The sequence below is a fragment of the Ranitomeya imitator genome, chromosome 1, assembly GCF_032444005.1.
Source record: "Ranitomeya imitator isolate aRanImi1 chromosome 1, aRanImi1.pri, whole genome shotgun sequence".
Lineage (NCBI taxonomy): Eukaryota > Metazoa > Chordata > Amphibia > Anura > Dendrobatidae > Ranitomeya > Ranitomeya imitator.
The window spans coordinates 851,116,935-851,549,434 of NC_091282.1; the positions used below are offsets into that span (position 1 = coordinate 851,116,935).

General features: G+C 44.6%; 3 protein-coding genes across 8 annotated transcripts in view; 1 reads left to right on the forward strand and 2 right to left on the reverse strand.

Annotated features, from left to right (window-relative positions):
- Window positions 1-23,238, reverse strand: part of RANBP3 (RAN binding protein 3) — a 115,623-nt gene extending 92,385 nt beyond the window's left edge. Inside the window, exons 1-2 of one of the 2 annotated variants that reach the window (XM_069741477.1) lie at window positions 23,111-23,238; window positions 2,141-2,196 (exon numbers count right to left, since the gene is read on the reverse strand). In XM_069741477.1, coding sequence (XP_069597578.1) covers window positions 2,141-2,196; window positions 23,111-23,132 — 78 coding nt within the window. In that variant the 5' untranslated portion in view covers window positions 23,133-23,238. The remainder of the gene's footprint in view (window positions 1-2,140; window positions 2,197-23,110) is intronic. The other variant, XM_069741485.1, reaches the window with a different exon arrangement.
- An 81,142-nt stretch (window positions 23,239-104,380) lies between these two features.
- LOC138651364 (excitatory amino acid transporter 1-like) lies at window positions 104,381-377,671 on the forward strand. 3 transcript variants are annotated; one of them, XM_069741505.1, is made up of 10 exons: window positions 104,381-104,492; window positions 222,709-222,959; window positions 223,116-223,253; window positions 224,367-224,571; window positions 293,846-293,888; window positions 325,201-325,535; window positions 334,090-334,323; window positions 359,333-359,527; window positions 371,575-371,709; window positions 375,234-377,671. In XM_069741505.1, exons 2-10 carry the CDS (start codon window positions 222,743-222,745, stop codon window positions 375,424-375,426), a joined length of 1,695 nt encoding a protein of 564 aa, XP_069597606.1. In that variant the 5' UTR covers window positions 104,381-104,492; window positions 222,709-222,742; the 3' UTR covers window positions 375,427-377,671. The 3 variants fall into 3 exon arrangements, with proteins under 3 accessions (XP_069597606.1, XP_069597596.1, XP_069597615.1); XM_069741495.1 differs by lacking the exon at window positions 104,381-104,492 and adding an exon at window positions 162,135-162,212; XM_069741514.1 differs by lacking the exons at window positions 104,381-104,492; window positions 334,090-334,323; window positions 359,333-359,527; window positions 371,575-371,709; window positions 375,234-377,671 and adding an exon at window positions 162,140-162,212 and having other exon boundaries at window positions 325,201-325,539.
- Window positions 377,672-426,287: 48,616 nt separating this feature from the next.
- Window positions 426,288-432,500, reverse strand: part of RFX2 (regulatory factor X2) — a 51,267-nt gene continuing 45,054 nt past the window's right edge. For all 3 annotated transcript variants that reach the window (XM_069741548.1, XM_069741527.1, XM_069741537.1), the window contains 6 exons: window positions 431,311-431,408; window positions 428,811-428,960; window positions 428,523-428,731; window positions 428,267-428,420; window positions 427,913-427,955; window positions 426,288-426,519 (listed from right to left, as the gene is read on the reverse strand). In XM_069741548.1, coding sequence (XP_069597649.1) covers window positions 426,410-426,519; window positions 427,913-427,955; window positions 428,267-428,420; window positions 428,523-428,731; window positions 428,811-428,960; window positions 431,311-431,408 — 764 coding nt within the window. In that variant the 3' untranslated portion in view covers window positions 426,288-426,409. The remainder of the gene's footprint in view (window positions 426,520-427,912; window positions 427,956-428,266; window positions 428,421-428,522; window positions 428,732-428,810; window positions 428,961-431,310; window positions 431,409-432,500) is intronic.

The window sequence follows — 432,500 nt, forward strand, 5'->3', positions numbered from 1 at the left end:
GTAAGAATATCGCTCCAGCGTCGTAGACTGCTGTCACACTTTGCAATGTACGACGCTGGAGCGATAATTTCATGACGTATGTGCGATGTAGAAGCCGTTGGTTACTATGCGCACATCGTATACAATATCGTGCACACCTTTGTTACACCATGCGATCATGCCACCACAGCAGGACACTAGACGACGAAAGAAAGTTTCAAACGATCTGCTACGACGTACGATTCTCAGCGAGGTCCCTGATCGCAGGAGCGCGTCAGACACTGCGAGATCGTAACTATATCGCTGGAACGTCACGAATCGTGCCGTCGTAGCGATCAAAATGCCACTGTGTGACGGTACCCTTAAGGTACCGTCACACTTAACGATATTGTTAACGATATCGTTGCTTTTTGTGACGTAGCAACGATATCGTTAAGGAAATCGTTATGTGTAACAGCGACCAAAGATCAGGCCCCTGCTGGGAGATCGTTGGTCGCTGAAGAAAGTCCAGAACTTTATTTCGTAGCTGGATCTCCCGCTGACATCGCTGGATCGGCGTGTGTGACACCGATCCAGCGATGTCTTCACTGGTAACCAGGGTAAACATCGGGTAACTAAGCGCAGGGCCGCGCTTAGTAACCCGATGTTTACCCTGGTTACCAGCGTAAAAGTAAAAAAAAAAAAAAAACACTTCATACTTACCTACCGCTGTCTGTCCCCGACGCTCTGCTTCTCTGCACTCCTCCTGCACTGGCTGTGAGCACAGCGGCCGGAAAGCAGAGCGGTGACGTCACCGCTGTGCTTTCCGGCTGACCGACGCTCACAGCCAGTGCAGGAGGAGTGCAGAGAAGCAGAGCGTCGGGGACAGACAGCGGTAGGTAAGTATGAAGTGTTTGTTTTTTTTTACTTTTACGCTGGTAACCAGGGTAAACATCAGGTTACTAAGCGCGGCCCTGCGCTTAGTTACCCAATGTTTACCCTGGTTACCGGGGACCTCGGGATCGTTGGTCGCTGGAGAGCTGTCTGTGTGACAGCTCTCCAGCGACCAAACAGCGACGCTGCAGCGATCGACATCGTTGTCGGTATCGCTGCAGCGTCGCTTAGTGTGACGGTACCTTTAGTGTGAAGGTACCTTAACAAGAACAGCAAAAACAATGAACACAAGTGAGAACCTAGCCTTACAAGATATACTTATTTGAGGGAGATAATGTTGACCACAACAGTAAAAGATAAAGTGTCCAAATAGTCTTATGTAACCAAGCTGGAAAAAAAAAGCTAAAGCTTGCCACACAGTCACTGGAGCCAAGCTCTGAAAATGTTTTTTGTTTTATTTTTTCTAATAACTTTTTAATACATCTTTAATTTTGTAAACAGTTTAAAACATAAGAAAAATTACATGTACTTTTTAGTACATAAAATGATGCCTTATTAACAGTTAAAGCCTGGTCTCCAGGTCTTCCTCTAAGCAACTGCCACTGCTTAAATGGGGAACATGGTACCCCCATACTCATTGTGTGCGATATGCCTCTATAAATTTCAGAACATCTATAAGAGGTAGTTTTTTTCCTAGCTTGCAATCTTGTTTTTCCTTAACAGTTTACTAGCAGTGCCAAGAGTACAAGATGTAAAGGCAGGTTCACAGATTAAATATTCAGTATAATCTTCTCATGAAGATGTCAACTTAAAAGAGTTAGGCTGTGTGCACACGATGCAGATTTGGTGCAGAAAAATCTGCTGCAGTTCTGCACTAAATCTGCATCTCCTGGCAGAATCTGCAGGTGCGTTTTTTATGCGTTTTTGATGCGTTTATTGAGCACAAATCTGCACAAAAAACGCATCAAAAACGCACCTGCAGATTTCTATTATGGAGGGGTGCAGAAACGCTGCAGAACTGCACAAAAGAAGTGACAGGCACTTCTTTGAAATCTGCAGCGTTTCTGCGCAGATTTTTCTGCACCATGTGCACAGCTTTTTTTTTTTTCACATTGATTTACATTGTACTGTGATCACAGTGCAGTTCTGCAGCGTTTCTGCTGCAGAAAAATCTGCTGCAGTTCTGCACTAAATCTGCATCGTGTGCACATACCCTTACAGCCAAGTCAAGCCAATTAAAGAGAATATCTATGACAACAGATATGTGGCAAACTTATATTTTACTTACCTTCTGGCCTTTGTCCTTCTGAAACACGAACACAGGAGGTGCTATAGCTGGTTTTTCTGTAAGTGGGAAAGAATAAAAAAAACAAGTAAATAAAAAGACTTTGCTGGAAAAGCTAAGACACAAACCCTCAAACGACAAAAAAAAAAAAAAAAAAAAAAGTAACATCTGGATAAAGAAAAACCTATATACTGAAATTCAATAAGTCAGGGGTCAAAAACAATCAGGCAAATGCTGTTAGGCGAGAGTCATCAAACCTGTACACAAGATATTCGTTGCCTGCAGTCCCATGTAATTGAGGGGGGTTGGATTTCACACTACAGCTACTAACATTGAAGCCATTGAAGACTGGAAAAATCCTCATTATAGCCCTGGATGAAATCCTTGAGGGGTGTAGTTTCCACAATGGGGTCCCTTGTGGTGGGTTTCCACTCATTAGGCACATCACAAGCGCGATATGGTATCCACTCTCGATTCCAGACATTTTTGCGTTCAAAAAGTCAAAATTGTGCCGCTTCCCTTCCGTGCGCCCAAATAGTATTAGTTTTCCCACACACACACATATGGGATATCGGCGTAATCAGGAGAAAGCACACAACTAAATTTGGGGTCCATTTTCTCCTGTTACCCTTGTGAAAGTAAATGATTTGGGGCTAAAGCAAAATTTGGGTAGAAAAAAAAAAAAAAAAAAAATTATATATATATATATATATATATATATATATATATATATATATATATATATATATATATATATACACATACATATATATATATATATATACATACATATATATACACATACATATATATATATATACATATATTCATTTTTTCCTTCCACAATCCATTAATTCCTGTGAAGAACCTAAAGGATTAATAAAAATCTTGAATGTGATTTTGAACACTGTAAGGGTATGTTCACACGTTCCTGATTTCCATCCTTTTTTTTTTTCAGGACTGTTTTTTAAAAAACTGCAGCTCTTGGCAGAAAACGCAGGTCCTTTTTTTGGTCCTTTTTTGATCCTTTTTTTTTTATGCAGTTTTCTATGCAGTTAAAATGGCTGAAAATACCCTAACCCTACCCCTAACCGTACCCCTAACCCTAACCCTATTCTAACCTTAGTGGGGGAAAAAAAAAAAAATTCTTAATTTTTTTTTATTGTCCCTACCTATGGGGGTGACATTTACTATTTTTTTTTATTTTGATCACTGAGATATAACCTATCTCAGTGATCAAAATGCACTTTGGAACGAATCTGCCGGCCGGCAGATTCGGCGGGCGCACTGCGCATGCGCCCGCCATTTTGCAAGATGGCGGCGCCCAGGGAGAAGACGGCCGGACGGACACCGGGACGCCGGGTAAGTATAAGGGGGGGGAGATTAGGGCACGGGGGGGGGGGGGCATCGGAGCACTGAGGGGGGGCATCGGAGCACGGGGCGGTGGGATTGGAGCACGGGGGGCGGGATCGGAGCACGGGGGGGCAGCCACACTCCGCCCACGCACTTCCGCCCGCTTTCCCGCACTTCCTGCTGCAGCGGTTCGGCACCACAAACCGCAGTAAAACCCGCAGATATTTTTTTCATCTGCGGGTTTTACTGCGGGTTTGACCTCACAATGGAGGTCAATGGGTGCAGAACCGCTGCGGCTCCGAAAAAAGAAGTGACATGGTACTTTTTTCCCGCAGCTATTCAGCGCGGTTTTTTTTTTTTATTTTCCGCATTGTGGGCACAGCAGTTCCTGTTTTCCATAGGGTACAATGTAATGTACCCTGCATGGAAAACAGCTGCGGACCCGCAGCGGGAAAATCGCGGCAATTCCGCATGAAAAAAAAGGATCGTGTGAACATGGCCTAAGGCTGCCGTCACACTAGCAGTGTTTGGTCAGTATTTTACATCAGTATTTGTAAGCCAAAACCAGGAGTGGAACAATTAGAGGAAAAGTTTAATAGAAACATATGCACCACTTCTGCATTTATCACCCACTCCTGGTTTTGGCTTACAAATACTGATGTAAAATACTGATAGTGATTCCAGAACACTGCCCCCATTCCTTATGGGAAATATGCAGATGCATGTAAAGAAGCTGCGGAGACACCATCACGTGTTTCTCGACGCAAGCAGTGAATAGCCAGGCCTTTCCCCGGGAAGGAACAACCACGGGAAGGGCAGCATCCTATGAAGGAAAGCCACCTAATCCAAGCATGGTATCCATCCACAGACAGCTGTTTCGGGGTTTTTGCCCCTCATCAGTGTGGAGTAGGAATCTGGCTATTAGGAGCAGTGCCTAGTAAAAGGGCTATAAAGGCACAGATGATTGGCCTCGGGAAATCACTGCGTTGAGAAACACGTGATGGTGTCTCCGCGGTGTTGGATGTTTTGGTCTCCCCGAGGCCAATCATCTGTGCCTTTATAGCCTTTTTACTAGGCACTGCTCCTAATAGCCAGATTCCTACTCCACACTGATGAGGGGCAAAAACCCTGAAACAGCTGTCTGTGGATGGATACCATGCTTGGCATAGGTGGCTTTCCTTCATAGGATGCTGCCCTTCCCGTGGTTGTTCCTTTCCGGGGAAAGGCCTGGCTATTCACTGCTTGCGCCGAGAAACACGTGATGGTGTCTCCGCAGCTTCTTTACATGCAAATACCGATAGTGGACAGCAGCCTCAGGGGTGTAGTTTTTAGAATGGTGTGACTTTTGGCTATTTTCTGTCATAGACCTTCAAAGTCACTTCAAATGTGATGAGGTCCCTAAAAAAAAAAAAAAAATGGTTTCGTAAATTTTGTTGGAAAATTGAGAAATTGCTGATCAACTTTTTACCCTTCTTACTTTTTAAGAAAAAAATGTTTGTAAAATTGTGATCTACAGTAAACATATTTGGGAAATGTTATGCAATAAATAGTGTGGCACAACTCTCTGGTTTAAGGGCATAACATTTTTTAAAAGTTTTAAAAATTGCAAAATCACATTTGTCAAATTCTCTATATCTTCATAAATATATGCAAATCATATTGACCAAAATTAACCATTAACATGAAGAACAATATGTCACATTAATACCAGTCTCAGAATCAGTGGGATCCCCGTTGAAGTGCTCCAGAGTTATTGCCACATAAAGTTGAAGATTTAAAAATTGGGCCTGGTCATTAAGATCTACATTAGTTGTCACTATGGGGTTAAAAAAAGAAAGACAACTTAAAGGGAACCTGTCACCACTCCCCAGGCGTTAGTAACTAAAAGCCATCTTGTGCAGCACTAATGCTGCCTTCTGACAAGGTGGCTCTTTTAGTTATTGTTCCTTGCACTGCAGACATAATCGCTTTTTAAATTTGTCCCTCATACCTTCAAACGGGGGCAGGTCTTTCCCCCCTAATCCAGATGCACCACAGCTGTCAATCTGCGAGCTGGGCGACGCCTCCTCGGCGTTATTCAATTCTCCAGGCGCGTGCGCTGTCATATTCTGCCTTAGGCATGCGCAGTTCACGCTGCCGACCACTGACATCACTTGATGTCTTGTTTACTGCGTGCACACGCGGCCCTAGATCCCGCCCCGCAGTGTGAATAAATCATAAGAGACTGCGGGGCAGGATCTAGGGCCGCAGGTGCGCACAGACGCAGTAAGCAAGACATCAAGTGATGTCAGTGGTCGGCAGCGTGAACTGTGCATACCCAAGGCAGAATATGACAGCGCAGGCCCCTGGAGAATTGAATAATGCCGAGGAGGCTGCGCCCGGCTCGCAGAGTGATGGCTGTGGTGCGTCTGGATTAGGGGGGGAATAGACCTGCTCCCGTGGTGATTTGAAGGTATGAGGGACAAATTTAAAAAGCGATTTTTTCTGCAGTGCAACGAACAATAACTAAAAGAGCCACCTTGTCAGAAGGCAGCATTAATAACTAAAAGCCATTTAAAAGTGGTGCAAAATGTTTAGAGAATAAGGCGCAAATACTAAAGCCACTAAAAAGGAGCAGATTAATCCTTGTTTCTCTGCTTTTTTGTAGTAATCGGGCTGTGCCTTAGGCTCTTGTTCATATGGTAGTTTTTGATTTATGGTTAGTTTAGAACAGAAACAAACAGCATCATGTGCTTTTCAAAACAGAAGCAGAGAGGTCCACTGATCTATAACAGGCCATTTGTTTATTGTTAAAAACAGAAGTATCGCCTCTGTCTACAAGACTTTTTTTCATTCCAAAAAAAAAAACAACAAGCAGATGAGAGCCATATAAACCAATGGGGACTCTCTGCTTCCGTTTGAAATGGGACTGCACAGGATACTACTTCCAAAAGGAACAGAAACTGTAGAGCAAATGGACACGTGAACAGTCTTATGATGCATGCCAACTGTACAGGACAAGCAGATTCAATGATTTTCAGCTGCAAATGAGCATACTTAACCAGCAAACCACAGGAATAACACTAAATATTGCAGATTTGTACAATGTCCAGGTCACTTTAAAGGGGGAATCGAGTTTTTTGTTCTTTTTTTAATAGAGCACTTGTAAAAGCGACCCTACCACATTATTCACACTACCCAAGTCACAGGAATAATGAATCAGAGCCTGGCTGTGCTATTGCAACCAGGTATATTATTCTCTGAAATATTTCTTATTTTGTTTACATTATGTTCTAAAGCCAAAACTTAATTTTATCATTTACAGAGCTGTACGAGGGCTTTTTTTAATATATAACAAGCAGTAATTTTATTGGTAGTGTTTTTGAATACATTAAACTTTTATGATCACTTTTTATTTAGTTATTGTGAGGCATGAGGAACAAAAATGGTAATTTTTGCATTGTTTTTCGATTGTTTACTCAAGCTCACAGTGCGGAATAATGATTGTGGTGCAGTACATGTCATTCAGCAATACTGTGCATTACACTACATCTTTCAGTACCTGACAGTTAGCACCTCAGGCCCCGCACTGGTGCGACATGGCAGGCCGGAAGGCCTTTGACGGTAACAACCCATCAGCACCCAGACTGCAGTGCAAGAGTGCCGATGGGCTGACAGAGGGACCGCTTTCCCTTTAACTCATATGCCGCTGTAACACTTGATAGCAGCACGAGGAGTTACGACTGCTAGGATCTACGAAAATGCCGGTCTTAGCAGCAAGTCTGGCTCCTGCAGCTGATTGCATCAGCACAGCCATCATTTAGCACTAAGTCACCTGTGCTCAAGCTGGATAAATACATCACATAGCATTAAGCGATTCAAGGGGTTGTCCAGTCTAAAACGACAATTCTGCAGTTACTTTGTGACTACGTAATTTGGAATCTTTATCGCCCATGTACTGAGCACTGTGAAGATTCTCCAGCGTCAGCGCAGAGAATGGCGGGCACGTGACCAAAAGATGCATCTTAGTTCTAACTTTTGGGGCTCCTCCAACATACTAGTAATCTAGCACACTGATGAAGGTCCAGTTACGACCGAAACGTTTGTGTTTACTGTATGTATAATAAACCCCCATTTTTGCATCACAACACGTCCGGAGTGTGCCAATCACTTGTTGTTTTCACCTTCATGACCAGACCAAATTTTACAATTCTGACCACTGTCCCTTTATGGGGTAATAGCTGTGGAATGCTTCAACCAATCCCACGGATTCTTAGATTTTTTTTCTCGTGACATTGTACTACATTATAGTGGGAAAATTTCTTCGATATGACTTGCATTTATGGAAAGAAAAAAGAAATCTGGAAAAAAAAAGTTGAAATTTTGCAATTTTCAAACTTTAGAATTTTATGCCCTTGTCACACAAAATAGTTATAAATAACATTTCCCACATGTCTATTTTACATCAGCACAAATTTTGAAACAATTTTTTAGCAATGCGGAAGGAAAAATGAAAATGCAACCGTCACGAAAATTTTACTTTAGACCCAAAATTGTCACAGGAAAAAAATGGATCCCAAAATTTGTTGTGCAATTTCTCCTGAGTACGCCGATACCCCATATGCTGGGTAAAACCACTGTTTGGGCACACGTCATGGCTCGGAAGGGAAGGAGCACCATTTGACTTTTTGAATGTAAAATTTGCTGGATTAATTAGCGGACACCATGTTGTGTTTGGAGAGCACCTGATGTGCCAAAAAAGTGGAAACCGCCCATAAGTGACACCATTTTGGAAACTAGACCCCTCAAGGAACTTCTCTAGATGTGTGGTAACCACCTTGAATCCCCAAGTTATTCATAGAAGTTCATAACGTAGAGCCCTGAAAATAAAAAGTCATTTTTTTCCCACAAAAATCACCTTTTAGCCCCAAATGTTTATTTTAACAAGGATAGCAGGAGACAATGGACCCCAAAATTTGTCGCGCAATTTCTCCTCAGTACACCAACACCACATATGTGGGGGAAAACTACTTTTGAAGCACAGTGCAAAGCTCAGAAGTGAAGAAGCATCATACAGTGCCTTGTGAAAGTATTCGGCTTCCTGGAACTTTTCAACCTTTTCCCACATATTATGCTTAAAATATAAAGATACCAAATGTAAATTTTTGGTGGAGAAATCAACAACAAGTGTAAGAATTGTGAAGCTGAACGAAATTTATTGGTTATTTTAAATTTTTGTGGAAATTCAAAAAATGAGAAGTGGAGCGTGCAATATTATTCGGCCCCTTTTCTTTCAGTGCAGCAAACTCACTCCAGAAGTTCATTGTGGATCTCTGAATGATCCAATGTTGTCCCAAATGCCTAATGATGATAAATATAATCCACCTGTGTGTAATCAAGTCTCCGTATAAATGCACCTGCTCTGTGATAGTCTCAGGGTTCTGTTTGAAGCAGAGGCGTAGCTAGGGTTTCAACTTGGGGGGGGGGGGGGCGAAACATCTGAGTGGGCCCCTAACCAGCTAACCCCGATTACAGTTAAGCTTGCGCACTCTAATTGTGAATATAGGGGAACCTCAGAATATGACAGCACTGTTATTGAAAATAAATCTATATACAAAAACGAACATTGACTTTACCGCCATATTGTGACCATATGCAACTTTGATGGTCACATTACTCTGAGTGCCCCTATAACAATGATGCTTAAGTGCCCACTTAAAATTTAATAATGTCCCCCAAGTTCCCCCATGTACTGCTCCACTATACACAGTATGGTGAGCTTAAAGCTTCCCTATACACAGTCTAAGGCCCCCACTGCTCCCCTCTACACAGTATGATCCCACTGCTCCCCTATACACAGTATAATGCGGACAGAACTCCACTATAGAAAGTATAATGCCCCCCAGAGCTTTCCTATATACAGTGTAATGGGCCAACAGCTCCCAAATGCACACTATGCCTTCACAGTTCCCTATACACAGTATGATGGGCCCGCAGCTCCCTTATACACAGTATGATGGGCTTGCAGCTCCCTTATACACAGTATGATGCGCACCACAGCTCCCTTATACACAGTATGATGGGCCCACAGGTCCCTTATACACAGTGTGATGGACCCGCAGCTCCCGTATACACAGTGTGATGGACCCACAGCTCCCATATACACAGTGTGATAGACTCACAGCTCCCTGTCATGATTTGGATGTGCCGGTCATTTACTCATCATCCGGCGTATTCACTATTTTGTGGCACTGCTGCAGTGCCGCTGCTCAAACTTATGAGCGCAGCTTCTGACAGGCCAGAAGTTAGAAGCTATGTCACAAGCGCTCAATGTAAGACTATGAGGCTATGTGCACTTGTTGCGGATTCGTGTGCGGGATTACCGCAGATTTCCTGTGTTATTTGTGCAGATTTCACCTGCGGATTCCTATACAGGAGCAGGTGTAAAACGCTGCGGAATCCACACAAAGAATTGACATGCTACGGAAAATACAATGCAGCGTTTCCGTGCGGTATTTTCCGCACCATGGGCACTGCGGATTTGGTTTTCCATAGGTTTACATGGCACTGTAAACCAGATGGAAAACAGCTGCGAATCCGCAGCGGCTAATCCGCAACGTGTGCACATAGCCTGAGAGTGAGAAAGAGGCCAGAACGAGGCTCCCACAGACTTACATTGATTAGTGACCTCTGCGCTGCTCCATGAAACACTGGAGCAGCGGACAGGTCACAAACTGCAGGAGACAGAGCCGAGCGGAGACAAAAACAGATGAAAACGCCAGAAGGTGAGTATCAGACAGGAGGCAGGGGATGTGGATTTTCAGCACAGCTCCAGCAATGAAATAAGAACTAATGCTGGAGTGGTGCTGTAAATGTGATGCAGCTCTTGGTTACTGTATGCGGGCTCCTTATACTAATACTCATAAAAGACCCAGGGGGTATGTTTCAATAGCTCCCTAACCCTCCCCCCCCCCCCCTCAAATCTCCAGCCTCCCCAGACAGCAAATATTACAAGTGATGGAGTACATATATCCACCCCTCAGTGCCCTGTCCCACCTCACCCACTTTCTGCCCTCACAACACCCAAATGGTCTCACATTCACCCCCCAAGTACCCTGTACCCCCTCACTCACTTTCAGCCCCCATAATACCCCAATGGTCTCACAGTGACATACCTGAATTTAATAAACCTAATAAGTTCCATCCCCACTTACTGATAAAGTTTGAACTGCAGGCAGGACCAGGAAGTGAAATGCAAGGTGGGCACTAGGACCCAGCGTGCCTGAGTCAATCCCAGCATGCACAGAGTGAAGAAAAACTGCAGCCAGGGCAGGAAAAGCTTCATGATCAGGTAAGGCTACTTTCACACTAGTGTCGGAATCTCCCCGTCGCAATGCGTCGGGCAGAGATTCCGACGCTAGCGTTTGATGCACTGCACAACAGGTGCAGTGGATGCATTTCTCCGGCGCATCCGCTGCCCCATTGTGAGGTGCGGGGAGGTGGGGGTGGAGTTCCGGCCGCGCATGCGCGGTCGGAAAAAGCGGTCCGTCAGGAGCAAAAAACGTTACATTTCACGTTTTTTGCTCCCGGCGGTCCGCCACAACACGGCGCAACCGTCGCACGACGGTTGCAACGTGTCGCAATGCGTCGCTAATGTTAATCTATGGGGCAAAAACGCATCCTGCAAACAACTTTGCAGGATGCGTTTTTTGCCATAAACGACGCATTGCGACGTCTGGCAAAAGACGCCAATGTGAAAGTAGCCTAAGACGGGCAGCACCATTCACTGCAGGAGGGAGACTCTGCAGCCGGCCACTGTGCTAGCAGCGTGCAGAGTCTTCGTCAGACGGAAGCAGACATTATACTGCTCTGCTCCCCTATGCGGTGTTCTGCCTCGTCACAAAAGTGGCCCTGCCCTGGCTCCCAGTGGCCCCCTTCATGTGACAGGGCCCGGGGCGATGGCCCCCTCTGCCCCCCCCAGTAGCTACGCTACTGGTTTGAAGCACAGAAAGCATCACGAAGACCAAGGAACACAAGAGGCAGGTCCGTGATACTGTTGTGAAGAAGTTTAAAGCTGGATTTGGATACAAAATGATTTCCGAAACTTTAAACATCCCCAAGGAGCACTGTGCAAGCGATCATATTGAAATGGAAAGAGTATCATACCACTGCAAATCTACCAAGACCCGGCCGTCCCTCTAAACTTTCTTCTTAATCAAGGAGAAGACTGATCAGAGATGCAGCCAAGAGGCCCATGATCACTCTGGATGAACTGCAGAGATCTACAGCTGAGGTGGGACAGTCTGTCCATAGGACAACAATCAGTTGTACACTGCACAAATCTGGCCTTTATGGAAGAGTGGCAAGAAGAAAGCTATTTCTCTAAGATATCCATAAAACGTGTCGTCTAAAGTTTACAACAAGCCACCTGGGAGACACACCAAACATGTGGAAGAAGGTGCTCTGGTCAGATGAAACGAAAAGCGAACTTTTTGGCAACAATGCCAAATGATATGCTTGGCGTAAAGGCAACACAGCTCATCACACTGAACACACCATGCCCACTGTCAAACATGGTGGTGGCAGCATCATGGTTTGGGCCTGGTTTTCTTCTGCAGGAACAAGGAAGATGGTTAAAATTGATGGGAAGATGGATGGAGCCAAATACAGGACCATTCTTGAAGAAACCTGCACGAGTCTGCAAAAAACCTGGGACGGAGATTTGTCTTTCAACAAGACAATGATCCCAAACAAAGCAAAATCTACAATGGAATGGTTCACAAATAAACGTATCCAGGTGTTATAATGGCCAAGTCAAAGTCCAGACCTCAATCCAATCGAGACTCTGTGGAAAGAGCTGAAACTGCTGTTCACAAACGATCTCCATCAAACCTCACTGAGCTCGAGCTGTTTGCCAAGGAAGAATGGGCAAGAATTTCAGTCTCTCGTTGTAGAAAACTGAGACACATACCCCAAGCAACTTGCAGCTGTAATCGCAGCAAAAAGGTGGCGCAACAAAGTATTAAGTTAAAGGGGCCGAATAATATTGCACGCCCCACTTTTCAGTTTTTGAATTTCCACAAACATTTAAAATAACCAACACATTTCATTTAACTTGACAATTGTGTTCCACTTGTTATTGATTCTTCACCAAAAATTTACATTTGGTATCTTTATGTTTGAAGCATGATATGTGGGAAAAGTTTGAAAAGTTCCAGGGAGCTGAATACTTTCGCAAATATAGGAAAAAAAGACCGGTCTCAGGAGCACAGGATGAAGGAAACAGAAACCAGTTTAGGTAGAACCACAACGCGTTTTAACGGCATACGCCATCTTCTTCAGGTGGATATTTATTAGTCATAACAGGGAAGCAGTACTTAAACCAGAAACAACGAATCACAGAACAGTTGTAATTACATATGCAAATATATGATTACAATGAATAAAAAAAGGGGGAAGGGAAAGCGCCAGTTATTAGAACATTTTAAAACCCAAGACCTCCCAGAAAGGGAACATAATAAAAACATGATAAAAGACAACCAAAGATAAAAAATAAAAAAAAAATAGTGAAAGTAATCATAAAAAATATAAGAAAAGAGAAAATAAAAAAATAAAAATATTGTCGACTTCTAACTAGTCACTTTCTCAATCACAAGGTTCAATCCTTCAGGGGCCAATGTGCCCAACTTAAATATCCAAAAGCTTTCTTTTTTTATTAAAGTGCTTAGGCGGTCTGTCACATTATCAGGTATGTGATCGATAATGATCAGTTTCATTGATTTCCAATTTTTTGGTGCCCAAATAAAAAGTGTTTGGACAGGTTATGTAGCAGGAAGCCATTTTTTATATTCTGTCGATGTTTATTTAATCTAGCGTGCATCGTTTTTATTGTGCGGCCCACATTGTAAACCGCAGCCGCATTCGATCAAGTATACTACGTACGTAGATTGGCAATTAAGGCTAAGTTCACATTTGCGGCTTTGGACGCAGCGTCGTGGACGCAACGCACGACGCATGAAAGACGCAAGTAGAACGCATGCATTTTTGACGCATGCGTTCAACCCTTTTTTAATATATAGGGTCTTTTCAGTGTCTCTATTTTTAAAGTAAAGAACGCATGCGTCCTACAACGCACAACAACGCAAGTACTTGCGTCTTCTGCGTTGCCAATACACTTCAATGGAGGTTTTGAAGCTTCGACAACGCAAATAAAATGCAAGTGCGACGAAAGCGTTTTTTAAAAATTTTGGACGCAGAAAAAATGCAACATGTTGCGTTTGCAACGCACTGCCAGGTGCGTCGAAAGGACGCATGCGTCGCAAAACGCACCGAAACGCATGACAACGAACGCACATGCGTCCCCAATGTTAAAGATAGGGAAGCATGACGCGTGCGTTGTTTTGCGGCGACGCCGCTGCGTCCAAAGCCGCAAATGTGAACGTAGCCTAACAGAAGAATTGATTTTAAAAATAGTACCTGTCGTATTCGATTTGAAATTACGTGCACCCTTCCCAATGGAGGTTATGTGACCCCAGCGTTACTCGGGTTTCCCCAAGCATGCTCAGGTGTTCTCCGAGTATTATGGCGTGCTCGGAGATTTAGTTTTAGTCACCACTAGTCACCACAGCTGCATGATTTGCGACTAATAGACAGCCTGAATACAGGGGTTGCCTGTTTGTTAGGGAATTCCCATATGTATTTGGCCTGTCTAGCAGCTGCAAATTATGCAGTTGCGGTGACGAAAACAATCTCCGAGCACGCCGAAATACTCGGAGATCACTAGAAGCAACACAGTTACTCTGGACTCTGTTCTTTTCAAAAGGGCACAAAAGGGCACAAAACTGTGGCGGAATGTGCTTTAATGTATGCCTAAAAATATCGACATCGCCGCATCATAGGCAGCCAGATGACGTCCTCAATGCCTCTGCCTCATTATATGTAATCTTCCATCGGGGAGAGGGGGGGTTCCGCCAGAATCATATTTCAGAGAAACCTTGGTGGAAGCGCTCAGCATATAGAATAGGATAAATGTGAACCGAGCATTACTGTGATCTTTGGGAGGCAGAATGAACAAATCAACAGCAGATGAATAATTGGTTTTATTAATTTTTAACGCTGTTCTTCGTGCGGTATAAGTGATTAGACAAGTTTATTTTTCAGGTCGGTGCGATTAACGTGATATAGTTATATCGGGTTTTTAAGTTTGGCTGCTGTCACACTAAGGGTATGTGCACACGTTGCGGATTTTGCTGCGGATCCGCAGCTGTTTTCAATGAGTTTACAGTACCATGTAAACCTATGGAAAACAAAATCCGCAGTGCACAGGCTGCGGAAAAAAACACGCGGAAATGCTGCGGTTTATTCTGCAGCATGTTCATTCTTTGTGGGAATTCCGCAGCGGTTTACACCTGCTCCATAATAGGAATCCGCAGGTGTAAAACCGCAGGTGGAATCAGCATAAAATCTCTCAAAACAGGTGCGGAAAAATCTGCAGAGGTTACTTCTACCTGTGCACATACCCTTAAAGACGCATTTTATTGCAAAAACTAGTTTTTGGATCGGCATATTTTGAGAGCTATAAAATTTGCATATTTTGAGAGCTATAAAATTTCCAGATTTCGACCAACAAAGTCATGTCAGGGCTTGTTTTTTTGGGGGGGATGGGTTGACGTTCTCTTGACCACTTTCTATTCCAATTTTTGTGGAGGCAGAATTAAAATACAGCAATTCAGGATTTATTTTTATGCCATTCACTGTGTGGTAAAATTGATAAGGCAGCTTTATTCATTGGGTCAGGGTCATTCCATATCAAGTGATCCAAATATGAATATATTTTTTTTACCTGACGTCTTTAGATTTTTTGTCTTTTGAAGTACAACTTTAGTTAATTACAAACTAACATTTTTGAATTTATTTTTTTTTTCATCAGTTAATTTTTTTTACAGACTTCTAAAGTTTTTTATCATATCTCGGGCTAGAATTAAGATGAAGAGGTGGGAAGTGCTCGATCCCATCTCCTCCCCAACCTCACCGCCACTCTTATCCAATCCCTACCCACCTCTTCAACCCATCACTAACTTCTGGCACCTTCCCTTCTGCTTTCAAACATGCCACAATCAAGCCTATCCTTAAAAAGCCAACCCTTGATCCAACTGCTATGTCCAGCTATCGCCCAATATCGCTGCTGCCATTCGCTTCCAAACTCCTGGAGCAGCACGTCCACACTGAACTTTCCTCTCACCTCTCATCTAACTTGCTCTTTGACAATCTACAATCTGGTTTCTGCCCCATCACTCAATTGAGACAGCCCTGACCAAAATCACTAACGACCTACAGCCAAAGCTAACGGACAATACTCTGTACTCCTCCTTCTAGACCTGTCCTCTGCCTTCGACACAGTTTACCACTGCCTCTTAGGCCAGTCTCACACGTCCAGATAATCCAGGTACCGGAAAAAAAAAAAAAAAAAAAAAAAAAAAAAAATCGGTACCGGAATGATCCGTGTCCTGCCGTGGTACATCAGTGTGGCACACGTGTGCCGCCCGTGTGCCGACTGGGTACCACACGGAGCGTGCTGGAGACAGCACTAGAGATAAGCGCTGTCCCCTGCATCTGGTGCTGAAGCGGCCATTCATATCTTCTCTCCAGCAGCGCTCGCTGGAAAGAAGATATGAAAAATTCTTTTTTATTTTTTTTTTGTCCTCGTGTTTAAAATAAGGATCCCTGTCGCCACCGCCTGTGCAACCCCCCCCCCCCCGCTGTTAATAAAATACTCACCCGACTCCCTCGCAGCGCCCTGTCCTCGCCGCACCTTCTCCTGTATGAGCGGTCACGTGGTGCCGCTTATTACAGTAATGAATATGCGGCTCCACCCCTATGGGAGCTGGAGCCGCATATTCATGACTGTAATCGGCGGCACCACGTGACCGCTCATACAGGAGAAGGTGCGGCGAGGACAGGACGCTGCGAGGGAGCCGGGTGAGTATTTTATTAACAGTGGGGGGGGGGGGCGCACAGGGGGTGGCGACAGGGATCTTTATTTTAAACACGAGGACAAAAAAAAAAAAAAAGGATTTTTCATATCTTCTTTCCAGCAAACGCTGCTGGAGAGAAGATATGAATGGCCGCTTCAGCACCACGTGGGGGGGACAGCGCTTACAGTAGCGCTGTCTTCTGCACGGCACACGGACTGCAAACGGACAGCGTCCGTGTGCGGTACGTGTTTTACATGGACCCATTGACTTTAATGGGTCCGTGTAACCCGTGCGCTCCCACGAACACTGATATGGCTCCGTGTTTTGCACACGGACACACGGTCCGTGAAAACACACTAACATGTGCAGTGACACATTGCTTTCAATGTGTCTATGTGAGTCAGTGTCTCCGGTACGTGAGGAAACTCACCTCACGTACCGGAGCCACTGACATGTGAGACCGGCCTTACTACAGCTCCTCTCCTCCTTTGGCATCAAAGACCTCGCCCTATCCTGGATCTCCTCATACCTTTCCAACCGCACATTCAGCGTCTCCCACTCCCACACTACCTCCTCATCCCACCCTAGGGATGAGGGGGGCCACGCATGCCAGGATGGGGATGAGGGGGGCCACGCATGCCAGGATGGGGATGAGGGGGGCCACGCATGCCAGGATAGGTGTGTTTTTCTTTTGCAAAAAAATAAATAAATAAATAAATAATAATAATAAGCTATCTCCTTGCCTATGAAGCTACTCGGTACTAACTTTTTTTCTAAAACAAAATTTGGACCTCACTAAAGGTACCGTCACACTAAGCGACGCTGCAGCGATACCGACAACGATGTCGATCGCTGCAGCGTTGCTGGAGAGCTGTCACACAGACAGCTCTCCAGCGACCAACGATCCCGAAGTCCCCGGGTAACCAGGGTAAACATCGGGTTACTAAGCGCAGGGCCGCCCTTAGTAACCCGATGTTTACCCTGGTTACCGTTGTAAATGTAAAAAAACAAACACTACATACTTACCTTCCGGTGTAGTACAGAGGTGACGTCACCGCTGTGCTGTGCTTTACGGCTGGCCGGCGCTCACCAGTCAGTGCGGGAAGCTGACGGCGAGAGACCTGACCAGACACCGGAATGTAAGTATGTAGTTTTTGTTTTTTTACATTTACAACGGTAACTAGGGTAAACATCGGGTTACTAAGCGCGGCCCTGCGCTTAGTAACCCGATATTTACCCTGATTACCAGTGAAGACATCGCTGGATCGGCGTCACACACCGATTCAGCGATGTCAGCGGGAGATCCAGCGACAAAATAAAGTGCTGGACTTTCCCCAGCGACCAACGATCTGCCAGCAGGGGCCTGATCGTTGGTCGCTGTCACACAACGATTTTGTTAACGATATCGTTGCTACGTCACAAAAAGCAACGATATCGTTATGTGTGATGGTACCTTAAGGCTGGGTTCACATTTGCAGTCGGGAGGGCTGCGGATGGCAGCGTACTTCCTTCTTTCTTCCTTGAAGCCCCGCCTACTTCTGCATGGGTCCTGCATATCTTTAACATTGGGCACGTAGGGACATGCATCGTATGCGGATGCATCCACATGTGGCGAACGCACGGAAGCGCAGAAAATGTGTTTCCGTGCAGTTGCCGCATACGTCAAATTGCCACATACGGACGCATCTGCATACAACGCACGTTCCTGCGTACCCAATGTTAAAGATAGGTACGCAGGACACATACAGAAGTAGGCGAGGCTTCAAGGAGGAATAAGGGAGGAAGTACGCTGCTATCCGCAGCCCTCCCAATCGCAAATGTGAAACATCTAGCCTAACACTGTGACGTCCCCTACTCTAATACGCTACCTCCTAACCTATAATATTACTTTGTACTTTTTTTTTTTTTTTCAAAAAAAAAAAAAAAAAATCGTACATCACTTATACTGCAACTAGCTAAAAAAAATAAAAAGTCCCTTGGCGCAGTCTCTGATCAGCAGCGATAGTGATCAGAGCACTGCAGCCACAGAAGTGGCACAAATGCCGCGCATAAGAGAAAAAAAAAAGAAAAAAAAAAGAAAAAAATAGGGGTGGGGGTTGGGGGAGGGACTAGAACAGAATTTGGGGAACTGCTGCTGCTATGATCACAGAAAAGTAACATAGCAGCAAGGAGATAGATTGCAGGACGATTGCACTGGTTCAAAATGATATTTTCTCTCGCTCAGGGCAACACAGACTGTCTAGAAACACTCTGGTAAAGGAGAGCTGGGTGGCAGTGCCCTCAGTACAGGAGACGGTACAGGAGAGCTGGGTGGCAGTGCCCTCAGTACAGGAGACGGTACAGGAGAGCTGGGTGGCAGCGCCCTCGGCACAGGAGACGGTACAGGAGAGCTGGGTGGCAGTGCCCTCAGCACAGGAGACGGTACAGGAGAGCTGGGTGGCAGCGCCCTCGGCACAGGAGAGCTGGGTGGCAGTGCCCTCAGCACAGGAGAGCTGGGTGGCAGTGCGCTCAGCACAGAAGACGGTACAGGAGAGCTGGGTGGCAGTGCCCTCGGCACAGGAGAGCTAGGTGGCAGTGCCCTCAGCACAGGAGAGCTGGGTGGCAGTGCCCTCAGTACAGGAGACGATACAGGAGAGCTGGGTGGCAGTACCCTCAGCACAGGAGACAGTACAGGAGAGCTGGGTGGCAGTGCCCTCAGCACAGGAGAGCTGGGTGGCAGTGCCCTCAGCACAGGAGACGGTACAGGAGAGCTGGGTGGCAGTGCCCTCAGCACAGGAGAGCTGGGTGGCAGTACCCTCAGCACAGGAGACGGTACAGGAGAGCTGGGTGGCAGTGCCCTCAGCACAGGAGAGCTGGGTGGCAGTGTCCTCAGCACAGGAGACGGTACAGGAGAGCTGGGTGGCAGTGCCCTCAGCACAGGAGAGCTGGGTGGCAGTGCCCTCAGTACAGGAGACGGTACAGGAGAGCTGGGTGGCAGTGCCCTCAGCACAGGAGACGGTACAGGAGAGCTGGGTGGCAGCGCCCTCGGCACAGGAGACGGTACAGGAGAGCTGGGTGGCAGTGCCCTCAGCACAGGAGACGGTACAGGAGAGCTGGGTGGCAGCGCCCTCGGCACAGGAGAGCTGGGTGGCAGTGCCCTCAGCACAGGAGAGCTGGGTGGCAGTGCGCTCAGCACAGAAGACGGTACAGGAGAGCTGGGTAGCAGTGCCCTCGGCACAGGAGAGCTAGGTGGCAGTGCCCTCAGCACAGGAGAGCTAGGTGGCAGTGCCCTCAGTACAGGAGACGATACAGGAGAGCTGGGTGGCAGTACCCTCAGCACAGGAGACAGTACAGGAGAGCTGGGTGGCAGTGCCCTCAGCACAGGAGAGCTGGGTGGCAGTGCCCTCAGCACAGGAGACGGTACAGGAGAGCTGGGTGGCAGTGCCCTCAGCACAGGAGAGCTGGGTGGCAGTACCCTCAGCACAGGAGACGGTACAGGAGAGCTGGGTGGCAGTGCCCTCAGCACAGGAGAGCTGGGTGGCAGTGTCCTCAGCACAGGAGACGGTACAGGAGAGCTGGGTGGCAGTGCCCTCAGCACAGGAGAGCTGGGTGGCAGTGCCCTCAGTACAGGAGACGGTACAGGAGAGCTGGGTGGCAGTGCCCTCAGCACAGGAGACGGTACAGGAGAGCTGGGTGGCAGTGCCCTCAGCACAGGAGACGGTACAGGAGAGCTGGGTGGCAGTGCCCTCAGCACAGGAGAGCTGGGTGACAGTGCCCTCAGCACAGGAGAGCTGGGTGACAGTGCCCTCAGCACAGGAGACGGTACAGGAGAGCTGGGTGGCAGTGCCCTCAGCACAGGAGACGGTACAGGAGAGCTGGGTGGCAGTGCCCTCAGCACAGGAGACGGTACAGGAGAGCTGGGTGGCAGTGCCCTCAGCACAGGAGACGGTACAGGAGAGCTGGGTGGCAGTGCCCTCAGCACAGGAGACGGTAAAGGAGAGCTGGGTGGCAGTGCCCTCAGCACAGGAGACGGTACAGGAGAGCTGGGTGGCAGTGCCCTCAGCACAGGAGACGGTACAGGAGAGCTGGGTGGCAGCGCCCTCGGCACAGGAGAGCTGGGTGGCAGTGCCCTCAGCACAGGAGAGCTGGGTGGCAGTGCCCTCAGCACAGGAGACGGTACAGGAGAGCTGGGTGGCAGTGCCCTCAGCACAGGAGAGCTGGGTGGCAGTACCCTCAGCACAGGAGACGGTACAGGAGAGCTGGGTGGCAGTGCCCTCAGCACAGGAGAGCTGGGTGGCAGTGTCCTCAGTACAGGAGACGGTACAGGAGAGCTGGGTGGCAGTGCCCTCAGCACAGGAGACGGTACAGGAGAGCTGGGTGGCAGTGCCCTCAGCACAGGAGAGCTGGGTGACAGTGCCCTCAGCACAGGAGAGCTGGGTGACAGTGCCCTCAGCACAGGAGAGCTGGGTGACAGTGCCCTCAGCACAGGAGAGCTGGGTGACAGTGCCCTCAGCACAGGAGACGGTACAGGAGAGCTGGGTGGCAGTGCCCTCAGCACAGGAGAGCTGGGTGGCAGTGCCCTCAGCACAGGAGACGGTACAGGAGAGCTGGGTGGCAGTGCCCTCAGCACAGGAGAGCTGGGTGGCAGTGCCCTCAGCACAGGAGAGCTGGGTGGCAGTGCCCTCAGCACAGGAGAGCTGGGTGGCAGTGCCCTCAGCACAGGAGAGCTGGGTGGCAGTGCCCTCAGCACAGGAGAGCTGGGTGGCAGTGCCCTCAGCACAGGAGAGCTGGGTGGCAGTGCCCTCAGCACAGGAGAGCTGGGTGGCAGTGCCCTCAGCACAGGAGAGCTGGGTGGCAGTGCCCTCAGCACAGGAGACGGTACAGGAGAGCTGGGTGGCAGTGCCCTCAGTACAGGAGACGATACAGGAGAGCTGGGTGGCAGTACCCTCAGCACAGGAGACAGTACAGGAGAGCTGGGTGGCAGTGCCCTCAGCACAGGAGAGCTGGGTGGCAGTACCCTCAGCACAGGAGACGGTACAGGAGAGCTGGGTGGCAGTGCCCTCAGCACAGGAGAGCTGGGTGGCAGTGTCCTCAGTACAGGAGACGGTACAGGAGAGCTGGGTGGCAGTGCCCTCAGCACAGGAGACGGTACAGGAGAGCTGGGTGGCAGTGCCCTCAGCACAGGAGACGGTACAGGAGAGCTGGGTGGCAGTGCCCTCAGCACAGGAGAGCTGGGTGGCAGTACCCTCAGCACAGGAGACGGTACAGGAGAGCTGGGTGGCAGTGCCCTCAGCACAGGAGAGCTGGGTGGCAGTGTCCTCAGTACAGGAGACGGTACAGGAGAGCTGGGTGGCAGTGCCCTCAGCACAGGAGACGGTACAGGAGAGCTGGGTGGCAGTGCCCTCAGCACAGGAGAGCTGGGTGACAGTGCCCTCAGCACAGGAGAGCTGGGTGACAGTGCCCTCAGCACAGGAGAGCTGGGTGACAGTGCCCTCAGCACAGGAGAGCTGGGTGACAGTGCCCTCAGCACAGGAGAGCTGGGTGACAGTGCCCTCAGCACAGGAGACGGTACAGGAGAGCTGGGTGGCAGTGCCCTCAGCACAGGAGAGCTGGGTGGCAGTGCCCTCAGCACAGGAGACGGTACAGGAGAGCTGGGTGGCAGTGCCCTCAGCACAGGAGAGCTGGGTGGCAGTGCCCTCAGCACAGGAGAGCTGGGTGGCAGTGCCCTCAGCACAGGAGAGCTGGGTGGCAGTGCCCTCAGCACAGGAGAGCTGGGTGGCAGTGCCCTCAGCACAGGAGAGCTGGGTGGCAGTGCCCTCAGCACAGGAGAGCTGGGTGGCAGTGCCCTCAGCACAGGAGAGCTGGGTGGCAGTGCCCTCAGCACAGGAGAGCTGGGTGGCAGTGCCCTCAGCACAGGAGAGCTGGGTGGCAGTGCCCTCAGCACAGGAGACGGTACAGGAGAGCTGGGTGGCAGTGCCCTCAGCACAGGAGACGGTACAGGAGAGCTGGGTGGCAGTGCCCTCAGCACAGGAGACGGTAAAGGAGAGCTGGGTGGCAGTGCCCTCAGCACAGGAGACGGTAAAGGAGAGCTGGGTGGCAGTGCCCTCAGCACAGGAGACGGTAAAGGAGAGCTGGGTGGCAGTGCCCTCAGCACAGGAGACGGTACAGGAGAGCTGGGTGGCAGTGCCCTCAGCACAGGAGACGGTACAGGAGAGCTGGGTGGCAGTGCCCTCAGCACAGGAGACGGTACAGGAGAGCTGGGTGGCAGTGCCCTCAGGACATAGTGGCCAGACACGTTCACGTTCCCCCGGAGATGGGGGCGGTACAATGAATGGCGGGCCTGGGATAGAGGCAGGTGGACTATTGCACACTCCTCGCTCTATAATCCCCTCAGTCTGGCTCCATCTTAACATTATCCTCCACGAAGACATTCCATGGCCGGGTCTCAGTACAGAGCTGCCCGGACACCAGCCGTACAGGCAGGGCAGGGACTGCCAGGGCACGGCGCAGCCTCCAGGACAGGCTCGGGGTAATGTAGGCCTTACACAGCCCTGGGACTCCCCTGAGCCGCGCCCCAGCACACGACCAGCAGCACGACCCAGTGTCGCACCCACCTGTGAGCCGGCGAGCAGCCGCTCAGCACTGCCCGCTCCCCCAATAGCCCAACCCCGGGTTCATCACCACTTACCTTCGTTCGCCAAATCCTCCATTTTACCGCCTGAGCCGCTCCCACAATGCCCAGCGGCCGCTTTCACAGTCAGGGGGCGGACAGTGATGGGCGGGAGCTTGAAGCAGGCAGAGAACCCGCCCCGCTCGAAGCGCAACACCCAGCGTCATTTACGGCGCATGCCCTAGTAAACGCAGGGTGGTGCAATAGTGCGCATGTGCGGAGCGTGTCACGTGGTGTAGAAGTGCCGTTATTACTGATACATACATGCTAGCCACCTTGCAGTTATTACTGATAAAAACTCGGAAATTACCTGTCATCTGACTGGCACTGTTCCCTTGTGCTCGGAGCGGGCCGGTAGTGTCACATAGCCGGCAATGAAAGGGTGGCAGCCACCGTCCCTAACCAGTAATAACTGCAAAGATCAGTGATGAATTCTGAGCCTCGTGTATTGCTGCTCTTGGTTTAGCCCCTTAACCCCTTCATGACCCAGCCTATTTTGACCTTAAAGACCTGGCCGTTTTTTGCAATTCTGACCAGTGTCCCTTTATGAGGTAATAACTCAGGAACGCTTCAACGGATCCTAGCGGTTCTGAGATTGTTTTTTCGTGACATATTGGGCTTCATGTTAGTGGTAAATTTAGGTCAATAAATTCTGCGTTTATTTGTGATAAAAACGGAAATTTGGCGAAAATTTTGAAAATTTCGCAATTTTCACATTTTGAATTTTTATTCTGTTAAACCAGAGAGTTATGTGACACAAAATAGTTAATAAATAACATTTCCCACATGTTTACTTTACATCAGCACAATTTTGGAAACAAAATTTTTTTTTGTTAGGAAGTTATAAGGGTTAAAATTTGACCAGCGATTTGTCATTTTTACAACGAAATTTACAAAACCATTTTTTTTTGGGACCACCTCACATTTGAAGTCAGTTTGAGGGGTCTATATGGCTGAAAATACCCAAAAGTGACACCATTCTAAAAACTGCACCCCTCAAGGTACTCAAAACCACATTCAAGAAGTTTATTAACCCTTCAGGTGCTTCACAGCAGCAGAAGCAACATGGAAGGAAAAAATGAACATTTAACTTTTTAGTCACAAAAACTATCTTTTAGCAACAATTTTTTTATTTTCCCAATGGTAAAAGGAGAAACTGAACCACGAAAGTTTTTGTCCAATTTGTCCTGAGTACGATGATACCTCATATGTGGGGGTAAACCACTGTTTGGGCGCACGGCAGGGCTTGGAAGGGAAGGAGCGCCATTTGACTTTTTGAATCAAAAATTGGCTCCACTCTTTAGCGGACACCATGTCACGTTTGGAGAGCCCCCGTGTGCCTAAAAATTGGAGCTCCCCCACAAGTGACCCCATTTTGGAAACTAGACATCCCAAGGAACTTATCTAGATGCATAGTGAGCACTTTGAACCCCCAGGTGCTTCACAAATTGATCCGTAAAAATGAAAAAGTACTTTTTTTTCACAAAAAAATTCTTTTCGCCTCAATTTTTTCATTTTCACATGGGCAGTAGGATAAAATGGATCATAAAATTTGTTGGGCAATTTCTCCCGAGTACGTCGATACCTCATATGTGGGGGTAAACCACTGTTTGGGCACTCGGCAGGGCTCGGAAGGGAAGGTGCGCCATTTGACTTTTTGAATGGAAAATTAGCTCCAATTGTTAGCGGACACCATGTCGCGTTTGGAGAGCCCCTGTGTGCCTAAACATTGGAGCTCCCCCACAAGTGACCCCATTTTGGAAACTAGACCCCCCCAAGGAACTTATCTAGATGCATATTAAGCACTTTAAACCCCCAGGTGCTTCACAGAAGTTTATAACGCAGAGCCATGAAAATAAAAAATAATTTTTCTTTCCTCAAAAATGATTTTTTAGCCTGGAATTTCCTATTTTGCCAAGGATAATAGGAGAAATTGGACCTCAAATATTGTTGTCCAGTTTGTCCTGAGTATGCTGATACCCCATATGTGGGGGTAAACCACTGTTTGGGCGCACGGCAGGGCTCGGAAGGGATGGCACGCCATTTGGCTTTTTAAATGGAAAATTAGCTCCAATCATTAGCGGACACCATGTCACGTTTGGAGAGCCCCTGTGTGCCTAAACATTGGAGATCCCCCAGAAATGACACCATTTTGGAAACTAGACCCCCAAAGGAACTAATCTAGATGTGTGGTGAGGACTTTGAACCCCCAAGTGCTTCACAGAAGTTTATAACGCAGAGCCATGAAAATAAAAAAAAAAAATGATCTTTTAGCCTGCAATTTTTTAGTTTCCCAAGGGTAACAGGAGAAATTTGACCCCAAAAGTTGTTGTCCAGTTTCTCCTGAGTACGCTGATACCCCATATGTGGGGGTAAATCACTGTTTGGGCACATGCCGGGGCTCGGAAGTGAAGTAGTGACGTTTTGAAATGCAGACTTTGATGGAATGCTCTGTGGGCGTCACGTTGCGTTTGCAGAGCCCCTGATGTGGCTTAACAGTAGAAACCCCCCACAAGTGACCCCATTTTGGAAACTAGACCCCCAAAGGAACTTATCTAGATGTGTGGTGAGCACTTTGAACCCCCAAGTGCTTCATAGAAGTTTATAATGCAGAGCCGTGAAAATAATAAATACGTTTTCTTTCCTCAAAAATAATTATTTAGCCCAGAATTTTTTAATTTTCCCAAGGGTAACAGGAGAAATTTGACCCCAATATTTGTTGTCCAGTTTCTCCTGAGTACGTTGATACCCCATGAGTGGGGGTAAACCACTGTTTGGGCACACGTCGGGGCTCAGAAGGGAAGTAGTGACTTTTGAAATGCAGACTTTGATGGAATGGTCTACGGGTGTCACGTTGCGTTTGCAGAGCCCCTGGTGTGCCTAAACAGTAGAAACCCCCAGAAATGACACCATTTTAGAAACTAGACCCCCCCAAGGAACTTATCTAGATATGTGTTGAGCACTTTGAACCCCCAAGTGCTTCACAGACGTTTACAACGCAGAGCCGTGAAAATAAAAAATCATTTTTCTTTCCTCAAAAATTATGTTTTAGCAAGCATTTTTTTAGATTCACAAGGGTAACAGGAGAAATTGGACCCCAGTAATTGTTGCGCAGTTTGTCTTGAGTATGCTGGTACCCCATATGTGGGGGTAAACCACTGTTTGGGCACACTTCAGGGCTCGGAAGTGAGGGAGCACCATTTGACTTTTTGAATACGAGATTGGCTGGAATCAATGGTGGCGCCATGTTGCGTTTGGAGACCCCTGATGTGCCTAAACAGTGGTAACCCCTCAATTCTACCTCCAACACTAACCCCCCCACACCCCTAACCCTAATCCCAACTGTAGCCATAACCCTAATCACAACCCTAACCACAACCCTAATTCCAACCATAACCCTAAGGCTATGTGCCCACGTTGCGGATTCGTGTGAGATATTTCCGCACCATTTTTGAAAAATCCGCGGGTAAAAGGCACTGCGTTTTACCTGCGGATTTTCAGCGGATTTCCAGTGTTTTTTGTGCGGATTTCACCTGCGGATTCCTATTGAGGAACAGGTGTAAAACGCTGCGGAATCCGCACAAAGAATTGACATGCTGCGGAAAATACAACGCAGCGTTCCCGCGCGGTATTTTCCGCACCATGGGCACAGCGGATTTGGTTTTTCATATGTTTACATGGTACTGTAAACCTGATGGAACACTGCTGCGAATCCGCAGCCAAATCTGCACCGTGTGCACATAGCCTAATTCTAAAGGTACAGTGGGGCAAAAAAGTATTTAGTCAGTCAGCAGTAGTGCAAGTTCCACCACTTAAAAAGATGAGAGGCGTCTGTAATTTACATCATAGGTAGACCTCAACTATGGGAGACAAACTGAGAAAAAAAAATCCAGAAAATCACATTGTCTGTTTTTTTTACATTTTATTTGCATATTATGGTGGAAAATAAGTATTTGGTCAGAAACAAAATTTCATCTCAATACTTTGTAATATATCCTTTGTTGGCAATGACAGAGGTCAAACGTTTTCTGTAAGTCTTCACAAGGTTGCCACACACTGTTGTTGGTATGTTGGCCCATTCCTCCATGCAGATCTCCTCTAGAGCAGTGATGTTTTTGGCTTTTCGCTTGGCAACACGGACTTTCAACTCCCTCCAAAGGTTTTCTATAGGGTTGAGATCTGGAGACTGGCTAGGCCACTCCAGGACCTTGAAATGCTTCTTACAGAGCCACTCCTTCGTTGCCCTGGCGGTGTGCTTTGGATCATTGTCATGTTGAAAGACCCAGCCACGTTTCATCTTCAATGCCCTTGCTGATGGAAGGAAGTTTGCACTCAAAATCTCACGATACATGGCCCCATTCATTCTTTCATGTACCCGGATCAGTCGTCCTGGCCCCTTTGCAGAGAAACAGCCCCAAAGCATGATGTTTCCACCACCATGCTTTACAGTAGGTATGGTGTTTGATGGATGCAACTCAGTATTCTTTTTCCTCTAAACACGACAAGTTGTGTTTCTACCAAACAGTTCCAGTTTGGTTTCATCAGACCATAGGACATTCTCCCAAAACTCCTCTGGATCATCCAAATGCTCTCTAGCAAACTTCAGACGGGCCCGGACATGTACTGGCTTAAGCAGTGGGACACGTCTGGCACTGCAGGATCTGAGTCCATGGTGGCGTAGTGTGTTACTTATGGTAGGCCTTGTTACATTGGTCCCAGCTCTCTGCAGTTCATTCACTAGGTCCCCCCGCGTGGTTCTGGGATTTTTGCTCACCGTTCTTGTGATCATTCTGACCCCACGGGGTGGGATTTTGCGTGGAGCCCCAGATCGAGGGAGATTATCAGTGGTCTTGTATGTCTTCCATTTTCTAATTATTGCTCCCACTGTTGATTTCTTCACTCCAAGCTGGTTGGCTATTGCAGATTCAGTCTTCCCAGCCTGGTGCAGGGCTACGATTTTGTTTCTGGTGTCCTTTGACAGCTCTTTGGTCTTCACCATAGTGGAGTTTGGAGTCAGACTGTTTGAGGGTGTGCACAGGTGTCTTTTTATACTGATAACAAGTTTAAACAGGTGCCATTACTATAGGTAATGAGTGGAGGAAAGAGGAGACTCTTAAAGAAGAAGTTACAGGTCTGTGAGAGCCAGAAATCTTGATTGTTTGTTTCTGACCAAATACTTATTTTCCACCAGAATATGCAAAAAAAAGGATAAAAAAACAGACAATGTGATTTTCTGGATTTTTTTTTCTCAGTTTGTCTCCCATAGTTGAGGTCTACCTATGATGTAAATTACAGACGCCTCTCATCTTTTTAAGTGGTGGAACTTGCACTATTGCTGACTGACTAAATACTTTTTTGCCCCACTGTATGTGCACACGCTGCGGAAAACGCTGCGGATCCGCAGCAGTTTCCCATGAGTTTACAGTTCAATGTAAACCTATGGGAAACAAAAATCGCTGTACACATGCTGCAGAAAAACTGCACGGAAACGCAGCGGTTTACATTCCGCAGCATGTCACTTCTTTGTGCGGATTCCGCAGCGGTTTTACAACTGCTCCAATATAAAATCGCAGTTGTAAAACCGCAGTGAAATGCGCAGAAAAAAACGCGGTAAATCCGCCATAAATCCGCAGCGGTTTAGCACTGCGGATTTATCAAATCCGCAGCAGAAAAATCCGCAGAGGACCAGAATACGTGTGCACATACCGAAACCCTAACCCTAGCCCTAACCCTACCCCTAACCCTAGCCCTAACCCTAGCCCTAACCCTAGCCCTAACCCTAACCCTACCCCTAACCCTATTCTAACAGTGGAAAAAAAAAATGTCTTTATTTTTTTATTGTCCCTACCTATGGGGGTGACAAAGGGGGGGGGTCATTTATTATTTTTTTTATTTTGATCACTGAGATAGATTATATCTCAGTGATCAAAATGCACTTTGGAACGAATCTGCCGGCCGGCAGATTCGGCGGGCGCACTGCGCATGCGCCCGCCATTTTGGAAGATGGCGGCGCCCAGGGAGAAGACGGACGGGACCCCGGCTGGATCGGTAAGTATGATGGGGTGGAGGGGGACCACAGGGGGGGGGATCGGAGCACGGGGGGGGAATCGGAGCGCGGGAGGGGTGGAACGGAGCACGGGGGCGTGGAACGGAGCACGGGGGGGCTGGAATGGAGCACGGGGGGGTGGAACGGAGCACCGGGGGAGTGGATCGGAGTGCAGGGGGGGTGATTGGAGCACGGGGGGTGATTGGAGCACGGGGGGAGCGGACAAGAGCACGGGGGGGAGCGGAGCACAGGACGGAGGGGAGCCGGAGCAGTGTACCGGCCAGATCGGGGGCCTGGGGGGGCGATCGGTGGGGTGGGGTGGGGGCACATTAGTATTTCCAGCCATGGCCGATGATATTTCAGCATCGGCCATGGCTGGATTGTAATATTTCACCCGTTATAATAGGTGAAATATTACAAATCGCTCTGATTGGCAGTTTCACTTTCAACAGCCAATCAGAGCGATCGTAGCCACGAGGGGGTGAAGCCACCCCCCCTGGGCTAAACTACCACTCCCCCTGTCCCTGCAGATCGGGTGAAATGGGAGTTAACCCTTTCACCCGGCCTGCAGGGACGCGATCTTTCCATGACGCCGCATAGGCGTCATGGGTCGGATTGGCACCGACTTTCATGACGCCTACGTGGCGTCATGGGTCGGGAAGGGGTTAAGGTACCGTCACACGTAACGATTTCATTAACGATATCGTTGCTTTTTGTGACGTAGCAACGATATCGTTAACGAAATCGTTAAGGTACCTTCACACTGAACGATATCGCTAGCGATCCGTGACGTTGCAGCGTCCTGGATAGCAATATTGTTGAGTGTGACACGCAGCAGCGATCAGGATCCTGCTTTGATATCGTTGGTCGGCGCAGAAAGTCCAGAACTTTATTTGGTCGCTGGCTCTCCCGCTGACATCGCTGAATCGGCGTGTGTGACGCCGATTCAGTGATGTCTTCACTGGTAACCAGGGTAAACATCGGGTTACTAAGCGCAGGGCCGCGCTTAGTAACCCGATGTTTACCCTGGTTACCAGTGTAAATGTAAAAAAAAAAACACTACATACTTACATTCCAGTGTCTGTCCCCCGGCGCTCTGCTTCTCTGCACTGTGTAAGCGCCGGCCAGAAAGCAGAGCACAGTGGTGACGTCACCGCTGTGCTTTCCGGCTGGCGCTCACAGTCAGTGCAGAGAAGCACAGCGCCGGGGGACAGACACCGGAATGTAAGTATGTAGTGTTTTTTTTTTACATTTACCCTGGTAACCAGGGTAAACATCGGGTTACTAAGCGTGGCCCTGCACTTAGTAACCCGATGTTTACCCTGGTTACCAGGGGACTTCGGCATCGTTGAAGACAGTTTCAACGAAGCCGAAGTCTTTCCCCTGATCGTTGGTCGCTGGAGAGAGCTGTCTGTGTGATAGCTCCCCAGCGACCACACAACGACTTACCAACGATCACGGCCAGGTCGTATCGCTGATCGTGATCATTGGTAAGTCGTTTAGTGTAACGGTACCTTTAGTGATGGGGACGATTTGATGACAGTCCCATTATCAGAGCAGACCAGAGTCACCTTATGTGGTAATAGGTCTGGAACGCTTCGCTGGAACCCACTGATTCTGAGACTGTTTTCTTGTGACATAGTGTACTTCATAATAAACAATGTAATTTACACTTCTTAATGAATATATCATTTTATTAAAACATTTGCTAATTTATATCTTTTAATGTTTACAGCCTTAAACCAGATAGTTATACCACTCAAACACGTTAATAAACATTTCCCATATGTCTAATAATTATAATAATTTTTGTTTATATGGCGCCAATATATTCCGCAGCACTTTTCATCTAAACGGGGACATGTACAATGAAGACAATGCATAGTAACAGTGGCGCAACTAGAACCTGATGGGTCTCGGTGCAAGATTTGGACCGGGCCACCCAATCCTGATTTTGCTATATATATATACTAGCTGAAGAGCCCGGCATTGCCTGGGCATAGTAAATAACTGTGGTTAGTTATAGCACCTCACTTGTCTTATTTTCCCATCACGCCTCTCATTTTCCCAATCACATCTTTAATTTTCCCCCTCACATCTCTCATTTTCTCCCTCACACCTCTCATTTTCTCCCTCACTCCTCTCATTCCCGCCTAACACTTGTCATTTCGACCTCACATCTGTCATTTTCCGATCACTACACTATTTTCCCTCACTCCTCTCATTTTGCACTCACACCTTTTCATTTTCACCTCACACCTCTCATTTTCACCTCAGTATATACCTGTTTGTCATCTCCCTTATATATAGTATACACCTGTATGTCATCTCCTGTATATAGTATATACCTGTATGTCATCTCCCCTGTATATAGTATATACCTGCTGTGTGTCATCTCCCCTGTATATAGTATATACCTGTATGTCATCTCCTCCTATATATAGTATATACCTGTATGTCATCTCCTCCTATATATAGTATATACCTGTATGTCATCTCCTCCTATATATAGTATATACCTGTATGTCATCTCCTATATATAGTATATACCTGTATGTCATCTCCTCCTGTATATAGTATATACCTGTGTGTCATCTCCCCTGTATATAGTATATATCTGTGTGTCATCTCCTCCTGTATATAGTATATACCTGTATGTCATCTTCTATATATAGCATATACCTGTATGTCATCTCCTCCTGTATATAGTATATACCTGTAGGTAATCTGCTCCTGTATATAGTATATACCTGTGTGTCATCTCCTCCTGTATATAGTATATACCTGTATGTCATCTCCTCCTGTATATAGGATGTACCTGTATGTCATCTCCTCCTCTATATAGTATATACCTGTGTGTCATCTCTCCTGTATATAGTATATATCTGTGTGTCATCTCCCCTGTATATAGTATATACCTGTGTGATCTCCTGTATTAGACCTCGTTAACACGTTATTTGCTCAGTATTTTTACCTCAGTATTTGTAAGATAAATTGGCAGCCTGATAAATCCCCAGCCAACAGGAAGCCCTCCCCCTGGCAGTATATATTAGCTCACACATACACATAATAGACAGGTCATGTGACTGACAGCTGCTGTATTTCCTATATGGTACATTTGTTGCTCTTGTAGTTTGTCTGCTTATTAATCAGATTTTTATTTTTGAAGGCTAATACCAGACTTGTGTGTGTTTTAGGGCGAGTTTCGTCTGTCAAGTTGTGCGTGTTGAGTTGTGTGTGGCGACATGCATGTAGCGACTTTTGTGAGATGAGTTTTGTGTGGCAACATGCGTGTAGCAACTTTTTGTGTGTCGAGTTGCATGTAACAGGTTAGTGTAGCAAGTTGTGTGCAGCAAATTTTGCGCATGGCGAGTTTTGCGCGTGGTGAGTTTTATGTCTGGTGCCTTTTGAGTATGTGCAAGTTTTGTGTGAGGCAACTTTTGCATGTGTTGCAACTTTTGTGCATGTGGCAATTTTTCCGCGTGTGCAAGTTTTGCGTGTGGCGAGTTTTCCATGAGGTGAGTTTTGCACTTGTGGCGAGTTTTGTGTGAGCCTAGTTTTTGCATGTGGCGAGTTCTGCGCGTTGCGAGTTTTGAGTGGCGACTTTTGTGTTTCGACTTTTATGTGGCGAGGTTGGTGTATTTGTGGTGAAATGTGTGCTGAGGGTAATATGTGTTCAAGCACGTGGTAGTGTGTGGCGCATTTTGTGTGTGTGTTTATATCCCCGTGTGTGGTGAGTATCCCATGTCGGAGCCCCACCTTAGCAACTGTACGGTGTATACTCTTTGGCGCCATCGCTCTAACTCTTTAAGTCCCCCTTGTTCACATCTGGCAGCTGTCAATTTGCCTCCAACACTTTTCCTTTCACTTTTCCCCATTATGTAGATAGGGGAAAAATAGTTTGGTGAATTGGAAAGCGCGGGGTTAAAATTTCACCTCACAACATAGCCTATGACGCTCTCAGGGTCCAGACGTGTGACTGTGCAAAATTTTGTGGCTGTAGCTGCGACGCCTCCAACACTTTTCCTTTCACTTTTTCCCCATTATGTAGATAGGGGCAAAATTGTTTGGTGAATTGGAAAGCGCGGGGTTAAAATTTCACCTCACAACGTAGCCTATGACGCTCTCAGGGTCCAGACGTGTGACTGTGCAAAATTTTGTTGCTGTAGCTGCGACGCTTCCAACACTTTTCCTTTCACTTTTTTCCCCATTATGTAGATAGGGGCAAAATTGTTTGGTGAATTGGAACGCGCGGGGTTAAAATTTCGCCTCACAATATAGCCTATGACGCTCTCGGGTCCAGACGTGTGACTGTGCAAAATTTTGTGGCTGTAGCTGCGACGGTGCAGATGCCAATCCCGGACATACACACACACACACATACACACATTCAGCTTTATATAGTAGATACATATATATATATATCTACTCTATAATTGTCTAAAGGTCACTTCCGTCTTTCTGTCCTTCTGTTTGTCTGTCTTTCTGTTACGGATATTCATTGGTCGCGGCCTCTGTCTGTCATAGAAATCCAAGTTGCTGATTGGTCGCGGCAAAACAGTCACGACCAATCAGCGACGGGCACAAGCCGGAAGAAAATGGCCGCTCCATACTCCCCGCAGTCAGTGCCCGGCGCCCGCATACTCCCCTCCAGTCACCGCTCACACAGGGTTAATGCCGGCTGTAACGGACCGTGTTATGCTGTGGGTAATACACTCCGTTACCGCCGCTATTAGCCCTGTGTGTCCCCAACTTTTTACTATTGATGCTGCCTATGCGGCATCAATAGTAAAAAAATGTAATGTTAAATATACGGTAATAAAAAAAACTGCTATACTCACCCTCCGTAGTCCGCCGAGCCGCTCGCGCCTGCCGCCATCTTCCGTTCCCAGCGATGCATTGCGAAATTACCCAGAAGACTTAGCGGTCTCGCGAGACCGCTAAGTCATCTGGGTAATTTTCCTAAGCGTCCTGGGAACGGAAGATGGCGGCAGGCGCGCGACTATAGGGGTGGAGCCGCATATTCATTACTGTAATCGGCGGCCCCACGTGACCGCTTACAGGAGTAGATGCGGCCAGAACAGGAAGCAGCGACAGCCAACGAGGGAGCCGGGTGAGTATTTTCAGAACAGCGGGGGGGGCAATATACTACGTGGCTGGGCAATATAAGTGGAACACAATTGTGAAGGTGAACGAAATTTATTGGTTATTTTAAATTTTTGTGGAAATTCCAAAACTGAAAAGTGGGGCGTGCAATATTATTTGGCCCCTTTAACTTAATACTTTGTTGCGCCCCCTTTTTGCTGCATCGAGAGACTGAAATTCTTGCCCATTCTTCCTTGGCAAAAAGCTCGAGCTCAGTGAGGTTTGATGGAGATTGTTTGTGAACAGCAGTTTTCAGCTCTTTCCACAGATTCTCGATTGTATTGAGGTCTGGACTTTGACTTGGCCATTCTAACACCTGGATACGTTTATTTGTGAACCATTCCATTGTAGATTTTGCTTTATATTTGGGATCATTGTCTTGTTGGAAGACAAATCTCAGTCCCAGTCTCAGGTCTTTTGCAGACTCCAACAGGTTTTCTTCAAGAATTGACCTGTATTTGACTCCATTCATCTTCCCATCAATTTTAACCATCTTCCTTTTCCCTGCTGAAGAAAAGCAGGCCCAAATCATGATGCTGCCACCACCATGTCTGACAGTGGGAACGGTGTGTTCAGGGTGATGAGCTATGTTGCCTTTACGCCAAGCATATTGTTTGGCATTGTTGCCAAAAAGTTCGATTTTGGTTTCATCTGACGAGAGCACCTTTTCCACACGTTTGGTGTGTCTCCCCAGGGGGCTTGTTGCAAACATTAAACAACACTTTTTATGGATATCTTTGAGAAATGGCTTTCTTCTTGCCACTCTTCCATAAAGGCCAGATTTGTGCAGTGTACAACTGATTGTTGTCCTATGAACAGACTGTCCCACCTCAGCTGTAGATCTCTGCAGTTCATCCAGAGTGATCAGGGGCCTCTTGGCTGCATCTCTGATCAGTCTTCTCCTTGATTAAGAAGAAAGTTTAGAGGGACAGCCGGGTTTTGGTAGATTTGCAGTGGTATGATACTCCTTCCATTTCAATATGATCGCTTGCACAGTGCTCCTTGGGATGTTTAAAGTTTTGGAAATCATTTTGTATCCAAATCCAGCTTTAAACTTCTCCACAACAGTATCACGGACCTGCCTGTTGTGTCCCTTGGTCTTCATGATGCTCTCTGTGCTTCAAACAGAACCCTGAGACTATCACAGAGCAGGTGCATTTATACGGAGACTTAATTACACACAAGTGGATTATATTTATCATCATTAGGCATTTGGGACAACATTGGATCATTCAGAGATCCACAATGAACATCTGGAGTGAGTTTGCTGCACTGAAAGAAAAGGGGCCGAATAATATTGCAAGCCCCACTTTTCAGATTGTGAATTTCCACAAAAATGTAAAATAACCAATAAATGTCATTCAACTTCACAATTGTGTTCCACTTGTTGTTTATTCTTCATCAAAAATTTACATTTGGTATCTTTATGTTTGAAGCATGATGTGTGGGAAAAGGTTGAAAAGTTCCAGGGGGGCGAATACTTTTGCAAGGCACTGTATATACTGCTCAAAAAAATAAAGGGAACACTTAAACAACAGAATATACCGTAACTCCAAATAAATCAAACTTCTGTGAAAACAAACTGTCCACTTAGGAATCCACACTGTTTGACAATCAATTTCACATGCTGTTGTGCAAATGGAATAGACAACGGATGGAAATTTTTGGCAATTATCAAGACACCCTCAATAAAGGAACTCCCCCTGAGGAAGCGGTAACATTTGCATGCGAAACGTGCGTTGGGGTACGTGACCAGGATCCGGACGGGACCTTTGCACACATGGGTAATTAATTCCTTTATTAAATCTTTATATGTTGTATCTTTTGCACCGAGACACAAGGCGACCTGACTAACATCATTAATTTGATCGTATTATTTGACTGGATATCTATATATCTGAGACACTAGCATTCAGCACATTTGCTGCCTATTTGTAAATATTTCTAGTTTCTGCTGTACTCATAATTGTCCCGTTCTGTGAACTTGGATCATTGTTTGTATCCATGGATGTAGTCACAATATTATTTTAGACTATATACTGAATACTACATGATAATATTATGTGTATTCTATGTGAAAATTAGTGACAGAATTTTCAATAAATAATGTGAGTTTGTAACCTTTTGGCTATTTTTGACTCTTGGTTCTCCTGATTATTAGTATTGCAAGTTGAGTTGCCATCTATATGCATATGGTATAATTAATAACTGATGTTCATTTATGTATACACTCAATAAAGGAGTTGTTCTGCAGGTGGGGACCACAGACCACACCTCAGTACCAATGCTTTCTGGCTGATGTTTTGGTAACTTTTGAATGTTGGTTGTGCTTTCACACTCGTGGTAGCATGAGACCGACTCTACAACCCACTCCAGTTGCTCAGATAGTGCAGCTCATCCAGGAGGGCACATCAATGCGAGCTGTGGCAAGAAGGTTTGCTGTGTCTGTCAGCGTAGTGTCCAGAGGCTGGAGGCGCTACCAGAGACAGGCCAGTACACCAGGAGATGTGGAGGGGGCCGTAGGAGGGCAACAACCCGCCATCCACAAATGGGGGTTGTGCTCACAGCACAACACCATGCAGGATGCTTGGCATTTGCCAAAGAATACCAGGATTGGCAAATTCGCCACTGGTGCCCTGTGCTCTTCACAGATAAAAGCAGGTTCATACTGAGCATGTGACAGAGTCTGGAGACACCATGGAGAGCGATCTGCCTGCAACATCCTTCAGCATGACCGGTTTGGCAGTGACGAAACCCCCTGACGAAGGCAGACGCCGAAACGCGCGTCGGGGCTCGGCACATCCCAGGGACCTTTACTACAGCAAGCAGGTAATACCAGGTGGCTCTCTTTCTCTTTTTTACAAATAGTTTTGGCATATTTATCAAGTATCTGGCTCACATATTGCCTATTATCATAGGGGCCTCACACTCTGTGTCGTAGCACATACTAATTAGTTTCATTTATATATATTCTCCCCCTTTTTTTCGCCCCTTCCATTTGGCCTACTACGCTTCAGCCACTTTTGCCCAAGCACTTTATGCTTCAGCCACTTTTGCACAAGCACTTTATTTGCATGTTCCTGGTATCCTGCCATTTATGATTGTATGGCGTATATATATGCTAGCATGTACGTATATCAAAAAATTCCCATTGTGGTTTTATTGTAATTGTCTTTTCGCCATATTTATGTCCCTGGTGTGCCGTTTAATGGTATCTTCTCACCGCACCACCATTTTTTAATTAATAAATATTGTTATAATATACCCTAATTTTGGACTTTGTGTCGGTCTTTCTTCGTTCTTATTTCTTGTTTTCCGATTGTCCAGCACAATCCCTATTGGTGCACACTGGGGGTGATGGTTTCCTCCCCTATAGAAGTATCAGTGTGCACTGTGCCTTGAGTTTTCTATAGTGGGTCAGTAATGGTATGGGGTGGCATTTGTTTGGAGGACCGCATAGCCCTCCATGTGCTCGCCAGAGGTAGCCTGACTACTATTAGGTACCGAGATGAGATGCTCAGACCCCTTGTGAGACCATATGCTGGTGCGGTTGGCCCTGGGTTCCTCCTAATGCAGGACAATCCAGACCTCATGTGGCTGGAGTGTGTCAGCAGTTCCTGCAAGATGAAGGCTTTGAAGCTATGTACTGGCCCACCCGTTCCCCAGATCTGAATCCGATTGAACACATCTGGGACATCATGTCTCGCACCATCCACCAACGTCACGTTGCACCACAGACTGTCCAGGAGTTGGCGGATGCTTTAGTCAAGGTCTGGGAGGATATCCCTCAAGAGACCATCCGCCGCCTCATCAGGAGCATGCCCAGGCATAGGGAGGTCATACAGGCACGTGGAGGCCACACACACTACTGAGCATCATTTCCTTGTCTTGAGGCATCATTTCCTTGTCTTGACAGCACCAAATATAACTCAGTTCTACACCCTGGACCACCCTCGGATACTTTGCCCCAAGAGCATAGTGGGGAGCTGAAGGACTCAAATAAAGACACTACAGCAATTACTTCTAAGTGTACAGAAGTTTGTGGAAATCTCATAGGAGGCAAGTTCTGCTCTAAAATTTCCCTAGTGAGAGTCTACCCAGCAGACAAAAAGGACAAAGCCATCAAAGTATACGCGATTTTAGATGATCAGAGTAACAGGTCAATAGCCAAGTCTGCCTTCTTTGATAGCTTTAACATCAGAGGACCCAGTGCCCCCTAATCTTTGAAAACTTGTGCCGGTATAGTAGAGACAGCTGGTCAAAGAGCAACAGGCTGCGTAGTCAAGTCTATGGATGGCCAAATTCCTGACAACAGGTCAGAGATACCAACGCCTGAAGTGGCATCGTATCATCCTCATCTGAAGCGTATAAAATGCCTGATTCCCAGCCTTGACCCAGAGGCTCAAATAATTTTGCTCCTAGGGGGAGATATTCTACAAGTTCACAAGGTTAGACAACAGATCAATGGCTCACACAATGCTCCATATGCTCAGAGACTCGACCTTGGGTCGGTCATTGTAGGAGAGGTCTGTTTAGGAGGTGCACACAAACCGACAGTGGTTAACAACATGTTTACCAGTACGCTCGAGAATGGACGTCCATCTCTCCTTCAACCATGTGAAAATCACTTCTTCATAAAGGAGTTGCTACACAGCACTTCAGCACCAAATATCTTAGTGAGTCGTGCCTATGATGATTGCATTCAGAATTGCGACCAAGATCACCTTGGGTGTACGGTCTTCCGCAAGACCACAGAAGATAATCGTACAGCAATGTAATTTAAAGATAGACTGTTCCTAGAGATGATGGAGCAAGAAATGGTGCAGGACAAAACAAAGAGCTGGATTGCACCTCTACCCTTCAAGCCTCAAAGATAACGCTTGCCTAACAACAGAGAACAATTTTACAAACGATTTGTCTCCCTCAGGTACAGCTTCCATAATAAACCAGAGATAAAAGACCATTTCTTAACCTTCATGGAGAAGATATGTAAGAATGGTCATGCAGAGTTAGCACATACACTTCAAGACTTTGAGGACCACTGGCACCATGGTAAACACGTCCACACAGCTCTACATATAGAGCAGTCGAAGAATATAATTATCCGAGCTGTACAATGGGAAAACCAAGCCAAAGAAATCGACTGTGTAACCAACCAAAGACCAATACCAAAAGATAGTGTTCTGAGGAAACTCGACCCAGTCATGGATGGAGATGGCCTCTTAAGAATAAGAGGACGCCTTAAAGAGGCAAAACTAAATTCTGTAGAGAAACAATCTGTGATAGTTCCTGGACAGCATCACATAGCTACTCTGCTTGTTCAACATTATCACGAGCGGACACAATTCCTGGACAGCATCACATAGCTACTCTGCTTGTTCAACATTATCACGAGCGGACAAATCACCAAGGTAGTATGTTCACAGAGGGAGCCTTAAGAACATCTAGTCTGTCGATAGTTGGAGCTAAGAGATGTGTGTGCAGATTCATCTTTAACTGTGTTACTTGCAAGAAACTTCGTGGTATGTCACAGATTCCAAAGATGGCGGATCTTCCATATGACCGATTTAGCACAGGTCCACCTTTCACCAACATTGGTCTAGATGTGTTAGGTCCTTGATCTGTGGTTGTCCGACAAACCAGAGGAGGCTACGCAAATGGGAAATGATGGGCGATTATGTTCACTTGTCTATCCATTAGAGCGGTCCACATACAGATAACCAAATCTATGGACACTTCATGCCTCATAAATGTTCTCCGGTGTTTCATTGCCATCAGAGGACCCGTCAAACATATTCGTTCAGACCGAGGCACAAACTTTGTCGGAGCAGCAAGAGAACTGCAACTCTCTTCCAACTTGGATATGAAGGACGTAGAAAAATACCTAAGTGTGCATGGGTGTTCTTGGACTTTTAACCCACCACATTCTTCACACATGGGAGGTGTATGGGAGAGAATGATAGGTGTCGCAAGGAGAATTCTCGATTCAATCTTGTTACAGGAAGGATCTGCAAGACCGACACACGAAAGCTTGACAACATTCATGGCCGAAGTGTCAGCCATCATAAACGACAGACCGTTGACTCCAATTTCCAGTGATCCTGATAACCCAACTGTTCTCACCCCTGCCCTGCTGCTTACGCAGAATACCGACCCTAATTGCTCTCCAGCTGGAGAATTTGATGTTAAAGACCATTACAGAAGTCGATGGAGACAAGTGCAGAGTCTCGCCAATGCCTTTTGGGACAAGTGGAAAAAACAGTATCTGCCTACTCTGCAACAGAGGAGAAAGTGGCAAACCAGCAAGCCTAACCTCCAGCCTGGCGATATAGTACTAATGAAAGACTGTCAGTCTCGGAGAAATGAATGGCCATTAGGTCTCATTACCCAGACATTCCCAAGTAAGGATGGAATCATACGTAAGGTGGAAGTAAAAATAGGAAAACAAGGCGAGACCAAATTGTTCCGCAGGCCAGTAGGGGAACTCATTCTGCTGGTCCAATAAACACAATAGTGACGTCAGCTGACATCAAGCAGGGAGTGTTCTGTCCAGCCATATAATTGCTGTCTAGAAAGTTTAGTCTTTTTCTTGTCTCCGTTGTTACAGACATTGTATTTTTGTGTGTATTAATCCTTCCTATATTTCATATTGTAAGGTAACAGCATCACCTGCTGGCCGTTTAATGCATAGATTCTAGTTTAATTTGCAATGTGTTATGGGAAGTTCCTAGGGCATTGTGGGATTGTTCCTGTTGCATTGTGGTCTTATTATGACACTGTGAAGGGAACAGCAGCCATTGTTCCTCCATGCGTCTTAAGGTACCTTCACACTGAACAACTTAACAACGATATCGCTAGCGATCCGTGACGTTGCAGCGTCCTGGATAGCGATATCGTTGTGTTTGACACGCAGCAGCGATCTGGATCCTGCTGTGACATCGTTGGTCGGCGCAGAAAGGCCAGAACTTTATTTCGTCGCTGGATAGTAGTGTAGCATCGGGTGGTTTCGTCAAACTCAATCTGACAGGTGCCCCGCCCCTATCAAAGTGTATCAAAGTGTGTAACCCCTCCCCTCCTCCTGTCAGCCAGCTGTCCCTGAGGCTGGCTGATTTCCCCTTTTGATATCGTTTATATAACACATGTTTATAATTATAGCCTAGTCGTGTATTTATTTTACACGTGGTTTATAACACCTTTCTCATTTGTTTTATATTAGATTTTATACGTAGCCCGAGTTTGATTCTGCAAGCTGTGTTTTATTCAGTGTATTCATATAGTGCAGAACTTAAAGCTGTTTATTTGTGGTCCTACAGAACATTAACTAAATGGTAGGGTTATTTGCGGGTCAGAGGTTTATAAAGCCTAGGTCAATTGCTGTTGTAATCGCTTTACCAATAAATGTTTATTTACACAAACAGAAAAGTTATTGTGGCCTGTAGCTGTCATCTGAGAAGTTATTTGTGTTTCAGCTGTGTTATCTGAGGGTCATATTTTTGTACAAATTCATGCTGTTTGGTGATCTTTGTGAAGCAGAACTTTGTTTTATAACACATTTGTACCTGTATTGTACCTGAAGGTTATGTAGGGTTATCTGCGGGTCAGAGGCTTAAAGAAAAGTTATTGTGTCCTGTAGATGTTATCTGAGGTTATTTGTTTTTTTTTGTTTTTTTGTATTAGCTTTCTCAGGGCAGCTGCCTGGAGGTGTTATGGTATATAATTATATCCTAGGATCTGTACGACTACATACAGCGTGTTATGTTCATTAAAATGTTTTATTGTCGTTTGTGCCTATATATATATATATATATATATATATATAATATGCCCCAATGTTACAACACAAGCAAGTAAGAAGCGGCGTGTTTTATACGAATATAAACCAAAGACACGATATTGTAAAAATTAAAAAAGATTTATTTCTCACAATAAAACAACAGCTCAAATTTTAAGTTAGCTAACAGCATGATGCTGGCAAATGCATCTTTGCGGTATCTGATAACGACACGATGAACAAAGGACTGCGCCTGAAAATCTTGATGTCACAAAATCTGATACGGCTCGATCATTATTCTGCATGTCAGACGTGAAATTTTGTAAAATCTTCTTAAATGGAAAGCCTCGCGCTAAATGGTATAATACATATATGCAATAATGACCGCATACACGGCTATACAAATCTTGAATTTGTGCGCTCTGATAACAATAAGAATAACAATTCTTGTTCAGGAATGTCACAAAAGCGCGTGGAAAGATAATATTATCCGCACGGAAGCCGTAACTGTCAAAAAATATGCCCGTCTTATCGTCGCAGAGTACGATTAATATCCAGTGGCGACCAGCTTGATTCGCCGGGTCTGTATTCACAATATATGCCGCGGGTCTCTGAGTCACTCTTTCTTCCGGAAGCAAATCACACGGAAACACACCGGCGAATATGCGGTCTGTATAATTATCGGACCGCGCTACAACTGTAAGCTGCAGACTGTCCATCGTTGCTTAATTAAAATCGTACAAGATCTCTCGCCTGTTATTAATTTCCAGAATGGTGTGGTTGACTGCAAAGACAATCATATTTATCGTGTGGGGTGTCGCTATCGCAAAGCGGACTTCAGCACGCAGATTACCTGTTTTAATGAGCGAGAAATGGCCTCCAGGCTCTTGATCAGGCGATAAATCAAAAGCAAATAGCGTGAAGCCAGCCATAAATTCTTCACGATCTATCGCCATGGCACAATCAGCCTTTTGCTTGCCCGATATATGGGCAAGCGCCATATATTTTCTGATGGCTAAATCAGCATTAAAATTAGGATTATAAGGCCTCGCGGGTATCTGCTGACCATCCAGATATAATGCCGCGTGGTTGACGTGGTAGTGGTGAAAGTCCAGTGGGTTTTTTGTATAAGAACCGCTGAAGCCCTCATTATCTACAAACCCCAATATAACAGTTTTTGGTATCTGTCCTAGGAAGAGGTTCTCGTGGTTCGTGATCCGTGTCCCTGCGGCGATGCTGTACACTTTCAGGCATGTTCGGTCAACAGCGTACTTGGCTGTTGCGGCTAGGAGGGCCTGGCTGTGGCCGATTCGGACAGCCGGTGATACCTGCACTCTTTTCACATAGAGAGCCGCCTGCGAGATTTGTACCTTCAGCGGCTCGGCTTCTGCGGACATGAGGCAGAAAGTATCCTTATTTCTTGACAGCTTAACCTTAAGGTCAAGACCGTTCAATATTAACTTTGGCTGGTTAAATATATCCCCAAAAATGGGCCCCAAAAGATCGATGGGTTTTGAGCGAGAAGCAGCACTGGCTCTTTTGATAAATCCCGCATTTGCGCCATCCAGGCGCCTGTCATTATGATGCCCCGCAGTGTCTTTATAGAACAAACCGGCTGTAAATTGTGATGCCAGCGTCTGTGAACTGTAATTTAAAAGGGTCTCTATGTACGCTCTATAGCTGTAGAGATTGTCCGATTGTGAGATAAGTCGGTCTCCCAGAGTAATATCGACCTGGTTAAAAAGAGTGGCTAGAGGGTAGTTTATGAGCGCAACACGCGCACCATCGGCGATGGCCGTATTATCCTGCTTCACGATGCGACAGCTTATGTACAGAAGCGTGTTGTTCAGATCATAATAATAATCGCCGCTACCAGATATGTAAAACTCCAACGGTCCATTGTCTGACAGAGCAGCAACCGGCTGTACTTCTACAAATAGAGATTTCTCGATACTTGTTTGAGTCGGTGGTACGGCAAAAATATCCAGCTCAGATTTTGCGCACTCTACAGAAGTGTCATGCAGGAAAGCCATGGTAACTGATTAGAAGATGTCGTCCGCAGAGCGTCTTACTCGTTTCTGACGGGGACGTCTCTTGGATGTAGTTTTATTCATGAGCATCGGCGGTAAAGGAGGGCAAACGCGCCGCTTTCTTTTTTGGGCTTTTTCAGCGACATAGATTATCCCAGAGCCGTCTTGCTGGGTTGGTGTATTTATCCTTTTCATAAGGGCCGTCGATGCTGATGTCACGGCATCTGCAGCGATGTTCCGGGCAGCCGTCCGAACGTGTGGTTTTACTAATTCTAAGCCTTTTCTGAAAAGCGGAACGGCGTGACGAAATAAGCCTTTAAATAGCCCTGCCAGGCCAGAGCCATACATGTACTCGCTCCCGCGGAATCCCTCTAGCCCGTGCCCCGACTTGGCAGTATAGTAGCGGGCATAAACAGCTGGATCTCCATACACCCTTTGAGACAGCATTTTATCGTGTCAATGCTGACGAGGTCTAAAATGTAATCGCACTATACACTTTCCGTATCTGAATTTAACCGCTGTGCCCTGGTCCGACATGACTGTAATGTTTATGGAGTCAAAGTGTTGCTTGCACAGCGGTATGTAATCGGGCCGTGAGTAGCGCACCGTGACAATATCATTATCATCGCCGCTAACTTCTACGGTTCGTAGCAGTTGAACGTAACTGTCACCTACAAGTTGATGTTGAATTATATCAGTGTATACAAAAAGCGAATAAAAACCAGCCGTTGAATCGGGGTAAAAGCGGCGATTCCACGGCATTAAAGCAACGGGGGAGTCATCGACGGTCTGCAGTCCGAAAATAAATTTTAGCTTAGTACCCAGAGCAAATTGTATAGGGGATGGGTCGGGCAGGATCACCTCGCGGCGTAGCTCATCATACCGTATTCTGTAGGCAGGCGTAGCTAAATACAGCGCTTCTATTCGGGCATTGACTGCGCCAACTAGCTTAGGAATGGACGAGTAAAATCCTGATTTTATGTGATACTGTACTAACGGTTCGCCGTGTTTAGCCGCGTAGAAGCTCCCTTCAAAAGCATCAAACGTGTTCCACGTATGGGGGTACTGTATTTCCGTTAACGCCACCTCATAATCTGCCGAAAGATGAACGGCCCGCGCTAACTTGGTATTGTACTCAGATATTGTGTTTTCAGGGTAGATTTTAATTGACGAATTACTGGGTAATGTCACGAAAAATGAGCCCGCTTCCATGGTTATATATCTGTCAACTCCGAGGCCGGGATCCAACTATTGAATTTTTCGGGATAGCCCAGCCATTTGACAAAGCAGTGACTCACACCCCTGACACGTTTTTTTCTCAAAATTTTTTCTACTCTGTAGACACGATCCTCATCCATAGGTATTTTTTGCAGCTCTTCCTTATAAAATGACCCCTCCACAGCCTCCCCGGCTAAATCACTGATTTTATAAAGGTGTTTATGAAATTTATTGGAGACGGCGGTAATTAAAAAAATCTCTTCGCTGTATGTCTTCTCATAGCCCTTACAGAAGGGCGACTTATAGCGCGATATTCTCACATGAGAGCCAACCGTTAAAGACGGTTTAATCGGTTTATTAGTAATAGTAGAACTGTAAATATTGCGCCAGATTTGCATCACGTTTCTCTCTGACACAGACGCGAGACTACAGCGGATCGTTGAGTGGTACGTATTGTTGTAGCTATACAGCAAATCCGGTAAAATATCAATATATCTAAAGGTATTATGATGCGTAAGATAGCGCCACATACGGGTTTTTAATGTGCGATTAAAACGCTCGACCATAGCGGCTTTTACATCATTGCTTGTAAAAAAGTGATGAATATTGTGCGTATTACATAGTTGCTTGAGTGATGAATTTATAAATTCTTTGCCGCGATCCGTCTGCAGTTTCTTCGGTATGCGCTTATCATTTTGAAATATTAATTCGAACGATCTGGCGACACTAGCGCCTGTCTTGTTTGTCAAGGCCACGCACCATGCGTATCTCGATAGAACATCAATCACCGTCAGGATGTATTTGACATTATCATTTTCCCTTGAATAGTCAATTAAACTTACGAGATCCGCCTGCCACTGCGCATCAATGGCCGAGACGTAAATTTTATTTGTCAAAAAGCGTTTTCTAGCAGGCTTGTGTAGCGTGTAGGTGTCTTGCTTATTTAACCAAACAATAACATCAGATTTCTTTATTCCGCGCGCTCTTGCAGATCTAAATAATTTGTCAATACCCGAGAATGATCCGGGTGCCTGGCTTGTAAAATATTGTTTTTCTAATATGGCATCATACGATTTAGACGTCATGATTGATTAAAATGATTGTGGCTCGTTAATCAACATCCTGCTTCTTTCAGAAATTCAGCTGTATAAAAATTCCTGTTTTAATCCGGCTATATCATGCGTGAGTTAATGCATGCATTAATTGCATGTATGGTTGTGTTCTGGGTGTTAACAGAAGGCGTGTGGTGGGGGCGTAACTGGGTGTGTTTCTGGGTGTTAACAGGTGAGCTGATTTCTGACACTCAGGATAAATACAGCTGGCTGGACCACTAAGTACATCAGACATTCACCAGAAGTCCGACTAGACTAAAAAGCAGAGCTATTCTAAATGTAAGTATATAAGACAGTTGTCTTATTATTCGCAAATGCTTAATTATATTTAACTATGCATCTCTAAAACCATAATTAAGGGTGTTATTTGTTTAATAAGTTAGTGTTATACTGGAGGCTAGCTGCATATTTAGTATCGTTGTATAATATAGTTTTACTGCATAAAACCATATTCTGTGGTCCATAATTAATATAGAAAGGCTTAGACGCGGACAGCTATTATAACATAATTTATGTAATACAGTAGTTAATAACTGTTAATGCGCCCTAACTAGCGTATGCAGCGCTTACTTACTACCTGTGTTTTGTTTAACATAGACATATTTATAGTCATATTTATACAGTAGCGGTATATTTAGTGGGGCTGTGTAATATAGTTTTACCGCATAAACCATATTTAGTGGCGCATAATTAATATAGAAAGACTTAGCCGTATTACCCATGATTTGCTTAGTATAAGAATATTTATACACGGGCCGCAGTTTTATTTGTTGGGGTATATAAATGAGTTTGACGAGTGGTGGTGTGTGGTTAATATAGATTGCACAAAAAATTTACACAGATAATTTATTTTAGATGGAATCCCAAAATTTTTCGGCTTTTTCCAGTCAAGTTGCGGATTCGGTACTCGGTATGTTTCAAGATTTATATACATGTATCTGTTAGCGGCCCATTCTAAGTAAGGATTGTTTTATTTATTATCTTTATATTGTTTATTCTTTCTTGTTTAAGATGAATTAATCAGGGTCCTCCCCGATAATCTAGATGAATTTACCAGGAACACCCCCGATGCTGTAGATGAATTTATCAGCAACTTCAGCGATGATTTTTTAAACGGCTTCAGCGTGCCTACTCTGGAGTGTGATACACCTGGAGCTGAGTATAGTAACACTAATGCAGGTGCCGCTGCTGTGTGGGATTTGACTCAGGACATCATAGGTGCGTTGTGTGTCTGCGTGTATGTATGTGTGTGTGTGTATATAGCTTTTAAGTATTTAGACGTGTAAATATATATATATTAATTCTTTACAGATGTCGACATGTTTCCAGAACCAACAACCACGGAACACAATCAGCTGCCTGTTGAGGAACTGATGTACCAGAACCCCACGCCGAGAAACAGCCCTGTTTCTAGAGCCCCTAAAAAACAGCTCGGACCGGGGTGCCGGAAAGGGAAAGGTAAGAATCGTATGAAAAGTTTTTGCACAACCGCTCTGAGAAAATCCACCACGCCTCTACTAAGGCCTATATCTTTATTTATAGCTTGTAAACTGAGGCCTAGAAGAATTTTCACAAAAGAGAATATACCGGAGCTAATGGAGAGCCTCGCAGAAGCTACAGAAGACGCCACGGCAATCATTCACCACACATCGCTATCCCATAAGTGTATATTTTGGTATACATGCACAGTCTCTGTACAATCAATGATACACGTGCTTCACCATTGAGATCCAGGGCACACACATATCTGACACATGTATAATCTTTCCTGCAGCTAAGCGCAGCGGCCTGCGACGGTCTCGCACATATCTGACACATGTATAATCTTTCCTACAGCTAAGCGCAGCGGCCTGCGACGGTCTCGCACATATCTGACACATGTATAATCTTTCCTGCAGCTAAGCGCAGCGGTCTGCGACGGTCTCGCACATATCTGACACATGTATAATCTTTCCTACAGCTAAGCGCAAAGTCATGAGAAAAACACCTCCAGCACCTCTACAGCCGCTACAGATCACCGAGAATGGCGCAGCACCAGTGTGGCCGGCGATACAGACGGCTAATGGAGCTGTTAGAGCATATCCGCTATCACCGATCTGCGTGGTGCAGCACGCAGGAAACCCTGTACCGTCGGACCATCGTGAAATACCCCATTCAAGCACCGGACAGCCATCGACAATCCGTGTGAATGACCCCGCGCTACTATATCCAGAAGTGGTCGAGGCACCCCGAAAACATAAGCGAAAAACAAAACATGTTACAGAGCCACCAACCGCATCCTGTGCCGTGGGTGCAACAGCCACGATGACTCGTGAAGAGTATGATCGCGAGATTGATCAGCTCGCTGATGGTAAGCAACCATCCGTAGAACCGTTCATTATACGTATGTCCCACACTATGCAACCGTCAGCGCCATGTGTAACAGGGCCTGCTAATGCCTCTGGGGACGGACCCTCAGGAACCTCTAATTTGGGTGACATATCTCATGTCTGTGTATCTAACTCTGTTAATGTTAAGAAACGGACAAAGAGGTCGCGGCCAGCGGATGTTAAGGTGTGTAAAGAGCTTAAGGTGTGTAAAAAGCCACGGATTCATGCGCCAGCTACAGATCTGCAGCATGAATCCCGCAGCTGGGGCCCCGTTGAAATGCTTGTGTTTCAGGAACACTTCGTCCGCTACTTACGCTACAAACGCTGGGTCCCCAAAATAATGTTTTTTTGCGATACTTTTGAAAAATTATTATCAACACAAAGACCAACACAGGCTAATAAGTCCGAACTATACGCACTTCGGAGCCTGCTGCTGGATGGCGAGATAACAACTACAGCGACCCCATTATGACTAGATATGGTCGGCTACGGCATGCATAAATCACCTAAACTAACACTACCCAGGTATAATAGGGCTAGAGTTATAAAGAGGGCTCTAAAATTGTTGGTCAGCGCTAGACGGGCGCTATGCTCTAGGAGGCGTCGTGGTGACATGTGTCCTGCACTGCCACTACAGCCACCACAGACGTCGTCACAAGAGTCAGAACAGCACTCACAGAGCCAAGGCAGCTCTGCAGATGCCGCACATGCATCTACACAAAATTCACAAGCCGCAGACGCTGACGCTGCTGGTAATGTGCAGCGCCCCGATCATACAGTATTTTTGCAACACATCCATCATCATGAAAGAGCCCTCCGCAATTTCAATGGCCATATACATACAGATCATTTTAGATTTGTAAATTTGGAGAGTGTACGATCATTTGAAGAGGGCTTGAATATTGTTCATGAAGGTATTCAGGCATTACTGGATAGAATCATCAGGGACATTGAACCTGGCGACTTTGTACAGTTAAGGTTTGATGCCGGCGATACTTTAGACCCTATTTTCACTACAAAACAAACCCGTGAAGATTTTAATTCAGAATCTTTTTTAAATGCTGTTGCCAGCGCACTTCAAAGTAACAATGAATGCATATCATCCAATTCGCTAAAGCTAGTCGTCACCATCATTAAAAACCGACGCGGTGGTGTAAAACAAAAAAGGCGCTTGAAATCTATAGCGAGCAGTCAGATCATTAAACAAAAGAGACAATGGCTGTATGATTTTAACAATTACACGACAAATCTGTGTTTGGCTGCTAGTGTGTGCGCCCTGATGGACGACATGGATGTCACTGATGGTGTTTTACTGAGCCGCTCTAAAAACATACACGCAGCACTGGGCATCCCTGATGATCAATTAGTGAGTTTTAGCGACATCTCTGCATTTGAAAAATATTTGAGGGTCACCATTAAAGTACTGTACTATAGTCAGGGCGATTGGCGTTACTTTGAGAGCGGTAATACAGCTAATGGCAAAACCGTATTCATATTGTTCCATGATAATCACTACTACGGGATCAAAAATATGAAGGGTTTTATCGGTGCTGATTACTTTTGTGAGCTCTGCAATTCAGTGTTTCACCACAAAAACAAACACTCCTGCCAGTATTTTTGTAAAACCTGTCAGAGAGAGAATTGTGAAGAAAGCAGTCCCGATCAGCAACCCAGATGTCCTGTTTGCAGAGTTTATTGCCGCTCGAGCGTGTGCCTAGATTATCACAAACAATTGGGATTAGGCGACCCGGCATTCTGCAGACTTAAAACATTTTGTGATAAATGCAACCGTTTTGTCCCCAGAAATAGCGAAACAGAGCATAAATGTAATGGTTTGCGCTGTCCTGTATGTCGCAGACATATAAATAAATTCGATGCCCATCTTTGTTACATGCGGAAGTATGTAGCACAGGATGAGTCAGATTGTTATATCTTTTATGATTTTGAATGTATGCAGGAGACAGGCACACACGTCCCGAATTACATTTATGCTACAACGCTGTATGGCCACCCCTCCTGGGAGTTTGAGGGTGATACCTGTACACATGACTTTGTACAGTTCTTTACAAGCGGTAAATTTTCAGATCATACATTTATTGCCCACAATGGTGGAAGATACGACGCATACTTTATTGTTAAGGAACTGATTTCTGAAAAACTACAAGTACAGTTGATAACCCAAGGTGGCCGTCTCTTGTGTGTGTCGCTACCCGATTTGTCTATAAGGTTCATAGACTCTCTAAATTTTATCCCATGAAGCTCAGTAAATTACCACAGGCCATGGGCTTTTCAGGCGGTAAAGGACATTTTCCACACTTTTTCAATACCCGAGAAAACCAAAATTATGTAGGTCCCATACCGGATGTAAAATATTATGGGGTAGAGTACATGTCACCTGGTGAGAAGGTAGAGTTCCTGGAGTGGTATGAGACACAGGTAAATACAACTTTTGACTTCAAGGCCGAGCTAAAATCTTATTGCAAACAAGATGTTGAAATTTTGAGACACGCCTGCGAGATCTATAGAGAGCGTATTATGCAGATGACGCAGAAAAATGTGAAAAAATACTGTAAGCGTCAAAAGCAAAGGATTGTAGTGAGCAGATGTGTTGATCCTTTTCAGCTCATCACCCTGGCCTCGGTGTGTATGACAATGTACCGGTTTAAATTTCTTCCAAAAAAGACAATCGCCATTTTACCTGGTGATAATTATCACAAGGCATAAAAGCGCTACTCGACACCCGCTATACAGTGGCTCATGTATGTAGCCCACTCTGAGAACATCGACATACAGCACGCTTTGAGAGGCGGTGAAAAACAGGTCGGAAAGTATTTTCTAGATGGTTATGCCTATGTTAGCGGACAGCACATAGCCTTTGAATTTCAGGGGTGTTTTTACCACGGATGTCCCGTGTGCTATAATGAAAATGACACGAATAAGGTCACGAGTACGTCCTACGGCCAGTTATATTACACCTTTTTAGCTAAAAAGCGTTACTTACAGTGTTGCGGGTACACAGTAAGACTGATGTGGGAACATGAGTGAAATAAAATGGTTGAAAATGATTCTAACCTTCAAACATTTCTTCGCCAGATGGAATTCCCCGTTCCTTTAGACCCCCGTGATGCGCTTTATGGCGGGCGAACTAACGCCATTAAGCTCTATCACCATCTGGAAGAAGGGGAGACTTTACACTACTACGATTTCACCAGTCTGTACCCCTTTGTAAACAAAACTAAAACATACCCTGTAGGCCATCCAGACATCATCTACGACAATTTTGGATTTATTAAAAAATACTTTGGCATTGCTAGAGTCAAGGTCTACCCGCCGAGAGATTTATTTTTTCCAGTTCTACCGGTAAAACTCAACAAAAAATTAATGTTTCCCCTTTGCTACACATGCGCTGCAAATTCCCAGGCAGATATTTGTGCCCACAGTGATGAAGAACGGGCGCTGACAGGCACCTGGTGCACTATAGAGCTCGAGATGGCGATAGAAAAAGGGTATCGGATCGCTCACATCTATGAAATATGGCATTTTCCTAAAACCACTGATGATCTGTTTGCGCCTTACATTAAATTACATCTTAGGGATAAGCAGGAAGCCTCTGGTTATCCTAGCTGGTGCACTGATGACGCCAAGAAACGGCAGTACATTGACTCTTTTCTTGAAAAAGTAGGTGTCCAATTACGGCCTGAAAATATAGCTGTCAATCCTGCTAAGCGACAGATCTCCAAGCTTTTCTTAAATTCTTTATGGGGAAAGTTTGCTCAGAGATCTAATCTATCATGTACCAGCATTGTTAGGGATCCAGATGAGCTTTTTAAGTATTTGTTCCTGCCTTACTATGACATTTCGATGTTACATTTCCTTGATGATAACACCGCAACCATTAACTGGAAATATGCAAAAGGCCACCACACACTCAACAAAAACACAAACATTTTTATAGCGTGTTTTACAACAGCGTATGCTCGGTTAGAGCTCTATTCGCTGCTGGACCGGCTGCAGGAGAGGTGCCTTTATCACGACACAGACTCAGTTATTTTTGTACAGAGAGATGGTGAGTGGCAACCACCTTTAGGCGATTACCTGGGGGAGCTGACCAGTGAAATACCCGATGGTACACACATCACAGAATTTGTATCCGCGGGCCCCAAAACTTACGGCTACAAACTCAACACCGGTAAAACTGTCTTAAAAGTTAAGGGGATAACACTAAATGTTGGTAACTCTCAATCTATTAATTTCAATAGTCTGAAAGATCTAGTTCTGGACTACCCGCGCAATTCTGCCGCAGAAACTCAGAAACGTATTGTCGTACAGCAGGCGTCCATTGTGAGAAATAAAAAGTACTGGGATATTGAAACAAGGCCATTACGCAAAACACAAAAGTGCGTTTATACAAAGCGGCGACTATTAGACGATTTCACAACATTACCTTTTGGGTATTAGTCGAGTATTGTGATGGATACGCATCTGCAACACCCGTTCTCGTGCATTCTAGCAGGCCCGTCTAATTCTGGAAAGAGCTATTTTGTAAAACAGCTGCTATATAATATTGAAGCTAATTTTTCTCAGAAACCTGATAATATTGTATGGTTTTATTCGTGTTGGCAAAAACTATATGATGAAATCTCTCTCTCTTTTCCCCACGCCAGATTTGTGGAGGGTCTGCCGAATACATTCGTAGATGACGAATTATTCCCACCGGAGAAGGTGAATTTGGCGATTGTTGATGATCTCATGGAGAGTGCTAGTGAGAATTGTGAGATAGAAAAAGCCTTTACCAAGTATGTGCACCACAGAAATCTCAGCATTTTCTACCTGGTGCAAAACATATTTTGTCAGGGTAAGAAAAGCCGTACGATAAATTTAAACACAAAGTACATGGTGCTTTTTAATAACCCCCGAGATAAATTACAAATTTTAACTCTAGCTCGTCAGATGTATCCCGGAAAAACACGTTTTTTCCTAGAAGCTTTTGAGGATGCCACGCGGGAGCCTTACGGGTATTTGCTTGTAGATTTGAGAGCTAATACTCCTGAGGATCTGCGTTTAAGGACTGGGTTGTTTCCACCCGCGTTGCCCGCTGTCTATGTTCAGAAGAAAAACACTTCTAAAAAGTGAATTTTACCCGGTATCAGACATTCTACGCTGTGGGCGTTGTGATGTAAAGATGTCTGAGAGGCTCCGGCGTAACTGGGCTCTCTTAAAAACCCTAGTGAAAGCAACCCCCGCTGTCAGAAAGTCTATTTTGCGCGATGCAAGCAATGATTTAATTACAGCCATAGGCGAGATTGCTTTAAATATCTTAAAAGGCAGGATTCCGCTGAAAGAGCGCCAAAAAGGTATATTAAAGAAGTGGCGTAAAGCTATAAGAACACTGAGCGACAGATCTCAGCCCATAAAGAAAAAGAAGCGACTACTAAAACAGGCCGGTGGGTTTATCGGACCTCTTTTAGCTTTTGCAATTCCAATAATAACAAGCCTGATCGCCGGAAGATAATGGAGCATGCAGCGAAAATGTATCTAATCCCCAAACAGGAGCTAGACAAACTAAGACCCGGTACTACAGATAACATACGCGACAGTGTTATTCGTCGCCTTGATGGTGAAATTAGCGACATTTTACAGCGTCGTGACATTCCCGATGATGTGAAAATTAAAATGTATAGCTCTGTGCTGCAACGCTACTTGGTACATACGCGACACAGCTCAAAAGAAGTAACGGCTTTAAATCTCGTTAGCCCTCTTGATCCTGGTCAGCAGCAATTGCCAAATACCGACTCTGATAAAAATCATGAGATCGCTGAAATTGTCAGCCATATAAACCAAAGATATAAAAAGAATGCTGAATTTTTACTAAACAGGCTGCTGCAGAATAAAAATGTCACAGCATGGAATAATAAAACTGAATTTATTTTCAAAGGATCCGTAATACCAGGGTCTAACTTACTGGATTTGGTACGTAGTACAACGCAGAGCCATGCTCTGAACAGTAGAAATTTACCGCCGGGTTGGGATTCATTTATGCAGGCTATGGCCGAGCTAAATATGCCGTCTACAGTTGTGGGTAACACCGCTACTAGGAAGCTTTTAGATGAATTAAAAATTACCAACAGTGAGACACGCTCTGTATCTACACCGCTGAAGTTAGCGGCGGCTCCCCGTACAATTCAATCTTTACATTCCCCGTCATTAGGTACCACACGTGGAACTTTGCTACCTAAAAAAAGGTCTCTACCGAAGCTACAAACCATGTGGCTCACGATGTAAAGAATGTACTGGCTAAAATGCTGTACTCGCCTTGTAACGCTATATTAATTATTTTGTAAGAAGTGTAATGATGTATGTTCATTGTACTATTTAATGTTTTTACTTTTTATATTCTGTAAGAATTTTATAGTATTGAAATGTCTTTGAGATGCTGTTTTATTGTGAGAAATAAAATTTTATTTTTTACATTTTTACAATATCGTGTCTTTGGTTTTTTATTCGTATAAAACACACCGCTTCTTACTTGCGTGTGTTGTAACATTGGTGCATATTATATATATATATATATATGTAAAATAAGTTGTCCAGTAACTTTTCTGTTTGTGTATATAAGGCAGCCACAAGGAGAAAATCTGCTACACTGTGAATAAACACAGCTTACAATTTACTGTTAATGATCCGTCGAAACACAAATAAGTTTTCTAAGGAAGCGAATACAAAAACAAATAGACAGCTACAGGACACAATAACTTTTCTGTAGGAGAAAATCTGCTACACTGTGAATAAACACAGCTTACAATTTACTGTTAATGTTCAGTAGAATTACAAATAAGTTTTCTAAGGAAGCGAATACAAAAAACAAATAGACAGCTACAGGCCACAATAACTTTTCTGTTTGTGTAAATAAACATTTATTGGTAAAGCGATTACAACAGCAATTGACCTAGGCTTTATAAACCTCTGACCCGCAAATAACCCTACCATTTAGTTAATGTTCTGTAGGACCACAAATAAACAGCTTTAAGTTCTGCACTATATGAATACACTGAATAAAACACAGCTTGCAGAATCAAACTCGGGCTACGTATAAAATCTAATATAAAACAAATGAGAAAGGTGTTATAAACCACGTGTAAAATAAATACACGACTAGGCTATAATTATAAACATGTGTTATATAAACGATATCAAAAGGGAAAATCAGCCAGCCTCAGGGACAGCTGGCTGACAGGAGGAGGGGAGGGGTTACACACTTTGATACACTTTGATAGGGGCGGGGCACCTGTCAGATTGAGTTTGACGAAACCACCCGATGCTACACTACTCTGGATCTCCCGCAGACATCGCTGAATCAGCGTGTGTGATGCCGATTCAGCGATGTCTTCACTGGTAACCAGGGTAAACATCGGGTTACTAAGCGCAGGGCCGCGCTTAGTAACCCGATGTTTACCCTGGTTACCAGTGTAAATGTAAAAAAAACAAACACTACATACTTACATTCCGGTGTCTGTCGCTTCCTCCGGCGTTCTGCTTCCCTGCACTGTGTCAGCGCCGGTTGGCCGTAAAGCAGAGCACAGCGGTGACGTCACCGCTCTGCTTTACGGCTGGCGCTTACACAGTGCAGGGAAGCAGAACGCCGGGGGACAGACACCGGAATGTAAGTATGTAGTGTTTGTTTGTTTTTTTCATTTACACTGGTAACCAGGGTAAACATCGGGTTACTAAGCGCGGCCCTGCGCTTAGTAACCCAATGTTTACCCTGGTTACCCGGGGACTTCGGCATCGTTGGTCGCTGGAGAGCTGTCTGTGTGACAGCTCTCCAGCGACAAAACAGCGACGCTGCAGCGATCGGCATCGTTGTCTAGATTGCTGCAGCGTCGCTAAATGTTACGGTACCTTTAGGAGAAACCACATCATTCGCTTTCTTCATGCTCCTTAAACAGCCTGCTCTAAGCATAGTTGTTTCACCCTTTCCTGTCACATCTGCAATCAATAAAAGAAGGTTACAATTTTACAGCCTCTCTTCTTAAAGAAGACAGAGGGTTTAGCTACATGTCTCATTGCACACCCTGCTAACGTGTATGAGGACAGTATACAGATAGTTACCCAGATGTAAAAGGGTGAATTTAGGTAACTGTCTGGGCCACGTACCTTGCCTTAGCTCCGGAATCCGCCCTCAGTCTGTACTCTTCCCATTCCCATTCAGGGAAGAGGGCATTAGTAGTGTACCGTAATACACCAACCAGACTAACAAGGTAATACGAACAAGGGTATCAAAAAATACCAAACATACGAATATACACACACAAATTAGTGAGGGATGCACCAGGGAGTGGAAGCTTAGGGTTAAAGCAAAGTAGGAGAAGAGAGAGAATTATCACAAACTCAAAAACCTAGCAACAGTCACTGATAAATACACCAAGCACCTACTTTAACCCCTTAGCAACCGCCGAAACACCTTTTAACGGCGGCCGCTAAGGGTACTTAAACCACAGCGCCGTTAATTAACGGCGCTGTGGAAAAAGTAAATTGCGTCCCCCAGAGTCGGATTTTCTCCGGGGTCTCGGCTGCCGGGGGTAGCCGAGATCCCAGAGAACATGATTCGGGGAGTTTTGTACCGACCCCGCATTTGCGATCGCCGGTAATTAACCATTTACCGGCGATCGCAAAAAAAAAAAAAACACCGCGATTTCTTTTTAATTTCTCTGTCCTCCGATGTGATCGCACATCAGAGAACAGAGAAAAGGGGTCCGCGATCGCCCCCCGATACTCACCTGTCTCCCCCGGTGCTCCTCGTGGCTCCCGATGGGCGCCGCCATCTTCAAAATGGCGGGCGCATGCGCAGTGCGCCCGCCGGCCGGCCCCGGGAGAATCTTTGGGGTCTTGGCTACCGGGGGTAGCCGAGACCCCAAAGAGCATGATCAGGGTCGGTTTTACCGACCCCTGTTTTGCGATCGCCGGTAATTAACTGTTTACCGGCGACCGCAAAAAAAAAAAAGCAAAGTGTAATTCTCTGTCCTCTGATGTGATCGCACATCAGAGGACAGAGAAATAGGGGGATTCGGGGACCCTATCATACTCACCGGTATCCCTGGGTCCTCCTGCTGCTCCTCCTGGCTGCCGGGGAAAAGAAAATGGCGGGCGCATGCGCAGTGCGCCCGCCATCTGTCTCCATCTGCCGGCCGGCAGGAGAAGAGCAGTTGGGGCTAAAATTAGGGTTAGGGTTAGGGCTAGGGTTAGGGCTAGGTTTAGGGCTAGGGTTAGGGCTAGGGTTAGGGCTAGGGTTAGGGTTAGGGTTAGGGCTAGGATTAGGGTTAGGGCTAGGGTTAGGGCTAAATTTAGGGTTAGGGTTGGGGCTAAATTTAGGGTTAGGGTTGGGGCTAAATTTAGGGTTAGGGTTGGCGCTAAATTTAGGGTTAGGCTTCTTTCACACTTACGTCGGTACGGGGCCGTCGCAATGCATCGGCCCAACATACCGACGCACGTTGTGAAAATTGTGCACAACGTGGGCAGCGGATGTAGTTTTTCAACGCATCCGCTGCCCAATCTATGTCCTGGGGAGGAGGGGGCAGAGTTACGGCCACGCATGCGCGGTCAGAAATGGCAGATGCGACGTACAAAAAAATGTTTCATTGAACTTTTTTTGTGCTGACGGTCCGCCAAAACACTGATCCAGTGCACGACAGACGCGACGTGTGGCCATCCGTCACGATCCGTCGGCAATACAAGTCTATGGGCAAAAAACGCATCCTGCAGGTACATTTGCAGGATCCGTTTCTTGTCCAAAACGACGGATGCCAAACGACGCAAGTGTGAAAGTAGCCTTAGGGTTAGGGTTGGGGCTAAAGTTAGGGCTAGGGTTGGGGCTAAAGTTAGGGCTAGGGTTGGGGCTAAAGTTAGGGTTAGAGTTGGGATTAGGGTTAGGGTTTGGATTAGGGTTAGGGTTGGCATTAGGGTTAGGTTTGGGATTAGGGTTAAGGTGAGGGTTGTGATTAGGGGTGTATTGGGATTAGGGTTAGGTTTGAGGTTAGGGTTGAGATTAGGATTAGGGGTGTGTTGGATTTAGGGTTTTGATTAGGGTTATGGTTAGGGTTGACATTAGGGTTGTTTTGGGGTAAGGGTTGTGATTATGGTTAGGGTTAGTGATTAGGATTATGGATCAGGTTGGGATTAGGGTTAGGGGTGTGTTGGGGTTAGGGTTGGAGCTAGAATTGGGGGGTTTCCACTGTTTAGGTACATCAGGGGGTCTCCAAACACGACAGCCAATTTTGCGCTCAAAAACTCAAATGGTGATCCCTCCCTTCTGAGCCCTGCCGTGCGCCCAAACAGTGGGTTACCCTCAAATATGGGGCATCAGCGTACTCGGGATAAATTGGACAACAACTTCTGGGGTCCAATTTCTCCTGTTACCCTTGTGAAAATAAAAACTTGGGGGCTACAAAATCTTTTTTGTGGAAAAAAAAAGATATATTTTTTATTTTTATGACTCTGCATTATAAACTTCTGTGAAGCACTTGGGCATTCAAAGTTCTCACCACACATCTAGATAAGTTCCTTGGGGGGTCTAGTTTCCAAAATGGGGTAACTTGTGGGGGGTTACTACTGTTTAGGTACATCAGGGGCTCTGCAATCGCAACATAATGCCCACAGACCATTCTTTTAAAGTCTGCATTCCAAAACGGCGCTCCTTCCCTTCCGAGCTCTGCCGTGCACCCAAACAGTGGTTTACCCCCACATATGGGGCATCAGCGTACTCAGGATAAATTGAACAACAACTTTAGTGATCCAATTTCTCCTGTTACCCTTGTGAAAATAAAAACTTGGGGGCTACAATATATTTTTTGTGGAAAAAAAAATATTTTTTATTTTCACGACTCTGCATTCTAAACTTCTGTGAAGCACTTGGGCATTCAAAGTTCTCACCACACATCTAGATAAGTTCCTTGGGGGGTCTAGTTTCCAAAATGGGGTCACTTGTGGAGGGTTTCTACTGGTTAGGTACATCAGGGGCTCTGCAAACGCAACATAACGCCCGCAGACCATTCTATCAAAGTCTGCATTCCAAAACGGCGCTTCTTCCTTCCGAGCTCTGCCGTGCGCCCAAACAGTGGTTTACCCCCACATATGGGGTACCAGCATACTCGGGACAAATTGGTTAACAACTTTTGGGGTCCAATTTCTCTTGTTACCCTTGTGAAAATAAAAACTTGGGGGCTAAAAAATCTTTTTTGTGGAAAAAAAAAATATTTTTTATTTTCACGACTCTGCATTCTAAACTTCTGTGAAGCACTTGGGCATTCAAAGTTATCACCACACATCTAGATAAGTTCCATGGGGGGTCTAGTTTCCAAAATGGGGTCACTTGTGGGGGATTTCTACTGTTTAGGCACATCAGGAGCTCTCCAAACGCAACATGGCGTCCAATCTCAATTCCAGACAATTCTACATTGAAAAAGTAAAACGGCACTCCTTCTCTTCCAAGCTCTGCGGTGCGCCCAAACAGTGGTTTACCTCCACATATTGGGTATCAACGTACTCAGGAGAAATTGCACAACAACTTTTGTGGTCTAATTTCTCCTGTTACCCTTGTGAAAATAAAAATTTGGGGGCAAAAAGATCATTTTTGTAGAAAAAATGCGATTTTTTTTTCACGGCTCTACGTTATAAACGTCTGTGAAGCACATGGGGGTTCAAAGTGCTCACCACACATCTAGATAAGTTCCTTAAGGGGTCTAGTTTCCAAAATGGTGTCACTTGTGGGGAGTTTCCACTGTTTAGGCACATCAGGGGCTCTCTAAACGTGACATGGCGTCCGATCTCAATTCCAGCCAATTCTGCATTGAAAAAGTCAAAGGGCGCTCCTTCACTTCCAAGCTCTGCGGTGCGCCCAAACAGTGGTTTACCCCCACAAATGGGGTATTGGCGTATTCAGGAGAAATTGCATAACAAAATTTATGGTTACATTTCTGTTTTTACACATGTGAAAATAATAAAAATGGTTCTGAATTAAGATGTTTGCAAAAAAAAGTTAAATGTTCATTTTTTCCTTCCACATTGTTTCAGTTCCTGTGAAGCACGTAATGGGTTAATAAACTTCTTGAATGTGGTTTTGAGAACCTTCAGGGGTGTAGTTTTTAGAATGATGTCACACTTGGTTATTTTCTATCACGTAGACCCCTCAAAATGACTTCAAATGTGATGTGGTCTCTAAAAAAAATGTTGTTGTAAAAATGAGAAATTGCTGGTCAACTTTTAACCCTTATAACTCCCTAACAAAAAAAAATGTTGTTTCCAAAATTGTGCTGATGTAAAGTAAACATGTGGGAAATGTTATTTATTAACTATTTTTCGTGACATATCTCTCTGATTTAAGGGCATAAAAATACAAAGTTTGAAAATTGCAAAATTTTAAATTTTTTTGCCATATTTCCGTTTTTTTTTCATAAATAATCGCAAGTAATATCGAAGAAATGTTACCACTAACATGAAGTACAATATGTCACAAAAAAACAAACTCAGAATCAGCGGGATCCGTTAAAGCGTTCCAGAGTTATAACCTCATAAAGTGACAGTGGTCAGAATTGTAAAAATTGGCTCTGTCATTAAGTACCAAATTGGCTCTGTCACTAAGGGGTTAATAACCACCAACAACAACCTCCTGCCATGCAGAAAAAGCTACAGCGAGTGAAATAAGTATTTGATCCCTTGCATATTTTTTAAGTTTGCTCACTGACAAAGACATGAACAGTCTATAATTGTAAGGTTAGATTAATTTTAACATTAAGAGATATTATATAAAAATAAATCCAGAAAATTACATTGTATAAATTATATAAATTTATTAGCATTTTTCAGTGTGAAATAAGTATTTGATCTCTTATGAACCATTAGTTCTGGCTCCTACAGACCAGTTAGATGGTCCTAATCAACTCATTACCTGCATTAAAGACAGCTGTCTTACATAGTCAGCTTTATAAAAGACTCCTGTCAACAGAGTCAATTAATCAGTCAGACTCTAACCTCTACAACATGGGCAAGACCAAAGAGCTTTATAAGGATGTCAGGGACAAGATCATAGACCTGCACAAAGCTGGAATGGGCTACACAACCATAAGTAAGATGCTGGGTGAGAAGGAGACAACTGTTGGTGCAACAGTAAGAAAATAGAAGAAATACAAAATGTTTGTCAGTCGACTTTGATCTGGGGTACCATGCAAAATCTCACCTCGTGGGGTATCCTTGATCATGAGGAAGGTGAGAGATCAGCCTAAAACTACACGGGGGAAACTTGTTAATGATCTCAAACCAGTTGGGACCACAGTCACCAAGAAGACCATTGCTAACACATTACGCCGTAAAGGTTTAAAATCCTGCTGTTCCCACAAGGTCCCACTGCAACAATCGGCGAATGGATGGAGCCATGTACCATAAAATCCTGAGTGATAACCTCCTTCCCTCTGCCAGGACATTAAAAATGGGTCATGGCTGAGTCTTCCAGGAAGACAATGACCAAAAGCATACAGCCAAGGCAATAAAGGAGTGGCTCAAAAAGAAGCACATAAAGGTCATGAAGTGGCCTAGCCAGTCTCCAAACCTTAATCCCATAGAAAACTTATGGAGGGAGATGAAGCTCCGAGTTGTCAAGCGACAGCCTCAAAATCTTAATGATTTTAGATGATCTGCAAAGAGGAGTGAACCAAAATTCCTGACATATGCGCAAACCTCATCATCAACTACAAAAAACATCTGACTGCTGTGCTTGCCAACAAGGGTTTTGTTACCAAGTATTAAGTCTTGTTTGCCAGAAGGATCAAATACTTATTTCTCACTGCAACTTGGAAATAAATTTATGTAATTTATACAATGTGAGTTTCTGGATTTTATTTTTGATATTCTATCTCTCAATGTTAAAATTAACCTACCCTTAAAATTATAGAGTGTTCATGTCTTTGTCAGTGGGCACACTTACAAAATCAGCAAGGGATCAAATACTTATTTCCCCCACTGTATGATGACCTTCTCAAAAGGGCAGGATGATAGCATTATTGCAGAATGGAGCCTTGTACTGTGTGCCTTAGGGTGCCGTCTCACAGTGGCACTTTGGTCGCTACGACGGCACGATCCGTGACGCTCCAGCATCGCACCATTATCGCTCCAGCGTCGTAGACTGCGGTCACACTTCGCAATGCACGACGCTGGAGCGATAATTTCATGACGTGTTTGCGATGTAGAAGCTGTTGGTTGCTATGCGCACATCGTATACAATATCGTGCACACCTTTGTTACACGATCATGCCGCCACAGCGGGACACTTGACGACGAAAGAAAGTTTCAAACGATCTGCTACGACGTACGATTCTCAGCGGGGTCCCTGATCGCAGGAGCGTGTCAGACACAGCGAGATCGTAAGTGTATCGCTGGAACGTCACGAATCGTGCCGTTGTAGCGATCAAAATGCCACTGTGTGACGGTACTCTTAGTGTGAAGTTACATTCATGTCAATTACTATGTGCCTGGCACTTTAGAAACTTTTATAAGTACTGACTTGAAAATTTGACCAGAAGTGAATTCAGTTACACTCCAGGCAAAGCTGTTTCATGACCAGAGTAGGGGCTGAGTATGTAATACAGGTATTCAGAAGTAGTGAGGCAGAAGCACAGAGAAGGGGTTAACAATTACTTATTTTATCAATACAGGGGTAACCTCCTCGCAGGGAGCAACAGGAAATAAACAGATAAAGGATAAGGGGTAAACAAGGGAACGAGTAATTCAGAATGGCAGTCTTCGGCACTAAGTGGACTCGCTCCCTGAAGAGGTCCGAAGGAAGGGCGCGAGCCTACATCACCTATCTCGTGGCGAGGGGGCTGCTCTCGACGGTTCTTAAGCCAGAGAGGGGGGCCTTCTGAAGCTGGATCATTCACTCCGCATTTCTCGGATTTCCCTCCGGATCTCTCGGGCCCACTCAGGCTCACCTGCGAGTGTGGCACGTACTTCATTGCTCTGGACCATCCCTGCTAGGGCTGCCACCCCCTGTTCCTGCTCTCTCACGCACGCCTCCACCCCTACTTCTAGGAAGGTCATTCATGGGCTAGTGCGCAGGTATTCTCGCAAAGCCTGCTTAAGCGGCGCATCCCTGAGACCTGACACAAACTTATCTCTCAGTATACTATCAAGGGGCGCCACTCCCATGGTCCCCAAATCATCCCTTTTAGTGATGTGCCCATGCACCTCCTGCAACGCATTGATATACTGCTTCACCATCTCTCCCTCCCACTGAACGCAGTGAAACAATTGCATCCGCAACTCTCCCACATCAGTGGGATCGCCATGCATTTATTCTAGGATTTGCAACACCTTATCCAACGTATCCCGCTCGTGGGGGGCAGAACATAACAGAATACCTCACCATCCAAGATCATTAAAGCTATTTCAGCCTGCAAACAAGGGTCATGGGGTGCATCCGCAACATGCTCTTAACCCTCTCAGTCCAGTCCCAAAACATCATATTACTCTTCGTAAACTTTAGGAGATTGCTAAACATGGCACCCAACGGCAAGCTCATAGTGGACAGGTCTGCAGCGTCTGTGTCCAAAACCTGCCGACTACACCAAATGTAACACAGGAATTTGGATGCAGTGACGCAGAAGCACAGAGCAAGGGTTAACAATTACATATTTTATTAATACAAGGATAACCTCCTTGCAGGGAGCAACAGGAAATAAACAGATAAAGGATAAGGGGTAAACAAGGGAAAGAGTAAATCAGAATGGCAGTCTACACTGTGTTCCAAATTATTATGCAAATTGGATTTAAGTGTCATAAAGATTTAATTGTTTTGTTTTTCAAATAAACTCGTGGATGGTATTGTGTGTCAGGGCTCAATGGATCACTGAAATCAATGTTAAACACATGTGATAATTAAAGGAAAACTACTTAAAAATGATGATCCACATTATTAAGCAGGCCACAGGTTTCAAGCAATATGGGAAATAAAAAGGATCTCTCTGCTGCTGAAAAGCGTTTAATAGTGCAATGCCTTGGACAAGGTATGAAAGCTTTATATATTTCACGAAAATTTAAGAGTGATCATCATACTGTGAAGAGATTTGTGACTGAAACAATGCACATACAGAGTTCATGCTGATAAAGGCATAATGAGGAAGGTTTCTGCCAGACAAATTCTTTTGATTAAGAGAGCAGCTGCCAAAATACCTTTACAAAGCAGCAAACAGTTATTTGAAGCTGCTGGTGCCTCTGGAGTCCCTCAAACCTCAAGGTGTAGGATCCTTCAAAGGCTTGCTGTGGTGCATAAACTACTATTCGGCCACCACTAAACAGTGTTCACAAGCAGAAACGGTTGCAGTGGACCCAGACATACATGAAGACTAATTTTCAAACAGTTTTGTTTACTGATGAGTGTCGAGCAACCCTGGATGGTCCAGATGGATGGAGTAGTGGATGGTTGATGGATGGCCATCATGTCCTAACAAGGCTGCGACGTCAGCAAGGAGGTGGAGGAGTCATGTTTTGGGCCGGAATCATGGGGAAACAGCTGGCAGGGCCCATTAAGTTTCCTGAAGGTGTGAAAATTACCTGTAAAGTAAATAGATTTTCTGACTGACAACTTTCTTCCATGGTCTGAAAAGCAGAAACGTGCCTTCAGGAGCAAAATCATCTTCATGCTGACAATGCACCATCTCATGCTGCAAAGAATACCTCTGAGTCAATGGCTGCTATGGGCATAAAAGGAGATAAACTCATGGTGTGGCCACCATCTTCCTCTGACTTCAACCTTATAGAGAACCTTTGGAGTATCATCAAGCAAAAGATCTATGAGGGTGGGAGGCAGTTCACATCAAAACAGCAGCTCTGGAATGCTATTCTGACTTCATGCAAAGAAATACAAGCAGAAACTCTCCAAAAACTCACAAGTTCAATGGATGCAAGAATTGTGAAAGTGATATCAAAGAAGGGGCCCTATGTTAACATGTAACTTCGCCTGTTAGGATGTTTTGAGGTTAAATAGCTTTTTTGTTCAGTGAATGTGACCTCCTAATGCTGCAAATTCCACAAATGAGCATTTTCAATTCTTTAAAACATATCAAATGTTTAGAAATTCTACTGTGACTAATAATTTGGAACAGTGCATTATGAGTTTTTATTTATTTTGGAGATTATACTGTTATCATTGGGAGGTTTCTTCAATAAAATGTGATGTATACTCTAATGGGTGATGACTTTCATTAGACTGACTGTCATTCGCACCGACCATTTAGGAAAATCAGAGAAAAATATCATTCACATAATAATTTGGAACATGGTGTATATATTAATTCCACTTAGTGTGACTCAGGTTGTCCGTTTCTTCTCCTGAGTCAGATAGTTGGTCGGCTGCAGGCTGAGGGCAGTGCTGAGTTCTTCTCACTTCCCCACCTAACAAGTTGGCCTCACTTGTGGCAGCAGCCAGGGCCGCCATCAGGGCATTACAGCCGTGACTGGCGTATGGGGCCCGGTGAGCAGAGGGGGCCCGCATCGGGCCCCGTCTTATCTGCTCACCGGGCCCCTACCGGCAGCCGCAGGCTTAACCGGGCCCTTAGCGGCGGCCGGAGCTGCAGCTGTTTAACGCACGTCAATAGTTAACAGCCGCCAGCCAATTTGAGGCTGACAGCTGACGTCAGCCGCAGCGTGCAGGTCGCCGGTGTCTGACGTCATTGTCAGTCGCTGGCGAGTGCACGCTGCAGCTACGTGGAGAGAGTAGGAGCGCGGCAGGTAAGCAGATCTTGTTTTTTTTTTGTTTTTTTTTATTGAGAGCAGTAATCCGGGGGGGCCCAGGGCAGTAAAGCTGGACACAGCGAGGACAGAAAGCTGGACACAGGGAGGGCAGAAAGCTGGACACAGGGAGGGCAGAAAGCTGGACACAGGGGGGGGGGGCAGAAAGCTGGACACAGAGGGGGCAGAAAGCTGGACACAGGGGGGGCAGAAAGCTGGACACAGGGGGGGGCAGAAAGCTGGACACAGGGGGAGGGGCAGAAAGCTGGACACAGGGGGGCAGAAAGCTGGACACAGGGGGGCAGAAAGCTGGACACAGGGGGGGCAGAAAGCTGGACACAGGGGTGGCAGAAAGCTGGACACAGGGGGGGCAGAAAGCTGGACACAGGGGGGGCAGAAAGCTGGACACGGGGGGGCAGAAAGCTGGACACGGGGGGCAGAAAGCTGAACACAGGGGGGGCAGAAAGCTGGACACAGGGGGGGCAGAAAGCTGGACACAGGGAGGGCAGAAGGCTGGATACAGGGGGGGCAGAAAGCTGGATACAGGGGGGGCAGAAAGCTGGACACAGGGGGGGCAGAAAGCTGGACACGGGGGGGCGGAAAGCTGGACACGGGGGGTAGAAAGTTAGACACGGGGGGCAGAAAGCTGGACACGGGGGGGCAGAAAGCTGGACACAGGGGGGGCAGAAAGCTGGACACAGGGGGGCAGAAAGCTGGACACAGGGGGGGGCAGAAAGCTGGACACAGGGGGGCAGAAAGCTGGACACAGGGGGGGCAGAAAGCTGGACACAGGGGGGGCAGAAAGCTGGACACAGGGGGGGCAGAAAGCTGGACACGGGGGGGCAGAAAGCTGGACACGGGGGGCAGAAAGCTGGACACAGGGGAAGATTGCTGGACACAGGGGCAGAAAGCTGGACACAGGGGGGGGCAGAAATCTGGACACGGGGGGGCAGAAATCTGGACACAGGGGAAGCAGAAAGCCTGACACGGGGGGGGCAGAAAGCTGGACACAGGGGGGGCAGAAAGCTGGACACAGGGGCAGAAAGCTGGAGACGGGCAGAAAGCTGGAGACACATCGGGCCCCGTCTTATCTGCTCACCGGGCCCCTACCAGCAGCCGCAGGCTGAACGGGGCCCTTAGCGGCGGCCGGCGCTGCAGCTGTTTAACGCATGTCAATAGTTAACAGCCGCAAGCCAATTTGAGGCTGACAGCTGACGTCAGCCGCAGCGTGCAGGTCGCCGGTGTCTGACGTCATTGTCAGTCGCTGGCGAGTGCACGCTGCAGCTACGTGGAGAGAGCAGGAGCGCGGCAGGTAAGCAGATCTTGTTTTTTTTTTTTTTATTGAGAGCAGTAATCCGGGGGGGGGGGGGGGGGGGGGGGCCCAGGGCAGTAAAGCTGGACACAGGGAGGACAGAAAGCTGGACACAGGGAGGGCAGAAAGCTGGACACAGGGGGGGGGCAGAAAGCTGGACACAGGGGGGGCAGAAAGCTGGACACAGGGGGGGCAGAAAGCTGGACACAGGGGGGGCAGAAAGCTGGACACAGGGAGGGCAGAAAGCTGGACACAGGGGGGGGGCAGAAAGCTGGACACAGGGGGGGGCAGAAAGCTGGACACAGGGGGGGGCAGAAAGCTGGACACAGGGGGGGCAGAAAGCTGGACACAGGGAGGGCAGAAGGCTGGATACAGGGGGGGCAGAAAGCTGGACACAGGGGGGGCAGAAAGCTGGACACGGGGGGCGGAAAGCTGGACACGGGGGGCAGAAAGCTGGACACGGGGGGGCAGAAAGCTGGACACAGGGGGGGCAGAAAGCTGGACACAGGGGGGGCAGAAAGCTGGACACGGGGGGCAGAAAGCTGGACACGGGGGGGCAGAAAGCTGGACACAGGGGGGGCAGAAAGCTGGACACAGGGGGGCAGAAAGCTGGACACAGGGGGGGGCAGAAAGCTGGACACAGGGGGGGCAGAAAGCTGGACACGGGGGGGCAGAAAGCTGGACACGGGGGGCAGAAAGCTGGACACAGGGGAAGATTGCTGGACACAGGGGCAGAAAGCTGGACACAGGGGGGGGCAGAAATCTGGACACGGGGGGCAGAAATCTGGACACAGGGGAAGCAGAAAGCCTGACACAGGGGGGGCAGAAAGCTGGACACAGGGGGGGCAGAAAGCTGGACACAGGGGCAGAAAGCTGGAGACGGGCAGAAAGCTGGAGACGCATCGGGCCCTGTCTTATCTGCTCACCGGGCCCCTTCCAGCAGCCGCAGGCTGAACCGGGCCCTTAGCGGCGGCCGGCGCTGCAGCTGTTTAACGCATGTCAATAGTTAACAGCCGCCAGCCAATTTGAGGCTGACAGCTGACGTCAGCCGCAGCGTGCAGGTCGCCGGTGTCTGACGTCATTGTCAGTCGCTGGCGAGTGCACGCTGCAGCTACGTGGAGAGAGCAGGAGCGCGGCAGGTAAGCAGATCTTGTTTTTTTTTTTTTTTTTTATTGAGAGCAGTAATCCGGGGGGGCCCAGGGCAGTAAAGCTGGACACAGGGAGGGCAGAAAGCTGGACACAGGGAGGGCAGAAAGCTGGATACAGGGAGGGCAGAAAGCTGGACACGGGGGGGCAGAAAGCTGGACACAGGGGGGGCAGAAAGCTGGACACAGGGGGGGCAGAAAGCTGGACACGGGGGGCAGAAAGCTGGACACGGGGGGCAGAAAGCTGGACACAGGGGGGGCAGAAAGCTGGACACAGGGGGGCAGAAAGCTGGACACAGGGGGGGGCAGAAAGCTGGACACAGGGGGGGGCAGAAAGCTGGACACGGGGGGGCAGAAAGCTGGACACGGGGGGCAGAAAGCTGGACACAGGGGAAGATTGCTGGACACAGGGGCAGAAAGCTGGACACAGGGGGGGGCAGAAATCTGGACACGGGGGGCAGAAATCTGGACACAGGGGAAGCAGAAAGCCTGACACAGGGGGGGCAGAAAGCTGGACACAGGGGGGGCAGAAAGCTGGACACAGGGGCAGAAAGCTGGAGACGGGCAGAAAGCTGGAGACGCATCGGGCCCTGTCTTATCTGCTCACCGGGCCCCTTCCAGCAGCCGCAGGCTGAACCGGGCCCTTAGCGGCGGCCGGCGCTGCAGCTGTTTAACGCATGTCAATAGTTAACAGCCGCCAGCCAATTTGAGGCTGACAGCTGACGTCAGCCGCAGCGTGCAGGTCGCCGGTGTCTGACGTCATTGTCAGTCGCTGGCGAGTGCACGCTGCAGCTACGTGGAGAGAGCAGGAGCGCGGCAGGTAAGCAGATCTTGTTTTTTTTTTTTTTTTTTATTGAGAGCAGTAATCCGTGGGGGCCCAGGGCAGTAAAGCTGGACACAGGGAGGGCAGAAAGCTGGACACAGGGAGGGCAGAAAGCTGGATACAGGGAGGGCAGAAAGCTGGACACAGGGGGGGGCAGAAAGCTGGACACAGAGGGGGCAGAAAGCTGGACACAGGGGGGGCAGAAAGCTGGACACAGGGGGGGGCAGAAAGCTGGACACATTGGGTGGCAGAAAGCTGGACACAGGGGGGGCAGAAAGCTGGACACAGTGGGGGGCAGAAAGCTGGACACAGGGGGGCAGAAAGCTGGACACAGGGGGGGCAGAAAGCTGGACACAGGGGCGGCAGAAAGCTGGACACATGGGGTGGCAGAAAGCTGGACACAGGGGGGGCAGAAAGCTGGACACAGGGGGGGCAGAAAGCTGGACACGGGGAGGGCAGAAGGCTGGATACAGGGGTGGGGGGGCAGAAAGCTGGATACAGGGGGGGCAGAAAGCTGGACACAGGGGGGCAGAAAGCTGGACACGGGGGGGCGGAAAGCTGGACACGGGGGGCAGAAAGTTAGACACGGGGGGCAGAAAGCTGGACACGGGGGGGCAGAAAGCTGGACACAGGGGGGCAGAAAGCTGGACACAGGGGGGGCAGAAAGCTGGACACAGGGGGGGCAGAAAGCTGGACACAGGGGGGCAGAAAGCTGGACACAGGGGGGCAGAAAGCTGGACACAGGGGGGGCAGAAAGCTGGACACAGGGGGGGCAGAAAGCTGGACACAGGGAGGGCAGAAGGCTGGATACAGGGGGGGCAGAAAGCTGGATACGGGGGGGGCAGAAAGCTGGACACAGGGGGAGCAGAAAGCTGGACACGGGGGGGCGGAAAGCTGGACACGGGGGGTAGAAAGTTAGACACGGGGGGCAGAAAGCTGGACACAGGGGGGCAGAAAGCTGGACACAGGGGGGGCAGAAAGCTGGACACAGGGGGGCAGAAAGCTGGACACGGGGGGGCAGAAAGCTGGACACGGGGGGGCAGAAAGCTGGACACGGGGGGGGGCAGAAAGCTGGACACGGGGGGGGGCAGAAAGCTGGACACGGGGGGGCAGAAAGCTGGACACGGGGGGGCAGAAAGCTGGACACGGGGGGGGGGCAGAAATCTGGACACGGGGGGGGCAGAAAGCTGGACACTGGGGGGGCAGAAAGCTGGACACAGGGGGGCAGAAAGCGGGACACGGGGGGGCAGAAAGCTGGACACAGGGGGGCAGAAAGCTGGACACGGGGGGGCAGAAAGCTGGACACAGGGGGGGCAGAAAGCTGGACACAGGGGGGGGGGCAGAAAGCTGGACACGGGGGGCAGAAAGCTGGACACAGGGGAAGATTGCTGGACACAGGGGCAGAAAGCTGGACACAGGGGGGGGCAGAAATCTGGACACGGGGGGGCAGAAATCTGGACACAGGGGAAGCAGAAAGCCTGACACAGGGGGGCCAGAAAGCTGGACACAGGGGGGGCAGAAAGCTGGACACAGGGGCAGAAAGCTGGAGACGGGCAGAAAGCTGGAGACGCATCGGGCCCCGTCTTATCTGCTCACCGGGCCCCTTCCAGCAGCCGCAGGCTGAACCGGGCCCTTAGCGGCGGCCGGCGCTGCAGCTGTTTAACGCATGTCAATAGTTAACAGCCGCCAGCCAATTTGAGGCTGACAGCTGACGTCAGCCGCAGCGTGCAGGTCGCCGGTGTCTGACGTCATTGTCAGTCGCTGGCGAGTGCACGCTGCAGCTACGTGGAGAGAGCAGGAGCGCGGCAGGTAAGCAGATCTTGTTTTTTTTTTTTTTTTATTGAGAGCAGTAATCCGGGGGGGCCCAGGGCAGTAAAGCTGGACACAGGGAGGGCAGAAAGCTGGACACAGGGAGGGCAGAAAGCTGGATACAGGGAGGGCAGAAAGCTGGACACAGGGGGGGGGGCAGAAAGCTGGACACAGAGGGGGCAGAAAGCTGGACACAGGGGGGGCAGAAAGCTGGACACAGGGGGGGGCAGAAAGCTGGACACATTGGGTGGCAGAAAGCTGGACACAGGGGGGGCAGAAAGCTGGACACAGGGGGGGCAGAAAGCTGGACACAGGGGGGGCAGAAAGCTGGACACAGGGGGGGCAGAAAGCTGGACACAGGGGGGGCAGAAAGCTGGACACAGGGGCGGCAGAAAGCTGGACACAGGGGGTGGCAGAAAGCTGGACACAGGGGGGGCAGAAAGCTGGACACGGGGAGGGCAGAAGGCTGGATACAGGGGTGGGGGGGCAGAAAGCTGGATACAGGGGGGGCAGAAAGCTGGACACAGGGGGGCAGAAAGCTGGACACGGGGGGGCGGAAAGCTGGACACGGGGGGGCAGAAAGTTAGACACGGGGGGCAGAAAGCTGGACACGGGGGGGCAGAAAGCTGGACACAGGGGGGGCAGAAAGCTGGACACAGGGGGGGCAGAAAGCTGGACACGGGGGGGCAGAAAGCTGGACACAGGGGGGCAGAAAGCTGGACACAGGGGGGCAGAAAGCTGGACACAGGGGGGGCAGAAAGCTGGACACAGGGGGGGCAGAAAGCTGGACACAGGGGGGGCAGAAAGCTGGACACGGGGGGCAGAAAGCTGGACACAGGGGAAGATTGCTGGACACAGGGGCAGAAAGCTGGACACAGGGGGGGCAGAAATCTGGACACGGGGGGCAGAAATCTGGACACAGGGGAAGCAGAAAGCTGGACACGGGGGGGCAGAAAGCTGGACACAGGGGGGGCAGAAAGCTGGGCACGGGGGCAGAAAGCTGGACACAGGGGGGGCAGAAAGCTGGACACAGGAGGGGGGCAGAAAGCTGGGCACAGGGGCAGAAAGCTGGGCACAGAAGCAGAAAGCTGGACACAGGGGCAGAAAGCTGTGCACAGGGGCAGAACGCTGGACACGGGCAGAACGCTGGACACGGACAGAAAGCTGCACACAGGGTCAGAAAGCTGGACACGGGCAGAAAGCTGGACATGGGCAGAAAGCTGGGCACAGGGGCAGAAAGCTGGGCACAGGGTCAGAAAGCTGGGCACAGGGTCAGAAAGCTGCGCACAGGGGCAGAAAGCTGGACACGGGCAGAAAGCTGCACACAGGGGCAGAAAGCTGGACACAGGGGCAGAAAGCTGGGCACAGGGGCAGAAAGCTGGACACAGGGGGGCAGAAAGCTGGACACGGGGGGGCAGAAAGCTGGACACGGGGGGGCAGAAAGCTGGACACGGGGGGGCAGAAAGCTGGACACAGGGGGGGCAGAAAGCTGGACACGGGGGGGCAGAAAGCTGGACACGGGGGGCAGAAAGCTGGGCACAGGGGGCAGAAAGCTGGGCATAGGGGCAGAAAGCTGGGCACAGGGGCAGAAAGCTTGGCACAGGGGCAGAATGCTGTGCACGGGCAGAAAGCTGCCCACAGGGGCAGAAAGCTGCACACAGGGGCAGAATGCTGTGCACGGGCAGAAAGCTGCACACAGGGGCAGATTGCTGGACACAGCGGCAGATTGCTGGACACAGCGGCAGATTGCTGGACACGGGCAGATTGCTGGACACGGGCAGATTGCTGGACACGGGCAGATTGCTGGACACAGGGGCAGATTGCTGGACACAGGGGCAGAATGGAGAAACGGGGCATGATTGGAGACACAGGGGGCAGGATGACAGACATGGCGGCATGACTGGAGACACTGGGGCATGACTGGAGACAGATGGGGCAGAATTGAGACACAGGGGGCATGATTGGAGACGGGGCAGAATGGTGATACGGGCATGATTGGAGACACTGGAGGCAGGACTGGAGACAGATGGGACAGGATCATGGGGCAGGATGGATACGATGGAGACAGATGGGTCAGGATGGGGAGATCATATGGGGCAGGATGGATACTCATTAGGGCAGGATGGGAGAACATATGGCTGATGCCAGGAATGAGACACACGGGGGCTAGGATGGCGAATATTATTACCATAGGGGCTAATTAAGGGATATTATTATTGCAGTGATGTATTTATTTTATTTTTTGAGTATACTGTTCTAAATGGGGGGGGGCGGTCCTATTACTGTGTAGAGTGATACTATGTCGCCTTCTTCATGTGGTGTAATGTAGAAGTTGGGAAAATTAAGTAATGTGTTCTGCAAGTGGAACTCGAGATAACGGTGTTATTTCCTGCAGAGACGAGTCGTGGCTGGATGAAGTGATGGCGGTCTGTGCTGGATGAAAGATGAAGGACTTCACCTAGAGACGTCACTGGTGAGTCAGTGTGTTACCTATACACTGACACTATACACTGTATACTATATACAGAGGTCCTGTGTATAATGTCACCAGTGATCACTGGATTACCTATACACTATATACAGAGCTCCTGTGTATAATGTCACTGGTAATCACTGTATTACCTGTACACAGACACTGCATACTAAGTACAGATCTCCTGTGTATAATGGCACTGATGGTGATAGTATTGTGTTTTTTTTTATTATTGATCAGTATTGTAGTATTCAGTCACTATGTGGTGGTAATATGTGGTCTGGTCATGATGTTGTGGTATTTGTTCCTTGTATTTGATATTATTCGATCACTGTGGTGGTAATATGTCATCTGGTCATGGTGTGGCGGTATTTGTGCCTTGTAGATAGTATTATAGGTCACTGTGGTGATATGGTGTCTGGTCATGGTGCTGTGGTATTTGTTCCTTGTATGTGGTATTATAGGTCATTTTAAAAATTGAAAAATAAATAAAAATATACCTAAATTGTATTGCATATTTTAACAAATATTTAATAGGTTACAGTAGAGTAGGGCCTGGCCAAAAGTGTCTACCTTGTCATTTTGGTGGCTTAAAAAATCTTTTGGCCAAAACAAAAGCTGCCGGCTATGTGTGTGATCTGGTGATGGGAACTGTTAATGTGTGATAGGTGAGAAGTGGAGTTTTTCCAAGAAAGAGTGGTGGGACTGTGGACCGTTTGAGGGGTGGAGCGTGGAGGCGGGGCTGGGGTGGAGCCTGGGAGGAGTCTCAAGGGGGCCCCGGAAATTTTGCCAGTATGGGGCCCTGAAATTTCTAGTGGCAGCCCTGGCGGCAGCAGTCGGTCACCGGTCTTATCTGCTGAGCCCCTAGTCTGTTATGCTGCAGCTCAGCAAAGTGATGTTCACCACAATCCTCCACTTGGCATGCGTTCCTCCGCACGCCCACCGGAACCTGGGAACCTTCGCTGTACCCGGCCATGATCGCTACTATGCAGCCTATCTTTCCCTGCAGCCCGGCGCCTGTCCTCTCTGACTCTCGTCTCTGGCGGGAAGCCCCCTTCTTTTCCTGCGCAAACCTTTTATACCTCTCTGGCTCGCCACGTCCCTTCTACACAGGTTAAGGGTTTGCTCCGTCTCCAATTTCCTTCCTCCCTGCAACAGTAGGTTCGGCCCCAGCAGTTCTGGACCCAGTGTGTGGCACCCCAGGGTCCTGGTCGTCACACTAGCATTGCTTCGCTCACGGGGGAGAGTGATGTTACGTTTGGAAGCGATGAAGGAGATCTTTTATCAGGTAACCACAATGCATACAACATGTTCACACCCCAGGCCAGAAGGGGGAGCTCTAAACCTGTTTAAGGTGAACTCCCCTATAACTACATTATGATCTGCAGGGAAAAAGTTCAGTTTCAGTTCAGAAAGAGAGAGACACAGAAGAGAGCAGACCGACATAGAGTGTCAGAAGGTCTGAACGGGCCGTGTAGTCTGAAGCACTACAGCTCCTGGAAAGAGACATACAAAAAGCTGAACATTCATTGAGTGTGCAGGAGAGTGAAGCACAGGAGAGTGACATCAGGGGAGAACAGCTGCAAATGAACTATCTCCCTCTGAAGCGCAGATAACCGGTAGCCGGAACACCGAGGACTGTAAGGGACTCCACGACTTACATCAGAGACCGGCAAGTCCAAGTTACCTGTCCTCCTTACCACCCAGGAGGCACGGTGACACCCTTAGAGCCTGGGGCATGCTACAGTCCCTATAAACAGGCTCAAGTCACCAGTCATACGGGTCGTGTCCTATCCTATACGGGGGACAGAGAGAGAACATCTGTGAGGACCTTATCTGAAGCCATAGGCAGTAAGGGACTACAACACCACCGCACTGGAGGAAGGCTTTTAACACCTCCTGGTAAAGGGGACTCTGGATTTGCTTCCAAGCTGACCGGAACCTGCCTGCCCAGTGATCTGGTGCTCTGGACTGTGGCTGCTGAAGTCTTCAGTAAATAAGGTAAAGAGACTGCAAACCTGTGTCCTGCACTCCTCACCATCTTCCATCTACACACCGGGAGCCCTGGGGATATACTTTACCTGTGGGAAGGTATACCATCTAGCTGCCATAACATCACCCCAGAGGACCCCTTAAAGCAGCGTCGGTCCCCTCTGACCGAATACCACAGGTGGTGTCATGAACATAAAATTTATTCCCTTTAAAGACCTTCCCCTTTTACATTGTCGCCCAGGGCCACGGACCGGGTCCCCCTGTGAATGCACGAATCGGTACCGAGTACCGAGTACCCCATGGCCCTGGTGGGATACTCAAGTGCCTTATCAGCACCCACAGCCTGGTCTTTTCCTCTACAAGTACATGAGTCAGAGATCTGAAGACCACTAAAGATAAATGTCAGTGGTGTAACGCAGGATTTCAGTGGGGCTCTAAGTATCTGTGAGCTATGAGCAGCATAATTAAAGGTCTATATAATCCACAAACAGAAAAAGGGGGATATCAGTTAAGACTTTAATGCAAGAAAACCTTCTAATCTAAGAGTTGCTGGCTCTTGAGACCTCCTGATAGTAGCTGATTTTGCCATGGGAATATTCAGCCAGCTACAGAGGAGTTGTAGTATTACATGGACTGCTGTTTTTTCACTTTCCGTCCATGTTTTGTTCAAGGGAAGTGTTAACGAAGGAGTCCATTAGTAGCCTCTGATTGGCTGCAGTGCTCACGTGGCGCAGCAATGTCATGCAAGCTCAGGGAGACCCAGAGCCAGTATCGCTGGCACAGCACTGGTGCTGGAAGTATCTGTTTCTTTTATTTTACAGTACAGTATTTAAGAAGAGTATTTAATCCTTTCACTACGTGCTCCATACTGTACATATATATATATTGTAAGGATTTCACTCACTCAGCTGCGACGGCTGACACTCAGGAGACGTGTTCCTTTAAAGTTCACTGGGTTTATTGCTTCATAAACCATGTTGCAAACAACAGAAAACAAATAGCCTTTGGTTCAGGTAAAGAAAAACAAGTGTCCAGTTCATCCGGCTCAGTCCTGAAGCCGTAACACACTCAGGAGGGTTTCACCTCCACACATCTCTGCTGTGTAAAGGATTAGCCAGTCTTATAAAGAGCTAACCCCACCCAGTAACCCATCACATGATTAGCCATGTGGTCTGACATTACCACAGGTCCTGAAACACATATACAAGATTATGTGCAAGAAAGGAATACTCCGGGCTACATTACAGCAACCAGGCACTTATGTGGCACATACCTCCCATCGACTACAAACCCTTTAGCCATGCTACAATATATATATATATATATATATATATATATATATATAATGTAACGCTGGGAACATCACTCTGTCCGAAGCCTTTATAGACTGCGCAAGCGCCGGCGCAGTCTGGCCCCCTCAGAGTGACGCTCCCAGGAGATCGCGGTATGCGTAAACACTGAATGCACACCGTGATCTCCACCAGAGAGGCAGGGACCGCCAGGAGGGTAAGTATATTCACCTGTCCCCCGTTCCAGCGCTGCGTGCGGCTCCGCCTCCGTGTTCCGGTCCTCGGCCTGTGACGTTCAGTTCAGAGGGCGCGATGACGCACCTAATGTGCGCCGCCCTCTGACTGAACAGTCACAGCCAGAGGACCCGGAAGATGGCGGCGCGCAGCGGTGGAACAGGGGACAGGTGAATATAGCAAGTGCTGGGGGGTCTGAGCTGGCGGTGACTCCGGCACCTGACCCCCACAGCGCGCCGGTGTCCCCGCCTGCTCAGGCCCCCCAGCACTCGGCGCCCAGCGACGATAGGTGAGTATGGTATTTTTTTTTTTTATATATTGCAGCAGCATACGGGGCATACACTATAGAGCATGTTATGGGGGCCAAAAACCATAATGGAGCAGTGTACGGGGCATACACTATAGAGCATGTTATGGGGGCCATAAACCATAATGGAGCAGTGTACGGGGGCATATACAATGGAGCATCTTATGGGGGCCATCAACCATAATGGAGCAGTGTACGGGGCATACACTATAGAGCATGTTATGGGGGCCATAAACCATAATGGAGCAGTGTATGGGGCATACACTATAGAGCATCTTATGGGGGCCATAAACCATAATGGAGCAGTGTACGGGGGCATATACAATGGAGCATCTTATGGGGGCCATCAACCATAATGGAGCAGCGTACGGGGGCATATACCATGGAGCATCTTATGGGGGCCAAAAACCTTTATGGAGCAGTGTACGGGGGCATATACCATGGAGCATCTTATGGGGGCCAAAAACCTTTATGGAGCAGTGTACGGGGGCATATACCATGGAGCATCTTATGGGGGCCATAAACCATAATGGAGCAGTGTACGGGGGCATATACCATGGAGCATCTTATGGGGCCATAAACCTTTATGGAACAGCGTATGGGGCATACACTATGGAGCATCTTATGGGGGCCATAAACCTTTATGGAGCAGTGTACGGGGGCATATACTATGGAGCATGGGAGCAGCAAATTAAAGAACGGTGGCGCAGGATGGGAGCAGCACATGACAGAACGGGGGTGCAGGATGGCAGCAGCACATGACAGAACGGGGGTGCAGGATGGAAGCAGCACATGACAGAACGGGGGTGCAGGATGGAAGCAGCACATGACAGGATGGGGGCGCAGGATGGGAGCAGCACATGACAGAACGGGGGTGCAGGATGGAAGCAGCACATGATAGAATGGGGGCGCAGGATGGGAGCAGCAAATGACAGAATGGAGGCGCAGGATGGGTGCAGCACATGACAGGATGGAGGCGCAGGATGGGTGCAGCACATGTCAGAATGGAGGCGCAGGATGGAGCAGCACATACCAGGATGGGGACGCAGGATGGGTGCAGCACATAACAGGATGGGGACCATATACCAATATAAATGCTCGCCACCCGGGCGTAGAATGGGTTCAATAGCTAGTATATATATATGGGGCGGAAGTCGCAGCAAGCCCTCTCCATACCTTGGAGGCAATGGCTTTGTATTACAGCCACGACATGCTGTCATTTAACTCACGCCGAAGAAGTGTCCTTACTTCCGCCCATCGGCACACCTGTGACGTCATCTCGATTCACCGATGGGTTTTCATGACAGCCGGGGGTCAGCTAATAATCCCCCGTGCTTGTCATTACAGAACTCATTTAAAATCCTGCCTGTGGCAGAGCTTCAAAAGAGACTGTGATTTCTGCTATATCGAAGCATACACACCAAGCTAATACCCACAAATAGTACCACTAATCACATGGCCAGTATATATAAGGGTGCAAGGATGTGTGCAGCAAAGGTTCAGTGCATAAGCAGGAGAATCAAACAGAGAAGAAGCACCAAAAGAACCAAAATACTAAAAGTACAAAACTTTATTGATGTAGCAATAAATACAAAATATAAAATCACAGAAAATAACAGGGGGATGACAATGACATACCAGAACAGGAGTGGAGCCACGATAAATGAACAGGCAAAACGAACCACAGGCAAAATGAATAGATGAAAGCATATTGGTCAGCTCAAAAGTGCAAGTGCATAGTGCAATGGAGGGTACCCACAAGAGTAAATGTAGATAGGACGTGTAGCCAAACTAAGAGTACACCTTAATTACAAACCGAATGCGTGGAGGCAAAGCAGCCATAATGAAGGATCATGTAGAGCAAAGACCGTAAGACAAAAGTGTATCAAAGCCTGGGAGTTTTATCTGAGGAGACCGTGGCGCCACCCACCCCAACACGCGTTTTGGCAGCAGTGCCTTCTTCTGGGGGTCTTTGCTCTATATGATGGTGTATATTTTCTAAAGTATTTTTTGAGAATTTATATTGATGTTTTCAGACAGTGTTTAATGGCAGTTCCTTTCTAACCTTTTCCTGGTGGATGAACTGCAAAACAGATTGCCCTTCACCTCGCCAAACAGACCCACTTCACCACCCTAACCTCCTCACTATCCAACAACCCCAAGAAACTTTTTGACACCTTTCACTCCCTCCTCAGGCCAAAAGTACAAGCCCCTATCACAGACATTTGTGCTGATGACCTGGCTTCCCACTTTATGGAGAAAATAGATAATATCCGTCAGGAAATCCACTCCCAGCCACCAAGTACAGTGACTCCCATCCCTCCCTGCGTTTTCCCTGGTTCACTGTCCAAATTCGATCCCATCACAGAAGAAGTCTCCATTCCCTCTCATCTCCTTCAGTCGCTCTCTCCATTCGTCACAACTCACCTAACTACAATCTTTAATCTCTCCCTCTCCTCTGGCATTTTCCCGTCCTCCTTCAAACACTCTATCATTACTCCATTATTAAAGAAACCCACCCTCGACCCATCCTACACAAACAACTACAGACCGGTCTCCAACCTCCCCTTCATCTCTAAACTCTTGGAGCACCTGATCTACTCCCGCCTTACCCGTTACCTCTCCATTCACTCCCTCCTAGACCCTTCACAGTCCGGCTTCCGCCCCCTACACTCGACAGAGACTGCACTCATCAAAGTGACCAATGACCTTCTGACAGCAAAACGTAACCGTGACCACTCTCTGCTCATTCTTCTCGACCTTTCTGCAGCTTTTGACCACCGTCTCCTACTCTCTAGGCTCCAGTCACTAGGCATTAAGGACACTGCTCTCTCCTGGTTCTCCTCCTACCTTTCTGACCGCTCCTTCAGTGTTCTGTTCTCTGGCTCCACTTCATCTCCTCTTCCTCTCGCTGTCGAGGTACCTCAGTGCTCAGTCCTTGGCCCCCTTCTCTTCTCCCATTACACGGCCCCAATTGGACAGACCATCAGCAGATTTGGCTTTCAGTACCATCTTTATGCTGATGACACACAACTATACACATCATCCCCTGACCTTACCCCCGCTGTACTACAGAACGCCACTGACTGTCTGTTCGCAGTCTCCGACATCATGTCCACTCTCTATCTGAAACTCAACATTTCCAAAAATGAACTTCTTCTACTTCTGCCGTCTACTAAGATCCCTAAATCTGACATTTCCCTCTCCGTGGGTGGCACAATAGTAACACCCCGGCAGCAGGCGCGCTGTATGGGTGTTGTTTGACTCCGATCTCTCCTTCACCTCCCATATACAATCTCTTGCCTGCTCGTGCCGCTTACACCTAAAGAACATCTCTAGAATCTGCCCTTTTCTCACCATGGAAACAACAAAAACTCTGTCGCCCTAATCCACTCCCGCCTGGACTACTGTATCGCTCTATTAATTGGCCTCCCCCTCACTCGACTTTCCCCTCTCCAGTCCATCCTTAATGCAGCGGCCAGGGTCATCTACCTGGCTAATCAGTATTCAGACATGTCCGCTCTTCGCCAGTCGTTACACTGGCTGCCCATTCATTACAGGATACAATTCAAAGTACTTGTTCTCAGCCACAAAGCTCTCCACAGTGCGGAACCCCCTTACATCTCCTCCCTTATTTCTGTTTAACCGACCTCTGCGCTCTGCAAATGACTTTCGACACCTCTGCACTAATCCACACCTCCCACCCCCATCTTCAAGACTTCTCCCGCGTTGTGCCAATGCTCTGGAATGCTCTACCCCAAGATATTAGGACCATCCACAACTTGCATAGTTTTAGGCGCTCCCTCAAAACACATTTGTTCAGAGCGGCCTATCATGTTCCCTAATCAAAGTAATTATATGGATAAGTGTTTGTAGCCCATTCACTATCTCCACCTATTCCCCATCCCTGAGGCTATGCGCACACGTTCAGGATTTCTCGCAGAAAATTCCTGAGAAAAACCGGACATTTTCTGCAAGAAATCCGCAAGAAAACCTCATGTGTTTTTGCCGCGATTTTGCCGTGTTTTTGCCGCAGTTTTGACGCGTTTTTGCCGCGTTTTTTTACGGACACTTCCCAATGCATTTTGTAGTGGGAAATCCGCAAAAAAACCCGCAAAATTAATGAACATGCTGCGGTTTTTACCGCGATGCGTTTTTTCACAGAAAAAAACGCATCATGTGCAGAAAACATGCGGAATTCATTCTAAACGATGGGATGCTTATTGTATGCGTTTTTTTTGCGGTTTTATAGCGTTTTTATCGGGAAAAAACGCGAAAAAACCGCAACGTGTGCACACAGCCTGAAGATGGCTGGACCATCATTGTAAATACATCATTGTAAATACACACCTGTACCTTGTATCTCCCCCACCTCATTATAGATTGTAAGCTCTCACAAGCAGGGTTGTGTTATTTTGCTTTAATCATTAGATTATTGTTAACGCTGTTACTTATGACTGTTGTGTTTGAAACTGTATAACTGTAAAATGCTGCGGAATATGTTGCCGCTATATAAATACGCATGATTATTATTATTATTATTACTCTGTGAGCCTTGTTTCAACTTACCACACATGTTATTCCAGTTCTCAATATGAATCACTAGATGGCGCCAGAGATTAGTGATAGTTCAAGGCCATTATTCTCTATGCATTGACTATAAAAAAATTATTAAAAAACATTTTGAGATATTATTACAATCTTATAACCAGCTAAACAAAACTATAACTGTGTGACATTTTCTTATTTAATTAAATAGAAGAAAAAATTAAAGAGAAGAGTTTGTATGTTCTCTTGTTATTTGCGTGATTTTACTCCTGATTCTCTGGTTTCCTCCTCCTATGGGGACAGTGATGATGATGATGTCTGTCAAGCGCTGTGGAAATTATGGTGCTATATAAATGAGTAAAATAAGTAAATAAAAATACATCTCATGCATGATGCACTTATAAACTCATTATTGTACTGTAAAATCTGTTTTTGTATTTATTGTACTGACAAAGACACTCTAGACTTATTTGTCATCATGTGTATAGCGCCTTATTTATTATTGCATTTGCTCCCATTTTCTGTCTAGTTTTTGGTGCTTTTCACCTGTTTTTCATTTGCACCTAATTCTTCTTTTTAAACCCTTCATGACCCAGCCTATTTTGACCTCTTATGACCTGGCCGTTTTTTGCAATTCTGACCAGTGTCCCTTTATAAGGTAATAACTCAAGAACGTTTCAACGGATCCTAGCGGTTCTGAGACCGTTTTTTCGTGACATATTGAGCTCCATGTTAGTGGTAAATTTAGGTCGATAATTTTTGCGTTTATTTGTGAAAAAAAACGGAAATTTAGCAAAAATTTTGAAAATTTAGCAATTTTCAAATTTTTAATTTTCATTCTGTTAAACCAGAGAGTTATGTGACACAAAATAGTGAATAAATAACATTTCCCACATGTATCCTTTACATCAGCATAATTGTGGAAGCAAAATTTTTTTTACTAGGAAGTTATAAGGGTTAAAATTTGACCTGCAATTTCTCATTTTTACAACAAAATTTACAAAACCATTTTTTTTAGGCACCACCTCACATTTGAAGTCACTTTGAGGGGTCTATATGGCTGAAAATACCCAAAAGTGACACCATTACACCATTCTAAAAACTGCACCCCTCAAGGTACTCAAAACCACATTCAAGAAGCTCAATGGGGAGGGTGCAGCTGTGCTGGGGGAGAGAATGGCTAGAAGGTTGGAGGAGTGTTTAAACTAGGAATTGGGGGGGAGGGTATTCATTTTATAGGAGGGGAAGATAGTGCAGACAGAGACATGGGCACAAATAAGGAAGATGGGGGTGGCAGTGGCATGGGGGGTGGGGTCAGAACAGTTAATAATTTAAGAAATAAAAGTACAGAGAGGAACATAAAGTGCATGTATACTAATGCCAGAAGCCTCGCCAACAAAATGGACGAATTAGAACTAATGTTGTTGGAGCATAATTATGACATGGTGGGGATATCTGAGACATGACTGGATGAGAGCCATGACTGGGCTGTTAACTTGCAGGGCTATAGCCTGTTCAGAAATGACCGTACAGATAAGCGAGGGGGAGGGGTGTATCTGTATGTAAAATCGTCCTTAAAACCCATCCTGCGCGATAATATAGGTGAATTTAATGAAAATGTAGAATCCCTGTGGGTGGAGATAAGGGGAGGGGGAAAAAATAATAAATTACTGATAGGGGTTTGTTATAAATCTCCAAAAATAATGGAAGCAATGGAGAATATCCTCGTAAAGCAAATAGATGAAGCTGCGACTCAAGGAGAAGTCATTATTATGGGGGACTTCAACTACCCTGAAATAGATTGGGGAACAGAAACCTGCAGTTCCAGCAAAGGTAATCGTTTTTTGACAACTATGAGAGACAATTACCTTTCACAACTGGTTCAGGACTAAACAAGAAAGGGGGCACTGCTAGACCTAATATTAACCAACAGGCCAGACCGCATATCGAATATAAGGGTTGGGGGTCACTTGGGAAATAGCGATCACAAAATAATAAGTTTTCATGTATCCTTTAAAAAGATGTGTAGTAGAGGGGGGTTACAAGGACACTAAACTTCAGGAGGGCAAATTTCCAACGGATGAGAGAGGATCTTGGTACAATTAACTGGGACGATATCCTGAGACACAAAAATACACAAAGAAAATGGGAGACGTTCATTAGCATCCTGGATAGGACCTGTGCACAGTATATACCGTATGGGAATGAACATACTAGAAATAGGAGGAAACCAATATGGCTAAATAGAGCTGTAAGGGGCGCAATAAGTGACAAAAAGAAAGCATTTAGAGAATTAAAGGAAGTAGGTAGTGAGGAGGCATTAAATAAATACACAAAATTAAATAAATTCTGTAAAAAGCAAATCAAGGCAGCAAAGATTGAGACAGAGAGACTCATTGCCAGAGAGAGTAAAAATAATCCTCAAATATTCTTTAACTACATAAATAGTAAGAAACTAAAAAATGATAGTGTTGGCCCCCTTAAAAATAGTCTGGGTGAGATGGTGGATGAGGATGAGGAAAAAGCCAATATGCTAAATGACTTTTTTTCATCAGTATTTACACAAGAAAATCCCATGGCAGACAAAATGTCTAGTGATAGAAATTCCCAATTAAATGTCACCTGCTTAACCCAGCAGGAAGTGCGGCGGCGTCTAAAAATCACTAAAATTGACAAATCTCCGGGCCCGGATGGGATACACCCTTGAGTACTGCAGGAATTAAGTACAGTCATTGATAGACCATTCTTTTTAATCTTTAAAGACTCCATAATAACAGGGTCTGTGCCACAGGACTGGCGTATAGCAAATGTGGTGCCAATATTCAAAAAGGGAACAAAAACTGAACTCGGAAATTATAGGCCAGTAAGCTTAACCTCTACTGTGGGTAAAATCCTGGAGGGCATTCTAAGGGATGCTATACTGGAGTATCTGAAGAGGAATAACCTCATGACCCAGTATCAGCACGGGTTTGCTAGGGACTGTTCATGTCAGACTAATTTGATCAGTTTCTATGAAGAGGTAAGTTCCGGACTGGACCAATGGAACCCAGTGGATGTAGTGTATATGGACTTTTCAAAAGCTTTTGATACAGTGCCACACAAAAGGTTGATACATAAAATGAGAATAATGGGGATAGGGGAAAATATGTGCAAGTGGGTTGAGAGCTGGCTCAGGGATAGGAAACAAAGGGTGGTTATTAATGGAGCACACTCGGACTGGGTAGCGGTTAGCAGTGGGGTACCACAGGGGTCAGTATTGGGCCCTCTTCTTTTTAACATATTTATTAATGACCTTGTAGGGGGCATTCAGAGTAGAATTTCAATATTTGCAGATGACACTAAACTCTGCAGGGTAATCAATACAGAGGAGGACAATTTTATATTACAGGATGATTTATGTAAACTAGAAGCTTGGGCTGATAAATGGCAAATGAGCTTTAATGGGGATAAATGTAAGGTCATGCACTTGGGTAGAAGTAATAAGATGTATAATTATGTGCTTAATTCTAAAACTCTGGGCAAAACCGTCAATGAAAAAGACCTGGGTGTATGGGTGGATGACAAACTCATATTCAGGGGCCAGTGTCAGGCAGCTGCTACAAAGGCAAATAAAATAATGGGATGCATTAAAAGAGGCACAGATGCTCATAAGGAGAACATAATTTTACCTCTATACAAGTCACTAGTTCGACCACACTTAGAATACTGTGCACAGTTCTGGTCTCCGGTGTTTAATAAAGACATAGCTGAACTGGAGCGGGTGCAGTAAAGAGCGACCAAGGTTATTAGAGGACTGGGGGGTCTGCAATACCAAGATAGGTTATTACACTTGGGGCTATTTAGTTTGGAAAAATGAAGACTAAGGGGTGATCTTATTTTAATGTATAAATATATGAGGGGACAGTACAAAGACCTTTCTGATGATCTTTTTAATCATAGACCTGAAACAGGGACAAGGGTGCATCCTCTGCGTTTGGAGGAAAAAAGGTTTAAGCATAATAACAGACGCGGATTCTTTACTGTAAGAGCAGTGAGACTATGGAACTCTCTGCCGTATGATGTTGTAATGAGTGATTCATTACTTAAATTTAAGAGGGGACTGGATACCTTTCTGGAAAAGTATAATGTTACAGGGTATATACACTAGATTCCTTGATAGGGCATTGATCCAGGGAACTAGTCTGATTGCCGTATGTGGAGTCGGGAAGGAATTTTTTTCCCCAATGTGGAGCTTACTCTTTGCCACATGGGTTTTTTTTGCCTTCCTCTGGATCAACATGTTAGGGCATGTTAGGTTAGGCTATGGGTTGAACTAGATGGACATATAGTCTTCCTTCAACCTTAATAACTATGTAACTATGTAACTTATTAACCTTTCAGGTGCTTCACAGCAGCAGAAGCAACATGGAAGGAAAAAAATGAACATTTAACTTTTTAGTCACAAAAATGAACAATTTTTTTATTTTCCCAAGGGTAAAAGGATAAACTGGACCCCGAAAGTTGTTGTACAATTTGTCCTGCGTACGCCGATAACACATATGTGGGGGGGGGGATCACTGTTTGGGTGCACGGCAAGGCTCGGAAGGGAAGGAGCGCCATTTGACATTTTGAATGAAAAATTAGCTCCAATCTTTAGTGGACACCATGTCGCGTTTGGAGAGGCCCTGTGTACCTAAAGATTGGAGCTCCCCAACAAGTGACCCCATTTTGGAAACTAGACCCCCCCCCAAGGAACTTATCTAGAGGCATAGTGAGCACTTTCAACCCCAGGTGCTTCACAAATTGATCCGTAAAAATAAAAAAGTTCTTTTTTTCACAAAAAAATTCTTTTAGCCTCAATTTTTTCATTTTCTCATGGGCTACAGGATAAAATGGATCTTAAAATGTGTTTGGCAATATCTCCTAAGTACACCGATACTTCACATGTGGGAGTAAACCACTGTTTGGGCACAAGGCAAGGCTCGGAAGGGAAGGAGCGCCATTTGACTTTTGAATGAAAAATTAGCTCCAATTGTTAGCGGACACCATGTCGCATTTGGAGAGCCCCTGTGTGCCTAAACATTTGAACTCCCCCACAAGTGACACCATTTTGGAAACTAAACCCCCCCAAGGAACTCATCTAGATGTGTTATGAGCACTTTGAACCCCCAAGTGCATCACAGAAGTTTATAACTCAGAGATATGAAAATAAAAAATCATTTTACTTTCCTCAAAAATTATATTTTAGCCCACAAATTTTTATTTTCACAAGGGTAACAGGAGAAATTGGACTCCAAAAGTTGTTGTCCAATTTGTCCTGAGTACACTGATACCCCATATGTGGGGGTAAACCACTATTTGGGTGCATGGCAGAGGTCGGAAGGGAAGTAGTGACTTTTTGAAATGCAGACCTTGATGGAATGGTCTGCGGGTGTCATGTTACGTTTGCAGAGCCCCTGATGTGCCTAAACAGTAGAACCCCCCCACAATTGACACCAGTTTGGAAACTAGAGCCCCAAGGAACTTATCTAGATGTGTGGTGAGCACTTTGAACCCCCAAGTGCTTCACAGAAGTTTATAACGCAGGGCCGTGAAAATAAAAAATCATTTTTCTTTCCTCAAAATTATTTTTTAGCCCGCAATTTTTTTATTTTTACAAGGGTAACAGGAGAAATTGGACCCCAAAAGTTGTTGTCCAGTTTGTCCTGAGTACACTGATACCCCATATGTGGGGGTAAACCACTGTTTGGGTGCATGGTAGAGCTCGGAAGAGAAGTAGTGACTTTGTGAAATGCAGACTTTGATGGAATGGTCTGCGGGTGTCATGTTACGTTTGCAGAGCCCCTGATGTACCTAAACAGTAGAAACCCCCCAAAAGTGACCCCATTTTGGAAACTAGACCCACCAAGGAACTTATCTAGATGTGTGGTGAGCACTTTAAACCCCCAAGTGCTTCACAAAAGTCTATAACGCAGAGCCGTGAAAATAAAAAATCTTTTTTTCCCTCAAATATGATTTTTTAGCCCGCGATTTTTTATTTTCACAAGGGTAACACGAGAAACTGAACCCCAATAGTTGTTGTCCAGTTTGTCCCGAGTAAGCTGATGCCCAAAATGTGGGGGTAAACCACTGTTTTGGCACACGTCGGGGCTCGGAAAGGAAGTAGTGACGTTTTGAAATGCAGACTTTGATGGAATGGTCTCCGGGCGTCACGTTGCGTTTGCAGATCCCCTGATGTGTCTAAACAGTAGAAACCCCCCACAAGTGACCCCATTTTGGAAACTAGACCCCCCCCAAGGAACTTATCTAGATTTGTGGTGAGCACTTTGAACCCCCAAGTGCTTCACAGAATTTTATAACGCAGAGCCGTGAAAATAAAAAATCATTTTTTTCCACACAAAAATAATTTTTTAGCCCCCATTTTTTAATTTTTCCAAGGGTAACAGGAGAAATTAGACCCACAAAATTGTTGTACAATTTTTCCTGAGTACGCTTATGCCCCATATGTTTGGGTAAACCACTGTTTGGGCGCATGTCGGGGCTCGGAAGGGAGGGAGCACCATTTGACTTTTTTGAATGCAAGATTGGCTGGAATCAATGGTGGCGCCATGTCATGTTTGGAAACCCCCTAATGTGCCCAAACATTGGAAACCCCTCAAGTCTAACTCCAACACTAACCCCAACACACCCCTAACCCTAATCCCAACTCTAACCATAACCGTAATCACAACCCTAACCCCAACACACCCCTAACCACAACCCTTATCCCAACACACAACCTAACCCTAATCCCAACCCTAACCCTAATCCCAACCATAACCCCAACACACAACCAACCCTAGTCCCAACCCTAACTATAACCCTAACCACAAGCCTAACCCTAACCTCAACACACGCCTAACCCTAATCTTAACCCTAATTCCAACCCTATCTCTAGTTCCAGCCCTAACCCTAAGGCTATGTGCCCACGTTGCGGATTCGTGTGCGGATTTTTCCGCACCGTTTTTGAAAAATCCACAGGTAAAACGCACTTCGTTTTACTTGCAGATTTACCATGGATTTCCAGTATTTCTTGTGCGGATTTCACCTGCGGATTCCTATTGAGGAACAACAGGTGTAAAACACTTCGGAAACCGCAAAAAGAATTGACTTGCTGCGGAAAATACAATGCAGCGTTTCCGCACGGTATTTTCCGCACCGTGGGCACAGCGGATTTGGTTTTCCATAGGTTTACATGATACTGTAAGCGTGAAGGAAAACTGACACGAATCTGCAGCGGCCAATCCGCTGCGGATCCACAGCCAAATCCGCACCGTGTGCATATAACCCAATTCTAACCCTAATTGCAACCCTAACCATAATTCTAATCCTAACTGCAACCCTACCCCTAACCCTAGCCCTAACCCTAGTTCTAACCCTAGTTCTAACCCTAACCCTAGTGGAAAAATAAAAATAAATATATTTTATTTATTTTATTATTTTTCCTATCTATGGGGGTGATTTACTATTTTTTTTTATTTTGATCACTGTGATATAACCTATCACAGTGATCAAAATGCAGGGCCGGTTTTAGGCAAAGTGGGGTCCTAGGCAAAGTTTAAAATGGGACCCCAAATGCTAACATATTGCACATCACACAGAAGCATTTCGGTTGTACTTACATGCACTGATCTCAGGCCGCTAAACGAGTGTGATCGACAATACTGAAGTCGTTGGACGCTTGTTTCCCAGCCTCTTTCCACCGTCTGAGAAAGAATGATTGGGACAGAACCATCACTAATAGATCACTAACAGATCACCATACAGTATCATGTTATCAGCAGTACATCTGCTGTTTACACCGGCGATGTGCTGCTGAGAACAAGGATTTTTATTCCGGCATAAACAATCCAATCACCCAATGAATATGCTGCATTTTGCTTGTTTGGTAAAATACACCCCATACTCCTCCATATATTATAATGTGCACCACAGTCCTCCATATTGTAAAATGTATAATACACTCCTCATAATCCTCCATATAGTATTATACACTTCCCATAGTCCTCCATATAGTATAATACACTCCTCATAGTCCTCCATATATTAAAATATACTCCTCAGTCCTCCATATGGCATAATACACTCCTCACAGTGCTGCATAAAGTATAATGCACCGCCATAGTCATCCATGTAGTACAATTCACTTCCCATAGTATAATGCACCGCATAGTTCTTCATATAGTACAATGTATTCCGCATAGTCCTTGATACAGTATAATGCAGCCCACATATAGTATAATGCAGCCACCACCCCACAGAGTATAATGCAGCCACCCCACAGAGTATAATGTAACCTCCCTATAGAATATAATGCAGCCCCCCACAGTAGTATACAGCAGAGCGAGCCCACAGTAGTATACAGCACTGCCCACAGTAGTATATAACACAGCCCACAGTAGTATACAGCAGAGCCCACAGTAGTATACAGCACTGCCCACAGTAGTATACAGCAGAGCCCACAGTAGTATACAGTATAGCCCATAGTAGTATACAGCAGAGCCCACAGTAGTATACAGCACTGCCCACAGCAGTATACAGCAGAGCCCACAGTAGTATACAGCAGAGCCCACAGTAGTATACAGCAGAGCACACAGGAGTATACAGCACACAGCTCACATCCCCCCTTCCCTCCCCGCCTCTCTCCTCCTGAGAAAGGCCGCACAGTCCAGTAAAAAAAAAACAAAAAAAACACAAGCTCCTTACCTCTCCCGCCGCACTGCCTGGGTCACAGTGAGTGCGCGCGCACCCGCGGTGTCAGAGGCAGAGCGGGTAATGATGGGAGAGGGAGTGTCAGGTGCCGCTCTCTCCTCCATCATTGCTTTGAACTGTACCGGCAGACGCCGGTATAGTTCAATGCGGCGGGGGAGTCGGCACTGCCTCACAGGGGCCCCATAGCCGCTGCGTGACTTGCCGCTAGCTGGGGGCCACTGGGGGAGTGGGGGCCCCCAGGCAGCTGCCTGGTCTGCCTGCCCCTAACGCCGGCCCTGTCAAAATGTACCTGTAATTAATCGGGCGGCAGATTCGGCAGGCGCACTGTGCATGCGCCCGCCTTTTTGGAAGATGGTGGCACCCATCCTAGCTGCCGGACGGACACCAGGAGAGAGCCCGGGACTCCAGAGGTACGGGGGGTCGGATCGGACAGCGAGGGGGGCGCTGGACAGGATGGAGGGGAGAGGAAGGCAGCGGAGCACAGAACGGAGGGGAGGAAAGACTTACAGCGGTGGCAGATCGCCGCTGTCAGTCGGTGCAGGGGGCAGATCCAGCCATGGCCGATGATATTGCAGCACCGGCCATGGCTGGATTGTAATATTTCACCAAGTGAAATATTATAAATTGCTCTGATTGGCTGTTTCAGTTTCAACAGCCAATCAGAGCGATCACAGCCACGTGGGGCAAAGCCACCCACCCTGGGCTGAAGTACCACTCCCCCTGTCCCTGCAGATCGGGTGAAATTGGAGATAACCCTTTCACCCGATCTGCAGGGACGCGATCCCTCAATGACGCCACATAGGCGTCACAGGTCAGATTGGCACCGACTTTCATGACGCTTACGTGGCGTCACAGGTCGGGAAGGGGTTAAAGTCAATTGCATATGTGTTCACCATGCTGGGGGCAGAGTATGGAATTTCCAGGTGTTTACGGCTGAAACTGGCATAAATGTACTTCAGTCCTCCCCCTGGAGTGATTTCATGTACGCCAGATATTTTGACACAATTTTTGCGAAATGTGTGACTTTTTGCACTGAACAGTCACAAAACAGGTAAAAAATTCAAAATGCACAAAATTCATGAACCATGACTGAAAAGATGGCAACAAATACCACAAGAGGCCATAGACCTTAATAGGCAAACATCAGCCTAAAGGACATTTTTTTGGCACACATTGGTCCTGATTAGTGTTGAGCATTCCGATACTGCAAATATCGGGTATCGGCCGATATTCGCAGTATCGGAATTCCGATACTGACCTCCGATACTTTTGCAATTATCGGATACCGGAATCGGAAGTTCCCATAATGCAATGAGCCAGTTTGATTTAATTCAGCCAATGAGGAATCATTAGAAATGTGGGCACATCCTTTTCTGCATGTTAGGCATGTAACTACTGGCATGGCTGTGATTGGCTCCAGAAATGATGTCATGATGCACTATAAAAGCCGCCGCCGCCATTTCGGGGTTCACTCTGCTGTGAATTCAGTTAGAGACAGGACGCTGCTGTTCTGACTGAGGGATAGTTTGAGATAGCGATTTGCTTCATTGTGCTTTACCCAGGCTAATTTAGCAACCGCTGTGTGAGAACCTTGTTTTTGCCTTGCAGCGCTGTTCATGGCTGTCTACAAGGTCTCTGTGTGAGTGCAGCTCACGCTGTAGTCTATTCTGCAGCCACAGCTGGTGGTAGTCAGCTCAGTGTGCGTCACTGCCTCATACTGTTCCATTGTCCTTTTTTCAATTAGTGCTGCCTGCTGCACATTTTTCCACATTTAACCTATTAGAGGGTTTCCATCCGTATCCTGCTAGATTGCAGAAAAACACTATATAGGAGTACATAGAGAAGCTTTCTTTGGCCTTGCAGCGCTGTTCACGGCTGTCTGCAAGGTCTCAGTGTGAGTCCAACTCACGCTGTAGTCTGTTCTGCAGCCACAGCTAGTTGTAGTCAGCTCAGCATACGTCACTGCCTCATACTGTTCCATTGTCCTTTTTTCAATTAGTGCTGCCTCCTGCACATTTGTCCACATTTATCCTATTAGTGGGTTTCCATCCGTATCCTGCTAAATTGCGGAAAAACACTACATAGGAGTACATAGAGAAGCTTTTTTTGGCCTTGCAGCACTGTTCACAATTGTCTGCAAGATCTGTCAGGCTGCTGCAGTGCAGTACAGCGCAACCTCCACCAGGGGGAGCTTGAGAGGAAAGTGAGACTGCACACACAGGACAGCAGAACAGATGCCACAAAGTTGCGAGAGAGTGGTCAAACAAGCCAAGTCAAAAGCACGAGATAGCACGACAGCATAATAGGATTAGACAGATGGATAGTCAGAACGTAGCCAGAGATCAGTAAACCAGAACGGGCAATATGCGGTACAATAGGGACAAACAGCAACAAAGTAAATAAGCAAGCCAGGAGCTAAATAGCAAACCTGAACCCAGAATGAGGCAGAGCAAAGTTAACCCTTGACATGATCCGTCCAGAAAAAAGGGCAGACACTAATAAACCCTGGAACAGATCATGACAGGTCTCTGAGTGAGTACAGCACACGCTGTAGTCTGTTCTGCAGTCACAGCTGGTTGTAGTCAGCTCAGCGTGCGTCACTGCCTCATACTGTTCCATTGTCCTTTTTTCAATTAGTGCTGCCTGCTGCACATTTTTCCATATTTATCCTATTAGTGGGTTTCCATCCGTATCCTGCTAGATTGCAGAAAAACACTATATAGGAGTACATAAAGGAGCTTTTTTTGGCCTTGCAGCGCTGTTCACGGCTGTCTGCAAGGTCTCTATGTGATACCACAAAGAAAATGGTGTACCAGTCCAAAAGTAATGCAAATACAAACTTTTATTAGGATTCAAATACAAAAGGCCAAAAGTGACAGTAAGAGGCTAAAATCGGCAACACAGCCATAATTGCACGGTAGGGGAACAGAGCGGCACCCATAGTCCAGCAGTCAGCTCAGCGTGCGTCACTGCCTCATACTGTTCCATTGTCCTTTTTTCAATTAGTGCTGCCTGCTGCACATTTTTCCACATTTATCCTATTAGTGGGTTTCTATCTGTATCCTGCACAAGGTGGCTCTTTTAGTTACAAATGCCTGGGGGGGTTACAGGTTCCCTTTCAACTTGCTCCAATTAGGCCTCAGCCTACACTCTGTTTCTCCTGTAATCAATAGGCTCCAACACCGCCAGTTGCTGTTCAGAAGTGTCTTTGGCACGGGTACTCCCTCCTGCCCTGCCTGTATCCAGCACGCCAGCTGTTTCCGCGTAGTGTCTTGGTCACTTTGCCTCCAATACATTGTCCTGTCGGGTTGTGGTCGGGTTAGCCAACTCTATGGTGCCTGCAGTTTAGGTCCTTCCAATGTGGGCTGCGGGATCTGGCAATCAAGGCTGGTTCCGTAGTGCCAATAGGACAAGCTCCCCCTGTAGGACTGTGGGTTTTTGGTAACTACAGCCGGCTCACCGCCTAGCAATTTTTTTTTCATGTGGACCTTCTGCTGCCTATCTGAGTTCAAGCACCTTTAGCTGGTTCTTTGGAAGACAATCTAGAATAGGTCCCCCTGGTTCCAGTACCGTCAGCTGGTTCCAGGCAGAGCCTTTGGCTTAGGTGCCTCCTTCTCAGTATCCGAGTTCCACCAACGTCTGGTGGTCCTTGGTAGTGCTTTCTGGCACAGGTACCTCCTGCTTAGCAACTGGGTTCCAGTACCACCAGCTGGCCCTCGGTAGTTCCATTGGCTCTTGTACCTTCTGCTACCCATCCGGGTTCCAGTACCGTCATCTGGTTCTCGGCAGTGTCTTTTGCTCTTATACCTTCTGCTACCCATCCTGGATCCAGTACCGTCAGCTGGTTCCAGGCAGAGCCTTTGGCTTAGGTGCCTTCTTCTCAGTATCCGAGTTCCACCAACGTCTGGTGGTCATTGGTAGTGCTTTCTGGTAGGGTACCCAGGGCTGCCACTAGAAATTTCGGGGCCCCATACTGGCAAAATTTTCGGGGCCCCCTTGAAACTCCGCCCAGGCTCCACCCCAGCCCCGCCTCCAGGCTCCACCCCTCGAACTGTCCACAGTCCCACCGCTCTCTCTTGGAAAATCTCCACTTCTCACCTATCACACATTGACAGTTCCCATCACCAGATCACACATATAGCCAGCAGCTTTTGTTTTGGCCAAAAGATTTTTTAAGCCGCCACCATAACACGGTAGACACTTTTGGCCGGGCCCTACTCTACTGTAACCTACTAAATATTTGTTAAAATATGCAATACAATTTAGGTATATTTTTATTTATTTTTCAATTTTTAAAATGACCTATAATACTACATACAAGGAACAAATACCACCGCACTATGACCAGATGACATATTACCACCACAGTGATCGAATAATATAAAATACAAGGAGCAAATACCGCTACACCATGACCAGACCGCATATAACCACAAATGACTGAATACTACAATACTGATCAGTAATTAAAAAAAACCCACAATACTATCACCAGCAGTGCCATTATACACAGGAGATCTGTAATTAGTATGCAGTGTCTGTGTACAGGTAATACAGTGATCACCGGTGACATTATACACAGGAGCTCTGTATATAATGTATAGGTAATACAGTGATCACTGGTGACATTGTACACAGGACCTCTGTATATAGTATACAGTGTATAGTGTCAGTGTATAGGTAACACTGACTCACCAGTGACGTCTCTAGGTGAAGTCCTTCATCTTTCATCCAGCACAGACCTCCATCACTTCATCCAGCCAGGACTCGTCTCTGCAGGAAATAAAACAGTTATCTCGAGTTCCGCTTGTAGAACACATTACTTAATTTTCCCAACTTCTACATTACACCACATGAAGAAGGCAACATAGTATCACTCTACACAGTAACAGGACCTCCCCCCCATTTAAAACAGTATACTCAAAAAATAAAATAAATACATCACTGCAATAATAATATCCCTTAATTAGCCCCTATGGTAATATTCGCCATCCTAGCCCCCGTGTGTCTCATTCCATGCTCCAGCCATATGTTCTCCCATCCTGCCCTCATGGGTATCCATTCTGCCCCATATGATCTCCCCATCCTGCCCCATCTGTCTCCATCGTATCCATCCTGCCCCATCTGTCTCCATTCTGCCCCATCTGTTTCCAATCCTGCCCCATCTGTTTCCAATCCTGCCCCATCTGTGTCCAATCCTGCCCCATCTGTGTCCAGCACTCTGCCCTATCTGTTTCCAATCCTGCCTCATCTCTGTCCAGCACTCTGCCCCATCTCTGTCCAGCACTCTGCCCCATCTCTGTCCAGCACTCTGCCCCATCTCTGTCCAGCACTCTGCCCCATCTCTGTCCAGCACTCTGCCCCATCTCTGCCCAGCACTCTGCCCCATCTCTGTCCAGCACTCTGCCCCATCTCTGTCCAGCACTCTGCCCAGCACTCTGCCCCATCTCTGCCCAGCACTCTGCCCCATCTCTGCCCAGCACTCTGCCCCATCTCTGCCCAGCACTCTGCCTCATCTCTGCCCAGCACTCTGCCCCATCTCTGTCCAGCACTCTGCCCCATCTCTGTCCAGCACTCTGCCCCATCTCTGTCCAGCACTCTGCCCCATCTCTGTCCAGCACTCTGCCCCATCTCTGTCCAGCACTCTGCCCCATCTCTGTCCAGCACTCTGCCCCATCTCTGTCCAGCACTCTGCCCCATCTCTGTCCAGCACTCTGCCCCGTATCTGTCCAGCACTCTGCCCCTTCTCTGTCCAGCACTCTGCCCCATCTCTGTCCAGCACTCTGCCCCATCTCTGTCCAGCACTCTGCCCCATCTCTGTCCAGCACTCTGCCCCATCTCTGTCCAGCACTCTGCCCCATCTCTGTCCAGCACTCTGCCCCATCTCTGTTCAGCACTCTGCCCCATCTCTGTCCAGCACTCTGCCCCATCTCTGTCCAGCACTCTGCCCCATCTCTGTCCAGCACTCTGCCCCATCTCTGTCCAGCACTCTGCCCCATCTCTGTCCAGCACTCTGCCCAGCACTCTGCCTCCCCGTGTCTAGCTTTACTGCCCCCCGGCCCCCACCCTGTGTCCAGCTTTACTGCCCCCCGGCCCCCACCCTGTGTCCAGCTTTACTGCCCCCCGGCCCCCACCCTGTGTCCAGCTTTACTGCCCTGGGCCCCCACCCTGTGTCCAGCTTTACTGCCCCCCGGCCCCCACCCTGTGTCCAGCTTTACTGCCCTGGTGGGCCCCCACCCTGTGTCCAGCTTTACTGCCCCCCGGCCCCCACCCTGTGTCCAGCTTTACTGCCCCCCGGCCCCCACCCTTTGTCCAGCTTTACTGCCCCCCGGCCCCCACCCTGTGTCCAGCTTTACTGCCCCCGGGCCCCCACCCTGTGTCCAGCTTTACTGCCCCCCGGCCCCCACCCTGTGTCCAGCTTTACTGCCCCCCGGCCCCCACCCTGTATCCAGCTTTACTGCCCTGGGCCCCCACCCTGTGTCCAGCTTTACTGACCCCCGGCCCCCACCCTGTGTCCAGCTTTACTGCCCTGGTGGGCCCCCACCCTGTGTCCAGCTTTACTGCCCCCCGGCCCCCACCCTGTGTCCAGCTTTACTGCCCCCCGGCCCCCACCCTTTGTCCAGCTTTACTGCCCCCCGGCCCCCACCCTGTGTCCAGCTTTACTGCCCCCGGGCCCCCACCCTTTGTCCAGCTTTACTGCCCCCCGGCCCCCACCCTGTGTCCAGCTTTACTGCCCCCCGGCCCCCACCCTGTGTCCAGCTTTACTGCCCCCCGGCCCCCACCCTTTGTCCAGCTTTACTGCCCCCCGGCCCCCACCCTGTGTCCAGCTTTACTGCCCCCCGGCCCCCACCCTGTATCCAGCTTTACTGCCCCGGGCCCCCACCCTGTGTCCAGCTTTACTGCCCCCCGGCCCCCACCCTGTGTCCAGCTTTACTGCCCTGGTGGGCCCCCACCCTGTGTCCAGCTTTACTGCCCCCCGGCCCCCACCCTGTGTCCAGCTTTACTGCCCCCCGGCCCCCACCCTTTGTCCAGCTTTACTGCCCCCCGGCCCCCACCCTGTGTCCAGCTTTACTGCCCCCGGGCCCCCACCCTGTGTCCAGCTATACTGCCCCCCGGCCCCCACCCTGTGTCCAGCTTTACTGCCCCCCGGCCCCCACCCTGTATCCAGCTTTACTGCCCTGGGCCCCCACCCTGTGTCCAGCTTTACTGACCCCCGGCCCCCACCCTGTGTCCAGCTTTACTGCCCCCCGGCCCCCACCCTGTGTCCAGCTTTACTGCCCCCCGGCCCCCACCTTGTGTCCAGCTTTACTGCCCCCGGGCCCCCATCCTGTGTCCAGCTTTACTGCCCCCGGGCCCCCACCCTGTGTCCAGCTTTACTGCCCCCCGGCCCCCACCCTGTGTCCAGCTTTACTGCCCCCCGGTCCCCACCCTGTGTCCAGCTTTACTGCCCCCCGGCCCCCACCCTGTGTCCAGCTTTACTGCCCCCGGGCCCCCACCCTGTGTCCAGCTTTACTGCCCCCGGGCCCCCACCCTGTGTCCAGCTTTACTGCCCTGGGCCCCCACCCTGTGTCCAGCTTTACTGCCCTGGGCCCCCACCCTGTGTCCAGCTTTACTGCCCCCCCCCCCCCCGTGTCCAGCTTTACTGCCCCCCCCCCCCGCATCGCCGCTCTCAAAAAAACAAAAAAGTTCTACTTACCTGCCGCGCTCCTCGCTCCACGCAGCTGCACCGTGCACTCGCCGGCGACTGACGTCAGACGCCGGCGACCTGCACGCTGCGGCTGGCGGCTGTTAACTATTGACGTGCGGGTGCGGGCCCGCACGTCAATAGCGATGGTACAGCTTTAGCGCCGGCCGCCGCTAAGGGCCCAGTTCAGCCTGCGGCTGCCGGTAGGGGCCCGGTGAGCAGGTAAGAGGGGGCCCGATGCGGGCCCCCTCTGCTCACCGGGCCCCATACGCCAGTCATGGCTGTAGTGCCCTGATGGCGGCCCTGAGGGTACCTCCTGCTTAGTAACTGGGTTCCAGTACCGTCAGCTGGTCCTCGGTAGTTCCATTGGCTCTTGTACCTTCGGGTAGCCATCAGGGTTCCAGTACCGTCAGCTGGTTCTCGGCAGTTCCTCAGCCTTCTTGTACCTTCTGCTACATTTCCAGATTTAAGCTTTTGGAAATGGTTTTTGCTAATCACTCTGGATCTCCCTGACAGCGACCCTATAGACGACAATCTTAAAGACACCCCGAAGAAGACGACGACCACGGAGACAACGACCCTGGAGGCGACGACCCTGGAGACGACGGCCCTGAAGACCACCCCGAAGAAGACGACGACCCCAGAGATGATGACCCTGGAGACGACGACCCTGGAGGCGATGACCCTGAAGACCACTCCGAAGAAGACCAAAAAGCAGAAGAACAAGAAGCTGCAGAACAAAAAGCTGAAGAACATTAAGCATAAGACTAAAAATCAGAGCAAAAGATATTATCTAAATTTTAAGCAGAAGAAAACTAAGCAGTGATTGTTTGTTACCGTTCCTAATGTTCTCCATTCGAGAAGCCCCACAGGCCTCTGACCTTTGACAGTCTTACTGCAGGAATGAATGTGTCGCACGGATTTATGTCTTTTTACATCAACTAAGGAACTTGCCCCTCAGACTATGAGGAGTCATCACAACAGAGACCCTAATCAGAGGACAATAAAACAATCCTTATCTAAGAACTGGCCCAATATTTATGGACATAACTGTTTATCACTCATGGTAATTCTGCTTCATGTCACCTGTCTTATCCATGGTTTTTCCCTTTTTTTTGTTTTTCTGTGCTATATTGTGCATAAATATGTGATTCTTCAGAATTTCTTTTAGTCTTTGCCTGATGAAGAGACCTGTGTAGTCTCGAAAGCTTGCAATTTGTTACCATCTTTTCAGTTAGCCATTAAAAGGTATCAACCACTGAGGACTCTCAATTCTAAATATTTCTCTATACACATAGTATAGGCATATATATATATATGTCAGTGATATATATATATATACAGTGGGACAAAAAAGTATTTAGTCAGTCAGCAATAGTGCAAGTTCCACCACTTAAAAAGATGAGAGGCGTCTGTAATTTACATCATAGGTAGACCTCAACTATGGGAGACAAACTGAGAAAAAAAAATCCAGAAAATCACATTGTCTGTTTTTTTAACAATTTATTTGCATATTATGGTGGAAAATAAGTATTTGGTCAGAAACAAACAATCAAGATTTCTGGCTCTCACAGACCTGTAACTTCTTCTTTAAGAGTCTCCTCTTTCCTCCACTCGTTACCTGTAGTAATGGCACCTGTTTAAACTTGTTATCAGTATAAAAAGACACCTGTGCACACCCTCAAACAGTCTGACTCCAAACGCCACTATGGTGAAGACCAAAGAGCTGTGAAAGGACACCAGAAACAAAATTGTAGCCCTGCACCAGGCTGGGAAGACTGAATCTGCAATAGCCAACCAGCTTGGAGTGAAGAAATCAACAGTGGGATCAATAATTAGAAAATGGAAGACATACAAGACCACTGATAATCTCCCTCGATCTGGGGCTCCACGCAAAATCCCACCCCGTGGGGTCAGAATGATCACAAGAACGGTGAGCAAAAATCCCAGAACCACGCTGGGGGACCTAGTGAATGAACTGCAGAGAGCTGGGACCAATGTAACAAGGCCTACCATAAGTAACACACTACGCCACCATGGACTCAGATCCTGCAGTGCCAGACGTGTCCCACTGCTTAAGCCAGTACATGTCCGGGCCCGTCTGAAGTTTGCTAGAGAGCATTTGGATGATCCAGAGGAGTTTTGGGAGAATGTCCTATGGTCTGATGAAACCAAACTGGAACTGTTTGGTAGAAACACAACTTGTCGTGTTTGGAGGAAAAAGAATACTGAGTTGCATCCATCAAACACCATACCTACTGTAAAGCATGGTGGTGGAAACATCATGCTTTGGGGCTGTTTCTCTGCAAAGGGGCCAGGACGACTGATCCGGGTACATGAAAGAATGAATGGGGCCATGTATCGTGAGATTTTGAGTGCAAACCTCCTTCCATCAGCAAGGGCATTGAAGATGAAACGTGGCTGGGTCTTTCAACATGACAATGATCCAAAGCACACCGCCAGGGCAACGAAGGAGTGGCTTCATAAGAAGCATTTCAAGGTCCTGGAGTGGCCTAGCCAGTCTCCAGATCTCAACCCTATAGAAAACCTTTGGAGGGAGTTGAAAGTCTGTGTTGCCAAGCGAAAAGCCAAACACATCACTGCTCTAGAGGAGATCTGCATGGAGGAATGGGCCAACATACCAACAACAGTGTGTGGCAACCTTGTGAAGACTTACAGAAAACGTTTGACCTCTGTCATTGCCAACAAAGGATATATTACAAAGTATTGAGATGAAATTTTGTTTCTGACCAAATACTTATTTTCCACCATAATATGCAAATAAATTGTTAAAAAAACAGACAATGTGATTTTCTGGATTTTTTTTTTCTCAGTTTGTCTCCCATAGTTGAGGTCTACCTATGATGTAAATTACAGACGCCTCTCATCTTTTTAAGTGGTGGAACTTGCACTATTGCTGACTGACTAAATACCTTTTTGCCCCACTGTATATATATATATATATATATATATATATATATATTTCATACAGCGCTAGATAGCAGAAAATCTGGTAATTCAATTGCCGGCTTTTGCTATCCCCTTATCAAACCCGACATGATAGGAGACATGGTTACATTCAGTAAACCATTTCATATCCCTTTTTTGTGCATATTCCTCACTACCAATGTTAGTAGAGTGTGTGTGCAAAATTTGGGGGCTCTAGCTGTTAAAATAAAGGGTTAAATCGTGGAAAAAACTGGTGTGGGCTCTCGCGCAATTTTCTCCGCCAGAGTGGGAAAGCCAGTGACTGAGGGCAGATATTAATAGCCTAGAGAGGGACCATGGTTATTGGCCCCCCTGGCTAAAAACATCTGCCCCCAGCCACCCCAGAAAAGGCGCATCTGTAAGATGCACCTATTCTGGCACTTACGGTAGCCTCTCTCTTCCTACTCCCCTGTAGCGGTGGGATATGGGGTAATAAAGGGTTAATGCCAAATTGCTATTGTAAGGTGACATTAAGCCTGGTTAATAATGGAGAGATGTCAATAAGACGCCTATCTATTATTAATCCAATAGTAGGAAATGGTTACTAAAACAGACACACATTAGGAAAAAAGTATTTTATTGAAATAAATACACAGGGTGTTGTAATAGTTTATTATACTTTCAATCCAAACGACGACCCTCGTTCTGTAAAAAAAGGAAAAATAAAAAACAACAATACCCCATACCTTTTCGCTGTTACAGTCATGTCCCACGCTGTAAATCCTTCTGAAGGGGTTAAATAATTTTACAAGCAGGAGCCTGTAAAAAAAATGTTTAAAAAAATATGAAAAAAATAAAATAAATATAAAAGTTTAAATCACCCCCCCTTTTCGCCCCATTCAAAATAAAGCAATAAAAAAATCAAACATACACATATTTGGTATCGCCGCGTTCAGAATCGCCGAATCTATCAATAAAAAAAGCATTAACCTGATCGCTAAACGACGTAGTGAGAAAAAAATTTAAAACGCCAGAATTACATTTTTTTGGTCGCTACGACATTGCATTAAAAGGCAATGTGAGCGATCAAAAGAACGTATCTGCACCAAAATGATATCACTAGAAACGTCAGCTCGACACTCAAAACATAATCTTTCAACCGACCCCAGATCACGAAAAATGGAGATGCTACGGGTATCGGAAAATGGTGTAATTTTTTTTTTAGTTTGGAATTTTTTTCACCACTTAGATAAAAAAGAACCTAGACATGTTTGGTGTCCATGAACACGTAATGACCTGGAGAATCATAATGGCAGGTCAGTTTTACCACTTAGTGAACCTAGCAAAAAAGCCAAGCAAAAGACAAGTGTGGGATTGCACTTTTTTTGCAATTTCACTGCACTTAGAATTTTTTCCCCATTTTCTAGTACATGACATGCTAAAACCAATGATGTGGTTCAAATTACAGCTCGCCCTGCAAAAAATAAGCCCTCACATGACCATATTGACAGAAAAATAAAAAAAATTATGGCTCTGGGAAGGAGGGGAGTGAAAAACGAAAACATGAAAATACCCCAGGTCATGAGGGGGTTAAGAGGAGGTACTCAAGCTGGGGCCACCCTCTATGATATTCATATGACCCCAATAGGGCGTATGCCATCTTATGACAACTCCTTTAACTAGAGTAATAAATGGAGTTGTACAAGAATAAAAAAAAAAATTCCTGAGCAAAAAAGTAATGTAAATCTGGTCAGGAATGATCAGTGCGTGTAAACCTGTCTGTTTAACGGCAAATTGGGATAGTTTATTTATGTGATTTTTAATCAAGTGAAACTTTAAAAAATGCAGTAATATGAAACAACAAAAACGGCATGATTTTCTCTAGTTTTTTGTCTGTAGTGCATACTTCAGCTTTGACACTGGTGGCCACAGACTGAGGAGGGACCCTCTGCAAGAACACTATATTGGCTGTAAAATAACTAATCATATGCACAACTAAGCCTGCTGTAGAGATGGAAGTGGGGCCCTTACCTCTTGGGCCCCTGTGCGGCTGCACAGGTTGCACCAATGAAATGTCCACCAGCGCAGTGACCATACACAAGTCCTCGCACACCTCAGGACACTGGAATATTAGCTGCACGGTCATTTATGAATCAACCACGTGTTCCCATGCGGAAAGCCCTTCAGATTGATGAACTTTGCCTGGTTTTAGATTAGGAATGTCATGTAGTTTGTACAACTATACATATAAAACACATATATAATATACACAGTCTAAAATGAGAGCGGATATAATATTTTGTACAGAGGACTCACCATACCAGCACAACCTGTTCGGTATATTTGTTTTATGGGAAATACTAGAGTAAGCCATTCATAGAGATGGAATATAAATGTCCAGAAGGTGACGTCTGAGCCCCTACATTGTCAGCGCAAGGCAAGAGCACAGTGACCTGATAATTGTATTACAGACAAATGACTGGAAGCAAAAATGAAAAAGCAAATCTCTTGAGATAACACACTAATATGCAAAGTAGTAAGACTCATTTGGCGGTAAAAGGGTTACTTCCCACCCACAGTCACACTCCTCCACCCTTTTGCTTCCAGCTATGCAAGGTCTCTTTCTACCTCTCAATCCATATGGTGTGTGCTCAGTTTCCAATGTAAGTATACAGCTGTGTTTATCTGCGCAATGACATTTTAGGTAGGAATGTATTTACTCTGTGCTTTATGCCTTAAAGGATGTGGATTTCCTGTATTTTTTCCTAAAGATTATACATTTAATTTTTGGAATAATAGCCATGTGCTCAGGACTTACAGCAGTCTGCCTCACTGACTTAGGTGCAAGCAGCACCAGCAAATTTATGGTGGGTTTCCTACATTTACATAAAAAAAAACCACTATGGATAGGTCTCCTGAACTGAGCGTGAAGTGGCTCCAATTTTAATATAGTAGTCTAGTACAAGGGAAAACCACATGATCCTGTCTTTATAGTACATGTATAGTGATAAGCCCTCTATGGAGGACAGCTTGGCACTAAAGTACAGCTAGAAGACCTTTTGACATACAAGCCAGCACTCAGAGGACAAACATGGCTTGGTTTTGGTTGATTTTCAAAGATAGGAAATAATAGCCAGAAATGTAGAATATCATAGAGTCTCATATGTTCAGGAATAAGTATTTTCCAGTATTTTTAGCTCTAAGAAGAAAAAAAAAATCAAGGATAGCAAATCCTAGTTTTCTCATTTGACCATTCTGGGTTTGCAGATGTTAATTAGTGAGACCGAGTGAATATGAGATTATATATTTACTTTATTTGCTGTATTATTTCTCTTTAAATGCTATATCCATAAAAAAAACAATGACAACAATGTAAATTCTAACTCTCAATCATCAATTATTATTATTTCTTAGGAATGTACTTTAGGGAAAATAGGTGTGAATGGTTTACACAAGGACAGGGTTGGTCACATCTGTTAGTTTTATTTTAAGTCTAACGTGAACTTGTGCACTTCTGTCTGACTTATAGACTCTTTGAACAATATGTATCAAGCATGGCGGGGATTATAAGTGTGCACACTGTGTATGTGTATATATACCAGAGAAGATTATGGCGCATCTACCAAACATATCCATAGGGCTCAAGTCACACAGCAGATGCCAAAAATGTGTCCTTTTGACATACGCCAGGATTGTATACGTTTATTGAAACGCAAAATCCAGCTTTCTATATAATGACAGCCTGCAAAACCATTTTGACTACATTGTGTAGAATTTTTGTTACATGAAATTGTGGTGCCCCAGGGTCCTGGTCGTCACAGTAGCATTGCTTTCCTCACGGGGAGAGTGATGTTATGTTTGGAAGCGATGAAGGATATCTTTTATCAGGTAATCACCATACACACAACATGTTCACACTCCAGGCCACAAAGGGGAGCTTTTGATCCTATTTCTAGGTGACTCCCCTATATATATTGTGGTTTGGAGGGAATGTGAGATTCAGACTGTTAGAGACAGAGAAGAGAACAGACCGACACTGAGTGTCAGAAGGGGCCGTGTAGTCTGAAGTATTACAGCTCCTGGAAAGAGACATACAGAAAGCCAAACATTGTTCAGTGAGCGTGAAGGAAAGCGAAGCACAGGAGAGTAACATCAGGGGAGACCAGTTACGAGCAGGCTGCCTCCTTCTGAAGCGCAGATAACTGGTAGCCGGACCACCGAGATTGTAAGAGACTCTACGACTTACAGCAGAGACCCACAGGACAGCTGAACTGCAAGTTACCTGTCCATCACACACACCTGAGACACAGTAACACATAGAGCTCGGGGCATGCTAGAGTTCCTGTAAAAAGGCTCGAGTCACCAGTCATACAGGTATTGTCCTATCCTATATGGAGTACAGAGAGAAGAACTGTGGTGACCTTATCTGAAGCCATAGGCAGTAAGGGACTACAACACCACCGCGCTAGAGGAAGGCTTTCATCTCCACCTGGTAAAGGGGACTCTGGATTCGCTTCCAAGCTGGCCGGACCCTGCCTGCCCTGTGATCTGGTACCCTGGACTGTGGCTGCCTGAAGTCTTCAGTAAACTAGGTAAAAAGACTGCAAACCTGTGTCCTCTTTCTTTACTGCGCCATTCACCATCTTCCATTTACACACCGGGAGCACTGGGGTTACACATCACCTGTGGGAAGTTGTACCATCTAGCTGCCATTACATCACCCCAGCGGACCCCTTAAAGCAGTGTCAGTCCCAACTGACCGAATACCACAGGTGGCGTCACGAAAACAAACTTTATTCAATTTCCTCTTTTACATGGGCGCCCATGGCCACTGACCGGGTCGCCACTGTGACATCCCCCTGTGAACACCGGACCTGGTACAGGGTACCCCACGGCCCTGGCTGGCGACTCAAAATCTTCTAGAAGTATGCCAGTATTTGTCTTTACATCATAATAACCCTTCCATTAGAGCAAGTGGTCTTAATGTCAGTTCTAACCCACCACTACAAAAGTTTCTGGCATAGAAAGCACATGCTAGGTTCATTATTAATGGCGGATTCAGATAACTAATCATTTTAAACCTACAAATTCAAGAGCGCATATTGCCCCATAGCAAATAAATATAATACACTAAACAATGAAATAAAAAATCAATAAACTTTATTATGCAAAAAAATTATTCAGAAAAATACATATATGAGGATAAGGTGTATGAGAAAAACAGAACATACACACTGAAATATGCACATACAAAAATACAGGCGCGACAGTAGCACCGTATAGAGTAACTGATGCAAAGTGCAAATCTAGGGCTGAGTATACACACACGTGTGTGCACATACACTAGACGGTATTATCAGGCAGCAGGGAAACTGCGGACTAGTAGCCCTATAATAGGGAGAAGCCCTGCCAGTACATATATACATATATATATATATATATATATATATATATACATACATACATACATACATACATACATACATACATACATACATACATACATACATACATACATACATACACTGGATGGAGGTGCCAGACAGCAGGGTTAATACAACATAAATCCCTATAGTGGGAATGAAAACCCTAACCATAACGGCACCCGTCCATATTGCAACCTGCCCAGATAAAAGTACCACAGTAGGGATAAACCCCTACACCGTATCTAGTGCTTACCCATATGTGCAGACTCCCAGTGTGAGATGTCCTACCGATAGCCCCGACGCGCGTTTCGCGTATTTGATGCTTCCTCGGGGGGCTGTGTGGTCACTATAGAATGCCCGGTTTTTATATTGTTCATGCAGCTGAAGCCGATAAGCCGCAGCGATGTGCGGCGCATGTGGGCGGATGTGACAGCAAGCGCTACGTAGCTTCCGGCCTTCCCAGCGGTGCCCAGAGAGGAGAGAAATCCCTCGTGACGTCAGTGTGTCTGGGCGTCGCTGTACGGAAGCCTTCAGAGGTGCGGCGCTGCTGGGAATCCACAGCGCATGCGCACCACTGTGGTGGCCATTTTAGAAATGGGCAAAACTTGCTGGCACCACGATATTACAGGTAACGGACAGAAATTCAATGATAGCAGATAACATCCGACATAACACTACGCCCAAACTGGGTGTGGACACCACTGGCACCAATGGCCGATCAGTCAGGGCTTGATGAAGTGTTCCAAATTCTGTATTTTCAGCGTCCACATCTCATCATGTAGGGAAATGTTATATTAGTGCAGTACACTCCATATCTTCCAGATGTTGCATTCCGCAGACGAATAAGTCGGACAGCAGCCATTTGTTCCAGACTCGCATGAATGTAAGTGACAGCACTATGGACTAAATATAATAAAAAATAACAAACTGAAAAAAACAAGAAGAGAACAAAACAATTAAAAACACTATCACAATAAAATGAAATATGAGAACAGAGGAAATAGCCCCTACGCCTATAAAAAGGGAACAAAGGACAATTGCTCATTCAGACCATATGGGACCATAGTGCCCAATGAAACAATCCAATGGCACTCCATTTGTGCCAGGACACGTTTAAGGTCCCCTCCTCTACTACCAGCGTGTACCCTATCAATCCCGCGCACCTTAAAAGATGCCGGATTACAAGCATGGTGAAGCCTGAAATGTCTCGGAATGGTGTTAAGTCCCGAGACATCAGGCACATTTTTTTGCCGCTATAATACCCAATGTGGCAGCGATTGTTTCTGTATGTAACCACTAAAATGGTAAAAAGGAATACAAAAAGTGTGACTATACGGCTATGTGCACACGTTCAGAATTTCTCGCTGAGAATTCCGGACATTTTCTGCAAGAAATCCGCAAGAAAACCGCATGCGTTTTTGCCGCGGTTTTGATGCGTTTTTGCCACGGTTTTGACGCGGTTTTGCAGCATTTTTTTCCGGACACTTCCCAATGCATTTTGGAGTGGGAAATCCGCAAAAAAAGGAAAATTAATGAACATGCTGCGGTTTTTACCGCGATGCGTTTTTTTCGCAGAAAAAAATGCATCATGTGCACAAAACATGCAGAATTCATTCTAAATGATGGGATGCTTATTGTATGCTGGTTTTTTTTGCGGTTTTATAGCGTTTTTATCGGAAAAAAACGCAACGTGTGCACACAGCCTAAAATGTATTCGTTACTAAATCATGTAAAAGAGCAAACTGGTCAATAAAATTGACACCAACAGATCACCTTAAGTGAACACCAACGCCAAAAAAAGTCCTAAAAGAGGTACAATATAGTAGAGATGAGCGAGCACTTGCATGCTCGTTACTTGAAACGAGCAGTTCCTAATGCTTGAATGCTCATTTCAAGTAACGAGTATTATAAGAAGAAATATATATTCAATAAGGGAAATCATAACAGCAGTAGAGTCACATTTAGTTGGCAAAAGGGTGAAACTGGATATATCAGTATTGTAAGCATAAGGGCATTTTGCTGGAGGTAGATGTCAATCCTGGCACCTGGTCCGAACTAGAAGTAATATTTCCTGTTGTCTGTATAGGAAGATACAGGTATTTCAAAGGACACTACGTGGCTCATCGTCCATTCACAGACAGCATCGTTTAAATAGACCAATCCAGGTCACCCTGGAAGTATCAACCTATGGTCCGGACTATAAAAAGCTGGGTTATACAAAGAGATGTGTTCACATGTGAGGGCATGATTTACTCTCCTCCCCTCAGGAAAACAATATTTCATCGTTTTTATATTATAACTGTTTTGCATATTTGTCATTGTATTTTTACCTTTTTCTATATTTATTGTAAGCACTGTATATTTTTTTTATATTAAAACCTAAAATCTTTAACCCATTTCTGCCATCAGACGTCCTATTCCGTCCATGTGCTTTATTTCCCATGGACGGAATAGTACGTTATTGGCGATCGGCCACGCACACGGGTGGTGAGTGGCCGGGTGTCAGCTGATTCTCACAGCTGACACCCGGCACTAAGTGCTTTCGGGACTTTAACCCTGGAGTACTGCGATCGAACACAATCGCCGTATTCCGGGAGCAGGCAGAGACCCCGTGGTGTGACGTGGGGTCCCGATCGCTACTATGCTAACCCGATGTCGTCATGAAGACATCCGGGTTACCAGAGCTGAGAAACTTCCTGTCATGCGCAGTGCATGTCAGGAAGTCTCTCTCAGGTCAGTGTGCAGGGATTGCTGCGCTGACAGCTTCTGTAGCATGCAGATACTGCTTCATCTGCATGCTATAGAAGCGATCAGCCTGCACAAAATGAGTGTCCCATAGTGGGACACAGTGTAAAAGTAAGAATGAAATAAAAAATGTTTTTTTTAATAATTGTAAAAATATTTTTTTTAAAAATCAATATTCTATCATTAAATAAATATTTGAAAAAAAATCTTAACAATAAGGCCGGCGTCCCACTAGGCGTATGAAAATACGGTACGTTTTTTTACGGCCGTAATACGCAGAAATGTTCCCAAAATAGTGATCCGTATGTCATCCGTAGGCAGGGAGTGGCAGCGTATTTTGCGTATGTCATCCTCCGTATGTAATCCGTACAGCGAGATCTTCTCGCCGGCTTGCAAAACAGACATACAATGGATCCATGGGCTCAAATATTTGTTAAAACATATATACAGTCTATATATATATAATATATATATATATATATATATATATATATATATATATATATATTTATTTAATTGCCGGCTTCTGCTATCTCCTTCCCAAACCCGACAGGATATGAGACATGGTTTACATACAGTGAACCATTTCATATCCCTTTTTTTTTGCATATTCCTCACTACTAATGTTAGTAGTGAGTATGTGCAAATTTTGTGGACTCTAGCTGTTAAAATAAAGGGTTAAATCATGGAAAAATCTGGCGTGGGCTCCCGCTCAATTTTCTCCTCCAGAGTGGTAAAGCCAGTGACTGAGGGCAGATATTAATAGCCTAGAGAGGGTCCATGGTTATTGCCCCCCCTGGCTAAAAACATCTGCCCCCAGCCACCCCAGAAAAGGCACATCTTTAAGATGCGCCTATTCTGGCACTTGGCCACTCTGTTCCCACTCCTATGTAGTGGTGGGATATGGGGTAATAAAGGGTTAATGTCACTTTGCTATTGTAAGGTGACATTAAGCCAGATTATTAATGGAGAGGTGTCAATAAGACACCTATCCATTATTAATCCAATAGTAGTAAATGGTTAATAAAACACACACACACTAGGAAAAAAGTATTTTATTGAAATAAAGACACAGTGTTGTAATAGTTTATTATACTCTCAATCCAATTGAAGACCCTTGTCACCTGAATTACACCCAGTATACAGGACAGAAGTGGTACTGTGCAGAGTGTGTGGGTATGTGTGGTTGTGAAGTGGCTCCACATAATTTACTATGCGTGTACTGTACCAATATGTGGGCTATATTGTAGTATGTCCTGTGGAGCTGTGATATAGTTATTTATTGGGCGCTGCGCCTGTGTATATAACTTGTAGTGAGGAGTCCACAACATACACAGAGCTCCACACTATATACTGTTATAAAGCCTGGTATGGAGTGGTGTGCATATTTTTCAGTGTAGCGATGTGCCTGTGTATATAGTATAGAGTCCACACCATCTAATATACACACAACACCATATTATATACACCTTTCTACACTATAAATATACACAGCATCTTACTATATGCTATTTACACAAGTGCTTGCCATATACTTAAGGGAACCTGTCAGCAGGATTGTTCACAGTAACCTACACACAGTGTCAGGTCGGCGTCATTATACTGATTACACTGATATCTGGTGATGAAATCCCTCTTGTGGTGGTTGTTTAATCGTTACTTTCAGTTTTGTGTTAATGATATGCCCGTGCTTCGGGGCGGGGCTGTGGGGCGAGGTCTTCATGTGGAACTCCTATTAGGTATTCATAATGCAGACTGCTGACAGGTCACTGATCTGCCCCCTATTTTACATAATGAAAAATGCGCTGCATGCGTGATTGCATATGTACTGAATATATATAATTCATTTGTTTAAGGTTATGCTGAAATTCCTAAAAAAAAAATATATGTATATATGTTTGAAAATGGCACCGGCTGTGCTTGAGCAGTAGCTGCTATCAGTGATCCGGCAGCTGCTACTGCGCAGACGGCGTCATCTTTGTAGAGACAAAAAAATTCTCCAAGATGGCACCGACGGTGCTTACGCAGCAGTAGCTGTTGGATCACCTCTATATACATCGATAGCTGCTACTGCGCAGGCGCCATTTTAAACAGGGTTTTTCTTTTTTATGAATTTCAGGATAACCTTAAACAAATGAATTATAAAAACATTACATATGCAATCATGCTGCAGCGCAGGCACTACCGCAGGCATCTGCCTGTAGAAGGGGATTTTTTTCCCCCCAGATAGTATATATACAGCTCTGGAAAAAATTAAGAGACCACCATATCAAAACCCTGTCATGGGCAGCCCAATCTATTGTGTAAATAGCATATAGTAAGGTGCTGTGTTTAATTATAGTGTAGAAAGGTGGTCTCTTTGACCATTAATTCCACAGTTTGTTCAGTGGTAAAAATCCCTTTAGTTGGAATAAAATGGGGCATCTTTGTGAGTCAACCTACCACAACAAGGATTACAGTCATTTTCTTTGAGGGAGGTAGGTCCACACCCCCTGAAGAAGTGACATCAATGCTCGCGAAACGCACGTCGGGGTACGTAGCCACAGTCTGGCCAGGATTCACCTTCACATTGGTTACTAACCCTTTGACTTGATTATTTTATTTGTATGATATAACCAATGCTGGTATTATTTTGTGCCATCTGGGCTATTTATAAGCATGGTGTTAACTGGATAAATAAATAAATCTTTATTTTTATATAGCGCTAACATATTCCGCAGCGCTTTACAGTTTGCACACATTATCATCGCTGTCCCCAATGGGGCTCACAATCTAAATTCCCTATCACTATGTCTTCGGAATGTGGGAGGAAACCTGAGTACCCGGAGGAAACCCACGCAAACACGGAGAGAACATACAAACTCTTTGCAGATGTTGTCCTGGGTGGGATTAGAACCTATGACTCCTGCGCTGCAAGACTGCTGTGCTAACCACTGCGCCACCGTACTGCCCCAACTGGATCGATTCATCCGGTCTTTCCTGGTGGGGAGCTGGCTGAATTGATCCATTTTTTTTCTACCATGTGGATATTTACTAATTGGGTCAGTACTAATTAAATGCGGTATTTCGTTTTTTAAAACCTGTTTCTAGTCTTCGGCCACATTGTCACCTATGTGGATCACCATTCTTTTGTACATCCATATACAGGTTCGTAAAAACCTTTTATAATTATTATATGTATTTATAGATTTAATTTTGTACAAATAAAATTGTATCTTGTGTGATGCAGCGCTCACTAATGGGTTGGGGAATACTCACTTGGCAACGGGATAAATGCAAACAGGACTGTATTTTCTTAAAAAGTTCAACTGGGTTTATTGCTCCATAAACCCCAGTGGCACAAAACACAAAGTAACAGCCTTCATAGCATGGCAAAACAAAGTGAGTGTTCATAGCATGGCTCTGCTCCATCAGGACTGTGACCATTTGGTAGAGTCCAATATTTAGGCTCGCTCTGGAGCCAAACACGCACAGACTGGGTTACCTGCTTGACAGCGTTGCAGGTTTTCACCACTTGGCATCACATGGGTCCTGTCCTCCTCTGGAGAAGCTGCCATACGGGGATCATCAACTTGCCTGGCAAGCACACATTAGTCAGTTCCAGACCCACCGAAGGACGGTAGCTTCCCCAACACAGTAGCCATCACCGGCTCTGCAGATCCATGGCCTCACCTCGTGCTCTTCATGGATCCGGTCCACACACAGGACCTCCCAACACAGAGGCCACTCAGGATCACGGCCTCACCAGGTGCTCTACAGGGATCCGGTCCCCACTCTGGACCTCACAACACCCAGCCCTTTCCTCACACAGGACCTTCCAGCCCAGAACCATTCAGGTCCATACTCAGAACCATGTGACCCACACCCTGGTCACATTACATAGTTGTAACCACTCCCATAGGTGGGAGGTGTGTGTGGCTAGTTCAACCCGCCCAGCTCTCAAACTAGCCCTGCAAGCCTCCCTTAAAGCAAATACTTGTGGGACTACAGGTCCCAGAACAATATTACTGGCTTACAGCACAGACTTCCTCCGCAACACATACCGGCCATTCACAATAATGCCGGACTTTGTCTCATCACCACAGTTATACCTGCGACTGCCATGCATTCCTATGGCCTCAATATGCCTCCATGCATATTCTGGGGAGACCATGCACCGCCCCCTACCTGTAACAGGGTCACTGCATCACACTTGTAATATATAATGACTCAGGTTCTCCTTTTTCATTGAATTTTGCAATAGAGTCAGTATATTGGTGGGCACTGTTATAATTTGGGACTGGTATTTTCTATTCCATGGTAAAAGAAAAGAAAAAAGTCAGCTTGATGTCCATCTTAAATCTTTGCTAAAAATTCTTCGGTGTTCAGTATTCCCAAAAAACTTTTTGGGAGTAGAATGGTACAGTCAGTGTTTGACCTCTTCTGAGGTCCAGGTTCGGTAAATATCATGGACAGAACATCAACCTTGACATTTCTTGAATCAGGCCAATAAGAAATTATAAAATTAAACCTGAAGAAAAATGAGGCCCAACGTGCTTGTCTTGCAGACAATCTATTAGCTACGAATACATTTTGAAATTTTTGTGGTCAGTAAGGACAGTCACAAGATGATTGGCCCCTTTCAAAAGATGTCTCCATTTGGTGAAGGCAACTTTAATAGCTGAAAGTTTTTTTTATTTGCAATGTCATTATTTTTTTCTGCAAATGACCTGGTATGAAAAAAGGAATGCACATGGATAGAGCTGCATCTGGTCTCCAACTCACTGTGACAAAACAGCTCACACCACAGAGTTCGGCATCAAACGGCAGTTCAGGATTTGGATAGACTAGTAATGGTGCCAAATTGAAAAGAGTCTTTAGTTTGTCAAAAGCCACTTGTGCCTCTGGAGACGAAGAAAACACTTTGGTTTTCTTTGTGAGTGAAGTAATTGGTAAAATGATTTTTGAAATGTTTTTAATGCATATTCTGTAGAAATTTGCAAATCCTATAAAGCACTAGACGTCTTTTAGATTTATTGTGGTAGGCCACTACCGTTCTGACTTTACTGGGATCCATGGTCAGACCTTCTGGGGAGATGACATCCCAGAAATTGAGTTCTGGTTTGTTCAAATTCACTTTTTTTTTTTTTAAATCGATATAGAGCTGATTCTCCTGTAGACCTTTCAAGACTAACTGGACATGCCTGCGATGCTACTCCAAGGTATCTGAAAATATAAGAATGTCATTGAGATAAGCAACAACAAATCGATCCAAGAAATCTCAAAAAAGTCATTAATGAAGTGTTGCAAGGTGTCAGTGGCATTGCTAAGGCCGAAAGGCATAGCCGGGTATTCAAAATGTCCATATCTAGTTCTAAAGATGGCTTTCCATTCATCTCGCGGGCGAATTTGTATGAGATTATAAGCCTCTCTTAGAGCAAGTTTGGTAAAAATCTTGGCAGAGCACAGCCTCTCCAGCAACTCCAGAATTAAGGGGCGTGGTTAGTGATTTTTAATGCTAATCTTATTTATTTCTCTGTAATCAATACAAAGTCCTTCTTTTTTACAAAAAACAAGGGTAGAAGGTTGAATTAAGCCTTTCTCTAAATTTTCACCTAGGTATTCCTTTAGTTCTTTCAATTTTGGTTCATAAAGATTGTAAATTCACCCAAACGGAATGGATGCTCCAGGATGCAATTCGATCTGACAGTCATAAGAACAATGAGAAGACAGTTGATCGGCTTTCTTCCTGTTACAGTCCTCACTGAACTGCTGGTTTTGAGGTGGTTGTTTATCATAATTCTGAAGATAATTCTTGGATACTTGAATTTGTTTGAGAACAGATAAATTAGTATGGCAATTGTTGTTATAGTTCTCAGATGGAAAAGTAATGGTCCTCTATGCCCAGTTGACAGACTTGCCATGGATTAAAAACCAGGGAATTCCTAGAATAACTAGGAATTTTAAAGAGTAATATGAAAACTAACCGCTTCATGATGATTTGGTTCAATTGTCTCGTGAGTTAACAAGTCCAGAATATAAAGATGATCCATCCACAGTTTCAATATCGATTGGCATGGACTTAGTCCTACTTGCAATGTTGTTATCAAGTGTGAATTGTAAGTCCATGAAATTTCCTCCTGCTCCAGAATCTAACATGGCAGAGCATTATATTTTGTGGCTTCCAATTATGATCTGTGTGGGAACCACAAAATGAGACGATGGTGATTGCTCTTTGTCATTATCTTGCATTACAGATGAGATGGTTTGCATAACCAGATTTTGGTATTCAAAAAGGTCTATATCAGTTGCAGTGTTGGCATTTGTGAAGGCTATAGTCCTTTTATTAGGACAGTTAATGGCAAAATGTCCAGAGCCCCACAATAGAGGCATACATTTTCTGTATGTTACCTCTCCTTCTCTATTGCAGAGAGGTTTTCGAATTACATCAATTTGCATAGGGTCAGGCACACTTTCCATTTCCTGTTGGTGTTTTAATGCTGATTGAGTAAAGGAGTAGTTAGGGTAGTTTACAAATACTCAGTCTTTCCTTGTTCGGTGAGTCTGTAAGCAATTTGGATGCACAATTGAATAAAGTCCTCTAACTTATCTGGGGTCTCAATTTCATCCAAAAAACTGATGTGGCGTTCCCCTAATTTTAATAACCAGCAAAGGCAAAGCAGACTGATGTGGGCTGATATTAATAGTCTAGTAAGGGGCAATGGATATTGCACTGTGTCTCTTTAATACTACAATACTAAAGGCTTCCATGGTGACAGACATAGTTCTGTCTTAACTATCTTATTTTAGTACTCTATGTTCCTTCACTCTCACCTGCTAGTATGCAGAATATAGCTATATTAACTTATTAATAAAATAATATATTGTATATTTCACTTAAGTTGTAGTGTTAAATGCGCTTTATTTAGTTTTTTGCATCACTTTGGGTATATAAACATTATGGTCTTTTCCTGCGGTAACTGTCCATTGGTGGTTCCTCTGTATTCTACTTGGATCTGGACTTTCATACATAATTGCTTGTTACCTTTCTTCTTTTTAAATACCTCTCCATCTCCAGCCGGTCAGGCTTGGTTCCTGGATGGTGCGCATGCGCTCAACCCCTCCCCCTACACACTTCCGGATGCGCTCCACCACCAGACCGCTTACGGTCCAGTGTGCATTCCGGGGAGCGCATTTCCGAAAGTGACGTTATTCTAGGGGAATGAGGCATTTTCATGCGCCGATAGTATCCGGCGATCCAATCATATGCATACATGTGGTCACACCTCTCTCTCACTTTTCTATTGGTGCCAGCTCACTTAAAACTCTCGTATCCATCCATCCATCCATCCACCCTAAACATGCCTCTGGAAGACGCTGGATGTGAAATGTGCGTTGGGGTGAGGAGGGATGCTGTGGTCTCCCTGCGGCTGTGCTCTACACAACTACACTGCTACTCTGGTAATATGTATTGTTTATATTATCTTTGTTTACGTACTGTTATAGCCTTCACTTAGTCAGGCAGCGTACGCAGTTTGTATACTTAAAAATTCTCTTAGGATCTTACTTGATTTGATTTATAGCTATTGAGCTATTTGAATATCTATATGTAATTGATAATAAATATGTTGGATTTTGTAACACAGCCCAGTGCCCCACCTAGTTAAGCCGTTCTTGTTTTTCTATCAAATTTTTTTAAATGTGTATTCTGATTTTTTTTAACAATTATTAATAAAGTATTGATATTTTATTCATTTTCCTGACCTCTTTGCTTGGCAATCTTGTATGTTACTGAAAACTGTGATTATCTGATGTTAAGTGCCAGTCACTGTTTCAATAATTGGAAACCCTTTAGACTTAAGGTACCTTCACACATAACGATATTGTTAACGATATCGTTGCTTTTTGTGACGTAGCAACGATATCGTTAAGGAAATCGTTCTGTGTGACAGCGACCAACGATCAGGCCCCTGCTGGGAGATCGTTGGTCGCTGAGGAAAGTCCAGAACTTTATTTCGTCGCTGGACTCCCTGCAGACATCGCTGGATCGGCGTGTGTGACACCGATCCAGCGATGTCTTCACTGGTAACCAGGGTAAACATCGGGTTACTAAGTGCAGGGCCGCGCTTAGTAACCCGATGTTTACCCTGGTTACCAGCGTAAAAGTAAAAAAAACTAACACTACATACTTACCTACCGCTGTCTGTCCCCGGCGCTCTGCTTCTCTGCACTCCTCCTGCACTGGCTGTGAGCGTCGGTCAGCCGGAAAACAGAGCGGTGACGTCACCGCTCTGCTTTCCGGCCGCTGTGCTCACAGTCAGTGCAGGAGGAGTGCAGAGAAGCAGAGCGCCGGGGACAGACAGCGGTAGGTAAGTATGTAGTGTTTGTTTTTTTTTTACTTTTACGCTGGTAACCAGGGTAAACATCGGGTTACTAAGCGCGGCCCTGCGCTTAGTAACCCGATGTTTACCCTGGTTACCCGGGGACCTCGGGATCGTTGGTCGCTGGAGAGCTGTCTGTGTGACAGCTCTCCAGCGACAAAACAGCGACGCTGCAGCGATCGACATCGTTGTCGGTATCGCTGCAGCGTCGCTGAGTGTGAAGGTACCTTTACCTTAGTCTGGGACTAGACCTCCCAGACTAAGAATATCAGCTCTCAGCCACCCCAGAAATTGTGCATCCATTAGATGTGCAAATTCTGGTGCTTAGCCTCCGCTCTTCCCACTTGACCTGGTGCAGTGACAAATGGGGTAATAGTATTGGGGCTGATGTCAGCTTTGTATTGTCAGCTGACATCGAGTCCAGGGGTTAGTAATGGAGATGCATCTATAATACACCCTTATTACTAACCCAATAGTCAAATGTAATAAAGATTAAATTGTATTTTGTACTGCTTTTCAGTACAAATGGGGCTGCCAGATACTGATGGCATATGTTTACTCTTTATAGTCTGTGGACGTGCCAATGTAAATGCGAGGAGATTTTCCCAGAATAAATCTGCTGATTATGCATGACAGATCTAATGTATACTTGGCTTCCGGCTGACCAAACAAACTATAGTAGATTCATATTGACCAAAAAGTTGTGATTTCAAAAATACTGGCCAGCTATCTAAAGGTTATGAGGTCCTCCTTCTGCTCCAATGGAAAATATTAAGAGGTTGGGGGTGTGGATCTTGCAGGGGGATTTAACCCCTTTCTGACCTTGGACGGGATAGTACGTCCAAGGTCAGATCCCCTGCTTTGATAAAGGGCTCCGCGGTGAGCCCGCATCAAAGCCGGGACATGTCAGCTGTTTTGAACAGCTGACATGTGCCCGTAATAGGCGCGGGCAGAATCGCGATCTGCCCGCACCTATTAACTAGTTAAATGCCGCTGTCAATCGCAGACAGTGGCGTTTAACTACCATTTCCGGCCGGGCGGCCGGAAATGACGTCATCGCCGACCCCCGTCACATGATCGTGGGTCGGCGATGCTTCAGAATAGTAACCATAGTGGTCCTTGAGACCTCTATGGTTACTGATCCTCGGCAGCTGTGAGCGCCACCTTGTGGTTGGCACTCAGCACACCTGCAATTCTGCTACATAGCAGCGATCTGATGATCGCTGCTATGTAGCAGAGCCGATCGTGCTATGCCTGCATGGCAAAAGTAAAAAAAAAAAAAAGTAAAAAAAAAATGTGAAAAAATAAAAAAAAATAAAAGTTTAAATCACCCCCCTTTCGCCCCAATCAAAATAAATGAATAAAAACAAAAATCAAATCTACACATATTTGGTATCGCCGCGCTCAGAATCGCCCGATCTATCAATTAAAAAAAGCATTAACCTGATCACTAAACGGCGTAGCGAGAAAAAAAGCGAAACGCCAGAATTACGTTTTTTTGGTCGCCGCGACATTGAATTAAAATGCAATAACGGGCGATCAAAAGAACGTATCAGCACCAAAATGCTATAATTAAAAACGTCATCTCGGCACGCAAAAAATAAGCCCTCAACCGATCCCAGATCATGAAAAATGGAGACGCTACGGGTATCGGAAAATGGCACAATTTATTTATTTTTTTAGCAAAGTTTGGAATTTTTTTTCACCACTTAGGTAAAAAATAACCTAGTCATGTTAGGTGTCCATGAACTCGTACTGACCTGGAGAATCATAATGGCAGGTCAGTTTTAGCATTTAGTGAACCTAGCAAAAAAGCCAAACAAAAAACAAGTGTGGGATTGCACTTTTTTTGCAATTTCACCGCACTTGGAATTTTTTTCCTGTTTTCTAGTACACGACATGCTAAAATGATGTCGTTCAAAAGTACAACTTGTCCCGCAAAAAATAAGCCCTCACATGGCCAAATTGACGGAAAAATAAAAAAGTTATGACTCTGGGAAGGAGAGGAGTGAAAAACGAACACGGAAAAACGAAAAATCCCAAGGTCATGAAGGGGTTAAACATGTCCCCTCCTTTTTGAAAGAAAGTGTCTGCTGCTTGCTCCTCTCTAACTATACAGAACACATGCACACTAAGCCAAGCGTGCAATTGTATGAAGGAGTCGGAAGAAATTTTTGGTATCTGCAAAATTGTAATAACAGGCAATCAAAACATCATATCTACCCAAAAATAGTATCCATAAAAATGTCAGCTCGGGGCACAAATAAGCCCTCAAATGGCTATATTGACAGAAATATTAAAAAGTTATGGCTCTTGGAAAAAGTGGAAACAAATGTTGGAAACTTGGGCTGAAAGGTGGCAGATGAGGTTTAACAATGATAAATGTAAGGTTATACACATGGGAAGAAGGAATCAATATCACCATTACACACTGAACGGGAAACCATTGGGTAAATCTGACAGGGAGAAGGACTTGGGGATCCTAGTTAATGATAAACTTACCTGGAGCAGCCAGTGCCAGGCAACAGCTGCCAAGGCAAACCGGATCATGGGGTGCATTAAAAAAGGTCTGGATACACATGATGAGAGCATTATACTGCCTCTGTACAAATCCCTAGTTGGACCGCACATGGAGTACTGTGTCCAGTTTTGGGCACCGGTGCTCAGGAAGGATATAATGGAACTAGAGAGAGTACAAAGGAGGGCAACAAAATTAATAAAGGGGATGGGAGATCTACAATGCCCAGATAGATTAGCGAAATTAGGATTATTTAGTCTAGAAAAAAGACGACTGAGGGGCGATCTAATAACCATGTATACGTATATAAGGGGACAATAGAAATATCTCGCTGAGGATCTGTTTATACCAAGGAAGGTGACGGGCACAAGAGGGCATTTTTTGCGTCTGGAGGAGAGAAGGTTTTTCCACCAACATAGAAGAGGATTCTTTACTATTAGGGCAGTGAGAATCTGGAATTGCTTGCCTGAGGAGGTGGTGATGGCGAACTCAGTCGAGGGGTTCAAGAGAGGCCTGGATGTCTTCCTGGAGCAGAACAATATTGTATCATACAATTATTAGGTTCTGTAGAAGGACGTAGATCTGGGGATTTATTATGATGGAATATAGGCTGAACTGGATGGACAAATGTCTTTTTTCGGCCTTACTAACTATGTTACTATGTTACTATGTAAAATGCCCAGGGTGTGATTGGTTCAATTGTTTGCTATATTTTAGCTTAAAAAGTTGCAAATTCCCTTGGAATGTAAAAAAAAAAAAAAAAAAAATCAATCGTACATAAAACCACTTCAGGGCTACGTTCCTACACTGAACTTTTGGTGAGTTTTTGATGTTGCTGATTTTCAAAAAAATGCAAGTAACCTGTCATACCTAAAGGGTGCAGAAAATCTGCAACATCAAAAGCTCATCAAGAAGCTCATCGTGGGAGCTTAACCTAAGTGGAAGTAGTATACATTTGCTCAAAATTTTGTGACTTTTTAAAAAGTTGCACTTCATGAATCAACCACAAACCTCTAAAGCAACAAAAAAACACCCCCACAACAGCAAAACTAAAAAACTCACAAATGTACTGTATAAAATAGATTTTAAAAAGGCACAAATAAAAAAACAGGCAAAAAGGCACAAATATAGAGACCTACAGTGTGATCAATAAATCCATACTGATTACTCGCAAAACAGAATAGGATTTTTGTCTAGAAATTTACTTTGGTTAAACAGCAAGTCTATTCAGAGGAAGAGAACTTGAACTCTAGTGCCATCTATTGGATGTAGTAATCTTAAAAGCCAATATTGACTCTGTAAAGAGCCTTGCCACATCCGCTGACAAAGCTGCATGATGACTGTTTTTTTGCAGGACAATATGTTTTCAGCTATACGATTTTTATTTACATTCGAATGTTTGATCGTGTTTTATTCCACTTTTTGTTTGGCGGTATGAAGAAAAAGTATAATTTTTTTTATACTTTTACAGTGTTCACTGAAGGGGTTAACCGGTGAGACAGTTTTATAGATCGGGTCTTTCTGGATGCAGTGATACCAAATATGTGTACTTTTGTTTTTACATGTATTTATTGGTAAACTATTTTTCTCATCGTTTGGTTTTTTATTTTGTGATTTAAAAAAAACAAAAAAAACCACATTTTTACCATTTTTTAAAACTATATTTTTAATTTTTTACCTTGTTCCAGGATGGGACATCAACTTTCCCTGTCCTGATTGCTGATGTAATGCTCTACAGCCCCAGCATGCAGCACTACATGAGTAACATCACCCACTTTCTCACATAGCGCTATAGGCAAATCACCCCCTTCCCCATGAAGCCCCTCAGCACACATCCCCATGAGTGTAACATCACCCCTTTCCCCATGCAAGCAGCCCCACGCAAGGATCACCCCTTTCCCCATGAAGCCCCCAGCCTGCATCCCCATGAGTGTAAAATAACCCTCTTCCCGATGCAAGCAGCCCCCATGCACCTATCACCCCCTTGCCCACTCGCATAACCTTACCCATTTCACCATGCAGCCCCCAAGCACATAGTCCCATGTGAGTAACATCACCTCCTTTCCCGCGCAGCCCAATATGCATATTACCACCCTCTTCACCACACGTGGAACATCACCCCCTTACCCACGCAGCCTGCCTATCACGCCCTTTTCCACACGTAACAGAAGCCCCCCAGCACACAGCCCCAAACACACAAAATCGCCCCTTTCCCATGCATCCCCATGTACATATAATTACCCCCTTCCCTGTTCAGCCCCCCCAATAAGCAGTCCTATAAAAGTAGCAGCGGTCCCTTCCCTGTGCAACCCTTCAACATATAGCCCTATGTAGAGACATCAACTTATCTGTGCTCCCAAAACACCACCTCAGATCACTCACACTTAGTCCTATGTATAAAAGAGCATTGCTTTATTATGTAGCACCTCAGTCTCCGAATTTGTCCACGAGCCCCATTTCATCACCAGCAGCTACAGAACTACGTTGCTTCCTGGTATCAGGTCTGGGTTCTACTGGAGAAGGCTTCACCCCTTCCTGTGGCTTAATTTTCCTCACAGGAGCAACTTTAGTAATGAACACATGCACAAGAGGGTAGATGCATGAGTTCGGGGGAGTAACTAGAACCCGATGAGCAAACTTTGGACCTGCCCCCATCATGCTGGTCAGATGTATGTGCCCTTGTAGCATTATAAATCCTTTTAAGGACATGCATCTTGCAATCTCCCCATAATTCAGTTATGTCCCGCATCCTGATCTCCTTCCAGAAGTATATATGTACGTCATGCTGGTATACATGTCAGCCAGTCTGGGCCCCTTCCTGGTATACATTTCCTGCATCCTGTGTTACTTCCTGGTACATATGAACCCCAAACTTGGCTTCTACTTGGTAAATATGTCAACCATTCTGGATTCCTTCCTGGTTAATATGTTTCCCATCCTGGGCCCCTTTCTGGTATTTATGCCCCCATCCTGGGTTCCTTTCTTGTATACCTATCCTCCATCCTGGTATATATATCCCTCATCCAGGAATTTATATGCCTCTTTCTAGTGTGTATATATATATATATATATATATATATATATATATATCCCCTATAATGGGTTACTTCATAGTATACAGCTCTGGTAAAAACTAAGAGACCACCACATCAAAACCCTGTCATGGGCAGCCCAATCTCCAGACCTGAACCTCATTGAAAACCTCTGGAATGTAATCAAGAGGATGATGGATAGTCACAAGCCATCAAAGAAGAACTGCTTACATTTTTGCCCCAAGAGCATTGTGAAAGACTGGTGGAAAGCGTGCCAAGACGCATGAAAGCTGTGATTAAAAATCATGGTTATTCCACAAAATATTGATTTCTGAACTCTTCCTGAGTTAAAACTTAAGTATTGTTGTTTCTTAATGATTATGAACTTGTTTTCTTTGCATTATTTGAGGTCTAAAAGCACTGTTTTTTTTTTTTGTTTTTTTTTAAATTTTGACCATTTCTCCTTTTCACAAAAAAAAATACAAAATTTATTACTTGGAAATTCGGAGACATCTTGTCAGAAGTTTATAGAATAAATGATCAGTCTTTCCTGATGAAGGGACCTGCGTAGTCTTGCAATTTACCATCTTTTTAGTTAGCCATTAAAAGGTATCAACCACTGAGGACTCTCACATCTGAATAATTTTAGAATAAATTAACAATTTACATTTTACTCAAAAATGTAAGAGATATATCTACCCCCCCCCCCCCCCCCCCAGTCTGGGCTCCATCCTGGTATATACCCAGGATCCAGGGCTCCTTCCTAGTATATACTGTATGCCACCCAACCTAATATGTACAGTTAGGTCCATATATATTTGGACAGAGACAACATTTTTCTAATTTTGGTTATAGACATTACCACAATGAATTTTAAACAAGACAACTCAGATGCAGTTGAAGTTCAGACTTTCAGCTTTCATTTGAGGGTATCCACATTAAAATTGGATGAAGGGTTTAGGAGTTTCAGCTCCTTAACATGTGCCACCCTGTTTTTAAAAGGACCAAAAGTAATTGGACAATTGACTCCAATGCTATTTCATGGGCAGGTGTGGGCAATCCCTTCGTTCTGTCATTCTCAATTAAGCAGATAAAAGGCCTGGAGTTGATTTGAGGTGTGGTGCTTGCATTTGGAAGGTTTTGCTGTGAAGTAAACATGCGGTCAAAGGAGCTCTCTATGCGGGTAGAAACAAGCCATCCCTAAGCTGAGAAAACAGAAAAAACCCATCCAAGAAATTGCTATAATATTAGGAGTGGCAAAATCTACAGTTTGGTACATCCTGAGAAAGAAAGAAAGCACTGGTGAACTCATCAATGCAAAAAGACCTGGGCGCCCACGGAAGATAACAGTGGTGGATGATCGCAGAATAATCTCCATGGTGAAGAGAAACCCCTTCACAACAGCCAACCAAGTGAACAACACTCTCCAGGAGGTAGGTGTATCAATATCCAAATCTACCATAAAAAGAAGACTGCATGAAAATAAATACAGAGGGTTCACTGCACGGTGCAAGCCACTCATAAGAATCAAGAATAAAAAGGCTAGACTGGACTTTGATAAAAGACATCTAAAAAAGCCAGCACAGTTCTGGAAGAACATTCTTTGGACAGATGAAACAAAGCTCAACCTCTACCAGAATGATGGAAAGAGAAAAGTATGGCGAAGTCGTGGTACAGCTCATGATCCAAAGCATACCACATCATCTGTAAAACACGGTGGAGGCAGTGTGATGGCTTGGGCATGCATGGCTGCCAGTGGCACTGGGTCACTAGTATTTATGGATGATGTGACACAGGACAGAAGCAGCCGAATGAATTCTGAGGTATTCAGAGCCATACTGAGTGCTCAGATCCAGCCAAATGCAGCCAAACTGATTGTCCATCTGTAGTATGAAACGACGACCAATGACCCAAAACATAATGCCAAAGCAACCCAGGAGTTTATTAAAGCAAAGAAGTGGAATATTCTTGAATGGCCAAGTCAGTCACCTGATCTCAACCCAATTGAGCATGCATTTCACTTGTTAAAGTCTAAACTTCAGACAGAGATGCCCACAAACAAACAGCAACTGGAAACCACCACAGTGAAGGCCTGGCAGAGCATCAAAAAGGAGGAAACACAGCGTCTGGTGATGTCCATGAGTTCAAGACTTCAGGCAGTCATTGCCAAAAAAGGGTTTTCAATCAAGTACTAAAAATGAACATTTTATTTAAAATTATTGAATCTGTCCAATTACTTTTGGTCCATTTAAAAACAGGGTGGTACATGTTAAAGAGCTGAAATTCCTAAACCCTTCATCCAATTTTAATGTGGATGCCCTCAAATGAAAGCTGAAAGTCTGAACTTCAACTGCATCTGAATTGTTTTGTTTAAAATTCATTGTGGCAATGTCTAGAACCAAAATTAGAAAAATGTTGTCTCTGTCCAAAAATATATGGACCTAACTGTATGCACCCCATCCTATGTTCCTTCCCGGATATATACCGTATGTCCCCTATCCTGGTATACATGCTCCCATCCTTGTATATATGTCCTCATCCTGTCCTGAGTTCCTTCCTTGTATACTGTATAATGTCCCCCATTCTGGGCCCCTTCCTGGTATATATGCTCCAGTTCTCTAACACATAAAAAGGCTCACAATCTAAATTCCTTATCAGTATATCTTTAGAGTGTGGATGGAAACCGGAGAACCCGGAGGAAGACCACATAAACATGTTAATTTCTGTGAAGCAACAGAAGGGTTAAGAAACTTCCTACATGCAGTTTTTAATACTTTGAGGGGTACAGTTTTTAAAATCGTATTCCTTTTAGGGGTTTTCTGACATATAGGTCCATAAAGTAAATTCAAAGTTTTATAGGTCGGCAATAAAATGGATTTTTTTACATCTTGTTAAAAAAGGAAAATGTTCTTTTTAACCCATCTAACATCCTCAAAAAATAAAATGACATTTGAGAAACATTCCCAGCATAACACAGATATATGGGAAATCCTATTTATTAACTATTTTGTGCGGTAAGACTTTGTTTTATAAGGACCTAAAAATTGCAATTTTAAAAATTATGCATTTTTCGACATTTTCACCAAATTTTCAATATATTCGCAAATAAACTCAAGACTTATTGATGAAGATTCACCATTATTGTGAAGTAAAAATTTTAATGAAAAAATAGTCTCAAAATCACTGATATGTGTGGAAACATTCCGCGGTTATTATCACATAAAGTGATAATCAGTCAGATTTGAAAAATGGGGCTTGGTCAGGTAGGTGAAAACAGGCTTTGGTGGTAAGGGGTTAAAGAACTTCAGTCTTGGACTAACATAATGAAATGTTATTACAGCATTGCTCCTCATAGAAAAATATTAATTCTATAATGCATTATGAAACGGTTTGTTTCTGTCCAATAAAGGAAATATTTTCTCGTTGTTTTATGGAAGGTCAAACTAGTATCGGCCATTCCTACAATAGCCATTTTCTCTGACTTCTGCTGAATGTACAGTGCGTGTCTATTGCAATCGAGAGCGGGGAGGACACATCTGGCAGCAGCTTATTTCCTGAGAAAATAAAAGATTGGGCATGATGGAATCCAACATTCTTGATTATTCTTTCTGCCAGGTTGCACCCATACAAATATAATTATTGGCTGATCCCATTAAAAGTTAATGTACGAAGCTGCATGAATACAGTTCCCGCATGTGGTTTGCACATGCACATTTCCCTGCCGTGGTTTTTTATTTGCTCTAAATGAGCGCAAACTATTGATGAACGAACGTGCTCGGATAAGGTGTTATCCAAGCACACTTGTGTACTAATACAGTATCTTCGGCGTGCTCGAACACTATATTCGAATCGCCATTGCTGTTCGACAGCCGCAACACAAGCAGGGATTGCCTGTTTGTTGGGCAATCTATGAGACATGCGGCCGCGGCGACTCAAGCATTGTATTTGAGCATGCCGAAGATACTCTATCAGCATACGAGCATGCTCAGATATCACTTTAAACGAACACATTCGCTCATCACTAGCGCAAACCTAACACAAGATTATTTTCACAATTCTGTGAAAGTGAGTCAGGAAAAATAGCTGTTAGGTCGGTTGCTATCTAATGTGTATGACCAGCAGGCACTGTGTCTGACTTTTGAAAGTACTGTTATATTGTTCATGGCACTGGTCAGGGAACCATGGATTGGTCGGATTTATATGTAAAATATATTCTGATTCTTACTGATCAAAGCTCAATAGTGCAAAATCTGGAAACCTTTTTTGTTTCAAAAACCAGTAGACAGGTTCTTTTTACTGGTAAAATAAAAAATGTTAGTGCCTCTTGCCTTTTTTTTTGATTTGTAAAACGTGTTACAAAGCAACAAAAGCAAAAAGTGATCACAATAGATAGATGGATCACAAGATAATTTTTTCTCCTTTTTTTCTCTATGGTAACTGCTAGTGGACCCCTCATGAAAAAAAATTATACTTTTCTTCCAGGACAGGCTCTGGGCTATTGCCTAACATTGTTATATATAACCAATGGAATAACTAGAGTCTGATGGACCTCTAGGAAAATTTTGACCTGGAACCCCCCACATGTTGGTTCGATGTATTTGTCCTTGTAGCGTTCCAAATCCAAAGGACAAAAATGTTGTTCCCCTCCTCCATTATGTAGTAATGTCCCCCATCCTGTACCCCTTCTAGTTATATTTGTCTCCCATCCTGGAATATATGTCCCCCTTGCTGCTAAATATGTCTGTGTGCCACACTAAGCACAGAGAACAGAAAGAGGAGAAGAGAACTGTTTGATGACTTGAGAACTAAAATTGTTGAAACATATCAACAATCTGAAGGTTACAAATCCATCCCCAGAGATCTTGATGTTCCTTTGTCCACGGTGTGCAACATAATCAAGAAGTTTAGAGCCCATGGCACTGTAGCTAATCTCCCTGTACATGGACAACAGAGGAAAAATCAATGAAAGGTTTAACACAGGATTTTTGGGATGGTGGATAAGCAGCCTCCATCAAGTTCCATAGAAATTCAAGCAGTCCTACAGGCTCAGGGTGCATCAGTTTCAGCGTGAACTATTCATTGACATTTGAATGAAATGAAACGCTGTGGCAGGACACCCAGGGGGACCGCACTGCTGACACAGAGACATTAAAAAAGAGCTAGGCTAAAGTTTGCCAAAATGTATGTGAGTAACCAAAATCCTTCTGGGAAACTGTCTTGTGGAAAGATGAGACCAAAATAAAGTTTTTGGTAAAGCACATCATTCTATGGTTTACTGAAAACTGAATGAGTCCTAGAAATAAAAGAATACAGTACCTACAGTAGTCAAATATGGTGGAGGATCAAATGTTTTGGGGTTGTTTTGCTTCCTCTGGGTCCCTTGACTAAGTGCAAGGCATCATGAAATCTGAAGATTACTAAAGTATTTTGGGTAGCAATGTAGTGCCCAGTGTCAGAAAGCTGGGTTTGTGTCCTAGCTCATGAGCGTTCCAGCAGATCAATTACCCCAAACATACTTCGAGAAGCACTGGGTTGAAACAAAGCGCTGGAGAGTTCTGAAGTGGCCATTAATGAGTCTGGATCTAAGTCCCATCGAACACCTGTGGAAAAATCTTAAAATTGCAATTAGGAGAAAGCACCCACAAATTAGAGAAAAAGAAGAGTGGTCCAAAATTCCAGTTGAGAGGTGTAAGAAGCTGGTTGATACTTATAGGAAGCGATTGATTGCAGTTATATATTCCAAAGGGTATGCAACCAAATATTAAGCTGAGGGTGCCAACAATTTTTTCCGACCCATTTTGAGAGTTTTGTGTGAAATTATGTCCAAATTACCTCTTTTTTTTCCTCAGTTTTTTTGTGTTGTTCCTATACACAGAAAGGAAATAAACGTGTGTAACAAAACATTTCAGCCATGACTTTATATGTCCTCTGTTCTGCTACTGTTCTTTAAAACATGAAAAGATATGCAATTATCTTTCACAGTCCCTGGGAGGCAAAAACAAATGCATGTACAACACCTTCAAGCGGACCCAAAAGATGTCAAAACACATGAAATTAGGTGGAGACACCAGAAAAGCGGCCTAAATTCACTTCACCGTACAAATTGTAGCATGGCACGGCAGCAATCAGCCACTTGAGGTATGGGCCAGCATTTACAGCTTTCAGTTGAACGTCAAAGTAAGACGAGGTGGGTGACGGATTGGTGTAGGCCTGATGTGCTGGAAGCATTGATACCACAGCTCAACTGTTTTCAACTGCTTTCATGCTCAGCCACACTCCGGTGGCACAAATATCTGTTTCACAGACTAGTATTGTCAGAAAAATCTAAGGATATTAGTAATATGGGTAGTTGACTCAAAGGAAGTGGAGGTCTTAGGCTAGGTTCCCATTGCGTTAATGGGACCGTGCTAACGGACAGCGTTGCATGGCGAAATTAATGCCGTGCAACGCATCCATTAGCGCGCCCATTAACAGCAATGGGGACGCGCATCACTAGCACGTGCCATTTTCGGCACGCGCTAGCGATGTGCCGGTGTTTTGTGGCGCGCCACGGACGCTGCTTGCAGCGTCCGAGACGCGCCCGCGGTCCGTTCCCCGCTCTCGCAGATCGCGACCCCTTTATATCACATTGCGGTAGCGCAATCTGCTAGCGCTAGGCGCTAAACGGATTGCACTAACGCAATCTGAACCTAGCCTTACGGTCTCGGAGGCCTACTGCTACAGGCAACACACAAGATGGAGACCCAACCAGGAGTCTACACAGTTACCAAAATTATTGGTAGACACCACTGAAATGGCATCAATTTTACCACAGAGCAAACAGTGTAATAGAGAACAATATCTCTTTCGCTACAGCCAGCTCAGCAGATGGGGAGACACAATCAGGACTCTTCGCATTTCCAAAAATTATTGGCAGACACCACCAAAGTGGCATAAATTTCACTATATTAGAAATAGCATAATAGGGACCGACAGATCTTCCACTACACTCAACCCAGCAAATGGACACCCAACCAGGAGTGTTCATATTTACAGAAATTAGTTTGCAGACATCTCCAAAATGGCATCAATTTCATCACAGTAGAAATAGTATCATAGGGACTGACATCTCTTCCACTACAGCCAACCCATCACATGGACACCCAACCAGGAGTCTTCACATTTCCAAATATTAGGGCCTGACTCCACTGAAGTAGCATCAATTTCACAAGAGTAGAAATAGTATCATAGGGACCAACACATCTTCTCTACAGCCAACCCAGCAGATGTAAACCAACTGTGACTGGTAGATGTTAACATAAATTTGTGTTAACATCTGCAACAGCTGCAGCAACATCAGGCACAGAAGTGTTGTGAATTTGCTTTTTGGCTCCCTCTAGTGGTTACTAGTTTTTTGACTCTGGTTTTTCTGTCTTTCCTTTTATCCGCACCTGGGTCGTTGGTTAGGGGCGTTGCTTTATAAGCTCCCTGGACACTCAGTTCTATGCCTGGCAACGTAGTTATCAGAGCTAATCTGCTGTGCTCTTGTCTACTGATCCTGGTCCGGTTATTCAGCTAAGTCATTTACTTTGCTTTTTGCTATTTGTTTTTGGTTTTGTATTTTTGTCCAGCTTGTTCCTAATCTGTATCCTGACTTTTGCTGGAAGCTCTAGGGCGCTGGTGTTCTCCCCCCGGACCGTTAGACGGTTCGGGGGTTCTTGAATTTCCAGTGTGGATTTTTGATAGGGTTTTTTGTTGACCATATAAGTTACCTTTCTATATTCTGCTATTAGTTAGCGGGCCTCTCTGTGCTAAACCTGGTTCATTTCTGTGTTTGTCATTTCCTCTTACCTCACCGTTATTATTTGTGGGGGGCTTCTATCCTGCTTTGGGGTCCCTTTCTCTGGAGGCAAGAGAGGTCTTTGTTTTCCTCTACTAGGGGTATTTAGATTCTCCGGCTGGCGCGAGTCATCTAGGATCAACGTAGGTATGACCCCCGGCTACTTCTAGTGTTGGCGTTAGGAGTAGATATATGGTCAACCCAGTTACCACTGCCCTATGAGCTGGATTTTTGTATCTTGCAGACTTCCACGTTCCTCTGAGACCCTCGCCATTGGGGTCATAACAGTTTGCCAGGCCTATATTAAATGTTTAATGCATTGCAAAAGAGGGATTATAAGAAAGAAGATTCTGAGTTTTTTTTTTCTCCTCTCTCATTTTTTTTTTTTTTTTCTTCATCCCCTTTACCTCAGAGTGGCTTATGCTTGCTGCAGACATGAATGTCCAGACCTTGATTACAAGTGTGGACCAGCTGGCTACTCGTGTGCAGGGCATACAAGATTATGTTATCAGAAGTCCTGGGTCAGAACCTAAGATACCGATTCCTGAACTGTTTTCCGGAGACAGGTTTAAGTTTAGGAATTTCAAGAATAATTGTAAATTGTTTTTGTCCCTGAGACCCTGTTCATCTGGAGACTCCGCTCAGCAAGTAAAAATTGTTATTTCGTTCTTACGGGGTGACCCTCAAGATTGGGCTTTTTCGCTGGCGCCAGGAGATCCGGCATTGGCTGATATTGATGCGTTTTTTCTGGCGCTCGGTTTACTTTATGAGGAACCCAATCTTGAGATTCAGGCAGAAAAGGCCCTGCTGGCTATGTCTCAGGGGCAGGACGAGGCTGAAGTGTATTGCCAAAAATTTCGGAAATGGTCCGTGCTGACACATTGGAACGACTGTGCACTGGCCGCTAATTTTAGAAATGGTCTTTCTGATGCCATTAAAGATGTTATGGTGGGTTTTCCCATTCCCACAGGTCTGAATGATGCTATGGCACTGGCTATTCAAATTGACCGGCGATTGCGGGAGCGCAAGACCGCAAATTCCCTCATGGTGTTGTCTGAACAGACACCTAATTCGGTGCAATGTGATAGAAAAACCGCAAATTCCCTCATGGTGTTGTCTGAACAGACACCTGATTTAATGCAATGTGATAGAATCCTGACCAGAAATGAGCGGAAAATTCATAGACGCCGGAATGGCTTGTGCTACTACTGTGGTGATTCTACACATGTTATCTCAGCATGCTCTAAACGTATAGCTAAGGTTGTTGGTCCGGTCACCGCTGGAAATTTGCAACCTAAATTTATTCTGTCTGTAACTTTGATTTGCTCACTGTCGTCTTATCCTGTCATGGCGTTTGTAGATTCAGGTGCTGCCCTGAGTCTTATGGATCTGTCATTTGCTAAGCGCTGTGGTTTTACTCTTGAACCATTAGAAAATCCTATTCCTCTTAGGGGTATTGATGCTACGCCATTGGCAGCAAATAAACCGCAGTATTGGACACAGGTTACCATGTGCATGACTCCTGAACACCGCGAGGTGATACGTTTTCTTGTTTTACATAAAATGCATGATTTGGTTGTTTTAGGGCTGCCATGGTTACAGACCCATAATCCCGTCCTGGACTGGAAGGCTATGTCAGTTTCTAGTTGGGGCTGTCGTGGTATTCATGGGGATATCCTGCCTGTGTCTATTGCTTCTTCTACGCCTTCGGAAGTTCCGGAGTATTTGTCTGATTATCAGGATGTCTTTAGCGAGTCCAGGTCCAGTGCATTGCCTCCTCATAGGGACTGTGACTGTGCTATAGATTTGATTCCAGGCAGTAAATTTCCTAAGGGAAGACTCTTTAATCTGTCGGTACCTGAACATACCGCTATGCGTTCGTATATCAAGGAGTCTTTGGAGAAAGGACATATTCGTCCGTCTTCTTCCCCTCTTGGTGCAGGATTCTTTTTTGTGGCTAAAAAGGACGGATCTTTGAGGCCTTGTATTGATTATCGGCTTTTAAATAAGATCACTGTCAAATTTCAGTATCCTCTGCCGCTGTTGTCTGACTTGTTTGCCCGAATTAAAGGTGCCAAGTGGTTCACCAAGATAGACCTTCGTGGTGCGTACAACCTTGTGCGCATTAAGCAAGGTGATGAATGGAAAACCGCATTCAATACGCCCGAAGGTCATTTTGAGTACTTGGTGATGCCTTTTGGGCTCTCCAATGCGCCTTCAGTTTTTCAGTCCTTTATGCATGACATTTTCCGGAAGTATCTGGATAAATTTTTGATCGTTTATCTGGATGATATTTTGGTTTTTTCTGATGATTGGGACTCGCATGTGGAGCAGGTCAGGTTGGTCTTTAAAATTTTGCGTGAAAATTCTTTGTTTGTCAAAGGCTCAAAGTGTCTCTTTGGTGTACAGAAGGTTCCCTTTTTGGGGTTTATTTTTTCCCCTTCTGCTGTGGAGATGGACCCGGTCAAGGTCCGAGCTATTCTTGATTGGACTCAGCCCTCGTCAGTTAAGAGTCTTCAGAAGTTCTTGGGTTTCGCTAACTTCTACCGTCGTTTTATCGCTAATTTTTCTAGCGTTGTGAAACCTTTGACGGATATGACCAAGAAGGGCTCCGATGTAGCTAACTGGGCTCCTGCTGCCGTGGAGGCTTTCCAGGAGTTGAAACGCCGGTTTACTTCGGCGCCTGTTTTGTGCCAGCCCGATGTCTCACTTCCCTTTCAGGTTGAGGTGGATGCTTCGGAGATTGGAGCAGGGGCCGTTTTGTCGCAGAGAGGCCCTGGTTGCTCTGTTATGAAACCTTGTGCCTTTTTCTCTAGGAAGTTTTCGCCTGCCGAGCGAAATTATGATGTGGGCAATCGGGAGTTGTTGGCCATGAAGTGGGCATTTGAGGAGTGGCGTCATTGGCTCGAGGGTGCTAAGCATCGTGTGGTGGTCTTGACTGATCACAAAAATCTGATGTATCTCGAGTCTGCTAAACGCCTTAATCCGAGACAGGCCCGCTGGTCATTGTTTTTCTCCCGCTTTGATTTTGTTGTCTCGTATTTACCAGGTTCAAAGAATGTGAAGGCCGATGCTCTTTCTAGGAGCTTTGTGCCTGATGCTCCTGGAGTCGCTGATCCTGTTGGTATTCTTAAGGATGGAGTTATCTTATCAGCTATTTCTCCGGATCTGCGACGTGTGTTGCAGAGATTTCAAGCTGATAGGCCTGAGTCTTGTCCACCTGACAGACTGTTTGTTCCGGATAAGTGGACCAGCAGAGTCATTTCCGAGGTTCATTCCTCGGTGTTGGCAGGTCACCCGGGAATTTTTGGCACCAGAGATCTGGTGGCCAGGTCCTTTTGGTGGCCTTCTTTGTCAAGGGATGTGCGGTCATTTGTGCAGTCCTGTGGGACTTGTGCTAGAGCTAAGCCTTGCTGTTCTCGTGCCAGCGGGTTGCTCTTGCCCTTGCCTGTCCCGAAGAGACCTTGGACACATATCTCCATGGATTTCATTTCTGATCTTCCGCTATCTCAGGGCATGTCTGTTATCTGGGTGATATGTGATCGCTTCTCCAAGATGGTCCATTTGGTTCCTTTGCCTAAGCTGCCTTCCTCTTCCGATCTGGTTCCTGTGTTTTTCCAGAACGTGGTTCGTTTGCACGGCATCCCTGAGAATATTGTGTCAGATAGAGGATCCCAGTTCGTTTCCAGGTTCTGGCGATCCTTTTGTAGTAGGATGGGCATTGATTTGTCGTTTTCCTCTGCTTTCCATCCTCAGACTAATGGACAGACGGAGCGAACCAATCAGACTTTGGAGGCTTATTTGAGGTGTTTTGTCTCTGCTGATCAGGACGATTGGGTGACATTCTTGCCGTTGGCTGAGTTTGCCCTTAATAATCGGGCTAGTTCCGCCACCTTGGTTTCGCCTTTTTTCTGCAACACTGGTTTCCATCCTCGCTTTTCTTCAGGTCATGTGGAGTCTTCTGACTGTCCTGGGGTGGATTCTGTGGTGGATAGGTTGCAGCGGATCTGGAATCATGTGGTGGACAACTTGAAGTTGTCACAGGAGAGGGCTCAGCGCTTTGCCAACCGCCGCCGCGGTGTGGGTCCCCGACTACGCGTTGGGGATTTGGTATGGCTTTCTTCCCGCTTTGTTCCTATGAAGGTCTCCTCTCCCAAATTTAAACCTCGTTTTATTGGTCCTTACAAGATATTGGAAATCCTTAATCCTGTATCTTTTCGTCTGGATCTTCCTGTGTCGTTTGCTATTCACAATGTATTTCATAGGTCCTTGTTGCGGCGGTACGTTGTGCCTGTAGTTCCTTCTGCTGAGCCTCCTGCTCCGGTGTTGGTTGAGGGCGAGTTGGAGTACGTGGTGGAGAAGATCTTGGATTCTCGCCTCTCCAGGCGAAGACTTCAGTACCTGGTCAAGTGGAAGGGCTATGGTCAGGAGGATAATTCCTGGGTGGTCGCCTCTGATGTTCATGCGGCCGATTTAGTTCGTGCCTTTCATGCCGCTCATCCTGATCGCCCTGGTGGTCGTGGTGAGGGTTCGGTGACCCCTCACTAAGGGGGGGGTACTGTTGTGAATTTGCTTTTTGGCTCCCTCTAGTGGTTACTAGTTTTTTGACTCTGGTTTTTCTGTCTTTCCTTTTATCCGCACCTGGGTCGTTGGTTAGGGGCGTTGCTTTATAAGCTCCCTGGACACTCAGTTCTATGCCTGGCAACGTAGTTATCAGAGCTAATCTGCTGTGCTCTTGTCTACTGATCCTGGTCCGGTTATTCAGCTAAGTCATTTACTTTGCTTTTTGCTATTTGTTTTTGGTTTTGTATTTTTGTCCAGCTTGTTCCTAATCTGTATCCTGACTTTTGCTGGAAGCTCTAGGGCGCTGGTGTTCTCCCCCCGGACCGTTAGACGGTTCGGGGGTTCTTGAATTTCCAGTGTGGATTTTTGATAGGGTTTTTTGTTGACCATATAAGTTACCTTTCTATATTCTGCTATTAGTTAGCGGGCCTCTCTGTGCTAAACCTGGTTCATTTCTGTGTTTGTCATTTCCTCTTACCTCACCGTTATTATTTGTGGGGGGCTTCTATCCTGCTTTGGGGTCCCTTTCTCTGGAGGCAAGAGAGGTCTTTGTTTTCCTCTACTAGGGGTATTTAGATTCTCCGGCTGGCGCGAGTCATCTAGGATCAACGTAGGTATGACCCCCGGCTACTTCTAGTGTTGGCGTTAGGAGTAGATATATGGTCAACCCAGTTACCACTGCCCTATGAGCTGGATTTTTGTATCTTGCAGACTTCCACGTTCCTCTGAGACCCTCGCCATTGGGGTCATAACACAGAAGCCACCCAAAGATATCACAGAGTGCAGTTATGTGAGATTAATGCAGCACACTTGAGAATGCAACATCGCCTAGTCTGTACAGTCTGCAAAAGTCCTTTGAGAACCATGACTTGTTCATCTTGATGAAAGTTAGGTGGTCAGCGCTGGCTGCCGGACTTGATAAAACCTCCAAGGCGTGTAAGGCGAGCTCAGGTCACTCATCCACTTTGGAAGACCAAAATGTGAAAGGGTCTAAACCCTCCCTGATGGTATTGATATTCAGTTCTAGATACTCCTACACCATCCTCTCCATTTGTTCACCATGTTGAAGGCTATGTGCACACGTCCGTAATTGCCGCGGAAATTTCCGCGGCAATTCTGGAACTCCTTACCGCGGGAAAAATGCATGCAGAATTGGCATGCGTTTTCCCGCTAAAGACTAGCGTTTTACAAGCTTAATTAGCAGAATGTTAGCGTTTTTCAAGTGATCTGTAGCATCGCTTGGAAAACTGATTGACAGATTGGTCACACTTGTCAAACATAGTGTTTGACAAGTGTGACCAACTTTTTTCTATTGATGCTGCCTATGCAACACCAATAGTAAAAAGATATAATATTAAAAATAATAATAATTTAAAAAAAAATTGTGACATTCTCACCTTCCGGGGTCCCCCGCAGCATTCCCGATGCTCGCAATGCTCCCGTTCCCAGTAATGCATTGCGAGAATGACCTGTGATAACGTAGCAGTCTCGCAGGTCATTGCCGCAAGGCATTATTGGGAACGGGAGCATCGCGAGGAACGGGAAGACTGCTGGCGAAGCCGGAAGGTGAGAATATCACGATTTTTTATTTTAATTCTTTTTTTTTTTTTATCAATTATATGGTACCCAGGGCCTGGAGGAGAGTCTCCTCTCCTCCACCCTGGGTACCAACCGCACTTGATCAGCTTACTTCCTGCATGGTGGGCATAGCCCCATGTGGGAATTAAGTGGACCAATGCATTCCTATGTGTGTGGAACCCCCGCGACAAAAAATGAATATGCTGCGTTTTTTTTCCGGAATGCGATTCCACCACGGAAAAAAACGCAGCATATAAACAAAAATTGCGGATTGCATTCTAAATAGGATGCTTAATGTATGCATTTTTTTTCACGGTTTTATTGCGTTTTTATAGCGAAAAACTGCAAAAAAAACCTCAAAATTATGAGCGTATGCACACAGCTTAAGACCTGGACTCTGTTGTACTGGTGCACGAGCTGGTCTAAAAAAAAAAAAAAAAAAGTGTCACACGACTCACAGAAATTGCTTCTACTACTTACAATACTGCAGCTGCTGCTAATGTTTGTGTTGACGAATTGACAAGCCGGAGGTTGGAAGTTGACTCTAGAGCTGCGATGCACACTGTGCCTCACTGCTGTCTTGGGGAAAATCTCTCTTAAGGTTGTGTAAAAGTGTGTTTCGATACTCCAGCATTCGTGGGTCCCTTTCCAGGGCGGGAAGCTTCTGACAAAATTCAGATCTAACAGAGTGGCAACCCAGTAGTCGGCACTATTTCTAATCCTAAGTATACTGAGTTCATAGTGCAGCAAGAAGGCACTCATATGTCAGGCTCTTCCATGAGGTCCAAGCACATGCTGTGTTGGTGGTATGATAACACTGCTGCCTGTTTCCTCCGTTCCCTCCTGCCAACCACGAACAACAGAGAGAGGATGAATATTCAGTTCATCTCCTGACACTTGCTTGCCCATCACCTCTTCCTCCTACATTAGTTCCTCGGCTCTTGCACCTTCACTAAAGGTACCGTCACATTAAGCAACGGTGCAGCGATATAGACAATGAGCCGATCGCTGCAGCGTCGCTGTTTAGGTCGCTAGGAGACGTCAAACACCAGCAACAGCAGAACGATGCAGGAGCGATCCAGTGACGTACTTATCGTTCTCGCTGGTTGTTGCTCCATGAAAAAACATTGCAGGCATCGTTGCTTTTGCTGTCAAACATGACGAATCACGCCGACCTGACGACCAAATAAAGTTCAGGACTTTCAGCAACGACCAGCGATGTCACAGCAGGATCCTGATCGCTGCTGTGTGTCAAACACAACGAGATCGCTATCCAGGACGCTGCAATGTTACGGATCGTTGTCGTTTTCATTGGAAAGTTGTTCAGTGTGAAGGTACCTTAACAGTTTGTCTGTTATCACCAGCCCCTCTCGATTGCAGTAATCCACCCTCTCTTGGCACCCGCCTGTGCAAAGACAGTCTTGAACTGGGAGACAATGTTATCCCTTCCGCATCTTCTAAGACTACATCTCCTCTTGCAGGCTATTCAAAGTCTGCTCCAGCATATAGATGACTGGAATAGTAATGCTGATGACAGTGTTGTCAGCGCTAACCATCTTAGTAGCCATTTCGAAACTGTGAAGAAGGGTGCACAGGTCCTTAATCTGTGCCCACTCCGTAAACGTGATATGAACCACGTCCATACTGCGTTGGACCAGGCTATAAGACATGACATACTGCGTGAGGGCTGGTTGCTGCTGCAACATGTGCAGAGTGGAATTCCACCTTGTCACATCGAATATCTTCCTGTTAACTGGCATGGACAAACACCTCAGTATCAATGCAAGTCAATGACCTGAGGGGTGCGAATGGCAGAAGTGAGCACACAGCTTTTTTTTTTCTGCAGCAGCTCACCTAGGCCAGGATAGTGGCAGAGAAAACGCTGTACTACCAGGTTGTGAACGTGAGCCATGCAAGACACGTGTGAGCTTGCTTCACTGTAGGGCCGCAACCAGGTTCGCTATCGGACATGGTATTCCCTTGATGCAGGTTCAGCTGAGACAGCCATTGCTTAAACTCGGCCTGGAGAGCTGTCCATAACCCTTCAGCTGCATGACTGCGATCTCCAAGGCATATAAATTTTAACACTGCCTGATTGTGGAGAGCCCTGGCTGCACAGTATGGAGGTGGTGGGGATTCACTCTGCACTGTTGGAACGTTTGTCTCATTAAGGCAGAGGTGGAGGAGGCAGAAACAGTGAAGCAAGTGTGAAAAATAGTTTTATCCTGCAAGCCTTGGGAATTCCAAGACTTGTGAACCAGCGCCTGCCCCCACATTCACTAGAGTCACACAGTGCCCAGTCGGCGACTTATTCGTCCAAGTGTCTCTGGTGAAATGCACCCTGGCAGACATAGATTTAGTCAAGGAATGGGTGATGTTGTCTGTGACATGCTGGTGTAGTGCATGCACAGCTTTCTTAGAAAAGCTATGTCGACTGGGGGACTGCGACTACAATCGTCTTTCGGAAACTATCTGTATCAACCAGGCGGAAAGGCAGTTTTTTCGTGGCCAACAGATTGGAGATAGTGGAGTTCAACCTTTTAGCTTTGTCATGCATTGGAGGAAACAATCTTTTACGTGACCACAACTGCGGGACCATGGGCTGGCTGCAGTGCTGAGAGAGGGCAGAGTACTGTGAGCCGGACAAACTGATGGACCGTGAGGGAGGTACAGGCGGAGATTTTATGGTGGATTTTTAAGGCTGTGGTGTGCTCATTCTCTGATATCGGTCAAAAACAGCAGGTACGTTTGCTTCCATTACAGCTGATGGTGGGCTCTTTGTGAGCATGACTGAAGCGGGTAAAGAACCCGAGGTTCTGCGGTCCGAGACCTGTGTCACAATATTTGACACGGTAACAGAGGAGGAGGAAGTAGTGGCAGATGCAATTGCTGGGGCGGCTGATGGTGGTTGAGGTCTGCTGGTCTGCATTTTTGCGCAGTGGGATTCCCAGAGTAATGCATGTTGATTGCACATGTGAAGGTTCATACATGTAGTAGTCAAATTATTGCACTTTTTACATTGACTCCGTTTTTGTTGCAAAGTTGGCAGATTTTGTGAGTTGGTACTTGCTTTGCAATGTCAAAAAAGGCCCTGTTTAGGCAAACCTTGCCACCCATGTGAGCTGCTGACCCGCGAACCCTGTTGGTCACAGCCACAATTGTGGCTGAAGATGCATTGCTCGTCGTGGCTACATCACTAGGTGTCTGCGACATATGGTGCAACGTAACCTCCCTCCTCAGATTACCTACTCAGCTGTGTGCCTCTGTATTCACGTCAACTGGGATTTATCACCTCATCATCATCCTCTGTGTTATCGCATTCCTCGCCCTTACATTCGCCCTCCTCCTCTTCCTGGCCTGACAGCACAGTATAGTCCGCGTGAGCCTCAGATATGAGTCTCAACAAGATCACCTCCTCCCAACAGCAGTTAATGTCTGGTCACAAGGGTAAGGATGCTGTTCAGACTTGACTTCATCCTGCCCCAGATCCAAGCTAAGAAAAATTTGGGCATCAGTGCAGATTTCCTCCTCTTGAATCTGTGAAGCTTTTGAGTGCACTTCTGATGCCCATGGCACAGAATGTGTGAACAGCACTTCAGCCTCACTCATCTGTGGTTCCCTCAGTCAGTTGTACGGTTGGAGATTTGTGACACAGGGGAAGTAAGTGTAATTTGGGTGCAACCTCTGTGGACTGTACTGTTTGTGATGTTGAGGTGGAGGAAGAGGAGGAGAGGCCACTTGAAGCTACGCTTGCCATCCACTTGAGCAGATGCTCTTTCTGTACCTCATCAACAAGATGTACTGCTGTGCGTCTGCCAAAGAAATATAGTAGAGTAGCCCATTCAGTAACAGAAGTTGTCTTTGCATAGGACGTGACATTGGTTCACTAGTGCTTTTATAAACATTACTACCTACACCACATACACCTTGAACACCAAGCCTAATTCCCCTTCCCCCACAACCTCCCTTTTTCCCCAGTCATGTTGCTCAGAAAGTGTGGTAGGAGCACAGTATTGGCAACAAAAAATTGGATTTTAAACTCTGCACCAGTTCTCCAAACAGCTGAATTTCAGCGTCAGTAAATGACAAGTTGAAGAAAGTGATCTCAAAGCAATTTTTAAATTAGATATCCCCTACTGTATGACGTTAGTAACAATAATTATTGGGGGGCCTGTGGATGATGCCTCTATAACATAGAATAGATGCTACAAACAATTTCAAAGTGAGATGTCCCCTACTGTACAACGTTAGTAACTGAACAATTTTTTTTGTTACTGTGGGTGACCCCTGTATAACCTAGAAGATATGCTCCAAACAATTTCAAAATCTTAACCTGTTTCACGTTTGTTATGTGCAACAGCTCTGCACACACAACAATTTCACTGGCACAAAAATACAATGTGGGATAAGGCTGGCTGTATGATGTTTAGCAACAGAAAAAACTATATATTTAATGTGCATGAGCTATGCACACTGGAATTTCACCGCCACTAAATAACAAGATAAGTTATGGCATGGTGAATCGGTATAGCAACTGCCCCCAAAAATATTTCTTCATGCACAGAAGCACAAATCCCAGAACAATGTTACCACAGCACTAAATGACAAGGTGGGATATGGCATGCTGTTTCACATTTAGCTAGTGAAAAAATAAGATTTAGAATGGTATACTGGTGCGTGGAGCACAATAGAAGCAGTGAACAACACACTTGTATGACATGTGCCCTGCATATTTATTTATTTTGCTGCAAGGTCCATTTCATCCACACAAGACACTACCTAGCTAAACTATCTGAGTAATAATCAACCGCCTAGCTAACTACCTAAAATCTAGCTGCCAACAGTGCCAGCATCAAGAGCAGCCTCTCTGCACTTTTAGTCTGAAAATAGCGCTAAAACATATGAAGATTTCAGCAGCCATTGACACAAGCCATTGTGTTAGAACATTGTGGATATTTCCTGCACCCTGATTGGCTAGCAGCAGTGTGCACACATAAAGTTAGAAAAAAAATTAAATTACTGTATACAAGCACGCCACTTCTCTGAGCTCTGCAAACTCCCAACCCTCATAAAACACGTGCCCCACACACGATACACCACCATTATTGTAGCCAAAGAGCTGAAAATACTTTAGTGGCAACACAAATATTATCACACACTTTTTACCGAATGTTAGTTTTTTTTTTTTTTTCTGATTTTATAGAATTTTGCTTGTGTTTCCAAACACGAATCACAATGTGCCATATTCATGCCGAATTTATGTTCATGCCAAATTTGCGATTGCTTTTCAAATAAATTCATTCATTACTATTCTTGATGGCCAAACGTACACATGATTCCTCCACTCGGTGTGGTGAGTGGCAGCTCAGCCATCCTATCTGGAGCAGGGACATGTTGAGCTGTCATTATATTGTGATGAACAGCTCAGCGGTCCAATCTGAGGCTTAGGCATGCTGAACTCAGTGTGATGAGTGGCAGTCCAGTCACCCAATCAGGGCTGGGGCATGCTGGGTTTCCTATAGGTTCTGGGAAACTTGCGGGTCCGTGGGAGGAGGAAACCAGAGAATCAGGAGTAAAATCACGCAAATAACAAGAGCTTGTACTGTCACGATTCCTCCACACAGTGTGGTGAGTGGTAGCTCCTATCTGGGGTAAGGCATGCTAAGCTGCTGAATGGCAGTCCAGGCACCCAATGAGTGCTAACTCATTATGCTAACATTATGCTATAGTGCTAACTAACTATGTTACTATATCATACAATTATTAGGTTCTGTAGAAGGACGTAGATCTGGGTATTTATTATGATGGAATATAGGCTGAACTGGATGGACAAATGTCTTTTTTCGGCCTTACTAACTATGTTACTATGTTACTATGAGTCTGGGGCATTGTGGGTTTCCTACAGGAGTTTCCTGTTCTGAGTGACTCTCAAGCAATTTCGCTGGTTGATTGCCTCTAATTTCTGCCAGTTGTAGGTCTCTGCTCAAGTGGTGTGTGTATCTATGTGCTTTAAGTTCTAGTATTCTGATCTTTGCTGCCCGACCTTAGATTTGCCTTTGACTATCCGGTTGCCTGGCCCATTTTATCTTCATTCGCTACCTTTTTGAATTTCTGACCCCATACTGTGACCAGACTACACCTTTGCCTCACCCCTCTGTTTATGACATACCCTTCTGGCTCTCGTCCTCTGACTCCTTAACTTCCCCCAACTCAAGGCTTGTCCGTGAGTAATGTCACATTACTACCTGGCCTGTACATCTGACTTTTTCACCAGCATGGATCTTGTTCATAGGCTGTGTCACCAGGTGGCAAATCTGAAACAGATTCTGTTTCTGGCTAAAGAATACCAGAGACTTGAATCGTCGCAAAATCAGTAGCAGAGTCGATAACTACGGTAATTTGAAAACTTGCTATAGCTCTCCACTGACAACTGTGGCTGTGAAGATACCTTCTGACGTACAGTTGGTCTCTCCTGAACCTGTGATGGGCCTTCGTGATAAATGTTCCCAAGAGGAAAAAAAGTTTAGGGTGTTCAGGGAGAGCTGTAGACTATTTTATACCCTGCGACCTCTGTCTTCAGGGGATAAGTTTGAGTGGGTGGTGATACTCATGTTCCTATTGAAAAGGGCTCTATGACCTGGATATTTTCTTTATACCCACATGCCCCAGAATGGTCTTTTGTTAACATCTTTTTTGATGCCTTAGGTTTGATCTTTGATAAAGCCGACAGGATCCAGGTCGCTGAGGCAAAGATCATGAACCTGGTACAGGACGACTGCACTACTGAGGACTACGGCACCGATTTCTGGCAATGATCCACTACTGATCTATGCATGATGAATGATGCAGCTCTCATTTGCAACTTCCTGTTAAAGATGCTCTGGTTCTTCACCATTCCCCTAGTTCTCTGATGGATGCGTTCACCTAGGCCGTACGGATGTACTGCAGAATCCATGAAAGATATGGTGAGCAGCAGGGTGCCAGTTATATTCCTCCATAGCAGGTCCATTTACCAGTGGTGGAGCCATTGGAGGCGGGAGTTGCCAGTTTTTGTGCTGTGGAGAAAGATGGAGACATGATCTTGGACTCTACTATATTGTCATGTTGCAGGACATTTTTTTTAAATGACTGTCCAACTCTCCCTCCCAAGCAGACAAGCCATCAGGAAAATGCCTAACTGTGGGTGATTGTCATTTGGGTCACCCAGACATTCAGGTAACTTTTTTTCCTCAGATATAGCACTGCTTAACCTTCGTCTGGCTGAGTAGGTACAATTGTAACTATTCCATTTTAAAATTGCAATAATTTTTTTTTTTTTTTCGAAAAGCCGTAGAGGGCTGAAATTTCGTGACATCTCTGCAGTTTTGATCCAGAATATATTGGCCAAATTTCAATAAAATATATATGAAGGTACAATTGTACCTCTGCAGCCTGTTAACGTTGTAAAATTATGCAGCCTGACGAAGGTTAATACGTTTTGCATTTCAAGAACCAGGTATTGTCAGCATTGGCTTTCATTGAATGAAGGTCTGCAGCCAACTTTGATTGGAGATTGGTTCTGAAATTAGGATTAGGGATAGACTGGAAAAATCCATTAAAATTTTTGACATTGACAAAATACTGCTACTTCCAAACTTTATTAAGTGACGGTGGTGTTCATGCTTCAAATGGGAACGCTTCACTCTGAATCTATTTCCTGTTTTATCGTGGAGAATCGGGGCAGCAACTAACAGAATTGTTTTTAACAGGAGAGAAATGCAAATTCCTACATCTAGGCAAGACAAATGAAAAAAGCATATACAAAATGGGAGGAATAGGCCTAAGCAACAGCACATGTGAAAAAGACTTGGGTATACTAATAGATCACAGACTGCACATGAGTCAACAGTGTAATGCAGCAGCAAAAAAAGGAAAACACAATTGTGGGTTGCATTAACAGAAACATACAGTCTGGATCACTTGAAGTAATTATTCCCCTCTACTCCTCTTTAGTCTGACCTAATCTGGAAGGCTGTTCTAGGCACCATATTTTAAAAAAGACATGAACAAACTGTAGAAAGTTCAGAGAAGAGCGACCAGAATGGTGACCGGTCTGCAAACAATGTCCTATGAAGAACGGTTAGGGGCTTTGGGAATGTTTAACTTGCAAAAGAGAAGGCTGAGAGGAAACTTAACTTTCTACAGATTCAATCTTAAAGGCATGTCCTACTGTAAAGGGATCGGCTTTATTTTCATTTGCACAAGGAAAGACTGGAAGCAATGGGATGAAACTGAATGGGAGTAGTCACAGATTAGATATTAGAAAAAAAATCTTTTTGACAGTGAGAGTGATCAACAAGTGGGAAAAACTGCCACGAGAGGTAATTTTACCCTTCGCCACGACAGCACCCACTGGAGAGAGAGGGATCCGCCCCAAGGAATAGGAAACCTACTGAAGAGAATAAAAGGGGCGGTCTGCCTCTCCTCTTCAGTTTAGGTTTCCTGTTCCTAAGGGAACCTCAGGATAATTCCACAGAAGAACATACCTGGGCCGGGGAATCCGCCTGTGCAGTCTCTGCAGGAACGGCAGGTGATGCGGTCCAGATGCAGCGTCGGGGGAGTTTCCGTTAGATGGCTTCCCCCTTGTCTGATGAATACAGTGAGGACCGGGTCCGGGGGAGGCCGCCCGGTCTCACTGAGAAGCTCTGAGGGAAAAGTGCAGGCTGAAAAATGGCTCCGGGATGCTGTCCGGGATATGGGAGGTCCGGGTGTCCGCCGCACAGGCTCCAGCAGCCGAGACACCGGATAAAGCGGCGTTCCATTATGCTGGCCGAGGTAGGAAGCGCGGCCGCGCATGCACAGAACAGCGCAAGGTTCTTTCCTGCCCCGGAAGAGATCATAGAACTTCCGGGGCATACAAATCAGCGGTGGGGAAAGCGCGGTATGCGCATGTGCAGTATACCGCGATTAAAAAAAAACGGATCTTAAGGAAGTGGCTTTTAAAGGGGGATTGTTGCAGGCAGACGGCGATGCAACATGTCATCCCCAGGCAAGATGGTGGACCCAGCAGGGGATTCAGCCAGCAGGAGGTCCTCAGACGTAAGCCGTAAAGGTGATACTGCGGATTCTAGATCCAGGACGGCGCTTCGGCCACCTGATCCGGTACCAAAGAGCTTCACTGGGTGAGTATTAACTCTCTATCTATTAAGCTGACACTAATTTCTCCCATATTCTCCCAGATTCCTACCCCAAAAAGCTCTGCAAGCAATGTATTAGTGAAACCATGCAAAGTCCATCTATGTCAGTTACGGATATACGGGCTATAACTAGGGAAGAATTACAAGCCATCACCCAAGCCAGCGCACCCATTAAAAAAACTAGCAAAGGAAAAGTAGCAACCAGCTCCGATTCTGATAATGATCAAATAGTCGACTCAGACTCCTCACACGCATCATTTTCATCTTCATCACCATCAGATATTAAAGGTCGGTCATGTTTTCCTCTTGAAGGGGTAGACAATTTAGTAAAATCAATCAGAAACACAATAGGTTGTTAAGAAACAAAAGATGACCAGACCACAAAAGATATAATGTTTGCAGGGTTAGCGGAGAGGAAAAGGAGAGCTTTTCTCTTCGCCACGACAGCACCCACTTGAGAGAGGGGATCCGCCCCTAGGAACAGGAAACCCTATGGAGAGAATAAAAGGGGCGGTCCCCCTCGCTCCCACAGTTGGTTTCCTGTTCCTACGGGAGACTTGGAGAGAAGAGGATTCCCAGCCTGGACGCCGCTTGCGCGGTTTACCTGAATAGAGACGGCAAGGGCTCCAGAGCTGGAAGCAGCGTCGGGGGTCCTGTCTCAGCTTCCCCCCTCTGCTGGCAGGTACCGTGAGGCCAGGATCGGGGAGTCGCCTGGCTCACGGAGAGGCATCCAGCAGACCTGCGGGCCGGACCGCTGGGGTAAGATCCTGTGACGCCAGCCTCGGGTGGCGCACAGGCAGCATGGGGCCCAGTAATTCTCCCCCGGAAGTATTACTACAACTTCCGGGGTGATAGAGGAGGAGGACGGCGCCTGCGCGTTCGCTGGGTGGGAGCGCAGGCGCGCACAGCAGAGCCGCAACCCGGATGGTAGTGGTCACTTCTGGGTGCGGCAGGAAGAAGATGGCGGCCCCCATAACAAAAGGACGCCGGCGCTGATTCCCGGCGTCCATCATGGCATCTCCTCAAGAGACAACGTTGCCTTCTTCTGAGGTTAACGCTGTCACACCAGGAAGCCGGACTAGCAGCCGCAGATCATCCTCCAAGAGCGCCAGGGAAAAGAGATCGGACCGGTCGGTTCCTCCATCTGTGCCTCCGTCTCCTCCTCTCCAGCCAGTATTATGACAGCTTCAGGGGTGAGTGTATGTCTACCCTATTCTAAGCTGATTATACTCCCTCTTTCGTCTAATTCCCTAGGTTAAAAGAACAGGGAAATCAAAACATAAGCAATGTGCCTTATGCTCTCAGGCGCTCCCGGATACCTACTTCAAAAAGTTATGCCAGTCTTGCATCAAATCCACCTTACGAGAGGAGTCTTCAGTAAGGTCGGATGATATACGTAGTATGATAAGAGAGGAGTTGCGAGCCTTTCGAAACTCGGATAAAATTCCTGGAAGTAGGAAGAAATACAGCTCTCCTATATCTGAACAGTCATCTGAGGTTGAGGATAAGGAGTTGGACAGTTCCCAAGAGGTTATATCCTCGGAGGGTGAACAGGATACATGTTTCCCTACAGAAAGCATTGACAATTTAGTCAGATCAGTACGTAACACCATGGGTATAGAAGATACTAAGACCCTTAAAACACCACAGGACGTGATGTTTGCTGGCCTGTCCGAGAAAAAGAGACCTTCCTTTCCTATTATTCCAGCAATAAAGGAGTTAGTTAAAAAAGAGTGGGAAAGCCAGGGGCAAAGAGGGTTGCCGTCTTCCTCAAAACGTCGCTATCCCTTTAATGACGAGGATTTCTCCAAATGGGTAAAAGCCCCAAAAGTAGATGCGGCAGTGGCATCCACTTCTAAGAAATCTTTATTGCCTGTTGAAGATTCAGGATCCCTGCAAGACCCGCTCGATCGGAAAGCAGATTCCCTTTTAAAAAGAGCCTGGGAATCCTGTACAGGAGCCTTTAGACCAGCTATCTCGGCCACATGTACTGCTAGGTCCCTGATGGTTTGGTTGAATGATCTGGAAGAAGGCTTAAAAGGTGGCCTTTCCCGCAATAAACTCGTGTCATCCATTCCGTTAATTAGAGGAGCTACTGCCTTTTTGGCAGATTCTTCGGCTGATTCCATCCGACTAGCAGCCAAATCAGCAGGCCTAACCAACGCGGCTCGCCGCGCCTTGTGGCTAAAGGGGTGGAAAGGCGATCCACAAACAAAATCCAAGTTATGTGGTCTGCCCTGCCAAGGTGAGTACCTATTTGGTGCTCAGTTGGATGACATTCTTACCAAAGCGGGTGAGAGGAAGAAAGGGTTCCCCAATAACTCTTATCTTCCATCTTATAGGAGAGCATTCCGAAAGCCCATGTTCAACAGAAGACGGGACTATAAAAACCAGGACCGTTGGGCTAATAAGGACTTTAAGCAGAAGGGAGCCTTCTTCGGAAAACGCCCCTTCAAACCTGAGGATAAACCCCGCTAGGACAGATCTACCTGTTGGTGGTAGGTTGTCCTTCTTCTCCACACAATGGCTGGCAATAACCTCTAATTCATGGGCAACTAGCCTTATAACTACAGGCCTAAAACTAAGATTTTCTCAAGTTCCGCCGGACTCGTTTTGTTTGACTTCCTTAGGTTCACCTTCACAACAAGAGGCCTTGGAACTGGAAATAATAACTCTCCTGTCCAAAGGAGTATTAGTGGAAGTCCCTTTACATCAAAAAGGAAGGGGATTTTATTCCCCTTTATTTTTGATTTCAAAACCTGACGGATCATATAGAACAATAATTAACCTCAAAAGACTAAACGTCTTCTTAGAGAACCAAACGTTTAAAATGGAATCCATTCGGTCAGCTGTCAAGCTTCTGTTTCCCCATTGCTTCATGGCAGTTCTTGACCTTAAAGATGCATACTATCATCTGCCAATCTTCAGAGAGCATCAACAATATCTATGGGTGGCAGTTATGGTCAAAAGTCAGATACGGCATTATCAATACACATCAATGCCCTTTGGACTATCAATAGCCCCTAGAGTTTTCACAAAACTGATGTCAGAGGTAATGTCATATTTGAGGTTAAAAGATACACTCATAATACCTTATTTGGATGACCTATTGATAGTTGGGAACTCTCTTTCTCAATGTCATCAACGCGTGTCTGATTCAATTTCATCCTTACAGGGGTTAGGGTGGTTAGTGAATTGGGAAAAATCTAGATTATCCCCCACAACTGAGCAAATATTTTTAGGAATTATTCTAGTCTCTACAAATCAAATGTGCTTTCTTCCCGAGTCAAAACAAATAGCAATCATAAACAAAGTACAATCAGTGATTAACCACCCTCTAATTTCCCTAAGAGAAGGTATGTCCCTTCTTGATTCCTTCACTTCCTGTATTCCAGCTGTTCCGTGGGCCCAATTCCATAGTAGGAAATTGCAGTATACAATACTTCGTGAGGAAGAAAGGTTACTTGGCCGATTAGATTCTCGTATTTCCTTAACGACAGACGTGATACAATCTCTCACTTAGTGGTTAAATCCGAACCATCTTTCCAGTGGGGTCCCCTGGGTGGTAAAACCATCGAAAACTGTTTTCACTGATGCCAGTCCTAGTGGGTGGGGAGCATATTTAGAAGATCAAATAGTGCAAGGTCTGTGGTCTCCTACAGAATCAGATGATTCTTCTAATAAAAAAGAGCTGAAGGCTGTTTATCATGCCTTATCTGAATTTCTTCCGCAGCTACACGGAACACATACAAGAGTCTTCTCAGACAACATGACAGCAGTAGCCTATATAAACCACCAAGGAGGAACAAGATCGGAAGGACTCATGTCTATAGCCAACGATATTCTAGCCATGGCTGAGGAACACCTCCTGTCCATATCAGCGCTACATGTAAGAGGAATCGACAATTCGAGAGCAGATTTCCTCAGTCGCCACACTCTCCATCAAGGAGAGTGGGTTCTAAATCGTCGTATCTTTTGTATGATAATAAAAAAGTGGGGCACTCCCGAAATAGATCTCTTTGCGACAAGACAAAACAGGCAAGTCAAAAAATTCGCATCATTGTTCCGATCTGACAATCCAGATATCTTCGACGCCCTACAGGTGCCATGGGTATTCAAGAAGGCATATGCCTTTCCCCCGCTGATACTACTTCCGACAGTGATCAGGAAGATAAGGGAGGACAGAGCAAACGTGATCCTAATTGCTCCATTCTGGCCCAAGAGGCCATGGTTTTCCTGGCTGAGAGCCATGTCAATCTCAGTCCCTTGGATCCTCCCGGAGGATCGGGATCTTCTCTTCCAGGGCCCCTTCAACCACCCTCAGGTGAAGGGTCTACGGTTAACAGCCTGGAACTTGATAGGCAGCTGCTAAAGATGAGGGGGTTCTCAAACAAAGTGATTGACACTCTACTACTAAGTAGGAAAAAGTCCACTACCTCCATCTATGCAAGAGTGTGGAAAAAATTTCTAAACCTCTACCCAACGGCCCTGTCAAACGAAATTCACATTCCCATGATTCTAGAATTTCTTCAAAAAGGGCGCGATCTAGGTCTGGCAGTCAGTACCTTAAAAGTACACATCTCTGCGCTGGGGGCTTTATATGGTCTTGATATCGCAGGTAATAAGTCGGTAGCCAGATTTGTTGCAGCATGCCAGAGGTCAGAAACAGTTCGAACTCCCCATGTACCACCTTGGGATGTTAATTTAGTTCTCGAAGCTCTTACAGATCACCCTTTTGAGCCTCTACATTCAGCTCACATAAAACATGTCTCCCTCAAGACAGCTCTTCTCGTCGCCTTAGTGTCAGCAAGAAGAGTAAGTGACATACAGGCACTATCGATAGATCCTCCCTTTATGTCAGTCTTCCCAGACAGAGTTGTCCTTAAAACAGACCCTTCATACTTACCCAAAGTATGCACTAAATTTCATAGAACACAAGAAATTTACCTTCCCTCCTTCTATGATAACCCTACAAGTCAGGAAGAACAAAGATACCACACATTAGATGTGAGGAGAGCCATATTAGCCTATTTGGATAGGACTAGCGCCTGGAGGAAGAGCAGGGCTCTCTTTGTTTCGTTCCAGGGTCATAGAAAAGGAGCTGGAATTACGAAGGGTACTTTATCTCGGTGGATTCGAGATGCAATATGTCTGGCCTATTCATCCAAAGGGGAGAATCCGCCTGAGACCGTAAGAGCACATTCCACCCGGGCGATTGCATCATCCTGGGCTGAACGAGCGGAGGTTCCGTTAGAACAGATATGTAAGGCCGCAACCTGGTCTTCACCTACTACCTTCTATAATCACTATAGATTAGATCTATCTGCCTCATCTGACTTGTCCTTCGGTAGATCAGTCCTTAACACGGTGATCCCTCACAAATGACTATCTCTGAAAGTCTCTCAAGTGGGTGCTGTCGTGGCGAAGAGAAAACACCGGATTACGTACTGGTAATGCTCTTTTATAGAGCCACGACAGCACCCCTTCACTTCCCACCCTTATAGGTTTTTATTTATAAGCACGGTTAAGGGTGTTTGGTTCTTATAGTTAGCCATGCTTAAGTCAACTAATTATAAATGATGATATTGAATGACCTACTAAAGTCTGGTGGGCGGTTCCTCGCAATCTCTGTATACCCAACTGTGGGAGCGAGGGGGAACGCCCCTTTTATTCTCTCCATAGGGTTTCCTGTTCCTAGGGGCGGATCCCCTCTCTCAAGTGGGTGCTGTCGTGGCTCTATAAAAGAGCATTACCGGTACGTAATCCGGTGTTTCCCAGTAATCCCAGCAGTTAAGGCATTGATAAAGAGAGAATGGGAAAAACACGATCAAAGAAGTTTTCTCCCATCAGCCTCCAAGACAAAATACCCCTTTAGTGATGATGAACTAATATCATGGACTAAGATCCCTAAAGTGGACGCAGTGATCACCTCTACTTCAAAACAATCCACCTTACCAGTTGAGGATGCAGGCCTACTTTCTGATCCTCTTGACTGGAAAGCAGAGTCATCATTAAAGAGATCATGGAAAGCTTCCACAGGTACAGTATATTCAAGCCGGCAATTGCCAGTACATGCACTGCTACATCCATGCTTGTCTGGATTGATCAAATAGACCAACAAATTGAACAAAGAATCTCTAGACAAAAATTGTGGGATGCTAAACCATTGATTAGAGGGGCAGCAGCCTTCATGGCTGAAGCATCAGCTGATTCACTACGTCTTGCAGCAAGATCAGCGGGTCTAGTGAATAATGCCAGACGAGCCTTATGGATAAGAGTTGGAAAGGGGACACACAGTCGAAAACCAAGATCTGTGCTATCCCATGTGAGGGTGAGTTTTTTTGGAAAAGCTCTGGATGATATCCTCAAAAGGGCAAAAGAAAGGAAGAAAGCTTTCCCTGACCCCTCAATTCCTTTCTATAGGAAGACTTTCAGAAGGAGACCATTCGGGAAAAGGAGACAGAGTGAAAGGTAAACACGGTGGGCCACAAAAGAAGAAAAGCAGAGGGGTACTATATTTAAGGGACCCACCTTCTGCAGAGATAATAAATATTAAAACACCGGTCACCTCAGTAGGCGGTAGACTAAAATTATTCTTCCCACAATGGGAAAAAATAACATCTAGTTTGTGGATTCTGAATATCATCAAAGAAGGAATTAAGATAGAATTCCTCCAAATTCCCCATGATTCATTCATTATAACAACCTTCAGATCACCGATACAACAAAGGGCCCCTGAAATTGAGATTCAAAGCCTGAGAGATAAAAATGTCTTAGTGAGAGTTCCAAAGGGACAAGAAGGTAGTAGTTTTTACTCTCCATTATTTCTAATCCCTAAGCCTGATGGTTCATTCAGAACAATTATAAATCTGAAAAAGCTCAACACATTTATTCAAAATCATAAATTTAAAATGGAATCCATTAGATCTACGATTAAGCTCCTTTTTCCAAACTGTAAGATGGGGGGGTATTGATTTAAAAGATGCATATTACCATCTCCCTATCCATAACAGATACCAAAGATACTTCAGGGTCGCAGTAACACTTGAAGGGCAAATCCATCATTTCCAGTACACGGCTATGCCCTTTGGCCTCTCCACGGCACCAAGGATCTTCACCAAAGTGATGTTAGAGGTGATGGCCTACCTTTGTCAAAAGGACACTTTAATCATCCCCTACTTAGATGACTATTTAGTTGTCGGAAATTTGACCCTTCAGTGTGCTAAATGCTTAGCTTACACTGTATGCAAATTGCCTCTTCTGAGAAAAAGAGGACTTAAACTCTCAAGCGCCACCTGTTGGAAGTAGCGATCCTACAAGTCACAATCAACCCTTTAACGAGTTGTGCAATATGACTTAGGATAAAAGCCAAATCAGTATCTCAATTCGCAGACACGGTGTTTCGGGCTGTTGGCCCTCGTCAGTGCGAAGCATGAGAACTGATTTGGCTAGGTGAGAGGCTCTGGACTCATCTTTACAGGACCTGGGCTGGATCATCAACTTCGAAAAATCCAGACTTATCCCACTTTTCCTCCAGACATTTTTAGGGTTTCATCTAGATTCTACAAAACAAAGATGTCTACTCCCTCAGGTAAAAATATTACTAATAAGAAAAAAAGTAACTGCTGCGATTGATGAACCTTGAATAACCCTGAGGGAAGGAATGTCCTTGTTAGGATCCATTTCTTCCTGTACTCCAGCTGTCCAGTGGGCACAATACCATACCCGGACACTGCAACATCAAATTCTTAGGGAAGAGAAAAAACTTCTTGGCCACCTCGAATCAAAGATAACCTTGTCGCAGGAAGTTCTAGCTTCCTTTAATATGGTGGTTAGATAGTAAACATTTAGCGGGGGGTGTTCCTTGGGTAATAACACCATCTCATACTTTAACTACTGATGCTAGTCCCCACGGGTGGGGCGCACATATGGGAGATAGTTTCTGCCAGGGAATATGGAATAAAGAGGAAATACGATATTCATCTAATCTAAAAGAACTAAATGCAGTAAACTATGCATTACGTCAATTTCTTCCACAGCTTCGAGGAAAACATGTCAGAATCTTTTCAGACAACACTACTACAGTGGCATACCTAAACAAACAAGGGGGTACTCGATCAGACGCTCTGTCTTCCGCAGAAAAGATCTTGAACCTGGCCAAAAAACATCTGCTGTCTCTCTCTGCCCTTCACATCAAGGGAGAGAACAATCAACAAGCGGACTTCCTAAGTCGATACACTCTTCAACAGGGAGAATGGTCCCTAAATCCTTGCATTTTCCACAAGATAGCGTTACTATGGAGCCATCCTCAGATAGACCTGTTCACTACGAGACAAAACAGACAAGTGCAGAAGTTTGCATCTTGGACCACCCGGACATTCTAGACGCTCTTCAAATACCTTGGCAATTCAATCTAGCATATGCCTTCCCTCTGATAATTCTACTTCCTCAAGTCATACGGAAAATCAGAGAATAGCAGGCCAGGATAATATGAACAGCACCATTTTGGCCCAAGAGACCGTGGTTCTCGTGCCTACGAACAATGTCAGTGACAGACCCATGGGTCCTTCCCTCAATCCCAGACCTACTCTCTGGGACTTTTCTTCCACCCCCAAGTGGACAACCTCCACCTGACAGCCTGGAATTTGAAAGGCAGATACTAAGTTCTAGGGTTTTTTCAAAGGGGCTAATCGATACACTCCTGCATAGCAGAAAACTACTACAAAGATCTATGCCAAAATATGGAAACAATTTCTTCAGTTTCATACAAATTCCGACCCCTCAGAAATCCCGATAAGACCTATCTTAGAATTCCTACAAAAAGGGAAAGAGTTAGGTTTTTCTGTAAATACACTAAAGGTGCATGTACAGTTAGGGCCAGAAATATTTGGACAGTGACACAAGTTTTGTTATTTTAGCTGTTTACAAAAACATGTTCAGAAATAAAATTATATATGTAATATGGGCTGAAAGTGCACACTCCCAGCTGCAATATGATAGTTTCCACATCCAAATCGGAGAAAGGGTTTAGGAATCATAGCTCTGTAATGCATAGCGTCCTCTTTTTCAAGGGACCAAAAGTAATTGGACAATGGACTCTAATGGCTGCAATTAACTCTGAAGGCGTCTCCCTCGTTAACCTGTAATCAATGAAGTAGTTAAAAGGTCAGGGGTGGATTCCAGGTGTGTGGTTTTGCATTTGGAAGCTGTTGCTGTGAGCAGACGACATGCGGTCAAAGGAACTCTCAATTGAGGTGAAGCAGAACATCCTGAGGCTGAAAAAAAAGAAAAAATCCATCAGAGAGATAGCAGACATGCTTGGAGTAGCAAAATCAACAGTTGGGTACATTCTGAGAAAAAAGGAATTGACTGGTGAGCTTGGGAACTCAAAAAGGCCTGGGCGTCCACGGATGACAAGAGTGGTGGATGATCGCCGCATACTTAATTTGGTGAAGAAGAACCCGTTCACAACATCAACTGAAGTCCAGAACACTCTCAGTGAAGTAGGTGTATTTGTCTCTAAGTCAACAGTAAAGAGAAGACTCCATGACAGTAAATACAAAGGGTTCACATCTAGATGCAAACCATTCATCAATACCAAAAATAGACAGGCCAGAGTTAAATTTGCAGAAAAACACCTCAAGAAGCCAGCTCAGTTCTGGAAAAGTATTCTATGGACAGATGAGACAAAGATCAACCTGTACCAGAATGATGGGAAGAAAAAAAGTTTGGAGAAGAAAGGGAACGGCACATGATCCAAGGCACACCACATCCTCTGTAAAACATGGTGGAGGCAACGTGATGGCATGGGCATGCATGGCTTTCAATGGCACTGGGTCACTTGTGTTTATTGATGACATAAGAGCAGACAAGAGTAGCCGGATGAATTCTGAAGTGTACCGGGATATACTTTCAGCCCAGATTCAGCCAAATGCTGCAAAGTTGATTGGACGGCGCTTCATAGTACAGATGGACAATGACCCCAAGCATACAGCCAAAGCTACCCAGGAGTTCATGAGTGCCAAAAAGTGGAACATTCTGCAATGGCCAAGTCAATCTCCAGATCTAAACCCAATTGAGCATGCATTTCACTTGCTCAAAGCCAGACTTAAGACGGAAAGACCCACAAACAAGCAAGACCTGAAGGCTGCGGCTGTAAAGGCCTGGCAAAGCATTAAGAAGGAGGAAACCCAGCGTTTGGTGATGTCCATGGGTTCCAGACTTAAGGCAGTGATTGCCTCCAAAGGATTTGCAACAAAATATTGAAAATAAAAATATTTTGTTTGGGTTATGTTTATTTGTCCAATTACTTTTGACCTCCTAAAATGTGGAGTGTTTGTTAAGAAATGTGTACAATTCCTACATTTTCTATCAGATATTTTTGTTCAACCCTTCAAATTAAACATTACAATCTGCACTTGAATTCTGTTGTAGAGGTTTCATTTCAAATCCAATGTGGTGGCATGCAGAGCCCAACTCGCGAAAATTGTGTCACTGTCCAAATATTTCTGGCCGTAACTGCATCTGCTCTAAGTGCCGTCTATGGCCATAATGTTGCAGGGAATAAATGGGTGTCCTGTTTTATCATGGCCTGTGAACGAGTTACTAATGTCCACATACCTACAGTATCTCCCTGCGATCTAAACCTAGTCCTAGACTCTCTAACAGAACCTCCATTTGAGCCTATAGATACAGCATCTCTAAAACACCTCTATCACTAAAAACGGCCTTCTTACTTGCACTAACATCGGCAAGGAGAGTCAGCGACATTCAGGCCCTTTCAATGGATCCACTCTTTCTTCTAACATTTCAGGGTAGGTTAATTCTAAACCCAGACCCCTTATACCTCCCTAAGGTAGCAGGTAAATTCCATAGATCACAAGAAATACATCTCCCCACTTTCTTTAAAGACCCCTCCACTCCTCAGGAACAAACGCTTCACACTCTAGACATCCAGAGAGTAGTTTTACAGTAAATTGAAAAGACTAGAAGTTGGAGGCAGTGTAGGGCTCTGTTCATATTCTTCCAGGGTAAAAAGAAGGGGTATGGAGTCATGAGGGACACCTTATCCCGGTGGATTAGAGACATTATCCGGCTGGCCTACTCCATGAAAAATAAGGAACCTCTGGAAGGCATTAAAGCATATTCTACCAGAGCTATGGCATCTCCTGGGCTGAAAGGGGAAATGTTCTAATTGAGGACATATGTAAGGCGGCAATGTGGTTGGCTCCTTCTACCTTCTATATCCACTATAGGCTTGATCTTTCATCAACTTCTGACCTAAACTTTGGCAGGACTGTCCTCTGCACGATGGCTCCCCCCCAGGTGATGGTCTCTGAAAATCTCCAATGGGTGCTGTCATGGCGAAGGGTAAAAAGCCAGATTACTTACCGGTAATGCTCTTTTAATGAGTCCACGATAGCACCCAGTCACATCCCTCCCTAATGATTAATATGGTATATACCAATTGAATTACTTCCTTTGTAAAGTAAATAAGTTTAAACATAAATACTTTGCCTAATACTGGCGGTCCTCCGGGAACTCTGAAATCTAAACTGAGGAGGAGAGGCGGACCTCCCCTTTTATTCTCTTTTGTAAGTTTCCTGTTCCTTGGGGTGGATCCCTCTCTCTCCAGTGGGTGCTGTCGTGGACTCATTAAAAGAGCATTACCGGTAAGTAATCCGGCTTTTCTCCTTAAATGGAAGTCTTCAAACAGAGGCTGGACAGACATCTGTCTGGGATGATTTAGTGAATCCTGCACTGAGCAGGGCGTTGAATAAGATGACCCAGGAGGTCTCTTCCAACTTTACCATTCTGTGACTTTTTTTTTTGCCTGCTGGGGCGGTTCTAGGGCTTCCATGGCTGCTTATTCACAATCCTGTTATTGATTAGTGTCAGAAGGTGATTGTGGAGAAACGGCATTGTATCTTAATTAACCAGACGTAAATTGTGTATGACCAGAATCAGATACTGCTGAAGTATTGACTCCTCTTGTAGGACGAATATTACCTCTAATATTATCTCCTAGACTCCTACAGTTTATTTTCTGTCATCTTTGTACAACAGGAATGCATGGCCACTGAACAATGATGTTTGCCGATATATTGATTACATGCATTGTCCATGTTAGAGAGTTTATTCACATTCCCAAACAGAGGAAGTAAATCTATACAAATAGATTACATAATCAAACAATGTGACTTGGTAATCACCATTCTTCCCCTTATCTGTGATGCTGGACTGAAGGACACTTGTTATACATAAAAAAGGTGATATGCCCCTATGAGAGGGACAGAGAGAGGGAGAGACAGCCAGAGATTCTGCCAAGATATCAAAACATCTAGGGACTCTACAGGACTGCAGCCAATACATCATGACTCCATCACGAGAGAATACAGATCTGGTCCATTGACCATCTCTGAACCATGGATACATTTGGAGGAAGTCAGGATTGGGACTTGCCGGTCGCCTAGCTCCATGGAGATGTTCAGAGAAGCCAGGCTATGACCCTCAGGTCAACTGGCTTTGTACCTCAATGGACGATCTGCTCCTCCACTCCCCCGTGCCGTGAAGATGGTTCTACATGCTTTCTAATAAAGACAAGACTTGATCACAGGTCCGGTGAGTGTTGCCGCGTTCTTTCTACTAGTGTTATATGGTATGTTCCTGTTTTTCTACGCGAGCACCTCCCGAGACTGTCAGTGTTCCATTATTAAGAACTGAGTGTGTACCGAACCTCGCTTCAGGCTGTGCTGCTGCGTTTTTCTTTTTTCTTTTTTGGTAGACTAAGTAGCATTATGCCCACATTAAAAGGAGAGCTGGCGTTTGGCAGGACTATTCCTGGTCCATGCGGTTCCGGCTAGCGGACCGGGGCGCCTGCTGACCCCCCCGTGTCTCCACAGTGATTAAGTGGAGTCTTAAATGTCCTAAGAAATGTCTCAGTTCTGTACAAATATGCTCTTCTTGTCTGGAGGGTCTGAAGGGGTACCTTTTTAAAAAATAAAATAAAATAAATAAATAAAAATAAAATAAAAAAATCGTAGATGTGTTTGTAGAGAAAGAGGCGGAAACTTTGCCTCCCCATCATCTTTATGATTGTGCTGTAGATCTTATCCCTAATGCCAAATTACCTAAAGCTATCTTTTACAATTTGTCTGGAACTGAATGTACAGCCATGAAAAATTACAAAAGTTTACGGAAAGGTCATATCCGTCCTTCTTCCTCCCTGTAGCTGCTGGATTTTTCTGTGTAAAAAAGAAAGATGGTGGCCTCTGTCCTTGCCTCGATTTCTGAGACCTGAACTCTTACCCACATTTACTTATCCCCGACCTATATGATCAGCTGATTTTCTAAACTTGACCATAGAGGGACTTACAATTTGATCCGCATCAAGATGGGAGATGAGTGGAAAACTGTGTTTTTAACATTTGAGGGTTTATTTGAAAACCCTGTCATGCCATTTGGGTTAACTAATGCATCAGGAGTACTTCAAAACTTTTTTTAATTATATATTTTTTTTTATTGCATTGGGAGATATGTTGTGATTTACCTTGAGGATATTTGATTTTTTTTTTCCTGATCTGGATTCTCACCAAATGTTTTATGTCTGCTTCATTTCTAATCCAACTAGATCTCCAAGAACCATATATTGAATTAGATAAATGGCTAACTCCTAGGCAGGTCAGATGGTCCTTGTTTTTTTCTAGATATAATTTCTCGATCACATTCTGACTGGGGTCCAAAAATGTAAAGGTTGAAGCACTATTACACCGTCTTGGTTCAGGTTCTTCTTCAGAATCTCCCATCCTTCCTTCTCCCTAGGGGCATTATGATTTCTATAGAAATCGATCGTTTGTTGGGTCCTGTCTTTAAAGTAGGTGATAAGGTTTGGTTGCCATCCATACATATTAAAGTACCATTGTCACAGTTGGGTTCGAAGTTAATTCGTTCCTATGAGATTCTGGATGTGGTCAATCTGGTGGATTTTAGGTTGAAGCTTCCTCCTCCCTTCGCATTGCTAACATTTTACACAAGTAGGAATTTGTCCCTTCAATTTTGTCTCCTTCATTACTGCCTCCTCTGGTTTCAATGAAATTTTAGAGTGCTGGGTAGAAAAAATTGTGGATTCTTAGTAAGTCTGTAATCAAGTCAAGCATCTCATCCACTGGAAGGGATACTGACCAGAGGAGAGATCCTGGGTCCTGTAGGTCTCTGCTCAAGTGGCGTGTGTGTCTGCTTTGAGCTTTGTGCTAACATTCTGATATTTGTTGCTCAACCTTAGATTTGCCTTTGACCATCCGTTTGCCTGGCCCCTTTCTCTTGATCCGCTACATTTTTGGAATTCTGACGCCGAACTGTGACCTGACTTTGCTTTTGTCTCACCTCTCTGTTTAAGACATGAGTAGTGACTAGGGTCACACTAGTCAGTCAAAAACGTGATCTGTCAGGTTAAAATGTTTTGGACTTGGACAGCCAAATTCAGACAATCTTTTGCCACTGTTCTCAAGCCTACAGTGTTACCTCATCAAACAGTTTAGTCTCTTATGTTGCTTGTGAATCCGTACTTATGCATAATTGCAAAGATTCCAGACATTCAAAATCTTATGTGAATGAACAGCCTTAGTCATTCATTCATTCATTCATTCATTCATTCATTCATTCATCAATCACAATGTGAGACTGCAATAAAAATGAGTCTTCATCTTTCCTATCTGCTTTCATTTAGTATTTGTTTAATCATTTCTAATCATCATATAAATATATGATCACAAATCATTGCATGTAAACCTAGGCTGAGAATAAGATGCTTGAGGAGCAGTGGAAATATAACAATAAGTCTACTTTGCAACCATTTTGGAAGACTGTCACAAATGGAAGCATTAATGATAAATTTACAGATTTGTCAACCTCAAGCTATAGGTAAGTATAAGCATTTCTGTAACATTCGCATAACTTTACTCCAATGCTTTCCTTTTTTTTTTTCTTCTTTCACCCACACACTTTCTTTCTCCCCTCCTCTCTGGTTCTCGCTCTGTAACACCCCCTCCCACGTAGGCAGCCCCTGCTCTGCCTCCTTTTACACATTTCTGTATTTCTTCTATCTTGAGATACTCCGTCTGATCAGTAACACGAGGGGAAATCTGTGGAAACGAGATCTTTGGAACAGGTAATTACATCCACTGAAATCTAATACTTACCTTGTTTACATATGAGAACAAAAATCTTAATCACAGGTCACGTCACATCATCATGTCACATACCTACAAACTTTTAATTATTGGGCTTTAAGGGACACATTTGTATCTTGCTTCCTCCAAATCAAAATAAATCAGAATGTCCATCCAATTAATTATGAAAATAATTAATATAAATACAAGCCAACTCCACTGAATACATATATTCTCCATTCTGAACATCTGGCATGTAACTGTCCAAATATGTTCCATTCCTATTCTAATATTCCCTAATTCTACTTTTTGTTAGATATAGGGTTCTTCTACCTTCCAATACACATACAATATGCCTTCCACTTTCCTCACATGCTTCGCATTTTAGATGGAAAAGCTTTGTAGATGGAGTTGTCAACTACACTACTTATACTAATGAAGGGATAACATGTGGTCTTAGTACGAAACCTATTTATGGAAACGTTCTTTCTCTATATTATTTCTTATTTTTTGTTAAGCCTTGATCATGACTTGAAGATGTATCTTCCAATCTAGGTTTTCTATGCTGTATTCTTTTTGCTCTTCTGCTTATGTGTTTGCTTATATCGGTCTTTAGTAGAATGAAGAATAAACACCAGCAATATAAAATATTTGTCCTAGTTTTAATTTTGATTACTGTCATCCACAAATACTTAGCATAACAATTTAATGTAATAACGTTTTAGTACAATTTTAGCAAAGACACAATCATGTTCTGAATGGGTAATAAAAGAAAAGGGCAAATGAATTTCCCCCATTTTATGCGTCTCCATTTTCTATATTCATATCTCACACCTGGCAAATCAATGCAACATTTTTATCAGATGAACCAATATATCTAATAGGAAGCTATTTGTATAGATTTCTTATTTTTATGTTTAGAAAGGGTCTGGCCTTTTGGGGTAAAACCGTGAAGTATTTGTATTGGTATCACCTCCCAGCACCAAAGAAGTTCAGTAGAGGTCTTGGGTAAATAAGTAAGTTAGCTTGGACCCTGCCGAAATATGGGAATGCTAATACTAGAAAGGCAAGAAGGGTAGTAGATACTTTGTGGTAAGAGTACACGCTTTGTAAGCACTATATGGGGTTGATTGATCAATGCTTTTACGCCAGAAAACTAGCATAATTTAAAAAAAAAAAAGCCTCAAAATGTTTCTACAATGTGGAGTTGTGAAAAAATGGTGTGGCATTTGGCTGCCAATTTAATGCAGCTTTGCCAAAATGGGCAGAGCTGAGGAGGAGCCAGATCATGCCTACGCCCTCCCGTGAAATTCAGCAAAGTGGCAGCGTTTCTTCCACCAGAAATGTTACTACAGTTGCCGACTGGCAATTTCTGCATTTCTGGCAGGCGCTCACAAGTTGCTGATTAATTCAAAGTACTGAATTCATAAGTGGCATGCGTCTCTTAATTCATTTCTGAACATCGTACTTTAGCAAGCCCTTTTTGAGACTGGCGGTGCAGCGCCATACTTAATGATTCTGCCCCTATCTCTGATTCAGAAGACAACATCAAACACTTGAAATAATCCCATAATTAACAACTGGCAACACCTAGAAAATGGCTATTAAACATGCCTCTAAGTCCAATACCTTTCAGTGCTCATTTTCTTTTCCATTTTAGTAAATACTTCATTAGTAAATTCCATCTCAAATAAGATGCTAATGCAGCTTATTGGGCTTGTGACCCATGCCTAACACTGGTGAGAGAACAACATGCTATTATATCAGTAAGAACAAACAAGGACAGATACAGTCACTGAATCCACTAAAAAGATACTTTATTACAAAATAATTATAAAATTACATACAACATCAATATCAGGTACTAGGGGGAGGGGCTTTGGGTATATAGAGAGGCTTCACAGAGGTGGGTTGTACTCTACCAGAGACTGTGGACACAGACGGTCATCTCCAGCGTGGGTTACCTAGCCACTGCAGGCCCCACAATTTAGACGGACTTACATCTCTGTGCCCGTTGGCACTTTTTTCCATATGACTCCCCTGATGATTCTCCATGACCGGAGTTGAAACGCGTAGGGAGGAAGATTCTACGTTTCAAGAGGTTTTGGGACTCTGCCTTTACACATATTGGGTGGGCTGGTCCCTTAGAGCAAGGTCCATTTGGGGCCTGTCCTTGTCAGGACAGGAGTTACAGAGGGGTTACAGGGTAGACATACTACTTCAGCCCTGCCCCTCCTCATCTAATTGGATCTCTACTGTGTCGTACGGAAGTATACAGTGTCCGGCAGCTTGGGTGAGATCCAACCATTCTTTTTTATTGAGCACTGGTTCACCTGAGCACTTTGTATGTTTTTTTCGTTTGTGTCCTGTTGGATGTGCAGTTTTTAGCATTTAATATTAAAAGTTATGTTTTATTAGTGGATATCCTCCACAGCTGATTCTGTCTTGAGCCAGGGGGTATATATATGGTGTGTTTTTTGCACACTATTGCTTTTTCTGCTATTGATTGTGCTTGCTATGGCTGGGTTTCTGGCAGCAGGCCCTGACACAGACCTATGGCTGACTGAGGCCAAAGACATTTTTTCAGAGAAAGCTTTTTCTCAAAAGAAATATACACCTACTTATGCTTCTGTCTTTAAGGACCTGAACAGAGTATATAGGGAACAAATAGTTTCTTGGTGGGAACTACAAAGCCTTGAGAACTATATAAAAAATGGTATAGTCCCAAGAGGACTACGTATTTCCCTTACCCCAGCAGCACGGTGCAGAAACCCCCAGTTGATGAGTCTTTGGGAGAAAGAAGCTACCTGCAGTTCCCTGAGATTTATGCAGATTTTAGTCAATGAAGAAAAAATCAATTTGGAGAGACTGAATATTAAACTTAAAGAACAGATAGAGATTACCAAAAAATTTGAGTCTGAGAAAGACTTCATTGTGAAGGAGACTGAGTTACAAAACTCCATTGAGAAATTTCAATATAATCTCAAAGAAAGAAAGCATAAACAATATCTCAGGGACCTGCAGGACTTCAAAGACAACAAAATATATCAAGTTGTGGTGGATAGATCTGAAAGAGGAGATAGAGAGACAGATCTGTCTTCTACTGAGACAGACCTGTCAGATACAGAGAGTAGAAGGCCCACTCCTAAAAACCGACAGAGGGGGAGGGGTAGCAACTACCGTAGAGGAGATAGATTTCAGACCAATATACCTAGGACTGTTTTTTTAGATCGACCATACCAGCTCCGCAGTCACAGGTTTTGAATCTATCAGACAGACAGCTTACGGAGGTTGAAATGTCGGTCCTTTCAAAAGGATTATCGTTTATACCCAGTTCTGATTTTGTTCCGTTTGATATGATTAAGGATTTGAATCTGTTCATAAGGAAACTCAAGTGGCATAAATTTTTTAAACAAAAGGACAAAAAAACCTGTCATGAACTGGGCATCTCTCTTGATATGCTACCTGATATACAACTTCTGGCAGGTCTGGATACCACACCAGCCACAATTGGAGGAACTGGTCCCTTCACCCAACTCAAAAATCCTAGTAAAAAGTTGGCCCCAGTAGGTGGAGATCTCTCCGCAATTGATGTCTTCTTGAATTTGAGTACCCAAGACATCAAGAATTTAGCGCACTGCCAGTCTCGTCACAATCTCAGTAGAGTACAGATGGAGGCTCTCCGGGGTTTAGAAAATGACAAATCCCTTATTTTCAAGCCATCTGACAAAGGTGGCAATATTGTGGTTATGGGGATCGACGGGTATAGGAATATGTGTTTGTCGTTACTTAATGACCGGTCCACTTATGCCCATGTAACAACGAATCCAACTACTAAATGTGTGTCAGAACTTAGGGCCATTTTACTTAAAGCCAAGGCTGAGAAACTGATTGATGAGGATGAGTTCTCCTTCCTGTTGCCCCTCCACCCGGTTATGCCCACATTCTATGCCCTCCCAAAGGTCCACAAGGGCCTGGATCCGCTAAAGGGTAGACCCATTGTCTCTGGGATAGGAGGTGTTGGACAAAATGTGGGTATTTACATCGATAATGTCCTAAGACCATTTGTTACCGCACTTCCATCCTATGTTAGGGACACCATGGATCTGCTTCGCAGACTAGAGGGTATTTCCCTAGAACCTGGCACCCTCCTGGCCAGCATTGACGTTGAGTCTCTGTACTCCTCAATCCCACATCAGTGTGGAGTTCAGGGGGTGCAATACTTTTTGAACACAAGGGGGTGTCAGTTCAGGGCCCACAATGAACTTATCATATCTCTTCTTGAATTTGTACTGCATAACAATTTTTTTTGCTTTGATGGCAGGATCCTCCACCAGCTCAGGGGCACTGCCATGGGCAGCCCATGTGCGCCCACTTACGCAAACTTGTTCCTGGGCTGGTGGGAGGACAGTATTGCCTTCTCAGAGACTTATGAGAATTATCTGGCCCTTGTGGACCTTTGGGTCAGATATATAGATGATATTTTCATATTGTGGAGGGGCACCAGGGAGTGTTTTGCTGAGTTTGTGGCATCCCTTAACGATAATGAGATTGGCCTCAGCTTTACTTTTGAAATACAGGAAGAGAGACTACCATTTCTGGATGTCCTCATCTCTAAATCTAGGGATGGGGAGTGTCTTGAAACTACTGTGTACAGGAAGCCGACCGCAACCAATTCCCTTTTAAGGTGGGACAGCCATCATCCCTTCTCTCTAAAAAAGGGTATCCCTAAAGGCCAATACCTTAGGTTGCGTCGCAACTGTTCCAATCAAAGGGATTTTAAAATAAAGGCGGATGATCTTCGGCAGAGGTTCCGGACCAGGGGCTACCCGGATTGGATTCTTAGGGAAGCATTTCGCCATGCGAATGCATGTGAGAGGGGGACCTTGCTTATACCCCGAAATAGAGAAGAAGAGACCCCTAAGGAGACTAGGGTGATTTGCACCTTTGACAATGGGGCAGGACCCGTGAGGGACATCTTGAAAAAACATTGGGGAATTTTAGGGATGGACGAGGACGTGAAAGATATCATTGGCAAGGAACCAAGGATCACCTATCGGAGAGGTAGGAGTTTAGGTGATAGACTCATGCATAGCCATTTCACTACGCCTAGAAAGGAGACATGGCTTCCTCAAAGACCAGCAGGATGTTTTAAATGTGGAGCCTGTGGAGCCTGTGTGGCGTGTGATTTTGTCCTTACTGGGAAGGTATTCCATAATGAGCATACACAGCAGTCCTATACCATCAGGGACTTTATCAATTGTAGAACAACAGGGATTGTATACAGGGTGAGTTGTATCTGTGGAATCACCTACATTGGAAAAACGATCAGAGAATTCAGACGACGAGTGGGGGAACACTTGGGGGATATACGAAACAGAAGGGATACCCCGATAGCAAAACATGTGCATGATATACATGGGGGTGACCCCAAGGTCTTGCGTTTTATGGGGATTGATAAGGTGCATCCTCCGTCCAGGGGGGGTGACCTGGATAAAATGCTTCTTCAGAGAGAAGCGAGATGGATCTTTCTTCTGGATACATGCCAACCCCATGGTTTGAACGAACAACTTAATTATAGCTGTTTCCTTTAGGCTTTATTTACCTTATTAGTGGTGTTCTCCTTGCCTAGTCTTTCTCTCCATTACTCTCTGTCCGTTCCCTCCCTCTCTCCCCTTCCCCTTTCCCATCTTATTATTTTATGTAATTTGTTATTTGTCTGTTTGACGGGTCCTCTCCAGTTACCATGCCAAAGAAAGCAAGATATATTATGATCCATCGGGATCTGTTTGGAAACTAGCCACTGCTACTTTCTATATAGCCATCTAGGTTATAATGGGTGTCACTATGACTTCAATTACTGACACCTCTATGTCTAGTATGAGCTTCTGTTTTTTGCTTCTGTGCATCCATTTTTATCCACGTTTCACGCTAATTGTTTTATGGAATTTTGTTTAATTGATCTTCGCCCATTTATGTTAGCCTCTAACCCCCTCCCCCTTGTTTGGGTTTATAATCCATTTCTGCCAGTTTGCTTGTGATTATGCATGGATGTGGGTACCGCATAGAATCTTATTTGTTGATATCATGAGTTGATTCGGTTATTGTGACGCTTCCCCCCCTCCCTTCTGTGCAACTTACAAGGGCCGGTGCTTCACTGTGGTCGTGGACGGAGACGGCTTGCGTTTCACCCTTGAAACGCATTCACCATGGCAACATGTGGGCGCCGTACAGGATGTGACGCGTACAAGATGGCGCCGCAACTTCTGGTACCTGCACTTACCACGCGGAGTGAGTCGGCTTGCGTTCCACTGCTGGAGCGCACCCAGCGTTACATGTTGTGGGCGCCGTACAGGATGTGACGCGTACAAGATGGCGCCGCAACTTCCGGTTCCTGCACTTACCACGCCGAGTGAGTCGGCTTGCGTTCCACTGTTGGAGCGCACCCAGCGTTACATGCTGTTGGGCGCTTCATAGGATGTGATGCGCACAGGATGGCGCCACAACTTCCGGTGCATGCGCTCACTATGTGATATTATGTATAATCCAGTAACCATGTGGACATGGTGAGTGCTTGTGCCATATGGCCGCTTATGATAGTGGAGGTTTACTGACATCAATTATGCCCCCGACTATGTACGCCTGGCTAAACACATCAGCGCACATGAGATGGCGCCGTAACTCCGGTGCCCCCTTTTTTTTTTTTTTTTTCGTATATCATTATTTATAAACTGGTAACCATGCAGCCGCATATGGCTTTTTTTTTTTTTTTTTTTTTTTTTTTTTCCGTATATCATTATTTATAAACTGGTAACCATGCAGCCGCATATGGCTTTTTTTTTTTTTTTTTTTTCGTATATCATTATTTATAAACTGGTAACCATGCAGCCGCATATGGCTTTTTTTTTTTTTTTTTTTTTTTCGTATATCATTATTTATAAACTGGTAACCATGCAGCCGCATATGGCTTTTTTTTTTTTTTTTTTCCGTATATCATTATTTATAAACTGGTAACCATGCAGCCGCATATGACTAGTGCTGGTTTTGTGCGGCTATGATAATTTCTCATTCATGAGTATGGGGGCTCACGGGCATTATTTATGCCCCCTTGGAATGCCCCAACTGGATCTATAGCTTTTTGGGGCATACAGTGCACATGGTTTATTAGGCAGTTTGATCCGTTCCGGGTTTTCCCATATCCCAGTATATCAGGTACTAGGGGGAGGGGCTTTGGGTATATAGAGAGGCTTCACAGAGGTGGGTTGTACTCTACCAGAGACTGTGGACACAGACGGTCATCTCCAGCGTGGGTTACCTAGCCACTGCAGGCCCCACAATTTAGACGGACTTACATCTCTGTGCCCGTTGGCACTTTTTTCCATATGACTCCCCTGATGATTCTCCATGACCGGAGTTGAAACGCGTAGGGAGGAAGATTCTACGTTTCAAGAGGTTTTGGGACTCTGCCTTTACACATATTGGGTGGGCTGGTCCCTTAGAGCAAGGTCCATTTGGGGCCTGTCCTTGTCAGGACAGGAGTTACAGAGGGGTTACAGGGTAGACATACTACTTCAGCCCTGCCCCTCCTCATCTAATTGGATCTCTACTGTGTCGTACGGAAGTATACAGTGTCCGGCAGCTTGGGTGAGATCCAACCATTCTTTTTTATTGAGCACTGGTTCACCTGAGCACTTTGTATGTTTTTTTCGTTTGTGTCCTGTTGGATGTGCAGTTTTTAGCATTTAATATTAAAAGTTATGTTTTATTAGTGGATATCCTCCACAGCTGATTCTGTCTTGAGCCAGGGGGTATATATATGGTGTGTTTTTTGCACACTATTGCTTTTTCTACATACAACAAACCAAGAACAACGGTGCAGAAGGGACCAGCAGATGACAAAATACATGCCACAAGCAACATAAAAACACAGTCACCCAAGGTACGCCCCCTGAGGAAGGTACATTCACCGAAACGCGCGTCGGGGTGTCTCGGTGTCCCCCACGCTGGTCCGGATCCGCCACAGCAGGTAATATGTACAGCGGACCACTGTGTCCACATGCCTCTTACTATACTCCTGTGTACTACTTATGCTGATATTCAGCCCTCTCTAGGCAGCATTGTTGTTAATCTTATGCTTAGGAGGTGGTCAGCATGAGGCTGTGTGCTCTGTTGCATTGGCTGGGTGGTTCTGGACCTTTGTTGGGGTCACCGTACCTTGGGTGACTGTGTTTTTATGTTGCTTGTGGCATGTATTTTGTCATCTGCTGGTCCCTTCTGCACCGTTGTTCTTGGTTTGTTGTATGTAATTTTATAATTATTTTGTAATAAAGTATCTTTTTAGTGGATTCAGTGACTGTATCTGTCCTTGTTTGTTCTTATGCAATTCTGGCAGTTATCCATATTGTCCATGGATGGTGGGTGTATGTTTAGTTATATATACCATCATATATATATGTAGGATTCTTTTACACCACCAACAATGCTTATTAGAATATTTCTATGCTATTATATCAGTGTGGATCAAGAATTTTTTTACTTTTTAAATGCATTTCACCATTCCATATTCTGGGTAATTGTGATGAATCCATCTTCCTCACTTCAATTAGTCATACAGCAGACCTATGACATGGGCAGATTAAGTAACAATGCAAAGTCCGTGCAGACGAAAACCTAAACTTATGTATTTTTCATATTGTTTATCAATGCACTGTACATTATTGAGGTGCATAATGTGTTACACCACATAGGGTCAGATATATACAAAATGTTCAGAGAATGCAAAAAAGAATTTTTGCTCAATATACGAATGTATGAATCACGAATGTATGAGTGGCGCTTGGAAGAAAAAAAACCTCCATATTGGGTGGAAGTTAATCAGCTTCTGTAGTAAAATATTAATCTAGTTCTCCTTCAGCAAACATGTTTCATAATAAACTTTAGAATTAAATCTTGTGATTGCCCCTGTCTTTTCATACAACTAAAGCAAGCCAAAATCCTGCCTGGAAGAGAGTCTAATGCGATGCAGAAATTCCAATAATGTTGTATTAGGTCATTGCTATTTAATAAATTGCCTAAAGAGTCTTACGGTAAAAGTGACAGGACCGCCCTACCATCTTTTCTTTCTGAAATTGGAACGGTGATAACTGGGTCTTCTAATATTTTTAAAACGTCTGTTCATCTCATTACTGATAAACTAACAGCGAAGAACATTGATATAAAATCATGCAGTACAAAGTTAGAGAAACCTAGAAACTTTTCTTTCCTTCTACGACTAAAATTAGAATTCGCCTACTTATCATGAACTTGAGGTATGATAGTTTATAGCTGTTGCTACACTGCCAGTCTCTATTTGTCCTCTGATATCCATGTGAATTTTAAAGGGGTTGCATTGAGTGAAGTGCGCAGTACACGCTGTCACATCAGTGGCACACCATTTGCCGCGTGGCATCAGGTCTGTTCACTGAGATTTGTTTCCTGCTGCACTCCTTTGCACTGATACTAAAACATGGTGGTTCCATCTGACCTTAGGAGGCGTGGGCAGTCTCGGCAGGAATTTAACCCTGCTCTTTTCTGCAGAGATCTGGCTCCACAGCCTATCCCATGTGAGCAAGCTCTATATAGGGCAGCTCCTCCCACTCGTCGTTGCCTGACCTTATGGTTTCAACCGTGTTTGTTCATGTGTATGCTTTCTTTTGTATTTTGCTTCCCGTTGCCAACCCAGACAGTTCTCTCATCCTGCCTGATCTCTCCAATCCTGACCTCTGCTACTCCTACTGATCCTGTGCTGCCTGCCCTGACCTTGAACTGTCTAACCATGTTTAGTCTTTGCCCTTATGTACCACGAACCCGTACCCCAGACCTGGGGAATGTCCTGGAGTGGTACCTGGTGACTACCTGCAGCCAAGCCTAACCTCTCCACCAGAGGCTAAAGCAAAAACCAGGTAGTCGCTTAGTCACACCCCTCCAGGCTAAGCCCGGCCCATGGCACAGTGGGTCCACACCCATCAACGTTACACTTGCGATGTGAGGATTCACAAGTTTGGAGTCACCCTGAGTGCCTAAGGCCAGACAAGCCCTTTAATAACTATTTCTGTAATAATTTTTCAGGGATCCAATTGCTGATAGCAAATTCCTGCTGACAAATCACCAGGAAGTAGGGGAGTGATCACTAACTGGTTACATGGTTACATTCCTAAATTGGTCATGCCAGGACACATTGGTTGTAATATATTGCACTTGGCAGAATAACTGTTCTAAGGTGTTGTATTATTACATTAAATGGAAGCTGAAGATGCCAGCTGTTTCCTAAGAATTTCACAGATGTTACATATAGATCGTAGCAATGACTTAGTGCCAAATTTTAGCAACCCTCCAGCCGATACCTAAAACTTCACTATACATGGTATGTATAGTGAATATACTTGGTGCCCTTCTTCTAAATCATCATGCTACCTTTTGTGTTTGTGCTCTTTATCGCACAGTAACCTCAGTTACCTCGAACAACTCTATGGACAATGCTATAGAGAAGTCCTGAAACACTTCCCCACTCCTTCTGTGAAGATCTGAGGTTGTAATAATCACTTAGGCAGATTAACGATGCAACTATTTTTTTCCTTACGTCCATATATTTACAACAACTCTAAGTAGATGTCAAAAATACATTTCACCCAGTCCACAAGATCCCCTCCCCAGGGACGGTAGTTCCACTGCTCCTGTGCCAGGCAAGACTCGCTGTCTCCCAACTTTTGGTTGGCCCACAGGTTTTGTATCTCCTGCCAATATAGTCTGTAGTCACAGTTCACTCTCCTCCAGACGACAGATAACACGATCGTAGCACATGTATCCAGCAGCAACAGTCCTTGAGAGAGTTCCTCAAATCCAGATGACAGATTCCATGACCATAGCACATGTATCCAGCCAAGCTGGCAACTGATTTCCAAACTCCATAGGCCATTCATACATGGGCACCAGGACCTCAGCAATACATCCTCACCCCTTGAGATCACTGCACCAACTCCCTCACTAAACATGTGGCTTACTGTTCTCCCTCCCTGGGATCAGCCCCCTGAATGGGCAGAAGTGTTCACACCCTCCTCCACAAAATTAACTATGCATTGGTGGAGGTATTTTTCTCAGGCCGAACCTAGCACCTGGCACTGCATGTAAGACTCCCTGTGGTGACGGTTCCACTGGGTCTAATATCCCCATCCACATAAAGGGATTATTGACTGGGCAAACCATGGCTCGGGGCCCCTGGGACACTTATGAGAGTAATGTCTTGGGTCTGTCTTTGTGTATGCATAACATCTAGCCTGCATGTCTTCCTCTGCTTACTCTCACTGAATGGAAACATTGATTCCTGAGGCTGATCTGAGGAGCAAGTAAATCTCTAATAAAACACAACAATAAGAGTGACGTAACCAATGCTCCTTGCTGTAAAAAGTCTGAATCCCTTAGAGCGGAATCCGCAGCTCTATCTTCATTAGTCAGATAGTATTTAGAACAAGGCCAGCTTCTCACACCTTTTATGATTATTATTATTTATTATTGCGCCATTTATTCCATGGCACTTTTTAGGTGAAAAGGGGTATACATAAAAAAAGTACAATAATATTTAAACAATACACATTACTGACTGGTACAGAAGGAGAGAGGACCCTGCCCATGAGGGCTCACAGTCTACAAGGGATGGGTGTGAATACAGAAGGGGAGAGCTGGTCATGCAGTGGTATGGTGGAATGAAAGTGACTGTAGGTTGTACACTTGTCGGAAGAGGCGGGTCTTCAGGGTCCTTTTGACGGTTTTCATGGTAGGCCTGAGTCTGATGTGTTGGTGTAGAGAGTTCCAGAGTAGGGGGGATACATGGGAGAAATCTTGTATATGATTGCGGGAAGAGGAGATAAGAGGGGAGAAGAGAAGGAGTTTTTTTGGACCTTTTGGACAGGAAAGCAAAAAAAAAGAAAAGCACCATGAGACAAAATGCAGAAATGGCATTAGGATTAGTTATGAGCGAAGGTGCTCGGATATAGTGTTATCCATGCATGCTATTGTGCTAACCGAGTGTCTTTGGCGTGCTCAAAAAATATGTTCAAATCTTAGCAGCTACAGGTCTAGCGGCTGTTAGGTAGCCGCAACACATGCAGGGATTGCCTAACAAACAGGCATGTGGTTAGCACAATAGCATGCTCGGATAACACCTTATCCAAGCACGTTCGCGCATCACTAATCAAGATGCTTCATAAGGAGGGTACAAGGTGTTTTCATGATAAATGTGCCATATATACTGATATTTGAGGTGTCAACTGGAGGGTCAAATGCCTAAACTGTGTTTAGGTATGGGAAAGATGTATATCTTGGTACCGTGTTAGCCAGTAGATAGAAAATATTTAGAATTGAGTGTCCTCAGTGGTTGATACCTTTTTAATGGCTAACTGAAAAGATGGTAACAAATTGCAAGCTTTCGAGACTACTCAGGTGCCTTCATCAGGCATAGACTAATACAAATTCTGAAGAATCACATTTTTATGCACAATACAGCCCAGAAATAATGCCATAGATAAGACAGGTGATGTGAAGCAGAACTACAATTATGTGAGAGTTATAAACAGTTGTGTCCATAAATATTGGGACAGTTTATAGATAAGGAGCTTGGATGTTTTATTGTCCTCTGATTGGGGTCTGGTTCTTTGTTATAATGCCCCCACACGGCCTGAGGAGCAAATTCCTTAATTGATGTAAAAAGACATAAATCCATGCTATACATTCATTCCTGCACTGAGTGTGTCAAAGGTCGTCATCAGCTTATATTCCCAAACTCTTCTCTTTCTCTGAGATTTGAAATTGACCTTTAATATAAGTAATCTCATATCCATGGTGCACACAGAGTTTTTGAAGCTGTCAAAAACAATGTTTTCTAGTGGAAACCTCTTTGGCAAATGCTCTTTTTTTTTGGTGACGCAATTTATTTCCTGAAGTGGTATTAAACACTTTTGTTTTTTTTTTTTTTAAAGCATTTTTTCCTGAAGCCTTTTTTGCAGCATTTTGAGTTTTGATTTCACTCTGCCTAGTTTTGGAGAATTTTCCACCAAGATGCACTTCACTTGACATGCTCTTTCTATTATCACCCAGCATTTTTCAAAATCTGAAGAGTAAAGAAAACCCTCTGGGAGATCAGTGTCCGGCCCATAGATCTTAACAGTGCATTTCCAAATAAGAAAAACGTGGATTTTTAGGGATTAAGACATCGGATCACAGACGTCAATGTATCAACCTTCTATGACCTACATGTCCATATAGACGGCTTAGGAGGGTTGATCCTCTTGACAGATTCCCTTTAAAGACTCTTCAAAAAACTCCATGTTCACATAGCCTTAAGGCCCCTTCACATTAAGCGACGCTGCAGCGATACCGACAACGATCCGGATCGCTGCAGCGTCGCTGTTTGGTCGCTGGAGAGCTGTCACACAGACAGCTCTCCAGCGACCAACGATCCCGAGGTCCCCGGTAACCAGGGTAAACATCGGGTTACTAAGCGCAGAGCCGCGCTTAGTAACCCGATGTTTACCCTGGTTACCAGCGTAAAAGTAAAAAAAACCAAACACTACATACTTACCTACCGCTGTCTGTCCCCGGCGCTGTGCTTCTCTGTACTCCTCCTGCACTGACTGAGCACAGCGGTCGGAAAGCAGAGCGGTGACGTCACCGCTCTGCTTTCCGGCTGACCGACGCTCACAGCCAGTGCAGGAGGAGTGCAGAGAAGGAGAGCGCCGGGGACAGACAGCGGTAGGTAAGTATGTAGTGTTTGTTTTTTTTTTTACTTTTACGCTGGTAACCAGGGTAAACATCGGGTTACTAAGCGCGGCCCTGCGCTTAGTAACCCGATGTTTACCCTGGTTACCAGTGAAGACATCGCTGGATCGGTGTCACACACGCCGATCCAGCGATGTCTGCAGGGAGTCCAGCGACGAAATAAAGTTCTGGACTTTCCTCAGCGACCAACGATCTCCCAGCAGGGGCCTGATCGTTGGTCGCTGTCACACAGAACGATTTCATTAACGATATCGTTGCTACTTCACAAAAAGCAACGATATCGTTATGTGTGAAGGTACCTTAAGAGATGACAAGTTGATTGACTGTTTCCAATGCTGAATTGCAAAATTGTTTGTCTCTTTTGACTTATAATTTAGCGTAACTCAGAATATATCAGAGGTATTCAGATTTAGGCATGTATGGGACATGCTTTAAATCATCGGGGTTTGGCAGAGCACACCTTGCCATACGTCTTGTTATATGAATTATTTCCTTGTCATTTGCTATCCTGGAGCATGAAACATCTTTACGTTTTTTTGTTTTTATTTTTTGAGCAATAAAATCCATGCAAATACAAAATATTTTTTTTGCGTGGGTGACTTGAAATTTCATTTGGTACCATTTTAAGGCATGCGCACACAGAACTTATCTGAAAAAGCGTTAAAAAAATACATAAAATGAACAAATGCACAGCAGTGTAAAAATAACTTGGTGTGCATACGTTTTTGTCTTTTTAAGAAATTAACCACTTCAAAGATTTTCAAAAACCAGAAGGGGTTCAAATAAGTCAGTGGTCCATTCTTGTGGAGTCTTCCACTTGGAAAACATTTCACTATTAACACAGAATATTAAAAAAGGAAAGAAAAAAAAAAAAGACTGAAAAGACGTAAAAAAAAAGGGACTTCGGGAAAAACAGCGTTGCTGTTTTCCTAAAGCGTCTTCCTATAGCAAAAATAATCCGGACATGCCAGGGTCTATAAGATGCCGTGTGTATATACCCTTAAGGTACATGTAATTTTATTTGCTTTTTTTTCCATTTTCTAGGAGAAAGTTGAATGAAAAAGACGGTAATTTTAGCATTGGGGAAATGGCCGACTGAATAGACTTGCATACCGCTCCCTAAATGCCGCAGTCAGAGATTGACAGTGACATATAAAGGGTTAAACAGCTGTTAGAGACTAGAGTTGAGCGAATTTGCTCTGGTTCCCTCTTATTCGGCAAGCGCTAGAGCTTGCCGAATAAGAGGGAACTCGAGTAAATTCGCTCATCTCTATTAGAGACTTATTGATGTTACAAACCCTGCTGTATAAAGTTGTGTTCCCATGCAGTGGTCTTGTTGTGACTTTTACCCACAGAAAGACTGTGCCACCTTTTGCTGTTACCCTGCACAATCCCTCAGGGAAACGGCTGCAAGACTGCGCAGCTATAATGATCGGCAGCACGGTGTTACTGTTCCAAGCAGCTGTTTCCATGTAAGATTAAGCGATTGTGCAGGGAAACCGTAAACAGACGGCAGTGACACAGAGGTGCTGTGGTTTAAAACCGCGTGACTATTGCATGTGACCACAGCCTTAGGCTATTTTCACATTTGCGGTTGTGCGCAGCGTATCGTCCGCAACCACAAACGCATTCAAACGCATGATAACGCAGCGTTTTTTATCCGCATAAGCTTACGCATGACAGCAAAAAAAAAAAGCAACATTTGTATGCGTTTTTACATGCATTTGCGCTTTTTATGCTCATGCGTTTGATATTTCCAGGAGAGCGTATCTGAATGGACATGTCTAAATCAGTTCCTGGACATGCACAGTCCAAAGTACGCAAGCGAATCAAATGCATGTGTACGCAAAGACATGCATATGCATGTGTTCCCATAGACAGTAATCCGTTTTTTTTAATGCACTCATCTGCATGCACATGCCTGTGCATATTTGACAGAAATTTGCCACCTCAAAAATTCCAACATGGTGCGTTAGCTGCCCCCCACCACACACCGCGAAAAAATGCATGAGTAGGCAAACACCGGCGAACGCATGCAAACGCATGCACCTGCGTCTACAATGTTAAAGATAGGAAATCAAGATGCATGCGGATGTATGCGTCAGAAACGCTGTGGACACAACCGCAAATGTGAAACCAGCCTTAGACAAACGGCACTAGTTGTGTGGGGAGCGTGCGGAAACCAACCGTATTCAGTCTCCGCCACCTGACCTGAATGACAGCTACAACTTGTATGGAAAAGTTGTGAGCTCTCAGCAGCAGAAATGAAGGTCCGTGAAGAGCTGTCAATCAGGCTAAGGCCGGCTTTCCTGGAAAGCTCCCAGGCTCGAGTTCATATGAGGACACCCAGCAGAGGGCGCATCACCGCGAATGAAGGTAACTACAGGTCATTGACCTACATTACCTTCATTCCCTGGGGTTTTACAGGCACGAGCACAGCTGCATTATAGCAGAGCTCATGCCTGTAAAATATTTTAACCCCTTCAGATGGATTTACATCGTGGGACGTTACAGATCATCGGAAGGTATGTATATTGTTGGTTTATTATTTTTCCTTTGCTACAGAGTGAGGGTCTTCAGGTGGATTGAGAGAACAATAAAATATTCAAACAAACTGTGTGTTCATTTCATTAAAATAAATTTTAATAATGTGTGTGTTTTTTTAACCATTTCATGCTATTGGATTAATAATGGATAGGTGTCAGAATTGACGCTTCTCCATTATTAATCTGGCTTAATGTCACCTTACAATAGCAAGGTGACATTAACCCTTCATTACCCCATATCCCACCGCTACACGGGAATGGGAAGAGAGTGGCCAAGTGCCAGAATAGGCGCATCTTCCAGATGTGCCTTTTCTGGGGTGGCTGGGGGCAGATGTTTTTAGCCAGTGGGGGGCCCAAAAACCGTGGACCCTCTCCAGGCTATTAATATCTGCCCTCAGTCACTGGCTTTACTACTCTGGCGGAGAAAATTGCGCGGGAGCCCACACCAATTTTTTCCACCATTTAACCCTTAAATTTAATAGCTAGAGTGCCCAAATTTTGCACATACACACTACTGACATTAGTAGTGTGGAATATGCAAAAAAAATGGGGATATGAGATGATTTAGTGTATGTAAACCATGTCTCATATCATGTCGGGATTAGGAAGGAGATAGCAAAAGCCGGTAATTGAATTACCGGCTTTAAAGCTATCTAGCGCTGTATGAAATATTAATACGTATGTGTCTCAATGATATATAGATATATATATATATATATATATATATATATATATATATATATATATATATATATATATATATATATATATATATACCTATTCTATGTGTACACATTTATTCTACCTATTCTATTGTAAGCTGTCAGTGTGATTTTACTGTACACCGCGCTGAATTGCCGGCTTTTCTCTCTAACACCGCTGCGTATTTCTCGCAAGTCACACTGCTGGTCCGTGTGTAATCCGTATTTTTCTGGCCCCCATAGACTTTCATTGGCGGATTTTTTGCGCAATACGGTGACAAACGCAGCATGCTGCGATTTTCTACGGCCGTAGAAGACCGTATAATACGGATCAGTAAAATACGGCTGATAGGAGCAGGGGCATAGAGAAGCATTGTACCGTATGCAATCCGTATTTTCAGCTCCCCTCTTGCGTCCGTAAAACACGGTAGTGTGACGCCGGCCTAAGTGGGCAGAGATTGATATTTTCAAATGGCTTTTCAATGTAGGCACGCCAGCCTCAGTATGGGCGACTAACTTGATGTATGCCATTTCAATATTTAAATTTTGTGACCGATTTGTTTTGAAAGGCAAAAAGGGTAAGGACAGTCATGATCATAGCTCCCAATTGTTCCGGATTCAGCCGTACAGTCAATTCAGGGCTTTTGTCCCAGCTTCTGATACTCACCTCTTCATCGTTCTGCATGAATTAAATTGTATTTTTACTGCTTCTTTCTCTGTGATCATGACAAAGGGTATCCGTGACTCATGCGAGACCCGATTTCCCAACCTTGTACTATCTCAGAATTACAACCCCCTCCCCCTTTCTAAACCAAAGAAATCCAACCTTAATAAACACACGACAGTCATGAATTAGATTAATTGGCCACAGCAGCCATTTATTAACATTTAAATATACAACATATTAAAACCATAAACTTCCAAAAGTGAATAGTCCTCGAAGCCCAAACCATATAACCGAAAAATATCCAAAAAAGTCCCACTTTTTTGGCCCTAGGTTAGTTTTACCCCCAGCCGCTACGCACCAGCTCGGAGGCAGATAACAAGCAACATGGCCAAACCACAAGCCTGTTAATGGGTCCCTTAATAATCCCTCCCACGGGATTATATATATATACCTCAACCATTTGAATTCACCCAGTGGAGTCCAGGACCTGTTGATTTCCCCCCCCCTCCCCCCCCATCAATCCGCCATTTTCTAATTCCACCAACTTTGAGGACCTCCCTCCCATGCCAAACTGCCATGACAAATGTTCTTCCATAATTAAATAAAAACACAATTAAAATAACAAACATTCCCAAACCCGAAACCATTGACATAATCGAGTCCATAAACCTTAAACCTCAATAAAGGGTAGGGTGGGTGGGATGGTCCCCTTAACCCCACCTCTGACCCCACCAACTCCCCAGATTCAAACTCCACTCTTCCTATAACCATAGCATTAACCCCATAGCCCACTCCAGACCTGTCAGGTCCCTATATTTCCACGTCACCTCGTCATGTCGGCCTCCCCTGATGGCCAGGGGCCCAGTACGGCCTCTCTTAAAAAGGGTATCCGTGACTCATGCGAGCTCTTAATGAGACCCCATTTCCCAACCCCGTACTATCTCATATTAAAACGATAAACTCCTGGAAGTGGAGGTTCCTCAAAGCCTAAACCATATAACCGAAAAATATTCAAAAAAACTTCCCACTTTTTTGGCCCTGGGATAGTCTTACCCCCAGCCGCTCCGCACCAGCTCAGAGGCAGATAACAACCAATCTGGTCAAACCACAAGCCTGTTAATGGGTCCCTTAATAATCCCTCCCACAGGATTATATATCTATACCTCGACCATTTGAATTCACCCAGGGGAGTCCAGGACCTGTTGAGATCCCCCCCATCAATCCACCATTTTCCAATTCCACAGACTTCGAGGACCTCCCTCCCATGCCATGAACATAAATGTTCTGACCCCTCAAACATTTATGTCCCCCCACGCTTTCAAAGCTGTTTCGATGCCTTCCTGTATAGCCAAGCACCATATATCCGTGCCGACCGCATTCAAATGCACGCCATCCAACCTCCAGTGCCGGACTCCAAATCTATGTGCCACTCTACTACTGCCCCATTCCTTGCCATAAATTGAATAACAGCTTTGTTCACCTTGATCCTTGCTTTATTCACCCCTTCAACCGACCTAGCGCCCCACCAAACCTTCTGCAGAACAATGTGGGACCAAATCACCAAAACCCTTGGAAACATCGCCCAAAGCCTTAACATTTCAAATTTGATGTCTTTTATCAGCTCTCTACAAGGCCTCTTCCCTAAATCATTTCCCCCTAAATGTATAATCACAATGTCTGGGACCTGATCCAAGCGCACAAAGCGATGAAACTCAGGCAAAAACTGACTCCATACCATCCCCCTTTTTCCAATCCACCGCAGGGTTACCAATTCCCACAGGAAACCCAACTGACGTCCATCCGGACGAACTGCTGCCCTCAGTGCGGCCAAGAAAACGAAAGTGTCCTATTATCCACACCAGTCGCTGTCCATGCTCTGCAAGAAGAAAAAAACAATAACACTGATTACATTCAATAACCAAATACTGAAGCCGTGAATCTCAGACCAATTCCGGGTGAACATATGACTGGAATCTCTCCGATTCCCACCGCCCGATCCTCTTCACCACATCATCACCCAAAACCCTCTTGGCCGCTTCCGTTGCTGCCCCTATCTGAAATCAATGTCCACAGAATAAATCCACCTCCCATTCTGAAAAACATACTCCCAATAATTGCCTTCCAGTAACTAATAACACTTCAAAAGAGACCCGTCGCCTACCGTCCATCGACTTCTGCCCTTTTTTCCAGCCCCTTACCACTTGGGTCACTAAGAATGATTTTGTCTCGTCCCTGATACCTCTAACTTTAAAACTGAACGATAATCCGGCCAAAAACGTACTCACTTTGGATAAGGACCAGCCAACCTCACAACAATGACCCACAAGCAACAATAGCCTACTCTCCTCGTCATTCCAGCCCCCTCGGATGTCTTCCAAGCCTGCCAAGTATTCCAAGCCTGATAACATTGTCTCCAAGACCTATCCGACAATGATTTTGAAAACAACTCCCTAACGGCCAGAAGGCCAGGTTCCACAGTTCCGCTGGACATTATAGGCCCGCTGAATCCGTATAATGTCTTGGCTCTTGAGACTGATGCCACTGTAAATGGGGAAAAAAACATCATCATCATTAGTAATAATACTGGCCTTAAACTCTGCCACAATCCATAAATTAAGCTTCAAGCCAAGAAAAACCATATGCTGCAGTGTCTTGACGACCGCCGGAGTTGCGGCGGATAAAGTGTTGATAACCTCCACCACCACCGCGTGTTCGCAAGGAAAACAATTTTTTTTTATTCTTTATCATCTCACCCCAGACCGATAATGCCACAACCCTTGGGAATAAATGAAGCAGAATCCGATTTTTTGACAAACCTTGTTCGCACCATGTGAATGGCCACTTCGCCAATAACCGGTTACCTTGAAAATGCAAAGCAAAACAGCGTTTGCCATCCACTTTGACAAAGAGACCTAAAACGTCCACACTTTCAACTGGCTGAATCCAAATGGATCTGCCGTTATACTCCTCCAGAAAAAGTGCCCACACCTTCAAATCCTCCCTCAATTCCTTTTCTAATCTGATAAAATGTAAGGGAGATTTCACCCCCGCTGTCATCAAGGACAAACGCCGACAAAAAGCGCGACCCATCTGCATAATCCTGCAAGCAAAATTCAGCTTGACCAACAATGATTGTAAATCGTGCAGCGTTATCTCCGCAGAGAGCCTGCTTTTGTAACCTCGTCTCGAAAAGCAATCACTTTGTCATCAGGCAATCTACATTCCATCGCCACGGTGTCGATCTCTATACCCAAAAAACTCAGCGAGGTTACAGGCCCGACGGTCTTCTCAGCCGCTAACAGAACCCCAAATCTTTTTGCCACTTTCTCCATTGTATGCAGTAAAATTGAACAATCCGAAGCCCGGGCTGGACCTATAAACAAGAAAACGAGATAATGTATGCAAGAATTCAAGCCTGACACGTCCTTAACGACCCATTCCAAGAATGTACTAAACGTCTCGAAGTAAGCACACGAAAGTGAACAGTCCATGGGAAGGCAACGATCAACGAAAAAACCCCCATCCCAAAAACAGCCTAACAAGTGCATACTATCGGGGTGCACAGGTAACAAGGGAAATGCAGCTTCGATATCTGTCTTTGCAAGCAAAGCCCCTTTTCCGCACAACCGAACCAAATCCATCGCTACATCAAATGATGTGTATGAAACTGAGCACAATTGAGGGTCATTCACCGACGACCCTTTTGGAAAAGACAAGTGATGAATAAGCCTAAATTTGTTAGGTTCTTTTTCGGAACCACCCCAAGCGGTGACACCCTCAAGTTGCTGAGGGGACCTGACACGAAAGGTCCAGCCATCCTTCCCAACGCAACCTCTTATTTTAATTTCTCAGAAACTACAACTGGAAACTGCATTGCCGACATTAAATTCTTTTATTGACAAACGAACATCTTGTTCAACAAATGGAATCTTAAATCCTTCCCCAAAACCCTCCTTCAACAATGATGCCGCTGCTATGTCAGGGTATCTATTTAGATAAGCTACCATCACGCCCAGCGCCCAGATGCACTGGCGTCTCCATTTTCTCAACAATGTCTCCCCCTCTTGCTTTGCCCCCTCTAAGACATCTAGCCGCACCATGTGTGCCCCCACACCCTGAATATTCATGTTCGAATTTACATTTGCCTCCAAATCTACAGGTCCCCTCGTTGAACGAAAAACAGTTCCTTCTGCATTGCGACCGAGTGTTCTGACTGTCCCAAACTCCCGGCGCCCCCTTGAAAGGCTGACCCCCTTGACTCACCCTCGATGGAACCATCACCCTCATCCATAAGGATATATCCTTGTGGTCCCACCCATACTAGGTCAGACCGCCTTCCGCTTAAGGCACTGCTCATCATATCTCAGCCAAACCTGACCAGCATAAACCTGATAAGCTTCCCCTATCGCATCCATATAGCAAAAAAGACCCAAACAATTTTCTTGCGCCTTCTTGCCTATCACACTTGCTAAAATAGCAAACGCCTGTAACCAGTTAGAGAAGGTGCGAGAAATGAGTCGGTACCTATTCTTCTCCTCGTCTTCCTTCTTGGAATCCTCTCTCCTTAGCCTATCAAGATTGAATCGTTCCAACGGCAATAATGAAAATATATCAACGTAATCCCCCTTTCATATTTTTTCCCTAACCTCTTCCTTCAAATGGGACCCCAGCGGTCCCTCAAAACATACATAAACCTCCGCCCTAGCCTTATCGTCCAAGCGTACCGCATCATCCTTCTCTTTTTCCCTGCCAGCCCCCATATTTTGGCTCGTGCCCCCCGAGTCGCCTGATCCTGCACCCCCTGTGGTACTGTGCAGTGCATATATACAGGACAGGAAAAGTGTTACTGTGCAGTGTATATATACAGGAGGAGTGGTACTGTGCAGTGTATATATACAGGGGGAGTGGTACTGTGCAGTGTGTATATATACGGGGGAGTGGTACTGTGCAGTGTATATATACGGGGGAGTGGTACTTTGCAGTGTATATATACAGGGGGAGTGGTACTTTGCAGTGTATATACAGGGGGAGTGGTACTGTGCAGTGTATTTATACAGGGGGAAGTGGTACTGTGCAGTGAATATATACAGTGGTAGTGGTACTGTGCAGTGTATATACAGAGGGAGTGGTACTGTGCAGTGTATATATACAGGGGGAGTGGTACTGTGCAGTGTATATATACAGGGGGAGTGGTACTGTGCAGTGTATATATACAGTGGGAGTGGTACTGTGCAGTGTATATATACAGTGGGAGTGGTACTGTGCAGTGTATATATAAAGGGGGAGTGGTACTGTGCAGTGTATATATACAGGAGGAGTGGTACAGTGCAGTGTATATATACAGGACAGGAGACGTGTTACTGTTCAGTGTGTATATATACAGGGGGAGTGGTACTGTGCAGTGTATATATATATAAAGGGGGAGTGGTACTGTGCAGTGTGTATTTACAGGACAGGAGGAGTGGTACTGTGCAGTGTAAATACAGGAGGAGTGGTACTGTGCAGTGTATATATACAGGACAGGAGACGTGTTACTGTGCAGCATGTATGCATACAGGAGGAGTGGTACTGTGCAGTGTATATATACAGGGGGAGTGGTACTGTGCAGTGTATATATACAGGACAGAAGGAGTGGTACTGTGCAGTGTATATATACAGGGGGAGTGGTACTGTGCAGTGTATATATACAGGACAGGAGGAGTGGTACTGTGCAGTGTAAATACAGGAGGAGTGGTACTGTGCAGTGTATATATATATAGGACAAGAGGAGTGGTACTGTGCAGTGTATATATACAGGGGGAGTGGTATTGTGCAGTGTATATACAGGGGGAGCGGTACTGTGCAGTGTGTGTATATATACGGGGAAGTGGTACTTTGCAGTGTATATATACAGGGGGAGTGGTACTGTGCAGTGTATATACAGGGGGAGTGGTACTGTGCAGTGTATATACAGGGGGAGTGGTAGTGTGCAGTGTATATATACAGGGGGAGTGGTAGTGTGCAGTGTATATATACAGGGGGAGTGGTACTGTGCAGTGTATATATACAGGGGGAGTGGTACTGTGCAGTGCATATATACAGGGGGAGTGGTACTGTGCAGTGTATATATACAGGGGGAGTGGTACTGTGCAGTGTATATATACAGGGGGAGTGGTACTGTGCGGTGTATATATACAGGGGGAGTGGTACTGTGCAGTGTGTGTATATATACGGGGAAGTGGTACTTTGCAGTGTATATATACAGGGGGAGTGGTATTGTGCAGTGTATATACAGGGGGAGTGGTACTGTGCAGTGTATATATACAGGGGGAGTGGTACTGTGCAGTGTATATATACGGGGGAGTGGTACTTTGCAGTGTATATATACAGGGGGAGTGGTACTGTGCAGTGTATATACAGGGGGAGTGGTACTGTGCAGTGTATATATACAGGGGGAGTGGTATTGTGCAGTGTATATATACAGGGGGAGTGGTATTGTGCAGTGTATATATACGGGGGGAGTGGTACTGTGCAGTGTATATATACGGGGGGAGTGGTACTGTGCAGTGTATATATACGGGGGGAGTGGTACTGTGCAGTGTATATATACGGGGGGAGTGGTATTGTGCAGTGTATATATACGGGGGAGTGGTACTTTGCAGTGTATATATACAGGGGGAGTGGTACTGTACAGTGTATATATACAGGGGGAGTGGTACTGTGCAGTGTATATATACGGGGGGAGTGGTATTGTGCAGTGTATATATACGGGGGGAGTGGTAGTGTGCAGTGTATATATACGGGGGGAGTGGTAGTGTGCAGTGTATATATACAGGGGGAGTGGTATTGTGCAGTGTATATACAGGGGGAGTGGTACTGTGCAGTGTATATATACGGGGAGTGGTACTTTGCAGTGTATATATACAGGGGGAGTGGTACTGTGCAGTGTATATATACAGGGGGAGTGGTACTGTGCAGTGTATATATACAGGGGGAGTGGTGCTGTACAGTGTATATATAAAGGGGGAGTGGTACTGTGCAGTGTGTATATATACATGGGGAGTGGTACTGTGCAGTGTATATATACAGGGGGAGTGGTACTGTGCAGTGTATATACAGAGGGAGTGGTACTGTACAGTGTATATATACAGGGGGAGTGGTACTGTGCAGTGTGTATATATACAGGAGGAGTGGTACTGTGCAGTGTATATACAGGGGGAGTGGTACTGTGCAGTGTATATATACAGGACAGGAGACATGTTACTGTGCAGTGTGTATATATACAGGAGGAGTGGTACTGTGCAGTGTATACATACAGGGGGAGTGGTACTGTGCAGTGTATATATACAGGGGGAGTGGTATTGTGCAGTGTATATACAGGGGGAGTGGTACTGTGCAGTGTATATACAGGGGGAGTGGTATTGTGCAGTGTATATACAGGGGGAGTGGTACTGTGCAGTGTATATACAGGGGGAGTGGTACTGTGCAGTGTATATATACAGGGAGTGGTACTTTGCAGTGTATATATACAGGGGGAGTGGTACTGTACAGTGTATATATACAGGGGGAGTGGTACTGTGCAGTGTATATATACGGGGGGAGTGGTATTGTGCAGTGTATATATACGGGGGGAGTGGTAGTGTGCAGTGTATATATACGGGGGGAGTGGTATTGTGCAGTGTATATACAGGGGGAGTGGTACTGTGCAGTGTATATATACGGGGAGTGGTACTTTGCAGTGTATATATACAGGGGGAGTGGTACTGTGCAGTGTATATATACAGGGGGAGTGGTACTGTGCAGTGTATATATACAGGGGGAGTGGTAGTGTGCAGTGTATATATACAGGGGGAGTGGTATTGTGCAGTGTATATACAGGGGGAGTGGTACTGTGCAGTGTATATATACGGGGAGTGGTACTTTGCAGTGTATATACTGTATACAGGGGGAGTGGTACTGTACAGTGTATATATACAGGGGGAGTGGTACTGTGCAGTGTATATATACAGGGGGAGTGGTACTGTGCAGTGTATATATACAGGGGGAGTGGTACTGTGCAGTGTATATATACGGGGAGTGGTACTTTGCAGTGTATATTGTGACAAAACACTCTGGGGTCGCCTTTGCTGGGGTCAAAGGACACGTAGTTTGTGCATTGAATCTGAGGCGTACAGCAGGTTTCTGAGCAGGCTGACCTCAGGTCAGATTTATTAACGTGAAAGCAACACAAAAAACAAAACATAAAAATAAACTCTAGCCTGTCCGGCACTAACTAAACAAATACGTTGCTATCTCAACAACTGGGGGGGCTTCTCCCACCCAGCTAACATCATACAGATCTTGAGCAGAGCTCTTCACTCACGTTTGTCTCCCACAGGCAGGCAATATGTGTGCCCCAGGCAGACACTGGAAACACCCAGCTGGTCATCTTTTATTCCTGCAATCATTAACCCATTAGCACCCTGAAGATACTGAGTGGCCTAATTCACATAGGACAAACACCTGGGCGAGATATACCTGCCTCCATCTACCACACCAGCATGAGTCTAAGGGTACCGTCACACAGTGAAATTTTGATCGCTACAACGGTACGATCCGTGACGCTCCAGCGTCGTAACAATATCGCTCCAGCGTCGTAGACTGCTGTCACACTTTGCAATGTACAACGCTGGAGCGATAATTTCATGACGTATGTGCGATGTAGAAGCCGTTGGTTACTATGCACACATCGTATACGATATATGTTATACCATGCGATCATGCCGCCACAGCGGGACACTAGACGACGACAGAAAGTTTCAAACGATCTGCTATGACGTACGATTCTCAGCGGGGTTCCTGATCGCAGGAGCGTGTCAGACATTGCGATATCGCTCGAACGTCACGGATATATCGCTCGAATGTCACGAATCGTGCCGTCGTAGCGATCAAAATTTCACTGTGTGACGGTACCCTTACATATCCCCCCCCCTTGCTCAGACCACTCCGGTCGAGCAAGAACACTTTTGAAACAGTGCACTCGGGATAGGGCATCGGCGTTCCCCATCTGCACCCCAGGTCGGTGCTCCACCGTAAAAGAGTAAGCCTGCAGGGCAAGGAACCACCGGGTTACCCGACTATTACGGTCTTTGTGGAGGTGCATCCACTTGAGAGGGGCATGGTCTGTGACCAGCCTAAACTTCCTACCAGCCAGGTAATACTTGAGGGAGTCGAGAGCCCATTTAATGGCTAGGCACTCTTTTTCAACCACCGCATACCTCTGCTCATGTACATTCAGTTTCCGACTGAGATAGAGGACCGGGTGTTCGACTCCGTCCCTCACCTGGGAAAGTACAGCTCCGACACCAGTATCAGAGGCATCAGTTTGTACCACAAACTCGCTGCTGAAATCAGGAGTCACTAGTACGGGCTGAGAGCACAAAGCCCGTTTCAGGCTGTGGAAGGCCTCTTCAGCAGCTGAGGTCCATTTTACCATGACGGAACCCTTCCCCTTGGTAAGATCCGTCAAGGGAGTAGCCATGGCTGCAAAATTGGGTATGAACCGGCGATAATAGCCGGCAATCCCCAGGAAAGCCTGCACTTGTTTCTTGTTCACTGGTTGTGGCCAGCCCTGAATTGCCTGTATTTTGTCGATCTGGGGTTTAACCACTCCTCGGCCAATCACGTAGCCCAAGTATCGGGCTTCTTCAAGCCCGATGTGGCATTTCTTGGGGTTTGCCGTTAAACCTGCATCTCGCAGGTCATCAATCACGGCTTGTACCTTCTGTAGATGAGTTTCCCAGTCCATGCTGTAAATTACGATGTCATCCAGGTAGGCAGAAGCGTACTGTCTGTGAGGCCTCAAGACTCGATCCATCAATCTCTGGAACGTTGCGGGAGCTCCGTGAAGTCCAAACGGCATATAGACATACTGGAACAGACCTTCCGGTGTAGCAAATGCCGTCTTCTCTCTGGCCGCCTCGGCCAGAGGAATCTGCCAGTACCCCTTTGTTAAATCCAGGGTCGTAATGTATCGGGCTTTACCAAGCCGGTCGATCAACTCATCGACCCGGGGCATAGGGTACGCATCAAATTTAGAAACTGCATTCAGTTTCCTAAAGTCATTACAAAACCGGATGGAGCCATCCGGTTTAGGTATCAACACAATTGGACTGGACCAGGCGCTGTGTGACTCTTCAATGACTCCTAAGTCCAACATTGCCATCACTTCCCGGGAGACGGCTTCACGGCGGGCTTCCGGAATCCGGTAGGGCTTCACATGAACAGTGACGCCAGGCTCTGTGACAATCTCATGTTTCACCAACTTCGTCCGGCCAGGTTTTTCGGAGAAAAACTGTCGGTTCTGTAACAAAAATTGCTTAACCTCAGATTTTTGTCATTCTGAGAGAGTCTCAGCAACCTGCACCTCTGGTACAGTAGGTGAACAAACCGGACGGGGCAGATCCGCCGTTAGGGCAGAGCGGTCTTTCCAGGATTTTATCAGATTCACATGATAAATCTGTTCCGGTTTTCTCTTACCCGGCTGGTACACTTTATAGTTCACTTCACCAACTCTTTCTCGGACCTCAAATGGGCCCTGCCATTTCGCCAGGAATTTACTATCCACCGTAGGGATTAGGACCAACACCCTATCGCCGGGTGCAAATGTACGGACCTTAGCGCCTCTATCATAACTTTGCCTCTGGGCTCCCTGGGCCTGTAACATATGGTCCCTAACAATGGGCATGACAGCGGCAATACGATCCTGCATTTGTGTTACATGGTCGATCACCGTTTTAAAGGGAGTGACTTGACCTTCCCAGGTTTCTTTTGCGACGTCCAGCAGTCCTCGGGGACGACGGGCGTACAACCGTTCGAAAGGCGAAAATCCTGTGGAAGACTGGGGAACTTCCCTAATGGCAAACAGCAAATAGGGTAACAAGTAATCCCAGTTCTTCCCATCTTTGTCTATCGCCTTCCGGAGCATCTGTTTTAAGGTTTTGTTGAAGCGCTCAACCAGGCCATCTGTTTGAGGGTGATAGACAGACGTACGCAACGGGTCTATTTGTAAGAGCCTGCAGAGCTCCTTCATTACCCTCGACATAAAGGGAGTCCCCTGGTCGGTGAGTATCTGTTTTGGAATTCCCACCCGACTAAACACTTGTACCAATTCCTTGGCGATCGTCTTGGTAGCTGTGTTACGCAAAGGGACGGCTTCCGGGTAACGAGTGGCATAGTCCACGATGACGAGGATATGTTGGTGCCCACGTGCGGATCGGGGAAGGGGCCCAACCAAATCCATCCCAATTCTCTCAAAAGGGACACCGATGATAGGAAGGGGTACCAAAGGGCTACGGAACTGAGATTTAGGGGCCGCGATTTGGCACTCTGGACAGGACTCACAATAGTTACGCACATCACAATGTATTCCAGGCCACACAAAACAATGCAATATCCTTTCTGTGGTTTTCTGTACCCCCAGATGTCCCCCCATTATATGTCCGTGGGCCAAATCCAGTACCTTCCGCCGATAAGGTTTGGGTACCACTAAGGCTACGTTCACATTAGCGTCGCGTCGCTGTTGCGTCGTTTTTTGACAAAATCGGACGCAAGAAAAATGCAACTTGTAGCGTTTTCTTGCGTCCGACGCTAGCGTCTAAAACGACGCACGTGTCGGAAAACGCGTGCAAAAAGACGCACGCGTCCCCTATGTTAAACATAGGGGCGCGTCGCCGCTGCGTCGCCGACGCAACAGCGACGCGACGCTAATGTGAACGTAGCCTAACCGTTGCACTGTGTCTTCCCCTTTTTTTTCTACCTGGTAGAGCAAATCATTTTCAAGAACCATATACGGGTACGCTAGCCTAGTGTCAGGTTCTACGGGTACCCCATCTATCATTTTTACATTTTTCCTAGCCGGAGTCAGGGTAGGATCTTTCATTTGCTCGCTGTGGAAGTCATCCACCTGGACTCCCAAATCTGGCAGGCAGGGTGCCGGATGGCTGTCTGCCTCCGCCTCTCGCTGAGGTTCCTCAGTTTCCTCTGTTTCCCCCGCCATGACGGAGAAGGGGTACTGAAGGTTAGATTCACTAACCTCCCCAGCAACATCTTCCTGTGGGGTCTCCTCTAGGGACTCGGGACCTCCAGATGGCATGGGAGAAGATTCACGGGTACAGCTACCGTGAAGGAGCAACTGATTCTCCCACAACTGCCAGAAATAGGGAAAATCCCTGCCCAGGATTACATCATGTAACAATGCGGGAACGAGTCCCACTTTGTGCTGCACTGACCCATAGGGAGTAGAAATCCATATGACCGCTGTTAAGTACGAGCGGGTGTCACCATGCACACACGTCACAGAAAACTTGTCAGACGGACCAGACGGAAGTGCCACCAGACTAGCTTTCACCAGAGTCACCACACTTCCAGAGTCTAGTAATGCCACAACATTTTTCCCATCAACAGATAATTCACACAGGTGTTTCACTGTATCATTTTGACCCGCATTCACACTCACTAGCTGTGTAACCAAAGACATGCGTTTTCTAGAGTCTATAACGTCGCACTGCATGGGTTCAGCGGTAACAGGACAGTTCGCAGAAACATGACCCTTCTCATGGCAGCGGAAACACCTAACAGGTCCCCTACTGAGACCACCGTCCAATACTCTTGGTCTCGGAGTGCGAGCAGTCCCGGACTCCTCCCCCACAGTTTTAAGCGATTTTCCTTCACCCGTGGACCCTGGAACAGTCTTACCGGTTCCACGAGGAGGAGGCACAGACCGGGGGTTGGCGGTGTCGTCGGGAAGTCCTTCTGCCATGGAATAACGCTCGACCAACTCCACAAGTTGATCCGCTGTCGTGGGATTTCCTTGGCTTACCCACCTTTTCAGCGCTGGGGGTAGTACTCTCAGGTACTTGTCCAGGACAACCCGCTGGATTATTTCGGGTATTGTCAGTACCTCAGGTTGCAGCCATTTCTTTGTCAAGTAGATCAGGTCGAACATCTGAGACCGCGCTGGTTTATCTTGCTGGTATGTCCACTGATGTACCCTCTGTGCACGGACAGCCGTCGTCACACCCAGCCGGGCCAGGATCTCAGCTTTCAGCTTCTCAAAGTCCTGAGCGACCTCCGGGTCCAAATCATGGTAAGCTTTTTGGGCCTCACCGGAGAGAAACGGGGCAATCAAATCGGCCCATCGTGCCTTCGGCCACTTCTCTCTCAATGCCGTCCGCTCAAACGTTGTCAGGTATGCCTCGACGTCATCTTCTGCAGTCAGCTTTTGCCAGTATCGACTCACATGGATCCTTCTGGACTCTGCTTCTGGGTCAGCGTCTGGCATGCTCACCAGGCGCTGCGCCACCTGTTGGAGAAGTTGGCGGTCTGCAACCGTCATGTCCAGTAACTCCTTCAGCTGTGCGGCCATCAAGCGATTAGCTTCGTGCTGTGCGGCAGTGGCCTGCTGCTGTACGGCAGTGGACTGTACTAAGGCTTTCACCACGTCTTCCATGCTGTCGCCTGTGCCACGGTATGCCCGCGTTCTCCACCACAATGTGACAAAACACTCTGGGGTCGCCTTTGCTGGGGTCAAAGGACACGTGGTTTGTGCATTGAATCTGAGGCGTACAGCAGGTTTCTGAGCAGGCTGACCTCAGGTCAGATTTATTAACGTGAAAGCAACACAAAAAACAAAACATAAAAATAAACCCTAGCCTGTCCGGCACTAACTAAACAAATACGTTGCTATCTCAACAACTGGGGGGGCTTCTCCCACCCAGCTAACATCATACAGATCTTGAGCAGAGCTCTTCACTCACGTTTGTCTCCCACAGGCAGGCAATCTGTGTGCCCCAGGCAGACACTGGAAACACCCAGCTGGTCATCTTTTATTCCTGCAATCATTAACCCATTAGCACCCTGAAGATACTGAGTGGCCTAATTCACATAGGACAAACACCTGGGCGAGATATACCTGCCTCCATCTACCACACCAGCATGAGTCTTACAATATATACAGGGAGAGTGGTACTGTACAGTGTATATATACAGGGGGAGTGGTACTGTACAGTGTATATATACAGGGGGAGTGGTACTGTACAGTGTATATATACAGGGGGAGTGGTACTGTGCAGTGTATATATACAGGGGGAGCGGTACTGTGCAGTGTATATATACAGGACAGGAGAAGTGGTACTGTGCAGTGTAAATACAGGAGGAGTGGTACTGTGCAGTGTATATATACAGGGGGAGTGGTATTGTGCAGTGTATATACAGGGGGAGTGGTAGTGTGCAGTGTATATATACAGGGGGAGTGGTACTGTGCAGTGTATATATACAGGGGGAGTGGTACTGTGCAGTGTATATATACAGGGGGAGTGGTACTGTGCAGTGTATATATACAGGACAGGAGGAGTGGTACTGTGCAGTGTAAATACAGGAGGAGTGGTACTGTGCAGTGTAAATACAGGAGGAGTGGTACTGTGCAGTGTATATATACAGGGGGAGTAGTACTGTGCAGTGTATATATACAGGGGGAGTGGTACTGTGCAGTGTATATATACAGGGGGAGGGGTACTGTGCAGTGTATATATACAGGGGGAGTGGTACTGTGCAGTGTATATATACAGGGGGAGTGGTACTGTGCAGTGTGTATACAGAGGGAGTGGTACTGTACAGTGTGTAAGAGGGTGAACTGTAGTCCCACTGAGAGGGCACTAGGACCCTGTGGTTTTTGCCTATTGCAGAAGAGAACAGACCGTGCAAAACTCCCAGAGACAATGTGTGCTGCTGGGTGGGGTCTAGTGTCTCGGGTGTAAAGTGAAACTTGGAAGTGAGAGCTGAGAGAGAAAAAGGCGGGAAGCAAAGGCAGAAGCTGCTGTGATATCTTAAAGAGAGACTGTGTGTGGATTTACTGCAAGTGTTTTTGGAGGAAAAGAAGCTTTTGAGAGACTTTTTGTTGCTAACGTTCCTCTGGAGAAGAATTAACCTTTTGTTTAACTCTGTGAGAGACTTGTGTGGCTAACGTTTCCTGGAGAGGAGTTAACCCTTTATTTAACAAAAGACGGAGACTTTGCTAAGAACTCAGTACGTATTTGGAAGTCTGTGGATTCCCTGTGCATTGAGTGGAGAAACAAGTCTGGACAGACTGCTGATACAGAGACGGACGGATTGTCGTGGAAGCATTCCTAGGAGCTACAGAAGCAGAGACAACATCGTGAGACCACTAACTAAGTCCCCGGCGTTTGGGCTCGGCATCGGCCGACAAGACAAGAGGAGTTTGCTGTAACTTATTGGCGCTGAAAATATGAACTGGCTGCAGCCTGTGCGGATTCCTGCCTGAGAGGAAATCCATCTCAGGATACGGTACCATAGTTATAGATACCCGGGTATCTCTGCTCAGAGTGTTAAATTGTTACTTTAGAGGTGTATCTTATATTAGAGTTGTGTAAGTTATACTCAATGTGCCATTCCAGGGGCTCCCTTCATAACACTACATTCAATTTACACTTGTTCCTGTTTTTAGTTGCCTGTAAGGTAAATTTCTTACTAGTCTGTTGTAGTACACAGTTCTCAGGAGACCTTGGAGTGGCACAGTGATTTCAGCTGCTGCTGAGCTAGTGTATCTTTGGGGTGCATCTGCCTTAATATTCTCCATATTACCTTGATTATTTTGCCTTTGAGTAAATACCGTTGGAGATTTCTGCCTTGGTCTTGGTTTGTGACTCACTGGATCTTATTCGGACCTCTGGTCATTACAAGTGTATATATACAGGGGGCGTGGTACTGTGCAGGGTATATACAGAGGGAGTGGTACTGTACAGTGTATATATACAGAGGGAGTGGTGCTGTGCAGTGTATATACAGAGGGAGTGGTACTGTGCAGTGTGTATATACAGGGGGAGTGGTACTGTGCAGTGTATATATACAGAGGGAGTGGTGCTGTGCAGTGTATATACAGAGGGAGTGGTACTGTGCAGTGTATATATACAGGGGGAGTGGTACTGTGCAGTGCACCCTAAGGGTATGTGTCCACGTTCAGGATTGCATCAGGATTTGGTCAGGATTTTTCATTAATATTTGTAAGCCAAAACCAGGAGTGGAACAATTAGAGGAAAAGTATAATAGAAACATATGCTCCACTTTTGCATTTATCACCCACTCCTGGTTTTGGCTTACAAATACTGATGAAAAATCATGACCACATCCTGATGCAATCCTGAACGTGGACACATACCCTAAGGCTACTTTCACTCTTCCGTCTTCTGTGGTCCGTCGTGGTACAGCAAAATGACATATAGACGGACGTCATGAAAATAGGGGAAAACGTGTGCGACGGATCCGTCGTAAAGATATTCCGAGAATTAAATGTCCGGGGATGAGAGAGTGAGAGAGACTGACTTCTTCCCAGAGTTTAAAATCCTTACGGGCATGCTCAGAAGGGAAAAACTGGATCCGTCGCTGGATTCCTGCATGTGACGGTCAACGACGGATCCTGCGCCCATAGACATACATTGGTGCCGACGACGGCCAGCGCAGGATGCGTCGCTGACCGATTTTCCGACATGCACATAAAACGTTACAATGAACGTTTTCTCTGCACGACGGATGAAACGGATGGCCATCCGTCACAATCTGTCGCTAATACAAGTCTATGGGAAAATGCAGGATCCTGCAAATTTTTTTGCAGGATCCTGCATTCTCAAAAAAGAACGGATTGTGACAGATCTGAAAAGACGGAAGTGTGAAAGTAGCCTAAGACCGCCGTGCACGCAAATTGAAAGGGTAAGCGGCAGGAAAAACAGCGGGCAAGCGGCCAGATGGATCTATGACATCGTGAGTGGGCCACCCGTCTATACAGGGCCCCGGCACTTGCCTGGGTGCGCCGGGTGCTAATGCCAGCCCTGCCTGTAATCATAACGACCCGCACAACACCGCAATCAGATTATTTATGGGAATCTGTAAATGACGTAAAATAAATGGTGTGATTGATATTTCTCTGTTAAACCCATGAAAAATGTATTAAAACTGTAATGCTGAGGCCATGTTCACACGTAGCGCAGATGGTGCATTCTTTCTGTTGCCTTTTTCTACAGGTGTACTCGACACACAACGCAATAACAATCTTCTCTGATTATTGCATGTTTGCTGTGTTTCTTTCATGTTTTTTCCTGTTTATTTGATGCAATTTTGGTGCAGATATGAAGCAGAATTTTTAACACTTTTTTTAATAGTACAGAAAAGCTATGATTCTGCGCTTCAAAATGCAACAGCGCTTTTGTTTTTTCATGCATTTTGTTTCAGAAGATGTCTCTAAAGAAAAAAAGAAACAGTTCAGCAGCGTCTTTAGATGCACCTAGGGCGCCGATGTCATGGAATCACATTTTCTTAACAATTTAGGCCTTGTAGTGTAAATGTTGTGTATTTTCTGCTGCTTTTATTGCACATAAATTCTGCAGTTTAACTTGTCCAAGCAAAGTGGATGTTATTTTCATGAGAACTGCGCCCACTGTGAGTAAAAAGATTCTATTGAACTGTGCAGGTTTTAGTGCTTTTTCCTCTCGTGTGCTGTTTTTTAGGCTCCACATAGAAGACATGTATAAAAAAAAAACGTAGAATCAAAACTTTTCTGTACTATTTAAACACATTAAAAATGCTGCTTCACATCTGCATCAAATAATGAGAAGATTTTCTGAGTAGTTTGGTGCGGATCCTGCAGAAAACAATAAAACACAGTAGTTATGCAATGTGTGTACAGATCCAAAAAAGTCAAATGTAGTATAGTGATGATACATAAAGATGAGAAAATTCTGGCGGCTCAGACTGTGAAGGAAGGAACAGAAAACTAAATCCACAGGTCCCAACTAGAAATGAGCAGGACACAGATATTACTTTGCACCAGCCATGGCTAATCAAAAGCCGCGCCACGGACGCCGGAAGGGAAGAGATCCACAGTCTCCTGTTAAGCTGTCAGGTAGCACTGACCTGACGTTGGACCAGAGTCCCTTGGATACAGCAGACAGTCCCAGATTTGGGTCTTCTCCCTGCAGTCTTGGGCGTCTGCGGAGTGTCCCTCGCTGCCACCACTCCTGCCAGGGGAAAAAGAAATGGTAAATGGGCGTGGATTAGGGCTGTGGCCAGGGGCATGACCAAAATTTGATGCACTGTGTGATTTCTCCCTCTTTGTGTTCTTTAGTTAGGAGGTCTGGTCATGACTCCATTGCTACAGATTCAGTGCTGAAGATTCACCAGACATTTTACCCATCACATTGTAGCGCCACTGTGAAATCCATGGCATAAACTGACATGCCACAGATTTCAAAGGTGCACCGCTGCTTAATTTACTCTGTGGTGCATGGATGAGATAATACCCATTTGGCTTTTGGTCAAGAAAATTTGGTGGGTAATTTGTGTGCTGAAATTGTGGTTAATTATGATTTAACAATATTCTCCAAAACATGGAAACCAAAATATGGTATGTCTTTTTTAGAAGTTCTGTAAGAATTTCCTTGTAACATTTGTGACCCAAATAAACTATCATATTAGAGCAGTCCATTGCTGGATATCCTATAAATATCTCTTAAATACAGACGGGAAATTGGGTGCGTAGTACAGAATAAGAATCAACATTGGAAGCTCAGTGACAGATTAGACAAGGATTAGTGAGCAGGATGGAGAACTAGAAACAAAATACAGAGAATAAGGACCGGATCATTCTTGGATTGGTGATTGGTAATAACAGAATGTGTGCCATCTGTATTAATGTCAGAGAGGTCATGACCCCAACGAGGATATATCGGAGACCATGCTAAAGATTACATGAGATTAGAGGTAGGTGCTCAACATGAAATTTACATTATAGAAACATATATAATGTAAAGAGATATTAGCTGTCAGTGGGTTTTTTGCATACATTTAAAGGGATTGTCTTAAGTTTGGAAGTCATCCCCCTATCCATGGGAGAAGGGATAACTTCCTGACCACTTGGAGGGTTAAGACCACTGGGTAATTGCTGTGCAACCTCCAGCATATGTTTGCCGGACTCACAGGAGAAAGTGGACTGTGTCAGTGGGTCAAGAGCTGTGGTGAGAGGGGCTATTATATTGAAGGAGCAAAATTTATTTTTCTGAGAGGGCAATAATATCATTATACTTGTGGGGGCTATTATAACAATGGGTAATAGATGATATTACATTGGGGACCCTGTTAAATTGGGGGGTTATTTTAATGACTGGGTCATGGATGTCATAATACTGGTGGAAAGGGGAGCATAGACGTCACTACTGCGGGGGGGGGGGGGAAGCTAACGGATGTGCCTTCCCTTCTACAGGATGCAATCATATAAAGGAGTTTGTATGTCTGACAGAGTTATGGGGGTCTACGGTTAGTGATAGGTGATCTTTGTTTGGTGGAGAAAAGGAGAAGTCTTGTCCACTCTAAAATTCCAGGATGGTCTGTTTACAGGGACGTTCTGGCCAGGAGTCTGTATATAGTGTTGGGATCCCTATTAAGAGGGTCTGGTGTTTGATATCCGGAATGGTTTCTGTATTCAGTTTGTGGTGTTATGTACTGGGAATGTTCTAAATAGGTAGGGGAGTAGGCCAAAATGTTGCCCTTTTTGTAGGTAGAACACTGGGCAAAAACTTTGGAAAAGATATTTGCCTCCAATTACCCCTGTCACAGTACTGGATCTAGCAATTGGGTATACTGTTGGAACTTTTTATCGCCATAGGGTCCATGCTTTATGGAGATTGCTAAACACTGGTTTTTAAGAACAAACAACGGGAAAAAGCATCAAAACTGTTTTGGGAGGCATGCACTTATAAGCCAGTGAAAATGGTGAAAATTTTGCCAAATATATGAATTAAAAATGACAAATTTGGTACTGCTTTTACCATTTTTGCTGACTTATAAACATATGTTCCTGCCAAAGTTTTGGTCTACGCTGCTAACTGTTTTACCAACATCACAAATTCATTTGTACCAATATGTGCTTATATGTAGCAGAAAAAAAGAGCTCATCATTGATACATTGGCACTTTTTACAATTACTCTAAATCTGATCAGTTGGTGTAAAAAGCATCTTCAACACATAGTAAATTTGGTACTTGTTATATACGTTATTTACCTTTGAAAGCAAATGACTTTTAAACTTGATTTATATTTTTCCTTATGGGCCTAAAAACTTACAGGTACGTAGTTGCTAACTACCGCCTGTTGTGAGGAAGAAGAGTTCCAGCTTCATAAAAATTGCAAAATTTTATTGAAAAAGCATTTTAAAAGATTCCAAGGACAAGGAACACATTTTGAATGCAAACTGCGTTCTTTGTCAATGCTCACCTGCCTGTTGTGCCTGGCGCAGATTGGTCACAGACGGCTCCTGCTGGTGGTTCTCCAGCTTCTGCTGATTTCACGTCGACAGAGCAGCAGCTTCTTCCACTCTGCTCTGTTGATGGGACATGACTGGCAATGTCATGATTGCCTAACAGCGGGGAGCTGTCTGTCAATCAGCATGACATCAGCAGTCATGCCCTGTGGACAGAGCAGCCTGAAAGGAGAGGAGCTGCTCTGTTGACGTTAGGTCAAATGAAGCCGCAGAATTGTCTGTAGAAGCAGTCCATGACAATTCCGAGCTAGTATAGGCAGAACAGATAATTAGTTAGAAACTACCTGGCTGGCAGGTCTTAGCCGCGTGAGAAAAAAAATAGTTCCAGACAATCCCTTGAAGTACTAACCTAATATTACTGATGTCACAGTATTCTATTGTATCTGAAAAATATTTAGATTTGAGAGTCCTCAGTGGTTGATACCTTTTAATGGCTATCTGAAGAAAATACCTTTTATTGGCCTGATGAAGAGACCTGAGTAGTAATGAAAGCTTGCAATTTGTTACCATATTTTCAGTTAACCATTAAAAGGTATCAACCATTGAGGACTCTCAAATCTAAATATTTTTCTCTCGACTGGCTAGCACGGTACAAAGATATAGATCTTCCTTTTTTTCTGTGAAATGCCACATGCCAGAGCAGATACTGAAAACTAAGTTCACTTTATCCAATTAGCATGCATTAATACAATCTGTTTAGTTGGAACATGTAGACTGATATAAAGGTGATGAATGAAAAGTTATTTTATAGGTATAATTTATACTTCAAACTGTAGTTATCATCTTTTAGAAAAATTAAACTGCATTAATTGCCTGTGTGTGTTAATAGGCATTGTTTTATATTTTGTTCTCAGTCCGTCATGCTGTGAATAAACAGAGTTCTGCCAATACGGATTTAGAGCAGGTCTATCGTAGAAAGGGGCATAAGCGACATCACTCCTTCATGTTGTGATTAAGATTTTGTTCTGTTGTTGGACTCATCGCTTGAGGGGTGGAACACTGTGTTTTATAGTTCTATACAAATCCACAACCTTCTACATTTTTGCATGTTTGGGAAAGTTTAATGATATAACTGTTTCTAGAAATAGAATATATGAGGCAGTAAGAGGCCAGGGCTACATGGCGTCATGTGTCACGCAACACTGAAATTGTAGCGACACATTGCAATATTGGATCTAATGGTTTCCTATGGTGTTACGTTGCGACATGCGACAGTTGCAATTGTTTCCAAATGTGTCAGATATTCAGCAACTGGTCGCTCAAAACAGACTTCCATGCAACTGTCATGCGACATGCGACTTGTGAACAGCTGACTGTTAAGAGCAAAATCAGGGCTCTAAAATAGTCGTGCCATAGCAAGTCACGCACAAGTTCCACAAGTGTTTTTGGTGATTTGACTTGTCAGACAACTGCTGTTGTGCAACACAACATCGCCGTGGAGCTCCAGCCTTAACCCTTAACAATCTGGGGTATTTTTGTTTTTGCATTTTCATTTTTTGCTCCCCTTCTTCCCAGAGCCATAACTTTTTATTTTTTGGTCAAAATGGCCATATGATAGCTTGTGTTTGATGGGACGAGTGTTAATTTTGAATGACCGCATTGGTTTTAACATATCGTGTACTGGAAAATGGGGAAAAATTCAAAGTGCGGTAGAATTGCAAAAAAAAAAGTGCAATCCCACAGTTGTTTTTTTTTTTTTTTGTTTTTTTTTACCATGTTCTCTCAATGCTAAACTGACCTGTCATTACGATTCTCCAGGTCATTGTGAGTTCATAGACACCAAACATGTCTAGGCTGCCTTTTATTTAAGTGGTTAAAAAAAACTCCAAAGTTTGTTAAAAAGATTCGAAAAAATTGTGCCATTTTCCGATACCGTAGCGTCTCTATTTTTCATGATAAGGGGTTGGGTAAGGGCTTATTTTTTGCACGTCGAGTCGACATTTTTAATTATACCATTTTGGTGCAGATACGATCTTTTGATCACCAGTTATTGCATTTTAATGCAATGTTGCAGCAACCGAAAAAACGTAATTCTGGCATTTTAACGTCTTTTTCTCATTACGATGTTTAGCAATCAGGTTAATACTTTTTTATATTGATCGGGCAATTCTGAATGCGGCGATACCATATATGTGAATGTTTGAATTTCTTTTATTATTTTATTTTGAATGGGGTGAAGGGGGGTGATTTGAACTTTGATATATTTTTTATTTTTTTATAATTTTAAAAACTTATTTTTAACTTTTGGCATGCTTCAATAGTCTTCATGGAAGATTAGCCGCTGCTATAACCCGATCGGCTCTGCTACATACAGGTGATGATCAGATCGCCTGTATGTAGCAGAATTGCTCACTTGCTATGAGCACCGACCATCGGGTGGGGCTCACAGCAATCCGGCTGTGACAACCATAGAGGTCTGCTGTAGACCTCTGGATTGTCATGCCAACCCATCGGTGACCTGCGGTCATGTGACACGGGCGCCAATGGGCGGGATTTCCGGCGCACTTGCTGGAAGCATGAGTTAAATGCCTCTGTCAGTTTGACAGCTGCATTTAATGGGTTAACAGCTGCGGGTGGATCGCGATTCCACCAGGGGCTGTTAGAGGCACATGTCAGCTGTTCAAAACAGCTGTCATGTGGCAGGAACGATGTGAGCTCAGCGCCGGAGCCCACATCAAAGGGAGGGAGTCCGAAATCGGAATACGTTTACACCCGATGTTGAAAAGGGGTTAATGGGGTTGTCCGGCATTGGATACAAGTCTATAGCCACTTTATGTGACTGCAGACTTGTGAATCTTCACAGTGTATGGTGGAAAGGGGAGCATAGATGTCACTAATGCGGGGGGGGGGGGGGAAGCTAACGGATGTCTTCCCTTCTACAGGATGCAATCATATAAAGGAGTTTGTTTGTCTGACAGAGTTATGGGGGTTAACGGCTGTATTTAATGGGTTAACAGCTGCGGGTGGATTGCGATTCCACCAGGGGCTGTTAGAGGCACATGTCAGCTGTTCAAAACAGCTGTCATGTGGCAGGAACGATGTGAGCTCAGCACCGGAGCCCACATCAAAGGGAGGGAGTCCGACATCGGCATACATTTACACCCGATGTCAAAAAGGGGTTAATGGGGTTGTCCGGCATTGGATACAAGTCTATAGCCACTTTATGTGACTGCAGACTTATGAATCCTCACAGTGCATGCTGTGATGATTCCCCAGTGGTGGGAGCAGAGGCAGCGTAACCACAAGTATGTGATTTGAATATATGCAGTCATATGCTGACAAGACTGCGTGGTCTCACTCTGTAGGTACACAGGGGATAATACGCTGCAATGCCATGTGGCTTTCAAGCCTGAACAAAACCGTGCAAAACTGATTAGAAGGAGAGAAGTTGCAGGAGGGACGGAATTAGCCAGTGCTCCGGGTCAGAGGACTGTGATGAAGCCAGCCTTGGATACAAAAGGCCAGCGTGCCAAAAGGAAAGATTTAAGATGAATTTCTCTCTCCTTTGATATGATCTAGCGCATCAGAAAAGAGAGAAATGGGGTCCCCCTTGATACCTCCACCATCGCCAATCCCTCCTCCATCCCCCGACCCACTGTGTCATCTTCCTGGAAAAAATGGTGGGGGCATGCGCAGTGAGCCCGCTGAAATCTGCCGGCCGGTACTCGGCAACAATAAGGAGTTTTTTCCTATTGGTTCATTTGATCACTGTGATAGGGTCTCTCACAATGATCAAAATAAAAAAAATAGTAAATAAAATCCCCCTTTGTCACGCTCTTAGTTTGAAAAACAAATGATAAAATAAAAATGTTTTAATCTTTTCTATTCTTTGCAGTTAGGTTAAGGATTAGGGTTGGGGGTTAGGGTTCTGTTAGGGCTAGGGATGGGGTTAGGGTTGTATTAGGGTTGGATTTTTTTCAAAAGTAAAAAATAAAAAATGATGACGATGTGACAGCTAGTGTTCTGCGCAAGTGCTCATTACTTGAGTTTGCTTTGGGTGCTCAGGTATGCACGGAGTATCACGGATCCCTGCATGTTTTTTGTTGTGTTAAACTGCTACAAAGCATGTGGGGCAGGGACTTGAGCATGTCACTCAAGCACCTGCGATATTTGGTGCATACTTGAGCAGTGAGCACCCTATGCAAACTGGAGGAGCGAGAACTTGCACTCAACACTAATGACAACATATTCAATATGACAACCTAATGTTATCAAATTCTGTTTCGTACCTGTGGGTTTAAAATGCTCACTATACCCCTGGATAAAATCATTGAAGGGTGTGGTTTCCAAAATGCGGTCACTTGTGGGGGGGTTCCAATGTTTAGGTATATCAGGGGCTCTCCAAATGTGACATGGCGCCTGCTCTCGATTCCAACTAATTTTGCGTTCAAAAGGTCAAAAGGAGCTGCCTTCCGAGCCCTACCGTGCACCCAAATAGTGATTTTTCCCCCACTTAATGAGTATCGGCTTACTCAGGAGGAATACTCAACAAGTTTTGTGGTCCATTTTCTCTTTTACCCTTGTGAAAATAAAAAAGTTTGGGTCTAAAGTACATTTTTGGTGGAAAAAAGTAAAATGTTCATTTTTTTTTAAATCCACATTGCTTCAGTTCTCGTGAAGCAACTGAAGGGTTAATAAACTTCTTGAATGTGGTTTTAAACACCTTGAGGGGTGCAGATTTTAGAATGGTGTCACTGTTGGATATTTTCTGTCATTTAGACCCCTCAAAGTCAATTCAAATGTAATGTGGAAAAATGAGAAATCGCTGATCAACTTTTAAGGCTTCTAACTTCCTAACAAAAAAAAAGTGTTTCCAAAATTGTGGTGATGTAAAGTTGACAAGTGGTAAATGTTATTAATGTACTATTTTGTTTGACACAACTCTCTTATTTAACCGCTTTCTGCCATCGGACGGAATAGTACGTCCGATGGCAGAACCCCCACTTTGATGCAGGCTTCGGCGGTGAGCCCACGTCAGAGCTGAGACATGTCAGAGGTTTTGAACAGCTGACATGTGCCTGCAATAGGCGCGGGCCGAATCTATTAACTAGTTAAATGTCGCTGTCAAACTCTGACAGCGGCATTTAACAAGCGCTTCTGGCCATCCAGCCGGAAATGCGCGCATTGGTGACCCCGGCACATGATCGGGGGTCATCGGTGCGTCGGCATAACAACCAGAGGTCTCAAGCAGACCTCTATGGTTGTTGATGCCAGATTGCTTTGAGTGCCACCCTGTGGTTGGCGCTCATAGCAATGCTGTAATTCTGTTACATAGAGGTGATCTGACTATCGCCTCTATGTAGCAGAGGCGATCGAGTTATGGCAGCTTCTAGTCTCCCATGGAGGCTATTGAAGCATGCCAAAATGTAAAAAAAAAGTTTTTAAAAATATGAAAAAAATTAAATATAAAAATTTTAATCACCCCCCTTTTGCCCCATTCAAAATAAAAACAATAAAAAAAATCAAACCTACACATATTTGGTATCACCGCGTTCAGAATTGCTAGATCAATCAATAAAAAGGATTAACCTGATTGCTAAACGACGTAGCGAGAAGAAGTCAAAATGCCAGAATTACGTTTTATTGGTCGCCGCATTAAAATGCAACAAAGGGCGATCAAAAGAACGTATCTGCACCAAAATGGTATCATTGTCAAAATGTCAGCTCGGCACACAAAAATAAGCCCTCACCCGACCCCAGATCAGGAAAAATGGAGACGCTATGGGTAACGGAAAATTGCGTTTTTTTTTTGTTTTTTTTTAACAAAGTTTGGAGTTTTTTTGTCACCACTTAGATAAAAAAGAACCTAGGCATGTTTGGTGTCTATGAACTCGTAATGACCTGGAGAATCATAATGGCAGGTCAGCTTTTAATATTTAGCGAACCTAGCCAAAAAGCTAAACAAAAAAATAAGTGTGGGATTGTACTTTTTTTGCAATTTCACCGCACTTGGCATTTTTTTCCCGTTTTCAAGTACACGACATGGTAAAACCAATTATGTTGTTCAAATGTACAACTTGTCCCACATAAAATAAGCCCTCACATAGCCATATTGACAGAAAAATAAAAACTTATGGCTCTGGGAAGGGAGTGAAAAACGAGAACGCAAAACCGAAAAAAGCTTTGGGGGTTAAGGACACAAAAATTAAGTTTGAAAATTGCAAAATTTTCAAAATGTTTGCAAATTTCGATTTTTTTTTTTTTTTTTTTTTTTTTTTTTTTTTTTCATAAACGTGTCATATCGAAGAAATTTTACCATTATCATGAAGTACAATATGTCACGAAAAAACGATCTCCGAATCAGTAGGATCTGTTGAAGAGTTTCCAGAGTTACTACCACATAAAGTGATAATGGTCAGAAATGTAATATTTGGCTTGGTCATTATGTCAAAATTGGCTCGGTCACTAAGTGATTAAAGGGGTTGCCCAATGTCAACGCTCTTTTGTTTGTTGTTAAGGTCTCAAATGATAAGCTGATCATAAGGTGTCCCGCCACTGTAAACTTCAATAGTCACCTGCAACCTGCATAGGAACCTTGGTAGCAAATATTCATCACTACCCAAGGAAAATTGAAGGATTACACAGTCCCCATTAAAATCAATAGGTGTGCGTACAACTGTTTTTTCATACCTCCTTATAAAATCACCTCATTTTTCAGGAAATGGCTGTTTCAGCGACAATATGATGCTACTAGTTGTAACGGTCATTAAGTTTTTCAGGTGAAACAAATGTTGTTTTTATTTATTTATATAGCACCATTGATTCCATGGTGCTGTACATAAGGGGTTACATCAAAAATAATATCTTTTACAGTAAACAAACTAACAATGACAGACTGGTACAGAGGGAAGAGGACCCTGCATTGTGGGCTTACATTCTACAGGATTATGGGGAAGGAGACAGTAGGTTGAGGGTTGCAGTAGCTCTGATGGTGTTGAGGTGGCCGTGCGGTCATTGCAGGTTGTAAGCTTTTTTTTGAAGAGATGGGTTTTCAGTTTCTGTCTGAAGGATCCAAATGTGGTGGATAACCGGAAGTGTTGGAGCACAAAATTCCAGATGATGGGGGATATTCAGGAGAAATCTTGGAGGCGATTGGGTGAGGAGCGAATAAGCGTGGAGGAGAGAAGGTATTGGGAGGACCAGAGATTATGTGAGGGAAGATATTGGGAGATTAGTTCAGAAATATACAGAGAAGAAATCTTATGGATGGCTTTGTAGGTCAGTGTTAGTAGTTTAAACTGGATACACTGGGAAATTGGGAGCCAGTGAAGGGATTTGCAAAGAGAAGCAGGAGTGTAGCAAGGAGAGAGAGATTAATTAGACAAGCAGCAGAGTTAAAGACATACTGGAGGGTGCAAGAGTGTTAAGGTACCTTCTCACTAAACAACTTCACAACGATAACGATAGCGATCTGTGACGTTGCAGCGTCCTGGATAGCGATATCGTTGTGTTTGACATGCAGCAGCGATCTGGATCCTGCTGGGAGATCGCTGGTCGGAGCTAGAAGGCCGCGCTTAGTAACCCGATGTTTACCCTGGTTACCAGGGACCTCGGCTTCGTTGGTCGCTGGAGAGCTGTCTGTGTGACAGCTCTCCAGCGACCAAACAGCGACGCTGCAGCGATCGACATCGTTGTTGGTATCGCTGCAGCGTCGCTTAGTGTGAAGGTACCTTTAGGCTATGTGCACACGATGTGGATTTTGCTGGGGATCCGCAGCAGTTTACCATGAGTTTACAGTACAATGTAAACCTATGGGAAACAAAAAAATGCTGTGCCCATGCTGCGGAAAAAAACGTGCAGAAACGCAGCATTTTATTTTCCGTAGCATGTCAATTCTTTGCGTGGAATCCACAGCGTTTTTACATCTGCTCCAATAGAAAACTGCAGATGTAAATCTGCAGCGGAATCCGCACTAGAAAATGCAATAAATCCGCTGTAAAAACCGCAGCGGTTTTTCAATGCAGATTTATCAAATCCACTGCGGAAAAATCCGCAGTGGACCATTTTACGTGTGCACATACCCTTAGAAGGTAGGCCAAATAGGAGGATGTTGGAGTAATCGAGGTAGGAGATGACTAGGGTATGCACAAGCATTTTGGTAGAGTGAGGGTTGAGGAAAGGATGGATCCTGGAAATATTTTTGAGCTGGAGGCGACAGGAGGTGGCGAGAGCTTGGATGTGCAGTTTGAAGGACAGGGCAGAGTCAAGGATTTGGCTGTGTCTAGGCCCTGGATGAGCTGGGATCCCTTACTTGAACATTGCGTGGCACAGCTGCCCTGCCTGGGCTACCAGGCCCCACTGCCTCAATTCAGGAAGCCCTCTCTTGCACAGTTGGCCCCTCCTAACTTAACTAGTTCCTATCTTATTCTTATTACTATCCTACAATGCCTACAATGCCCCCTATAGTGGTCTAGTCCAAATACTACACTTTCCCTATCTATACAACACCGGTCCATATATACAGTATATTATACAGCATATCCGCATTATGATACAAGATATTATACAACATAACAATACATATATATCTATAATATAATGGTGGGAGCGTCACTCTGTCCGAAGCCTTTATAGACTGCACAAGCGCGACGCACCGCGCCTGCGCAGTCTGGACAAGAGTGACGCAGACGAACTTGCTTATCCCCCCCAATATACCGGCCATGGGGGCTCCACACACCTGTGTATCCCCCATAATATAGCGGCCATTGGGACTCCGTGTTCTGCAGCTCCGGTCAGGGTAGATGTAGAGCCCAGCGGAGCTCCAGGACCTTCGATGATGTCACCAGCATGTGACCAGTGACGTGAGTGGGCGGAGTCAGCCCTCGCTGTGCTGGCTGCAGGGGTGCTGTATCCATTATAGCCAGCGCCGCACTCAGGCAGTAAGTACAGCCACACTCACACAGTACAGCCACACTCGCCTGCACTCACACAGTACAGCCGCACTCAGCCACACTCACGCAGTACAGCCACACTCATGCAGTACAGCCACACTCACGCAGTACAGCCACACTCACGCAGTACAGCCACACTCACGCAGTACAGCCGCACTCACGCAGTACAGCCGCGCTCAGACAGTACAGCTGCGCTCAGTATAGCTGTACTCACAGTACAGCTGCGCTCAGTATAGCTGCACTCACAGCACAGCCGCACTTAGGCAGCACAGCCGCACTCAGGCAGCACAGCCGCACTCAGCACAGCCGCACTCGGGCAGCACAGCCAAAGAGAGAAAGATGGGAGCAGCATATGGCACAATGGAAACAGAAACAGGCAAAATGGGTGCAGCACATTACAACAGAATGGGGGCACAGGATGGGAGCAAAACATGACAGAATGGTTGCGCACGATGGGAGCACCACATGAGAGGATGGGGGCAGGATGGGAGCAGCACATGACAAGACAGGGCGCAGGATGGGAGCACATGACAGGATGGGGACGCAGGATGGAGCAGCATATGACAGGATGGGGATGCAGGTTGGAACAGCACATGACAGGATGGGGGCGCAGGATGGAGCAGCACATGACAGGATGGGGACGCAGGATGGAGCAGCACATGACAGGATGGGGGAGCAAGATGGGAGCAGCACATACCAGGATGGAGACCATATACCAATATAAATGCTCGCCACCCGGGCGTAGAACGGGTTCAATAGCTAGTATATATATATTCAAGAACATAGAAGCAGGTGCAGGGTATTAGCTGTCCTTCTTAACACCTTACACACCTCCCTTCTTTAACTCATTTACCCCCAAGGGTGGTTTGCATGTTAATGATCAGGACAATTTTTACAATTCTGACCACTGTCCCTTTATGAGGTTATGACTCTGGAACGCTTCAACAGATCCCGGTGATTCTTTCACTGTTTTCTCGAGACATATTGTACTTTATGATAGTGGTAACATTTCTTTAATATGAATTGTGTTTATTTGTGAAAAAAAGGAAAAAAAACTGGTCTCCCTTACTTACACGTTGACTCAATTCAGGAAGCCCTCTCTATCTTACACAGTTGACCCCGCCTAACTTAACTGCTGCCTATCTTATTATTATTACTATCCTACAATGCCCCCATCTAGAAAAGAAAAAAGCAGCTAAGTAAAGAAAAACGAGTGGCCATCATTACTTTAAGAAATGAAGGTCAGTCAGTCCGAAAAATTGGGAAAACTTTGAAAGTGTCCCCAAGTACAGTGGCAAAAACCATCAAGCACTACAAAGAAACCGGCTCACATGAGGACCGCCCCAGGAAAGGAAGACCAAGAGTCACCTCTGCTTCTGAGGATAAGTTTATCCGAGTCACCAGCCTCAGAAATCGTAGGTTAACAGCAGCTCAGATTAGAGACCAGGTCAGTGCCACACAGAGTTCTAGCAGCACACATCTCTACAACAACTGTTAAGAGGAGACTTTGTGCAGCAGGCCTTCATGGTAAAATAGCTGCTAAGAAACCACTGCTAAGAGACTTGTTTGGGCTAGGGAACACAAGGAATGGACATTAGACCAGTGGAAATCTGTGCTTTGGTCTGATGAGTCCAAATTTGAGATCTGTGGTTGCAACCACCGTGTCTTTGTGCGATGCAGAAAAGGTGAACGGATGGACTCTACATGCTTGGTTCCCACCGTGAAGCATGGAGGAGGAGGTGTGATGGTGTGGGGGTGCTTTGCTGATGACATTGTTGTGGATTTTTTTTAAATTGAAGGCATACCGTACCAGCATGGCTACCACAACATGTTGCAGTGGCATGCTATTCCATCCAATTTGCATTTAGTTGGACCATCATTTATTTTTCAACAGGGCAATGACCTCAAACACGCCTCCAGGCTGTGTAAGGGCTATTTGACCAAGAAGGAGAGTGATGGGGTGCTACGCCAGATGATCTGGCCTCCACAGTCACCAGACCTGAACCCAATCGAGATGGTTTGGGGTGAGCTGGACTGCAGAGTGAAGGCAAAAGGGCCAACAAGTGCTAAGTATCTCTGGGAACTCCTTCAAGATTGTTGGAAGACCATTCCCGGTGACTACCTCTTGAAGCTCATCAAGAGAATGCCAAAAGTGTGCAAAGCAGTCATCAAAGCAAAAGGTGTCTACTTTGAAGAAGCTAGAATATAAGACATAATTTCAGTTGTTTCACACTTTTTTGTTAAGTATATAATTCCACTTGTGTTAATTCATAGTTATGATGCCTTCAGTGTGAATGTACAATTTTCATAGTCATGAAAATACAGAAAAATCTTTAAATGAGAAGGTGTGTCCAAACTTTTGGTCTGTACTGTATATGGCTGTCCTCTGTAAGGCCGGGGTCACACTAGCGAGTTTTACGGACGTGTGAGAGGCGCAGAAAATACGCATTGCACACGGACCAATGATTTTCTATGTGGCAGCTCCTATCTGCCGTATTTTACGCATCCGTATTATACGGTATTGTACGGCCGTAGAAAATCGCAGCATGCTGCGTTTGTCAGCAGATTGCGCAAAAAATCCACCAATGAAAGTCAATGGGGGCGAGAAAAATACGGATTACACACGGACTAACTGTGTGACTTGCGAGAAATACGCAGCCGTGTTCTATAGGAAAGTGATTCAGTGCGGTGTGCAGTAAAATCACACTGACCGGTTAGAATAGAATAGCTATAATGTCTACACATATATACACACCTATACTGTGTGTGTGTGTGTGTGTGTATATATATATATATATATAATGAAAAAAGGAACAGCATCAAAATACTACCTTGAAAAAACGTCCAGAGCTTTCCAAACCACTATTGCGAGTGGTAAACATATAAAAAAGGAAAGCAGCACAACAAAAATGAAAAAAAGGTGGACTTTATTGCCTGAACGGCATACAGCGCTAGATAGCAGAAAAGCTGGTAATTCAATTGCTGGCTTTTGCTGTCTCCTTCCCAAACCCGACATAATATGAGACATGGTTTACCTACAGTAAACCTTTTCATATACCTTTTTTTCTTTTGCATATTCCTCACTACTAATGTTAGTAGTGTGTATGTGCAAAATTTGGGGACTCTAGCTGTTAAAATAAAGGGTTAAATCGCGGAAAAAACTGGCGTGGGCTCCCGCACAATTTTCTCCGCCAGAATGGTAAAGCCAGTGACTGAGGGCAGATATTAATAGCCTAGAGAGGGACCATGGTTATTGGCCCCCTCCTGGCTGAAAACATCTGCCCCCAGCCACTCTCTTCCCACTCCCATGTAGCGGTGGGATATGGGGTAATAAAGGGTTAATGTCACCTTGCTATTGTAAGGTGACATTAAGCCAAGTTAATAATGGAGAGGCATCAATAAGACACCTATCCTTTATTAATCCAATAGTAGTAAATGGTTAATAAAACACACACATTAGGAATAAAGTATTTTATTGAAATACAGACACAGGGTGTTGTAATAGTTTATTATACTCTGAATCCAAATGAAGACCCTTGTCACCTGAAACAAACTTAAAATAAAAAATCAACAATATCCCATACCTTCCGTCGTTCAGTCTTGTCCCACGCTGTAAATCCATCTGAAGGGGTTAAATAACTTTACAAGCAGGAGCCTGCTAATACAGCCGCCCCTGCCTGTAAAAATTGGGGAATTGCGCCCCCTGCTGGCATAACCTCAGATGAACTCGAGCATGAGAAAATATTAAGAAAAATTCCCACGTTCGAGATGACATACAGATATATACTATATACAGGGGAGATGACACACAGGTATATACTATATACAGGGGAGATGACACACAGGTATATTCTATATACAGGAGGAGGTGACACACAGGTATATACTATATACAGGAGGAGATGACACACACATATATACTATATACAGGGGAGATGACACACAGGTATATACTATATACAGGGGAGATGACACACGTATATACTATATACAGGAGGAGATGACACACGTATATACTATATACAAGAGGAGATGACATACAGGTATATACTATATAAAAGAGGAGATGTCACATAGGTATATAGACGAGGCGATGACATACAGCAGGTATATACTATATACAGGGGAGATGACATACAGGTATATACTATGTATAGGAGGAGATGACATACAGGTATATAGTATATACAGAAGAGATGACATACAGGTATATAGTATATACAGAAGAGATGACATACAGGTATATACTATATACAGGAGGAGATGACACATAGGTATATACAATATACAGGAGGAAATTACATACAGCAGGTATATACTATTTACAGGGGAGATGACGTACAGATATATACTATATACAGGAGATGACATACAGGTGTATACTATATATAAGGGAGATGACAAACATGTATATACTGAGGGGAAAATGAGAGGTGTGAGTTGAAAATGAGGGGTGTGAGGTGAAAATGAAAAGGTGTGAGTGCAAAATGAGAGGAGTGAGGGAAAATAGTGGAGTGATTGGAAAATGACAGATGTGAGGTCGAAATGACAAGTGTTAGGGGGGAATGAGAGGAGTGAGGGGGAAAATGAGAGGTGTAAGGGAGAAAATGGGAGATGTGAGGGGGAAAATGAGGTGTGATGGGAAAATAAGAGAAGTGAGGTGCTATAACTAACCACAGATATTTACTATGCCCAGGCACCCTGCCTACGGACGACATACAGATCACTATTTTGGGAACATTTCTGCGTATTACGGCCGTAAAAAAGGGACCGTATTTTCATACGCCTAGTGTGACTCCTGCCCAACTCCTTACACAACTACCATGAAAAGACTGCAGCAGACCAGGGATGCCCTGCCAAAATTTAAAGTCAATAGTTTTGGCAGTCTAATGATTTGGTGCAGCATGTATCTTTAATGAACAGCCTTGTCTCTTTTTTTTCCCATGTCTGTGTATTGTAATATGCATATCAATCACTTATAAAGGACATCACACGTTGGAAATCCAAAAGATTTTTATGTGATTTAATTTCACAAATAAGAGATATCTTTACTTACAATTTAAAAATCACTTATAGCAGCAGAAAGGCACCCACGTAGCAACTGATGGGGTTTCTATAGCAATGTCATAGCAACGATGTGCAATCCTTATAGATTCCCTATAGTGTCTTGGACTCATTTACTAGAAAAACAGTCGGAGACTATATTTTTAGAAAGAATCTTAGTGTAAAAGCAGATCTGTCAGATTGATATGCTACGATAAGTACAGGCCATGTATCACAACGACAGGTTAATAATTCTAAAAGCCAAAACAGTAGCCAAGTAGCATAACATATATTTGCTCTATGAACCTTGTAAGAGTAAACTTGACACATAGACCACCGATTCAGTAAGGTATTTCTGCCTGTTTTCTGGTGTAACACCCTTTTATAAGTTGCTAAATTTTTGAGTACGGTAACTCTGATGTTGCACAAAATCTTTCTAACTTTAGACATTTTAACCTCAGTCCCAGCTAGCTTCGCCAAAATGTACTACACCTCGCCAATCTAATTTATGAAAGTTTTGCCCTATTAGTGGAGTAACATTCAACAAAAATGTACATGTACTTCAGTAAGTGATCTTACTAAATTCGGAAAAATCTTGCTATTGCATGTCCCCTCATTAACACTGCTGGGTACAATGTCAGTGTTAATGAATTAGACTCATATTTTGTCTGGGGATTTCATGAGGACAGTGCTCTCCCCCACCATTATGATTGATAGGTAGAGGTAGCTGTGTATGCACATAGTAACCCTATCTAAGATGCCCAAGTGAAGTAGTTGTGGGTGAACTTCAGTCTCCACTCGCTTTGGCGTTCTACAGACATCTCAAGTCCCAGTCACAGTGTGCTGCTATGTGTGAAGGGCATCACACTTACTTTGGGGCAGCAGGCCTCTTCTACGTCTGAATCCAGGAACCCAGCAGCAAATAATCCATGAGACATGAAGTTTATAAAACCACCCAAATGGTGAATAACAATATTTGCAGTCAGATATAGAGGATTAGACCCAATGGGTTATCATCTTTCCCACAGGTACCGGATACAACTTCGGCCCTGGCTCTCGGTATAGGTGGCATGTCCCTCTCACTGGCTTTGCTAGTCCAAGGGAGTCTTCTTCACCTTTAGCAGTATATCCGGATTGCAATACCTTCTGCCCCATGTAATCTGAGTCCATCTTTCCCTGTAGCTTCACAAGCTGAGTGTGCCCCAGGTCCCCGACGTCCATCTCGGGGTTGCCCCAGGCCTCTTAGATGGAATCACACGGAAGGGTATTTTTGGCAATCCACTGCCCCGAGAATTTGGCCCAAGTTGTCCCTGACAGCCTCTTAACCAAGGCCCAGAACTTTACACACTGCTGTCCACACACTGACTGACTCTATCACTTCCTGAACCAGCTATCAACTTTGTTCCCCCTCCCAAATGGGCCGACCACTGCAATTAAGCCTGCCTCAGATAACTGCACCCAGGGGGTATCATACCTTTATCACATACATGAACATCAAATGCATTTAACCCTTGGCATGTAAGGGAGCAATCCATCGCCCCCACCACTGCTACACCTACGTTTCTGAAATATACTGCCAATGCTGTGTTGGGCCTCATTCAGAAGTCCACGATTTTCACGTATTAAACACATATCGATTATAGTCTATGGTGCTGTCCACACATCTATGTTTTTGTGGCACCCATTGCTGCACAAAAAATCACAGCCACATGTCCATTTTTTATACGAGCCACAGATCAAAATTTCCCATACAGGTCTCTAGGTTTGTGGTCCAATCCATGTGCCATTTCTGATTAACATTGCAATGTATAGCAGAAGCCTTGTAATTTTTTTTTTTTACAAATTCCTGATGAAACTCTGATGGTAAAAATTGACAAAAAGACCAAACACTAAAGTAAATAGGATCCAAAACCTGATTAATAAAGACCCATATTTTTACATGTGAGAAAAATCACAGATGTCTGAGGACTGAATTTAGCTGAGGGTGAAGACAACTACAACACTGGCAGACAGACACTTCTTCTCTACCCCACTGCTCCAGTCAGTTGCTAAGCAATGGTTGACATGTTATCAGGCCCAGAGAATTATTTCAACTACTACAGTATATGCTGCTTGGTTATCAAGGTACATTCTTCTTGGCTCAGTTAAATATTTTTTATTCACTATAGCTATTAAAGGAATTGTCCACTACTGTAATATTGATTAGTATCAGATTGGCAGAAGTGCCATTGTCAGGCCATACCAATCAACTCTAATCACTCCTATATACAGCTCTGGCAAAAATTAAGAGACCACTGCAAAATGTTCAGTTTGTCTGATTTTTCTCTTCATAGGTATATTTTTGAGTAAAATGTAAAATTGTTCTTTTAGTCTATAAACTTCTGTCAACGTGTCTCCGAATTTCCAAGCAATACATTTTGTATTTTTTTCTGAAAAGAAGAAATGATCAAAATAAAAACAACAGTGCTTTCACACCTCAAATAATTCAAAGAAAACAAGTTAATAATCTTTTAGAAACAATACTAAAGTTTTAACTCAGGAAGAGTTCAGAAATCAATATTTTGTGCAATAACCATGATTTTTAATCACAGGTTTCATGCGCCTTGGCATGCTTTCCACCAGTCTTTCACACTGCTTCTTGCTCAAAAATGTAAGCAGTTCTTCTTTGTTTGATGGCTTGTGGCTATCCATCATCCTCCTGATTACATTCCAGAGGTTTTCAGTGGGGTTCAGGTCTGGAGATTGGGCTGCCCATCACAGGGTTTTGATGTGGTGGTCTCTTAAATTTTGTCAATGGAGCGCCTGCCAGGGTCGTGGGGATACTCGGTACCGTGTCGGTTCTTAAAGAGATGTGTTACGGCAGCAGTGACCCAGTCCGTGGCCCTGGGCGTCCAATGAAAATGATGATAAAAGGGAATTGTTTGTGACGCTACCTGTGGTGTTCGGTCAATATATCCGACGCTGCAGTTCAGATCCACTGGGGCAGTTGGTGACGCAGCAAAGATGTTTCAGCTCTCCATGGTGGTTGTGGTAGTTGTAGTGCAGGGCAAATGGTGCAGGAATAATTCAGAGGACACAGCTGAGTGCAGTTTTCAACGCTTTACTCACAGTTCTGCAGATTACTGTCTCCGGTCGTGTGCTGTGTCCTTCGGGTCTGTGGTCCAGCCTATCCCCAGATGATTTGGGGTACACCGTTTCAGGACTCCTCTCTTATGCTCCTTTCCTGGCCACCTCACTGCACTGATTCCCGTCTCTCCTGCCCTGCACCTTCACACAGTGTCCCAAGCCAGCAACACTCTGAGTCCCCTTTGTTCTATGTTGCTGCCTTTTCAGCAAATATGTGTGGATGTGGCTATGGCAGTTACAGATACCACAGCGGCCGGCTTGCTATGTGAGTCTTGTAGGTTCTCCTCTAGTCTTGGGGACCAGTTACCGCACTGCGACCTGGTCCCTCCACCCAACAGTAGTAGGCGTGGATGCGGGACCCATGGGAGGATTCTTCAGTACCCGTGCGCATAGTACTCCTTCTTTCTCACTTTCTGTAGCTTCTCTCTAGCTCCCTCTGACAGGGAGCCTTTCTGCAGTCTTACACCATTCAGCTCCTCTCTCACACTCAGTCTGACTAACTTTCCCTCCTAATTAGCTCCTCCCCTTTTTTCCACGAGAACTCTACTCTCTCCACCCACACCCTCTACCTAGTAACCCTCTCCAGTCTGGGATGAGGCCATCTTCCCAAAGGGTATGACCAGGTGCTCTGACTGGAGTGGTGAGGTGTTGGATACTGGTGTTAGAGTCCTGGGTAGTGCTCCCTCCTTACTGGAGAGTGGGATACCACACCTCTGGATGAGATGCAATACCTCTGTGGCGACAGGACCCTCAGGGGCGCCACATTAGAGCTGTATATAATCCTCAGAGGTGAGCACTTAAGCATCACAGTATAGACTCAATTTCACCTGCTTTTGTGAAAATTAGTCTAACAGGTGACGACTCACAAAAATGTAATAGTTTTTCAGCTGGTGACCATAGATAAATACTGTACTCATCCTTCATGACTGATTCTTGTCTAATTTGGCATTTTTCTATTGTCCTTGTCACTACTTGTATCTCCTCCATGATGGCACATCAATTAGAGCAATGACAAAAAGGCTTGCTACACCTCCCAGCATAGTGTTAGGCCAATTTCATTGTGCGCGTTTCCAGAACACGTGGTATCTGTTTTTTTTCTTGGATGCCACATGTACCTATTATAACCTATGTTGCTGTGCACATTAGTTTTTTTTACATTCACCATGTATCTGTGTAAACCACACTGAGACATGTCTGTTTTTTTACCGGCCTCCGTGTGCTGTATGTGTTTAACATTGAAAAGTTTAGGAGAAGCTTTGTCATTTTCTTTTTCTTTAACCACAGTTGAAAAACACTGTTGGCACACTGATGAGACCAGTAGTGTTTTTTTCCAGTACTGTTTTTTATGGATGTGTGAAGGAGGCCTTAAGAGCATGGCATGGAAATTGGGACACAAGTTGTTACATGAGGAGAGCTGGATAGCATGATAGAAGGTCATAAAAAATGCAGCAGGACCAGTATATGCCCCTTTCTTTGAGGATGGACAGAGAGCGCATTGAAGGACCTCTACATTGTATAGCTAAAGTGCACTACTGGTGTGTATGTTTCTAACAAGACAGACTCCATGATGGTGGCACAAAGGCCTCACTTCCTGTAGTAGGACCTGGACTCAGTCGATGCTCAATTGGCATTCATCAGACAACACAAGCATTAGAAGATCTGCCATTTATATCCCATTCACTTTACAAATGAGAAGAGTATGCTCATACTGAGCTCATGTTAAAGTGTTGGGAGATGCAGTGATGAACACAGTGCTGCATGCAACACCATCCAGCATGGCCAGTTTGGCGGTGGATCAAAAGGCATATTCTTGAAGGGTAACACAAATTATCACATAATAGCTGAAAGTACATTGACTTGTGTTAAACACCAGGATGAGCTCTGAGTTCCTCCTAGTGTGGGACTTTGCCAAGCCTCATGTGGTCAAAATTTGTAGGCAGTTCCTGGATGGCAAAGACAGTGATGCCATTGACTTGTCCTCGCATTCCCTAGTCCTGAATCCAATTAAAAACCGCTGGGACATCAGTGCTTCCAAAGTCATCAAGTAGTTCCACACACTCAAGGAGCTCACTGATGCCTGATCCATATCTGGGAGGAGAATCCTCTAGAACACAATCTGCCATCTAATAATGAACATGCACAAACTACTGAGCCTTAGTGGGTAAGATTTTGGGCCCAGGAAGAACTGTCTCTTCAACAGTGATTTTATTTTAAGATATTTTCCTATCAAAAAGAAAGGACAAGTATAATACTCACATAAAATAAATTGTTGCCCATCTGGGCTGTACCTAAAGACATTAAATCCCCCTTAGGGCTCAATCAGACATTAGTTTTTCATAGATAGTAGTCATACCAACTATAATCTGTGTATACCATTTTTACAGATGAGCAGTCCACACACCAAAACGTGCAGACACATCCGATTTTGATCCAATAAATAAATAATAAATCAAACCCATAGAATGTAAGTCCGCAAGGACAGGGCCCTCTCCCCTCTGTACCAGTCTGTCATTGTAAATTTGTTCACTGTAAACGATATCTATAACTCTGTACGTAACGTAACCCCTTACCCATGTACAGCACCATGGAATTAATGGTGCTATATAAATAAATAATAATAAACTTAGCAATGCAAGTCTACGGGTGTGTGAAAAAGTGGGAAAGCACCCAGATGCTATCCTTGTGATATCTGATTTTTGTATGTTTTTTATATAAGCTTGAAAAAAATTCTCCTATTCAAAAAGAAAAGATGAATCTCTGATGGTAAAAACTGACACATTGATCATATTGTAACCAAAATCTGATTAAAAACACTGATGAAAATGGGTCTGTAAGAAAAATCATAGACAACTGGATGAGCTGTAATTGGCCTATGCACTGAAGTAAAACGCAGCTAACTTTTTCAAAGGCTGTTTAGTTCGTTTTTGCAATCACATGCACCAGCAGAGAAAAAACAAGACCAACTATAGATGTAAATTGTAATCAATTTATTTGGCTTTTTGGTAAGACTCATCTACGTTTGGCGCAAGTGGCATAAAAACTGAGAGAGTCATACGTTTGTCCAAAACAGATGTGCAACGAAAATTCTGAAGCAAGTCACGTAATATATTTCCCCACATCTCACCTTTCAGCAAAGCTCCTTCAGCTGTATTTCACCATATTAGGCATCCTGTTCCTGGACTATATTGTATGAATTGCATTTTTGTAGCTGTTTTGTAACTACCGTATATGTACAGTATATCATGAATGAAACATAAGAGAGAATGGACAATGGTTAAGCAGGTAATGGTATACGATCATTGAATGCTTTTGGTCGGTATATGCTTTCCTTGCAGGGGGATAGAATGAGCAAATATTTTATAAAGTATTGTGGAGCTTGTTTTTCTTTTCGCAACCCCCCTGCAGTTAATGCTACTTAATAATTGAGAGCTCTTCCTACTAACAGTTGATGAAAACAAGCATGTATGTGACCATTGGTTTTATTAAAATAGTCAAAGATTTTTGGCTTTATCATGTGTTGCTATAGATTTTCTTGGGTATCAATTGTGGTAGATTGACTCACTTGGCTGCTGAAAGAGGTAGTCACAGGAACACTTTCCATTTAAGATTTCAGCTGATTTATTACAACCGTGCTGCATAAACTAGTCCAAAGTTAAGTAAACGAACACGGCCCTTCTGGCATATCTGGGAAAACAAAATAGCACACCGTACAGTATGTGTGGCCACAGGGATCCACCTGCTTAGGGGAACAAAAGCAAGGTTCAGTTGTCTTTAACACCAGTTCAGCTCTGGAGGTCTCCTCTCCAGGCACACCACACACTGCATTATGGCAGTCCGTTAGATGGACTGCGTTACACCGCGGCATAACGTGGTGTAACGCAGTCTGTTAACGCTGCCACTAACCCCTATTATTGGGCGCATCGCCAACGCATGCCATAATCGGCATGCACTAGCGATGTGCCGTCATTCAGTGAAGGAGCCTCGGACGCGGGCTGCAGCACAGATGAATCCTCTGCGCTAGCAGTATAGCATAACGCGATGGCGTGTATGCTATAGCGTTAACGCAACCCGTCAACGCTATGCGTTGAATGGGCTGCTTTAACGCAATATGAACCTGGCCTTAATGAGTCCCAAGCCTCCACATTTACCTGATGGACCACACCCTGGGGTGGAGATATGGTGTACACAGCCTCCCACCCACTCTTCAGCTGTTCACAAAAACGTAGCCCTTAATATGGCCTATTAACACTTACTTACTATGCTGGAGTATTTTTCCAGGTTCATATAACTGAGGCTAACATCCTGATACATATCTCCCCACCAGTATTTCACCAGTGACCTTCTCAGTCTATTTTCTAAATGTTTTTTTTAGATATTTGACACCAATCACTGATTACTATCCATGTGCTGTACTGTTTTTTCTAACATATGGTGAGTTTACACAAAATATTCATATATGTTTAGCATTTAAAGGAGTTGTCCCGCAATCACAACTTATCTGCTATCCCTATAATAAGTGATGAGTTGCTGATCACTCTCCACAGATCACGAAAATAAGGGTCCTCATATCCCATTTCGAGTACAGCATTCAAATGGTGATCCATTGAAAGTCTATCAGACCAATCGAGGTAGCTGAGTGTTGTACTCTTCTATCTCGATCAGTCCCATAAAATTTGAATGCAGAAGGCTGTGGCCAGATATCAGGAGAGGATAGCTAATAAATTTAGATACTAGAATCAGAAGACTAGAGCAAGTGAATTACCATCTTTGTACATAGATGAATTTGTTGAGAAAGGAAGATGAGAAGGACCTATGGAAAAGTTGATAGCATCGAGAGGCTGAGGGAGAGATAGAGTTGTTTATCGAGATGCCAAGTCACCAATATTGTGAGCTGGTGTATTAAGAGATCAAAAAGATCCCTCTTTGGCTGTAAAAGAAAATATATGTAAATAGTTTTTTGTCTCACTCAAAAAACAAAGTATTCTAGGAGAGATTTCTTGCTAACGTGAAAAATTATATTTGCTCTCAGAGTAAAGAGGCCCCTTCAAAGAAAGGAAACATGATAAACAAGTAACCTAATTGGATAACTTATTGAAGCTTGACTTTTAGATTAAAACAAATTTTGTATCTGCAACATCAATCTCAGAGAAACGGCAACTCCAAGACTCCTGTTCAATGGTAGTTTCCTGGCATTCTGCTTCTTCTTTGCTTTCCTTTCTGCAGAAAGCTTTTTAAGGTGTCTCCATCACACATTTGGTAGAAATGGAGCGACTGTCGGATGGCTCACTCTTGGGTTCAAGCACATTTTCATCTGTTTACAAAGATGTTTTAAGCAGTAATTTCAAACCTCTCTTTATTTTTTTTATTACAGACTTAATTTTTAATTTAATCTTCATATCTGCAAGATGGGTGAGAAAGATGAAAATTCTGACAACTTGTTCCTAAAAGATGATATAGCAAAGGGTGAAAAAGCTGAAGGTTGCGCGCACAGCTGGCAGCATGCTATGAGAAAGAGAGCATCGCGAGCTGGAAATCAAATGCGCACAATGACGTTTACAAGTGTCCGTGGATTTCTCCATCGAAATGCTTTTGTGATCCTCACAATTGCTGCTGTCGTGCTGGGTATGCTATTTGGAGCTGTTATTGTTGATCTATTGTTCATAGGATTAATAATCTGATTGTCTTAATTTAGACAATATGATAACTAACGATTTCTATTTATGTGTTATGTTAAACATTTTATATATTCTTTTTAATATATTTTTGTAATTTCTTCAGGTATTGTTTTGGCTTTTGCTCTAAGGCCCTACAAAATGTCTTACCGGCAGATCAAGTATTTTTCTTTTCCTGGAGAACTGCTTATGAGGATGCTACAGATGCTAGTGTTACCTCTTATAGTGTCCAGTTTGGTAACAGGTAATCATTGTTTTTATTTTCACTGTTCTATAGTTCACTGTTTTCATGGTTGTTACGGAAAATAGCTGGCAAACTTGTTGACAGAACGTCCTTGAATATGTTTCCTATAATGCCACAGGTCAGTTATAACAGGATGATGAAGACTATGCATCCCAGAATGCAATCGCCAGAGCAGATCTCTAAGATTTCCTCTTTCAAACTTGGACTATTGTACCATTATTGATGCTTTAAATGTAATATGCTATAAATATAATATACATATTGGCGAAATAGGATGGCACCTTAATATATACACAAAAGCCACATGACATGTTTCGCTAACAAGTAGCAACATCAAGTAGTATGGGGCTCTTTTCAGCCCTATAGTAATTTCTAATGAAGTTTACACCAGGGAAACTGATTGCAGCCGTACACCTCTATAACATTTTATCTCTACAAGAAATAGCCATTGCACAGAGCTAAAGGCCATGGCGGAACAGTTGGCGAGTTGATGTGTTGCCATATTTAGTCCAAGATTGCAGAAAAAACGGGTCCACAATTGATTAACAGCAACAAAGTTTATTTAATCGTTTTAAAATTGTGATATAAACAGGACGTCTAAATTACTATTTCATCATCTCCTTAGTCAGGCTTGGACTGGTCCATAGGAGAACAAGGAAATTCCCCGGTGGGCCCCTGTGCAGGAGTGTGCCCTCCATACCTCTTATATAAGCAGTAATTGACGCAATGCACATGATTCACTACATTATGCATTTAACAAACTACCCAGTTCGTAATTATATAGAAGAATAGGTAAATTTGTGAATGAAGCTTTTTGTAATACCTACATGCAGCTGAAAAGTGGGCTCCCAGAGTCCGTGTAATTGCCAGCCCTTAGCACCCAAGTCCAACAATGTCCCCAGTATGGAACCACTTGGAGGACCACATAAATATGTATCATCTCATCTTTAAGAATACATGTCACTTAGCTGGGCCATCAACCCAAAAAGGGAGTTGTCAACTTAGTACAATCCCAGTTAGGACAAGGTTGACTGGGAGATATGATTCAGCTTTAGTTTGTTGGGAAATGTTCAATTCTCCATTTTTGTTAATTTTCCATATTGATTGTTTTAGGCATGGCATCTCTTGACAGCAAAGCCTCAGGTAAAATGGGCTTGCGAGCAGTAGTTTACTACACTGTAACTACCCTAATAGCCGTTTTCATTGGCATTGTTATGGTGATCATCATTCATCCAGGCAAAGGCAGTAAGGAGACTATGACAGCCCAAGGAAAAATTGAGAGAGTACAGGCTGCAGATGCTATGTTGGATTTAATAAGGTAAGAATGACAGTTTTATATTAATGAAACCTTCTAAAAACACCAATCATTCAAATCATACCACTCAAAACACCTACCTAATATTGTGTTGGTTGTCCAAGTTGTGACACCAAAGTAGTGGTGACCTGTCTGAAAGTGTCTTGTGTTATATGGCACCAAGATGTTAGCATGAGATCCTAACAAGTACTTTAATGGGAACCTGTCACTTGATTCATGTCTCCCAAACCAGCTAGTCCAGTGCCGACCCTGGCCAGCTGTTCACAGCGCCACTAGAAATGATTGATAGGTCTCTCACTAAGTACACACATGGGAGAGACTTAGAGTGGTGTGGGGAGAAGCCTCAAACTATATACACTCTATCTGGCGTTAAGAAAAAAATGTACCTGACTGCAATCTTGCAGTCAGATTCTGATTTATGCTGCCTGTGAATCGAGTGACAGGTTCTCTTGAAATTACAGTGTGGGCTCCATGGATTTTATTAGTTGTTCCTGTGCATACACCAAATGCTCTCTTGGTTTGGGATCTGAGGAATTTGGAGGCAAAGTCAATATTGTGAACTCATTATCATGTTCCTGAAACCATTCCTGAAATATTATTGCAGTCTGGAAGTGTTAAAAAAGGCCAATGGATTATGTAATGTAGACCAAGTACACCCTTTTAACCCCTTAACGACCGCCGATACGCCTTTTAACGGCGGCCGCTAAGGGTACTTAAACCACAGCGCCGTTAATTAATGGCGCTGTGGAAAAAAGTGTATAGCTCCCCCCAGAGTCCGATTTTCTCTGGGGTCTCGGCTGCCGGGGGTAGCCGAGACCCCAGAGAACATGATTCGGGTCGGTTTTTACCGACCCCGCTTTTGCGATCGCCGGTAATTAACCGTTTAGGCTACGTTCACATTAGCATTACGCTAATGTGCGTCGCTGTTGCGTCGGCGACGCAGCGGCGACGCAGCGGCGACGCGCCCCTATGTTTAACATAGGGGACGCGTGCGTTTTTTTTGGTCGCGTTTTTCGACACATGCGTCGTTTCCGACGCTAGCGTCGGACGCAAGAAAATGCAACAAGTTGCATTTTTTGTGCGTCCGATTTTCGTCAAAAAACGACGCACGCGTCGCAAAACGCAGCGTTTTTACGCGCGTTTTTTGTGCGTCGTGCGTTGCGTCGCCGACGCACCGGCGCGTAACGCTAATGTGAACGTAGCCTTACCGGCGATCGCAAAAAAAACAAAAAACGCGATTTCTTTTTAATTTCTCTGTCCTCCGATGTGATCGCACATCAGAGGACAGAGAAATGGAGTCCCAGGTAGCCCCCCAATACTCACCTGTCTCCCCCGTTGCTCCTCGTGGCTCCCGATGGGCGCCGCCATCTTTTTCCGGCAAAAAAATGGCGGGCGCATGCGCAGTGCGCCCGCCGGTCGGCAGCGGGAGAATCTTTTGGGGTCTCGGCTGCCGGGAGTAGCCGAGACCCCAAAGAACATGATCGGGGTCGGTTTTACCGACCCCAGTTTTGCGATCGCCGGTAATTAACTGTTTACCGGTGACCGCAAAAAAAAAAAAAAAGTAATGTGTAATTCTCTGTCCTCTGATGTGATCGCACATCAGAGGACAGAGAATTAGGGGGATTCGGGGACCCTGCCATACTTACCGGTGTCCCTGGGTCCTCCTGCTGCTCCTCCTGGCCGCCGGCGTCTTCATGGCAAAAGAAAATGGCGGGCGCATGCGCAGTGCGCCGGCCATCTGTCGCCATCTGCTGGCCGGCAGGAGAAGAGCAGTTGGGGCTAAAATTAGGGTTAGGGCTAGGGTTAGGGTTGGGGCTAAATTTAGGGTTAGTGTTGGGGCTAAATTTAGGGTTAGGGTTGGGGCTAAATTTAGGGTTAGGCTTCTTTCACACTTACGTCGGTATGGGGCCGTCGCAATGCGTCGGCCCGACATACCGACGCACATTGTGAAAATTGTGCACAACGTGGGCAGCGGATGTAGTTTTTCAACGCATCCGCTGCCCAATCTATGTCCTGGGGAGGAGGGGGGCGGAGTTACGGCCACGCATGCGCGGTCAGAAATGGCGGACGCGACGTACAAAAAAATGTTATATTGAACTTTTTTTGTGCCGACGGTCCGCCAAAACACAACTGATCCAGTGTACGATGGACGCGACGTGTGGCCATCCGTCACGATCCGTCGGCAATACAAGTCTAAGGGCAAAAAACGCATCCTGCGGGCACATTTGCAGGATCCGTTTTTTGTCCAAAATGATGGATTGCGACGGATGCCAAACGACGCAAGTGTGAAAGTAGCCTTAGGGTTGGGGCTAAAGTTAGGGTTAGAGTTGGGATTAGGGTTAGGGTTTGGATTAGGGTTAGGGTTGGCATTAAGGTTACGCTTGGGATTAGGGTTAGGTTTGGGATTAGGGTTAAAGTTAGGGTTGTGATTAGGGGTGTATTGGGATTAGGGTTAGGTTTGAGGTTAGGGTTGAGATTAGGATTAGGGGTGTGTTGGATTTAGGGTTTTGATTAGGGTTAGGGTTGACATTTAGGGTTGTTTTGGGGTAAGGGTTGTGATTATCGTTAGGGTTAGTGATTAGGATTATGGATCGGGTTGGGATTAGGGTTAGGGGTGTGTTGGGGTTAGGGTTGGAGCAAGAATTGGGGGGTTTCCACTGTTTAGGTACATCAGGGGGTCTCCAAACACGACAGCCAGTTTTGCGCTCAAAAAGTCAAATGGTGCTCCCTCCCTTCTGAGCTCTGCCGTGCGCCCAAACAGTGGGTTACCCCCACATATGGGGCATCAGTGTACTCGGGATAAATTGGACAACAACTTTTGAGGTCCAATTTCTCCTGTTACCCTTGTGCAAATAAAAACTTGGGGGCTACAAAATCTTTTTTGTGGAAAAAAAATATTTTTTATTTTCATGACTCTGCATTCTAAACTTCTGTGAAGCACTTGGGCATTCAAAGTTCTCACCACACATCTAGATAAGTTCCTTGGGGGGGTCTGGTTTCCAAAACGGGGTCACTTGTGGGGGGTTACTACTGTTTAGGTACATCAGGGGCTCTGCAAACGCAACATAACGCCCACAGACCATTCTATCTAAGTCTGCATTCCAAAACGGCGCTCCTTCCCTTCCGAGCTCTGCCGTGCGCCCAAACAGTGGTTTACCCCCACATATGGGGCATCAGCATACTTGGGATAAATTGGACAACAACTATAGTGGTCAAATTTCTCCTGTTACCCTTGTGAAAATATAAACTTGGGGGCTACAAAATCTTTTTTTTTCACGACTCTGCATTCTAAACTTCTGTGAAGCACTTGGGCATTCAAAGTTCTCACCACACATCTAGATAAGTTCCTTGGGTGGTCTAGTTTCCAAAATGGGGTCACTTGTAGAGGGTTTCTACTGTTTAGGTACATCAGGGGCTCTGCAAACGCAACATAACGCCAGCAGACCATTCTATCAAAGTCTGCATTCCAAAACGGCGCTCCTTCTGAGCTCTGCCGTGCGCCCAAACAGTGGTTTACCCCGATATATGGGGTACCAGCATACTCAGGACAAATTGGACAACAACTTTTGGGGTCCAATTTCTTTTGTTACACTTGTGAAAATAAAAACTTGGGGGTCAAAAAATCTTTTTTGTGGGAAAAAAAATATTTTTTATTTTCACGACTCTGCATTCTAAACTTCTGTGAAGCACTTGGGCATTCAAAGTTCTCACCACTCATCTAGATAAGTTCCATGGGGGGTCTAGTTTCCAAAATGGGGTCACTTGTGGGGGGTTTCCACTGTTTAGGCACATCAGGGGCTCTCCAAACGCGACATGGCGTCCGATCTCAATTCCAGACAATTCTACATTGAAAAAGTAAAACGGCACTCCTTCTCTTCCAAGCTCTGCGGTGCGCCCAAACAATGGTTTACCCCAACATATTGGGTATCGACGTACTCAGGAGAAATTGCACTACAACTTTTGTGGTCTAATTTCTCCTGTTACCCTTGTGAAAATAAAAATTTGGGGGCAAAAATATCATTTTTGTGTAAACAAATGCGATTTTTTATTTTCACGGCTCTACGTTATAAAATTCTGTGAAGCTCTTGGGGGTTCAAAGTGCTCACCACACATCTGGATAAGTTCCTTAAGGGGTCTAGTTTCCAAAATGGTGTCACTTGTGGGTGGTTTCCACTGTTTAGGCACATCAGGGGCTCTCTAAACGTGACATGGCGTTCGATCTCCATTCCAGCCAATTCTGCATTCAAAAAGTCAAACGGCGCTCCTTCACTTCCAAGTTCTGCGGTGCGCCCAAAAAGTAGTTTATCCCCACATATGGGGTATTGGCGTATTCAGGAGAAATTGCATAACAAAATTTATGGTTACATTTCTGTTTTTACACTTGTGAAAATAAAAAAAATGGTTCTGAATTAAAATGTTTGCAAAAAAAAGTTAAATGTTCATTTTTTCCTTCCACATTGTTTCAGTTCCTGTGAAGCACGTAAAGGGTTAATAAACTTCTTGAATGTGGTTTTGAGAACCTTGAGGGGTGTAGTTTTTAGAATGGTGTCACACTTTGTTATTTTCTATCATATAGACCCCTCAAAATGACTTCAAATGTGATGTGGTCCCTAAAAAAAATGGTGTTGTAAAAATGAGAAATTGCTGGTCCACTTTTAACCCTTATAACTCCCTAACAAAAAAAAATGTTGTTTCCAAAATTGTGCTGATGTAAAGTAGACATGTGGGAAATGTTATTTATTAACTATTTTTTGTGACATATCTCTCTGATTTAAGGGCATAAAAATACAAAGTTTGAAAATTGCAAAATTTTAAAAATTTTCGCCATATTTCCGTTTTTTTCATAAATAATCGCAAGTAATATCGAAATGTTACCACTAACATGAAGTACTATATGTCATGAAAAAACAGTCTCAGAATTAGCGGGAGCCGTTGAAGCGTTCCAGAGTTATAACCTCATAAAGTGACAGTGGTCAGAATTGTAAAAATTGGCTCGGTCATTAAGTACCAAATTGGCTCTGTCACTAAGGGGTTAAGGCAGTAACAGTAAACAGTAACATTGTTTAGGAAGGTGGTACATTTCATAGAAACATCCAGGTAAATGTCAGGAACCAATGTTTCCAAGAATGTTTTCACACTTCATCCTTTGGTTAGCCCTCCTTCCACAGTGCATCATCCTGTTACCATCTCTTTCCTAGGTAGGGGATGAACATGCAACGTCTAAAGTGATAAAGCTGAAAATGTGATTTATCAGAACATGCCACCTTGTTCAATTTTTCCATGGTTCAGGTGTGATGCTTACATTGTCATTTTAGGCACTTTCAGTAGTGGTTAGGGCTTACCATGGGAACATACACAGGTCTATGGCTACATAGTCCCATATGCGACAGGCTGGGATGTGCTATGTGGTCAGCGACCTTTCTAAAGTTCCATGAACCTTTTTGTAATTTGTCACTTCAAACTAATAAGACCGCAGAGGACTTGCTGTTCTAGAGATATTCCTACCCAGCTGTTCAATCCTTTCAAACCATGTCATAGTTGATCAGATCCTTATTGTTGCCTACTTTTCAAGCTTCCAACAAAACAATTTCAAGATCTAACTTTTTACTTCAAGGCGATATGCCATATGAGCGCTTGAGTTGTAACTGATAATTTCACTGGCTTGGGTCCAAATATTTTTTTTGGTTTAGCTAAGCTTTCATTTTTTTATTCGGTTGAATGAAAAAAAAAAACACCCAAACAAATAAGTTTACTTTTAATTTAGCAAAATAATTTTTTCTTTCTGCTTTTTATTTAGTATAAATCATTTATAGACCTCATTCAGATGTCGGTGTTTTTTACATGCACAAAAAATGGTAAGAGTGAAATGGACATATCTCCTTGAGTATTTCACCGACAATACAGTCTGTGTAAAAGGCACAAAACAGCCCCAAAGACTACGAATCTCGTATACGTACATGGATACGTATACGAGATTCTGCAGAAACATAGTAACTACAATATCAAACTGGTCCTATGCCATAGTAAAAGACAACCAAACACAACATTCAAGCATAAACTCACAAGATAGTGGAAGTAAAAAATACCTTTTATTTTAACCTTGTAAAAAAATACATAAGAACAGTGCCAGGTTTATATTATGACAATCAAATTACAATTAACACAGCCAGAGCAAATTTGAATCAGGAGCAAAGGTGCACTGTTATGATCTGGTGGCCTAGGAGCAGCATGATACGTACTGGAGAAGGTGGTACCTTTACTGACCGCAAACCCTGAACTAGCAGCGCAACTAGAAGTAGCCGTGGGGGGTACCTAACACTCCCTAGACCCCTCGACACAGCTTAAGAACTAACTACCCCTAAAGACAGAAACGGGAAAACTATCTTGCCTCAGAGAAAATCCCCAAAGGATAGCCAGCCGCCCACAAATATTGTCTGTGAAAGGAGAGGAAAATAAAATAACATACGCAGACATGAAATCAGGATTTAGCATAGGAGGCCATACTAGCTAAAAAGGAAGAATAGGACAGAGTACTATGCGGTCAGTATTAAAACACTAGAAAATATCCACCACAGAAAATACAAAACACCACATCTGACTAAAGACATGGAGGGTATATCTGCATCTCCAGAGACACAGCTAGGCTGCAAAAAATCCTTCACAGACAAAGCTGGACAAAACAAAACAAGAAAATGCACAGACTATAATGTCCACAGCAGGTGGACAGCAAAAACAAGGCCAGAACTTATCTTTGAAGAAATGAACAGCAGACCAGGAGAGACCAAGTGTGGATGTGAATCCTCCAAAAACAATGGACAACTGGCACTGACTAAAGGATAAAGCAGGACTTAAATAGCCCAGCCCAAATTGCAAAAAATGGATACACCTGATAAATGCTGCGATCCAACTACCGCAGCACTACCACTCATAACCACCAGAGGGAGCCCAAGAGCAGAATTCACAACAGTGCACCCACTAAAATGTGTAGCACCACGGAGGCAGCATGGGTATATAGATGGAGGGTACAGGCTCAATAACAACCAATAGATAAAAAACTAAAGTGCTAGTGCATAAAGTGTCATAGTGGTTGTGGACTACTCACTTGTCCAATGCATATAGGTATTTGACAATCACAGTCCATCAGAATCAATCAGCAAAAGAGCCTCTAAATGTCCCACAAAAAAGTGTTCCCATCAAGTTATCTTACCCATGTTCCTGTCCATGTGCAAACACATGCGCCCCAATGCGCGTTTCGCCCTCGGCTTCCTCGGGATGCCGAGGATGCTGCCCCCCGAGGAAGCTGAGGGCGAAACGCGCGTTGGGGCACGTGTGTTAGCACATGGACAGGAACATGGGTAAGATGACTTGATGGGAACACTGTTTTTTGTGGGACATTTAGAGGCTCTTTTGCTGATTGATTCTGATGGACTGTTATTGTCAAATACCTATATGCATTGGACAAGTGAGTAGTCCACAACAAATATGACACTTTATGCACTAGCACTTTAGTTTTTTATCTATTGGTTGTTATTGAGCCTGTACCCTCCATCTATATACCCATGCTGCCTCCGTGGTGCTACACATTTTAGTGGGTGCACCTTTGCTCCTGATTCAAATTTTCTCTGGTTGTGTTAATTGTAATTTGATTGTCATAATATAAACCTGTGGATGGGACTCCGCGGAGGATGGGGGTCGTCTGCCGTTATCTGCTCCATCTGCGCCCAACAGAGAAGACAAACATGTCCGATAACTCTACAGGACCGCGACAGCTGCAGAACATCGCCCCTCCCTGCAGAACATCGCCCCCTCCCTCCTCCTCCCTCCCTGCAGAACATCGCCCCCCCTCCCTCCCTGCAGAACATCATCGCCCCCCCTCCCTCCCTGCAGAACATCATCGCCCCCCCTCCCTCCCTGCAGAACATCATCGCCCCCCTCCCTCCCTGCAGAACATCATCGCCCCCCCTCCCTCCCTGCAGAACATCATCGCCCCCCCTCCCTCCCTGCAGAACATCATCGCCCCCCCTCCCTCCCTGCAGAACATCATCGCCCCCCTCCCTCCCTGCAGAACATCATCGCCCCCCCTCCCTCCCTGCAGAACATCATCGCCCCCCCTTCCTCCCTGCAGAACATCATCGCCGTCCCTCCCTGCAGAACATCATCGCCCCCCTCCCTCCCTGCAGAACATCATCGCCCCCCCTTCCTCCCTGCAGAACATCATCGCCCCCCCTTCCTCCCTGCAGAACATCATCGCCCCCCTCCCTGCAGAACATCATCGCCCCCCTTCCTCCCTGCAGAACATAATCGCCCCCCTTCATCCCTGCAGAACATCATTGCCCCCCCTCCCTGCAGAACATCATCGCCCCCCTTCCTCCCTGCAGAACATCATCGCCCCCCCTCCCTGCAGAACATCATCGCCCCCCTCCCTGCAGAACATCATCGCCCCACCTTCCTCCCTGCAGAACATCATCGCCCCCCCTGCAGAACATCATCGCCCCACTCCCTGCAGAACATCATCGCCCCCTTCCTCCCTGCAGAACATCATCGCCCCCTCCCTGTAGAACATCATTGCCCCCCTCCCTGCAGAACATCATCGCCCCCCCTTCCTCCCTGCAGAACATCATGGCCCCCCCTTCGTCCCTGCAGAACATCACCCCCCCTCCCTGCAGAACATCATCGCCCCCCTTCCTCCCTGCAGAACATCATCGCCCCCCCTTCCTCCCTGCAGAACATCATCGCCCCCCCTTCCTCCCTGCAGAACATCATCGCCCCCCGCTCCCTGCAGAACATCATCGCCCCCCGCTCCCTGCAGAACATCATAGCCCCCCCTTCCTCCCTGCAGAACATCGCCCCCAGTCCTCTGTCCCTCATACTCACCTGTCAGCTGCCTGTCCCAGACACCGCGCGCGCCGCCGCCATCCCTCTGGCTCTGTCCCGCCGCAACGCCTTCTTCCTGAGTGAGCGGTCATGTGATACTGCTCAATAAGGTCATGAATATGCGCATATTCATGACCTTAATGACCGGTACCATGTGACGGCTCACTCAGGACGGGCTACAGACGGTGAGAACAGGCATCGCTGGAGGCTGGAGCAGGTGAGTATCGTCTTCAAGGAGGGTGGGTGGGATGCGGAGGCGGGGGGGTGGGTTGCGGTCAGTCGCATTTGTGACCCGGACTAAAAAAGAAAAAAAAAATCCTTGCTCAGGTACCGCCCCCCGCAATGTCGCCGCCCTAGGCAGTGCCCTCGGGTGCCTAGTGGCAAATACGGCCCTGTCCACTCCCTTTCTTTGGTAGCTGCGCAGTGGTACACCTTATAGGTGAGAGCCAGAAAGAGCATGTGCTCCAGTGGATGGCAAGCACTGCATCAAGTGGCCTCTCCTATTCCTCCACCTTAGCATCACACACAGTACAGTCCTCAGAGGTGGCACCTCAATCACCCTTGTTTACCACTGCATCACGAATTTCCAAATGCCCAACTAACTGTGGTGATCCACAGATGGGCCATTCTGCAGACCTGTTCACACATTCTATTCCATGGGCATCAGAGGTCTGCTCCAAAGATTCCCAGAATCCAGAGGAGGAAAGCATCTGCACTGATGGCCAACGTTTTTCGTGTAGGATCCGGGGCCAGACGAAGTAGGGTCCGAGCAAAATCCAGACCCTCCTCACAGACCTTAACCACTGGGGTCGAGGTGATCCTGATGAGACTCAGATACCAGAGGCGTATTTGGACTGGTACTGTGGTGTCAGGTCAGAAAGACTCTCAGGGGGTGACTCTCAGGATGAGGAGTGTGAGAGCAGAGAGGATGAGGTTGTGAACCCAGAGGTATGCAGCGGAGTAGCTCAGCAAAGGAGGTGGAGGAGGAGGAAGACAACGAGGTTATGTTGCGTTTTCCCACACAGACACGAAGTGATGCAACCATGACAAGCACTGCATCCTCAGCCCCAACTCAGGCTGTGGCAAGCACCGGTTATGTGTGCAGTTCGCAGGGGTTGCAAGGGTTGCCTAGCCTGGGCATTTTTTTTAGACTGTAAAGGATGACCCATATATTAGAAAGTAGCTGACAGCACAACCGGCATGAGAATGCCCATCCTAATTCCACTGGACCCAGGTGGAAGAGTACATACCATAGCAAAGTGAAGGACAGCATCCAATCCAGGTGAAGTAAAAAAATCCTTTATTGTGCCAAATGCAACATTTCAACCATAAAAGGTCTTTTTCAAGCATACAAAACAGTCAAAATGGCGGTCTTAAATAGGAAGTGGATTCACAGCCACCAATCACCATCTAAGAGACCGCTCATGTAATTTACATATCCATAATCAATAGTTTAATAAACAAATATATAAATGAAACATCTTACACAATATCCATGTTTAGTGACGACCTATAACACATTAAATATACCAAAAACCTGAAAATAAAACTAACCAGCCCCCATAGTAACAAATGGCCACCAACCAATTTAAACAGACATCTGTTGTCAAAATATTCATTCGCCAATCAATATGTCTGTCTCATGCGCACATAAATTGACATCCACCATTATGACTGTTTTGTATGCTTGAAAAAGACCTTTTATGGCTGAAACGTTGCATTTGGCACAATAAAGGATTTTTTTTAACTTGACCTGGAATGGATGCTGTCCTTCACTTTGCTATGGTATGTAAAGGATGACCCAACACACGTTATCTGCCAAATTTACAAAAAAAAATCAGTAGAGGCAAAAATATGTAATAATTTGACAACTATAAGTATGAACCTTCACATGTGAGATCAACATGCCTTACTGTGGGAATCTCACTGCACTAAAATGCCAACTGGCAGGCCTCGCCAACCACAGCCCATCCTATCAACCACATCTGCTGCTTCTTCCTCCTTTGTCACCATGCCAAGTCTTCACACACAGGTCTCTGGCCACAGAAAGTCCACTTGTTTACCCCCTACAGTCGGGGTGAGTGAAAGCTTATCAGAAGTGGACATGCCTGCTGTTTTTGTGTCACCTAGCACAACACATCTTTCTCAATCCACCACACCATCTCCACTAGCACCTTAAGGTACCTTCACACTCAGCGACGCTGCAGCGATACCGACAACGATGTCGATCGCTGCAGCGTCGCTGTTTGGTTGCTGGAGAGCTGTCACACAGACAGCTCTCCAGCGACCAACGATCCCGAAGACCCCTGGTAACCAGGGTAAACATCGGGTTACTAAGCGCAGGGCCGTGCTTAGTAACCCGATGTTTACCCTGGTTACCAGCGTAAACGTAAAAAAAACAAACACTACATACTTACCTTCTGCTGTCTGTCCCCGGCGCTGTGCTTTCCTGCACTGACTGTGAGCACAGCGGCCGGAAAGCAGAGCGGTGACGTCACCGCTGTGCTTTCCGGCTGGCCGGCGCTCACAGCCAGAGCAGAGAAGCACAGCGCCGGGGACTGACAGCAGAAGTTAAGTATGTAGTGTTTGGTTTTTTTTACGTTTACCCTGGTAACCAGGGTAAACATTGGGTTACTAAGCGCGGCCCTGCGCTTAGTAACCCGATGTTTACCCTGGTTACCAGTGAAGACATCGCTGAATCGGCGTCACACATGCCGATTCAGCGATGTCTGTAGGGAGTCCAGCGACGAAATAAAGTGCTGGACTTTCTGCAGTGACCAACGACATCACAGCAGGATCCTGATCGCTGCTGCGTGTCAAACTGAACGATATCGCTAGCCAGGACGCTGCAACGTCACGGATCGCTAGCGATATCGTTCAGTGTGAAGGTACCTTTACTTGACAGTCCAGCAGTTTGTCATGTTCTCCGTACTCCACCCTCTCTTAGCACAGCAGCCAGCTTTCGGTCCCGCATTTGTGGTCACTGGTCACGTAAAAGAATGTTTCCTCCTACATTTACCAAAGCCATGGAAATGCTGCCTTTCTGCCTGGTGGATACAGACCGTTTCAGAAAGTTAATGGCCGTCGCAGTCCCCCTGTACCAGTTGCCCAGTCACCATTACTAAGAAAGCTGTGCCTGTGTTACACCAGCATGTCGCAGACAACATCACCCGTTCCCTGAAAAAAATCTATGTCTGTCAGGGTGCATTTCACCACTGACAACTGGGAGAGCAAACATGGGCAGGAGCTTTAACCCCTTAGGCCGGGGACACACACAACGTATAAAAAAACGGTCCGTTTTTGACGGACGAGAATCGCACAAATTTTTACAAAACAGTGATCCGTGTGCAGTGCGAGGATGCGATTTTCTCGCATCAAATGATCCGTTTGACATCCGTATGGCATCCGTATGGCGAGATTTTCTCGCAGGCTTGCAAAATGGACATATAACGGTTTTTCCACCTGAAAAAATTTAAATCATCACCAAGAACATTATTTAATGGCCCTAAACACAAGTGCCACCCACCAATCTATGCAGTAGAGTCCCTGCTTGTGTTGGTGCACTTCGGATTGATGAGCAACATGTCTGATCGACTGACTTTCAACACCACAGAGCGTGTGCTTTTCAACTGGGTACTTTCCCAACGTTTTGGCCAGCCATACCCAGTTATTGTAGATCCGAGGAGGCGGAGACGGATGTGGGTACATCCACTTATCAAGCAACGTATCACTAAAGGCCATTTCAGCCGTCTGTATGCTGCTCTGAGGACTAATCCGGACAAGTTCTTCAACTATTGTCAGATGAGGATTCAAACCTTTGACATTTTGTTGGAGATTTTGCGTCCAGGGATCACGAAGGACACCAGGATGCGCAAATCTATTTCAGCTGAGGAGCGCCTTATCCTTACCTTGCGGTATGCCTTAATACTAATTGACCCAATCTGTTACACATTTTTTGGTCGATCCCCCTTATTCAAATTAGATACTTAAATGGTTAAGTAACTTCAACATCATTTGTCTTCTTTTCTTAACTTAAATTTATGCAAAGATCAAAGCCATAGCATCTCCATTATTTTTTTATTTTTAAAGGGTTTTATTGCCCCATATAACCCTGTATTGTGTTAATTTTATATTTGAAAACAATATTCTTTTGTCTTTTAGCTTCCTTGCCACTGGCCTATCATATGCGGCCCTGCATTTAAAGTTTTTATTGGGAAAATCTACAATTTCTGGGATTGTGCGGGATACATGCACGGAAATCTGGAGAAGACTCCATCAAGAGGTGATGCCTGAACCAAAAATTGCAGACTGGTTACGTATTGCTCAAGGATTTCAGGACACATGCCAGTTTCCACACTGTATTGGGGCTCTTGACGGAAAGCACATCCGTGTGCGTAAGCCGCCAGGTTCAGGGACCCAATTCTATAATTATAAACAGTTTTTCTCTGTAGTGCTGTTGGCCCTAGTCGACAGCAACTACAGGTTTATAATTGTAGATATTGGGGCCTATGGGAGAACTGGAGACTCTACAGGTCCTTCTCAAAAAATTAGCATATAGTGTTAAATTTCATTATTTACCATAATGTAATGATTACAATTAAACTTTCATATATTATAGATTCATTATCCACCAACTGAAATTTGTCAGGTCTTTTATTGTTTTAATACTGATGATTTTGGCATACAACTCCTGATAACCCAAAAAACCTGTCTCAATAAATTAGCATATTTCACCCATCCAATCAAATAAAAGTGTTTTTTAATAACAAACAAAAAAACCAACAAATAATAATGTTCAGTTAGGCACTCAATACTTGGTCGGGAATCCTTTGGCAGAAATGAATGCTTCAATGCGGCGTGGCATGGAGGCAATCAGCCTGTGACACTGCTGAGATGTTATGGAGGCCCAGGATGCTTCAATAGCGGCCTTAAGCTCATCCAGAGTGTTGGGTCTTGCGTCTCTCAACTTTCTCTTCACAATATCCCACAGATTCTCTATGGGGTTCAGGTCAGGAGAGTTGGCAGGCCAATTGAGCACAGTAATACCATGGTCAGTAAACCATTTACCAGTGGTTTTAGCACTGTGAGCAGGTGCCAGGTCGTGCTGAAAAATGAAATCTTCATCTCCATAAAGCATTTCAGCCGATGGAAGCATGAAGTGCTCCAAAATCTCCTGATAGCTAGCTGCATTGACCCTGCCCTTGATGAAACACAGTGGACCAACACCAGCAGCTGACATGGCACCCCACACCATCACTGACTGTGGGTACTTGACACTGGACTTCAGGCATTTTGGCATTTCCTTCTCCCCAGTCTTCCTCCAGACTCTGGCACCTTGATTTCCGAATGACATGCAAAATTTGCTTTCATCAGAAAAAAGTACTTGGGACCACTTAGCAACAGTCCAGTGCTGCTTCTCTGTAGCCCAGGTCAGGCGCCTCTGCCGCTGTTTATGGTTCAAAAGTGGCTTTACCTGGGGAATGCGGCACCTGTAGCCCATTTCCTGCACACGCCTGTGCATGGTGGCTCTGGATGTTTCCACACCAGACTCAGTCCACTGCTTCCTCAGGTTCCCCAAGGTCTGGAATCGGTCCTTCTCCACAATCTTCCTCAGGGTCCGGTCTCCTCTTCTCGTTGTACAGCGTTTTCTGCCACATTGTTTCCTTCCAACAGACTTACCATTGAGGTGCCTTGATACAGCACTCTGGGAACAGCCTATTTGTTGAGAAATTTCTTTCTGGGTCTTACCCTCTTGCTTGAGGGTGTCAATGATGGCCTTCTTGACATCTGTCAGGTCGCTAGTCTTAAGGTACCGTCACACTTGGCGACGCTGCAGCGATACCGACAACGATCCGGATCGCTGCAGCGTCGCTGTTTGGTCGCTGGAGAGCTGTCACACAGACAGCTCTCCAGCGACCAACGGTCCCCGGTAACCAGGGTAAACATCGGGTAACTAAGCGCAGGGCCGCGCTTAGTAACCCGATGTTTACCCTGGTTACCAGCGTAAAAAAACAAACAGTACATACTTACATTCAGCTGTCTGTCCCTTGCCGTCTGGTTCCTGCACTGACTGCTGGCCGTAAAGTGAAAGTGGAAGCACAGCACAGCAGTGAGTCACACAGCGGTGACTCACCGCTGTGGCTGTGCTCTGCTTTCACTTTACGGCCAGCAGTCAGTGCAGGAACCAGACGGCAAGGGACAGACAGCTGAATGTAAGTATGTACTGTTTGTTTTTTTACGCTGGTAACCAGGGTAAACATCGGGTTACTAAGCGCGGCCCTGCGCTTAGTTACCCGATGTTTACCCTGGTTACCAGTGAAGACATCGCTGAATCGGTGTCACACACGCCGATTCAGCGATGTCTGCGGGGAGTCCAGCGACCAAATAAAGTTCTGGACTTTCTTCCCCGACCAGCGACAGCACAGCAGGGGCCTGATCGTTGCTGCCTGTCACACTGGACGATATCGCTAGCGAGGACGCTGCAACGTCACGGATCGCTAGCGATATCGTCTAGTGTGACGGTACCTTTACCCATGATGGGGGTTTTGAGTAATGAACCAGGCAGGGAGTTTATAAAAGCCTCAGGTATCTTTTGCATGTGTTTAGAGTTAATTAGTTGATTCAGAAGATTAGGGTAATAGGTCGTTTAGAGAACCTTTTCTTGATATGCTAATTTATTGAGACAGGTTTTTTGGGTTATCAGGAGTTGTATGCCAAAATCATCAGTATTAAAACAATAAAAGACCTGACAAATTTCAGTTGGTGGATAATGAATCTATAATATATGAAAGTTTAATTGTAATCATTACATTATGGTAAATAATAAAATTTAACACTATATGCTAATTTTTTGAGAAGGACCTGTAGAGTCTTCAGTTCTTCCATTATGGGTCGGCGGCTGCGCAACAATGAATTGGATCTCCCACCCCCAAGTCACATACCAGGGGCTAATTTGGATGCGGTCCCTTACATGATGGTTGCAGATGAGGCCTTTCAATTATCAAGGAACGTCATGAGACCCTATCCATGGAGAGGCCTGGACTGCCGGCGCAGAATCTTTAATTTGCGTCTTTCCCGTGCCCGCCGTCTGGTCGAGTGTTCATTCGGCATTCTCAGTGCAAAATGGCGGGTCCTTCAGTCTGCAATCCAACTGAGTGAAGGCAATGTAAATGTCGTGATTAAAGCATGTGTTGTTCTTCACAACTTTACAAGAGACCATGATTGCCCATCATCTGCTGCAGATGACATTGATTATGCAAATACTGTCTTGTCAACTACACGTGTTCGTCCTTCACGTCGTCAGCCCTCTGGCCTAAAAGTTCGTGATGTTTTAACCAATTTTTTTGTGTCACCAGAGGGATCTACGGTTTGGCAAGACAATGCTGTTTTGCCTTAATTTTAGTTTAGATTCTAAGTTAATAAATCACATAATTTGCTTCAGAAATTGGTGTAATATGTATCTGATGATAAAAAGATGTAAGTGTGTAAAGTTGACAAATCATGTATGTAGCTGGACCAATACATAAGACTCTGTTTTCAGAACAAATTTTTACTGCTCAGCGCATATATATATGTATTCAAAAAACATATTTCCATTCTCATATGTAATTTGAGCAAAATAAACAACACAGCTTTACATGCCATGGTCACAAAAAGCTTAGGCCAACAAAAAGCCAAAATGACAGCCAAAATATAACATCCAAAACATTACAGGTTATGGTAGGTTGGGGGTGGTGATGGTGATGGCGGGTGTCCAGCATGTGCGGCACTTGGCCTGGGTGCTTGACCAACCACTCTGTCTACCTGTGTTAGTGCAGATATAAATTGCGGGTGTTGCTGCAAGTTGCGATCATGTGTATGAGCTAACACTTGATGTGGAGGGTAGAAGGGCATCAAGTCCTGGGTACTGGATTGACCCATTTGGTCCGAACCCCCAATATGGCCATGTCGAGCAGACACATGTTGGGACCAGCCTCCAAACATGTGTCTGTTCAAGTGGTCAGATTGGGGATGTGCTGCAAAATCATAAATACCCCTGTTTTGGGCTTGTTGTGTGGTTTGTGCAGGCTGTTGTTGGGGAGCTATAGGTTGCGGGGGTGGTGCTGACACAGTTTGTGATTGGTCCTGTGGAAGGTCTTGCACCGCCAGAAGGTTTGTAGATGACATTTGCCACCGTTCAAGATAATTAAAGATATTAGTGGGGTTGTTTGGGGGTGTTGCCGCATCTAGCAAAATTTGGATGCAACCTCTGGTCCGCAGCCTGAGCGAGCGGGGAATGGGCCGTAAATAGCGGGCAAGACTGCGGAAGTAAGCTTCCTCCCCATCGTCATTGGCAGCTCGGGACAAATAGTCCAACACCCCGGTATCAACTTGCCTCCTGGTGCCAATGTTCAAAGCCACCCTTCTGCGACGACCACGGTTTGGTCTGGTAGTAGGCTGTGGTGATGTATCCAGAGCCAATGTTGGACTGCTGCTCTGGCCTCCTTCATCAACCTCAGGATTTGCCTCCTGTGGAGCGGAAGACGCTGCTGCTGGTTGTGGTGGTGGTGGTGGGTGGTTGCTGCCTGTTGCTTGCCCAGATGGTTCAGCCATTTCTGCATCTTCAGCAACAGGGTCAATCAGAAACTCTGAGTCAGATCCAGTCTCTCTTTCAGTCAGATTTGACTCTGTTCTGTATTTCACAAAAGATTATTTATATTAAAAAATACCTACATATTCACATCATAAGATGTGTAAAATATTTGTAGACATGCATGCACTTACGGTCGTAGCTCCATCACCGGGGCAAGAAAATTTAGACGGTCATAATAAAGGTATTTCCTTTTTTTGGGGGCTGCATCACCACTCCGACCAGAAAGTTGTCGTTCACGGCGGTATTGGTCCCGGCAACTCCGCCAGCGTCTTGTTTACATCATTGACTGCAAATATGCAAAATATTTGAGATAAATATCACACACAAACAGTTACAGGGTTTGCAATAACACATGGGCCCAGGAGGCTAGGGGGACATAAAATTCCTTTGGCAGTATATTAACGGACTATAGCTAAAATAATTTAAATCCATATTTGTGTCTCTTGGTAATGTTTTTGTATCTTCAACCAAGAGCATGGATGACTTACTCCCATCATAAACAAAACACATATGATGGTTTCATGCTTATTTTTTTATCAGGAAAAATCAAATAATAAACATCATTTTTTGGTGAAGAATGGTACTTACATATTTCTTGCTGAACCTCTTGAGGTCGCTCATCAAAATCGGGGAACATGTGGCGACATATTGCCCTCCATGCTGCGTCTTTACGTGCACGGTCCGCATAATGTGCGTCGCGTTGGTCCCATAATTCGGGCCTATCATGGACCAGAGCAATGAGCATCTCCACATTAATATGCCTGGCCATGCTGCTACACAGTACACTCCGTGGAGGCCTGCTTCCTGGTTTGCAATCCAGCGTGGGCCAGAAATTAGCATGCCAAAGATTCCTGATAATGGATGATTCAATTTCCTGTCACCTGGAGAAGTCTTCCGTATTTCTCGCAATGCACACGCATGGTCCGTATGTAATCCGATTTTTTTCTCGCACCCATAGACTTGCATTGGCGATTCTCGGCCGAGATACGCTGACAATCGCAGCATGCTGCGATTTCACTTGGATCCAGAATACGACCGAGAAAATATCGGATGATGGGAGCTGACCCATAGATTAACATTGGGACGAGTGCTATGGGATTTTTTAGCGCACTGCACTCGTCCGTAATACGGTCTAGTGTGACCCCGGCCTTAGTGACAGAGCCAATTTGGTACTTAATGACCAGGCCAATTTTTACAATTCTGACCACTGTCACTTTATGAGGTTATAACTCTGGAACGCTTCAACGGATCCTAGCGATTCTGAGATTATTTTTTCGTGACATATTGTACTTCATGTTAGTGGTAACATTTATTTGATATTACTTGCTTTTATTTATTAAAAAAACGGAAATATGGCGAAAATTTTGAAAATTTAGCAATTTTCAAAATTTGAATTTTTATTCCCTTACATCAAAGAGATATGTCACACAAAATAGTCAATAAATAACATTTCCCATATGTCTACTTTACATCAGCACAATTTTGGAATTTTTTTTTTTTTATTAGGGAGTTATAAGGGTTAAAATTTGACCAGCAATTTCTTATTTTTACAGCAAAATTTACAAAACCATTTTTTTTAGGGACCACCTCACATTTGAAGTCAGTTTGAGGGGTCTATGTAGCAGAAAATGCCCAAAATTGACACCATTCTAAAAACTGCACCCCTGAAGGTGCGCAAAACCACATTCAAGAAGTTTATTAACCCTTCAGTTGCTGCACAGGAACTGAAGCAATGTGGAAGGAAAAAATGAACATTTTACTTTTTTTCACAAACCTTTTACTTCAGAACCAATTTTTTTTATTTTCACAAGTGTAAAAAAAGAAAATGAACCACATAATTTGTTGTACAATTTGTCCGGAGAATGCCGATACCCCATATGTGGGGAGGGACCACTGTTTGGGTGCACAGTAGAGCTCAGAAGGGAAGGAGCGCCATTTGGCTTTTTCAACATAGAATTCCCTGGAATTGAGATCGGACACCATGTCGCGTTTGGAGAGCCGCTGATGTGCCTAAACAGTGGAATCCCCCCACAAGTGACACCATTTTGGAAACTAGACCCCCTAAGGAACTTATCTAGGTGTCTGGCAACACTTTGAACCCCCAAGTGCTTCACACAAGTTTATAACGTAGAGCCAAAAAAATTAAAAATCATTTTTTTTTCACAAAAATGATCTTTACACCCCCAATTTTTTATTTTCCCAAGGGTAGCAAGACAAAATGGACCCCAAAAGTTGTTGTGCAATTTGTCCTGAGTATGTCGATACCCCGTATGTGGGGGTAAACCTCTGTTTGGGTGCACAGTAGAGCTCAGAAGGGAAGGAGCGCCATTTGACTTTTTCAACATAGAATTCTCTGGAATTGAGATCGGACACCATGTCGCGTTTGGAGAGCCCCTGATGTGCCTAAACAGTGGAATCCCCCCATAAGTGACACCATTTTGGAAACTAGACCCCCTAAGGAACTTATCTAGGTGTGTGGTCAACACTTTGAACCCCCAAGTGCTTCACACAAGTTTATAACGTAGAGCCGAAAAAATTAAAAATCTTTTTTTTTTCACAAAAATTATCTTTTCACCCCCAATTTTTTATTTTCCCAAGGGTAGCAAGACATAATGGACCCCAAAAGTTGTTGTGCAATTTGTCCTGAGTATATCGATACCCTGTATGTGGGGGTAAACCTCTGTTTGGGCGCACTGCGGAGCTTGGAAGGGAAGGCGCGCCGTTTGACTTTTTAATCTCTTAATTAATTGTGAGAGCGGATGCCATTTTGGGTTTGTAGATGTGCCTAACAGCAGAAACCCCCCACAACTGACCCCGTTTTGGAAACTACACCCCTCAAAGATTTTAATCAGGGGTATATTGAGCAATTTGAACCCACATGTATGACACAGAGTTTGAACATTAGGTCGTCATATTGAAAAAATTCATTTTTTTCCACGAGAATCTTGTTTTAGACCTGAATGTCTCACTTTTTCAGAAATAACATCAAAAAGTGGACCCCACAATTCGTTACCCACTTTATTATGAGTGCAGCGATATCCCATATGTAGTCAAAAAGTTCTGTTTGGACAAATGGCAGGGCTTGGACAGAAAGGGGCACAATGTGACAAATTTGGCTTTATTTGAAATTGAAGATCCAGGACCCATTCAAAGCTTCTAGAGACATTGAGCAAAAAAGAAAATCCTTCCAGGAATTATTACTCACAGAGGGAGGCATGCTCCTAAAACACATTGGCTGACTATAAAATTGGTCTTGCTAACAAAACAGTTGTCCCGCATTTGCGTATATTGTAGCAGGAAGAATAAACTGTACTGGAATGAAGGGCAAAATGTGTAGGAAAATGCAGCCAACTATGTGGCAAAGCGGAGTTTGTTCCAAAGATGAAAGAACACCATCAGGGCTAGAATGGCAGACACTTTCAGAGACTGGTCGTACAACGTCCTTTTAGCTCCATCAATCCCTATATGAGAGACGAATGTGCCAATAGACGTGGTACACCATAGCAAGCTCCCACCCGCCAAGGTCAGAACCGCTATATGCACAAAACAACCAGTTCTCTATAGAAAGTATTGTCTGGTACCAGAGGTTCGGCAAGAACCATAAAGTAAAGCCCATAGTGTATAAGTTCGGAACTTCCTAATTTTTTTAGAAATCCTACAATAAAATGATCATGCCCGTATCATCAACATAAATATAAGTAATATAAATGGAAGCCAAAGTTTTGTGTAGCAAGACAGTTATAAAAACAGTCAAAGTTAGATAAATGGTCAAAAATGTTTGTGAGTAATCAAGTCCTAGAATTCATTTTCAGATAATCTCACTTTTCAAGATCATTTCTGGGGTCCACATTCTAACGCATATTGACATAGGTACGTGGACGAGAATTTGTTGGAATAGTAGTTTGGTATGGGATTGATCGAGTCGTAGAATTTTCAGATGACCTGACTTTGCAAGAACATTTGTGAGGTCCATACTCTAGAGCGTACAGACGTGGGTACGTGGATGAGAATTTGTTGGGATAGTAGTTTGGTATGGGATTGATCGAGTCGTAGAATTTTCAGATGACCTGACTTTGCAAGAACATTTGTGGGGTCCACACTCTAGAGCGTACAGACGTGGGTACGTGGATGAGAATTTGTTGGGATAGTAGTTTGGTATGGGATTGATCGAGTCGTAGAATTTTCAGATGACCTGACTTTGCAAGAACATTTGTGGGGTCCACACTCTAGAGCGTACAGACGTGGGTACGTGGATGAGAATTTGTTGGGATAGTAGTTTGGTATGGGATTGATCGAGTTCTGGAATTAATTGTGAAATGGGGTAAAATGGGATCTACTAATTAAAATATTATTTATCAATTGTTCCAAATTGTACTACTGGGGCCACTAAGCAGAAAATAAAAATTATTGAAAAAAAACAAACTAATAATTGTAGGTGGTGTGGTAGGTCTCAAAACAGGGGGAGATACAAAGGCCTGGTTGGGATGGGCATGTGGGGCAATAGAATCGGGAATCACTTCGTCTGCCATGCTTTCTGCAAACTCGGCACCTTTTTTGAGGATACCTTTGGGTGGGAGTGACAGGGACAGGGTGAGGAAAATGGCGTTCTGAAAGTCTCCGGGAATCCTCAGAGTCGAAGGCTTCCCCCGATGCCATGGACTCAAATATGAGGCTCTCTACTACTTTTTCCTGAAAGTGCAGGAACGTAAGTGGTCCTTGAGATTTTTTATATAGGACAAAACTGTTATATGTGGCAGTTTGAATTAGATAGATGGCCACCTTTTTATACCACGCCCTGGTCTTCCTCTTGACCAGGTATGGTTGCAGAACTTGGTCTGACAGGTCTACGCCACCCATATGTCTGTTATAGTCTGTGACGCAGACAGGTTTTTCTTTGTCCCTGGTGGCACCCCTCTCTCTGACCGTCACAGTGGTGTCCGTATGCAGTGTGGAAAGCATATAGACGTCCTTCCTGTCTTTCCACTTCACTGCAAGAAGTTGGTCGCTTGCAAGTGAAAATGACGCCCCCCTCTCCAAACGTCTGGACACCAACTGTGACGGAAACCCCACTCTGTTTTTCCTCACTGTCCCACAGGCCCCTGTATTTGCAGCATGGAGGGATTTGTATAGGGGGATGCTCGTGTAGTAGTTGTCGGTATACACGTGGTACCCTTGATTGAGAAAGGGCGTCATTAGCTCCCAGACAATTTTGCCTGGGATACCAATTGTTTGGGGGGTTTATTTGGCGGTCCCTACCTTCATAAATTAGGAATGTGGACGTGTACCCTGATGAGCTCTCGCAAGTTTTATATAATTTTACGCCGTATTTGGCTCTCTTGGAGGGAATAAATTGGCGGAATAACAGACGGCCCTTGTAGCTCATCAAGGACTCGTCGACTGCCACATTTTGCTCTGGGGTATAGGAATTTAGAAAGGAAGTTTTTAGGAGGGAAATTAGGGGTCTTAATTTATTTAGCCGATCGTAGTTGGGGTCAGTTCTTGGGAGAGCTTGGGAATTGTCACTGAAGTAGAGGAATCTCATCAGGGCTTCGTAACGGGCTCGGGACATGATGGCTGCAAATACAGGGGTGCAGTGGACAGCCTTTGTTGCCCAGTAGGAGCGGAGAGTGGTTTTTTTTACTATACCCATATTCAGGGTGAGGCCTAAGAATTTTTTAATTTCGGGGACATTTGTGGGGATCCAGGAACGGGAATGAAAGGCAGTGGGTTTTTGGGAAATATATTGCCGGGCATATAGGTTTGTTTGGTGGACGATTAATTGCAGGACTTCGGGGCTAATGAAAATTTCAAAAAAATCAATGGGGGTAAAATTGGCGACATCTACTTTTATTCCAGGGACTGCAGAAAAAGGGGGAATTTGAGGGGAAAATGAGGTGTCATTATACCACAGCGGGGGGGGGCTGCGGTACTTGGTCCTGCCTCTGAAGCTTCAGCAGTGACGACCGACTCCGCTACCACCGGGCTGGGGGATCCCGTGGAGGAAGAGTCGTCATCACTGTCTGAAAGCTGCTCAACTTCAGGGGCAGAATCTGTTTCGCTGCTGGAGCAAAGCAGGCTGTAAGCTTGCTCCGCGCTAAAAGTTCTGTGGGCCATTTTATCTAATTCCTACCCTAACCCTAACCCTAAAAAATTTTTTTTTAAAAATTATAATTTTTTTTTTCTTTTTTTTTTATGATCCTCTGCTGATGATGCAGGGATTACGGAGAACGGGGGTGGGTAAATGGGATGCTGGCGGAGGCAGATATTATGTTTTGTGAATAACTGACAGGGCAGCACTTGAACTGTAGTCTCTCTCTCTTCTCTCCTAGAACAACTACAAGGAGAGAAGAGAGAGGTACAGCCCAAGTGCTGCCATATTTATTAAATATTAGGGGTTTTGATCACTGTAATTGGACATATTACAGTAATCAAAACCCAGCAGCCAATGAGAAAATTCTCATAGGTTGCTGGGTCTCTGCTGGCAGATCATGGCAGGCGCACTGCGCATGCGCCCGCCATTTTCTTCCAGCAGAGAAGAAGGGGGGCCAGGAGCCGTGGGCTGGGGACCGGGGGACATCAGCCGGACCACTAGAGGTATGGTGGGGGGCTCGGGGGCTCTATTTCTCTCCCTTCTGATGTGCGATCACATCAGAGGGGAGAGAAATGCAAAGCATTTTTTTTTTTTTTTTACAAACTATTTGCAGCGATCGCAACCCCGGGGGTCTGGAAAGACCCCCGGGATTGCGATCGCTCCAGGGGGTCGGTAAAAACCGACCCCAATACACCGGGGGACGTAAGGTTTTGGCGGGCGCATCTGCACATGCACCCGCCATTTTGGAGCCCGGACAGGAAGGAGGAGGGTCGGGGATCGGGGGGGCACCTTCTCCGGTACATAAGGTACCGTGGGGGGCTCGGGGGACCCTATTTCTCTCCCCTCTAATGTCCGATCACATTAGAGGGGAGAGAAACACAATACTAATGCGGTTTTTTTTTTTTTGCGATCGCCGGTAAACGGTTTATTACCGGCGATCGCAAAAGCGGGGTCGGTGAAAACTGACCCGAATCATGTTCTCTGGGGTCTCGGCTACCCCCGGCAGCCGAGACCCCGGAGAAAATCGGCCTCTGGGGGGCGCTATGTACTTTATCCACAGCGCCGTTAATTAACGGCGCTGTGGCTTAAGTACCCTTAGCGGCCGCCGTTAAAAGGCGTATCAGCGGTCGCTAAGGGGTTAAATCTCTCTCACTGGGTGACTCTGGTGGCTGTGGGGGCAGGCTGTCAAAGGGCTGCTCCACAGTTTTTGAATCCCCAAGGCTTGTGGGACAAACCACTGCATCTAACACTTCCTTCACTGCTTCTGGATCCTCCACCTCGTCTAGGGCCTCAACCTTTACCCTCAACCTCTCCTTCACCAATTCCAACAGTGCAGATAGAATCCCCCCAACTTCCGTACTGCGCAGCCATGGTTCACAGTCACACAGCTCAAAAGTTGTGGACAGCTATCCAGGCAGAGTTAGAGCAATGGCTGTCTCTACTGAACCTGGAGCCAAGAAAGGCCGTGAGCGATAACGGTGCAAACCTGGTGACAGCCCTACGCCGGGGCAACCTAACACACATCCCTTGCATGGCTGACATCCTCAACCTGGTGCTTCAGCAATTTTTCCACCACTGTACCGGCGTGGATGTACCGCTGCAGAAACCATGGTCGCTGTGTGCTCATTTCTAATGATTGCACCCTGCAGGTCATCGACTTGCATTGCTACAGAGGTCTTTCGGCCTTCCGGTTAACAGTTTGATTTGCGATGTTCTGACATGGTGGAATTCCACTTTGTACACATTTCAGCGACTTTGGCAGCAGCGAGGAGCCCTGGTGCAATATGTCCTTTTGCATAGCCAGGGCCAACGCAGTACAGACATGGTGCAAATTATGCTTGCGGAGTGGGCATAGATGAAAGACCTCTGCACCCTTCTGCACAGTTTTGAAATGGCTATTAGGATGGTTAGAGCTGACGATGCCCTCATCAGCATCATTATTCCTGTCATCCACATGCTGGAGCACACTTTGAAAAGTCTGAGTGAGGAATTAGTGGAAGCAGAGAAGGGATAACAATATCTCAAATTTCTGGACTGTCGTCACACAGGCGGGTGCCATTGTATGGTGTCTTACAGCTATTGAGGGGGGTCTCATGGTAAAAGACAAACTGTTAGAGAAGGTGCAGGAGCCAAGCAACAAATGGAGGAGGAAGAGGTGAGGGACGTGCAACAGTCAGGAGATGAAGAGGATAATGATCCCCTCTCTGTTGTCTGTGGTTGGTGGGAGGGGATGGAGGAAGCAGCCTTGAGTGTTAGGCCATCAACACACCATGGACTTGGACCTTATGGAAGCACCCGACACATGAGCGCCTTCATGCTGCACATCTTCAACATGATGCCCCTATTCTTAGATTTAGAAATAGTGCTGACTACTGGGTTACAACTATATTAGATCCATGTTACAAAAGTAAATTTAGCTAGATCCCCCCCTGGAAAGGGACACAGGCTTGCTGTAGCGTCGAAATACGCTTATAGACCATCTTAAGATTAGTTTTCCACAAGACAGCAGTGAGGCACACAGTGTGCATCACAGTTCTAGACATCCAACCCTAGGAACGTCAAGGCGGCATTGCAAAAACATTAGCAGTATAAGTGGCAGAAGCAATTTCTGTGAGTCGTTTCCCACATTTTTTAGATCAGCCCATGCACCAGGAGAACAGAGTACAAGTCTGACACGTTGTGAATGACTGGAGAGGATAGTGCAGGAGTATCTGGAGCTCAAAATGAATGCCATCAGGGGGAATATGGACCTGTTTGCATTTTGGTCTTCAATGGCCTGAGCTCGCCTGTCACGCCTTGGAGGTTTTTAAATTCCCGGCAACCAGCGAGCTCTCAGAAAGTGTCTTCAGCGCTGCTGATGGTGTCCTGTTCCCTCAAAGCGTAGACTGCATAACTTTCATCAAAATTAACAAGTCATGCATCTCCGATGACTTTTGCACCCGAGTCGCAGACTGGGCAGACTAGGCGATGGTGTTGTTTTTATTGTCATGTATTGATTCCGTGTTATTGCAGTCTGTGACGTGGCTTCTGTGCATGCTATGGCTACTGCTTCTGATGTTACAAATAATTTTTTTGAAATGTGGAGACTCCTAGTTGGGTCTTCATCTGGTGGGTTTCCTGTAATGGAAGGTGTGTCTGAGGCCTATTATAATAGTACTCCAAGAAATTGCTGTTTGTGCCATCTGATTATGGCTGAAAATTTTTTTTTGAAGGTGCTGCATGAGGTATCAGGGCTCCCAGATGAGAATGCTCATTGAAACTTCAATTCAAAGCTGTTAATGCTGGCCCAGACTCTGATACCTGATGCATACTGTGGGTCATTGATGACACTTTTCATTGTGTCTACCCCTAATTTTAGCTGTTTGAGAAGCTTTTTATCACCCCTTAAGGTGTTGTATATACGTTTTGTTCAGTCCCATTGAATTTGACGCTGCACAGGATGAGGAAGACTGAGGGAGATGAGGGAGAGCCGAAGATAAATACTGTGCGTGCCCAAGAATCCCAGCCCCTCAGTGTGAATAAATCAGAAGAGACTGCGGGGCGGGATCTCGGGCAGCGCGTCCACACAGGCGCAGTAATCAAGACATCAAGTGATGTCAGTGGACGGGCAGCGCTATCTGCGCATGCCCAAGGCATAAGATGACTGCGCAGGCGTCGGGACAATTGAGCAATAATGAGGAGGCAGCGCCCGGCGCCAAGAGGCCATGAGCGACGTCTGTGGTGAGTCTTGGTTAGGGGGGGAAAGACATAGTAACATAGTAACATAGTTAGTAAGGCCGAAAAAAGACATTTGTCCATTCAGTTCAGCCTATATTCCATCATAATAAATCCCCAGATCTATGTCCTTCTACAGAACCTAATAATTGTATGATACAATATTGTTCTGCTCCAGGAAGACATCCAGGCCTCTCTTGAACCCCTCGACTGAGTTCGCCATCACCACCTCCTCAGGCAAGCAATTCCAGATTCTCACTGCCCTAACAGTAAAGAATCCTCTTCTATGTTGGTGGAAAAACCTTCTCTCCTCCAGACGCAAAGAATGCCCCCTTGTGCCCGTCACCTTCCTTGGTATAAACACATCCTCAGCGAGATATTTGTTTTTTCCCTTTATATACTTATACATGGTTATTAGATCGCCCCTCAGTCGTCTTTTTTCTAGACTAAATAATCCTAATTTCGCTAATCTATCTGGGTATTGTAGTTCTCCCATCCCCTTTATTAATTTTGTTGCCCTCCTTTGTACTCTCTCTAGTTCCATTATATCCTTCCTGAGCACCGGTGCCCAAAACTGGACACAGTACTCCATGTGCGGTCTAACTAGGGATTTGTACAGAGGCAGTATAATGCTCTCATCATGTGTATCCAGACCTCTTTTAATGCACCCCATGATCCTGTTTGCCTTGGCAGCTGCTGCCTGGCACTGGCTGCTCCTGGTAAGTTTATCATTAACTAGGATCCCCAAGTCCTTCTCCCTGTCAGATTTACCCAGTGGTTTCCCGTTCAATGTGTAATGGTGATATTGATTCCTTCTTCCCATGTATATAACCTTACATTTATCATTGTTAAACCTCATCTGCCACCTTTCAGCCCAAGTTTCCAACTTATCCAGATCCATCTGTAGCAGAATACTATCTTCTCTTGTATTAACTGCTTTACATAGTTTTGTATCATCTGCAAATATCGATATTTTACTGTGTAAACCTTTTACCAGATCATTAATGAATATGTTGAAGAGAACAGGTCCCAATACCGACCCCTGCGGTACCCCACTGGTCACAGCGACCCAGTTAGAGACTATACCATTTATAACCACCCTCTGCTTTCTATCACTAAGCCAGTTACTAACCCATTTACACACATTTTCCCCCAGACCAAGCATTCTCATTTTGTGTACCAACCTCTTGTGCGGCACGGTATCAAACGCTTTGGAAAAATCGAGATATACCACGTCCAATGACTCACCGTGGTCCAGCCTATAGCTTACCTCTTCATAAAAACTGATTAGATTGGTTTGACAGGAGCGATTTCTCATAAACCCATGCTGATATGGAGTTAAACAGTTATTCTCATTGAGATAATCCAGAATAACATCCCTCAGAAACCCTTCAAATATTTTACCAACAATAGAGGTTAGACTTACTGGCCTATAATTTCCAGGTTCACTTTTAGGGCCCTTTTTGAATATTGGCACAACATTTGCTATGCGCCAGTCCTGCGGAACAGACCCCGTCGCTATAGAGTCCCTACAAATAAGAAATAATGGTTTATCTATTACATTACTTAGTTCTCTTAGTACTCGTGGGTGTATGCCATCCGGACCCGGAGATTTATCTATTTTAATCTTATTTAGCCGGTTTCGCACCTCTTCTTGGGTTAGATTGGTGACCCTTGATATAGGGTTTTCATTGTTTCTTGGGATTTCACCTAGCATTTCATTTTCCACCGTGAATACCGTGGAGAAGAAGGTGTTTAATATATTAGCTTTTTCCTCGTCATCTACAACCATTCTTTCCTCACTATTTTTTAATGGGCCTACATTTTCAGTTTTTATTCTTTTACTATTGATATAGTTGAAGAACAGTTTGGGATTAGTTTTACTCTCCTTAGCAATGTGCTTCTCTGTTTCCTTTTTGGCAGCTTTAATTAGTTTTTTAGATAAATTATTTTTCTCCCCATAGTTTTTTAGAGCTTCAATGGTGCCATCCTGCTTTAGTAGTGCAAATGCTTTCTTTTTACTGTTAATTGCCTGTCTTACTTCTTTGTTTAGCCACATTGGGTTTTTCCTATTTCTAGTCCTTTTATTCCCACAAGGTATAAACCGCTTACAGTGCCTATTTAGGATGTTCTTAAACATTTTCCATTTATTATCTGTATTCTTATTTCTGAGGATATTGTCCCAGTCTACCAGATTAAGGGCATCTCTAAGCTGGTCAAACTTTGCCTTCCTAAAGTTCAGTGTTTTTGTGACTCCCTGACAAGTCCCCCTAGTGAAAGACAGGTGAAACTGTACAATATTGTGGTCGCTATTTACTAGATGCCCGACCACCTGCAGATTTGTTATTCTGTCAGGTCTATTAGATAGTATTAGGTCTAAAAGTGCTGCTCCTCTGGTTGGATTCTGCACCAATTGTGAAAGATAATTTTTCTTGGTTATTAGCAGAAACCTGTTGCCTTTATGGGTTTCACAGGTTTCGGTTTCCCAGTTAATATCCGGGTAGTTAAAGTACCCCATAACCAGGACCTCATTATGGGTTGCAGCTTCATCTATCTGCTTTAGAAGTAGACTTTCCATGATTTCTGTTATATTTGGGGGTAATATCCTCCCTTAAAGTGGACTTTAGACAAGACTTTACATAGAGACAAACCCCTCCTCCTCTCCGATTTTTACGATCCTTTCTAAACAGACTGTAACCCTGTAAGTTAACTGCCCAGTCATAGCTTTCATCTAACCATGTCTCGGTTATTCCCACTATGTCAAAGTTACCTGTAGATATTTCTGCTTCTAGTTCTTCCATCTTGTTTGTCAGGCTTCTGGCGTTTGCGAGCATGCAGTTTAGAGGATTTTGTTTTGTTCCAATCTCCTCGCTGTGGATTGTTTTAGAAATGTTCTTACCTCGCTTCTGAGTATGTTTTCCTGGGTCTTCTTTGTTCGAGTCTAATGTTTTTCTTCCCGTCCCCTCTTCTTCTAGTTTAACGCCCTCCTGATGAGTGTAGCGAGTCTTCAGGACTATTTCAAGGTATGAGGGACAAATTTTCAAAAAAGATTATTTCTGCGGTTACAGCACCCAGAACTAAAAGAGCCACCTTGTCAGAATGCAGCATTGGTGCTGTACAAGGTGGCTCTTTTAGATACAAACACCTGGAGGGGGGTGACAGGTTCCCTTTAAATATCTAGGTCAGCCCCTCATATATTATTTTGTCTATAATTGCTGATCAATCATAACTAGAGAACCTAGTACCACATCCATATATCACACAGGAATGGTATTTTGTCCCCCTGTCAATTGAGATCTATTTATCACATACAAATGTCTAATTATTATCCTGTTTGTTCAAGAGCATACCTCAATGCACCTGTGACAAAGACATGTAGTTTAACAAGGATCCTGTTTTCTATCCGTCTTTCATTTAGGGCTTCATAGGGAAACCAAGGACAGATCATACACGAGCGGAGTCGCCATCTCTCCATTATAGGGTGCCAACCTCTGCATGTAGGAAGGTGTGTACTAGGTGTAGATATTAAGGAAAGAGCACCTTAGTTTGTAAAGTATCTATGAATACATGTATGTTCAGTACTATATATATAAATACTAGAGGTAGTTCTACTCTCTATTTGGGACTGAATACTGTGATTTTCCATTGGTATATCAACTATTGGGTATTACTATACCTGTGTGAATTCAGGGTACACTGGTTTATTTAATTTTCATACAAACAACTGCTGGTTTTATGTGCTTGATGACTTCTTTTTTTTACACTGGAGCATAATTATTCTGTACAGTAGGATTTGTTGGCTTTGATTTGTCCTTCTTGTTAACTAACTATAATACCGAAGGACAGATGATATAATTGGTGGGGGCGCCATATTTTTATCTCTATTTTTTTTTATAGGTGCCACCTCCTGAGGTTGGTGGGTGCTTATTGAATATAAGGTTATAAGACCTTTGTACCCTTCTAACAGAGTTTTATGTGTCATTTATCTTTTCACCATGTATTCACTGTATCTACACTTTATTATTTTGATTCATATTTTTAGTACATATCTAATAAAGTGTATATTTTACAAAGGGTTTTTTCTGTAAGCTTGCATATATACCAGAGATTCAATTGTCCTATGTAAACCTAGTACCTGTGAATTCAAAATTCTCGCTATACCCCTGGATAAAAATCCTTGAGCGGATTTTTTTCAATGGGGTCACTTGAGGGGGGTTTCTGCTGTTTAGGCACCTTAGGGGCCCTGCAAATGCGACTTTGCAATCTATTTCAGCCAAATTTGTGGTACAAAATTCAAATTATGCTCCTTCCCTTTAAAGCCCTGCTGTTTGTCCAAATAGAGGTTTCTGACTTCATGTGGGGTATCAGTGCGCTCACAGTGCACTCAGATTAAACTGTTTAACAAATTGTGGGCACAATTTCTTGTGCCATCCCTTGTAAAATTGAAAAAGTTGGGGCTAAAGCAAAATTTTAGAGGAAAAATTGCTATTTTTTTTTTTCATTCCACTGTGCATTAATTCCTGTGTAGCACCTGAAGGGGTACAAAAAAATTTCTTGACATCAGTTTTTAAATATTTGAGGTGTGCAGTTTTTGGGGAGCTTCCAATATATAGGCCCCTGAAAGTCAATATAAATCAGAGTAGGTCCCTAAAGAAACAAAATTTGTAAATTTCTTGGAAAAATAAGAAATTTTGCTAAGCCTCTACCTCGTCTAACATCCTAACAAAGTAAAATGACGTTTGAAAAATGATGGAAATGTAAAGTACACATATGGTAAAGTCCATGTCCAATAGAAAATGAAAAAGGTGGCACTCACCGTCCCAATAAAATGTCCTTTATTCGGATTTTCATTAAAAAAAACAGAGGCAGTAGAGTTCTGAATGGAAACTCCTTGGATGACGGCCGTTTCATGCTGGTATGTGGTCCTCGAAGCCGTAGGACCCATAGAAGCGCATACCAATGCAAAAAGGCCGTTGTCCAAGGTGTTTCCACTCAGAACTCTGCTGCCTCTGGTTTTTTAATGTTCGGTAAATCCGAATAAAGGACATTTTATTGGGACGGCGAGTGCCATCTTTTTCTTTTTTTATTGGACGTGGACGTGGACATTGTCTCAATATATTCTTCATGGGTTGGCACCCAAGATCCCCAAGAAGGTACACCACTAAATCCCTGTCAAATTGCAGCTGTTCCGATCACCTGTCTTCACTTCAATCCCATATGGTAAACGTTATTTATTAATTATTTTGTACAGTATGACTGACTGGTTTAATTCCAATATTTTCACAAACGCAAAGCATATCAACTTAAATTTACCATTACCACAATGTACAATTTGTCATTAAAAGACATTCTGAGATGCATAGCGATATGTTGAATCATTAAAAGGTAAGTGCACACGATCAGGAATTGACAGCGCTTTGGAAACAGCGCATGTCCACTGAGTCCAAAGCGCTGCCGGAAAAATTTTACAAAATCGGAAAAAAACGGTAACATTCGGCAAAAAGTGCGGGAAAATATTTGCATGGCCACAAAAGTATTTTCAGCACTTTAGCAACAATAATGGTGGTGTATCATCAGCAATTGGCACGTGTTTGATGAGGGGAGGGGGTTCGCAGGGCTCAGAGGCACGGCGTTCTTGTAAACAGTCATTTTTTCCCCCTTACTTTGTGTTCACATTGCGGCTAGCCAATCAGGGCGCAGGAAATACCCACAATGTCCTGACACAACGGCTGCTGAAATCACATGTCCCACTCCATATAAATAGCAGACATCTTGTTTTAGCGCCATTTTGACACTGCAACAGCGCAGAGAGGCTGCTGCTGATGCTGGCACTGTTAGCAGCAAGATTTAAGCTAGTTGGCTAGGTGGTTGTATATCAGTCGGATAGTGTAGCTAGTTAGTTTCCAGTGTGGCTGTTACATTTACCTTCCAGCACTTTTTTTTTGTGGTCGTTACTGAGGTCCACAGCCAAAGCCCGCAGGGCACATGTCCTACAAGTGTGTTGTGCACTGCTTCTATTGTGCTCCATGCACAAGTATAGCATTCTAAATAATATTTTTTTCACTAGCTAAATGTGAAACAGCCTGCTATATCACACCTTGACATTTTACGCTGTGGTGATATGAAACTGTAGGCAGACCTAAAGCACATTAAAAAAATTATAATTTTTGAGTTGCAAAAAATTATACAACCCACCGTATCATACTTTGTCATTTTGTTGGGTTAAAATTAAGCTGTAGAGGCCTGATCCAGAGGCCACAAAAAGTTATTCTATTCCTAGTGTCATACAGTAGGAGACCTGACTTTCAAATAGTTTGTAGCATCTAGTGTGCTATAGAGGCCTGATCCAGAGGCCACCAAAAAAATCTGGCTTTCAAATTGTTTGTAGCATATCTTCTTTGTCATACAGGTCTCAACCACACTCAAATAATTCTTTTTTCTGTGACTAACACAATAGAGCACACCATATTTCACCTTGGAATTTACTGTGGCTGAAATTGAGCTGTTTGCAGAGGTGGTGCAAAGTTTAAAATCTAATTTTTTGTTGCTAATACTCAGCTCCTAACACACTATCTGAGCACCATGACTGGGGAAAAAGTGATCCTGTGGTGGAAGGGGAATTAGGCATGGTGTTAAAGGTGTATGTGGGGTAGGTGGTAATGTTTGTGAAAGCACTGGTGAACCAGCGTCACATCCTATGCAAATGTAGGGATGTGATAGTTTTGATGCCTTGTTCCCCTCCCCCTTAAACCACTGTCCACTTGTCATGTGATACTGCTACATTATTCAATGTATCATCACTATTAATTTATGTATGGTACTGCTACACACTTAAAGTGTATTACCAAGGTTGCATACAGGTATTGCTACTCCCTAGGTGTATTACCTTTAAGAGTCTAAATGTATAATATGTTATCATGCTGCTGTTCCCTTAATTGCATAATGTTGGTTAGGGAAAGTAAGTGCCCCGGGCCTGTATAGTGTTAGGGGAGTAGTACCCCAAGTTGGCCATTAGATGGGAGCGTCATAGATATTAGGTATAGCATAGGGCAGTGTTCCCCAAGTCCGGTCCTCAAGAGCCACCAACAGGTCATGTTTTCAGGATTTCCTTAGTATTGCACAGGTGATAATTGCATCACCTGGACAGGCAAGCATTCAGTGACCTGTGCAATACTAAGGAAATCCTCAAAACATGACCTGTTGGTGGCTCTTGAGGACCGGAGTTGGGGAACACTGGCATAGGGAATAGCTAGAATAGGAGGGGCACAGTGGGAATAAGTTAGTAAGAGCTTCTTGGTTTAGTTAGTTGGGGCCTGGGTGCCCATTCAGCACACACAGGGCTAGCTAGCCCAGGGCACTTCGTGCCCCGCATTGTTCTTCTAAGAAGAGTGGGCCCAGCAGTAATAGCTAGGGGGCCAGAACAAAGAATACAGGATCAGCAGTGTAGTATAAGTGGGACTGCAGATGCTGAACAGAAGAAGGCTGAGCAAAGTGGAAGAAAGTGCACCAAGATGTGGCAGGTTTTTGCGTGGGACGCTATTCTCCGGACCTGGGCGAAACGGCAGGGAATGCCCCCATGGAGGTCAGAAATACTGGACATTGAGGCACTGAGGGACCATATAGTATGGACCATCATGAACACAGGCTTAGCGACAGGCAAGGGTCAGAGATATTGGTGTCTGATGCTGTAACTGTGTGCCCTGGATGACAAGTTGCTGAGTAAACATGTTAAAGTTGAAGCAAAACTGGACTGTGACTCTTTATTCTTGGAATCGTCTGCAGAGGTAACTGTCCCATGCCGGGAAGACCCTGATGGCACAGAGGAACAGCACCAAGGTATTCAGAGAGGTACACATGTTTGTATGGAGGGGGAAGGTCAGAGAGTGATAAAGGGATTGCTATCGGCCATGACTACTGCCCTGGCTCCCCTTTCCTACACAAAGACAACTGACAACTTCTGTTACTGGACAAGCTCCTCCACTACCTTTCTTTGGCAGACACACAGTGGTATGCATTGTTGATGAGGCCCAGAAAGAGAGAGAGAGAGAGAGAGAGAGAGCATGTGGTGCTTGAGTGGATGGCAAGCGCAGTTTCAAGTGGCCTCTTCTCTTCTTCCTCCACTTCAACATCACACCCAGTACAGTCCACAGAGGTGGCACCCAAATTCCCCTTGCTTCCTCCCGCATCCCAACTCTCCAACCATGCAACTGATTGTATGGAACCACAGATGGGTGAGTCTGAAGAGCTGTTCACACATTCTATGCTATGGTCATCAGAAGTGTGCTCAAAAGCTTCACAAAGTCAAGAGGAGGAAAACTGCATTGGTGCACATATTTTTTTAAGCTTGGATCCAGGGCAGGACAAGGTAGGGTCCGAACAGCATCCTGACCCTCGTCATCAGATGTTAACCCCTGGGGGGTATGTGATTCTGATGAGACTCAGATATCTAAGGCACCTGTGGACTGTAATGTGCTGTCAGGGCAGGAAGAGAAGGAGGGTGACTCCAAGGGCGAGGAATGTGATAACACAGAAGATAAGGTTTTAGATCCCAGTTGGCATGAACATACAGGCACACAGCTGAGTAGGTCATCTGAGGAGGAAGACGAGGAGGTTACACTGCACTGTACGCCGCAGACACATAGTCATGCAGGCACAATGAGCAATGCATCCTCAGCCACAACTGTGGCTGTGACCAGCAGCATCTGCAGCTTGCAGGGGTGGCAAGGGTTGTCTAGCATGGGTCTTTTTTGATACTGCAAAGGATGAGCCAACTCATGTAATCTGCAAAAAAACCTGAGTCGGGGTAAAAAGTGCAATAATTTGACTACTACATGTATGAACCTTCACATGCGCAATCAGCATGCTTTACTGTGGGAATCCCACAGCGCAAAAATGCGGACCTCAACAACCATCAGCCGCTACATCAGTCGCATCTGCTGCTACTTCCTCCACCTCTGTTACCGTGCCAACTATTGAGATGCAGGTATTCAACCGCAGGACCGTGGGTTCTTAATCTGCTCCCGACACGCAGACTGAGAACCCGACATCAGCTAGAACGGAAGCGGACATGCCTGTGGTTTTTTGACTGATCTCAGAGAATGAGCACACCACAAGTTTCTCAAGTCAATTTAACATCTCCGCCTGCACCTCTCTCACGTTACAGCAGTTTGTCCGGTTCACCGTACTCTGCCCTCTCTCAGCACTGCAGCCAGCCCACAGTTCCATGAATCCCTCTACATTTAACACTTCCTCCACTGCTTCTGCCTCCTCTTCTATCTCCTCTAGGGCCTCAACCTCCTCTGCAGCCTCAACCTCTGCCTTAATGAGACACGCGTTCCAACAGTGCAGAGCAAATCACCATCACCTCCGTACTGCGCAGTCAGGGCTTACTGCAATCAGGCAGTATTAAAATTGATATGCCTTGGAGATTGCAGTCATGCAGCTGAAGAGTTGTGGACAGCTCTCCAGGCTGAGTTTGGTCAATAGCGGTCTCTGCTGAACCTGCATCCTGGAAAGGCCGTGTCCGATAATGGTGCGAACCAGGTGGAGGCCCTATGGTGAGGCAAGCTCACAAACGTGCCTTGCATGACTCACGTCCTCAACCTGGTGGTACAGCATTTTCTCTGCCACTATCCTGGCCTAGGCGAGCTGCTGCAGAAAATAAAAAGCTGTGTGCTCATTTCTGCCATTCACACCGCTCAAGTTGACGTACATCAATGCAGAGGTCTTTGTCCATGCCAGTTAACAGGTTGATATGCGATGTGCCCAAATGGTGGAATTCCACTCTGTACATGTTGCGACTGTGCCAGCAGCATTGAGCCCTGGTGCAGTATGTTATGTCATATAACCTGGGCCAACCCAGTACGGATGTTGTGCATATCATGTTTCCAGAGTGGGCACAGATGAAGGACCTCTGCACTGTTCTGCACAGTTTTGAAATGGCTACTAAGATGGTTATCGCTGATGATGCCATCATGAGCATCCCAATACTAGCATCTATATGCTGGAGCAGACTTTGAATAGCCTGCCGGAGGAGATGGTGGTTACAGAAGAAAAGGAGGAAGCACAGTAGGGTGCATTAGGGATAACATTGTCTCTAGGTTCAGCACTGTCGTTACACAGGCAGGTGCCAAGAGAGTGTGGATTACTGTGATTGATGGCTGGTGATAGGCAAACTGTTATTGAAGGGGCAAGATCCGAAGAACAAATGGAGGAGGAAGAGGTGGGCGACCAACTGTCAGATGAAGATGATAATCCTCCCCTCTCTGTTGTTTGTGGTTGGTGGGAGAGTATGGAGAAACGAGACTCATGGGCTTGCATCTCATGGTAGAGCCCAGCATATGAGTGCTTTCTTGCTGCACTATCAGCAACATTATCCCCGTCTAGTTATGATTAGGAATGCTGCTAACTACTGGGTTGCCACTCTTGTAGATCCTCGCTATAAAACCAAATTTTGCAAGATGCTTCCCACCCTGGAAAGGGCCCCTCAAATGCTGGAGTATGGAAACCTGCTTTTACACAACCTTAAGGCTAGGTTCACATTAGCGTTTCTGTGCACAGCGTATCATCTGCATGCGCAAACGCGTGGAAATGCATGTTTACGCAGTGTTTTTTTAACTGCATGATCTTGCGCATGACAGCAAAAAATGCTACGTGTGCATGCGTTTTTGCATGCGTTTACGTTGTTTATGCGCATGCGTATGGTATTTCCCAGTGGGCGTGAATTATGGGATTTTTATATATAGACACACTGCACAGATGAAATCCTCTTCTTTTGATGCTATATCCTGCTGCAAGATGGATCTTCGCATGGAGAGCTTGAATCTGAATTTATCTGGATTTATCCTTGAAATTGGCTTTTGCTTTTGCTGTAGCTTGTGAGGAAGAAAGGAGAAGAGAAAGACTGAGAGGACGTCGTCATCACTATTGGCAACACCCCATTGTTGAAGTTCAAGAGAGCCATGGAGAGTACCAATCGGACACCGAGCTTCGTGAAAACCCGCAAAAGTTTTTCGAGTACACAAGAATGTCTGAACAGAGCTTCAAAGAATTGCTGCTACATGTCATAGGATCCATCACCAGGCAGGACACACCACTACATAGAGCAATTCCTGCTGAGGAACGTCTGTTGGTGACCCTAAGGTATGTAATTTTGAAAAAGAAACACTTGTCATTAATATTATTGTTCTAAAAGCCATGTACTGATTTTTTTTTTCCATTTTCTTTTCCACAGATTCTTGGCTACCGGAGAGACCTTAAGATCTCTACGTTTTCATTTTAGATTGGAATGTCCACCCTTTCTGGGTTTGTTGGAGACACCTGCCGTGCATTGTGTGACGTTCTGCATGCAGAATTCCTCCCCCAACCCACAACTGAACTCTGGCCGAAAAATGCAGAAAAATTAAAGGAAATTTGTAATTTTTCAAACTGTGTGGGGGCTGTGGACAGCGGACAGCTAACACATTTGGATTCTGAAATTTGCTGGAAGTGGATTCGAGTACTTCAATTAGAAAAAATACTTTGTTCTCATGGCGATTGCAGATGCTGAGTGTCAATTTGTTGACATTTGTTGTTCATTTGGACGAGGAAATTACTCAGACTTTCAAAAACTGACATGCCAGCGTTTGCATGGTAATAATTTTAATTTTCCACCGCCACAACCTCTTCCGAACACTGAAGGACCACCAATGCCATTTGTTGTTGTTGGAGATGAGGTGTTTCAAATGTGTGCCAACCTCATAAAACTATATTCGAGTCGGGACTTGATTCACACAAAAAGGATTTTCAACTACAGACTGGCAAGGGCACGACACCAATCAATCTTAAAATTGAGACAATTGATGTGAAAGTGTGTGTTGTTCTGCATAATTACATCCTGTCAAAAAAGCGACCCGCTTTGAACTTGAGGATCCTGTTTATACCACATTGCAGGATTACCATGCTCACTCTCTGAGGACTACAGTGGAAGTTGCCCAAATGAGGGATAAATTGGCTGCCTACTTTATTTCTGATATTGGACGTGTGGCATGGCAAGATGAAATGGTTTAAGCTGTAATGTACCTGTAATGTTATGTACCTGTACTGTTTTCTGACTGTAATATTAACACCTTGAATGTAACTTTAATTATAAACACCTTAACTGTAACACCCGTTAATACTTCACTAAACAATACGCACATGTTTAACCCTTTCGTGCCATGCGCCGTACTAGTACGGCGCTGCGAACCCTGCATTGGTGCTAGCCGCAGTACTAGTACAGCGCCGCCATTTTCCGGTCACAGCGTGGCATTGCGTGGTGATCGGGTTCCGATGGCTGCTGTCCCTGACAGCAGATCATCTCTGCAGGTAGCCCCGGGGGGCTGCACCATCCCCCCGCATCGGTGATCGCTGTGATTGGCTGGTCAATTCTGACCAGCCAATCACAGCAACATGACAATAAAGTTAAAAAAAAAAGCATGTGACAGGCTGTGATTGGTGCTGTGTGACGTCGCACCAATCACAGCTGTCACAGTAGGTGGGGTGATCGCCACATCACCTCACCTGATTAACCCCCATGGCGCTGATTATCTAGAAGCTATTGTTCAGCCAATCAGCACCAAAGGGGTTAATTTAACCCCTTTCTGACATCGGACGTACTATCCCGTCCATGTGGGGTGGGCCCCTATGACCATGGACGGGATAGTACTTCCAGCGCGATCGGCGGCGCTCACGGGGGGAGCGCCGCCGATCGCGGCCGGGTGTCAGCTGCCTATCGCAGCTGACATCCGGCACTATGTGCCAGGAGCGGTCACGTACCGCCCCCGGCACATTAACCCCTGGCACACCGCGATCAAAGATGATCGCGATGTGCCGGCGGTGCAGGGAAGCATCGCGCAGGGAGAGGGCTCCCTGCGGGCTTCCCTGAGCCCACCGCAGCAACGCGATGTGATCGCGTTGCTGCGAGGGTCTTGCCTCCCTCCCTGCCTGTTCCAGACCCGGATCCAAGATGGCCACGGATCCGGGTCCTGCAGGGAGGGAGGTGGCTTCACAGAGCCTGCTCTGAGCAGGCACTGTGAAGCAGCCTGCACTGCTCTCAGATCGGTGATCTGACAGAGTGCTGTGCAAACTGTCAGATCACCGATCTGTGATGTCCCCCCCTGGGACAAAGTAAAAAAGTTAAAAAAAAAATTTTCAAATGTGTAAAAAAATAAAATAAAAAAAAATATTCCAAAATAATGAAAAAAAAAAAAATTATTCCCATAAATACATTTCTTTATCTAAATAAAAAAAAAACAATAAAAGTACACATATTTAGTATCGCCGCGTCCGTAACGGCCCGACCTATAAAACTGGCCCACTAGTTAACCCCTTCAGTAAACACCGTAAGAAAAAAAAAAAAAACGAGGCAAAAAACAACGCTTTATTATCATACCGCCGAACAAAAAGTGGAATAACACGCGATCAAAAAGACAGATATAAATAACCATGGTACCGCTGAAAACGTCATCTTGTCCCGCAAAAAATGAGCTGCCATACAGCATCATCAGCAAAAAAATAAAAAAGTTATAGTCCTGAGAATAAAGCGATGCAAAAATAATTATTTTTTCTATAAAATAGTTTTTATCGTATAAAAGCGCCAAAACATAAAAAAATGATATAAATGAGGTGTCGCTGTAATCGTACTGACCCGAAGAATAAAGCTGCTTTATCAATTTTACCAAACGCGGAACGGTATAAACGCCTCCCCCAAAAGAAATTCATGAATAGCTGGTTTTTGGTCATTCTGCCTCACAAAAATCGGAATAAAAAGCGATCAAAAAATGTCACGTGCCCGAAAATGTTACCAATAAAAACGTCAACTCGTCCCGCAAAAAACAAGACCTCACATGACTGTGGACCAAAATATGGATAAATTATAGCTCTCATAATGTGGTAACGCAAAAAATATTTTTTTGCAATAAAAAGCGTCTTTCAGTGTGTGACGGCTGCCAATCATAAAAATCCGCTAAAAAACCCGCTATAAAAGAAAATCAAACCCCCCCTTCATCACCCCCTTAGTTAGGGAAAAATTAAAAAAATGTATTTATTTCCATTTTTCCGTTAGGGCTAGGGTTAGGGTTAGGGTTAGGGCTAGGGCTAGGTTTAGGGTTAGGGCTAAAGTTACAGTTAGGGTTTAGGTTACATTTACAGTTGGGAATAGGTTTGGGATTAGGGTTAGGGGTGTGTCAGGGTTAGAGGTGTGGTTAGGGTTACTGTTGGGATTAGGGTTAGGGGTGTGTTTGGATTAGGGTTTCAGTTATAATTGTGGGGTTTCCACTGTTTAGGCACATCAGGGGCTCTCCAAACGCGACATGGCGTCCGATCTCAATTCCAGCCAATTCTGCGTTGAAAAAGTAAAACAGTGCTTCTTCCCTTCCGAGCTCTCCTGTGTGCCCAAACAGGGGTTTACCCCAACATATGGGGTATCAGCGACAAATAGCACAACAACTTTTGGGGTCCAATTTCTCCTGTTACCCTTGGGAAAATACAAAACTGGGGGCTAAAAAATATTTTTTGTGGGGAAAAAAAAGATTTTTTATTTTCACGGCTCTGCGTTATAAACTGTAGTGAAACACTTGGGGGTTCAAAGTTCTCACAACACATCTAGATTAGTTCTCTGGGGGGTCTAGTTTCCAATATGGGGTCACTTGTGGGGGGTTTCTACTGTTTAGGTACATTAGGGGTTCTGCAAACGCAATGTGACGTCTGCAGACCATTCCATCTAAGTCTGCATTCCAAATGGCGCTCCTTCCCTTCTGAGCTCTGCCATGCGCTCAAACGGTGGTTCCCCCCAACATACGGGGTATCAGCGTACTCAGGACAAATTGGACAACAACTTTTGGGGTCGAATTTCTCCTCTTACCCTTGGGAAAATACAAAACTGGGGGCTAAAAAATAATTTGGGGGGGAAAGATTTTTTTTAATTTTCACGGCTCTGCGTTACAAACTGTAGTGAAACACTTGGGGGTTCAAAGCTATCACAACACATCTAGATAAGTTCATTAGGGGGTCTAGTTTCCAAAATGGTGTCACTTGTGGGAGGTTTCTACTGTTTAGGTACATTAGGGGCTCTGCAAATGCAATGTGACACCTGCAGACCATTCCATCTAAGTCCTCATTCCAAATGGAGCTCCTTCCCTTCCGAGCCCTCCCATGTGCCCAAACAGTGGTTCCCCCCACATATGGTGTATCATCGCACTCAGGACAAATTGGGCAACAAATTTTGGGGTCCAATTTCTCCTGTTACCCTCGGGAAAATACAAAACTGGGGGCTAAAAAAATAATTTTTGTGGGAAAAAAATTTTGTTTTATTTTTACGGCTCTGCATTATAAACTTCTGTGAAGCACTTGGTGAGTCAAAGTGCTCACCACACCTCTAGATAAGTTCCTTAGGGGGTCTACTTTCCGAAATGGTGTCACTTGTGGGGGGTTTCAATGTTTAGGCACATCAGTGGCTCTTCAAACGCAACATGGCGTTCTATCTCAATTCCTGTCAATTTTGCATTGAAAAGTCAAACGGCGCTCCTTCCCTTCCGAGCTCTTCCATCCGCCCAAACAGTGGTTTACCCCCACATATGGGCTATCAGCGTACTCAGAACAAATTGTACAACAACTTTTGGGGTCCAATTTCTTCTCTTACCCTTGGGAAAATAAAAAATTGGGGGCGAAAAGATAATTTTTGTGAAAAAATATGATTTTTTATTTTTACGGTTCTACTTTATAAACTTCTGTGAAGCACTTGGTGGGTCAAAGTGCTCACCACACCTCTAGATAAGTTCCTTAGGGGGTCTACTTTCCAAAATGGTGTCACTTGTGGGGGGTTTCAATGTTTAGGCACATCAGGGGCTCTCCAAACGAAACATGGCGTCCCATCTCAATTCCAGTCAATTTTGCATTGAAAAGTCAAATGGCGCTCCTTCGCTTCCGAGCTCTGCCATGCGCCCAAACAGTGGTTTACCCCCACATGTGGGGTATTGGCATACTCAGGACAAATTGTACAACAATGTTTGGTGTCCATTTTCTCCTGTTACCCTTGGTAAAATAAAACAAATTGGAGCTGAATTAAATTTTTTGTGAAAAAAAAGTTAAATGTTCATTTTTATTTAAACATTCAAAAAATTCCTGTGAAGCACCAGAAGGGTTAATAAACTTCTTGAATATGGTTTTGAGCACCTTGAGGGGTGTAGTTTTTAGAATGGTGTCACACTTGGGTATTTTCTATCATATAGACCCCTCAAAATGACTTCAAATGAGATGTGGTCCCTAAAAAAAATGGTGTTGTAGAAATGAGAAATTGCTGGTCAACTTTTAACCCTTATAACTCCCTAACAAAAAAAAATTTTGGTTCCAAAATTGTGCTGATGTAAAGTAGACATGTGGGAAATGTTACTTATTAAGTATTTTGTGTGACATATCTCTGTGATTTAATTGCATAAAAATTCAAATTTGGAAAATTGCAAAATTTTCATAATTTTGGCCAAATTTCCATTTTTTTCACAAATAAACGCAGGTACTATCAAAGAATTTTTACCATTGTCATGAAGTACAATATGTCACGAGAAAACAATGTTAGAATCACTGGGATCCGTTGAAGCGTTCCAGAGTTATAACCTCATAAAGGGACAGTGGTCAGAATTGTAAAAATTGGCCCGGTCATTAACGTGCAAACCACCCTTGGGGGTAAAGGGGTTAAAATACCGATCACTGCCCTGCACGCCATCTTTCTCTCAGATTTGGCCTGCAGAGTGGTTGTCCAAGCCCCTCTGTCTGCTGACCTGAGTGAAGGAATCCATTGGTGGCCAGTGTGATCAACCTGGCGATCTCCTGCCCTCCTGTGCTGTGCTGATCTCCAGCTCCGTGCACTGTGCTCTCTGCACTTTATCTTGCAGGGCGCAATCGGACCAAGATGGCTCTGTAAACTATTGGCCCCTGTTCGCACAGCATGCATTTTGTAGCACTGGGCAGCCCGCCTGCATGTGCGTTAATAATAGGCTGTAAACCAGATGCTCTGCATTGCTTGTGTGAATTATGCCATATACAGACTAGTATCTCTTATCTTTTTGTGCACTAATGCCAAACAGCCAACACTGGATTGAAAGTGGTTGTTTCATCGGTATTTTTTGCACGTGTGTGTTTACCATCATTTATCGGGTCCGCTGCGCCCTGCTGGTGCATTTGGTTGGAGGCTTCAGCAGGTAAAACATCTCTGCTTTTTTTTCTCTGCTCTCTGCTGCCATCTGCCTGCTGTGTGAGGCCTGTGATCACAGCAGCAGCACCTCCCCCACCCCTTTCCCATCCCCCCATCCCTGTTCCAGTACCCACACACTCAATTGAATTTTTTGCGCACTTTTTTGCGCTTTTTTCCTGTGCGCGGCGGCATCCCGCGCAGAGCATTCGTTCTCTTCCTGTGTCCGCAGCGCTCTGATCTGTATCGCTGCTGATCAGAGACTGCGCCACAGGACTTTTTTTTTTTTTAGCTAGTTAGCGTAGCAGACATTGCAGTGTAAGCGACGTCCGTTTTTTTTTAGAAAAAAAATACTAGTTCGTACAGTGTAGTTTTAGACATAGCAAGGTAGCGTAGCCGGCGTCAGTGTTTGGTGACGTCCCTCCATCCTTGTTCCAGTCCCCACCTCCCCCCACTCCAATTCAATTTTTAGCGCACGTTTTTGCGCTTTTTTTCCCTGTGCGCGGGTCGCGTGCAGAGCATTCGTGCTCTTCCTGTGTCCGCAGTGCTTTGATCAGTATCGCTGCTGATCAGAGACTGCGCCACAGGAATTTTTCTTTTTCTAGCTAGTTATTGTAGTGGACTTCGCAGTCTAAGCAACGTCCGATTTTTTTTTTTTTTTTTTTACAAAAAAATAATAGTAGTTAGTACAGTGTAGTTTTAGACGTAGATTAGCTGGTGTCACAGCGTTAGTGACGACCGGTCTTTTTTTTTTTTTTAGAGAAGAAAAAATTGTACAGAGTAGTTTAGTGGTAGCGTGTTAGTGTAGTCAGCATCACAGCATTAGTGACGACCGATCATCTTTTAGAGAAAAAAAATCGTACAGAGTAGTTTTATAGGTAGGGAGGTAGCGTCTTTTTTGCATAAAAAAATCTATCGCCGGATAATCTCTAGTGCATTAGGGGAGCGTACGTCACACTCTTAGTGGCGTTCGTTTTTTTCTTTTGTACAAAGAATAATTCGTTGCATCGTCTAATTTTTAACGAGTGCATTAGGGGAGCGTACGTCACACTGTTAGTGGTGTTCACTTTTCTTTTGTAAAAAGAATAATTAGTTGCATCGCCTAATTTTTAGCGCATTCATTAGAGGAGCGTACGTCACACTGTTGGTGGCATTCGGTTTTTCTTTTGCAAAAAAAAAAATGATTTAGTTTCGTGGGGTAAATTTATACTTTTTTTTATACAAACTTATTTTTCTTTTAATTTTTTTTCTTGTTTCGTCTACATTTTTTCTCACTACTTGTTTTTTCTCTCTGATTGGTTTTAATAAAGAGTACCCTATACACAAGCCCCACACATTACACGTGTAAAAGCACCACTTACACACACATCCCCAGGGTTTGGGGAAAAAAAATGGCCCATTCGTCAACAAGGCGCTATTCACCAGAGGAGGCTTATGCCATCCTTGCGTCCGACACGGATACAGCCAGTGAGGAAGATCCCACATTCCTCTATTCCTCCTCCTCCTCCTCATCCTCATCCTCATCCTCATCCTCCTCCTCCTCTTTTGGTGAGGAAGGACCCCCAACAAGGCGCCCTAGGACCCAGGCAACTCCTGCAGCAATCGATCCTGTATGGATTGCACCCCCTGAAAATTTTCAGCCCGTCATTCCGGATTTCAGCAGCAGCTCAGGAATCCAGTTTGACACGACTGTCCTCACTGAAATTGACTTCTTCAAATTCTTTTTCAGTGATGAAATAATAAAACTTATGGTGGCCCAGACGAACCTGTATGCCCAACAATTTTTCACCCAAAATCCCACGTCATCACACCCCAGATGGACCCCCGTAAATGCAGCAGAGATGACATTTTGGGGAATTGTGCTGCATATGGGCATAATAAAAAAGCCAAAGCTTCGGCAATACTGGGGTACTGACATTCTCTACAGTACACCGGTATTCCGCATGGCCATGAAAAGGACAAGATTTGAAGGGATCCAAAAATTCTTGCATTTTAGTGATAATGCACAGTGTCCTCCTCGAGATGATCCAAACTTTGATCGTCTATATAAAATTTGGCCAGTCGTTGAACACTAAAGCAGAAAATTTGCTGAGGCGTACACACCCCAGAGGGACATAGCTATTGATGAATCTCTCGTTCACTTCAAAGGGAAGCTAAAATTCTGACAATACCTGCCCAGTAAGTGGTCCTGGTACGGAATAAAGCTGTACAAACTGTGCGAGAGTCAGGGTACACCCACAGATATAGGGTCTACAAGGGGAAGGACACCCAGATTAACCCCCCTGAATGTCCCCCCATCCTGGGGGTGAGTGGGAAAATTGTGTGGGAATTGCTGCACCCACTGCTGGATAGGGGTTATCACCTCTACATTGACAACTTTTACACCAGCGTCCCACTCTTCAAGGCCCTCTCTGCCAGAGGTACAGCTGCATGTGGCACCGTGCGAAAAAATCAGCGAGGCCTCCCTAAGCCGCTAATTGGGCAAATGCTGAGAAAAAGGGAAAGCAGAGCCCAATGCAGCGACAACATGCTGGTAGTTAAGTATAAGGACAAAAGGGATGTCCTTATCCTGACCACCATACACCGTGACAACAACACCCTTGTCACTGTTCGTGGGACCACAACACAAATCCCAAAGCCAGATTGTATCCTGGATTACAATCGGTACATGGGGGGTGTGGATCTCTCAGATCAGGTCCTCCAACCATACAGTGCCATGTGAAAAGCTTACGTATGGTACAAAAAATTGTCAATGCACATTGTACAGATGGCACTGTACAATGCTTTTGTGCTATTCTGATCTACAGGCAATACGGCGGGGGCCTTCCTTCAGTTTCAGGAGGTAGTCATCAAGGCCCTAATGTTTGGCACTCAGGGAGATGAGGGCCCCAGTACTTCTGAATCTGATAGTGCCTGTTTTGTCATAGGTCAACATTTCCCAGGACAGGATCCCCAAACAGCGATGACAGGACGATCACAAAAACGGTGCAGAGTATGTTCCAAGAGGGGAATCCGAAAGGACACAATTTACCATTGTGAAACCTGCCCTGAGAAACCTGGCCTTTGCATTAAGGATTGCTTCAAAGCATACCACACGTCCACAAATTAATAAAATTAGTTTATACCCTGTTGACACAACACACTTTTATTATCTGATGTACCCCGCACATCTTACACATACCACCGCATTATAAATTCATACACCAGTAAAACCAAAAGAATTATAATCAATACTATAAAACTATGCCTCTAGATAAATTCCTTCAGGGGTGTAGTTTCCAAAATGGGGTCACTTGTGGAGGATTTCCACTGTTTAGGTACATCAGGGGCTCTGCAAATGCAACATGACTTTTGGATATGGGATGGACCCCACTCCTTCTTAAAACCACCATAACTACTGTAAACCTAGGTACTAAAATAAATACACAAAACACATTATTTTAGTTGTCAAAATGGCCACAGCTTTTATTCAAATCACAGGATTAAATAATCAGAGTAGGAGTCAGGTGGAGTGCTAAAACATTGGGATTCACAAGTACTGCGATATCCCCAGCTGTCTGACATACAGACCAGGACAGACAGCCATAAAGGGGCGGCACGCACTGGCTTGCCATTCAAGCAGAGCCAGTAAACTTTCAGGGCACCAATGACCCTATTATCCTCACTCCTGTGCTTAACCACTGTGCCCGCCCCTGATTGTTACCATTATAACGTCCTTGAGGCTGGCCACCAAAGCCGAGCCTGCTCACCACCATGAGGTTTTACATCCTCTAATAGTTAAAATGAGTCCACCTTAACTTGTCTGCAACTTCCACCTGACTCCTAAACCGCCACCAGCGAGGCCATTTGACACCTTGAATGGACTCGACCCCCATCACCCATGCCTAATAAAGTCATCAACCAGTTCTGCATGCTATGGAAAGACTGTGCATATAAGGAACAAAATTCCAGGACTACAACAGATTAATTTTAACAATGCAACACTACCAAATTATGATCGATAATATGGTAACTACAGCAAAATACCAGCCGCTAAAAATCCTGCAATGTGGATCCTATAATGGGGAATGCAGAAACTAAACCATAACAAAGGGGTAACCACAGTTTGACTACCTGTATAATGACATCTGTGATGCCTCAAAAACTATTATACCGCATGTATTGTAGCCAGCTCTAATAACTCACTAAGTCACAGATTTCAGGTCAAGAAACCACCATTACATACAGTAGCTGGGCTGTACTGTAACCAATTCTTAAACCCACTTACTATTACTACCCAAAAAGTGATGAGTGTATATAAAGAGAAAGATACTCTAAACAAGGAGTAATTAAAAGCCATACACAATATAATATTGACATTATAACCAGTCATTAAATAATTTAAATAATTTCTGCAATATTTGGACATAGTAAATGAAATAAGCTTATAGCAGAAAAGTCTACAAACGCATTATTAATAACCTTGCCACGCCATTGTTAATTGCTTTACAGGCACTTGATAACATATACCATTAACCCTCTCCTACTGGGACAAAGGCATTTGGAATAGGCAAATCGCCCTTTGTGTTAATGCACTTGATTTCTTCACCCTTAGCCGCTCCCATTGGCTCAAGGGCATCGGGATGCACTTTATTACTTTTCCCTTAGTCACTCCCACTGACTCCAGGGCACCCATATTAGGTACATTGCTCTTCAGTTTAATGCTCCAGATTACTGCATTGTCCAGACAACAACCTTGAAAGAAATAGGAGTTGGTCAAGATAAACAGTCAAAATCTGTGCCTCAGCATTCTTAAGTCACAGGTACTATTCAGGACCTCGTCCAACACCCCAGGCATATAACCTTTCCAGGTACTATTCAGGACGTCAGTCCAACACCCCAGGCATATGACCTGTCCAGGTACTATTCAGGACCTCGTCCAACACCCCAGGCATATAACCTTTCCAGGTACTATTCAGGACCTCGTCCAACACCCAATTTGTATGCATGTAGAATATGATTGCCATGACCACTGGGACTTTACCCAGTGTAGGGTCTTGTAAGATATAAATGCTTCTGCATACCAGGGGGCCATACCACGATGGTCACTCCTCCACACCATGGGGCCATACCAAAGATGGCTACCCCTCCATACCTGGGGGTCATACTATGATGTACATCCCTCCAAACAGGGGCCATACCCGAGATGTTTACTCCTCCACACAAGGGGTCATACTATGATGAATACCCCCCTAAACAGAGGGTACATACCTGAGATGGTTACCCCTACTGACCAAATTATAATTAGCTTCAAGGACCCACTAAAAAAGAAACAAATAAGTGCTTTTTTTATTTTTTAAATACACACCTTTATTAAAACAAACCTGCAATAACCCAACAAAGCATAAATAACCTTAGCTCGCTGGGAGGAGTCCTTGAAGCTCATAAGATCTGGCGATTACCAAACATAAAGTGAACATAAAATGTACCAATTACTCCCAGCCGTTACCCCACTGGCTCGGGAGCACCATAACCACAGGGTTACAATGTTCACTTAAACTTCCTGAGGATCCGACAAACCCTTGCCGAAACTCCCCTCCACATTGCACCAGATCCAGAACCATACTTAATACCAAAAGGAGGAATCCATATCCCAATGGATCCCCCAGATCAATTTGTAACCAACTTCAAGGACCCCCCCCCAACTATCCGGCTCCAGGTAATCCACTCAGTCTGTGCTATCCACCACCTTAGATAATATAAAATTAAGCACTCGGTGGGTATACACCATTCCTGCAAATATATGAAGGGGACAATATAAGAATTAAAAAAGAACATACAATAAAACATCAAAGCATAAAGAACATTAACATGCTGGGAGGAGTCCTTGAAGCTCATAGGATCTGGTGATTACCAAACAAAAAGTGAACATAAAATGTACCAACAATTAGGCCGCCGTCACACTCGGTGTAAGACAATACGGTCCGTATATTACGGCCGTACTATGCGCGTAATACGCCAAAATGTCCCTGAAATCTAGTTCCGTAGTTAATGCATTGCCTAGGTGTGGTCGCGTATTTTGCGCATGTACTGTTGCGTGTGTAATCCGTATGTGATCCGTATGGCGTATTTTGTACGCAACATGCCAAAATGGACATTTAACGGTTTTCTGGCCTGCAAATAATTTAAATCAGCATTAACAACACTATTTAAGCCCTCGACAACAGGTGGAACCCTCCCATCTGCCCTATTTGTGCTTGCGCTTATTTTGGCCGTGTTGGTTTCACCTTCCAAACATGTCTGACCATGTGTCTTTAAGCACAACTCAGCGGGTGTTGTTTCACTGGCTGTTGTCGCGTCGCTTTGGTCAGCCATATCCGGTGAATGTTGATCCGCGAAGGAGGAGACGAAGATTGTGGGTGCATCCTCTATTGACCCAACGCCTGAGTAAAGGACATTTTCAGAGGCTCTATACAGCTTTGAGGTCACATCCTGACAAGTTCTATCTATATACTCACATGACCATCAGGAGCTTTGATGTGTTGTTGGAGATCATACGTCCAGGTATCACGTATCAGGACACAAGGATGCGAAAAGCCATATCTGCTGAGGAGCGTCTTCTCCTAACCTTACAGTATGTATTATACATTCTCACATACTGTATGTTGATGTTTTTTTTTTATGTGTTGTGTTCTAGCAGGTTTTTTAAAGTATTGGTGGACATTATGGCACAAGCACACAAACAAAACAGTGGTTATTGTTCCAGTAAAGTAACCAAGGGAAATTTTACTTTTTCTATAAGAAATAATGTGTTTGAAAATAAACTATGCACTTGTGCTTCATCATGCTTTTTTTACATCATTTTTTTAAAAGAATATTATCTTTATTTGTCTTTCAGCTTCCTGTCCACAGGCTTGTCCTATGCGGGACTACACCTTGAATTTCTGATTGGGCGTTCCACAATTTCTGCCATTGTTCGTTCAACCTGTTTGCAAATATGGGAGAAACTTCATGAACTTGTTATGCCTGAGCCCAAACAGGAGGATTGGCTCAAAATCGCCAGTGCATTCAAGAACACTTGTGACTTCCCTAACTGCATTGGAGCTGTGGATGGGAAACATATCGGGGTGCGTAAGCCGCCGAACTCTGGTTCCCAATTCTACAATTACAAGCAGTTTTTCTATGTAGTTCTGTTAGCTGTTGCTGACAGTAACTACAGGTTTGTAATTGTAGACATTGGGGCCTATGGGCGAACTGGAGACTCTAGGGTCTTCAATTCCTCCATAATGGGTCGTCGGCTACGTGACTACCAGTTAAACCTCCCACCACCACAACAACTCCCAGGCTCCAATGCGGAAGCAGTGCCTTTTGTTTTGGTTGGAGATGAGGCTTTCCAACTGACGAGGCACGTCATGAGGCCTTAACCCAGGCGCAACCTGGACCACCAGCGGAGGGTATTTAATATGAGACTTTCCAGGGCGCGGAGACTGGTGGAATGTGCCTTTGGGATTCTTGTTGCCAAATGGCGTGTTCTCCAGTCTGCCATTCAGCTCAGTGATGCTACGATCAATGAAGTAATAAAAGCCTGTGTTATTTTGCACAATTTTACCCGCATACATGATTGTTCCTCAGATAATATTGTTGATCACCTGATGGACAATGTGATTAGGCCTACCCCATATGTCCCCTTTCTGGGCTAAAAGTTCGTGATGCATTCAGCAATTATTTTTTGTCTCCTCAAGGTGCCACTCCCTGGCAAGAATATGCAATTTTTCATGTGTAATTTTGATTAATTATAAATGTTTTTTGAGAAATCAAACAAATCTTTCTGTTGTATTTAATTAATTTACATATGGTTATGAGCCTAGCATGTGTGTGTGTGTGTGTGATGTAATAATGATTGGTCGACAGACATATTTTTTTTTAAGAAACGTAGTTTTTACTGATCCTTTTTTTTTTTTGAGGTTAGTATTTGAAACTAAACTTTTTTGGATAACCTCTTGTATCTCAACATTTTAAACTGCCAATATAAGCAGAAAAAAAAACAGCCTAACAAAGTGCTATGTCAGCACAAACATCATCAAGATTGTCAAAACAATATGATCTAAAAAAATTAACAAAATTTACAAACAAAATTATAAAAAATAAAGATAATAAACACAAAAAATCACAAATCTTGATAGGTTGGTGGTGGAGATGTGTCTAGTTCACGGTCCTCATCAGGTGGCCTTTGTAGGCCCAATTGTCCTTGACCCTGTGAGGATGTGGTATTGGCTGGAGGAACATTATGATGTTGGGCAGTCGGCAAATTTAAAAATGGATTCTGAATAAACCCATGATGGTCCTGAACATATGGCCTGGAATCATACTCGAAACCAAAATGGCCATGTTGTCCAAAGCCAGGTTGGGACCAGCCTCCCGCACTGGGTCTGGACAAGTGGCCATATTGGGATGGTTGATGATATCCAGCCATATGGTACTGAGGTTGCCATGGTGGGTTTTGTGTGGGTTGAGGTTGAGTAGTCGGCTCACGTGTAGGGGGTGCTTCAGATCCCTGTTGAGCATGCACCTGTTGGAATCTTTGAGGCCGCAGGATATTTTGTGGTGACATCTGCCACTGTTCAATCATCTCCATAAGCTGGTATGGGTTATTTGGAGGGGTGCATGCATCAATAAGGATCTGAATGCACCCTCTCACACGAAGCCTCAACTCACGCTCTATGGGCCTTAAATATCGTGCCAGGCTCCTTGTAAAGCCCTCCAAACCATCATCCTCACGAACCCTTGCCAGGTAGCTCAACACCCCAGCATCAATATTTCTCCTACTTTGTAGGAGCTCTCTCCTGCGGCGAGCACGCTGGGAAAATAATCCAGCCTGTGGTGAGCGCTCAAGGGCAACTGTAGGGCTGCTGCTGTTTGCCTGCTCATCCTGGCTAGGTGGTTCTTCTGCTGCTGCTGCTGAAGACAGTGGGGCCTCTTCTTCTTGGGCTGCTGCTGATTCTGGAGCTGGCTGGGCAGATGAGGAGGATCCTGGAGGGATGGAGCCTGAGGGATCTGAAGATGGTCCAGCCACCTCTTCTCCTTCCCCAACTGGGTCAATGACAAACTCAGAATCTGACCCTGTCTCCCTGTCAGTGAGGTTAGACTGTGTTCTGTAATGGAAAAATATTTTGAGTACAAAATTGTTTTATATGAAAGATACTAAATAAAAAAAAGGTTTAAAATGTGTTGTGAGGTTTCTACTTACGGCCCGAGGTCCATGCTGGGGTTCAAGAAAGTTAATCTATCAAAATAGATGTACCGTATATACTCGAGTATAAGCCGAGATTTTCAGCCCAAATTTTAGGGCTGAAAGTGCCCCCCTCGGCTTATACTCGAGTCACGGTAGTGGTGGGGTCGGCAGGTGAGGGGCTGAGGGCGCTGGGGTATACTTACCTAGTCCCAGCGATCCTCGCGCTGTCCCTGCCGTCCCACGGGCTTCGGCGCTGCAGCTTCTTCCCCTCTTCAGCGGTCACGTGGGACCACTCATTAGAGAAATGAATAAGCGGCTCCACCTCCCATAGGGGCGGAGCCGCTTATTCATTTCTCTAATCAGCGGTGCCGGTGACCGCTGATAGAGAAAGAAGCTGCAGCGCCGAAGACAGGAGGGGACAGCGCGAGGATCGCCAGGACTAGGTGAGTATGTTATATTCACCTGTCCTCGTTCCAGCCGCCGGGCGCCGATCCATCTTCCCGGCCGGCGCCTCCATCTTCCCGGCGTCTGCTCTCTGACTGATCAGGCAGAGGGCGCGATGACGCATATAGTGTGCGCGGCGCCCTCTGCCTGATCAGTCAGAGCAGAGACGCCGGGAAGATGGAGGCGCCGGAACAAGACGCTGGGAGCTGCAATCAAGGGAGGTGAGTATGTGTTTTTTTTTTTTTTATTGCAGCAGTAGCAGCGGCAGCACAGATTAATGTGGAGCATCTATGGGGCACAGTGAACGGTGCAGAGCACCGTATAAGGCACAGCTAGGGGGCACAATGAACGGTGCAGAGCACCGTATAAGGCACAGCTAGGGGGCACAATGAACGGTGCAGAGCACCGTATAAGGCACAGCTAGGGGGCACAATGAACGGTGCAGAGCACCGTATAAGGCACAGCTAGGGGGCACAATGAACGGTGCAGAGCACCGTATAAGGCACAGCTAGGGGGCACAGTGAACGGTGCGGGGCACAGTGAACGGTGCAGAGCACCGTATAAGGCACAGCTAGGGGGCACAGTGAACGGTGCAGAGCACCGTATAAGGCACAGCTAGGGGGCACAGTGAACGGTGCAGAGCACCGTATAAGGCACAGCTAGGGGGCACAGTGAACGGTGCAGAGCACCGTATATGGCACAGCTAGGGGGCACAATGAACGGTGCAGAGCACCGTATATGGCACAGCTATGGGGCACAGTGAACGGTGCAGAGCACTGTATATGGCACAGCTAGGGGGCACAGTGAACGGTGCAGAGCACTATATGGGGCACAGCTATGGGGAAATATGAATGGTGTAGAGCACTATATGGCACAGCTATGGGGAAATAATGATCTATTTTTATTTTTGAAATTCACCGGTAAATGCTGCATTTCCACCCTAGGCTTATACTCGAGTCAATAAGTTTTCCCAGTTTTTTGTGGCAAAATTAGGGGGGTCGGCTTATACTCGGGTCGGCTTATACTCGAGTATATACGGTACTTTTTTTTTTGAGGAGGTGCATCTGCCCCACTCTTTTCCCGCTGCTGCCTTTCCCTCCTGTACTGATCGCGGATACTCCGCCATCTTGTTGTAACAGCACCCACTGAAACAAAAAACATTAAAACAAGATATTAGCCCATTATGTACAGTGGTCACACAAGGTGTAATTGACTACACAGAATTTAGTGTTGCATACGAATATGCATTTGTGGAATACATTTATTAACTTTGTTAAAATAAGACAATTATAATGTAATGCCACAAGGACAGAGTCCGCTACCCTCTATTCCAGAAAGAACAATATTAGAAAAACATTGTTAACCCCTTTACCCCCAAGGGTGGTTTGCACGTTAATGACCAGGCCAATTTTTACAATTCTGACCACTGTCCCTTTATGAGGTTATAACTCCGAAACGCTTCAACGGATCCTGGTGATTCTGACATTGTTTTCTCGTGACATATTGTACTTCATGATAGTGGTAAAATTTCTTTGATAGTACCTGCGTTTATTTGTGAAAAAAACGGAAATTTGGCGAAAATTTTGAAAATTTCGCAATTTTCAAACTTTGAATTTTTATGCAATTAAATCACAGAGATATGTCACACAAAATACTTAATAAGTAACATTTCCCACATGTCTCCTTTACATCAGCATAATTTTGGAACCAATTTTTTTTTTTGTTAGGGAGTTATAAGGGTTAAAAGTTGACCAGCAATTTCTCATTTTTACAACACCATTTTTTTTTAGGGACCACGTCTCATTTGAAGTCATTTTGAGGGGTCTATATGATAGAAAATGCCCAAGTGTGACACCATTCTAAAAACTGCACCCCTCAAGGTGCTCAAAACCACATTCAAGAAGTTTATTAACCCTTCAGGTGTTTAATAGGAATTTTTGGAATGTTTAAATAAAAATGAACATTTAACTTTTTTACACAAAAAATTTACTTCAGCTCCAATTTGTTTTATTTTACCAAGGGTAACAGGAGAAATTGGACCCAAAAAGTTGTTGTCCAATTTGTCCTGAGTACGCTGATACCCCATATGTGGCAGTAAACCACTGTTTGGGCGCATGGGAGAGCTCGGAAGGGAAGGAGCGCTATTTGACTTTTCAATGCAAAATTGACAGGAATTGAGATGGGACGCCATGTTGCGTTTGGAGAGCCACTGATGTGCCTAAACATTGAAACCCCCCACAAGTGACACCATTTTGGAAAGTAGACCCCCTAAGGAACTTATCTAGAGGTGTGGTGAGCACTTTGACCCACCAAGTGCTTCACAGAAGTTTATAATGCAGAACCGTAAAAATAAAAAATCATATTTTTTCACAAAAATTATATTTTTGCCCCCAATTTTTTATTTTTCCAAGGCTAAGAGAAGAAATTGGACCTCAAAAGTTGTTGTCCAATTTGTCCCGAGTACGCTGATACCCCATATGTGGCAGTAAACCACTGTTTGGGCGCATGGGAGAGCTCGGAAGGGAAGGAGCGCCGTTTGACTTTTCAATGCAAAATTGACAGGAATTGAGATGGGACGCCATGTTGCGTTTGGAGAGCCACTGATGTGCCTAAACATTGAAACCCCCCACAAGTGACACCATTTTGGAAAGTAGACCCCCTAAGGAACTTATCTGGATGTGTGGTGAGCACTTTGACCCACCAAGGGCTTCACAGAAGTTTATAATGCAGAGCCATAAAAATAAAACAAAATTTTTTTCCCACAAAAATTATTTTTTAGCCCCCAGTTTTGTATTTTCCCTAGGGTAACAGGAGAAATTGGACCCCAAAAGTTGTTGTCCAATTTGTCCTGAGTACGCTGATACCCCATATGTGGGGGGGAACCACCGTTTGGGCGCATGGGAGGGTTCGGAAGGGAAGGAGCGCCATTTGGAATGCAGACTTAGATGGAATGGTCTGCAGGCGTCACATTGCGTTTGCAGAGCCCCTAATGTACCTAAACAGTAGAAACCCCCCACAAGTGACACCATTTTGGAAAGTAGACCCCCTAAGGAACTCATCTTGATGTGTTGTGAGAGCTTTGAACCCCCAAGTATTTCACTACAGTTTATAACGCAGAGCCATGCAAATAAAAAATATTTTTTTTTCCACAAAAATTATATTTTAGCCCCCAGTTTTGTATTTTTCCAAGGTTAGCAGGAGAAATTGGACCCTAAATGTTGTTGTCCAATTTGTCCTGAGTACGCTGATACCCGATATGTGGGGGGGAACCACCGTTTGGGCGCATGGGAGGGCTCGGAAGGGAAGGAGCATCATTTGGAATGCAGACTTAGATGGATTGGTCTGCAGGCGTCACATTGCGTTTGCAGAGCCCCTAATGTACCTAAACAGTAGAAACCCCCCACAAGTGACCCCATATTGGAAACTAGACCCCTCAATGAACTTATCTAGATGTGTTGTGAGAACTTTGAACCCCCAAGTGTTTCACTACAGTTTATAACGCAGAGCCGTGAAAATAAAAAATCTTTTTGTTTTCCCACAAAAATTATTTTTTAGCCCCCAGTTTTGTATTTTCCCAAGGGTAACAGGAGAAATTGGTCCACTAAAGTTGTTGTCCAATTTGTCCTGAGTACGCTGATACCCCATATGTTGGGGGTAAACCCCTGTTTGGGCACACAGGAGAGCTCGGAAGGGAAGGAGCACTGTTTTACTTTTTCAACGCAGAATTGGCTGGAATTGAGATCGGACGCCATGTCGTGTTTGGAGAGCCCCTGATGTGCCGAAACAGTGGAAACCCCCCAATTATAACTGAAACCCTAATCTAAACACACCCCTAACCCTAATTCCAACGGTAACCCTAACCACACCTCTAACCCTGACACACCCCTAACCCTAATCCCAACCCTATTTCCAACTGTAAATGTAATCTAAACCCTAACCCTAACTTTAGCCCCAACCCTAACTTTAGCCCCAACCCTAGCCCTAACCCTAGCCCTAACCCTAGCCCTAACCCTAGCCCTAACCCTAACCCTAGCCCTAACCCTAGCCCTAACCCTAGCCCTAACCCTAACCCTAGCCCTAGCCCTAACCCTAGCCCTAGCCCTAACCCTAGCCCTAACCCTAGCCCTAGCCCTAACCCTAGCCCTAACCCTAGCCCTAGCCCTAACCCTAGCCCTAACGGGAAAATGGAAATAAATACATTTTTTTTATTTTTCCCTAACTAAGGGGGTGATGAAGGGGGGTTTGATTTACTTTTATAGCGAGTTTTTTAGCGGATTTTTATGATTGGCAGCCGTCACACACTGAAAGACCCTTTTTATTGCAAAAAATATTTTTTGCAATACCACATTTTGAGAGCTATAATTTTTCCATATTTTGGTCCACAGAGTCATGTGAGGTCTTGTTTTTTGCGGGACGAGTTGACGTTTTTATTGAAAACATTTTTGGGCACGTGACATTTTTTTATCGCTTTTTATTCCGATTTTTGTGAGGAAGAATGACCAAAAGCCAGCTATTCATGAATTTCTATTGGGGGAGGCGTTTATACCGTTCCGCGTTTGGTAAAATTGATAAATCAGTTTTATTCTTCGGGTCAGTACGATTACAGCGATACCTCATTTATATCATTTTTTTATGGTTTGGTGCTTTTATACGATAAAAACGATTTTACAGAAAAAATAATTATTTTTGCATCGCTTTATTCTCAGGACTATAACTTTTTTATTTTTTTGCTGATGATGCTGTATGGCGGCTCTTTTTTTGCGGGACAATATGACGCTTTCAGCGGTACCATGGTTATTTATATCTGTCCTTTTGATCGCGTGTTATTCCACTTTTTGTTCGGCGGTATGATAATAAAGCGTTGTTTTTTGCCTCGTTTTTTTTTTTTTTCTTACGGTGTTTACTGAAGGGGTTAACTAGTGGGACAGTTTTATAGGTCGGGTCGTTACGGACGCGGCGATACTAAATATGTGTACTTTTATTGCTTTTTTTTTATTTAGATGAAGAAATGTATTTATGGGAATAATATATATTTTTTTTTTTTCATTATTTTGGAATATTTTTTTTTATTTTTTTTACACATTTGGAAATTTTTTTTTTTACTTTTTTACTTTGTCCCAGGGGGGGACATCACAGATCAGTGATCTGACAGTTTGCACAGCACTCTGTCAGATCACTGATCTGACATGCAGCGCTGCAGCCTTCACAGTGCCTGCTCTAAGCAGGCTCTGTGAAGCCACCTCCCTCCCTGCAGGACCCGGATCCGCGGCCATCTTGGATCCGGGGCTCGAGCAGGGAGGGAGGTGAGGAGACCCTCGCAGCAACGCGATCACATCGCGTTGCTGCGGGGGGCTCAGGGAAGCCCGCAGGGAGCCCCCTCCCTGCGCGGTGCTTCCCTGCACCGCCGGCACATCGCGATCATCTTTGATCGCGGTGTGCCAGGGGTTAATGTGCCGGGGGCGGTCCGTGACCGCTCCTGGCACATAGTGCCGGATGTCAGCTGCGATAAGCAGCTGACACCCGGCCGCGATCGGCCGCGCTCCCCCCGTGAGCGCGGCCGATCGGCTATGACGTACTATCCCGTCCAGGGTCAGATAAGCCCAGGGCACCTCGACGGGATAGTACGTCTAAGGTCACAGAGGGGTTAAGGGATAAATGTTCAAACCATTATTGTAATTGGTTTATCATGTACAGCACCATGTACGTACTGGTGGGCTTTCAATTAAGTTCTATACTAATTAATAAATTAATGATTACAAATTCAAAGTAGTAAGGTACTGCTGTTTCACAAGAAAATTACATTACAAACATGAGTGTACTTACTTATTTGCCTCTGTGCCTCACGTATCTGCTGCTCATAATGTGGGAATATGGCCCCACACACACTCCTCCATGCTGCCTCTTTTTGGTCCCTGTTGGCATAGTTTGGATCTCTTTGATCCCAAAGAACTGGCCTTTCTTGGACCAAAATAAGCAGCATGTCAACATTGATTAGGTGAGACATGGTGGATCTCACTCCGTGGAGGCGTGCAGCAGACTTCCGGGTTCACTGTCTGGCTTTTTGCGCTAATTAGCATGTCTCAGCTTCCTGATTGAGCCACTTGGACAATTCCTGACACCTGCCTGAGTGTAGCGTATTTCTCGCAAGTCACACGCATGGTCCGTATGCATTCCGTATTTTGCGCGCCCACATAGACTTTCATTGGTGTATTTTTTGCGCAATACGCTGACAAACGCAGCATGCTGCGATTTTCTATGGCCGTACGAAGCCGTATAATACGGATGCGTAATATACGGCTGATAGGACCTGACCCATTGGGAATAATTGGGACGTTTGTTAGGCGTGTTTTACAGACGTATTTTATGCGCTCTTACATCCGTAAAACTCGCTAGTGTGACGGCGGCCTTACTCCCAGCCATTACCCCACTAGCTCGGAAGCACCACAACAGCAGGGTTCCAATGTTCACTTGAACTTCCTGAGAATTCAACAAACCCTTGCTGAAAATCCCCTCTACCATTCATCAGATCAAGAACCAAATTAAATTCCAAAAAGAGGAATCCATATACCATTGGATCCCCCAGACCAATTTATAACCAACTTCAAGGACAAGGGCAATGCTGTGTTGTATGCTGTAACAATAAAGAAGCCGCCTGCTCCTCTACAGCAGTTACAGACAGGCTCTCTAATCACCAGCTGCACATACATCGTAAGAAAATATAATATGTAGGTCTAGTATAAGGTGCCTGCAGCCATAAGTGTATGTGCAGAAAACTGCAAGGTCTGTGTCCCCAGTCAGTCACACTACCTACATACAATAGACGAGAGACAGGGCTGAAAACTGGGCCCATGATGTGTTCTCCAGAGCAAGGTGCAGCATCACACTAGGAGTGCCCACTCACTGCCCGCCATGTGCTGAGTTATTAGTGCCCACTCACTGCCCGCCATGACTGCGTTAGCAGTGCCCACTCACTGCCTGCCATATTCTGCGTTATTAATGCCCCACTCACCATACCGCCATGTGCTGAATTACTCCCCGAATAATTATTGACACCTGATAAAATATATATAGTAAGGCTCCAGGTAATCCACTCAGGCTAGTGCTATCCACCATCTTAGGTAATATAAAAAAGCACTCAGTGGGTATAACCTGATCCTGCAAACATATGAGGGGGACAATATACAGAAAAAGGGGTGGATATATCAGGAAGGACAGCATGCAACATTAATAGGACTTAAGGTAGCGTCACACATAACGATATCGTTAACGATATCGTTGCTTTTTGTGACGTAGCAACAATATCGTTAACGAAATCGTTGTGTGTGACAGCGACCAACGATCAGGCCCCTGCTGGGAGATCGTTGGTCGCTGGGGAAAGTCCAGCACTTTATTTTGTCGCTGGATCTCCCGCTGACATCACTGAATCGGCGTGTGTGACGCCGATACAGCGATGTCTTCACTGGTAACCAAGGTAAACATCGGGTTACTAAGCGCAGGGCCGCGCTTAGTAACCCAATGTTTACCCTGGTTACCGTTGTAAATGTAAAAAAAAAAACACTACATACTTACATTCCCGGTGTCTGGTCATGTCCCCCGCCGTCAGCTTCCCGCACTGACTGGTGAGCGCCGGCCAGCCGTAAAGCACAGCACAGCGGTGACGTCACCGCTGTACTTTACGGCCGGCGCTCAGTCAGTGCGGGAAGCTGAAGGCGAGGGACATGACCAGACACCGGGAATGTAAGTATGTAGTTTTTTTTTTTTTTTACATTTACAACGGTAACCAGGGTAAACATCGGGTTACTAAGCGCGGCCCTGCGCATAGTAACCCGATGTTTACCCTGGTTACCCGGGGACTTCGGGATCGTTGGTCACTGGAGAGCTGTCTGTGTGACAGCTCTCCAGCGACCAAACGGCGACGCTGCAGTGATCGACATCGTTGTCGGTATCGCTGCAGTGTCGCTTAGTGTGACGGTACCTTAAAGGCTGCCATATCTCCAGAAATAAAGCATGGGTTTGGAAGTCATGCCCAGATTATATGTGCAGTCTCCCTCCTCCTTCACAGGTCAGGAGGGGGAAGGTCTCAGGGGCTCATTGTTTCAACAAGTTAGGTCAACATGTCATTAGCATACAATACAATATTGTGGGGTCTGATATCAGGTGGCAGCAAAAGCCATTCAATTCAATTAGCAAATAAAGGTACCTTCACACTGAACAACTTAACAACGATATCGCTAGCGATCCGTGACGTTGCAGCGTCCTGGATAGCGCTATCGTTGTGTTTGACACGCAGCAGCGATCTGGATCCTGCTGTGTCATCGTTGGTCGGAGCAGAAAGGCCAGAACTTTATTTCGTCGCTGGATCTCCCGCAGACATCGCTGAATCGGCGTGTGTGACGCCGATTCAGGGATGTCTTCACTGGTAACCAGGGTAAACATCGGGTTGCTAAGCGCAGGGCCGCGCTTAGTAACCCGATGTTTACCCTGGTTACCATTGTAAATGTAAAAAAAAGCAAACAGTACATACTTACATTCCGGTGTCTGTCCCCTCGCCGTCAGCTTCCCGCACTGACGTCACAGCTCTGCTTTACGGCCGTCCGGTGCTGACACAGTGCAGGAAAGCTGAGGCCGGGGGACAGACACCGGAATGTATGTATGTATTGTTTAAAGTAACAATTCTCTTGTTTAAAATCTACAGGTCCTTCTCAAAAAATTAGCATATAGTGTTAAATTTCATTATTTACCATAATGTAATGATTACAATTAAACTTTCATATATTATAGATTCATTATCCACCAACTGAAATTTGTCAGGTCTTTTATTGTTTTAATACTGATGATTTTGGCATACAACTCCTGATAACCCAAAAAACCTGTCTCAATAAATTAGCATATCAAGAAAAGGTTCTCTAAACGACCTATTACCCTAATCTTCTGAATCAACTAATTAACTCTAAACACATGCAAAAGATACCTGAGGCTTTTATAAACTCCCTGCCTGGTTCATTACTCAAAACCCCCATCATGGGTAAGACTAGCGACCTGACAGATGTCAAGAAGGCCATCATTGACACCCTCAAGCAAGAGGGTAAGACCCAGAAAGAAATTTCTCAACAAATAGGCTGTTCCCAGAGTGCTGTATCAAGGCACCTCAATGGTAAGTCTGTTGGAAGGAAACAATGTGGCAGAAAACGCTGTACAACGAGAAGAGGAGACCGGACCCTGAGGAAGATTGTGGAGAAGGACCGATTCCAGACCTTGGGGAACCTGAGGAAGCAGTGGACTGAGTCTGGTGTGGAAACATCCAGAGCCACCGTGCACAGGCGTGTGCAGGAAATGGGCTACAGGTGCCGCATTCCCCAGGTAAAGCCACTTTTGAACCATAAACAGCGGCAGAGGCGCCTGACCTGGGCTACAGAGAAACAGCACTGGACTGTTGCTAAGTGGTCCCAAGTACTTTTTTCTGATGAAAGCAAATTTTGCATGTCATTCGGAAATCAAGGTGCCAGAGTCTGGAGGAAGACTGGGGAGAAGGAAATGCCAAAATGCCTGAAGTCCAGTGTCAAGTACCCACAGTCAGTGATGGTGTGGGGTGCCATGTCAGCTGCTGGTGTTGGTCCACTGTGTTTCATCAAGGGCAAGGTCAATGCAGCTAGCTATCAGGAGATTTTGGAGCACTTCATGCTTCCATCGGCTGAAATGCTTTATGGAGATGAAGATTTCATTTTTCAGCACGACCTGGCACCTGCTCACAGTGCCAAAACCACTGGTAAATGGTTTACTGACCATGGTATTACTGTGCTCAATTGGCCTGCCAACTCTCCTGACCTGAACCCCATAGAGAATCTGTGGGATATTGTGAAGAGAAAGTTGAGAGACGCAAGACCCAACACTCTGGATGAGCTTAAGGCCGCTATTGAAGCATCCTGGGCCTCCATAACATCTCAGCAGTGTCACAGGCTGATTGCCTCCATGCCACGCCGTATTGAAGCAGTCATTTCTGCCAAAGGATTTCCGACCAAGTATTGAGTGCATAACTGAACATTATTATTTGTTGTTTTTTTTGTTTGTTATTAAAAAACACTTTTATTTGATTGGATGGGTGAAATATGCTAATTTATTGAGACAGGTTTTTTGGGTTATCAGGAGTTGTATGCCAAAATCATCAGTATTAAAACAATAAAAGACCTGACAAATTTCAGTTGGTGGATAATGAATCTATAATATATGAAAGTTTAATTGTAATCATTACATTATGGTAAATAATGAAATTTAACACTATATGCTAATTTTTTGAGAAGGACCTGTACACTGCAATACAAACAAAGGCTGCAGGAGTTCTCAGTCCACCCATCCCCAAGTCATGTCCACCTCCGTCTAGTCTCTGGTGGTTTCTTGATGCCCGCAGACCATTCCATCAAAGTCTGCAATCCAAAACGTCACTTATTCCATTCCGAGCCACGACGTGTGCCCAGTTTTTTTTCCCCACATATGGAGTATCGGCGTACTCGTGAAAAATTGCACATCTTTTTCTGTATATTTTCTCATATAACCCTTGGGAAAATAAAAAAAATCGTAGCTAAAAGATCATTTTTGTGGAAAAAAATGTTTTATTTTTTTTCACGACTCAACGTTATAATTTTTGGTGAGGCACTTGGAGGTTCACGGTGCTCACCACATATCTAAATAAATTCCTTGGGAGGTCCAGTTTCCAAAATGGGGTCACTTGTGGGAGATTTCCACTGTTGAGGCACATCAGGGGCTCTGCAAGTGCAACATGACGCCCACAGACCATTCCATCAAAAGTCTGCAATCCAAAACGTCACTTATTCCATTCCGAGCCCCAACGTGTGCCCAAACAGTGGTTTTTCCCCATATATAGGGGAAGTATGGTGGCGCAGTGGATAGCACAGCAGCCTTGCAGTGCTGGAATCCCGGGTTGTATGTTCTCTCCGTGTTTGCGTGGGTTTCCTCCGGGTACTCCGGTTTCCTCCCACATTCCGAAGACATACTGATAGGGAATTTAGATTGTGAGCCCCAACGGGGACAGCAACGATAATGTGTGCAACCTTTCAAGCGCTGCGGAATATGTTAGCGCTATATAAAAATAAAGATTATAATTATTTACATGGGGGTATCGGCGTACTCGTGAAAAATTGCCCAACATCTTTTTCTGTCTATTTTCTCCTATAACCCTTGGGAAAATAAAAAAATCGTAGCTAAAAGATAATTTTTGTGGAAAAAATGTGTTTTATTTTTTTCACGACTCAACATTATAGCTTTTGGTGAGGCACTTGGAGGTTGACGGTGCTCACCACATAGCTAGATAAGTTCCTTGAAGGGTCTAGTTTCCAAAATTGGGTCACTTGTGGTGGTTTTCCACTGTTTAGGTACATCAGGGGCTCTCCAAACGCAACATGGTGTCCGATCTCAATTTCAGCCAATTTTGGTTTGAAAAAGTCAAATGGCGCTCCTTCCCTTCCGAGCCCTGCCGTGCGCCCAAACAGTGGTTTTCCCCCACATATGGGGTATCAGTGTATTCAAGAGAAATTGCACAACTTTAGTGGTCCATTTTCTCCTTTTACACTTGTGAAGATAAAAAAAAATGTTGCTAAAAGATGATTTTTGGGGAAAAAATGTGATTTTTTTAATTTTCACGCCTCTACGTTCTAAACTTCTGTGAAGCACGTGGGGGTTCAAGGTGCTCATAACATAGCTAGATAAGTTCCTTGAAGGATCTAGTTTCCAAAATGGGGTCACTTGTGGCCGTTTTCCACTGTTTAGGTACATCAGGGGCTCTTCAAACGCGACATGGTGTCCGATCTCAATTCTAGCCAATTTTGGTTTGAAAAAGTCAAATGGCGCTCCTTCCCTTCCAAGCCCTGCCGTGTGCCCAAACAGTGGTTTTCCCCCACATATTGGACCAAGAGAAGGTGTGGACAGACTTGAAAAAAGACACATTTGGAGATGAGGGTGGAGGGGTGGGTAATGTCCCTTTCCTTTTTGTTTCCTGGCCTTTGTTTGCTGCTTCCTCAGCCTTTTGGTTCCTGTTGCTGCGTGGTGGGAGTGGAAGGCTGGGCTGTTGCACTCGGCTGCATGGTTGAAGAGGAAGGCTGGGCTGCTGCACTCGGCTGCATGGTGTAGCTGGGTACTGTTGCAACAATCCTAACTAGTGATGAGCGAGTGTACTCGTTGCTCGGGTTTTTCCGAGCACGCTCGGGTGACCTCTGAGCATTTGTTATTGCTTGGAGATATAGTTTTCATCTAGCATGGGAATTTTTCTGAATATATTCCCACGCCAGAGTTCATAGGAGTTTATGCCACCAGGGGGTGCAGCACCGCAAGTCTACGAAGCTACGTTCCCCTGCATTCCATTCATTCCCCAGTTCTTACAGCCAGGGGCAGCTGCATTAGCAGGCTCCTGGTTGTAAAATTATTTAACCCCTTCAGATGGATTTACATCCTGGGACATGTCTGTATGGCGGACAGGTATGGGATATTGTTGCTTTTTTATTTTCCCTTTTTTTCAGATGACAAGGGTCGTCAGTTGGATTGAGTACAATAAAGATGTTAAAATCCCATGTGTATTTTTTTCATTAAAGTACTTTTATTCTTAATGTGTGTAGTTTTTTTTAACCCTTTATTACTATTGGATTAATAATGGATAGGTGTCTTATTGACATCTCTCCATTATTAACCAGGCTTAATGTCGCCTTACATTGGCAAGGTGACATTAACCCCTTATTACCCCATAACCCACTGCTACTCGGGAGTGGGAAAAGAGAGGCTAAGTGCCAGAATAGGCGCATCTTACAGATGTGCCTTGGGCAGATGTTTTTAGCCAGGGAAGGCCAATAACCATGGTCCCTCTCTAGGTTATTAATATCTGCCCTCAGTCACTGGCTTTCCCACTCTGGTGGAGAAAAATGCGCAGGAGCCCACGCCAGTTTTTTCCGTGATTTAACCCTTTATTTTAACACCTAGAGCTCACAAATTTTGCACACACACATCTTACATTAGTAGTGAGGAATATGTAAAAAAAAATAATGGATATGAAATGGTTTACTGTATGTAAACCATGTCTCATATCCTGTGGGGTTTGATAAGGAGATAGCAAAAGCTGGCAATTTAATTACCAGCTTTTCTGCTATCTAGCTCTCTATTAAATATAAATATATATACATATATATATGTGTGTGTGTGTGTGTGTCAATGACATTTATTTTAGCTATTCTATTCTAACCTGCCAGTGTGATTTTACAGTACACCGCACTGAATAACCGGCTTTTCTATAGAACACCAATGCGTTTTTCTCGCAAGTCACACTCATGGTCTGTGTGTAATCCGTATTTTTCTCACTCCTATAGACTTTCATTGGCAGATTTTTTTGCGCAATACGCTGACAAACGCAGCATGCTGCGATTTTCTCAGCCTGTAAAATACGGCCAAGAAATATACGGCAGATAGGAGCTGCCCCATGGAGAAACATTGGTCCGTGTGCAATGCGTTGTTTTTGCGCATCTCAAACGTCCGTATTCCTCTCTAGTGTGACCCCGGCCCAAGTCTTACACGTGGTGAATGAATGGAGAGAATGGTGCAGGAGTATCTAGAACTGATTTTCAATACCATCAAGGAGGGTGTGGACCCTTTAACATTTTTGGAGGTTTTATCATGCCAGCGCTCTCTCAGAACCTGTTTTCAGCTGTGCTGGTGGTGTCCTGACGGATAAGTGCGCCACTGGCTGTCATCTGAAAGTGTAGACCGCCTAACTTTCATCAAGATGAACAAGTCATGGATCTCCAAGGACTTTTGCACCTGCAGACTGTACAGACTGGGTGATATTGCATTTTTCCTTGTGATGCATTAATGTCATGTAACTGCACTCTGTGATATCGTTAGTGTTGCTTCTGTTTCTGCTGTGGCTGTTGCTGCTGCTGATGTTAACACAAATTTGTAGAAATGTGAACAGTCATGGTTTGTCTACTGTACATCTGCTGGGTTAGCTGTACTGGAAGACGTGACGGTCCCAATTATACTATTTGTATTCTCGTGACAGTTATTCCACTTCAGTGGTGTCAGTCCCTCATTTTTTAAATGTGAAAACTCCAGGTTGGGTGTCCATCTGCTGGACTGGGTGTAGTGGAAGACCTGTCAGTCCCTATTATACTATATATACTGTGGTGAAATTGATGCCACTTTGGTATTGTCTGCCAATAATTTTTGGAAATGTGAACACCCCTATTTGAGTGTCCATCTGCTGGATTGGGTGTACCTGCCGGTCCCTAGAATACTATTTCTACTGTGGTGAAATTGTGAAATTGATGCCATGTTTGTGGTGTCTGACAATAATTTATGGAATTGTGAACATTCCAGGTTGGGTGTACATCTGTTGTATTGGTGTAGTGGAAGACCTGTTGGTCCCTATTATACTAGTTGAAATTTATGCAACTTCTGTGTTGTAAGGCCCTCATTTCTTGAAATGTGAACACTCCTGGTTGAGTTTCCAACTGCTATAGGGCGTAGTGTAAGACCTGTCGGTCTCCCTATTATACTATCTATACTGAGGTGTAATTAATGCCACTTTGGTATTGTCTGCCAATGCTTTTTGGTAATGTGAACGCTCCTGGTTGGGTCTCCTTCATGCATGTTGCCTGTAGCAGTAGACCTCAGAAACCGTCAGGCCTTCACTTCCTTGGACTCAACTACCAGTGTTACTATCCTTACATTTTTCTGACAATTGTAGTCTACAAAACTGATATTTGTGCCACCTGAGTGTGGCTCAGCATGAAAGCAGGTACAGGTGTTGCATGTGGTATCGGGGCTCCCAGCAAAGGAGGCCTACACTGATCCCTCACCCACCTTGTCTTACTGTGACGTTCAATTGAAAACTGTAAATGCTGTCCCAGACAGCTTATTGCAATATTGAAAATTCGGTGATCGTAATCCGAACCGAACATTGAAACATTTGTTCATCTCTAGTGAACATACCCTTAGACCTATTACCACATAAAGTGACACTGGTCACATATCAAAATTTTGGCCTGGTCATTAAGGTTAAAATTTGCTCTGTCAGTAAGGGGTTAATGTAATTGTATTTGTTTTTTTCTAAAGGAACATGTTCCCGCCCAATCTGGTGGAAGCCTGCTTTAAACAGGTATGTAATACACATTTCACTTGTCTTTTTTATGAACATGCAAATTTATTTATATCTTACTTCTTTATTAACCAATGTATTGGGCAGGACTAAAGTTCTGTGCAGCACCTTCTTTTGCTGGAGTGCATGTCTGTATTATGTATATGCATGGATAATGTGTGTAAATGTTGAAGTAATATATAAGTATGTGTATATTTTATATGTGTGCCCTATGTAAATATGCATGTGTTTACAGGGGTGGGCACTGACAAAGGTGAAGGGCAGGCCCAAACACAAGACCTGCACAAAGGTCCTTCTATCACACTGTGACAGTCTTCCATAAGGAAGAGGGGCCTGGAGTTCCTGGAACTAACTATCCCTGTCCCGAGGGTAGTCTTGAAGGTAGAGGGGCCAGAGTCTCTGACCTTACTATGCTTCTGTTAAACCCTGATCTGTCTCCTCCCCCACCCTATGAGGCATGGGACAGAAGACAGAAATTTAAGGTAAACAAGACAAAGACAAAACAGTGATAACAGAAGACATCTATCATATAAAAGCACCAACCAATGATAGGGAGTAATACACTAAATGGGAACAGGGACCAGAAGTGTTGTGAATTCTGCTCTTGGGCTCCCTCCGGTGGTTGTAAGTGGCACTTTTGTGAGTTCTGCTCTTGGGCTCCCTCTTGTGGTTTCTAGTGGTATGGCTGCTCCTTGGAGTTAGCTGTCATCAGCTGCCTCCACTTATCTTCTCTTCTGCTCGGCTATTTAGGTCTGGCTCTGTCTTCAGCCAGTGCCACTTGTAAATGGTTTCTGGTTGGATTCACATCTCTTTGGAGTTCCCTGTTATCCTGACCAGTTCAGCTAAGCTAAGTTTTTGCTTGCTCTTTTCTGTCCATAGATTGTGGACTTATCCATTCTGTGCTTTCTATGTTTGTCCAGCTTATCAGTGTGAATTTATTCTGTCTTGCTGGAAGCTCTGGGAGGCAGATTTGCCCTCCACACCTTTAGTCAGGTGTGGAATTTTTTTTGTAAACTCTGCGTGGATTTTTGTAGTGTTTTATACTGACCGCACAGTATTCCGTCCTGTCCTATCTATTTAGCTAGACTGGCCTCCTGTGCTCATCCTGGTTTCATTCTGTGTATGTCTTTTCCCTCTCCACTCACAGTCATTATTTGTGGGGGGCTAATCTATCCTTTGGGGATTTTCTCTGAGGTAAGATAGTTTTCCTGCTCCTTTCTTTAGGGGTAGTTAGCTCTTAGGCTGTGACGAGATGCCTAGGGAGAGTTAGGAACATTCCACGGCTACTTCTAGTGTTGTGTTTAGCTTAGGGACTGCGGTCAGTACAGTTACCACGTCCTTCAGAGCTCGTTCCATGTTGCTCCTAGACCACCGTATCATAACACAGAAGATAAACACACACATACTACAACAAACCAGAGAACACTACTACAACAACTCTACTACAACCACTTAGCTTTAGCACACTGCACAGTAAAACAAATATTTCACTGGCATGAAGAAAAAGGTCTAACTAGGTACCTAAATTAAACTAAACAGGTAATGACCAGATCAGAAGAAACTGAAATGAAGCTGCATGTTTCTAACCAGCATAAGAAAGGCTCATTAACCTGTTTAGCACCCAAGGAAACGAAATACATTTAACCCCTTTCTGACATCAGACCTAACAATCTGTCCATGTGCCCTGGGCCAATTTGACCAGTGATAGATTATTAGGTCATTTTGATCACCCACGCACATGGGTGTCAGTTGATTCTGACAGTTGACACCGGCACTGAGTGCTGGGAGGGGAAATGCACTTTAACCCCCGATCGGAGCCCCTCTGCCTATGGATCGGAGACCCAGCGTCGTGAAACAGGGTCCAGATCGTTGCCATGGTGACCTGATATCGTCATGATGACATCCGGGTCACCAGAGCTAGGAAATTTACTGATCACGCACAGTGTATGATCAGCAACTATCCCTGTCAGTGCAGAGCTGACAGTTTATACAGCTGCTGAATCCTCATGCTGTATGAGCGATTAGCCTGCAAAAAATGATAGTCCCGTAGTGGGACAAAGTACAATAAATAAATTAAGGAAAAAACTATTTTTTAAATAATTGTAAAAATATTAAAAAATAAATAATGATAATAATAAAACAATAAAAATATATTGTTTCTATAAATAAATATTTGAGTGAAATTTTTTTAGAAACAATAAAAGTACACATAATTGGTATCGCGGTGTCCGCAATAACCCGACCTATAAAAGTGTCCCACTAGTTAACACCTTTAGTGAACACCATAAAAAAAAAATAAAAAACAAGGCAAAAACAATGCTGTATCATCATACCGCCGAACAAAAAGTGGAATGAAACGCGATCAAAAAGACAAATATAAATAACCATGGTACCGCTGAAAACTTCATCTTGTCCCACAAAAAATAAGTTGCCACACAGCTCCGTGAGCAGAAAAATAAAAAAGTTTTAACTCTCAGAATAAAGCTATGCAAAATAATTATTTTGTCTATGAAATGGTTTTTGTTGTGTAAAAGTCCCAAAACACAAAAAAAAGATATAAAAGAGGTATTGCTGTAATTGTACTAACCCGAAGAATAAGGGTATGTGCACACGTCAGGATTTTTTCCTGACAAAATCCGGAGAATTCTGCCAGAAATCCGTGTGCTTTTTTCGAGCGGATTTCTCGCGGAATTTGTGCGTTTTTGACCCGTTTTTTGCGCAGATTTTTTGCGGCATTTTTGCGGATTTTTCCGGAATGTCCATTTTGATAGGAAATCCGCAGAAAATCCGCAAAAAGATAGAGCATATCCGGATTTTTTGCAGTATGCGTTTTTGTTGCGGAAAAAAACGCTAACATATGCACAAAAAATGCGGAATGCATTATAAATGATAGGATGCATAATGTTAGTGTTTTTTTAGCGGATTTATAGCGTTTTTATGGCGAAATTCCGCAAAAAAAACGCTAAAAATGCGGACGTGTGCGCATACCCTTAAACTGCTTTATTATTATTATTATTATTTCTTTATATAGCACCATTAATTCCATGGTGCTGTACATGAGAAAAGGGGTTACATACAGGGTTATAGATATCGTTAACAGTGAACAAATTTACAATGACAGACTGGTACAGAGGGGAGAGGACCCTGGCTTGCGGACTTACATTCTTTGGCGTTATCAATTTTACTATAGCCAGAACGACATATATATCCCCCCCCCTTTCCCACCCCCTCAAAAAAAAATTCCTGAATTGCTGGTTTTTGTTCATTCTGCGTCGCAAAAATCAGAATAGAAAGCAATCAAAAAATGTCACGTGCCCGAAAATGGTACCAATACAAACGTCAACTAGTTCCGCAAAACGCAAGCTCTCACAAGACTCTGACCAAAATATGGAAAAATTATAGCTCTCAAAATTTGGTGATGCAAAAACTATTTTTTGCAATTAACCCCTTTATGACCCCAGCTTTTTTCGGTTTTGCGCATTCATTTTTCGCTCCCTCCTTCCCAAATGCATAACTTTTTTAATTTTCCGTCAATATGGCCATGTGAGGGCTTATTTTTTGCGGGACAAGTTGTACTTTTGAACAACATCATTGGTTTTAGGATGTCGTGTACTAGAAAACGGGAAAAAAATTCCAAGTGCGGTGAAATTACAAAACAAAAAAAGTAATCCCACACTGTTTTTTGTTTGTTTTTTTGCTAGGTTCACTAAATGCTAAAACTGCTATTTTGATTCTCCAGGTCATTACGAGTTCATAGACACCAAACATGTCTAGGTTATTTTTTATCCAAGTGGTAAAATTTTATCCAAACTTTGCTAAAAAAAAAAAAAATTCCGATACCTGTATCGTCTCCATTTTTTGCTATCTGGGGTTTGGTGAGGGCTTATTTTTGGTGTGCCGAGCTGACGTTTTTAATGATACCGTTTTGGTGCAGACACGTTCTTTTGATCGCCCGTTATTGCATTTTAATGCAATGCCGCAATGTCCAAAAAAACTGTAATTCTGGCGTTGCAAATTTTTTTCTCGCTATGCCGTTTAGCGATCAGGTTAATCCTTTTTTTATTGATAGGGCGATTCTGAACGCGGCGATACCAAATATGTGTAGGTTCGATTTTTTTTTTTTTTTTTTTTAATGGTTTTATTTTGGGGCAAAAGTGGGGTGATTTAAACTTTTTATATCTTTTTATTTTTTTCATATTTTTTTTAAACCTTTTTTTTACTTTTTCCATTTTTCGGTAGCCTCCACGGGAGGCTAGAAGCTGGCATAGCCTGATCGGCTCTGCTACATACGAGTGATGCTCAGATCACTCCTATGTAGTAGATTTACTGCATTGCTATAAGCGCCGACCACAGGGTAGCGCTCAATGCAATCCAGAATCAACAACCATAGAGGTCTTCAATAGACCTCTAGTTGTCATGCCGACGCATCGCTGACCCAATCATGTGACGGGGGTCAGCGATGCACGCATTTCCGACCAGATGGCCGGAAGCACTAGTTAAATGCCGCTGTCAGCGTTTGACAGCGGCATTTAACTAGTTAATAGCGGCGGGTGGATCGCAATTCCACCTCCCGCTATTGCGGGCATATGTCGGCTGTACCAAACAACCGAAATGTCGCAGCTTTGATGCGGGCTCACCACCGGAGCCTATATCAAAGCGGGGGTTCTGACCTCAGACGTACTATCCCGTCCGAGGCCAGAAAGGGGTTAAAAGCATCTTTTAGTGTGTGACAGCAGAGAAACATAAAAACCATATATAAATCTGGTATCAGTGTAATCGCACAGACCCGAAGACTAAAGTCGCCTAATCACTTATACTGCACAAGGAACAGCGTAAAAAATAAATAAAATCAATTCTTTACCTGCTGTTGATTTTTTCATTCTGCATCCCAAAGATCACAGAAAGGCTCGGCGCACATTTATCATGCGCTCTGCGCTGAGCGCTTACACTGGAGTTTCCGTGTAAATCTCTAAAATGCGTGATTCAGATAGAACCCCCCGTGGGTTTAATCTGGATCACGTCACTCAGAGATTTAGAAGGAAACCCAGGCCAGTTTCAGGTAGCTCCACCATAAGCGCAAAGCTTGGGAGGAGCTAGGGCTGGACTGTGTGTGGTTATTTTTCGAAAGTGGTGGAATTTCTTAAACCTGAAATGTTTTTTCAATTCCTGACTAAGGCAACATTTCTGGTGAGGTGCACGACACTGAAAATCAAATTCATTAAGTGGTGTAGGATTTCTTGAGATTCCACTATGTTGTAACATCTGGACGCTGCGGGTTGGATGCTGCACACATAAGCAGCATCCAACCCGCAGCATTTACTGATCGTGTACACATTAGTGATGAGCGAAATTGTTCAGAAAAAATTGCCAAACATAAATTCAGAACCTATATGGCACATTTGGATTCGTGATCGGAAACACAAGCAAAATTTTATAAAATCGTGAAAAATCGGTAACATTCGGTAAAAAGTGCAGTAAAATATTTGCGTTGCCACAAAAGTATTTTCAGCACTTTTGCAACAATAATGGTGGTGTATCATGAGCGTGCAACACATGTTCGAGGGGAGGTGTTTGCAGAGCTCAGAGGAGCGGCGTGTTTGTGAACAGTAATTTTTTTGCGTAACTTTGTGCACATATTGCGGCTAGCTAATCATGGCGCGGGAAATATCCACAATGTCCTGACCCGGCGGCTTGTCATTGGCTGTTAAAATCACATGTCCCTCTCCATATAAATAGTGGACATCTTGTTTTAGCGCCATTTTGACACTGTAACAGCACAGAGGGTGCTCCTGATGCTGGCAGTGTTAGCAGCTAGATTTTAGCTAGTTACCTAGGTGGTTGTTGCTTACTCAGATAGTTTAGTTAGGTAGTGTCCTGTTTTGTTTTTTTTGCCGTTACTGAGGTCCACAGACAAATTTACCTTCCAGCACTTATTTTTTGTGGCCGTTACTGAGGTCTACAGACAAAGCTAGCAGGGCACATGTCCTACAAGTGTGTTGTGCACTGCTTCTATTGTGCTCCAAGCATGAGTATAGCATTCTAAATCTTATTTTTTCTCTGCTCTGCCCCCTATGACGGCACCACGGAGAGAGGGGATCTGCCCATCAAGAACAGGAAACCTACAGATAAAAAGGCGGTACCTCTCTCCCGCATCAGTTTGGTTTCCTGTCCTTGATGGGGAACCTGTAGCAGTCTCACCTCAGATCGACGTTGGAATTCCGGGGCCAGTCAGACCGGTTCATGCAGCGGGGGTTCCCTGCCTCGGCTGGCATTTTCACCCGAAGCGCCACCGCTGGGATCAGTAGGTCTCTAGGGTGCGCGGGGGGCAGCAGCAAGAACGCTGCTGCTCCTAAAAGAATCCTCGCAGTGACCGACCAGGAGCTCCGCAAACACCACGAGGGGTCCCTCCAGGTGTAAGTATACGGCACGGGCAATGAACGCCCTAGCAGCCGCATTACCATGCCGGAGATTGGCGGCAGCATGAGCCTCCTTGCGCAAGGCACCTCGGGAATGAGGTAATGCGCAGGCACAGGATGACACGCCCGGCACAGTGCATGCTGAGGCGATCCCGCGCGTGCGCACACGGCTTTTCGGCCTTCCTGCGCAAAGCCCTCTGACAATGCGCATGCGCAGGGGATTACTTCCGGCCACAATGCATGATGGGTCCGGCCGGGGCGTCTGCGCACAGACACCAGTTACTTAAAGGGATTGCCACGCTGACTAGTTGCTCTAATGGAGTCCAGCCAGTGCTCCCCAGTGATAATGAGCGACTCAGAACTACAGGGATTGCCAGTGCAGCAGCAGAAACACTGACTGCAGGGGAAAGGAGCCCCTCATCACCAGCAGGGTGGAACAGGAGCACGGTCAGGATCCCAGCACAGCAAGGAGCTGGAGGCGGTCATGGACTCTTTAAAAAACTTGGGTTGGCTTCTAAATTTAGAAAAGTCCAAGTTAATCCCAAGTTAAATTCAGGAATACCCGGGCATTATGCTAGATTCCATTTCTCAAGAGTGCCGCCTACCCCTAGGGAAAATTCAAAAGATGGTGGGGTTAGTGTCCCGGGCAAGAGAACTCCCCTCTACATCTCTGCGAGAAGCAATGTACCTCCTGGGGTCTATGACAGCCTGCATCACCACGGTCCAATGGGCCCAGTTTCATATATGGGAACTTCAGTGGCAGATCTTGTCAAAGGAAATTTATCTAAGTGGAAATTTAGAAAGTCAGTTCAGTTTCTCGTCAAACACAACACTCTCACTAGAATGGTGGACAAAGGAGAGCAATCTGGGCCGGGGAATTCCATGGGTAGTCCCAATATCAAAAGTGGTAACCACGGACGCAAGTCCCAAGGGTTGGGGGCTCACCTAAACGATTTAGTGGCTCAGGGGACCTGGTCAGACGACTTGAAACCAGTATCTTCCAATATGAAAGAGATACTAGCAGTGAAATTCACGCTTATAGAATTCCTGAACCCCCTTCGCTCTCATCATGTAAGAATATTTTCAGACAACAGAGATGTAGTGGCTTACCTGAATCACCAGGGAGGTACCCACTCTCAAGCATTAATGGAAGTAACATAATCAATCTTACAGATAGCCGAGAACAATCTAGCATCCTTGTCGGCCCTTCACATAAAAGGGGTGGACAACTTCAGAGCAGACTACCAAAGTCGGTCTCGTCTGAGACAAGGGGAATGGGAGTTGAACCAATCCATATTCAACCAGATGACGGAGAAATGGGGGACTCCTGTTATAGATCTTTTCGCGAACAATCTGAATCAGAAAGAGGCTACCTTTTTTCCATAAACACAGCAGGGAACCCTGTGCGTTGGACGCTTTTCTAATTCCTTGGAATTACAAACTACAGTAGCATATGTGTTTCCCCCAATTGCATTAATACCGGCAGTTCTGAGGAAGATAAGGGATGACAGAGCCCGAGTAATATTAATAGCCCCTTTTTGGCCGAAAAGAATTTGGTTTGCTTGGGTCAGGAGGATGTCCATATCTGATCCTTGGGTACTCCAGATCTGCCCAATCTCCTATTCCAGGGACCAGTAGCACATCCGCAAGTGGCAAGGCTACATATGACAGCTTGGAATTTGAAAGGGGGTTGCTAATAGAGAAAGGGTTTTCACAAGGTTTAGTATCAACCCTCCAGAAAAGTAGGAAATTAACAACCACCAAACAATATGGTAAAATCTGGAAGAAGTTCCTTTCCTCCTCAGGCTCTACAGTGTCTGAAGGAATACCACTTAAAGCCGTATTAGAATTCCTACAGAATGGGTTATAAAAAGGTCTAGCAACAAGCACCCTTAAAGTTCATATCGCTGCACTAGGAGCACAGTTTAACTACAACATAGCAAGGAATCACTGGGTTTCCAGGTTTATTAAGGCGGTGGAAAGATCTAGACCTCTACCCTTACGGTAGTAGGACTTAAATTTAGTTCTCAAAGCATTAACTACACCCCCCTTTGAACCCTTAAAGGAGGTTCCCTTAAAGATCCTGTGCTTCAAAACCTCCCTCTTGGTAGCTCTTACCTCAGCCCGAAGGTTTAGCGACATACCAGCCTTGTCAGCTGGCCCACCCTTTACGCAAATCTTAGATGACAGGGTGGTCCTGAAAACAGACCTGGCTTATCTACCAAAAGTAGCTTCCCGGTTTCATAGATCTCAAGAGATTTCCCTCCTTCTGCCCAAAACCCTAAAAATGAGGGGAAAAGACCTTACACACATTAGATGTTAGAAGGTGTCTCATTCATTACCTGGAAGCTACTAGGGAGTGTAGGGAGGATAGATCTTTTTGTGTGTTTTCAGGGCCCTCGGAAAGGCAAAAAGGCCTCCAAGGGTACATTGGCAAGATGGATCATAGATGCCATCAACCTCTTGTATACCTCAAGCGGGATGTCAGCTCCAGGGGAGGTTAAAGCTCACTTGACGAGAGCAATGGTGGCCTCCTGGGCAGAAAGAGCCGGTGCGTCAATTGACCAGATATGTAGAGTGGCTACTTGGTCTTCACCCTCAACTTTCTTTAAGCACTATCGGTTGGACTTAACTTCTTCTTCAGACCTTACCTTTGGTAAAACGGTTCTGGAAGCGGTAGTCCCTCCCTAATGTACAGTCTCTGCAATTCTCTCTGTGGTGCCGTCATGGGGGACAGAGAAAAGTGTAGTTACTCACCGATAACGGTGTTTCTCTGAGCCCAAGACTTCACCCATACATTCCCTCCCTTCACATGTGGGTGTGCACACTATTACATTGTTTAGTTAAGCAACTAAGCAATAATCACGTGGTATCTCTACTAAGGCTTAGTAATGTTGAACTACTTTAATTATTAACCTGATATTCCCTTCATGCTCTGTAAACAAACTGATGTGGGAGAGAGGTACCGCCTTTTTATTTGTAGGTTTCATGTCCTTGGTGGACGTTATCGGTGAGTAACTACACTATTCACTAGCTAAATGTGAAACAGCATGCCATATCCCACCTTCTCAATTATTGGTGTGGTGGCATTGTTCTGAGATTTTCTGTTGCTAAACACGATACAACCTACCATATCCCATGTTGTAATTTTGTGGCAGTGAAATTGTTGTGTGTGCAGAGGTCTTGCACATAGAAAAAATTACATTTTGGAGGTTTACAAACGTGATACAGCAGGCTAAATCCGAATTTGTAATTTTTTGGAGCATATCTTCTAGGTTATACAGGCATCACCCATATAAAAAAAAATTTCTTCTGTTACTAATGTCCAGTAGGGGACATATCGCTTTCAAATTGTTTGTAGCATTTAGTCTGTTATAGAGGCCTAATCCAGACACCAAAAAAATTCTTCTGCTACTAACGTCATACAGTAGGGATGACCTAATTTTAAAATTGTTTGTAGCATATCTTCTTTGTCATACAGACCTCATCCACATTCAAACAATTCTTTCTTCTGTGACTAACACGATACAGCACGAGATATTACACCTTGTCATTTACTGCCGCTGAAATTAGCTGTTTGCAGAGATGGTGCAGAGTTTAAAATCTAATTTTTTGTTGCTAATACTGTGCTCCTAACACACTATCTGAGCAACATGACTGGGAAAAAGCCATGCCGTGATGGAAGGGAAATTAGGCTTGGTGTACGTAGGGTGGGTGGTAATGTTTGTGAAAGCACTAGTGAACCAATAACTTCACGTCCTATGCAAAGACAACAGACAACTTCCGTTACTGGACGGGCTACTCCATTATCTTTCTTTGGCAGGTACTCCTTGTTGATGAGGCCCAAAAAGAGCATGTGCTCAAGTGGATGGCAAGCGCAGCTTCAAGTGGCCTCTTCTCCCCTTTCTCCACCTCAACATCACAACCAGTACAGTCCACAGAGTTGGCACCCAAATTCCCCTTGCTTCCCCCGCGTCCCAACTCTCCAACCATACAACTGACTGTACAGAACCACAGATGGGTGAGTCTGAAGAGCTGTTAACACATGCTATGCCATAGTCCTAAGAAGTGTACTCAAAAGCTTCACATAGTCAAGAGGAGGAAATGTACACCCATGCCCCAAATTTTTTTTAGCTTGGATCCAGGGCAGGACAAAGTAGAGTCCAAGCAACATTCTCATCCTCGTCACCACACATAAATCCCTGGGGGGAGTGATCCTGATAAGACCCAGATATCTGAGGCTCATGCAGACTGTACTGTGCTGTCAGGGCAGGAACAGAAGGAGGGCAACTCCAAGGGCGAGGAATCTGATAACACGGAGGATGATGATGAGGTATTAGATCCCAGTTGGTATGAACACAGAGGCACACAGCTGAGTTGATCATCTGAGGAGGAAGACGAGGCGGTTACGTTATGCCATACGGCATAGACATGTAGTGATGCAGCCACGACGAGCAATACAACCTCAGCCACAACTGTGGCTGTGACCAGGAGCATACGCAGGTCTTCAGCTTGAAGGGGTGGCATGTGTTGCCTAGCCTGAGCCATTTTTGGCACTGCAAAGGATGAGCCAACTCACGTAATATGCCAACTTTGCAAAAAAAAATGGAGTTGAGGTAAAAAGAGCAATAATTTGACTACTACATGCATGAACCTTCACATGCGCAATCAACATGCGTTACTCTGGGAATCCAACTGTTCTGCAATGCGGACCAGTGGACCTCAACAACCATTATATTAAATATTAATAATCTCTTTATTTATATAGTGCCAACATATTCCGCAGCGCTTTACAGTTTTTGCACACATTATCATCGCTGCCCAAGATGGGCCTCACAATCTAAATTCCCTATCAGTATGTCTTTGGAATGTGGGAGGAAACCGAAGAACCTAGAGGAAACCCACGCAAACATGGGGAGAACATATAAACTCCTTGCAGATGTTGTCCTTAGAGGGATTTGAACCCATAATTCCAGCGCTGCAAGGCTTCAGTGCTAACCACTGAGCCACCATGCTGCCCAGCCATCCCATCAATCGCAACTACTGCTTCTTCCTCCTCCTCTGTTACAATGACAACTATTGAGACGCAGGTCTCCCACTGCACAACCTGGGTTCTTTACCCACTCCAGTCACGCTGTCAGAGAGCACAACACAACTTTCTCAATCCACCGTAACATCTCCGCCTGCACCACCCTCACGGTCCAGCAGGTTGTCCAGTTCACCGCACTCCGCCCTCTCTCAGTACTGTAGATATTGTCACGTAAAAGATTGTTTAATCCTACGCATGACAAAGCTAAGAGGTTGAACTCCACCATCTCCAATCTGTTGGCCATGAAAATGCTGCCTTTCAACCTGGTAGATACTGAAGATTTCTGAAAGCTGATGGCCATGACAGTCCACCCATACCAGTCGCCCAGCCGCCATTACTATTCTAAGAAAACTGTGCCTGCACCACACCAGCATGTTGCAGACAATATCACCTGATCCTTAATTAAAATTATGTCTGCTAGGGTGCATTTCACCACAGACACTTGGATGAGTAATCATGGCCAAGAGCGTTACATCTCGCTGACTGGGCACTGGGTGACTCTTGTGGCTGTGGGGGCAGGCGCTGCTCCACAAGTCTTGGAATCCCCAAGGCTTGCAGGACAAACCTCTACATTTAACATTTCCTCCACTGCTTCTGCCTCCTCTTTCTTCTCTAGGGCCCCCAACCTCTGCCTTCATGAGACACCTGTTCCAACAGTGCAGAGCAAATCACCACCACCTGCGCAGCCAGGGCTCACTGCAATCAGGCAGTGTTAAAATTGATTTGCCTTGGAGATCGCAGTGATACAGCTGAAGTGGTGGACAGCTCTCCAGGCTGAGTTTGAGCAATGGCTGTCTCTGCTGAATCTGCATCCAGGGAAGGCTGTGTCTGATAACGGTGTGGACCTGGTGTCGGCCCTACAGCGAGGCAGGCTCACATATGTGCCGTGCAGGGCTCACATCCTCAACCTGGTGGTACTGCGTTTTCTCCACCACTATGCTGGCTTGGGTGAGCTGCTGCAGAAAGCATGGAAACTGTGTGCTCACTTCTGTCATTTGCACCCCTCAGACCATCTACTTAAATAGATACAGAGGTCTTTGTGAATACGCAAGATACAATGAACAAATGGAGGAGGAAGAGGTGATAGGTGACCAACTGTCAGGAGATGAAGAGGATAATCATCCCCTCTCTGTTGTTCGTGGTTGGCGGGAGGGTATGGAGGAAACAAGCATCAGTATTACCCAGCCACCAACACAGCACGGGCTTGGACCTCATGGTAGAGCCCTACATATAAATGCCTTCTTGCTGCACTATCTGCAACATGATCCCCGTATAGTTATGACTAGAAATAGTGCTGACTACTGGGTTGCCACTCTGTAAGATCCACGTTATAAATTTAGCCAGATGCTTCCCTCCCTGGAAAGAGACCAACAAATGCTGGAGAATCGAAACACACTTTTAGATAACCTTAAGAGAGGTTGTCCCCAATACAGCAGTGAAGCACACAGTGCGCATCGCATCTCTAGACTTCCAACATCCGGCACGTCTATTCGTCAACGCCAAAACATTAGCTTCAGCAGCGGTGGAAGAAGCAATTTCTGTGAGTCCTTTGACACTTTTTTTTTTTTTTTTTTTTTAAGATCAGCTCATGCATCATCACAACAGAGTTCAAGTCTTATACGTGGTGAGTAGTGTTGAGCATTCCGATACCGCAAGTATCGGGTATCGGCCGATACTTGCGGTATCGGAATTCCGATACCGAGATCCGATACTTTTGTGGTATCGGTATCGGATACATAGAGATGTGTAAAATAAAGAATTAAAATAAAAAATATTGATATATTTACCTCTCCGGCGGCCCCTGGACTCAGCGCGGGTAACCGGCAGGCTTCGTTGTTCAAAATCAGCGCTTTTAGGACCTGAGAATCACGTCCCGGCTTCTGATTGGTCACGGGCCGCCCATGTGACCGCCATGCGACCAATCACAAGCCGCGATGTCACCGCAAGCTATTAACGCGCTCATTTTTAAAAATGAGCGCGTTAATGGCTTTCAAAGACGTAGCGGCTTGTGATTGGTCGCGACCACGCGACCAATCACAAGTCGCTATGTCTTTGAAAGCCATTAACGCGCTCATTTTTAAAAATGAGCGCGTTAATAGCTTGCGATGACGTCGCGGCTTGTGATTGGTCGCGTGGCCGCGACCAATCACAAGCCGCTACGTCTTTGAAAGCCATTAACGCGCTCATTTTTAAAAATGAGCGCGTTAATAGCTTGCGTTGACGTCGCGGCTTGTGATTGGTCGCGTGGCGGTCACATGGGCGGCCCGCGACCAATCAGAAGCCGGGACGTGATTCTCAGGTCCTAAAAGCGCTGATTTTGAACAACGAAGCCTGCCGGTTACCCGCGCTGAGTTCAGGGGCTGCCGGAGAGGTAAATATATCAATATTTTTTATTTTAATTCTTTATTTTACACATCCCTATGGATCCCAGGGCCTGAAGGAGAGTTTCCTCTCCTTCAGACCCTGGGAACCATGAGAATACCTTCCGATACTTGATGTCCCATTGACTTGTATTGGTATCGGATATCGGTATAGGCGATATCCGATATTTTTCGGATATCGGCCGATACTATCCGATACCAATACTTTCAAGTATCGGACGGTATCGCTCAACACTAGTGGTGAGCGAATGGAGAGGATGGTGCAGGAGTATCTAGAACTGAATATCAATACCATCAGGAAGGGTAATGGACCCTTTCACATTTTGGTCTTCCATAATGGATGAGTGGCCTGAGCTCACCTCACTTACCTTCGAGGTTTTATCATGCCCGGCAGCCAGCATTCTCTCAGAACGTGTCTTCAGCGCTGCTGGGGAGTATCCTGATGTTTATGTGCTGCAGACTGTCCCCTGAAAGAGTAGACCCACCTAACCTTCATCAAGATGGTCATCAAGAGTCATGGATCTCCAAGGAGTCTCCAATTGCAGACTGTACAGACTAGGCAATGTTGCATTTTTTAGTCGGTCACTATTACATTATTTCTACTCTTGTGAAATCTCCTGGTTCGGTGCTCATCTGCTGGGTTGGGTATAGTGGAAGACCTGACTGTCTTTATTGTAGTATTTCTACTGTGTTGAAATTAATGGCACTTTGTTGGTGTCTGTAACAAATTTTTGTAAATGTATAGACTTCTGGTTGGGTCTCTTTCATGTGTGTTTCCTGTAGCAGTAGGCTTTCGAAATAGTCAGGCCTCCACTTCATTGGCATCCACTACCCATATTACTGCTATCCTTAGATTTTTCTGACAATGGTAGTCTACGAAACTGACATTTGTGCCACATGTGTGTGGCTCAGCGTGAAAGCAGATTGAGCTGTTGTATGTGGCATCAGGGCTCCCAGGATAGTAGGTCTAGACCGATCACTCACCCGTCTCGTCTTACTGTGACTTTCAGTTGCAAGCCTTAAATGCTGACCCAGACCATGATATATCACGCGCGGTTGATTGCTGCAGTGCCATGCTACAATTTGTACTGTAGGTGAATTGAGGCCACTTTCCTGGTGTCTTCCCCTCATTTGATGTTTTGTCAGCATTTGGGACCACTATAAGGTGTTGTGCATGCATTTGTTTTTGCTTCCCATTGACTGTAATGGCATTCGGTTGTGTTCGGCAAATATTCGATGAATAAATCAGCAAATATTGCAAATTTGGCGATCGTAAGCATTGAGATATTCGCTCATCTCTACTTTTAATGGATTTGGAGCATCCTTTAGCTGCATTCTGCTTAATAAGACTTGGTGCTCATTTGCATACGATTTCAATGCTGGCTTTAAAAAAAAAAAAAGAAGCAATTCCACAATCAAGGTATCTAATTAAGAAGTCACCTGTACATACATACCATTACTGAGAGGTATACAATTTTCATGATAAATTCTCTTTAACCTCTTCACCCCTAAGCCTGTTTTCACCTTCATGACCAGGCCAAATTTTACAATTCTGACCAGTGTCCCTTTATGTGGTTAAAAACTCTGGAATGCTTCAACAGATCCCACTAATTCTGAGATTGTTTTTTTCTTGTGACATATTGTACTTCATGATAGTGGTAATATTTGTTCGATATGACTTATGTCTATTTGTGAAAAAAATAAAAATACGGAGAAAATGTCAAACTTTTTTTATGCCTTTAAACCAGAGCGTTATGTAACACAAAATAGTTAATAAATATTTCCCACATGTCTACTTTACATAAGCACACTTTTTGAAGCAGAACTTTTCTTTATTAGGAAGTTAGAAGGGTTAAAAGTTGATCAGTGATTTCTCATTTTTCCAACAAAATTTACACCATTATTTATGGGACCACATCACTTTTGAAGTGACTTTGAGGGGCCTACATGACAGAAAATACATAAGTGACACCATTCTAAAAACTGCACCCCTCAGTGCTCAAAACCACAATCAATAAGTTTATTAACCCTTCAGTTGCTTCACAGGTACTGAAGCATTGTGGAAGGAAACAATGAATATTTTACTTTATTCCCCAAATTTAAATTTTTTTTTCATGAGGGTAACAGGAGAAAATGGCCCCTGTTGTGAATTCTGTGGCTGAATTCACTCCTGTGGTCACAAGTGGTACTGCAGCTTCTGAGCTTCCTCCCTCAGGTGTTCTGGTGAGCTCGTTAACTGCTTCATTACTTAACTCCGCCTGATGCTGCTATCCTTGCTCCTTGTCAATGTTTCAGTGTTGGATCTGAGCTTCTCCTGATTGTTCCTGTGACCTGCTGCTCTGTATAGCTAAGTGCTTTTTGCTTTTTTGTTGCTTTTTTTTCTGTCCAGCTTGTCTTTTGTTTTGCTGGAAGCTCTGAGACGCAAAGGGTGTACCGCCGTGCCGTTAGTTCGGCACGGTGGGTTTTTTTTGCCCCCTTTGCGTGGTTTTGCTTTAGGGTTTTTTGTAGACTGCAAAGTTCGCTTTACTGTCCTCGCTCTGTCCTAGAATATCGGGCCCCACTTTGCTGAATCTATTTCATTCCTACGTTTTGTCTTTTCATCTTACTCACAGTCATTATATGTGGGGGGCTGCCTTTTCCTTTGGGGAATTTCTCTGGGGCAAGTCAGGCCTATTTTTCTATCTTCAGGCTAGCTAGTTTCTTAGGCTGTGCCGAGTTGCCTAGGTAGTTGTTAGGCGCAATCCACAGCCGCTTTTAGTTGTGTTTAGGATAGGATCAGGTGTGCAGTCTACAGAGTTTCCACGTCTCAGAGCTCGTTCTTGTATTTTTGGGTATTTATCAGATCTCTGTGTGCGCTCTGATCGCTAAGCACACTGTGTTTCTGGATTGCCTTCATAACACCTGTCATTAGCAAACATAACAGGCCCCCCAAAATTGTTGTGCAATTTCTCCTGAGTACGCTGATACGCCATATGTGGGGGAAGACTACTGTTTGGGCGCATGGCAAAACTCGGAAGGGAATGATCACCTTTTGACTGCAAAATTGTCTGGAATCGAGAGCAGACGCCATGTCGCGTTTGAAGAGCCCCTGATGTGCCTAAACCGTAGAAATTCCCCCATATGTGAGCCTGTATTGGAACTGATCAAATGTTTTCCTGGCATGTGACTTTTGTAATGTGGTGGCATATGTAAATTGTGTAGACTGCATCAAGTTGGCTTATGTAAATTGTGCAGAAATAAATTTAGTAGTACATGGCTCCATGGTACAGTTTGAAGCATTCTTTCATAGACAGGCCATTTTTTTTCGGTGCAGGTGTCACATTGCCAAATGGTGTCATTTCTTATCCCCCTTCTGTAACACACTCTGCACCTATTTTGCGAACTTCCCTTCTTTGAGGTGTGAGGGACCTCACCGAGGAAATGTTGCCTTGGTACAATACGAGCACATTCAGTTCCGGAAGTACTAGGATCCGCTCCTTCCCAACTGCCAAATATTAGGGCCTTGATCGCTACCTTCTGCAACTAAAGGTAGGTACCGGTCTGGCCTTTACCCTTCATAGCACGAAAATGTTACACATTGCCATTTGTATGACGTGCATGACAACGTCTTGTACCACACCTTAGGTTTTCTCATGGCACTGTACGGTTGAAGGACTTGATCAGTGAGATCAACTTCTCCCATGTTTTTGTTGTTCCCCAGGAGACAGTCTGGTTTGTGGACCATGTATGGTGGTCGAGGAAAGGACATCGCTCTTGTTCTTGTACTTGACCACCAGCATGTTGTCGCTACAATGGGCTCTGCCCTCACTCTTTCTGAGCAGCTGCCCAATTAACACCTTAGGGAGGCCTCTTTGTTTTTTTCAGACAGTACCGGATGCTGCGGTAGCTCGCACAGAGAGGGATTTGAAGAGTGGGATGCTGGTATAAAAGTTATCTACGTAGAGATGATAACCATGATCCTGCAGTGAGTGCATCAAATCCCACACAATTTTCCCAGTCACTCCCAGGACAGGGTGCATTCAGGACATTGAATTCGGGTATCTTTCCCTTCATAAACTCTAAACCTGTGGGTTGTACCTTGAGGTACTCTCACACAGCTTGTAGAGTTTAGTTCAATACCTGACCCGCTTACTAGGCAGCTATTGATAGAATTAGAACCTCTCATTGAATGTCCCTTTGGGGAATGTACACCTCAGCAAACTTGTTGATGAAGTGATCAGTGACCGGCTGAACTTTGAAAAGTCTGTCAAAGTTAGGGTAATCTCGGCGAGGACACCTTGCATTATTGTTGTAATACAAAAATTTGTGGATGGCCTAAAAACATTTGTTATAGCCATGCGGAACACTGGAATGTTGTAGAAAACATCAGCACTCCAATATTGCCAAAGTTTTGGCTTATTCACCAAATCCATGTGAAGAAGACCCCCAAAGCGTCTTCATGTCTTCTGCATCTACAGCGGTCCAGAAAATGAAGTATTGGTGCTTTGGGCCAAAAACTGCTGGGAGTACAAATTTGTCTCAGCCACCATGAGGTTTACAAAATCCTCACAAATAGAATTTGAAAAAGTATATTTATGTGAGGTCGGTAGTGTCAAATTAGATCCCTGATTGTGACATAAAATCACAAATCTATTGCTCATAATCTTTAGGGGGTGAGGTCCATATGGGGTCATTAACAGTGAGCGCTGGTTCATTCTCTGTCCTGCGGCATCTGCGTGGTGGTTCAGTTTCATGTGAGGAGGAGGAAAAATAAGGGACTGTGGTATCCTATCCCTCACTACCAGTGTCTAAGACAAGTAAAGTGTATGTCTCCTCCACCGAATACTGTGATTGAGACGTTGTGATTATTCAGGTGTGTGTTTGGTGTAAACTTTTTTTAATTTAGAAGAGAAAAAAGAAAATTATGTAGAAAATAAATAAATAAATAGAATCTAAAAATGTGGTAAAATAGAAAGCAAACTTACTAAACAGACGTCAGTAAAAAAATAATTGCTAACCCTTACTACATTCAGGAAAAAATGCTGTAGTAGATGTCTAGTCATATCAACTAGTCTACGTTTTTTTTAAATCCTTCTTCGGATGTGTTTCTTTTTTTAGCTTAGCTATATGTATATACCCTGACTATATTCAGGATATATATATTGTGATGTAGCGATGTCCTTCAAATAAAGTCTTGTTTATTCCACAGCATACTCACAAACCGGAAAAGAAAGCAAACAAGTCCTTCGGTATGCAGCCGGGAAAAATAACAACAGTCCACAATCCGCTGCCGTGAACGTATTACACCCCCGTGTACGCTGGGGTGTCTGGCTTTTCAGGCTCTGCCTGGCCCGTGTTTCTCCACACGGAAAGAGCTCTGCACAAGCCTCCTGCTAGGTCTGACTCCCAGACCAGACTGACACACCCAAACTCTCTTGCAGGGTTTTTTTTTTCTATCCTCCAGATTCTATGGCCATGGGCCACTATAAGATCTGGGCTGGAGGAAACAGACCGGCCCCACTACCATCCTGCAGTCCGTTTCAAAATAAAAGCCCATACCGGGTTTTCCTGAATAATTTCTGGGACAAATAACTTGACCCAGTTCACACTCACTTTTATTCTTCCCTGTGTCTCACAGGCAACCTGCTGTGAGCACTGGGCACTCCAGCGGATCTAATATGCTTCTAAGCACATCTTGGGGGACACATAGCGACCCTCGGATATGACACCGGTCACTGCCTCACATACCCCCCCCTCTGTTCTGACTTGTGGGGTTGAACATTTGTCAGCATACATGGTGCCCGTGACAGGGCATCTGCATTTCCCTGTGATTTCCCAGCCCGATGTTCCACAGAGAAGCTGAAATTTTGTAGGGACAAGAACCATCTGGTGACACGGGCATTCCTTTCCTTTGCCCGAGCAAATAGTAGCGTAGGGACTCCAAGGCCCATTTGATCGCCTAGCACTCCTTCTCCACTACGCTATAATTTTTCTCTGCCGGGGTCAGTTTCCTGCTTAAATAGGTGACTGGATGCTCATCCCCGTTCACCTCTTGCGACAGCACCGCTCCTAAGCCTACCTCTGAGGCATCGGTTTGCACAAGAAAGGTTTTCTTGAAGTCGGGGCTGATGAGGACCGGCTGTCCACACAACGCCGACTTCAGAGACTGGAACGCTTCCTCTGCTTGAGGATTCCACTTGACCATCACCGTTTTCTTCCCTTTTAACAGGTCCGTTAGGGAAGCCGATTTACCAGCAAAATTGGGTATAAATCGACGGTAATACCCAATGATGCCAAGGAATGCCCTCACTTGTTTGGAACTTAAGGGCTTGGGCCAGTTTTGAATGGCCTCAATTTTGTTCACATGAGGTTTGATAACCCCCCGGCCGATCACGTATCCCAAGTACCGGGCTTCCGTGAGACCTATCGCGCATTTCTTTGGGTTTGCTGTTAACCCTGCGGCTCTAAGAGACTCTAGCACTGCTTGTACCTGGGACAGATGGGTATCCCAGTCGGTACTAAAGATGACTATGTCATCCAAATAGGCCGATGCGTAATCTCTATGTGGTGCTAACACAATGTCCATCAGCCTCTGGAATGTGGCCGGAGCCCCATGTAACCCAAAAGGTAAGACAACGTATTGATAGAGACCCTCTGGGGTTATAAAAGCAGTCTTTTCCTTCGCTGACTCTGTTAAGGGAACCTGCCAGTAACCTTTTGTGAGATCCAGTGTGGTGAAGTACTGGGCCTTCCCCAGTCTCTCAATTAGCTCGTCCACCCGTGGCATGGGGTACAGGTCAAATTTTGACACTTCATTTAACTTCCTAAAGTCATTACAGAAGCGTAATGACCCATCAGGTTTTGGTATTAGTACAATGGGGCTAGCCCACTCACTTCGGGACTCCTCAATGACTCCCAACTGAAGCATTTGCTTTACCTCGGCCGCGATGGCTTGCCTTCGGGCTTCTGGCACTCGGTACGGTTTAATCCGCACCTTTACCCGGGGCTCAGTGACAATGTCATGCTGAATCACTGAGGTTCGCCCCGGCAGCTCTGAGAATACATCCATATTCTGCTGTACCAAAGCTCGAGCCTCCCGCCGCTGCTGTTTTGTGTGGGCATCATTGACCTTTACCTCACACCTGGCTGTGTCCTTGGCCAGGGCCAGAGGGACCTCCGATTGTATGACCGTAGTTGCATCTGTGACCAAACATTCTCGGTCCTTCCAGGCCTTTAGCAGGTTTACATGGTACAACTGCTCAGGTTTTCTTTTCCCGGGTTGGTACACTTTGTAATTCACTTCCCCCACCTTCCCCCGTATCTCATAAGGCCCTTGCCTCTTGGCCATGAGTTTACTCTCTGGGGTGGGTACTAGTACCAACACCCGGTCTACTTCTTTAAAGGACCTGACCGTGGCCCTTTTATTATAGGTACGGCTCTGAGCGGCCTGGGCATCCAACAGATGCTCCTTTACTATGGGTTGCACGACTGCAATCCGATCCTGCATACTTGCCACATACTCGATAACACTCTTATGTGGAGTGGGCTCTTGTTCCCATGTCTCTTTGGCTACATCCAACAGCCCCCTCGGGTGCCTGCCATACAATAGCTCAAATGGGGAGAACCCCGTGGACGCCTGCGGTACCTCGCGTATGGCGAACATTAAATATGGCAATAACATATCCCAATCCTTCCCATCCTTGGCGACCACCTTTTTGAGCATGGCCTTGAGGGTCTTATTAAACCTCTCGACCAACCCATCGGTTTGTGGATGGTACACTGACGTACGCAACTGTTTAATTTGGAGCAATTTACATAGTTCCCTAGTCACTTTAGACATAAAAGGGGTTCCCTGATCTGTAAGGATCTCCTTGGGAAGCCCAAGGCGACAAAACATGGCAAACAGTTCACGGGCTATTAGTTTAGCCGAAGTGTGCCGGAGCGGTATCGCCTCTGGATACCGGGTGGCGTAGTCTACGACTACTAATATGTGCTGATGGCCCCGGGCGGATTTTACTATTGGTCCCACCAGATCCATCGCTATCCGCTCAAAGGGTACTTCTATGATGGGCAGAGGCACTAATGGACTCCGGTAGTTCGTGGTGGGTGAGGTTAGTTGACACTCAGGACATGTGTCACAGTACTTTGTAACCTCAGCGTAGACACCAGGCCAAAAGAACCTCTGTAATATGCGCTCTAACGTCTTTTTGGCCCCCAAGTGCCCCCCCAACATGTGAGTGTGAGCCATGTCGAGCACCACCTGACGATAGGGTTGGGGCACTACCAGTTGTTCCACCACCTCATCCCGGATTTTATCAACCCTGTACAGTAACTCCTGGTTGACCGTCATCCGGGGAAACTCCTTTTCTGCACCAGGTTGTTGTGCCACCCCATTTACCTCGATTACTCTTTCCCTTGCCCGGGTCAGAGTGGGATCCTGGAGCTGGGCAGTCCCAAACTTACCAGGTGACACCTCCAGCTCATGAATTGGTGGATTCTCTTCCACTTCTCCTGCCAATACCTCTAGGGGAAACCTATCGGGATTACACACTGTCCTGTTGTGAATTCTGTGGTCACAAGTGGTATTGCAGTCTCTGGGCGTCCTCCCTCAGGTGTTTTGGTGAGCTCGTTGGCTGCCTTGCTATTTAGCTCCACCTGAGTCTGTCTTCCTTGCTCCTTGTCAATGTTCCAGTGTTGGATCTGAGCTACTGCATCTTTCCTTGGGCCTGCTGCTCTGCTAGATAAGTGCTTCTAGTTTGTTTTCTGTTTTTTCTGTCCAGCTTGTTATTATCTTTTGCTGGAAGCTCTGAGAAGCAAAGGGGTGCACCGCCGTGCTGTTAGTTCGGCACGGTGGGTCTTTTTGCCCCTTTGCGTGGTTTTCGTTTTAGGGTTTTTTGTAGACTGCATAGTTCTCTTTGCTATCCTCGCTCTGTCTAGAATATCGGGCCTCACTTTGCTGAATCTATTTCATTCCTACGTTTGTCTTTTCATCTTGCTAACAGTCATTATATGTGGGGGCTGCCTATTCCTTTGGGGTATTTCTCTGAGGTAAGTCAGGCTTGTATTTCTATCTTCAGGCTAGTCAGCTCCTCAGGCAGTGCCGAGTTGCATAGGTAGTGATAGGCGCAATCCACTGCTGCTTCCAGTTGTGTGAGGACAGTTCAGGTACTGCAGTCTACAGAGATTCCACGTCTCAGAGCTCGTCCTATTGTTTTGGGTTTTTGCCAGATCTCTGTATGTGCGCTGATTACTGCACGCTGTGTTGCCTGATTGCCAGCCATAACAGTACAAGGAGCCAATTCAATGATTTCCAATAGAGGGAAAAAAGAAATCCTGACATCATTTTTTTTTCTTAGCTCTGTCTTCAGTCTTTTTTTTCCCCTAGACATTAGAGTGCTTCAGGACACAGCTGTGGACATGGATATTCAGGCTCTGTGCTCCTCAATGGATAATCTCGTTGTAAATGTACAAAAGATTCAAGATACTATTGATCAGAAATCGATGCTAGAACCAAGAATTCCGATTCCTGATTTGTTTTTTGGTGACAGAACTAAGTTCCTGAGCTTCAGAAATAATTGTAAGCTATTTTTGGCCTTGAAACCTCATTCTTCTGGTAATCCTATTCAACAGGTTTTGATTATTATTTCTTTTTTGCGCGGCGACCCACAGGACTGGGCGTTTTCTCTTGCACCAGGAGATTCTGCATTGAGTAATATTGATGCATTTTTCCAGGCGCTGGGATTGCTTTACGATGAGCCTAATTCAGTGGATCAAGCTGAGAAAAATCTGCTGGCTTTATGCCAGGGTCAGGATGATGTAGAACTATATTGTCAGAAATTTAGAAAATGGTCAGTACTCACTCTGTGGAATGAATCTGCACTAGCGGCTTTGTTCAGAAAGGGTCTCTCTGAAGCTCTTAAGGATGTAATGGTGGGATTTCCTATGCCTGCTGGTTTGAATGAGTCTATGTCCTTGGCCATTCAGATCGGTCGTCGCTTGCGCGAGCGTAAATCTGTGCACCATCTGGCGGTATTGTCTGAGAGTAAGCCTGAGCCTATGCAGTGCAACAGGACTATGACTAAAGTAGAACGGCACGAACACAGACGTCTGAACAGACTGTGTTTCTATTGTGGTGATTCTACTCATGCTATTTCTAATTGTCCTAAACGCACTAGGCGGTTCGATAGCTCTGCCGTTATTGGTACTGTACAGTCCAAATTCCTTTTGTCCATTACCTTAATGTGCTCTTTGTCATCATATTCTGTCATGGCGTTTGTGGATTCAGGCGCTGCCCTGAATCTGATGGATTTGGATTATGCTAAACGTTGTGGATTTTTCTTGGAGCCTTTGCGGTGTCCTATTCCGTTGAGAGGAATTGATGCTACACCTCTGGCCAAGAATAAGCCTCAGTACTGGGCCCAGCTGACCATGTGCATGGCTCCTGCACATCAGGAAGTTATTCGCTTTTTGGTACTGCATAATTTGCATGATGTGGTCGTGTTGGGGTTGCCATGGCTACAAACCCATAATCCAGTATTGGATTGGAACTCTATGTCGGTAACCAGCTGGGGTTGTCAGGGAGTACATGGTGATGTTCCATTTTTGTCTATTTCGTCATCCATTCCTTCTGACATCCCAGAGTTCTTGTCGGACTTTCAGGATGTATTTGAAGAGTCCAAGTCTGATGCCCTTCCTCCGCATAGGAATTGTGATTGTGCTATCGATTTGATTCCTGGTAGTAAATTCCCTAAGGGTCGTTTATTTAATTTGTCCGTACCTGAACACACCGCTATGCGCAGTTATGTGAAGGAGTCCCTGGAGAAGGGACATATTCGCCCATCGTCGTCACCATTGGGAGCAGGGTTCTTTTTTGTAGCCAAGAAGGATGGTTCGCTAAGACCGTGTATTGATTACCGCCTTCTTAATAAGATCACTGTTAAGTTTCAGTATCCCTTGCCATTGATTTCTGACTTGTTTGCTCGGATTAAGGGGGCTAGTTGGTTTACTAAGATTGATCTTCGTGGTGCGTATAATCTGGTGAGAATCAGGCAGGGAGATGAATGGAAAACGGCATTTAATACGCCCGAGGGTCATTTTGAGTATCTGGTGATGCCGTTCGGACTTGCCAATGCTCCATCTGTTTTTCAGTCTTTTATGCATGACATTTTTCGTGAGTATCTGGATAAATTCTTGATTGTTTACTTGGATGACATTTTGATCTTCTCAGATGATTGGGAGTCTCATGTAAAGCAAGTCAGAATGGTTTTCCAGGTACTGCGTGCTAATTCCTTGTTTGTGAAGGGATCAAAGTGTCTCTTCGGTGTGCAGAAAGTTTCATTTTTGGGGTTCATCTTTTCCCCTTCTACTATCGAGATGGATCCGGTTAAGGTTCAGGCCATCCAGGATTGGACTCAGCCGACATCTCTAAAAAGTTTGCAGAAATTCCTGGGCTTTGCTAATTTTTATCGTCGCTTCATCTGTAATTTTTCTAGCATTGCCAGACCATTGACCGATTTGACCAAGAAGGGTGCTGATTTGGTTAATTGGTCTTCTGCTGCCGTGGAAGCTTTTCAGGAGTTGAAGCGTCGTTTTTGCTGTGCCCCTGTGTTGTGTCAACCTGATGTTTCTCTTCCGTTCCAGGTCGAGGTTGATGCTTCTGAGATTGGTGCAGGGGCGGTTTTGTCACAGAGAGGTTCTGGTTGCTCAGTGTTCAAACCATGTGCTTTCTTTTCCAGGAAATTTTCTGCTGCTGAGCGTAATTATGATGTGGGCAACCGAGAGTTGCTGGCCATGAAGTGGGCATTCGAGGAGTGGCGTCATTGGCTTGAGGGTGCTAAGCATCGCGTGGTGGTTTTGACTGATCATAAGAACCTTACTTATCTTGAGTCTGCCAAGCGCTTGAATCCTAGACAGGCCCGTTGGTCGTTATTTTTTGCTCGTTTTGATTTTGTGATTTCATACCTTCCGGGCTCTAAAAATGTGAAGGCGGATGCTCTGTCTAGGAGTTTTGTGCCCGACTCTCCGGGGTTATCTGAGCCGGCGAGTATCCTCAAGGAAGGAGTCATTGTGTCTGCCATCTCCCCTGATTTGCGGAGAGTGTTGCAGAAATTTCAGGCTAATAAACCTGATCGTTGTCCGGCCGAGAAACTGTTCGTCCCTGATAGGTGGACTAGTAAAGTTATCTCTGAACTTCATTGTTCGGTGCTGGCCGGTCATCCAGGAATCTTTGGTACCAGGGAGTTGGTTGCTAGATCCTTTTGGTGGCCGTCTCTGTCGCGGGATGTGCGTGCTTTTGTGCAGTCCTGTGGAATTTGTGCTAGGGCTAAGCCCTGCTGTTCACGTGCCAGTGGGTTGCTTTTGCCCTTGCCGGTCCCGAAGAGGCCTTGGACACATATTTCGATGGATTTCATTTCTGACCTTCCCGTTTCTCAAAAGATGTCTGTCATTTGGGTGGTCTGTGATCGCTTTTCTAAAATGGTCCATCTGGTGCCCTTGGTTAAATTGCCTTCCTCCTCTGATTTGGTGCCTTTGTTCTTCCAGCATGTGGTTCGTTTACATGGCATTCCTGAGAATATTGTTTCTGACAGAGGTTCCCAGTTTGTCTCAAGGTTCTGGCGAGCCTTTTGTGGTAGGATGGGCATTGACCTATCTTTTTCCTCGGCCTTCCATCCTCAGACTAATGGCCAGACCGAACGAACCAATCAGACCTTGGAAACATATCTGAGATGTTTTGTTTCCGCTGACCAGGATGATTGGGTGTCATTTTTGCCGTTGGCTGAGTTCGCCCTTAATAATCGGGCCAGCTCGGCTACCTTGGTCTCTCCATTTTTCTGCAATTCTGGGTTCCATCCTCGTTTCTCTTCAGGACAGGTTGAGTCTTCGGACTGTCCTGGTGTGGATTATGTGGTGGACAGGTTGCAGCAGATCTGGACTCAGGTAGTGGACAATTTGACCTTGTCCCAGGAGAAGGCTCAGCTTTTCGCTAATCGCAGACGCCGTGTGGGACCCCGACTTCGTGTTGGGGATCTGGTTTGGTTATCTTCTCGTCATATACCTATGAAGGTTTCCTCTCCTAAATTTAAACCTCATTTTATTGGTCCGTATAGGATTTCTGAGATTCTCAATCCGGTGTCTTTTCGTCTGACCCTCCCAGACTCCTTTTCCATACATAATGTATTCCATAGGTCGTTGTTGAGGAGATACGTGGCACCTATGGTTCCATCTGTGGAGCCTCCTGCCCCTGTTTTGGTGGAGGGGGAATTGGAGTATATTGTGGAGAAGATTTTGGATTCTCGTGTCTCTAGACGGAAACTCCAGTATCTGGTCAAATGGAAGGGTTATGCTCAGGAAGATAATTCCTGGGTTTTTGCCTCTGATGTCCATGCCCCAGATCTTGTTCGTGCCTTTCATGTGGCTCATCCTGGTCGGCCTGGGGGTTCTGGTGAGGGTTCGGTGACCCCTCCTCAAGGGGGGGGTACTGTTGTGAATTCTGTGGTCACAAGTGGTATTGCAGTCTCTGGGCGTCCTCCCTCAGGTGTTTTGGTGAGCTCGTTGGCTGCCTTGCTATTTAGCTCCACCTGAGTCTGTCTTCCTTGCTCCTTGTCAATGTTCCAGTGTTGGATCTGAGCTACTGCATCTTTCCTTGGGCCTGCTGCTCTGCTAGATAAGTGCTTCTAGTTTGTTTTCTGTTTTTTCTGTCCAGCTTGTTATTATCTTTTGCTGGAAGCTCTGAGAAGCAAAGGGGTGCACCGCCGTGCTGTTAGTTCGGCACGGTGGGTCTTTTTTGCCCCTTTGCGTGGTTTTCGTTTTAGGGTTTTTTGTAGACTGCATAGTTCTCTTTGCTATCCTCGCTCTGTCTAGAATATCGGGCCTCACTTTGCTGAATCTATTTCATTCCTACGTTTGTCTTTTCATCTTGCTAACAGTCATTATATGTGGGGGCTGCCTATTCCTTTGGGGTATTTCTCTGAGGTAAGTCAGGCTTGTATTTCTATCTTCAGGCTAGTCAGCTCCTCAGGCAGTGCCGAGTTGCATAGGTAGTGATAGGCGCAATCCACTGCTGCTTCCAGTTGTGTGAGGACAGTTCAGGTACTGCAGTCTACAGAGATTCCACGTCTCAGAGCTCGTCCTATTGTTTTGGGTTTTTGCCAGATCTCTGTATGTGCGCTGATTACTGCACGCTGTGTTGCCTGATTGCCAGCCATAACACTGTCCCTATCGTGGCGACCCCTACGGCAGGTGTCCCTGACTCAGGATCTTCGGGTTCTGCACCCGGAATGCTTTTTACCCTGAGAGGGTTAACTCTGGTCTCCCAGAGGGACCAGAACAACGGCAAGTCTCTACCCATCACAGTCCCATACTGAAGAGTTTTTACCACTCCCACCACATGTTTTATCTCTCCACATGGGGTGGAGAACGTGACCTCCGCAGTCGGGTACTCTCGGAGGTCCCCATGTATGCACATCACCCCCACCTTTCGTCCATTAGGACTGTCCCCAGCAACCAGGGACCCGTGTACCAGGGTCACCAACCTCCCCGAGTCCAAGAGAGCATCCGTCTGGTACCCGTTAACGAGCACTCTGCACAGCTGAGGTTCGGTACCGGCAGGGTCTGTAGTGGCAATGCAGACTGGCTGGGCATACATAGACACGCGGCGGGTATACACGCAGTCCATGGGTTCTGTTGTTAGGGGGCAATTAGCAACCACATGTCCAGGTTCTTGGCACCGCCAACACGTAATGACTGTGGCACGAGGTAACCTTGGAGCCAGTTTAGGGGACACAGGTCTGTGGTCACTCTCTTTCCGAGACAACCCCCCAGCACGGACTCGGTCCGGTCTTGTCCCAGTGGAGGGCCGTGGACTTTTCTCAGACTCCTGAGCTGGCGGAGCCTTACGTGACAGCCGAAGCGGAGCAGTGTCCCGTATAAAGTCCTGGGTGGCCTTATATCGCTCTATCAGACCTACAACCTGGTCTAGGGTACCCGGGTCCCCTTGACCCACCCAACGCTGTATGGCTGCTGGCAGAGCCCTCACCAGTCGGTCGACCACCACCATCTCCACTATCTGACTTGTGGATAAAGTCTCAGGTTGGAGCCACCGTTTCACAAGCTGCAATAAGTCAAAAATCTGAGACCGGGCAGGCTGGGCTTCCACAAAAGTCCAAGAAAACACCCGTTGAGCTCTCACATAAGTATTAACCCCCAGTCGGACAAGGATCTCACCTTTTAGCTTGGAATAGTCCTGGGCATCCTCCCGACTGAGGTCAAAGTACGGCTTTAGCGCATCACCCCTCAAGAACGGAGCCACAACTTCAGCCCACTGTGCTGCTGGCAGATTCTCCCGTTCTGCCGTGCGCTCATAGACGGTGAGGAAAGCTTCCACGTCATCTTCCGGACTCAATTTCCTCAAAGCGGAGCGGACCTTGTCACGGGCATCGCGAAGTTTCGGGGTCGGTGCTGGAGGTGCCTCTCGCAGGGCTGTAATTTGCTGCAGCAACAGATTATTAGTTTGTTGCTGTTGTTGCTGTGTGAGGACTAGCTGCCTCAGGATCTCCTCCATTTTGTCTGTAGGCCTGAGTTGCAATGTAGCAGGCTTAATAACAGACATGCAAATGGCGTTGGGGTATGCCTTAATTCACACTGCCCGCATTCTCCACCAAATGTGATGTAGCAATGTCCTTGCTGTGCAGTGAATAGGCAGTGACCCATATAAAGTTCAAATAAAGTCTTGTTTATTCCACAGCATACTCACAAACCGGAAAAGAAAGCAAACAAGTCCTTCGGTATGCAGCCGGGAAAAATAACAACAGTCCACAATCCGCTGCCGTGAGCGTATTACACCCCCGTGTACGCTGGGGTGTCTGGCTTTTCAGGCTCTGCCTGGCCCGTGTTTCTCCACACGGAAAGAGTTCTGCACAAGCCTCCTGCTAGGTCTGACTCCCAGACCAGACTGACACACCCAAACTCTCTTGCAGGGTTTTTTTTTCTATCCTCCAGATTCTATGGCCATGGGCCACTATAAGATCTGGGCTGGAGGAAACGGACCGGCCCCACTACCATCCTGCAGTCCATTTCAAAATAAAAGCCCATACCGGGTTTTCCTGAATAATTTCTGGGACAAATAACTTGACCCAGTTCACACTCACTTTTATTCTGCCCTGTGTCTCACAGGCAACCTGCTGTGAGCACAGGGCACTCCAGCGGATCTAATATGCTTCTAAGCACATCCTGGGGGACACATAGCGACCCTCGCATATGACACCGGTCACTGCCTCACAATATTTATACATTTATATTTACTGTAGTAAACACTTACTACTATATATACTATACTATATACAGTATATTTTTACTGTCCCTAATCTAACAACAACCGGATGCCATTCAGTGATGTGCATCACTGACCAGCGCTCAGTGACTGTAGGATGCATTCACGGATGTGGTGCAAAAAGGGGATAAAAAAAGTTATGGTCAAAAGCAAGCACAGGTGCTGATCAGTGATGTGCAGCGGCTATAGGACGCACGCACGGAGGCGTGCAAAGGGGGAGCGAGAAAAATGAGCTATGGGAAAAAAAGTCCTGGAAAAAGCGAACACTTGTACCGATCAGTGATTTCTGTAATTCATTTGCACTTGGCGGCTGCAGGACTCACAAACAAGTAAAAAAATGTCAAAGAAACGAGTGATCAAGTACTGATCAGCGCTCGGCGGCAGAAGGGTGGGATGTGGAAGGGTTAGGGGAGATGGAGAAGGGTAAAGCAGCAGAGAAAGGGAGAGTGAGGGATTAGAATGGATTACGGAAAAGTCAGGGATCCAGAACGGATGGCACAGGCTTGAAAACACCTGTGGCACCACAAGGCTCAGCAGAGCACAGCAGAACGACACAATGATCACTTTGCAACATATCCAAGCCGGAATGAGGAAGTGCACAGCTGTCATTGTGGTGTCAGATCACATCTCTGCACTCTGATTGGTGCGATTAACTTCATTGCACCAATCAATGCTGAGCCTGCTTACGCTGGCGTTGCTAGGCTCCAGCCTATGACCGATGCTGTTACAACACTGATTATAGGATGGTCATCAGTATTTCAGACTCTTTAAATGCCTGAAATGGTGAAGTCGCTATGATTGACTGTTAAGAATTGAACAGCCAATCATAGCGATCGTAATTGCGAGGGGGGATTTGAAACCACCCATGATGACGATCCCAGGTGCCCTGCTGTTAGAAACAGCAGGCACCTTAATGTGATCACTCCCACTGTGGTTGCTGTGCCACATTTTAGCCATTACGTACCCAGTACATCCAAGATTGGGAATTCACTCCCTTCCATGATGTACTGGGTACGTCCAAGGTCAGGAAGAGGTTAAATATCTGCTATGACAATATTGTAATTAAACATTAATCCTTGTTGTTGCTAATTTGTAATAAATAATATCTTTTTCCATGCAGTACAAGACACAATATCACACAAAAGTTTACAAAATACCCGCTCCAGCTGACCAGAACATTACAGTACCAACAGAACTGCCCACTGACGCAGTCAACATCAGTGACATAGTGGAGAACGTGACTCGGGCAATGGGAAGACTTCAGGAGATGATGGAGATAGAGGAAGTGGTTCCTGCAGCCGGTTCTGCAAATGGCGTCAATGCTTTGGGCCTTGTAGTCTTTTCCATGTGCTTTGGACTGGTGATTGGAAACATGAAGGAACAAGGAAGAGCGCTCAAGGAATTCTTTGATTGTCTTAATGAAGCCATCATGAGGCTGGTGGCAATCATAATATGGTAAGGCTAATGTAACATGTGGAACTTGTTGATATGAGCTAGGGAATGTTTCTTAGAGACAACAGTGAAGCTGATGTACAAATTGCAAGTGAGATTCCTGCAAGCATTTCCATATTTTATCTAAGAAACTTAGCAGTAATGACCAGAAGATCTTAATTCAGAGCTACTGTATACTGAAAATTTCTGAGCGTAATGATGGCAAATACCATGATTTCTTTCCACTATGATAGTCGTAAATCTTCCAATTATTGTAGTAGTTGTCATCTAAGCTCCCATAATGCACTTTCCTCATAAAAGGTGGTAGGCTGAAATCTAAATTTCCTATAAAAATATGGCACCTATATCAGTCCTGTTGTGCTTTTTATTCTATTCAAAAAATGGTTGCAGAATGTACAACTCCACTCTGCGCAGTTTGATGCTCTCCTATACATCATACACTACTCAAAAATTTAAAGGGAATACTTAAACAATTCCAAGTAAATCAAATTTCTGTGAAATCAAACTGTCCACTTAGGAAGCAACACTGCTTGACAATCAATTTCACATGCTGTTGTGCAAATTGAATAGACAACAGATGGAAATTATTGGCAATTATCAGGACACACTGCAGGTGGGGACCACAGACCACATCTCAATACCAATGCTTTCTGGTTGATGTTTTGGTCACTTTTGAATGTTGGTTGTGCTTTCACACTCGTGGTAGCATGAGACAGACTCTACAACCCACACAAGTGGCCCAGGTAGTGCAGCTCATTGCGGATGGCACATCAATGCGAGCTGTGGAAAGAAGGTTTGTTGTTTCTGTCAGCATAGTGTCCAGAGGCTGGAGGCGCTACCAGAAGACAGGCCAGTAAACCAAGAGACTTGGAGGGGGCCGTAGGAGGGAACAAACCAGCAGCAGGATCGCTACCTTAGCTTTTGTGCAAGGAGGAACAGGAGGAGCACTGCCAGAGCCATGCAAAATTACCTCCAGCAGGCCACAAATGTGCATGTGTCTGCACAAATGGTTAGAAACCGACTCTATGAGGATGGTTCGAATGCCCAACGTCCACAGATGGGGATTGTGCTCACAGCCCAACACCGTGCAGGATGCTTGGCATTTGCCACAGAACACCAGGATTGGTAAATTCGCCACTGGTGCCCTGTGCTTTTCACAGATAAAAGCAGGTTCACACTGAGCACATGTGACAGAGTCTGGAGATGCCGTGGAGAGCCATCTGCTGCCTGCAACATCCATCCGGTTTGGCAGTGGGTCAGTAATTTCTTTGGAGGGCCGCACAGCCCTCCATGTGCTCGTCAGAGGTAGTCTGACTGCAAGTAGGTACTGAGATGAGATCCTCAGACCCCTTGTGAGACCATATGCTGGTGCGGTTGGCCCTGGGTTCCTCCTAATGCAGGACAATGCCAGACCTCATGTGGCTGGAGTGTGTCAGCAGTTCCTGCAATATGAAGGCATTGAAGCTATGGACTAGCCCGTCCGTTCCCCAAACCTGAATCCGATTAAACACAACTGGGACATCATGTCTCGCACCATTCACCAACGTCACGTTGCACTACACTGTCCAAGAGTTGGCGGATGCTTTAGTCCAAGTCTGGGAGATCCCTCAGGAGACCATCTGCTGCCTCATCAGAAGCATGCCCAGGCATTGTAGGGAGATCATACAGGCATGTGGACGCCACACACACTACTGAGCATCATTTCCTTGTCTTGAGGTATTTCCACTGAAGTTGGATCAGCCTATATCTTCATTTTCCACTTTGATTTTGAGCATCATTCCAACTCCAGACCAACGTGGGATATTGGTTGTGATTTACATTGATCATTTTTAGGTTTTATTGTTCTCAACACATTCCACTAAGTAATAAATAAAGATTTACAACTGGAATATTTCATTCAGTGATATCTAGGATGTGGGATTTTAGTGTTCCCTTTATTTTTTGAGCAGTGTATAATGCCACTTCACTGTATTGTACCCCCCACACAGTATACTGACCCCTTAATAGCCCCTAAACTGATGGCTCCAACACTGTATAGTGGCTCCAACACTGTATGGTTGCCCCCACACTGTACAAAGACCCCGCATTATCTCCCCCACTGTATGACGGCTGTCACTGTAATCCCCTCACTGTATGATGGCCCCCTAAATAGCTTCCATATAGTATAATGTACCCCATAGTCCTCCACATAGTATACTGTACTTCTCATAGACCTCTATATAGTATCATGCACATTCCATAGGCCTCTATGGTATAATGCACTCCCCATATGTCTATATAGTATAATGCACCTCCCATAGGCCTCTATATTGTATAATGCATTCCCCATAGGCCTCTATATCGTATAATGCATTCCCCATAGGCCTCTATAGTATAATTCACTCCTGATAGGCCTTTATATAGTATTATGCACCCCCCATATGCTTCTACCTCTATATAGTATAATGCACCCTCCATAGGCCTCAATATAGTACACTGCACTCCCCGTTGGCCTCTATATAGATTAATTCACTCCCCATAGGCCCCTGTATAGTATAATGCACTCCCCATATGCCTCTATAAAGTTTAATGCATTCCCCAGTGGCCACTTTATATTATAATGCACTTCCCATAGGCCTTTATATAGTATAACACACTCCCTATAGGCATCTACAGTATATATAGTATAATGCACTATATATATATATATATATATATATATATATATATATATATATATATATATATATATATATATATATATATGTATATATATATACATGTATATATATCTATATATATAATTGTCTAAGGGTTTTTCCGTCTGTCTGTCTGTCTGTCCTGGAAATCCCTGCTCTCTGATTGGTCGAGGCCGCCAGGCCTCGACCAATCAGAGACCGGCACAGCATCGACGTAGAAATCCCGCGTCTCTGATTGGTCGAGGCCGCCAGGCCTCGACCAATCAGCAACGGGCACAGCGACGATGATGTCATAAAGGACGTAGAAATCCCGCGTCTGATTGGTCGAGGCCAGGATTGGCCTCGACCAATCAGCAACGGGCACAGTGACGATGATGTCATAATGGTTGCCATGGCGACAATGTCATAAAGGTTGCCTCAACCAATCAGTGACGGGCACAGTCTGCCGCGAATTCTGGAATCATCATTGTCCATATATTACAGGGACATGCATATTCTAGAATACCCGATGCGTTCGAATCGGGCCACAATCTAGTATATATATATATATAATCTAGAGAGAGAGAGATATATAGAGGGAGAGATAGTGTAACGCACTCCCCTTAACAAAAATACTATACTCACCTTCCCTCCTCGTTCCACTGCTGTTCTGAGCGGGCGCCATGTACTGATGTCATCAGTCTCCTCTGAGTGTTTTACTCATCAGAATAATCTCCTACAGCAGCTTATCTCCATAGTTAGCGAGACACAAGTGCTGAATAGTGATGAGCGGGGTGCTTGGGTATGCTCGTTATTCCATCAAGTATCACGGGTGCTTGAGCACCATGCTCAAGCCCCTGTTCCATATTCTTCACGGCCTGGTAGGCAGCCAATAATCATGTGGGAATTGCCTGACATACACGGTAATGAAGTAGCCATGTTGGCTACTGGAATTACTCTGATTGTCCGGCTGCATTGTTTCAGGGGGTCTTATAAGAGACCTAGGGCCGCAATGCTCTGTACACTATCCTCAGGGTAGTTCAGGGAGAGTTATAGGAGGGAGAACTTACTTTAGAGCAAGCATATAAGCAGTGTGTAATATTGCTACTGCTGTACCTGTATACCGCTGCTGCATCCTTAAAAGAAAAGTCTTTTTTCAGGGCTACATGTTTTCTTTTCTCTAGTAAAACCTCTGTTACCTGCATTCAGTTGAAGTGTAGTTTTGGATTACAAGCATATAGGTAGGGTTTAATATTACTATTGTAGTGCTTGTATACCGCTGCTGCACCAGTAAAAGAAATATGCTTTTCAGGGCTACATATTTTCCTTTCTCTAGTAAAACTGTCCTTACATGTATTCAGTGGAGGGATAGTTTTGGACTACAGGCATATAGGCTAGGTTTAATATTGCTGTTGTATTACTTGTATGTCTCTGCTTCACCATTAAAAGAAAAGTTCTTTCAGGGTTTCATACTGTCCTTTAGTATAACCACTGTTACCTGCATTCAAGTGGATAAGGGATAGTTTTTGGATTAGAGGCATAAAGGCAGGGTTTAATATTGCTATTGCAGTACTTGTATAGGTATACTGCTGCAGCAACCTAAAAGTAAAAGTTTTTTTTCCATATTAATACTGTAAAGTTTGTAGAAATATAAATATATACCTAATTTAAAATGTTCAAGGCGTGTGGTAAGGATGGTGAAGTGGATGTGCTGCTGATGGTGCACACAGAGGCTGAGGCGGTGGGCCAGGTGAAACTATGCCTACTGTGGTAGCAAAAGAAACACGCTCAACCACGAGACCTAGTTTCATGTCCCACTTTGCATGGGGGCATGGGACACCACTCTTGAAGCCAGAACAACATGAACATGTGGTCGGTTGGATGGCAGATAATGCATCCAGTATGCTTCCCAGCACCACCCTGTCTTCCACACGGTCCAGTCTCACTAGCCAAGAGTTTGGACCACGTAATCCTCACCCTGATTCTCCTTCTTCCCACCATGGCAAGTCCAAGGAATCAAGTGATCCCACACTCGAACAATCCGAAGAACTCTTTACATTTCCATTTACTGGATCTGACTTCTCACCCTGCATGTTGCAAAAGGGACATGAGGAGAACAGGAGACTGTATGGAGTGATGTCCAAATATTTGAGCAGCCACAGTCAGAAGACGATGGTGGGGAATGGTAATTAGGGTCTCAAGATGTAGATGAAAAGACACAGTTGCCAACAATTGATGTTGTTCAGTCAACAAGTCAGGAGGCCCATAGTGTGGAAATGAAAGATGAGGAGGTGGACGTTGAAGCCATAGACCCAACCTGGGAAGTTGCCATGCAGAGCAAGGCCAGCAGTGTAGAGGGGGAGGGATCCACAGCACCGCAACAGGCAGGAAGAAGCAGTGGGGTGGCCAGATGGAGAACTCAGGCTACTGTTCCCCAGAGCACCTACACACGTTAAGTTCCCTGGCCAAGGGTTAGGTGTTCCTCAGTCTGGCACTTTTTTTTTTTAAACAAAGTGTGGACAATAAAAGAATTGTCAATTGCAACCTGTGAGCATCCATGGTCTAGCGACGGATGTCGCCCATACACACAGCACTGGCTGCTTTATTTCTTCTCCCACACTTTGTTTCCCGACACACGTGTATCTACTATATAATTGTCTAAGGGTCACTTCCGTCTGTCTGTCTGTCACGGTTATTCATTCACTGATTGGTCTCGGCAGCTGCCTGTCATGGCTGCCGCGACCAATCAGCGACGGGCACAGTCCGGAAGAAAATAGCCGCTCCTTCCTCCCCGCAGTCAGTGCCCGGCATCCGCATACTCCCCTCCGGTCAGCGCTCACACAGGGAACATGGCAGCGTTGACCGTGGTGTAACGCACTCAGTTACCGCCGCTATTAACCCTGTGTGACCACCTTTTTACTATTCATGCTGCCTATGCAGCATGAAAAGTAAAAATATCTAATGTTAAAAATAATTTAAAAAAAATAAAAAAGTTACATACTCACCCTCCGGTGACCCCCCCCCGGATCAGGAACCGGCCTTTCCCGCTCCGCGCGACGCCCCGGTGACCACTGCATGCATTGCGGTCTCGCGAGATGATGACGTACGGTCTCGCGAGACCGTTACGTCATCATCTCGCGAGACCGCAATGCAACCAGGAGGAGGATGGCGCCGCTGCTGCTGCTCCTGTTGTTCTGTGCAGGGAGCCTCCTCGCTGCCGGGTGTCCGCAGGCTGTGAGCCCAGAGCGGAGCCTGGTGTGGGGGCCGGGGCTGCAGGCAGACATCACCCTGCCCGTCCGACACTTCCACATCCAGGCTGTGAGCGGTGCCGGCTGGAACTTCACCTCCTCCCCAGGTAACCACGTGACCGCGGCTAATCATCAATGATCCCAGACAGACGGGAGCGGCGGCCACACAGCCCCGTCCTCTGACGTCACCGCCCCACCATTAACCCCTTAGACTCCTTATCTACTATATGTGACTGGGCAATATACTACTTAGCTGGGTAATATACTATGTGACTGGGCAATATAGTACGCGAACTACGTGGCTGGGCAATATGCTACGTAGCTGGGCAATATACTATATCACTGGGCAATATAGTACGTGAACTACGTGGCTGGGCAATATACTACGTGGCTGGGCAATATACTACGTGGCTGGGCAATATACTACGTGGTTGGGCAATATACTACGTGGACATACATATTTTAGAATACCCAATGAGTTAGAATCGGGCCACCATCTAGTGTTTGATAAACGTCTTTACTGACCAAAAAGTCACTTATGACACACAATATCTATAAGAACTTCTATAATATTCTAATTTTATTCATTATACTCACTTCGGAGTGCCGGATTCTTCTTAGAGCCTCTATATTACGAATTTGGATCCTGTCCGGGCACCTTATCCTGACCGGGAGTGCCGTATTTCCTCTCTGACAATTGCAACCGGCGTCATACCCAAATCAGCATTGGCTTGACCAGCATGCTTTGGCACTTGTCATCAAAGACTAGGTGTGCCGAACTCTTCGGTCCACAATTGTTGTCTGTTGGTGACACCATTGCCTTTTCCACTATGCTAAGTGTTTGCCAATTCCCTGATACAGGCGTTGATGCCTTGTGCCCTACACCTGTCATTACACATTCGTAAGCACGATCATTAACCATGTCCAATGCCTTGTCCCAGTGCAGTGTTCAGCTGTCCCTGCTCAAGGCATTGGAACGCAAAAGAAAATGCCCAGCCACCCATGGGTCCAAACACTAAATAACACATTTCCAGACTGCTTGCCCTGGAAATGTAGGCTCGTGGACACTGAGGTCTTGCACAACCTCATGGGGAAATCTCTCGGTACTTGATCCCCAGCCGCCACTAATTTTCCTGGTGTACTGTCTCCACCTTACACCAGCACGTGTTCCACAGCATCACCCTTGACCTGACCAGTGCAGTTACTGAGAAGGCCCACTTAATGACACACGTAGACAAGTCACCCAAACACAACAGCCTCATAGACATATATGATGTTGTCTAGTTTGGGTTCAGATACCCATGGCCAGTCTGTGCACCACAGTCTGTATTCAGTCTGCGACAACAGATGCATGAATCGGGCCTTAGCTGAATCATCTTTTCATATGCTTCATACAACTGTTACAATAAGTGTCTAAAAAATGTCGCACATATTCTGGCTCAACTTGATATAACTTCTGGTAAGGTATAGTTAGAGAATCTGGTGCAGAGTTGAAAAACATAAGGAATAGCTTTGTCATTAGAAAATACAAGTATTTACTAAAATTAATGGTGTAATTAAAACTACAATTATCACAGAAAAAAAGCCTTTGAACAAGGGGAGGAAAAATTCTAAGTGCAAATACCAAAAAATGTCTGGGTACTGTGATGCAGTGACCCCTGTTACAGCTAGGGGGCACTGCATGTTCTCCTCAAAATACACACGGAGGCGTATTGAGGCCATGGGAATGCATAGCAGTTGCAGGCATAACTATGATGGTGAGATAACATCTGGCATTATTGCAAATGGCCGGTATGTGTCCCGGAGGAGATTCTCTGCGCTGTAAGCCTGAAGTAATGTTGTTCTGGGACCTGTAGTTCCACAAGTGTTTGTAGCTTTAAACGGAGATTTACAGGGTTTGTCAGAGTGCTGGGCGGGACTGACTAAGCACACACACCTTCCACCTATAGGGGTGGTTACAACTACATAATGTGACAATGGTTTGGGTCACATGTTCAGTGTGTATGAACCTGAATGGTTAGAGTGTAAGGTCCCGGATGGCCTGTGTGTTGGAATGTCCTGGAGTTGACTGGATTCCTGGAAGCACATGGTGAGGCCATGGACTGATGGCCTGTGTGTTGGAAGTTCCTTGGACTGGACTTCCTGAATAGCGCACGGAGAGGCCGTATCTGCAGAGCCTGTGATGGCTACTGTGTTGGTGAAGCTACCGTTTCTTCTGTGGGTCTGGACTATCTGAAGTGCCCTGATCACAAGGACGGTGATCCCAGTTAGGCAGCTTCCCTGGGAACCAGGACTGACAGGACTCAGTGTGGAGCAGGAGCTCCTGTAAGGTAACTCCAGACAAAGGGTGTTACTGGCAGAGAAGTATCTGCCATTGGAACAGACTGTCGGTGACTATTATGTTCCATTGATTTATATAGTGAACTGTTCAGTGTGCGGTTTGAGTCTAAATAAACCGGAATAGACTGTTTATGTGAGAAACCGTTCCTGAGTGCTTTAATCCCGTTACCAAGCGAGTGCCCCCCAACACACCCAGGGAGCGCTATCTCACAGTACGTAAAGAGTTAAAGCATTAAAAATACCTAAGTCTATTATAAATTATTATATCCAAAATGTATAATAACATGCAATGTATTCTTTAACTGTTCACAGGTATGCTCCAATTGGAATTCTGTTTCTGATCTCAGGAAAAATCCTTGAAATGGACGATCTATTAGTTATGGGGGGACAGCTTGGAATGTACACAATCACTGTCATAATAGGACTTCTCATCCACGCTTTGGTTGTACTTCCATTGTTATTTTTCATTGTTACTCGGAAGAACCCCTGGCCATTCATTGGTGGGTTACTACAGGCTCTAATCACTGCATTGGGAACGTCATCAAGGTACGTAATGGAAACAAAATAAGACATGTCAGAACCATATGCTAATCTATTGCTAGATTTAATTGTATAGGGCCTAAATTATCTTAATATATTTTTCAATTTACTGAAAATTTTCATAAATAGTTGTTCCGAAACAGTCTCTTCATGACGTATAGAACACACTGTACATACAATAGTGGAAATAAGTATTTGATACACCGCCCATTTTTGCCATTTTTCCCACCTACAAAGAATGGAGAGGTCTATAATTTTTATCGTAGGTACACTTCAACTGTGAGACAGAATCTTAAGAAGAAAAAAAATTGAGAAGATCACATTTTTGATTCTTACATAATTAATTTGCATTTTATTGAATTAAATAAATATTTGATACGATAGAAAAACGGGACTTAATATTTTTTTTACAGAAAGTTTTGTTTGCAATTACAGAGGTCAGACATTTCCTGTAGTTAATGACCAAGTTTGCACACACTCCTCCATACAGATCTTCAGATCTTTCAGGTTTCGGGGCTGTCACTGGGTAACATTGATTTTTCAGTGCCCTCTAAAGATTTTCTATTGGGTTCAGGTCTGGAGACTGGCTAGGCCACTCCAGGATCTTGAAATGCTTCCTACGAAGCCACTTGTTAGTTGCCCTGGCTGTATGTTTCGGGTCATTGGCATGCTGGAAGACCCAGCCACAACCCATCTTCAATGCTCTTACTGAGGGAAGGAGATTGTTGTCCAAATTCTCACAATACTTGACCCCATCCATCCTCCCTTCAATACAGTGCAGTCATCCTGTCCCATTTTCAGAAAAGCACCCCCAAAGTATGAGGTTTCATCCACTATGCTCCATGGTTGAGACGGTGTTCTTTGGGTTGTACTCATCCTTCTTCTTCCTCCATACAAGATGAGTGGAGTTTATACCAAAAAGTTGTATTTTAATTTCATCTGACCACATGACCTTCTCCCATGCCTCCTCTGGATATTCAGATGGTGTGAGAAGTGAGACCTTGCGTGCCCTGCAGGAAGAGTGACAGTCATCTTGAGTTTCCTCAATTTTCTAATAATTGTGCCAACAGTTGTTGCCTTCCCACCAATCTATCTAATTGCCTATTGTCTTGTAGCCCATTCCAACATTGTGCAGGTCTACAGTTTTGTCCCTGGTGTCTTTAGACAGCCCTTTGATCTTGCACATGGTGGAGAAGTTGGAGTGTTACTGTGTGTGTGTGTGTGTGTGTGTGTGTGTGTGTGTGTGGACAGGTGTCTTTTATACAGGTAGCAAGTGCAAAAAGATGCAATTACTGTAGCTAATGAGTGCCGAGGGCTTCTTAAACCCTTTACCCCCAAGTCTGTTTTCACCTTTATGACAAGGCCAAATTGTACAATTCTGACCAGTGTCACTTTGTGGTAATAACTCTGGAATGCTTCAATGGATCCCATTGATTCTGAGATTCTTTGTTTGTTTTTTGTCAAATTGTGCTTCACGACAGTGCTAAAATTTGTTCGATATGACTTGTGAAAAAATCAGACATTTGGTGAAAATTCAAAAACATTTTCTATTTTCAAACTTTACATTTTTATGCTTTTAAACCACACAAAATGGTTAATAAATATTTCCCACATGTCTACTTTTTATATAAGCACAATTTTAATAGTTGACCAGTGATTCACATTTTTCCAACAAAATTTACAAAACTATTTTTCCAAGGACATCCCTCATGACCGCAGTAGTCCTAGAAGGTAGTCCTACTCATCCTCTAGTGACAGGAAACACACAAGAGGTTAAAATCCCCCCAAAAAACTTACCCTCTGTGTTTTTCCTGTCCCTAGTAGGACAGAGCACAGAGAGAAACTTTACCTGGGAGCTCAGGGGGATCGGAGGGAAGTTGTTTCTTCCCTTCACACTGTCAAGAATCTCCAGGCTGATACCTCATTGGGCGGGGGTCCCTCAGCCCAGTCGGTAGAGCGCGTTTTGCCTCCCAACTTCACCGCTTCCCTATGCGGAGGGCTCTCGCCAAGGTGCAGCTGCCGGCCAAACTTCTGGGTCACACACACGTGTGCGTTCTAATGTGGAACGCATTTCCTGCCCAGGATGCCTTCTGATGAGGCGCGTGCATTCCAGCCTAGAACACCTTTCTGGTTTACAGGGATAGTGTGTATCAGGACAGCGCATTGTGCGCTTCACCATGGAACACAAAGAAATGCTATGGGGGAAGTATGAAGCCCACTTGGACAAGGTAAAACCCTATAAAAGAGTGCTGTCAGAGGGTGTGTGTGCACAATCTGAAAAATGGATTCTAAGCCTTCTTGCTCAGAAGCACCAGCCGACCAGTCACTGGGCAGTGTAAGTAACCCCCATAGCGACCTTAATCTATTGTCATGAGGGTGAACCTTATAGCTAAAAGAACGCAATATTCCTATCTTTTAAATAGAAAATTGAAAAAAGTAAAGCATTCTGGATGGAGCGCTGATGACAGAGGCCACCGGAGCACAGGTTAGGGATTTAAAATCTTTAATCACAACGCGTTTCAACAGCCAATCGCTGTCTTCTTCAGGTGACCATGAATAAAAAGGTTAAAAAAAAGGTTAGGTTGGCGTTGTGATTAAAGATTTTAAATCCCTAACCTGTGCTCCGGTGGCCTCTGTCATCAGCGCTCCATCCAGAATGCTTTACTTTTTTCAATTTGCATTACTGCTCCCTCCTTGAGGGATCACCGTGGAAGCTGCAGCTGACAAGCCAAATTGCCCTTTGCTGTTCCAGGACCTTCTACCACGTGAACGGCAGGTCCTTAATCACGTGGGAAGCAGTACTCAGAGTCTCCTGCACGCCGGCACATCTGCAGACTTCAGTCACCCATCATCATTCTGTTCCTTCCGGATACCACTGTGCCGAGGTCTGGGAGCTGCCGTTCATCTGCCCCACAGGACTGGGAATACTTCTGAGCCACTCCACATTGTTATGCTTGTCCAGCATAACCGTCTGCGGTGAGTAGGTCTATGACCTTTCTGCATTCTTTTCCCGGCTGATACCATTCATGTGGCTCCCCACTCTCTTTGTTTCTATATCTTTTAAATAAAACAGAGGGACTCACTTAAGATCAGGATCCTCTTCTTGGAGAAAAAAACTAGGAGGTGCTCGGCGTGCAACGCTAGACTGACAGTCATACAAAAAGCAGTTGTGCGCAGATTGTATTGCAAAAATACTTAAGGATGAACAGTTGTCTCTATTAGCAGACATGTGGGCCATGATTAGGGAAGAAGTCCAAAGCACTGTTGCTAGTCTTCTACCATCACAACCAGCTCAGAGTACTTCCCGTCACAAGAGAGCCAGATGGGAGATGGAAGAGTCTGCAGAGGAGGCATACGCATATTCTTATTATTCAGATTAGAACGTTGGGGGAGGATCAGAAAGTATCCCTCAGATGCCCTCAGAGGAAAGGTAGTATTTTTTTTCTCATCTGAAAATATGGACCATCTTTTAAGGGCTGTACGGGCTACCATGAAAATAAAGGAGGCTCAGGTTCCACACACGATACAGGACGAGATATTTAGAGGGCTGAGAACACAGCAAAATAGTGCTCCCGGTCAACAATCATATAAGAGCAATGATTCTGGAGGAATGGGAAGATACAGAAAAATGACTAGTCATTCCCATGGATTTTAAAGCCCATCTTTCCTTTGATCCAGAGGAGGTCCAGATTTGGGAAAAAATCCCAAAGGTTGACATTTCCATCACCAAAGTGGCAAAAAATATCTCAATACCTTTTGAGGATTCTTCCTGCCTTCTGGATGCTTTAGACAGAAATGCAGAAGGATTACCAAAAAGAAGTTGGGAATCTTCAGCAGCCATCATTAAAGTTAACATAGCCGCCAACACGGTAGCGAGGTCCTTGTGTATCTGGAACAACGCACTAACAACAACCCAATTAAAATCCAACACTCCCAGAGATGTTGTGTTAGATTCCCTACCCTATGTTAAAAATGGCGACACAATTTATGGCAGATGCCTCAGCTGAGTTTGTGAGGTTTGCATCTAGGAGTAAAGTGTTATCTAATGCTGCATAACGGGCCATCTGGTTTAAAACATGGTCGGGGATAGCCATTCTAAAAACAAGCTCTGCTCTATCCCATTCTCAGGCACAAATGTCTTTGGTCCAGTGCTAGATGACATTCTAGAGAGGGCCTCAATAACCAGAAAGGATTCCCAGAAGAAAAATCAAGAAAGTACCACTCCTTTAGTAGACCCCATCAGTCCCACAAGCAGGATTACTGGTGGAATTGGAAGAATGGAAGGTTGGGGAGACTCTGACGCAAGAGAAGTGGGAGGGAGACTGCAGTTTTTCCTGAAAGGTTGGCGGCCCATTACAGACAACCAGTGGATCCTGAGAACCATAGGGGAAGGATACCGAAAATAACTTTTCCCATATCCCCCTCAACAGTATCGTATCACCTGACCCCAGTCTCTATCCCCTTAAAAAAGACTCCGGGGGGATGTCAGGGACCTCCTAAGATCAGGGGCAGACAGCCAGGTACCCCTTTCGGAGAGAGGTCAGGGTCACTATTCCTGCCTTTTTTTCCATAAAAAAGTCTTCAGGCAAATACCGTACCATACAGTCAGATCAAGCATCCCATTAATAGGTAAGGATTCCACCATGTGCACACTAGTTTTAAAAGACTCATACTACCAGGTGCCCATCCATCCCAAACACCATCAATTTCTAAGGTTTGCGCGGGAACATCAGGAATCAATCCACCATTTCCAGTTCAGGTGTCCACCATTCGGCCTTTCCACAGCACCATATATCTTTACGAAGATAGTGATAAAGGTGGCAGCCTTTCTGAGGAGGAAGGGAATTATTGTAATTCCATATCTGGACAATATCTTTTTAGTGGCAGACTCAATCATCCTCTGCAATCTACAGCTTGCCAAGACTATTGACACACTAGAAGATCTAGGATCAACTGGCAAAAAAAATTTATGACCAGATACTCAAAAGGTGTTCTTTAGAGTCCTCCACGACGCACATCACAGAATGTCTGTAACATCCCTGAGCAACATTCTCTCTGTCTGTGTTCAACTTCTGAGTTGCCAGGTCCTGTCCTGTTTCTGTCACCCTGGGGGCTGTATACCCAGGCCGGAATCCTGTATCTTGAACTAGTACCTGTATTTCACCTTGTAGAACTAAGTCCCATTTCTGAGCCTGTTTATATTCTAGTCAGGAGCCTTCCCTACCCTGCTGTCTATCCTTGTTCCTACTCTTTAAACTTGCAGTGTCTGTACCAAAACCTATCTCTATTCTGCTGTCTCTGCACAATGTTTGTGACCTTGGTGTACACTTGTTACTTCCTTGTAAGTACTTGTGTGAATCTGGTCCTGTCTGCTTCTGTTCGGTACCTGTGGCTCTGCTTCTGTTCTGCACCTGCGGCTCTGCTCTAATCTGCACCTGCGGCTCTTCTTGTCCTCTTCACCTGCAATTCTCCTTCTGCTCTGCCCCTGTGGCTCTGCTTTTGCTCTACATCTGCGGCTCTGCTACTGCTCCACATCTGCGGCTCTGCTCCTGTTCCGCATCTAAAGCTCTACTCCTCCGCATCTGTGGCTCTGCTCCTTCTCCGCATCTAAAGCTCTATTCCTTCTCCGCATCGGTGGCTCTGCTCTTTCTCCGCATCTGTAGCTCTGCTCCTTCTCCGCATCTGTGGCTCTGCTCTTGTCCCACATCGGTGACTCTGCTCTTGTCCCACATCTGCGGCTCTGCTCTTTCCCTTCATCTGCGGCTCTGCCCTTGTCCTGCCTCTGCGGCTCTGCCCTTGTCCCGCATCTGCAGCTCCTTGTTTGTTGAGTCTGAACTGGATCCTACCTGTTCCCATATTCGTGTCATACCCGCCTTTGTTCCAGTCCTTTGTGACACAGCTCCTAGTCTGCAATGGTTCCTACCAGTCCCTGTGTCATTCATACCTGCCAGTGTCCCACTTCTTCCCCTAACTGTTCCTATTCCTCCAGTCTGAACTGTGCAAACCTGCCTGCCAGAGGGTCAATTGTGCCCGCCTGCCTACCTGAGGGTCAGCAGTGCCCGCCTGCCTGCCAGAGGCATATCTCCTGTGCCTGTCAGTACTTGCCTGCACCTGTCATTGCAGTGTCCTGTCCCCTTGGGGGTCAGCTGTCAGCTGCTACTGCCAGACGCCGCTTTGGAGTGGTACTTGGCAGCTACCTGCCGCACAAGCCTAACCTCACCACTAGAAGCTCCAGTGAACACCAAGGTAGCTGCTTAGTCATGCCTCTCCATGGTAAGTCTGGTTTGTGGCACAATGAGTCCACAATCCTCGCTCGCGTCAATCAGTCTGGGCGTGAGTGTTACAATGTCTTACCTACCCCTCATAAAGAAGGAGAAATCAAGAACAGAATTTGGGAATTCCAGAAAGAGAAGATGGTCTCCATCCGGTACGCTTTGAGAATTCTGGGCTTGATGACGTCCTGTATCACAAGTGTACAGTGGAGTCAGACCCACTCATGACAGCAACAGAAAACAATCCTGTCAGTCTGGAACAGATTTCCGTCCAGTCTAGAAAGAAAAATGAAGGTTTCGGCAAGCCTGAAAGATTCCCAGTCATGTTAGACATTCCAGAAGAGACTTCCGGAATAAGTACGATGGATGCTATCACTCTTCATCTGCATTACCACCAACGCAAGCCAGATAGGCTGGGGAGCAAAAGTGGAAGGTCAGTACCTTCAGGGTACATGTTCCCCCGGAGATCGAAGGAGATCGTCCAATTATACAGATTTAAAGGCAGTATGGGAGACACTGCAACAATGTCAAGATATTGTTAGAAATTGTCATGTGAAGGTTTTTTCTGACAACTCCCCCTTACGAAGCTGTGCCTGACACAGTGATATGCGTGGGGCTAGGGTTTGGTTCCCATCCTCCCTCATGCTCCCCATGACTGCCTGACCTCCCGCTTCCCTGTGGTATAGACATTGTCACTTGAGCCCTTAATACCTTTCTATTCGGGTGTGTATATTACTGCACTTACTTGGGGCCAGTGGATTGCACGTATGTGCTATTGCCTCGATTTTGAGGCTATTCTTAATGCATAGTGCAATTCTAGCATATACTATGCCTCACCATGCTGGATTGAGCATTTAAGCTATTCATCCTGACTACTTTATATCCAGTTTTGTACATACTGCTTGTCCTATGTATTAGGAGATTTGGGGCCTCATTTATCCATCTTTGGGTATGCAGGTATCTTTGGGAGTTTATCTATTCATTGTTGTTCACTGTTTACTTGCTAAGGCTGGTTTCACATTTGCGTTTTTTGCCGCTGCGTTTTAGCGCAAAAAAGCATGCGTTTTGTTTTCTATACTTAACATAAAAAACGCATGCGTTTTTTTGCATGCGTTTTGCCGACGCATGCGTCGTTTCTATGCTTGCGTTTTGTTGTGGAAATGCAACCTGTAGTCATTTCTAGCTGCGTCTTTTTGCCGCAAAAAAAGCATGCGTTTTTTTGCGGCAAAAAAAAAACGCATTGCTGTCTATGTAAACGCATGCGTTTTTTAGCACGTGTTTGCATGCGTTTCAATAGAAAAACACAAGAATACACACTGATAAGCCACCCCCCAACCCTAACCTTAAACCTAGGGATCCTAACCCTAGGGTTAGGGTTAGGATCCCTAGTAACCCTAGGGATACTAACCCTAACCCTTAACCCTAGGGATCCTAACCCTAACACTAGGGTTAGGGTTAGGATCCCTAGGGTTAGGGTTAGGATCCCTAGGGTTAAGGTTAGGATCCCTAGGGTTAGGGTTAGGATCCCTAGGGTTAGGGATAGGATCCCTAGGGTTAGGATCCCTAGGGTTAGGGTTAGTGTTAGGGTTAGGATCCCTAGGGTTAGGGTTAGAGTTAGGATCCCTATGGTTACTAGGGATCCTAACCCTAGCTATTTCTGTTTATAGTGGGTTTTCTAGTTGATTTTGATGATTGGCATCTGTCACACACTTCTCATCATGCGTTTCAAAAACGCAAACGCAGGAAAAAACGCATGTAAACGCGTCAAAATGCCGCATTTTTTACCACATGCCAAAACGCATGCGTCTAAAAAACGCAGCGTTTTAACACGTTTACATGCGTTTTTTGCACCACATGCATTTGCGTTAAAAACGCTGCATTTTTTAACGCAAATGTGAAACTAGCCTAAAATCTATGTAGATAGACACAGAGTGTTCTCATACAATTGTATGATATTCCTATGCATATTCTCCATCTATAGTTGCGCTGTTTACATGTTTTTTAAGGGGTTTGAGCAATGGAACCCCTATGGTTTTACTTGTTTTTTAAATGTTTGTAACCTGTGTGACAATAAAAAGTTATGTTATTACTAAATGAAGTTTAGTGTGTATGTACATCCTTCAGTAGTGCTTTCCTCTTCTTTTTTTCTACTTTTCATAAGGTTTTTTCTGACAGTCACAACGATTTCCTTTGTACATCGCCATGAGGTCTACAGGCCTTAGCAGAGCAAATATTCTTTCCATCTCAGCAGTTCACGTGAAAGCCTCTGAAAACAAAGTGGCAGATTTTCTCAGTAGGAGAAATCTCTGGTCCTCCGAATGGAAGCTAAATCTAGAAGTGTTTCACCAGTACGGTGTTCATTTTAGGACATGGTCACAAATCAAAGTCAAACATCAGAAATACTCTGTCTGATACCTCATTCTGATACTTGATTCTGATACCTGACTTTCACATATCAAAGTCACAAATCAAAGTCAAACATCAGAAATACTCTGTCTGATACCTGATTCTGATACTTGACTCTGATACTTGACTCTGATACTTGACTCTGATACTTGACTCTGATACTTGACTCTGATACTTGACTCTGATACTTGACTCTGATACTTGACTCTGATACTTGACTCTGATACTTGACTCTGATACTTGACTCTGATACCTTAGTCTGATACCTGAGTCTGATACTTGACTCTGATACATGAAATTAGTAAAATTAGCTAAAATTAGTACCTGGGATCACTTGAGCTTGTGGTGCAATGGTAAGGCCGACGGCTGTAGTTTCTAGACGCAGGATCCGTTTTTTTTCCGCCGATCCATTTTTTTCCGCCGGATCCGTTTTATTTTTCTGCCGGATCCGTTTTTGTCCGCCGGATCCGTTTTTGTCTGACGGCTCCGTTTTTTTCTGCCTGATCCGTTTTTTTACGCCGGATCCGGATTTTTTTCTGTTGGATCCATTTTTTTTTACACCGGATCCGTTTTTTTTTCTGCCGGATCCGTTTTTTTTTTCTGCTGGATCCAGGTTTTTTTTTACGCCGGATCCGTTTTTCTTCTGCCTGATCCGTTTTTTTTTCGCCGGATCCGTTTTTGTCTGCTGGCTCCGTTTTTTTACGCCAGATCCGGTTTTTTTTTCTGCCGAATCCATTTTTTTTTTACACCGGATCCGTTTTCTTTTTCGCCGGATCTGTTTTTTTAACCGGATCCGTTCTTTTTTACGCCGGATCCGTTTTTTTAACCGGATCTGTTTTTTTTACGCCAGATCCGTTTTTCTTCTGCCTGATCCGTTTTTTTTTTTTTGCCGGATCCGTTTTTTCCCGCCAGATCCGTTTTTCTTCTGCCGGATCTGTTTTTTTTTTTTTTTTACCGGATCCAATTTTTTCTGCCGGATCCGTTTTTTTTCGCCGGATCCGTTTTTTTCTGCTGGATCCGTTTTTTTTATGCCAGATTCATTTTTTTACGCCGGATCCGTTTTTTTTCACCGGATCCATTTTTTCCCGCCAGATCCATTTTTCTTCTGTGTAAAAAAACGGATCCGGCGTAAAAAAACGGATCCGGCAGAAAAAAACAGATATGGCGAAAAAAAACGGATCCGGCAGAAAAAACGGATACGGTGAAAAAAAAATAAATCCGGCAGAAAAAAACGGATATGGCGTAAAAAAAACGGATCCGGCGTAAAAAAAACGGATCCGGCGTAAAAAAAAACGGATCCGGCAGAAAAAAAAAATGGATCCGGCAGAAGAAAAACAGAGACGGCGTAAAAAAAATGGATCCGGCAGAAAAAAAACGGATTCAGCATACACAAACGGATCTGGCAGACAAAAACAGATCTGTCGGAAAAAAACGGATCCGGCAAAAAAAAGACGGATCCTGAGGGAAAAAAATGGATCCTGCAGAAAAAAAACGGATCCGGCGAAAAAAAAAACGGATCCGGCCGACAAAACGGATCCGGCAGAAAAATTAAACCGATCCGGCGGAAAAAAAACGGATCCTGCGTCTAGAGACTACAGCCGTCGGCCTTACCATTGCACCACAAGCTCATGTGATCCCAGGTACTAATTTTAGCTAATTTTACTAATTTCAAGTATCAGAGTCGGGTATCAGAGTCGGGTATCAGACAGAGTATTTCTGATGTTTGACTTTGATTTGTGACCATGTCCTAAAATGAACACCGTACACCAGCTAACCATCTAGAAGTGTTTCACCAGCTAACCCGGAGATGCGGGGTTCCACATATACAGGTGCTTCTCACAAAAGTAGAATATCATCAAAAAGTTAATTTATTTCAGTTCTTCAATACAAAAAGTGAAACTCATATATTATATAGAGTTATTACAAACAGAGTGATCACAGAGTGTTTTTCTCTTAATGCTGATGATTATGCCTTACAGCCAGTGGCGTAGGAAGGGGGGTGCGGGGGGGGCGGTCCGCCCCGGGCGGCACAATGCTGGGGGCGGCCGGCGCTGCAGGAGAAGAAGATAAAAAAAAAAAAAAAAAAGACGCCCCTTTAAATCTTCGGGCGGCGCCGTCCGCTGCCACGACCAGGGCCAGCTCCTCCCGCCCCCGCCCCCGCCCCCCGCTCTATACTCACCTCTCCTGGTTCCTGCGGCGCCGGCAGCTGCAGCGTCCTCTGACTCTGCGACGTCTCAGAGCAGAGGGCGCGATGACGTCACTACTGTGCGCGCCGCTCTGCCTCTCTGTCCTGAGCGTCGCAGAGCCGGAGAGACGCTGACTGCACCGGACCTGCGCTGGGAACGGGAGAGGTGAGGATTTTACTTTTTTTTTTTTTTTCTTTATGTCTGACTGTCTGGGGCTGGGGCAATGCTGGACACACTGGGGCAATACTGGAGACCATGGGGCAGATTGCTGGACACACTGGGGCAATACAGGAGACCATGGGGCAGATTGCTGGACACACTGGGGCAATACAGGAGACTATGGGGCAGATTGCTGGTCACACTGGGGCAATACTGGAGACCATGGGGCAGAATGCTGGACACACTGGGGCAATACTGGAGACTATGGGGCAGATTGCTGGACACACTGGGGCAATACAGGAGACCATGGGGCAGATTGCTGGACACACTGGGGCAATACAGGAGACTATGGGGCAGATTGCTGGTCACACTGGGGCAATACTGGAGACCATGGGGCAGAATGCTGGACACACTGGGGCAATACTGGAGACTATGGGGCAGATTGCTGGACACACTGGGGCAATACAGGAGACCATGGGGCAGATTGCTGGACACACTGGGGCAATACAGGAGACCATGGGGCAGATTGCTGGACACACTGGGGCAATACAGGAGACTATGGGGCAGATTGCTGGTCACACTGGGGCAATACTGGAGACCATGGGGCAGAATGCTGGACACACTGGGGCAATACTGGAGACCATGGGGCAGAATGCTGGACACACTGGGGCAATACTGGAGACCATGGGGCAGAATGCTGGACACACTGGGGCAATACTGGAGACCATGGGGCAGAATGCTGGACATACTGGGGCAATACTGGAGACCATGGGGCAGATTGCTGGACACACCGGGGCAATACTGGAGACCATGGGGCAGAATGCTGGACACACTGGGGCAATACAGGAGACCATGGGGCAGATTGCTGGACACACTGGGGCAATACTGGAGACCCTGGGGCAGATTGCTGGACACACTGGGGCAATACTGGAGACCCTGGGGCAGATTTCTGGACATACTGGGGCAATACTGGAGACCATGGGGCAGATTGCTGGACACACCGGGGCAATACTGGAGACCATGGGGCAGAATGCTGGACACACTGGGGCAATACAGGAGACCATGGGGCAGATTGCTGGACACACTGGGGCAATACTGGAGACCCTGGGGCAGATTGCTGGACACACTGGGGCAATACTGGAGACCCTGGGGCAGATTTCTGGACACATTGAGGCAATGCTGGAGACCCTGGGGCAGACATCTGGACACACTGGGGCAATGCTGGACACTGGGGCAGATTGCTGGACACACTGGGGGTAATATACTGGACACACTGGGGCAATGCTGGACACTGGGGGTAATATGCTGGACACACTGGGGCAGACTGCTGGACACACTGGGGAAAGGCTGGACACACTGAGGGCAGATTGCTGGACACACTGGGGGTAATATGCTGGACATACTGGGGCAGATTGCTGGACACACTGGGGGTAATATGCTGGACACACTGGGGCAGATTGCTGGACAACATGGGGGTAATATGCTGGACACACTGGGGCAGATTGCTGGACAACATGGGGGAAATATGCTGGACACACTGGGGGCAGGACTTGAGGCATGGGCAGAATGTAGATACGGGGCATGATTGGAGACACGGGGCAGGATTGGATCATGGGGCAGGACGGATACGATGGAGGCTGGTGGGGCAGGATGTGGAGATCATATGGGGTAGAATGGATACTCATGAGGGCAGGATACGACAACATATGGCTGGAGCCAGGAATGAGATAAACGGGGCCAGGGTGGGGAATATTATTACCATAGGGGATAATTAAGGGATATTATTACTGCAGTGATGTATTTATTTTATTTTTTGAGTATACTGTTTTAAATGGGGGGGCGGTCCTGTTACTGTGCAGAGTGACACTATATCACCTTTTTTTCTTCATGTGGTGTAATGTAGAAGTTGTGAAAAATTAAGTAATGTGTTCTGCAAGCGGAGCTCGAGATAACTGTGTTATTTCCTGCAGAAACGAGTCCTGGCTGGAAGGAATGATGGCGGTCTGTGCTGGATGAAAGATGAAGGACTTCACCTAGAGACGTCACTGGTGAGTCAGTGTTACCTATACACTGACACTATACACTGTATACTATATAGAGGTCCTGTGTATAATGTCACCAGTGATCTCTGTATTACCTCTACACAGACACTGCATACTAAGTACAGATCTCCTGTGAATACTGGCACTTATGGTGATAGTATTGTGGTTTTTTTTTTATTACTGATCAGTATTGTAGTATTCAGTCACTATGTGGTGGTAATATGTGGTCTGGAAATGGTGCGGTGGTATTTGTCCCTTGTATGTAGTATTATTCGGTCACTATGTGGCCTGGTCATGGTGTGGTGGTATTAAGTCACAGGTGTGGCATGTGGGGGTGACACCATTAGGCCCAGTTTAAGTTCTACAAAACAGGAAAACCGTTTTTGGTAACCTTTGTGTGTATTGAGCTGGGGGGGGGGGCGCCAAACTCGGGATCAGCCCTGGGCGGCAAAAGCTCTAGCTACGCCTCTGCTTACAGCCAATGAAAACCCAAAAGTCATTATCTCAGAAAATTAAAATAATTAACAAAAATACCTGCAAAGGCTTCCTAAGAGTTTAAAAAGGTCCCTTAGTCTGTTTCAGTAGCCTCCATAAACATGGGGAAGACTGCTGACTTGATAGATGTCCAGAAGGCAGTCATTGGCACCTTTCCACACTGCCAAATGTACCTATATCTGGCCAGCAAACTCGCCTGACCTTAACCCCGTAGAGAATCTATGGGGTATTGTCAAGAGGAAGATGAGACACCAGACCCAACAATGTAGATGAGCTGAAGGCAGCTATCAAAGCAGGTCACCTCCATGTCATGCCGAATTGATGCGAAAGGAGCCCCGACCAAGTATTGAGTGCATTTACTGAACATTTCAGTAGGCCAACATTTTGGATTTTAAAATCATTTTTCAAGCTTGTATTATAAAGTATTCTAATTTACTGAGATAGTGACTTTGGGGTTTTGATTGGCTGTAAGCCATAATCAACATTAACAGAAATAAACACTTGAAATAGAGGACTCTGTTTGTAATGACTTTATATAATGTATGAGTTTCACTTTTTGTATTTAAGAACTGAAATTAATTAACTTTTTGATGACATTATAATTTTGTGAGAAGCACCTGTAGCTCGCAACACGAAGGAATTCCGAAATTAGCAAGATTTTTCTCCATAGACCCAAGAGACAATCCAGAAGGGGTAGATGCCTTGTCTCTTAGTTGGGAAGCAGATCTTTTGTATGCATTTCCCCCATTTCGTCTTATACCAAGGGTACAGAGGAAGATCCAGGAGGAACAAGCAATGGAAATATTGATTGCCCCCTTCTGTCCCAAAGGAGTTGGCTCCCGATGTTATGCCACATGGCCCTGGAAGATCCAGTTCCCCTTCCAGACAGATATGACCTGCTTTCTCTGGTCCCCTCCTACATTAAGATACACACTTTCTATGCCTGGCTGCCTGGATCCTGAGAGGCAGATCCTAAGCTCCCAAGGACTATAAGACAGGGTAGTAACTACTATGCAGGCAAGCAGATTCCCGGTAACTTTGGCTATCTATTCCAAGGTATGGAAGAAATTCTGCTCATATGCAGGGGAATTCATTACAGAATGACCGTGTCCAGATATTCCTAAGATACTAGATTTCCTCCAAAAAGGATTTGAAAAAGGATTAAAGCGTAGCACAAAGGTACAAATCTCAGCTCTTAGCGACTTCATAGACTTCTCTCTAGAAGAAAACCCGTGGGTTACGAGATATATTAGCGCTCTTACCAGGTTGAGACCCACAATCAGGAAACTATTCCACCATAGGACTTAAATCTAGTGCTAGGTGCCTTATGCAAACCTTCCACTGAATCTCAGGAAGAGGGTAGCATCAACTTTCCCTCCATGAAAACACCATTCTTCGTGGCAGTCACCTGTGCAAAATGGTTAGGGGGGATCCAGACGTCAGAAAGGGATCCTTATCTGCAAATCCTAGTCTAGATTTAGACTCGACCCTTCTTTCCTGCCAAAAGTAGAATCAAAGGCAAACTTGATCCAGGAGATCATCCTGCCATGTTTTTGTCAGCTTCCAAGGAATGAGAAAGAAAGATTATTCCACACTCTGGACATAAGAAAATCAATGTGATTCATTACGTGAAAGCTACAAATTCCTGGAGACAGGACTCAAACCTGTTTGTACAGCATTCAAGAAGGAATAAATGCAAACCTATCCAAATGAATTACTTCAACCATTTCTCTGGTATATTAATCAGAAAAGAAAGAATCCCCACTTAACATTAATATGCAAATTGCCTCTTCAGATAAAAAGAGGACTAAACTCTATAGCGCCACCTGTTGGTAGTATCGAGCATTGCACGGCGAATAAGCCTCCTTACCTTGACAAGCCAGAGCTCGTATGTCACTCTCCATAAGGAGAAACCTTACCCCTTAGACCCCACTTAACATTAAGGAACACTCCACAAGAGCAATTTCATTGTCCTGGGCTGAGTGAGTGTGAGCTTCCATAGATAAGATTTTCAGGGCCATAATTTGGTCTAGCATAACATCTTGCATGCACTACAAGCTAGACGTAATATCAGGTCAACAGCTAGCCTACGGACAGAAAGTCCTTTAGGCAGTAGTCCCACCATGAGATTATTATTATTATTATACATTTTTATAGCGCCATTTATTCCATGGCGCTTTACATGTGAATACGGGGCAAATATAGACAAATACATTAAACATGAGCAGATAACAAGGCACACGAGTACATAAGGAGGGAGGACCCTGCCCGCGAGGGCTCACAGTCTGCAGGGGGTGGGTGAGGATACACTAGGAGAGGGAAGAGCTGGCTGTGCGGCTGTTCAGTAGGTTGAGGATCACTGCAGGCTGTAGGCTTGTCGGAAGAGATGAGTCTTCAGGTTCTTTTTGAAGGTTTCTATGGTAGGCGCAAGTCTGATGTGTTGGGGTAGAGAGATGTCATTTATTTGGTATTTCTCCTGTTGTGCTGTCTTGAGGGACGTCCAGGGAAAGTAGGAGTTAGTCCTACCGGTAATTGCATTTCCAGGAGTCCATCATGACAGCACCATTACATTCCCTCTCCCGAATTCTGAATGCTTATGTGAAGTGAACATTTGTGTGCAAGAATTCAATAAAATAGAGTTGCATCCATCCTGGTGTGGTGATTGGTAAAATCACTGAGGGTGAGGTGGAGGTTTTTTTTTAACCTCTCGTGTGTTTCCTGTCCCTAGAGGATGAGTAGGACTACCTCCTGTCGTGCCGTCATGATGGACTCCAGGAAATACTATTACTGGACTAATTTTGTTTTAAGGACCACATCACATTTGAAGTTACTTTGAGGGCAAATACCCACAAATGACACCATTCTAAAAACTGTACCACTCAAGGTGCTCAAAACCACATTCAAAAAGTTTAACTCTTCAGGTGCTTCACAGAAATTTTACTTTAAACTAAAATTTCTTTATTACAACTATAACAGGAGAAAATGGACCCCAAAATTTGTTGTGCAATTTCTCCTGAGTATGATGATACCCCATATGTGGAGGAAAATTACTGTTTGGGCTCATGGCAGGGCTCAAAAGGGAAGGAGCACTGTTTTAATTTTTGGCTGAGATCATTTGCATATGCCATGTCGTGTTTTGAGTGCCTAAACAGTGCAAAACTCCCACAAGTGTCCCCATTCTGGAAACTAGACACCTCAAGGAATCTATCTAGACTAATGATGAGCGAGCAAAAGGTGTTACCTGAGCATGCTTGAGTCGCCATGGCTGTGTGACAGCCGCAATACATGCAGGGATTGCCTATTTGTTAGGCAATCCCTTCATGTGTTGTGGCTGTTGAACAGCCAAGACACATGCAGCCGCTGTGACTCGAGTGTTTTTTTTAGCAAGCCAGAAATGCTCAATTAGGACACAAGCATGCTTGGATAACACCTTATCCGAGCATGCTCACTCATCAGTAATCTAGATGTGTGGTGAGCTGTTGTGGATTCTGTTTTTGGGCTCCCTCTGGTGGTTACAGATGGTACTGGGTGACTTGTGTTCTCTGCGGTCTCTGGTGTCCACCTGTTCTATCAGGATATGGGAGTTTCCTATTTAACCTGGCTTTCTTGTCATTTCCTCGCCGGCTATCAATGTAATCAGTGTGTCTTGTTACCTCTGCTTCCCGCTTCTGTATTCTTCAGGACAAGCTAAGTTTTTGATTTTCCTGTTCCACGTTTTGCTTAATTTTTGTCTTAGTCCAGCTTGCAGATATGTGATTCCTTTTTGCTGGTTGCTCTAGTGGGCTGATATTACTCCTCATGTTCCATGAGTTGGAACATGAGTTCAAGTAATTTCAGGATGGTTTTTTGTAGGGTTTTTCGCTGACCGCGCAGTTCACTTTTGTATCCTCTGCTATCTAGCTTTAGCGGGCCTCATTTTGCTGAATCTGTTTTCATAACTACGTATGTGCTTTCCTCTCATTTCACCATCATTACATGTGGGGGGCTGCTATTTCTGTGGGGTGTTTCTCTGGAGGCAAGAGAGGTCTGTGTTTCTTCTAATAGGGAAAGTTAGTTCTTCGGCTGGCGCGAGACGTCTAGAATCATCGTAGGCACGTTCCCCGGCTACAGCTAGTTGTGTGTTGAGGTTCAGGATCGCGGTCAGCTCAGTTTCCATCACCCTAGAGCTTGTTTTGTTTTTTGTGCTTGTCCTTTTGTGATCCCCTGCCATTGGGATCATGACAGTATAGCCGGCCAAAAAGTGGTAATCGTATTGGCTGAAGTAGGAGGAAAAGTAGTCTGAGGAAGTTTTTTTTTTTTTTTTTTCCCCTCAGAGTTTGCTGCATAGCCTTAATTGCAGCCTGGCTGCGTCTTACCTCCTCTTAATCCTTGAATGGCTCTGACCTCTGCTGTTTATCATGGACGTCCAGAGTTTGGCTTCCAGCCTGAATAATCTTGCTGCTAAGGTTCAAAATATACAAGATTTTGTTGTACATGCTCCTATGTCTGAACCTAGAATTCCTATCCCAGAGTTTTTTTCTGGAGATAGATCTAGTTTTCTGAATTTTAGGAACAATTGCAAGTTGTTTCTTTCTTTGAAATCTCGCTCTTCTGGAGACCCTGCTCAGCAAGTCAAGATTGTTATATCTTTCCTGCGGGGTGACCCTCAGAATTGGGCATTTGCATTGGCACCAGGGGATCCTGCGTTGCTCAATGTGGATGCGTTTTTTCTGGCATTGGGTTTGCTCTATGAGGAACCTAACCTAGAGATTCAGGCTGAAAAAGCTTTATTGGCTCTCTCTCAGGGGCAAGATGAAGCAGAAATATATTGTCAGAAATTTCGGAAATGGTCAGTGCTTACTCAGTGGAATGAGTGCGCCCTGGCTGCAAGATTCAGAGATGGCCTTTCTGAGGCCATTAAAGATGTCATGGTGGGGTTCCCTGCGCCTACAGATCTGAATGAGTCTATGACTATGGCTATTCAGATTGATCGGCGTTTACGGGAGCGCAAACCTGTGCACCATTTGGCGGTGTCTTCTGAACAGGCACCTGAGACAATGCAATGTGATAGAATTCAGTCCAGAAGTGAACGGCAAAACTATAGGCGGAAAAATGGGTTGTGTTTTTATTGTGGTGATTCAGCTCATGTTATATTAGCATGCTCTAAACGCACAAAAAAGGTTGATAAGTCTGTTGCCATTAGTACTTTACAGTCTAAGTTCATTCTGTCTGTGACTCTGATTTGTTCATTATCAGCCATTTCCGTCGATGCCTATGTGGATTCAGGCGCTGCCCTGAGTCTTATGGATTGGTCATTTGCCAACCGCTGTGGGTTTAGTCTGGAGCCTCTGGAAGTCCCTATTCCTTTGAAAGGAATTGACTCTACACCTTTGGCTATGAATAAACCTCAGTACTGGACACAAGTGACCATGCGTATGTCTCCCGTTTCGATTTTGTGGTTTCATACCTGCCAGGTTCAAAGAATGTGAAGGCGGATGCTCTTTCTAGGAGTTTTGTGCCTGACTCCCCTGGAAATTCTGAGCCCACTGGTATCCTTAGGGATGGGGTGATTTTGTCGGCTGTCTCCCCAGACTTGCGACGTGCTTTGCAGGAGTTTCAGGCGGATAAACCTGATCGTTGTCCGCCTGAAAGACTGTTTGTTCCGGATAATTGGACCAGTAGAGTCATCTCCGAGGTCCATTCTTCTGCGTTGGCAGGTCATCCTGGAATATTTGGTACTAGAGACTTGGTGGCCAGGTCTTTTTGGTGGCCTTCCTTGTCGAGGGATGTGCGTTCTTTTGTGCAGTCTTGTGAAGTTTGTGCTCGGGCTAAGCCTTGCTGTTCTCGGGCCAGTGGATTGTTGTCACCTTTGCCTATTCCGAAGAGGCCTTGGACGCACATTTCCATGGACTTTATTTCGGATCTCCCTGTCTCTCAAAAAATGTCCGTCATCTGGGTTGTGTGTGACCGCTTTTCTAAGATGGTTCATCTGGTACCCTTGCCTAAGTTGCCTTCCTCCTCTGAGTTGGTCCCTCTGTTTTTTCAGAACGTGGTTCGTTTGCATGGGATTCCGGAGAACATCGTTTCTGACAGGGGATCCCAGTTTGTGTCTAGATTTTGGCGGACGTTCTGTGCTAAGATGGGCATTGATTTGTCCTTTTCGTCTGCATTCCATCCTCAGACGAATGGCCAGACGGAACGAACTAATCAGACCTTGGAAACTTATTTAAGGTGTTTTGTTTCTGCTGATCAAGATGACTGGGTTACCTTTTTGCCGCTTGCCGAATTTGCCCTTAATAATCGGGCTAGTTCTGCTACCTTGGTTTCTCCTTTCTTTCGTAATTCGGGGTTTCATCCTCGTTTCTCCTCTGGTCAGGTGGAGCCTTCTGATTGTCCTGGAGTGGACATGGTGGTGGATAGGTTGCATCAGATTTGGAGTCATGTGGTGGACAATTTGAAGTTGTCCCAGGAGAGGGCTCAGCAGTTTGCTAATCGCCGTCGCCGCGTGGGTCCTCGACTTCGTGTTGGGGACTTGGTGTGGTTGTTTTCTCGTTTTGTTCCTATGAAGGTCTCTTCTCCTAAGTTCTAGCCTCGGTTCATCGGTCCCTATAGGATCTTGGAAATTCTTAACCCTGTGTCGTTTCGTTTGGATCTCCCGGCATCATTTGCTATTCATAATGTGTTCCATCGGTCGTTGTTGCGGAAGTATGAGGTACCTGTTGTTCCTTCGCTTGAGCCTCCTGCTCCGGTGCTGGTGGAGGGAGAATTGGAGTATGTTGTGGAGAAGATCTTGGATTCTCGTGTTTCCAGACGGAAACTCCAATATTTGGTCAAGTGGAAGGGTTATGGTCAGGAGGATAATTCTTGGGTGGTTGCCTCTGATGTTCATGCTGCTGATTTGGTCCGTGCATTTCATAGGGCTCATCCTGGTCGCCCTGGTGGTTCTCGTGAGGGTTCGGTGACCCCTCCTCAAGGGGGGGTACTGTTGTGGATTCTGTTTTTGGGCTCCCTCTGGTGGTTACAGATGGTACTGGGTGACTTGTGTTCTCTGCGGTCTCTGGTGTCCACCTGTTCTATCAGGATATGGGAGTTTCCTATTTAACCTGGCTTTCTTGTCATTTCCTCGCCAGCTATCAATGTAATCAGTGTGTCTTGTTACCTCTGCTTCCCACTTCTGTATTCTTCAGGACAAGCTAAGTTTTTGATTTTCCTGTTCCACGTTTTGCTTAATTTTTGTCTTAGTCCAGCTTGCAGATATGTGATTCCTTTTTGCTGGTTGCTCTAGTGGGCTGATATTACTCCTCATGTTCCATGAGTTGGAACATGAGTTCAAGTAATTTCAGGATGGTTTTTTGTAGGGTTTTTCGCTGACCGCGCAGTTCACTTTTGTATCCTCTGCTATCTAGCTTTAGCGGGCCTCATTTTGCTGAATCTGTTTTCATAACTACGTATGTGCTTTCCTCTCATTTCACCATCATTACATGTGGGGGGCTGCTATTTCTGTGGGGTGTTTCTCTGGAGGCAAGAGAGGTCTGTGTTTCTTCTAATAGGGAAAGTTAGTTCTTCGGCTGGCGCGAGACGTCTAGAATCATCGTAGGCACGTTCCCCGGCTACAGCTAGTTGTGTGTTGAGGTTCAGGATCGCGGTCAGCTCAGTTTCCATCACCCTAGAGCTTGTTTTGTTTTTTAATAATTAGATTTTTACCACTATATTGCTGTTTTAGCCCCATGATTTCAATTTTTCTAAGGGCTAATAGGAGAAATGTGTACAACAAAATGAGGTCAAATTTTTCCTGAGTACGCCAATACCCTATATATATTTTTTTTCATTTTTTTTTTCTTTTTTACTGTTCATTTTTACTTTAATGTAAACCAAAAAAAGAAATGGATCTCAGAGCAATAAAAATAGAAATTTTATTGATGATTATATAAAAACAATTTTATCATCATTTCAATAAATAAATACATAAAAAAACATAAAGAACAAGAGAACAGGGTTCAAGTGACACCTAGTGTCACGTCCAAAGGTGGTCAGATTAATCAAAAGGGCATAATAAAACTACATGCATATAAATATGTGCAAAATAGCAAAATAAGCAGCAGGACTAATAATCCTAAGTAAGATTTAACAGGTCGTAAGCTACAAAAATTATATATGTGCAAAAAAGGCAAAGAATGAACAAAAAGGTTAATGGTTATAAATATATAAAGTAGCACATGCAAAATTGCTTTCTACAAGAGATTCATAAGGGCCTCCTATCCAATATAAACCAGCAAGTGCATGGTATATACAGGCACCCAAATAAAAATCATGCTATCATGCCAAACCATAACCATAATAGTTTACCAAAAGAGGCCTGGTAATGACGGATTAGATTGTAATCAAAATCCCTGAAAATGCATGCAGATGATAAAAAGATCAAAATACCCGTAATAGACCAACCTTGAGAACGGACATGGAAAACAACCCCAACGCACGTTTTGCTACTATGCTTCCATGGGGGGCGTTGTCATTTTTACTTTATTTTACATATTTTTCTTTTTTAGATTCATATTTTAGGGTGATCCATGTGGGCCCGCATGCATGGTTATGATTCTATTATCTTTTGTCACTTTTGTGTTATGTTTGTCATGGTCCTTGTCCTATTATGTGGTTAATGTTTTATGTATTATGTCCGTACGTTCGATATAATGGAATCTTCCTTTTTTGAGAGGGAATGAACAGATAAACAAAGGAACTTTATATATATGGTAAGATGTTCTAACTCTATCTGGGACTGAAGTAATATTATTGTTCCTCAATAATCTTTAACAAGGTTATATCCTTACCTATGTGGCATGATTCTATACGTATGCACATTCTGTTGTCTGAGGTCCATGGCGCATTATGCTGGGCATATGAGATTCTTTGGTTCCATACTAACGGCAGTATTACTTGCGTCTATGTGCTTCCGGCATACTGACGTATCACATCACCATAGCAACATATACTCATCTGCGATCATGTGATGCAGATGGGAGGTGCTAGTTGTGCCATGCGCACTGATCGTTATAGCAATCTTGTGCTGGAGATAGGAGATATTCCAGGCACGCAGTTTTGTGGCTACTTGTTGCCATGACAACGTGGTGCGATGGGCACTTCCGGGGCACGCCGACCCAAGATGGTGCAGGTCACTTCCGGTCTGCATGGACCTAGGTGGCAGACAGGTGTTAATTATTGGATATTTATTGTGAGTTGAGATCTTAGTATAAATAGGTGATCTATCCTATTGGGAAGCCTATGCACCCCTTCTGAGGAAGATACAACATCGAAACACGCGGTAAGGGGTACGCTGGACGTGATTATATGCAGGGTGTTTATATTGACTCTGGGTATTTACATTGTCTTTTGCCATATTTATACCTAGCTACCTCGAGTTATGGTGTGCACATTATTATTGTTTCGGTTTCTCTTTGAAGGCTATATATTATAATGATTTCATCATATTATGTTTTTTTATATTTCCTGCCTTCAGATGAAAACCTGTATAAAAATGAACCATACGGCACTGCTTAGTTGCTCCAGGTGAATAAGCAGCAAATATATGGACGAAATCACTCCCAATCGTCCCAGAAGTGGTTAATCAAAGAAAACTATATGTGATATTTGCGCTAAGTTCACCTATATGAAGCCATAAATACGGTAGTTAAAATACTGGGAAATGTCATAAAGGAACCGATTTTGTTGGTTCTTACATTTTCTCATTGTAGGGTCTGTAAGAAAAATTGTCCAACTTACAATTGACTTCCATTATACTCATTTCTTGAAACGAGCATTTGAGCATTAGGAATTGCTTGGTTCGGGTAACAAATATCTGAGCATTTTAGTGCTCGCTCATCTCTAAAAGTATTATGTCATGTAGGGGCCCGATCTTTGATGCAAGCTCAGAAACTGAAAAATTATACGGATCTGGAGAATCATGTTCAGAAGTCAATTTTACCAAACAATGATCAATATAAAAAGAATTGTGGAATTGAGTTTTTGTTCACAATTTCACTGCACAAGAATTTTTGTTTTTGTTTTTTTCTAGTACATTGAATGGTATAATGAATGGTGTCATTCAAAACTACAACTCGTCCCGCTAAAAAAACAAGATTTGATACATCTGTCAACAAAAGCATGAAAAAGATATGGCTCTTGGAAGAAGGGGAGGAAGTGCAAAAATAAAGTTGCCCAGTATGGAAGGGGTTAATAGGTTTACGTGTTTTAGTATAAATTACATCCACTGCCTAAAAAAAGGACTTTTGTAACTAGATATACTGCTGGGCTTTATTTACCTTAATGTACACTACATAGATGGCTGACAGCCAAATGATGCTTCAGACGATCTTTCAGCCATCTCAGCCAACTTTCCCACACACAGGAGTGCTTAATAGGCCAGGTGCTCTTGTGTTCCCTTTAAGATAGCCTCTGGCTAAGGTCACGTTCACATGTTCAGTATTTGGTCAGTATTTTCCATCAGTATTTGTAAGTCAAAACCAGGAGTGGGTGATAAATACAGAAGTGGTGCATATGTTTCTATTACACTTTTCCTCTGATTGTTCCAGTCTTAGTTTTGGTTTACAAATACTGATGTAAAATATTGAACGTGTGAAATATTGAACGTGTGAACATGGCCTAACACGTCGGCTGGCGACTTATCTGAGAATAATGCGATGAGTAGTTTGAAATCATACATGCCTGATCAATATCTCCCCAATGTTTCGTAAGTGCTGCTGTACACCTTAGACCAGTGGTCCCCAAGTCCGGTCCTCAAGAGCCACCAACAGGTCATGTTTTCAGGATTTCCTTAGTATTGCACAGGTGATAGTTGCATCACCTGCACAGGCAAGCATTCAATAACCTGTGCAATACTAAGGAAATCCTCAAAACATGACCTGTTGGTGGCTCTTGAGGACCGGAGTTGGGGAACACTGCCTTAGACCATCAGTCAACATAAATTTAATGTGTTCTCACAAAATGGCCAATTTGTGCGCAAGGTCCCTTCATTTTTTTGATATTTTCTATAGCAGTAATGCAGTTCAAATGTCCTATATTCAATGTTTGCCTATATAGCTTTTCAAAGTGCAGCTGCTTTTCTTAGATTTACTGTAATGTAAATGGGAGACACAAAGCCACCTGTGGGCTATTTCCATCTATGGTCCTATTTGATAGGCTTCAATTAGTATTATGTTCCCAACCACTATCTATGATATGGCATTCATATCAATTCTCAATTTCATTGGTGCACTATGCGTGAGAAGAATAATAGACTTCAGAATATGTATATGTCAAATGTGCAAAAAGAATTTGATGGACATACTGAAAAGTCCAAATATCTTTTGTATAGACCTCAGGTATTTATGATTTTGGTGCTGAGTAGGCCGGACCATTAACAACTATGTAACTAGGATGTCTACATTTAGTTGTATGTGACACCTTCTGACTGTTTCTACAGCTCTGCTACTCTACCCATCACTTTCAAATGCCTTGAAGAAAACAATGGCGTAGACAAGCGTGTCACACGTTTTGTGCTGCCTGTGGGAGCCACAATAAACATGGATGGGACTGCTTTGTATGAGGCACTGGCTGCCATTTTTATTGCACAAGTAAACAATTATGAACTGAACTTTGGGCAGATCATCACCATCAGGTAAGTTGCTCTCAGCCAGATCCGTGGACGTCTCTCTGTATTTGCCTGGAATACAAATCATTCAGGTACATATCTATTTGAGTGGGTATGTGTGTGTGCGTATGTATATGCGTATATATAGTGAAGCAGTGGGGGGAGTAATTTGCAAGGGTCATTATGTATTTCCAAGTATGTGCATAGAGGTATATTGAACCCCCGGGAGTGCATTATAATCATAGCTACACCTGTGGTTACAAGGTAGACTAAAAGAAAGTATAGATTTGGTCAAACTATTTGACAAAGTCAGATTTTTAGGAAAACCCGATGTGGGCTTTTATTTTTGGGGAGATTTGCAAGTTTGGTAGTTGGGCAAATCTCTCCCTCCACTCCGGGTTTTGGGAGTAGCCCATGTCCATGATTCACATTTAAACTTTGTGTTGAGCTTTGGATGCATCAGTGGTTTGTTTGCAAGCTGCAGAGCAGGAGCTCTATGCAGGACAGGCCTGATTGAGGCAAGACAAGGCGGCTTCTGACGCAGCCAAGGGTGATTCAACAAGTGCTGTTATCCATGGCAACGGGGTGCCATATGGGCTGTATTGGATGACCCGGCTGCGATCCGGTTGATAAAGCGGCCTTTAATTGTGTGCGGTTTTTGGACAATAAAGACTTTAAGTTGGACTTTCTTGGGTCACTGCCTGTTCAATTGCACTGCGGGTACACTGCCACACTACAATATATATATATATATATATATATATATATATATATATATATATATATATATATATATATATAAAGTCGGACCATACGTTCATACAGTACTGTATCATAATAACAGTACAGTACTGCAAACACTTAGCCAATCCAAACACCTATCCTAACACATTTCCATGGTGATGGCCTTCCTTTTCTTTGATGCACTGGTATCAGATGAGTCTAGCTTACGTTTGGGAGCCATTATGAAGGGTGTTATGGCATGCAGGATACTCGATTTCCTCGTGTAACCGGGTACAGTCTACAGTACTGGACTCTATTCTTCCACTGCTGCACGTAGTTGCACGTAGTTCGACTTCCGATACAAAAATGCGTAAGTTCGAATGAAGCGTCGTAAAGCGTCGTAACCACGAAACAACGTAACTCGAGACTGTCGTAACCCGAGGACTAACTATATATATTTATATATATATATATACAGTACAGATCAAAAGTTTGGACACACCTTTTCATTTAAAGATTTTTCTGTATTTTCATGACTATGAAAATTGTACATTCACACTGAAGGCATCAAAACTATGAATTAACACATGTGGAATTATATACTTAACAAAAAAGCATGAAACAACTGAAATTATGTCTTATATTCTAGGTTCTTGAAAGTAGCCACCTTTTGCTTGGATGACTGTTTTGCATGACTGTTTCATAGTCATGAAAATACGGAAAAATCTTTAAATGAGGTGTGTCCAAGCTTTTGGTCTGTACTGTGTGTGTGTATATATATATATATATATATATATATATATATATATATATATACATACTGTGTATATATACACATATAAGAACACAGCAGCACATGTACATGAATCTAGGCCATGTGAAAACACAGACAAATGTTCGATATGAATCATACTTCTCAAAATTATTTTTTCATAAAAAATGTTTCAAAATTTTTTTTTTCATAACACTTACAGTCACATGGCCTGTCTATTATGTGTATGTGTGAGCTAATATATACTGCCAGGGGGAGGGCTTCCTGTTGGCTGGGGATTTATCAGGCTGCCAATTTATCTTACAAATACTGAGGTAAAAATACTGAGCAAATAACGTGTTAACGAGGTCTAATACAGGAGATCACACAGGTATATACTATTTACAGGGGAGATGACACACAGATATATACTATATACAGGAGAGATGACACACAGGTATATACTATATAGAGGAGGAGATGACATACAGGTACATACTATATACAGGAGAAGATGACATACAGGTATATACTATATACAGGAGGATATGACACACAGGTATATACTATATACAGGAGCAGATTACCTACAGGTATATACTATATACAGGAGGAGATGACATACAGGTATATGCTATATATAGAAGATGACATACAGGTATATACTATACACAGGAGGAGATGACACACAGATATATACTATATACAGGGGAGATGACACACAGGCATATACTATATGCAGGAGGAGATGACATACAGGTATATACTATATATAGGAGATGACATACAGGTATATACTATATATAGGAGGAGATGACATACAGGTATATACTATATATAGGAGATGACATACAGGTATATACTATATATAGGAGGAGATGACATACAGGTATATACTATATACAGGGGAGATGACATACAGGTATATACTATATACAGGAGATGACATACAGGTGTATACTATATATAAGGGAGATGACAAACATGTATATACTGAGGTGAAAATGAGAGGTGTGAGTGCAAAATGAGGAGTGAGGGAAAATAGTGTAGTGATCGGAAAATGACAGATGTGAGGTCGAAATGACAAGTGTTAGGCGGGAGTGAGGGAGAAAATGAGGTGTGAGGGAGAAAATGAGAGATGTGAGGGGGAAAATTAAAGATGTGATTGGGAAAATGAGAAGCGTGATGGGAAAATAAGAGAAGTGACGTGCTATAACTAACCACAGATATTTACTATGCCCAGGCAACGCCGGGCTCTTCAGCTAGTATAGATATAAAAGAACACAGCAGCACATGGAGTTGGGGAATCTAGGCCATGTGAAAACACAGACAAATGTTCGATATGAATCATACTTCTCAAAATTATTTTTTCATAAAAAATGTTTCAAAAATGTTTTTTTCATAACACTTACAGTTATAGATAAAATGAAGATTCTTAGTGCATAAATTGGCCAATTCATGTGTGCCCTTCAACCACGGCAAGGTGATCTCCCTCTGATGGGTCCTACTCTACTGTACATCCCACTCTTGGGCCACCAGCCTACAACTTTGGACAAACATGTCACTCTGGGCTAAACCTACAATTTATGGGCAGGTAGAGTTGATTACCGCCACCTGCAAGGTCAATGGGAAGAGTGCAAGATCAGTCTGGATGCAGCCACATCCATATACTAAACAGAGAAAAAAAAACAATCAGCACTCCCAATGTGAACACATGCAAGCTGCAAGCTGTATCATATAGATATAAAAGAACACAGCAGCACATGTACGTGAATCTAGGCCATGTGAAAACACAGACAAATGTTCGATATGAATCATACTTCTCAAATAAAGAAGTGATTCTGCTGGTGGGGACCACAGACCACATCTCAGTACAAATGCTTTCTGGCTGATGTTTTGGTCACTTTTGAATGTTGGTTGTGCTTTCACACTCGTAACACGAGACGGACTCTACAACCCACACAAGTGGCTCAGGTAGTGTAGCTCATCCAGGATGGCACATCAATGGAAGCTGTGGCAAGATTTGCTGTGTCTGTCAGCATAGTGTCCAGAGGCTGGAGGCGCTACCAGGAGACAGGCCAGTATTCCAGGAGGCGTGCAGGTGGCCGTAGGAGGGCTACAACCCAGCAGCAGGACCGCTACCTAAGCCTTTGTGTAAGGAGGAAAAGGAGGAGCACTGCCAGAGCCCTGCAAAATGACCTCCAGCAGGCCACAAATGTGCATGTATCTGCACAAACGGTTAGAAGCCGACTCCATGAGGATGGATTGAGTGCCTGACGTCCACAGATGGAGGTTGTGCTCACAGCCCAACTGTTGTGAATTCTGCTCTTGGGCTCCCTCCGGTGGTTATGAGTGGTAGTGCTGTGGTAGTTGGATCACAGCATTTATCAGGTGTATCTATTTTTTGCAATTTGGGCTGGGCTATATAGCCTTGCTTGATCCTTTAGTCAGTGCCAGTTGTCCATTGTTTTTGGAGGATTCACATCCCTTCTGGTCTCTCCTGTTTGCTGTGCTTTTCTTCAAAGATAAGTCCTGGCTTTGTTTTTGCTGTCCACCTGCTGTGGACCTTATAGTTCTGTGCATTTTCATGTTTTTGTCTTGTCCAGCTTAGTCTGTGAAGGATTTTTTGCAGCCTAGCTATTTCTCTGGAGATGCAGATATACCCTCCATGTCTTTAGTCAGATGTGGTGTTTTGTATTTTCTGTGGTGGATATTTTCTAGTGTTTTAATACTGACTGCATAGTTGTTGTGAATTCTGTGATCAAGCTCCCTCCTGTGGTCACGAGTGGTACTGCGGCTTCTGAGTTTCCTTCCTCAGGTGATGAGGTTAAGTCGTTAGGTGCTGCTCTATTTAACTCCACCTAGTGCTTTGATCCTGGCCTCCAGTCAATGTTCTAGTATTGGTCTTGCTTCCTTCTGGATCGTTCCTGTGGCCTGTCTGCTCAGCATAAGCTAAGTTCTGCTTGTGTTACTTTTGTTGCTATATTTTCTGTCCAGCTTGTTTTTTGGTTTTGCTTGCTTGCTGGAAGCTCTGAGACGCAGAGGGAGCACCTCCGTACCGTTAGTCGGTGCGGAGGGTCTTTTTGCCCCTCTGCGTGGTTGTTTGTAGGTTTTTGTGTTGACCGCAAAGCTATCTTTCCTATCCTCGGTCTATTCAGTAAGTCAGGCCTCACTTTGCTAAATCTATTTTATCTCTGTGTTTGTATTTTCATCTTAACTCACAGTCATTATATGTGGGGGGCTGCCTTTTCCTTTGGGGAATTTCTCTGAGGCAAGGTAGGCTTATTTTTCTATCTTCAGGGCTAGCTAGTTTCTCAGGCTGTGCCGAGTTGCATAGGGAGCGTTAGGCGCAATCCACGGCTACCTCTAGTGTGGTTTGATAGGTTTAGGGATTGCGGTCAGCAGAGTTCCCACGTCTCAGAGCTCGTCCTATGTTTTGTGGTTTTTGTCAGGTCACTTGTGTGCTCTGAACTTCAAGGTCCATTGTGGTTCTGAATTACCTATTCATAACAGTACTGGAGGCCCAAAGTACTATGCTTCTCAATAGAGGAAAAAAAGATGTTCTGAGACCATTTTTTTTTCTTTGCATTGTGTTTTGCCTTTTTTTTCCCCTAGACATTTGGGTGGTTCAGGACACAGGTGTGGTGATGGACATTAAAGGTCTGTCTTCATGTGTGGATCTTCTCACTGCAAGAGTACAAAATATTCAAGACTTTGGCTCAGAATTCTATGTTAGAACCAAGAATTCCTATTCCTGATTTGTTTTCTGGAGATAGAGCTAAATTTCTGAGTTTCAAAAATAATTGCAAACTCTTTCTGGCGTTGAAACCTCGCTCCTCTGGTGACCCAGTTCAACAAGTTAAGATCATTATTTCTTTATTACGTGGCGACCCTCAAGACTGGGCATTTTCCCTTGCGCCAGGAGATCCTGCATTATGTAATATTGATGCGTTTTTTCTGGCGCTCGGATTACTGTACGATGAACCTAATTCAGTGGATCAGGCAGAGAAAAATTTGCTGGCTCTGTGTCAGGGTCAGGATGAGATAGAGATTTATTGTCAGAAGTTTAGAAAGTGGTCTGTGCTCACTCAATGGAATGAATGTGCTTTGGCAGCAATCTTCAGAAAGGGTCTCTCTGAAGCCCTTAAGGATGTCATGGTGGGATTTCCTATGCCTGCTGGTCTGAATGAGTCTATGTCTTTGGCCATTCAGATGGGTCGACGCTTGCGTGAGCGTAAATCTGTGCACCATTTGGCGGTATTATCTGAGCATAAACCTGAGCCTATGCAGTGCGATAGGACTTTGACCAGAGCTGAAAGGCAAGAACACAGACGTCAGAATGGGCTGTGTTTCAACTGTGGTGATTCCACTCATGCTATCTCCGATTGTCCTAAGCGCACTAAGCGGTTCGCTAAGTCTGCCACCATTGGTACGGTACAGTCGAAATTTATTTTGTCCGTTACTTTGATCTGCTCTTTGTCTTCCTATTCTGTCATGGCATTTGTGGATTCAGGCACTGCCCTGAATTTGATGGACTTGGAGTTTGCTAGGCGCTGTGGGTTTGTCTTGGAGCCCTTGCAGTGTCTTATTCCATTGAGAGGAATTGATGCTACGCCTTTGGCCAAGAATAAGCCTCAGTATTGGACCCAGCTGACCATGTGCATGGCTCCTGCGCACCAGGAGGATATTCGCTTTCTGGTGTTGCAAAATCTGCATGATGTGGTCGTGTTGGGGTTGCCATGGCTACAAGTCCATAGCCCAGTATTAGATTGGAAATCAATGTCTGTGTCCAGCTGGGGTTGTCAGGGGGTACATGGTGATGTTCCATTTCTGTCTATCTCATCATCCACCCCTTCTGAGGTCCCAGAGTTCTTGTCTGATTACCGGGATGTATTCGATGAGCCCAAGTCCAATGCCCTACCTCCGCATAGGGATTGTGATTGTGCTATCGAGTTGATTCCTGGTAGTAAGTTTCCTAAGGGTCGACTGTTTAATTTATCTGTACCTGAGCACGCCGCTATGCGGAGTTACGTAAAAGAATCCTTGGAGAAGGGTCATATTCGGCCGTCGTCATCACCATTGGGAGCAGGGTTCTTTTTTGTGGCCAAGAAGGATGGTTCGCTGAGACCTTGTATTGATTACCGCCTTCTAAATAAAATCACGGTCAAATTTCAGTACCCCTTGCCGCTGCTATCTGATTTGTTTGCTCGGATTAAGGGGGCTAGTTGGTTCACCAAGATAGATCTTCGTGGTGCATATAATCTTGTGCGTATTAAACGGGGCAATGAATGGAAAACTGCATTTAATACACCCGAGGGCCATTTTGAGTACCTAGTTATGTCATTCGGACTTGCCAATGCTCCATCAGTATTTCAGTCCTTTATGCATGACATCTTCCGAGAGTACCTGGATAAATTCCTGATTGTATACTTGGATGATATTTTGGTCTTCTCGGATGATTGGGAGTCTCATGTGAAGCAGGTCAGAATGGTGTTCCAGGTCCTGCGTGCTAATTCTTTGTTTGTGAAGGGATCAAAGTGTCTCTTTGGTGTTCAGAAGGTTTCATTTTTGGGGTTCATTTTTTCCCCTTCTACCATCGAGATGGACCCTGTTAAGGTCCAGGCCATTTATGATTGGACTCAGCCGACATCTCTGAAGAGTCTGCAAAAGTTCCTTGGCTTTGCTAATTTTTATCGTCGCTTCATCTGTAATTTTTCTAGTATTGCTAAACCATTGACCGATTTGACCAAGAAGGGTGCTGATGTGGTCAATTGGTCTTCTGCTGCTGTGGAAGCTTTTCAAGAGTTAAAGCGCCGTTTTTCTTCTGCCCCTGTGTTGTGTCAACCAGATGTTTCGCTTCCGTTCCAGGTTGAGGTTGATGCTTCTGAAATTGGAGCGGGGGCTGTTTTGTCGCAAAGAGGTGCTGATTGCTCGGTGATGAAGCCATGCGCCTTCTTTTCCAGGAAGTTTTCGCCTGCTGAGCGAAATTATGATGTTGGCAATCGAGAGTTGCTGGCCATGAAGTGGGCATTCGAGGAGTGGCGTCATTGGCTTGAAGGAGCTAAGCATCGCGTGGTGGTCTTGACTGATCACAAGAACTTGACTTATCTCTAGTCCGCCAAACGGTTGAATCCTAGACAGGCTCGTTGGTCGCTGTTTTTCTCCCGTTTTGACTTTGTGGTTTCGTACCTTCCGGGCTCTAAAAATGTGAAGGCGGATGCCCTGTCTAGGAGTTTTGTGCCCGACTCTCCGGGTTTGCCTGAGCCGGCGGGTATTCTCAAAGAGGGAGTAATTGTGTCTGCCATCTCCCCTGATTTGCGGCGGGTGCTGCAAAAATTTCAGGCTAATAAACCTGATCATTGCCCAGCAGAGAAACTGTTTGTCCCTGATAGGTGGACGAATAAAGTTATCTCTGAGGTTCATTGTTCGGTGTTGGCTGGTCATCCTGGAATCTTTGGTACCAGAGATTTGGTGGCTAGATCCTTTTGGTGGCCGTCTGTCGCGGGATGTGCGTTCTTTTGTGCAGTCCTGTGGGATTTGTGCTCGGGCTAAGCCCTGCTGTTCTCGTGCCAGTGGGTTGCTTTTGCCCTTGCCGATCCCGAAGAGGCCTTGGACACATATCTCTATGGATTTTTTTTCGGATCTCCCCGTCTCTCAAAAAATGTCGGTCATTTGGGTAGTTTGTGATCGCTTCTCTAAGATGATCCATTTGGTACCCTTGTCTAAATTACCTTCCTCCTCTGATTTGGTGCCATTGTTCTTCCAGCATGTGGTTCGTTTACATGGCATTCCAGAGAACATCGTTTCTGACAGAGGTTCCCAGTTTGTTTCGAGGTTTTGGTGAGCCTTTTGTGCTAGGATGGGCATTGATTTGTCTTTTTCCTCGGCTTTCCATCCTCAGACAAATGGCCAGACTGAACGAACCAATCAGACCTTGGAAACATATCTGAGATGTTTTGTTTCTGCTGATCAGGATGATTGGGTGTCCTTTTTGCCATTGGCTGAGTTCGCTCTTAATAATCGGGCCAGCTCGGCTACCTTGGTTTCACCGTTTTTCTGCAATTCTGGGTTCCATCCTCGTTTCTCTTCAGGGCAGGTTGAGTCTTCGGACTGTCCTGGTGTGGATACTGTGGTGGACAGGTTGCAGCGGATTTGGACTCATGTAGTGGACAATTTGACCTTGTCCCAGGAGAAGGCTCAACGTTTCGTGTTGGGGATTTGGTTTGGTTGTCATCTCGTTATATTCCTATGAAGGTTTCCTCTCCTAAGTTTAAGCCTCGTTTCATTTGTCCGTATAGGATTTCTGAGGTTCTTAATCCTGTGTCTTTTCGTTTGACCCTTCCAGATTCTTTTTCCATCCATAACGTATTCCATAGGTCATTGTTGCAGAGATACGTGGCGCCTGTGGTTCCATCTGTTGATCCTCCTGCCCCGCTTTTGGTGGAGGGGGAGTTGGAGTATATAGTGGAGAAGATTTTGGATTCTCATGTTTCGAGACGGAAACTCCAGTATCTGGTTAAGTGGAAGGGTTATGGTCAGGAAGATAATTCCTGGGTCTTTGCCTCTGATGTCCATGAGGCCGATCTTGTTCGTGCCTTTCATATGGCTCATCCTGGTCGAACTGGGGGCTCTGGTGAGGGTTCGGTGACCCCTCCTCAAGGGGGGGTACTGTTGTGAATTCTGTGATCAAGCTCCCTCCTGTGGTCACGAGTGGTACTGCGGCTTCTGAGTTTCCTTCCTCAGGTGATGAGGTTAAGTCGTTAGGTGCTGCTCTATTTAACTCCACCTAGTGCTTTGATCCTGGCCTCCAATCAATGTTCTAGTATTGGTCTTGCTTCCTTCTGGATCGTTCCTGTGGCCTGTCTGCTCAGCATAAGCTAAGTTCTGCTTGTGTTACTTTTGTTGCTATATTTTCTGTCCAGCTTGCTTTTTTGGTTTTGCTTTCTTGCTAGAAGCTCTGAGACGCAGAGGGAGCACCTCTGTACCGTTAGTCGGTGCGGAGGGTCTTTTTGCCCCTCTGCGTGGTTGTTTGTAGGTTTTTGTATTGACCGCAAAGCTATCTTTCCTATCCTCGGTCTATTCAGTAAGTCGGGCCTCACTTTGCTAAATCTATTTCATCTCTGTGTTTGTATTTTCATCTTAACTCACAGTCATTATATGTTGGGGGCTGCCTTTTCCTTTGGGGAATTTCTCTGAGGCAAGGTAGGCTTATTTTTCTATCTTCAGGGCTAGCTAGTTTCTCAGGCTGTGCCGAGTTGCATAGGGAGCGTTAGGCGCAATCCACAGCTACCTCTAGTGTGGTTTGATAGGTTTAGGGATTGCGGTCAGCAGAGTTCCCACGTCTCAGAGCTCGTCCTATGTTTTGTGGTTTTTGTCAGGTCACTTGTGTGCTCTGAACTTCAAGGTCCATTGTGGTTCTGAATTACCTATTCATAACAATAGTACTCTGTTCTATTCTTTCTTTTTAGCTAGTATGGCCTCCTATGCTAAATCCTGATTTCATTTCTGCGTATGTTATTTCCCTCTCCTCTCACAGTCAATATTTGTGGGGGCTGTCTTTCCTTTGGGGATTTTCTCTGAGGCAAGATAGGTTTCCTGTTTTTGTCTTTAGGGGTAGTTAGTTCTTAGGCTGTGTCGAGGGGTCTAGGGAGTGTTAGGTACCCCCCACAGCTACTTCTAGTTGCGCTGTTAAGTTCAGGGTTTGCGGTCAGTACAGGTTCCACCTTCTCCAGAGTACGTCTCATGCTGCTCCAAGGCCACCAGATCATAACACCCAACACAGGACGATTGGCATTTGCCACAGAACACCAGGATTGGAAAATTAAACTTTGGCGCCCTGTGCTCTTCACCGATGAAAGCAGGTTCACACTGAGCACATGTGACCGACGTGACAGAGTCAGGAGACGCCCTGGAGAGCGATTTGCTGCCTGCAACATCCTTCAGCTTGAACGGTTTGGCAGTGGGTCAGGGATGGTGTGGGGTGAAATTTCTTTGGAGGGTCGCACAGCCCTCCATGTGCTCATCAGTGGTAGCCTGACTGTCATTAGGTACTGAGATGAGATCCTCAAACCCCTTGTGAGACCATATGCTGGTGTGGTGGCCCTGGGTTCCTCCTAATGCAGAACAATGCTAGACTTCATGTGGCTGGAGTGTGTCAGCAGTTCATGCAAGATGAAGGCATTGAAGCTATGGACTGGCCCGCCCATTCCCCAGTCCTGAATCAGATTGAACACATCTGTGACATCATGTTTCGCACCATCCACCAATGTCACGTTGCACCACAGACTGTCCAGGAGTTGGCAGATGCTTTAGTCTAAGTCTGGGAGGAGATCCCTCGGGAGACCATCTGTCGCCTCATCAGGAGCATGCCCAGGCATTGTAATGAGGTCATACAGGCACGTGGAGGTCACACACATTACGGAGCATCATTTCCTTCTCTTGAGGCATTTCCACTGAAGTTGGATCAGCCTGTAACTTCATTTTCCACTTTGATTTTGAGCATCATTCCAACTCCAGACCTCTGTGGGATATAAGTTGTGATTTACATTGATCATTTTTAGGTTTTATTGTTCTCAATGCATTCCACTATGTAATGAATAAAGATTTACAACTGGAATATTTCATTCAGTGATATCTGGGATGTGGGATATTAGTGTTCCCTTTATTTTTTTGAGCAGTGTATATTGATCTAGATTAACATATTGACTGTGATAATAATTTCTGTTAGGTATGTGCTGTTTTTTTTTTATTTGCTTTTTTACACCTTATACTTATTGCGTATGTCTACCTGTTGACAAGAAAATCTTTGAATCCAAAATTCTTTTGGCGACAATTTTTGTTTTGAATGTTTTTGTAGTAGTACTAGTAACAGTCTTGTTTGAGAAGGTTCTATTTTTCATTATCATATTTTTTACTATTATTGTTATAAAAGATTGTTTATGCACAGTCAGACAGTAATAATAATAAAATTACTCTCACCCTGTTCACCCTGTGCAATACTACACTGATAAGTGAACAGCAAACAACATTATTTTGTGAATTCCAGTAACTATTGTGAAAACTGCTTTTTGCTTAGAATAAAAATCTGTTTGAAATAGTCTTGTGTTAAAGAAATTTGTACTTTAGCAAAAATTTAGAAAGCAAGCCTGTTTTGAGGACTCATAATCTGTGATCAGAGTTACAGAACTCTACTGTATGTTGGTTCATCAGGGTTCTGCTCTCTTTTATGCGATATAAATACATAAAATTGGGCTTTCTGATTGTGGTCGGACATTTTACTACCAGTTGATCCCATAGAAAAGTATGTTCCTATTTTTTTTCTCATTTTTTTTTATTTTAGCAGCGTGACTAGAACCTTTATCACGAATACCATTCAGATCATGCAGCTAATTCATGATCTACATCAATATGCAACAAATTTTGCTAAGATTTCAGTTTACATAATCCTTAATTATACTGCATCTAAACGAGTCGGAAGAGTAGGTTGCCTGGAATCTACAGTAGATTTTGCTTGTTCACTGTGATTTACTGTGATGCTTATTCTGTTTATCATATACTGTGAAAGAATATTTTCTGAAGCTCAATTTTATTATTCACACAGTATCACAGCAACAGCTGCCAGCATTGGAGCTGCCGGTATCCCTCAAGCTGGCCTGGTTACCATGGTAATAGTGTTGACATCAGTAGGGCTCCCCACTGAGGATATAACGCTCATTATTGCAGTAGACTGGTTCCTGTAAGTATCTATACAATGGGAAATGTGAATAAGGGAAAGATAACTTAATACAAGAAACCAGTAGACAATAGGGACAGTTTGAAGAGTAAATTTGAGGTGACAGACTTCCCTTTAACAAACTTCAAACTAACCACATAACCATATAGGAGATGGAGCAACAATAAGTCATTCTTTTTGCATTAGATAGGTCCTTGAGGGGAGATATGTATCAAGACTGGTAGCTTCCGTGATGTGAGCTCGCAAAGCATATAGTGCACATATAGTGCTGAGAGTTTGAATGGCTGGGTTTTACGAGCGGTCATAATAGATGGGTGGGAATGACTGCTCATATATCCCCACCCCAGGGACGTGGTTTGGCAGCTAAAATAAAGACAAAGTGTCTCATTCAGTGACTGTGACTGGAGGTGTGGACACCTCCAGTGTGTTTGCTGAAGGATACTGACCTGAGCGGGCAGACCCACAGTACTAATGGACTGTTTATTTTCTGTTTGTTTTCTCTTTGTGCCAGAGAAAGCTATATTTTGTTTTACTCATACTTAAGCAGGTTTGTGAAGTTAAAAAAAAGCCTGACTGGACATTTTTATGAAACAGCTTCCTGTGCCTACCTCAACCGCAGCTGAGCACAAAACCCTATACTACTTTGCCCCCAAAAATGACTTTATTGTAATATGCAAATGAAAAGGCTCATTGTATCCTCAGTATGCCTTGGTGAACCGTTCCAGCAACTTATTTAGATTACTGAGCCTCATTGTATATTGAATGACAACATTGGCTTTTCCAGAGCTATCACTGATAAACCTCCATTATGTTCTCACTGTCCTTATGCAGGAAAGAGAAGGCGCATCACTCTCTTATAACTGCTGACATTTCTCATCTCCCCTGCTATCATGCAAATCACTTACTCCTCACTGATGACTTTGCTGTGATATACAGTAGCTGTGTAGAGATCTCAGCTGCAAGTAGAATGATTTGTGTGCTCTCTTGCACTGAAATGATAGCAGAGGAGATGAGCAATGTCAGAAGTGAGGAGAGTGTGAATTGTGTGCTCTCTCCTGCACTGAAGTGATAGCAGAGATGAGCAATGTCAGAAGTGAGGAGAGAGTGATTTGTGTTCTCTTGCACTGAAAAGATAGCAGAGTAGATGAGCAATGTCAGAAGTGAGGAGAGAATAATTTGTGTTCTCTCTCCTGCACTGAAGTGATAGCAGAGGAGGTAAGCAATGTCAGAAGCGAGGAGAGAGTGACTTGTGTGCTCTCTTGCACTGAAATGATAGAGAAGATGAGCAATGTCAGAAGCGAGGAGAGAGTGATTTGTGTGCTCTCTTGCACTAAAATGATAGCAGAGAAGATGAGCAATGTCAGAAGCGAGGAGAGTTATTTGTGTGCTCTCTACTGCACTGAAGTGATAGCAGATGAGATGAGCAATGTCAGAAGCGAGGAGAGTGTGAATTGTGTGCTCTCTCCTGCACTGAAGTGATAGCAGAGATGAGCAATGTCAGAAGTGAGGAGAGAGTGATTTGTGTTCTCTTGCACTGAAAAGATAGCAGAGTAGATGAGCAATGTCAGAAGTGAGGAGAGAATAATTTGTGTTCTCTCTCCTGCACTGAAGTGATAGCAGAGGAGGTAAGCAATGTCAGAAGCGAGGAGAGAGTGATTTGTGTGCTCTCTTGCACTGAAATGATAGAGAAGATGAGCAATGTCAGAAGCGAGGAGAGAGTGATTTGTGTGCTCTCTTGCACTAAAATGATAGCAGAGAAGATGAGCAATGTCAGAAGCGAGGAGAGAGTGATTTGTGTGCTCTCTTGCACTGAAATGATAGAGAAGATGAGCAATGTCAGAAGCGAGGAGAGAGTGATTTGTGTGCTCTCTCCTGCACAGGGACAGTGATCACATAACCACGGTTTCTTTTCGGACAGCGCTGTTTATCAAAATAGATGTGGCAGTAATCTAATTATGTGGTGGGCTGGTGCATCGAGGAATTTACCAACACCAAGGGTGCACTGAGCACATTTATTTGCATATTGCAAATAAAATGTTTTTAAAGATTTTTTTTTTTGTGCAACAGAGGAGCAGATTTAAAAACAAAATAAACTATTTTTATTGTTGAATCATCTCCTACTGTGGGGCTAACTCCTCTAAGCAATTTTGCCCGAATTCTGACTTAAGTTGCTTTGAAAAATCTTAAAAGTTTGCACACACTTTGTTGCGTAAACATTTTGTGACTTTTTCATGCCAGTCTCTGCCAGCTCTGCCAAATTGTGAGGAGCGGGAATGGGGTACGTCAGAAACAGGATGCCACAGCTTGTGTAATAAAGGAGCTGTTGTGTTCCTTTTGCCTGAAATCTTACTCTAGTCATAGATTGGAGTAAGATTTCTGGAGTGGTGCAAGGAGGCGCATGCCATTCGTCACACTCTCCTGGATATGTAAAAGTATCCGCCTATTACTGAATCAGGAGTGTCTGCTTCAACATGCCCCCTCATTGATGAATCTGGGCACATGTGGTTGGTTTGAAGTGAAAATTTGAGGTGACCGACTCCCTTTAAATGCAACATTAATGAAAATACAATGGGGGCAATTCATCAAGATGGTAAACAATTTAATAAGTCTCAAAAATTTTAATTTTGCAACTTTTGCTGTTTACATGCCAGTCACAGCCAGTTATGCCATTATGAATGTAGCATGGTGAGACAAGACATGGTCACTCCTGACAGTCAAATTCCTTATAAGTTGTGCCACAAAAGTGGCGTAACTTACTTTATTCAGTGTATTCTGACGAGTGCTTCATTTATACTGGGGTGTGCTACCCCAGTCTTAAAGTGAACCTGTCAGCAGTTTTGGCAGACATAAGATATGGCCACTGCCTGTCAGGGCTTATCTACAACATTCTATAATTCTGTAAATAAGCCCCGACCTGAAAGATAAGAAAAATAACTTTTATTATACTCATCCAGGAGGGCGGTCCGGTCCGATGGGTGTCGCAGGTGTGGGTCCGGCGCCTCCCATCTTCTTGCGATGCCACCCTCCTGTTGCTTCATTGCTCCCCGGCATCACGCTCCTGCGCAGGCGTACTTATCTGCCCTGTTGAGGGCATACCAAAGTACTGCAGTGCGCAAGTGCTGGGAAAGGTCAGAGAGGCCCAGCGCTTGCTCACTGCAGTACTTTGCTCTGCCCTCAACAGGACAGATAAGTATGCCTGCGCAGGAGCGCTATGTCGGGGAGCCATGAAACAAGTAGGAGGGCGGTATTACAAGAAGAAGGGAGGAGCCAGACCCGGACCTGCGACACCCATCGGACCAGACCGCTGCGGACCGCCCCCCATGTGAGTATAATAAAACTTCTTTTTATTATCTTACAGGTCCGACCGGGGGCTTATCTACAGCATTATAGAAAGGTGGTGTCCATATCTTATAGCGGCCAAAACTGCTGACAGGTTCCCTTTAATGAATAACCCCCAAAAAAGTTTTCATCTTCCTTTCTTATATTGTGATACAGCATTAATTCTTTTCTACAATTTTGTCTTTGAGTGACCGTCTGCGCACAACCACCAATGTCCTTGGAGATTCCTTGGGAGCTGGCATAGTTGAACACCTTTCAAGGCGTGAACTTCAGAAACAAGATGCAGAACTTGGAAACTCTGTACTGGAGGAGAGTGAAAAACCCTATCAATTAATCTGTACCGATAATGACATTCAGAAGCATTCAGAAACTTCTATGTGAGAGTACAGTCATCTCATTCCTGCACATATGACTTGGACCCATCATTCCATGTAATTCCCATGTCTGATTTTTAACATATCCTTGGATAGTATTTTGGAAATGCAACTGAATATGGATGTGAATTTCAAAGGGGTTTTGTAACTGGCATGGTGAATTTTTCCAGTGAAGATCTTCTGCAAGTGCCATATCTCTCCAGCAATACCACTTCTACGTTGTGAAGACTTCTGCAAGATCTAGGTTAAAATAATGCTTAAAATCCCAAAAAGTAGATAATTGCCTACAAAGCAGGTCATTTCTATGGATAATATACAGTTTTTGCTGATCCAGAAGTTTAGTATATTACCAACTGTATGTAAAAATGTGGCATGATGTAAAGGATACACACAGAGGATGCACAGTAACATATCTGGGTGATCACAATTATTTCTTTTAACGAAATACTAAAAGATATTGGGAGGAACGCTCTAAATCTGAGTATAAATAAATAGAAAAAAGTTTAGTATTGTAGCTTACAAATATTTCAAGGCTTTTGCTTTGAGAAAAGAAAAAAAGGCCAATCCAGGTTTGCAGATGTAGTCATGTTGCTAATTAATATTCGGGCTTGAAGTGGTGCTATAGACAACACATGGAAATGATGTATTTACCTGCACGTTGTAAATGCTATAATTAATAATTGATGAAAACGATATGTGGTCCTGTCCACGGCTGCTTGATATACAAACTATGCTCAGATGATTAAAGATGTTGTCCACTACTTGGACAACCCCTTTTTGATTGGGCCAATAATGTAAAAAAAGTCTATACTCGCCTCCCGTGCTGGTGCCGTTCCAACGGTGTCATAATTCGCGGTCCCGGCCCAAATCAAACATAAAGAGGAAGTCCGGCCTGCAGCTGCTCTCTCACTTCCTCTTCATGTTCAATTGAATAAGAGATGGGGACAGTGACACCAGGCCTGATTGGGCGCCGGGGTCACGTGTCACAACAGTACGAGAGTACCTGGGACGGCGAGTGCCAGCACTGCAAGAACGGTCACTAGCACGGGAGGTGAGGATAAGCTTTTTAATTTTATCTTTAGGTATGTACATTATTGCTCATGAGGATGACCTTCTTCTCTGATCCAGGCACTATTTATTTACTATCACAGAAAATAATAAATTGTTTGCTATGTCTATAGTCCAATTTGTCACATGGAAAAAACGCTATTAACCTGCAGATAGGGGGTTAAACTGCAGGTTAGTAGCGCTCTGTTGAGCTGCTGTCAGTCAGTGTTGGGTCACGGTTACAGCTCCTGCTCTCTATATACAGAAACCGCACTGGCGGCATCCCAGTGACTGAAAGCCGAAGGCTGCCGGAGGGAATAAAGTTAGTTTCCTCAAGGCAGCGGGGTGGGGGGGCATCTAAGTGTGGGTGCCAGGTGGTTCAGAACTCTATTAACCTGTAGATTAGCCCCTTATCTGGAGGTTGATAGCCTTTTTTCATGTGACCAGTTCACTTTAACATACTATACACAACCTCTACAGAAAAGTGAGAAATAATGGCTCATAACTCTGTAATGAGGCATGCCACAGAGGCAAATGCCTCCTATTTATTTGGTCCCTAGTAGTCTATAAAGGCACAAAGAGCAGAAATGCATAGAGCAATTCACAGAAAATAATTGTTCTACTGGGACAGTTTTTGTATAATTGTGATCATATCAAACAGAAAAATAGGTAACTGAGAAATGAAACTGCTCCTACAATTTCAAAGTGGTGTCATAATAACCAGAAAAAAACTATTTCCACTTTTTTCCCACTGTCTTGCTATACATTTTTATTCTTTTAGTCCACTTTTAATAAATGGGATCTCCCAGATCTACAATCCCATATCCCAGACCTATAGACTATTATGCAAAGAACAGTGAAAGTACAAACCCCAGCTACGGCACACCATGTGTGAAGGGGAGCTAGTTGCAGTCCTCTAGTTTTGCTGTCAGAAACAGGATTGCGGCACTGAACTTCTGAATGTGTGATCACTGCAATACACTATTAGGCTGGAGTCACACTCGGCGTAAGACAATACAGTCCGTATATTACGGCCGTAATACACTGAAAAGTCCCCAAAATAGTGTTCCGTAGCTCCTCCATAGGTAGGGTGTATCAGCGTATTTTGCGCATGGCATCCTCCGTATGTAATCCGTATGGCATCCGTACTGCGTGTTTTTCTCGCAGGCTTGCAAAACCGACATACGGCTATACAAGGGATCCATGTGTAAAAAATAGTATATATATATATATATATATATATATATATATATATATATAATGAGGCGCCCTCTGCTGGTTGTCCTCATATGAACTCGAGCCTGGGAGCTTTCTAGGAAAGTTCCCACGATCTAGGGACAACCAGCAGAGGGCGCCTCACCGCAAATGAAGGTAAATATAGGTCATTGACCTACTTTACCTTCATTCCCCGGGGTTTTGCAGCCAGGAACAACGCTGCATTAGCAGAGTTCGTGGCTGCAAAATATTTTAACCCCTTCAGATGGATTTACATCGTTGGACGTTACAGATCTGCTGAAGGTATGTATATTGTTGGTTTATTATTTTTTTTTGTTACCGATCGAGGGTCTTCAGTGATTGGATTGAGCGTAAAATAAAATATTACAACAACCTTTGTTTTTATTTCATTAAAATAATTTTTAATAATGTGGTTGTGTTTTTTTTAACCCTTTACTAGTATTGAATTAATAATGGATAGGTGTCATAATTGACGCCTCTCCATTATTAATCTGGCTTAATGTCACCTTACAATAGCAAGGTGGCATTAACCCTTCATTACCCCATATCCCACCGCTACACGGGAATGGGAAGAGAGTGGCCAAGTGCCAGAATAAGCGCATCTTCCAGATGTGCCTTTTCTGGGGTGGCTGGGGGCAGATGTTTTTAGCCGGGGGGGGGGGCAATAACCATGGACCCTCTCCAGGCTAATAATATCTGCCCTCAGTCACTGGCTTTACTACTCTGGCGGAGAAAATTGTGCGGGAGCCCACGCCAATTTTTTCCACCATTTAACCCTTTAATTTAATAGCTAGAACGGCCAAATTTTGCATATACACACTACTAACATTAGTAGTGTGGAATATGCAAAAAAAAGGTGATATGAGATGGTTTACTGTATGTAAACCATGTCTCATATCATGTTGGGTTTAGGAAGGAGATAGCAAAAGCCGGTAATTGAATTACCGGCTTTAAAGCTATCTAGCGCTGTATGAAGTAATAATATATATACATATATGTGTCTCACTGACATATATATATATATATATATATATATACCTATTCTATGTGTACACATTTATTCTACCTATTCTACTGTAAGCTGTCAGTGTGATTTTACTGTACACCACACTGAATTGCCGGCTTTTCTCTCTAACACCGCTGCGTATTTCTCACAAGTCACACTGCTGGTCCGTGTGTAATCCGTATTTTTCTGGCTTCCATAGACTTTCATTGGCATTTTTTTTTGCGCAATACGGTGACAAACGCAGCATGCTGCGATTTTCTACGGCCATAGAAAGCCGTATAATACTGATCAGTAAAATACGGCAGATAGGAGCAGGGGCATAGAGAATAATTGGGACGTTTGTTAGGCGTGTTTTACGGACGTATTTTCTGCACTCATACGTCCATAAAACTCGCTAGTGTGACGCCGGCCTTAGACTGAATTCAAACATCAATTTTTTTTTCGCCTAAAAATAAAATAAACCATTTCATGTTAGTATGCTGGATCTGACTATTTTGGTAACTGTGTCAACTTTTTCAACTTATTATTTGAGGGATTTTTTAACAATTTTTGGTGAGTCGATTATAGTAATAGTCAATACAGTGAATGATAAAACATAACAGAATGACTTAAAACTTATTCAATTAAACCACTAAGTAAGAAGTTATATCCAAAGAAGAATCAAGAGAGAAAAAAGGGTCAGGGTAAGAGGAAAAGGAAGTGGAGGAAAATGAAAAATTAGGAAAAGTAGATGCAAAGAGTAAGGGAAGAAAAGAGAAAAGGGGAAGGTTGGATCAGATGAACGTGGAGGGTAGGGACAGAAAAAAAGATCAATCTTATTGAAGCAATAGTAAGAACAAAACAGTTTTCAATTTGCTTAGTTAAATATGTAATTGTACTTCTTGGCGTATAATAAACCTTTTTATCTAAAAGGGTCATTCTGACTTGAAGAAAGAAAGAGGTTCCAAGATGACCATGTGGAATAGTAGTTTTTAAAATAATTATTTCTTAGAGCATAAGAAAATTCAAAAGAATTATGGGTAGACATTATTTTCATTCTTTCTGGAATGGAGGGAACATCTATTAATTTCCACTTAGATGCTACAAGTATTTGTGTTACAGCAAATAGATGGATTACGAAATGTTTCAATTTTTGGGGGAGTCTATTTGAATCAAGCGAGAACAAAACTAGTTGGGGAGAGATTTCAACTACAAAGTTGTTAATTTTGCTCAATAAATAAGCTACTTCTTTCCACAGGTCGATTATTTTAGGACAGGACCAGAAAATACATTATATGTTATCTTTTTGGCTACAGTTCCTCCATAAGTACGACCCGTCTTCGAAAATCTTCTTTAATCTGACAGGTGTATAGAACCAACGAGATAAGATTTTAAAATTATTCTCATGAATATCATCATTTATGTTTGATTTGTATATTATTTCAATTGCTTCTTTCCATGTCTCAGGCTCAAAACATATTCATATCTTCTTCCCACTTAACTGTTGAAAAATCAAAACATGGTTATGTCACGACTGAAGAGTGTATATAGATTTTTGGTGTTTAAAATAGTATTTTTTTAAGGGATTTTTCAGAAGAGATATGGGGAAAGAGAATTTCCCCCTAATATATTTCGTTAGTTCTAAAAAGTTATACATTCCCTCTTTGGGAAGGTTGTATGATAGTCAAGGATAGAAAATTTATGATTTGAATCTTTTTTAGGGACGATAAATAAGGCCAAACAATTTGTTACATGTCAGCTTTTTTCATCCATATGTCATCCTTTTTTTTCTTATATGCAAAATAAAAAATATATTTTTCCCAAATTTCTCCAAGTATACAGTCAGTGATAAATGGACAGCAATAAAATTCAAGGATTGCATTAGTGTGCTGGATATTTAATTCACTGATGTATTCATTTGAATTAGGCAAGTCCTATCTTCAAAACAGACAATACTAGGACATGGCTGAGTTTTTTGTGCTGATTGATGTTCTGCATAAAAACCTAGCATGTGAATATCATACATGCGACAAACGCTGATGTATGGATTAGCCCTTCGTCCTAAAGAACTGCTTTAATTGTATTCTTCCTTTAGGGCTACTTTGGTTGCCGTACAGTAAGTTTCATACAGGTCGCAGGACCAAAAATGTATTTGTGACTTGCTGCCAAATATTTTTGGGATGTAATTTGGCTGTGAAAAATACTGAATCATACAACTGACATGAGGAATGACAATCCTGATGAAAAATCATCCATTTTTTTCTAAAAGAAAAACAGATGATTTGAGGCTCGTCTACATCTATCTGCCTTGAACTAAGGAAACATAAGTAAGATTATGCAGCATGGTGACTCAATGGTTAGCATTGTTGGTTTGCCGCATTGGGGTCCTGGGTTCAAATCCCACTAAGGACAGCATCTGCAAGGAGTCTGTATGTTCTCCCCATGTTTGCGTGGGTTTCTCCTCATTTCCATCCACCCTCCAAAAACATACTGATGGAGAATTTAGATTATGAGCCCCATAATCTGTAAATTTTGTTAAGTGTTGTGGAATTATGGTGCTATATAAGTAAACATAATAAATAAATGGGTACACATTGCGTCTGTGCCCACTGTAGGGCACATACACTCAAGAGGTATGCGTCCGACAGTGGCCACAGGCAAGATGGATGCCGAGGCATCCGCCCCATCATAAGTATCCGCTATAAAGAAACACATCCCATTTTCCTACACTCAAAATACAAACCATATGATGATGCCAACCTACCAGACGGAGGCCAAAAGAACACACTTTTGATGACCGTCTGATGATTACTACAGTGTATGTCAGGAGAAGCCCCTGATGTATACATTAGTTAATTAAGACATTTGTCATATTTCTTGGGTTGATGCTGTGATTATCCCCTGAGAAGCAGGGCTATGTACGGTAAATTATTTTTCGATATGTGAAACATATTGGCATACTTTTGTTCATCAGTGTAAGACTCTGTACAAACAGAACTCAAGCCTTTAGTTAATGAATGTAGCCCCATGGAAATGATAGACATATACAGTTTATGCTTTGACAGGCATATGCATTAATCATAGAGTTCAGACAGTGTGCGCCGAGACCGATAGCTTAAGGAAAATATTGACTGTGTTCTGCACAGGAATTTCAGCTCTAGTTTAATTTTGTGAAGATAATCCAATAAAAATATGATTTTTTTAATGAGGTTATAAAGACATGTAATATAAATAATGAATGTATCTATTAACAGCCATGATAATGCTGCTACCATGGATTAGGTATCTGAATATCTCAAATTACTTTGACTGTGTGATAGACTTTTTCGATTATATTTGTTTTGTTTTCCTTCCCGTTTTTTCCAGTTTATGATGGTATTTTATCTTTGCAATATGAAAATGTGTTTGTATATTTAATGATACAAAATAACATTGGGTGTGATGCTTATTGATTTCTAAACTCTAAAGCTGTTTTCACATGTTGTGGTCGTAGCATGGTTTTTCTCCACAATCGCAGCAAACGCTGCATTTTTTTACGTGGTTGCAGCAAAAACACACACTGTGGCTGCAATGTGTGACCGTAGTCTGAGGCATATGTGTAAATTAACGTATATGGATTAATCTTTGATATATGTTATTGTTGTAAAAACACAGACTGGTCCAGACCTAACCAGGAACATTGTGATTTATTAAGTGTAGAATATTAAAATGATAGCGGCTCTCAAGGTGATGGGCTTATATTGTGTTTTTAAAATTAAAAGAACTGTTCTTTCATGAAATATTGAAATATGAGACGTGTGTGTATTTGGCTAATAAGGTGGTGGGTTAAGAGAATGGTTCCACATTTAATGTGAATGGGGGTTATCCGGGACTAGTTTATTTTTTTTTTATAATATGTGCCTAAGAACAGACAGGCAGGTAGTTTGTAACTACCTGCCTGTTCTACCGGACGCCAGCTCAGAGCAGTCGCAAACCATTCCTTTTAGCCCTTCTGCAGCTTCATGTCAATGGAGCAGCTCGCTCTTTTCCGCTCTGTCAACGGGATGTGACTGCCGACATAATGCTGATTGACTGCTGGCTTTCCGCAGTAAATCAGCGGGGAGCTGGCTGTCAATCAGCATGACATTAGCAACCAAGCTCCATCAATAGAGCAGAGTGGAAAACAAGCAGCTGCTCTGTCGACATGACATCAGTAGAAGCCAGAGAATCGTGGGCATGAGCAGTCTGTGACCACTGTAAGTCAGTGGAGATCAGAGATTGGTACAACGGGCAGATATTTGTAACTACCTGCCCGTTAGTTTTTAGGCCCTTAATAAAAAATAAGTCTCAGTAAACCCTTTAAAATTGAAAACGCTCAGTACAATGCACTGTGAAAACGTATTTGAAATTTTACAGCTAAGGCTTCTTTCACACTTGCGTCGTCTGCTGTACATCGTTGTGCAGTAAAATGACGCATCGACGGACGTTACGAAAATTGTGAAAAACGTGTGTGACGCATCCAGTGTAATGACGGATGCGTCGTTTGCGCTGTTGCCACAATTTCAATGGAGAAATTGCCGGGAATCATATGTCCGGGGATGAGAGAGAGAGAGAAACTTTTTCCCGGATTTCAAAATTCTTCCGGACATGCTCAGAGGGGAAAAACGTGATATGTCGCTGGATTCCTGTGTGTGACAGTCAGCGACGGATCCTGCGTCCATAGGCATCCATTATAGCTGAAGACGGGCAGCGCAGGATGCGTCGCTGACCAATTTTCTGACGTGCAGAAAAAACATTTTCTGCGCATGACAGACCGCTATTTTCCGACGGATCCAGTGCACGACGGATGAAACGGATGGCCATCCGTCACAATCCGTAGCTAATACAAGTCTATGGGAAAATGCAGGATCCTGCAAATTTTTTTGCAGGTTCCTGCATACTCAAAAATCGACGGATTGTGATGGAAGCTGAAAAACGCAAGTGTGAAAGTAGCCTAAGGCTACTAAGTTTTTCAGCTCCAATTTTTTTAAGGAGGCCCTTTTGTACGTCTTTTCAAAGGGGTATTGGGGTGCATCCTAATTTTTGGCAGCCCAGCCACTCACTGAATAGGCAATAACAGTATAAGAAAATACAAAATCTTAGGCACAGACCACATAGTGCAAGCAGTGGTACTAGGCTAATTGCCCAAGCCACTCATCGTAATAGCTGTGAATATACTCCCAACAATTTGTAAACATGCAAGAAAAAAAGAGTAATCCATCCACCATGGAATAAATTATTGCAAAATTTTATTAATGTTAAAACAAAAAAAAGGCGCTTACATAGTAATGGCATCAATACCAAGTGACAGAGTTACAAACAAGGGAAAGCAGGTGCAACAAAGGTGCAGCACTACTTAAACAGCGTCATAGGCAAGAATATATTATTTCAATCCATATCAAAATAAAGTGACCGTGCAATAATGAATCCACAAACCCGGTGTAGTCACATCAGCATAGCCATAGTATATCCTCAAGTGAGGTAAATGTAGAAAGCTAGCCAGATAAACCACAACCAGTCACATATTAATACTCTTACCCATCACTGTTTAGGTCTTCTTCCAGGGGCAACTGTTAAATAACAGTGTAGGAGACCCACTGTTTAATAATAGCCCTTTAAGAATATTAATGCCACCTGATGCCCCTATAAAAATAGGCTTTGCGACTTTAAGAGTATCTCCTTCATAAAGGATACAAGGTGTGTTTGATGATGTGTCTCACACCACATGGCCAGCTAAAGTTGTTAAATGTTAAAATGACATTTCCCAGTGAATGCGTTTGTATTGGTTGAAAACAATGCTAAAGTTGAAAAACGCATCAAAAATGCTACGTGTGAACATGGCCCAAGTGGTGGAGGTACATTTTTTGGGGGGGGTTCTTTATTTTGCCTTACATACAAATTATTACCTTGGAAAGGATCTTCCTTAACATATTTCCCAGGAAAATCCATTTTGGTTTGGTATGTTTTAGTGTGCGCCTGTAAAAGTGGTGTCACACTCTGACAACATTGATCACAGCTGTGACCTGGAAGTCCGAAATGCTTCCAGGGGTCTTCCCCATTATGTTCCCATGTAATTTGAGCACTGTTCCCATCGATTTCAGATGATTTTAGACCCTAAAAGGACCCCCAGGGGGGGGGGGAAATCGCAGCTAAAATGCTCGGGTTTCCCATAGACTTACATTGGGCTCGTTGCTCGAGTCGAGTACCAGAGTATTCCAATTTGCTCGACCCAAGCAACGAGCACCCGAGCATTTTACTGCTCACCATCACTAATCCCTATGCTTTCTTGGAAATAAATTGAATTGGTCGGAAACCATATGAGATAGAATTTCATATAATTTCATGATTTCTTTAATCAAAATTTGCACCAAAGACTTCACATTTAGTAAAGCATGTACGAGTTAGTGCAATGAAATGAGCCATCTTGCTAAATCTATCTACCACCACCAGTATTAAATATGGATCAAGCCAGAAAAGAAAAACGGATATCAGGGAATATATATAATAAATCAATTTTATTATGTGCAACAAGCGGTAACCAACATTAATCAAATATTAAAATATGTATGTATATATCCATAAAATACGCTTTTTATATATGTATACGTGCACATGTCAAAAAGATATATAACAAATAATTCGTACTGGGCAGGTCAAATAAATAATAGCTGGACACCCCACAAAGAATAAGTAAGTAAAAAAAATAGTATGGTAAAATGGATAAAAAAAATATATATATGTAGAAAAAATATATAAAAGATGATATCTGAAAACCAGGAAAATATATATACTTACTTATTCTTTGTGGGGTGTCCAGCTATTATTTATTTGACCTGCCCAGTACGAATTATTTGTTATATATCTTTTTGACATGTGCACGTATACATATATAAAAAGCGTATTTTATGGATATATACATACATATTTTAATATTTGATTAATGTTGGTTACCGCTTGTTGCACATAATAAAATTGATTTATTATATATATTCCCTGATATCCGTTTTTCTTTTCTGGCTTGATCCATATTTGGTGTATGTTCTCCCCCATTCTTGTAGTGGTTTCACTACTCTTCTTTTTTTTTTTGAAATTCTTTATTTAAGTTTTCAATTAACAGTAATAAAACAGTTAACATTTGCTCTCATGTCAAGAAATACGGGTATTTGTCATATTATAATATGTCTAAGGATATTCATGGCAGATGGATTAAACGTATACATTCCCTAGAAAGTGAAGACAGTTGAGCTTACAGAACTTAGAACAAAATTTCAGGACTGCAAAGAACTAGCCCTAGAAACAGTACGAGTTATGATAAAAAATTTGTAAGGCTAGAGGGTGAGACGGAAGGACTAATTTACCGTGGATATAATTGAATTCAGATGAGGTGAAGGAGGAGTGGACGGCAAAGAAAATGGCTGGAACATGCAAAAAATAGAGTCAGGACGGTCATCGCGTCTTGCTAAAGAAAAGATAAGTAGGAAGGGCTAAACAGAACTCTTGGTAGGGGACTAGTAGATGAATTCCTCAAGGGGGATCCTCCGCCCCAAGTCCAAGAGTAGGGGACAAAAACACCTCCCACGGAAGCCAAGAATCCTTGAATTTCTCGTGAGAGCGTGCCTCCCAGCTAGATAATTCCTCCAAACGATATAAGTCTTGGACTTTGAGGATCCATTCTTCCAGCGTTGGGGGAGATGTTTTTCTCCAGTGTATTGAGATTAAGTGTTTTGCGGCCGCTAATAAAATGGGTAGTAAGTCGTGTTTCTTTGGGTTAAAAGAGGAAGAAGGAAGAGAGAGCAACACCTCCTGGGGAGTTAGATCCCGATCCATCAGGCCCATATCTTGTAAAGATATATTTACATCTGCCCAAAATTGTTTCAATTCCGGACAGAGCCAGAAAATATGCGCTAAGGACCCCACACATCGAGAACATCTCCAACACAGCGGGGAATCCACCAATCCCAAATGAAACAGTCTTTCTGGGGTATGATACCACCTGGAAAGGATCTTAAATGCATTTTCCTGCAATAGGATGCATCTGGAGAACCCATGGGAATTGGCTAGTACCCGCTGAGTTTCATGAGGGGAAAGCGTCAGACCCAACTCCATCTCCCAGGAAGAAAGATATAAGGGTTTAAATTGAGTTGAACTTTTAAGGAGGTTCACGTATAGTTTAGAAACCAGTTTAGTGATTGGAGTTTTCAACCTTACTAGCAAGTCAAGCCAGAGCCAATCCGTAGATTGGTTTATCTTAGTTCTAAACGCGGTCATTATACGGTGTATATGATATTTCTGGAGAAAATTAGTAGGTTGTTTTATGGCACTGATCGGCCAATTATCAATGCAAGGTATTCGGTTTGAAAGGAACTGAGAAATTGGGGCGTCTGGTAGGGATGTCCAGAGTCCATAAATGTCTTGATCACTACTCTTCTTTTGATACAAGTGGTGGATTGGTTTACTATTCTTTATCTCACTTGGGTATAAGATCCTTAAATTTTGATTATATTATATTAGTAATATCTGATCCTACTTTTGTGTCTATTTTTAACACCACCAGTATTAGGCTGCCGTCACACTAGCAGTATTTGGTCAGTATTTTACATCGGTATTTGTAAGCCAAAACCAGGAGTGGAACAATTAGAGGAAAAGAATAATAGAAACATATGCACCACTTCTGTATATATCACTCACTCCTGGTTTTGGCTACAAATACTGATGTAAAATACTGACCAAATACTGCTAGTGTGACGGCAGCCTTAGAGTGTTCTCTGCTGACACCAGTAGATCAGTGATGAAATCCACAGACAAATGAGTTCATGGTCTACAAGGAATCGCCAAAGGTTGAAGAGCCCAGGATGGATGAATATGTGGGGTCTTAGAACAGGCACAAATACTGTAGGCAGGTACATATTCCCAAACTTACAACCTAGACCATCAAAAATTGAGTAAGAAGATTTATAGTGGCTTTAGTACCAGGATTTCCAGCCAAGACTGAATCATGATGTTCACTCAAATTTTTAAGACTGTAGTGTCACAGGGATGAACCGTTTACCTTAAGGACAGGCAGCAGGGGCATCCCCCTGAGCCTCTATGACCTCTTTCTCCTGATCAGAACATATAGTAGCAATAACTGCCCCTTTCTGTAATATAGGAACTGGCTCGCAATTACTTTCACCCTCCGGAAAACAAGGAGATAAAGCATCCACCTTAATGTTCTTATTTCATGGCCTATAAGTCACAAAAAAGTTGAATCGTGTAAAGAACAATGACCATCTTGCCTGTCTAGGTGGCAGACATTTGGCAGACTCCAAATACAAAAGATTTTTATGATCGGAGACAGGGCCAGCATTAGCACCCAGGGTACCCGGGCAAGTGCCAGGGCCCTGAACAGGCTGGGGGCCCACTCGCTGTCAGGGACACCATCGCACTATGGGGGCCCAGTGTCTGTGCCGGCACCTGCTAGTGGGGCCCCCCGCCTGTTCTGAGCCCCGACACTTGCGATACTTACCTCTCCCATCTCTATCGCTGCAGCGTCTTCTGCGTCTCCTGACTTTGACGTTCAGGTCACAGGGCATGATGACGTCACATCGGTGCCCTCTCTACCTGAGCAGTCACAGTGCAGAGAGCTGGAAGACAGTGACGCTGAAGAGTTCAGAGCAGAACAGTGGCTAGCGATGAGAGGTATCTCATTTTTTCTTTTTTGATGTTTGGAGCACCATGTATGGGTCCATCATATATGGATCATTATATAGGGGGCCCAATATGCACTGGAGCATCATACATTGGGCCCATCATATATGGAACATTATATGTAGGTCTGATTATACACTGGAGCATCATATATGGGGCCCATTATACTCATGGAGCATCATATGGGGACTATTCTGTATGGAGCATTTTATAGGGCCCATTTGGTATGGAACAATATATGGGGCCCATCATACACTGTATGGAGCATTATATGGGACTCATTATACTCTATGGGGCCCATTCTATACAGTATTGTTATGTTTGCTAATGACAGGTGTTATGAAGGCAATCCAGAAACACAGTGTGCTTAGCGATCAGAGCGCACACAGTGATCTGACAAATACCCAAAAATACAAGAACGAGCTCTGAGACGTGGAAACTCTGTAGACTGCACACCTGATCCTATCCTAAACACAACTAAAAGCGGCTGTGGATTGCGCCTAACAACTACCTAGGCAACTCGGCACAGCCTAAGAAACTAGCTAGCCTGAAGATAGAAAAATAGGCCTGACTTGCCCCAGAGAAATTCCCCAAAGGAAAAGGCAGCCCCCCACATATAATGACTGTGAGTAAGATGAAAAGACAAAACGTAGGGATGAAATAGATTCAGCAAAGTGGGGCCCGATATTCTAGGACAGAGCGAGGACAGTAAAGCGAACTTTGCAGTCTACAAAAAACCCTAAAGCAAAACCATGCAAAGGGGGCAAAAAAAACCCACCGTGCCGAACTAACGGCACGGCGGTACACCCTTTGCGTCTCAGAGCTTCCAGCAAAACAAAAGACAAGCTGGACAGAAAAAAGCAACAAAAAAGCAAAAGCACTTAGCTATACAGAGCAGCAGGTCACAGGAACAATCAGGAGAAGCTCAGATCCAACACTGAAACATTGACAAGGAGCAAGGATAGCAGCATCAGGCGGAGTTAAGTAATGAAGCAGTTAACGAGCTCACCAGAACACCTGAGGGAGGAAGCTCAGAAGCTGCAGTACCACTTGTGACCACAGGAGTGAATTCAGCCACAGAATTCAAAACAGTACCCCCCCCTTGAGGAGGGGTCACCGAACCCTCACCAGAGCCCCCAGGCCGACCAGGATGAGCCGCATGAAAGGCACGAACAAGATCGGAAGCATGAACATCAGAGGCAAAAACCCAGGAATTATCTTCCTGAGCATAACCCTTCCATTTAACCAGATACTGGAGTTTCCGTCTAGAAACACGAGAATCCAAAATCTTCTCCACAATATACTCCAATTCCCCCTCCACCAAAACCGGGGCAGGAGGCTCAACAGATGGAACCATAGGTGCCACGTATCTCTGCAACAACGACCTATGGAATACATTATGTATGGAAAAGGAGTCTGGGAGGGTCAAACGAAAAGACACAGGATTGAGAACCTCAGAAATCCTATACGGACCAATAAAACGAGGTTTAAATTTAGGAGAGGAAACCTTCATAGGAATATGACGAGAAGATAACCAAACCAGATCCCCAACACGAAGTCGGGGACCCACACGGCGTCTGCGATTAGCGAAAAGTTGAGCTTTCTCCTGGGACAAGATCAAATTGTCCACTACCTGAGTCCAGATCTGCTGCAACCTATCCACCACAGAATCCACACCAGGACAGTCCGAAGACTCAACCTGTCCTGAAGAGAAACGAGGATGGAACCCAGAATTGCAAAAAAATGTAGAAACCAAGGTAGCCGAGCTGGCCCGATTATTAAGGGCGAACTCAGCCAACGGCAAAAAGGACACCCAATCATCCTGGTCTGCAGAAACAAAACATCTCAGATATGTTTCCAAGGTCTGATTGGTTCGTTCGGTCTGGCCATTAGTCTGAGGATGGAAAGCCGAGGAAAAGGATAGGTCAATGCCCATCCTACCACAAAAGGCTCGCCAAAACCTTGAAACAAACTGGGAACCTCTGTCAGAAACAATATTCTCAGGAATGCCATGCAACCGAACCACATGCTGAAAGAACAAAGGTACCAAATCAGAGGAGGAAGGCAATTTAGCCAAGGGCACCAGATGGACCATTTTAGAAAAGCGATCACAGACCACCCAAATGACTGACATCTTTTGAGAAACGGGAAGGTCAGAAATGAAATCCATCGAAATATGTGTCCAAGGCCTCTTTGGGACCGGCAAGGGCAAAAGCAACCCACTGGCACGAGAACAGCAGGGCTTAGCCCTAGCACAAATCCCACAGGACTGCACAAAAGTACATACATCCCGTGACAGAGATGGCCACCAGAAGGATCTAGCCACTAACTCTCTGGTACCAAAGATTCCAGGATGACCAGCCAACACCGAACAATGAAGTTCAGAGATAAGTTTATTAGTTCACCTATCAGGGACGAACAGTTTCTCTGCTGGACAACGATCAGGTTTATTTGCCTGAAATTTTTGCAGCACCCGCCGCAAATCAGGGGAGATGGCAGACACAATGACTCCTTCCTTGAGGATACCCGCTGGCTCAGATAAACCCGGAGAGTCGGGCACAAAACTCCTAGACAGAGCATCCGCCTTCACATTTTTAGAGCCCGGAAGGTACGAAATCACAAAGTCGAAGCGGGCAAAAAATAACGACCAACGGGCCTGTCTAGGATTCAAGCGCTTGGCAGACTCGAGATAAGTCAAGTTCTTATGATCAGTCAATACCACCACGCGATGCTTAGCTCCTTCAAGCCAATGACGCCACTCCTCGAATGCCCACTTTATGGCCAGCAACTCTCGATTGCCCACATCATAATTACGCTCAGCGGGCGAAAACTTCCTGGAAAAGAAAGCACATGGTTTCATCACTGAGCAATCAGAACCTCTCTGTGACAAAACCGCCCCTGCTCCAATCTCAGAAGCATCAATCTCGACCTGGAACGGAAGAGAAACATCTGGCTGACACAACACAGGGGCAGAACAAAAACGACGCTTCAACTCCTGAAAAGCTTCCACAGCAGCAGAAGACCAATTAACCAAATCAGCACCCTTCTTGGTCAAATCGGTCAATGGTTTGGCAATGCTAGAAAAATTACAGATGAAGCGACGATAAAAATTAGCAAAGCCCAGGAACTTTTGCAGACTTTTCAGAGATGTCGGCTGAATCCAATCCTGGATGGCTTGGACCTTAACTGGATCCATCTCGATAGTAGAAGGGGTAAAGATGAACCCCAAAAATGAAACTTTCTGCACACCGAAGAGACACTTTGATCCCTTCACAAACAAAGAGTTAGCACGCAGGACCTGAAAAACCATTCTGACCTGCTTCACATGAGACTCCCAATCATCTGAGAAGATCAAAATGTCATCCAAGTAAACAATCAGGAATTTATCCAGATACTCACGGAAGATGTCATGCATAAAGGACTGAAACACAGATGGAGCATTGGCAAGTCCGAACGGCATCACTAGATACTCAAAATGACCCTCGGGCGTATTGAATGCAGTTTTCCATTCATCTCCTTGCCTGATTCTCACCAGATTATACGCACCACGAAGATCTATCTTAGTGAACCAACTAGCCCCCTTAATCCGAGCAAACAAGTCAGATAACAATGGCAATGAAATTTAACAGTGATCTTATTAAGAAGGCGGTAATCAATACACGGTCTCAGCGAACCATCCTTCTTGGCTACAAAGAAGAACCCTGCTCCCAGTGGTGATGACGATGGGCGAATATGTCCCTTCTCCAGTGATTCCTTCACATAACTGCGCATAGCGGCGTGTTCGGGCACGGATAAATTAAATAATCGACCTTTAGGGAATTTACTACCAGGAATCAAATTGATAGCACAATCACAATCCCTATGCGGAGGTAGAGCATCGGACTTGGGCTCTTCAAATACATCCTGATAATCAGACAAGAACTCTGGGACCTCAGAAGGGGTGGATGACGAAATCGACAAAAATGGAACATCACCATGTACCCCCTGACAACCCCAGCTGGATACCGACATGGAATTCCAATCCAATACTGGATTATGGGTTTGTAGCCATGGCAACCCCAACACTACCACATCATGCAGATTATGCAACACCAGAAAGCGAATAACTTCCTGATGTGCAGGAGCCATGCACATGGTCAGCTGGGCCCAGTATTGAGGTTTATTCTTGGCCAAAGGTGTAGCATCAATTCCTCTCAATGGAATAGGACACCGCAAAGGCTCCAAGAAAAACCCACAACGTTTAGCATAATCCAAATCCATCAGATTCAAGGCAGCGCCCGAATCCACAAACGCCATGACAGAAAACGACGACAAAGAGCATATCAAGGTAATGGACAGAAGGAATTTGGACTGTACAGTACCAATGACGGCAGACCTAGCGGACCGTTTAGTGCGCTTAGGACAATCAGAAATAGCATGAGTGGAATCACCACAGTAGAAACACAGACCATTCAGACGTCTGTATTCCTGCCGTTCAACTCTAGTCATAGTCCTATCGCACTGCATAGGCTCAGGTTTAACCTCAGGCAGTACCGCCAAATGGTGCACAGATTTACGCTCGCGCAAGCGTCGACCGATCTGAATGGCCAAAGACAAAGACTCATTCAAACCAGCAGGCATAGGAAATCCCACCATGACATCCTTAAGAGCCTCAGAGAGACCCTTTCTGAACAAAGCTGCCAGCGCAGATTCATTCCACTGAGTGAGTACTGACCATTTCCTAAATTTCTGACAATATACTTCTATATCATCCTGACCCTGGCACAAAGCCAGCAAATTTTTCTCAGCCTGATCCACTGAATTAGGCTCATCGTACAGCAATCCGAGCGCCAGGAAAAACGCATCGACACTACTCAATGCAGGGTCTCCTGGCGCAAGAGAAAATGCCCAGTCTTGAGGGTCGTCGCGCAAAAAAGAAATAATAATCAAAACCTGTTGAATAGGATTACCAGAAGAATGAGGTTTCAAGGCCAGAAATAGCTTACAATTATTTTTGAAACTTAGAAACTTAGTTCTATCTCCAAAAAAACAAATCAGGAATAGGAATTCTTGGTTCTAACATAGATTTCTGATCAATAGTATCTTGAATTTTTTGTACATTTATAACGAGATTATCCATTGAAGAGCACAGACCCTGAATATCCATGTCCACACCTGTGTCCAGAATCACCCAAATGTCTAGGGGAAAAAAAAAAAAGTGAACACAGAGCTGAGAAAAAAAAAAAATGATGTCAGAACTTTTTCTTTCCCTCTATTGAGAATCATTAGTTAGGCTCCTTGTACTGTTATGTTTGCTAATGACAGGTGTTATGAAGGCAATCCAGAAACACAGTGTGCTTAGCGATCAGAGCGCACACAGTGATCTGACAAATACCCAAAAATACAAGAACGAGCTCTGAGACGTGGAAACTCTGTAGACTGCACACCTGATCCTATCCTAAACACAACTAAAAGCAGCTGTGGATTGCGCCTAACAACTACCTAGGCAACTCGGCACAGCCTAAGAAACTAGCTAGCCTGAAGATAGAAAAATAGGCCTGACTTGCCCCAGAGAAATTCCCCAAAGGAAAAGGCAGCCCCCCACATATAATGACTGTGAGTAAGATGAAAAGACAAAACGTAGGGATGAAATAGATTCAGCAAAGTGGGGCCCGATATTCTAGGACAGAGCGAGGACAGTAAAGCGAACTTTGCAGTCTACAAAAAACCCTAAAGCAAAACCACGCAAAGGGGGCAAAAAAAAAACACCGTGCCGAACTAACGGCACGGCGGTACACCCTTTGCGTCTCAGAGCTTCCAGCAAAACAAAAGACAAGCTGGACAGAAAAAAAGCAACAAAAAAGCAAAAAGCACTTAGCTATACAGAGCAGCAGGTCACAGGAACAATCAGGAGAAGCTCAGATCCAACACTGAAACATTGACAAGGAGCAAGGATAGCAGCATCAGGCGGAGTTAAGTAATGAAGCAGTTAACGAGCTCACCAGAACACCTGAGGGAGGAAGCTCAGAAGCTGCAGTACCACTTGTGACCACAGGAGTGAATTCAGCCACAGAATTCACAACACAGTATGGAACATTGGGACCCATTATGAATGGAACAATATATGGGGCTCATTATTCTTTATGGAGCATTATGTTGCCCATTACACAGTATGGAGCAATATATGGGGCCCATAATATTGTATGGAGCAATATATGGGGCTCATTATTCTGTATGGAGCATTATGTAGTGCCCATAATACTGTATGGAGCAATATATGGGACTCATTATTCTGTATGGAGCACTATGTGGTGCCCATAATACTGTATGGAGCAATATATGGGGATCATTATTCTGTATGGAGCATTATGTGGTGCCCATAATACTGTATGGAGCAATATATGGGGCTCATTATTCTGTATGGAGCTCTGTGTGGAGCCCATAATACTGTATGGTGGACTATACTGTCTGGCTTCTGAGCTATTGTAGAATTTGCAATAGAAATCACTCATGTAATGTAAGAAGTAAGTGAAATCTTTGGCATTGTGCTATATCTATATTTCTGTGCCATATCTGTGCATCATGAATTGTGGTATGTGTAAAATGGGCCCACTGAGACTCTTTCGCTCGGGGCCCATGAGAACCTAGAGCCGGCCCTGATTGGAGATTACCGTGACCAGATGATCTACCCCTTCCAAAACAATGATGTCACTCCTCAATGGCCCACTTTATTGTCAAGAGTTCCCTATTACCAATTTCATAGTTTAACTACGGACAACAGTTTCTTGGAGAAGTATGCACACAGACACCATTTACTTGGAGATGAACTCTGTGACAATACAGCACCAACCCCTACCTCTGATGCATGAAAGTCTACAATAAATGGCTGAGTGATGTCAGGCTGTATAAAAATCGACGCAGAAGCAAAACATCTCTTTAAAGTAGCAACTCACTGGCTGGACTGGACCATTTAGAAAAGTCTGTCTCTTTCCTGGTCATATTCGTCAGTGCTTTGGCCACTACTGAAAAGCTCTTGATTAATTTACGGTAGTAATTGGAGAACCCTAAAAACCTTTTTAAAGATTTTAAGTCTTCAAGATGATCCCAATCCAGTACCTCCCAAACTTTCACCGGATCCATGCGAAAAACCGGTGGACAGTAAGAAATATTCCAGAAAAGGGATCTCCTGAACCGAAAAAATTAATTTCTCTGGTTTGACATATAATTTATTGTCCTTGAGTATTAGTAAGACCTGCCTGACCTGTACCTTAGGTGATTCAAGTTCCGGTGAATAAATCAATTTGTCATCCAGATAGACTACCACAAATCTACCTGCCAGACAACAAAAATTGTAATTTGCAAAGTGCTGAAAAACGCCAGGAGCATTAGTGAACCCAAATTGCGTACAATGGTTTTTGTATTGTCCCTCTGGTTTATTAAAAGCAATCTTCCACTCATCCCCCTGATTTATACAGATTAGATTATATGACCCTCGAGGTCCAGTTTATAAATAGAATGTACAGTAGGTCACGTGAAGCAATTATCCCCCTCTATCCCTCCTTGGTCAGGCCTCATCTGGAATCAGCGTCGGACTGGAGCACCTTGGGCCCACCAGAGAAAATCATTCTTGGGGCCCACTATGTAGCTACATAGAAATAGATACAAGACCACCAATTGTGCGGTAAAAAGCCCTAATATCAGGGTATAATATAAGGTAGTTCACGTCTTAATAATGTAGCAAGGGTTGGGGTAGCCCCCTCACAGAATATAATGTAGCCCCCCAGGGCCGTATTTAGAGTTTCTGCTGCCCTAGGCACTTTTAGTGCTGCCTCCCATTTTGGTGAGTATGACACTATCGGCAGTGACTTTGGCAAGAATAGCTGATGTGAAAGTCGCATTTTGCAGCAGATCTGGCAGTTTTTCTGCATCTGCCGTGTAACAGATCACTTACAGCAACACTGCCTTCGGCCTCATTCATTCCCTATGGGATTTGCGGCACTTGCCGTGATCTGGCAAATGTGGTACCATACCTCCCAACTTTTGAAGAAGGGAAGGAGGTATAAAGTTTGCGGCGCGCGTAGTGCGCCGTGGCAAATTTTAGTCCACGCCTCTGACCAGACCCATTTCACAACTAGTCACACCCATATCCACGTCCCAACTGCAGCCATTTAGCACTGCTGATCACACTGTTTTATATACAATAATTATAAGCAAACAAAAATATGGCCACACAGTGCTCCATACTGTATAATGGCCACACATGATGCTCCATACTGTATAACGGCCACACATGATGCTGCATACTGTATAATGGCCACACAGTTCTTCATACTGTATAATGGCCACACATGATGCTCCATAGTGTATAATGGCCACACATTGCTCCATACTGTATAATGGCCAGACAGTGCTCCATACTGTATAATGACCACCAACACATAGTGCTCCATAGTGTATAACGGCCACACAGTTCTCCATACTGTATAATGATCCCACATAATGCTCAATACTGTATAGTGACCACAAATGATGCTCCATACTGTATAACGGCCACACATGATGCTCCATACTGTATAATGTCCATTGGCCACACATGATGCTCCATACTGTATAACGGCCACACATGATGCTCAATACTGTATAATGACCCCCCCTCCTGTATGCATGGCTCATCTCCCTCCTATCCCATATACATAGCTCATATTACCCCCTCCTGTATGCATGACTCATATCTCCCCATGTATGCATGGCTCATATTCCCCACCCCCTATGCATGGCTCATATCCCCCCCCTGTATGAATGGCTCATATTCCGCCCCTGTATGCATGGCTTATATTCGCCCCTGTATGCAAGGCTCCTAGTCCGCCCCTGTATGCATGGTTCATATTCCCCCCTGTATGCATGGCTCATAGTCCGCCCCTGTATGCATGGCTTATATCCCCCCCTGTATGGCTCATATTCCCCCCCCTGCATGGCTCATATTCCCCCCTGCATGGCTCATATTCCCCCCTGCATGGCTCATATCCCCCCCTGTATGGCTCATATTCCCCCCTGCATGGCTCATATTCCCCCCTGCATGGCTCATATTCCCCCCTGCATGGCTCATATTCCCCCCTGCATGGTTTATATTCCCCCCTGCATGGCTCATATTCCCCCCTGCATGGCTCATATTCCCCCCTGCATGGCTCATATTCCCCCCTGTATGCAGGCTTTTCTCTCCGCACCCGCTCCTGCTCGTCCTCCTTCCTCCCCCCCGTCCCCCCGTCCCTCATACTCACCTGTCCCACTGCACGGCCGTGCCGACATCCCTCGCGCTCTGTCCCGACTCCAGGCGGCGGCGCCGGCGCAGCACCTTCTTCCTGCTTGAGCGGTCATGTGACACCGTTCATTAGGATCATGAATATGCGCATATTCATGATCTTAATGAGCGGTGTCACGTGACCGCTCGTTCAGGACGAGCTGCAGTGCAGACGCCGAGACCATCGCTGGATCAGGCAGGGTGAGTATTCAAGGCGGGGTGGGCGGCGGTGGTGTGGGGGGGCCCTGGAGCGGGGGAGGGGCCCTGGAGCGGGGGGAGGCCCTGCCAGCAGGTGTCAGTGCCAGGGCCCACCGGAGGATCCTCCGGTTCCCCGGTGGGCCAGTCCGAGCCTGTCTGGAATACTGTGTCCAGTTCTGGGCACCACATTTAAAAAAAGACATTGGAAACCTGGAGTAAGTTCAGAGAATAGCTAACAGGAGGGTGAGAGTAATGCAAAGTATGTCCTATGAAGAACGGTTAAAGGGTCTGGGAATGTTTAGCTTGTGAAAAAGAAGGCTAAGAGGAGACTTAATAGCTGTCTACAAATATCTGAAGGGATGTCAGTGTAGACAGATTATCCTTATTCTCATTTGCACATGGAAACACGAGAAAGAATGGAATCAAACTGAAAGGGAGAAAACACAGAATAGATATTAGAAAAAAAACCTTTTTGACAGTGAGGGTGATTACTGTGTGGCAGGGCCGGCTCCAGGTTTTTGAGGGCCCCGGGCGAAAGAGTCTCAGTGGGCCCCCCCCTTTAACACATACCCGATTTATGATGCACAGATATGGCAGAGAAATGTATAGTACAATGCCAGATTTCACTTCTTACATGAGTGACAGCTATTGTAAATTCTGCAGTGTATATATACAGGACAGGAGGAGTGGTACTGTGCAGTGTATATATACAGGAGGAAAGGTGCTGTGCAGTGTATATATACAGGAGAGGTGCTGTGCAATGTATACATACAGGAGGAAAGGTGCTGTGCAGTGTATATATACAGGGGGAAAGGTGCTGTGCAGTGTATATATACAGGAGAGGTGCTGTGCAGTGTCGTGAGCAGGGCGTTGTTGTATGAGAAAATCTTTTCTGTTTTGAGTTTTTCTATGAAACAAAGACTTTTCTACATAAACAACGTTGTTTGGTTTTGCGGCCCTAACAGATCTGTGCTACAAAGTAACATCGCTCGGGCATTAATGAGGGACCTGATGCTGAATCCTTTCCACAAACCCTAATGACCCAATTAGTGCCCCGTCATTAGAAGCTCATTAAACGCCTCCCTGTCCCGAGCAATCATGTACAGTATGGGGGGATCCTGCAGCCCACCCGTGACTGCTCCATACCATACACTGCCCTCTGTCGCTCTCACTATTATCCTGTGCATTTCTCCTTCATCGTTACCCCATGTTACACTTGTCACCCCCCACTACAGAGTAGCAGGGCAGCCAATGTCACCCCCTCCCGGACCCTAATGGCAGCAGGAAATGTCTGCTCCTCTATTCGGTTGGAACCTGATTTAATCAAGGAATAATGTGGATTTGTTGCCGGTGGCTGCAGGAGAAGGGTTAAGTGATGCCATGTCCTTGGTGGGAGCAGTGGCAGCTGCTGGGACCTGGACAGACACAACCAATGTTGCTGTGACTGCACAGTGTGACCTGGAGGAGAGAAGCTGAGACTCCGGAGCAGAAATCACCCACATGCCGGCACTGGGCAGAGTCCCTCCAGTCACCAGCCTGGGGCCACGGGGCCCCAACCTACAGCCCACATGGCAGCAGCTCCCCTTCCTCCTGGCATCTGGTTAACCCCATTTATGCGGGTCAGATTGTTATATTTAAGGTTTAGCAATAACCTTCATACAGATGGGAAGGGGTTAAGCTTCTTCCTACCCCACTGGTGCAGGTTTGGTGCAGCATGCATGTATTCTGGGGTTCTGGGAGAGCTGGGTGGCTGCAGGCTGCACCCCACCAGCTGCTCCTCCAGACATCACCCACATTTTTAGGCAGCAGAGACAGACAGCAGCACACTGAGCCACAGGACCAACTGCAATTATTGCTGGATACCTTTGCACTCTGGTAGGACTAGCTCCTCCGGAATCTTCCTGATAAGTTCAGCTCAGCAGCACTGTCTGCAGCCAGCCAGGGGCCAGAGCAGAGAACTGCTCTCTCCGCCCACAAACAGTCACGCTGGCTGCCTTCTGTTAACCCCTATGTGTGCCTGCCTGGCTGCACTGACTGAGTGAGAAGATGCTTGTGTCAGAGCTGGCACATAGGGGTTAAGAGAACGCAGCCAGCAGTGACTTTGTGGGCGGAGAGAGCATGTTATCTCCTGCTCTGCTCTCCCAGCTGCTAGTGGGCCCCCCTTTCTTCCCAAGGCCCCGGCATTTGCCCGCTGTGCCGGGTGCTGACGCCGGCCCTGCTGTGTGGCACAGGATTCCATGAGGAGGTGATGAGTTCTTCTACAATTGAAGTCTTCAAACAGGCTGGACAGACATCTTTCTGAGATGGTTTAGTGAATCCTGCATTGAGCAGGGGGTTGGAGACAATGATGCTAGAGGTCCGTTCCAACTCTAAAATTCTATGATTCTATGAAAAAAATGGCCTGGTCAGGAAGGTGAATACAAGTTGGGGAGGGGGGGCTGTAGGGGTTAAGCCGAGTTCCTTTAAAGCTCCCTTTTCTCAGAGAAAATCAGCTTCTACACAAATTCTGTGAACTACCCCTTAAAGGGACTGTGCCAGCACTGGATTCTGATTTTTACCCCTTCCCCACCCTAGACCACTAGGGATTATGTTAATAATTCCTCTGTTATTCTAGCCTTCAATAATCCCAACTTTCTTTCACTGTTCTCAACCATCAGAGATCCTGACGTTAACACTTTTTCTCGAGAATACAAGGGAATCTGACATTAGCACCTTCATTGCAATAGATCCACATAAATTTTGATGTTAGAACCTTCACTGCCTTAACTTTTTAGGCAACATGTATTTATTTGATACTGTTCTACATCACTGTCTGAGCCCTGCTTGTTATAAATGCCTTCCATCAGTGGAATATCAATACTTAAGATTATAAAAAATTACTGCGGCGCTGAGTATACAGGTCTCGTATCGCTGCGAATTTAGACAATAACCACTTATTTGTCAAAAAATGTAATATAAAAAATATATATAAATTCGTGCACGAGATCAAAGATAAAGTGGACGTAAGTTTAATAGAACAATAAATACATAAAAAACCTACAGATATAAGCTTGCACTCTTCCCAGAATAAATTCCAACTATAGTAAAGACTCCTAAGCAAAAGATCAACAGTTTGTATGGTAATTATACAACACCGTAAGTTAAACCGAATTGATGTTAACGTCACCAGCAGCCCCTTATTTGTATATAAAAGGACTATAGTAACGCTGTATCTGTCTGTAGCAATGTGTAACAGCTAGAAAGAGGACAAAGATACTGAATGCCACGCACTTATTTAAAAGTAATAGCACAAAAGGAGTATTTCTATGAACTTTGTTTAGCTGAAAACTAATCCCCCACTGTGGGAATGCGGCAATAAAAAAAAAAAAATATATATATATATATATACTATATATACTCGAGTATAAGTCGAGATTTTCAGCCCATTTTTTGGGGCTGAAAGTCCCCCTCTCAGCTTATACTTGAGTCATACCCGGGGGTTGGCAGGTGAGGGGGGGCGGTGGCTGTCTAATTATACTTACCTACTGCTGGTGCGGTCCCTGCACGTCCCTGCTTCTTCCAGCGCTGCAGATTCTTCCTGTGCTGAGCAGTCACATGGTACCGCTCATTACAGTAATGAATATGCGGCTCCACCTCCCATAGAGGTGGAGCCGCATATTCATTACTGTAATGAGCGATAACTGTGACCGCTCAATACAGGAAGATGCAGCGCTGGAAGAAGCATGGACTGCACAGCGCCAGAAGTAGGTGAGTATACGGGGATGGGAGCGCTGTGCGATATTTACCGCTCCTCTTTCCAGTGCGGCTCTGTCTTCATCGTCCTCTGGCTGTGACGCTCAGGTCAGAGGGCGCGGTGACGTAGTCAGTGCGCGCCCTCTGCTGAACGTCAGTGCTGAGAACGGAGCCGCACGAGGAGCAGGTAAATATTGAAAGGGCCGGGGGTCCTGAGCGAAGAGAGGGGAGTATGTGATTTACTTTTTTTTTTAATGGCAGAAAAAGCATATGGGGCAAGTGACTGCACGGAGCATCTTATGGGGTTGATTGTGACTTGTAGGATAGCTACTTCCAACAGGTGGCGCTATAGAGTTCAAGTCCTTGTTTTCTCTGAAGAGGCAATTTGCATATTAAATTTCCCGGAGGAGCATTGCATGGCGAATAAGCCTCCTTACCTTGACAAGCCAGAGCTTGTATGTGACTCTCCTCAATGAGAAACCTTACCCCTTAGGCCGGCGTCACACACAGCGTATGAAAATACGGTCCGTATATTACGGCCGTAATACGCTGCAAAGTCCCGAAAATAGTGGTCCGTAGCTCCTCCATAGGCAGGGTGTGTCACCGTTTTTTGCGCATGGCATCCTCCGTATGTAATCCGTATGGCAGCCGTAATGCGTGTTTTTATCGCAGGCTTGCAAAACCGACATACGGCTATACAAGGGATCCATGTGTAAAAAAAAAACATATATACTGTCTATATATATATATATATATATATATATATGTCAGTAGACACATATATGTATATATATTATTACTTCATACAGCGCGATATAGCAGAAAGCCGGTAATTCAATTACCGGCTTTTGCTTTCTCCTTCCTAAACCCGACATGATATGAGACCTGGTTTACATACAGTAAACCATTTCATATCACCATTTTTTTTGCATATTCCACACTACTAATGTTAGTAGTGTGTCTATGCAAAATTTGGCCGTTCTAGCTAGTAAATTAAGGGGTTAAATGGCGGAAAAAATTGGCGTGGGCTCCCGCACAATTTTCTCCGCAAGAGTAGTAAAGCCAGTGACTGAGGGCAGATATTAATAGCCTGGAGAGAGTCCACGGTTATTGGCCCCCCCCCTGGCTAAAAACATCTGCCCCCAGCCACCCCAGAAAAGTCACATCTGGAAGATGCGCCTATTCTGGCACTTGGCCACTCTCTTCCCATTCCCGTGTAGCGGTGGGATATGGGGTAATGAAGGGTTAATGCCACCTTGCTATTGTAAGGTGACATTAAGCCAAATTAATAATGGAGAGGCGTCAATTATGACACCTATCCATTATTAATCCAATACTAGTAAAGGGTTAAAAAAAAAACACACACACATTATTAAAAATTAATTTAATGAAAAAATCACAAAGGTTGTTGTATTAATTTATTCTACTCTCAATCCACTCACTGAAGACCCTCGATCTGTAAATAAAAAAAAAATAATAAACCAAGAATATACATACCTTCCGAGGATCTGTAAGGTCCAACGATGTAAATCCATCTGAAGGGGTTAAAATATTTTGCAGGCAGGAGTTCTGCTAATGCTAAAGGGGGATATGAGATGGTTTACTGTATGTAAACCATGTCTCATATCATGTCGGGTTTAGGAAGGAGATGTCTCACTGACATAGAATAGGTATATATATATATATATATATATATATATATATATATATATATATATATATATATGTATATATATATATGTGTACACATTTATTCTACCTATTCTAATGTCAGCTGTCAGTGTGATTTTACTGTACACCGCACTGAATTGCCGGCTTTTCTCTCTAACAGCGCTGCGTATTTCTCGCAAGTCACACTGCTGGTCCGTGTGTAATCCGTATTTTTGGGGCTTCCATAGACTTTCATTGACGTTTTATTTGCGCAATACGGTGACAAACGCAGCATGCTGCGATTTTCTACGGCCGTAGAAAGCCGTATAATACTGATCAGTAAAATACGGCAGATAGGAGCAGGGGCATAGAGAATAATTGTGCCGTATTTTTTGCGAGTTTTACGGACGTAGTTTCTGCGCTCTTACGTCCGTAAAACTCGCAAGTGTGACGCCGGCCTTAGACCTCAGTCTTATGTTCACCAATTCAATTTTTATTCACTTTTACTCAATCACATTTTATTTTCATTATCATGATGTTTTAAATCGGAATCCTTAGTGCACGTAGATATGCCTCACCCTCAACATCTCTCCCATGGGAAGACCATGAATAGTCTGCTGAGGAACTGAGCTATGTGTTGCTAATAATATTAGAAAGGAAGGGTTTTCCTTAGAATGATGTACATTATCTCCTATTTATCACCCTGCAAAGCTATATCCAGAAACAAAATCTCCTTATGTTGAACATTTATGGTAAAGTTTAAATTATAATGGTTGGAACAGATGTAGCTTAAAAAATATGGCACACAACCTTGCCACCTCTAATAATTAATTAATATGTCAATGATTACCACACAATGTCGTCAGTAAAAGGACTGGCATCTGGAAATATGTGTTTCCTCCTGCCCAGACATGACCACAACTGTGAGAGGGGGAGAATTTAGAGCCCATGTTGCCCCTCCACTTATTATGGGCCAATAGAAAATCGTTGTGCACATGCTTTCTATTTTAGTTAATAATGAAGCTTTTGTATATTTTATTACTATAAGATTCTGTTAGAAGGAATTTTAAACAACTTCAACTCATTTCAATAGGCTTAAGGTCAGGACTTTGACTTCTTGGCCATGCCAACAATTTAACTTTATTATGTATTTTAACAATTCCTTTTAAGAATGATGTGTGCTTTGGCTCATTACCTTGCCCTATGATTAACTTTCTCTTAATATTTAGCTCATGTACATTTCCATTTAGAATTTGCAGTGAAAATTCAGATTTCAAGGTTTCATCAATAATGATAAATCACCCTTACCCAAATGCAGCAAAACGGTCCCAAGCCATGATACTACCTCCGAGTTCCACAGCTGGTATGAAGTTTTTATGCTGTATTTTTGTTTTTAGAAGAACATAATTCCAAGTGCGTCAAAATTGCAAGAAAACTGCAAATCCACAATTGTGTTTAGGATTTTTTTATTTACCATTGTTCTGTCTTCATACACGTTGATACGGTGTGTGATCCGACATACGGCATAAACCACTTCTGTCTTCCAAATAAGCAGACTGTTCTCTGTAGTCTAACTTGTTTATTGGTAACAGGTATTGAAATGCGGTAAAACTATAAGAATACAAATTATATGTATAAGTATTGAGCCAAATAACAGCACAGCTGACACTTTACAACTAATAGAAAAGTATACAGGATGATGCAACTTCTACATATAACTACATACAGCAAGTGACTGATAATAGATTTCCTAAGTACTGGCGGCTATACAGTTAATCACACTCTGTACAACACTACATGGCAAGAACAGGGATAATGATCTTACCGGATAAACTTAACCAGGATGGCAAGTAAGTGAGGTAGTTCCAACACAGCAGATAACACGTGTGTCCAGGGAGATACACAGAGAGAAAATGGAGGTTACTCATCCCAAAATGCCTTGGTGCTAACCCACAATGCAACACTCTAATTATTACTAAAAAAACACAGGTAATAAATTTAACCACCACTGGGTGGTGCTATAACACATCATAATTGGAATCATACTGTCCTTTTCAGAAAGGACAGAACAACCATGTTCACTAAACTGATCAGGGAATAATATTCTCCAAGTCAGTACGATTATGTAGATACCAAACAAAGTTTTTATTTGTATTTAAGTAGTGAAAAAAAAGTTCAGATGTTAAAAGAAAAAAATTGCTTAAAGGGACTCTGTCACCTGAATTTGGCGGGCTCTGTTTATGGTCCGATTGGCAATACGGTCCGCAATATTGGCCTGAATCTGATTAGGTTTCCTCCGTAGTACACGCATGCGCAACGCCGGCGCACTATGTCCCGGAAGTATTTCGCTGTGTTCTGGGACATAGCACTAATGCTTTTCGGCTTTGCCCACAGTTGGGCAAAGCATACTGCACGTGCGCAAGGCGAGATTGCATTGCGCACGCGTGTACTACGGAGGAAACCTAATCAAATTCAAGCCAATATTGCAGCCAGCGGGAAAGGAAGGGGTGCATGAAAGAACAGAAAACACCGCCCATCGGACCGTAAATAGAGCCCGCCAAATCCAGGTGACAGGTTCCCTTTAAGGAGTGGTTCTGCAGGTGGGGACCATAGACCACATCTCAGTACAAATGCTTTCTGGCTGATGTTTTGGTCACTTTTGAATGTTGGTTGTGCTTTCACACTCGTGGTAACATGAGACGGACTCTACAAGCCACACAAGTAGCTCAGGTAGTGCAGCTCATCCAGGATGTGATGTGAGCTGTGGCTAGAAGGTTTGCTGTGTCTGTCAGCGTAATGTCAAGAGGCTGGAGGCGCTACCAGGAGACATGGAGGGGGCTGTAGGAGGGCAACAACCCAGCAGGACCACTACCTCAGCCTTTGTGCAAGGAGGAACAGGAGCACTGCCAGAGCCCTGCAACATGACCTCCAGCAGGCCACAAATGTGCATGTGTCTGGACAAACAGTTAAAAACCGACTCCATGAGGATGGTCTGAGTGCCCGACGTCCACAGATGGGGGTTGTGCTCACAGCCCAACACTGTGCAGGACCCTTGGCATTTGCCCCAGAACACCAGGATTGGCAAATTCGCCACTTCGTCCTGCACTCTTCACAGATTAAAGCAGATTCACACTGAGCACATGTGACAGACATGACAGAGTCTGGAGACGCCGTGGAGAGCGATCTGCTGCCTGTAACATCCTTCAGCATGACCAGTTTGGCAGTGGGTCAGTAATGGTGTGGGGTGGCATTTCTTTGGAGGGCCGCACAGCCCTCCATATGCTCGCCAGAGGTAGCTTGACTGCCATTAGGTACCGAGATGAGATGCTCAGACCCCTTGTGAGACCATATGCTGGTGCGGTTGGCCCTGGGTTCCTCCTAATGCAGCACAGTGCCAGACCTCATGTGACTGGTGTGTGTCAGCAGTTCCTGCAAGATGAAGGCATTGACGCTATGGACTGGCCTGCCCATTCCCCAGACCTGAATCCGATTGAGCACATCTGGGACATCATGTCTCAAACCATCCACCGTCACGTTGAACCAATGACTGTCCAGGAGTTGGTGGATGCTTTAGGTCTGGGTGGAGATCCCTCACGAGACCATCCGCCGCCTCATCAGGAGCATTCCCAGGTGTTGTAGGGAGATCATACAGGCACGTGGAGGCCACACACACTACTGAGCATCATTTCCTTGTCTTGAGGCATTTCCACAGAAGTTGGATCAGCCTGTAACTTCATTTTCCACTTTGATTTTGAGCATCATTCGAACGCCAGACATCCATGGAATATTAGTTGTGATTTACATTATTTTTAGGTTTTATTGTTCTCAACACATTCCACTAAGTAATGAATAAAGATTTACAACTGGAATATTTCATTCAATGATGTCTAGGATGTGGGATTTTAGTGTTCCCTTTATTTTTTTGAGCAGTGTATATGTCAAGCAATGAGAGTGCCATAAACATAACATGTATTAACTGATACTAAAGGAGCCATGCTCATATGAATATATGTAATACAAATGCAAGGTACTAATACACAAATCAAAGTGAAAGTGCGACCCCCCCCCCAAATGTTTGTTTTCCCCTGATGAAGTCTTAGCACCGAGGCTGAAACACATAGGGACTCTGGGGGTCATGCGCAGTAGGTCCAGTCTTGGGCACTGCCCTGGTCATGGCTGGAGTCTATGCATGGGGCACGACAGGGCAAATTCACTTCACCCTGTGCTCTTCACAGATGAAAGCAGGTTCACACTGAGCACATGTGACAGACGTGACAGAGTCTGGAGACACCGTGGAGAGCGATCTGCTGCCTGTAACATCCTTCAGCATGACCGGTTTGGCAGTGGGTCAGTAAAGGTGTGGGGTGGCATTTCTTTGGAGGGCCACACAGCCCTCCATGTGCTCGCCAGAGGTAGCCTGACTGCCATTAGGTACCGAGATGAGATCCTCAGACCTCTTGTGAGACCATATGCTGGTGTGGTTACCGATTTTCTTCCCCTTCCTCTGGCGCCTTTTCCTTTGGGCTACTTTGGCTACCAAGGATAAGAGTGAGACCTTTCCGTTTTTTACTTGCATTGATTTTGTCGTGGGCGCTTTGTATTTTTAATATGTCTACCTCCATACGTTACACGTGTTCATATGGTCATGGCTCCTTTTAATATTGATTAATAAAGGTGATGTTTTATTGGTACTCACATTGTTTGATATTTTATTATTATGCAGTTTACAGATCATATTAATTTACTTTATATTTTGATAGATTGGCCTTTACGAATGCAATGATATCAAATGTTTATTTTTTTAAATTCTTTTTTTTTTTACTTGAACGTTCATATTTAAAAAAAAAAAAGTTCAACTTTTTACTTAATTTCGTAGTTGAACTAGTGATCATTTCACTGCTTGTACTATATTGTATGTAGAACAAAACAAATAAATAATGGCCTCACATGAGCGCTAGCTACAGACTGGCTTTCACAGGAGTACGATAACGACAGGCATGGGAGCCTTCAGCAGACCCCCGGCTGTCACGGAAGCTCATCAGCACCTCGCCATCACTTCATGGGCATGCAGATGGGTGCATAAAATGATGCACCCCACCTCCTGCCGGCACTTGTTAAATGCTGTTGTCCGAGATGGACAGTAGCATTTAAAGGGACTCTGTCACCTGAATTTGGAGAGCACAATCTTCAGCCATAGGGGCGGGGTTTTCGGGTGTTTGATTCACCCTTTCCTTACCTGCCGGGTGCATGCTGGCTGCAATATTGGATTGAAGTTAATTCTCTGTCCTCCATAGTACAGGCCTGAACAAAGCAAGATTGCCTTGTGCAGGCATGTACTACGGAGGACATGTGTCTCTGCATATGTCAGCGTGTTTTCACGGACCGTGTGTCCATTTGGAATACACGGAGACATGTCAGTGTTTGTGGGAACGCATGGATCACACGGACCCATTAAAGTCAATGGGTCCATGTAAAACACGAACCGCACACGGATGCTGTTCGTGTGCAGTCCGTGTGCCGTGCAGGAGACAGCGCTACTGTAAGCGCTGTCCCCCCAGCTTGTGGTGCTGAAGCTCCATTCATTTCTTCTCTCCAGCAGCGTTCGCTGGAGAGAAGGAATGAAAAATCTTTTTTTTTTTTTTTTTTAAATAAAGTTCCCGGTAATCTCCCACAAATTTATTAGCTGATGAGCTCAGGTGATCTCACTTACAACACCATCGTTGCGTGAGAACTTCAATGGTTTACAGAGCATGAGAGACTCTCTGTTTATAAAATATACCGTAACTGTTTTTTTTTTTGCTTCATCCAGTGCACAATTGCAAAAGGTAAGAATAGCACCCAAACCACATAAAAAGGGAGGGAATAAAGGGTTCTTTTGCGGGTTCTAGAAAATTACCGATAAGTACGGTAATTCTTTTTCCCATCTCTACAACAGCACCATACGAGAGATGACAGAGAGGGACCACCGCTTTCTCCCAAAAGGAAAGATTAGAAGCACCCAAATCCAACACATAGTGCTTGAAAAACATGGATGTGAAGACTAAGTTGCTGCTCTGCAAATCTGTTCGAAAGACATTGGCCCTTTCAGCCCACGAGGTAGATAAAGCTCTAGTGGAGTGGGCGTTCAAATTTTCAGGAGTGGGGGTCTGCCTGAGGAATAGGCTAGAGAAATTACCATTCTAACCCATCTAGCAGGGTCCCTTTAGATGCCGCCTGGCCTTTGTTTGTACCCTGAAAAAGAACAAAGGAGTAGTTTTATGAAACTCAGATGTGTTTTCTAAGTATCGCATATAACACCTTCTGACGTCTAGTGAATGGAATCTAGCCTCTTTCTAATTTTTGGGGTTATCACAAAAAAAGGCAAAATGATCTTGTGAGAGGATACCTTACAGAGAAAGTTTGCGTCTGGTCTAATGACCACTCGAGAGAATACTGGTGAATGATGGGCTGTCGGATAGAGCTTGTACACCTATCCTTCTAGCTGAAGTGAGGGTCACCAGTAAGAATTTTATAGGCCAGAATTTTAGGTTGTATAAAGGCTCAATCGGGGATCTAGTTAGAGCTTCTAAGACGAGATTAAGATCCCATGGTGGAACCTGACACTTAGCCACCAGTCCTGCCCACTGGTCTACCCATTGGTGGTCTGCAATCTTGTGGTCAAACAGAATACCCAAGGCGGATCTGTATTTTAAGGGTATTAATGGACAGACCCAAAGCCTGTCCTTTCTGTAAGAATTCTAAGATCTTATCACATGGTAAGGGGTTACTTACAAAGGGATTTAGCTTAGAGAATTTTAAAAAAAAAACTCTTTCAAACCCTTACATAAATTTTAGTTGTTACCTTCTTCCTACGCCCCATAAGGGTAGACACTAGATTTTTTTAAAACCTCTTTGACTACTGGAACCTGGGACAGTAGGTATGGATTATCTGAGAGAACCCATGGATCCCACACTTCCCTTAGTCTTAACCAGGTGAATGATGTCATTTTTGGACAAAAGGGTGTAATGTGTCCGACTGAATCTTCCTTAGAACTTGCGGGATCAGGGAGATTGGCAGAAAGGCATACGCTAGCACAGGAATATTGTGGAGCAACACTCTCACCGCAGAGGGGAATTCCCTCAGATATGGGGGAAAAAAATGTCAAACCTTTTTGCATCCAAAACCAACAGGAAGGTGTTATCTGAGGCTGACCGCATAGTACCATCTTTAGAAATATTGACTGGTTTACAGACCATTCATCCCGACATAGCTGGTGACAACAGATAGTCCGCTTTGATGTGGTCTGTCCATTTCATATAATCTACTGACAAAAATAAGAGATTCTCTTCCACAACAGTCATGAGTCTCCCTGTTTCGACCATCAGCAACCGTGCTTTTGTGCACCCATTTGTTTATGTAAAATACTGCCGCCCTGTATTCTGAATGTATTTTTACATTTTTTTTTTATTTTTTTAGACCAGGTAATTCCTCTACTAGAGTCAACAGGACTGATTTCTGTTCCTTTAGATTTTAGGAAGCTTGTCTCAGAGCAGGTGACCACTGCCCCTGGAACACTGGTTTCCCACATGTGCCCCCAACCAACGAGACTTTGCATCTGTGGTGATGACTGACTGATTCAGATTCTCCCAAGGAACTCCCTGTAACAGATTCTCCTGACAGAGCAATCAAACTAGGGACTCCCAAGTTATTTTTGGCACATACAGTGGGGCAAAAAAGTATTTAGTCAGTCAGCAATAGTGCAAGTTCCACCACTTAAAAAGATGAGAGGCGTCTGTAATTTACATCATAGGTAGACCTCAACTATGGGAGACAAACTGAGAAAAAAAATCCAGAAAATCACATTGTCTGTTTTTTTTTATCATTTTTTTGCATATTATGGTGGAAAATAAGTATTTGGTCAGAAACAAACAATCAAGATTTCTGGCTCTCACAGACCTGTAACTTCTTCTTTAAGAGTCTCCTCTTTCCTCCACTCATTACCTGTAGTAATGGCACCTGTTTAAACTTGTTATCAGTATAAAAAGACACCTGTGCACACCCTCAAACAGTCTGACTCCAAACTCCACTATGGTGAAGACCAAAGAGCTGTCAAAGGACACCAGAAACAAAATTGTAGCCCTGCATCAGGCTGGGAAGACTGAATCTGCAATAGCCAACCAGCTTGGAGTGAAGAAATCAACAGTGGGAGCAATAATTAGAAAATGGAAGACATACAAGACCACTGATAATCTCCCTCGATCTGGGGCTCCACGCAAAATCCCACCCCGTGGGGTCAGAATAATCACAAGAACGGTGAGCAAAAATCCCAGAACCACCCGGGGGGACCTAGTGAATGAACTGCAGAGAGCTGGGACCAATGTAACAAGGCCTACCATAAGTAACACACTACGCCACCATGGACTCAGATCCTGCAGTGCCAGACGTGTCCCACTGCTTAAGCCAGTACATGTCCGGGCCCGTCTGAAGTTTGCTAGAGAGCATTTGGATGATCCAGAGGAGTTTTGGGAGAATGTCCTATGGTCTGATGAAACCAAACTGGAACTGTTTGGTAGAAACACAACTTGTCGTGTTTGGAGGAAAAAGAATACTGAGTTGCATCCATCAAACACCATACCTACTGTAAAGCATGGTGGTGGAAACACCATGCTTTGGGGCTGTTTCTCTGCAAAGCGGCCAGGACGACTGATCCGGGTACATGAAAGAATGAATGGGGCCATGTATCGTGAGATTTTGAGTGCAAACCTCCTTCCATCAGCAAGGGCATTGAAGATGAAACGTGGCTGGGTCTTTCAACATGACAATGATCCAAAGCACACCGCCATGGCAACGAAGGAGTGGCTTCGTAAGAAGCATTTCAAGGTCCTGGAGTGGCCTAGCCAGTCTCCAGATCTCAACCCTATAGAAAAACTTTGGAGGGAGTTGAAAGTCCATGTTGCCAAGAGAAAAGCCAAAAACATCACAGCTCTTGAGGAGATCTGCATGGAGGAATGGGCCAACATACCAACAACAGTGTGTGGCAACCTTGTGAAGACTTACAGAAAACGTTTGACCTCTGTCATTGCCAACAAAGGATATATTACAAAGTATTGAGATTAAATTTTGTTTCTGACCAAATACTTATTTTCCACCATAATATGCAAATAAAATGTTAAAAAAACAGACAATGTGATTTTCTGGATTTTTTTTTCTCAGTTTGTCTCCCATAGTTGAGGTCTACCTATGATGTAAATTACAGACGCCTCTCATCTTTTTAAGTGGTGGAACTTGCACTATTGCTGACTGACTAAATACTTTTTTGCCCCACTGTATATTTGGTCTTGGTGTCCTTTTTAACATTTTTCTGTTTCTAGAATCTCCCACTGGAGCGTTCTGAAATGTGCACATGCCCCTGCCGGAACACACAACGATAAGGACTGAATAGATATGGCCCTCTTCAGTGATACTACTGGGTTGTTCATCAGACTGGAAATCATCCCCACTATCTGGTCTATTTTTTCCTCTGGGAGAAAAGACCTTTGTTTGTATGAATCCAGCAGAATGCCCAGAAATACTTGTCTCTGCTCCGGAATTATTCTTGATTTCTTTGCATTTAATAGCCATCCCATGGAGTTTAGAACGCTGGTCATGTGATCTACTGCCAGCCTGCAGTCAGATCGGGTTTTCCTCACTATTAGGAAGTCTTCTAAATATGGAATTAACAACACGCCTTTTTTCCGGATATGGGTTGATATCTCCGCTATTATTTTTGTGAAAATTCTCAAGACCATGGCTAACCTGAAGGGAAGGGCTTGAAACTGAAGATGCTGCCAACTTCCCAAGATATTTACAGCCACTCTTAGGAATTTTTGGTGTTCCTGAATAGGTACATGGTAATATGCGTCTTGAATATCTACTATTGCCATGAAGCATTCTGGATAAGGAGTTTCACCGCTGTTCCTATGCTTTCCATTTTGAAGGGTCTGATTTTTAAACACCGATTTCAATCTCTCAGGTTCAGTGTGGTTCTTAAAGAGTGATGTTTTTTCTCCTAAAAAGAGAGGACTGTAGAATCCTCTCGCTTTTTCTGACCCCTGAACCTGAATAAAAACCCCTTTGTGCACTAATGACCAGACGTCCTGCTCCAAGGCCTGTTTTGCTTCCGAGGTCTGGATTTTTGTAACCTGGCTGGCATTTCCCTGGTGGCTGGGAGCTGAACTCTAGTTTTAGCTCCTGCCCTGTGGTATTTAAGATCCATCTGCTTTTTTAAATCTCTACCGAGGAAGGAAGAAACATTTTTATCCTTTCACCTACCTGGCGCCTGTCATCATGGTCTTCCTGGTCTTTTAAAGGTGATCAGCAGCAAAGGAGTTAATAGTTAAATCCTTTTCCTCTCCTCTGCCCCTTCCATCTTTGGTCATGGCTCTTGTCAATGAAAACTGCATTTTCCTGAGGGAAAAAGGCCCTTGTCTGAAAGGAATTGGTGGGAAATCCCTTCTTGGCATCTGCTGCCTTCTCCATTATCTAAGACTGGTCCAAATAGGAATACCGCATAATTTACTCTTTGATTGTAGATCTCCTGCCCAGTTTTTTAACCAAAGAGCATGGCAAGCAGAGTTGGATAGTGCCCATGACCATAGAGACATCCGCAAAGAAAACCCCGCTGCCTTCTGAATAGTTGCAAAACTGGCCAGGATTTGATCCCACAGGCATTTTTTTTTTATTTGAGAATGCAGCTGAACCAACCATATAATATGTGAATTTGCTGTGATATTTGGTTTAAATTCAGAAGCCCCCCTACTCCCAGACCCTTTTTAGAAAGCTTTCCGCCTTCTTATATAAAGGGTCTTATAAGAGCCCTGAATCATCTAAATCGGTAATGTCGATTTACATGATACATGAGAAATAGTCGCATCAATTTTTGGGACCTTTTACCAACTCTGACGTATCTGCTTCAAAAGGGTACTTTCTTTTGACCCCTTATGGAATTAAACCTCTTATCTGGCTTCTCCGTTTTTTTTTTTTTTTTTTAATTATCAGGGAGGATACATTCCTATGAACTGGAAAACATTTGTTTCCTCCCCTCCAATCCCCTGAACATTACATCCTGTAAGGTTCTGGCACCTTTAAGTCTTCAATTTTCATTGTGGCCCTGACCACTTTGACCAATCTAGCCGTGTCCTCTGGGAAACAGGGACGGCCCTCATTATCGTCCGAGTAGGAGGTTGAAGATGAGATCTGACTAAAACCCCTCTAACTCCTCATCTGAGCTTGTATCCAACTTATCCAGAGGAACACAAGGTGTCCTATTTTTTAAGTCCCATAAGCAAATTCCTGACCTCCGTTTTTACAATAGCTTTTAAAATATTCCTAAGGGACGAGGATTCCTCTGCCACTGTCTTCTCTATGTATTTAAACTGTAAAGCGCTGCGGAATATGTTGGCGCTATATAAAGATTATTATTATGTAGAGTTGGAACAATTTTTTGTCATAAGATGACAATAGCTTTATTTTACAACTAGATTGAGGCCTGATGCTATCGCATTGGGAGGGCGGTAATGGCACGATAGGGGCAGACATGCGGTGCTGTTGTTGCCTAATGGCATCCTGTGATAATCTAATGACTTTTGCATCAGGGGACTCTTATGCTTGACGCCTATGCTTGTATGCATTGTTTTTTGTCCCAGCGATGCTGTTGCTCTTCAAGAGTCTCATTTGCCCTTTGTTGTCTTCAACGTTGTGCCTTTGCTGCTTTCCTTTCATTATCATACTTTTTAGGAGGAGCCATGCTGGCGTTGATATTGGCTTTTTAAAGGGGTTTTCCCACAAACAAAAGTTCATTTAAAAAATTGTCTGTGTACCGAACATATCACAGCTCCTGGCAGGGGAGGAAGCAAAAGACAATACTGACATTACAGCAGGAGATCGCAGAGGATACATTTTGTGAGGTAAAATAATTTTTATAAACAGTCAGAGAAATATTTTACTTCACAAAATGAATCCACTGTGATCCCCTGCTGTAACGTTAGTATTATCTTTTGCTTCCTCCCCTGCCAAGGAGATGTGGTATGTTCCGTACACAGTCAATTTTTAAAATTAACTTTCATTCGTGGGAAAACCCCTTTAATGTGACCGGCTTCCTCTGCCTGTAGACAAGTCACACATCTGCCAAATGATTCACTGCACCTGCGCATAATTTGCGCAGGCGCAGTAAATCAGACCGCCACCATCTTTGTGTAGACAGATAGCGGCGGCCACATTAAAACTGCGCATGCGCTCCTCCTGTACAAAGATGGCAGCAGTCAGTGAATCATTTGGCTGATCCCAGTGGCGTGTTCGCGAAAGAGGCTGCGTGACAGAGCGTGTGTGGCTGCGTGAGAGAGCGCGTGTGTGTGTGTTCCGCTGGTGGTACTGCGCAATAGGCTGGCACCAGCAGCAGTTTCCATATTGAGACACCCATCAGTTGGGTGTCCCAATATGGTGGTCGGTGAACTTCCTCCGCTTGGAATTCTGGGATACGGTGACATCTGGACAGAACAGGAAATTAAAAAGCCGGATTACTTACCGGTAATGCCCTTTTAATGAGCCACGACAGCACCCACTATGAGAGAGGGACCCGCCCATAGGAACAGGAAACCTACAGAGATAAAAAGGGCGGTCCCCCTCTCCTCCTCAGTTGTTTTTCAGAGTACAAGAGGAACCGCCATTGTCCAATTAGCATATACGCTCATTATTGCATAAATCATTTAATTTATATTCACCCGTGGAATATTTTTTATAAAAAATTATATATATATAACTAGGGTGGGAAGTGACAGGGTGCGGTCGTGGCTCATTAAAAGGGCATTACCGGTAAGTAATCCGGCTTTTTACCCTTCGCCACGACAGCACCCACTATGAGAGACTTTCAGAGAACCTTCACCTGGGTGGGATTATCGTACTGAGGACGGCTCTCCCGAATGCCAAGTCAGATGTGGAAGACAGATCAAGTCTATAATGTTTATAGAAAGTTGAAGGCGACGACAAGGTTGCTGCCTTACATATAAGCTCGATGGAGAGGTCTTTATTCTCCGCCCACGAGGATGACACAGCCCGAGCTGAATGCGCTTTCACTCCCTCTGGAGGATCTTTGCCTTTTGATGAGTATGCAAGATGGATAGCCTCTCTGATCCAACGGGACAAGGTAGCTTTCGTGACACCGTGGCCTTTTCGGTGACCCTGAAAAGATACAAACAGAGCCCTACTCTGTCTGCAGGACTGGGTTCTCTCTATGTAGCTTAGGACTGCTCTTTTTACGTCCAACATATGTAGCTTCTCTTCCTCTGGATTTAGTGGATTATCATAAAAGGAAGGTAGGAAAATTTCCTGAGATCTATGATATTTTGTCGCTACTTTAGGGAGATATGATGGGTCTGGTTTGAGAACCACTCTGTCCTGATATGTCATTAAAGGGACTCTGTCACCTGAATTTGGCGGGACTGGTTTTGGGTCATATGGGCGGAGTTTTCGGGTGTTTGATTCACCCTTTAATTACCCGCTGGCTGCATGCTGGCTGCAATATTGGATTGAAGTTCATTCTCTGTCCTCCATAGTACACGCCTGTGCAAAGCAATCTTGCCTTGTGCAGGCGTGTACTATGGAGGACAGAGAATGAACTTCAATCCAATATTGCAGCCAGCATGCAGCCAGCGGGTAAGGAAAGGGTGAATCAAACACCCAAAAACTCCGCCCATATGACCCAAAACCAGTCCCGCCAAATTCAGGTGACAGGTTCCCTTTAAGAATGGAGGGTCTATGGAGAGGGTTTGGATGTCTCCTACTCGTCTGGCCGATGTTAAGGCTATCAATAAAGCTACCTTGTATGTGACATTTTTTAGAGGGATGGAATCTAAAGGCTCAAAAGGAGGTTCCATTAAGGCGTCTAGAACCAGATTCAAGTCCCAAGGTGGTAGACGTGGGACATGAACCGGAGTAGATCGTTCACATGCTCTAATAAATCTGGCTATCCATCTATCACCCGCTATGTTAGCACTGTAGAGGGCTCCTAAAGCAGACACCTGAACTCTTAAGGTATTAACTGATAGACCGAGCTCATGTCCTTTTTAGTAGGAACTCTAGGATAGCTTTAATAGGAACCTTACTAGAGAAGGGCTTTGTATAGAAGGTAAGGAATTTTTTCCATACTCTGCTATATATTAGGGTTGTAGACCTCTTTCTACTTAGCAGCAGTGTGTTAATTAAGTTTTTGAGAAAATCCCCTTAGTGTTAGTATCTGCCTTTCAAGTTCCACGCCGTCAGGCGAAGATTTTTGACTTGCTGGTGATAGAATGGACCCTGAGATAGTAGGTCTGGGGTCATTGGCAGAATCCAGGGATCGCAAACTGACATCGCTCGAAGACATGAGAACCAGGGCCTCTTTGGTCAAAACGGTGCTATCAATATCACCCTTGCTTTCTCTTCCCTTATCTTTTTGATGACCAGAGGAATCAGCATCATTGGAGGGAACGCATAAGCCAGATCACATTCCCACGGATGTTGGAGTGAGTCTATCATGTCTGGATGGTCTGTTGGATTTAAGGAGGCAAACATCGGTACCTGTCTGTTGTTCCTGGTTGCAAACAAATCTATTTGCGGCAGGCCCCATATGTCCACTATGTTCTTGAATTTCTGAGGATTGAGAGTCCATTCTCCTTGACAGAGTGTGTGGCGACTTAGGAAGTCGGCCTTTAAATTTTCTACTCCTCTGATGTGGAGAGCTGTTAGTGATAAGAAATTGTTATCTGCCAAGTTGAAGATGTTTGCCGCTGAACACATTAGACTTCCTGATCGCGTTCCTCCTTGATGATTTAAATAGGCGACCACCGTCGTGTTGTCCGATATGAGATCCTCGGAGCTGGGGAAGAAACAAATTCAACGCATAATAAACTGCTCTTAATTCTTTCCAATTGGAGGACTGCTGAATTTCATTAGAATTCCAGCAGCCTTGAGCTATATCTTGATTCAGATGAGCCCCCCAACCTTCTGGACCTGCGTCAGTAGTTACTAATTTTGAGGGTTTTATTGACCATGAGACTCCTCTAGACAAATGTGTTCTATCTAACCACCAAAGGAGAGAACTAAGTACGTCTTTAGACAGGGTCATTTTTGTATTTAAACAATGATGGCAATATGACTGAACCTGCAGAATTTGATGTTGTAAGGTTTTAGTATGGTATTGGGCCCATTGAACCGCCGGAATACATGAGGACAGTGAACCCAATAGAGACATAGCGTCTCTGAGGGACATCCGAGGGTTAGACCTCGCCATAGTCACCTTTGAAATTATAACTGATTTTTTGTCCTCTGGTAAGAAACACCTTTGACTTACAGAGTCCAGGATTAGTCCTAGGAAGGACTGAAGAGTTTCTGGATGTAGTCTGGACTTTTTGAAGTTCACCATCCAACCCAAATCCTGTAATGATGAAATGGCATTAGTCAGACGTTCTTTACATTGTGAAGCTGAGTTACCAATTATCAGGAAGTCATCTAGATAAGGGACAATTAACGTATCTTGATGACGCAGATAAGCCATCACCTCGAGCATAACCTTTGTGAAAACCCGAGGAGCCATGGAGAGGCCGAACGGCATGGCTGTGAACTGGAAGTGACGGATCCGGCCCTGTAGCTGTACTGCTACCCTGAGATACTGTTGGTGTTCTGCACAGATGGGAAGATGGTAGTATGCATCTTTCAAATCTAGACCCGCCATAAAGCACCTAGGGTACAAAAGTTTAATAGTTGATCTTATCGATTCCATTTTAAAGGTGTGATTACGGAGATAGGAGTTTAATCTCTTTAGATTTATTATAGTACGGAAAGTACCATCTGGTTTCTGAATCAGAAACAAAGAAGAATAGAATCCTTTCCTCTGCTGATTTTTTGGTACTTCTATGAGAACTCAAAAATATTTCCTGGATCCGTGCTTTCCTTGACCGCAACACTGCAAAAACGCTAGTGCATGTCCTTATCATCTCCCGCCTCGACTACTGCAACCTCCTACTCTCTGGACTCCCCTCTAGCACTCTGGCACCACTCCAATCCATCCTACACTCTGCTGCCCGACTAATCCACCTGTCCCCCCGCTATTCCCCAGCCTCTCCCCTGTGTCAAGCCCTTCACTGGCTTCCTATCGCCCAGAGACTCCAGTTCAAAACCCTCACACTGACATACAAAGCCATCCACAACCTGTCTCCTCCATACATCTGTGACATGGTCTCCCGGTACCTACCTACACGCGACCTCTGATCCTCCCAAGACCTCCTTCTCTACTCCCCTCTCATCTCTTCTTCCCATAACCGCATCCAAGACTTCTCCCGTGCTTCCCCCATACTCTGGAACTCTCTACCCCAACACATCAGACTTGCGCCTACCATAGAAACCTTCAAAAAGAACCTGAAGACTCATCTCTTCCGACAAGCCTACAGCCTGCAGTGAACCTCAACCTACTGAACAGCCGCACAGCCAGCTCTTCCCTCTCCTAGTGTATCCTCACCCACCCCCTGCAGACTGTGAGCCCTCGCGGGCAGGGTCCTCCCTCCTTATGTACTCGTGTGCCTTGTTATCTGCTCATGTTTAATGTATTTGTCTATATTTGCCCCGTATTCACATGTAAAGCGCCATGGAATAAATGGCGCTATAAAAATGTATAATAATAAATAATAACATTCTTAGCCAAAAGGCTCAGAATTTCTATTTGAAGCGCTTTACGTTGTTCCGGCGCTTTTAAAGATGTAACTATAAAAGTATCTGATGGTAATTTGAAGAACTCTAATTTCAGTCCCCTTTTGATTATGTTAAGGATCCATTGGTTTGAAGATATTTGCTCCCACTGTTGATGGAAAAATTTCAGTCTTCCCCCTACTGGGATACTACTGATGGTATCTACCACATCTAGAGGTCTCGGGGTTACTGAATAAGGCACCTTTCGGTTTTGCTCCCTTCGAATCCCAACGGTCTCTCTACGGTTCATACGGCCCTCCTTCTGTTGAACAGCCGTCTCCTAAACGCTCTCCTATAAGAAGGAAGAAACTGTTTAGGGAATCCCTTCCTTCTTTCTCCTGCTTTATTAAGGAGTTCAAGAACCTTTCCAAACAGGAACTCACCCTGGCATGGGATTGTACATAATCTGGACTTAGATTGTGCATCGCCCTTCCATCCCTTCAACCAGAGAGCTCGACGAGCCGCATTGACAAGTCCTGCAGACCTTGCCGCCAATCTTAGGGAATCCGCAGAAGCGTCAGCCAAATATGCCGCAGCACTTTTAATTAAAGGGACTGTTTGCAAAATTTTGTCCCTTGCGACTTTTCCTTTTATCTGCTGTTCCAGCTGGTCTACCCATACCAGCAATGACCTTGCAGTGCACGTGCCCGATATGGCAGGCTTAAAGGCTCCTGTATTTGTCTCCCAGGATCTTTTCAGGAGTGCTTCGGTCTTGCGATCCAAAGGATCTGGTAGGATCCCCGCATCCTCCACAGGAAGAGATGATTGTTTCGAGGTAGATGCCACTGCCGCATCTACCTTCGGAACCTTGGACCATACTGCTAGCTCCTCGTCACTGAAGGGGTAACGCCTCTTAGAAGAAGATGGGAGAAACCCTTTTCCTTGTTTATCCCACTCTTTTTTACAAGGTCTTTGACGGCAGAAGCAACTGGAAAAACTCGCCTTTTTTTATGACCCAGACCTGAAAACATGATATCCTGAGCAGATTTTACAGCTCTCGTGTCTGGACACCCCATAGTGTTCCTGACTGATCTTACGAGGTTGTCTATACTTTCTACAGGAAAACATGCTCCGCCTTCATCTTCAGACGAGCTGGGAGATGATCCTGAAGTATTGGAAGACCGGATGAGGCCCTCTTTAGACTCCGTACTAGAGGCAGGAGTGAGGCGCTTAGTTCCATGTTTCTCTAAGGACTTTGATCCGAGAAACTGGATCTCCTGTCGTACCATGGCCCTAATATTCGTGGTTGTTACAGCCTCCTCGTCTTGCAAAGTCTGCTTTATACAATTCTGACATAGCCTTTTGGGGTACGTGTCAGGCAGGGGTTATAAACATAGGGCACATTGCTTGTGCTTAGTTTTACTGGTCTTTTTAGCCTAAGGGGAGAGGCAAGAAGGAATGGATCAGCTTATAGGTAGAGGACTATGAAACACTCACCCAGTGAAGCTAACGCCATACCGGTCTTGGAGGTGGAGATTCTGTGTGGGGAATAAGTAGATCTGAATCTCTACTTCTTGTCTTAGTCCTGTGAGTATCAGCTCCTGCCATGGAGCGATCACTTTTCTTTGCAGTTTTAGCACTGCTCATGTCAGCGTTGTCATCCACCGCTGGTGGAAGCTCGTTATGTGCCGGGGACAGCATAGTGAGCGATTAGCGCTGTACCCCGGCCTGTATTTGAAAAGCGCGGTCATTAGAACGCCGCCTGCCGCGAACCGGAAGTGCACCAATCTACTTCCGGTTCAGTGAATCAGCGCGGATTTACCCGCGCGATGCTGCCGCCGCCGCTCCAGGTGCGGCTGTGTGAGTGTGCACTAGGAGAGCGGATGATCCTCCACACCTGCCTCCTCCATAGGCCGGACTTCTGCCGCCCGGAACCTGCCGGATAGTGCCCAGACGAGGGGGGAGGATGCATGCAGTGCCTCCCCCGACGCTGCCACCGCAGCCCCTGCATGGGTCAGGTAACATGGAGGTGCTCCGACCACCTCCCTCCATGTAGGTGTTCCAGGATTTCCAATAGGAACAGGAAACCAACTGAGGAGGAGATGGGGACCGCCCTTTTTATCTCTGTAGGTTTCCTGTTCCTATGGGCGGGTCCCTCTCTCATAGTGGGTGCTGTCGTGGCGAAGGGTAAAACATTACAAGGCAATTCTATAAATAGAAGTGCACATTATTTGTTCTTTGATTTAGTCAAAGATCTTCTGGGCTTGCCCTATAATATATTGAAGGGCACCAGATTAGATTATAGGTAAATAAAAGAGGGTTGTTCCACTCATCACCCCAGGAGCAGGAAACTACCGTGAAGGGGGGAGGGGGGCTGCTTCTTCTGTAGGATCTCTTGCTATTCTCTCTTCCTCCACTCTGACTGCAGGATCACAAGTGATGCTGCCCAGAATGACAGGGGAAGAATACCTTTATACTATATTGGATGTCCATTTCAAATTTCCCGCTCCCTGGGGCTGACTGCGCCTCTTAGCCATGCCTCCAAAAGTGAACTGAGGTACCGACCACTTCCTCTGCGCGCATGTGAGCATGATCTCCTGTGGCACTCATTGAAGCCGCCTGGACCGTGACATGCTTTGGGGGAATGGCAGGTAGCCTTCTCAGATGTTGTGTGACCACCCCACTTCCCTGGACGATCTGCCAGGAACCCCCTGCGCAATCGCTACCAACATCAGGCAGAGCCCAGGTGCGTTAGCTTAGCTTATCCCTCCCATTGTGGGGGAGGGATAAGCTAAGTAGGAGGGTGGGAAGTCCAAATCCCTGGCACCTTCAGGGCTGTAGGTCTCCCTCCAAAGGTCAGGAAACCATCGAAGTAGGAAGAGATGCTCCACCTTTTAAATCTGTAGGTTTGCTGCCCTTGGGGGTGGATCATCTCTCTCGTATGGTGATGTTGTGGGATGGCAAAAAACATTACCCGTATCATGTGTTAATCCTAAATATACCTATGAATGCAAGTGAAAGAATAAAATGAAAATGAACACACTGAGTGACACAAACACATTCAATCCAATATAATCCAATATTCACTTTACAAGGAAAATTAAATGAAAGTCAATTGTTTTCTCTATTTAACAAAGACCAAAACACAGAGCTCTGACAGTGGACATTAAAATTGCGTGTGTATTTACAACCCTTATTCTGTATACATTAGTGCCTTTAGATAAGAAAAAAAAAATACAACTTTAATATGCATTTTAGAAAAATAAAAAAGGGGCTGTAAATTCCTAGATAACACAAACAAGTGTACATTACAAGTGTCCTTTTTCAGCCTGGGAAGTGAATGAAGTAGAAGATCTAGATCATAGAAAAGAAATTAAATGCAAATAATGCACAGTAACATTAGTTCACTCTATAAGTGGGAAAAGCATAACTTAGCAGCTGACCAAATTGAAGGGAAGGGGAAAAACAAAAACAGTACTGTTTTATTAGAACATGAAAATTTTTTAAAATATCTAACCATTACTTTGATTCCATTAATACAGACCTACTTAATTACCGTATATTTTGTCTGAAAAAGTAACAAAATTGAAATAGAAAAAAGGTTGTTTGCTGTGAAAAAAGGAAAACCCCATAACAGGGTCACTATTGAAATACCAGTTTCAATCATGGAAACAAAAATTCAGCTACCGATATATTCTTCAGAGGCCAATATTTGGCACTTTACAAACCACACATCTGATAAACACGTCAATTACTACTATCAAAGTATTTATATTTCACAAAAAATATTTCCTAAAATACACTTATATATTTATAAAGAAAAAAAAAAAAACAACTTAACTTCCTTCTAAGTTTCCCAGACTTAAAAAGTTTTACAAGAAAGGCAACTACACAGTCCCAGGGAAGGGTACAAGGCCACATGTTCACATTCAGGACACAAAAGTTCAACCGTCGAGAACAGTGTCATGGGTCACCAGCAAGTCTTACAGTTTGGTTTCCTAATATGCAGAATAAGCTTATTTACAGGGAATTGGTTACCAGATTTTTGCCACCTAATCTGAGAGCAGCATAGTGTAGAGAAAGAGAACCCGATTCCAATGACATATCATTTACTGGGCTTTTTGCTGTAGGAATCCAGCAGTCACAACTGATTGGAAACTTTCTGTCTATGCACAGTGTACACAACTCTGCCAATCAGTGCTGTGGGCGGGGTCATACAGAGCTCAGCATGCAGACAACTGGTAGATCTGAAGCAGTCAAAACAGCGATTTATCAAAACTGCAACAAGCAGCCCAGTATGCGATACATCTCTGGAATTGGGGTCTCTGCTCCTATATTGTGCTACTCTCAGATGGCTTAGGCTACTTTCACACTAGCGTCGTGCACTGCACGTCGCAATGAGACGTTGCAGCGCACCAACACATAGTGTGGAAGCGCCGCACAACGGGGGCAGCTGATGCAGTTTTTCAACGCATCCGCTGCCCCATTGTGAGGTGCGGGGAGGTGGGGGCAGAGTTCGGAAAAGACGGTAATGACGCACCAAAAACGTTACATACAACTTTTTTTTTGTGGCGACGGTCTGCCACAACACGACGCAACCGTCGTACGACGCTTGCGACGTGTGGCAAAGCGTCACAATGCGTCGCTAATGTTAGTCAATGGAGAAAAAAACGCATCCTGCAAGCAATTTTGCACGATGCGTTTTTTTCTCCTAAACGACGCATTGCGACGTGCAGTGCACGACGCTAGTGTGAAAGTAGCCTTAGCAAAAAACTAATGACAGATTCCCTTGAAGTCCAAGCTCTACATGTACATCAGTAAATAAAGTTCTAAAGTATTTCTTCAAATAACCAGAATTTTCAATAACTTTCCTGCCCACAAACAATATCTACCATGTACTAACGGTCTTCTAATTATCCACGTACACTGTAAAGATCAGTATATAGACTAGGGACCTCCATCTCTAACACATGGTATATGCTTTATCAGGAGGTCACTTAAGAAGTTCACATTTTGAGAACATTTGTATAGTAAGTTAGTTTAGGCTCAAATGAACCAGAGTCTGTGGAAACCAATAAAAACGTATATGCAAACAATGAACACTAAACGGTACAGAGGGAGAGGGGAGTGAGGCAGGATCAAATACTAAGGCACTGGGTTTGCTAAACTCTTGGTAAGTTGATGTTGGTACCAGAAAGCACAGACACTGAGCACAGGCCGAGACAAAATCTATCGCGTTACAGATACTACGGAGACGAGGGAGTCTTGAGAACAGTCCTTCTCTGAGATTTATGAGGTTATACAGGATTGGAAACAACATGGCCGCTTATTTTAACCAGAAACATCAGTCTATGGGTAGGCATTTCATCTACAATGGAGCAAGCTGAGCTGCAATACCACACGTAACCTGTGGACAGGTGTGGAGCAGTTTATAGAAGAAAGCAGTCATGTTTTTCTAAACCTATACAACCCCTTGAAGTGGGGGGTGGGGGGAATCCAAAAGACTAGACTTCCTTTACTAGATTCTGAAGGCACCAGAGCCAAGATGAAAAAATGGTCTGCCCAAATTCAAGGCATGACAATTTTTTTTCACAAAATAAAAAGGCAGTTCTGTGTGCTTTGCCTTCAGGGTGCTTTGGTATTTCATACTTAAGACAGAGAAATGATGGGGGTACATCAGATATACACCTGAAAGCCTAGATTAAACGTCTATTTCTTCTTAATAGACAAAGTGGCAACAATGTACAAAACCTGATCCTAAAAGGTTTAATAAACCACCATGAGATGAGTTTAGCAAATAGATCGGTTTCAATGTTTGTTTTTGTCAAGGAAGGCATGTCGAAGTTCAACACACTCCGCGGGTACTGCAGAAGACCCCCATTTGCCTGTAACCTTTTAAAGAACTGCCATTTTTTCCAGCAGCATTACTTTCTCCACTCATGGACACCTTGGAAGTTCTCACACTCTAGGGTGTTCTCTAAAGCACAGTGTGATTTGACAAATTAATTCTGCCCAGGTCAGGGATATATACAGTGAGGTAACAGAGCCATGGTGTATAAGTACCTACCCTGAGCCAAAAGTTTGGAAAAGGCTTCGGCTAGAATCCATAATATTTACGTTGTTTTATGTTAACAAGTTGCAAAAATAATCTTAAAACGTCTTTCTAAACATCTCCAACCTAGGTACTTTACATTAAAAGTAACATTTGCACAATATAGAAGATGGGCTGGAACGTGGCACATTTGGCTGTAGTGCGGATTGTCAGTGATGTCACATCTGTTCCACGCCATATGTCTACAAAATTCAAAAATTAACAGCAAATGCCAAGAAACATAGCTGAAGTAGTCCTTTAAAGGAAAACACATTGAACTCTTAACATTGTGTTGAGCAGGCACTAGTTTCATGAAGGCAGGTTGCCTCACAAATGAGGAAAATCCCATTGCAAGAAGCATTAAGGCATTAGCTGACTTTTCCTTTTTTCTTTTTTACATTTCCTGCATGGAGTGGTTCATATCCACACGCTCCCTCTTCACTGGGGGCTCACCCGAGGCGCGAAGGTCCCCATCTGTATCACTTTCAAGCTCACTGATGTCATCTGTATGAAGAAATTAATAACATTTTACCAAGTCGTAGGAAAAGATTTTACAATAATCACTAATAAGTTAGCGCTGTAGAAAGAAAAATTGCAAATAAAAAAGTGTGTATATAATAATGATCGTAATTAATATTGTGAGAGCAGGATTCATCTATCCTGACTCCATCATGGTTATACTACATGCATATCCTTTCTTTCCAAAATAGTGTGTCTGTGTATGTTTTGAGATAAGGAGTCTCTCAGGAATTTTTTTCTTTGTCTAATGGGACGTAGATATAGCACATAGCAAAGTTAAAGAAACAAATAGAGCCACACCAAGACCCTAAAGCTGGGGGGCCAATAGTGGATGACAGGCTGCATGGTCGCATCATTCTACCATGCAGCCTGCCATCTAGATGTAGCAGAGCTGGACCAGTCATGGGACAAATGGAAAGGAGAGTAATATTGTTGTTTGCTTTTTTTATCTCTTTTGCAGATGAAGAGGGCATCGGGGGAATGAGCGAGATCGTAAGTATGTTTAATTAAGATTATTAAAGAAGTCTGTGTATTTCGTTCAATTAAAGGACTTTTTTCTGGGTATCTGTTTTCTTACAAAGTGACTATGGGGTTAGTAATGGGGACATCTTATTGACGCCCCTCCATTACTAACCTCGGGGCTTGAGGTCACCTGACCAAACAAAGGTGACATCAACCCCCCCCCCAAACTATCACCCCGCTTGCCACGGCTACAGGGCAAGTGTGACGCTACGTGACAGAATTGGTGCATCTTGGGCTGGTTTCACACTTGAGTTTGGCTGGTCTGCGTATAGCTGCGTACATCCTCCCTTAAGATCCACCTACTTCTGCGTTTTGACGGGCTCGCCGACCGCACGAGAACGCAAAAAGGTATGGCTGGTTGCCAAAAATGTGGGGTTAAATAATTTTTTAAAAAAAATACGGAGTGGGAACCCCTCTATTCTTGATAGCCAACCTTGCTGAAGCTGACCGCTAAGGGTTGCAGCCCCCCAGCCAAGAGTTTTGCCTGGCTGGTTATCAAAAATACAGGGGAACCCGCACAGTTTTTTTTTCTTAATTACTTATATATTTTTTCACAGCATGGGCACCGCAGCTCTGACTGTCGAGGATAATTTCACCGCCGATCAGAAACGCTAGGCCAGTGTTTCCCATGCTATCACAGTGTGTGGGAAACACTGGCTTTTGTGCTGTGTATGTTCGGCTATATTCAGCAATTAAATCACAGAATATTGCAAATTCGGCAATTGTGAGCTAAACCGAATATTGAAATAGTCGCTCATCTCTACTCCTGTCTCTTCTAGAGCGTCTTTGATATAACAAAGTATGTGGCTCAACGTTTAATACTGGTTTCTTAAGTTAAAATATGTCAATTACTCACCTTTATCCATTAACACAGGAGACATGGAGGACAGGTCACTGAACTAAGAAAAAGAAAATATACGTTTCTTTAATTTCTTCAATTTCAATAAAAAAAATAAAAAAACCCACCTAAACAGGAACGTAACGAACGCAGTGTTACATTTCTACTGTGCATTTTATTTGGTGCACATTCTTCGATCTCTTAGTGTCGAGGTCAAAGTAGAAATATAGTGGTTAAGCCACTAGCTACACCACATTTCTCACTAATATTTTTTATTTGGGAGGGGGCTAAATAAAAATTACTGAGACATAACATTTTGAATACTATCAGTAAGCAACTCTGCTTGTAATACCATGGGATCGATTAACCTACCTCTCCCATTACTGCAATAGGGGTCTCGCCAGTCGCTTGAGCCACTCTGTGTTCCACCAAGTAAAACATGTATTCATCATAAAGTAGCCGAATTAGATGAAAGGACCCAAAACTGGCAGCACTACGCAAGGTGAGGTCCCGGATTACCATTGAGCTGTGAAGGTAAGAGGAACATTGTGTAAAGGGAAGAATTAGAAATAACTACTGTATCAATAGATCTAAAGGTTTTCTCATGTCTTCACAAGCAAGAACGGACCTGTAGAAGGACCACTTTAGGAGGAACTGCCTCGCAGCTTTGGGGAAGCTGGCACTCCCTTCATGTGGCTTCAGCACTTGGGTGACCACATTATCCAGCCAACTTGCCCACTGGTCTAGTGAACTTTGCTGCTGAAGCGTTAACTTGAAATCTTGCTCCAGCTTTTGGACCATGCCTTCTTCACACTGGCACACCCAGGATGCTTGTTCCTGTCACCAACAAAAATGGCTATTTAATAAATGCACAGCATTAATATTTTCAAAGACGAGCAACTTTTCCTACATTTACCTGAACATTGGCGAAGTCCACCCGATTGAGATCACTAAGCATCTGATTAATTTGTGACGTGTTCTGCAACACGGCCCGGGCTGCTTGGGCCAGGTGGTTTAAGGATGTGTACCGGCGCAGGGTCTGAGCAAATGCACTAACAACTCCAACCTGAAAAATGAGAAACATTGAAAGCGAACATAGCATATACATTCAAAGTATAAAAAAAAGGCAAAATTATTGAATTTGGGAGAAAACACAGACATTTAATTTTAAAGAGGTTGTCCACTACCTTAACTCAGTTACTGTTTGTCATAAACGCCCCTAAAGATTCCCATACACTTTTTCTGTCAATTTTCAGGTTTTGTACTTTCCTGCGTAGCTTCCGGTCTTCTGGCACCATTTCTGCTGTCACAGCCATTATTTCTTCTTTAGTTAGAAACACGTGTGCACAACCCTATGAGGTGCACGGGTAGGTTCCCAAACCGTAATCAGTAAATAATAGAAAACCCAGCACTCAACTTTGTGGTGTGAAGAAATGAAAGATTATCCCAAATCAGAAAACGTTTCGGTCCCACAGCTGGACCTTCATCAGTAACATTTACTGGGACAATGTATAGATTCAAGTGGCTATATGGCTTGCCCGGAGGTTGCTACCAATATAGTATTGGATATCCAGAGAGAAAAGTTACAGCCTATATAGGTGCTGTCATCGCGGCGTCCACCGCTGAATAGCAGCTGCCGGGTTTTGTATTATTTGATCATTTCTTCTTTAGACTCTTCTGCTGCCTTGTGACTACATGTCACTTCAGCTCTTGTGCTGGAGTGCAGTCAGCAGTGAGCATACCCCCTGTAACTCCTACTCCACTTCTCCCGCCAGCTTCAGTCCTATTCACGTGACTGCTGCGGGAAAGCCACGGATGTCGCGCATGCACAGTATTTTGCAGACTATAAAACATTTTTTAAATAAGCCAGTGGTGCGCCTTCTAGTCCCATTTTACGTTGGTTTATCTGGGGGTCGACGGCAGTGGAGCAGTGTCCTCAGGAGGCCAACAGTGGCAGGACTTGGGCTATGCTGTGGTCCACAGGCTCTCGAGATCTCAATTTGCACATGTATTACCTCCGGCGGCCATTTTCCTAAAGCCCACGTCAAGGGAAATCAATGGGAATGAGACGCGACTTAGCACCAAAATGTTAAAAAAGCCCAAGGCCTGCAGTATGGCCCCACTCCCGCCAGCCTCCTATAGCAGGGACACTGCCTCCTGTGATCCTGCTCCCCCGCCACCCCACTCAGCTACCTTCAGATTAGAAGACACCCCAATTTTATGCCCAAATTTGTCTTATAATCTGTGCATGCATGTATATATTACACAGTCATGGCCAAAAGTGTTGGCACCTTTGAAATTGTTCCAGAAAATGCAGTATTTCTCACAGAAAATTATTGCAAGCATACATGTTTTGTTGCACATGTTTATTTCCTGCGTGTGTAGTGGAGAAGAAGAGGAGAAAAAAAAAAAAAAGACAAAAAGGCAAATTGGACATAACTGCATACAGAACTCGAAAAATGGGCCAGACAAAATAGTTGGCACCCTCAGCGTAATATTTGGTTGCACACCCTTAGGAATAAATAACTGCAATCAATCGCTTGCTATAGCCATCAACAAGCTTCTTCCTCCTCTCAGCTGGGATTTTGGAAAGGACAATTTTTTTGACCGAACAATTTTGTCAGGACCATTTTGGGGGAATTGTGTGAAATTACACATAAGGGAAACAAACATGTGGTCTAGACGGAGAAATGTGCAGGGAGATCGGAAAGCGTTGTCTACAGCTATATGACAGTAGTAGTGAGTGAGCTCTGCTGAATAGAGATGACTGCCCACCCACACAGCATGAAAGTCACATGATTGTGATGTCACATCACATTCCAGGAAGAAATTGGTGTGACATACAGGAAGTCAAGAGAATTCTACAGGAAGTCAAGAGAATTCTACAGGAAGTCAAGAGAATTCTACAGGAAGTCAAGAGAATTCTACAGGAAGTCAAGAGAATTCTACAGGAAGTCAAGAGAATTCTACAGGAAGTCAAGAGAATTCTACAGGAAGTCAAGAGAATTCTACAGGAAGTCAAGAGAATTCTACAGGAAGTCAAGAGAATTCTACAGGAAGTCAAGAGAATTCTACAGGAAGTCAAGAGAATTCTACAGGAAGTCAAGAGAATTCTACAGGAAGTCAAGAGAATTCTACAGGAAGTCAAGAGAATTCTACAGGAAGTCAAGAGAATTCTACAGGAAGTCAAGAGAATTCTGTGATCCGGAGAGCACGTGATCCGGAGAGCACGTGATCCGGAGAGCACGTGATCCGGAGAGCACGTGATCCGGAGAGCACGTGATCCGGAGAGCATCTCAGGATACAGAAGGATTTGTGAACGCAATCTATCTACAAAAAAGCTAATCTATGGCAGTTTGTTCACATGAAAGGGGCTTTGAAAGTAGTGGACAATCCCTTTAAGCTGTTAACATTACCTTTGCCTGGACGATCTGCTGAGGAAAGTCACACATTGCATTTGTCAACCACCCTTCAAGACTCTTTGCAAAATTCCGGATTGCTTGAGTCAATGTGCCTAAGATAGAATGTAAAGGGAATTAAATTAAAAATAATATGGTATTAAAGGAGCGGATTGTTGAGAAGCCCCTCTAATTCTATTAACTGGTTAATGAGGGCCTTCTTACAAAACAATAATCAAAATATTACAGAGAAGCAAAGCAATTTCATGATTTACGGTCAGGATGGTAGCTCTAAATTTAGGTTGCGTGGATTATTGTAAATACAGAAGAAGCCAACCAGGATCTTTCCGTTTTCTTTAGGTTTGATTATAATGTACATTGGGTGAATAACAGTGACATTGGTTTTTTTATCAAGCGCTTTATTCCGGATTAACTCCTCTCATTCTTCTGCTCTACCACACAACTGACTCATACAGTGTCAGTGTAGTTTCTTTATTGAGACATACATAGGAATGTATAACTTCGGCTCGACATCGAATACGCTGCAGGATTCAAATGGTCAATGTGTGGTCAAGGGGGACAACTAAGAAAAAGTAGGGAGGTCTGGATATCAAGAATAAAGCACTGGGCAAGAAAATTATTGGCACTGCTATTTATCAGGTGTACAGTGGTATGGAAAAGATTGGGCACCCCTGGTCAAATTTACTGTTATTGTATACAGTTAAGAAAGTTGAAGAGGAAATGATCTGTAAAAGGTCTAAAGTTAAAGATGACACATTTCCTTTGAATTGTAGGCCAAAAACTATATACATTTTCATTTTTTACATTTTAAAAACGACAAAAATGAAAACGGACCGATGAAAAAGTTTGCTTTTGTAGCCAGTCAAGGAGTCTTTCAATTCTTGTTTGAGGGATTTTCATCCATTTTTCTTTGGAAAATTCTTGCAGTTCTGTGAGATTCCTGGGTCGTCTTGCATGCACTGCTATTTTGAGGTCTAGCCACAGATTTTTAATGATGTTCTGATCAGGGGACTGTGAGGGCCATTGTATTACCTTCAGCTTGCGCCTTTGGAGTTAGTCTATTATGGATTTTGACATGTGTTTAGGATCATTAACCATTTGTAGAAGCCATCCTCTTTTCAATTTCAGCGTTTTTACAGATGGTGTTATATTTGCATCAAGAATTTCATTTCATTGAATCCATTCTT

Bases quoted from the DNA above. Each gene is read 5' to 3' on its own strand.
- LOC138651364 (XM_069741505.1), top strand. From the start codon at position 222,743: ATGGGTGAGAAAGATGAAAATTCTGACAACTTGTTCCTAAAAGATGAT. The intron at 222,960-223,115 runs GTATGCTATTTG...TAATTTCTTCAG, and splicing joins AATTGCTGCTGTCGTGCTGG to GTATTGTTTTGGCTTTTGCT. The intron at 223,254-224,366 runs GTAATCATTGTT...TGATTGTTTTAG, and splicing joins AGTGTCCAGTTTGGTAACAG to GCATGGCATCTCTTGACAGC.